This window comes from Vulpes lagopus, chromosome 8 (genome assembly GCF_018345385.1).
Source record: "Vulpes lagopus strain Blue_001 chromosome 8, ASM1834538v1, whole genome shotgun sequence".
Taxonomy (NCBI): Eukaryota; Metazoa; Chordata; class Mammalia; order Carnivora; family Canidae; genus Vulpes; species Vulpes lagopus.
Genome location: NC_054831.1, coordinates 64,987,536 through 65,490,715, shown reverse-complemented (window position 1 = coordinate 65,490,715; position 503,180 = coordinate 64,987,536). Strand labels below are relative to the sequence as shown.

The 503,180-nt window shown below is 41.8% G+C and overlaps 1 protein-coding gene and 1 pseudogene across 24 annotated transcripts; both read right to left on the bottom strand.

The window, feature by feature from the left end:
• Nucleotides 1–30,468: 30,468 nt before the first annotated feature.
• On the bottom strand, nt 30,469–495,304 carry KIAA1217 (KIAA1217 ortholog). 24 transcript variants are annotated; one of them, XM_041765783.1, is made up of 22 exons: nt 495,181–495,304; nt 309,766–310,049; nt 167,149–167,347; nt 125,525–125,723; nt 121,454–121,547; nt 89,852–90,684; nt 76,489–76,593; nt 75,930–75,979; nt 69,728–69,894; nt 57,480–57,655; nt 52,727–52,857; nt 52,032–52,179; nt 49,437–49,884; nt 46,830–47,013; nt 43,199–43,362; nt 42,315–42,479; nt 39,137–39,256; nt 35,501–35,536; nt 35,280–35,357; nt 33,563–35,167; nt 32,900–33,022; nt 30,469–32,186 (listed from the first exon to the last, which is right to left on the bottom strand). In XM_041765783.1, the coding sequence occupies exons 2-22, from the start codon at nt 309,877–309,879 to the stop codon at nt 31,686–31,688; spliced, it is 5,640 nt and encodes a 1,879-aa protein (XP_041621717.1). In that variant the 5' UTR covers nt 309,880–310,049; nt 495,181–495,304; the 3' UTR covers nt 30,469–31,685. The 24 variants fall into 24 exon arrangements, with proteins under 24 accessions (XP_041621717.1, XP_041621716.1, XP_041621708.1 ...); XM_041765782.1 differs by lacking the exon at nt 495,181–495,304 and adding an exon at nt 463,420–463,559; XM_041765774.1 differs by lacking the exon at nt 495,181–495,304 and adding an exon at nt 320,656–321,318 and having other exon boundaries at nt 43,199–43,359.
• LOC121497744 lies at nt 386,867–387,652 on the bottom strand (annotated as a pseudogene).
• Nucleotides 495,305–503,180: the final 7,876 nt, after the last annotated feature.

Here is a 503,180-nt window from a genome sequence, read left to right as displayed (position 1 = left end):
GATGCCTAAGATCTCAGAATGGTAAGACTGGAATGGTCTTAAAAATCATCAAATCTGGGATCCCTGGGTGGCGCAGCGGTTTGGTGCCTGCCTTTGGCCCAGGGCGCGATCCTGGAGACTCGGGATCGAATCCCACATCAGGCTCCCGGTGCATGGAGCCTGCTTCTCCCTCTGCCTATGTCTCTGCCTCTCTCTCTCTCTCACTGTGTGCCTATCATAAAAAAAAAAAAAAAAAAAAAAATCATCAAATCTAGTGGTTTTCAAACCTGCCAGACCCATATTTTCATTCTGTAAAGAGTATTTTTTAATTTTTCATTTACTATTCTGAAATGAAATTCACAGATAATATAACCTATCTGGGGCAGCCCAGGTGGCTCAGCGGTTTAGCGCTGCCTTCAGCCCAGGGCGTGATCCCGCGGCCCCGGGCTCGAGTCCCACATCAGGCTCCCTACATGAAGCCTGCCTCTCTCTCTGCCTGTGTCTCTGCTTCTCTCTCTCTCTCTCTGTGTGTCTCTCATGAATAAATAAATAAAATATTTTTAAAAAAATGTAACCTATCTGTTCAACAAATCTACATATATAATACATATTTTATTCAACATAGTATGGAATGTCTAATCTTATTATAGAAAAAAGTGATTTGTAATAAAGTAATAAATATTTCAATATGTGAAATACTCAGATATTTGCACCAGATAGAGAGTCACTAACTACAATAACTTCATGTACCGTGAATAGTTTTGCTACTGGTGATGTGATTTTCTTAAATGATGGTAAAATTTAGAACAAAATAAGAGTATCCTCTTTCCTAGTTTACATAGTACGTACATTCCTAGAAAAGCCAATATATTATTAAAATTGTCAAAAATGCTTATATTTAAAGAAGTTAGGCTCAAGTAATTATATTCATTTCTGCTCATATTTATTTTCTTCAATTTTCTTTGGATCTTGAGACATTTCCTAGATCATTGATTTTCAGCCTTTTTTGGTTCTTCGTTTGCTTTTGAAGAGGCTATTTGTTTTATTTTCATTTATTTCAAAACATGTTCTAACTTCTGTGATTTTTTTAAATCTATGAATTATGTAGATGTAAATTGCTTAATTTCTAAACATTTGGAGGCTTTCTAGTTTATCTTTTAAAAAAATTATTTCTCATCTAATTCACATGATCATTAAACACAGATAGTTTTAAGCCGTCTGAAATTAATGGAGACATCCATATGGAAACCAGCAGATGGCCAATTTTATAAATGTTCCATGTCCACTTGAGAAGAATATGTACTCTGTTACTGGGTGCTTTATTATGTGGACTGGGTCAGGTTTCTTAATCATGGTTTTTAGATCTTTGGTATCCTTATTATCTTACTTGGCTCTCATAATTTCCTGAGAGGTGATAAAGTCTTATGATTACAGATGTATTTTTTCTTATTTGTCAGGTTTTTTTTTTTCCTTATACATTTTGAAGCTCGTTTACTAGAGGGACATAAATTTAGAATTATTTTATCTTTATGGTGAACTGACCCTTTTATCTTATGAAAGGCCCTTCATTATCTCTATCAAAGCTGCTTGTGTTAAAGTTTAGTTTTATATGATATTAGTGTGGTGGTATCAATTACTTGTGGTTAGTATTGCATAGTAAATCTTTCTCATCCTTTTGCTTTCAACCTTTCTGTGTTTATATTCAGTTTTTATCTCATAGCAGTATATAGTTTTTTTTTAATGTAGCCTGATAATGTAGCCAGCCTTTAATGTAGCCAGATAATCTCTGAAATATGTAAGCCAATTACTTTTAATGAAATTCCTGATATATTGGATTCATATCTGCCATCTTAACATTTGCTTTCTACTGGTCTCACAAGTTTTATATGCCTTTTTCTCTTGTTTCTTGCCTCTTTCGAATTAGATATGTTTATTATACCATTTTCCCCTCTATTAGCATGTTACTTATTTTTTTTTACTATTCTTAAGAGACATCCCTCACCTAATAGAACCCGATTTTTTAAAAAATTTATTTATTTATTCATGAGAGATGCACAGAGACACAGGCAGAGACATAGGCAGAAGCACATTCCTTGTGGGGAGCCTGATGCAGGACTTGCTCACAGGACCTTAGGAACACAACCTGAGCCGAAGGCAGACACTCAACCACTGAGCCACCCAGGGCCCCTAAAACCTAATTTAAATTAAACATTTACTGCTTTCCACATACTGCTTGATATATATATATACACACACACACACACACACATATATGTGTGTGTGTGTGTGTGCACTTGTATATCTCCATACCTTGTAAGACATTATTGTTTCATACACTTAAATATTCATCTGCACTTACCAGTAATTACCATTTCTGTTGCTCTTCAGTCTTTCCTATATTTCCATGTTTTTATCTGCTTTCTCTTCCTGAAGAACTCAAATCATTTTGTGGATCTCTTAATGAAGCCTCTCTGCTTCTCTTTATTTGGAAATGTCTTTATTTTGCAATCTTTTTCTGAAGGATGTGCTGTTGCCTACAGGGTGCTGGGATTTTCTTTAGCACTTTAAAAATGTCATCGTATTTTCCTCTAGTTTCTATCATTCCTGCAGAAGAAGGAGTTGTAATTCTTGCTACTGCTTCAATGGTCATTGTCTGGGTCACCCTACATTTGCAGGAAGGGACAGAGCAGGTGAAGGCAGGATTGCAATCTCTGGTCTCTGAGACCAGGTGTATCTCTGGCTCAGCCCCTCTCCTAAGGTGTCATTTTTCAGGTATCTCAGTATTAGGGTATTTCCTACAGCCTCTCCTCCTTGGCACATCCTTGGCTGAACGCCACCAGAAGCACCAATCTTCACAACCTGCTCTCAGCCTCTGAGCCTTCCACCCGGAATGGCTCAAGTATTGGGAAACGCCTTAAAGGTAAAACCATGCAACAGGTTCTCCCCTCTAGGATTGTCTTTCCTCGGGGATTTTGTCTCCTCACATCTTAGCTGACTTGGCACCCTGCACCCCTTTTTACTTCTTTATTTTGCCATCCACACCCCAACGCATGGAAATTGAGGAGAGCCTGCTTCTTCTTAGTGGCTGACTTTCACTGGCCTCTGTGTTTTAAGTGCCTTGACAGCTCTCCAGTTTGCCTATGGACTGATTAGTGGCTGATTGTATTTTCTCCAGCTTTTCTCATTCTCAGTACCAGTCTTCATTAGCTATGAGCTATTCCACTAGTTGGAGATAGACGTACCCTAAACTCAAATCAGTATGAATAGGTTTTTCATCTACAGAATGTCAGACGGAACAAAAAACACCATGTGAGATAACTCTTCATTATATGGAATTTGTGACACTTGTCTTACTGGAGCCTCCAGGATGAAGGTCTGTTTATTCTAACAACAGAGGAATAGGTACTCATATGCTGAAATATTAAAACGGAATTTTCTAAAAAATCTTGGAAACAATGGGCTCTCTAAAAGCACCTCTTAAGTAATCTGGTTTTATATGCATAGTTCATCAATTTATAGTCGTTTAAGATGCCCTCAGCCTAATTATTCTGCTTTCACTTCAGTAGAAATGTAATACTAGCTTATCTGACAGGGATTGTGGCTAAGTTTTGCTTCTGCCTTTTTTTTTTTTTCTTAAGATTTTATTTATCCATTCATGAGAGATACAGAGAGGGGGTGGGGGCAGAGACACAGGCAGAGGGAGAAGCAGGTTCCATGCAAGGAGCCCAATGCGGGACTCTATCCTGGGTCTCCAGGATCACACCCCGGGCTGCAGGCGGCGCCAAACCGCTGCACCACTGGGGCTGCCCTGCTTCTGCTTTTTAATAAAACTGTTTAAGGATTTTTTTGGCCTCATTTTGGAAGTAGTTTATACTGTTTCCTTACTGAAAAGGAAACCAGCATTTGCTTGGGGTTCATTTTTTGCAAGGCTGATGAAGTGCTTGCTGAAATGCAGTTTCTGCCCTCCTACGGAGTCAACAGGGAAATCTATAATTCCATGGAGATGTTGAGGATTCCTACTTCTTGGCTTTTAAATAAGATCATATTCTTTCAGCCTTGCTTCAGACCTACCAGGAATGCTGCCTTGGGTGTTCAGAGTACCAGAGCATAGTCATGACCTGCTGCCGGCCAGCTGAGTGACTTAGGCAAGTTACTTTATGTCTCTGAACCTCAGTTTCCCCACCTGTAAACATGAGTTAGAATAGATGAGCCTAAAGTAATTGCAGCTCTGCCATTTTGATTCTTCCGGAGACTCAAATGCTAGAACCCTCCAGATAGGACAACATTTCTTTATTTTTAAAACAAGTAGGAAAAAATATTGAAAACAGGGAAGTAAGTTTTTACTCCACTTTGTTAACTTTTACACTCCCTTTCTCTGTAGACAAACATCATGAGCACATCCTTCCAGGCACATTTTACTTATATATACATAACCATAATTATGATATAGTGTAATAGTTTTAATTTACAGAAATTGTAGCATAGTATCTAACTTGCTTCTTTCACTTCATGTGTTTGAGATCTGTATTGTACCAGGTAGTGCTGTTCTATTTTCCCATTTTTCTTGGAATGGGCATGGTGTTTGAGGGGTTTCTTTGTACTCACCTTCTTGCACACCCACACACAGTCTTAAAGCTGCTGGGTGGCTACTAGTCTGCACCTTTTCAACTTGACTGGGTTTTGTCAAATTAGTCTCCAGGTTGATGCCATTGGCAGCATATGAGTTTTCTCATTTCTTCACATCCTCTTGTATACTAGATTATTTTGGAGATTTTAAGCATTTTTGTTTTGCAAATCGATATGTGTGAGGTGATATCTGACTGTTGTGCCTTTCCTACATTACTGGTCAAGAGAATGTTTCTGTTATTGCCTTTTTCTCAGAGATCCTCATATAATGTGAATACCAGTCATTTACCCGTTGCGTGGATTTCAAATATCTTCTTTCTATTTGCAGTTTTTAAACTTCAAGGTATTAGACTGTATCTTTTAAAGTTATTTTATTTAATCAGTTACAAGCTTTTATATGTATAGGCAAAACAGGCACCACCTGTGTTTGTTTTCTGATAGGCTTACCATGTGGTTTTCAGTTTTAAGGTGTTTAGGTATCTGGGATTTATTTAATGAATGATGTGAGGTAGTATGATGTCCAACATTTAATTTCTCCTACAGTAGTTATTGCTGAGGTATTTGCTATAAAACTCCAGATCCACAGGAATTCTTTTTTTTTTTTTTTTAAGTATCATTGACACACAGTATTAACATTAGTTTCAGGTGTAGATCCAGGAATTCCTAAACAAGACAACAAAATGTCCCAACTGGCCACTTCACCATTCCAAGGTGAAGAAATTGTACCCCACCAGCAGGGAGGGATGCTTTAGCAGCCTGTTTTGTGCCCGAAGAGAACAGTAGGAGCTGTTTGTAACATGAGAACTCAGCTGGCAGCTCAGAAAAGAAGTAGAGCGGGCAAGTGGTACTGGGGAGAGGACACCTGCTCACAGGGCTTCGTGGCACCCCTGCTGTGACAGCAAAGGTGAAACGATTATTTTAGAAGAATAAAGAGAAATACAAAAAAGGAGAAAGCATATTTCTCTCCAGCCAAGGAGAGGATTGAGACTTTTATAAGACACGTCCCAACCTTCCAAGCATAAAGCAGCTCCAAAAGGAAAATTGTGGGAAAGCAGTTCCAAACGGAAAATTGTGGGAAATGCAGATAGAGGTTTATCAATAGTCAGCGATTCCTAAAGATGCTTTTCTATGGGATTCCTAAAGATGCTTCCTTTACAGACAGAGAGAGAGAAAAAAAAAGATGCTTTAAGCCTTTACCTTTTGAAAATAGGATAAAGATGACAGTTGTGAAAACCTAGCAACAGAATTGACCAAAACCCTGTGGTGCTCACAAGCTGTATGCCGAATTTCACAGAGATTAGTCAGCATTAGATTGTGAGGGATATGTTTTTCCAGGAGGTGAAATTACTATGCCCCAGTTCTTGGCTGCACTATTGATAAACAAATGTTTGGGTAATCTTCCACTGATGTTCACAGTTTCATGGTGGGTTTTTAAATTTACATATTGAAGTCAATCTACATTTTCTGCAGAACTACCCAGCAAATAATTGAAGATCTTCATCATGTTTCCCAAACCTTCTCTCTTTCCATTGTAAGCATTCTAACTTCTCACCATCGACAAGTGATCAAAAGGTAAAAGGTGGATATTGGGACACCTGGGTGGCTCAGTGGTTGAGCATCTGCCTTTGACTCCTGTCATGATCCCGGAGTCCTGGGATCGAGTCCCGCATTGGGCTCCCCAAGGGGACCCTCTGCCTATGTCTCTGCCTCTCTGTGTCTCTCATAAATAATTTTTTTTTTTAAAAAGGAGGTGGATATTATCTCCATATAAGGAAGAGAATTCTAATCAGTTCTAACTGCTTAAAGGTGAATTGAGTTGCCTGGAAATAGTGTAGAGCTGATCCCACTGCTGATACCAGCTCAGCTCTCTCACCTCTAACCCTTCACGTTTCAGTGTGCATTTGCAGTGCTGGAATGTTCTCCATTCTGTTTCCATTCAGGTTCTGGGTGTTGGACTGACAGTAAGTAGGAAGTGGATTTTGGAAATCAGTTATGTGCAAGGTCTCACAGCTGCTTTATCCTCTTTACTGAGTGTTGTTTACGGAGAGTTCAGGACCTACACTCGCTTTTCCACTCAGATATTACCGAAGCAACTTGGGAAGCATCCCTTCATGGACACTACCAAGGATGTTTGTTCACTCGAAGAAGTAAGCAAATTCTAATATCCTGAAAAAAGTCACACCTACTACTGCTTGTAGTCTCTTAGGGTTTTCTTCCATCCACAGGAAATAATTTAACCTTTCCAAGCAGGGAGCCTGATGTGGGACTCGATTCTGGGACTCCAGGATCATGCCCTGGGCCGAAGGTAGGCACTAAACTGCTGAGCCACCCAGGTGTCCCCTTCAATTTGAATTCTTACATGCTGGCCATTGTGTAAGGCAATAGAATATCCACTGTGTCATGCTTCTGGTAATATTTAAGAGTTTCCCCTGATTTAGCTGTGAGCTTCCTAGTGTTCCAGCAATTCTTCAGACTAACGCCTCTGAAACTGTAGGCTCCCTTTAACAATAGGACACAAGGACCACATATGTATTCCAGTAATCTCTTGCCGAATGATTAAGCGCTCCAGAACGCCAGGGCTTAAACATAACAATTTTTAAGATGCTCTTGTATGGTTGTGTGGAATGATTCGGTTCAGCCAGGCTGTTGCAGTCAGGCGTCAGCTGGGGCTGCTCCCATCGGAACAGTTGACTGGGCTCCCACCTCCAAGATGGCTCACTCACAGCTGTCAGCTGACACTGGCTCTCAGCTAGGAGTTCAGCTGCACATGTTGACCAGTCTTCACATGTCCTCTCCAAGCAGCTTGGGCTTCACACAGCATGGAGGCCAGGTTCCAAGCAAGGATATCCCAACAACAAGCTGCTCTAAGGACAACAGAACAGAAGCTGCAAGACTATTTGTGACCTACCCTCAGAAGCCCAGAATATCGCTTCTGCTGCATTCTATTCTTTAAGCAAGGCACTAAGTCCAGACCAGATGCAAAGGAAGGGGAATGAGACTCCATCCCTCAAGACAAAGGACAGCAAAGGATTTGTGGCCTTCTTTCAATGACCCCGCTGTGCACTTCTGTGTGTAAATTCTTACCTCTGGCTTATGGCATTGCAATTTTTTTGCCTTAATGATTCACCTACCTACATCCATGGGTTCCTCAAATACTTATTTTTGTATTAGTATTCATAATTTTGAACTCCCTCCAAAGGTATTTTCTCTAAGCAGCAAGACAGACAGTTTCCAGAATCATCCTTCTAAGCCTCCTCCCCTACTTACACAGTTAAAATCATAAGCACAATTCACTCTGTTTCCAACCACAGGCCCATTCTTCCAAAACTGAAAGCCAAGTAAGGGTCCCGTAAGTATTTTCACTCAGAAGTCCCATCTCCTTGCAGATTCAGTGAAGGTGTGTAGCGTAGCTAAGAAGATTTGCCTGCTGGACCCCTCAGGCTGCAGTGGCAAATAAGAGCTCAGTGGCTCACTTGTGTTTGGGGACCGTGGGCCGGCTCCCACATTGCTCCACGTCCTCTCCACTCTGGGCTGAGCGTTGGCTGTCAGGCCGACTGCCCTGGCTGTAGAGGCCGAACCTCTCAGTGGTCAAAGCTAGAAGTGCTCCCCGGTTCTACAGGATAGAGGGGTCTCATCTCCCAGGAGGGCATGAACGGGAGTGCAGGGTAACATACTCCACCACTCTCTGTGCGTGTCTTGTGTAGCCCATCACATCTGGGGCTGTGGTGCTAATGCTTCCACCTCCCCTGTGAGAGCTGGAGTTTTCAAAGGGGGGAGTACAGAGCTGAGCCTGAGATTGCTTCAGTAGAAATAACTGCTGTACTAATTTCCTATCGTTGCTGCAACAAACACATTTTAGTGACTTAGGACTACACGACTGTATTCTCATATTTCTTATATTTCTGGAGGTCAGAATTCACTGGCTTGAAATCAAGGTGGCAGCGGTGAGGCTGTGCCCTTGGCAGGCTCTAGGAGGGAGTCTGTTCTGGTCCTTTTTTTTTTGTTGTTTTAAGATTTTATTTATTCATGAGAGATACAGAGAGAGAGGCAGAGACACAGGCAGAGGGAGAAGCAGACTCCCCACGGGGAGCCCGATGTGGAACTCGATTCCAGGACCCCAGGATCACAACCTGAGTCAAAGGCAGATGCTCAGGCAGCCCGGGTGGCTCAGTGGTTTAGTGCCACCTTCGGCCCAGGGCATGATCCTGGAGACCTGGGATCGAGTCCCACATTGGGCTCCCTGCATGGAGTCTGCTTCTCCCTCTGCCTGTGTCTCTGCCTCTCTCTCTCTCTCTCTCTCTGTCTCTCATGAATAAATAAATAAAATCTTAAAAAAAAAAAAAAAAGGCAGATGCTCAACCACTGAGCCATGCAGGTGCCCCTGTCCTGGTCCTTTTCCAGCTTCCAAAGCTGTAGTCCCTGCACCTGTAGGGACTCATGGCCTCCTTCTATGCTTCCAAGCCAGCCAATGGCATGGAACATTGCTTCAGCTGTCACATTCCCTCCTCCTGCAGTCCCTCTTCCTCTCTCTTATAAACACACTTGTGATTACACTTAGGAACTGTGCCGAAAATTCAGGATACTCTCCTCCTCTCCAGATCCGTAATTTAATGACATGGGGAAGATAATCTCTTTTGCCCTGTTAAGGTGACATTCACAGGTTCTAAGACCTGTACGTCTTTGGAGGCCATTATCCAGCATAGTGCAGCTTTGGTTGACCAGAAGGTTTTAAATGACTACATTCTAATGACATACTTTCCCCCCCCTAGTATAGACTAACCTTCAATGTACCTAACATAAGCAGGAGATAGGAGCTTGACTCTTGCCCATTTTCTCCATTATGCTAAAGAAGCTAAATCTCTGTTGGCTATACCATGGCAGCAAGGATGACAATTCTGGAGGGAAGAACAGGTTCCAGCTCAGTAGTGCTTTACTTTGGCACTCTCTTGGCCTATAACATGATCTTTGCAGCCTTCCTCAATCAGATTTTCTCATCTGGACCACACAACACAGAAAATGGGTTGTGTAGCAATTCTCTCAAGGTTGGAGGGTACATGTCCAGTACTATTCTAGATTCATAGAAAAGGAGGCAATTCATTACACACAACAGATGTCTTAGGTTCATCACACACACACACACACATTTTTTTCTTAAGATTTTATTTATTTATTTTAGAGAGAGTGCACAGGAACAGGGAGAGAAGGGGCAGAGGGCTAGGGGGAGAGAATCTGAAGCAGACTCCACACTGAGCACAGAGTCTGAGGCATGCTGGATCTCAGAACTAATAGCAAGATCACAACCTGAGATCATGACCTGAGCCAAAACCAAAAGTTGGCCACTTAATCAACTGAACCACCCAGGTGCCCCAATCACATGAAACAGAGGATTGCTATCGCTCGAGCCCTCATCAGACAACCTCAAATCCTATTGTTGGATGAAGCTACATCAGCTCTGGATACTGAAAGTGAAAAGATTGTCCAAGAAGCCCTGGACAAAGCACGAGAAGGCCGGACCTGTATCGTGATCGCCCACCGCCTGTCCACCATCCAGAATGCAGACATAATAGTGGTGTTTCAGAATGGCAAAGTCAAGGAGCATGGCACACATCAACAGCTGCTGGCTCAGAAAGGCATCTATTTTTCCATGGTCAGTGTCCAGGCTGGGACACAGAACTTAGGAACTCTTGCTATATCTTAAAAATAAATACAAAATAAAACTTTTTTCTGACTTAAAAAAAAAAAAAAAAAACAAAGCACAAACATAGCACAACAGACTCATCACCAAGGTCATAGGGCTAAAAGGTGCAGTATAATGTAGAAGTTAGCGCCTGGGATTCTGAGAGCTGGCTGGTTTATTTAAAGTCCTAGCTCTGGGGACACCTGGGTGGCTCAGTGGTTGAGCGTCTGCCTTCGGCTCAGGGCATGATCCTGGGGTCCTGGGATCAAGTCCCACATCGGGCTCCCCTCGAGGAGCCTGCTTCTCCCTCTGCCTATGTCTCTGCCTCTCTCTGTTTATCTTTTATGAATAAATAAAATCTTAAAAAAAAATAAAGTCTTAGCTTTGCCACGTAAAATAATAATAGCATCTGCCAAGGATTTTGTGAGCTAACATCAAGCATTACATGAGCTAACATCAGGCTGAGAAAGTGCCTGATAGGGGATCCCTGGGTGGCTCAGTGGTTTAGCGTCTGCCTTTGGCCCAGGGTGTGATCCTGGAGTCCTGGGATCGAGACCCACGTCCAGCTCCCTGCGTGGAGCCTGCTTTTCCCTCTGCCTATGTCTCTGCTCTCTCTCTCTGTGTCTTTCATGAATAAATAAACAAAATCTTTTTTAAAAAAAGTGCCTGATACATTGAAAGTGCCATATACGTTAGTTATCTACAAGACTAAACCCCACAGGGTGGAGGTCTTTGTCAGTTTACCTTGTATTCCAGATGCCTAGAACAGGGGCAGGAACACAGTGGACACAAAATATTTGTTAAATGAATAAAGATCTTATTGAAAGTCTAGATTGAGGGGAAAATATATGGTTAGAAGTAGGATCATCTGTAATTTATTATCCAATACTGGACACTTTTCTGAGTAAAGGGTCTTGATCCACGTAGCATTGATTTTTGTGCATGTTGTGAAGTGAGGATCTATTATTTTTCATCCTATGGTCTCAGAAGCATGTACTGAATAGAGCCCATTTCCCCACTGATGTGCAACTGTTTGGGGTTCACTATCCTGTTCCATTGGTCTACTCTAGTCCATAGGTCCTGACTCCTACATATTTTATTAATCTTTTTTTTTTTTTTATTAATCTTAATAGGAAAATCTCCCTTCCTGATTCTTCTTACCTAGGCTATTCAAGGTACTATGAGATTCCGCATGAGTTCTATAATTCAATGTGATGTTGTCTTTCATTTTTTCCTTTGTTTTATTGGGGATGTTTTATTCTATTTTTAATTTCTCAAGCTGAACGCTTAGGCCAAGGGGCTTAGCTCCTTTATTTCCGTCTTTCCTCTTTTGTAATATAATCTCTTAAAGTTGTACATTCCTCTCTAAGTGGGATAAACTATATCAAACAAGTTTTAATGCTAAGTATTTTTACATTTTCATTATGATTCCTTCTTGACACATGGGTTGTTTAGGAGTATGTTTTAAGTATTCCAAAGATATAGGGTTTTTCTAACTTACCTTTTTGTAATTTTTTTCTAAACCTAATTGCATTTGGTAGAGTATGTGGTTTATATGATCCTAGTTCTTTGCAATTTGTTGAGGCTAGTATGCAATCTGTGTGTGCCTGGAGAAGATGTATATGCTCTAGTTGCGAGGCACATACCATTCTGTGTATGTCCATTGAGATGTTCAGATCTATTACCATTTCCAGTTTGGGGAATTCTCTCAATTAGCAAAGATGGCTGCCCACTGCACTGTATTTGTCACTTTCTCCTTCTAGGGTCTTTTGTTGGTTGGTTGGGTGGGTGGTTGGTTTTGCTCTTGGGAAACTTTTTGTGTCATCTTACAAGTTTAGAATGCTGTAACTTCCTGCCTCTTTCTCAGAAGGACACTTGTGATTACAGAATGATTGAACTTTTATCATTTCTTTGTGATGGGTTTCATCTCTTTTTTTAATGTAAAGCTTGTTTTGTATTTTGTTTCATATTAATATAGCTACCCTACTTTTTTCTGAAGATTTTATTTATTTATTCCTGAAAGACAGAGAGAGAGAGAGAGAGAGAGAGAGAGAGAGAGAGAGAGGCAGAGACATAGGCAGAGGGAAAAGCAGGTTCCATGCAGGGAGCCCGATGTGGGACTCAATCCAGGACTCCAGGATTACGCCCTGAGCGGAAGGAAGACGTTCAACTGCTGAGCCACCCAGGTGTCCCCTAGCTACCCTACTTTTGTTCTGGTTTGTATTGGCTTGGTATATTTTTCCCATCCTTTTATCTTTCATCTTTCTATGCCTCTCTCTATTAAGTCTGTTCTTATCATGAGCACATAGTGCATTTTTTTCCCTTTTTCTTGTGTTTAAATTAGTCTTATGAGCTCTATCATTTCCCTTCCATGATTAATCTTTTTCACAATAATGGTGTGTATATGAACTTCCTTCTATCATCTGTTGGTTTTGATTGGCTTAAATCTATTGAGTTGCCTGTTTTTTCTTGTTTTATTTTGCCTTTATATCCTCACCTTTATTTGGGTTGAATGATCTTTTCCTCTTTTTCCATTTTTTCCCTACCTAATTTCTATCTCCTTAGTGGAGTCCCCAGAAACTTTATTTATTTATTTATTTATTTATTTATTTATCCCCAGAAACTTTAATATGGATACTAAATAAATTTAGAATTAATCAACAGCTGTATCTTCCTCTCAAGCTATTCAAAGATCTAGGTATACTTTATTTCCAGTTGTCCTATCCCAACTTATATACTATCATTTTCCAGAGTTTATCATGTTCCAGAATTCTATTTTTATTTTTTACTCCATAAAGTGGACATAATTGTTGTTTTAAAGTGTCAATGCAATGCTGAGATTAATCTCATATTTACCATTTTCATCAAAGGCATCAGTATGCCTTCTTGCCCTGTAGCCCTATCATCTGGGATCATTCTGCCTGAATTAGATATTTAGATCCTTTAGAAGTTCCTGTAGTGAGCCTTGGTTGACGATGAATATTCTCAGCTTTTATTTATCTTTAAATGTAGTTTTTGCCTTCACTCACGAGAGATCATTTTGCTGGATATACAACTATAGGTTGACAGTATTTTCCCTCAGTGTCATGAGATATTAATCCATTCTCCTTGGACTTTGGTGTTGTTGTTGTGAATCAGCAGTGGGTCTGGGTCTGTGTAGGTAACATGTTATTTTCACTCTCTCGCTACCTTGAGATTCTCCCTTTGTGCTTAGTGTTCTGACACTTTGCTACAATATGTCTAGGTATGGATTTCTTTCTTTATAATTTTAATTTTTAAAATATTTTTATTTATTTATTTAAGAGAGAGAGAGAGAGAGTGAGTGAGAAGGGGGAGTGGCAGAGGGAGAGGGATAGAGAGACTCTCAGGCAGACTCTGCTCCGAGCCTGGAGCCTGATGTGAGCATAATCCTAAGACCCAGAGATCATGACCCAAGCCAAAACCATGAACTGGATGCTCAACTGACTGAGCCACCTAGGTGCCCTAGGTGTGGATTTCTTCTTATCATCTCATTTAGAATTTGGTTCTCTGAAGCAGAATTGACATCTTTCATATATTCTATAAAGCTTCTCAGTAATTTCTTAATATTTGCTCTCCCTTGCTCTATTATCTCCTCCAGGAGGTCCTGTTAAATATCTGTTGAATGAACTCACTTGATCCTCCCTGTCCCTTGCCTTCTTGCTCATATTTTAGGTCTCCCTTTCTCTCTTTGTTGCATCAAAGATCCTACTTTCCAAGCTCCTTTCCAGCTCATTATTTTACTTTTAGCCATGTCTAATTTGCAGTGTAGTCTGCCCATTGAGTTTTTTATTTCACTTTTCTCTCATTTTTAGCAGTTCATCTTTTTAAATTGCAAAACAGCCTAGACTATGTTGAGCTCTCCTTGTTTGCATCACATTTTATGCTTTCTTCTATTTCTATAAACTATTAAGCACATTTATTTTAGCATTAAATATGGAATCAAACTCCCTGCCTTAAAATCTGGATGAATTTGAACAAGCCACCTAACTTCTCCATGCCTCTACTTCCTCACATGTGCAATGAAGGAAATAATAATCCCCATCTCACAGACACTGTTATAGGTGTTTGCTGGTTTTGGATCCAATAATTGCCATAGCTTAATTTTATCAGGTCTGATTCTCTTCTTCTTGCTCATTATTATTATTGAGATATAATTGACATATAACATTAGCTTCAGGTGTACAACATAATGATTTGATATTTATATATATTGTGAAATAATCACAATAAGTCTAATTAACATCTATCACCACACATAGTTACATTTTTTTTTTCTTGTGATAAGAACTTTTAAGATCTACCCTCAGAAACTTTAGGTCTGATTGTTATATCTGACATTTCTACTGACTCTTGTGTATAGTAATTGTTTTTTCATACAATAAAGCATATGTTTGTAGTTTCTATTCATCCAAATCAGAATTATAGATTTATGATTGTATCATTATGGTCTTTGTGCCCAAAAGGTAAGCATTTGTTGCAGTGCATGCAGTTCATTACACTTATGTGATATTTTTCTATTTTTGAGAATTCCCAAAGTCTGCTTTTCTAAGACTATGGAGGAGGAAACAGGCATTTTAATGCCCACTTACTCTGTGGCTTTGAAGGTCAGTGGAAGATTCCTAGGAGATTGTAGACTCACAGGAGCCTCACAGGAAAGTTCTTTTAGAGGAGCCCTTCCTTACCTTAAGAATCACAGAATAAAAGTCTATCAGTAACAAACCAACCAGAGCCACTGTGAAGACAAGCAACCTAATATTTCACTTTTCTGTGGTTAATTACAGACTCCAAGAAATCAAAACCTGATAACCTTGGCAACAAGCTTGACATTTTTAGACTGTATTCTTGACCAATTAAAAAAAAATCAGTCTCCCTCATTTCATTTTTCAAGCAGCTAGAGAGAGCTTTAAATTTGTTCATTATCTCTATTCATTTTGGCGAAATTGATAGATTTGAAGAAACCTATTAAAGTTTCCCTTAGGCTGTGTTGACATGTTTACACTTTAACATTCCAAATTTCTCCCTCTCACTTATTCTTAGGAGAAATATCCAATTATTTTCTTTCCATTTACCGTGATGATCTGTTCTGAAAACCTAAACAGAACCCGGCAGGACCCCTTTGCTGTGGAATCTTGAGGGACGCCAGGGCTTTAATTTCCCGACCCTAGTGGTGCCTGGTGGTTGATTATTATTGATTAGCAGCACTTCCCATCCCAACCCTGGGAAAACATCATTCGAACACAGAAGGATTCACCCCCAATCAAAGAAGGAATGAGCAAGGTAATCTCCGTGTGTGTGTAGATTTCTCACCAGGGACAACAGAACACAAACTCAAACCTGAGAGCTTCGCAGACTCAAACCAAAAGCAGAAATAGGATCGTCCTTTCTTCTTTTTTTTAATGACTGCTGTATTGTATTTCTATGATAGATAACGTTTTTAATATTGGGAAACGGTAATCTTTCCATTCCTCCAGCCCGCCACAGCAGACACCATGCCAACAAAACTTAAATCCTGACCTTGTGCCATTAGCACTCACACTTCCTTGGGTTCCTTACCCTGCTGTGAAGGGTCTGCAGGCGGAAGGACCACGCTGCAGGCCAACCCTGCTAAGCTGTACCCCGAGCTCTCCTCCTATGCAACCTTGCCTCCCAACATTTCAATAATGTGCCCTCCAGCCGCAGCTCCTGATTGCTTTCTCCAGCCTGCCCCTTTCCTAATTAGTTTCATCTCATGTGGTCTTAACGGACTGATTGCTCGCCCGTGGCCATAATAAGAATGGTCAAGGTGAACAAAAAGAGATGTCACATAAAAATCTAGATTTTTTTTTCTTTTTTGGAAAACTGGATGTGGCCCTACTAGTCCCACATCCCAGCAGACTAGAGTCGGGGCTTGTGCTCTCAGGCCCCCGCCCTGGGCCCCCCTGCCTGCTGCCCCCTCCTGCAGGGGCCCATAGCCCGTCCTGTAGTCTCTGCTTGAAGACCCGAGTTACCACCCTGACTCCGGAGTGAATTAGATGTCCTGAATAAAGAAGGTACAACCCTTTGGCCTCTCTCTCCAGGCCCAATAGCAAAGTCTAATCAGGGATAAGCAAGAACAGAAAGGGGTGCCTGGGTGGCTCAGTCAGTTAAGGATCTGTCTTTAGTTCAGGTCATGATCTCGGGATCCTGGGATCAAGCCCTGGATCAGCTCCCTGCTCGGTGGGGGGTCTGCTTCTCCCTCTGCCCCCCCCCATACCTTGCTCGTTCTCTCTCTCTCTCTCCAAGAAAGAAATAAAATCTTTTTTTTTTTTTTTTTTTAAGGAAAGAAAGAAAGAATAGAAAAGACTATTGAAGAGGCAGATCTTTTCATTTACACTTCCCTGAGCCAGCCGCCTGTCGCCACCACTCCCGGTGTGATGCTTACCAACCATTCTACATGTTTTCTATACATCAACACATTGATTCTCACAGTTGCCCAGTGAAACAGATTGTGGCGCAGTCTTGCTTATTTCCCAGCATCCATCTGGCAAGACGACTTCCCAGCCTCTCTCCCAGCCAAGGGGCGGCCAGATGACGAAGTTCTCACCCACTGTCCAGAAGATGTGATTCATGCAACTTCCAGCAACTGTCTTTAAATGGAGGGGAACACAGAAGGATTCACCCCCAATCAAAGAAGGAATGAGCAAGGTAATCTCCCTGTGTGTGTAGATTTCTCACCAGGGACTGGTGATTTCTCACCCGATGTGGAACTCGATCCCAGGACTCCAGGATTGTGCCCTGGGCCAAAGGCAGGTGCTAAACCACTGAGCCACCCAGGGATCCCCTCTGGAAGCCCTCTTACACCAGGAGGTAACGCAGGAAGGTGAGCTTCCCGTGGTAGAGGCTGCCCCTGTCACCCCGAGGACTGCCACACCAGCTGTGGGCCTGAGGTCTGGGCAGCTTGGACACAGGAGGAATAGACTTCTCTCTGGTTTAAGCCATCTTACTTGGGATTTTCTATTGCGTGCAGCTGACTCCTGGATGATAGAGCAGAATTTTGTCCCTCTCTTGCAGATGAGGAGACAGAGGCATTCAGGCATTTGTCTAAGACTATGCAGCTAGGAGTGCAAAATGTCCAGCAGGTCAGATCCCCCCCAGTGTGCTTGAATACCTAACAGTGGCACTTGACTCCATCAAATTGACCCCAGTGGTTCTGGTTTTTGTCTTAGTAACACAGAATCTTAGAAGTTATAAAACTCAGGGTGCCTGGGTGGCTTAGTCGGTTGAGCATCCAATTCTTGATTGCGGCTCAGGTCATGATCTCAGGGTCCCGGGATAGAGCCCTGTTTCAGGCTCTGCACTCCTCGTGGAGTCGGCTTGGGATTCTCTCTCCCTCTCCCTCTGCCCCGCCCCCTGCTCATGCTCTAAATAAATAGATCGATAGATAAAATCTTTCTAAAAAACTCAGAGATTTCTCCCTTTGTAATTTGCACAACAGTAAATGCAAACATTAGGTTAGTGTTATGTGGCTGAATAAAATCTACTAGCCACCTGAGGTTTTTCTAAAATGAGAGAAATTACTGGGTGAGGTGTCAAGGAAATATAGAGGGCATACAGAGCACAACTTTTGACAGTTTAAACACTTCCAAACATACATCATTTAAACATGATTTGAGTTACTTGCAACTTTAGTTACTCCTACTTTAGTCAGCTGCAGTTTTTCCAACTAAACCGTACCGCCAAGCTCAGTCCCTACTTGAATCCCAACAATCACGCCGTGCACACAATTTCTTAAAAACAAGACAGACAGCCCGAATATGCCAAATCCGTAAAATCAGACGTGAGCCCAGGGCTGTCATTCCGTCACCACATTCTAGGACAATCTCCCTTGTTTTCCTCAGTGCATCTTCATGGGTGACCCTCTGGCTCTGCGGACATCCCCGGGATTCTTCTTTGACTCAGCCTCTCTTTCCTCGTTGATGCTTCTCAGCTTCTGGAAGCTACCACTGATATTGCTGCGACTCCTCCTGACTTCAGGCCCACACTGGCCACCATGACATCAGCCCCAGTGTCAGTTCTTCTCAGCCTCCTTCTCTCCTTCCTCTCCCCCGTCCCTGGAATAATGGGCACCTCCCCTCAGGTGCCATTTCCCAGCCCCTTTCCCGCTGGGAGGGATATAGGGAAAGGTCTTGGGGCAGTAAGCTGATCTGGTCCCTTACTCCAGGCAATGCCTGGTCTTTTCCTATTCTGCGGCAGGAAGATGGCCTGACAGAGACCCATTTCTTGTTGGAGGCCTCAGTGGCCGTCACTGAGAGGCAGGGGGCAGTCTGGGCTCCCCATTGGCCTCCTGCTGCCTGCATCCGTGGGGAAGCTTGCTTGTCAGCTGGGCTGCAGGCCACACAGGTCTTTAACTGAGGGCCTCTGCTCTTCTTCCCAGAACAAGCTGCTGTCCCCACCCGTAGGGCTTCCCAGAAGTGGGGAAATAGGAAAGGCAGGACAGTTCTGGCGGGGACCAGAAGGGGGCAGCTAGACCTCAGGGGTGTTACCCCCAGGTGGTTACCCCCACAATAGTGGTTCCTTGAGACAGCCGGGAAAGCACCAGAGCTTTTGCTGGGAGGTCTGTACTCCTTCGATGCGACTGCACTTGAGAAAGTAACTGATTTAATGTTTCAAAACGTTGGTCTACCGTTTAGAAAAAAAAAAGCGTCTTGTTTTTTAAAATACTGTCAATTTTTCTCAGTGCCACCATCTTGCCAGAAGCACCTGGTATTGCTATGGCAACAGAATGAGGAAAATGTGCTTGGTGCATAATGTCGATGGGATTCAGAGACTTTCCTGAATATCATTCACGGGTGAGCAGGGTAATTTAATTTTGCAGAAAGCAGAGGTGGAATGACAGGGTAGGAGAACGGAGACTCGGGGCCACATGGGAACAGTCCCCACACATCCGATTAGGCACCGATGGAGTCCTTCTTCCTATTAATTTCTATGGTCTGTCCTCCTTGTTGTCGTCCTGCCAACAATTCACACTTGTGAGCCTCCACCTGCTTTCACCCATCCCCACCGCATTTCCAAAATGCTTTCAAAGATGCCAGCTGCACCAGTTTCTTGTTTAAAATCCATGAACACTCTCCTTTTGCCTACATAGAACTTGACTAATTCTGTTGCTTGGTATGCAAGACCTTTCTTAATAGGACTCCACCCGACCTTTATGACGTCGCCTCTGCTCCCTCCCTAAGGCACCAGCCCAGCCAAATATGGTTTTTCCTTGCCTTGCTTCTCTTTTCTTTTCCCCCCTGTTAGGTGAGCGAGGGCCATCCTGCTCCACGCTCCGCCCACCCCAACCTCGGCCCTACACGGTGGTTTGGGTCTATTTGTTGTTTTGCGTTTCCTGCCAGACTTTGAGTTCTCTGAGGACATCACTGAGTTCCCCCCCGGGGACCTCACACCATTGCCAAATTGTCTCCCAGGAGGGACACAGTAGAACTGCTGGCAGTGCAGGTTTAGTGCCCTTGGGGCAGGTCAGCAGTGGGGCAGTCACACTCTTAAAGTCCCAAGGGTGATGTCAGGTGGCTGTGGTGTGGCCAGGGCCTCCTCTAGGGGCAAAGAGCCAGAGTAATTAGAGGCTGGTCGAGATGGACTCGTTATTAGAGAAAACCTCTGAGCACAGCGCCCAGGAGCCAGTCTCCCCTTCAGGCCACAGGCTGCTCCCCATACCGGCCCCCCCCAGGTGGCACCTGGCGGCCACCCACGTAGCACCAGACGCATCACCCACTTCTTGGCTCCTTCCTTCCTGCCCACCCATCCAGACTCGGCTCACAGGCCGGCTCCCCCGTGAGGGTTTTCTCACCAGCCTTCTCCAAGGAGCCGTTTCTGTGTCTTGGGGTTCCCACGGCATTTGTGAGGGATCTCAAGGTCACCCTGGGAAGAGGTGACCTTCTCCTCTAGACGCCCCCTCACTTGTCAGGGAACAGGGCCTCTGGGAGTCCTGCCTGTAGCTCCCGCGTGCGATTTTGCAGAGGGGACACCCCCGCGGGTCTCCCTGGGGCGCTGGGAGCTTGCTGGGATGTAGCATGTCTACACAGGGGCACCCCCCCCCCCCCGAGTATTCAAGGAAAGAGCTGAGGGTGCCTCGGAACTGGCCGCGGGCCTCCGAAGCTGCCGGGAACCGGGGCGGGGCGGCGCGGGGGCAGGGGGGCTCGGACGCACGCAGGTGCCCCCTCCCCTGAGGCTCCCGGGGCACCCCGCCGCCTTGCTCCCCGCCCCGCCCGGGCCCGGCCCGGAGGCCCCCCGGCCGCCACCGCTCAGTGCCCTGCTGCTGAGGGGGTCTCCTCGGGCCACCTGCCCCCCTCCCAGCCACACCTGCCTCAGGAGAGCGCCTCACACCCCCGCGGGGCTGCCGAGCGGGGCCGCAGGCGCAGGGACGCCTCTCGGGTCTTCCCCGGGCCGCCGAGCCGGGCCGGGACCGCAGTGCCACCTGCTGGCCCTGGCGGGTAGCGCGGCCCCGGCGCCCTCGGCCTCCGCGGGAGCTCGCGCCCCGCAGGGGACTCACCTGGCTGCTCCCAGGCCGCGACCGGGGGGCGAGCCCGGGGACAGCTGGGGCCCCGCCGCGGCCTGCTCGCTCCCCTCCAACCCCACCAAAACAGGGGCGCTCGTGTCAAAACAATCAGGAAGGGGCCACAGTTTGAAAAGGCCACGTTGTGCGGGCCCACGAGAGGGGCCGGAGGAAGGAGGCCAGGTGCGCAGGGGCCGGCAGGCACCTCCTCTTCCCTCCGCCATCGGAGGCCACCGGTGTGCGGTCAACCGTCCGTGTAGGGCTTTCCCTCCAAGGGGACAGCGTAGTAGGCCCGGGCCCTGTCCTGGGGGCCCTGCGGAGGCGAGGGGGGGTAGGTCCCGGCCAGCGGGCCCGGGCGGCTCGGGGGGTCAGCGCCTGCCTTGGGCCCAGGGCCCGACGCCAGCCCTCAGCAGCATGGAAGCAACGTTCCCAATATGCTGGGTGGCAGGAACCAGCAGGCGTATGCACGTCCCGCCCCTGCGGCTGCGCCTGTGGTTGGTCATCCAAAGCCAACAGGATATTCTCAGTAAGACTTTCGAAGTATATGTAAATGTCTGTTTTTCATAATTGCTCTTTATATTGTGTGTTATCAGACAAGATAGTCATTTAAGAAACATGGAAAGTGCAGAAATGACTGCAGGGCAGCAGTAATTATGGTGCACTTTTTCGCTGTTTACGTTGGATATTTCTCTACATTCCTGAAACAATTTTTAGGGTTTTTTTTTTTTTTTTGTATTAGAAAATGCAGGCAGTGTTTTCACAAAAGTAAATGAACAGTGATTTGAAATAGAATAAATGAAGGCAACGCGTGGCCATCCAATAAAAAAATATTTAAAGACTGCAAAAAAAAAAAGGTTCTGGGATTGAGTCCCGCATGGGGCTCCCCGCGGGGAGTCTGCTTCTCTCCCCCCCTGTGTCTCTGCCTCCCTCTGTGGCTCTCATGAATATATGAAATCTTTTTATTCTAAAGATTTTTATTTATTTTTTTTTAATTTTTTATTTATTTATGATAGTCACAGAGAGAGAGAGAGAGGCAGAGACACAGGCGGAGGGAGAAGCAGGCTCCATGCACCGGGAGCCTGATGTGGGATTCGATCCCGGGTCTCCAGGACCGCGCCCTGGGCCAAAGGCAGGCGCCAAACCGCTGCGCCACCCAGGGATCCCTAAAGATTTTTAAAAAGACTATTCACGACAGACAGAGACAGACACACAGGCAGAGGGAGAAGCAGGCTCCATGCAGGGAGCCCGACGTGGGACTCGATCCCGGGTCCCCAGGATCACACCCCGGGCTGAAGGCGGCGCTAAACCGCTGCGCCACCCGGGCTGCCCGAATAAATGAAATCATAAAGAAACAAAAGCACATGCCAGCCAAGGTGGGTGCTGGGCCGAAGCCCCTGGGCCGGCCGCTCCGTGCTGTGGGTGCTGGCCTGTGCACTGTCCTGACGTCTCCCCAGCAGGTGCTAGCGGCACCCCCACGGCCACCCCCGGTTGTGAGAACCCAGAGTGTCTCCAGACGTCTCCCCATGTGAACGGGGGCCCCGCCCATCCCAGCGACGACCCGTCCGGCTCGGGGTGGCCCCGGTTTTCACCCGGTGCCAGGTCTGAGGGCCTGGACGAGGGACGGACCGGCAGCAGCCCTTCAGAACGATGCCAGGGCAGCATCTGTCCCCGTTTGCGGAAGCCCGTGACTCCCGGGTGCAGGGCAGTCCCCGTACCCCCACCCCCCGCCCCCACGGGGCTCGGGGCACGCTACCTGCCACGGGCTGGAGGGCCTGGGACCCGGGCAGGCAGGCAGGGTCTGTGCGCCGGGGGGTGGGGGTGGGTGGGGGGGGCGGTGGGTGTGCAGCAGAGCCCGGCAGCCCTCGGAAAGAGCTTGCATTCCTTTTTTTAAAAAAATAAATTTATTTTTTATTGGTGTTCAATTTGCCAACATACAGAATAACACCTAGTGCTCATCCCGTCAAGTGCCCCCCTCAGTGCCCGTCACCCAGTCACCCCCACCCCCCCCACCTCCCCTTCCACCACCCCTAGTTCGTTTCCCCGAGTTAGGAGTCTTCATGTTCTGTCTCCCTTCCTGATATTTCCCAACATTTCTTCTCCCTTCCCCTCTATTCCCTTTCACTATTATTTATATTCCCCAAATGAATGAGACCATACACTGTTTGTCCTTCTCCGATTGACTTCCTTCACTCAGCATAATACCCTCCAGTTCCATCCACGTCGGAGCAAATGGTGCGTATTCATCGTTTCTAAGGGCTGAGGAACCTTCCACTGCATGCATAGACCACAGCTCCTTACCCACTCATGGATAAAGAGCTTGCATTCCCTTCCCCCTAAGGTACCTGCAATCACCTGTTGACTCCAGCAGGCGGAAATGTGACGGCCACCGGTCTCGGGTCCTCTGGGGGCCCTCCCTGGCGGCCTCATCTCCCCGGTGCCCTCCCAGCACCGTCGCGCCCCAACATCTGAGGCCCGTGAGTCCCGCCTCCGATGCCGGGGAGCCCACCCCTGGACGCTGGGCTCCTCGCTGACACGCCGCCCTCCTCTCCTCCTCTTCCCCACGGCGCTCGAATTTTCTCGTTCCTTCATTTACCATCCCTCTCCCAAACAGGAGCCATGAGACGTAGTGAGGGGTTCAGAGAGACCCTGGGAGGAGGACAGATGGCCCCGACCTCACACTTTCATCCAGGGCCAGGGCCACAGGCTGCTGGTGGGTTGAGCATCTGCCTTGGCTCAGGTCGTGATCCCGGGGTCCCGGCATCGAGCCCCGCATCGGGCTCCCCGCGGGGAGCCTGCTTCCCCCTCTGCCCGTATCTCTGCCTCCCTCTCTGTGTCTCTCATGAATAAATAAATAAAATCCTTAGAAAAAAAATAAAATGAAGCTGTGGCCAATTCAGACGAAGGAAGTTGATGGACTCAGTGAGAAAGTTCCAGACATGACCACCAGGTGGCAGCAGGGGAGCGGTTGTTTTCCTAAAACCCTATAGGATCTTAGGGATTATGAAGTGTCCGCGGTGGGTGACAGGAGGGGTGGGAACAGCATGGGCCTCCCATTCCCTCTCCATCAGCCTGTGCCTCCACAGAAGAGCAAGGTCCTGCGTGGGTTTTAGCAGGTCCTGCTCGGAGCGCCTGTGTGTGTGCGTGCGTGCATATCCATTAATTCCTATACTTCCAAAAAAAAAAAAAAAATTCCTATACTTCCTATACTCACACCACCATCCACTTCTGACACCCCTAAATGCTGTGGATGAGAGGGTGCCCTGACCCAGGCTTCCTGGAGAGGAACCCAGGCGGAGGAGCAACTTGTGATTCAGGCAGCAGAGCAGGCAGGAGGGCAGCTTGAGCTGACCCGGAGGGCAGGAAGGCAGGGAGGCCCTGCTTCCCTCTGGAGCGCCTCCTTTACGGAATTTTAAAGAAGTGGCAGGGCAGAGGAGGGCATGGCCTCTGGAGTCACTCAGTGAAAGAACAGTCTCTCTCCACAACGTGCAAGGTGTGTCAGAGCTGGCAAAGCCCTTCCACCGCACAATTCTATTCCTCCGTGGAAATGAAGGAGTCTGCTGGCATCACCGTGCAGTGATCTACTGGTTCCCAAAACGTCTCCTTCCCTGACTCCATTTCTGGCTTAGTGAACTCTTTCTTAGGAGTAAAATAGATGCTCTTGGTTTGGTTTTCTCCAGCTCTTGGGGTAAACAAAATAAAACAACAACAACAAAAACCCCAACCCACTTCTCAAGGTCCAGGGGGTAGACAGGGCCTTCTGCTTCAGAAGGAACAGGGGCCCTGCCCGGGAGGCCCTTTCTGTGTCAGAGGACACCAGGCATGTGGGGGCAAGAGGTGCTGAGGCCTGAGACTGGCTCTGGTGCGTGTAGTCCAATAAGCACAAAATCCAACGGGGATAGACACCCAAGAAAGGAGACCCAACAGGTCAAAGACAGCTTTCCCATCCTTACAGATCTAAGGACTCTTATGTCTCGAATCTTAGATCTGATCTGCCCCAGAGGCAACGCTTAAACCACTTTCAGTGTTGGCTCCAACAGAGTAGGATTAAGCAAGCCTGCCTCCGAGAGAGCATTCCAGGCACCCCCCTCCCCCAGAGGGAACCACAGCACTGTTGCTCGCCAGTGTTTTTGCTCATCTGTGTTCCTTCTGCCCTGTTGGAGGTCTGCTCACTGGTCAGGGTGCAAGGTTGGTCCCCACTGCCCTTTATCAATAGAAAAGGGACTTAATCTCATTTGTTTAATGTGGAATATTTGTGGGTAAATCTTCTAAAGCCAAACTTGGGACTGAAAAGTGTGTACTGGGTGTCATGATATAGGGGCATTGGTGCCACCGAAGGAAGGCATTTCAGGGCGCAGTGGGAGTGGAGGCCGGTGGGGCTTGGGGGGTTAGGGGTGACGACCACGACAAGGCGCTGCAGAGGGTCTGCTTTGAAAGAAAGAGGGTGGCTGGGGTCTGAAAGCTGGGTTAAGGCCCTGGGATGGACCTCTCAGGGAGGGATTTGGGGCTCTTGGAGGGGAAGAGCCCCCTGGGTGTGGGCCTGGCCCTGCCTACATTTCTAACCTGAGTCTGGGAGCCTGCACACCACCCCCTGACCTTCTCACTGGACCAGGGTGAAGTCGAAGTGAAGGCAGGCTTCTCCTGCCTGGTCCTCCTCTGCTCACCACAGGCTTCTGAACTCTCTGCCCTGTCCTGAGATCCCATATCAGCAGAATTGTTTTCAGATCTATGTGGGCCACCTTCCCACCAGTCCCTCCCCCAAAAACATGGTTCTGCACTTTTTGGCTTTTTTTCTTTTTTTGGCTTTATACATCCACAATATCTCAAATAGAGACCTAGATGCACCATTTGAAACATCACTAAATTGGTATTCGCCAGCAGGTGGGACCTCCGTAATGAGGACACTTGAAATGTCTCATTTAAACCAACTATTTGGAGCCACTGTGGGGACTCCCTTCGTCTCCAGAGGCTAAAGGAAGAGCTGCAATGGTACTTTCTTGACGTCAGATCCTTAAATTATTCCAACTCCAAGGGCACTTGAGAACTATAATTCTTAGCTACCTGCAAACAAAACAAGCCCTAAATGTAGCCCGTGTTGGGAGACCTGGCGGCCCTGGAAGGGTCAAAATACAAGCAAAGCTTTAGAGGCAACATTTGGAGGGAAAGACGGTGTCCATCGATTCCAGTGTCATATATATACAGTTGGAGAGCTTGAAAAATAAAATGCTTTTCAAGTTTGAATCTGCTATCTTGGAGGTAAAAGTCACCTTCTATTTTTAAGAAACAGCATCTTCTCATCACTTTTGGGGCCTCTACTTTCCTAGTTTGAGACCTGGTTTCTCAGCTGGGGTGTCCTTTTAGAATCACCTAGAAAGGCTGGATAATCCCCTGCACAGACAGAGCCTCTGTCCCTCTACTTAAGAATCGTTGTGGGTGGGACCCAGGTCTCAGCTTTTTAAAAAACTTCCCATGGGATCTCAGGGTGCAGCCAAGTTTGAAAACCTGGGACATGAGGCGAATTTATCCTGAATGCAAGATTGGGCTTTCTTGGGTTCTTCTGCTGCCAGGGTGTATCCCACTGGCAATCAGCCACTTTCCTCCCCTTTCACATTAGGTCTGAGAGGAGACGATGTCTGTGGCAGGACAGAGCTCTGGTTCTAAACGATTCTTGCTAATCCCAGGGCTTCAACATTTAAAAGAAAAAAAAATCCCTTCCCACCTACCTTCTCTCAAGATTTCCTGTCCCTTTCCTCCTTACAAATGCTTAGCAATTGGGTTTCTCTTGTCATTTATCATCTGCTCTTCCAGGCATGAGCGGAGAGAGAGCATAAATGCTGATGGCTGCAGGTGTCACGAGCAAGTTCCAGAAATGCCAGGGGATTCAAGGGGACCTGAGCTTTGCGTGTGTCTCCCTACATTTCCATCTTGTGGAGAAGGCCTCAGGAGGCTGGATCTTCACTGCTGCATCCTCAGGCCCTTGGGGTTCACTCGACATTTTCAACAATGAAGTGTGTGTTCCATGTTCCACATCAGCGGTTCTCAGCCACGGCAGTCCCGCCCTTTAGAGGCAAGTGTGCATATTTGTGGAGACCTTTGACGCTGTCACAATGATGAGGCAAAACTGGCATGGTGTGGGTGCGGCCCGGGGCTGCCAGGGTCCCGCAGTGGGCTGCCAGGAGCTGGCCCCTCCAGCAGGACCTGGTGGTCTCCCATCGAACATTCATGTGAGTGAAAACACCTATTTACAATCACCTGCACCTGCAGACCAATTCTGCTTTGCAAACAAGCTTTTTGGCATTCTTAAAATAGGCCAAATATTTTCCAGGAAGGTGTAAAACTAGGGAGCACTTGCTTTGCTTGAAGCTTCAAACAGAATCGTTCACGCTTTGGGAAAAAGTCCCATCAGCAAACAGTGTTCATGGGTCTTGAGCCTCCAAATGAAGCAAAGGCATTTGTCGCTGTGTCCTGTTCATTGGGGCCGGCTCATTGGGCTTCGTTCCACAACCGGTGGGGCGTAGGATTATGTTTTGCTTAGTATTTGAAACTGCGTGAGTAGGTAGGATGTATCCACAAGAATTTTCCTACACAGCATTTGTAATTTAAAGGGGAGCATGGGATCTGATAAGACTAGACCCCGTCCTCCCATTTCAGACTCTCTCTGAGGGGTGCAACTGCCCACCCACAAGTCCTGTGCCTGGGAGGTGTCGGGAAGCAGAACTAGAAATGCCTTGGGGCCGTTTACCCCCAAGAATGGAGAAAGTGCTCTAGCAACCAGGCTCAGGACTGAGGATGGAGGAGCAGGGAGAGGCGTGGCCAGCTCGGAGTAGGCGGGGCAATGGGGCGGGGCTTTGAAGTGGGCGGGGCCTTCCGGGCAGGTGGATTCATTTTTCTGCAGTCTGCTGGTGCCTTAGGGTTTTAGTTCACTTGCTTAGGGAAGGCGTCGGTGATCCTAGGTAAGGACCCAGTGACGCTGGATGAGAATATTAACCCCCTAAGCGGAGTGCTTCTCTACCTACCCGTTTTACAAGGTGAGGCAGCCAAACTTTGTAACAATCCCTAAATGAACGAGGTGGGTTTTTGTTTTGTTTTTATATGCTCTTTCCTTTGGTCCAGGATTGCAAAGCTGCCCGCCAAGTCCTTTCGGAGACAACCAGTGGAACTCCCGTCCCAAGCAGAACGAATAAGCGCCTATGCCTCAGCCTCATCCCAGACACACATCTAGCCCTTTGTCTCAAGATCTTACTCCGCCTGTGTTTCCTACAGATGGGGAAGGGATAAGGACAGTGATTTTTTCCCAATGTTTTGTGATGATTAAAAGGTGATACATGCAGAACACTTTAGCACATACGTGGCTCATAACAGGCAACAGAGGACAGTTACTGGGGATGTGTTCACAGACACAAGGGTCAAGGACTTCTCCATCAATACTAGATAATTAAACAAATTAAGCATTCTGTGTCAGTGTAGGCATGCACTGCAAGCTCCTCTGCCTTCTCAACAAGTGTGTCGAGCATAACTTGACCTTCTGACCTCCAGGTCATCAGAATGTGCTCTTGTTTCAAGCTAGATGGCCATGAGCCCTGACAGATGAGGTTCCCTCCTCAAAAGTGCTTGCAAGGTCAGTTTCTTTTGGACGTTAGCTTCTCAGAAGCACACGTCAAAGTGCACAATTGCCTGGGCCCCATGGTGTGTCTCCCCAGCAATGTCACCTGGTTGCTTTCTGCAAAATTACCTTTTGAATTTTTGTCTGAAGCACTCTGTATTCCTCCAATCCCTCCAGAAAAGCTTCTTCGTTGCTCTCAAACACTTGCGTTTTCAGAGCCACGGAGAGGGGAAGAAGCTTGAATTACAGGCTGGGGCACTCGGGAAGCAGTCCGGGAGACAGGCATTGCCACAGCTGCTCTGGGAGCCCAGTGGATGTGTCTGCTTTTCTTCCTCGGTCTTGCCCCTGGTACCCAGCTCCTCAGGGATGGGCATCAAGTCTGCCCACCATATGAGGAGTCTGGGTGAGGTGATTTGGGTATACCCTCTCCCAATCCTGAAAATGCAACCTTGCAAAAGGACCACTCTTCTGGAGCCAAGATTCTAGGACCTTGGCTTTGTTCCAAGACCGTGTAAATCTTTTGTTTTACCCTGGAAAGAGTCGCAGTCACAAGTAGCATTGAAAGAAAAGCAGCCTCTTTGAAAAGTTCCGTATTGTAGCAAGGAGGGTCAAATGCCATCACTTCGGCGAATGGCCTCTCCTCTGGACTCAGGCTGGTCTCACTTCTCCACCTGCCCATGTTTCTGCCACGCCCTCCACAACTAAATGGAAGCATTTTAAGAGCAGGAGCAGTGTCCAGTTATCTGTGTAGTGGGGATAAGGACAACAATCCTAACCTTTATTGAATGCAATCTGTGTCAGGATTTTTGTTTTGTTTTGTTTTGTTTTGTTTTTTTTTGGAGAAGTAGAGGGGCTGGGGAGAGGCAGCCCACTTTAGCTGTTAAAAGGAACCAAGGTGTCTTTGTGAAGCATGTCAGAGGAAGCCCGTGCACACCTGGACTCAGTTTCCCTCCAATGTCCTGAGGAGGTGGGTGGCACTTTGCTGGGTCTCAGGGTTATGCCTGGGAGCTGTGTTGAGTTTTTCATCACCTGGGGGACATGCCCTATCCTTCATGACATCAGCAGCAAGTGACCATCACCTGTATATCCTTGCCAGCACCCTGGGAAGTCTGAAGGTAAACTGAGGACGGGAGCCATCATCTGTGGTTAGCTGCTTATAAAGAAATCTCAGTTTGTCCATACAGAGGAGCAAATAAACTGGCACAAGTCAGCTGGCTACTCTATGTATCTTAACCTAGTGTAGTTGTTGAGTTGTTATGGGACACGATTGAGGTGTTGGAACATTTTATACCTAAAAGCTCTAAGATGACGATTTTCCTGAGCCCTCCCTGAAACCTGAGATTACAATCAATATGAGTAGAGATAGAATATACTATTTCTGATGAAAGCACGCCAGCTCCGTACACTTGAAGCTTACGACCGGGTTCTAACAACCAGGTACTAAACTACTAATGATCTGTCCTTTATATCAAACCAAATTAAATATTTTGGAGGCAAAAAATAAATAAATAAGCAGTAGTTTCCTGAGATTGTTCTTGTTTGTGATTCATAATCTTGGTGTTATTTTCACTAAGTGTTCTTCCTGTTTTTCAAGTGAAGACATACAGTGTAATGGTATGGTAGTGTAATGGTAGCTCGCATATGTCCCTCTACACCAACAATATTTGTTAAAATTGAGAACTCGAAAAGAATCATAGTGACAAAGATGTTTTATTTCTACTTTACTTCTACTGGAAATTAAAAAAGAAAAAGTAATATGAGCCCTCCGGTCAATGAGGGTGGAAACTCTGTACCCAGGTTTGCTTTCTGGGAACCGAACCTTGGGGAAGCCACAGAGAAGAGAGTCAGCAGGTTATATCAGAAGGCACCACACTTGCAATGAATTAATCAGAAACTCATCACGAAGAGGAAAAGCAGAGCTTTCCGAAAACCAGTTCGTGTTCGGTTACATGTTACTTATAACTTCCTCAAAACCCAAACCCTTTAACTCGGTAATAGTTGTTACGTTTGTCCTTTGACTAGGAAGTAGTTCGAGTGACAAGGTACAAAAAATAATAAGCATGCAGCCCTTTATTTAGATTTGCAAATTCTCTGCTTATAGTTCTGTATATTACATGACTGTGTTATACAAATACATTTATTTACAAAAACACTCTAGCTGTGCAAACTTGTTGCTTTTTAAAAATGTATGGGGTAGCCCCCATTTCTGCCCATCCCAAGATATATTTTTAAAGCATGCATAAAAATTAACTTTGGTGTGGGAAAACTACTCTGTGCTGTCACATACAGTATTTTTTATGTCTATTTATATATGTACAAAAGTTTATCAGTTTACAGAACCATATAGAAGTGTACATGTTAAAATTCACAATGTAAGAGTATGGGTTACCAGTCTCCGAAAACAAAGGAAGGGGTTTGATACTGCAAAGAAAACAACTAGAGAATCCCAATATGTCTAAGAAAAGAAAAAAAAAAAAAAAAGAAAAGAAAAGAAAGAAAAGGAACAAAGAGAAAGAAAAGAAGTAAAGCAAAGAAAAAGCTAGCTTGCTTTGGGCTGCAAATTATTATACATAATTTTCATGGCAGTGCAATAGGTTTGATAAACTGCCTTCTACACGTGCCTCTGGGTCGGCTTGTGTAGAAGTTCACTGGCTTATGGTCTAGCACACTACTTTCAAATGTACAATGCTATAGTATCAAAATGTTTTTGGCAAAAAGGATCTCGAAAGGAATCATGAAGTTTTGACAAAAATAGAAATCTGTAATAAAGCTAAATAACACTAAAATAAAAGGAAATATTATAGTATCTGTTTTACAATTTGTATAGTCACACTTGTGTATTTCTCTGTTCACGTCTAGTCTCCGTAATGAAAAATATTTTTGTACAAAACATACTAAAATTCTGGAATCATACATGTTTTACATGCTGAATACATTCCCCCCCACCCATCTCACACACACCCTTCTCTCCTGCCAGCCACTCTTTTTGTAACACATGCTTACTTCATGTAACAGATATTGAATATAGACAGTAAACACTAGGTAATTACAACAGCAACAAAGTGAAAAAAAAAAACAAAAAACAAAAAACAAAACCAAACGAGCTTTACTGAAATCTACGCATCCAGTATTTAGCACATACTTAGCATTAAGCCTCAAACAGTACAGCAATATGTTACATTCTCTTGTGAAAACAGTTGTTGAAGACTGTTTAAAAAAAAAAAAATTTTTTTTAAAGGTAACTCCCACTTGTGCCTAACAGGATTTGGCCTTTAAGAGGTCTCCTTTGCTGTGGATGGGGTGGCTTTGCTTGAACTTCCATTCTGTGCCTTGTAGCTGGTGAGGCCAGGAGTATGGATGGTCCTGATGCTCTTGGCACCTTGATTCAGTGAAGTGGGGGAGGCGGGGGAGGGCGGGGAGGAGGAGGAGGAGGAGGAGGGAGGGGCTGCTCGGCCGTTTTGAGTCTGCAGTGAGAATGAGAGATGGTGGCCTTTACCTGCATGAGTGGGGCTCTGAAACTTTAAGGAGCCATTAGAGACAGAGGGGATGAGGGAGGCAGAGGGAGCAGATCGTCCTGTTTGGGGGCTGAGAGGATTAGAAGTAACCGGTGGTTTAGTAGCAGATGGAATAGGCAAGTTAGAGCTGTCACCACTAGAAGAGGGCAGAGAACTGCTTTTCCCAGAGCTGGGAGAAAGGGCTGGAATCTTAGAAGCAGGTAAGGAGGGGAAAGCAGGCTTACAGTCCCCACCAGCTTTCTTAGCACTTCCATTAGCCTGTAAATAAAGATGGCAGGAGAGTTTGTCAGAAAGCTGGTAACACGATCAACCCACGGGCTCTGGCAACACAGCCCTTCTGAGAATATTAAATAAAAGAAACCAAACCACACCAAACCAAACCAGTTCAAGGCCTGAGCTAAGTCCTGTTGTGCTGCACTGGACCTGGTAGACAGCCCCAGAGGACAGAGTGGAGGATGTGCAGAACAGGAAAGAAGGAAGAACAGTGTTGGTGAGAAGAGGCACGTCATCCCACTACCGTTCCCGGGTGCTGGGTGGGCCATGCGTCTGGGGGGTTACTGGGGTGGGGCTGGGGCGTCGTGATAGACAGTTAATGTACTTCGAATGCAATGCGGGCAGCCTACACGTTAGTACTGGTGACATTCAGGGCGGCTCAAGGACGGGTCTGTCTCGGTTTCCCAAGGCGTTCTGATGAACCACTACATTCACCAAAGAAAAGCCAATGGGCCTGGCACCTGGTGTTAACAGTTAAACTTGGGAGTCACAAAGTAAAAGATGTTTTATTGCAAGCATGCAGAAGCGTGGTGAAAAGTTTAACAAAGGTGTTTAGACTTTCTTCATGCCCCAGATCCAGGGTGTCTATGTAAATCGTATCTTACAAAGAAAACACAGTATTTGGTATAAACTAAGTCAGTGACTTGCTTCTTAACCGCAATAGTGTCCATCCAAAATTGGGTTTAAGGTAAAACTACCTGACGATATTGGCGGGGATCCTGCAGTTTGGACTGCTTGCCGGGCTTGTCCAGGCTTCCGGGTCTGTTCTTGGAGCCCATGGGCACTGGCATCCTGCTGGTCTGCGGGGTCCCAGTGGAGCCCTGGGGGAAGGAGCAGCGGGAGGGGAAAAGAAGGAGAAGCACATGAGTGGGTTATCACCGGGGCCCTCCCACTGTGTGCAGAGAAGGTCAACGTGAGAAGCCACAGCCCTACATGCAGGACAGATCTAGGAGACGGACATCAGGAGACACCACTGGGGTTAATTGGAAGAATCAAACAGAATAAACTGCTCCACTACTGATCAAACGAATTTTAATGTGAGTATCAGAGCAATCATTTCAACAGCAAATGACTGACCCAGCGTCCTTGCATTGACCCAACACCAATCAGCAACAGAGGTAAAAAGAGAATCGATTAGCTGTTAGACACCTAGTTGTTGTTTTGAAGGTGAGGGAGGAAGTGTGAGAGAGAGGGATCGTGGCGAACAGACAAAAAAACAAAAACCCAACAAAACAAAAAACAAAACACAATGAGCCACCTGAAAGGAAGCAGGTAAATCACAAGACACCTGTTGCTAACGGTGATTATGGCAGATGTAAGAAAGCAGCTGGGTCGGTTCATTTTCCATCAGACCAAGATACCTTACGTGAAGTTGAAGGTACGGACGAGGGGGGCTCTGGGGCAGTGGGCGCTTCATCCAGAACTAGCAGGGAGCGGGGAGAGGCCTCTGGGGCCATGTGGGGTGAGCTTGCGAAAGAATCTCTGTTGGCACAGCACGAAGTATCAACTAGGGCTTTTGGACTCATTTCGCTGATTGTGTTTTCAAGCTGTTTGATGGTCTGCTCCAGGCTGTCCAGCGTCCTGTAGGTATTTTTTCTAATTTCATCAGTTCTGGAAATCAGAGTTGAGCCCTCCGGACCGGGTGGCTCTGGTCTCCTAAGCACACTCTTGGCGGTGTCTTCGGGTTGGGACCGAGTGATTTCGAATCTCTTGGCTTCCTTGTGCTGTTTCAAAGCGCCGTCCTCCTCCTCCTCCTCGTAGACCACGACCTGCAAGGTCTTCTTCCCTGTTTTGGTTCCCGTGCGAATGGCCTGAGTGAGAGCCGCCAGTTGCTTTTTAGGGAACTTGAACTTGAACTTCTTCTTGTGGCTTTCAAACTGGTCGTCTGGCCCGTCAGCCTTGCTCTCTGCCCCGGGAGAACCCGCCTGGCTGCACTTGCCCTGCTCCCTCCTGTCCAGCTCCTGTCCCCCCGACGTGTCAGCCTCGGCCGCCGGGCAGCGCGGCTGCAGGTCACGGTCAGCGGGCCGCGCGGGCCCCGGGCTGCCGGCCGCCACCGCCTCGGGGACCGTCCCCGACGCGCTGTGCTGGACCGCAGGGTCTCCGCTCTCCTCCTCCTCCTCCTCCTCCTCTATCTTGTCCTCCGTCATCATTCTCTCTAGTTCCTCATCACATTCCTCGAATATGGTCGAAAGTCTCTTATACGCAGACCGGATGTCCATGGGTTCGTCAAAAATGATGATAACTGGCTTCTTGTCCAGGCACACGACTGGCTCCTCGTGTTCAGCTCCCTCCTGTTGGCCAGTTGTCTCTTTCTTGGCGTCTATATTAACCGTCTGCACGTCTTCCCCCTTTTTGCTCACTATGTCTCGGACCTCCCCGCTGGAGAGAACCTGGACAGCGGTCTTGGTGATCATGAAGGCAATGTTGTCGGGGGTCGCGTTGTCTTCAGTGGGGGAACCTGGGGCCGACTCCCCGTCCTCTCCGGGGTTCATGTTCCCGGGCCGCGCCCCCCTGGGTCTCAGAACAACCTGGCCCAACTCTGTCACGGGCACCTCTTGATCTTGAGTTCTGACGTCACACGGGCTCCATTCGGTTGACCTAGTGGGAGAAGGAAGGTCACACCCATCCGTATTTTCTGCTCCTTCTAGACTCATCTCCTTTGTCTTTCCATAATTCATCTTCTGATGCTCAGTGTCGGATACAGAGTACTGCGGTCCTGAGCTCTTAGGTCCTTTGTGTATTTCGACCTCCGACAGACTAGTGCCAGGGTGGCCAGAATTGACCCTAGACACGTTTTTCTGGGAATAGTTTCTACTGTCTCTAAATAAACTCTTGTTGGATAGGGAATGTTCCTTCTTTTGGATGTCTGTTTTATACTCTGATGTTCTTGATGCATCGGAAAGACTATTCCCCATTGCTATTTCCCACCTAGGGCGGTCAAGAGGTGCTAGAGCCCCTGCGGTGACCTGAGAAGGACAGTGGAGGAGGGAAACCACACACGTTAATCAGAAATGGATCTGCCAGAGAAGGTAATTAATCTGCGTGGTATCAGTTGGAACAGAAATCTGCTAAACTCACCTTTCGGGATTCCATTTGGGGGCCATTTTCATATTCAACATCAGATTTCCGTACGTCTTCATGGAAAAATCCCAAATTCTGGTAGAACAGTGTAGGACACGTTACTCCACAAAACCACATCCCCCCAAAGTGGCCTATAACTCCTTTAATTACACTTCCAAACCATGCGGGCCAAGCACATTTGTTACACACCAGTCCAAAGCCTATAGAGCTCTGTTTACCTTGGGTTGCTTTGTTCTCCAACTTCCAAAAATGCCCTGTGTTTGCACAAGATGAAAATCTCAATTAGCAAAGGATTGTAAGTATTTCAGACTTTGTGAGGGAGCAGTTAAGAGAATAAGGGGACCGATTCTATATCAACGCGTTCTCTTTCCAAGCTCTGATTGTGAGCTCAGCGGAATCTAAAACGGGAAGAGTGGTGTGGCGCTGTAGAAAGTACAGTATCCCAGCAGGCAGAAGGTTGTGATTCTAATCCAGACCTGCCAGTGAACTGTGTTACTTCACTTTTCTGGGCCTCAGTTTTCTTGCTTAGACACCGAGGAACTAGACCAGGAGAGGTTTCACGTCCCTTCCAGCTAGTTAGTTCAGTACTATCTCTGCTTCTTTTATGGAAATTGTCCTATAAGGACTCTGCATTTGTTGGGTGTGGTATCTGGAGATGACAAAACCCATTATTTGTTCCTGGGCAAACGACAGATTGGAAAGGTACTTGCGGTTTATGCTTGGACTCGCCAAGTCAGGTGTCACAATAGCCTTCGAACTAATCAGACCCAAGGCGATCAAATCCAAATGCAGAATGAAAATGTTGCCCAAATATCATCTAATTTCCAGAGCAGACATTTGAGACTAAAATGGTGGCCGTGACATTGTCATTCAGCCTGTAGTCTCTATATCCTCTGACATGGAGTGAAGGTAGATTTCTGAGGCTCTCACCAAGATTCAGGACGTGAGAACCCAGCGGTGAGGACCAGATATGGATAGTGCTTCACCAAGAAGCGTGGCCTTTCCCGGCACGTGTCTACCACTTTCCTCGGGCCCTGCCATGACACTAACAACAGCTGTGCCTTGTGGCTCCCAAGGCATCACTGCCCTCTTTTCTTGCTGCCGAAGCCTGAGAGGAGGAGGTGGTTACAGCAGGATGAGACACAATCCCAAGAAGGTTGTCTGGTTAAAGCAATGACAACAAAGCACAATAACCAGGCCCCGCCCAAGTCAACCCAGAGCAATCCCACTGCCCTGTTACAAATGGAAAGAGCGTCCATATACATTCAAGGAATAACACACAAACAACAAAGTCAGTATTAATCACAAGGAAACATCATACAGGCTACAAGGTGCATCCACCACTGAACACCTCCTGTATAGCTTGACTTCATCCCAATAAAGCCTCCAAAAGTGTGCAACGATTCAGCTGGTGTCGTTGAACAACATAATGTCTAATGTGGGATTTTAAACTTGGATTATTAAACAACAAACACATCCAGTAAAAGGTTTTAAGAAGAATAAGTGAGATTTTGACCTAAGATTTCAACTCCAAACATGGAGTTAGTGTACCAGGGTAGGACTGGAGTGAGAATTTACCCATGAATCGGACGAGGAATTGACATGTATGACACCTGTGTAGCTGATGTTCTGCTGGCCCATGGCCTGGGGTCAGGGCTGGCATCTGTTCTGATTGCTCATGGCCCCAGCTTTACCCATTGTTAAGTACTTCAAATGTCACCCAGAGACATACATATGTTAAAACAGATGTTGTAGCAGGAAGACTCCGATGAAAACCACTAAGATAAAGATGTCAAGGGTAAGTTTCACATGACCTGTCACTTTTGTCACTGGGCTAGAAAAAAGAATGAGTGTATTGAAGCAAGTACATGAACTTTATCCAGCGCAGCTTGGTCACAAATGTCATGTAACCTCACAATGATATCTTATATATAACCTCAGATGGTCAAGAGTCTGCACAAAACGTAATCAAACCTCTTAATATCTGTTCATAGGCCCTGAGATTTGGATTGTTCAGACAACTTGTAGCAGGCTCAAAATGCATATGGGCAATAAACCGAAATCAGAGACATAGTTATAGGAAAATCCCATACAAGTGAAGTACTAGGCTAGCACCTCATGATGGTAGGAGAAAACTTTAAGGAAATATTTGACTTGTAGAAGAGTAGATGAATAGACCAGGGAGAGGTTAATAATGATAAAAATTTGGGGACAAGTCTCATGGTTATTACAAAACAGGTCAGTCTACCGAGTACAATTAACTGAAATGAGCACTTAAGTCCCTACAAGGCTCTTACTACGCAGACCTACTTGTTATCTGATGGACTCTTGATTGAGATGAATGAGATCGGAAGGACATGGCGTTCGAGTCACAAGGCAAGGAAGCTAATGTAACTTTTTAGCCAATTAGCAAATTGCCACGACACAGTGATTGTCTCTAGAGAGATTTTCAAGAAGTTTCTGGGGCTCAGTCAGTGTTTTAGACAGAAACAGTCACATTGGTCCAGCTATGCCCCGTGACTCAGGATATGCCCGGGCGTCTCATGAATTGGTTTTAATAAGGCGATGCAGGGCAATCCCACAGACTGAAAGGGCAATATATTTCCAATATGATGCCATGGAGTCAATTCAAATTAACAGATTTTCATGAGAAAAATTAATCAATAATAATCTCAAAACCCCTGCTGGTGCACAGACAACCCCTGCCACCCTGCCCCGCCCTGTGATAGTTGTATATGTCAGTTTTGTGGCAGATGTGGTTTGCAGGAGGCTTTGCGATGGCTGTGAGGCAGGGAGGAGGAGGTCAGCTTCCTTGCTTGGGGCCTCACAGCTGGAAGCTGGAAGCCTCAGGACTGCGTCTCTTGAACATAATCATGTTAGAACGGCCCTCTGACTTGTGATCCTCTATCTCCCTCACTGAGCTTTCTTACACAGGGACTGAGGTACCCACCTGGTATAGCTATTAGGCTACACTGTGGCTGATCTGTTTGGCTTCATTTGGGGGACACTAGTATCTTCAATTTCTGAAATAGACATTCCTGGTGAAAGATGCTAGGACTTGAGTTGGTCATGATAAGCTGTCAATCCTGAAATTTAGTCAGAGGCTTCATTCAGATCAGATGGCTCTTTATGCAAAAATCATAAAGGCTCTAGGTCAGACTTAAAAAGGTGACATTCAAACATTCAGGCTAAGGTCCTCCCGGTCAAGCACTTATCTAATAACAGTGAATTTTGTTCCAGAGCCTGGACATCGGTCTTGAAGCCATTAGGATGACACATTGTGTGTATTAGCACTAAACCTCTACTGGACTTAATGTCTCACAAGGTATAGCTTGAGAATTTGTAGTAGTTAACAAAAATTCTATCTGGCATTCTTGAACACGTGTGCAAATACGTATGTGTACGTTTCAATGAGGATACACCTGTGGATGGTGGCGGGCATTCAGCGACGCCATGTGTTTTCTTCCAAGAATCTAATGCTTGCTGCTACTTCTAATGTAGGTGGGTTGGATCTGCAAGACGTGTTAAAAATTAGGAAAAGTGCTACATACTCGATTGCTGTTTCTATTTTTTTTTCTAGAGTCCTAGAAAAATCTGGCAAGGTGTATACTCTACAATTTGGGAAGATAATGCCTAAAATTCTGCCATAGACTGTTGTGTGGTGTGCAGAGGGACCCAGAGGTCACTGAATAATCTCTGATTAAACCTCAGGCGGTATCTCCATTAGTTTAAAAAAAAAAGGCAAGAGAGGAAAAGAGAGGGCACAGAAGGACAAAAGCAGGAGTAGTGTTAGTGTCAGAGCAAGGAAAGAAGGACTGTTGGACCATGTGGCAGATGTGTCACCGCCACGTTACCTTCTTCTCCTTGGGTGGGACTGTGGCCCCCGGCCTAGTGTCTTTAACGTGACTGTCAGCCCGGGACTGCTCGGCATGACTGTTTGAATTTACATCCATAAAGGAACACTTCTGGAATGCCTAAGGGATTAAAATACTGAGGTTAACGGGGATCCACATGCAGCAAGGAGGATGGAGGGAGTAGGCAGGTGGTCTGGAGGCATGGAGACCTCAGCCCAGCCCTGCACGCAGGGGCACCCGGGCCAGGGAGGCAGAGCCTGGAAAAAGTGGGCTCTGCATTCGGCCTCGGGTCACCAAAGCTGAGCGCTGAGCTAGGGGCAAAGCTTGTTTAGCGTCTGTGCCCCGGCATGATTAATGGACAGAAGCCTTGAAAAGAACGCCCTTCCTTTCAGTACAAGGTGAATCTGATTTGTACTTAGTAGGGCTTCTTGCTTTGATCTTTAAAAAAAAGTGGACTATGTAAATGAATTAAAACAAGAAGCAACATTTTCTTGTTTGCTTTTTTTTTTTTAACCAGCTTTCTTGAGGTCATAGAAAAAAAGGGCACAAGATATTGCCAACCCTTAAATCTTCTAGCAAAAGTAATCCTTACCAATTCATCATCTGCAGGAGTAACGGGTACCACCCTGCTTGGGGGTGTTCGGAAGTGCATTTAGAATAAAGTGATGCTCTTTGTATCCAGAGGATTCTGCATGGCCTTGGCGCAGCCCAAGCCTCTAGCCCTGTCCCTGAAAACTGTCAATTTTGGTTCGAGGAGCCCACATCGGCTCATGTGAGCACTGGGTGACGGAGGCCACTCAGAGGGCAGACAGCACAGTCTGAGTCTCTGGGGCAGATGCGGGCACAAAAGATGAAGACCCCAGGAGCCAGGCTTCTTGACATCAGTGGTTCTCAACTCCACTGCCTGTCTGTCACCTAGTTAAAAATTAATTTTGTTATGCAGGTGTCACCCAGAGAATAATTAATTCAGAATTCATTTAGAGGCCTTTTTATTTTTTTAAACTCCCCTCAAACAACTCAAATATGCAGCCAGAATTAAAGACCAGTTATTTAAGTGAAAAAAAAAATCCCAGATAATTGCCTCCTATTTTCTTAATGTCAAACACGGTACTTTGGAAATAACTCTGTGGACAGAAAGAATGACCCATGCCCGTGCCATGTTGACAATCTCAGTACTGATCCTAAAATATAAATAGAGCCGATGCTTGGGACCTTCCCTGGCCTGCTCTCCCGATCCTCGGCCGGCTCCCTGAGTTCCTGCAGCACTGGCTCCCCCTTGCAGTCCCCCAGGCCTTGCTGGCCCTGGAGCTCCCAATAAGGCCACTTGCCATCTCCATGGGGCTGTCAGACCCTGGGCTTCGGAGCTGGTGGCTTCTTCTGATGCCTGGTAACCTGGAGCATGAAAGCTGTTCCACAGGTATATTTATGGGGCTGCACCTGCTCCTTGCCCTGCCTCAGGGGCATCTAAGTCCAGGGCCCGTGGCTGCCTTTCTGAGGCAGGAGCTTGGGTCCCTACCCCAGCAGGAGGGCTGCCTGGCTTCGGCTAAGTTAGGCTGAGAGCACTTCATTCACCAGTATTCTCTAACCACCAATAATACAACAAGGAGCCAAATACTCCAGCCTTGGAAAACTTCCAGTCAAAGAAAGCATCAGTGATATTTAGGCTTGACAAATGTTCTCAAGCAAAGAGCTCTAAGTGGCTCGAACAAATCAATGACTTCTGTCTGGGGGGTTAGTGCAGGATTATTCATGAGCTTAAAAGTCTCTGCTTCTTGGATTACTAGTGACGGTTCACCTTGTACAGGTTTAAAATCATCTAGTGCTTTGTCACCCATGTGAACCAAACTGGGCCATAGCCAATTCACACCATGCTTGGGGCAGATGCCACAGCGAGTGGTCCCGACAAGCACCGATCCCCCAACAACAAGCAACCTTGTCATGCCAGTATCATTAGCTAGAGGGTCCTCACTGGATCACTGAGTGACAGACACCTCAATGCTGTCAACATGTCACTAACCTTGTAAATCTGTGGATGACATCCTCTAACCATTCTAAAAACCTGCCGGCAATCTGATTGATGGAGGGGATGTCCCAGGCCAGTCTGGGAGTTTTAGTGAGGCTCAGAAGGGCTCACCCATGGCGACAAATCAAACCAGCAGCCCCGTAAGTCCAAACGGCCCAATTTTGGCAGTTATTACCCAGGAAAGCAAAGTAGAACAGCTGTAGTGGTAGAAATGACATGGTTTGAAAGTTCTCTCATTCCACATGGAGAATGCAGATCTGTGGGGCCTGCACAAAACTGTTAGTACACTGGTGACCAGGCAACAGGTTTTGGAGTCCTACGTGGTTTGGTTGGACCATCTGACCATCCAAAGGGCAAAAAAAATTCTACAAGAAGTATGGCTCAAAATGGAATATTCTCCAAACAGACTTCGGTTTGGGAATTGTGCATGTCTTTGGTTAGAAAATTTCATAGCACATACATACAGGGTAGATTCACAGCCATGGCTCGAATGTGGGATAAGCTTTGAGTTTGGCTCAAAGCTTGTAATCCCTAATCTTATGAACGGACTGTGCCAATTGGTTAAAAAATAAAAATCCCAAACTGAAAATAAAGTATCATTTCTTGACCAGGCCAAAGACAATGGGAAATAGAATCCTTCAGCTTTTCAGGATATTTGAAAAGATGATGCTGACACGGAATGGGAGCCTGGTATGGAGGACAGAAGACCTAAGGGCAACCATTCTAAGTACTAAAACCAAAGGATGGGACCCTAGCTGAAGTGGGCCTTAATCAATCCTTAGGAAGACAAGACAATGGCTGGTATTTCTGATCCCTGTCTTTACCACTTTTGAAAGGAAGTCAACTCTTCAGACTAAAAGCAAGGAGAGTAAATCCTCTCAGGCAGAGCTAGGAACACTTGCAGTTGGCTTTCTGTATAAATGTCCTGAGCTGTTTGGGGAAATGATCATTCCTTACACATGTCATGAAGTACCCTGACAGCCTAGTTCAGAGCCATCTTGGAAAAGTGGAAGCCATGGCCAGAAGATGTAGCTGTCGGGGCCTATGTCCAAAGGCTCCTTGCCAGCCCTCTCTAGCTAATGAATCCATGAGACACAGCCAGAAAGTCCAAGATAGGAAGGCAGGGAGCCACAGTTGGTCATCTCATGCACGTACCTGGAGTTCTGCCATTATTTTGTCCCCTTCCTCTTCTTCCTCCTCATCCTTTGAGGAGGAGGTAGCGACTGGTGGTGGGGATGGGGTCCAGGCAGAAGCAGGTTCCTCTGTTGGACATTTGGTGGCTCTAGCCTGGGGGCTTGGTCCAGCATCATCACTGCTTGCCTGTGGAAGATTCGAATCACAGATTTTGGCTTAACACCTCAAGGTGCTGGCAAAAAGAGGGCCAGATCACAAGAACACAGGTTCCCTTACTGGCTGGTGCACTGGTCTCCTATCTCTTTGAATCGAGTTCAAAGACTGTAATATCCCCTTGCATTTAGTTTGGGTTTTTGTTTGTACAAGCTGCCATTTTGGTGAATGGACCGAAGACCTTTAATAAAATTCTAACTACTCAACATTTGGTGCCTTTGAGAAAGGCCTGCCCATACTACATCTCCTTGGCGATTGTATCGTACATTTAGCACAAACAACAAAACTTGCCAAGTTAAGTGGAAGCTAAAGCTCATTGAACAGCTTTCTGTACAGACTCTCACAACTCTGTGAGAGAATCTCACTTAGCTTTGTAAGATGGCCTTGCTTTTGCTTCTGCTTCTACCCCCATTTTCAATCTTACAACGCCTTGCTGGGGGAAGTAGCTCACGATTTGCATTTTACATTGTCGCAGCTAAAAGTCAAGTAAGGATAGCTCGTGGTGCTGAGTCTAGTCCAATAACACTGGCTGAGATTTTCCCATCTGTGGGGCCTTCCTGTGATTTAGCATAGTCAATTCTCTTCTTCTCTGCCTTACTACTTTTTGTGTTCCAAAGGGGAATAGAGAGAAGCTTGTCTAAGGGTATCATTTGAACCTAGAGACCAGTTTACCAGTGCTTAACCCGTCAGACCTTGGCGGTGATGTTCTCCTTCCTGCTGGTGTAGACCACATCGCCGGACCTCGTGGTGGTGAGCCCTGATCCTGGCAGGTAGCTCCGCCGAGGGGGCGGGGGAGGAGGAGGTGGGGACTTACCCCCCAGCTTGTCCAAGTCTTGTTCTGAATTTGGAGAGTCTTCTGGAAAACAGTGTGTCATTTAAAAATAATCTCTTTGCAAGATAACGTCCAGAACAGTATATTTCTATAAATTTGATGTAATCTGACTTTAACATTTTCTAGTCTCTCCACAGTTTGATGATTAAAAGTATAGACCCTAAAAGCCTGACTCACTTGAAATCTCAGAAAGGTCCTGAACAAGGACCTTCTGACTTCTCTCTGCCTCAGTTTTCTCATCTGTTAAATGTGCCCATTATGGTAATCTTCTCTACTGGGGGGCTGTGAGGATGAAATAACTTAAAATACACGAAGCATTTGGAACAGTGCTCACTGGCTTGTTGTAAATGCAATGCAAGTATGAGGTATCATTACTAAACAAAAAATCTGGATATTACTTGGGGAGATGGAATTATGGAGCCCAAAGACAAATCCAAGGGTGTCAGGGTGGCTCAGTCAGTTAAGCGGTGACTCTTGGTTTCAGCTCAGGTCACGATCTCAGGATCATGGGATTGAGCTGTAGGTTGGGCTCTACGCTCAGCAAGGAGTCGCTTGTCCCTCTCCCTCTTCTTCTCCCCCTGCTCCCTATCTCTGTATCCCCAAAATAAATAAATGAAATCTTAAAAAAAGAACGAAAGACAAATCTAGAACACCTTGCATGGCCTCAAAAGCCTCCATCTCTGAAGGCTGAAAGACAGTGTGAGCAGGAAGTGTTCATGCAGGGGATGTCAGGATGGAATCCAGTCACTCAGGGGCCAGAAGGAAAGTGGGAGGCACATGAAACAGAAAACAAAATCAGGAAGAGAATGTAGTTTTGGCTACAGCTATGGGGCTGGAAAGGGTTCTTTGCTGATGAAAGGAGGCAGTAAACACAGAAACGCACAGGTATAAATTAGGATTGACACCACAGGTTAGAAAATGCAGATATCTGCTTAGCTTTCTCCAGAAAAATGTCCCCCCAAAAGCACTTAATAAAATTTAAACAGTCAGCCCCACACATGAGGAGATGAGCACTGGGTATTATACTATATGTTGGCAAACTGAATTTAAATAAAATAAAATTAAAAAACCAGTCAGCCCCATTCCCGCCATTACTAATACCCCTTACCCCTGCCTTTTACCAGCACTCAACCCAAGGGTTCCCTAAAGCAGGGAAGCCAGAAATTCAGGGTCAGAACTCCCAACCCGGCTTTGCCCCAGCTCTCCCTAGGAATGAGACCTGCCCTCCCTGGATGTATTCGTCTCTTCTGATTCATGTAGTCAGAGTTGTTTGAGAGGTTTCCATAAGATTGTAATAAGGATGTGGGTAAATCATCAGGGTGAAATGCCCACAGTTGTGTGTAGTGGGTGATGCTAGTCTCATGCGTGAGAGTGCTGGGTTCCAAGGCCTGAAAAGCACAGGGACACCTGGCTGGATCCTAAGCCAGCAGCAGCCTGGCCAGGGATGGCCTCAGCAGCTTTGGGTGTCCCTTAAGGGACTGGCACAGGCTGATGGACCCTAGGGGGAGCCCAGGTCTCCTCTCCTGTGTAAGGACAAAGAATGCCTCTTTGATCAGCTTTGGTGAGGCTCCTCTGAGCCCTCTTCTCCACCAGGCTTTGCCCTTGGTCACTTCAGCCCAGTTTTCACAAAGAATTCTGCTAAATCAGTTTAGTAAGAATCCTCCCATTCTTGACATCTGATCTGGTTCTTCATTCCCCACCCTGGACATCCAAGCCCTTGGCCTGCCCTTGGCAAGAATCTTCCTACCCTTGATATGCTGCGTTCAGAGTTGAGTTCAATTTCTCTCCCCCATTGCCGTCCTGAATCAAGTCTTCCCTGCTCTTTTTTTCTTTAACATGGAATGAGGCTACGATCCCTAACTTTTCCATAGATGTTTAGAAGCTAGCGGTCCATCCCCATTATCTAAGTAGATCACACAAAGGGAAATACAAAAAGTTTTTTTTTAAACCCTCAGCATAGGATTTTACCTCATTAGTACACACAAATACATAAAAGCAATAACATCCGCGACAAACAAGTAAAAATGATAGAAACCAACATTTGCAGGTAACGGACTGTACCCTTATGCATTTCTGGCAGCCTGTACATTAGTGGACTCTTTCTGACAAGAAATCAGGCCATGTGTTAAAAAAGCAAAAAGCAACGTGGTCTGGCTGGCTCAGGTGGTGGAGCATGGACTCTTGATCTCAGGGTCGTGAGTTTAAGCCCCATGTTGGGTGTAGAGTGTACTTAAAAAAATAAGATAGAATGATAACATTTTAATGAGTGAAAAATACTTTGGGGACTAATATTTTAAAAATACTTCATGAAAATTTTTTTAATCTGAAGGAATGAAAAGCCCAAATGTGGTAAGTTAACAGAATGTAGTGTTATTATTTTTGCTGTATAATCATGAGAAGGGACAGTTCTAATTTTAACTATTTTTTTAATCATTTATTTGTGATTATAAAACATGCAGGCACTACCTGACAAAATTAATAATGGGGAAAGCCAATTTAGGTCAGATAGAAACGGAACGAGGTCCTTACCCAGGACAAGTTCCTCATGGGAACTTTGGGAGAAAAGCTGTCTGGGTGAGGACAGAGCCATCACCCCTCCCAGACCCCTTCCTTCGCGGGCACATACTGTCTGACCCCTCCAGGGTCCCTAAGCTGGCCTACACAGCTGGCAGGTGGGAAAAGGGGGGTGAAAAACTTAGCACAGGCTGATGGAGAGAGTTTTAGTGGGTGGAATTTTAGAGCAGCTTTGGGAAAGGAAAACCGACAGGGCTTCAGTGGTTCTAAACTGTATCTACTTTCATGTTCCCGGACATGCAATCAGGATGGCGATTCCTGTTCAAATTAATTTTAGCTCCTGGATGAGGCATCATGGAATGTGGCCCTGAGACACTGGGCTGCAGGTATAATCGTGGCTCCGTACACAACTCGAAATCAGAGTATATAAGGCATGTGGCTCATTGGTTGGAGATTTAGTAGGCTGGGTTTTTCGACAGTAATTTTATGTTGTTAGTGACACACTGATGCTTAACTTCTATAGTTTAGTTGGTTCAATATACAATCTAATAATTTTGATTTAAAAAATGTAATTTCGCCTTATGATCTAATATCCCCTTGGGAGCTCATAAAGGCTGGCATTTTCTTCCTGCAGCATATGAAAAGCTCTTACTTTAAATGCAGCCCTCTTATTCTCCCAGCTGGTGCTGTGAAGTGTCATAAATTCATAGGAAATGTGGGAGCCGGGAATCTATATTTTTCCTTACTGGGCACTATTCTAGTATCCTAGTCTAGAACACAGTTTCCCTGCTATGGTTTTGATTAAAAAGAGGTAGCGAGAATCCAGTCATACTTGAGGATTTGGTCTTCCAAGTTTATAATTTTATAAAATCCTTGAGAAGTGAGAGAGTGGGCCTGTTGGCCAGTTCATGCATAAGTGGGCAGCCCAACACTGACCCAAAGGCAGCCAAGGCCACCCGGCTCGGTGAGCACCTCACCTGAAAGTTCTAGCTTGTCTCCTGGAGCATCACCCTTTGATTGCAGGCCAGAGGCTGGTGGCATCTCCAGGTTTGGAATTGACTTCATGATATTGGCCTGAGCTTCTTCTAGCAGCTTCTCAAATTCTTTCCCGTTATAGTGGTCCAGATTTTGCCTTTTCTCTTCCCATTTCCTTTCTGCTTTCTGAAGGAAAAATCACAAGTGAAGAAAGTTTAGAAACCACAGGGAAAGCTAATTAGAGATTTCATGTTGGTGTAGGGGGAGGTGTAACATAGGTAAACTGTTGATAAAATCATGCTCTGGTGTCCATGCTGAGAGACATTTGTGCTATCAGATAAACCTGCTCCTGGGCTCTCTGTCAGTTAAGCCCAAGTGACTGATATTCATTCGCACAGAAGCAAGTTCAGAAACCCAAATTCGTTCAATAAATGAGCATTTATTGCTACTTTCCCAATGGTAATAAAAAAGACACAGGGATATGCTTTCCAAAGTATGCATCCCATAACCAGGTTTCTGTTCTCTAAACCAAGTTTTCATCCTGGAGGAGATGTGCAAACAGACGGAACAAAACCCAAAACACCAGGAACAAAGACACCCACACCTCCATTCCATGTCTAAGAATTGCTATAGGGCCTCTGGGTCGAATATTCTTACGTATACAATGGGGGTTATTTAGATTACCTCTCAGTTCTATCAAGTCCTACAACAGGGAGAAATGCATGAAATGCATTTCTAAACACCTGCACATTTTTTAAGAGAACATTTTTCTATGATTTTGGGATGGTTCAGGAAACCTTCCAGATGGGCAAAGGGGAAACTAGTGCCAGGATTACTAAAATCCCACAAGGTAAGAATTGAAAAAGACAGAGATCATTTTATCAACACATTTTACACAGGAGACACTAGAGCCCAGTGAGATAAGAGATTTGCTTGAGATTCATGCTATGGAAATGAGAACCTCCACCATCCTTACCAACCTCCCCGCCTCTCCACTTTATTTTTCCTTCCTAGCATTTATTATCATCTGGGATACACTGGTTCTCGATCTCTCCCTACAAGCAGATAGGTTTCTTGAAAGCACAGACTTTGTCGCCTCTGTTCACTGCCTGCCCCAGAGCCTGTAGGACTTGGTGCATGATGGGGCTCAGACACCTGTTGCGAAGGAAGCTCACCTCATTCTTCAGCAGAGGAGTGGGCAGAAAGGCCCAGGCCTCCTCACTGCTGATCGGGGCATTTTTAGAGATGACTCATAAGTGGAAACTTAAACCACACACATAACAATGATCACTACGCCTGGCAGGTTCTCAAAGATATTTGTTAAATAAAGGAGTCCTCCTACTGACAGCATTTCCACGTGGACACGTTCTCAGGAGGAAATGTATTTTCGGGTTGCACCCCTGTCCCCGCTGGGCATGAAAGGATGGAATCACCATCAGGTGATCACATACTGCCCCTTCCATGACTCACTTTTTGTAAGTGGTTGGCTTGGATTAGGGGCACAGCTACTGACTTTGGGCAGACAGGAGCTACCTAGTGTTCGGAGGCCCAGTTGCCGTGACTGTGGCCTTGGCAGTTTGAAGAGGTTTGTTTATTTCTCGAGATCTGAATTATCTACTGCTGATGCGAGAGAGAGAGGCAGGATGGTGAGGACCAGGGTCTGGGGTCATGGGTGGAGGATGCACAGGGCAAGAGAAAGGAAGAAGCAATGATATCTCTTGATAAAAAGAATCTTTAAAAATGTGGCATGTTATCTGTTCTGTGACTTTACGGCCTCATCTTCTCTTTGCATTTTGACTGCCTCTGCCTCCCCAAGACCATGCTAATGACTTCCTATCCAGCACCCTTAATTCCAGACCCATCATCTTAATCAATTATGTACCTTGTTTCAGAGTAATTTTCTGAAGATGCTATTTTTTAGTCGCTGGCCCAAGATGCAGCATTTTGGGGATGCCCAGACCATGACCCTGAGATATATCTCAGACTGGTTTACAAGCTCCCCCAAATCTGGTTCCAGCCTGTTTTGCCGGCCTCATCTCTTCTGTCTTGTTCCCCTTAAACAGGTTTCCTTGTGGCTCCCTTTGCTCCAACATTCCTCTGCCGCAGCATGCCCTCGCCACCCTGCTCTGCTTACCCAGATTCTACTGATTTTTCGAGCCCAGTGGCAAGCCCTCCGTAGGCCTGCGGTTAAGTGTGAGCCCACACGCACTGGCTCAGGAGAGCTGACTCACATTTCTCCCCAATTACATGCTCACCGATACCCTGTTGTAACTCAAAATTGACAAATTCTACAAATCGGGCGTTTCCCCCCAGAGAGTCAGCTGGTAAACACTCCAAGGCACACCAGGGCCTCCCCTTCCGCCAGGTTGGGGTGTTTCATCGTTCTTGAAATCCAGTGACCTTTCTCTTAATCTGGATGTTGAAACCTATTTATAGTGCTAAAATCTATATTTGAGATACACACACACACACACACACACACACACAAATCTACCTTTTATACATACATATATATAAGAAGTACATCTGACAACCAGGCTGGAAATTCTCCAAGGGAAAGGACCAGGTGTTATTCCTTTATGGGGTGAGAAATGGAAGTGGGACCCTACCTCAATAGACACCGCTCTGTTCTTGGCACTCACGCTGTGGATTTCCTCGATGAACAAGCTCTGCATGGTGGAGCCATTCATGGGCGTCTGCGGGGACTGAGGAGCCTGGGTCGATGGCAGGGCGGAGGTCCCTTCCTGTGGGGCGGCTGGAGGGCCGGCTAGGTGAGGACCAGTCCCTGCAGGCAGGTGCTGGGCGGGGTTGAGCAGGGCAGCAGACAGCTGGGAGGGCTGGATGACCACGGGGGAGCTCTGTGCATGGTGGACGGTCAAGGGCACCACTTCCGACTTCATGTCGCCGGGCACCCCTGCAGCGTGGGGGTGCTGGCCTGGGCTATGGGGAGCCTCCTCCTGGTTCTTCAGGACTTCCGCGGCCGTGGCCTTCTCCATAGCGACATACTGAGCAGCCTGGGCTGCATCTGTCCCTTTCAAGAGCCCATCGGTGACATGTCTGGGAGAAACCATACACAGCAGTATTAACTCTTAAAATAGGTAGCTTGCATTCTATTCTGATGGCATTAGCCTGAATGCTGTGTCGTCCCAAAGCCAGGCAAGTTGTTATTGCAAAATTAAGACATTGTAAAATCGAGAGTAGCAGCTCTCCAGGGTTGAGGGTTTCCATAGCAACTTCCTAACGTCCTCCAAGTGCTTCCTGGCTGTCTCTGGTAGCTGCTTTCTCTGTTTCTCCCTCATGAGATGGCCTGTCTCTCCTTTCCCACTGGCACCATGCTGTCCTGCCCAGTTCCACAGGGAACACATGCTTCTAACAACAACTCCTGCACCGGGTCCTGGCTGGAAGCCCCCAGAGATGCTCAGTTCCAACCCCCAGAGCTTCCTAAGCCCTCCATGCTCTCCTCCTTTCACCGCCAAGCCCCTGGGGAGGGCAGTTCATACAGCTGACCCTTGAACACCGTGTGGGTTCAGGGTCCCGACCCTCTACAGTTGAAAATCCATGTGTAACTTCTGTCTCCCTACAAAACTTAACAACTAATGGCCTACTGTTGACCAGAAGCCTTACCTGTATCACAAGCAGTTGATTAACATACATTTTGTACGTTATGACTGTATTCTTACAACAAAGTAAGCTAGAGAAAAGAAAATGTAAGAAAATCTCAAGGGAGAGAAAATACATTGACAGTACTGTCCTGTATTTCTCAAAAGAAATCTTGATCTAAGTGGACCCATGCAGTTCAAACCTGGGCTGTTCAAGCATCACCTGTATTTAATTCCTCCTGCTTGCTCTTCACATTGCTCAGCCTCGTGTGGGCAGGCTTCTCTACCTGGACTCCACCGAGCCATTCTGCGAGGTCGACAGTGACCTCAAACCCAACAGCTAGGCTAGTCCTCATCCTCCTTTGCCTTTTGGGGTCATCTGATGCTCTTCGTCTATTTCCACCCATGACGCAGTGGCAAGGACATGGCTTTGGGGTCAGATAGCCCTGTGCTTGAATCTCATTGGTTCTGCAAGGTCTAGCTAGACAGTATTGGGAACTTTACCTTTCTGATCCTCAGATATTTTTCAATAGAATGTAATAATGAGGGGCGCCCGGGTGCCTCAGTGGTTGAGTATCTGCCTTTGGCTCAGGTCATGATCCCAGGGTCCTGGGATCAAGCCCTGCATTGGGCTCCCTGCTCAGTGGGAGCCTGCTTCCTCCCTCTCTTGCTTCCCTTGTTTGTGCTATAAATAAATAAATAAATAAATAAATAAATAAAATCTTAAAAAAAGAGAAAGAATATAATAATGGTGAGGACAAGGACGGGAGATAAGAATCTCTTCTAAGGCTTTCCTTGGGGGTTGTTGCTATGATCGAGGTATTTATATATCAGACAATGTAGAACCTGACCTATAACCCTTAATCAGTCCCTTATTTTTCTTATTAAAACTTTCTCTCCTTTTTTTATTTGAAAAAGACATTGTATTCGGGGACTCTCTTGTACTACTCACTTCTGTTTCTGTTGTTTTTTTTTTTTAACAAGATTTTATTTATTTATTCATGAGAGATACAGAGAGAGAGGCAGAGACACAGACAGAGGGAGAAGCAGGCTCCTCTTGGAGAGGACGAGGTGGGACTCGATCCTGAGACCCTGGGATCATGGCCTAAGCCGAAGGCAGATGCTCAACCACTGAGCCACGCAGGCATCCCATCTATTTCTTTTACCCACCCCATTCCTTCAATCTCCAAGAGTCCCCAAGGACCTGTCCAACCCATTCTCTCTCATGCTACTGTGCCCTCTCTTCCACCATCACTAGTCACCATCATGAAGGCAATTTCCAGTTGTAAATCTCTCCTGCCTCCTGCCCTCCCTCTCTCTGAGGCAGCACCACGCACAGAAGGCATCTGTGTTCCTGAAGTGAAGGAGGCTAGTAAAATATTTTGATCCATTCTTCAACTTTAAAATGCTACTGAAAAGAACCAAATGATTTTTTTAAATGTTTACTGTGTTTGCTAATGTTACACTGTAGGATGTGCCAAACGCAGCAGCGAGCCTGTGCTGAAGAATCGGGACTTCATTCATGTTGCAATAGAATTCTGGGGGTGGGAAGCAGCTGCTGCCTCTCTTCATGACCTTCCTCCACCCCTGGAGAGGCCCGGTTACCTCCGCAACATGGTCAGGGTGTCGGTCATGCTCCGCACTCTCTGCAGTAGACTGTCCAGCCGGTGGGGCTCCTCCTTCAGAAACCGCACGGCCTCTACTTCTATGCGTAAGATGGCTCGCATCTTGTTTTGTAGGGTTGGAAATTCTCCTGCAGGCCAAGAGCAGATGGTGAGTTGTAGGAGAAAAAATGGAACAAGCCCCTATCCGGCGTGCATGCTGGACTAGGGGTAGGAGAGTGGGGCTTATCGGATGGAGTACCCCACACACATCTTCAGGAAGCAGATGCTGGTCAGACACCGGGTTCCAAGTGACCTTGGGCAAGGACAGAGCTCCTCTGCGCCTCATTTCCTGTCTGTATACTTGGGATAAAGGCAACTGTCCCTTAGGATCATTTTAAATGAATTTGGCACAAGTGCCCACACTGCAAGAGCCTAGCAGAGAGAAACTATCACTCGTATTACCGAGTCCTCAATCTTACAGCACCCGCTGAAATATAAGCTCCAAGAAGACAGGGACATTTGCCTATTTTGTTCAGTGGTACAGCCCAAGTGCCTAGAACAGGGCCCGGCAAACGTAGGTGTTTCATGAATACCTCTGTGTGCATGAATGAACGAATCCTTCACTACTGGGCAGATTTTTACACCCCATCCCCCGAAGACTTGCTTCTGACTTCTCCCTTCCAGGAGGAGGCTCACCTTTCAGGGAAGCCACAGCTTCTCCCACTTGTCGCAGAAGGAAAGCCCCATCTTCCACATCTTTTAGAGTGACCACGCGGCCAGCCGATGTAGAGTCCTTCTTTAAATCTTCAACAAAGTTTTCCAGCTCACTGTGGGATGGGGGTGGGGGGAGACCAGAGGATGGGAGTGAACACCGAAGTCCTCCTAAAGCTGCAGGAGCAAAGGGGTCGTCCGAGCCTCCCCGTCATTACCACCAGAGTAGCTTGGTTTGCCTTAAATATTCTGCTGAGGTGTAAGGAGGGTGCAAGGAAGATCTTCCCAGGACATGCTCATGGGGACGCCCAGGTTGGCCAGAGGGAAAATGGCAGCTGGCTGACAAAGGACCCATCCCTTATTTTCAGTGGGGGATCCTGATGCCAATGCAGAGTGTGCACGCTGTGTGATGTGACAGAGGGGACAGGGTGTGCACACTATCGCGGGGCAGAAAGAGGGGGTCCCACCGGTTTATAGCAGCTCTCTCAACTTGGAACTTGATATTTGGGGCTGGATAATTCTTTCTTGTAGGCGCCTGTGCTGTACATCGTAGGGTGTCCAGCAGCACTCCTGTCCTCTACACACTAGATGCTCAGGGCACCCCCCCCCAGCCTGTGAGAAACAAGGATGTGTCCAGACATTGGTACAATGTCCCCGGGGAAGGAAGAGGCGGGGAGGGGTGGGGAGGGGCACAAATTTGTCCCTGATCGAGAACCTCTGGTTTATACTGATGATCTCATTGATAAGGACTGACTTTCCACTCTAAGCTGCAGAGGAAAAATGATCACAGTTCTGATTTCTGATATGTGTCTCTAAGAGAGAGGGAGTGAGAGAAACACACACACATGTGCACACACAAACACATCCCCTATGGTACTGCTGGAGTTCCAACAGAACTAAATTAAGGTCTTCCGCTTCAAGATGTAAACCAACCAACCAACCAACCAACCAACCAAACAACAACATCCTGTCCCCTGGGCACATTAATAGCCCCATCCTAAACACACGTTTGTATCACTTCAGTTGTCTGTAAATCTGAATCTGACAACAGAAAACCTTTCTTAAAGAAAAGGATGTTGAGAGATGAAGAACCACTAGGTGGCAGCAGGTGAACAGCATTCCACCTGCTGGTGCAGGCAGGGCTCGAAGCAGCCGGAAGAGTGAGAGAAGACACCAGTGATCTACAAAACCATGGCCTGCCAGGACCCTCCCCACTACGTGGGTGCTCAGAATGATGGGTGGCTCGGCCCTGCAGGAGGGATTCGGCAGGATGCTATCTATGTATGTTTAACAAGGACCATGGGGCAAACTTCACCCATCATACTGAAGTGGGATGGGGTTTTTGGTGATGTCTCTCATTCTATGATAGAAAATGGACTAAAACTGTGATCCTTTCAGATGAAATGATGCAACTTCAACACCAAAGGGGGAAGCCTCACCTGCTCCCTGTCCACATTTGCAAACTATGGAAAGGTACCCAGTGTTACATGAGGCCCCCCCAACCCGCCACAGGAAACCTCCTACAGCAACCACATCCCTGAGGAGAGAGCGTGTGCCACTCCTTATAAGAGTTCTAAATATGGCACCTGTGTGGGGAAAAGTTATTTTCCATTTCATCACCAAACTGAAATATTTTAGTGGCAGACGGGACACACTGTCCAGCCCTTCTGAGTTTTGAGGGAAGAGCTAAGACCCAAATGTTATCACGGTTCCATTAACAATCCACAAGCCCGCCAGGCTGCAATGAATCCTCCTAGAAGCTATCATCTGACCCAAAGGCAGTCTGCCTAAAATTCTATTTTAATCTCTTCTACACAGCATGCCTCTTGGATTTCATAACTCTGCACACAGGAGACCCTTAAATGTCACAGCTTTTCCTTTGTCAATCAAGGAACATACGTGAAAGTGTATTGATATTATTGGATACAGCAACGTCACTTCCGTTCATATGTTTATGACATCTGTTATAAAGCAGTCAGATAGCTTTTGTTCATTCAAACTGTAACAGAGATCGGGGAGCTAAAATGAATGCTGAAAACATTTTCAATATTACGTAATCAATATGACTTTGAGATGTGAACTCTGCTCAAAGGAATGCCAGATGTTCACAGATGCTGTGGTTTATATGTAAATCCATTCTATTTGTGTAAGTTTCTTCTCATTCTACCTTAGTTAAAAGGAAGCATCAAATCTGTTGAAAAGTATTTCCTCTATTATTAGAAGCTCAATTATTAATTCCAAGTAGAAACCCACCAAAGAGAAAGGATCTTGATTGAATTTCTCTCCACAGTTCTAGACTTAAATTTCATTCTCTGCCAACTGAATGGCTCACCAGCAACTTAACCCTCTCACGATGCCCAAAGGAACATACTTTCCAGTGTGTGTGTGTGTCTGTGTGTGTGCGCGCGCACACGTGTGTGCTCGTAAGGAGAAGGCTGGGGAGTGACAGGGGAGAAGAACTGCTTTCCTAATGTTCCAGAGTTGAAATTTCTGGCTGTCTTTTGTAACCCACTCTCTCTCCCTACTCTGATCCCTCTAATCAGTCCATTTCATTTGATTTCTCTTCTCATTCCTTTTTCTACTCCTTGATTCAGACCTTAATGACTTTTGACCGGATGTTCAGAGCACTTCCAATAGGGTTTCCCTGACAGCGACGTTTCCTCCTCCGTTATCCTGCATGTGATCACCAGAGGGACCTTTCTGAAATACAGCTCCGACTTTGCTACTCCTTAAAGCAGAAAGCTTCAGTGGCCTCCTCATCAGGCCGCAGTAACTGTCAGATGTGAAGACACTTCAGAATTTCCCCTGAAGCTTTGTGAGTGCACATTCTTAAGCTTCGCCCAGGGAAGTTCTGAATCTGGAGTTGGACCCAAGAGCTTTCATGAAAAGCCAGGGATTCGGGTTTCTGTTCAACAAAGACCCTGCAGACATCGAGCAGGCCTGCCGGGCGTGAGTGTGGTCTGAGATATGGGCAGGCACCAAGCAGGTGGCAATGGCATTACCCAGATAGGAGACATGATCTAGAACCTTGTACCCCACTCTCCCACCAAAGTGGATGACTCCCAATTCTCCCACAACACCTTGCCCCTTCCTGCCTCACAGGGTTTCTCTGCCTGGGAGCCTCCCCACCCCCACGAGCCTCCACTGATGGCCTGTCCTCCAGGCCATCTTGGTTCCATTTAACAAACCATCTGTGAGACCCTGCGACATACATGGCACTGCTTTGGGCCTGGGGTCATATGAAAAATAACTAATTTCCGGTTAAGTTTTCTTGATCCCTGGGGCCCAAAAGAATCTCTCCTTCTTGTAGGTTCACCTGGCACTTGTGGGTCACCTATTTTGTGCTATACGCACACTCATATGTTCTGCTTTTCCAGATTGGAGTTCCTCGTGTGCCCTGGGCACGTTTCATTCATGTGCAGCCCACCCACAGAGTCCTCCCACGATATGCTCCCTGTTCCCCTTCCTGTCTCACTCTTGGGCTGGGCTACTAGACTCAGGGTAGTATTGACATTAAAGATGCCTTTTCTAAGCCAGAAGCAAAACATACCTCAGCTAATCAAGAAACATAATTTTTAAAAGAAGAAAATTTACTTTTTCATCATTCAGTTGGAAAACTTAGAAAATATTCTTAAAAGCCTACGTATTTTTAAAGAAGTTTTCAAGAAGAATTTTAATACCTAGATTTTGGACAACTGGCTGCTACAAAAACATTTCAGACAAACAACAGCCTTATTGCTTCACAGTGGGTGATGAAATGTCTACAGAGTCAGTAACTACATAAAATTTTAGAAGCAATTGAGATGTCAGTGAACAGTGGTCAAACTCAATTTTTTAGGAAAAAAGAACTCTAACTGATTCCCCCCCCCACACACACACACCCGGACTGCTACTGAGAGGGATATTCTATTTTTAATTAGACACACTGGGTTGGCATCTGAGGTGATACAAGCTTAAGTATCAAATAGGTGATAGAAAATAACACTTTCCATCATGGAGACTTTTGGTCCTTTCTGCTCATCTGAAGAATTTGAGAGTTGCATCTTTATAGTCCCAATTTGGGAGATTTAAGAAGAGATTTACCAATAGTAGGAGAACCTAGAAAAATTACTATTCCTTATACTAGAAGGTGAAATTCATCCTATGATAAATCTTCATTGCATAACAAAACACATATTACCATAAAAGATGTGCCTGCCCTAGTGACTTGGGAGTAATAAAACTGCTCATTTCAATAGTGGAACTTGATAGATGCTTTCAATAAGAACCTCATAGAAGATTGATAACATTCAAGGAGGCATCTTTCATTCCTGGATCAGACATACTTTACATTTAAATTCTTCTTTTGTGCTTTTAACTACAGCTGAATAATAGGAAGATAATTTTAACACTGTTATTTTGGCTATTAGTATTCATTTATTGAGATTAAAGGCAGCCTTCCCATTTATCATTGGGTTTTGCCACTTGCTTCCATTAATTTGATGTGTTGCTGAGCCCTACGGAGGAGTGTGGTGCTCTGGCTTTTAAAGAGGCGAGCGCAGTTGAACTTTCTGGGTCTGGTGGGAGGGGTGCTTAGAGTCCACGGACACCCAGAACCGCAGAAGTCTACCTTGCACACAGCAGGTGCTCAATAAAGAGAGTGGGAGAGAGCACCATTAGGAAGGGCCTCCTCGTTGGCGAGGACAGGGTCCTTTTTGGGGTGACATGGCTAAACACGCAACAGGTGCCTGGCACTCACCACAGCTTCTTGACGATCCTCTCCTCTTCGTGTAGGTATTTTTGCCGGTCCTGTTCTACCAGGACACGCTGGCGCTGTACGGGGTCCTCCAGCCTCTTCATGGTTTCCATCACTTTGCCACTGATTTCCAGCTCAGCCTTCTTCATCATCGCCCTCAGCAGCTCCTGGTTCTGCAGCTGTCGAATAAAAGAAATCAACCTCAATTGGCTCTGCCTCACTGACATCGCGGCAACCGACTGCCTGACAGTCTTCAGAAGCGGGTCTGGGTAAACAGCCCTGCAGCTGAATATTTATTTCAGTGAGGAAGGGAAGGAAGTGAAGATTGTATATAATATCGCTACTGCAACCAACATCTGAGGTTTAGCTGCCAACTGACAACCAGACTTTCGTGTCTGTGTCTGCAAAAAAATAGGAGCCTTTTCTTACTCTGGTCAGCACATCTTGGACAACAGGCATAAACTCTCATTGACATGTTTTTACAGGGAGCAGCTGAAAGCATCAGCTTTGGAACCAAGCACATTTTTATTTTTTTTTAATGGCTTGGTAGATGCGCCTGGGAATCGTTTGCAAGCCCCAAATTGAAACACAAACTTGAGCGTGTGATAATGAAAAATCCAGTGGCCCCAAGTGACCTTGGAAACATCCCTCCTTGAGCCCAAGTGACCTTGGAAACATCACTTTCTCTTTCCCTGTTCAAGATGTTAGCTGCAAGAATGGAGCCTTTAGGAATATGGCTTATGGTGCTCGGAGAATAACATCTGTAACGTCAGGACAGGCATTCCCTGCACCGAAATAGGTCTTCCTGCCTACCCTATCTTCCTCCCATCATGGTGCCTGAAATACCCTTATTACTTGGTCTTTTATATCTTAAAGGCTTTTTTTTAACCTTTGACCCCCTTCACCCATTTCTCACACCCCTTCCTCTCGCAACCACCAATCTATTCTCTGTATCTGAGTTTTTTTTTTATTCCACATATAAAAGAGGTCATATGGGATTTGTCTTTCTCTGACTCATTTCACTTTAGCATTATGCCCTCAGCGCCCAACCATAGTCTCATAAATGGTAAGATTTCATTTCATTTTTTTATGGCCAGATAATATTCCATTGTAGATGTGCACTTCATTTTATTTTTATTTTTAAGTTTTTATTATTGAAGTATAGTTGACATACAATGTTATATTACTTTCAGGTGTAGAACACAGTGATTCAAGAATCCTATACATTCAATGCTCAACCCAGTACAATGCCATGACAATATTATTGACCATTCATCCACTGATGGACACTCTTGTTTCCATATTTTGGCTATTGTAAACAGTGCAGCAATGAACATGGGTGTGCATATATCTTTTTGAGTTACTGTTTTTGTTTTCTTTAGATAAATACTCAGAAGTGGAATTACTGGATTACATGGTAGTTCTAATTTTATTTTCTGAGAGACCTCCATGTTGTTTTCCACAGTGGCTCCACCAATTTACCATCCCACCAACAGCATATGAGGGTTCCTTTTTCTCCACATTCCTGTCGTTTTGATACTGGCCATTCTCACAGGTGTGAGATGATATCTCATTGTGGTTTTCATTTGCATTTCCCTGATGATTAACAGAGTTGAGTATCTTTTCATGTACCTGTTGGTCATCTATGTCTTCTTTGGAAAAATATCTATTCAGATCCCCCCATTTAAAAAAATTGGATTGTTTGGGGGTTTTGGTGTTGAGTTATACATACTCTGGATATTAACCTCTTATCAAAAATATGATTTGCCAATATTTTGTCCCATTCAGTAGGTTGCCTTTTCATTTTGTTGATGGTCTCATTTACTACGTAGAAGCTGTTCACTTTGAGGTAGTTCCATTTGTTTATTTCTTCTTTGTTGCTTTTCCTTTTGGTGTTAGTTTCAAAAATTCATTGCCAAGACCTACGTCAAAAAGCTTACTGCCTATGTTTTTTTTTTTTCTAGGAATTTCATGGTTTCAGGCCTTATGTTCCAGTCCTAAATCCATTTTAGAGTTAATTTTTGTGTTTGGTGTAACATGATGGTCCAGTGCCATTCTTTTGCATGAGGCTGCCCAGTTTCCCTAGCACCACTTATCAAAGAGACTATTCTTTCCTCATTGTAATATTCTTGGCTCCTTTTTCATAAAGTAATTGATTATATATGTGTAGGACCATATTTCTGGGCTCCCTCTTACGTTCCATTGATCTATGTGTCTTTTTATGCCAATACCATACTATGTTGATTATTATAGCTTTGTAATATATTTTGAAATTGGGAAGTATGATGCCTCTAGCTTTGTTCTTTCTAAAGATTGCTCTGGACTATTCAGGGTCTTTTGTGGTTCCGCTTTGGATCATATACCAACCTGGCTACTGTGAAACTTTGGCATGTTACTTAGACTCACTTGGTCTCTGTTTCCTTATCTTTAAGGATGAGGATTCATTTCCTTTAGCAGAGCTAGTCTGAGGGCGAAAGGAGATAGAACTGCTTGATATGGAATAGATACTCAACAAATGTTGATTTGGCTATGGACTATTTCAGTGTATCAGTTAAAAGAGAATAAGAGTGTCCTTCTTATTTACAGAGATCCACATACCAAATATCATGTAATCACAGACCACTAAAACATAGTACTCAGTGTTGATGGTTGCAATGATAATGATTTCAGATGACCTCAAGGCTCTTGGCAATTTACTGTTTTTGCCTGGATTTTATGTGGGCTGCCTGCATGCATCATATCACAATATCCATATAATTTTCCATATAGTTTGCAGAGCACTCTTGTTTCTTACCCCAGAGAGTAGAAAACGTGTGGTTTGCATCTGGCTTCATAAGAATCTAGTCAAACGCTTAGCCTTTTTCCAAGTCCTATATTAAGTATATCTTTGGGGCAGGACAGTTTTATGATAGCACATCCATCAAGTGAATTTATTCAATCAGCCTCAAAGACAGTAGTGTTATACCTATCATGTTATACCTAAAGTTTCCCTGAAATTTCAGTTGGCTGTTATTGTTTTTTGTTTTGTTTTGTTTTGTTTTCTGGTTCATGGACTGTAATACAATTACTGTGTATCACCACATGGGAGTGATGTCTTCATGCAAATGCCATCTGCCATGTTACCCTCAACTCAAAACCCATCCTGTCTTCCGGTTTTGCTAAATAAAGATAAAACATTCCAACATGAGCCAACAAGCAGAGCCATCATCATGTTCCAACATCAGCTCTGTACTGATTAACTGGCCATCCAGAAAGAGATTGCCTGGGTTCAATTTCTAGTTTTACCACTTAGCAGCCATGTGACTGCGGGCAACTTATTAATCTCTCTGTGCTATCCATGAAAAGGGCAATAGTCATTCATATCTCATAGGCTGGTAATGGAGATTCAGCGAGGGCATAAAGTGCTTATAACAGTGTCTGGCACAAACCTGGCCCCAGGGGTGGGGCTTGCAGTTTTGTCTGGAAGGGAACCAAATGAAAATGTACTACTCTTGGGTTATCCCCTCTGAATGACTCATAATTATGCCCTCATTGCTTTGGCTAATAGTGTCTTTTTATTGTGGTCTTACAGTCAGTATATTGCTCAAAGTCACCACGAATGGAAACAATGCATGGAGGGTAAGTTCCTCCCATGTTCTCTGTAGCTACAGCTCTGCCCACAAGGCACAGGGAAGTTTGGCCCTTCTCCATATCACCACTTTTCTCACATTACAGGCAGTCGGCAATCCCTGCTGTAGCCACACAGGCGTCCTTTCTGTTCTTCTGACTGGCTAGGCTCCTTTCTGCCACAGGGACTTTGCACCTGCAATTACCCCTATGTCGTTAATTTTTGCTCTCCACAGTCTCCAGGACACAGGGCTGCTCACAGCAGGTGCTCCATAAATATTGATAAATACATGATTTAAGTAGTAATGCTGATAAAGGACAATGTGGAATTCCTTCCTAGATGGTAGACGTATGGACTGACCCATAGGCTCAGATATGCCTTGGGCTCAACTCTCATGCCCTGACCTTCTGACAGTAGTAATCGTTGAATGCCCACAGCAACACGGCCAGCAATCAAAATGGCATGCTTAAATTCAATGCCATGTGTCAAATCCCATGGAGCTACTTATTTCAAAGGGGTGCAGGGAAGAGGGGTCACAGGTAGGCAAAGGATAAATAAATAGATGATTAGGTGTGTTGAAAAGTGACTGGCACCTGGGTCCTATCCCCCCGAGAGATTCTGATTTAATTGGTCTACTGTGCAGCTTGGGCATTGGGAATTCTTTCAACTTCTCAGATGATTCTTATGTGCCACTGGGGATAAGCATTATGGCCTAAGAAAAGGATTCCCAAAAGGATAGATGATGTCACTGTGCCACAAGCTGTGCGGCACAGCCCTCTGTGCTGAATCCCTCCCACCAAATCTCACAGACAAGCTCCCAAAAAGATGGTCCCGTTAGCAGTGGGTATTAACAGTGGCTATCACACTGGAAATTATTACTGGAATATTTAAAATTCTTAAAATTGAAATTTGGAAGATGAGAAAAGTGAAGCCCTGAGAGGTTAAGTGGCTTGTTCAGGGTCACTCCATAATTAAGGGCAGAATCAGGATAAGAACCGAGTGTTTTGAATTCAACCCAGTTTGTTCAACCATCCCAAGTGGCTCCTCTGACAAGGCAGGGACATGTCTGTGTTATTCTCAGCCACAAGCACAGTTTCTGGCACACAGTGGGCACCGAACACATAGCTGCTGTACAATAAATTTCAATAGGACATTACTCAGAAGCCCACAGGTGTCGGAGGAGAATACAACCTTACATAATATTCAAGTTATGCGACTGGTAATATGGCATATTGCATGTAAATTATTCCACTTGAACAGGGTTTTCACCTGGAGTTCCAGGTTATATGATCCTCCTTCTGGAAAGAGGGGTTTCCCAGAGCCAGCTGGAGGGAACAGAGAAGGGATTTTCCATAGCACGGTACTGGCACCCGGAAAATGATGGGTTAATCGTGAAGGAATAAGCGTGAGCACAGGTTTTCCTTCTACTTTCCTCGAGCCCCCCACCCTCCTGCCTGGTGTTCCCGCCATGGTCCCCAGGACACAGGACTGCCCTGTTCATCCCAGCAGCACATGAAGTGCTAAGCTGAGGCAAGATGTAGATAAACATCTCTCTCTCTAAATGCTTTAAATGAATTAGTCACCAGCAGTTCATATCATTACATTTTATTTTTGCTTAGCAAGGATGCCTACATTTTAATTAACTTGAAAAACCTTCTACTGGGGCACCTGGGTGGCTCAGTTGGTTGAGCGTCTGCCTTCAGCTTGGGTCATGATCCTGGAGTCCTGAGATCAAGTCCCATGTTGGGCTCCATGCTCAGTAGTGGGGGGGGGGTCTGCTTCTCCCACTCCCTCTCTCCCTCTCCTTCTGCTCATGTTCTCTCTCTCAGATGAATAAATAAAAAACCTTAAAAAAAATTAAAAACCCTGTCTATTAAAGTATAGTTTACAAATGAAATATACCCATTTTAAATGCACAAAACTCCTTCATGACCCTTTGCAACTAGTCCCCCCCAAACTCCAGCCCAAAGAAACCACAAGTCTGTTCTGTGTCCCTATAGATGGGTTCTTTGTGTTCTACAGGGACATATACGTGAAATTACACAATAGGTAATCCTTAGGGTATGGCTTCTTCCCTTCAGTATATAGTTTTTGAGATCCAGTGTGATCTTGTATGTGTTTCAGTAGTTCATTTTTGTTAATGCAGAGTGGTACTCCATTTGTATGGATAATCAACTACATGGATTTATGTTGTATGTGCTAACACATCTTTGTATGTTTGCATATTGACTTGATTCTGGTGAACTTGCTTTAATTCATTTATTTCTGGTGGCAACTTTTTGTAGTCCTTTTGATGCTATACATAGGCAACCATGCCATTTGGGAGTAAAGCCAATTTTCCTTTCCTATGGGTATGCCTTTTCTCTCTTTTTTGAGCCTTATTCCACTGGCTAGGATCTTCATTCAGTACAGTATTCAATAGAAGTGAAAGCAGCCTTCCTTGCTGATTTCTGATTTTATGGAAAATGTGTGTAGTACTGCACCATTAGCTATGTTTCTGTAGGTTTTTCAGACATCCTTTACCAGATTAAGCATCCTTCTACTAGATTGTTAAATGTTCTTAACATTAGCAATGATTTTGTCACGGATTTTTTTTTCTGTATTTAATGAAATGGTATGATTTTTTTCCTTTATTACCTTAATAAGTTCAAATATAAGGATTCTTTTTTTCATATTAAAATAATCTTGCATTCCTGGGATAAAAACCAGGATAATATGTTATCCTTTTTATATATTGCTGAATTCAATTGCTAATATTTTGTTAAGGATTTGTTACATATGTTCTCCTGAGGGATATTGGTCTATATTTTCTTTCCTTATAATATCCTTGACTGGTTTTGCTCTTAGGGTAATGCTAGATTCATAAAGCCAGTTGAGAAGTGTCCTCTGTTTTCTGAAGAGTTTTTTTTTCCCCTTTCAATGCTGTAAAGATGTCATTATTCCATTTTTCCAGGCTTAACTTTTGTCTCTGGTGAGAAGTTGGTGTTAATTCTTATTTATATTTCCCTGTAAGTAAGGTGTCCTTTCCCTGCCAACCTCTGGCTGCCTATAAAACTTTTCTATTAATTCCTTTTCTTCCCCCAGGGGTTTATTGAACTTCTTTGGTCTGTGGATTTACAGCTTTCATCATATTTAGAATAACTCCAGCCATTATTTCTTCTAATATTTTATGCTTTTCCTCTGGACCACTTAATATTGTTCCACAAATCATTAAGGTTTGATTCATTTTCTTCAATCTTTTTTTCTTTATATTTCAGTTTGAACAGCTTCTACTGCTATGTTTTCAAGTTAACTGATATTTTGTTTTACCAGTAATAAATCTTCTATAAAGTCCATTTAGATATTGTTTTTCAGCTCTTGAAAGTTACACGTAGATCCATTTTTGTTTCTTTCCATTTCTTGTCTCATTGTGTTCATATTTTTCTTTAAATCTTGAGAATAATTATTATAGCTATCTTCAAGTCCTTGCTGCTGTTCTTGTCATTAGTCTTTGCTGATTTTTCTTCACATGTCTAGTAATTTTTGATTGAGTGCTGGACAGGCAGTTCCAGATTTTGTTTTCCATTACAGGTGGAGTTGCTCTGGAAGATGGTTGAGTTACTATTTTCAGCTTTGTTATGGTGAATCTAGGGTAGCCTTTACTCTGGGACCAGTTTATCCCCAAGATAGGAACATAGTTCTTCTTTGATCTCCACTGAATGCCCGAGGTGATCAATGAAGCCTCTTTACTCTTGCTTGTCAAGGTACCCAGCCCTGTGTGAGCTCTGGGGATTTTTTAGCTTAGAGCCTCCCGTTTTGTTTTTGCCTGGCTTGGTAGTCTTTCACACAACACATGCTTGGCTTATTATTCAATGACAGACCATAGATTATATTATATAGGCTTCTCTCTGCAGAGCTTCCTCTTATTTGGTATTCTACTCCACAAATTCTAGGTGTTTCAGCTCTCTAAACTTTCATTTTATCTCCTGAGTTAGGCCATCAGTGTTCTGCTTGGGTCATTCCTTTCTACATGATGATCTGAAAAGTGTCGCCAGGCAGAAAGCTGAGTCAGGTGTAGGTTTCACTTCCTTTGCTTCTATACTCCTAAGGATTACAATCCTGTGTTGTCTGTTATCCAATATTGGGAAATAGTTGTTTCATACATATTTAAATTTTTTTTCAGTGTTCTAATTGTCAACAGTGGGAAGGTAAGTACAGTTAAAATTACCCACTTATTCTGGAAACATAAATTTATTTTAAATGCTATGCCTTAACATTTTTATAAAAATACTCAGAAATAATGTTGTTGGCCATTAAATATTTACTTAATCAAGTAAGTTGTCTTTATCAACATCCAGGACTAGGAAACCACCTAAAACTAATTCCACCCACCTCAAAATGGGCATCCACCTCACATATTGAATCCTAATTTCTTAGGTAAAATCTATCAGTCCAGCCAACAGTGTCATATAGAGAGACTGATTTTCTGTCCAGCAGTGACACTTAATAGGGGTTGTACTGTAAATCAGGGAGTTTCATGATGATAGCCAGACTCCAGAGTGATTCCTGAATATCTGGTTAAGTTCCCCAGGCTATAGGGAACAATGTATAAGATGCCTAGTCACAACCACATGTTATCTGGGAGATGACTCCCCATCTTAGATAGCCTCTGTGTGAAGGTCTATCTAGGTTTGGTGCATTGTATGGCAGCCTAATTGTCAAACCCTGACTAGTTCCATTAATTATTTCTTCCCAGTAAGGAAAAATAGATCTGCTCAGCATAGGGATGCACAGTCACATGATCATTTTTTTGGGGGGATGTCAAAAGATAAATGATACTCTGGCACATTTCTATAAGGCACTATCTTATTTAAAAAGGCACCTTAAGATAACTGGATTGAATTTTATCATTTCAAATACAAGGTTTCTGTGTACTGCTAGGTTTTTTTTTTTTTTTTTTTTTTAATGTTGGCATTTTACCTCCTTTCTCTCTTAGGATAGCATAGTAAATCCTCAGTTGTCTTAAGAATAGAACATTAAGTTCAGAATAACCCCATTTTGTGAAAGTTTATCAGGGGGCACAATAAGGAAAAGGGAACCAAGGCAGGAAAAGTGTGGGAATTAGAGAAGTGGACATCTCCATTCTCTCTTTAGGCCAAATCTCATGTAGCCCTCACAGAACTTGTACCATATCTTCTAGAAACTTATCTCTTCCTTCAGCCCACAGAGAGAAACAGAAGAACTGCAATCTCTTTGGTGGATGTGGAATTACTTTGGGAAAATCCAAGTACTGTGGCATTTTGGAAAAAAAAAAAAAACCATGTAGCTCATCATTTAGGAAAAGTAAGCTTTTTCTAAATCACACCAGAATAGGTAATGGACAAAGATAATTATCTTCTGAAGGAAATAATTATTAGGTACAAGATCTTCATCTGTTCCTTTGTCCATTGTTGCCATCTAAGAACTGACCCAACTGTTACCTTAGAATGGGGACATGACAACATAGAAGTTCCATATAGCTCTTGTAGTTTTTATAACTAAGTAGACAAAACATTCTATTAGCTACTGTGAATGGGGTGCCTCATTTGAAGTCAGGGCTTTGAAGTCATCGGGTGTGTCTTGCACACTTACAGGGTGGTAGGTACTTTATCTGTTTCTGTTTCACCCTGTGATAGTTGACTGAGACCTCGATATTTCCAAGAGGTGTCTAAATGGACTGAGCATTCATAATACCCATGTGCAATAGTTCTTACCTCAGAGCATTCTAGAATCACCAGTGCCTGGTCTTGTTCACACCAATGAAGTCAGACTCTGGCAGTGGTATTCAGGTACTGATATTTTGTTAAGGCCTCAGGGGATTCTAATAGGTAGCTAGGATTGAGAACCACTCTCTTAGACCAATAATTCATGTGAAATTGGAGAGGAGGGAATTGCATGAAAAGAGTTTTAGTGGTCTTCATCTTTTGCTTAGGCTCTTTTTGCCTCCCTTGACATTCTTTTTGCCCTATTTAAACTACCCATCCCACTGTGTCCTCATCCAATTTCTATTTCTGAGAATAATCCATCAATTCTGAAAATAAAATGCTCAAATAGGATATGCTCTACAGTCTAGGATTTTCCAGTGATGTAATTATCTAATTACTGGAGCCGGTTGCCAAGCACAAAAGATTTCATTCAGTTTCACTATTTTATAACACAGTTCAAAGAACATTTGAATTTCTAATTCAATTTTTGTTCTTTGGAGACTATTCTACGGAGTTTCGTATATCTCTAATGATAGTTCCATTATTGGACTTATAATCACTTTGGGGTTGCACTTCTTTTCTGGTGTATTAATACATATGCTAAAGGAGAACTGGTGCTGAGATGGCTTAATTACTCTAAATTGTTTTTGTCTTAAGTAGATAGACTCCCCTGACTGAAAGTAAGACAGAGGACTGACAGGCTGGAAAGCTGATGGGGACACAGGAAATGCAAAGACACAATGCAAAGAAACAATAGCCATCAGGTTGGGAAGCAAAATGTTTAATTTTTCCCTATGCATCTGCTCTTTAGGCCTCCACAAACTTCAAATCTCGAGAACACATCGGCTCACTCTTCTTTACACCCCCAAAGCCAAAGAGGCTGAGCAATCCTATGGCAATAGCATTCCCAGACCTCAACTGAAGAACTGCATTTCTTGAGGAGTGAGAATTTGGAAACTCAGCTCTCATGGTTCAAGGTTCCCATGGAGGCGTGGCGGGTTGTGAGGACTCCCATCCTTAGCTGGCCAGAAAACCAAACAAGGCCAGAGTGATGCCACAGCCACGCACATCAGCCTCCATATGAAATGTGCCACACTTCAGAGGAAGCACGGTGCTCAGGCTAAAGGAACTCCACCCCTTCCCCATACCAACAAATGCTCACTTGGGAAAGAGCACAAATGATATTTAGGAATTTTTTTCTTGGGAGGGTCCAGTGAGGAGTGATCATTTCCACACAGCCAGCAGGTGGCATTAGAAGGCAGGAGCCATGGCAGAAGGGGCGTCCCCTCCAAAACTCCCACGGAAGAACCTGCCATGGGACAGACCCATCCCCGGCCTGCACATTTGTCATTTGGCCTGCTGAGTACTAAATGTCTGGTTTTTAATTACTTTCCAACCTTTTTTAGAATGAATACAAAAATGTCACATAAAACCTCTATTTCCCAAACACCACTAGCCTTGAATTGTGTCAGGTTGAGAAGTGGCTGGAGCCGAGAGTGGTGACCATCTTTGAGGAAAGGCCAACTCATCACTGCCCCACCTCCACTTCACTTGTTAAGTTACTGCCCGGACCCCACGGACACTGGACTTTGTCACCCCGGCACACACCCTCAGCCCAACCCGTACACTCCCCTTCACCGCAACGTGTCTTTGAAACTGCAAACCAAGGAGAAGGAAAGGTGAAAGGTGGGGAAAAGGTGGCAGGTGATGATTCAGAAGAGCCCCGAGATGGCTCTGCGTGGGCTGTCTAAAAGATCTGGGACGTGGCCTGGGAGACACAGTAGCCTCTGGGGACCTGAACACTGAGCAATGTGGTCTGTCCTGATAGTGCTCATGATGCACAGTGGAGGCCCCAGGTCAGGGCTCTCAAGCTGCTGCCTTTCTGTTTGTTCTGCTTGTACGTGGAGGGTGAGAGGAAATCACCATCTCAGCTTTAATGAGGTGGTGACAAATGTAGGGCTCAGGCCACAAGTGAGCTGAAAGGAGAGAGAAGCTGTGGCACCAGCTCAGATGAGAGAGCTGAAGATGCCTCGCTGTTTAGATTATAAGCTTCCTGAAGTCAGGGAAGATGCCTGGGGGTAGTCTAAACCAGCACTACATCCTCGATGATCAACCTCCCATCAAGGTAGGGGGGCCTGAGGCTGACACAGGAAGCATCTCATAAAGGTCTCATAAAGCCATCTCAAAGAAATGCCCAACCCCAACTCCTTATACTCAGAACCACACAATACATTTGTGTGCTTCATCGGATTGATGGGACAGATTCACCAAGATTAGTGACACAAAGGGTCATCCCCCACCCCCTTCGAATCCTACATAGTTCATAGATTCCTGAACAATGGACAAAGGTAAGGAAACCATTATGGGACACCCTATCCAAATAAAATGCAGATGTGTTTCTCAACAAATCTTCCACTATGACTTCTTTGCCTTATGAATTCATCTTCTAGTCTAAACTCACATTTCTAAATACATGCTGGTTCCTTGCAAAAACAGCGTGCAGCCTGTCACACCTCTGCGCCTTCTCACTGAGGAGGGGCAAGGAGCCGAAACACTGTAAGCAGGAAGTCTTAACTGGCTATTAGAATGCTCCACAGGCTTTGCTCTTCCCAGCTCTCCTCCAAAAAACAGATGTTTAATGGTTTTTTCATGTGTAAAAGCATGCCTAGCTTCAAGAAGTGGTTATAGATTGACTCAAGTTGCAGTGGGAGGCTCCAGACCAATTTTATGTGTGTGAGAGAGAAAACCATGCATTTATGGGGCTACTCTTCAGGTCTTCAATTAGCTCTTGGGAACAAAGCGTAGAGAGAGCGCCAGGAAGGTGCTGAGGGGCTAGGGATGTCAGAGGTGATCAGGGAGGAGAAAACTGACTTTGGGGAACGAAGACAGAGGACATCGTCCACACAAAATTTGGTCGGTACCTGGAGCTGTCGCATCTGCTGGAGCTGGAGCCTGAGTTCAGCCACATTCCGCCTCATGTCGAGCAGGCTCATGTGGATGGCCGAGGTGCTGGCAGGCAGGGGCTGGCTGGGTGGCCCGGAGGACTCCAGAGCACTGAGAGTCTTCCCTCCAGAAACATGGAGCGTTCCTAGGAAAAAAGAGGAGCCAAAAACCTAAGAAGCATCCCAGAAAGGAAAGTCAAGGCTCTGAGTCCCATCCCAATACAGATTACTGGTAACTCCTTCAGTATGAAAAAAATTTTAAATTATGTTGGTCCTCTAAATGGCAATAAACAAACAAACAAACAAAGAAACTGGGTCTAAATTATGGAACATTCATGCAAAGTTATAGTTTGTAGTCTGTATATGTCACATTCTAGAAGGCAGATCGCAGAGCAGTATGTACAATTTTTTTTTTCAGTAGGCTCTACTCTGGATGTGGAGCCCAATGCAGGGCTTGAACTCATGACTATGAGGTCGGGACCTGAGCTGAGATCAAGAATCAATCAAGGATCAGTTACCCAACTGACTGAGCCATCCAGGCACCCTGAGTTCTTAAGTTTTTTTATTACCACTTTTTTTTTTTTTGAAATTTTTATTTATTTATGATAGTCACAGAGAGAGAGAGAGAGAGAGAGAGAGAGAGAGGCAGAGACACAGGCAGAGGGAGAAGCAGGCTCCATGCACTGGGAGCCTGATGTGGGATTCGGTCCCGGGTCTCCAGGATCGCGCCCTGGGCCAAAGGCAGGCGCCAAACCGCTGCGCCACCCAGGGATCCCCACTTTTTTATTTTTAAATCTGCATAGTGAATATCTATAATTTTATAATAGATAAATATTTTTTAGAATTCTGGGATCTAACACAGGGTGCTTACATGACTACTTCCTGCAAGCAAATGTATCCTGAGAACATGCACTTAGTTCTGGGCAGATTCACCCAGTCACCAAGGGCAAGTAATAAGAACAGGGTACTCTCATGAATCCCTTCAGGTTTGCAGATCCAAAGAAGCAGGACTTCTGCTCACATTTCCTTTAGTGAGAAAAATCAGGCATTGTTCAAAAATTCTCTAGGAGAGGAATCAAAAAAGGTAGCAGAAAAAGATTGTTCCTAATTAGTTTTCTAGCTGCCACATACTTGTGCTCCTTGGGTCCAACTTAAGCCACATGGATTTTTAAGTCCATCTGGGAAGGGCCTGATTTGACCAAGTGTGCTTCGGAAAATGCTTCCAAAAGGATCCCAAGTCGCACTTACAGGATCAGCAAGGTACAGGAATCAAAAGGAAGTGCTATTGTTTTTATAGGACAATGCAGTTCTCCGGAAGAGGCCTCCAGAGTAGACTGAGTTCACACCACATATGCACGCACACACACACCCTCTTCTGGTTAACTCTCTTTTCTGTAAAGGACAAATTGGAAGGTTTGCAGTAGGCTGGGCAGGCCTTCCAGGCCCAAACCCTGTTGCTGCTTTGCATACTCTGAAGAGGATACAGCACAGTGGCCTCTCCTTCCATCTGGGCTCAGCAAACCAGGGGAATCCTTCCTTGCACATACAGCCCTGCAAGCCTTGGTAGAGCGGCTGCCAGGGGCTAGATGGCTAGATGGCATGCCAGTGAGCGAGGGAGTGCTCACAGCTGTCCTTCTGCTTGCCCTCCGCAATGTCAATGAGAGCTGATGGCACACCAAGTTCCTCACCCTCCAGAACCAGCTTCCCAGCCCTCTCACGGCCCCCTTGGGGAAGTCAGGAGGGCAGAACCAAAAGCATTTTAAGGATTTCCAAAGGAATCCCAGTTGGACAGACAAAGAGCTGTTTGTTATTTGTACAAGCTAGCGGGCCATTCCTATCATCACCAGTCACGGTGATGACCAACTTTTGGTCAAATCGAAATCATCCCCTGCAGAGCAAGATTTGCCATCTCTGCAACTGTTCCAAAGAACATTCTCCAACCATGAAGGTCTTCAGTAAAAAGAACATCTAGTGACATTTCCGATAACACCAGCGTGTCAGAATTAACAAGCACCTTCAAAGTCACTCGACTTGAGGGTGATTCTGAGGGTGATCATAATGAATTAGAAGTTTTTTTTACATTCAGTCTGGTTACTTTAGAGTCACTCCACGCCCACAAGCATAGGCACATGTGCACGCCAACACACATACATGTATACACACATGCACGTGCAAACACACACTGACACCATACATCACGTGCACGGCAAATGATACCATCAAGGTATTTCTCCAACGAAAACGACACAGTGCTAGCTAGTAGCTGGCTACCTCCCATTTGGTATTAAAGAACTGTTCTGCTATTCTTCAGCCAACGGAAGGCACACATTCATTCCTTCTACATCCCCTCTCCTCCCTAACACAGTGAGGGCACCAGAGCACCCTACTCGTCTCCCGCATGGAGGAGGGGCCAGAGTTGATACACCATCTATTAGAGTTGAATGCTGATCATCGGTTGTAGAAAGTATCCTTTGCCACCAAATGTTTTTATAGAATCTACACTGACTTGTAAAATTTCTTCACCTATAACCTAATCCACTAAATCTAATTTCTAACTCCATGATTCATTGGATGGCTCTTTCTAAGATGGCCAGTGGTCAGGTGTCCACCCAACAGATGCTGGGCTGACATGACACCTCTTTGGGGTGATGCTGGGCTTTATCACTCACTTCCTTCTTCCTCAGTCAATCCTTTAAATCCTGGTATGTTTTCCTAGGAAGCTTCTCCTCTCCTCTAGGAAAAGCATACCAATACCTTTGCATTGCTCCAGGGCTCTTCTGCAAGCAGGTCAAATTCATTATTTCTCTTCATCTTCCCTAAACTTCTTTCTGTCCCTGTAGGTCTAATTTTAACCAGTGGCAGTATTATCCACTCAATTATTTAAATGAGAATCCTGGAAATTGTTCTCAGTACCCACTTCCTAGTTTTGTGACCTCGGGTAGGTAAGGTGACATCTTTCTCAGTTCCCTTATTTGTAAAGTGGGTAAATGGGCTATTGTGTAGGATAATGGAATAAACACATGTGAACTGCTTATCCCAATGTCTGGCACACAGAGAACCCCCGCTCTGGCTAACTGTGACTATTATTTCTCTGGGCAGAGTGGGCAGGGGCAGCCTCTGCCAGGCTCCCCTCCTCCCCTTGGAGGGTCAGCAAGTGGAAAAGCCGAGGCTGGCAGCAATAGCCTGAGACCTAGAGGCAGGGGCCCCAGAATCTATGGATGGAGCTGGATTTGGTGGGTGGGAACCCTGAGTGTCAAATGAGTTCCCCTTCAGACGAGGGGCACTGGGCCTGGGATGTACTCTCCACACCCACATGGGAGGTGCTCGCATTCTGCTCCCAACACTCCCAGACAAGTCTGCACAACCTCACTTCCTTCTCTGCACTTCGCCCTTCCCCCTCTCTCCTACCAGATCTGCCTTAGGTCAAGTACATTGTAATAGGAATCTTATTAATGCAAATTTGATGTGAATTTAATGTATCCTGTCAGGATAGAAAGAACACAGGCTTGGGAACTGGCAGGACTGGCTGTGCCTCCTGTAGCGGTGTGGCTAACATCTTCCTTACGGGATTATGCGTGCAAAATGATATAATATACAACAGGAGATGCATGATATGTCTTCAAAATGAAAGGTTTCCTCTGTTCTCTTACAGCTGCCATAAACCCAATCTTCCTAAAGCAACAGGAAATCTGGTTTTCCCTTTTTTATTCACCCTTGGCCAAAAGAGCTCCCTGACTTCTCTATAATTCCGTGTGCTTGTCTACAGAAGGATGACATTTTTTGTCTTGTAGCTTACTTCCTAGGATTCTGGAAGAATTAATACATTTTGTGCACTGTACAAGGCTGCTATGGCAACCGAAGCCCTGTGGACCACATCTAGCCTTGACACAAGAGAATGAGAGAGACCAAACTCCGCAGAGATGCAGGCAACAATGCATGTGCAGTTGCCGGTGCCACCGTGAACTGGCTCAGCCTCATGGAGGAGAAAACTGATCTGTTGCCAGTGCTACCCATGTTCATCCCTCTGGACTTACTGATTCCACCCTGGCAACTGCATCCCAAGGATATTACACCTGCTTCTTTCTCCTCGCCCCAATAGAGACACTTACAAATTTTTTCACACCAAAGAGATGAAACAGCCTACATATCTTTAAAGAGACGAGGGCACCTCAACACCAAAGAATGAGCTAAAATGACAGGTGGGTGGACCATGCGGGTGTGTGTTGGATGTGCGGACACGTGTTTAGTCTTCTCATTGGGAACATGGGAATAACAATGGGATCCATCCTCTGAAGATGCATGGGGAGCTAATGAGTTTGGGCATGGAAAGCACTCAGGACAGTGCCTGGTCCATGGGAAACACACATTAAATTGTTTCCCGTGATGATGATGATGATGATGATGATGTCAGCAAAAGTGAAAAGGAATAAAAGGAGAGTACAAAAGAGCCTGAGCATCTTGATTAGAACAATGGTATCAGGTACTTATTTCCTAGAATAGAATCCAGAGGCATGGAAGGTTGTTCTCAGTAGACATTCTCTGTTCTCCTCAGCTTCACTGACACATAATTGACGCAGAACACTGTGTAACTTTCAGATGCACTATGTATTGATTTGATATACTTACATATTACAATATGATTATTACCATAGTGTTAGCTCACACATCCATCATATGTCCCATAATTGCCATTTCCTTTTTGTGGTGAGAACATTTAAGACCTACTCTCTTGGCAACTTCTAAGTATATAGTTAGGAATTGTTCCCTATAATCACAATGTGGTACATTAGATTTCCCCAAAACTTGTTCATCTTGTAATTGGAAGTTGGTAGTTTTGACCCAACACCCTCCCGATTTCTCCCAACCTTCCGCCCCTGCTGACCGCCATTCCACTGTCTGTTTTTCTGAGTTCAAATAGATTCCTTTTTCCCTCTTGAGTTCATAATAGATGAGAAAATAAATGAATGAATCAATGTCTTCCAAACAAACTGGCAGCTAGCCTGAAGACAAGTTTAGCAATTTCTGCGAAATAATTCTCTAGCTGCCGCCAAGGTCACTGATTAATTTCTAAGAAAGCCAACAAATCCCATGAGGATTGGAAATGCTGGACGCCCAGCCTTGATGGTTTTAAAGCTGAACTGCCTGAACTTAGCTAGGGCGGAACCAGGTCTAGCAGACGTCTCAACTGTAGTCCCAAGCCCTATCCACTCTACCATGCTGCCCAACACTCTGTGGCTTCCCCAAATTAGGGGTTACACCAACTGGCCACATGCTTCCTGTGTAATTCAGTAGCTTGAACATGTCCCTGGTAATGATTTTGATTTCTAATCCAATACAAGGGAAGATCTCCTATTCTTGAGAGGAGGCCCGCCTTGAGCTTGCGGTATAAGATAGACATCAAATATATCTGGATATTGGTGAACTCCACTGGGAATATAATTGGGGTTTCTTCTGGGGGATGCCAGCATTTAAAAAGCTGGCCCTGGTACGAGCATACCTTCTCTTCCACCTTGACCACTGGCACCCTTCTGGTCCATTCCCATTCTGTAGTTGAGCTGAGGTCCTTCCTCACTGTAAAACCTTCCAGTGGCTTCACTTTGCACTTAGAATACTATCTAAATTCCTTACCACAGCATTTGCATAATCCTCCCCCTCTCCCCAGTGGCTCTCCTCTCTCCTCACTCACCTAAGTCCCATTCATCCTTTGTGCCTCAGCCTGTGTTACTTCCTCAGGGCAATGTCTTGGTCTAGGCTAGATCTGTTGGTTAAACATTCACCCTGTGCTCATAATTACTTGTTCTGTATCTGTTTTCCCCACAGGCTTAAGAATTCCAGGGAGGCAGCCTTATCCAAATGATGCCCATTGTCCCTGCCCAGTGACAGACACATATATATTTTTTGGATGTAGGGCCATATACAGGAATAAATGAAAGAAGAGTGAATGAATGAATAAAGGCTGAATGGAGAGGAGAGGACAAGAAGCGTTTAGGCCCCACACACCCCCCTCCAAATTAATTAATGACTAATCTGGAGTTTCAGCATTAAGCAGGGACAGTGTGGTGGGGTTATCCAGAAAGCCTCTGAAATCACACCAATTAGGTGTCCTAGAGGAAGATTAAATGCTCTGAAACCAGCCAAAGCTAATCAAAGGCAGCCCTTGGAGGCTCCAAAGAACACTTACCTGCACTATCCGTGTGGCTCTTACCGGCTGTGGTTTTCATCATTTTCTCGCTGAATAAAAGAAAAAGAGAGTCAGCTATACAGTTTTCAAAATGCCTCCTTTTTTTTCCCCCTTCCATTCACTATTCGAAGCAATTAGCAGCAGCTAGTGATGGTATCAAGCAATGAGGGTATTTTAGCATCAGCATCACTATTGGCCGGGATGGAAGAGGCTTCCCAGGTGTGCATCTGACACTGCTGGTGGAATGCAGCTGAGCAGCGCTCATGACTTTCAGATGAGGTGGACGTGGAGACAAGTGGATGGCGCTTGCAGGCACTGCGCAGTGGTCCATGAAGCCACATGCACTGGGAAGCCCATTTCCCCTTCTTGGGCCAAAGTGTGACCTTCGGCCAAGAATTACAAGAAGGAAAAACAAACAAACAAACCATGATTCATAGAGATGGTAATATTTTCAGCCTTGAAATGATTACAAGAAAACGAATTTCAATGAATGAATTATCTTAATGATTAAAGAGAAACAGATTGAATTATTTTCATTGGTTTGCTTTCTTCTTTTTACCTAGATGCATCTTTGCTATTACTTGTAATGGGCCCTTTAAAAAGCGCAGACTGAACCAGGCCAGTTAAACTGGCAATCTGTTTCTCCATGGCTTGCATCCTCTCTCTGTAAAACAAGAGAATTGTTTGTTAAAGCTATATTGACTTTCAGACTGGTTTGTCTAGGTGAATGATCACCTGAGGGTTATAAAATGTACCACCTAGTTGGCTGCCAAAGTTCACCCCATCCTGGCTCCAGGGAATGTGAAAAGCCTGCAGATCCCTGCTGAGTTCCAGATTCGATGATTAGAGTTTAATATTAACCCAATGATCTCACTGAAAAAACACCAGAAAGATGAGTGAGCACAGGCCTCCCGGAAAACTGAGAAGTGCCTCCTTCTGAAATAATTGTTTGCCTGGAGTGTTCTTGCGACTTTCTGCCCTGCATTCGCAATTTTGTCTCTGGTGTCAGTGGTGTCCTAGGCCAGCTGTGGCCTGGTGGCACAGACTTCCAAGCGGTACTCATCAGCTGGGAGGCCGTTGCCTGGTTTCAGTGTCAGTGATGGAGATGTTTGTGGAGTGTGGAGTAATAATTGTTTCATAGCCCAAGAGCAACGGCAAATGAATGTCTCTTAAGAAAAAATATGATTGGGGGATCCCTGGGTGGCACAGCGGTTTGGCGCCTGCCTTTGGCCCAGGGTGCGATCCTGGAGACCCGGGATCGAATCCCACATCGGGCTCCCGGTGCATGGAGCCTGCTTCTCTGCCTCTCTGCCTGTGTCTCTGCCTCTCTCTCTCTCTCTGTGACTATCATAAATAAATAAAAAAATTAAAAAAAAAAAAGAAAAAGAAAAAATATGATTGGAATCAATGTCTGGCTGTCATAGGAACCTTAACCTGGGGACTTCTACAGAAACAAGCAGGAAGACAAACATCCCTGACAATTTGACCATCTCAAGACACAAATGAAAAATCCTCTCAGTGATGCACCATGCACAGATACTGTGCCTCTCTGTTCAGGGCTCGCTGCTGTTACATCACAAATAGTCTGGCTTTTGAAATAGGTACACATTTCTATACCCTGGACAATAGCAATTTCACAGTATTACCATTATTTTCACCACATGATAAAAACATTACCACAACAAAGTGACCTCTCCCCACTAAGGATGAACGGGCAGTGCAGAGGTCGCTGCATGTGAATTCGATTATACACATGTGGTAGTTTCAAGCAATACAAGGGACAGAGCTGTGAACGGTTTGAATAGTGCAGGTACCTCAGCTGCCAACGTACCCCATCCACAGGGGTCATAGCAGGTGTCAGCTTGAGACAGAGAAGTGACCCCACTCCTCGCTGTGGGTCTATACCCCATGTGCCCCTGGTAGTGTTAGCAATGGTGATTCCTGTACTACAAACAATATATTCATATTCATACACCGTGGCTTTTAAACACAAGCCAACTTCTTTATCTGGTATCCAGGGGGAAAATCACGGTGGACTATTCCTTCGCTAGAAAAAAAAATAACTGGTTAAGTTGGACTAAATGACTGATGATGTATCTGTAAGTCTGTACAATCAAGAGGATTTTCAAGGGTAATTTTGTCCATACACAATCTTTTGGCCTTGTGTTTTTGCCTTGGGAGTATAACCCTTAGTGCTCTATGAAACACTGAGCTTAATTTCACAATTACAAGTTTCTGGCTTCAGAATTCCAGGCATTTTCTTTATTTTAAAATGGATGGTTCTGTCACAATACTGAATTTCTTGGATGGAAGTCATGCAGGCTGAATAGTTACTGGTTGTAAACACAGTAAGGAAAAAATACCCAACTGGAGAGTTAATAGTATGATTTCTTTGTTCTACTGGTGTGGAGAGAAGAAATCACACATAGAGATTCCATGGAGTGACTTTCCAGTTGTTTCCAGGCACAGTAATGAAGGCTTAACTTCTGAGCTGCCAAGCATTTTGAGTCTTACCTGGGCTTTTGGCCTCCTCTCTGCCATAAGACAGTACATGTGCCAAACAGAGAACTTAGTACGAAATCCCAATCAGGAAATCAGGTTAGTAAACATCCAGTAGAAATCCCAAGTTTATCAGACCCAAGGGGCAAAGAAAAGATGGTGGTGGGTGATCATGCCACTTGCCATGTGGGGGACATAAACTTAGACAAATGGTTTTTTGGGAAATGAATGACACCCAGCAGATGTGCTGAGCACCCGAAGAAAGTTGTCTAGTGCCCCCCATCCTTCCCATAGTAATGCTGGAGTCAAGCGCATGACTCTGAGTGGAAGTGCGTTCAGACCTCCTTGACATGGTACTAGTTCACTGCTCTTACTCAATCCTAGGCAAATGCAAAGGAATCCTTCCTCCCTTCCTTCTTTAAGTGGCAGCTTTGGTTAGGAAGTGGCTTAAAGGAGTCTGTGAAGCTAGAGGGTAGATAGGAAGGCACAGTGACCACCGATCCAGATACAGATGAGAGCAATGTTGAGAAATAGGTAAGGCAATGACTGCAGAGATTAAATGAGAATCTGATGGGCGGAAATGACAGAAGGGATTCCAACATAGGCTCTGATTAGGGTTTAATCAGTGTTCTTTCTGAAGACTCTCTCCGGTCAACAGCTTTCATTACCTGATTTAACAAAGGAGGGCGGCAGCATTAAAAACCAAGCAAAGCACCTGAAACATTCCAGGTTCAGAACACTGCCCTTCAGTGGCCTCATCACCATGTAATAAGTGCAGGATGTCACAGCACTGGTTGGGTCCTCTCCACACAGGCTTCCACAGGGCTTCATACATGCCTTTGGCCTTTTCCTTGGCTCAATGGGTACTTGGCTTCTCACTGGGCTTCCCCCAGACAGGTTTTAGGATGCAGAGAAAGATAACACCCACATAGCACTCTACTCTTCCTTACCCATCAGACACGATGTGGACATAATCACAGAACTGCCTGGGATAAGAGTTTGGATGCTTTGGAGCAAAGCTCTCTACTCGGTCCTGTACACACATACTTGGCTCTCTATCTCTGAGGACGATTGTGAACGCTCCTAGAGTGGCCTCCTATGGGCTATGTCATTGGTGTGGCCACCAAGAAGGAGACATGATCTGTCAGAGCCTTGAGAGTTTAGAAGACTTGAGCCTGATGGCTGAGGAGGAGCAATTCTCTGCCATTGTCCAGGAACAGTGGGGCCTCACGTGACCAAGGCGCCGCACGCACGTGTTCCACTGCCTTGGCCAAAACCACTTTACAAAAATACAATTCTTTTGACACATGGTAATGAGAAAACTTTTTCCCTCCTATTTAATCATCAAAGTGTTTCTGGTTTCAGGATTCATTTGAGGGAGATTATCTGATTTATAAATTCATAAATAAGATTGTCTTTCCATTTCATGGTTGGTAATCTGGAAACAATTTTATGGTTTAACTAAATTACAGCAACTGGAAACTTATGCAGCCTTCTCCCATGATGAAATGTTATGAAGTATGTTTTAATGTGAAAAGGAAAAAAGAGAAATGCACTGGAAGATGAGAAATTAAATACGACCCTGTCATTTTACTGCAGTGGCAACTCTGCATGATAACCATCAGAATATTAAAGGTGCTGAAGCCAATTCTTGCCAATATTGCTTGGCTTAAGGAATTACAGAACTGGTATAATTACTGTTGAAAAGATGGTTTAAAAGTGATTTCATAAACCATTTTGTATCATTGCATAAACCATATTTATGTGATTAGTATGTAATGGTTAACTAGTCATTTAGTGCCATAAGTCAGTCTGGCTGAATGCATCTTCTTGGGGCCCAAGCATAATATTAATAAAAAAAAAAATTCAAGTTCAACCCAGGCAAAGTGCTGATTCCAGGATTTAAATTCCCTCTGCTACAACCAGCTTTCCTTGCAAGCCCGAGTCCACCATGCTGAGGCAAAGCTCAGACTGCATGGTCTGCTCTCTGTCTTCAGAGTACAAGGAGGGAAAAGTGTCTGCATTTGGGGGCCTATTTTTAGCCAATAACCCCATTTATCCTACTTTTGACTTCAAAAGTTTTCACCTTCAACATTTGACTTAGGGACTTGTCTTTGTGCTGACTGAAGCCTCATTAAACCTGAATTAAGTCCTTATCATTGTATATTGAAGTAAATGAATGGCTATTAAAAAACAAGCCAACTAGGAGACTGATAATTCTTCTATAATGAAACCCTAAGGATATGTTTTTAAGTACCAAAAGAAGTGTCAGGGAGCTGAGGGAAACCGGTCAGCCAAGCTGATGTGATCAGCCCCAGTCAGGGCACTCACCTTCTGAACCAGTTATCAATGCAGAAACCCACTGGTGCAGGATGGTCAGGCACAAGGACAGTAACGGGGGCTGGCCTTCCAGAGTGCTAACGGGGTGGGGAGTGCACATCAATTCATTTCTAGTGCGGCTATTTTGTGATTATTTTTTTGTTCAGTTCCTGCTCATTCCTTGTCATCTCTCTCTCCCCAGAAAGTCATAAACAACAAGCCATCAATCAACGTTATAGAGCATGTGCTAGGCACAGAACAAGCTGTTGTGGACACAGCAGTGAAGAAAGTATCATCATTCCTTTCTCAAAGTTCCCCTCTCTCTCTCTCTTTTTTTTTTTTTTTTGGTTTCTGGGAGAAATCTAAGTGAACTAAAACCCTTTAGTCTTGGCAGTGCATTTTCCAGAATTGAATAGTGAATAGGCTTAAAGCGAGGCTATGCCCTTGTTTGCTCATGCCCTGATTCTCTGGTATGGGGGTGGGGGGGTGGAAACCAAAGTAATTAAAGTCACTGTTTTCAGAGGAGTTCAACTGAACACTGGAATTCCAATGATCTGAATTTGTGGTAAAGCTTCAAATAGGACTCTGAGCAGCAAACTTTCTATTTCTGCCCAATGTTAACCTATTGGTGAAAGAACTAGAAACCTTCCTCCAAAAACTCCCAATAAATTTAACTTCTTATTGAAATGTCTAGATTTATTGAGGAGATAGTGATAACGTTGGCAGTAATTGCAATGCGCTGCAGTGTTTGGTACACATTTAGATCATTGTTGTACCATCGTATGTAACCATGTCTGGCAATTTTTCTTGTCCGTAGGAGAAAACTAGATACAGAGGGTCACAAAGAACTGTTGTGTATAAATAACACTGATCTTGAAGGCTGCTTATCTCTCCTCCTGTCTTCTGCTCATGGGGAAGGAAGACTGGGTATGTTCTGTGTTTCCTATTACTGCTTCAATCCATTGTTCTGTCCGACCTTTCAACATTGTCATGCTTCTAAACTCTGGGCTTCCTCATCTGTAAATGCCCTACTGGCATCTCGGATATTCATATGTTCTTGGATGACTTCAGCATGGGAATCTGGCCTCCTGTCTGACACATTTCAGTTCATTATCTCTTATAGCTTCCACATCTGCTTAGGCAACCCTTTCAAAAGTTGGCCATTACAGATCCTCAGCTCTTCTTCACAGACATACTCTGACCTTCAATTCTTACTCAGTATGGTTTCACTGTCTAGATCTGAGAGTCCAGCTTTCCCCCAAGTCAAGAAAGAAACAAAGACCAAAGCAAAGGCCTTCACCTGGAATGCTCTGGATTTTACTTGTGGCCATGAAGATATACATGTCTAATGATGCCAATGAAGAAACAGGCAAAAATAGAGCCCCATTTACAAGGATCTAGGGGGAGGGAAACTATTTCTAATCTTCCTTCATAAATTCACTGAGGCAAAGAAAATGAAAGTTCATGATGAGATGTGGGGAAAGAATGCTGTGGGAATGATGGTATTCCCTGAATTATATAGTTTTTCACAGATTAGCTTGCAATTGATGCCGTTTACCCGAAAGCACCCAGGTGACATCTGATTGCCAGCGACTTCAGTGATTGCTACTGAGCATGAGCACTGTGCAGGAGGCAGAGAAAGAGCAAGTGCAAAGTCCCAGAGGTAGGAAAGGCCAAACAAGTTCAAAGGCAGGAAACCAGTGAACAAGGAGCTTGGGACAGGTTACATAAAAGGCTGAATGAACTCTCAGCAAGCGGAGGAAACAGGGCCTTCAAAGGCTTCCACCTCTCGTTAAACAGAGGTGCCAGTTTTCTTATGCCCAGTACTCCAAGAGTACTGTGTCTGAAATGCTGCCAGACTTAAAAGTCTAGAATTACAGAATTTTCTGGTTGGAAGAAACTTATTCAGGCCCCACAGTTTTCATTCCATTCTGGTTTAGTGATTTTGACAAGCAAAAAATAAATAAATAAAATAAAAGAGGGCGTGGCAAGCCCAGCAGTTCGGGCCCAGCATGTCGGGCTAAGCTCGGCCGCACCCAGTTCCCCTGGAGCACAATCATCCCTTGCCCATGTGCCAACTGCATTCTTGCCCAGCACAGCAAATGCGCCTGGGAATTCTCCAGGTAGTCTTTAATCTAATTCACAACCTGCTTTATGGGCAGGCTGTTCTGGCTGGAACCAGAATACAGTCCAAAGCCAGGCATGAGGACACACAGTCTCTCAGATCCAAATGGCCAGATCCACTGGCCCTGCAGAAAGGAGCCACTACTCCTTCCTCTTATTTATAGAACTTTCCAGTTCACTTTCCTGTTTATACCCATGTTCATTTAAGTTGCACAGAACCATTGAGAGGTCACACTATCATCCTCCTGCTACAGCAAAGGGCGTGGAGGTTTAGCAAGGTGGGGGCTCTCTGAAGGGCACTCACTGGTTCACCTGCAAACCCCCACATCTAGAGCTCCCTGCATGGCTCTGAGCTGCCTCACATAGTGACTCACCACTGGGGAGAGGCACTCCATTTCCCAGATGAGAACCTTCACTCCCCAGGACGAGCCTACACCCTGGTTTATGAAATCACTTACTTTGCATTTTCTTTCTCTTCCCTGGGGGTAATTTTTCATATTCATGCCCTGGAAGTGACATCTTGGATTTTGTACAGGTACAAACCAGTATAAATAGCCCGTTCATTCATGTTCCAGCTACCTGACTGGGGGCCTGTAATTTACCTTCCAACAAGAGATGGTGTTGGAGGTGATGGAGAGATGGTCTCTTGAGTGGTCCTTTGGGAGCTATGCAAATATGCTCTCCACTCCCACCTGCTTTTGATCTGTAAAATCTTGGCATGAACTCAAAAGATAATGACTCAGGAAAAAGAAGGAAGATATTTCTTATAGTTGGCCTCCCTTGTGTCTTTTTTGTATTTTGTCTTCTTAGCTATTTGTGTTTATTGGAGGAGTTAGGGACATACTGTTTTTATTACAAAGACAAAAAAATATTGAAACAGTTTGATAGTGATAACATCATTTGGCTGGAGAAGCTCCAGACACTGGGCCTTTGGGAAATCTCCTGTCTGTTTCTCCTGTAAAGTCAGCGATTAGCACAGCGGTCTCTAAGACCCCTTCAACTCTGAAGATGGACAGAGAGGAGAGGAAGCATTTATTAGTTATGTCAGTTGGCCATACATGAATGTAGTGGACAATACAGTCTTTTTAAGACCTGCAATTTTTGCAAGTTTGAATAATGCTTAGGTCTGGTGATTTTTGCAACACTTCATTCATGAAAAATAAACTCCAAAAATTCAAGTAAAGACAAGTGTAAAGTCTCCGTGATCTCCACCAGACAGAAGGACAACCGGTCACAAGAGAAGCTAAAATGTGGCCTGGACATCCTGAGGACTCAGGATTATCCAGCTCCTGGGGCCATCGGGCTACTGAGAGGACCCCCATCTTCAGGCTGGGTCACAGCCACACTGACTCTACATTCAGCTGCTTTCGCCATAGTTTAAGGAGGCCGAACCTGTCTCCAAACGTTTATTCCTCTTCTCTTTGAAAGGGGATTATCTGAATCACACAGTATTTAGGTTACTCTGGCTTTGCCTCTGGTTTCAGACCTAAGGCATCTGACTGACAGCACCTCGTGAATATTCAAAGGAGATACAGGGGTGCATTTTAATTTCATCTAATTAGTGACAGATGATGGCTTTCCCTTTTGAGAAATTGGTTTGCTTAAAGTAACACAGACCTTGTGACATCCATTCCACTGGTATTTTTGATAGGATATCCCTTGTGTAAGAGCAGAGCTATCTTCATAAATTTGTCAGTTGGTTAAGTATCATGTTTACCAGTCAGCTCTTGCCTGAATCCGGCAGCCTGAGGAATGACAAGCAAACATTACTTAACCGTGAAGTTATATTCCTGTGCATGAAGGGATAATTCAATTTATTGGCACTGATTTGACTTCTGAGACATCATATCTGGATGCCATTTCTATAGTACCTTAATGGCAGAAATAGAGCAAATTTAGAGGATAAAGATCAGTCTGTCTTTCCAAATGGTATCTCTTTATTTCATTGTGTATATCCCTTCAACTGCAGTCCATCCTGGCATTCTCATGAAAGCTCCCAGACCAGCACAAGTTTGGGAAAAGTGCTTTTTTTTTTTTTTCTGAATTCATAGCAATTACTATCTGTATCGTTTCTTTTGAATTAATTATGTATAAGCAGTCCCCAAATTATGACGGTCTTGTCACTGAAAAGTTTACTTGTACTTTCATTGTTTAGAACTTGGAATAAATGGTGGTTAGATTGCCAGCTGGCCCACGGAAGCCTCTTTAACCTACAGCATATTATTAGTGGTATCATTGTTCTTCATTGTCTTCAAGAAATACGTGTCCTGACTTTCTAGCTGGACGTGGAGATGTGGAGGACAGATCTCCCCCACCCCTGGAGCTCCAGCCTCAGGGAGAGACACTTTTCCTTCTTAGTGACCTGGCACGGCATCCTCCCTGCTCTCAGCTTCTCTAGGAGATGGTGTCACTCTCAGGTGACAAGAAGAGCATCTCTGGGCATCACCCCTGAATGAAATCCTACTCTTGTGGTTGTTCCTATGAAATAGTTTTTAGTCTGCATCTCAGAAGCTTCCTGTGCTCAACCGTGGGATTGCATATATGTTTGACTCATGCTGTTAATGTTTTATGACTGTCTTCCCAGTTTATATCCTTGTGCGTGGGGACCACAGCTATGTTTCTTTGTGTGCCGTAAAGCATCCAGTTCACAGCTCAGCATTTAAGAGGGGCTCAATAAACATTTATTGATCCATAATTAGAGTGACATGGTAAAGCAATTCAGACAAGAGGTGAATCAGTCAGGCAGAGTTAGGCATCAAAACAGATGACCTAACACCATCAGCTCTACCTGGCTAGGTATCTTTGCCATCAATCCTACAGCTCAGGTGCCTTTAAAAAGATGCCCTAATCCTGGCTTGTCTTTTTTGCTCCTGGTCCCAAGAAGAGATGCAATTCTAACTGCTCTCCTGAAATGGCTTTTAAAGTAGCTCTGATAATCTAAACATTCTAATTTGGATCTTTAAACCCAGCTAATTCTGGTCTCTGTTCACACTTAGTTTTATTCTCTCCACACCCCCCACCTGTTCCACGTTCTTCCTGGTGCTATACTTGACAATTTGTCTCCTTGCTTCTTTAGGCACAATCCTTGTCCTAGCCATCTCTCCGTATGGATCTCTGTTTAGTAGCATGGAGTAGAGTGCTTTGTGCAAAGTAGGAACGCTCAAGTGCTCACCATATGGAACACTTGGCACTTAATCACAATGAGTTGTTCTCTCCCATGAGGTAGGTGTTATTATTATAATACCTAATTTACAGATAAGCAAACTGAGAGCAGAGATGCAGGAACTTGTCAAAGGTCTCAGCTGCTACCAAGTGTTAGAACTGGGAATTGAACCCAGGCAGTCTGGCTTTGGACTTGACATTCATAAACACTGCACATTGCTGCCTCTCAATTAATGGTTGATCTCAGATGATTGAATCAGAGGTAATAACCACAAGTTCTCACAATAATGAAGTTGCTTTACCAAGAGGTGAAGGGCAGAATTGGGTAATGATTGTTAAGATCCACATTTTATGAATGTCACAACTGACACTATTCGAGTGGGGTACTCTTTCATTTCTCTACTTCATTAAGTAGAAAAAGTCCAACGTTCCTTTAGAGTGGTGTTTCTCAAACAGAGGCATTTTGTATCCACCCCCCTCCCCCTCCCCTTCCCCCCGCAGGGGGTACATTTGACAATGTCTGGAGACATTTTGATTGTCATGGCTAGGGCAGGGTTGGGCAGAGTTTGCTCCAGGCATCTGGTGGGGTAGAAGCTGGAGACACCACTAAGCATCCTTCAAAGCAGAGAGCCCCTCTGCCCGGCAAACACAAATTATTCAGCCCAAAATAGCAATAAGTGCAGAAGTTAAGAAACCTTGTTCTAGAAAGAGCCCAAGTTTATCCACTTAGGAGGTCTCTGATGTGGCTTACTTTTGACTATGCATTCAGAAAAGGGAAAAAAATAATCATTAATTTTAGGATAAAGTATAGGTCTGCCAGTCACCGTGAACGTCTTTCAACAATATAATCTGAATTTAAACTTTCACTCAACTGATTGTTCAATCAAGTGATGCATCCCACCCCTCAAAGCTACCAACGCAATAACACATAATCCTCAAATAAGAAAGTGATGGGAAATGATTAACAACAGACACAAACTACCAGTTAGCATGCAGGCCTCTCCCCTCCCCCATACACAGAAGCTTCCTTCCTCTTCCAAGTGCCCAGGACAGGGACCTCTGCATCTCTCAATCTGGGGAATTCTTAGAAATCACAACAGGATCGCCTATGGCTTTTCTTCCTTCAAATACAGGTGCCTAGGCAAGGCAAGAATTTACTCCCCAGTGGGTTCTTGACTCATTTTTTGGAATTTAGCTATTGTAAGTGTAGAATGGTGTAAAAATACGATCTCAGTTCAAGCTTACCACGTCTTGAAAAATCTTACACAAGGAGGGATCTGTCACACATTTGGGAAGGGAGCTACCAGTCACTTTGCAACAAGCAGTCTTGAATTTCGATATTTTACATTATAGGATCCAAGCTATAAATAGAAAGTTGCAAAACATAAATGTCCTAGATTTTTACAATTCTTAAGGGCTGTTTTATGTGCCATGAATAGAAATAACGAAGCTGTTTAATGAAGAAATTTTATAACCTAGGGAAGACAGAGCCTCAGATACTGAGTCATCTGTCACATACTGTCCCCTGCCCACGGCACTCCCCCATAGCTACATGGACCATTCTCTTGGGGTCCCGGCTGAAGGGAAGTCATGTGGATAAAGCCACCTTCTCACTTGAGATCATTTTCTTCCTAAAAGTTCAGGTATGAGAATTGCTATCTTGAAAGTCAAGTGGCTATGATCTGTTCCTCTACCCCCCAAATCCATGGCTATCTTGGGAGGAGAGCCAAACCGTCGCTTAGGTTCTACTACCTACATGATTTTTTCCCCCAGATCTTCTATATATAATTTGTCATCACTGGATGCTTTGTGGAAACATCTTTGTAAGAGAAGAGAAGCCAAATGCTTTAGATCAGACATACAACTAAATACAAGGACCACGATGAAATTACTTCATCTTTAACTCTTCATTTTCAAGTCAATAGAGAGGTTATAAAATCATGTTTTTAAGAAAGAAAGAAGAAAGAAAGAAAGAGAGAGAGAGAGAAAGAAAGAAAGAAAGAAGAAGAAGAAAGAAAGAAAGAAAGAAAGAAAGAAAGAAAGAAAGAAAGAAAGAAAGAAAGAAAGAAAGGCTACCACTGGAGGTTTCCTAAGTACTGATGGGAAAGAAAGAATTTTTCTTTCTGATTTCAAACATCCTGCAGCTATTCGGGCTATTTCTTCTGAACAGCCCCTGAATCCAGCAGAGCCCAAAAGAAAGCATTGCTACAGATTTTTCAGTCCTCCCCCTGTGTTTTTGTAGCTTAACATCTTAGATGCAAAGTTTCACTTGAGAGTTTCGTAGAAAAAGCACTCTCAAGATTTATTTGCTGTTTAATATTATGAAATGGTGACAGAATTTGGTTTGGCACTTTATAGGACTCTGCCCTCACGAAGGTAGACTTTTAGGGGCTAAACTCTTCAAATACACAAATTAAATGTATCTAAGGTAACAGCACGGTATAGGCACAAGCAATGGGCTGTAGTTTTGTGCTTCAATAACTGTTTTAGGAGCTCTTGTTTTTAAAAATTTCTCTTTGACACAGTACTCACATTCATTTTTCAGAAATAAAATCTTCAAAAATGTTCTTTCTTTCCCCATTGCTGCATAATTGTGCTAATATACTAGCTAGGGCAGTTATATTTTAAATGGCCTGTATATATTTAGCAGCATAATTATGCAAATGCTACCATGTTTATGACTGTAAATATCCTTCAGGAGCAGTTACTTAGCATCTAGTCCTGAAACAAGTTCTGAAGAATTCTGGCTGAAATGCTCAAAATTCACCTCTAAATTTACTTCTCTGCTGGGCAAAGATGTGGCTCACAGGTCTCCCTCATGTGGCAAAAGATTGCACTGGTGGTAAAAGGTATGGATTCTTTAATAAATAATCTTTTAAAAAATTGGGTTGATGATAATATGTAAATGATACTGTCCTTTTGGCAAGAAAAAGGGAAGAGTGGTTCTAATAACGTGCTGAGTCACTGACTATCCAGATCTTATTTCTCGCATCCCTTCTGAATTCACAGATGACAACAGGTAAAATGCTTAACCTCCTTCAGACTCAATTTCTTTGACTAGATTTTTATGATTATAATGATTATGTTGGCTTCCTTCAACCAATTCAGGCTAGAGAAATTCCCTCTAATAAAATTAGCTTTCCTCTTAAGTACTTTGGAGGGCTTTTTTAAATGGACTGGGCTGGTAAGTTACACCAAAAAAGTGTATATTAAAAGAGAAATTTAAATACTCAGAGTGTCTCATTTGCTATAAAAATTTTGCTGATTTCAGTACCACTCCTGAATGAGTATTAAATTGAAACCATTCTATTCTTATGCAAATTCATGCTTTATTACCTTAGAGGACAGACAGTGACACATTCTTTCCATTTCCCAAGGCCAGATGAGAAAGCAAAATTGCACTCCATATGGAAAAACCCAATTTGCCATTTCAAACGGTTAAAACTTGAGCCACTCACTCCTTTTCATGAGCTCCTGGTCTTTTTGTCCAAATGGTTTCTGCTGATCACAATTTTCTTGCCATTTGTTCAGACTGACACTAATGGTGACAATGCGAGACCCATGTTCCGCAGGCTCGCAATGACCGCAGCGAGCCTGCGGCACAGCGATTGGCCTGCTTCACCTGACCCCCACCAATTCACAAACTCTTTGCAGACCAAGATGGCCTTTGATCCTACTCTGTGGCTTCTGCAGCATCTGCAGGGCGTGCTGCACGGGGCTAGGGCTTTGTCAACATCTGTTCCCTGGGTTTCACTCTGCAGAGCAGCCCTCAACCACGCAAAGGCACAGACCACCCTCGGCTGCCCGCACCCCCTTACCTGGTCTCTCTGTCTTTGGGTATCGTAGCAGTGCTGTAGGCAAACACTTGCTTCTCCACTAGAGGAGGGCCGAAGTCCACAATGCTGGCTAATCCTGGAGTGGTCCGTGGCTTTTCAATATACACCAAGGTGCCTGGCTCCTTTTTGAAGGTCTGGCGGCTGGGAGAGGCCCGATCCGGCTGCAAGGTGTGAGGGGGTCCGTGGGCGTTATGGTGGGCATGCATGTCTACCATTCTCAGGTCGCTGACTCTGTGAGGAGAGGCGGGGGGTGTTTTGGAGCCTAGGGTAGGCAGGTGGCTCTCCGGATACTTCCTTGATTTCTGTCTGTACAGTGACTGCTCCATATGCATCTCTGCTTGCAAAGAAGGGTTGCAGTAAGCACTGGCCGAGCGAATTGCTGTGCGGTGATACGCGATGATGTGGTCGGGGACGTCCAGCGGGTGCCCACCGTGGGAAGAGGCTATGCTCATCCGCCCCTCGTGATAAAGGTAAGGATCAGTATAGAAGCCCTCATTTCGGTACATTGCGATGTTCTTGCCACTCATGTCTTCATCCGGCTTTACATCTCTTCTTTCCAAAATGGCACTGGGGCTGGGTGAGATGGACCTGGAGACTGGCAGGCTGGAGAGTCTGTCCCTGGGGATGGTGGCATTGCCGGGAACAACCATGGGGCGCGTGCCCCCATAAGGAATTCTGGATGGGGAAGGAGGCATGGAATGGGGCACAGGAGTGGATGGTGGAGAATTTGGAATGGCGTGAGGTGGATGAGCTGTGGATCCAGGTCGGGAGGGACCAGGGCCATCTCCTCTCGCATAAACAATTTCTCTCTGCATCTGAAAATAAAACAAGAAGTTAGAAAATCTACTTTGATATTTATGTTTTTAGAGATGGCTCAGTGTGACAGTGTGGCCTTCCTGCTGCAACAGGCTAAACGGCCCCTCCTTCTGCAGCACGTCCACACTCTAATCTCTGGAACCTTATGTGTCCAAAGGGACTCTGCGATGTTCCTTTTTAAGAATATTGAGATATGAAGATTATCCCGGACTATCCAGATGGACCCAATGCCACCACACTACAGAGTGAGGAAGGGGTCAGCGTCAGGGAAGGACGTGTGAGAACAGAAGCGGGATCAGAGAGAGAGGTTGAAATTCGCCGCCGCTGATTGTGCAGATGGAAGAAGGGCCTAGGAGCTGAGGGATGCAGGTAGTTTCGAAAAGCTGGAAAAGGCAAGGAAATGGATTCTCCCCTGAAGCTTCCAGAGGGAATGTGGTGCTGCTAACACTTTGATATTGGCCTTTGAAACCCATTCTGGACTTCTGATGGCTACAACTGTAAGGTAATGAGTTTGTGATGTTTTAAGCCACTCAGTATGTAGTAGTTTGTTGCAGCAACCACAAGAAACGCCCAATAAAGAGCTCAACATTGTGAGGTTTGGGGGGAAAGTAGTGCAGTGGTTTACATTTTGGGGGTCATAGCTTCTTTAAGATACTTAATAAATGTGGATCTAATGTTATCAAAAGTGTTAAAATTGTATTTTCTAAAATTTCTCCTGAGCATATTTTTCTAATATTAGGCCTGGAAAATCTTTCCTATTTTTCCAAGCAGATACAATCTAGGAACATGGCCAGAGAGGGTAAGAAAATGCACAGAGAAAGTAAGAAGTAAGTTTCATTCATTATTTCGCCAACGCTTTCCCTGAGCCTAGGGAAAACCAGCTCCAAGAAGTTGGGAGAAAATAATGGTCTAGGAGATAAGAATGCAATTGGAGGCAAAACTCATAGTGGGGAGGATGGGGAAAAAAGAGGGAAGAGAATTTCAGGCACAGTAGAGAGAGGGAATCCTCAGAAAGACCCTCTGGGGCTGCCATGTGATGGGGAGCCTGATGGAGTAGTCCATCAGAAGCTGGCTACTTCTTGCCCAGGCAGCAGTGACTTCTGAGCTGTGTCATTCCCATACAGTTCAAGAGAGTGAGGACTCCCACTGGGTCTCCTTTGCTCCATTAGCTCTCCTTTGGAAGAAACAATGACTAAAGAATCAATGACTCAAGAATCATAGACACAGAGAACATACTGGTGGTTGACAGAGGCAGGACATTGGGGTTGACTGAAATGGATGAAGGGGGTCTAAAGTGTAAACTGCGGTTATAAAATAAATGTCATGGGGATGTAATGTACAGCATGGTGACTATAATTAATAATACTGTATTGTATATCTGAAAGTTGCTAGGAGAGTAGATTTTCTTTGAATGAGTAACAAATAGAATAGGTTTATTAGCAACTTAATATTTAATTTGGATGTGGAGGCTGAACAGGTTTTCTTTTTGGAATTTACATATTTTTAACTTTTATTTTAATTTAAAACATTTTTTCGTTTTATTTAAACTCAATTTGCCAACATAAAGTATAACACCCAGTGCTCATCTCATCGTCCTCCTTAATGCCCATCACCCAGTTAGTTACCCTATCCTCTCATCCACCTCCCCTTCTGCAACCCTTTGTTTCTCAGAGTTAGGAGTCTCTCATGGTTTGTCTTCCTCTCTAATTTTTCCCCACTCAGTTCCCCCACCCACCTCCTTTATGGTCCCTTTCACTATTTCTTATATTCCACACAAGAAAAAGTGTGTAACTATATATGGTAATGGATGTTAACTGGGCTTATTGTGGTGATTATGTGCAATCTGTACAAATATTAAATCAGTATGTTGTACAGCTGAAACTAATATAATGTTATATGTCAATTATATCTCAATAAATAAAAGAATCAAGTTAATGGGGCAAAGTGAAACTAATTTGCAATTTCACTACTGTATGTAGCAAGGGGCAGAACACAAAAATACAGATTAATTCAAAATATGAGTATGTGATACATTTTTTTTGGATAAAACCCCAGAGGGTAATCATGAAGTCTCTGAGATTCTCCAAATGGCTACAAGAGAAAAGAGGGACAGCTTTGGGACCTCCCTAGACCACTCTTCAAGTTCTACTTGTGCTGTTACAGGAGTCCACATTCCCATCCAGACTTTTGGGAGATGTGACACCCAAGGAGGGCATGAACAGTTGGGGGGTGGGTGAGGTAGGGGCATGAGGAAAGAGGAGGAAAGTTCAAATGGACAAAAGCCAAAATGAACTATCAAGAGACCCATGGTGTGTGTGATGGGGATGAGACAAGAGAAAGCAGAGGCAACAAGAGAAGGTTGAAAATGAAACAGAGTGCAGTGTTCTGAATACATGCTGATTCCTTGCTTTATGCATTCATTCATTTAGTAAACAGTAACTACCAGGCACTTGCTAAGAACCAGGCATTGTTCTAGGACACAGTTCTAAATAAAGCCCCCAATTTTCTGCCCTTGAGAAGGTGCATTCCTATGTACATCTCTTAGATAAGCATGTAAGGGGAGAAGCTTTGGGAATCTCATGGCTTTCTTATCTTGTCTCCACAAGAATCCAGTGGTGCAGAGTCCCTAATCCGGGAGTTTTACAAATTATGATGGATTTCATAATGGAAATAACCAGTAAAAAAATGCAAGCAAGATGCAAATATGGAGCAAATGAAAGGAATCATTTGAGGGTGTGTCATCTGAACACCATTGTATTGGCTCCTCAGTCCCCTGAGGAGGCCAACTGTTTCCGGGGACCCCAGACTATGCAGGCTCCTCATACACAGTTACAATTTTATCTTCACTAGTCCCACATCCTCAACACACACACTCCTACAATCGGTTAGTCTGTTCCCAGCTCTAAACCAAACTTGGGACATCCCTAGGCTGTCACCCTTGGGACTCTCTCCTCATTTCCTCATGGATCCAAACCAATGGTGAGGGTCAAGGTTGGGCTCTAGGTGCCCCTGCTCCATGTGGCCCAGATATGACACTCTAGCCCACATGGTCCTCTATCTGCTCACTCGCTGGACCCCTCATGACTCAGGTGCTCAGGGCTTAGACCTGAGGAGGGCATTCCCAAGGTCACTGTGCCATGACACACCTGATTCCCCTTCCACAATGGCTGAGCAACCTAATGACAGAAGCTGTGCAGTAGATCTATACAGATCCTCTATAAATAACTATTCCTTCCTATCTTCCACAAGGCAAGGCTCAGTGAAAAGAAAAATGGCAACAAGGCAGGGTTTCACAGAGCGTAAAATACAAGAGGGATGGGCTACGCAATCAGGCCACACAATGCAAGATTTAATCCAAACGAAGGTAAAGGTAAATTCATGCAGATTCATATATGAGTATAAAGCATAACACAGTGGTCAAGGCAAATAAGTGCAACACATGATAGGTACTATTGTCATTATTGATATAAAATTTTTAAAAAAGGTTTCAAATGTCTAGAACCCACTTAAGATAAACAACCATCTAAACTGTAGTCTTCTTTATCTGGCTTCAGATTACATCAGGATTTGGGGGATTCTGAGCTCAATTAACATACAGTGAATTCTTCCCCCCTTTTTCTGGCAAGAGAGTAGGAAGACACACTAAGAATCAGAGTGGTACAGAACTGTCTAGAAGTATAAAGAATATTAATGAAAAGAATATGTAAATTTAAAAAAAAATTAATGAAATGTTGAGTAATTTAAAAACAAAAAAAAAAAACACAGAAATGCCTGCATAGATATTTTTTAAAAACACACCGTGCTTGGTGATGTGAAAATAAATGGTTAGGAGGTGTATGATACAACTAACTTTAAAAATAAAACACCAAAAAAATTTCATTGGACTTTCTTGCTGTCATGTGTAGATGAATTTAAAAGGAAATGTAGCAATTAACAATAATTCTGATACACGCTGCACTCATAGGGGAATGTGGGTGATAGTTAAGATATTTATTGAACAGCCAGTAGCTAGTATGACATGGGTACCAATCTACCATCCAGAATGGGACTTTGGCCAACAAGGATGGATCCTAGCCCAACACAATCAGCATCATGTACCTGATGGTAATGCTACTTATCAGCCTCACCTTGTCCACTTCAAATTCATCTTGCCATCACCCAATAGGGTCACTGAAAGAATCAGTGTCCACCTGAGTCACCCACAGTGGAGGTGAATACAAGCATTCAGCTCTGACGGAACAGATCTCCATCAATCGGGGTGTCTTGGAAGTTGGAAGACTCTGGCAGAATTTTTACCTCGCTTTGCCAAGCTATGACGGACTTTCCAGGACTGAGTTTTAAAAAGAACCCATGATAATTTCATCCTCAGCTCCACAGAGAGCCCAGAAAAAGAATGACACGATGTTTCCATGATATAGTGGGAAAACGTTTGAAACCTACAACCAGAGTGAACCTTTAAAATTTGAAAACTTCGGTTCAAACACTAATGGGTATGTATGGGTAAAGTAAAGGTGATCACTCTTAAAATGAGGCAGAAGGGATGGGAAGATGAAAAGAGAATTTCTTTTTTTTTTTTTTAAAGGAAACTGTTTTTATTTTATTTTTTTTTATTTATGATAGTCGCACAGAGAGAGAGAGAGAGAGAGAGAGGCAGAGACACAGGCAGAGGGAGAAGCAGGCTCCATGCACCGGGAGCCCGACGTGGGATTCGATCCCGGGTCTCCAGGATCGCGCCCTGGGCCAAAGGCAGGCGCCAAACCGCTGCGCCACCCAGGGATCCCAAAAAGAGAATTTCTTTCAAGTCTTTACTGTGTTCTCTCAAGGAGACCACTTACTATTCCAATATAAAGTGGACTTTATATACTCTAGGAGCTATTCACTGTCTGATTGACAATCAGGATGATGATTAAGATTCTATGATACATAGTTTTAAAATTCCCAACCTTATATGTTAGTGTTCTTTCCATCGAGATACCTTCCTGGAATCAGGCACCTACAGTCCTGTTTTGGTGTTTAACTGGTCTTTTTTTGGTCAATGAGGACAGAAATGGCATTAAATGCATAATGAGTTCTTCCTGCAGACCTAAGAGGTCTGAGTTAGGAGAAAAGTATAGCAAACTTTAAAAGTAAAATAAATGAGCAAAACACGCACACCCATCCCATACCGTTGTCACCCTCTTTCATATGCCAGCTTGCCTTCTTCTCCACTAGTCTCCCTAATCTCCTTATCATCTCATCTCTCTCAAAATATCTGCATTCATTATATCACCGATACTTTAGTCCCAGGAGGTTTCAACACTCCTGTCTTTATGTGAGCTTTGAAGATTTTTCATTTTACAGCAAGAAAAAGAGAACCCAAATGCAAGAATAAAGGTTCTTTTAACACCTGACCAGAATCCAACATGGATCTCTATCTGCCTACACCTTGGCCCAGACAAAGAGAATGCTCATTTATCTACACTAGATATACTGGCAACGTATGAACTAGACTATTCTCCGTCACTCACCTACTTTGTTGGTGGATCGTCTGTCCCTCCTACCATGACTGTCCAAAGCCCTGCTCCCTCTCGGTTGAGCACTTCCAGTTCTTATAAACAGTAACGTTTCTTCCAGAGCCCAGCACCACAGCCCTGGGTGAGAGGCTGCTGTCCCTGCCCACGGTACAGACCTCAGTAAGCTGTATGGCTCAGACTTCCGAGGGGCCGAAATCTGGGACAGTTTCAAATTAATTATCTGAAATTTGAGTTAGGAATCCTCACACCTATCTCTATTTCATTTCTCCAAAACCCAGTAAGTTAAACCAAACATAACTTACTTAGAAGTTTCTTGAACGCAAGAGAAGAAGGGGCAAAACTCTTATAATTATTTCCGGGGGGGGGGGGGGACCTAGCATACACAATGTTTATTTCAAATCGTTTTGGGAAACTGTCTCATGTAATCATGTCTCTTTGCGGACTATTTAAAATACATATATTCTTTGCGGAAAGGGAGTAGTATGCACAGTTTATTATATTTCAAACCCCACCCTTCCAGTTCTAGAATTTGTAAACATACCACTCAGTCGGACCACACAATGAAGTAACCGGACAAAACTGAGAAGGATTCTTATGGGACTCTCATCCTCAAAGAATTAAAGCCACTTACTTTTTCTTAAGGAAATCACCTGTATAACTAACGCTGTGAAGAAAACACTTTGGCTCAGCTCCCAATTACGCGCGTCCTTTGTTTGCTGGCTTCATCTAAATCCTCAGTTCCACATTTGGATACTTTAGACTGCTTTCTCTTCAGGGAAGAAATTGCAAAGGCCCCAGGTCATAAAATGTTCCCAGCTTGAGTGTTTACCACCAGTAAAGACCATTGTGTTTTACCCAGGCTTCTGAATGAGGCTGTCACAGGCATGGATGAAAAGTAGTCCTCCCCCTGATAAGCCAATTTCTCCTCCCCTTGGAAATTAGTCACTGGGTAATCTTAGCTCAAACCAACCACAGGCTACCTCATGGGTGACTCAGGCCTTTAACAACTGCTTACACGGAAAACACACACCAACGAGCAAACTCTGGGAGGCCTAGGTAAATGGGCTAACAGGGAAGGAAAAACCACAAACTCGATTTGATTAAGGCAAACAGGATCATTCAAACGGACAACCAGCCACCACAAAGCCATCGGAAAACCCAGTGTGCTAATTACCGTATTGGACCACCGCTCAGCTTGAGTTCTGCTGCGAAAATCTAGATAGACCAGCAGCCCGCACACTCATCCCGCTGCCTAGCTTCTCAAGTCGGTGGATTGGCAAGTGAAGGAAACGTGAGCCTCCCCGCTCCCTGGTTTATACCACAGGAAAGAGAGCATAAAGATGATGAAGGCGGCTGTCTATTAATTAACCAGCTTGGCTTTACCGAGCTGAACTTTGGGTAGCAGCCGTTCACCAGGCCCGCGCAGCGCCACGCAAGCAGTAGCAGTAGCGATCCCTCTGGAAAACGTACCTGAAAGAGGAGGGAAAGGTAAGGAGGGCTAGCCAACGATGCCCCAAGAGAGGATTCGAGAAAGGAAGCCACAGCCCTTCTGCCCCACCCTCAACCAGGCGGAGGAGGAGAGAGGCCCGGGCAGTCTCCAGAGACCCCCCCCTTCGGCAACTGATGTCAATGCAGCTGCTCTGCGGCAGGGGAGCCAGCGGGCAAGAGAACGTATGTGTTCCCGACAAGAAGTGGCTTGTGCGCTGCTGAGCAGAGGACAGGTATCAACGCATTGCTAACAAAAGGTGAGCGAGGAAAAGCATTTCCTTAGCTTGCAGGTAGGCTCTGTGTGATCACCACCAGGCTTCCTGAGCCCCCAGGGACTCACCTGAGTGGAAGAGCCACCCAAGTGGCAATGCAGCAGCCAGGAGTTCAAGATGCTGGGCTGCAAGCCCCACTGGCCTCGTGCCACACCCGGCCACCACGCTCCGGGAAGCCTGCGCATTTTTCAAACATCTTAAGGTTTTTCGAGGCCTCATCTTGCTGACCCAAAGAATTCCATGACATCTCCCAGGTTCAAATCCAGTTGGCGCTGCAGGGTTTCTTGAAAAACTGTTTACTGTCGTCACCACACTTTGTGGTTATTAAGGGAGGGAGACAATGGCACACAGGACAGCGTCACCCTCTAAACTGTCTCATTAGAAATAATATTCGGATGAAGTGGTTGCAAGAGATGCCACCTAAGAGGTCAGAAAAGAGTAGAAGGAATGCGAAAACCCCTGCTTCGATTTTTAATCTAATCAGCGAGTTTGTTATTTCTCACTGGAGTCCGGGAAGCACACACTATCAGCCCCTGACGCATCTGGCACACATCTGGCACATTCTGTTTGTTGGGTCAAACACACGCTTTCCAGGAAGGGGGATGTCGGGGTTGGTCTTCCTTGTCTGATTGAGCCAGGCTCCCACCCCTACGACACCCCCAAAGACCCTGTTTCATGGCATGCAGACGTCCTAAGCAGCATGGCTCTTGTACTAATTTACCTGCTGTTATACCTGCAGGACTGATCCTGAGAATGAATGAATGTGTGCAGTCAGGGTCATTCCCCCCCCCCCCCCCCCCGAAAACAGACACACTGAGCTCTCACTGCTGTTTCACTAAGGCTTATGCTTTGAGCACACTCATCACACAAGTCCATGTCAGCTACAGCAGAGACAGGTGGCTTCCTCTGACCCTGGTGCCATGCAGGTCATGGGGTGCAAGGTGAGGGAAGGTCGGTTTGCCTCTCCCATCTCTTCCTCCCTGTCACATTCAGAGCAATTCCCTTTCGCTTTCTACATGCTTCAGGGCATGGTCTGGAGACTCCATGCATGGCTTCATCATTAGGGAGAGCTGTAATTCCCTGTCAGGAGTTTGAAAGCTGGCCCAATGCTGCGATGAATCAGGATGAGTTATACCTCTGGTAAGAAGCACACAGGTCATCCTTGGGGGGCTAGGCGGGGTTCGCTATCCTAAGGTCCTAGAATGTCAGCTGCGGAACTAGGTAGGCTAATTTCCTAAGCAATATGCTGGTGCCATACAGGACTCAGCTTCACCTGCCTGGCTCATGCCCTCCAGAGAACAGCTCATTCAGGCTAACTCACCAGGAAATCTGGCTCAGTCTGGGTGTGGCCAACCACTAAGTCCCCGCCCACTGAGTCCTTTCTGCATGACCTGCCTTCCTTGGCATGACCTGCCCTGGGATGCTGCAGCATTTGCTGATTTGTTCTTCCCATAGTGGTGTATTAAGTGTTCTACTATTGATTCTCCTTCTTCCTTTCATTAACTGGCACTATAAGCAAAGTGGAAGCAATTTATTTCTTTTGAGTCAGTATTAAAAAAGAACATGCTAGTAAATAGTCAGCATTACCTCAACAGGAAATCATTTTTATGCTCTGGTAAGGCTAACAGTCTTGTGAAATTTATTTCTATTTCCTCTCTCTCTCTCTCTCTCTCTCTCTCATTCATTTCTTTATTGGCTTTTTAAAAATTACATGTGATAAAAGGAAATTTGAGATGTGCTTATAAGCACGAAGACGGCATTGTGAAGGGAAGCAATTATGACGTTGGAAAAAATCTCAAGTTCATCTTGCTTACACTGTTAAAATTGGAAAGACGGTCGGTCATTTGTGAGGTTTTAGCGAAACTATTAATGTTTCATTTGATCATAAATGGAATGTCTCCCAGACACGAGACAGACAGACTGTTGCCAAAATTACTTAATTCTCAGGAAAGAGATGGTCCAGTCACTGGTTAGCTGACGGCTATATTTAAGATGAGAGTAATTCCCACAAATATTTTGACAGGGGCAACTCTGCTGAGCCCCTGGCAGACTTAACACTGTGCCCAATGGTGATTAAAGATCCCAGTCTGGAACACACTAAAGTAATGTTAAATAAATCATTTAACTCCCAAGCCACAGTCAGTAACTGTGTGGAGCTGTAGGACAGATAAAAGAAAAATGTGCTTCGCTCACCGATACTCAATCTTGTTCTGGGATACTCCTGTCTCATCCAGGCCAAGGACAACCTCCTTTTGTACCTAAAATAGTTACAGTTTGTAAAATGGTATCTTCTTTCTACCACTTGTAACAGATAGTGCAAATAACTCCTCGGGTCTCATCTCCATGTCCCTACGCATCCACTCAGTGCCTGTATGGACACTATTCTTTTTTTTTTTTTTTTTTTTGACACTATTCTTTTATACAGAACTCCCATTCTGGAGCTTCTAGATTTGTTGCTAGTGGTAAGTCATTTCTGTCACCCAAATAGAACTTTTCGGTGTCTTCGACTTTATTTTTCCTTTTATGACTGTTCTCTAAACTCCTATTTAGCTTGTCAACATGCACTCTGCAATGTATAATACTTATGCTTTGTTTATTGACAACAGTCCTTATTCTATAAAGGATTGTAAAAGAAATATATATTTTTTAAGATTTTATTTATTTATTCATGAGAGACACACAGAAAGAGGCAGAGACAAGGGCAGAGGGAGAAGCAGGCTTCCCTGCAGGGAGTCCGATGTGGGACTCGATCCCAGGACCCGGGGATCATGTCCTGAGCCAAAGGCAGACACTCAATCACTGAGCCACCCAGGTGCCCATTCATAGGGCTTTCATGATTTTATTTCATGGGCCTCAGAACCCAAGGGAAATGCATGGATCAGGGGTTCCTATTCCCATTTGATTGATTAGGAAATGGAAGTGTAAGGATTAGTTAAGCACTTTGCCCAAAGGAGCCTGGCTGGCTCAGTCAGTGGAACGTGGGAATCTTGATCTCGGGGTCATAAGTTCAAGCCCCATGATGGGTATAGAGACAACTTAAAAATAAGATCTTAAAAGAAAAGAAGAAAGAAAGAAACTTTGCCCAAAGACAAAGCAGAGAAGCTGCAAGAATGCTCATCTTCAGCCTTGCTACTGTGTTCACTGATTCTTCCTAAAGTGTGAAATCCAGTGTCCCCCAAAACATGGTGTACTGCTCTGAGAGGAGTCCTGCCCCCCGAGGCCTTCCCTGCAGGGACTACTGAGGCTTTCTCTGCTTAACCTCTGACCTTCAGCGTGCAGTGTGTGGTGAATTGAGAAGTTCCTCACCTGTTTCACTCTCTGATCCAGATTTTCACAGCAAAGGAAAAGAACAGTAGCCATCTCAGCTGGGCTTAGGAATGAACTATCCAGACACCCCCTTGATTACTATTATTATTGCCTCAAAATAAGTTATGTGTAGGGGCACCTGGGTGGCTCAGTCAGTTCAGCATCCAACTCTTGATTTTAGTGCAGATCACGATATTGGGGATCCATCCCTGAGTTGTCGAGATCTCTACTCAGCAGTGAGTCTACTTCTCTCCCTCTCCCTCTGCCTCTCCTCATGTGCGCGCTCTCTCTAATAAATAAATCTTTAAAAAGTGATACATATTCTGTATCACTAATAATCACTATACAGATATCACTACACCACTAGTTATAGATGTGTAAACATGTATATATACACATGCACACTCGTATACGTATACACACACATATAGTAGTCATACATGCCAGATTACTTATGGTACAAAATGTCTAGGCCTCATTTTTTTTTAAAGATTTTATGTATTTATTCATGAAAGACACAGAGAGAGGCAGAGACACAGGCAAGGGGAGAAGCAGGCTCACCGGAGGGAGCCTGATGTAGGACTTGATCACAGGACCCTGGGACCATGCTCTGAGCCAAAGGCAGATGCTCAACCAGTGAGCCACCCAGGCATCCCTGTAGGCCTCATTTGATTAACATTCTTTATCACTATGACTCCCATCCCAGTACTGAGTGCCATTCCTTGGACCACACCTCTCAGAGATGCATAAGTCACTGAATGAGGCTCTGTAATTCTATCACTGTACCTTATGCTCCTCTAACCTTTCATCAGGGAAACTGAGTCGATTATAAGTGAAAAAAGTTGATACAACACTACTACATAGCTACAGTATGGTCACATGACAACAGTGTAAGGATTTAAAAAAAAATATTTCAGTTTGACAATATAACACATTCTCACCATATCTCAACTTACACAGCACGGTGAGGACAATCTATGCAGGATTTTATGCTCTACAGCCACAGCTTAACGATAGATATTTTTCAGTGGAGAAAACGGTGGTAAACAAATTGATGAGTGGTAGATGCCAAGCTGGAAAACAAATGGTCTTTCATTCCTGGTCTGTCACTGTTGTGTCACATCCCAGGACTCCCGTGGCAGTGTCCGAGCAGTCCTAGTGTCCTACCACCGAATGTTCCCTGATAGGTGTTACCTCTTCAGGTCTACTCCATGTCCCTCAGCACCTCTCCTTCTTTCCTCATAGCTTTTCTGGAGTCAGCCCTGTGGATCCCGGTTACAATCATGGCCCTTCTCACAGCATCACCCCCCTGTCTGTTTTCATATCAATCAAAGGAGGACATGTGTTGGCTTTATTACAAAACAGAACAAACACACAACATAAGATGAGTTATGTCAGCAGAACCAGTTTTAAAAGGGGATTTTATAGGTAGCTTCTGATGAAAAGTTTTTTAGTTGTGCTGTTATTTTGACCTTCAGCTGAACGATATTAGCTAATGTGTCAAAAGGAGCAAGGATCATGTGAGGCTGAAGAGCCTCAGAGGATTACGCTGAAGGACAATAATTCACAAATCCACCAAGTTCAATCTTTCCTCAAAATAAACAAGCAATGCAGATCTGGATGGAAACAGCCCTTGTGCCAGTTCTTCGTGGGTTCAGAAGAGCCAATTGCTCTCCTCTCAGCAGCAACTCTCAAACCAAAAGAAGTTCTATGGGAATCCCAGGTGGATTGAGTGTGAGCTGAGAAACTTCTTTTGTGTAAGACTGAAAATGATGCCCTGTGTTGTACAGTTATATAGGCTCATCCATTTGCCCAGTTCTCATTAGTTATCAAAGAATCTAAAAGGTTTCAGGTTTATAAATGAAATGAATATACTTTTAAAAATGCATCTTTGGGGTACCTGGGTGGCTCAGTGGTTGAACACCTGCCTTTGGCTCAGGGCATGATCCCAGGGTTCTGGGATCAAGTCCCACATCGGGCTCCCTGCATGGAGCCTGCTTCTCCCTCTGCCTATGTCTCTGCCTCTCTCTGTGTCTCTCATCAATCAATAAATGAAATCTTAAAGAAAAAAAAATGCATCTGTTTTCAGGGAATCTGTGGCAAAGAACACAAGAGCATCTGCCAGTGTGGACCAAGTCAGTGGCCCCAAATGCCCCCCATTCGGGGTGTCTTCTGGTAGTCAATGGAGCATGTTGGAACTTGCACTCTGATTCAGCTGTGTAACACCAGGTTCACAATACATATAAACAATAATTCTGATCTAGACTATCTCTAAACTATCGCATTCTGTATGTCCATGAAATGGTAACTGAATAGCCACTAGGTATACAAAGCCCATGGTTAAGGCCGATGAAGGAAAGAGGATCTTTAAGACATACCTCTTACCTTTGCAGAGCTTACATTCTAGTAGGGATACCGAGGCATGTATATGAATATTCAAAATAAGATGAAGCAAGAATAACTGTGGCAAGTATTAAATGAGTGCAATACACAAATCTCTCAGAAACTATACAAAAGTAGGATTCTTCTGGCTGGGAGAGCTGAGGAACACTTCTCTGAAGAGGTGAGATTTAAATGAATCCATAAATTATGAGCAGAATTCCAGGAGATAAGAAAAAGGCTGCTTTCTTAGGTATTCCAAGCAGGGAGTACGGGCTAATTAGAGACAAGAGGTGGGGAAGACCAACTGCCCTGGAGGAATAGGTAAGTAGAGCTCTGACCCAAACAGCTAGCGGTTCTCCAATGTCAACATACATTGTGATCATGCCGAGTGCTCAATAAAACACAGGTTAATGGGTTCCACAACCAGAGTTTCCAATACAGCAGGTCAGGAGTTGGGTCTGAGTATTTGCATTGCTAACAGATCCCCAGGTGATGCTGAGCTGTTGGTCCAGGGAACTTCTTGAAGACCCACTGCTCTAGGGAGTAGAGGGGAAGTGGTAAGCTCACATCGAAATCTCCATTCCACTGTGGGTTTGGTTAAATCCTAGTTCAGAAAGCTGACCTTATTAAACTTTGGGTAGCAGAGATAATTATCTATAATTTCTCTATAAATATTTTCATCTAAATCTGCCAGGAGAAGATGGAAAGGTAACAAGGGAACGGATATTTTTGGAGACCTCCTATTTACCAAGTGCTTTCCAAAATCACCTCATTTAATTCCCAGTGGATTCCCATCAGATAAACATCATAATCCCAATCTTACAGATGAGGAACTGGGGCTCTATGACTTCAAGTGTCCTACCCAAAGGCAAATACCAGGGCCAGGATCTGTGAAGTGCCAGAAAAATCTCATACTATAGTGGTAAAAAATCAGTGTGGAGACTTGACCTTCTCTGAACACTCATCAAAGGAAGGCGGTGGTTCAGGGATCACAGAGATCAGTATTCTTTCCATCTCAAATCAGGGTCAGAAATACCTGAACAAAGTCTTCTGTATTGAATGTTAGAGACACAGGAGAGCAGCCACAGACACCAGACCATACTCCAGTTATCTACAAATGGGGGGGGGGGGTGGAGGGAAACCACCTTCCAAATGATGACTCCAGGACACCCATGAGCCCCACCAGAGTGCTCCATTTCAAAGGAATACCTTGGTGTTTTCAGTTCAAATATCAGATCAGTCAGCCAGCAAGCCAGTGGACATGGCTGCGAAATCTGAGATGGTCAGCAAAACCACCACTTCTCCTTATTTGGATAAATAACAGCCTCAAAGACAAGCAGTTTGGGAGTCGTGCATACCCCGAGGCTGGGCTTGGCAAGCTCTCCACCCACGCCCTGCCCGGCCTTGCCCTGCTCGACAGCTGGGGGAGGTTAGCCAGCTTCCCCACTCGGTTCCAAGGCTGCCAGAAGCTTCCTCCTCAGAGATGAGATCTGCTTCCCTGTGTCCCAAGGACTGCCGGACTTTGAGCATTCCTACACTCCGAGGGGAGCCCTGGGTTCCTGAATCTGGGTAGCTCGCGAGTAACAAACATGATGGGCTACAGGCTCAGTGACCCAATGTAAGGAAGTCACGGTCCATGTGACAGAGTGCCGACATCGGGCAAGGGGGCAGACATATTCTAGTTGTACCTCAACCCCACCCCAAAACACTGCCCCTGAAAGGAAAGAATGCTCTGCCACATGGATGGCAAGACAGGTGAAGAAAATGCTCTGCCATCTGTGGAGCCTTTCCAAGCTCGTGACCAGCAGCCAGAGCTTTCAACTCACTTCAAGGAGAAAGAGGCTCCAGGATGACCCCAAAGTACCTCAGCTTCCCCCACTACCCGACCCAATCTCAGTCTTTTTCTTTCTTTCTTTCTTTCTTTCTTTCTTTCTTTCTTTCTTTCTTTCTTTCTTTCTTTCTTTCTTTCTTTCTTCTTTCTTTCTTTCTTTCTTTCTTTCTTTCTTTCTTTTTCTTCTTTCTTTTTCTTTTCTTTCTTTCTTTTTTCCTTTTTTTGTATTATCCTTTCTCTTACTTGTCTCCCCTTCCCTGAAAAGCAACATTAGGGTAAACTGCCTCCCAGAGAAGAGAGGAAGACATGGGTGAATAAACAGACAGAGGGAGTTTCGTACAATTTGCACAGTGAGACACTGGCTTCTTTCTCATGACTCTCATCCTCAACTTCTCCTTCAACAGACTGCAGTTCACAAATTAGTTTCCCCTCAAAATTTTTTTCAAAGGTTGAATGGTCCTCTTCCATCAGCACTCCTCCCCACCATGATGACCAAGGAAAGGTGGGTTGTGGCAGAAGGAGCGCTGGATTATGAATGAAAAGACTGCCCTCCGAGGACCTTGTCTGTGGTCTCACCACCACGACTGTAGCTCTGCCACAGAACTTTTCTGAGCCTCTGGTTCTGATACCGTGTTGCTTCAGGAATACCTTCTGTGCTTACCCTCCTAGTTCTGTGAGCATCAAGTGAGCTGAATTATTCTGGTATAACTTTGCATGCAGAGAAACATGATCAGCATGGGTTCTCATTAAAGTCTCCCACAAGCATTCCTGGGCTCACTCAAATGAAAGTAAAATGAACAGAATGGGTAATAGTCACTTTAATATATTCATAGGAGCGTGATGAGAAAGACACACTCTCCTTTTGAGATACAAGAGCTCACAGGAAGAAAGAATGGATGTAGATTCTGAAAGTAGGCGCGCCATGCTGTATTCTATTCCAAAGACATATCCTTGAGAAGAAAGTCCCAGTTATATGCTGTGGACTCACATTCAAGGAAGTGCTTTTCCTCCTTCCTATTCCCAAATTAATTGGGGATTCTAAAGCCAGATTAGGCTAGATAAAGATTTCCAATGCACTTTATCCTGACATGACAAGTATATTCAAATCTTAATTATTTCTAAAAATTATGGGATGGGCGATTACTCGCATCTCTGCTTTAGGTCCTTCTCCTTCCTTTCGCAGCTTGCTACCTGGGAGTACCTCTCTTTGAGAATGAAATGTGCCTGTGGCCAGAATAAAAGTCTTGATTGTTGAGGGCAAGGCTGAACCAATTTGTTAAACACAAGTTTTTGGATGCTCTTAGAATTTCAATTATATTGTCCATTCTGGTCTCATCCCATATTTAGATTAGAAATAGTAAAATCTGTGTACTTTAGGATAGTCCTTGATAGAAAAATATTTCTCTTGCTATATTGCTCAAAAAATAGTTTTTGGCTCTCTTTTTGTACAGTGAAGTGTGAAGATTTATTTATTTATTTTTTGCAAAGTGCCATTTAATGTAGACGTAGAAATGCTGTTACTGAACTCATATGTCAAGATAGCCTTATGCATATGTTTGCTGTATCCGCATTTAAAATACAAAAAAAAAGGTTTTGGTAGTTTTTATAATATTAAGATGCACTATATATAGAAGTACATATCTCTGGATAAAAATTATCTGTCAAAATTAAACATATCAAAATACCCCATTTGACTCATTTTTATGTTCTGGTCACAAAGTGATACTGAATAGAAACTTATTAGCATTTCACTAAATTTCTTCAGATCATTGTTACGAATAATAAAAATACAGAAACATTTTAAAACAACATATTTCAGTCTTAAAATGGTCAGATTAACATAATTATAGCCTTAGGTTGCCAACAGTGGCACATTTCTCATTTTCATGAGAATGTAGAGGTTCTCCTAGATCGCAAGCTAATAGGCTCCTCGGTCTAAATATATACAATAAAATCTAAAGCAAATTTCTGAAGCATTAAGATCGGAACCCTGGAGATATCTAGTAAGTAATTTGCGCTGCAGTAGAGCAGTTTTTTGTTTTGCAGTTACACAGCTGCTAGGAAATATATTTTTAGATTTGCTTTAAAGGCAAGCAAAAATGGTATCCAGTTTGTGGATATGCATCCAGAATGTTCCCTCAGTTCCTACTGCAAGGAGTCCACCTTGCACAGGATGTTCTATCCGTTGCCTTCCTTCTTGTAAGTCAGTGCAAGGAAAAGTCATAGACGTTCCTCCTCGATGAATCTATCAGACTGACCATGATACCCAATACTCTGGAGGCTTGCTTTATGAAAAACATGCACTGAAGTTTAAACAGGTCCCTGCTATTTCCAAATTACCTCATCATCGACATCGTTACGATTTCTTATCATTGTTTGGGTTTTTGTTTGGCAGCTCTTCCTGTGATATCCAGGGCAAATGAAAACATACAGGTTCAAAGAGTTAAATCAGAACAAGGAAAAGCATGAACTCTGATTTCACAGGAAAAGAAAAAAAAATGTAAAGAAAGAAATCAAGTACATGTGTTGATCAACCAACTAAATGAAACATATTTTCTGTATTTCAGAAATATGGAGTGAGTTAGTGCTGCCTGAACAATGAGAAGGCATCCTCTAGCTTAAATGCACACTGGGTATTCACACCTTTTATCTGGAGAGGCCTCAAATAAATAGATGTGCACAAAACTGATTTAATGAACAACTCTTCTTTTGTGCCAAATAACAAAGTGCTGGAGTCCTTGAGAACCCTTAAACAACCATTAGTTTTGATTCTGACGTCGAAACAGTTCATTTTTTTTCAACGATACAATCTTTAATGACATTCTGCTCTGTCCTCACAAGCCCCTGTGTCATCCTTTGTCTTAAAGCCTTGGTCTTTACACTTCACTCGCTAACAAGATACTGTCACCATTTTGGCCATTTCCTTGCACCAACAGTGCTCTATTACCCATTAATGGTTTTCTTTAAGTCAATTTCAAGTTGACTTTTTTTTTTTTTTTTTACTTAGTTGTGATAAAGCAATAATGTTCATTAACTCTCTGGTTCTTTGTCCTCTCTAATACTCATGAAGACATAATTATTAAAATGTAAAAACCTGTTTTTCTACGTGCCACTGAAAATCACTGGTTCCAAGTAAAAACCAACTTTGAAAGTCTTCTGGGCAGTAATACATTAATATTTTAAACAGAGTCATGGCAGGAGCCATATTCCTTAGCAAAGAGGCTGACTTTTCAAAATAACATTATAATACAATACAAGCCTTTTAAGCCAATATGTATTGTTTTATTCAAAGCATCTCATAATTTGAAGCAGCTGCTGTTTTTCAGTTGACTTGATGGCTTATTCTCCCTCAATAAAAATATTGGATCATCTAAATCTGGTTAGTTCAAAATCCATTTATTTTTGGTCCAGGCCCATGCATTTCCAATTAATGAGCTCTGGTCCCACTATAGACATGTGCTGCCATGGAGAGGACGTGAAGCCTGGTTATATTCATCTCCAACAATGGCTGCCTACAAGAAGCCAGACAGACAACATTTTCCTAAATCAATCCAATGGGACCCAAAGAGGCCAGAACAAAAGCACGGAAGTGCTGGCAATAGGCAAAAGGCTGGTCTGAGGGACAGGTGGCTTGGGGCTCCAGCCCTATATTTGTCCCTTCCTTATTGTGTGATCTTGTTACCCAAGCCATTCTAACCATGCTAGGCCTCCCGAGTCCCACTGACAGGTGAACGGGTTATAAAAGATGATGGGTAGGACCTTCTTTCCACCTCTGACATCCTACGATTCCAAATAAGGCAGGCTTTCTGTTTCTTGAGGTTGCACCAACTACCAGGTATCCCTTCAGTCACAAATCTACAGTCGCAGGCATAGTATTGCTCCTGCAAATTACGCGCAAGCAAAGGGATCACTGGCCTGATGGGAAGAAAAGCAGGGCTGAGAGGAAACACCCTACCACCAGTTGATATGCACTTTGAACACATTCATTTTCTCTGTGAAAGGCTAATGTGTGCTCCCCTGCCATACACACAAATTTAAATAAAAGTAACACATGCTCACCTGAGAAATTTTAGAAATAGTGTAATGAAAAGAACAGTCATCTGGAAGCCCTCTTACAGGGCAAGACCATGGAGGTCCCTCCCATCCATGGAGGGAGCCTGCGTGGATGTGGTAGGAAACCATTTCCTATAGTCTGGGTTACCCTGATGGGGACCCCCAGGGAAAACAGAAAAGCCAACTCCCAGGAAGAAAGCGGCATGTAGGTGCTGGGGTTACAACCTGAAAAACAGCAGGACATATGCTCCCAGTCAAAGGCAATTTCCACTAACATCTGTATTTACAAGAGCCAAGAAAAGGGATGTGGTTTAGATATCAAAGGGTAGAGAGTGGGGTGTAAACATCTCCCCAACTCCCCAATCTTGGCACAGGACTCTTGAGAATGACCCTGGTCCCTGCTAAAGGAAGGTCCTGTCCCAATCAACTTTCACTCCTGGATTTTATGCAGAAGTGGGGTTGGCAGCTAGCTGTCTCGGTCCCGAAGCCCAAGAGCAGGGCTGTGATGAGCAGCAGCATCTCCCGTTGACACTGTCAGCAATAATTACTCTGCATCACAAATCACTGGGATATTTTTGTGGCTGAGTGGATGCCTCAGTCTCCAGGAGCAGGCGAGGAGAGTCACAGTCCCGGTCCTGAGCTGGCTCCGCTGGCTGCGCAGATTCTAGAACCTTCTGCCTTCAACGTTACTCACTGTTCTCGTCCTCCCCCGCAGTGGCTCTGCTGTGAAAGCCTGACAGGCTGTAGCCTGACATGTGGGCAGTTCTCCATTCAAAGACACCTTCTCACTTCTAGATCAAGCTCACGAATAAGCTCCCTGCTCTGGGTATATGAAAACAGTTTTCGAGTGACACAGCCCATGATGCAAGGAAGGAAGGAGCAAAGAAGAAAGGGTAGTTTGCCCCAAACCCTCCCCACACTAACTACTGGTTAGTGTTTTTGTTTCACGCCGAGGGAATCATAACCAAGTCTCTGAAAAGACTATTGGGTTGATATTAGATTTTGGATGCTACACATCTGAACCAACCAACTAACCAACCAACCAAAAACCCTCCCAAAGTGTACAAAATAATTTCTCCTGAGTCAAAAAAAGCATTGCTTATTTGTAATCATTACTTTCAAGTTAAGTTGTCTGTGTCTGACTCCAGACTTGGAGCTCTTAGCTACTGGCAAGAGAGTCCGCCTGGGTTTGAACTCCAACTTTGTTATTACGGGTGTGTGATCTCGTTACTTAATTTTTCTGACCTCAGTTTTCCAATCTAAAAATGAGTCTAGTTGTACCTATGAAGTCGAGTTTTTCTGATGACTCAATGAAATACTATGTATTATTTAGACCACACTAGATAACAACTTTTCATGCACATTAACTCATCTCCAGAGTAAGATAAAAATATCCACAGGAATATGGATAAGCAGATCCATGCACACATGAACCTTTAAAGGGAAACACTGCTCTACCAAATTCCTTTTTTAAAAAATTCAAAGTATTGTGACCTAACTAGTGCACAAATAAGAGAAAATCGTCATCTCAAGTACATATGATTTCTGCCAAAGACTTTTCAGGCAATCATCAAGCCTGACATAATAGGATTTATCTGTTATATAAAACTAGAAGTTTTACATGTTACTTAAAAAGCTTACAGTGGTATTTCTTTTTTAAAAAAAAGTCAAAACGGAGATACAAGGGCTATTTTTAATTTAAAATTTAAAGTTTTTTCCCAAGGGAAAAAACAACAAATAATTTTCCCTAGGATGTTGAAGGACACATACTCCAGTCCCCCTCCCACTGCTATCACATCTTCAAATTTTCTACAGTTGTCTCAAAAACTAAATGCAAGTCAACATCTTCATGAAAACACTGAAAATGGTCACAAAACACATACATCAGTGAGATCTTACTGGCAGATAATGTTGACACCTTAAATCCTTTTTAAATTATATGGTTAAGAAAATTAATTATATGGTTAAACAGAAACTAGATCATAAGATTTATAGATGGAAGACAGTCGAATGTAATTTAAATTTTTTTTTTTAAACAGACTATCGCCAATAACAAAGAAGTTTCCTCCTAAGCAGTGTGTAAGAAGTGAAAATTAAAAGCCTGGAATTTTAATTCCTCATTGAATTGAACTGAAATACAGGAAGACCTGACCCGGTTGAAGGTAAACGTCCCACCGCATGACAAAAATATTCCGCAAATTGTATTTTGTTATAAAGGTACAGTTCTTACCTTACATCTTCCGTGACCCTTTCTCTTCTAGAAGAAACTTTCTAGACTTGCAGAGACCTTCAAACCACCCATCTCTCGAACGCTTCCAGCACTGCCTGTCTTTATGGTGACTAAATGCAAGGCTTGGGGCTTTTTTTACAGAAGGAAGCTTTTAGTCAAAATATGTGGTTTAAAGGAGCAGTATCCACCCTTGTTAAAACCATTTCACGGACATTCAGAGGTTTTGTTTCTACTCTATGAAAGTTAAATCTGAGTAGGAAGGCATTTTTCCTGTCCCGGAAATCAGCATAACTGAAACCAATGCTGAGCTAACGAGAAATGTTTCTTCCATGTGTTCTGTCTGGCAGAAACTGCAAGCCATATCAAGGAAACACGTGATATTTATAAATACAATATGGCTCATGTTGTCATAACCTCTCAATGACAAAAAAAAAAAAAAAAAGTGCAAGGAAAAGCAAGCAGCCACACAGCAGGAAAGATGAGATTTGTATCACTTGGAAGCTGCATATCAGATGTGCATATATTACCCTTCCTTGCTTCTTAGAAAATAAAATAAAACCTAACTGGAAGCAGCTAGGGAGGAAGAAAATATCCACCGTGTTCGGACAGCCACTGTATTAAAAAGTGTTTGCCTCGCTAATCATTTCAATAAGAGTGATTCCTTGCCAATTGTAACATAAACCTCTTTTTGCCTGTCAGAAAAGCATGGTACAGAGGGGGCAATAATTAGATGCATTGCTCAAGTGGGTTCCACTGTGTCAACTCAAGCAAATAGTAGAACAGAGGCAAGGAATTCACAGAGCCTGGAACTGACGTGGAAACGTCCAGATGTCTGCATCACGACTAGTTATTGACTGGTTGATTATTTACTTCGGACCTTCTGCGGGATTAGAAGATTTGTGAGGGCAGTTACCACACTCGTTCGCCAGCATCACCCATCATGGCTGGGTGAGTGAACCAGTGAACCCTGGAGCTGGGTTAACTGCCCTAAAATCACCAGTCCTGCTTCGTTGAGTTTGGAGGTATTGGAAATACTACACTCATTCTGCAAGTAAGATGTGCCCTACTGAGTTATAAATACAGCACGACAAGATCTGTCTTATTTAATTTGGTACCCAGAGGCTAGCTTACTTTCTACCGCAGGTGAACTCAACTTCTTTTTTTTTTTTTTTTAAATTTATTTATTTATGATAGTCACAGAGAGAGAGAGAGAGAGAGAGAGAGAGGCAGAGACACAGGCAGAGGGAGAAGCAGGCTCCATGCACCTGGAGCCCGATGTGGGGTTCGATCCCGGGTCTCCAGGATTGCGCCCTGGGCCAAAGGCAGGCGCCAAACCGCTGCGCCACCCAGGGATCCCTGAACTCAACTTCTGAAAATAAACTTTCAAAAAGCAGCTAACGTGTACCTTTCTGACAATCACTTGTTTCAATCTCACAAATCTGTGATTCTCATCTTAAAGTTTACGGTTGCTAACTGCTGTAAAATTATACTGAGAGGATGGGGAATTTGTTAGGACAGGCAGATATTCCTATTTCTCCTTTTGGTCAGAAACTTTCACTGAGATCAGCTCGGGAATGTGTGGCCAACTCAGTTTATATTTACTGATCATCATTGTACTGGTCTCAGCAAATGGGGCGTTCACTGAAAGTTTGCGATAGGAAAAGTGCTGAAAGGACACCTCTTCTGCATCTAGACAGTTAATGAGAATTTCCTCATTGCTGGAGGGAAACAGAGAGCACAAAGATAAGCTGGTTAGGAATTGTCACTCCCAAAAAGGCTTAGGATTTAGAAGGGATCTAAGATGTGTCGGTGGCAGGCAGGAGATGGTGAGTGGGTCAAGGGATGGAGGTGGGCAGGTGAGGTTCTGTGGAGGCTCAGAAAGGCATGGAAAAGGGAGGAGGTAGGGAAGTCCTGATGAAGATGGTGGCTTTTGAGTGAGGTCTATACACATGAGTGTCACATGGACACTGATGGTAAAGGCAGTAGTGTGGGACCTACTGCCCACCAGAGTGAGCAAGAAGATCAGTTCTGGGCTTGGCCTGCTTGGCTCCCAATCCAGTTCTACCATGGAAGAGCTGTGTGGCTTTAAGCCAGTTCTCTGATCTCACTGATTTTCAGCTTCCACATCTGAAAACAGGGGGTGACAAGAATTCCCCTCACACTGGGATGCTGGAAAATCAAATGAGAATGAATACAAGGGCCATGCTCAGCACAGTACCTGGCCCAGAGTCGGTATATCATGAATGCTGCTGTTGCTGACAGTGGGTCGAAAAAGAGGACCTTGAATGCTTGAAAGAGGGTTAGTTAGGAGTGCTTCTAGGAACTTCCATTTCTATGAGATTCTCTTCTCTTCCATTTCTGTAGGATTACTTCATCCCTTCCTAAACCTCAAAACCTTCCTCTCAACCAGAACACTGCCTCATGGGAAAAAGAGTTCTCTGGCATGGCCACTTCAGACACATATACTAAATGACATATACTACTTCTTTTATTTTTGGGGGGTGGGTATGGGATATCTGGCTAAAAGAGAACAAAATGGAGTAAAGTTAAATATAAAAAGATGCCATGAAATAGACACATAACAGAGTTAAGAAGTGAAACAAACAGGTGTGTCTGAGTGGCTCAGCATGGTTGAGCCACTCAACCATGAGTTGAGTTGGTGAAGCATCTGCTTTTGGATCAGCCCATGATCCCAGGGTCCTAGGATCGAGCCTCACATCGGGCTCCCTGCTCAGCGGGGAGTGTGCTTCTCCCTCTGTCCCTCCCCCTACTCATGCATGCTCTCTCTCTCTCAAATAAATAAATACGATCTATTTTAAAAGGTCTAAAACAGAAGAAGTGAAACAAATATTAAGAAAGGATATTTTATGTGTTCTAAAATTTCATTAGGAAAGCATTTCAAAACTTGAAAAATTTTGATAAATTATCAAGGAAGGAAGGCTATAGCTGAATACAGAGAGTCAGAAAGAACTGGGTTCAAATCCAGTGTCTGACATTTACCAGCTGTGTGGGCCTGGGAAAGACTCATTTGGCCTCAGTTGCATCATCGGGAAAAATGGAGTCAGTATACCTACTTTGCAGAGTTACTGGCTAATCAGTATACAAAGTAGTTAACACACTGCCTGTTGTGTAGATACAAAAAGGTCTGTTATCTTACATCCAGAAGAACAATGGTATAGAATGAATACTACTTGTACCCTGCCTGGCTCCACAAAGAAATTAATAGAATTCACATAAATTATTACAGTTTTGCCTCTAAAAAGTCAAAAAGTGGAGCATATGACAAAAAAGATGAAAGTAGGAAAATTATAAAGAGAGGCCAGGAACAAAGCCAACACACAAAACACACGCGGCAAATGCCTGTACGCTTGTTGTGGGCGGGCCACACATTTAATTCTAAGCCTTAGAGTAGCAACACAAAGAGGGAAAATGATCACTTTCAAGATCCAAAGTGTCCATATGACAAAAATAAACCAGGAGAAGCACAACTATTTCTGGTGATGAGAACAGAGAGATATTTTTACAGTGGGTTCTCGTTAATGACAGAAAATGAATAATACAGCAATCGCAGCACTACCGTGATAGTACTCAATGCATTCTGTGTTTACACTCACCATGGGTAAGGCATCGCGGCTGACTTTGTGAGGGATACAGAGGCGAACACAACAAACACAAGATGGTTTGCACTTTTGGAAGTTAGTCTTGCGGAGGAGATGCACATGCACCTAAATGGTTATAACACCAGGACAACGTGCAACACGCCCCAGGAAAGGAAAGATAAATTGTGTCAAAGCATTAGGGAGAGCCTCATCAGGTAGGTGGCCTTTTATTTGGCCTCGAGAAACAAGTTTTTATGTTTTAACATCTCAAAATGGAAATTGTCGACCATTCAGAAACAATAGAGAAAATAATCTAGTGAACTCCTGTCATCCACCTGAGACATTTTTCAGCAGTTTACCAACTTTGTTTCACTTCTCTCTGCTGTTTTTGCTTTCTCTGCTGGGGTATTTTGAAGCAAATCCCATTCATCATATCATTTTGCCTGTAAATACTTAGTATGTATCATTTTAAAAAGCATAACCACCAAGCCATTATTATACCCCACAGAATTACCAGTTGTCCCTAACATCACCTGATTCCTAACACATGTTCAAATTTCCCAAAGAGTTTCAAACATATCTTTTACAGTTGGTTGCTCCAATCAGCATCCCAACATGGTGCATTCATGGCATTCGGTTGTTATGGTATAGACGTGACCTGGGAAACATACAGTGTTCCCGCCCACTTTTTTTTTTTTTCAGGCCAGCGGTTTATTGAAGGGATTAGGCAGTTGTCCTGTAGTATATTGGATGGAAGGAATTTTGAATGGTGAATCTGTGGGGCGGGAGAGGGCACTTCAGATACCCGAAGTAAGAACTGTGAGGAGGCTCTGCTTAGGTATCTGGATGCAGGTGATACTGACCATCAGCTCTGTGTGGTGGGCTTGGGGGGATGGCTGGAAAAGTGGTTGTTGGACTGGGGTAAGGAGAACTGGGAGCATGGCTAAGGGCTGTTGCATGACTGATTGCTAGAAAAACATTGAACGCTAGAACTAAAGCAGCAGAGCAGTGTTGCTAAGAGCCGGAGATCTGGAGCCCACCTACCTGGGTTCATATCTCAGCTCTGCCTCTGTCTAGCTGTGCGGTCTTGGGCAAATTTCTTAACATACCAAAACAACTGTTTTCTGAGCTGTTAATAGAAGGGCTTACACCAATACCTGCTTCAAAATGTTGTCTTGGGGATTAAATGAGATCACCTCGAAGAGTGCTCAGTAAATGCTCAAAAAAGTTGGCTGTCGTGAGAGCAGGGGTGGCAATGGTAGAAGGGGCATCGGTAAGAGGCCTTGCTGAATGGCCTGGACCAGTTCTGGTAACTGAGGGATGTGTTGAGAAACAGAAGTTAAGCAATTTAAGAATCACTGATAACTCAACTTTTTAAATCTCTTCTTCCCCGCCCCTCAAAATGCACATACACCCCTCATCAATGTCACTCTACCCTGCATAAAAATAGAAAAAACAAGCAGGAAAAAGACTTAAGAGAAAAAAAATTAGGATTTTTTTTCTTCAATGGGAAACAATGGACACATTGGAAAAATATCCATATGGAGAGAGCCACTTGGAAGTTGAAGATTGGGCTCTTGGAGTCTAGAGAAATGGCAGAGCTAGGGTTATAATTTCAAGTGTCATCCATGCTGACATAATGGTTAAGTCAGCAGTAAGATTAAAACCACAAGTCTGGGGGCACCTCGGTGGCTCAGTGGTTGAGCATCTGCCTTCAGCTCAGGGCATGATCTCAGGGTCCTGGGATCGAGTCCCTCATCGGGCTCCTTGCAGGGAGCCTGCTTCTCCCTCTGCCTGTGTCTCTGCCTCTTTCTGTGTCTCTCATGAATACATAAATAAAATCTTAAAAAAAAACAACAGTACAAGTGAAAGGACGCAGATTTTTTAAAAAAGCAAATTCATACCCACACGCATTGGTAAAGTCCGCTTGAGCATACTGAAGACCATTTAGGGGCAGGAGGGAGAAGAGTTAGTGAATGAAGCAGGCTGAGATGTGTTTGAACATAAGCAAGAGATTTAGAAATGGCAGTTTAAAATAGAAACCAAGGTTTCTAAGAAGACCATTTATTGGTATCAAGGCAGAGCTGAAATAAAAGAGGCCTGGGATGCAGGGACTGATTTTGGTATTAGGAAATTTAAGACGTAGGGCCAGTTCTGGGGAGGGTGTTCTAAATGAAAATCTGGGAGCTGTCATATCTAAGTAAAAATGAAAGATAAACGAGGGAAAGAACTGAATGATGGAAGCCAAAAATCTCAGGAAGTCATCTCAAAGTGTGCTAGAAGGTGGAAAAGCCCCCAAACTGCAGAAAAAGCCACTGGGTTTGGTGGACAGGAAGTCACTGGTACCCTCCGAGAGCCACAAGATGGAATGGCTCATCTCTGAGTTGTACATTTGTGAATTACCAGCCCTGTGAGTGAATACCTAATTTTGCAAGAGGGCCTCTTCCATATGGTGAGCTCAATCCCTTGGGAGCTAAATTTCAAAGCTTTCTATCTAATTTTGTAAGGAAACAACAGCCCTGTGATTAAATTAGATCAGGGTGATTTGCACCCACGTGCAAAGAATCAGGACCCGGGAGTGCTCAGTTCCAGCAGAGAACCACAAGTCTCCTTCCACAGACTCGCCTCAAAAGTGCTCAGCTAGCCGCTAAGTGGAAAACAAGACACATGTTTTCCCTACCAGGCACATATTCTATGCATGCTCTGGGGCCCACAGCCTCAAACTTAATACTTTAACACGCTTCCTGAGGAACACCACCACCATCATAACACTGCTCTGGTGATTCTTGTAGATTCAGTCTCATGTCTTCTCTGGTTTCACAGGTTAAGATCTGAAAGTCCTGATTTAAGGGCAGTCTCGGAGGCCACCTCTGGGTTTTGGTGTCCCTGTTTCTGGGCCTCTGCTCTATCCAACCAGTGTCTGTCCTGAGATGTGTGTTTACCGGTTGTGAGTGGGCAGCTGGGGGGGCTGTCCCACGCTGAGTCTGGGGGCCGCAGGTTGAGGGTCAGTGACACCAGGTGTGAGGCTGCGTGCATAACCGCCTCGTATGAGGAGTTATCATCAAATTCCTTCATGGCCACGCGCTCATTGCAAACATGTGGAAGGGTGAGGCTTCCCTCAACCCATCATGCAGCTTGGTTTAGTCTATAACAATTGATCCCTGCTCTGTGCTCTCCTTCCATTCTTCCCCATAAGTGATGGGGTAACGCAGCTGGGCTCCAGGCCGGACTCAGCAAAGCCTCCTCTCCTTTAAGGGCAAGGCAGCTACATTCACAGAGAAGGAACGAGAATTCCAACCTCCACAGCCAAAACGTGAGGCTGAAGGAGTTTCATGTCTGTTAGCTTCTGGAATCTGTGAAGAGGGACCAGGTGACAAACTGCAGGCCTGATGGCACCTCGTTGCTTTCAAAGCCAGGTTCTATTTCTTGTTTCTTTTTCTTTTCTTTTTTTTTTTTTTTTTTAAGATTTTATTTATTTATTCATGAGACACACAGAGAGAGACAGAGACATAGGCAGAAGGAGGGGAGCCTGCTGTGGGACTCGATCCCGGGACTCCAGGATCACACCCTGAACCAAAGGCAGATGCTCAACCGCTGAGCCACCCAGGAATCCCCTATTTCTCGTTTTTAAAGTTGTCTTCTCGGAAACCTAAAAGCGTGTCTGTGGGCTGGATGGTGTACGTTTGTTGTCTTGACATCTGGGGCCAACAGCTGAGTTCCTCACACAAAAATGCTATCTGAAGGAGGTTGTGGGCCACACCAAAAGATTGTTAGGGTCTCGTTTAAAAGTAAAAGCAGAACTTGACTGAAACCCAGGGCAAGAGTTCTGAATTCTGATAGGGCTTTGTCCATATGGTTGATATTTGAGTCTCCACATGCTCACTGCTGGTCCTTATGTCAGGACCACATCTGCTTAAGAGTTAAAACAGGTGTCCTCCCCCCACCATAAACAGGATTTTCGGAGGCGATTCTGGGGTCCCCGTGTGGGCTCTGCATAACAGAAACAGAACTCAGAGTACCGTGAAACTCCAGTTCGAAGGCCAGACATATCAAAAAAATAAAGACATCCAAGGGAACAAAGCCTCTTATGAATGTCGCTGAGAAAGAATAACAAAATAATAAAAAGCAAGGATACAGTAACACTCAGTCCGTGTTTCGTGATCAGCATGACTCAATCTGTCTTCACGTGGTGCTGGTTTACATTTAAAGTGTAACTAGCTAAAAATAAGCCTCAAAATCCTAGATTTTCTGAAGTAGCAACACAGCCCTCACTTCAAATCGCACATCATTTCTGACATAAAAAAAAAGCAGCAGTTGAGGACGTAAGAGGCCTTTTCCTCCCCAAGTGTGGGCTCTGATCCCACAATGTCATCACTCATATTCCAGTCCAGAATTCCCTAGAAATTCTTCCAGCACTTTCTATCGGATCTCCTGGCCTCTTGGTCCTAAGCTCATACACTGTGTGGGGTAGGCAGAACCAAGGTTCCCCCAAAGATGTCTGCATCCTAAGCTGCTGAACCCCTGACTGCACAAGAAAGAGGGATTAAGGTTGCTAATCAGTTGGCCTTAAAATAAGGAAATCAGGGGTCCCTGGGTGGCGCAGTGGTTTGGCGCCTGCCTTTGGCCCAGGGCGCGATCCTGGAGACCCGGGATCGAATCCCACGTCAGGCTCCCGGTGCATGGAGCCTGCTTCTCCCTCTGCCTATGTCTCTGCCTCCCTCTCTCTCTCTGTGTGCCTATCATAAATAAATAAAAAAAAAATTAAAATAAGGAAATCATTGTGGCAGATTGCATGAGCCCAATGTACTCACAAGTGTCCTTAAATGTGGAAGAAGGAGGTTTAGAGATGTGATCATGGAAGCCGGGTCAGAGAGATGCTGTTTGGCTGAGTCTGAAGATGGAAAGAGGGGACTGCAAGGCAAGGAATGTGCGTGACCTCTAGGAGGTGGGGAAAAAAGGAAACATTCTCTCTAGAGCTTCCAGAAAGGAAAGTTGATGGCCTGCCGATGACCCCTTGAATTTACTGAGGACAATGTTGGACTTCTGACCCCTAGAACTGTAAGATAGCAAATCTATGTCATTTTAAGCCACTAACCGTGTATTAATTTGTTATAGCAGCAATAGCAAACTGATACATCCTGTCGGGAAGTAGAGACAGCCTCACCTTGGGAATGCTACCTACCACAGCACTAGGACAGGCAGTGCCTTAGGCTTCTTTGGCAAGAAAACATATTCATTTACTTTTTTTCCCAGTTAAACTCCAGCATGCAGCAGAGTGCTAAGCCTCAGAAAAGATGGTAGAAAATGGTGCAGCAACTTCTAAATTTGTGTGTGTGGTGGGGAGGAGGTACAGCTGGAGGGCAATGTGGCTCTATTGTTAGAAACTCCATCCCCTTTTTAGCAAACCTGCATTAATATGATTTTAAAATCTGTCTTTTTCTGTTTCCCTGTTCTTTTCTCTTCAAAACATCCCTGTGTGCTTTGAACGTTTGGATAATCTTCTGAGATGATCTAAATCTAGAGAATTTCAGCTCCCAAATCATGCAGATTTTTGGACTATGCCTTGAACGTGATTCAGATAAGGTTGGATAATATTTAATACAGTACAGCAGCAAACAGTCCTGAATTAGAAGGTGAATAATTTATTTAGAATGCTAAGGCTTGCTTGGAATAGCTGATATAAGAATATTAATTGGTTCTACATGGAATTTTATAGGGGTTTGTTGTTGTTTGTGTGCTAATTTTGTTTTAATTGTAGGAAAAATAGCAAGAGATCCTCTGAGTAAAATTAATGTACATGGACCAAGAATGCTTTTAGACAAAGATTTTCAGGATCCCCTTGGAGTGAGGACACAACTAAACTCCATGCTTACAGATAAATGAGGATGCGTCAGGCTCTATTTCAGTCTCTTTGCCCCAAATGTCTGGGAAACCTGATTTCTTTACCAAGAACAAATCATGAATCATCAGACAAGATGAGCGGTGAGAAGCCCTGAAACCCGGTGTTGAGGTGTCACAGCATCTGGAGACCGTGCCAGAAAAAAGGATGGTCTGACCCATCAAATAAAATTAGAAACGGAACAGAAACACTTACCCTCATGTCTCCGTTCACAGTTTTCGGCGTGTGGTTGAATGCATGTGCAGGGTCCTTGTTGTACACTTTGAGGAGCGATCTGTCCTGAATGTTCCTGGAATCAAACACATCAATGACTATGGCAGATGAAAGGAGCCTTACTTTGGCCATTCCCTTTGCTTGATCTCTGTAGGATCAGGTAAAAGACATGAATAGACAATCCAACTGCCGTCTACTGTCAACTGGACAAAAAGTTCTTTCAACATAAAATCGGCAAAAATAAATAAGGAAGAGGAGAAAAGTGACTTCAGCTTTTCTTTCCTGTCTTTGCTCCTCTGGAAAAATACTTGTTTTCCCTGTGATCCTCCAGCCACAAATACAGGTGAATGTGGACTCCCTTTCCAGATTTAAGCAAGGAAAGCTAACACTTTTAGGGACTGTAAAACTCCAATATTTACAATAGGTTCAAAAGGATTTGGTTAATATTTAAATATTTAATAGTTTACTTTGCCCAAACACCTGGTTTTCTGCTTATCTTATGAATGCACACAAAGGAAAATGGTTTTTCCTTCAAACACTTTCGGCAAGGAACAGAGAATATATTTGCGGTCCAGGAAAAAAAATACCACAAAGATCAAAACTACTGGTATCTTTGTAATGCCTTTCTTTTCCTCCCATAGTGGCTATTAAAAATACTTGTGTACACACAAGCTAACTTACTGGATGTGCAGGGTGTTCAGAAGGAAGAGCAGCAGCTAGAACCTTCCGCTCTTCTGTTTCTCCTTCTGAGTCCAGCATGTAGAGCGCTGGAGTCCATCACACTGCGGCACAGGACAGAAGTCCCACATCTTGCTTGGAGCCTACCTTAAAATTATTTAAATGCATAGGAATGTCTACGAAGTCCTCCTCCGCCCACATTCAGCTCTCATCGCAGAAGGGCCACCTGGGGCACTTGCAGCGCCATCTACGCTGTGTCCCTCCAGGGCCGGCGTGCTGAGCTCCGGGGAATGTGTGCACAAAGAGGCATTCCTTCCTCCCAGGTGCAGCCACACGTTCTGTGGGCTGATCGCAATCTCTGGGATTCCTGGGTTATGCTTTGTTTTAAATGAAGTGGAGGATTCTTGGGACTAGTCTTGCCTTCCTCCTTTAAATATCTGTCAGTAATTGCTTTGAAGCAATGACTAGCCCAAGCTTGCAGGGTTTCTCCAGACTTCAAGGAGCTCATTACAAGCTGGCGGAAGGGGGAGCATGAAGCCCTGGTTAGGTTACTATGAAGGCAAGAGCTCACAGAAGGTGGGGGGACACGGGGATCCACTGAAGGGAAACCCCACCCCCACGTGACAATATGAAAGCTGAAAACCTCAGTTGAGCCATGAAAAAAACTTTGTGTGATTCTAAAGGTATTTAAAATACATGAGGTTGGTTTATGATTAATTTAGAAACATGCTCATCCAAGATGAACCAACAGTAAAGGCCCAGATTGCGTTTACCATGGCAACATTTACAACACGGAACTTCAACCTAAATGCTCTATAGCACTTCCCTAAGGAAACACAGTGGTGAAATAGTTAAATGCTTAACAAATACACTCGCACTTCAAAAACACTGGATGTGAAAGGAAATTTACCTCTGGGCTCCAAAAATTAAAGCCATTGTCCTCAGGGGTGATCTACATGGTATATTTTGCAGGGGGAGAGGGAGAATGTATATAGTGTTGATGGTGAGAATTTATCGTACCATTCAAATAAAATATAATTGAGATATTTTATGCATATAAGCAAAGAGAGAATTTGAATTTGGAATTTTCCTTTAGAAAATTCAGACATAGGATCATCTAGTATAAACATATTCATCACCAAATAAAAACGCTTTATCCACTTAAATACTTTTAGGTCCCTGGGTGGCTCAGCAGTTTAGAGCCTGCCTTCGGCCCAGGGTGTAATCCTGGAGTCCCGGGATCGAGTCCCACATCGGGCTCCCTGCATGGAGCCTGCGTCTCTCTCTGCCTCTCTCTGTGTGTCTCTCATGAATAAATAAATAATCTTAAAAAAAATATTTAGGTCCATTTTTATAGGTAAATCAAAACACTGAAAAGTAAAATTATAGATAAACTTATAATTCAGTAACTTCCCCATCAAACATTCGAAATTAGATTTTTAAAGAATCACTTTCACAAATGTAAACATATTAAATGAAAATTGTTAATGTTTAAAGAAAGGATCTCTTCTTCTCTCAAGCACTCTTCATCTATTTTATCAACTGATTTTGCATCAAGGAGAATCATCTCAATTTGAAAGTTGAGGGGACTGTTTCTTCTTTGTCTTCCCTCTCATTTCTTTCTCCCTCCTCGACTTCCTCACGACACTCCAGAAGAATGTGTAAAGGGAGCCCTAGCAGGAACACTTTGAGGTTTGGGAAAGGACCTAGAAAATCATGACTCATTGCAATTTAAAAATGCTTGCATGAAAAAAAAATTTTAAAAATAAAAATAAAAATGCTTGCAGGGGCTGCAGGACAGTGGGGTACAACTGTTCCAAATAACTTCATCAGGCTTGAGCTCCATAGTCAAAAGTGGCTTTATGTCTTTTCGTACAGATTTAGTATTGCCATTTCTCTCCAGTCCTCTAACTGCAAAACATGGCAATTCAAGAACATTGCTATAAAAACACTACTTGGGATTATATGACCACAAACATGCTCCTTAGATACAATATGATTACTTCATATTTACGTTTACGCTCTATAAATTTGATTTTTTTTAGTGACAGGCTGATTAATAATTTATTTCAAAAAACGAACATGAATTTTCTGATACCCATGAATATTTAAACACATCTTTTAAAGGTAGCAAGGTTGTGCAATAGATGTAGCACTATACCTTAGGGCATGCATCAAACTTTGAAAGCCTTAAATGACTCATACACACCTTGGCACACGCCTAAATATGTCATTTGAGATCATCATTAGATATTTATCAGTTTACATTTGTTATGCACTAGAGGCATATTTTTAAAAAGTGGTTTCTATTAATTTAATGATGGAGAAACAGGGCATCCTGCTCTCCCCATGGGGCAGGAACCCAAAAATCCACGTTGTGGACGATCAATTGAGCGGGGAATATTCTGAGGGAATAAAAAAACTCTTCACAAATCATGTGGACAATCAGGTCTGGGGCCATGCCTGAAAATGAATTGGCTGTGTGATCTTGAATAAGTCTCTTAATTTTATGCATCTGAGCTTCTGGTCCCATAAAATAGAAGGGCTGAATTAGTTACTAAATAATTTTTTAAGTTCTAAAATGTCTAGGGCTTTACTAGCGACTCCTTGTTTTTGCTAATTTAAGTTCTAATTTGTCAGGCTCTTTGGCTCGGAGAGATCAGATGGGTCCCTTTCTCTCTGGACATACCACCACCACAGTAGATACATATGCTTTTATTTCTGTGCCCCCTTCAATAGCATGAGTCCACTGAGCCTCATTTGAGGATACATTCTCCTCGGGGCCCTGAAGAAAGCCCACCTAAAAAGTAAGATCCTTTGGTAAGGCCAACTATTTACGAAAAACATAGAGATAGAGAATGCTTCTAAGCCTCTTTTCTTGTGGACAATAGCATAGGGTCTGCTGCTTCTACTCTAACCTGCTGGTGTAAATAATGGCCCAATGGGATCATTGCCTAAAATGTTCATAGTCTCTGTGGGGGGAAAAGCACTTGAGAAAGAGCCAGGGAAGTTCCAGTCACAAGCACGGCCTTATGCTATTGATCAAGTCTTTCTACCACCTTCTGGGCCTCACTTTCCCTAACTTTTAGATAAACAGGGGACTAGACTGTTTCTTATATTCTTTTCAGAGGTAACAGGCCAAGATCTAGGCGGGAGAAGTCTGTCCTCGTCTTTGTAAACCAGACCTTATAAATGGATTATAGAAAACAGATAGTGAATTCACACCTGGGTAAGGTGAACCTACTAGGTAGGGTAATAGTAGCCTTCATGGGGATACAGAAAGATTAGGACTCAGTAAAGTGTAGCAATGCTAACTGCAGTATGGTGGACACACACACACACACACACACACACACACACAACGTAACAACCTACCTTACATCGTTTAGTTCATAATAGACATTTCTGCTTTCATCTTTGATGTAAATGGCGACACTGGGCGATTCTAGCATCTTCATGGTGAGCTGCTGCGGAAAGGCACTTACGAAGAGAGCACGGATTGTGTCTGCACTTGTGATTTCATTCGGCATCCTGAGCTGCTTGGTTTCATCCCCATACTGGAGATAGAGAACCCCTGCATGCAAGATGAACACAGTCATCAGTCCCAGATCAAGATGCCCACAACACGCAGCAAAAGCTTAGCCATTTCTGTCTTACCACAGGCAGTAAGGGTTAGGACAAGCTTGGGAAGTGTGTAATAGGAGAAGTTTGTTTGGGATTTCCAAGGAATGCACTTTCTGGTTGTCACACGAACATTCACTTTTATTCTTTGGAGTCCAGGCAGATGTTAAAGAGGCTAATTTTCAACTATTTGAAAACCAAAAGGACAAGAAGCTACTCTCTGGTAGCCTAAAGCAAAAGACAATACTTTATCCCCTTGAAAGGTATATTTGGGAATTTGACCCTGTAGGATGGTGTCTCTCATGTTTTTCATTAACTAACAACATAATCATTACAGCGAGGGGTAAGCTATATAGTTCACATCTTTATAATCCATTCAGAAACATTTTAAGGCTACAACATTACTGTGGCTCTAATACATATTTATTGAATGTTTATACCAAATGAAACTACAACAAGAAAAGAATCTGGCATTCCAATGCTTCAGAAAGAAAATGGAACAAGTCAGTTACACAAAGAAAAACAGAAGCATAAGATCAGAGAATTTTAGAGTTCTCAGGGCTCCAATGAACCATACCTCAAATTATTCATGCCCCTGTGGAGTGTGGTCTCTTCCCACATTGACTCTGGGCTTGGCCATGTGACTTGTTTCGACCAATTAGCATTAGCAAGTAAAGTGCAAAATGGAGACTTGGTAAGTGCTTACACACTAGACCTTGTCCTCATGATAAGTGTGGTCTTGGAGACTCACAGAACCAAGCTTCTGCAAATCCAACTGAACCACATGGGGAGGCCACATGAAGAAGAATGAAAGCCCTCACTGACGGCCCCCACTGAGCATCCATTCTATAGCCACCACTGGCCAGTCATGTGGGTGACCCACCTTGGGAGGAGAACCCCCAGATCCAGGTGACCTGCCCCAGCTGCTGTCACATGGAGCAGAAATGGGATGCCCCCTCTCAGCCCTGCCCAAAATACAGAACAAAGCAAACACATAATTGTTGATTTAATTCACTGTTTATGGTCACTTGTTATTCAGAAATGTATAACTGAAACAGGTTATCAAAGATCCTGACATTTAATTTGAATCCACTTATGAGAATCTATTGAGGACAGACCAAGATTGCTCAAGTAGCCTTTGGCAGGAGAGACTCAAAAGAGAATAGAATATGGCTTCTGGTTACAACCAGGCAATTCATGCAACAAATTTGTCTCTAAGTCCTCCTGAAATTCCATTAAAGTGAGGGTGAAGAATAAAAAAGCATAAGTCAAAGAATTAAGGGAATGAGAAAGGAAACAACACCAGACAAGAGAACACCCAACACCTACATCTTCAAGGGGAGAAATCCACATAAAGCATGCAGGGCTAGGAAAGCTCCAGAAGCAAAGCCCAAGATCCCTCTGAGGGGAGAACTGCAGATTGAGTGGAAAGCATGAGGCCTGACCGAACTTCCTTTTCTTTTAAAAGGTGCTGCAACCCGTTCAAAGCTTCCTTCTGTCCCACTCAGCCAACTGACCCCCCATATCCATAACAGACTAAAGAGATAGAGTCAATCAGGCTGGATTCTAGCTCACACGGCACGGGGGAGGGTGGGCAAGGTGCCTCCTCACAAAATGCTTGCAAAGGGGTGACCCGCAGTCAAGAACCTGGAGGAACCTCTCTAGAAAAACTGACTGGCCTGTGAGAAGAGACCAACAGATTTTTTGAGAGTAATGCTCAGGTTGTATATGGTCACTCCATTGCGAAACAGCCCAACCCATACATGAAAGCTTCCAGTTAGTATGACTGTGCCTCCCTCACACACTGGCAGATTACCCAGGATTTTTTTAGATTATCCGGGATTAACAGACATTTTTTACAAACCATTAACATGAAACACCAAAGTAAACAGAAAAAAAGAAACTCAGAAAATATGAGACAGTCCAAGAAAAGAGGAACATTTAGAGAGCAAGAGTCCACTCTGGGAATCGTGAGAGTAGGAATTAAAATTTCAAGGAGGAAGAAAAAGGTGATGAAATCTCAGAAAGTAGAGCAAAAAGACTATGGGACAGGAGACAGTAGAAAACAATAAGAAAACCAGAATCATGGGGCAACTGGGTGGCTCAGCGGTTGAGCATCTGCCTTCGGCTCAGGTAGTGATCCGGAGGTCCTGGGATCAAGTCTCACATCGGGCTCCCCACAGGGAGCCTGCTTCTCCCTCTGCCTATGTCTCTGCCTCTCTCTGTATCTCTCATGAGTAAATAAATAATATCTTCCTTTTTTAAAGAAAAACAGTCATTTCAGAGCACCCCAAGTCTTACGGGAACTGGGATAAAAAGGAGATCAAGAAAAACAAAAGTTTTACAGAAAGTATTATAAAAAACTTTCCCCCCAAACTGAAGGATCTGAAATCAGAGATTGAAAAAGTTTATGAAACACACAACACACTCACGCTTGTCATGGAGACATTCCAGCTGGCAGGGGGTAGCGGGGGGCGGGGGGGGGGGGGGGGGGGAAGGGGGTGGAGAACAGAAGGTCCTACAAGTTCCCAGAGGGTTGGGGAGAAAAGTCACAAACAAAGGAGCAGGAGTCAGAAAGGCATGAGCTATCTCAATAGCAACCCAGAAACCAGAAGACAATAGAGAAATAGCTTTGAAAATCCAGAGGGCTATACTTTCGATCTAGATCTATATCCATCCAGACCATCCACCAGGTATTTAGGAGACTTGGCTTCTCAGCAAGGCCTTCTCTCACCACCCTGTCAACATTTCAGCACCCATTCTCCCTAATACTTCATACCCCACCCTTGTTCCGTTTCTATTCCTCAGCATTTTCCACATATAATTCATATTTTAACTCTTGCTATTGTTTATCATCATTTTTTCCTTCTAGACTGTAAGTTTCAGGAGGTCAGGGATTCTTTTTAATGTTTTTGCTGTTGTCATTCAGTACCCTTAGGACCTGTAGATACTACCTATTACGTAGCAGGTTTTCAATAAATGTTTGTTGAATAATGAAACAGTGAATGATTTATCAGTCATCCAAAAGCAGTGTTCATTTGGGGGTGTATCTAAGCTACAAGAGCTTTTGCTACATGAAACAGTCTCATAACCTTATTCTCGATTTGTATACATGTTGGAATTACTTTCTGAAGTGCTGTTTCCTTGATTGGAGTAGTCCTTTTGCATTGAGCATAAGCAGCTAAATTTCCCCTCTCAGCTTCTTCAGGGAGCTAGTTTTTCCAAATATCCATGCTGTTACACATTCCTCAGGGTTCAGAAGAATCCTTTCAAGTCTGTCTCATCACAGATCTTGCAATTTTTCGCCCCAAACGGGAGACGTGAGGACTGTCCCATGTGATCAGTAACGCCACAGCAAAAGGCCAAAACCACTCTTGCGGCCTGGGCCCCGACCATGCCTGGGCGAGGCCCCTGCCAATGGGCCACTTATGGCCTCACTCCAGTCAAATATCACAGCCTCATTCACCCAAAGGGCCTGGTTTTCATTCCCACATCTGCATTCTGTACGTGTATGTGCTTGAAATAGAATTTGTAGGCTCTGAGTGAAAAAAAAAAATTGGGCCCAAATTACGGTTACCTCAGGGTCTGGCTGGCGCAGCTGCCAGCTGGGTACACAGTCCAGTTATAGATCGTGAAAATCCGGAGAAGACGGGAAAGGTGCCTTTACAAACAGAGGAGAATAGTCTTTTTACACTTGATTCAGTTTGCTTTCTCAATTCAGGAGAGGTATTTAGAAATGCTTAAACTCAGAAGGAAATCTCTTAATCTATCATGGCTGTTTATTGGCACAGTGATGAGGTTCAGTACGCTCTGGCATACCTTCCTAGCTCTGAGCTGCGTCGTCTGCTCCAGATTACTGGGAAAGTCTGAAGGACTTGGGACCATAAACTCCCTTCTTATGAAGAAGAGAAGAGGACAGGGAAATGCATTTATGGGACATCTGCTATGTGTCAGAAATGGTATGCACGGATTTCACTTAATCAGCCCTGCCTCTCAGGGCAGGTCGGTATTAGAAGCCCCATTTCACAGACAGGGAAAGCGAGGCTCAGAAGGTCCAGGTAACTTGCCTGAAGTAAAAGCTAGTAAACAGCTAACTAGCCTATATATCCCATTATGTTCATCCACAGACCCGAGGTTTTCTCCCTTGAAGCCTAGGGCCTCTGAAATCCTGCGCTGAGCCACATCCATCTCCTCCACCATTCCTCTCTGGACGATCTTAGCTGTCCTCACACTTTTCGCCTGACCATCTGCTTGACAATGCTGAAGCATGACAGGGGGGCAGCTCAGAAAAAAGATTCCCATCTTAAGTCAACTTAAATGCAGACATGTGGTTAGAAACAGTCCACATGCTGAGAGGAGCGGGGGAAGGCACAGGGCTCTGGAAGCAGCAGAGTGTTGAAATGAACCTCACGACACTTGGAGCCATTCTAAGATGCCAGAATATTCAAGAGTTCTTTCCCTTCAATGGTCCTGCGGGGGCAATGTGGATTTTTTACCAAGAACTCCTGGCCACATTTTATAAAAAGCAAAGTACACTCAGCAGGTCATGCTTGTACTAAACATCCTCAGGATCTTTCCAATCTCAGAATCAGTTCTAGGGGCACCTGAGTGGCTCAGTGGTTGAGCATCTGCCTTTGGCTCAGGTCGTGATCTTGGGTCTTGGGATTGAGTCCCACATGGGGCTCCCTGTGGGGAGCCTGCTTGTCCCTCTGCCTGTGTCTCTGCCTCTCTCTGTGTCTCATGAAAAATACACAAAATCTTTTTAAAAATTTTTTTAAAAAATCAGTCCAGAACATGGGACATCTTCTCAAATATTTTTTATTTTGATATGGTATGCAAGGATTTTCACGCCATCACCTTGCTTGGACAGAACGTTTGTGCCCCTCCCCCACCAATTCTTTTATTTTATTTTTTTTTAAAGATCATTTATTTATTTATTCATGAGAAGCACAGATTGAGAGGCAGAGACATAAACGGGGGGCGGGGAAGCAGGATCCCTGTGGGGAGCTCGATGTAGGACTCAATTCTAGGACCCCAAGATCATGACATGAGCCAAAGGTAGACACTCAACCACTGAGCCACCCAGGCATCCCTCCCCCACCAATTCTTTTTTTCTTTTTTTAAAAGATTTTATTTATTCATGAGAGACACACCACACACACACACACACACACACACACACACACAGAGAGAGAGAGAGAGAGAGAGAGAGATATTGAGGCAGAGACACAGGCAGAGGGAGAAGCAGGCTCCATACCGGGAGCCTGACGTGGGACTCATCCCAAATCTCCAAGATCACACCCGGGGCTGAAGGCGGCGCTAAACCGCTGGGCCACTGGGGGCTGCCCCTCCCCCACCAATTTTTATGTTAAAATCCTAATCCTCTACTTGATGGTTTTTGGAGGTGGGGACTCTGGGAGGTAATTATTGAGGACCCTGATGGGATTAGTGCCCTTCGAAGAGACAAGAGAGTTTTTTTTTTCTCTCTCTGCTCTCTGCCATGTGGGGATACAAGGGAAAGACCACCATCTGTAAACCAGAAAGTAGGCCCTCCCCAGACACCAGATTTGCTGGTGCCTTGGGTCTTGAACTTCCCAGTCTTCGGAAGTGTGAGAAAGAAATGGCTTTAAGATACTCAGTCTGCGGTGGGGTGCCTAGATGGCTCAGTCAGTTAAGTGTCCGACTCTTAATTTCAACTCAGATCATGATCTCAAGTCCCATGTCTGGCTCTGTACTCAGCAGGGAGTCTGTTTCTCCCTCTCCTTCCACTTCTCCCCCTGCCCCTGCTCTCTCTCTAAAATAAATAAATCTTAAAAAAAAAAAAAAAGATATTCAGTCTATGGTGATTTGTTCTAGCAAATGGACTAGTACAGCCCTCAGGCTCCTATTCCTGCCTTCCTATCTCAAACCATGCCACATTCCCATGGTACTACAGTTATACTGGAAATCTTATTGTTTTGTGAACTTAGCATCATATTTATGTTGCATGCTGTGCCACCACCTTGGGTGATCTTCCTACCAGTTTGCTTGCAGGCACACTACCATCTCTGAGCCATTTCCCCCAGTCGCTTTTCCATCACTTTTCCACTAAGAATTGAGGAATTAATTTTCTTACTTATGTGCTTATATGATGTTTTACTGAAATTGCAAGCATAGTTTTTATTTTTAATAAGAAAAACATAAATATTAAAATAGCTTCTTTATAATTGTAAAGTTGGGAAAGGTTTTTATAATACAATAAACAGTGTTGACAAGGGTCAGGAAAATGAATTTTCTCACATACCACTGTTGGGAAAGTAAACGGACACCATTTCTCTAAAGCGCTATTTATTTATATATGTTATAAGCCCCCCAAATTATACATATGGTTTGAGCCAGTAATTCCATTTCTATATATTTATGCACAAAGATATAATTATCAGGATGCTCAATAATGCATTACCTATAAGAATAATATGGGGGAATTCCAACATTAGGGGATTTATTTAATAAATCACTTAATAAATCTATTCATTGAACACTCTGCTGTTACTAAAAAGAATTCTAGAAGAATAAGAGAAAAACTATATTTGTTAAGTGATAAAGCATACTATAAAACAGAAAGCAACTACATTTGCAAAAGTCCATTAATCACCTTGATGGCAGTGATGAATCCAGGTTTTATATCGTCTGAAGATTATACAGTTTTGAGGGACTGCTTTAGGAACCACAGTACAAAATTAGAAACATAAAATTCAGTTTGAAAGTTAATTATTTACTTATAAGGATTGAACCTTGGTTCTATTAGGCTCATGATAAATCTATCTATTTGATGACTGTACACCAAAATGATAAGAGTGGTTGTCTTAGGGTGATAAGTTCATGTTTGATAACATTCTCTAAGATTTTCTCTACATTCTATTCTCCATTTCCTAAAAGAAGTATGCTTTGATTTGATCATTTGAAAAGATAACCCCCACCGATCTAAAGAGACTGGCCAGTTAGGGATTCTACTCAGTAAACTGAGTAATTTTTTTAAGCCAAAAGAGATGGGCCACAGGAGACTCCTCCTATAAAAACTTCCAGTGGAGTTGGAAGAAGGTAAATCGGCATCTGAAATGGGAAAGACATTGGTATTTAACATAAACAAAAAAGAGTCCAGTATAGTTAACATCCTGGAGTACCCTTAAAGGGGTTGAGGTGGGGCCCGTAGGGAAGCCTTCATCCATTCACTACATAAGCCCCTATGGTGTAAGACCAGGTCTTATACCAGGAATGGGACGTACAATGGTAACCTGCTCATCACCCCTTGTGTTCTAACCCTTCCAGAGTTTCCACAATCGACACTGTTTTTTAGAAGTTAGCAATTCATACCTAACACCAGCTGACATGCCGTTTCAGACACAGCAGCGATTTCAAGACAAGTCTGCGTGTGTTCCTTGGAAAGCTCTAGCATGCCCTCAGATGTCAGTAACTTTTTCCGTCCCGGAGAAGACCCATGCTGCTATATCCCTTCCTATGGAGTAGCTTTTCAAGTAGGTGACAAAGCTGGATGGTGACACTGGCCTTGTGAGGACGAAGATGGTAACAGAAAATTTATTCTTTAAAAGAAAGTCTAGATCCTCTTTATTTTTGGAGTAACTGAACTCTCAGATTTCAGTATCTTTGTTTTGAGTAAACGCGAAATCTTTGCATTGGTATATGAAAATGATCATATCAATCAAACCTTTTTCTCTTCCATCCAGATACTTGATATTTAAAGGCAACCTGAGACTTTGTTAAGTCTTTTAACTAATTTATCTTCTAGTAGTTATAACTGAGGGATTATGGAGACTCTCAGAGAGCTCCCTAACAGAGAATCTTCATGAAAGGCTAAATATTTCCAGGAAAATAAATAGCAATTTTGTGCCAAACTCTGACGTAGAATGTGCTTTAAAGGCTCATAATTGTGGAGCAATCTGTGGTAGCATTGTGGAAGAACATGTTAAAGCAATAAGTTTGTTAGAAGTTGAATATGATATGGTCTTGTTCCCTCAACAACCTGATAGACAACAGTCCTAGACAGAGACCCTGCTCGGGGGCACTCATTTTTGACACAAAGTCTTAGTAATGGCACCATTAGTGCTCAGCCTCTTAACTCTGTTTTGTTCCAGACAAATTGGTACAGTTGGGACTCAAGGGATATGATAGCACCATTGGAATGAGCATCCCAAGGCATTTCTCTAAAAAAATGCCTTGAAGAATCTGTGGATGACTTCTGGAATGCAAATTGTGTTCAAGTCATGAATGCATCAGATGCTGATCTTTAGTACTGGGGCCCTATTCATTCCCAGTGTATCTTACTTGTTAGAAACTTGTCTGTAGGGACACCTGGGTGGCTCAGTGGCTGAGCATCTGCCTTTGGCTCAGGGCATGATCCCGGGGTCCTTGGATCAAGTCCCGCCTCAGGCTCCCCATGAGGAGCCTGCTTCACCCTCTGCTTATGTCTCTGCCTCTCTCTCTGTGTTTCTCATGAACAAATAAATTTAAAAAAATTTTTTTAAAAGATTTTATTTATTTATTCATGAGAGACACAGAGAGAGGCAGAGACACAGGCAGAGCAAGAAGTAGGCTCCATGCAGGGAGCTCGATGTGGGATTCGATCCGGGGACCCCAGGACCCCGGGCCGAAGGCAGATGCCCAACTGCTGAGCCATCCAGCGATCCCAAAAAATTTTTAAAGAAAGAAAAAAACAAAGAAACTTGTTTATGAAGAAGCTATAATGCAAAGTCACTACAGACCTTGTAGCAAAGTCAATGGAGTCAATAATCTAATCTTAAATGTCATTCAGCAATTGAGGCAGAAAATGTATGAAAATCCTGTGAGAAACACAATCGAGTATGCGCACAATAAACCAGAACTGGATTATCTCTTACACTTAAGGTGAGCAGTCAGCTAATTTAAACATTGCAAATGTCCGGGGCACCTGGGTGGCTCAGTAGTTGAGCATTTGCCTTCAACTCAGGTCATGATCCTGGGGTCCTGGGATTGAGTCCCACCATCAGGCTCCCTGCAGGGAATCCGCTTCTGTCTTTGCCTCTCTCTGTGTGTCTCTCATGAATAAATAAATAAAATCTTTAAAAAATAAGTAAATAAGTAAATAGATAAATAAATAGATAAAATACATCGTTATGTCTGTTCTGCTAGTATTAATCTGAATCACAGGAAACTAGTAAGAGGAAAAACTTCAACTTTAAATGCAAGCCCCTAAATAAAATACTAGCAAAACAAGCCTAGCAATGTGTGAAAAAAATCATGACCAAGAAGAATTTATCTCAGGAATATAAGGGTGGTTTAACACTAGATAGCCTAGTCTTAATACAGCATGCATTAAGAAATAAGGAAAGGGATGCCTGGGTGGTTCAGTCAGTTAAGAGTCCAACTCTTGATTTCAGTTCAGGTCATGATCTCAGGGTCGTGAGATCAAGCCCCGAGTCATGCTCTGTGCTGAGCACAGGATCTGCTTGAGATTCTCTCTCTCCCTCTGCCCCTCCCTCTGTCTGTGCTCCCTATCTCTCTCTGAAAATAAAGAAAAGAAAAGAAGTAAGCAAAGAGAAACTATTCGATAATCTTGATAGTGTCACAAAAATGTGAAGGAAAATCCAAAATGCATGCATAAATTTAAAAATTTGAGAATTAAAGAGAACTTTCTTAACTTGGTGAAGGTAATCCAACCAAAAAACCTCAAAGAAAGGTAATGCTTCATGATGAAATATGAGAAGCATTCTCTTTAAACTAAGGTCTTTTAGGGGCGCCTGGCTAGCTCAGTTGGCAGAGTATTCAACTCTTGATCTCAAGCTGTAAGTTTGGGCCTCACGTTGGGTGTAGAGGTGACTTAAAAATAAAATCTTTATTTTTTTTTTAAATAAAATCTTTAAACTCCGATTTTTTTTTTTTTTTACTATTGCTGCGTCTGAAGTCAGTCTCGCTAGCACAGTTAATACATGAACAAGAAATAAAATGCATATGGATTAGAAGGGATAATCAGAACTGTGATTATTTTAGGTGATGTAACAGAGAGTCCATGGAAACCTGGAGACACTGTTAGAACTAATAAGGATTCAATATGACTGAATGATATAAGATCAGTATCTAGAATCAACAGCAACCTTAAATATTAGAAAAAAATAGAAAATGTAGTTTAATAAAAATATGTATAGCAATACTCTGGCAATTCCAAAGAGCAACAGTAAGAGGGAGTCCTTGCTCTACCAACTATTAACACTATTAAAAATGTTGTTTTGGCACCAGGATAGAACAAACAGCCTAGAAAAAGACACAGGTTTTATGAAAGCTTGACATTTGACAGAAGGGAGGGTACAAATCAGTGGAGAAACTATTGTTTAATAAGTGATATCAGGAAAACTGGTTCTCCAAATAGAAAAAGTAAAAAACAAAACAAAACAAACAAACAAACAAACAAAAACCCTTTCTTTACACCATAAGTAAAAATAAATTCCTGATGGTCTAAAGACCTGTGAGAAGTTAAAAGTTAGGAAATTTGAAAAACATACCAAAACATGGTACCATCTCCTGGCAAAGCAGTATAGGGACTTTTAAAAGAAATAAAAACCAAAAGTCATAGAAGAAAAATACTGCTTAATGACACTACATTAAAATGAATATTTTTATTGTAAAAGACATTATCAACCAAGAAGACAAACCACAGTCTGAGAGAAGTCATTTACAACTCACATGCTCTACCAATGATCAGTATTCAGAATAACTAAGGAATTTTATAAATCAATAAGAAAATAGAAAATGGCAATAATAGATATCCAAAGATGGACATAAAAAGGAATATCACAGAGGAAGAAGCACCAGCAGCCAATAACCGTAAGGGTACCCAACCTCACTCTTAATTACGGAAATAAAAATGGAAACCATGGCATACCATATCATACCCAACGGAGAGACAAAAAGTCCATAAACCCAATAACCTGAAGTATTGGCCAGCTCACAGAAACCATAGTCTGTTACTCATTGCTGGTGGAACACCGGGGAGAGCTGAAGATGCGCAACCCATCCCCCAGCTATTTCTTTAAATTATCCAACACAGATTAAAGTCTCAGATGTGAGCCCTTGTTCTAGGATACTCACTGCAACACCATTCCCACCAATTTGTTCTTGGTGGTTTATTCATATGATGGAACAGTAAACAGCACTTACAATGAATGAACTAGAACCAAATCTATCAACATGGATCAATCTCAAAACCATAATGTGAGAATGGACACAGGATGTTATAAAGGATACACACAATATGTTCCCATTGATGTTACGTTTTATGACACATACATGCTATTTATGAATACACCAGTAGAAGCACCAAAAGTTGCGTGACAGTCACATCCCTCAGCTTCACCGTGTACTTAGCTCTGGGAAAGAAGGAGGGGAAGGAAAGGAGATGGAATTTTACATTTTGCTTCTTTATAAATGCCAGAGGACTGAATCATTGTACAGAACGAGAGCTTTCCTTTTGGGGTACCTGGCTGTCTCAGTCAGAGGCACATGCTACTCTTGATCTTGGGGTCACGAGTTTGAGCCCCACGTTGGGTATAGAGAATACTAACAACAAACAAAAAAAAAACTTAAAAAAAAGAGATAATTTGCCTTTTAAAATTTGACAGATACTGGAGTGCCTGGGTGGCACAGTCAGTATCAGACTCTTGGTTTTTGGTTTTGAGTCAGGTCATGATCTCAAAGTCATGAGATTGAGTCCCACATTGGGCTCAGAGCTCAGGGCAGAATCTGCCTGAGATTCTCCCTCTCTCTCTGTCCCTCCTGCATCTCTTTTGCAAAAAAATAAATGAATAAATAAATCTTTAGAAAAAATTTGACAGAAGCTTACAGAGCACTTGCCACATGCCAGATACTGACCTTTCCATATATTAACTCTTTTAATCTTCTCTATGAGGTCACGACTGTAATTATCTCCATTTCACAGATGAGGAACACTGAGGCAAGAGAAGTGACTTGACTCACTCTCCCTGTTAATGACCGTAACCATTGTACTACACTGTCTCTCAGGTGTTAGACAGATGCAAATAGCTGTGGTAAAATATTGGGTATAGAAATTCTATAGTACAAAGCAAAGGGTAAAGGCCACAAAAGGAAGAACTAGATTTTCTTAACGATAAGAACAAAAGTGTAAAAGTATAATAATCATGGTCTCAGAAAAAAATTAATTGACCTTCCAGGGATATGAGAAATGCAACTTTTACAGTTTCCAATGTATGTTTTCAAAGTACCAGAAAGACTCTAGCTATAATTCAGAGAAAAGCCTATAACCATCCCACTAGGAGACTTATACATCCTGCATTTTCTTCAATCATAGGCACAGAGATCATGGATGTTAGTAAGAAACCCTCTGAGTTAATCTGAAATTTATTTTCTTTTCTGATACTTTATTAGGATTTTACATAATAATAACTAGTAATTATTTTGGATAAATAAATATGTCTTTAGAAAAGTTTTCAGTATGAAATTCTAGGTTTTATGTTATTTACATATAGATTTAAAAAACCCACCAAGGGGCACCTAGGCAGCTCAGTGGTTGAGTGTCTGCCTTTGGCTCAGGGTCTGATCCCAGGGTCCTGGGATCGAGTCCCACATCAGGTTCCCCACAGGGAGCCTGCTTCTCCCTCTGCCTGTGTCTCTGCCTTTCTCTGCATGTCTCTCATGCATAAATAAATACAATCTTAAAAAAGAAAAACACCCCACCGATATGTAGTATTAATTTTACTGCTCAGAATTTCTTTTATTTTCTACTATTCTGTGAATATTATTCTGCTTGAAAAGGTAACAACCTATTTGGTCCTCAAGCTGGGGGAGAAAGACATTGTAAGATGTGGGTGAGATGAGCCTCTTCTGTCCCCTTGTAGGCAAACTCCAGGATCACCAAGGAATTCCCAGAGGGAACTTTCTAGGTAAATGGGAGCAGAGCTGCTTCTTTATACTTTGATATGCTAATGGCAATAAAATAAAAACCATTCTTTGATGAATAATGTTATAAACAGATGCCTGTAGACCCAATCTCTAGGATCCTATTCCATAGGGCAGACTCCTACTATTTGAAACTCATGTTTAAAAAATAGTAAATGTGGATGCTGGGACCCCCAAGAGCCTTGTCTTCTGGTGCCATTTCTTCCATGTCTTTTCCCTTCCTGTCTCCCAGTGCCCAGCTGTACCCCTTGGTCTTCTCCTAGGTCCAGGCTTCCACAGGGGCTCCCATCCCCAGTATTGTTAGTCCCTGTGGGTATGTGACTCTTGTGGAACTCATCCACTCTCTAGTACTTCTGGGAAATATTTTTGAGGAAAAATGGTCATCAGTCATCAGTCAATCAGTAAATGACTGGTCATTGCCACCCTGAGGCCTAGGGGTGCATCCACTCGTCACCAGGCCCAAAAGAGGGAGCTGTCTCAGTCAAAAGGTGACCCTCTGGCCACAGGCAGCCATTGAGGGATATTCAGGAACACTCAAATGTTACTCCTTGCCTTTCTGCTCCTCAGGTTTGTTAGAGAAGGCAATGCAGGGCGTGTGGCTAACGAGGAGGGTGAGGCATGCACTGGGCAGAGCAGCTGTTCCTCTTCTGGACTGTTTTTTCTCAGCTTCTTCTTAGGTGCCTGAGGGGGAGGCTCAGAATTCTTTTCCAGAAAGCGATGAGAAAAAGCGTGTGGGCAGTTTGGGGGAATTCATATCTCACTGGCCTTCATTTGGAGCTCTTAAAAAAAAAAAAAAACCCAGAATTGCTGTTTCTCCTTTATGACCCAAAAACATAAGGCAATCCACCTAATGCCAACTCTCCCAGGAATGATCAACTTCCTTAATGTTTGTGATCGGATTCCATGGAAGCGCAGTGCTTATGTGCATAAGTCCCCATGGAATAAAAGCCAAACTGTGTGATGGAGGAGGAGCATGACAAAGGGACCACTGCCCTGGGCACTACACTTCAGAGCCTCTCCCAGCTCTAACATAGGTGCATGCACCCCAAGTATGAAGGGGTGATGGAGGCACCACTCTTTGCAGGGCACGTGGAGGGCACTCATCCACGTGAGCTGGGTAATGGCTCACATTTGCATCGTGGAAACGAGGACAAGGCGAGGGGTGGGCTGCAACAGGCTGGAGGTGGGGAGGGCTTTTTCCATCTCGTGATACAGCACAGAACTCTTGTGAGCATTTTTGAAGATTCTAAAATCAAATCTGGCTTTCTATGTGGTCACAAAGGTATATTTATCAAAGTATGAGGATAGAGCATATTTTATCTAACCGTTTGCCAGCTTGACTTATAGCTTTAAAAATATTTAGACAGATGGTATATGAGCCCCTATGCTCTTGCCCCAGGCAGGCTTGAGTGTGGCAGAGAAAGATGAGACATGTTTCCCCAATGTCGGCATCTAAGTTAGGGATAGGACCTTCCTCACCTTCTGGCATTCAAGTTGGTGCGCGGTCCACTCTATCAACAGGTGATTTTAAATTTATTTTTTGAGTAGTCCTGATGGAAGCAGGTACCTGAGTGTCCTCTGCTTCTCCAGGGACTCAGTTACTTTATATTTGGTTTTATGTTAGGACAGGCAGAGTCACGCTGAGCTGTTTTTAGTATCTCTACATTTTATACATTGGTGAAGCGCTTTTGGTATTATTTAAACTTTGTATTTTTCCTATTCCTGTTACATGCTAATTGTTCTGTTATTTTGTTCATAACCTGATTCCTCTGGGCTTTCAGTAGACTTTCCCTGGCTTGTTGTAAAGATTCCCTCCACCATGACAGGCCACCGCCGTCCTGGGGACACTCCCAGGCAAATCCAGCCAGGCTCCAGCCTCAAGTGGGCAGTGACAGAGCATGAGGCAAGTTGAGTCGGTTCCGAGGCTTGTCCCTGGCCTCCTGCCCGCTCCCCCTCCCTTTGTCTTCCCTGCTCTTCTAGGATCACTCCTCCTGTGTCCTCGGGTCCATGCCAGAGGGTGTGGATCTTTGGAAGCCTCCACTGTATCCTCTGTCATTGCCCCTGTGGGGAGATCTGGAATGTCAGCTCCAGCCAGAAGAATAAAGGGGTCCCCTAGAGAGCTAGTGCTTAGGAGCATCCAGAGAGATGGCACTGTAAAGGCCCCAGACCTCCAAGGCCGGGGATGAGTGCTCAGGATCACTGTCATGCATGCAGGGTATGTGAGCGGGAGAGAAAGGGGACAGTGGTTGAGGCGGACCGATTGTTCGGGTGTTCTGATCTAAGTCTTTGGGGGTACTTGGCCTGGTGGGGAAGAAGGCGTCTCAAAGTTTTTGTCAGGCTTATCCAATTTTCCCCAAGCTACCCTTCTATGCCATTTCCTGCTTTAAGAGCAAGTGTAAAAGTGCACAGGAATAAAGAGATGAGGCCACGTTCTACTCCCTCCCCCTAGGGCCCCCGACAATGCCCAGCCCCCAGCACGCAGGGGCTCTGAGGCAGGCCTGGCTCTGGGTGCTAGGGAACCTCCAGGGCCTGGTGTGACAACTGAACTTGCTCACTGTTCTCAAAAGGCCCTGAAAGACTTTTTATTGTACCTTTACCTCCTGTTCCCCTCTGGTACTTTCCGAAGAGGCAGGTAAGAGACATCACACATGGTTACTTCCTCCTCCCCATTTGCCTTTGAAGTTGCAGTGCTGCCTTTTAAGAGCAGCTTCTGTTCTCAACCACAAGGTCACGACACAGAACCCATGTATGAGGTTGGCTAAAGCAGCTCTGGGAGTGGTGGGTGGGGACGGGCCACGGTGACAAAGCATCCTTGTTCAGCTCTAGGTCCCAGGGTCTCCTTTGTCACTGCCGGTAAAATATCACCCCCTGCTTCCAGATTCACCATAAATAACCATCCTCCCTCTCCTCACTTTCATAGGGAAGAGGCCCCCCTCAATGCCTCAAGAATTGTTGACAGCCCTACTAAAGGCATTGGGCAAGAAGCCACAAGCCCTGTGGTACCTGTACCCGCTTGATTAGCTAAGGAATAAATCAAGCCAAGTTGTTGACCTGGGCTGCCCTCATCATAACATGCATTGGATACGTTGAGCAACTTACTGCTTGCTAGAAGAAACCTGGAGAAACAATACCCAACCCAAATTACTACCACTTACAGGCATCCGTGCATTCTCTTGGCTTTATTTTCTGTAATAGCAATTCAACTGATATATAAACATTATGCTTTAAAACAAGCATAACAAAAGGGAGAATAATAGACTCTGTCACTTTGCCACAGCATGAGTGATTCAACCTACATAGTGCACTTCTCTAAGTTAACACAACTAAAAGTGGAGCAGATTGATCCTTAAATGAAAGCTTGAGCAATAGAGAACGTTCATGAAGCTCAGGGCCATTTCAGATAACAGAGCAGGAGCTCAGTGCTCACTTCAGCAGAATTAGTACCATCAAAGACAGATTTCATTCACTCAGAAATATTTATTGAGTGCCTGCCACACAGTGTTCTGAAGTTTGGGGATATAACAGGAAGCTCAGAGATCTTAGCTTCTATTGATGTACGAGAGACAATAAGCTCATAGACAGGAAAGTGTAGAGTGTGCCAAGTAATAGGGAACAAAACAAAACAGGGTGTGGGGGACACAGAGCAGTGGGGTGGGAGTGGGTGGATTGCTATTTTCTTAGCGGTAGTTGGATGACCCGCTGGTAAGGTATTTGAAAGAAATGTGGGAGCCGGTCTTGTTGATATCTGGGTGGAGAACAACACAGGCAGAAGGAGTAGTTAAGTTTCCTTGAGGAAGGAGCACACTTGGTGCGTTCCAGGAACAGCAACGGGCTAGTACGTTGGGAGAAAAATGAATGAGATGGGGAATGGGATAAGGGGAGATTTGAAAGGAAGCAAGTGGTCCGGCTGTGGACCCTTGCACTCTCAGTGAGCTGGGAAGCCAACAGGGGGCTCTAAGGTGGTGAGATTTACTTACCAGAGTTGCTGTGTTACAAGCTGATTCTACCGTAGACAAGGACTAACATCAGGAGACCCCAGGAATTTCAGGCAGTCAGACAGGAGAGGGATTGTGGTGGTATGGACCTGGGCAGAGTACTAATGATGGTGAGAAGTGATCAGATGGCTGGATATATTTTGAAAGTAGAGTGAATAGGATCCTCTGAGAGTTTAGGTATGAAATGAGGTCAAAAGAGTCAAGGTGAATGGCAAGGTTTTGGCATTTGTGAGCAACTGTCCGGAGGGGGATGCAATTTACAGGGATAGGGAAGACGCTAGAAGGACTAGGTTTTGTTGGAACTAGAAATTCATTTTTGGACCTCTTATGGGGGAGAAGTCAAATAGAAGATGTGAATTATTGATCTGGACTTCAGGGGAGAGATTTGAGCCAGAGGGGTCATTATCATTGTCATGGACTGAATGTTTATGCCCCACCCCCCAAATTCCTATGTTGAAATTCCAGCTCCCAATGTGACAGTAATTGGAGGTGAGCCCTTTGGAAGGTGATAAGGTTTATATGAGGACATGAGGGTGGGGCTCTCATGGTGGGATTAGCACCCTTATAGGAAGAGACACCAGAGAGTCTGCCCTTTTTCTTTCTCCATCTGCAGGCACCAAGGAAAGGCCATGTGAGGACAGATAGGGAAAGCAGTCACCTGCCAGCTAGGAAGAGAGGCCTTACCAGAACCAACCATGCTGGCAGCTTGATCTTGGACCAGCTTGTACAAGCTTGATCTTGGACAAGCTTCCAAGCTTCCAGAACTGTGAGGAAATAAATTTCCATTGTTTAAGCCACTGAGTCTATAGTATTCTGTTACGGCAGCCCAAGCCAATCAAGTCAACCATACAAATGGTGACATTTGGCACCATGGGGCTACACCAGACCACCTAGGGCACTAGTATAATTGAGAACAGATGAAGTCTGGGGGCTGAAGCCATGCCGATGGGTGAGAAAATGAGAAGGAACCCAACAAAAAAAGGCCTGAGAGGGATAGTCAGTGAGGTAGGAAGATTGCTGAGTGAGAAGGGTCCAGGTAACCAGGGAAAGCACATGTCTTAAGGACAGGAAGTGGTCTAGCATGTCAGGTGCTGACAAATCAAGTCAAAGGAGGGCTAGTTCAGATGTGGTGGTCCCTGGTGACCTTGACCAGAGATATTTCCATGGAGTGATGGGACTGAAGGTCTGAATGGGTGGGTTCAAGAGAAACCTCAGGAGAAGAACTGGATACAATACTTATAGACAACTCTTTCCGGTGATTTTGTCAAAATGGAACAGTAGCTGGAAGGGGATTTTGACAAATATGGGGAGCTTAAGCTACAGCATTGGGTAATCCAGTCTCAAAATAGTCCCAAATGATTGCTGAGGGCTGACAAGCAAGTCAGATGAGACACAGCTCAAATGCCATCAGTAATTATAGAAATATTTTTAGAAGGTTCAGATTTCTTTGACCAAGTGTTTCTGTGGCATTCTTACAGTCTGAATGGAAAATTATAACAAACAAAAAAGTGCACAGGATCTTTCTTTTAGAATTCTGCAGAGACAAATAAATTTGGTTATGGTAATGTCCAGCTATTTAGCTGGAGCTTGTTCCTCTGCAGTAACCCACCCACTACAATGACTTCTCTGGCTTTATAAGGCACACTCTGTGCATGAGTTGGATGGTCCTCCCATAGTCTCTGTGGTATGCTTGGCCAGAAGCAAAAGCATCAATTTCCATTAGCAACTTCCTACTGATAGTATCTGGTCTCCAAATTCCAAAGAAAAACTAAAATGTTTCAATGTTCACAGCTAGACTCAAGAAAACATACTAGTGTCTATTTAGATGTGAGACATGTTGCAAATAGAAAAAAAAAAGAGAGATCACACTGGAATTTAAATTTTCCATTGTTTTCCTTCTCTCTGCCAGAATAAGCTTGCCTAGGATTACTGATGCTTGCAAATATAATGGAAAAAGGCTGTTCTGATTTAAGAAAATCATATATGTGTACGTATGTATATATGTGTGTGTATATGTATATACATATATCCACACACATACGTATCCATGTATACACACACAATTTCTCATAATGGATAAACCAAGGAGTAATCATTAGTATTATGAAAGAATTCACCAAGCGAACTCTTCAAGCAGCAAATGCACCTAAATTCACAGTTATAAATTATTTGACCAAGGTTCTTAGGAAGCAATAAAGGGGATCAACCAAAAGATTTAAAAGCTAAAAGGTAAATATTCAGTAATAACTCAAAACAAAACCAAAAAAACAGTCTTAAGAATCTCAAAGATAGTATGCTTTCCTTGCAATACAAAATACTTGTGCATTTGTTCTATTCTGTTTATTGGGAATTTATGCTTACCTATCTTGGTGTCCCTGTGTCATCGGACATTGAGTAGGTACTCAGTAGCATATGACAGGAAATTTCTTATAGGGTCCATTTGAATGGAAAAATATTGATCAATCTGAGAGCAATTGCTTTGTCAGGAACAGATTTATTACCGTGTGGCCCATTTGACCACAATAGGTGGAATTTCAGCCCCAACTTAACCCGACATACACATTTTGCTGATATCTTTACTGATTTCAGTTCTATCAATATTGTTTTCAATACATGATGCCCCTCTTACATGGTAAATTAAAAAATTAAACAAAAAAAGCATAACTATGAGTCCTGTATAGACCAGACAACATGCAGAGTATCTCATTCACAAGACAGAAAAAGAAAACATGAATAAAAGGGACACCTGGGTGGCTCAGCGGTTGAGTGCATCTGCCTTTGGCTCAGGGCATGATCCTGGGGTCCTGGGATCAAGTCCCGCATCAGGCTCCCTACATGGAGCCTGCTTCTCCTTCTGCCTGTGTCTCTGCCTCTCTCTCTCTCTCTCTGTCTCTGTCTCTCATGAATAAATAAAATCTTAAAAAAAAAAAGAAAAACATGAACAAAGGACCTTGAGAAACAGACATTCTTGGTAGTTTGGGGGTGGCAAGAGTTATAATTTACCAATAAAAGATGGAAGGAAGAGAAATGTGACTTTCATGCTGAGAAATAAAATCTAGGGTTATCCAGTTTCTAATTCCTGTGCCAAAGCTGCTATTCTCGATGACCTCGGTCAAATCATTTAATTCTTTCAATTTGCTCATCTAAAAATTCTGTAAACCTGCCAGTCCTCAAATATTATCCAGTTATTTTTGGTTATTTGATCTGTACTGAATTTGATCTGTACTGTACGGAAATTTACATAAGTGATAGAAAGTACCTCCAAACGGTAAAATCAAAGTTCCCTTTTCAATACAGAAGTATACAATGGCATCGATGTTATAGTAAATCGGGTATTGTTACTATTAAAGACCCAGCTCTCCTTCATCACCTGGTGACCAGTGCAGGGAAGTAGGAAAAAACACCAGAAGTCCACCTGCATGGGGTCTGGTCAAGCTTGGCCAGAAAAATGTGATGTGACCTTGGTAGGTTACTAAATTTCTTTTTTAAACAGCTTTATTGAGGTAAAAGAACACACAACATATTGTACGTATTTAAAATGTGGAAATTTTGCAAGCTTTGATATATGCATATATCCATGAAACTGTCACTGCAGTGAAGATAGTGAATATCTGCTTAACCCCCAAATGCTCCAGTGAGCCCTTGGTATCCTCACCATTGCCTAAGCTACCACTTATCTGCTCCCTGTCACTTTGGAAATCTCTTTGGGATTTGACCCATTCTTTATAGGTATAAGTGCAAGCAAAGAAATCCACATTCCCTGCCCCGGGATTCCTACTTCATGGGATTTGATAAGACAGTGTACATAAAAGTGCTTGACAGTAGAATAAAACTACTTCATCCCTCCAGTTCATTAAATAAGTCAACAAATATATTTATTGAGCACCCACTATATGCAGGCACCATAACAGAATTATAAAACAGCAGTGAACAAAATAAGACACTTAATTCTTCTGGATCTTTTATCCTATTTGGGCAGAGACAGGAATGTCAAAAACAAATGATCACATACTATGTCCAGTGGTAATTAGTCCACTGTAGAGAAATAAGGCAGGTAAATTGGTAACAAAAAAGGAAAAGGAGGGAGCCTGGGTGGCTGAGTGGTTGAGCATGATCCTGCATTGGGCTCCCCTTCGGGGAGCCTGCTTCTCCCTCTGTGTCTTTGCCTCTCTCTGTGTGTCTCTCATGAATAAATATTTTTAATTTAATAAATTAAAAAAATATTTTTTAATTTAATAAATTAAAAAAATATTTTTTTAATTTAATAAATTAAAAAAATCTTTAAAAAATAATACAAATTAAAATTAAAAAAAAAGAAAGAAAAAGAAAAAGGTATTTCAGGAAGGGTGGCCAGGGAAGCTCACTTCTGATTGAGGACATGTGAATTATCATCTTGAATAAAGGGGAAGTCAACCTTCTCACAGACATCTAGGAGATCTTTTCAAGCAAAGGGAACAGAAAGTATAAAAAGTCTTGGGCATCAGAAAGCTAGGATGTTAAGGAAACTACCAAGATGCAAATAATTAAGGCAGAGGGGCAAGGGAAGTGTGGCAGGTGAGGCCAGACAGTGGATGGCCTTGTAGTTTGAATGAAATGATGGGCCATGTAGCACATGGAACAGAACAGTGCTGTGATGTGACTTAGGGGTTGGAATAACCCATTCAGGCTGCTCTTGGAGACTGCTGGTGGCAAGAGGGGTAGCGGAGAAACCAGGAGGAAGCTATTGCCGCAGTCTAAGCAAGAGGTGGTGGTGGATTAGGAATGGAAGAGGTAAGGAGTGTCCAGGGTCTGGATACATTTTGAACGTGGGCCAATAGCTCATGATTTATTTTCCCCACAGTGGCTTTATGAATACTGAATAATGACAATATTTCCAATTTATGTAGTACTTAATAAAGTTCAGGAATGAAACTGAGCAATTAATATAAATTAACTATTTTAATTCTAACAATGCTATGAAGTTGGTTCTAATTTTATATCCATTTATAGATAAAGAAACTGTGGCAAAGAGTAGTTAGGAACATGACCCACCTCACAGAGTGGTAGGTGATAGAGCTGCTATATATATATATATATATATATATATATATATATATACACATACATATATATATATTAAGATTTTATTTATTTATTCATGAAAGACACACAGAGAAAGAGGCAGAGACAGGCAGAGGGAGAAGCAGGCTCCATGCAGGAGGCCCCATGTGGGAATCGATCCCGGCACCTTGGGATCATGCCCTGAGTCAAAGGCAGAAGCTCAACTGCTGAGCCACTGAGCCATCCCTAGAGCTGCTATATAATTCTGAGGGGTCTGGCTTCAGAGTCAACACGTTATATGTTATATGACTTCTTGTGTAAGAGAAATGATAGCTATTGTCATCCAAGTGAACCTTATCCAGTCAAAAAATTGAGAAACAAATACTATAATGGTCACTCATCAATAACTTAAGGTCTCAAATAAAAATTTCAGAAACAACCTTTCTATCTTTTGTTAAGAGCAAGATAAAGCAGTTTTCAGTGGAGTCACTTTTCATAGGTCCCCTTGGGTAAGGTCAGGCTACCTGTCCACTATTCCTAACCATGAACTCATTCATGGCACGCACCACTGAAGGCTCCCTGGAGGTGAACCTTTGGAAAAGCACTGACTCCAATATGGTGCTGGGCATGGAGGATTCAGAACATTAGGGCTACCATTGCCTACCTTCTGATGAATTTTTTCTTTCTGGTACTTTTCTTTTGGTTCTTCTTTCATAAAAGAATAGCTATCTTCACTTGGTCAAGAGCCAATGGTTCCCTACTTTACCATCACTAAGAATTTCTGAGAGACATTCTGCTTTTCATAACTATTTCTCTATTGCTGGATCTTCCCCTCAGGTCTCCTGGGAAACAGGTCAGGATTTTATGGATGAAGAAATTGAAGCCTAGGAAGGTTGAGCAATTTGCCTAGGGTCTCTGAGTGATGCCATGACAGAACTGGGATGGTAACGAGATCAGAATGTTCCTCACGTTTTTACAGAAGGCTTTGGGCTCAGCCCATGACAGGTGCTTCTGCTGTTTCATCAGATGAGACTATTATAAAAGAGCTGGGCAAACATGTTGTGAAGTCTGCACAGAGGGGTGGGCAATCACACATGTTTTTAGAGTTTCAGGCTACATTTTGCTTAATGTTCTATTTGGGCATACTTCAATACTTCCTGCCAATGGAGAAATCTGTACACATTAAGGAAAGTTGGGTTGTTCAGTAATACACCTGATTATAATTCTAACTTCAGGAGGCAACACATTTAAAATCTTTTTCTAGAACATCCGCTATAGTCATCCTAAGTACAACAGATGAGACATAAAATCTTTTATGAGCCAGTAAATAGAAGCTTCGGCGGCACCATGTTTCAAGCAAAGATAAAAGTACTCCTTCTTTTCAATCCTATAAAATGGAGAGCTTTAGTCATTTATTCCTGGCTAAAAGAAGGAGAGAAAGCCTGATAGAGACAAATCCTCAGGTTTCTTTTATTCAAATCTGTCAACACACATGAGCAACACAGCCCCAACACCTATAATACCAATGTGTCCATGTGTCCTCCCTGCATGTTCTGGGAACATGCATGCATGACGATGTATCAGGGCATACTTGGGCTTCAACTTCTTTTTAGCCCCCGGAGAAACAGAAACAGGGCTTACAAATGGGAAATTAACTAACAGTTGGAGAGGCTGGTGTTTTCCTTGATCTTCAAAATGTTATCTCCCTTTTTTTCCCATCTACACAGGATAAAATGAAAAAAAAAATTCATTTCTAAGCTCATTGCTTTCCTAAGAAAACTAAGCTTGAATGTTAACCACCATCCTTCACTGTCTCAGGTAATATAACGAGTTGAACGAGCTCCTGTGACACACAGCTTCATGAGGACTCTTCAGGGCTGAACAAGGAAAGGCAACATATGAAAGCTTTCTGTTTTGTAGTAAATTTTGCCCATAGGTTGGACAATGAAGTACAAAGGGTAAGACAGATGCTTTAGGTTTGGCCCCTAGTTTGGAAATGATTCACATTTCAATCCATATGAGGTATAAATATTTCACCTTCAAAACACACTGCAGGCTTTCTCTTTAGAAAATTCATCTATTTCGATATCCATTTTGCATCACAGAGCCTACTGGAATTAAAAGAACACAGGCTTAAGGTGTCAGGGAGCGTGGGTTCAAACGCTGACTGCCATGACGGTTCAGACGTGGTTCACCCCCATGAAGGCTGTTTCTTCATCAATGAAAGGGGAGTAAGACTGCTTTCTTTCAGGATTACAGGAGCAATTAGTGCTATCAGTAGGTTTCCAGACACAGAGCAGGTGTTCCGTAGATGATTTTAGTACGAATTAAAATAACTTCAGTTGGTTTAGATGCCATTCTACCTTTTTTATCACAAAGACATTTCAAACATATGGTTTTCCATCCTCCTCCCTAGACAATAAGAGGATTTAGAATGCTTTTACTCTCATCACTCTCTCTGGTCTTATATTGTTTCTAGCTGGTATTTTCATTTTACTTTGCTTCTGACTCCCTTAAATGATTCGTTATGACTGATGCTTATTTAGATTTTACAAAAAAAAAAAAATACTTACCAGTTTATCTCCTCACTATCATTGCATACACTCTACTTCCTTCCTCCTAGGTTCATTATACTATTTAGTAAAATATATATATTTATATATATACATATATAACATAAACATATATATGAACATATACATATATATATTTGTAGTTTTTTGTTTTGAAATAATGATAGATTCACAGAAAGTTGCAATAAAAGGTTCAGGGAGGTCCCAAGCACCTTCACTCTGCTTCCAACAATGTTGACATTTTGTGTTAACTATAGACAATAACAAAACCAGGTCTTTGAAATTGGGACAACACATAGAGCTTACTCAGACTTATACAAGCACTGATGTGTGTTTGTATGTGTGTGTGTGTGTGTGTGTGTGTGTAATCCTATAAAAATGAACTGCTACCCCAACACTACCATGTAATTGTACCACCATAACAAGGCTCCCCCATGCTACCCTTTCATAGTTATTTCCCCCCCCCCCCACCCCGGATAACCCCTGGAAACTACTAATCTATTCTCCATTTCTATAATTTCATCTGTATAGTGTTTTACATAAATGACATAGAACCTTTAGAGTTTGGGGCTTTTTTTTTTTTTGTCTGCATAATCCCCTTCAGTTCCAACCATGTTGTATGTATCAGTACCTTGTTCCTTTTATTCAGTAGAATTGCATGGCTTTGTTTAACTATGCACCCAATGAAGGATGCTTGGGTAGTTTCTAGATTTCGGTTATTACAAACAAAGCTGCTATGAACATTCATGTACAAGTGTCTGGGTGGACATAAGTTTTCATATTCCTGAAATAAATGCCAAAGAGTGCAATTGCTGGGTCATGTGGTAAGTCCATTTTTAGTTTTAAAAGTAACTGTAAAAAAAAAAAAAAAGTAACCATAGGGCAGCCTGAGTGGCTTAGCGGTTTAGCGCCGCCTTCAGCCCAGGGTGTGATCCTGGAGACCCAGGATCGAGTCCCACGTCGGGCTCCCTGCATGGAGCCTGCTTCTCCCTCTGCCTGTGTTTTTGTCTCTCTCTCTCTCTCATGAATAAATAAATAAAAATCTTTTAAAAAAAGTAACTGTAAAACTATTTTCCAGAGCGGCTGTACCACTGTACCATTTTATACTCCCACCAGCAATATATGAGTGACCCAGTTTCTCTGAATCCTTGCCACCATTTGGTGTTATCATTATTTATCATCTTAACCATTCTGACATGCATGTGGGGATAGCTCACTGAGGTTTGAATCTGCATTTCCCCAAAGGCAAATGATGAATGTATTTTCCTGTGCTTATTTACTATCTGTACATCCTCTCCTGGGAAATGTCTCTTCCTGATTTTTTTCTCTATTCTCCAATTGGATTGTTTGATTTTTTCCAATTGAGTTTGAGAATTCTTTATATATTCTAGATACTAGTCCTTTGTCGATTATGTGATTACAGAGATTTTTTTCCCAGACTATAGCTTGTCTTTTCATCCTCTTGACAGGGTCTCTTTTGGATGAGGCCATTTTGTCAACTGTTCTATGAATCATGCTTTTGAGGTGATGACTAACAACTCTTCACAAAGCTCAAAGTCCTGAATAATATTTTGTATTTTGTATTTTTTTCTAAAGGTTTCATAATTTTGCACATAAGTCCATGATCTATTTCAAGTATATTTTTGTATATGGTTCAAGACTTAAGTTAAAGTCCTGGGTTTTTGTCTGTGAATATCCAATTGCTCCAGCATGACTTGTTGGAAAACCTATGTTTCCTCCATTGAACTGCTTTTGCAATTTGGTCAAAATCAATTGGGCATAATTGTGTGGGTCCATTTCTAGGTTTTCTATTCCATTTCATTGATATATGTGTCTATCCCTCTGCCAACCCCACCCAGTCCTAATTACTGGAGCTCTATGGTAAGACTTGAAATCAGATAAATTAATTCTTTCCTCTCCATCCTTATTTGCCAAAATTGTTTTAATTATTCTAGTTCCTTTACCTTTTTAATATAAATTTAGAATAAGCTAAAAAAACCACCTTGCTGCAATTTTGACAGGAATCATTTTAAACCAATAGATCTGTTTGGGGGAGAAGTGACATTTTTTACTTTCTTGAGCCTTCTAATCTACAAAAGCAGTATGTCTCTTCAATTATTAGGTTCTTGGTTTCTCTCATCAGCATATTTAATTTGCAGATTTTCAACATACATGTTTTACTAGATTTATACCTAAGAGCTTCATTTTCTTCGGAGCAGTTGTAAGTGGTATTGTGTTTTATTTTATCTTCCTTTTGTTTGCTATTAGAACATAGGAATACAATGGATTTTATGTGTTGATCTTTTATGCTCTGACCTTACTAACTCAACTACTTCTATGAGGTTTTGTTTTTGTTGTTGTTGTTTTGGTACATTCTTTGGGATTTTCTATTAGATAATGTCATCTGGAAACAGAGACAGTTTTATTTCTCCTTTCTAAATGGCATGGCTTTGGGCATCTGGTGGTATAGTCAGTTGAGTGTCTAACTCTTGGTTTCAGCTCAGGTCATGTGCCCAGGGTTCTGGAGCCAAGCCCTGTTTTGGGCTCCACACTCAGCATGGAGTCTGCTTGAAATTCTCTCTCAGTCTCTCTCTGCCCCTCCCACTCATGCTATTTCTTACTCTCCAAAATAAGTAAAATATTTTTTAAAATGGCATGGCTTGGGCAGCCCCGGTGGCGCAGCGGTTAAGCGCCGCCTACAGCCCAGGCGTGATCCTGGAGTCCCTGGATCGAGTCCCACGTCAGGCTCTCTATATGATGCCTGCTTCTCCCTCTGCCTGTGTCTCTGCCTGTCTCTCTGTCTCTATGAATAAATAAAATAAAAATCTCTAAAAAAATGGCATGGCTTTTATTTATTTTTCTTCTCTATGGCACTCGCTAAAACTTCTAGAATTATGTTAAGAGCAGTGAAATTGGACATTTTCCCCTTGTTCTCAATCTTAGAGGTGAAACATTCATCCTGTCACCATTCAGTATGATGTTAGCTGTAGGGTTTTTGTAGCTGCTTTTTGTGAGATGAGACAGTTCCCCTCTATTCCTACTTTGCTGAGAGTTTTGTTTTATTTTTTTCAAATAATGAATGGGTAGAAGATTTTCTTCAAAGGCTTTTATGTGTCAATTGGTGTGATCATATGATTTTTCTTCTTTAGCCTATTAATATGGTTGATTATATTGATTGAATCTCAAATATTGAGATGGCCTTGCATACCTGGAATAAATCACTTGGTTATGACATATTATTAATTTCATACATTGTTGGATTTGATTTTCTAATATTTTGTTGAGAACTTCTGAGGGAAAATACTTATGCTACTAGTTCTTTTGGCCAGAGTTCTGTGAATGCTAAAGTCTCTTCATTTTGTTTATTTGAAAATGTTGGGCAGCCCGGGTAGCGTAGCGGTTTAGCACTGCCTTCAGCCTGGGGCCTGATCCTGGAGACCCGGGATCGAGTCCTGCATCAGGCTCTCTGTATGGTGCCTGCTTCTCCCTCTGCCTGTGTCTCTGCCTCTGTGTCTCTCATGAATAAATAAGTAAAATATTTTAAAAAAAGAAAGAAAATGTCTTCTTTCTCTCCTTATTCTTTTTTTTTTAAGATTTTATTAATTTATTTATTCATAGAGACAGAGAGAGAGGCAGAGACACAGACAGAGGGAGAAGCAGGCACCATACAGAGAGCCTGGTGCAGGACTCGATCCCTGGTCTCCAGGATCCGGCCCTGGGCTGCAGGCGGCGCTAAACCGCTGCGCCACCGGGGCTGCGCTCTCTCCTCATTCTTAAGTAATAATTTTGCTGGTTAAAGAAATATTGGTTGAAAGTGATTTTCCCCCAGGATTTTGAAGATATTATTTCATTGTTTTCTGACTTCTTGGCTTATAAAAAAGCATGGTGTTGTCAAATTTTCTTTCCTTTTTATATAACCTGTCCTTTCTTTCTGTCTGCTTTAAAGATTTTCTTTTGACATTTGTTGTTTTGAAGTTTCCCCACATTGGGCCTATGTGTGGATTTTTTTCCCCCCTAAATCTTGCTTGGGATTTTGTCATGTTTCAGTTTTAAGGCTCAGGCCTGACTACAATTTTAGAAAAATTTTCATTTGTTTTTTGTTCTACTATCACCTTCCCTCAGTTATTCCTAGTCTTGTCTTCTGGTCTTGGTTGTCTTAGCCTGTCTCTGAACTGCCCTTCAGTGTTTTCTTCTTAATCTCTCCTCAGATTGTGAGATTTCCTAAGATTTATATTCTAGTTGAATATTTCTCTCTCCAGTTGAATAACTGATTGGGGGAAAGTTGGTGTGATTCCTTTAGCTAACTTTGTGGGTAAATAAAGTTAGAAGCTAATCAATCTCTAACAGGAAATGTTTTTTCACCATTTTGATGTGATTATTTCTAAATTAAATCTGTAATGTCCTACCTGAGAAAACAAAAAATGTAATTGACATTTTGATTTATTACTAGTGTCACCATTATAAATTCAGTTCATTGATAGAGTACTTTCTATATGCCAGGTGCCACATTAAGAGCACTACCTGTATGATCTCAGTTGTTCTTTACAGTTATTCTACAGGCAGGTATTTATTTATGGAAGATGCCCAGAGATTGAATAACCTGCCCAAAGTCACATACCAGGTAAGTAATGGAGTTCTGATGAAGTGGCCCTAATAACTACATCAGCAGCTTCTGTGACAGTCAGTGTCCTTTTTCTAGGGGAGGGAACACCGAAGCTACGGGTCTGAATAGCACGGGACAGTGCTGAATACCACAAACAGAAGCCACCACTGTAGCTCCAACCCAGCTTCTAGAGGAGTAAGAGTGTTCAAGGCAGGTTATGTATTACTACGGTTACTGCCCTCATATAAGATCCATTCTTTTTTTCAAACAGCCAAATTTTATCACTCAAAGTCTAATTCAAATGCTATTTTTCATTAAAAACCTCTCAAGTTACCAAAATTGGAATTCCTTTCTTTCCCTTTTCAGTACAGTATAGTTGTTAGGCATGTGGACTCTGGAGATAGCCTGTGGGGTTCAAATCCAGGCTTTGCTGCTCAGCGTATTAGATAAGGCCTGGCATAGAGTAAGTGTTGGCGCAGAGTCAGTGCTTAGCAAGTTTTAGTTACTATGATGGTATCTGTGTTCATGCTTTCTTATCCTATGCCACCCCCATTAGAACACAAGCTCTTGGGTGGCAGGAAGCCATCTTATTCTAATTTCCAAACACCTGCAGAATCCAAATTCTTCTCACCACTTCCTCTGCTAACACCTTCATCTCCTTAGATTTTTGCAAGACTTCTAACCAGTCTCCCAACTCCACCCATGCCCCCTTTTATCTGTTCCAAACCCAGTGGCCAGAATCCAATCTTTAAAACTGAAGTGATGCCACTGCTCATAGTTCTGCAATATGGCTGTCTCCGTCCTGATGGGGCCAGCATAGTCCAATCCAAAGCCTTACATTATCAAATCCCCATTGCCTTTCTGACTTCATTCCCTACTTCTCTGCTAATTTGCAGCTCCAACCACAGTGGTCTCCTTGCTGCTCCCTGAAGGCTCCAGACATGCTCTTGCTCAGAGCCTGTGCACTGGCTGTTCCCTCTGCTTGGAATTCTCTGCATGGCTGACTTTTCACACACTCCAGGTCACAGCTCAAATGCCTTCTGCCCAGTGATGGTCTCCCCATCATCCTTTTTTAAAATGGCAGCTGTCACACTATCATGTCTTCAGCATGCTCTGTACCCATACGCCTATTTTATTTTTCTCCATAGAATTTATACCATCTATTATAGATTTTATTTACTTATCATCTGCCCCCACCAACAGAATAAAAGCTCCAGAGGATCAGAGGGTTGTGACTGTTTTGTTGATTGCACTCCAGAGTGCTTTAGTAGAAACTCAGTAAGGGGGATCCCTGGGTGGCGCAGCGGTTTGGCGCCTGCCTTTGGCCCAGGGTGCGATCCTGGAGACCCAGGATCGAATCCCACATCAGGCTCCCGGTGCATGGAGCCTGCTTCTCCCTCTCTCTCTCTGTGACTATCATAAATAAATAAAAATTAAAAAAAAAAAAAAAGAAAGAAACTCAGTAAGGATTTGTTGAAAGAATGATTTTCTTTCTTCCTACCTAATAGGAGCACCATGTGCCCTGTAGGTATTTAATATGTATTTGTTAAATTGAACTCTTCTAAAAAAAAGGCTCCTTCATTAATTGGCTTTTCTTAGGAAGGCAAATGGAAGCATAGGAAAGTATGTAACTCCAGAATCATGCAAAACCAACCCAACTGATGAACCAAAGCATACAGCATCTTGTTCCAAAGAACTTTCTTTCCTAGGAAGATCTTCAGCTGCTATTGGTCTCATTCACTTGCCTTTGCTTTGTCAATACCAGGAGCAATATGAACATCTGGTGCTAACTGCCCATGGTTGCGGCTGAGTTCCCCTGGGGCAGACAGCGGAGGACAGGTGAGGGGAAAACCTGGATTCCAGAAATGGGATGTGTGTGCAAAGGGGCATGAAGTCATATGGCAACATCATCCACCCTTCCATTTTTGAATGGAATTTGAAGTTTTTAGTCTATCTAAATCTGTCAGGATGGAGGGCAGGAGGGGTAGATGAAGGTGACTCTGGGATCACAGGGATCAGAAACAGGGATGGCACAGAGTAGCAGGTGCAACAGAGCTTGTGACCAGGATGCTCTGCAGCTCAGGGTGAGAAGGATGCCTATTCCCAGACATCTTGTGAGGGCCTTCCTAGTGATGTGTGCTGGGATTAAATACTCTAGTAAGGACGTTATCCAGTCCAGACATTTCAAGCCTCCATGCTTTCCTAACAAAATATAATAACTACTTCCCATTTTTTATTGAGGACTGATTAAAACGCCTCCATGTGGGGCGCCTGGTTGATTCAGGTGTTTAAAGGCCGACTCTTGATCTCAGCTCAGGTCTTGATCTCAGGGTGGTGAGTTCAAACCCTGTGTTGGGCTCCATGCTGGGTGTGGAGCATACTTAAAAAAAAAAAGAGCTCTCATGTGGCACCACATCGTGAAGATGTTTTATATCTTCCCTAGGGCATCCTATGACCCTAATTCAGTGATCAACAGCAGCAGTAGCACTTGGGAACTTGTTAGAGCTGCATATTTTGGGGTCCCGCCTTAGATCCACTGAATCAGAAACCCAAGAAGCAGAGTCAGAATTGTGTGCTTTCACAAGTTCGCTGCTAATGTTTGAGAACCACTGTCTTCAATGAGAAGCGTCATGAGAAAGAATGCAGCAGGGTAAGTGGATAGAGACCAGCAGAGTGGGTACGATCTTACTCAGGGCAGGGCTCTCTCTGATGAGCAGAGAGGAAGGGGTCGTGCAGATGTGGGGGTGCCAGGCGAGAGGAACTGGATCCAAGCAAAGAGAACAGCATGGGCATGGTTTCTGAGGTGGGAAACTGGACCCCTGGAACAGTCAGGAGGCAGAATGGCCTGGTGTACCCACGGCTTCATGTGTGTAGTCTGATTTATGTATATTTTAAAGTCCCTACATAGTTACCATGTGTCTTTAGTTATACTGAAATTTCCTCAAATACAAGAACCAGATTTCATATATTTTCTAAATAACTCACCATGGCACCCTTAACAGTGCCAGAAACTGAATAGCTTCTTAATAAATGCATAAATATATAAATGGAGAAAAAAAAACTGGGAAATAAGCAAAACATGTGGGGGAAAAGAAATGAAAGATTTATTTTGATCATGTTTAGCTTTATGCTACTGGGAGACATGTAGCCAGAGATGTCTGAAAGCCAATTAACACCTTAGAAAAATTCTAAAAGTGAAAAGTTGGTGGAAGTATCATTTTTAATGACATTAACCAAATTTTTGAGATTAGGAGCTTTTCTTGGGATACAGTTAGATGTCAAACAACTTTCATTTTCTAAACTGGAGGACAGGGCTTGAGAAATGTGAAACAGAAAAGTAGTAACAGAAGCTGAGTCTGGAGACACCTGGGTGGCTCAGTGGTTGAGCGTCTGCCTTTGGCTCAGGTCGTGATCCCAGGGTCCCAGGATCGAGTTCCGTATCGGGCTCCTTACAGGGAGCCTGCTTCTTCCTCTGTCTGTGTCTCTGCCTCTCTCTCTGTGTCTGTGATAAGTAAATAAATAAAATCACTAAAAAAAAAGAAGCAGCTGAATCTATACCAAAGGTTTTTAAATTTTCCCTTACAATGTCAAGAAAACAAGTCAGTGCACTGTGCAATGGCTAACTAAAATAAACAGAAAACTTGACAAATCTAATTGTCCTGCCTTGAAGAAAGAAACATTTAAGGTTTGTGTAACTACCATAAGGCTGACTGTACCCTCAAATGAGAAAAAAGTAGGAAGAAAAAAGGTGTCCTGAGCCCTGCATAGGTCTGCTGGGTGGCTGTAACCAAGTCTCACAGACTGGGGAGCTTTACAATGCAAGTTTATTTTCTTACAGTTCTGGAAGCTAGAAGTCTGAGATCAAGGTGGTGGCAGAGCTGTTACCTTCTGAGGCTTCTCTTCTTGGCTTGAGGATGGCACCTTCTCCCTGTGTCTTTGCGTGGTCTTTCTCTATACCTGTTTTACCTGTGTCTTTACCTTCTCTTCCTATAAGGGGGGAGGGAAGGGTATCAATCAGCCAATAACAGCCCCTAGGAAGGTGGTTCAGACTGACAAGAGGCTAAACACCATCGGAGGGGTGCCTCAGGGCTCGCTGGGCTGGCTGTCATTTCCAAAGAAGCTTCTGGATGGAGAGCGAGTCCACTGGCGGTCCACACAGAACATCATCTCCACGCTTCAAGGCTGTTTAGTTGTAATCCCATATCCCAGAGCAAACTCAAAAAATCTGGACAGGAATTCACCAGTTCTTTCGCCAAAGCAGACATATGTCTACCCTCTAGCAGTGCAGAACCGGTACCTTCCTATGTTCTCATACTCTGCCTGAAATACAAGAAGCTGCCAAAAAATCTGTTTCCAGATGTCAGTGGGCAGCCCTCTGGAGGCCACGGCTAGAATGACACCACCTAGGATGGAGTTCTATTTGGGTGTATGACAGAAAGCTAGCTTGCATCTTCATATTGTTTTCAGTGTTTCACAGAATATTCTTTAAAGGCTGATGCAAAAAATGTGTGGGAATTCTTATAGAATTCGATGAATGTAAAGGGTTATATTTTAAAGTCAGCTTTTAAGAACAAATTAACTTGGCAAGAAACTTTGAAGTGTGTAATGAATCTTCATTTACCAAAAAATAGTGAGACAGAGACAACGAATTCTTACATTGAGTTTTCACAGTAAAGGAAAACAAAAGAGACAGATTAACTAAATCTTTCCCCCAAAGCATAGTTCAGGCAACATCTCTTAACGTCTCATCTCTTATTCCAACCAAACCATAGCAGGGCACATAAGAATACATCCTCTGAATTCAGATACTCCCAAACCCATTCCTGGAGAGAGTATAGAGTAACAGCTAGTATTATTAGAACACATTAAAAATTTGGAATTTTGCCTCCATGGGGGTGATGGGAGAGAGGAATCTCTCCCATTCCTTCTCTAAGTCTCTTTTGTCATTCAAACCTTCAACCGTGACCTGCCCCTCAAAATTTCCCTTCCAGCTGCAGTTACCCACCCTGGTGAGATAATGAGTGGTCAAGAGCCAATCACCTAAGGGCCAGGTCAACTATCGAAACTGTATCAACTCTACCTGCATATCAGATGAGATCACCAGAAACCTGCAGAGTCCAAGAAAATGTGCCTCCTAACAGTGTGGCTTCATATGGGGTCCTGGGATTTTGAATTTTTACGTAGCAATATGAAAAACTTTTATAAAACAACTGTTATTACATAGAACTGTCTATTACATAATATGTTGTCAACAACATCAAGAGGCAGGAATTCTCAGGTTATAATGCTTTAGACTCTTCTTTCTAATGAGCTGGTACAAACCTGTTTTTAAATAATGGAATCCACTTGACTCATTAAATTTCCCCTTTTATCTTCTTTTTTTATTTATTTTTTTTTGGTCTTGGCTGCAATTACAGCAATTATCCCTATCTTAATTTTTCTGGCACACATTTTGTGCCCAACTGCTACTTGTGTTAATTCTTGTTTTAATGGTTCTTATATACTTTTATTGTCTTTGAATGAGCCCAATCAAATCTATTTTGGATGTAGAGAGATATAAATAACAGATAAATCTTGCCTTACTTTCTTCTGTTGCCTTGTGAAGGGTTCTTTTTTGAATAAGAGTATTTTTTAACATCAGAAAAGAAGGCAAAAACATTTTCTAGCTGTCTGGGTTAGGCTGGGGTATCACAGCTTTGAGAGAAAGAGAGATTTCATACTTGCTTACGGGAAGGTTGATCTCCTAAAATAGCTTTGGAAATTTAAGTCATCTTTCTAGTTATCTAACCCCATAGCTCCACCTGGAGTATCCAAATGTTTTATGTAAACTTTCCAGAAGATGACCTGCAAAATCTAGGTTTGGCAACACTCCAGTTGTACAGGGGGAAACAGAAATGGCAGACCCCAAACCTTCTCCAAGACCCCTCTTTGTTACCACCTAACCAAAGACAGGCCCTGTAGAATAACAGCGGTGGCTGGGGAGGGCTGTGATCCTTAGAAGCCATCACATCTATCACTCTGGTTGATGTTTCTCTTATCTGCATCCTGTCTGCAAAATACCTTCAAGATATTGTTCAAAGGCACAAATCTCCTCACATATCCTATTAACTAAATGCTTTCTTTGAAGTCTGAAAAATCTGTTAAAGGGTTTCAACCCAGGAGTTAACAGCAAGAGATTTCGAAAGACATCTGATGAATTTCATTTTTTAAAATAAGCACAAGGAGCACCTGGGTGGCTCAGTCGGTGAAGTGTCTGACTTTGGCTCAGGTCATGATCTCAGGGTCTTGGGGTCCAGCCCCGAGTTGGGCTCCTGCTTCTCCCTCCTCCCTTCCCCCCCACCTCAAGCTCTCGCACTCTCTTTTTCTCTCAAATAAATAAAAACTTAAGAAAGAAAACAAAATAAACACAAACCAACCATGAATCTACACAGTCATCTTTTACAAGAACATTCTTTCTTATGGATGAAATGAAAGCCAAGAGGGTAAGCTTGGATAAGTATATTCCCTTCTTCCGGAAAACCTCATATATGAAAACCCAAGCTTATGAAGGAAAATTGGGAACGATTACTCGCATTGCAAAACCACACATCAGTATACCAGAGGATTTCTTGAAACATTCCTTTCAGTGGTTCCCAGCCCCAACCTCATCTTTTTTCTTAGCTTAAGAATCGATGCAGTTTACGAAAATCTACATTTCGGGACATTCATTCCATCGAGTGCAAGCAAACTAGGAGGCAATCCTTTTGACTCACTCAATGTAGCCAAATTAAAGTACTCAAGGACTTCAGTTGTATAGAGGAAATTTCTTCATAATCCCTTCTCTTTTTTCCTTCCCCCATGCCTGGTCTATTGATGCTTTTAGTGTGTGTATATGTGTGTGTGTGTGTGTGTGTGCGCACGAGAGAGAGAGAGAGAGAGAGAGAGAGAGAGAGAGAGAGAGAGAGAGATAAAGAGAAAGAGAGAGAGAGCAGTTCAGCACAGCTCACTTTCAAATGAAATCTTATATAAAACTCCAATATTTCGTGAGAAAACTCCACAGAACTCTAAAGTTCTAAGAAACATGGTCGAAAACACCTATATCGGCAGGCCATTCTCCAGTTCACTGCCAAGTCTCTAGAAGTCATCAGTTTGTACCTGCTGGTCTTTATATTTTCAGAAACATGAGGAACAGGGGACATTCCACAAATATGTTGTATTCTACAAATACAGGAAATCAGTTCATGTGTGCCAGTCAGGGTTCACTTGCAGAGCCTGAACTGACTCTGGTTAACTTACGTGAAAACGGATTTATTAAATGGCTTGCACCATCGTTGGGCTGAATTTTCACTGTAGCACTGGGACACCGCAGGACCTGTTTGACAATGAGGAAGCTTCCTGCCACCCTGGACTGCTGTGAGTCCAAGCCTTGCTGCCTTGAGCAGGAAGCTATTCGTGTGCTCAGAGACTCACTTCAGGCCACACTTGTGTCCTTGGCACTAGAAAAATGGGATGCCTTGCATTTTGACTCTCAACACAAGCTTCAGTGACCACAATGTCCCTGGGACAATGACAAATGACGCTACAGAAAATCCAAAAGCCTCCACAAATGCCTTGGTCCCTCCCTACTTTTGGAACCCAGAACATCTGATATTCCGGAATGACTGTGCATTCCAGCCCCCCGGAGTGAAGGAAGGCTGGAGTGGACAACTCCAGTCAACCACCATACCCACCCATGCCTGTCCACTTAGTCCACGCTAGAGAAAGCACTCTGCTAAAATAAGTGGGAAATATCAGTGAGGGAGACAGAACAAGAGAGACTCCTAACTCTGGGAAACGAACAAGAGATAGTGGAAGGGGAAGTGGGAGGGGGGACCGGGTGACTGGGTGACGGGCACTGAGGGGGGCACTTGATGGGATGAGCACTGGGTGTTATGCTATATGTAGGCAAATCGAACTCCAATAAAAAATATACAAAAAAACCCCACTCTCCTTTTAGGGTCTCCTTTTAGGGTCTCCTTTTAGGGTCGTCCCCTAAAAAGATCTGGAATGTGCCCCAAAACTATTGATTTGCTTTGAAAACTCTCTGTAAATTCTTGTTTTTATACCACATTTCAATCACTCCTGGTGCTTAGGAAAACAAATTTCATAAATGTTGCACTTACTCTATAGAGTAGCCCTTCTTAACATTTGTCTGAAATTTATTTCTCTTTCAACTATCCAAGGGCTAACCCTTCATGCTCAAACAACCGAGTACTCAAATGCGAGTCTTCAGAGTCTCTGCCCTGGCCCACTTCGTAGATGGGGGTGGTTTCTTCAACCCTTTGCCTGAACCTCCTACTCACTCTTGTGCACAGGAGGGAAGATTCTGGTAAGCTCGAACCTTCCCCCCCTGCCCCCCCTCCCCACTGAAAGTGTTGTCAGAGAATGAGCACCCTACCCTCATTGTCACCATTTTGGACCAAAAGCACATAGAGATGCTCAGTAATTCACATGCACCGAGAAAATTCTCCCTTAATTAGTCTAAAATCCTCCCAAGCCATTTAAAATCATTGTTGTTTATTGAGGCTGAGTCTTGAGGAGGAGATTTGTTCCAGAAGTGGCAACACCTCTGGCTGCTGGGCTGGTTTGGGAGGTCTTTTTCCTGTCGCTCACCATTCAGAATACAGTCAACAAAGGCATCTGGCTGCAGCTTGGAGGAAGTTGCTACTGCTGTTCTTGTTTTCACAGGAGTTTTATTTTCAAATTCCTGAGGGCACCCAGAAGGGTGGGAACATCTTGTGGCTACCCTTTCCCCAAAGCCAGGCGGTGGAGCGGCCAGACCCCAGCCCTTGCCCAGGGTCACATTCCAGACAGGCATTCATAAGATGGCCATGATTAAAAGCAAACGACTCCATCATTAAGACCCAGGCCTAATATCAGTGGGGCAGTTTTTCATGGAAATGACTTCTAAAACCGAGCTCCACTGCAAAGCGGTTTTATTTTGTAGACTTCCTCTCTCCCAGTCCTCTCTATTTTCACTGAAGACAGAGGGAAGGAGCAGTAGGAGCAGTTCCACCGAGAAAGATGTCATCTGAGCCGTGGACGGGTGGAGGGGCAGAGGGCACAGACTCCTCCACCACTGCAGGGGTGAGCACACAGGGTGGGCACGTCGTAGGAACCTGGGCGTGTTGGGAATCACAACTTTGTTTCCTCACTTTTCTGCTTTGTGAATCTCCACAAGAGGCTAATTTTGGCCGCCGCTTGGGAATGGACTTGTGGGTTTTGCTGTCATTTGGCCATGCCTGCAGTCCCAGGGCCCTCTCCCTGACGGGAGCCTCACATCCTGCACGCACGGGGCTTGTTACACAGACACCAACGAGGTCTAACTAACTTCCCTGTGCTGAATGACACCTTGGGGGCACCCCCCACACCATCCTTCTCTGGCCTCCATGTCTTCTGAAAGACTCCGAGACAGGCGACATACACCATACCCCATGCCCCATGCCCAGTCCCCCTGGGCTCCTCCTAAATACGCTAATGTGATAGAAAGGAGGAATCAGTCAGGTGGAAAAATGATTAAGCAGGCAGGTTTATCTCCAGGCACAGGCTGCTGAAGTGAGAGCAGGTCTCTTCCCTTCCAGGGTGCCAGAGAAGTCTGAGGAGGCTGCACAGTCCCAGCCCCACTCTCGAGTCACCCAGACCCCACCACCACCACCCCCAGTGCAGCCTGTGCTGGGGGCTCCTTGTGCACATGAAGAGGCTCGGCCTCACTCCGGGCTCTGGGGCCACAGACCCTATGGATGGCAGGCGTGCTGTTCCGGGGTTACACACGGGGCAGCCACCGGGGTAAAGAGAGTGAGGCACTACCTTAAGGGCAAAATTCAAGGGGGCTCCCATAAGTCAGCTATCAAGATAAATAATATTTCCATGTGTTATTTTTTACAAGTCAAAATCAACGTAAAAACAATCCATCATGAACAAAGTATGAAAAATTTTAAATAAAGACAGGATCAACGGAGCTTCAGGGCCAGACCTTGAAATTCTGCAGATGAATATAAAGTGACAGGGTCCAGATCCCAAAAGTTCTATGGAGCATGGACAGTAGGTCTGCAGGAGGTCACAGCTCAGTCTGTCCTCCTCAACCCTGCTCCCCCCCCCCCCCCCCCACACACACACCTGGTCCAAAGCCTCTCTGGGGCAGGTGGAGTCATAGCTGTGCTCCTCTTCCACCACCAGGTGCTGGGGGATACCCAGGGCTCCTGGTTCTGGGCTCTCTGGGGAGCCTGCCCTGCCCCGGAGCCTGTGTGTGCATATTAAGTAAATCACACTTGGGATTTTCCCCGAACACAAGGCTGAGCCAGGCCCCTGGCAGGGAGACTGTGTTTAGACTCTCCCTGACTCACACTTTCCTGTTTATTTCCCATCCTGGCTCAACTGAATTACACCACAAGGCCAGGTGCACCTAGGGTGACATTCCCAAACTGGCCACCAAGAGGCGATCAAGGGAAGCACCAACCCCCCTGATCCTGCACCAGCCTCATTCCTCCAAAGGAGTCCTCTTGCTTGGGCAAACTTCTCATTCCTCTCCTCTCTGCTCACTGTATTCCTGTTTCTATCCAAGAGCTGTAAAAAGTCACAGGCCACAAGGTGTCTCTTGGAGCTGTAAGAGTAAACACCTTGGATGCACTTTTGTTTAATCTGCTGCGACTCTGCTCGTCAGGACTTTCACAGCAAGGTGTGCTGAATGCTTTGTGGGAGCACAGCCATTTCAGGGGAAAACACCAGTGATCTTCAGCAATTCCTAGGGCAAGGCTGCCCCTGGCTCCTGCAGCCTCTCTGCCCCAGGCTTGCTTCCTGAACATGGCCAGGAACTACCCGTGCTGCCAACCCTGCTTGGCTGCTAGATGAAACTCCCACCCGCAAGACAAAGGAGCCATCATCCCTCCGGCTCAGTGGTCCCCAGGTATGGAGGGAGGCACGCAGGCAATTATTCTATCTTCATTTTATTTTGCAAAGCACAGGCTGTCTTTATAGGGACCTGCAGTTCACTCATTTCCTGCAAAGCACAAAGGAGAAATTCCACTTCCGGATTGGCTCCTGCTCCCTCAGGCAGAGCGGGGCAGAGTACAGCACTGCATCAAGCAGTTGGAAGGCTCCAGCCTGGGGCTAGGTGTGGAAGCCTGTGTCCCTGTGTTGTCTTGACCCTGTCCTGGCCCAGGATGTTCCTCGGGTGGATCACACCCCTGTGTGTCCCACTCCTTCAATTGTACGGAAGACTAAATAGGAACTGGAGGCCCACTTCAGCTATCAACTGTGTGACTTCAAAACAAAAACAAAAACAAACCCCCCAAAACCAAAAAGCAAGAAAAGAAAAAAGCAGATTGTTCTTTGTCGCTTTCTTCTCTCATTGGTAAAATGAGGGCCCTGGATTAGTAATCTAAAGTGAACTATATAAAATTTAATGTTAAAATGTAACATTGATAATACAAATAACAATAGGTTGGGGTTTTCTTTTGGGGGGGGGCAGCAAGGACAATGTTTGCAACCAGTCTTCCTATAATCTGCAACCAAGGGAACAATCAGCAGTCCTCCCCAAAGCTTTCAGCTCTTTTCTCCTCCAAGCAAGGCATTTGTTAAGTTTTATGTGGCATCACTTTGCTATCTTCTGTAGGGGCCAGGCCCTGAAGCCTTTTGTGGGCTGATCCTGTTCCTGTACCCTCCTACCCCATGACCCCAACGATCTGCAAAAATAAGTACTGGTCTGGAACATTGAAACAGCTGGTTAAGCTTATGAAATCGGCAGAGAGGTCTAAATCCTTATGAACTGTACATTTTGTTAAAGGCCAAAACATTTTTTTAAAGTAAAGCGAGACAGAAATTGAATTTCCAATATAAAAGAGCAAATGATAAGTGGTAAAGGCAGAACAATAGAATCCTTCTGCTTTCCTTAAATGCGTTGTTGAAAGGAAAAGCTATGCCAAACACATGCCGAGCCCCTCCATCCTTCCATGTGGTGGTGGGAACAGCCCTGTGTTTATGGTTTCACTGTCACAGAGCCTGGCCCAAAAGACAGCTTGGACATGCTATTTCCTCAGCTTGCTGTTAAATTAGTCAAGTGTCGTAGTACTTGTGTTTTCACAAAACAAGACCTAGTTAACATTTGGATGCAGGCGTATATGTTCAGAAGTATAAAAATGTATATACGCAGTAAAAAAGGGGCATTGGAAACTGCCCTCTGAGGCTTACCTAGAGATCTCTCTTTTGTCTGGTTGGTTGACCTCACCACTGGAAGACTTGCTCGAGTTCGGCTGCCTCTGGAAAAAGGACTTGGAACTTCTCCCTCAGACATGGCTTCCAAAGAATCACCAGACGTCTCTGATAAATGCTCGACCGGGTCACCCAAATTGGGAGGCTGGGGACTATGAGACAGTTTGGGGCTTCTTGTCTGCAAAAGGCATTTGAAAGAAAGTAGGAAAATAAATGACTATTAATTATGCTGAAAATGTTTTCAATATCATCAAGGTCTGCCAATCTGGGCCAACAGTATGGCAGGGGAAAAAATCCACCAGAATGACTGGACCCAGAAAACTGAAGATCCAGTGGGTCAAAGTATCAATTGTGAAAGTTACTGGAAAAAAACACACCCCACATTGTCCCTGAGTAGTCCATTAAGATTTTTATCACTGCGCATCTACTGTACAAATGTCAGCTTGAACAAGGAGTTGAGGATGAGCCACATCCTAGGAAAGAATGATGGCAAATCAATTCCTTTGGCCAGACAAATTTTAACGGTTGTTATGACAACAGATGGGATTGTACATGTTTATATATACCTAAATGGATGAGGCATTCACACCACAATAAAGTGAACACAACCAGTCCTTTAAAGTCTTACATTAAGACTGCTTCCAAAATCAGTAAACCAAGATTGTGAGGGAGACATTTATATCACAGTTACATTTTTTCCTTTGAGACAGAAATCCCATAGGTAAGATTATGTTTAGCTTTGGTTATTACTTACCTCAACAATCGGCAGAAAGGACCTAGAATAACTTGCACACACACGACACATAACTGAACTTTTAATTATCTGTACTCTAGTGGAAGGCAATTTCATGTGTAAGATGCTCATAATCCATTAGTCAAGAACATTCCTTGAACCTGGACTATTGGTTGAGCATTGTGGGAAATGGAGAAAAACAGACAACATGCTGCCCATCAAAGAGTTTCAGAACTAATTGGTGCAATTAGTGAAAGGCACAAAACAGCACAAGATAGTGTATAATGATGTGTAAATGAGGAACTGTGTGGGTACATCCATTCATCCTTCCAACAGACACATATTGAGTACCCACTATGTTCCAGGCACTGTGCTAGGTACTGGGGCCAGAATGATGCACAAAACAGACTTGCCCCTGGCCTCATGGTGCTCATAGTCTCACCAGGGGACCAGCAATGAAGACAAAGGTAAAGCCGTGGTGAGACTATGTTAAGTCCAACTGGTGGGAGTGGGGTACTTGAGTGGAGAAGTCGGTAAGACACGTGAACTGTGTTCTCAAGGAAGAGGTAAGGTGGGAGGAGGTGGTCAGCCAGAGGGTAGGGATAAAAAGAGGGAAAGACACTCCAGGTTGAGGGGTGGCCAATGCAAAGTCCCTGATGCAGAAAGAAGTGGCAAGCACTGGAGACTTGCTGGGGTGGATGTCCAACAGAGATCAGATCACACACAGCTGTGGGGTCAAAATGAGGGCGCTCAACTGAATTTGAAGGTACCAGAACTTCGTGGAGGCATTTTAGGCAGGGAAAGGCAAGAGGGGGCCAGGATCAGATACATTTTTTTTAGAGGATCACTTGAACTAGCGTGTAGAGGTCGGAGATTATACCCGTGGATGGTCAGAGAAAAGGAGTCAGCGAAATAGGGGATTAGGCTGAATGAACACATTATCTCAGCTCTCCCCTCTCGCACTGCCCACCGTGACTGGCATTACATGATCCAGGCACCTTCTGGAAGGCAAACTGATCAGAATGCATCAGGCAGGCGAGTTTTCTCTTACTAAGATGCTAAAGATGCTGAGGGGCTAGTGCTGGGCTACTGGCAGGCCACGGTAGCTAGTTTTTTGGTTTGTTTGCATTCCTTAATTTCCTTTAAGTCTTCCTAAGGAGGCCACTGCATTTTGAAGTTAAGCACCAAAGCATTTACCTCTCAAGGCAGGAGCAGCTTCATGGGTGTACAACCTATACCCCATACAGGGCCCCACACTTAAAAGGATTCCATGCTTGGATTCATGCTCTACTGTGGCTGTCTTGAAATTCTTTTTCTTTCTTTCTTTCTTTCTTTCTTTCTTTCTTTCTTTCTTTCTTTCTTTCTTTCTTTCTTTCTTTCTTTCTTCTTTTTCTTCTTTCTTTCTTTCTTTTTTAGAGAGAGAGAATATGTGGGGTGGGGAGGAAGAGGGAGAGAAGGAGGGAAAGGGTAGGGAGGGAGGGAGAGGGAATCTTAAGCAGGTTCCCTGCTCAGCACAGGGCCGGATGTGGGGCTCAATCTCACAATCCTGACATCATGTCCTGAAGCTGAATCAAGAGTTGGATGCTTAACTCACTGAGCCACCCAGGCACCCCTGTCTTGAAATTTTTAATGATTTTTGGATCAAGGTACACTGACAATTAGGTAGCCTGATACATTAGGGAACCCTTTTGAGGACAGAATGGTCAGCTTCTTTCCCCTCTCTCTTGCTACTAAGGATACAAGGAGACCCCTCTTGGCAGGAGCACTATTGCATTATCTACACCCCTGCTCCTTGATACACCTCTCAAAACCTTCCCCAGAGGAAAACCGGAACAGGATCAGCACATAGATCTGTGCACTCCCTTAAGAGTAGGATGTGGCTTCAGGGAGAGCACCAGCCTGGGTGTTCCATAGGAAACTCTCAGCTCACATTACATGCCGGAGAGGACACCCATTAACAGTTAAATTGTCTCTTTGGCTTAATTTTTCTGTGCAAGCTCCCAAAGTGGTTTATTGCTAGATTTATTTTCCATAAGGACTGCTTCTGTAATAAACATTGGGATCTGGCTTTGGCACTCGGTGAACATATAACTTGATTAGAAAAATCATCCCTAAATCACTGCCTGGCCTGCCAAGACCTAGATAAATTCATATGGTCTTCAATGAAGTAGCTACCTGGTTGCTACACTCAGCAGAATATCAAGGGAAAATGTCTTCACTCTGACTTGATTAAAAAAAAAAAAAAAGACTACACACTCAGTTTAGCAAAATAGCCAAGAAATAATATTACTTTAAGCGGCAGGGCCACGTTCATGGCCTCTACCGTTTGGTCAACTTTGCAGCCCACGGCAGATATAATACATTTGATGAGTTGTCATTTTCCATTGCAAAAGGCAATAATCCTTGAAGAAAGTCAGAATCAAATTTCTATTTCTTGTTCAGGGTCATCGTGGTGGTAATATGTATAAAAATAGAGATGTAAGGGCTAATCTTTAAAAAAAAAAAACTTCCTGTACATAGCTACTTAGTTCCAAATATAAATGTCCCCTCTTTTATTTCATATCATTCACTTTCCCCCTGCAAACTATCATTGCATATTAGCAATCGCCTCACAGGGTCCCCTCCCTTGACGCCAGCTCGCTGCTAAGACATCATTTAGTGCAGGGAAAAGACAATAGAAATTGCTGACACTAACGAATGTCAGATACTCTGTGATTTGCTACAGGAGAAAAGAAAAGTCAAAAAGCATTTGGAACAGGGACCCTGTACTCAGCACAGTGCGAGGCTCCTGGGGTCAGGAGTGCTGCATGTGGTTCCTGAGCTCCTAACGCATTTAAGGTATATTTTGGGGCCAAGGATAATAGACACCTAACAGTGGGACGAAAAGAGCTAAGAGGTGTGTCCCTGTGAATGCAGAAGGGGTTTAGGGAATAACTGCTGGCATCGAAGGGTGGACCACGGTGGGAAGAGGGGAGGAAGACATGACTGAACAGGTGCTAAGGGACGCCCTGAGCTAAGTCACACACCCGTGTTCTCAGGTGTCTGTGCACTAGGGGGCAGCCAGGAGGAGAAAGTGGGACAACTGCTGGCCTCTCAAGGGACATTTTCCCCTGTCTCTCTCTCAACTGAACTAACAGATACATAATCCAAAGTAGCTGACTACCGAGTTGTTGTTTTTTTCTTTAAATAAAAGACTAAGATTTTATTTTATTTTATTTTATTTAGATTTTTATGTATGAGATGGAGAGTGAGAGAGCACAAGCAGGAGGAGCTGAGGAGGGAGAGGGAAAAGCAGGCTCCCCGCTGAGCAGGGAGCCTGATGTGGAGCTCAATCCCAGGACCCTGGGATCGTGACCTGAGCTGAAGGCAGACGCCCAACCGACTGAGCCACCCAGGCACCTCCCCCAGTTGTGTTTTTCTACAGGCAACCTCAGGGCAGGATTTTGCCTCCTGCTAATTCATGAAAAAGTTTCACATTTATTATTTTACTTGATGCTCAGTGATCTTTGAAAGAGTTCCTGTCTCCAAGATATGTCCTCCTTCCCTGAGGAATTCCTCCCTGCCCACTTGGATAAGCCCCAGTCCCATATTGGGGGGAGGGGGAAGGACATGCATTGCAGCTACCCTGGGACAGTCCTGCTTTGCACCTGTTGTCCCGGGGTGATTATTAGTAGAAACCCCCTTTTTACTTCCAAGCATATGCTGCTTTGAGCAGCTAAGTGCAGAGTCACCCACTCCCAACCCAGTCTCAGCTGACTGGACCAAGCAGTAGCCACACCTGATCTTGACTGGGCCCATTATAGTCTCTCTCTGAAAAATGGAGACCTGGGACAAAGGAGCTATTTTATTAGTGTTGAATGAGAATTAGAAATGTGAGGTCACATGAAGTTGTGTCTGAAATGGACAGGAAATGTGAAACAGAGAATTCAGAGGAAGGATGAGACAGATCTGTTCAGGAAAAGAGAGCTAAGAGATCCCCATGACCCGAAAGATGGAGAGCAGCTCTCTGGCCCACTGGGCATCCCAGTTCCCGATTCCAGCACAATGAGGGGCCTTTCCCATTAATTCCTTCTACTTAGTTCCATTTTATTGTTGAACTAGTTTGAGACAACTTTGTGCCTTGCAAGCAAGCCACTACTGACACAGATCAGTTCTAACAGCTCCGTACCTTGGGCTGTTATGACGCTAGCACATTTATAATATCAGCAGTACATATATGTATTTCACAGATGAAACTCTCTTTTAAAAATTATGGGAAGAGGTTATGATGTAGAGTTCCTAAGATGGTATTTCACAAAGTTAGGGGCACCCAAATACGTCCCCTCTACTGAAATTGTTACTGTGTGTGGTATCATTATTACATGGGAAAGGAGATATATATTTTTTAAGATTTTATTTATTTACTCATGAGAGACAGAGAGAGAGCGAGAGAGAGGCAGAGACAGAGGCAGAGGGAGAATCAGGCTCCATGGAAGGAGTCCGACATGGGACTTGATCCTGGGACCCCAGGATCACACCCTGGGTCAAAGGCAGGTGTTAAACTGCTGAGCCACCCAGGGATCCCCAGGGGAAAGGACTTATTTTAACAGCAAAAAAGGGGGGCAGGATACTCACACAATTTGAGATTTGGCCTACTAAAAAAGTCTTTACATTGGAGTTATTCTCATTTTGGCTCAGGCCAAGCCTTCTCCCTAGGCATTGTCTACAGAATGGCATTTGGAGCCTCTACCTTAACCTTATGAGCAGAGAGCTGTCTCCCCCCCGGGGAAGACATGTGGAGCAGTGAATGGTAGTAATGGTACGAGAGCCATAGGAGTAGGATTCAAGGGTTTGGAAGGCTGGGTTTCCCTCTGTACTTCATGGGGAATCATGATACCAACCCATCTCCCTTTGTTTCTGTTACAACTTTCTAGATGTTTTTCCCAAATCCCCAGGTGACCCCAAACCTACAAACCCAGAGAAGTCATTTGGGGTCATGCACAAAGGCGTGGCTTGTTAAACCAGGCCACCTGAACTCCAATCATCCTTTCAACTCTTCCCTTCTTCAAGGAGGGCTTTCTATCACCAAGAGATCCTGGGGTAACAGGCTTCCTGCAGGTCCCCTCTCTGTTTCATCTATAACATGTGGAGACTGGTCCTCTGGGAAGATTCTCCTCCTGATGGAGAAGTGAGGGGAGAGAGCCAGGAATGAAAGAACTGCTGCCTGCTGCACTGTGACTGTCATATGGGATTCTCATTTAAACCTCATTGCAACTCATGATACTGGTAACCATTGAGAAAAAAAATCATTTAAGCCACTTGCTTGAAATTCTAGCAAGTGAAGGAAATAGGACCAAATCTGCTGGATTCCAGGGCTGACAGTCAGTGGTAAAGTCATTTAATCAGGAGTCTGGAGATGCTGGCTCTAGTTCAGCTCCTACCAAAAAGTGGGCAATGTAGAGAGCCTCACCGAGTCCTAGTTTCTCATCTGTAAGGCCAGAGGTTGAACTAGTTGGTTAGGCAGTCCTCTCAGGACTAAAACTTCATAACTTTGACATAGACACTACACAAAGAAGAAAAAAGCATGTCACCCAGAAGACTTGCTTATTGAGATTTCCTTCAAATTATTTACCCTATTGCATTTGCTAGATAGAGATATGCAGCTTAACTAGCACTAGGATCTAGCTTTCTACATTTACGGCCTCAAGCACATGCAACACAGTTGCACAGCATTAATTTTTAAAAGACTGCCATACTTACATTCTATCATCACGAACAAATATTTGCTGAAATGTTCACCATGAGCATTATGTTATACTAGGAGATCAAATTTATTCTTACTCTGAAATGCTGTTGTATTTGGAGACCAAAGCCAAAGAGAAAAGAAAGTTAAAGCTAGAGGCACTGATGATGTGTTTCCATTCCCATTTTTCGGACCCCTTAAAGTCAAAATTGAAATACCGAGTCCAGAAAACAAAGCCTGCTAATGTAGCTTTACATAACATGATAAGCCTTGGGAATGGTGAGGTGTCTGGTTAGCCAGGGTATACGTGTCACTTCAAATTATGTTATATTTTGAACAAAACTCAACATTGCCTTACTAAAGTTTTACATCATTCTAATTAATGCCCAATTCCCACAAAGAATTTGGAAATATGATGCTTCTCACACACAAATGTATTTGGGATGACTCCTTATCCTAATAGTTGACCTTTGAAATGGGTTTCAACGGCACAGGTCCACTTATATTCAGATATTTTTGGATAAATACAGGACAGTACTCTAAGTGTATTTTCTTCTCCTTATGATTTTTTTAAAGATTGTATTTCTTTATTCATGAGAGACACACACACACAGAGAGAGAGAGAGAGAGAGAGAGAGGCAGAGACATAGGCAGAGGGAGAAGCAGGCTCCATGCAGGGAGCCCGATGTGGGACTCGATCCCAGGACTCCAGGATCATGCCCTGGGCTGAAGGGAGGTGCTCAACCACTGAGCCACCCAGGAGTCCCTCCTTATGATTTTATTTATAATATTTTCTTTTCTTTAGCTTAGGGTATTGTAAGACTACAGTATATAACACATATACAAAATATGTGTTAATCGACTGTTTATTGGCAAGGCCTCCAGTCAATAGAAGGCCATTGGTCATAAAGTTCTGGGGGAGTGAAAAGTTATACACACATTTTTGACTGTGTGTGGGGGGTCAGTGCCGCTAAACTATGAGTTGTTCAAGGATTAACCGTATTCATCAACTGACACGGTTAATTTAATAACAACATTCCAATGCTTTAATCCTATTTCTTGTACTTAGGAGGCTTTCAACTCAAACCTATTTAAAACTGACTCCAACTGAAGAGAACTTTCTAGTTGTTAGGTACTCCTGTGAAAGATTCAAGGAGCACAATATTAGAAGTTAACAACAATGGATCATCCCCACACGTCTGTTTTCTCTACCATCCCTGCTTCACACTGGCCTCAGGAGAATGAAGGATTGTCCCTAAGGAAAACTGAAGTGTCTCCTTTGCTTAGAGCCCTTTCTACAAGCCACAGTGCCATCACTTGCCTCCCTTCTTTGCCTCTCCTTGTTTCCAATTTCTTTTCTCTTCTTTTCCAGATTCTCTTCCTTTCTTTCATTTAAGTGATATTTATGTTCAACATGGGTCTCAAACTCACAATCCCAAGATCAAGGGTCGCACGCAGCACTGACTGAACCAGCCAGGTGCCCCTCCTCATTTTCAAATTCTGAGGCCTCTGCTAGGTTTGGGCCTGGGGATAGGGAGAATGACAAGAGCTCTCTGAGGCATATCTGGCTTCCATCCTGCCTCTGCCCTTACGTAAACCCACCCCAGGTGGCCGCATCTATCTAGGCTGACATCCTCTCCCATCAGGTGGCCCACCTGCCATTTTCAGTTGAGTCTCGGATGCAAAGCAGGTGTTTTTCAGAAGCAGCAGGCCTGGGTTCCATGAAGCTCCTTGGCTACTTCCCACAACACCTGTGGTGGATGGCCAGAAAAGCAAAACCCAAGCCCTTATCTCCTCAGGGTCGTTCCTATGCTGATGGCCAACGTGGGGAATAGACAGAGGACACCCACTGTTCTAGAATATGACAGCTGGATGTACACTTAGAAAATGTTTAAGACGGTAAACTTTATGTCCACAATATTTACCACAGTTAAAAAGAAAAAAGAAAGGCACCTGCAGAGGAGCCTGCTTCTCCCTCTGCCTGTGTTTCTGCCTCTCTCTCTGTGTCTCATGAATAAATAAATAAAATCTTTAAAAAAAGAACGATGTGAATCAATTTACTTTGTGCCTCAGTTTCCCCATTTGTAAAATGGGAACCACAGCACACCCACCCCATGGGTTGCTGTGGAAGTTAATACTTGTAAAGCACTTAGAACAGTGGCTGGCAAATATTAAGTCCTATATGAGTGTGTCCATTCCTCTCATTTTTATTACTAAGATGCATATCAGTAAATGATCTGGAGCCAACATGGGTCATAGAGGAGCTGCCTTGAGCAAGCTGGGGAGGAGGAGGTCTTGCTGGAGAGCCCCTGCTTCAGATGATGTGCCATGATCCTGCCTTACTGTTGATTCCACAGCTCAGTTTGTGGAAAGTCAAGAAATATTTCGGGGCAAGCATGCAATTAGTATTAACTTTAATATTAACTTCACAATTAAATACACACACACATTTCAGAACACTGCAAGCATTTGGTTTTGATGGGTTTAAGTCAAGGCTTGGGGGGAACTGGGGAAAAGACAGCCAATCCGGTTTAGTGGCTGCTACTGATTAGAATGCCACACGCAACAGAATAAAAAGGCAGGAGGTGAGGTACAACTCAATGCAGAAAAAGAAAAGGTGAAAACATGAAGAGACAAAGAACAGGCTGACCAAAATGGACCGACCGTCTATTCGTTCATGATGAAAACATAGGTACAGTTAACCCCTGTTCCCCTCAAGGAAGGAGAAAGCAGTGACAGTCCCAACCTTATGGTTTAGAAAGAAATGCTGAAAGCAAACCCTGAGTGACAATGAGTTTTCCCTGAAATATCTTGCCACAGGCAGATATTTAAATTCATCTTGTCATTGGAGAACATGTCACATTGGCCAATCGTCCTGAGGTTGTCCCAAGGCTGCAGGAGAGCTATCAGAGCTTGCCAAACCACACTGAAATACCTTCCTTAGGCCTGAGTGCAGTTTGGTGGTGAACCCAGCCTGCCATCTTGATTGGCACTGGCCATTGGGCTTCTCTACAAAGACTGGCCTGTGAGCACAGTGCTCTGTGCCTCTGCTCTGCCACTCAGGCTAACAAGACTCTCATAAATAGACCAAGGTGAATACATAAAGAAACAGAAGATCAAGGATTACGGCTAAGGAACTAATTCTATCACTGAAGCCTGGGTAACCCTGGAGTATATGCCTCAGTTTACTATGCATCTGTTGCCAGTATTTAAATATTTCAGTTCTTGTTGAGCCACTGATGAATAATTTTTGACAACTTTATTTTTTAAATATTTGTTAAAAACCAATGGTGGAAAAATATGTGTGTTTTAAGAAACAAAAATTTCCATAGTCCTCATGAACAAAGGACTTACTCTCGAATCCAAAATCAGCCAGTGAGAGCTGAAGGCAGGGTCTCAGAGAAATATATCTGTACACCCACGTTCACAGCAGCATAATTCACAATGCCAAGAGTGGATAAACGATTGTCCACCAATGGATGAATGGATAAACAAAATATGGTATATTCATACGACAGATGATTATTTGGCCTCAAAAAGCAAAGAAATTCAGACATACGCTACAACACGAATGAGCCTTCAGAATGCTACATGAAGTATAATAATCCAGATACAAAAAGATACACCCACTGTAAGAGTCCATTTATATGAGGTGTCCAGAGTAGTCAATTCATGACAGAAATTCAAATGATGGGCACCAGGGAGGGGGCTGGCAGGAGAAGGGATGGGAAGGTGTTGATAAATGTGAGCAGAGTTTCCATTTTGAAAATAAAAGCGGGTGCTGGGGATTGGTTGTACAACACTGTAAGTGTAATTACACTGCTGAACTGTACACTTAGAAAATGTTTAAGACGGTAAACTTTATGTCCACAAATATTCCTACCACAGTTAAAAAGAAAAAAGAAAGGCACCTGCAGAGGAGCCTGCTTCTCCCTCTGCCTGTGTTTCTGCCTCTCTCTCTGTGTCTCATGAATAAATAAATAAAATCTTTAAAAAAAGAACGATGTGAATCAATTTACTTTGTGCCTCAGTTTCCCCATTTGTAAAATGGGAACCACAGCACACCCACCCCATGGGTTGCTGTGGAAGTTAATACTTGTAAAGCACTTAGAACAGTGGCTGGCAAATATTAAGTCCTATATGAGTGTGTCCATTCCTCTCATTTTTATTACTAAGATGCATATCAGTAAATGATCTGGAGCCAACATGGGTCATAGAGGAGCTGCCTTGAGCAAGCTGGGGAGGAGGAGGTCTTGCTGGAGAGCCCCTGCTTCAGATGATGTGCCATGATCCTGCCTTACTGTTGATTCCACAGCTCAGTTTGTGGAAAGTCAAGAAATATTTCGGGGCAAGCATGCAATTAGTATTAACTTTAATATTAACTCTCACAATTAAATACACACACACATTTCAGAACACTGCAAGCATTTGGTTTTGATGGGTTTAAGTCAAGGCTTGGGGGGAACTGGGGAAAAGACAGCCAATCCGGTTTAGTGGCTGCTACTGATTAGAATGCCACACGCAACAGAATAAAAAGGCAGGAGGTGAGGTACAACTCAATGCAGAAAAAGAAAAGGTGGAGTACTAACTCGCTGAGATGATTCAATTTTCATCAAGTACCTTTGAATGTCAAGTTCTGCCTGAAGAGAGATCAGCATGCACTGCAAAGCCTGCATGATAGGAGAAAAAGAGAGAGAGAAAAGATAGAAAAGAAAAGGGTGAAAACATGAAGAGACAAAGAACAGGCTGACCAAAATGGACCGACCGTCTATTCGTTCATGATGAAAACATAGGTACAGTTAACCCCTGTTCCCCTCAAGGAAGGAGAAAGCAGTGACAGTCCCAACCTTATGGTTTAGAAAGAAATGCTGAAAGCAAACCCTGAGTGACAATGAGTTTTCCCTGAAATATCTTGCCACAGGCAGATATTTAAATTCATCTTGTCATTGGAGAACATGTCACATTGGCCAATCGTCCTGAGGTTGTCCCAAGGCTGCAGGAGAGCTATCAGAGCTTGCCAAACCACACTGAAATACCTTCCTTAGGCTGAGTGCAGTTTGGTGGTGAACCCAGCCTGCCATCTTGATTGGCACTGGCCATTGGGCTTCTCTACAAAGACTGGCCTGTGAGCACAGTGCTCTGTGCCTCTGCTCTGCCACTCAGGCTAACAAGACTCTCATAAATAGACCCAAGGTGAATACATAAAGAAACAGAAGATCAGGATTACGGCTAAGGGAACTAATTCTATCACTGAAGCCTGGGTAACCCTGGAGTATATGCCTCAGTTTACTATGCATCTGTTGCCAGTATTTAAATATTTCAGTTCTTGTTGAGCCACTGATGAATAATTTTTGACAACTTTATTTTTTAAATATTTGTTCCCACTAGCAAGAAAAGCCTGTCCTGGGAGATCTGAAGGGGATCCTCCATCACCTCCTGCAGAAAGGAAGTCCCCAGGGAGCTGGGTGGGGGTGGGGGGACACTGGGGTGCCTGAGGCCACCACATCTTCAAGTGCTGTCGCCAGACCCACCTGAGACCTCTTAAAAGTAGGATTTGCTGATACTTTCCAAATCACGTTCCCAAACACATACACACACCATCACCACCACCAGCTGCCCTCCCAGTGTCCCTGGAATGCTTTTCAAATAAACAAATACCCGTGCAAAGTTCTAGTTTTAGGCTAAAGGTTCTTTTTTCCCTCTAGAGCTGCTCTGGGGAAGCATATCAGGGCTTGATAAGATGGAAGACAGGATTTAGAATGAGAACATTTTCTTTTTTATCACATTCTTCTTACAGAACGCAGGCTCCAGGGGCATCTGGGTGGCTCAAGTGGTTAAGCGTCTGCCTTTGGCTCAGGTCATGATCCTAGGATCCCAGGATCTAGTCCTGCATTGGGCTCCCTGCAGGGAGCCTCCTTCTCCCTCTGTCTGTGTCTCTGCCTCTCTGTATGTGTCTCTTGTGAATACATAAATAAAATCTTTAAAAAAAGAACGATGTGAATCAATTTACTTTGTGCCTCAGTTTCCCCATTTGTAAAATGGGAACCACAGCACACCCACCCCATGGGTTGCTGTGAGAAGTTAATACTTGTAAAGCACTTAGAACAGTGGCTGGCAAATATTAAGTCCTATATGAGTGTGTCCATTCCTCTCATTTTTATTACTAAGATGCATATCAGTAAAATGATCTGGAGCCAACACTGGTCATAGAGGAGCTGCCTTGAGCAAGCTGGGGAGGAGGAGGTCTTGCTGGAGAGCCCCTGCTTCAGATGATGTGCCATGATCCTGCCTTACTGTTGATTCCACAGCTCAGTTTGTGGAAAGTCAAGAAATATTTCGGGGCAAGCATGCAATTAGTATTAACTTTAATATTAACTCTCACAATTAAATACACACACACATTTCAGAACACTGCAAGCATTTGGTTTTGATGGGTTTAAGTCAAGGCTTGGGGGGAACTGGGGAAAAGACAGCCAATCCGGTTTAGTGGCTGCTACTGATTAGAATGCCACACGCAACAGAATAAAAAGGCAGGAGGTGAGGTACAACTCAATGCAGAAAAAGAAAAGGTGGAGTACTAACTCGCTGAGATGATTCAATTTTCATCAAGTACCTTTGAATGTCAAGTTCTGCCTGAAGAGAGATCAGCATGCACTGCAAAGCCTGCATGATAGGAGAAAAAGAGAGAGAGAAAAGATAGAAAAGAAAAGGGTGAAAACATGAAGAGACAAAGAACAGGCTGACCAAAATGGACCGACCGTCTATTCGTTCATGATGAAAACATAGGTACAGTTAACCCCTGTTCCCCTCAAGGAAGGAGAAAGCAGTGACAGTCCCAACCTTATGGTTTAGAAAGAAATGCTGAAAGCAAACCCTGAGTGACAATGAGTTTTCCCTGAAATATCTTGCCACAGGCAGATATTTAAATTCATCTTGTCATTGGAGAACATGTCACATTGGCCAATCGTCCTGAGGTTGTCCCAAGGCTGCAGGAGAGCTATCAGAGCTTGCCAAACCACACTGAAATACCTTCCTTAGGCTGAGTGCAGTTTGGTGGTGAACCCAGCCTGCCATCTTGATTGGCACTGGCCATTGGGCTTCTCTACAAAGACTGGCCTGTGAGCACAGTGCTCTGTGCCTCTGCTCTGCCACTCAGGCTAACAAGACTCTCATAAATAGACCCAAGGTGAATACATAAAGAAACAGAAGATCAGGATTACGGCTAAGGGAACTAATTCTATCACTGAAGCCTGGGTAACCCTGGAGTATATGCCTCAGTTTACTATGCATCTGTTGCCAGTATTTAAATATTTCAGTTCTTGTTGAGCCACTGATGAATAATTTTTGACAACTTTATTTTTTAAATATTTGTTAAAAACCAATGGTGGAAAAATATGTGTGTTTTAAGAAACAAAAATTTCCATAGTCCTCATGAACAAAGGACTTACTCTCGAATCCAAAATCAGCCAGTGAGAGCTGAAGGCAGGGTCTCAGAGAAATATATCTGTACACCCACGTTCACAGCAGCATAATTCACAATGCCAAGAGTGGATAAACCCGATTGTCCACCAATGGATGAATGGATAAACAAAATATGGTATATTCATACGACAGATGATTATTTGGCCTCAAAAAGCAAAGAAATTCAGACATACGCTACAACACGAATGAGCCTTCAGAATGCTACATGAAGTATAATAATCCAGATACAAAAAGATACACCCACTGTAAGAGTCCATTTATATGAGGTGTCCAGAGTAGTCAATTCATGACAGAAAGTCAAATGATGGGCACCAGGGAGGGGCTGGCAGGAGAAGGGGATGGGAAGGTGTTGATAAATGTGAGCAGAGTTTCCATTTTGTAAAAGGAAAAGCGTGCTGGGGATTGGTTGTACAACACTGTAAGTGTAATTACACTGCTGAACTGTACACTTAGAAAATGTTTAAGACGGTAAACTTTATGTCACAAATATTCTACCACAGTTAAAAAGAAAAAAGAAAGGCACCTGCAGGGAGCCTGCTTCTCCCTCTGCCTGTGTTTCTGCCTCTCTCTCTGTGTCTCATGAATAAATAAATAAAATCTTTAAGAAAAAAAAAGGAAAGAAAAAAAGGGGGAAATCGGCCAGTGAGATGTCCTGGCTTGACGGCTACTTCATCCATGACTGCAGGTGCACACAGATATGTCCATACAAATGACCAACATATAGGAGGCCTCTAAGTCTCGCCATAATTGCATTATATGATATCTGTGATCCATACCACCATTATAGATACAGAGATGATACTATATATAGTATGTGTTTTTCTTTTATTTCTGAATGATTTTATATTAGTTAGAACCCAGTTTCACATATCGGACACAAATCTCTGTAAGAAAAAGAACATTGAGTACAGATGGCTACATCCTAAAGCCAAAAGATAGGTCTCCCAACAAGAACTGTACTAAAATAGTCTACCCAGAATGCTTTCAGAGGTGGGATATAAAAAGGAAAAGAACTCGAAGGGACTTTTAAGAGAAAAGGAGAGTGACACCATTAGAAGAGCTATTAGCTAGAATGACCTCATAAAAGCCCTTTTCTGGGTAAATATATTCTCCCCAGAAATGTGAGGGTTGCTGTAGGGCCTCGGATTCTTTACAGGCTTCATCAGCTATGAAAGAAATCTCCTGAAGTAGATCACAAATAATAAAGCCCTGTAGGTGCATGATAAATAAAAGTGCAAGATAAAAACAGGATGATAGATTTGAAGAGCTGTTGTGGACACGAAAGGGGGAAAGCATACAGAAAACCAAAGCTGGCATCACAATGAGATGGGGAGTAAAATGGGCCGAGGGTCTCTACCCTCGGAACCCAGGAAATTGAGAGAAACAGACAGAGAGAGAAAGAGAGAGAGGGCCCTGCCCAGTGGGGGTGGAGAACAGAGAGCTACAGTAGGGGAGACCAGCACCCCAACAAAGAGGCTGCCAGCAGGGCAGACACCCCAACCTCTCTCTGGATGGGGGACTCTCAGCAGAGGATGAGATGCAAGAGCTCCCACGTAAAAGGGGCTCCAGAACTCTTGAGGCCACAAGAACCTGAGCTCTATAGCTCTATAGACAGATACATTGTCCCGGGATTACCAAATTAAACTCACAGAAAACATCCTCACTTCTCAGCAGGTAGCGCTGCTGGGCAAAATGTTTGGAGCTCCACTGACCTACTCTGAGTTAAATCAAGTGTGCAGGGACGCCTGGGTGGCTCAGGGGTTGAGCGTCTGCCTTTGGCTCAGGTCATGATCCCGGAGTCCTGGGATCGAGTCCTGCATCGGGGTCCCTGCAGGGAGCCTGCTTCTCCCTCTGCCTGTGTCTCTGTGTCTCTCAGGAATAAATAAACAAAATCTTTAAAAAAATAAATAAATAAATCAAGTGTGCAGAACTCAGAAGTCTGATTTACAGATTTGACCATAAAATAGAAAATTGTCCCTTAAAAAACAAAAAATTCAGTGTGGGAATGGGGTAGTAGCGTCTCTGAGTCACTTTGGAGGATTATCATGGAGATCAGTGGTTTATGGTCATCACAAGGCTATGTTAACTGAGGGAATGTAACCAGGGAAAACGCAAGACTCACCACCTCAAGGGAAAAGCTGTGGTGACAATCATCATAATGCCATAAAAATTAAACAGAAGGACGTTTTGATAATTTCAAAGGCCCCCTAGTAAATCCAATGGCTATCATTAAGAGGAAAATAGTCAAGTGAAACTACAGAGGGGCTTGTTTCATAGAAGGGTGCTTGAGATCTCTTCCAAAGGCTAGTGTAGCAGGAGAAGAAACAGGCTCAAAGATTTTCTTCCCAAGAACAAAAAAAGAGAGTGCTGATGAGCCGGAGAAGGGCACATGAGGAATAGTAAGTATTGAATGAATGCCTTTCGTTCTATCTCTTTCTGAGTTTTCTAGAATAAAGATAATTATATAATAATAATAGGGAAAAGAAGGAGAGTGTTGGTAAAGGTGGTAAAAAGGAAATGTAGGTCCCTCAGGAGTATAAGAATGAGAGAGAAACTGTAAGGGACTTTGGAGATTTGCTGAAACTGGAAAGCTCTCCAAAGGTTCCGGTTTTGAACAGAAATTGAAGATTTTCTGATACTCTTTCCTTCCAGTCAACTTTCGACTATTCAGAGGGGTAATTTAAGCAGTTTGAAGACTAACTGTGGTCAAAGAAAATGCATTCATGAAAAAAAATGACAAGATCTCGTGAAAACATGTCTGTATTAGGAGTTCCCCAGAGTTTGTAATTATACAGTAATCACTGAGCTGTCCACCGTTATCTTCTCCTAACAAGAACATCTAATTGCCAGAGACTTAACTTAGAATTTTCTTCATGTTTCTAAATTTATGGACCCGTATTTCCTCTTCCTCCTCTCTCATTGCCAACACCCTTGTTCTTTATTTGACCAATGGAGAATTATCAGTATTAGTTTCCACTTAGTTCAAGATTCAAGGGATGCAAAGTGCTATTTTTATCCAATTTCTGAAAGCCTTCTGTCCCCTGCTCTTGGAACCACATAGCAGCTATTTAATTTCTGTAAGCCTGACTTTCCTTATCTGGAAAGTGAGGACAATAATAGTATTTACTTCACATAGTTGTTATGAGGATCAAATGGGAGTGAGGCATGGAAACCAAGAGGCACAATTCCTGGCACAGACTAACAAGGCAAATGCTAGGAACTTGAAACTTTTATTAAAACAACTGCATTCCCCCAAAGATGCTTTACTTACACTAACAAGGCAATAAGTATCTAATGCCTTAAAATTTTGCATTTCCTTTTGATTCAGCCATTCTATTCCAAGCAACTGACTTTATTTTTTTTTTTAATTTATTTATGATAGTCACAGAGAGAGAGAGAGAGAGGCAGAGACACAGGCAGAGGGAGAAGCAGGCTCCATGCACCAGGAGCCTGACGTGGGATTCGATCCCAGGTCTCCAGGATCGCGCCCTGGGCCAAAGGCAGGCGCCAAACCGCTGCGCCACCCAGGGATCCCGCAACTGACTTTAAAGGAAATAATCCACAACAATCCACAAGCGTGCACGCAATGGAATCCACCAAACTAAGCAACCACTAACAATGACGAAGAAGCAGACCCTGTAACCACACAGAATGAAACTCATACATAGAATTCAGTGGGGAAAATCACCGAAGGTAAAATGACATGTGTTTGCATTTCCTTAAGTCTGTATTCCCAGAAAAAATAGGACATACACCAAAATGTTAATCCCCATGGGTTATGGGATTGTGATTTAAAAAAAATTTTTTTTTATTTATTTATGATAGTCACAGAGAGAGAGAGAGAGAGAGTCAGAGACATAGGCAGAGGGAGAAGCAGGCTCCATGCACTGGGAGCCTGATGTGGGATTCGATCCTCGATCTCCAGGATCGCGCCCTGGGCCAAAGGCAGGCGCCAAACCGCTGCGCCATCCAGGGATCCCCGGGATTGTGATTTTTCACTCTTAATCTGTTCTTTCTAGCATTTCTAGAATATACATGTATTACTTTTGTACTTAAAAAAAAAGATTTTTTTTCAAAGTTGCCTAGGATTTGAGATTTGTGCTTGCTTTTCTGATTCATTTCTTCCTCTCCCAAAATGAAGCACTGAGATGTAATGAGCACTGGGTGTTATATGCAACTGATGAATCACTGAATTCTACCTACAAAATTAATAATATCCCATATGTTTATTAATTCAATTTAAATACATTTTTAAAAATGAAGCAATGAATATGATATAAACAGCTACAGATGAATTTAAAACAAAATCAGGGGCACCTCGGTGGCTCAGATGGTTGAGTGTCTGCCTTTGGCTCAGCTCAAGATCCTAGGGTCCTGGGATCCAGCTCCAGTCTGGCTCCCTGGTCAGCAGGGAGTCTGCTTCCCCCTCTCCCTCTGCCCTTCCCCTGCTTGTATTCTCTCTCTCTCTCTCCCTATCAAATAAATAAAATCTTTAAAAAATAAAAAATAAAACAAAATCGGAAAACAAGATTTTATTCACTTGATAGCCTTAAAAATGGGAAGAAAATAAGATAATATCTAAATGCAGTCTTTTTATCAACTTGTAAGCTTGTCAAACACTTGATTAAGTATCAGTTGCACCACGAGGGGGCGCCTTGAACCTAAAGCGTACAATAAATGTCCCTAGCATGATGGAAAGAAACAGCTGAAATCCCAAACTTTGGTGGCAACACTCCATACTGATGGCTTTGAGTCAATCTTCATCTCTTCAAAATGCCCCAGAGTCCCTTGTACAGTGCACTTTGGCTGTATGTAACCAGTAAGAAAAAAGCCACAACAGGGTGACCGTTTGTGTCCTTAACACCAATGACTGCAGTGAGTTGATTTCTGCCAAGTCTAATAAGTTGCTATTGAAGAAACAAAAATTAGTAGCTCCTGTGACACAAAACAAAGAACACAACAAAAGCAAACATTGGGGAAATTATCTCCGAAGTAATTTTATCCTAAAGACACACTATTCTGGGGCACTTGGGTGGCTCAGTTGGTTAAGTGTCTGCCTTCTGCTTAGGTCATGATCCCAGGGTCCCTGCTTGGTGGTGAGTCTGTTTCTCCCCCTCCCATTCCCCCTGCTTGTGCTTGTTCTTTCTCTCTCTGTAAATAAGTAAATAAAATCTTAAAAAAAAAAAAAGACACACAGTTCTATCAGTAACTTGGGGACTAAAGCACTTTCAGGTTATTTGGGGTAAAAAAAAAGTTGCTAACTCCATTGAGAGACCCAATTGTAACATAATTCCTTCCTAAAAATATTTAAAATATTAAAGATGGAATAAAAGGTAGCCTTGTGAGACTTTGTGAGTCATGTTCAGTTTTATAATTGATTAACAATAATCTTAAAACAAGATAGAGTCTGAGGGACTCTCAAGAGTAAACAGACAAACAAACAAACAAACAAAAAAGCTACACTATCTCAAAAAGAAAAAGATTCAGGGCAGAAATCCTAGGAATTTGGAATTTCCTGAGAATTCTAAGTAATTCTACAGTTAATTTAGGACAGTGATTGGGGGGGATCACTTTTGGAGAGAGAGAACTGGCCTTGTCAGGTTCAAGTTCAACTCTCATAACGTCTTGTGCACCTCACCTTGGAAACGCTGCCTCGGTTATGTGTCATGTGCAGTTCCTCATCCTTAAAGTAGTTAGATAATATTTATGTTACAGTTTCGTTATATGAAATGAGACTACTTCTGAAAACATGCAAATCTGTGCCTAGGAAACAAAAACGCAATAGCTGGCTTACTAATAAGAGCCTGAGAAATATTAGGATGGCCACACCTCCTGTGCTAGTCTGCCCTCAAGGGAAGTGTCTGAACCCCTCTGGACCCCAATGGAGGTAGGGAGTCTGATGTTTGAAAAATAGAAAACAACTAAATTTGTCAACTTATGCATAGAGTGGAGTGTTGGCTTTCAAAGTAGTGAGTTTGCACGGTTACACAGTTATTTCTATGACCTTGCCATGGCCTCCAAAAACAGATCGCAAAGTATGCCAGGAAACCTGCCCCACTCCAGGCAGGCGCCCAGCCAGTTCACGCTCTAGCCACACCCGTTTGTGGCCAGTGTTCCGACTGGGGCAGCCTGTGGGACAGCAGCTGGGAAACACTGTAGTATTAACCCTAGTCATTCTTCTTCAATTCTGGTGTTTCAAACTCCACCCTTCTTAACTCACAGAATATGAGACTAAATGATGCCACACATCTCTGAGAGATCTGAAAAGGTTAGGTCTCATGCAAACGGATGGTGGCATTAGGATAAACAAATGCACCAACTTCCTAGTTACAAGATGACCGAGATGACGGAGATGACCCTTGTAGATCTTAGAGGGCTTTCCTAAGAGGTCTTTCCTCCACATTCCTGCTTAACAAAGAAGGAAAAGGAAGTGAAGTGCCCCACATAGTGTTATATGAAATGTCTGGGAAGAGTTAAGCCAGGTCAGCCCCCATAAAGATGGCAGGTATCTTGGAACTGCCACAACCAAATGCAATCTATGGACATCGGGATGACCAGTTCCTTGAGAATTCCGCTGATTTTTCTTCCATAGCACTTAATGCTACCTGGCACATCAGATATTTCACTTACTTGCTTGTTTCTTGTCTGTGCCCTCTTACTCCCCAAGTAAGCACTAGGAAGGGCAGGGATCTCTCCAGTGCTCAGACTTCACTTCCAGAATGAACAGAAAATCTGGAAGGAGGGAGGCACACTGGTGCTCTGGGAGCCTTGGCTTTGGCAGACAGCTTGATTTAAGGGCTTATCTCCTGTCCCTAAACTACTTCAGATGCAAGGAGTTCAGGCGCCAGGAGCCGGCCCAGAAACTCACTAATGCTCACATCATCTTCCCCAGCCAACCTGCAGGACTGTCCCTAGCCATGGCTCACGCTCCCTCAAGAGCATTCCAACTCATCACCCTGACTTCCTGCATGCTTTAATGCTTCTTGGCTACTCTCACACCTTCTTGGAAGGAGGAGAATCTCCATCTGATATGGAATTTCTGTTTGGCAGAGTTTTCCTTCCCTTCAATTTCCACCAAAACTTTCCTCCTCTGGAACGTTAAAACTCAAGGGAAGCAAAAATAGTTAAAACCCCTAAAAAGGGCCTCTGAAGCCCAGGTTTCTATTTCTCCTTCATTATTCCAAATCTCTGTAAAACACTCCATCCTTGCCTCGAGAGCCGTTGCTGCAAGGGAGTGATGCTTCCTGCTGGGATGGCAGTGCCTCCACTGGGCCATGATCTGACCAGGCCTTGCTTTAGAAGCAGCCTCTTTGCACTTGAAATGCGACCAAAGGTACAAATTTAATAGGGAAGAAAGAGGGGATAACTGAATTTTAATAAGTAGGAAGGTAGGGTAAAAAATGGGATCTTTTACTGAAACAAGTTGGGAATGCACTGCACTTTTGATTTTTTCTTCTCCTAGAGAAAAGAGCCACAGAAACTAGAATCCCTTCAATCTGGACCAATTTGCCTCTGAAGCAAGGTGACTTACACCACCCAGACCAGCTAAAAGATGCCTCTGAGCATCTTGTCTTCCTCTACCTACACTGCAGGAGCACTGGCCTTTGCATACCTCTACTCCAGAAATTTCCAAAATGGCTGGAGGTGATATACATGGGGGCATTTGCAGAATAACAGCTCACGCCATTCTGTAAGGGAGACATGAGGCTCAGTGGTCCAGAAAGCACTAGGCAAAGAGTTGGAGTCTCGGTTCTATAAGCTTCTCCGGGCACTCAACATAACTCAGGCACCTGTCTGGTCCTCAGTTTCCTTATGTGTAAAATGAAGAGTTGGATTCAAGTTCTATGGCTGACCTCAGCTTTGGGTTGCTGAGGCATACTGTCTCCTAACACCCGTGGCCACAGCAGAGCACTCTACTCACAGTCATGACTGAGGAACGCCGAGCGCGTAGGCCAGAGCTCCAAGCGCCGGTGGGGAGAACCTGGCTACAGGCCTAGGTTCAGTGCTCCATCACCGCTCGACTTTGAATAAATTACTTGAGCTGACCTTGGGCTTTGTATTGGGCCCGTTAAACCACTAACATTCACTTTCCCTCTCTGCAAAACAGCAACAACCATCCTGCCTGCTTCACAACATCACCAAGAAGTACAAGGGGAAGTAAATTGGACAAAAGTCACTGTTGAGTGTGAGGCTTTAATAATAATAATAATAATAATAATAATAATAATAATAATAAAGTAGTGTTTTTCTTAACAAGGAGTTGGAGGCAGGCAGCAGGCACACACAGACAAGAATTCTTAGAATGTTCTGCTGCTGAAGGATGGGGTCTGGCTCTGTTTCACTCTAGGCCACTTAGCTGCTGGGATGGAAGGCCTTTCAACATGCAGCCTCAACTCATGAGCAAACAAAGATTATGGTGGTGGATGTTAGCTTCCTATCCACAGCTGGGGGCCTGGGCCTTGACACTTGCTGTCCTGAAGCCCTAAGGCCCATCTGTTGTGGGGCTGCAACCTCCCTGGCCCCAAGGCGAGCTGCTATTCTGATCTCTGATTCTCTGCTGCCACATATGTGCTGAGCTCCTGGGACTGGGCTCAGCCAACCGGCCAGCCCTCTTCAGCCCGTATCACCCAGGAGCTCAGGGCTGGAACCTGGCCTCATTTCCCTCATTTCTGGCCTATCAGTCCCCAGAAACAGCCAAATATACTTTTGGGGTTGAAAATTATTGTGAGGGCCGCGGGGCTCCTAAAAAAAAAAGAAAATTATTGTGAAAGCTATAAGCTTTATTGGGAAAAATGCCTTCTTACACAAATACTATTCTTGACAGTGTCATTTCACTGCTAACGTCAATTAAATAAGTGAGTGGTGCCATTTCTCAAATTCAAAGATGGATTGATATTATTTAAACAGACAAGGGCCATCATCAGTTGCTAGTTTGTGCAGTAAAACATTATAATTATAATTAATACAATGTAACCCGGGCCATAATTACAAATTAGTATTTTTAACATTGCAATTAAGGAAAATAATCTGGTGGAGCAGAAAGAAAACAACCCAGCTAGAGCTCTCTAGCATGGTTTCGAAGCTACGAGAGTTCATACATTCTTCCAGTTGGATGAATGAATGTTTGCTGTCATTTTTAACATCCAGTTAAATTTTTTGTTCATAAAACAAGTAAAGATTTCAATCTTTTGAAACAAAAGATTGGATTTTAGGAGTTCTTGAAGAAGTGTAATATGCATCCCTGATTATTACAATGAATTAAAATAGAACGTGCACACATAACAATTCAACTCTAAGCAGACTTTGCTAATTGTTTGAAAATAGCAGGAGCAAAAAGTTGAAAACAGTCTCCAAATACACCAACAGCCTCTGGCCCTACAGTGAAAAACTGGGAGAGCAAGATCAAGAGAGAGAAATGAGCCCCACAGCAAAATTATAAGTTGCATAGCTCCTGTTCACCATCATCAGTATAGAATTTCTGGACCTGCGGTGCAAATCACAGTTCAAAAATGATCAGTGGGGCCCTGGCTGATGCTATTAAAAGGCTCTCAAAAAACAGTTCAGATTATCAACTGCCCTTCCAGGAGAAGTGCCAAATAAAGTTACCGCAGAACCTCTCTGACACTCTTCCCATTAAAACTTCACAGAAATAAGCTGGAAATCTATGATGGAACAAACCCAGTGAAGAGTGGGCTGACAGAGAAAGGAAAACAGACATTGTTAACTCACAGGCAAAAAATTCAGTGCCATCGTAAAGGTGGTGTTTCACCCTAAGTGAGCTCCAAATGGGGACTGGGGTGACATTATGAGTTCACAGGCATTTCCATCTGGACTGTCCACCTAGACTGTCCCATCTCCTGTCCTTCAAAGCAGCGGGTAGGTGCAGTACTGAAATGTCAACCCCATGGCATTAAGTGGCTTTCTTTTCTCTTCTCTGAAGGATGTCTGGTTCAGCAGTTGTGAGGTGGAGTGAGAGGAAGGAGAGGCGCTCCAACAGGGAGCAAAGAGGAAATCACATCATTGAGATGAGCACTCCCTGTTGGTCCAAGCACATGGGAGCAGAATATCTCTCTCCTCTTCCATTTGGAAGAGCCAGGAGGAGGCTGATGTGGGTCTAAGGCTGATGTGGAGGTAATATAGGGTCATTCTCAGACTTTCAGGGAGGCCTTGACAGTATTTTCACCCGTTAGTGCTCACTGTAGAACCCCACAAGAAATTGGCCAGCCATCATCCTCCTACCCTGCAATCCCTGCAAAGCTATACCCCCTCATGCACTCTCAGGCATGAGGGTCGAGGACGAAGTTGACAAGGTTAATTTATAATTTTTAAACTATTTGCTCCATGGTATTTCAACTCGTAGCCAGGAATGTCTGGCAGGGAAGCTCCCTCTTTTTGACCTTCTGACTCCCTCTTGTAATTTACCAAGTTATCATGATGACCTTCGACTTCCTTCCCAAAGCTAATAAATCCCACTTGCATATGCATTACTAAAGCACAGCACGGTTCCTCTGCCTCTGGGAATGGTAACTCACTCTGTTACACAAAAATGCAGAACAAGAATAACCTCAATTCTTCATTTACTCCTACTTTGACAATGGCCTTCTCAATATATGGCTGACTCTGAGATGTCACTGCAGAGCTTTCAAATCCAGCGAGGAGGGCAGAGTTTAACCAGATAGAGCATTTAAATGGTTGGCATGAGAAAACATTGTATGTTTTAACGGAATGGCAGTGCTCTGGCCACCATAATCTAAAATAGGCAGATCAGAGCCCATTTATGAGAGGGTAAAGCACTGATTTTAAGCCTTGCAATTAATGGCATGGAAATGCAAGACTATTATGTGGCCCATGATTATTCCGTGTGGAATGCTGGAAACAAGGCAGACTTTCTATGGACGCAATCTCTTTCAAGGATTATCTCAGTGAGTCACCTCTCTGCCCTATTCATAATGCAGCTTTTAGATCAGCTGAAGAGACTTATGAGGCAAGTGTAATCCAATGTTTGGCTCCGCTGTAGATTTGTCTACTGCCTTCTTTCCCAGTTCAGTGGAGCAAAGGGTGCTGCAGAGGGGGAAGGCGGGCTTTGTCCACACAGAACAGTCACATTGATGGCCAGCATTCGCCACCCTGGGATGAGACATAACAACTCAACTGGGCAAGCGATCCATCCCAAGGGCAACCAGAAGGCCCATTCCTGGCCCTGGGCTACATTATACCCCCAAGCAGGAGACCATAGGTCTTCCTATCACATTACCACCAACATGTGTAGACTCTTAAGCTTTTTATTAACCAAAGGGCAGGGTCAGCTTTGTGAGTGGGCACGGCAGTGGCTTATGGTTGGGCTGTGGGGGAAGAGGGTGATTTCATGGAAACTAAGGAGCCATCTTGTTCCAGGAACACTACCTCAACCTCCCAGCTGAACCCTGGAAATCCACAGGTCTTTGATTAGCTAAGCAGGGGCTTTGGACTGACTCCATTATTGAAAGTGCAGAGACCCCTGGGGAGAGAGAGACAACAGCAGTCTTATCTGATAGACTTGGTATCAATAATATAGTAAAACCTTGTAGAGAGGAGATTTTGATAGGATGCAAGAAAAGGGATCCAGACATGAAATGAATTGTGCAAAGGCAACTGTTCCTTACTTCATGGTCTTCCATGAGTTCATGAGCCTAGAACACAAGGTGAGGAAAAATCCTGTATTCTCACTGGCTCAGCTCCCCCTCTCCTATAGGACGAATCTCCCATTTCACACTGGGCAATAGGCTCAGATCATGGTTGAGATTCTGTTGGTGTGTCTCCTGAGCACAGTGGTGGAGCACACCTGCAATCGCCTAACACTGCCAAATGACCAAACACATATGGAGACACACCCAATGAACTTGGATTTTGCTAGGAAGGGCATGGCTACAGAGACTTTAAGAACTCTAAAACAGAATGAAGCCCAAGGCAGGGAAGAAAATGAAGACTCTTGAAGGGAAGAAAGGAAGCCAGACAGGAAACCAGAGTTGGATTTCAAAGTCACATATCTACTCTTTCAAAAAATAACAGTTGAAATACATCGCCCAATGCAAATGATCAACCATAAAAGTCACCTATCTACTGCAAGCTAGGTCCCGTGAATATAGGAGGACAGGATTTAGAAACAAGGTTCTGTGAAATTCCTTTTGTTTCAATCACTTAACCTCATGCTCACAAGAACAAAGCTGAGACTCACCAGCATACCACAGAGGAAATACATATCCTATTTCAAGGTCAACTACTAATGAGTAAAAAGAATTTGCTGCATCTCTCCAGAGATGTCAAAAATTAAATAATAGAAGCAGAGTTCCCTTGATTCTCCTCTGAAGGAGAGTATTTACTCGTGTTTTATGGCTTGGGTAGTCTGAACTGGTCATGAAAACACATCAAAAGTCTGTAATCAATACCAAGACCTTTTAAAAATACTAACAGGCAAGATAGGCATATCTACCGTACTGTCTCAGAACTAGAACATAATGCATGTTTGTCTTTACAACAATGGAAATCACACTAAGTATCTTTTCTGGTTAGTTCGTGATCTGAATGGGATGGCCTCCCCTCTCCCTAAGTTCCTAAAGACACCTCCACAGCAGCTACTGGAATGACACGATATTTAAGAAGAGTATCGTTCAGTGTTGATGTCATCATTGTTTAGAAGCCAGGTCACAGTTTTAAAACCAGGAAGCATCTGTAGCATATAAAATTACTTTTAACTTCTGAGGCTTCTAGGCCTAAAGCCAAAGGTAATGAGTTACCTCAAAAATCTTTTCTTTCTTTACAAAAAAAAAAACTATTTGGGGGCTACAGGGTGAAACAAAAGTAATTTCCAGCACCTCACCCAGGGGTGAAGAGTAACCACCCAATGTGCCTGCTTTTCATCTCTTCATTTTCCGTTCCCTGACTTTTCTTCCAGGGCCAGAATTCTCTTCTTGCCCCCATTCTGCATCCTTTCAACATCATTTCCCAAAGGCCTGCTCTTCAGCTCTGGGGGCTAGAGGCATTCACAAGCTTTTCATTACTGCTTATATTTCTTTTCTGCTGACCATGATGCATGTGAACTTGCCAACAGTCTACTCAGGAGGGAGATTCAATTCTTTTTACGAAGAAAAATCATTTGGTACTTTATTTCTCCATGAAGCGCTCATCATCGAAAGAAGTTCAATGCATCCAGCAAGTGACTCATTCTCCTTAATGGCTTTCAGACATTGGCAGGCACATTCCACACTCCAAGCAGAGAAGGTAAGACCGCCTCGGGTTATTCGAGGAGGTTACATATCAGTGTGTCTCGTAGAACAAGCTGACTGGGAGCAGGGGCCTGTTTTGGAAAGGGCACAGACTTGGAATCATATTGTCCTCCATATACTGTCTACCAAATAACTTAGCCTGGCTGAGCCTCAGTCTTCTCATCTGCAAAATGGGAATACCACCATGCAGTTTCAGGGAGGAGAAAGAACTTCCATGCCTGGCATATGGTCTGTGTTCAATAAATATTTTTGCTTTGCTCATTCTCCAACCTCTATTCAAATATCTGTCTAGAATACACATGGATGTTAGGAGTTGCCCAGACTGGGATGGGAGGCTGTTTTCTATATTATGCACTGGCTGACTCTGGCAGTCATTTTATTCTCTTTCAAAAGACCAGGGTTACATGTCCTTCACAGAATCACAAAGTTAATATTCACCTAGTGATAATCAATGTAACTTCCTATAAAAATATGAGACCTGGGATTACTCTGCATGCTTGGATCTACACTGTGGGAGCACAAACTCGCTCCGAGCACCACCTACTCTTTGCCAGTGCTTCACATTTCTCCCCCAAATCATTGCTTTTCACTGAACATCCTGCTCACAGAACAGGTATGAGAATTCAACCTGCTTATTGAGATCTACTCTTTTTTTTTGTTTTTTTTTTAGATTTTTATTTATTTATTCATGAGAGATACAGAGAGAGAGGCAGAGAGAGAGAAGCAGGCTCCATGCAGGGGGCCTGACGCAGGACTCGATCCTGGGTCTCCAGGATCACGCCCTGGACCTAAGGCAGGCGCCAAACTGCTGAGCCACCCAGGCGTCCCTTGAGATCTACTCTTAACAAAATTTTTCCTGTTTCCATTATCTACAAGATCCTGCAGAACGTGAAGGAGGTGACTTTTGGAATATGTATGTGAGATCTTTTCTTTATCTCTAAGTCCTCATTATTTTCTCATTTAAAAAAAAATGTAAGTTCCCTTTATCTTAAGGTCATTTTTACCAAAAATGCAAGATAATTTAAAAAAGATCTCTTATACCATAAACAAAGAGTAAAAAGGAAAGAATATATACTCTTGTGAGTATATACTAAGAGCTAAAATATGCCCATTTGCTACACTGTGCTGGATAAGCTATTCTAGAACTACTGCATTCAGCTAAAACTACTTTTGCAGGGTATATTCCTGCAAAGTTACATAAAAGTCCAACATACTTTAATGGAATTACATACTTTTCATTTCTTAATTGGTTAAATATTAGGATTATACTAATGTTTTTATTTTCCTTTGTAATTTATCTTCAATTAAGTTTTCACCATTTAATGTCCAGCTGTCACATAAGTTGAGTATATTATGAGAATATTGAAATGAACCAAAGTAACTCCTATTTTTTAGGTAAATCTATTAGTGATCCTTTTAGGATAAGAATAATCATACTCTAAGTACATTAGGTCAATAAGTGCCTCTTCGTTATATGGTCATTTTCTTAAGGCAAGGAACGATATGCAAATAGCATACACAGAGGGATACTGTCCTGTTTATTCACCTCAAAACTCAAAGCATTTCTTCACGAAACTGAAATGGAATTGGCTGAATCTTTGTGTCTTTTTAAAAAATCAGCACTCTTTTTTTCTACTATATATTTTTTTCATTCTCCCTACCCTCTGCCAACAGAGTAATCCTCAGCTATGAAAACAAAATGTTTTAAAAACAAAAAATTGTGATGTAAAAAGCCTTATGGCTTTTTCCATGGCACGACCCCAATCATTAATCTCCTGTTCACCTAGTGCCAAGAGTGGTCAAAGCTGGCATGTATGTAAAAAATAAATGTACCAAGTTTCCATTTCTTTTTTTCCTCTGAGAAACGTGAGGAAAGTGTTGAGTAAGGAAAGTACTCCAGGCTGAGAGGATGTGAAATAATCTAAATGACTCCCCTTACTCCCATTTTTCTGGACCTTTGAGTGTTTATCTAGCAGAGCCTCTGGGAGAGTCTGGTGAGAAAGATCACGTACTGTGTCTTTAAGGAAATAAACCCACAGTCCAAGCTTTGAGGCCTGAAAATGTCCATGAAAAACACACCTTTCTGGATGCTCGGTACAGAGAAATCAATCCAGAAAAACAAGCATCTCTCACCAAGTGGTTGTCACTTTTGTCCTTCGGCTTTTTTTTTTTTTTTTTTTTTGGATCCTGCAGGTGCCTGAACTTGAGGTAGGGAGATTTAAAGTTTCAAGACTAGTGATCAATTACTATAATTCATTTCTAAAGTGATCATTTCTACCAGTATTAACACTCACTAAACCAAATCACAGTTAACAACAGTAAAAGGCTAACCGAGGAGTATTTTCCAGTTCTGAAACTATTCTGTTGAGGCATAGTCACATGGGTAATGGTAGTGAGTGTACATTTTATTGATTAAAAGTGAAAAAAAAATCCGAATGTCAATTGACAGATGACTAGACACACAAAATGTGGTAGATACACATGATAGAACAGCACTTGGCCCTTAAAAGGAGCCCTTAGAATGGAAGGACATTCCTTGAGGATGCTTAGGCTAAGCGAAGTATTAAGTATGATGCAAAAAGACAAATACTGTATGATTTCACATAATGACTTCACCACTGAACTGTACACTCAGAAATGGCCGACGGTAAAATTTTTTGTGATGTTCATGTCACCACAATTTGAAATAAAAATAATATTAGATACTGTCAACAGTCAAAACAAATAAGAGAGCAAAATAAAGTAAACAGAAAGAGCAACTCCTAGTCTGGGTTCTCTACAAAGAATCCAAAGATATAAGGAGGGATCAAACAGCAGATTATTTTTAGCACATCATTTGTGGTGCGAGGGTAATTCCTGGCTTGTGTGTTCTGTCAAAGCTGTGTCTTATCGTAATGGCTCTCTCCAGAGACGAATGCCTTTGGACTCCATGAAATTTGAATGAATGGGATGCCTGGGTGGCTCAGCAGGTGGGTGCCTGCCTTTGGCTTAGGTTGTGATCCTGGGATCCGGGATCAAGTCCCGCATCGGGCTCCCTGTGAGGAGCCTGCTTCTCCCTCCGCCTGTGTCTCTGCCTTTCTCTCTCAGTCTGTGTCTCTCATGAATAAATAAATAAATCTTAAAAAGTTTTTTTGAATGAAGATCTTGGCCACATTTCATTTCACCTAATAGTTCCTTTGGTATTTTCCCAATATCCTGATTCCTTGAAATATTTACCCTCAAATGTTGGACTATCCACAGATGCCCTTTGGAAGGCTCGCTGAGGTGGACTGCAGTTGGCCTATGCTGTCTGTCCTTTTTGTCTGGGGAGTGCCTATGTGTAGGCGAACACTGCTACTATCTTCTTCCATTTGCTGCTGGATGCTGGGGAGACATCAAGCCAAGCACTCCAACCATCCCTTCAGTGCCTTCTGCCATAGCTTTTCCCAAGCGCCTCCTTAGGTATTGGACGAAGATACAGTTGTTCATTTTCAATCCCACCGTCAGAGAAGAAATCAGTATGCTTGGTGTCTCAAGTTAGGTGGACTACAAATCTTTTTTTCATAACTGAAGATAAGACCGTGGGATATACATACCTTTTTTGTCACACACCTACATTGCTTCTGTGACAGAATCTGGGACAAATGAGCACCTATGTTTGTTCAACTGAAAAGAAACAATCAAACTGCCCATTCAGCTCAAGATGGATCTACTGCCTGCAGAGTTGGTAACTGATTCTCTGAGATACTCTCCAGAGTTGATTCTGAGGTAAAAACAGCTTTTTAATTGTAGCAACTCATGGACTCCAGTCAATTTTAACTCAAAATAGGACCCAAGACACACTCTTATCATGAAACATATGAAGACAGTTAGAAAGAAATCTCATTTATTTTCTCTCCACATAAATAGTGAGGTTCCTCCTTTGAACTCCAACATGTACAAATAAGGAGATTTTAGAACAGGGACCATTCTCTGACCATGTTTAAGCACAGATCTGTGAAAAATAAAGCTATGTTCCTATTAATAAAAGTTCATCGTCTTTTAGAAAATTCTTAATCAGTATAGGGGAAAAAAAGATCCTCCACTATTCACATTATTAACTGAAGGAAGGCTTTAGGTTTCCACATTCCCCAACAATAAGATCAGAACTGACTCCTGGATTCCACCCCAAAACCTCAACTTCCTGCTCTACAAGATTTACCTCAGAAAGTGAATAGGTCCCAACTGCTGCCAAAGCAAAGACCTTTATATGAAATCAATCAGATCAAGACAACCCATAACTCTATTTGATGTGCCATATACTAAAAGACACAGCACAAGAAATACTAATACTTTTCTGACTGATCTCCTATAAGTAAGTGAGTGAAGAGACACCGTAACATCTTATTTATGGAACGATGTCACAGAAGTGAGATTTCCAGATAAGATTTGAAAAACATCTCTTTGCATGCTATTTTAAAAATCATCTTGTTTATTTTTAATTTGGCATATATTTCGATCTTTGTAGCTTAGTACAATGGCAAAAGTTAATTTTTTCAGATGACACAATGTCATCTTGAGCATTAGTTAATAGAGAAAATTGAAAACAGACATCCCTTCATTAAATTGGCACTAAACAGTGTGCCTATGAACTGAGCAGAACAATGGCTAATCTTCCCCTTGCTTGACTTATGTCTGAAATTACAGTAACTCAAACATACTGGAATCAAGAAAGGGGAAAACAGTTCAATGGAACCAAACATAGAGCTCAGAAATAAACTCAAATACAAGGCAGAAATTTGGTCTCACAGGGTGGCATTTCAAATCAGTGGGAGAAAGATCAATTATTCAGTCAGTGGTAATGGCACCGTTGCCTAGCAGTTTGGAAAAATAAAGAAAGCTGAAATCTTATCAAACTTCTAACCCTCCAAAAAACTTCGGATGGATCAAATAGTAAATCCTAAGAAAGTTAAACTCTAAAAGTGCGAGACTGAAACACAAGTAATTTTTAAACATGTAATATGCAAACGGAGGGCCTTTCTAAAAACACAATTCTAAAAGACAAAGATATAAAAAGAAAGATTTCTAAATTTGGTTACATGAAAATCTTAAATTTCTAAGGGGAAAAAAAAACTCCACAAACAAACTCCAGACAGACTAAAAAAAATATTTGCAACAGGTATAACAGAAAGTTAATCCTTTAATTTATGATGCAGTCTTGCAAATCAATATGTAAAAGAGTAATGGGCAAAAGCACAAACTGGAAAACTAATCCACATAGAAAAATCAACTATAATTAATAGGAAAATATACCTTAACATCATTTATTTAAAAAAAATCAATCAAAACAGTGAGTGTTAAAAACAAACAAAAAAACAGTGAGTGTTTTTTCTCACTAATTATATTTGCAATTTTTTTTTTAATTGGTATCCAGGGACACCTGGGTGGCTCAGTGGTTAAGCGTCTGCCTTAAGCTCAGGGTGGGATCCCAGGGGCCTGGGATGGAGTCCCACATCAGGCTCCCTGCAAGGAGCCTTCTTCTCCCTTTATCTATGTCTCCGGCTCTCTCTTTGTGTCTCTCATGAATAAATATTAAAGAAGGAGGCACAGAACCACTGTACATTCCGATCATTTATATAAATGTAAAAAGAAGCCACATATAGTTCTACTGGGATATGTATCTACCATTTTGAGAAAGGACCTACCTAAAAACTATTAACAATGCTTACTTTTAGAAAGAAGGACTGAGAAGGTAGGACAGAAGCTTTTAATTTTGTAAGTGTGTATGACGTATGAGTTGAAGATTTTACCACGTACAAATATTACATTTAACCTAAAATTTTAATTAAGAAAGTAGTTCTTTCTGCTGTCAGCTACCATCCTTCCTGTGGTCATAGTCTTCTGTGAAATTCGTCAAGCGTGTGGGGTAGGTGGTTGTCTCTCTAATTGAAATGCTGAGGCTTAATGGCAATCGTTTATTTCTTGACTGCCTTTTTCCCACATCTGGATTTATAGTTGTATTCCAGATGTTTGTGGCTGTTGTTCTCTGCGATTGCGGCCTTACGCATATTTGTATACAGAGCTCACCAGCTACTCGCATGTCCACGGTGGGTGGTGGTTCTCAAAAACTAGCTGACGGCCTGTAAAGGCCTTAAAACTTATGCTAGAAAAAGTGACCTGGTTAGACTTCCTTCCATTTGAATTATTTCTCCAAGATCTGTGCATGGTACTCCTTTCAAACAACATCAATTATTATAAAGGACCATTTTTTTGGGAACAAATAAAAGTATTCCCATTCTATGCAACTATCTTTTCTCAGAGTCAGAATTTTCATGCTAAAAGAACTCTCCAGGCCTTTCAGTTCGACCCCCACCTTGAAGAAATTGGAGCTAGACAAATGAATTGCCTTATCTAAGGTCACCAGTTAGCAACTGGCAGAGCCAGTGGGAAATCCTAGATCTCCTGAGTGCTGGCTCTACACTTTTCACTCTACAAAATCACAGTGGGGAACTCTACACTACAACCTCAGCTCACAAAAATAAATAGTAAAGGAGCCATAATGATATGACAAAAGGCATGAAAAGGAAATACACTGTGTTTTCCTGATTCGGTTTCATAAAGTTTTCCAAAAAACTGTTGGGCTCAGATAGGGGAGATGCTATACTTATCTAGAAAAGGAAGTAATGAAATTGACATCAAGTCTCCACTGAAAAGGAAGCGAAAAGATGACTCAAGTCCAGATTGTGATGAACAAAACATTGAATTTAAATGAAAACAACTTTGTGAGGTCTCTTTTTTAGGGATGGAAAAGAAGGAATTATGCTGCCATGACCATTTTCCAAAAGATCCCGACTGTCCACCCTAACAAGGGATTAGTAAAGATTTTGCTTACATGCAGAAGACATGAGAAAGAGAACCTTTCTCCATTCAACTGCAGGATACTTCTAGGAAGAAATGAGAGAAGAGTTCATTTGCAGGCTGGGGCACTGAATCCCACTTCAACCCAGGAAGAATGCATCTGTTGGTTTTCCTTTCACACTGCGATGGTTGATTATTTTGACAGGAGGGGTGGAAGGGTAATAAGCAGCTCTAATCCATATAGACTTGGCAGCCTATTGAGCAGCACAATATCTACGGGGAAGGAAAGAGCAAAGCACTCAGAGAAAAGGATTTGCATTTCTTAGGATTACACAACAGAGAACTATCTCCACATAACATGTGTCAGACACTTTTATACACACACACACACACACACACACACACACACACGCTCAAAGAATTTCCCGCCACTAGAGAGCTGGATGGAAGACTGAAGTATGTCTGCTTACCTGAAAATAACTTGCAAGCAAATTCTATGATTCCTTGGAAGGTTGCTCTCTCAGAAGAAAGGAGCATTCAATCAAATGTGAGGCAGTCAACTGCACTATGTGGCAGTTTAAGGCCAAAGAAAGTTCCAAGAGGAGACTTCACAGTGAATCAATCTGCTGGAGCCAGGGGGGCCTGGCCTGGCCCCAGTCCCGGGATGGGGGGGACGCACACTGCAGGGTGAGAGGGGCGAAGTGGGGGCTGGCAGTGCTAAGGGAAGGGCAGCCATCTTGGCAGTGTTGGCTTCATGTGCCTCCAGGACAGAGGCCAAAGCAGGCAGTCCTCCTGACCCAATCCCAAATGCCTGGAGATCAAGTCCTTATTTGTTTCTCCTTTCCTTTTACATAGAACTGTACAGCCGGAAATAGATTTCCTTTCCTGACATCATGACATCTTGAAATTGCCTATATGTATTAACAGACTCTAAACAATCAACTTGTTTTTCCAGCAAGGAAGGGAGAGCAGAAGAGAAGATGGAGTCAGCGGGGGATGGGGCGGGGGGGGAGGGGAGAATCTTGTAAGACAGACTGTGGTATTGGCTTTGGTAGGCTACTAAGTTCATAGGTTACAAGATGCCTCCTTCATAATCATGACTCCTAAATGCAATTAAACTGTAAAAAAGACTAGGAGTTGCGGACAGACCCAAGCGTAACACTGCACCAGAACTTTCTTACTGTGCCATCCCGAGTGACCTAACCAACTTCCGCAAGGCCTTCATTTCCTCTCCCATAAAACAATGATAATAACACCCACTGAAGAGTCATGAAGATTAAAATGTGAAACGGATGTAAAGCACCTGTCCTTGTTCCTGGCCCACAGCAGATATTAAACAAATAGGACCCAGATTCCTAACTATCATCTCCCCTTTGAGCTTGCCAGCTTTTCATCTAGTAACTCAGTGGATCCATGTAAGATTGAGTCTAAGGCCCACACATGCTACTTTGACACTAAGAGAGTAAATCCCTTACAACGAATGTTGTGAAATTTCCTTTCATTTTGAAGCTGGGTTTTCTTTAGACTGAAAATAGGGAATACCTGAATTATAAATAAGGACTTATTCTGGCCAAAAAGTGGGTGACAACACCCACAAAGGGGAAAATATATTCAGTAACTGAATTGCTATGATTACAACCCCAAAGAAGCATATTTTCTGTGCTAATAAAGGGATATCTAAAAAGAGATAATATATAAGAAAAAGAGGTGAACTAGACACCAATAAGAAGGTACGGGTAGGAGGGGACAGCTTCTTGAAGCTACGTGTCCCAGATACTCATTAGGTCCTCTCTCATGTCGCATTTTATTTAATCCACACATTGACACTGGGAAAAATATGGTATCTTCAATTTTACAGATAAGGAAACCAAGCTTCAAAAACTTGCTGAAAAAAAAAGCTGCTTTCAGGCATAAATCTGGATCTACATGTGAGTCACTTTTGACTCAGTGTTTTCCTTCTCTCTGAAAATGGAACTTATTCCAGAAACATTAGTTTATATTTTTCTCTGTGTCCTTCTATAAGATGGTTTCAACATGATCTTGCTAAGATTAAATTCCTCTTTCTTAAGAGTCACCTGCATTAAAAGAATCAGTTGTATCTACATTTCATACCCACAAGAAAAGAACCAAGGAAATAAACTTAAAATGACTTCAATTGACAATATTTCAAAAGGAACATGTATTGCACTTCTAGAATTGGGCGGGGGGGGGGGGTGTACATATAAATTTATTTTATGTGAAAAGAAAACTCATTCCAAACAAATTTTAGGTTAGACACAGAGAAATATCTTGAACGTCAAGGTCAAAATTGTAAAATATACTCAACATCTTGAAAACTTGACAGCTGCCTCTCTTTGAAAGATTAAATTCAGCCCACCTTGAACACATGAATAATTTCATGAGGTTCTTTCCAGCATGGCCACATCCAATAGGACTTGAAGGGTACCTGTCAGTCTTCTAGAAGGACAGAGCCGTTGATGTCATTTGTTTCGGGGCCGCTTAGGTGTGATCCTCCAGGACTGGGGGACTCGGGCTAAGGAGATTGCTTACGGTCCAGATCCCCCATAACGGGATGTTATGAATTCTGAAAGGTACAAAGGCCCCGCACTTCAGACACTAGGAGAACCTGGGAAGGTACCGGGAAGGAAGCCTTGACAAAGAAACCCGATAATTACTCACACTGGGACAAACACTATTCCTGACTTCTGGCCTAGAAAGGGACTCCAGGGGAAGTGAATGAAGCTGGCAGGAAACTGGGACTTACTCCAGATTGGGCATTTTTCAGTTGCCTTCTAGACTCCAAATCACTTAGGTTGAAAACATTTTCAGAGATTACAGTGCCCCATCTATTTTTGCTGAAACTGGTAAAAAAAAAAAGTCCAGCAAAAAGGCAAATGCAAAAATGTTAAGTCTGAAGATTGACACATTGTGACGCGTCATGTTCCCAGGAAGTGAGATATGCATGGACAATCAACCAAAGACAGGAAGCCATAGGTCAGTGAAGAAATAATACGTACACAGCTTCAATTTTCAAGACCCCTTTCCAAGCATCAAAATTGTATTCCGTAATTATCAGGAAGACTCTTGATTTCCACTAAGAAATAGGTCATCAGACACAGTAGTATCTTTCAAAAATACATTATTTGTAAATATATTTTGAAATTATTGAATCAGAAAAATTAATAATAAAAATTATCAGAAAATCAACAAGAACAAAATAATATTATGAAATCTCAGAGTCTAGCCCAGATGATGGTTAACAAGTTCCAAGTTTTTCAGTAGTATATTAAGTACTATTGAAAATTTGTCAATTAGGGGGATCCCTGGGTGGCTCAGCGGTTTAGTGCCTGCCTTTGGCCCAGGACGTGATCCTGGAGACCCGGGATCGAGTCCTGCATCTGGCTCCTGGCATGGAGCCTGCTTCTCCCTCCGCCCGTGTCTCTGCCACCTCCCCCTGCCACCCCCTTCCATGTCTATCATGAATAAATAAATAAAATCTTTTAAAAAAGAAATTTTTAAAAAAGAAAATTTGTCAGTTATTGCTTGGTTCACTCAGTAATCTTGAAGTAAAGGCAATAAAAGAATCAAGGTTAGGCAATGCTTGCAAAGTTTGCTGTGTTCTAGAAGAAGCAACTGAAGACAGTTATGCTTGGGTAGGTAACATGGGCCTTTTATGGCAGACTTCTGTCAACATAAACAAACACCATTATTTTAAAATAATAATTTTTTATTATGGTAAAAATATACAACATAAAATTTGCCCTCTTAACCATTTTTAAGTATATGGTTCTGGGGTTAAGTACATTCACATTAAGGACAACCATCACCACCATCCTTTTCATCTTTCCCAAGGGGAACTCTTTCTCCTCTCAACAATACTTTCCCCATCCCCCCTTCCCTAGTCCCTCGTGATCAGCATTCAATTTTCTGTCTCTATGAATCTGACCACTCTAGAAAATGCATAAAGTGGAATTATGCCATTTTTGTCCTTTTGTAACTGACTCATTTAGCATAATATCTTCAAAGCTCATCATGTTTGATCATCTGTCAAAATCTCCTTCCTTATCAAGCTGAGTAATATTTACCCATTTCCCCAGCGATGAACACTTGGGTTGTTTCCATCTTCTAGCTATTGTGAATAAGGCTGCTATGAACATGGCTGTACGGATACCTGTGTGAGTCCCTATTTTTTCTTCTTTTTAGTCTATATACCCAGGAGGAGCTTTGCTAAGTCATATGGTAATTCTCTGTTTAACTTTTTGAAGTAGTGTGACAGCATTTGCCATAGTATCTGCACCATTTTACATTCCCATCTGCAATGTCTCAGGGTTCCAATTTCTCCACATCTTTAACAATGCTATTAAGATTGTGTACTTTCTCTCCCGGCCTTTCTCACTTCCTCTCCCTCTCCTGCCTTCTGCCTTCCTTCTTTCCCTCCTTTGTCTCTTTGAACAGCCATCCTAATGAGTATGAAGTCCTACCTCGTTGTGGTTTTGATTTGCATTTCTCTAACAAGTAATGATGTTAATAATCTTTTCATGTGCTTATTGGCCATTGGTATGTCTTTTCTGGAGAAATGTCTGTTCGACTTAAAACAATGTACCTTTGGTCTCCTCCCCCTGCTTCTGGCTCGTGCTCCTACAACTCTTGTAGTTTGAGAGGAACTGTAAGAGTGTCTTTTGCTATAATATTTGGTTTGTTTCCCCAGCTCCTAAATCAGCTTCAGAGTAATAAAGGTTATTCATAAAAAGCCCCTTTCAACCACACCTGAGTTATGTTAGTAGGTGATTTTGGAAATCCCCTAGGATGGCTGCCAGAGGAAACAACCATGTAATTAGAGAAATGGGACTTTCAGTCTCACCCCCCACCTTCAAGGAGGGAAGAGGGACTGAGCAATGAATTTATCACCAAAGGAGGAGGGAAGCATGGGAACCTCTGATCTGTAGTAACATCAGACAGAAATTGTGGGTAATCTAGAACCCACTACTTGTGACTGGAGTCTAAAGCAAGGGGCAGTCTTGGACTGAGTCCTCAATCTGTGTGATTTGTAGTAACTTTGGACAGTTAGTGTCAGAATTGAGTTAAACTATAGAGTTAAACTATAAAATATATATTTAGGATCTGCTAAGAATTGGAGAATAGTTTGATATAGAAAAAGGCACACATCTGGTATCATAAGTAAATGAAGTATTGAGGAGAAAATGTTTCTCCTTTTACAAGTCCTCTGTCCATTTTTTATTTTTTTTAAATTGTTGGTAACTGTTTAGTTGTAGGGGTTCTTTATATACACCTGATATCAATCCCTTATCAGACACATGACTTCCAATATTTCATCCATTTTTCTGGGATGCCTTTTCATTCTATTGGTAGTGTCCCAGGCTGCACAAATTTTTAATTTTGAAGTCCAATTCCTTCTTTTGTAGCCTGTCTTCTGGGCATCACATCTAAGAAATCATTGTCAAATTCAGTGTCATGAGACTTCCCCTATGTTTTCTTCAAGAGAGTTACAGTTTTAGCTTTTACGTTTGGGGTTTTTTTTTTTTTTTAATCCATTCTGAGTTAATTTTTGTACATGGTATAAGGTAATGTTTCAACTTGTGTACACTGAGTTTTCTCAGCACCGTTTGTTAAAAGATTGTCCTTTCTCATCGAATAGTCTTGACATTCTTATTAAAAATCATTTGAAAAACAATTTCTTAAAAAGTATTTTCTAAGCAAGAAACTCTTATTAAGCTGATACAAGAGTCTGTGCTCCTCCTTTTTTTTTTTTTTTTTTTTGTGCCACTTCTTTAAGCAAAATCTCCCCAGACCTTTACACTTAAGTATAGGTGTTGTAGCAAGCATCTGTGGTCCTCCTACCATGGGTCAGGCCTTGGATAAATCAACATGGACAGAGCACTGAACAAGATGAGATCACAGTACTCTTGTTCATGTTGTGAAGGTTGAGACAGACACAAAAATGCACATGGACATCTTTTGTGCTAAATGTAAGATGAGGAAGTCTGCACACATTCTAAGAGAAAAAAGCAACACTCCACAATGCTTGTTTCGTAGGAAAGGTGTTTGCCAAATACAATCCTTAAATACAGTTAGAAAAAGGCAAAATTAGCAGAAAAAAATTGGATTTTGTGCTGTCTGTATTCCATATTCTTCATATGCTCTTTTTCTTGTTAGAGACCTACCACCATAGTGCCAGGTGCCTCCATGAACATACATATTTTCATCCTACATTGAAATCCCATGCCAACTGGCAGTTATTTCCCATCTCCCCTTAACTTCCTCAGCCTTAGGGGATTATCAATCTACTTTTTAATCTCTATGGATTTGCCTGCTTTGAATGTTTCAAATATTCAAATAATATGAATTCCATATTAATGGAATCATACAAGATTTAGCCCTCTGTGTCTGTCTTCTTTCACTCAGCATAATATTTTCAAAATATAACCATGTTGTAGCATGTATCAGGATTTCATTAACTTTTTTTTTTTTTTTTTTTTAAAGGTATGGCATCTGAGTGGAAGCCCTGGTAATCATTTTTTTTTCTATTTATTTATGATAGGAACACAGTGAGAGAGAGAGGCAGAGACACAGGCAGAGGGAGAAGCAGGCTCACATGCACCGGGAGCCTGACGTGGGATTCGATCCCGGATCTCCAGGATCGCGCCCTGGGCCAAAGGCAGGCGCCAAACCGCTGCGCCACCCAGGGATCCCAGGATTTCATTAACTTTTATTGCCAAATATGTTGTATGGATAGACCACTTTTGTTACCCATTCATCAGCCAACGGACATTTGGGTTATTTCCACTTTTTTGATAATTATGAATAATGCTGCTATGAACATCATGTACAAGTTTTTGTGTGGATCCCATTTGCATTTTATTTTTTTATTTTTTTTTTTAAATTTTTTTTTTTTATTTATTTATGATAGTCACAGAGAGAGAGAGAGAGAGGCAGAGACACAGGCGGAGGGAGAAGCAGGCTCCATGCACCGGGAGCCCGACGCGGGATTCGATCCCGGGTCTCCAGGATCGCGCCCTGAGCCAAAGGCAGGCGCCAAACCGCTGCGCCACCCAGGGATCCCTTTTTTTTTTTTTTTTTTTAAATTCCCATTTGCATTTTAAAAGAAGATGATCAGACAGGAAGTTCTCTGATTCAAATGACACACCATTCCAGCAGTGTGCAGTTCAACAAAAAAGCCCAAGATTGAGACATACGTTATAATGCTATTCTAGTCTCCAACAAATCATTCCAAAAATGACAGCTTTCTAAGCCATACTTCTTCTGATATTATCATTCATTCTACAAATATTACAATTGTGTGCCGGATAAGGTGTTGGAACTGGAATGACCATGGTGAACAAGATAGACATGGTCTGTTACAGAGCTGACAGGCACCAAGAAGAGTGTTCATTTTTTAAAATTCTTATTTATTTATTTATTTTTAAGTCAACTCCATGCCCAACTTGGGCTCGAACTCATGACCCTGAGAACAAGAGCTGCATGCTCTACCAACTGAGCCAGCTAGGCGCCCTGAGAGTGTTAATTAAGCAAGCAAATATAATAAGAACTTATGCTCACTACCATAAGGGAATTACATGGTAATTAGAAAAGAGCTAAACACACAGTTGTAGTAGGAAGAGGATAATGCCAATTAAAACTTTCTTACAAAAGATTGAGTCCTTCAAAACACATACAAGTTCCAACATAAGGTTGAAAGAGATCAGAAGGCTCATCTCCCTCACTGCCTACTCTAGTTCCAAACCCAAACATCTCATAAATGTATAAAATGTACTCATCCTCCAAACATAATTGCTCATAATTTTAAAGGTCTCTAGGAAGGGGACACACATCCTTCTCACTACTTTACCTCAATGTTTAATAGAGGTCACCCTGCCTTCTTCTAAATCTTTTCCAAATCCTTTATTCAAGTAAGTCTTTGCCCTCTTGTCTGTCATCAAATGAAATACAGAGCAGATCTCTCCAATATGTTTTTATGATTTCTTCAGATACTTAACATTAATAACCCATTACTCAATATTTTTCCACAATGAATTCAAGTTTTGTTTTACCTGGAAGCCTTATTTTTCTCAACCTGTTGACCATCTGTATGGTGCTTTTCAATGTTTCCAACTGCTCTTTTTACTTGTAGACTAAAACTGGGTCCTTGTTTACCTTAGGATACAACCAGAACATAGTACAAAGTACTTTGTTACTTGACCTTGTAGATTGGACTGTTGCTTTTGAGCTTTATAGCTACAAGGCCTTCTCTTAACTCTACTTGGAGGGCAGTTGGTCCAGAAAGGATCAACGTATAAGGGCTCTCAGAAAGAAACCAACTCAATGCTGCTTTAGGGGGAAAAAATGCCACCATTGGATAAACTGTATGCCTTCCTTTATGTATGTATATATTTATTTATTTATAAAGACTTTATTTATTTATTTATTTATTTATTTATTTATTTGAGATAGAGAGATAGTGAGAGAGAACGTGAGTGAAGGGTGGAGGGAGGGAGAAGCAGGCTCCCCGCTGAACAGGGAGCCGAAGGGAGGGCTGGATCTCAGGACCCTGAGATCATAACCTGAGCTGAAGGCAGACACTTAATCCACTGAGCCACTCGGGTGCCTCCTTTTTAAAAAACAAAAAAAGAAGAAAAAAGAAAAAGATTATTTATTTATTTAAAGGGACGGAGGGAGAGAGAGAGAGAGAGAAAGCCCTAGCAGAGGGGAGGGGCAGCAAGAGAGGGAGAAGGACAAGCAGACTCCTCCTTGAGCAAGGAGCCTGACTTGGGGCTTGATTCCAGTATCCTGGGATCATGATCTGAGCTGAAGGCAGCTGCTTACCTGACTGTGCCACCCAGGCACCTCCAAAATGTATGCCTTCTGAACATGAATTCAAATTATGATCATATCATTATGAACCTTACATTTAAAAACGTAAATATTCTCTTATGCCCTACCCTGCTGCCCTTGCCATTACCTTCTACTACTTTTTTGACTATGCCTCCAAATGGCCACAATCATTCTGACTTAAATCCTTCCCTCTTCCCCATCCCCACCAACACTGTGGTCATTTTCTGTGTTTCCTGCACATTTGTAGAACATTCTCTAGAACATTGTGACTAAGCAGCAGAATTAGTAATGATCACTTCAAAAACATTTCTTACTATGACACTTTATACCCATTATAACATTAATTCCTTTTTTTTAAAAAAATATTTTATTTATTTATTCATGAGAGACACAGAGACATAGGCAGAGGGAGAAGCAGGCTTTCCTTAAATCAAACTAGATCACAAACTAGATCAAACTAGATTACTTCTTTCACTTTCCCTCAGCCAACTGGGCTGCTACTGTGTCACCTAGAGAAACTGCATTAGTCTGACAGAACTTTCTCTCTTTCAAACCAACTGGTATACCTGCTACCTTTCAGTCTGCAAATTGATTCGGTGATGATATCTGCTACTTCTCCCTGAATGCCCCATATCCTTCCAGGTCATAAACACCTTCATATGCATCATTTCAAGGTCATTCTTCCCTCCAGGATAGATAGAGATGACACATTGCTCCTGTTCTAGTTCCATATTCTCTCTACAACTGGTGTTCTGTGTGGGTTTCATTCCGAACAACTGTTTCCATATTCATCAGTACCTATAGATTTTAATATAAGCAGTCTGCTAAGACAGCCTTTCCCCAGTTCTTCTAATAATTTTGCTTCTTCCACCTACTCCCAGTCAATACTACCAGACTTTTTGAAAGCAAAGAAGTTTTGCTTTTGAAAAAATAAAACAGACAGAACAAAACAGATAACTTGACCTATTGCTGTCATTTAAAACCAATTCCCTCCTTTACCCAACAGAGAGACGACATTTCCCTGTCCTGTTGCTTCTGATGTATTTAAAGAATGTTTCTCTTGATGTGTTTTGAAGGTTGCTTCTCATTTCCTGCTTGAGCTTTCCCGACTCTCCTCTGCTGTTATTTCTTTGTACTCCTCCTTGGCCCTCTGCCATCCCCTCTACTTTGTTGTGGCATTCTTGTTCTTGTCTCCACTATTCAAGCAATTCTTTGTTCATGCTGTTGGGTTTCCTCCTACCTTCCCTACCTTCGTTAGAATGGCCGTTCATTGCTTCCTTTCATGAATTTCATGAAAGCGCAATCAGTACTTTCTTCTTAAATACCTGAAGTCACTGTCACAAATTCAATTTCATTGATTCAACTATTTTTCATCATTGAGAATCCTAAGAAATACTAACATCTTTCACAATTACATATCAATCTAGTTCCTACATTTGTAATAGTTAATTTCAAATATGGCCTCCATCCTCTTTGAATCTTTCTGCTATCTTTTCCAAAATGACCCCCCTTTTCCTCCCTGAGTTTATTTGGTTCCAGAAGGCAGGAAAGGGCAAGCAGATCCCTAACACCATCCAGATCTTTGACTTGGTTCAGAAAGCCTGCCCATGGCTTCTCTTAAATGAGAAATCGACATCAAAATTACTTGAAAGGGTTCCCTTAGCTAAGATTTTACTTTTGAAATTACAAACTTCTTCATGATCTCCTTTTATGTTCTCTTAAATCACAAAAAGAACTGTGCAAATCGCGACATATCTTACTTTTCAAGTCCCTATCTATTCTTCAATAGTCCAGACTTGAAATCTTAGGTAAGTTATACATTAGACAAGTCAAGCAGCGTAAGTCAAGAAGAAGGAATTCTTTGCTCTCATTTTATCTTACTTCCTGTATTTTAGACAAACTCACAAAACAGTGCATCTGCAGAGCCTCCTGCCATGACAATTTCTTTGCTAATGGTGGATTCTCTGAATCTGTTCAAGTTCCTTATGGTCATCTACTAATGATCAAAGCATAACATATCAATTACTAACTGATTCCTAGTAAATAAAAAATAAGTAGATACATTGGCATCTCTGTTAATAGAGCTGTTTCACTGCCAGTGACCAAGTCTGGGTCACACACAGAGACGACATTAACATCTCACCTTCAAAACAGGGTGCACCATGGTAGTATTTAGCAGATGAAGAACATTAGGCCCAGAATCTTGGAATGGAAGGAAACAGCAGCATACGTATCACACTCTCTGGAGTCAGAGTTTGTTTTTCTTTTTTCTTTAAGTAAGCTCTATGCCCAACATGGAGCTTGAATTCACAACCCCGAGATCAAGAGTCACATGCTCTACAAACTGAGCCAATCAGACACCCCTGGAACTAGAGTTTGAATCCTGACTCTTCCATTTGTTAGCTGTGATCCAGGGCAGGTCATACAAATCATCTATGCTTCAATTTCCTCATCAGCAAAAAGGGAATAAAAGCAGAATTACATATCTCAAGGGGTATTTGAGAAGCATTAATACCTATAAAGCACATAGGACCCAATAAGCAATCCCTTAAGTTTACACAGAAAGGGGGCTTTACAACAACTAATAAGATAGCAAAAACAGACTTAAAATCATGTAATCAAACTTGGGGAGAGATTATTAAACATCTCATGTATGCGATATACTAGTGTCACAGTGATGCTAGCATGCAGAACTTATATTTTGGAAACACCCATATTTGGCCTCTTACCTGGCTTTGTAAAGACAGCACCCATGAAATGTTTTTCTGAAGTGCTGACAATACCCAGGCTACTTCTCAACAAAGGATAAGCAGTACCTATTTGGAAGACTACAACTAACTTGCCTCCATGCCAATAAAAATGTGAGTAGTTTGCACTTTTTATCTTATCTTCCAGAAAACATCTCAAAAACAACATTTTATGCTGTCTTTTGAAAATGCCAAGAAGCAAATATAATGTGATGAAAAGAAAACTAAAAGTGGTATGCACAAAACATTTCCAACATGGATAATTTATTACCTTTCTTTTCCTAAATTATGGTGCATCATTTATAAACCATCAGCTGTTTCATATCAGTCTCCTCCCTAGTTAGCATCAAAACACCATTCTACTTCAACTGTCCCTTCCTCTGCAGAAGAGTTTTTTCCAAAGATTGTATCCATCTACCTGAGATAGAGAGCAAGAAAGTGAGCATGAGCCAGGGGGCAGAGAGAGGGGGAGAAGCAGGTCTCCCACAGAGCAGGGAGCTGGACTTGGGGCTCAATTCCGGAATCCTGAGATCATGACTTGAGCTGAAAGCAGATGCCTACCAGACTGAGCCACCCAGGCACCCCTGCAGAAGAGTTTTAAGGGCCAGCATTAATTCATATAATTGTCAAACGGACCAAAACCAATTTAGATTTCCATTCTTTATTGGAAAATAAGAACGCTACAAGCCTTTTAGTGGATAGCCCAGTTGAGAAAACACAAAAGCATGAGTAGGAAAATCCATTTTTGTTTTGAGATAATACATGACTGGCAAATCAAGAGGCATGACATTTAATAACACAGCACCATTCACATCTATTTGTGTTTGGTGAGCAAGTCCTTCACACCTTCAGAATTGAGAAATGTCAGAGCATACTGGAAAAAATGAATTATACAACCACAACACCTGTGTTATGAAGAGCTTTTGTCCATTTTTCTCAAACTGGGCAGCTTCAAATATTTGTATTTCATGAGCTAGGCCAAAGTATTCTGACACCAAAATGGCAAAATCGCATTCATTTTAATTCGTAGAGGGTGAGGGTGCAAAAGAAGCAAGTAGAATTTTTGTGATTTAAGGTTTTCTCCCGTAAGATGTTAATTTCAATACCATGGGTGAAATGAACGGTCTTAGGAGATATAATGAGTAAAATGATAGCCTGTAGGAACCTTACAACTGACAACATTTAACGGTATCAACGGTATCAATACCTACTTTTCTAGGTATCTGAAGCCCTCATAATGGCACTTTCCTCCAGAGAGTTCTGGAACTTTCTGGAACAGAAACACTACTCCCAACAAAGTCTTAGCAGGGTAGGTCATGGCCCTTTTAATTGGTTTAGCTACAACTTAAGATAGTCTCCTTCCGGGGTTCATTGCTGAATTATCCATAACATGAATGTGAAAAGATTTTAATGTCTACTAACAATAACTTCATATGTTAAAAAAGTTAACACAAATATCTTACAGCCATTAAAAATAATACAGCGAGACATTAAGTAGTAGAAACTATATAAAAATATGACAAAAAAAAATAGAAGGATGTTTCTGTCCGTCTGTAGGATAGGATTTTAAAAAATGCTTTCTGGGAACACCTGGGTGGCTCAGTGGTTGAGTATCTGCCTTTGGCTCAGGTCATGATCCCAGGGTCCTGGGATCAAATCCCACATCAGGCTCCCCATAGGGAACCTGCTTCTTCCTCTGCCTACCTCTCTGCCTCTCTCTCTGTGTCTCTCATGAATAAATAAATACAATCTTTTAAAAAATGCTTTCTGAACTTTCCGTAATGGATGTGATTTACTTAAAAAATTATCTCCAGAGGACTAAATATTAATCCTCATCTTTACTTATGATTTACTTTCAGAATCAGTTAAAAAAGAAATTTTAAAAAAGGATACATTTTTTAAGAATCTATTAAAAACAACTGAGCTTCTAAAAAATTATTATTCGCCCCAAATTGAATAAAGGCTGATAAACCAAAGAAAGTTCTGACATGTTTCAAATGCTAACACAGTCTATTAAATAAAAATCTTGCTACCGGGACCCCTGAGTGGCTCAGTGGTTGAGTGTCTGCCTTCAGCTCAGGGCGTGATCCCAGGGTCCTGGGATTGAGTCCCACATCAGGCTCCCCAGGGAGCCTGCTTCTCCCTCTGCCTGTGTCTCTGCCTCTCTCTGTGTGTCTCTCATGAATAAATAAATAAAATCTTAAAAAAAAATCTTGCTTCCAAGTTTTCCCTAGATATGAGAGTTTGGCTGTTGGCCCTAGAGATATGCATCCTTCCCACCATCACCCCTACTTAGCCCTTGGGACAGCTGGCTACAAGGCAGAGTATAAACAATGCAGTCATGCGGTCAGATTGGAGGCATAAAGATTACACTGGTCAAAAACACACCCGAACCTCCTTTCCATGATTCTTTGACCCTGTATCAATCCTACCCTTCCACCTCAATCTCCTTCCACTGCACATGCTCAATGTCCTCCATGCCTAGCTGAGATTTTGCAGTCCAACTTTATCAATTCCCTGCAAATATTTTCATCAGCCTTGTCCATCTCTGCCCCATGGTGCCATTCTGGCCATCAGTTTATTTTTTTTATTTTTTTAATGTTTTTTTAATGATTTTTATTTATTTATTCATGATAGACACACACACACACACACACACACACACACACAGAGAGAGAGGCAGAGGGAGAAGCAGGCTCGATGCAGGGAGCCCGATGTGGGACTCAATCCCTGGTCTCCAGGATCGTGCCCTGGGCCAAAGGCAGGCGCTAAACTGCTGTGCTACCCAGGGATCCCCTGGCCATCAGTTTAGATTCAGCCTAACCAACCATCTGCAACAGAGCAGCTAAAATTGCAGGAGGGGAAAATACCCCACACAACCCACAACTTGATGGTCTTATCTTAAATTCATTACTGCACATCTCAAATTAACACTCAACTCTGCAAAATGATTCTTCTATACCTTCCTTGTTATTTCCCTTTATAATTTTCTGGGACGACCATCTATTTCATAGCTTTCCCTCTCTCCTCAAACTGCCAACATCCTCCTCTTTCTTATTCTCAGCTGATCACCTTCCTCCATTTGTCATTGACAGACAAGAACTACCTCATCCTCTTATCCTCTAATTCGCCAAATTTACACACCTAGATATTATGACTTTCCTCCTCTTAAGACGTCAAAGTCTCTGCTCTTGGGGCCAACCTTTCCACTGTTCGGTCATTTGTCTTCCCTCTCACACTTGTCTCCCTCTTTTCTCTAGATCATTCTCACTAGCATACAAGCTTCCCTTAATACTGCTCATCTTAAAAACAAAAAATGACTGTCTTATGTTCATGTTTCCCTTCAACCATATGATGCAATAACACACATAAACATATATGTCCATATATGTAATTATATATATATAATATATATATAACAGTATCATAGATTAAGTAAAACCAAGAAATTTTAGTCATGTTGAAGGTGACCTACCCTTCAGCTGTAGCTCTAAGTACATTAAAACCACAGAAAATTACTTAGCTGTAGAAGACGCTATTTCATGAACAATGTAACAACATAAATGGAATGAGGCTGCATACAGTGAACAAAATTTAAAACAAACATGGGAGTATAGGGATATCTGGATGGCTCAATGGTTGAGCATCTGCCTTCAGCTCAGGGCGTGATCCCACTTCTCCTTCTGCCTGTCTTTGCCTCTCTATGCATGTCTGTCATGAATAAATAAAAAAAAATCTTTAAAACAAAAATGGGAGTGTAATTATTCAGTGTTCCTAAAGGAGGTTTTTCCTTACAGGTTCAGTGGCATGATCATTTAGAGACAGCAGTTCTCCCTCAAGTGCATGGATGCCTTGATGGGTAAATCTGAGAAGGAGGCAGGACAAGTCAGTGAGGTGGTTGGGAAAGGCACCCTCTGTTCATGCTGGGTGATGGGTCTAGGAAAAAGGAATCAAGGTATTCTCTTAGAAAACCTCTTGAGCAGGATTGGGATTTGGAACCTGCCTGCTCCCATAGGGATGCCTGGAAGAGAGACAATCCTGAAAGATGCTGGCATTCAGAGTGTCCCAGAAAAGAAGACTAGAGGCTACAGCCCACAACTTACAAGAGACAAGAGGCCTGCATTCCAGTCAAGGGACAAGGGGGAGAAGTTCATATCCTGGGATTTATCCTATGCCAACTCCTCCAAATTCCACTTTAGGGAATAACGTTCATGGCCGAGATAAATGCCTTTTGTTAATAAAAGGATCACTAAAATTTAGAGCCAATTATTCAGTCACATGTCAACCTGGCACAGCAAGTTACACAAATAACACCTGTTATTTACCACACACTGTTTTTTTATTTCTAGGGTCAGGTTTTCTCAAGCAATGTACTGAGAAGTAATCCAAGAGTGTGTTGGTGAGGGAGATGAGCAATACACCTACTCTTGTTCCCAACAGCCACAATTGTAAATCAATAGTGTAACCAACTAGAGTGGGAAAGAGATTTAACTAGTCAGCTCAAATAATTCTACAAACTCTGGATTTGAGGAACAAGAACCCTAAATCTAGTCCCACAAAAACTAATCCGAAGAGCATAAACTCATTCGAGAAAACGGTACAGGGTAGAAAGATAACAAAATACTGAAACTGAATTTAGGAGAGAAACTGACAAACTGGCTGATTTCTTCATTTTCTTCTCTTCATCACCCCTCCAAAGTGTACAAACACGTTCATACCTGTCCTTGCTTACCCAGGTGCAACACGAAACTTCCGCCCCATTACCTACTACTCTGTTTTTCTCATTCTGCATCAAGAGCCTAATTTTCTCTAATCTTATAGCCAGATCAGACAAATCAGTGAATTATAGGATCAACTGACTGCTTATAATTAGTCTTGCCCAAGAGGTTTAAGAGAATCCATCTATCCTATAGTGTAAAAGGTGGCCGATAAGGTGTCTGGAGGCTGAGTAGTTGTTAACTAGCTAAGATCTTGGTTGAGAGCCCTCTGTTCTCTCCAGGGCCTTATCTGTAAGTTGAAGAGCTGAGACCAAAATGACCTTCCTGCTCTCATTCTTATATGCCCACCCAGGGACCATATACACCCTTTGTTCTCAACTCATCTTACTTCCATGTATTCCCCTTAATAATTCCCAATTTATCCATAAGTCCAGGAACTGAAGCCAACAGAGAGAGTAAGCTGCCATAGTCTGCCTGAGCTTTTCTCCTTGAATCCAAGAGCTAAGCTCCAAACTCAAAAGGAAAAAGAAAATCCCCAATACAAAACACCACCTTCAAAGAACTTGCAAATCACCCCCCACACATCCATAAAGAGGAAATGTTGAAAGAATGAAGACAAGTCAGAAAACTGAGCTTTGATTTACATGTACTGCTTATTTCCAGGTGGCTTTGGCATTGTTCTTTGATAAATGGGAATGAGAATTTCTAGGTTTATTTGAGGATGAGAAAGGAACAACCGACCAGCACCTCAGTGGTCACTGCATAGACCTTCTCCAGCTCAAGTTCCGCAGTCAATATGTCAGGGGTCAAGCTCATGGTCAACCCAGGAAGGCAAGGCTTTTTTTAAACAATCTTGGAATAAAAACAAGTGTAAGCATTATTATGAACACATGATAATCTTAGGTCCTCTCCAAGAAATTAGCACAACAGCAGTACAAGTTTGCAAGACCTGACAAGACCAGTGTAAAAACAAGTATCAACATCATCTTCTCAAGAAGGGTCTAACACACGAGGATTACAGAAGAAGCAGAATGACAAAATAAATAACTTAAAAGCCACAGCTTGGGAATTAAAATCCAAGAATTCTTCCTACCACTTCCACTTTGGGTCCCAGACCATCCATATTTTCTTTTCCCATTTACAATGGCTCCTTAGCCCAAGATCTAATGCTTAACTTTGTAACATTTTGTTACTTAGATCAAAGTTAAGTACATTTTATTATTAAAACTATTATTCCCTCTTTGGTTTTTAGAAACTTTCTGTTCACAATTCTAATATTCACTAAGTCACATGAACTCTTAGCTATTAAGAAGAAGTAACACACACACACACACACACACACAGGAGCAAAAAAGCCATTATTATTTGACAATCTTGATGCAAAGTAAATTTTTCTTCCAGAGAAGAAAAAGATTTGGTCTATACTTTTTTCCTTCCTGGCACAGCTGGATTTTACAATACCCTTCTGAAGCAGATGGAATGCTAGTAACCAAAAGCCAGAGAGCTGATTAGACTGTTTGCAATCTGTAGGTCACAAATAAAGGACTATTACTGAAGAGTAAAGGTCACTCGAAATGAATTGCATTCAATAAAGAGCTGGGGTAGTAATACCAGGACTAGCTCTTATTGATTGCTATAAAGTTCCTCGCAAAAGGAGAAATGCTGCATCGTTGGGGATTGTGCCCAGTGTGGAAGGATTTACTTGACTGAATGGTGGTTTGCCTTATTTGGTGAGCCACTAAAGCACGCATAAAACTCCCTGCACAGGTATATCAATCCAATGTTCAATAAGGTGCTGCTGGGCCAGGAGAAGTCCACGCTCGTGAGAAAACAAAAAGACTGAAACCACATCCATGTGTCATAAATAAAAATGAGAGAAGGGCTTCTGGGTGGTTCAGATGGTTAAACATCTGCCTTGAGCTCAGGTCGTGATCTGGGGGTTCTGGGATGGAGCCCCGCATCCGGCTCCTGGCTCAGCAGGGAGCCTGCTTCTCCCACTGCCTCTCCACCTGCTCATGCTCGCTTACTCTCTCTGTCACAAATGAATAAATAAAATCTTTAAAAAATAAATAAATAAAAATGAGAAGTACCACTTAAAAGCCACATCACCAAGTGGCTCTTGTAAGCATCGAAAAAAGTTGTTTTCTTTAGTCACCAATCTCTGAGGTTGGAAAGCAGTACGGTCTGCTCATCTGGGGCCTCCCTTCTCTCTCTGCTTCACTAGAGCAGATGCATAGCCACTATCGTCGAGATTCTTCGGAGTGGCCAGCCAGACAAGAGCGAGGACAGAGTTGGTGCTTCCTGGTGGCGTGACAGACATCTACGGACTCTGAGTGGATTGAAGGCTGGTAGCCTAAGCATGACTGGAAGACCCTCTGGCCTGAGCACACAAATGATTCGCACTGCCTGAAATTTCCCTCACTGGAGTAGGTCCTTGGCTGTGGTAGTGTGCAGGATCTTGTCATTTGCAGGAGAACCTTCTCTCTGCCCCTTGCATGGCCATTCTGTCTTTCCCGGTGCTTGGCAACCCCCTCACACCACTTGGCAGCAAGGGGGTGCTCCTCACTACCGATGGCGCCACTTGGGTCTGACTACTCTGGAGATCACCCCCATGCTTTAGGCCAGGATCACTGCAGCTTGGCCCCAGCTGCAGACTCAATGGGATGGAATTTCTGTGGTGGAGCCCACTCCTCTATGGTTTTGCTTTTCAACTGTGGTAAAAGAAACATGATATACAATTATCACCTTAACCATTTTTAAGGGTCAACTGCAGGGGCATGAAGTACGTTCACGTTGTTGTACAGCTGTCATCACCGCCACCCATCTCCAGAGCTCTTGCCATGTTGCAAAAATGAAACTCTATGCCCATTAAATAATTATTCTCTCTTCCCCACTTGCCCCAGGCCTTGGAAACCATGGTCCCATTTTCTGTCTCTATGACTTTCAGTACTCCAGGTACCTCCTACAAGTGGAATCATACTGTATTTGTCCTTTTGTAACTGGCTTATCACTTAGCATAATGTCCTCATGGATCACCCATGTTGTTGCCCTTGACAGGATTTCCTTCCGAGTTAAGGTAGAATAATATTCCATAGTATGGATATTACTCACTGGCATATCCACCCTTCCACATGGGTTGTGTCCACTCCTTGACTACTATGAATAACACTGCCACAAACACGGCTGTACAAATGATCTCTTCAAGTCCCTGCTTTCAGGGACACCTGGCTGTCTCAGTAGAACATGTGACTCTTGATCTTGGAGTTGAGAGTTAAAGCTCTACTTTGGGGGTAGAGGTGACTTTAAAAAACAAATAAAATAAAATAATAAAATAAAAATACATAATAAATTTATGTTTTAAGTCCTCGCTTTCAATTCTTTTGGTTATATATTGAGAATTGCTGGGTCAGAGGGTAATTCTGTTTTTAATTATTCTGAGGAACCACCTTACTGTTTTCAAAACAGCTGCACCATTTCCTCCATAACTAAGATGATTCTTCGCAAGAACCAGTGCTGGGCCCACTGGAACCATCTCCACCCCATTAAATCAATGAACAGAGACTTGCCACTATTTCATGTTTTTGTGTTTACACAGTAAAGACGGTTGTGTTTTCGCAGTCATCCAGTGCTTCTGGTTATTCCAATAAATGGACAGGTGCTGTGGTGCAAAGAAAACTGCCCCAAAGCATACTTCTAATTTAATATGAGGCTCCTGAAGATAATTCTTTAACCAAAATGGAACAAGAAGTGTACACCAGGATTAAGAAAATTTAAAAATGAGCTGTATGCTTTTTTGAGTCATATTTCAAAAACAGGGCTGCCAGCCTAAGATCTAAATTGTTAATTGTACACAACAGACTGAGGAGAAAGTAATCAGCACCGAGCATATAATTTATATCTGTGATTAGCCATTCTATGTCTGATTTATGGTTTTTGGATAGATGGATACCAATTTATTTTTCCTCTACAGGGCTCCATGCATGAAGTGTAATTACAAATTTGTTTGCAGTTGCTGTGGTGTGGAATTAAAAACATAACCTTCCTGGAGACTCAGAATATAGGATGCTTTCTTGCCCTTTATTTTCCCCTTAAAATAAAAAAGGGTGCCAGGTAGTGTTTTATATCAGACTCCAAAGCCCACTGGTTCTAGCCACATGATTCTCAGAATCACTGCTTTTACCCGAGGAAATAATAAGATGCAAGATGAGAGTAATTACAGAGAATCTGGAGTTCTAATTTTTTTTTTTTTATGATAGTCACAGAGAGAGAGAGAAAGAGAGAGAGGCAGAGAGACACAGGCAGAGGGAGAAGCAGGCTCCATGCACCGGGAGCCCGACGTGGGATTCGATCCCGGGTCTCCAGGATCGCGCCCTGGGCCAAAGGCAGGTGCCAAACCGCTGTGCCACCCAGGGATCCCTGAATCTGGGGTTCTATATGCTTAATTATGTCACTGTTTTGTTTTATCACACTCTATCATTAATAGGGGCTTCAGGTTTTCACACAGAAACATTTTACCTTAATGTACAGTTAACAAAGTTAGATCTAAGGGCACCTGGGGGGCTCAGTTGATTGGACATCTGCCTTTGCCTGGATGGTGACCTCAGGGTCCTGGGGTCAAGCCCCGAGTCAGGCTCCCTGCTCTGCACACAAGCCTGCTTCTCCTACTCCCTCTTGCCTGTGCACATGCTCTGTCAAATAAATAAATAAAATCTAAAAAAAAAAAAAAAAAAAAAAAAGAAAGAAAAAAGAGAAAAAGCTAGTTTATGAATTTCCCGGCAGGTAATTTCATTTCAAAATGCCAAGATCCTCCGGGTGCTCTGGCCAACACCAGTGGTTTCAGTGCTGGCTTGAGAAAGTGGCTCTGGATGAAAGCAGGGCCACGCTCCATCATCGCAGGCCCCTTTGAAGGGCCAGTTGCTGGGGTCCCGTCCAAGCACTGCACGAAGGCTCACTGGGGTGTCCGTCCTGGTTCGGCTCACTGGAGCCCATCTCTCACCCTCACCAGGGCCACTCCGGCCCCACGTCCCTTCTGCCTTCTGCTCCAGTGCCCTCGGCCTTGGCTTCGTCCCACCACTAATGACGGGGCCTGGTGCAAACCCGCTTCACACTCTGCTCCCCAATTCTACCGAATGTTTCATGAAGAGAAGCAAACCTGGAGATCCGGATTTTCTGTCCCACCCTTGCTCTACCATCTGCCCCAGCCTTTACAGCCATCCAGGGATCAGCGCTGGGACTCAACAGAAATGTGGTCCGGGGCAGCCCCCGTGGCGCAGCAGTTTAGCGCCGCCTGCGGCCTGGGGTGTGATCCTGGAGACCCGGGATCGAGTTCTGCGACGGGCTCCCTGCGTAGAGCCTGCTTCTCCCTCTGCCTGTGTCTCTGCCTCTCTCTCTCTCTCTTTCTCTCTCTCTCTCTCTGTGTGTGTGTGTCTCTATGAATCAATAAATAAAATCTTAAAAAAGAAAAGAAAAGAAAAGAAATGTGGTCCATGCAAAGGAAAACCAACCAACCAAAAAAATCAGCAGTGTTGAGTAACAGGAGAGCTAGACAGCATTTTTTTTTTCAGGGTTGTCAATATATACATATATTCATTATACAATGAGGAGATAACAGGTTTTTAAAACCTGGCAAAGAGAAAGGTAAATGTATTACCGTAGCCCACCCCAACTCCACCAACCATGAAGCTTCATCCAAATCCATTTCCTGGCTGTAAGCACACTTCCCTTGCTCTGCTCAGCTACTACTGCACTTTTCCTTGAGTCTCTAGATTCCCTTTAGTCTCTTCTCAAAAGCTCCTCTTGTGCTGCCTCCTCTCACTGGAGCTCATCTCTGCTCCCTTGGCCAGAGTTAATCTATCCCCATGGCAATGGCCACCAGCAGCACCTGTGGTTCCCAAACTGTGTGCCCTGGTGTCCTGGGATGCCACAGTGAACTCCCAGAGGTACTGAGGGATATTTTAACTTTTTGAGGGAAACAGCCATATTTGATGCGTGTTGGACACTGTGAAAAATAGCAGCTCGAGGTAGTTCACAGTTTCGGCATGAGATCACCGGCCCTTTGGAAGATACCACCTTTTCAGAGGCAGTTGTGATAAAAAGTAAGGAAGGTACAAAAATCAAAGTGGAGCAGGAAATGGTATCCAGTCTGGTTCTAAGGTTTGAGAAGTTGTGCAGCGCTCAGCATGTGCATACAACCCACACATTGTGTAAGTGTATCTGTTGGGGTTCTCCAGAGCACAGTGTGTGTGTGTGTGTGTGTGTGTGTGTGTGTCTGTGTGTGTGTGTGTACAGAGAAAGAGACTGATTTTAAGGAACTATTTCATGCCATTATGAGGGCTGGCAAGTCCAAAATCTGCAAGGCAGGCCAGCAGAGCGGGGACCTAGGGAAGACCTGATTTTGCAGCTCGCATGTGCAGACGATCTGGAGGTGGAATTTCCCTCTTTGGCAGACCTCAGCTGTTAGCTCCCCGGCCTTCAGCTGACTACCTGAGGCCCACTGACTGTATGGAGTTACCTGCTTTCTTCAAAGACTACTGATTCAAGTGTCAATCTCTCCCAAAAAATGCCCTCACAGCAACATCCAGACTGATGTTTGATCAAGTATCTGGTTACTATGGCCAAACCACGATGACACATAAGATTAACCATCACTTAAGAATGAAAAATGTGTATTTTTTCTTTCCAATTTATACAATTGTATTTTTTTTAAGTTTTAAAAAATTTATTTATTTGAGGGAGACGAGAGAGAGCATGAGCGGAGGGAGGGAGAGGCTGACTCCCCACTGGGCTCCATGCCAGGATGCTGAGATCATGACATGAGCCACCCAAGCAATTAATATCCAATGTATATTAAAATATAATATACAATTATATTTTAAGTTTTTAAATTTTTTAGATTTTATTTTCTTGAAAGATTTTATTTATTTATTCATGAGAGACACACGCACATACAGAGAAGCAGGAACAGGCAGAGGGAAAAGCAGGCTCCATGCAGGGAGCTTGATGTGGGATTCGATCCCGGCACTCCAGGATCACTCTCTGAGCCAAAGGCAGACGCTTAACTGCTGAGCCACTCAGGGGTCCCTACAATTATATTTTTAATCAGCCACTAAATTATTAGGACATAAATGCTAATTGAGTCGTTTAGACTCTACTACTTAATAAATGGAACTGTTAGGTATTTCTTTTGGCCTACAGGCACTAAGAATGCCATGAAGAGAAAAAGCTTAAGAGCTTCTGACCTATATGCAGATAACTGCAGCCCAGTTTGTATTCCCAAATTCTCTCTTTTTAAATTCCCAAATTCTTGACATGCACATTCTACATGGTTGTCAAAATGCATCTATTCTAAACGAATTTCAATATGCATGCATATTCTAATGAATGCCAATATTCTTATATATTCCAAAGAGAGAAATTCCCAGTTACCTTCCCTCAAATGTTCCAAACTCAGTTTCTTATTTCCTCCACCAAACCTACTGTCAATCTGATTTCCAGAAATGTATTTTTAATCTCACCCACCACCCCTCCTCCCCATTAGCTGCTGCTATCCACCCCACCATGGGACTCCTTTGAAACATAATACAGTAATTCTTCCCTATGTGATATATGTTATTACAGAAATAAAATTATATGCAAACAGATTAGAGCCCTTGTCACAAATTATGGGTTCATAATTTTTCAGGAGGGAAATGTTTATTTTTAACTTCCCCCCTGTCTTCATATTTAGAAAAAGCAGTCAAGATAGGATAGGAAAAGCATACAGCCCAGGGATAAATCAGTATGTTTTTATAAGGGAAATTCTCCTTGATTTGGGGGGGAAAGCCCCAATACTTTACAATTCTGTCTCTAATGAAACATTTTATTGGCAGATATTGAATTAAAATGAGTCTTGATATGGTGAGGCCATCCCATAATAATAAACTTAAGCCAGCCTCTGTCCCAATGATGAGCTCAACCCCACCCAAAGAGCTAAATGCATGAGTGGCTTAAAAGACAAGTGTACCATTGACCTTATATGGCAAAAACCAGAGGCAGAAAATATTGAAAACTTTTTCACATTATCTATTCCCCTTCCCGTCCACCGAGAACACATGCACGCACCTAAGAATAAGATAGCCAGTGATCACTGTGCAAAAACACTTTGATTGCAAACTCTCTTTTTCACTTATTTCTCATAATTAAAGCTGGAAGCCACTAGAAGTTTTTCCCTCTATTATTTCATTTTTGTTGGCGATATCTGCTCTGTTGAATAAAGATGCTGCTCCATCATGCATAATATTATTTATGGAACTGTATTCCTGAGATACCAAGGCAATGTGATTTTTCTCTCTCAAGGAGGGGAATTCGTTATTCATTGAGAGCCGTTGCGTTGCCATGAAAAGAAGCCAGCCCACTCACACGGGGCCTCTGGCTCCAGCTGAGTGAACGCCGCTATCACCAGCTCTCCAATACCTGTAGACGTCAGCAGCCTGTCGAGAACTCAGTATTCTAGTGAAAACAAACATCAAAAGGCTAGAAAGCAAATGACAGCTCAGGGAAAGTCCACAAAATATTCAGTTAATACTTAAAAAAAAAAAAGGGCAAAAAAAAAGGCAACTATGACAATTTGAACATATTTATCTAACAGGAAAAAAAAGTCCACACTATGAGATGGACACTGAAGGCAACAAAATATAAATAAATTCATAATTAGGGTCTTGGGGGCAGGCAAGAAATCTGATATAAAACCACATTTGGCAAAGGAACAGCACAGTTAAATGTTTTCATATTTCTCTGTGAAAGTACTTTCTCAGTGTATACATTTTGGGGCAATGAACTAGAGGAAAAATCTATAGGTTAACTTCTATATTGTAGTATTTTGGTATATGATTTCCCCAGCAGCCAACGTTTATGATAATTTCTAATTCCAGCACTTTCTAGACTACACAATCTTACCAGCACCCGCCCCCCAGGCACTCAGAATAAACATAACCTGATTTTTTTCCAACACTATTACTAAAAATAAAAGGACCACACAGTGAGTATCTCTCAATATCATAAGAACTATTTGAACAGGCAGCTTTCTTTAAATTCATTCCATCAAAGCCTTCAGAAAATTAGCAATTCTCCATGGAAGACCACAGTATGTGGGCATTTAGTCACTGGCTTGGAAATATACTATTTTTTAAAATTTGAGTTGTAAAGCCTTTGTCCTGACAGATAAAAGCGGTGACACCCTGCTTAAAAAAAGAAGGTGGGAGGCCAGAGGACAGGGGTGAGGACCTGTCTTCTGAGCCTGCTATCAGTACCGATCTGCAAGAACACAGAGCCACTTAAGGGGGATGAGACGCATTCTGAAACCACTCTGCTGTTCCTTTCCAGGAGCAGCATTTCAAGAGCTCATCAAGTCCACTAGGCACGTACACAGGGTATTTTGGAAGCAAGTCCGCTCCAAATTGTAAGGTATGTTTAGAAACATTCAGAATGACAACCGCTTAGTATTTTCAAATGTGATGCTGATGTTCATGGATAAATCCATTATCCCACAGAGAGTGACAATTCATTCCCGTTTGTCCAGGACTTTCCCAGTTTGAAAGCCGAAGTCCCTGTCTCTGGAACTCCCTTTGTGCTGGCAACTGGAACAAGCCAGTTGGCTACCCTATCCTCCACATAAACTATAATATATAGCAGGTGATCTCACTTCGAAGTGAGATCAAACTAAACCACAGTAATCTGGGAACAAATTAAGTACCCCAGAGTGAGGACTACCCATCCGGGGGTAGACAACATCACTCGATGCAGGTAGAAGAAATCTGGTGTTTCCAACACCATCTGGGTGTACAGTGAACTTATTAAAAGCACACCTAAAGGTGCTCTAGACTTGGCTCCATGTTCATCTTCTACATAGAAAAAGACAGCTAAAGTATTTAAAGAAAGAGATTTTAGGGGCACCTGGGTGGCTCAGTGGTTGAGTGTCTGCCTTTGGCTCAGGTCGTGATCCTGGGGTTCTGGGATCAAGTTCCGAATAGGGCTCCCTGCTGAGCAAGGAGCCTACTTCTCCCTCTGCCTAGGTCTGTCTCCTCTGTGTCTCTCATGAATAAATAAAATCTTTTAAAAAAGAGAGAGATTTTAGCTTAGCAGATAACTATCCTCTTTATAATCTTCATTATATCAGGTTTCTTTTTGATAAGCTCTTTTTAAAAAAGATTTTATTTATTTGAGAGAGAAAGAGAGGTAGAGAGAGAGAGAGAGAGAGCACAAGCAGGGGAGAGGGGCAGAGAGAGAGGAGAAGCAGGCTCCCCACTGAACAGGGAGCCTAATGTGGGGCTCAATCCCAGGAACCTGGAATTATGACCTGAGTCTAAGGCAGATGCTTAACCAACAGAGCCATGCAGGCAACCCTTAATCAGCTCTTTTATCCCCCCAATACTGGATAATATCAAGATAAACTTCCATCCAGTTTCTTTAAACGATCAAAGGTCAAAATCATAAATAACAACAAAAAATGTGAGTATAAATGGATACTGTTTCACTGTTCTTGCCTCAAAAATATTTAACCCGGGGATCCCTGGGTGGCGCAGCGGTTTGGCGCCTGCCTTTGGCCCAGGGCGCGATCCTGGAGACCCGGGATCGAGTCCCACGTCCGGCTCCCGGTGCGTGGAGCCTGCTTCTCCCTCTGCCTATGTCTCTGTCTCTCTCTCTCTCTCTCTCTCTGACTATCATAAATTAAAAAAAAAAAAAATTTAACCCTCCTTCTGGCAACAGTCAGAATTATAATCACTTCCACCAATGACTACTGTACTTGAAAACACACTAAGGCTCAGAGCCCAGTGGCAGGAGATCTGGCTGATGTGCTGAGCCAGCCAGGAACAGGAATGAGTCTGTCCTCTTTGAAAACAGAAAAAGTGCTGTTTTCATGATTGGTCAAAATTCCACCTCTTTCCTTTTAGATAACTTGCAATACTCAGAATCCCTCTCCAGAAAGCAGGCAGGAGGCATGTAGTTTGCCCTGTATTTCTATCTCCTTTAACTAGAGGATTTCCATTTTTGTTGTTTTATTTAAAAAAAATTTTTTTAAGATTGTATTTAGTTACTCATGAGAGACACACAGAGGCAGAGACACACAGAGGCAGAGACACAGGCAGAGGGAGGAGCAGGGTCCCTGCAGGGAGCCTGATGTGGAACTTGATCCCAGGACCCTAGGATCATGCCCTGAGCCCAAGGCAGATGTTCAACCACTGAGCCATCCAGGTTCTCCAAGGATTTCCATTTTTGAAGCAGAGAATCAGACAAAGACAGGGAACTATTTGTCCTGGAAATCCTGTGAAACTCTTGGGCTCCTTCCACTCAGCCTGGGCCTTAAATTTCATCTCCCCTTTTCTTTTAAGGTAGAAGCACTGCTTCTCCGCAGCTACATTTAACGTCAGTAGCTGAGCCAACTGCTGGTGCTCCTGGTTGCTATGGACCACCTTCTCCTCTTTGTAAGCTTCCTCGATGCTATGCCCCTGACCCATTGCACACACACCCTTTCTCCGTGTCAGCCTTCCCGAGATGCCTCGGGGGCACTGCTGGGTCCCATGGGAGACCCAGTGCCAGAGGCTGTCAGCCCCAAGGCTAGGTGGAGAACCATCCCAAAGATAATGGGGTCACGGGCCAACAAGGGGTTTATTTTGTAGCTAGTAGTCATCGTCAAAGATTACATCCATAGGAACTAACAGATGCTCTAGGGCAGTTCCTCACGTCACACACGTGGGTGCACACCTAGGCTCATGGCACCTGCTCATGTGCTGTCCTGGATAGATCACACAAGTCTGCTGAGTGGAAGGTTATTCCTCTGCAAAATGGTCCTTAGCCACTCCTATCATGTTCTCAAGACGCTTAAATTTTTGGCAGAACTGTTGCCATAGACGAACAGGGCTAGTCCCCTGAAAAGCCAGGAAATTGGTTCTCTTCATTTTACAACATGTAAATAGAACTACAGTAAGAAGTGCGTAAGAGCTAACAGGACACTACAGGTTTATTTTTAAATGGAAGAATGAAATCATTCTTCTTCCATTTAAAATGGGGTGGAATGATCCGTGGAGTACCAGTTGGGTTAAGTGGCTCAGTTGGGTTAAGTGTGCCTTCAGCTCAGGTCATGATCTCCGGGTCCTGGGATCGAGCCCCCACGTTGGGCTCCCTGCTCCCCTGCTCAGTGGGGAGTCTGCTTCTCCTTCTCCCTCTACACGCCCCCCCCCCATTTGTGCTCTCTCGCTCTCTCTCTAATTCAAATAAATAAAAATAAATAAATAAAATAAAATAAAATTTAAAAAGATCCACTCCTCTGATCCCAAGGATGCCCACCACAACTATTACCCGCAATTCTATATACTGACACCAAGCTCTAACATCATGGCTTATAACCTTGAGCCTGTCAGCAATTCCAAGCCAGCGTCGTCATCAGATAGGACAACACCCATCTAATCTTCCCTCATAAGACAGTTTTGCTGGCTTTCTGCAATCTCTAAACAGTCAAAATAAACACATTTCTGCAGGTGGTATCCCAAAGAAGCAAAACAATCATTATCTAAAACCACCCCCCCTCTGTAGGAGGGCATCTGATATGAAAACACACAAGACTTTCATATGGACTTCATACTAAAAAGCCCTGTTTGGCTCTAAACCCAGACAGCTTTAGCAACACAACCCACTGATATTTCCACAGCCACCACCCCCTCCTCTTAATTAGACTGTTGATGAGCCTCACACTCAACATAATGGGCTCTTCTGCACACAGCCACACGGCTCACTCTCAAATAAGAACCCTTGGTCACCAGGCTACTTCCCAAACCCACCAATGGGAGCCGGCTGTCCCGTGCTCTTATCAGCGGCTGTCAGCAAACAGCATACTTCCCTGTGAGCTCCGCTGACAGCCAGGGCTCTGTCACTGTCTCCCAAGAAACATTCGCAAGTCCCCTCCCAGGTCCCCTGAAGATCAAGAGAAAAACTGTGAAATATATCTCGCTTTCCTGATGATTTTCCTCAATAGCTTCATTGGAGGAGGTCACGGGAGAAGAAGGCAGGGAAAGGAAACAATGATGATGTGAGATTCCTGTTTGTATGTTCTTTTTCTTTTCTTTTCTTTTCTTTTTAATTTACTTATTTATTCGTGAGAGACACAGAGAGAGACGCGGAGGCATAGGCAGAGGGAGAAGCAGGCTCCCTGCAAGGAGACTCATGTGGGACTTGATCCCAGGACCCCGGGATCATACCCTGAGCCGAAAGCAGACACCCAACTACTGAGCCACCCAGATGCCCCGTTTGTATGTTCTTAAACCAATGAATGGATCCTTTGCCAGTTTCCACACCTGGCGTCTTCTTAAATATTCATTTTCAGAAAGCCTATGATTTGAGCTTCCTTTTTAATCTTCTTACAGCAGAAAACACATTCAGTCTTCCAGGTATTTCACTTATATCCATTTTTCCTGAAATGACTTATGGATCCCCCTGCCCCCTCACCCTACCTCCCTGCCAGCCCCAAGCTGGACTTGTCCCCTTCTTGTTTTGGTGCAGAAAGACTCAGAGAGCGAACAGGCATCTTGGACATCAGTAAGCGCCCCCCCCCCCCCCCGCCCCTTGGATGAAAAGCACTGCCTTTGAAAAGGAGGCCCAGATGCCACAAATAAACTGTGATGCTGCCATCATCTGCTTCTCCTCGTGTCACCTTATGTATCCAGAGAATCTAACACCGGCCCAGGGAAGAAAACAAAATCCCGCTGCAAGAAGATTCCACGTTGCAGGGCAGAGAGCTTCTTGTCCAGGGAGCCACAGGGTCAGCGAGTCTCACAGAACCAGCTGTGGTGCTGTCTCTGCTTCTGGAGCTAGTTCAAGAGTCACCTGGCAATCCCCTCTCTTTTCTCGTCTACAAGAGGCCCCCACTTAATCCCCCACTGCATTTCTTTTCCATCTGCACAGAGTAAAGAAGATTTTTTTCTTTTTTAACTTTCTGGAAGAGCTCCCCCCACTCCCACGCCCCAGTTGACAAAAGTCCCCAAATGATTGATAACACCCTGATTCTGGATCCATACGTATCTCTTAGTGAGATAAGGAATCGTAACTCAAACACAGAGGCCACCACTGTGGTCCCACACAACAAGGCATGAGTTACCAGGATTTGAAGGCAATTATCTCAAGTAATAATTAGAAATAGTTACATAGAGCTGAAACCACGGGCTAAGAAAAGTAACAGTGTCAGTGTCACGAATCCACTCAAGAAAGTAGCTCCATATTACTCCTTGGATCTTTCCCCCACCTTATCACTAATTCCATGGCAAATATCAGAAAGCACATAGTGGATACTCAAATATCGGCTAATTCCCTGAGCTGGTATTTACTGCTGGACTCCTGTGTGCGAGGCCAAGTGGAGAGCTCAGCGGTGAGTCTAAGACCCATTTATTGCCCTCGAGATGCTTGGAGAACAGCAGAGTAGAGCCTGCAAAAGAAAGGTTCCTTCACCCCTCCAAATACAAACCCATCTCACTCATTCTCCCAACTGTCACAGGGCACAGGCCAGGACCCAATACATGGTGGATCCTGGGACCACACTATGGACATAGAGCACAGAGCTCTGAACTTGGACTCACTGTACAACTACCCCCAGACAGGCTGGGGTCCCCTGTTGTGAATACTGGCACTGGGGAAAACAGCAGTTTTTTACTTCAAAGAGACCCCTGATCAAACTTCAGATATTTCAATTGTTAATAATAATTGGCATGTGAATATTTGACAATATTCAGTTATGCCCCATCTCATGAAAGGGGCTGAGTTTTGAGGGTACTTTTGGAATGAGGGCCCTGAACTTAGAAATTCCCCACCAGGTTCCGGTGATCTTGCTTGAAAACACAGAAACTAGAGAGGAGGATGCCTAATTTGTGATTTATAACTTTGGGGCATGTCATGGCTAATTTTATGTGTCAATATGTTTGGGCCATGAAGTGCCCAGATATTTGCTCAGACATTATTCTGGGTGTGTCTGCCAGGGTGTTTTAGGGTGAGATTATATTTGAAAAAGTAGATACCATTCCCCCTACTGTGGGTGGGCCTTTTCCAATCAGTTGAGTGCCTGAACAGAACAAAAGGGCTGCCCCACCCCTAAGTAAGAGAGATTTACTTCCTGCAGGACTGCTTGAGCCAGGACATTGGTTTTTCATGGTTTTGGACTTGAGCTAAAACATCAACTCTTCCTAGGTCTCAAGCCGAATGGCCTTCAGACTAGATAGATGTATCTCTATATCCACAGCCAAATATGTTGGGAGGAAAGTTTAAGGTTATCAGGTTATCTTCACTGCAGGTCTTTTCAGAGACTTCAGTATATAAATGTACACTGTAGATCCCACCAGTAATATAGTGTGTAACCCGTGTCAGATCACAGAAGCCTGTGTGTGTGCATGTATGTGTGTTCATGTGTTTGTGTGTAATCTGTCATGGTCCACGGCTCCATGGGATACAGTTTGGTAACCCTGCACTCAGACCATATTGATTTCCCAGGGCACTGAGGGCATGCTCCTTACTTTTTTTTTTTTTTTTTTTGAGAGAGAGAGAGAGAGGTAGAATCCCAAGCAGGCTCCATGCCCAGCATTGAACCCGATGTGGGACTCCATCCTATGACTGAGACCACTGCCTGAGACAAAATGAAGAGTCTGATGTTCAACAAACGGAGCCACCTATTCCTTACTCTTAAAACCAGGATGTATTGTCTTCACTCTTTCCTCCAATAACTAACATTTTCTGTGTGTTTTTGACACCACTGCTCTTCATTCACAAAATACATTATCCTAGACACTATGCCTAAGACAAAGGAAATGAAGGAGTCATGGACATCGGATGACATTTATCAGACACAACCAAGAACTAATTTCAGAACCCTGTTTCTGAAAGAGAAGGATAAGGGGGATAAAAGAAGTCACCGTGTAGATGTCTATGATGGATAAGCACAGGGTTTTCTGGCTGGATTCAATATCTTTACCCTTTTTGAGAACAAAAGGCACAGCTCAGAGCCCAGGTTTGAATTAAACCCTAAGAAAGTTGATGACTTGCCCTGTTCTCCATTCAGTAGACTTCACCTCATTCTAAAGGGTAGGGGGGAATTGCCTGCGATTTTGCACTTGGCTTTCATCCAGTTGTCCAGACCACCCTATTACGGCTTCACTGAGTCAATTATATTAGCTCCACAATTCCTTTGATTCCTTTCCAATCTAAATTCCCCCCTTTCTGGGGGGACTCAGGACGGTCTAGCCAGTGTATTATCTCACAGCGTATGGAATTTGGAATGGTATTTCCATACAAGGGCCATACACATTCCTTCTCCAGGTTTCCTTCTGAACCACACGTGCTATCAGTTAGCACAGGAGGCTGAGAAGAGACATGGCGGAGAAAATGATGGGAAGAAGAGCCAAGAGTTCAAAAAGAAGGCTCCTCACTGCCTAGCAACAAGGAACATAGTCCCCAAACAACAGTTTTTACATGTAATAACAGATACAATAAATTGGTTTATTGTGCCCATTATCTCGGGTTATGTCTTCCTCCTACAATTTTAGGAGTAACTGGTCAGTTGGAGATGGCTGCTGAGAGCAAGAAGGGCTTTTGATGACTCAGTGACTGTATGACTTAACATTCCTTTGTTGTCTCTCAATAACAAACCACTCAGGAGTTAATTCCACCAGGTACATGGGAGGTTTTTCTCTGCAGTGAGAAAGCCTGCCTGCCCGGCGTGCTGGGCAGAGATGTACACTATTCTGGTCACGACAGGAAGGAGGGAGTGTGGGGCCAAGCAGCGTTTCCATGAAGGCGGTCCCCACAGCGCCCCAGCTCTTGGCCAGCTCTGACGGTGGGAAGCTTGACACAGGAAGTAACACCACAGGCAGCCACATCTTTCAGTGATTAATAACACCCACCATCCACCCCTGCATGCTCATGGATGGAGGCTTTACAACGTAAGAGCTCTCAGGAAGGAGCCCAAACTCAGCCTCATGATAAAGAAGAAATTATACTCACTAGTCAGCGAAGGCTTCACACAGGGAACTGGTGAAGAACTTCTAAAATCTAAAAGCCGATCTGATATTTTGTAGGACATGCATCCATTATCAGAACATGGAACCTGAAAGAACTTCCGCGACAGGGGAACAAAATAAAGACTTTTAAGAGACTTGTTGACATGAAAGTCGTTGCCCAGCAATTAGATAGCTTAGGCCTGAAAGGAGGGGAACAACAGAAGTCAAAGCATAAACATCTATGCCAGCTAGTGCCTGGCAGGTAGCTGCCAAACTCCTGCTGTGTGGACAACAGAGGTGAGGAACGCAGAATGCAAGGTGGCAAAGGGGTGAATATTTGATGGATAGAATATATCTCCGAATATTCGACAAGGGACAGACTGGATTAGTGAGACCAGAAACATCACATTCCAAACTATGGAAGACAAGATGTTCCTTTGTAGGACACCAACAGAAAACAGGAAGTGAAAGAGGACACTTGGCATCAGGGCCACTGACTAAGGCTGAGTTATTTTTATCGCTTGGAAGATGCTGCTGCTGAAAGTTCTACTTTCCAGCACAGATGTGATATGTGCCCAGCCTCCCCTGACCCATTCTGTGGCTTCAGAGAATAACCTCTGTGATAGGCTGACAGCTGCCTGCAAGTCACTGAGGCACATGTGGCCAGAGAGCCAGCTTTAGATCCTATGGTAAGGACTTGGGAGTTTTGAGAATTCACAAATGTAGGGGTTCATGATCACTCCATATTATCTTGCAGGAATCCACATGGCTGGTAAGAGGAGGCTATGTGGTTTTCTAGAGTGGCAATCGGGTTTGGGAAAAAATAAGGATGCTTTACTTCAATGCCTTAAGATTCCAGAAGTCTCAAATACCACTGGCTGTTGGACAATATTAAGAGCAGAGCAGGGGGACGCCTGGGTGGCTCAGCGGTTTAGCTGAGCCTTTGGCTCAGGGCCTGATCCTGGAGTCCTGGGATTGAGGCCCCCATCAGGATCCCTGCATGGAGCCTGCTTCTCTCTCTGCCTGTGTCTCTGCCTCTCTCTCTCTCTCTCTCTCTCTCTCTCTCTCATGAATAAATAAATAAAAATATTAAAAAAAAAAAAAAAAAGAACAGAGCAGATTCTTTTTTGCAACCACCAGTTGCAAAGTACTGGTGGTTCAGGAAGTCAGACCATGCAGTTATCCTTTGTGAGAACTGAACTTCAAAGTTGGTTGGAGGGTCTTCACGGTAGATGGGGTACCTGACAAAAGTTTCCATTGACACTGTTGGGCACTGCCTGAAGGATGAGCAAAGTTCATACTTTTTCTTAATAAAACAAAAATAACATAGTATTTTCCTGAAATAGTCACGAGTTGGCTAGCAAAATCTTTTTTTTTTTTAAGATTTTATTTATTTATTCATGAGAGACACAGGGAAAGAGGCAGAGACCAGACAGAGGGAGAAGCAGGCTCCCTACGGGGAGCCCAATGCAAGACCTGATCCCAGGTCCCTGGGATCACACCCTGAGCCGAAGGCAGATGCTCAACCACTGAGCCGGCCAGGTGTCCAGGTTAGCCAGAAAATCTTAACAACAAACTAAAACAACCAGAATTTGAAGATAATTCTCTTTTCTTTTTAAAATTCAACCTCAGGGGTAGAACCAGTGGCACCACAGACACTCAATTCCATGTAAATAGCTTCCCCACGACTCCATCTTTGACTATTTCCCGGCTTTGCCTTCTCCTTTCCTGGGGTGATCTCTTTCATTCCTATCTAGATGCTGAAGACTTCTAAACACGTTCCAAACATGTTCCTGCAGGTCTCAGCTGAGCCCCAGATCGATATTTCCAGCTGCCTAATGGATGCTGCATGGGCTCCACAAAGAGGGCATGTCGGGACAAAACTACGGCCCCTAGTCAACCTCCACCTAACCCCACTTGCTCCTCACCTGGGAATGAAATCACTGTTCCTCCGAGCAGATGTTGCAATCCTACCTGTAAGATATCTCTCTAATTTGGGGTTCTCCTCCCCATCACGAACACTTCTGCTTTCCTTTTTACAATTTTATTCTATAAACATTTATATAGCACTGACTGTGCCAGTTCCTGTTCTAAGAACATTAGGAGACTTTCATCATCTTTTGCTTTCATCAATAACCAGTGTCTCTCACCTTCCATCTGTTCTTCCTATGGCAGTCATAGCAGCTTTGCCTAAAAAAACCCTACCTCATCATAGTACTTCCAGACACTTCTGACACTCCTGGTTCTCTTGACTACTTGGCATTGCCCATGGTGACCTTTACCTGCCTGTCACCTGTCGCTCTGCCTCAGCTCTCTTCACGCTCCCCTTGGAGCCCATGCTGCAGCCACACCATGCTAGACACCTGCCCTTCCAGGGGCACCTGCCTCTGCATTTGCTCTTCCCTCTGCCCATGAGGTCTTTCTTCATCTGGGACGCCCACCATCCTGGGAGGCTCAACCAGGTAGATGAAAGTTTCCCCGAGAGAAGCATTTCCAAACTTCTAAGAAGAGCTGCCTGGAGAGCCCCAAAGGTAATAAAACTCTGAATGGACCTAAAACAAAACCCCCAGTGAAAACAAATGGAACGGTTAACAGAATGGGAGGCGGTGGCAAGAAAAATAAATAAATAAAGGAAATCTAATACAAAATCACGAGTCATGGAGCCATGGAATACATTTCCTGTGCATGAAGGAAATGACACAGCTGTGGCCACACTAGCAGCTGTGCTGTCAGCCAATTCGGGCGATATAGACAGGAAAATCAGGGAACGATGATTTATGCTAATTTTCTTGTATTTGGTCTGAGTACTCGCTCATTTGCTCTTCCAAACCTCCTGTCAGCATCATTTCTGATTCTACCCCTTTTCAGCAAGTTTCGTTTTGTTTTTTTTTTCCTTTTTTTTTCTTTTCTTTTCCTTTTAAAACTTTATTTATTTATTCACGAGAGATACAGAGAGGCAGAGATATAGGCAGAGGGAGAAGCGGCTCCCCACTGAGCAAGGAGCCCAATGCAGGACTTGATCTCTGGACCCCGGGATCACACCCTGAGCCGAAGGCAGATGTTCAACCATGGAGCTACCCAGGCGTCCCTCAGCAAGTGTCATCTGGCATTTTTTTTTAGAAATGAACGAGCACATCTGGCATTTCTTCCTATAATGAACGAGCACACAGAGGCTCCAGTGAAATCGCAGACCATTTGCAGAAAAGCTCCTGCAGGCCAGTCTGAATTCTGTTCATCAAACACAAGTGCTGGGTGTCCTGTGAGCACAAATCTCCACAAAGATGACCAAGACATGACCTCGAACTAACGACTCGTGACTTTGAAAGGGAGCCCCCAAAGGGCACTTCAAAAGGAGTGTGTCTCAAACCCAACTGGAGCTTGGCCCTCAGACTCAAGACTCCACTCATCGTCCCCATCTCCATTAAGTGACAACGTGAATCTGCCGCTGCCGAGGCCACAAACCTTGTTTCCAGTGGTTCCTGATGCCCTCCTTCTCTCAAGGTCTTTTATGGTCAGAGCAGCAGTGAATCCCATCAACTCCATGAACAAGGTCCGACTCCTTCTCGCCTCTCAGGCCACCACCCTAGTCACTTCTGTTGCTTCTCACTGGGCTACCGAGGGGCCTCATCACGGCTCTTCTGCTTCCAGGCTTGACCTACCTTCTATGGATGACTCTGCAAAGTCATGCTTTTCAAAAATCGTAGGCAGACACCTCCCCACCCGCCCCAACCAAATCTCCAATGACTTCCTTGCTTAAGTAAAAACTCCAGTATATGCCCCAGCCTGTTGGCCCTCCCTGACCTTGCCCAGCTAAGTCCCCAGAGCGTCCCCCCAAAATGGTTCTCAGTCTGCTCCCACCACGCTGTCTCCTGGCACCCCATTCCTCTGATACCCCCCAGGGAACGTTCACTTCCAGGCCTTGGCTGTTTCCTCTGCACCCCGGCCTCCTCCTCTCTGTGGGCACCCACCTGCCTGCCTCCCCCTTCACCCTCTCTGGTCTCTGCTCAGATCTTCTCTAGGAAGGCACCCCGAGCTTTCCACACCCCTGAGGGCCCACCTTATTTCTGTTCATAGCCCTTCTATCACAAGGGCCAGTTTATGTTTGTTTACCATCTGCCTGTCTCTAGTACTAAGAGGGCAGATACTTTGCTGTGCTCACTACTGTTTTCTCACGCCTGGACAATGGCACATGTCCTTATTAGATATATGCTAAATAAATGAAAGGCTGGAAGATAAGTGAGGCAGGTACTAACTGTAATGCCAGAGCAAAGGTAGGTCATGTAGGCAGGGATTCTTCATGCTAAAAAAAAAAAAAAAAAAAAAAAAATCCTTTGCCTTCCCAGGAAATTTCTTTTAAATAATGAGCTCTCTCTCTCTTCCTCCCGCCTCCTCTCTCTCTCTCTCTCTCTCTCATAGGACTCACGTGCAACTCCATAAGTAGCGCCTGCATAAGTGATATCTGATTAGTCATTCCAAAGTCATTGTGTAGTATCGGTCAGGCAGTGTGCTAGGAGCACTGTAAGTGAAATATCAAACAACCAGTCATCCTCTGCCTTCAAGAAGTCCATACTCCATTACATTCCAGAAGACAGAGCCTGAATATAAAGGATTGAATGTGGAACCTTTGTTGCCTTTTTTGCAGGCAAATGCCTTCTTGAAATTCAGAAAAGGGCAAAGCACTTCCTGCTGGGGTCATCTTGGCTGGCTCTATTTTCTACACTGCAGAGGGCAGGGCTTTGGGGATGGTGGGGAGAAGACCCAGGGCTCTATCTGGGGAGTGGAAATGGAAGGAGCTTGCAGCACACGGAAGAGGGCTCAGCCGGGCACGTGGTGCTCTGGTGCGGACTGCAATTAAATTTCAATTTTCCAGATACTGAATACCTTGATCGGAAGTCACTCGATCTGCTTTATAACCAATTTATATTAAGGAAGAGATGTGAAAGGTTAATACCCTTAATATTAAATGCTTCGGGAAATGTTCTGGTTATTTTTAACACATTTGGGGGGCGTTCTTAACACTTGGTTATTTAGTGCTTTATGAAAATGTCATTGATAAAAAATAATGACCTGGGTCTAACTTTTACACAGCAAGACCAAAGAGAAATATCAGAGGGGAGGGCACTGTCTGCCCCAGATGCACTGGATTCCACTGTCCAAGATGCTGAAACGTAGAAGCAGCGTTAAGAAGGCAGATACCTCCCCAAAAGGCACACAACAGCTTCAGGGAAACCATGCACAAAATGCCAAGTGTGGCCTTCATCACAGAACAGAGTCCGGTATATTTTAGGGCGCTTAAAGACAATCAAGCCAAAGACAAGAATGGGAGGGACTTCTGCAAGCACTTTGTGACAAATGAATGAAGAAGCAGAGAAGAGGAGGGGGGAAAATGAACAGAAAGGTCAGAACAGACTCAAGTGGTCACAAGGTCACTTTTTTAATGACAATGCATCTGAAATAACCCTTCCAAAGGTGAAATGACTAAACGGGGATCCCTTTGCACTACAAAGCAAGGATTCATTTTAGTTTTATCATCTAAAAGGAGTTTTAATGCAAAACACCTAACTCGCATTGTCTTACAAAGATTTTCCATTAATCCCCCCCCTCCAGTTGTCCTTGGGAGGATGGTGAATAGGTGGCTAAGCATCCCTATTTGTGTGGCTTTAGTAAAGAGCTGGTGACCAGCCACCACTCCACTCCCACCCCTGTTAAAAGCAAATCCATTCTAAAATGACCTGAAGTAGTTAGGAAGTCCATCCTTCTTGTACCTGAAATTAAACAGACTAGTCGAGAACCCTGTAAGAAAAGCTGGCGCTGGATTCAAGGCTTGCATAGGTTCTGGGGGCATAAAGAGAAGGGAAACAGAAAGGGCTCAGTCGGGGAGGGAAGCCGGAGTGGGAGGAGGAATCTCCTAAGGGGCTGACAGGTGGAATCCAAAGTCCGAGCAAGCGGGCGCCCAGGGGGTTCTGGGATGATGGAGGGCTGCCAGAGAGCTCAGGGAAAATACTCTTTTTCATCTCCTCTTTCTTCCTTAAACTGCAATGACTGTTAAAAAAACAAAAAACAAAAAAAAACAAACAAAAAAACAAAAACCTAATGTGTGCTGAAGACACTGAAGCTGCCGTGGGAAAGTCAGGTTTGCTCAAGGGATTGCAGGGTTTGTGTGATGTTTGCTGGAATCTCAGGGAAAGGTCCCATGAGAGCAAACCTAGAATCTAAGGGGTTTTTCGAGGGAAGAGAGTGGTTCAAGTCAGGAGTTCTGCTTGCAGGTGGCTGGCAGTGTTAATCCTATTCTAAAGAACCTGGATTTTGGAGCGCCGGCCCAATCAAGCCCTGAGAATTGTAGAAAACCTGGCCAACTTCTCTGCAAGCCAGTGATAACGGCTTCTTTATTATTCTATTTACAGAGTCATATATTACGGTTATCTATATTATAAATATAAAAATATATAATTATATATAAATAAATATGAAATATTATTTGTAATTTGTAACATGTTTGAACCTCTATGTCAAGAGTTTCACGTCACAAACTCTAATGTTCACTCTGACTCTGCAAAGATCTCCAGAAGCCAGAGTTCAGGAGGGTGACCAAGGCCACCCAGTAGTTAAGTGACAAGGGAGAGCTTGACACTCAAGTGTGGTCATCTCAGACCCCAAGCTCTGTCCCTTCTGCCCAACACATATATCCTCTGCCCTGATCTATACTTCTCATCGTGTGGGATGTGACTCTTCCTATGCATACACTCAGCCTCAGCCTTCACTTTTCTTTAGCCCCAAACGAATGAGGCTGTTCTCAAACCTATCAGATCTGACACCTCTTTTAATGTCCTGGGATGTAATTAATAAAAAAACATCCTTCCAGCTTTTAGCTGCCACTTAACTTGATCCCGAAAATCATAGCTGCAAAGATGACAAAAGCTGCAGACCATCCAAGTGCTTATTTTCAGAAGCTAACAATGGTTTTTTGCACATTATCTATATTTGGACCCAATCAGCAAGCTTTTATTCTGTACTTATTCACCTAAGGCCAATACTGACCCAGGAGGGGATTAAACAAAACAAAAACTATCAAAGATGATCTGAAAGTGGCAAATCAAAGACTTTTAAAAGAAGAAAACCCATGATTTATGACTAAAAATGGTCAGAGAGAAATAATGTATCCCAGGTTACATTTTATCTGTCTGTTTATGCAATAGTATTCCCATAAGTCGATGATAATAATGTCAGCTGTTAATGTTATTCATTCATTAGTCATTCAACAAATATCCATGGGGTCCTTGCTTCATAAGAGGTTCGGTGTGATGTACCATAGCAGAGCTTCTGGAATTTTCATGTGCATTGTCACTACTTGGGTGGCCTTGTTACAATGTGGGTTCTAATTCATCAGCTCCAGGATGGGTACTGAGATTCTGGATTCTAACAAGCTCCCACGTGATGTTGATGCTGCTGGTCAGCAACTATATTTTGACTAACAAGGCACTTCAGAGAATAAAATAATTAAATTAAACATGGACCCTGCCCTCAAAGAACTTACAGTTCAGATAAGGGGATATATGTCTTTCAAATAAACAGAAGAGTTATGTGCTGTAAGACCAATGTAACAGATAAAGTGTGATTCAAGGTCAAAGAATGAGGGCAGCCTGGGTGGCTCAGCAGTTTACCGCTGCCTTCAGCCCAGGGCCTGATCCTGGAGACCGGGGATCGAGTCCCACATCAGGCTCCCTGCAGGGAACCTGCTTCTCCCTCTGCCTGTGTCTCTGCCAATCTCTCTCTCTGTGTGTGTGTGTGTGTGTGTGTGTCTTTCATGAATGGATGAATAAAATTGTTTTTAAAAGATCGATTTAAAAAATAATAATAATAAAATAAAAGTTTTTTTTTTTTTTTTTAAAAAAAAAGGTCAAAGAATGACTCTTGGCTGAGGGGTGGTTGGGTGTCTGGGAAAATATGATGAAGGTGGCATTTCAGTTGCTTCCTTAAAGAGGGCAGGCTGGATGTGAAGCCACAGGGAAGGGGGGGAGTACATCTGGCAGAGAGACCAATGTCAACTGAGGCAGAGAATTAAAAAGCGTGCCATGCGGGCAGCCCCGGTGGCACAGCGGTTTAGCGCCGCCTGCAGCCCAGGGCGTGATCCTGGAGACCCTGGATCGAGTCCCACGTCGGGCTCTCTGCATGGAGCCTGCTTCTCCCTCTGCCTGTGTCTCTGCCTCTCTCTCTCTGTCTCTATGAATAAATAAATAAATAAATCTTTAAAAAAAAAAAAGCATGCCATGTACAGGTGAAGAAGGAGGAGTCTCATTTGGAGGGAATGGCCACAGGTATGAATAAGACAGTGGGAGATGGGGTTGAGTTGACCTGAGAGAAGTCTGAGAAGCACCCTGTACACTGAAGGGAGACGAGTATGTGACACCAAAAATCACCACTTTGGCAAGTGGATGATTTTAAGCTGAAGGCAATCAAGACCCAGCAGACTCAGAAAAACACTTCTACCTCTACCTCAACTACCTAAAAGAATTCAGATAGGGGATCTGCACCAGGAAAGGAGCTATTACCAGAAATTTTTTTTTTAATCTGAATGACCTATCTGTACGGCAGAACAAACATCTAATAACCAAATGTGTGTTCTTCTTATCGTCCTGTGAATCACCCACCCAAACTTTGAAGCCCCAAGCCCTTATCCCATTCCTTAGCTCAGGTTGTCATATAAGCCTCAATCGCCTAACTTGCCCGTGGGTCTAATACTTTTCATGGGGCTCTTGTACATAAGTTATTAAATTGGTTTTTCTCCTGTTAATCTGCCTTATGTCGATTTAATTAATAGACCAGCCGAAAAAACCTAGAAGGGTAGAGTAAATTTTTTTTCTCCTTTACAACACAACACCCAGTCAGGAAATGGAGAACTGAGCTTCATCAACTGTCCCCAGAGCAGCAGGAGGGACAGATGAAAGAGGCGGAGGAAGAGAAACAGCCTGACAGATCATTGAAGAGGCTACTGGAATAGTCCAAGAGAGAGAATAAGAAAGCCTGAAATAGAGGCAGTCATAAATCATTGATGAGAAAAAAAAAAAGCTAGGGGTGCCTGGGTGGCTCTGTCGGTTAGTCTCTGCCTTCGGCTCAGGTCATAATCCTGGGGTCCTGGGATCAAGACCCACATGGGGCTCCTTGCTCAGTGGGAACCTGCTTCTCCCTCTCCCTCTGCGGCTCCCACTGCTTGTGCTCTCTGTGTCAGACAAATAAATAAAATCTTAAAAAGAAGCTGAACCACTGATACCTTAGTTACCTATACTGGGTTTTACTTTGAATAATGAAAGTTACAACATGATGGTCTCGGAGTGCTCAATTCTGGGATTCTGTGGAAATAACTAAGAGATGTTGTCACTTGTTCCAGAGACTTTAGGCTAAATTTAAATTCTCTGTAAATGAATAATGTCCCACCAAACGCAAAATACTCCGTCATTTTTCATTCTCAGAAGGGGTGGTCCTATCGTCATTAGCCACACTGCCTCTTTCTCCACTTGCAGGTGTCATTTTAGGTCACCCCAGAAAGAGATCTATTTCCAGAGAAAAGTATCTGGCTTTGAAACAGATTACCAGAGGCAGCCTCCAAAACATGAGTTTACAAAGTGGGAGAATGCAAGGTGTTCCAGGGTGGAAAATATTACAATTTTACGTTCCCCAAGTCAAGGAGAGAATCAGGCAGCATCTTGATACCTTAGTCATGTGCGCAATGTCCAAATTGTGGCTACCTTTTGAATCTTAAAGTTTCAGACCACTGACTCTTCCCACCTCGGCAGGAGACAGCGGAGGCCCCTGAAGTATGCAGTAGACCAAATGGAGGTCTTAAAGTTTCCATGTTACTTTCTAAATCCTAATTAAGTGAAAATTCTTCCAAGGAATCATTTCGCTCTGAAGCAGTTTGTTGAATTGTACACTGCAGCAGAACCATGTTCTGTTAAGGAAACAGATGCACCGACTGCACTTCTGTTTACGAAATCCATATTCAGTAGTCTATTTTCTCCTCCATGTGAGTGTCTATCACTGCCATTAATGTGCCTAAGAGAAGCAGCCTGCGTGCGCAGCAAACGTCACACCCCTTGATGGATGGGGAATGTGCCAAGTCAGTTGTTCAGTCTCCATCTCATTGATATAAAGAAGAAACAACAAAAAAATGGAGTCCTTAACTGATTGGCTATGGAAAGAAGTATATAGCTGAGCAGGCAATCACTTCAAGACCTGAGCTGCGGGAAACCAGGGAAAGAGGGAAATGTACAGGGTCTAGGAGGAAACTGTCTGGACCAAGTTGGCAAACGTGAAGACCCAGAGTGGTCAGTCCCCCACCCCCGAGTTGGTGGAAGGGGGTTATAGGAAGGGCAGCTGCAGGGAACTCTTCATGCCACGATGGGCCAGTAAGGCTGGCATAACAGACCCTGCACAGGTGTCTGTGCCCCAGATGTTCGCTTCATTCCTGGGTACTCAGGACCGAGAAACCCTATGTTGACTCTGGCAGGTAAACTGGGGGGAGAGAGAAGTGATTAATTGAAGGCACTGCTGATGACACGGTCTAACCAAAGAGCAGACAAAGGAGGGCTTCAGAGTTTGAAGCACACACACCCGGCAGCCTGGAGCTCTGAGCCCCGTGGCACGCGCTGGGAGTGCAGATCAACCGCAGAAGCTTGTGGGCGAAGCTGCTCCTGATGGTTGCCAAGCCCAGCAAATGTGCTTGGTTACAAGTTAGAGGAAAAATCCCTGAGTGTATCTGTCATTTCCTGGGCATAGAAGGGAAGCTGCAAAATGCCAGGTGCTTTCCTCTGGTGTGTGGGCAGGAAGGGGAGGGGAAGCAGGCAAGGAAGCTGTGAGTTCAGGGTTAGCCTAGGCAAGAGAGTTCATCTAGCCAGCACCATTGCAAAAGGATTCCTGAGCATAAAGGCAGGTGCATTTTGAAGTACAGCTTGAAGCAAGTTAGGAGTCAGATTTCTGGTTCACCAGACACTACAACCGAACACCTAGATGTCTGTATATTTCCAAAGATTACTTAAACAAGAGTATCTTAGACCAGCTTTTGGTTTGATTTGTTTTTCAACCCAAGGACATCCTGTGTGTCCCCTCTTCATCCACCATTGAAAACTTCGAGAAGTGGCTGCACTAGGCAGTGTCTCACACTCAGGCTGCAGATCCTAAACATTTAACTTGACTCAGCCTGTGACTTCTTTAAATAATCTGCCTCAACCATGAGTAGTAGTTTCTCCTTATCAAGAAACTAGACCTGGGGAGCCTAGCTGGCTCAGTTGGCAGAGCATGTGATTCCTGATCTCAGGGTTTTAAGTTCAAGCCCCACACTGAGAATAGACATTACTTAAAAATAAAATCTTGGGGATCCCTGGGTGGCTCGGTGGTTTAGCGCCTGCCTTCAGCCCAGGGCACGACCCTGGGGTCCTGGGGTCGAGTCCCGCATCGGGCTCCCTGAATGAAGCCTGCTTCTCCCTCTGCCTGTGTCTCTGCCTCTCTCTCTGTGTGTGTCTCATGAATAAATAAATAAAAATATTTTTAAAAATAAAATCTTGAAAAAAGAAAAAGCAGTGTAATGGGTTTCCCCATTTTTGGAGTCAGCACATTGGCCACAAAGCAAAATCTGTAGTAGATACGAAATGCACCATAAATAGTCTGGGGCAAATGCTGCCAGGATTTTAAGAAGTTAATAACTCTTGGTTGAATGTAAGAACACTGACCACCTCCTCCACCCTTCTCCTTAACCTGTTCACAATTACACAGAATAAACTTCTTTAACTTTTTTTTTTTAAGATTTTATCTATTTGAGAGAGAGAGAGAGAGTACAAGTGGGGGTAGAGGGGCAGAGGGAGAGGGAAAAGCAGACTCCTTGCTGAACAGGGAGCCAGATGCGGGGCTCAATCCCAGGGCTTTGAGACAATGACCTGGGCTGAGGTAGACGCTCAACTGACTAAGCCACCCAGGCACACCCAAACTCCTTTTACTTTTCCCAAGTGAGGCCTTCCTTTAGAGCCAAGGACAGGGTCTTGGGGAAAGTGTACACAACCAGCCTGAGCTGTCAGAGCAGGGGAAGAAGTTTTTGGATGAGCAGCATTTGTGACCAGAGGAAAACAGTGGCTGATTCTGAGCTTCAGGTTATTATTGGTCCAAGTTGGTCCAACTCAGTTCCTGGGCTCATTTTCTGGAGTTTTCTAACAGTTAAACAACGTTTATAGCAAACCCTTGTGACTATTCAGCCCTAACTCCAAACTACATCAATTTATTCTTTTGGGGATCCCCCACCTTTTTCCATACCATGAAAATTAATTCAGAACAATTTTGCACTGTTTTGACTGTCTTAGTTGTTCACGCACGTCTCCTTCAATTTTCCAGCAAACCCGTTTGTGATTAGAAAAGTGCCAGAGATGCTCATCCGAGCATCTCCATGACAGACCTGGACAGTGTTTCAAGTATTACTTAAGTCGTTAAACAAAATCCTTAATGTTGTTTCGGCTGATTTCAGGATATAGACTCTCTAGGTGTGCTGCAGAGGTAGGGATCACTTAATTTGCCATGTTCTACCTAAGGCTGTGTGTGTGTGTGTGTGTGAATTTAACACATAGTAGATGAATCTAACGTCTTCAGAGTCTTAGACTTTTGGGATCCCTTGTGTTTAAATAAGAGCTCTTGATTTGAAAAATATGCAAAGGAAAAGGAAACATAATCCTTAGTAGGATTCTTTTTCAAACTGAGGTCAAAAAGCCAGATGAAATAGGTTAATACTCTTTGTCAGCTCTATGGTAGGACATAGAAATGGTGCTATTTAACCAAAAGTATGCTTCTGATCAAAGCTTATGAGTGGACAGGGACACAAGTCACTATCCCTACAGACTGCCCTAGAAATGTCCCCATACACCAAGGAGGAACAGGAGGAGCAGAAGTGAAATAGCTGGCTAAAGTTCTTGAGGATAAAAGCTGGTGGGAATCTCCCATGGGAGGGCAGGCTCTGAAAATGCCCATGGTATATGGCAAGAAAAAGTAGGCTGGGTCTCCTTGTCCACAAGACCACCGCAGGGGGCTACACTTCCCATCCTTATAACCACTGCAGTCAGTGCAGGAGGGAGGGTATGACAAAACTTAATGTATAACAGAAGAACTCAAATAGGTGACAGATGGAAAACAAGCTTTGAAAAAGAGAAAACAATTTGCTATCCCTGCTAGATATATTGTACCCTCCCACCACACCGAGAAAAGTCCTAAGCAAGGGGGCGGGGGGGGGGGGGGGACCCCAGGTGGCTCAGCGGTTTAGCGCCGCCTTCAGTCCAGGGCGTGATCCCAGAGACCTGGATCGAGTCCCATGTCGGGCTCCCTGCATGGAGCCTGCTTCTCCCTCTGCCTGTGTCTCTGCCTTTCTCTCTCTCTCTCTCTCTCTCTCTCTCTCTCTCTCTCTCTATTTATTTATAAATAAATAAATAAAATCTTTTAAAAAAAGTCCTAAGCGAGATAGATACCTGTTCACATTATGCTTGGTTAAAGCTTGCTTCCTGTCATATTACGGTGGTAAGCTGAAACTCAGCCAAAGAGAACAAACTATCTCTTCTTTTGGTTTTTGTTTTTGAATCTATAGAGCTCCACCTGAGAGATGACTGACAATATTTACAGGCATAGCTTTCAGGATACTTTAAGCATTCCAATAGATTCCTACTCTGGGGCACTTTTGACCTTTCCCAAAATCCTCAAATCCATGGTGAGAAATTGTGAAAATATCAGATTTTAAGAGTTATTTTTAATACTTTTAATGCAAGTAAGAAGCTTTCTTCTACAGAGGAGCAAATTCCACACTACACTGATCTTGACTCCATTGTTCACTGATAACCTGGAAGCTCCCCTCCTACCCTCTGTCTTTACTGATTTCTGCTACCCCCCTGGGCATCTTTAGGGCCTGTGGGCCACCACCTACCTGTGGTCTCTAACCCTGGGCTCACCCGGCTCCTTGGTGGTAATCCTCCACATTCCTCTCCCCTTTCCACACCCCCGCCCCCTCTCAAACCTTGTCCATTCTCTTCAAGCTCCTTCCTCCCCAGCATCTTCTACCACTCTTAGGAGATCTCCATGGAAAAATCCAAGGCAGGCAGCAAGCCTTCTCTAACTCACCACATTGACACAGATCATCTCCTCTGTATTCAGCACCAACCTCCAGTCTTTCTTCATTGACAGTAGAAAAGATCTTTGCATCCTCCCTCCTCCTCTTCCTCCACTTCCTCCTCCTCCTTCCACCACTGAAAGCAGGTCCACCTGCCAACTTTCTCCAGGCGTTCAGGCTCACTCCTATCAGGCTTCCCTGGGGACCACACACTTCTCACTGCTTCCCATAGTGAATTCCTTCCTTTCACAGTAAGGCTTCTAGAAAGAGCATCCCTGTTCCCCACTTTACCTTCTGGATTTGCCAGTCAAATCCTGACGCACTGTTCCTGTCCCTCAATTGAAATGGCTCTTCCCACAGTTGCATGACTTCACCAACACTGAATCCAACAGCAATGCAATAGCCTCGCCTTAATGCCATAACATTATTTGATTTATGTAAATGAATATTAGTTTATAAGTAATTTACTTTAATAAATATTACTTAATAATTGTATTAATAAATTCATGATAAATAAATTAATATCTGGCTTAATCTTGTTTATAAACTTAGCATGGGATGAGGGAAATAAGAGCCAGTAGAGCGAGAATAGGGCCACGAGTATAACAAAGTACACAGACATGCCTAGGCATACAGTAGGGGATTAATACATGGCTCTTATTATTATTAATACATTATATAATTAATGCATTAATACAAGTGTGAAGAGCATTGAAAGCTTTATAAAATGAACCTCAAACCCACCTCATGGGCTTGTCTAAAATGCAAATTTGATCATGTCACTTTCTTAATAATCTTTCATTGCTTCCCACTGTTCACAGGATGAAGCCCACAATTCTTAACCCAACATACCTTATACCTCACACCCAGTCTTCACTCCCTCATGTCCCAGTATCCCTCACTGCTCATTAAACTACTTACAGGCTACTTGGACACACCATGACCTCTTTGCTTCCAACGGACTCTTCTGTGTCTGGCAAACTCTGACTCATTCTTCAAGAATCAGTTCAGGGTCAGCTCCTCTGGGCAACCTTCCCTGATCCAAACTGCTTCCCATTTCCTAGCTCCCTCCTGGGTTAGGTGCCCTACTCCTCAGGAGTCACTACACGTTTTGTCCCATTTCAGCACCCATGTCCTACATAGCAATCTTGTGCTCTCTTTCCTACCTGCTGATGACTGCCCATGCTTGCAGTTCCATTTGCTGGGCATGTGGATGTTGTCCAACATGTGCATTTGTCAAAGGAATGGCAAACAGAAATAGGACTCAGAGAAAATCCTTTAGAGTCAGCTGCCTTGTATGGATTCCAGTGAATATTAGAAGATAAAGCTACATGGTGACCTAGCCCTGGGAGGTAAGTTCATCAAAATCAAGTCCCTCAGTTTATACATCTGTGAAATAGGAAAACACTTGGTAATATACTTTGACATTTTCAAAATGAAATAATACACAGGAAAAAAGGGAGTCAAAATACGTAGTCTAACCTCCATCCCAGTGTTTTTCTTTTGTTTTTGTTTTTAAGATTTATTTATTTATTTGAGGTGAGGAAGGGCAGAGGAAGGAGAGAGTCTCCAGCAGACTCCCCGCTGAGCGGGGAGCCAGACCTGAGGCTCAATCTCATGAGCCTGAGACCATGATCGGAACTGAAACCAAGAGTTGGACGCTTAACCAACTGAGCCACTCAGGTGCCTCCATCCCAGTATCTTCCAAAAAAACAAGTCATCTTGGCAAATAAGTAATGAGAAGAATATAGGGACTGGGCTCCTATATAACATGCCTATTATATTATTTAAACTCCTGTAGTACTTTCTAGATGAGAATAAATGTCAAAGGCTGGCTAAATGTCAACTGGCAGGATTATTTTCCACGAACTCACTTCTGCAGGTGCTCAGGGTTGACCAGAAATACCCCTTCAAACCCAGTATTTCTCTGGTGGCTACTAAATGCCAGAGTACACGTTTAAAAAGCAAAGCAAAGCAAAACAACAAAACAAAAACAAAAACAAAAGCCTCTCATTGTTAAGCATGATACATTTTATACATTTGAGCTCTAAACAGTTTGGAGAATTGAATTATGGTTTTATTTCATCGATTCACTACTCATAAAATTTAAAGCCATTCATTTGTCACAGAAAGAGAGATACGAGATGGTAGATATGAGAGGTCAGATGTCTTACTCAATTAAATCATGAACAAAGCAAATATTTTCTTGAAAACATTAAGCCACTTCTACTAATAGACTAAAACATCCTATTAACTAATTTCTTTGATTTCAACGAAACCCATTTCCATATTCACAGCAGGAAGTTACAGAGTTCAGGCAATAAGCACAAAAGAGTACAGCATTTTTTATAATGAGATTGGGGGAAAATATGGAAGACAAACAGGCTTCCCCCAAAGAAAAATGCCTTTAATTGCACCTACAATAGTTGTGATTATTTTCTGTAATTAAAAACTTGATTTGTCAGCCAAAGTCTTCTCAAATATGAATGTGGTTGTTTTTGACTCAAAAAAGTTGTCAGTGACCTAAGTGTCCTAACTGAAACCAAGTAAGGAAAACTTCAAAGGTAAAGTACAGGATGCTATTAAACCCAAATCCATAGGCATGGACTGGGGAATATTCCATTATTTCATTGAATCAAATACAATCATAATCCCCTATCTTTGGCTTAAAGTAAAATAAATAGGCTGACTAGATAGGCCTTTCAACTGGTGCTAGGTAGAAAAATTGAGAGAGCATGGGTGGTTTTATTCATCATCAATACTTCCCTTCCTGGAGGGAACAGAATGAATCGATGAGAAACTACATCACAGAATCTTAGCGCTCAGAGTCTGGAGTAACACAAAATAACTTCAAGTTAAGATTTCCTGACATTTCCTCAGAGAATGCAAAAATGTCTCAGAAAGACTTCTGAAGTCTCTAAAGCCAGAATCAGCAAAGGGTGAAGAGGATATTAAGGGGATAATGTCCTTGAAGCTTTATGCCTCATTTCCCATCAAATTAAATCTATAATAATACCTCCCACTGAATCTTCCTTCCTGAATTGTAAACTTCTACAAGTAGGGTCCTTGTCTGCCCCCACTTGATGTGTGCAAATATATACATATATATTTGTTGAAACTAAGTGAATAAATCTTCTAACCTGAATAACAGAGGAAGGGTTAACCTTATTCTAAATCGGTAAGAAGTCTTGTAAAATGAAGAAGTTGATGATAGAACTTAAGGTATCTTAAAATATGTAGAGTACTTTAGTTGTAAAAAATAAGTAAAATTATACAGAGAACTCTTAAAACTCAACACTAAGGAAAAACAATTAAAAATGGAGAAAGATCTGCACAGTTATCTCACCAAAGAACACACAGATGCCAAATGAATATAGTGGAATTATGCTCAACACCATTTGTCATTAGGGAACTGAAAATTAAAACAACAATGAGATACTACTATGCACTTATTAGAATGGCTAGCACACAAAAATCCGACAAAAAACGACTGCTGGCAAATGCACAGAGCTGCAAAAACTCTCATTCATTGCTCGTATGAATCCCAAATGGTACAGCCATGTTGGAGGACAGTTTGTCAGTTTTTTACAAAGCTAAACACAATCTTGCCATACAATTCAGCAATCTTGATCCTAGGCATTTACAGTTGATTTGGCAACTTCCAAACAACTGTCCAAACAAGTCCTCACTAATGTCGATGATAACTTTATTCATAATCTCTAAAACTGGAAGCAACAAAGTTGTCCTTCAGTATGTCAATGATAATGTGGTACACTCAAAAGTAAACTATTATTTACCAATAAAAAAACATCAAAGCAACAAAAAGACATGGATGAATCTCAAACATATATTGGCAAATGAAAGAAGCCAGTGTGAAAAGGCTACACTGGGTATGATTCCAATTACACAACATTTCAGAAAAGATAAAACTATAAAGATGATTTAAAAAAAAGCCAGTAGTTGCTGGAAGTTTGGTGGAGAGGGAGGAGAATGGAACAGGTAAAGCACTGGGGATTTTTGGATGGTCAAACTACTACTTTATAGGATACTGTAATGATGGGCACATTACCCTACACGTTTGTCAAAACCCACAAAACTTTAAAACACAAGGGGTAAACTTCAAAGTATATAAATTAAAAAAAATTATTTAGGAGTTTGGGAGGCCCCCGGATAAAATACAGAATGCTACAAAACAATCTAACTGCATAACAAATGTATGAAACAATCTCACTGAGGGGATATGTGAGGGGTGGGGGAGGTGCTCATTAACTTTGGGAAGGAGTGAAATCCACAAAATTCAAGACAAAAGAAACTGTACATAAGAACTGTACTCTAGTTGATAAATTCATTTCCCTAGGGCACTGGCTCACATTCTGATACCATGAGTCATGTCTACTGGAAGTGAACGTTCAAGTAAATGAATGACAGATGGTGGGAGGAGGGATTCTCCCCATTGGAGTGGGAGGTTTACAGATGAGCAAGGGGAAGAATAATCCCTGTGGTAATGGATGACAGTTGGAAACATCTGTATGAACTCATGTTTAGCTTAATATCCACATAGATGGTTACACACAGAAACGTCATAGATAGGTATATATGCATGGGTTAATTTCCATACATGTATATTTCCTTGCTATGTTGCCAAGAAACCCTAAAAGAAGCAACACTCCAGGAGCAAAAAGCAAGTCTTGGTCTCTTATACCATTTTCCAATCAAAGGAACCAGAATTCCTTAGTGAGATGGCTGATTCTAGAACTATGGCAGGAAACACATATGATGAATCTGGAGTATCTTTTAGTGTCATAATATAAAGAAGTTCTCAAAACACACACACACACACACACACACACACACACACATAGATACAGATCTATCAAAGGAACACAGGGACCAGTCAGAAGAGCTCCCAGTGGCCAAAGTCGGAACAATTTCAGCAACACAATAAGGTAGTATTAAATTAAAACCCAAAGTATAAATAAATGTCCATGAGTCTAAATGGATATAAATAAATGATTAAATAAATAAATGAGGAAGAAGAGACAAAGCTCTCATGCAGAAGAAATGCAAATAATTTATGGAGATAAATCAGATGACCTCGGTCGGGTATGGTGATGACTTTTTAGATATAACACCAAAGGCACAATATATGAAAGAAATAACTGACAAAATACTTGACCAGCTCTCCTCCAAATCACCACAGTCATTAAGGACAAGGAAAGTCTGAGAAATTGTCACACCCAAGAGCAGCCTAAGGAGACATGACAATTAACTATAATGTGGGATCCTAGAACAGAAACAGGATGTTAGGTAAAAACTATGGAAAGCTGAATAAACTGTGGACTACAGATAATAATATAATAATAATAGATTATGCTGGGTCATCAATTGTGACAAATGTACAACGTGAGATGTTAATAATAAGGAGAATTGTGTGGAGGCTGTGGTACTTTGTAATTTTTTCTGTAAATCCAAAATTATTCTAAAGTAAAAAAGTTTTAAAAAAAATATAGAAATCAAGGAGCACCTGGGTGGGTCAGTCAGTTAGGTGTCTGCCTTCAGCTCAGGGCATGATCCCGGGGTCCTGGGATCGAGTCTCACATGGGGTTCCCTGTGAGAAGCCTGCTTCTCCCTCTGCCTATATCTCTGCCTCTCTCTGTGTGTCTCTCATGAATAAATAAATAAAATCTTTAAAACAAAACAAAACATGGAACCGCATTGCTTGCCAACTCAGGCAAGTCATGATCCTATTCCTATTTAGAATTCATCAGCCCAAACCACAAGAAACTGCAGCTGTTTGCCTGTTTTTGACATGTATAAATGTCCATTTCATACGGGTCCATGTAAAAGACTTCAACATTCCAAGTCCATCATCAGTGGTCAATGATTTAATCACTCATGCCCATTTAATGAAGCCTCCCAAAGGAAATCAAATCATAAAAACCCAAAAGGAGGGGATCAAGAGAGTTTCCAGGTTGACGAACCAGAACTCTTCCCCATATCCCTGTGCTGGACTCCAGACTCCATGGGGAGAGAAGCTTTTTTGTTCTGGATCTCGCCCTACGTATCTCTTCATCTGGCTGTTGATCCACAGCTTTTAATAAACTTTGTGATAAACCGGTAATCCAGTAAGTACAAAAATAAAATTAAAAAAGAAAAGACTTCAGCATTCCTTTCTAGAGAAGCGTCAATATGGTCACCTGAACAGAAAAAGAGCCACATCCACCTCTTCAAACCTATTCTCGTGAGCCCAAACTCCCTATCGTGTTTAAAAAAAAAAAAAAGACAAGGACCCACATGTCCATTTTATCCCAAGGAGTCATTTCTTCACCCAGATGATTCTTCACTGAGCCTTGCATATCCTGAATTTTCAAATTAGATCTTAAAAAGTCAAACATTAAACCCAAAGACTCAAATGACAAGGACTTTCCTTAGAACATAAGAGCTGTAATCACCAGATGAACTTGAGCTTTCTCAATACTTCTCACTATTTCTTCTGTCCACTAGCAATATTATTTTTCCTTTTTTTCCCCATAATAATGTGTTTAGCTCGTAACTTTTTCCGTCTGAACTAAAAAAAAAGAGGCAAAAGACTTTAACTGGAGTTAATTAGTGACTTTCTTTTTCTATTTTAAATTTATTACATTCTAGTTTTATAAGTTTTCACATAAATTTTAAATTCTTAATGATGGACTCCAATTTAATGACTGTTTAATTATAATAAAATAAATATTTGAATAGCTATTTATATGTAATATGCAGAATTCATAAGCCTTTGGTTTGGAATATCTTTCTCGTATGGTGTTTTGCAAAAATCTTTCATTCCTTTCACAGACACTTAATCTTCTAGATAAATTTTCCACATACTCGTTAATCAGCAATACCTCCCGGTTGAATGGTAACACCTTCACTTGATTAATATCGTAGATTGTACAGTGATGTGTTAAAGACAATTATGACTGAGTCAGACACCACCAATGCCAAAGGACTTTGAAATCAAGGATACTGCTATGCTCTGGGCTCCAGTGAAGTATATAATAGATGCTGCAAATTATTTTGGTACATCTACAAATCACAGATCTAAGGGACCAGAAGCAGAAAGTTAAGTCCCTAATTCCTACCCTGTCTTTTCCCCAATCATCACCATGAATTTGATTCTATCCCCAGCAGATTCAACTGCCTCAACTCTTCATTAGTGATGCCTTCCCAGTCAGCAATCTCCAACCTCTTTTTTTTATTTAAAAACAAAGAGGTTGGTGATCACTTGATGGAAGTGAGTATCTAGTTTGACATTGTAAAGCATGCTGGTGATAACACCCAATCCATTTTACAAGGAGAATCCGGCTGTTGGAATTAGTGGACTCAAAAATCACTGTGCTTTGGTTCAACCCTGATTTTCTAGAACATGTATCATGGCTTGAGCCAGCATTCATGATTTACATTAGGCAATGGTCACTATGTCTGATGGAGCCAGGTGCAGTGCTGGCTCCTGTTATATCAAAGCCATATATTTGGGGAGTAAAACCAGGAGCTCATTCACCTACAGTGGTAAATCCTTGAAGGTAGAGATTACGCAGTAGTTTTCCTATTGATCAGGGGATCTTGGGTGCTTTATAATTTATGTGACTAATTAATGCTTTCTGATCGAGATGGTGACAGTTATGACATGGTACATATCTGGCTGGGATTTTCTACAATGAATGAAATAAACAGTGGACTTTAGTTGTCTGTCACAAGTTAACCTGGCATCTCTGGTATAAGTAGGATAGAAGAATTATAATTATTCTTAAAAGTGTTGTAACAAGGTAATTGTACATTTATTACTTGAAGACAGTCTCTAAAGTTGGGATTTGCTAGGCATCGGCAAAGAGATCAGAGCTGCAATACAATGGATTTTCAGTTTTAAGAGGATATGAACAAAGTTAAAAATGTACATCCCTTATTTTGATGACTTGAGAATGTGCTTAGGAAAAGTCAACAAATTTAAAAGGTTAGAGTGTACCAAAAGACCTCAGTTTTGTCTAAAATACTTGTGCCTAGATAAAATACTGAAAATACAAAGATGTTAATGTGAATTGTTTCTTGGGGATGGGATTATGAGGGAATATTTTTCATAGTTTTTCCAAAATTTTAACCCAGAATAAAGAAAATTTTAAAAATCAGTATCTATGCCATCCCACAAAACCTAGTGGTGTCCAGGCTAACAAAACTGAACTGGACTTAGTACAATTCCCTCCAAAAGGCATATGAGGTTAGGCAGGATGGAGCAAAATAGAAAGGCTGCACACTCAGATACAGAGTGTGGGAAAGTCAAAATGCAAACCCTCACATCCAGAGGACAGGCAAATGCTGGCAAGATGATTGATGGCTTTCAGGAAAGCCCATAGCATTTCAGAATTCTGTCCAAACAGACAAAACTGAGGGGTTGCTCTCATTTGTGACATATGATCACAGATATCCTAGAGAAGGCCACAAAGTTGCCGAAGGCCCTTGAAAGGATGTGCATGGCCTCCTAATCACCAGAGCCTCAAACATAAATAAGGGATGTAGCACCACCTCATCTTCACCTCCAGTCCCTAATTGTATAACCAACACACGTACTGTATATCAGCAAGATATTAAATCCCTTCATGTTATGCTGCCATTAACTTGTAAACTGAGGCACAGTGGGGGATTTGGGCGTAGGCCCTTAGTCTGAGTTACCTTGCTAAGAAATTTAAGTGTGTGCTGAACCTCACATTCATTTTTTTAAAAGATTTTATTTATTTATTCATGAGAGACAGACAGAGAGAGGCAGAGGCACAGGCAGAGGGAGAAGCAGGCTCCATGCAGAAGTCCAACGTGGGATTCGATCCCAGGACTCTGGGATCACACCCTGAGCCAAAGGCAGACGCTCAACCGCTGAGGCATGCAGGTGTCCCAACCTAGCATTCATTTTATATTCTGGGCTTTCTGTAAGATCTAGATCATTAACTATGCCAATTTCCTCCTGTAGAAACTAGTTTAAATAAAGTGTCTCAGATAGAAATGAAATTTGGAGATAATAAGAGTCAGTTTTTCAAAGACAGAACACAGTTTTCCCAATGTGCATTTTGGATGCTTTTGCACAACCTTTCCAGACCCAGGGCCTTTTAAAAATGTTAAACTGAACACCAGTGAATACTAAGAAGTCTCTCTTCTTGTGCTCACAGAGAGCTTATCCTCATTGCTAATCATACAGGAAATCTTTGCAGAGCTGAGAGGTGAACATAAATGCCAAGAATCCCAAACATTAATTTTGATTCCCGTACCCTTTCTGCAAACCTGGAGAGCTCAAGAGATTTAAATTAAAATGTCCTTCATGTTACTGAAGAGAACACTTACACAATTAAAAACAATTGTATTTACCTACAGAATAAAACCCTTTGGTTCTATTTTATTTGCAAAGTAAGAGATGCAAGTGAAGCATGACTAGGAAATCTCAAATCATACACCTGGAGAGATAAATTTCACAAGCCCCTAAAGAACAATGTTTGATCGCAGAATTCTTCACCACTTAGACGTTAGGTTCACTATTGCTGGGCCTTGATCTATGCAAATAACTTCCCCCAGAAATGTCTTAGTTTCTTAGAATATTCCATTTCTATAAAGTCTTCCTCACTATGTTTCTACTCGTGAAAATTTGCTTTAATGTTGGTTTTACTAACCAACAAAAAAAATGTAGAGTATCCCTAACCCTTCTGTTTATCCCTCCTAGCTGATCAATATAACTAAGCAAAATTGGAAGAATGATAAGAGGTCTCTGAGAAGTATTCAGCTTTTCTGGTTGTGCTTCACTGTGTACAGGATCTATCCTACAATCGCATCCTCAGCTCACTCCCCTTTCGCTATCCCACCCACTCCCTGGACTTCAGATATTTATATGCAGGTGACTCTCAAATCAATCCCTCTAGCTCACATCTCTCTCATGGGCTTTACCCTGTGCTGGGGAACTGCCTAATAATGGAGTCTCTCCTCCAATGTCCTATGCAACCCCGAACACAGTAGCCAAAACCAAATTCCTTATCTACTTCAACTTCTCAAACCACTCTCTCACCTTGTGAAAGACACCATCATCCAACCTGATGTCTATGCCAGGAACTGGAGTCTCTTGATTCCTCTTTCTCCTTCCCACACCTCCATCCCCCAAATCCTGTTGATTTCAGCCTCTTCTTAGGGCACCTTGAATCTATCTCCTTCTCCCCAATCTACCTGCCATTGCATCTACCCCAAATCAGGCTCCCCTGTCTCTTGCAGGGATCCTGCAACAGCCTGCTGCCAATTGTCCCAACCTGCTCTCTCCTAGCCTGGCTACCTCATCTTTCATGGCTCAGTGGAGATGCTTCTTTCTCAGGGAAAAGTCACCTACCACACAAGTACGGCTTAGAAGCCCCTTCTATGTGGCCTCATGTTGCCAACTTCTTTTATCACAGAACTTCTCACAGTCTATTTTAACTACCTGTTTCTTTTGCTGTCCTGCTAGACTGTAAGCACCAGGTTACTCTGTCTCTTTTATCCCTTTTATCTCCCTAGTACCTAACATAACACTCAGCCCAGAGCTGGCAGCCAAACATTCACTGAATGGATGAATGAGACTCAATATAAGGTGCTGCCACTTACCTACTGCCCACCGCATGGCGGCAACCTGCCAGATGCTTTGAATAGATTATCTCTTATCCGCACAGCTCTGCAAGCTCTGTGTTATTTTCGAACATTTCACACTCGAAGGTCAGTGGAATTAAACAGCTTTTTCTAAGTCACACAGCTCATAAGTGAATTGAAAACCAGGTCTGTGTAGTTTCAAAAATTCCTGCTTATCTCCCTACAAACACTGCCTCTCTCTGTCACCTGCACAATGACCAGAGTTCTATGGTTTGGGCATCACAGAGTAATTCTAATCCATCCTCTACCTGACAGTTGTTCACAAATGAAGACTTTCCAGAAGCTGCTGGTTAGGCTGACCTTTCGCAACCTCCCACTGTGGCTTGAACCCTTGTGCTCCTTTCATGGTGACTAAAGCCCTGCCCGAAGTGGCTCATTGGGGTCCTGCTTCTCCTCGCTGTTCTCACACAGAGCCTAAGAAGCAGCGTCACCAGGCTTTAAAGCATCTCACCCGTGACAGCTCCCTCGACTGCTAAGACCATGCATCAACAGGACAAAAGGCAGAAACCATACACTTGTTGGCAGTGCTGCTGCTGGCCTTTGGCACTTGTCTGCCTCAGGAGAGGGTGAGTCAGAGAGGTGACAGGGAGAAAGCAGGTAGGCTTTTGTCTTCCTATTCAAAGGCCACAGAGTGCACTATCTCCTGGGCTCTGATTATGAGGCTTCCCTGTAGAAGTGGGACCTGCCACAGATGGACTGGCTCCATTGCATACAGCAGCCACTTCAGGCCTACCTCAGAAACACATGAAGAATCATAAATCTGGGGGTGCTTGGCTGGCTCAGGGACTAGAGTATGCAGCTTTTGATCTCGAGGTCATGAGTTCAAGCCCTGCATTGGGCATACAGCTTACTCAAAAAATAAATAAATAAATAAATAAATAAATTCAGCAGTCCAGAAAAGGCCATTCCCTGAAACTAACACATCCAGGCCAAGCGTGGACAAAGCCTGTATTTGAAAAGTCACTCCCTTTGAATCAGGTTTGAGTTTTGCTGGAGTTTGAACGGAACAAAGATTTCCAATCTACAAATTTGAATAATGGTTTAAAAGTTTTTGAAAAATTCAAACCCAGATTTCCATAGGATTTAAGAGCTATCTCAGGCACAGTAAGGGATGCTCTCAAACCAAGCAGAAATAGATGGAATTTTAAGTCATTCTGTCTTTTACATTTCTGCAAAGACCTTCTTTTCTTTTTTCAAAGGACATCAAAGCTAAAATGCCATATAATATCCTTTGTGTTTCTGCGATCTGTTCAATGACATCAATAAGATGGATGATCAGCAAATAGCATCCAACTCTCTTTGTACTATTATTAGAATAACATGTAAAATGATATGAAATGAAACAGCCCTGATTCCAATGACCTTGCAGCCCAATCCAATCACAGTCTCACTAAGGAAGAGTAAAATCAAGAGCACTCAAGCTGTGGAATTTATGAATTAGATTCATCTCTTCCACACTGGAGCAGGCCTGGGTGGACAAAGAAATGGTGGGGACTGGGCTGCATTCCCCTCCCCTTAATATTCATGGGAACACTGTCAAGTGCACCAGAGGGTTGAATCTGGAAAAACAGGTTAGATAAGAATATCAAAAAAGCCAAGAAGGCAGAAGTGATGGGCAGGACTCCTGCTGTAGTCTCCTCCTAGCACATCGTAATTGCAGGTAAACTCTACTTTGGCAAATTCAACCAAAAACCAAATTACACCCATGCTAAAAGTCAACAGAGCCAGTAGCATCAATCTCACCTGTATTTTTTTCCTAGTCAAAAAAATTTTTATTGAGATATAATTAACAAATAAAATTTGGGGACATCAGGGTGGCTCATTGGTTGAACGTGTACGCCTTTGGCTTAGGTCATGATCCTGGGGTCTTTGGATAAAGTCCTGCATCAGGTTCCCTGCATGGAGCCTGCTTTTCCCTCTGCCTATGTCTCTGCCTCTCTCTGTGTGTCTCTTATGAATAAATAAAATCTTTAAAAAAAAAACCCAAATTTTAAGATATTTAAAATGTATAGTTCACCTGCTTTGTAAGCAAAGGCTTAATGAGAAAGAAACCCACTAGAAACTACTGTGTTATTATACAACCAATCCTCATTATTCACAGATTCTATATGTGCAAACTCACCTACTTAGTGAAATTTATTTGTTACCCCCTCCACATTAATAATCCCAGCACTTTTGCAGTCATTCACTGACACACGAAGAATAAGCACGCTAATGGCTGATGTCCAACAAGGCCACATTCTGCCTTGTTTTAACTCTCATACTGTAAAACAAAACAAACAAAAAATCCTTTCTGCAGACTGCTTTAGTGCTATGTTTCCCACATTTTTTTTTGTGACTTTACTTTTTAAAATGTCCCCCAAATGTGTGGAAGCACTGTCTAGGTTCCTAAGTGCAAAAAGACTTGCGATGTGTATACAGACAAGAGAGTTGTCTTAGATAATAAGCTTCATTCAGGCAGGATTTATAGTGCTGTCGGCCACAGGTTCAATGTCAATGAATCACCAATGCACATTACATAAGGTTGTTTCAAACAGAAATACATAGTGGGACACCGCTGAGTAGCTCAGCGGTTTGGCATCTGCCTTTGGCTCAGGTTGTGATCCCAGTCCAGGGAATGAGTCCCACTTCAGGCTCCCTGTGAGGAACCTGCTTCTCCCTCTGTCTATGTCTCTGCCTCTCTTTGTATGTCTCTCATGAATAAATAAATAAAATCTTTATAAAAAAGTAAGAAATACATATAAAGCAAGACTTTGTGTTGACTGGTTGGCAAGAATGTTGTGACCAGAGGCTCATAGGAACCTAACCTTGTATTTCCCCTTAGGAAATCCAGTATTCACTAATAAATTCAGTATTCATTAAGTCCGTGTTTCCAGCCACTTAACTGGACAAATAACTATGGCAAATAACTGCTGTGTTTTCAAATTACAGCAAAAACATCACCAGTCATGTAAAATAAGACTTGGAAGGGGAAAGCAAAAGATATTTACAGGTAGTGGGCTCATTGTTTTTACTTTTTTGCGGAGTTCTGAATTTGACAATTTCTGCTCGCGGGTTTATGTTGGATATTTATGTGGTCTTCTAAACTGTTCTATTAGATATCAGTCATGATTGTTATAATTAACTCCTAAACATAAAGTATATTTTCATCTTACACCATCTGTAAAATTGTCTTCTTCGAAATGAGAATTTCACAGGTGTGCCATTCACATTCCCTGGGGAGTTAAGATTTCAAGATTTCAAATCTAGTCTTATCTATTCTGAAGATGAAGAACAGTACACGCTCACTTTGTAAAACTGCTCTTCACCTAAAGCAATATAAAATGTTAGGCCGCTGCTTCAACTGGGAGCTGTGCGCTTATTCCGTCCTTACCCAACCTAGGCCACAGGACCTCTGATATCCAAGACCTATTTTTTTCATGGAAATCTAAATCACAACAACTAGATTATTAGGAGAAAACCAGAGATATCCTCTTGATGTAGACTAAGTTAACACAATGTTAACACCTTTGTCACCATTTACTTTGGTCTGATTTGGTTAACACTGTTAAGTCTATTTCCAAGGGTTTTTATTTTGTTTTGTTTTAAAGATTTCATTTATTTATTCATGAGAGACACAGAGAGACACACAGAGACATAGGCAGAGGGAGAAGCAGGCTCCATGCAGGGAGCCAGATGTGGGATTCGATCCCAGGTCTCCAGGATCACGACCCGAGCCAAAGGCAGACGCTCAACCACTGAGCCACCCAGGCACCCCTATTTCCAAGTTTTTTAAAAGAAAGCAATTGTTTCATTTTCTTATCACCAAGTCTTAGGAAGCATTCATTATTCTCCCCAAATAACCCAATAATATTGGACCAATCTGAAAATAAGCATCAGTCGCCTCGGGTCTTCTCCTGACTTTAAAGTTTCTAGCTATTTGCATAAGATCGATTCACAGATATGTGTGTTGTTAGAATTACTCCTGATAATACGTGGCCCACAGACCCTTACCTTCTTAAGAGATTACAGTTGTGTTTCTTGGCTTACGTACGTATGTCGCTTACGGTACATATGTCTAATTCATGTGTACTGTACTGGAAATTGTGGCCCACTGGGTGTCTGCTATAATTGAGCTCAAGATCTTACATTTTTATGTTTGGGAGTATTATCCACGTTTTTGAATTAAGATAATGAAGATGACACGCTGTGTCACTTTCAAAGACAACATGGGGTTCTACTTAAGGATATGGCACAGGACAGTCATATCCGGAGAGAAGCAAAGGGCCTTCATGTGGGAGCCTCCCTGCGTTGGGGTAGCAAGCTGGATGTGAGAGACTCAGTCATGTCATTTGCCTCAAGTACTCGAAAAGGAAGAACTTGAAAACAACTATGAAAAGGAAGTTGCAAAGTGTATCTTGCTTCAGAGAAGATGGTTAGTGCCTCGCGTGGTCTAAGAATCTCTCTAGAGAAAGGGGAATGGGAGAAAGAGAAATACTTAGTTTGATGTTTATTTTTCAAGTGTTCTTCCCTGTTCACATTTGCAAAAGTTAATAAGAGTCTGATCTCCTGATAGTAACCACAGGGACCTCTACCACTCTCTCAAAATAATTTCTACTGCCTCACTCCCTGGAGTTGGACAAAATGAGGCATCTTACATGCAAAAAAAAAAAAAAAAGCCAGCTTCCCTCTCTTATGCATTTAGTGTGGCAAAAATAACTCAGAACATGAACTAATTTGTAATATTTTTTTCTCCACAAAGGCTGCTCTCCATAAATCGTCAACAGGCCAATTGTCTAAGGGGCAGAAGGGCATAGACTTTTACACGGTGGGAGTCCCCTGACATTCCTCCTGCAGACTTCTTTTTCAGAGCCTGGATCCCGGAGAAACAATCAGACTGAAAGCTATTCCCATGTTTGCTCTTTTCATTAAGACTTTTCAAAGAACACTTTATTCTAATATGCATTTAGAAGAAAAGGAAAGTTAAGAATTTTTCCTCTAGGCAAATAACTCAGAAGGGGGGAAAAAAACCCCTTCAATCTGATTTATTTCACAGGGATCACTGTGGAAACAGATTTCTGGATGAAATTCCAGGATGGCTGTTAATGGTTGCCTTGAGAAAAAAATAAGTAAAAAATAAATTCAAAGACAATTATTAAATAAATCCATTACTATTTTAATAGCTATCTCCAATTTGGCTGCAATGTGGCAAGAACCTGTAAATGTATATTCGAGTTGACTGGAATTGGACAATCAACCTCCATATTTAATGCTCAACAACAATGGAGCGACTTGGTGAAGGCAGGGCTCCCCTGAGCGCGGCTCTAGAAACTCACACTCTTCTCAGGGGGTCACTCACTCAAGGAATTTTGGCATTAAAGAAACCTCAGACATCATTTCATCTTGTATGCAACTTGAACATCTTTTCCAACAGATTATTTACGCCTGAACACATTGCATCTGTTACAGGAACGGGACTCTAATCATGTAGGAAGAAGGGGATAGGAGCCTGAGAGAACTTCCAGTGTCATCACCTGGCTAAGGGTAGAGAAATGCCAGGTTATTTTCCCACCCAGACCTTCCCCACAACCATCACCATCACCATATTTTTTACTCTTATGAGCGTCCCCATGAGCCCTGGTCTCTCTGTGTTTCTTGTGGCCAGCCTAAAACAGAGGTGAGCTCTGCTGAACCTGATGATGAGCACTATTTCATCTTGTGTGAGGGCAAGTCATATTTTTTTTAATAAAACAATTTTCATGGAAGAGATTGAGGCAGGAGATATCCAAGGAATATATGCAGTTAGAATCAGCTATGCACACGGGGGAATATTTGTTAAAAGGCCTACACACAGAGGCCTTTTAATAAATCATTCATTATCCCTTTCTTTATTCCCTTAATCAAATGCAAGTAATAACTGATGGAACAGTTACCCTTAGAACCTAAGTTAGCACCAGTGACCTGGAATCTCAACCAAGATTCAGACAGCATGGTGGTTATATTGAGGGATTTTCCCAATTATCTATTGCCACTAAACATCATTCTTAGAGAAAGGATTACAAAAACCCTACTTAACTGAGTCCCTTACCAAAATATGTATTAATATTTTTCCCTTAAGAATGACATGTTTTATGTCAATCAAAACAGAAAATAATCCTAGAATTAAATGGCATTTTTTGGGCAATTTTGATACCAAATTGAGAAAAGAAAGCTTCAAAAGTGCTTTTGAGAGTGGAACCAAAGTACTAATTAAAGGAAAAATTATAGGCAAATTAAGAATATGCTTTTTCCAATGACACTGAACCTCAGTCATTTTCTCCAAGAGGACTGGAAACCCTATAATTCTCATAGAAATCTGGCAATCTCACCCATTTTCCCTCAGAAGAATAAATAAGCTATATGTTGTGGCTTGTCATTCAAAGACATATTGCTTTAAAATGGAGCTAGGCGGCGGGGGCTAGGGGTGGCACATGCCAGGATTACTCTTGAGTGTCTTCAAAAGCAAGAAATCTAAGCTACACTTCTCAATGCAGTAGTTTCATTTATTACCTTTATTTTTCATGCTTGCAAAAAGATAAAAATAACAAAGATGCCATTCTTCCTGCAATTTAGGGACAGTGTATTCTATTTCAATGGAATGCATGCACATGGACTGCCTTTATGATGATAGAGGAACAGTCTATAAGTATTTTAGCAGCCCGCTTGTAACAAGAGAAGAGTGTCACTGGACCCTGGTAAGTGGGTAAAGGTGAGCCGTCTATTCATCCAAGTGTCGCAGAACTGGAAGTATCACAGAACACAGTGTTCAGGGACCCCACTTACTCTTTACACCAACAACCATCTTGGGTATTGATCCAAGATCATTGTTCAAAATGTGAAAGATTTACTTAAAAAGATGATGAAAACTGTTCTCTTTTGGAAGTGAAGGAATGCACTAAGGATCTTCCATTACCAACACCTTCCTTCTGTAGAGAGGGAAACAGACCAGACCAGTGATGGGCAGACTTGAAACCAGAGCTTAGCAATCTATTTCCATCACCCACTACTTACTCCTCCCCTGTCCTCACCCCTGCCCCACCCTCAGCTGGGGGACACTTCCCTACCTGCACTGATTTGAGTGTGGTCTATGGCAGATGAGGAGATGAAGGGAAGAGAATGAGGGGCCCTCTCACCAACTCTTAAAACCACAGAAGTGAGATTTATTTAGTGTTTTATATAGGATGGGGCCCCAAACTTTGGGGGATAGGTTTGACATTCTGCTACTCCTCAAAGGGCCCCTTAATAAGTATCTGCATTGTCTAAATGTATCGCAGAACTTCTAGAGGTAACCAAACACATCCTCTGCTGGTAGGCTGCACAAAACAAAGACCATGGGCTCTTGGTCCCAAAGCAACATTTCTCTAAGAGAAAAGCAACTCCATGCGTTGTGCCTTCAGTGTGATCAGCCCTGAGTGAGTGGGTGCTCAGATCCAAATATTAGCCTTCATGTTTCTGCCAAAGTACAACTTGCTGTCTGCTTTTTGATGAATGTTTAAAGCAGTTCTTTTTAAAATGGACGAAACTTGGCAGGAGGTTAGCAAGTCAATTAATTGGCAGGGAGAAAGCGTAGTGCAGTTTTACACCTCATTTTAAAGAGTAATTTCAAATATAACAGGTTGTTGACATACGGTTTGCAGGGAACTGTTGGTCTGCCCAGTTTTATGAAAATCAAAATATAGGAAATCTGACCTTTCTTCCGAAATGAACTAGGAAGGGATGATCTGCCCCAGGACCCATCCCTGTTCACAGACAGTATCTTGTTTCTGTTTTTTTTTTTTTTTTTTTTTAAATTCTGTCTCCTCTGGTGACTCACTGTTACTCTAAGTGCACTGATAATTAGCTAACTGCTAGAGAAGGGAGCTTCAGGGCAAGAGAAGAGAGCTAGAGGGTTAGCTACCACTGCCAATTACGGGGAATCAGAAAGCACACTGTCTCTTTAATTAAATGTAAGGTAATGGGAAATGCGTCTGATTTATGAAAATTCAACCTACATCCAAATTTCAAGGCTCCCTCTATTGCAACACATTAGGCAGACCATTCAGCAGCGTGAGCAGAATACTAAGTTGTTTCTAAATCAACATGTGTCAGGTAGGATGCCCAGATAAAAGGTAAAAGGAAAACAGGTCTGCTTCAACAGGCGCTTTTTCTCTCTTTAAGGCATTATCAAACATATGAAGCATTAACCACTAAAATAATTTGATTGTTTAAAAGAGCCCACTTGGCTGTAGTAGCAGTCTATCACACTTTTAAGATCAATGCAAATACTCCTTTTCTCTGAAGGGCTTCCAGGTTCTCTCATCCAGGGAGAACTCTCCTCCTCTAGATTCCTATAATGCCTACCCATATTCCCCACAGAAGATTTATTCCATCTGTCTTATACAGGCAGATATATATATCTGTATATATATATATATATATCTGCCACTAGACTGGAGATCCTTGAGAACACAAACCATCTTTATTAATCTTTCTGTTCCCGTCAGCTTCGTGAATTCTTGGCTCTTAGTGGATGCTTAATGAGAATTCATTATTATATTTATGGAGAAGAGGAGAAGCATAAAGTTTAAATAATTCAATCTCCTTGTAATCAAAACTGACAAATTTCTACTCCAAACTTCTCACCTGCATTACAGCTAGTTATGTGATCACAAAAGCATCCTGGCAGGTTTTTTGTTTGATTTCTGTCATCCAGTCCTGGGGTGGAGGGGTTGCTGATGAACAGCATAATCGCATGATCGACAAAAGTAATGGTATCAGAAAAAGAGAAAAGATGAAGTATATGGACAATCAATAAAAAATGACCAGTCCTTGGGATGCCTGGGTGACTCAGTGATTGAATGTCTTCCTTTGGCTCAGGTCATGATCCTGGGGTCATGGGATCAAGTCCTGCCTGCATCAATCTCCCCGCAGGGAGCCTGCTTCTCCCTCTGCCCATGTCTCTGCCCCTCTCTCTGTTTCTTATGAATAAATAAAATCTAAAAAAAAAAAAAAATCAGTCCTTGATCCTGTTAATCATGTAGGAAATCACTTTTAGGTTAGGGTTCATTGCAAACAAACCCCTTTAGAGTTGGATACAGTGTTAATAGCGGGCTGATCTAAAATGACCCAACAGTCCAGGTAGGGTGATTGTGCCCGGAGCCAGCCCTCCTTCCCACTGTGAGCTGTGAACCCCTTGTAGCAAGAATGTAGTCATTCTTATCTGCATAATGAGGGGGTAAGGGAGTTAAGTCACCTTTCTGCTCTGAGATTCTCAGAAAGAAGAAAGGCCCCAGACAATTCAAGCTGGGACCGAGCTTGAACACCCACAGACATGGGCTGTGTCTTCATCATCATCTTCTGGATGAGGAGGCTGAGACTACTCAGAACTGAGGAGTCCCTTGGGGATTATGGTTTAAAACCAAGTGAAGGAGCATGATGTTAAAAACAAAACAATGCAATATCAATAATAAAAGTCAAACTTGAAAATTAAAAAGCAAACGGTCAGTCCTATTAAAGAGCACGTGTAGCATGACAAGCACTGAGTAGTGTAGAGAATTGTTGCATCACTACATTGTACCCTTGAAACAAACATAACACTATATGTTAACTACTGGAATTAAAATGAAAAAACTTAATAAAAAGATTTTTCAAAAGAAAGATCAGTCTTCACAGATCCACAGATTGAGAACGGAATTATAATGTGGTCTCCAAGGTTCTGCATAAAACAAAGTACCTTTTGCCTTTTTCCCTTTTGGATTTGTCCTTTCTCCTTCCTGTCCTCTAAAGATAACTCTGGAGTCCTTTCATTTCCTCTCTGGCTTTGCTTATTCACACTTTACTCCTGATCCCAGGCACAGACTATGTCAGTACCCCCCTCCCATTGAACTTCCTTAATCTTTTCTTAACACTCACCACAGGAGCACCTGGGTGGCTCAGCAGTTGAGCATCTGCCTTTGGCTCACGTCATGATCCCAGAGTCCTGGGGTCCAGTCCTACATCAGGGTCCCCGCAGGGAGCCTGCTTCTCCCTGCACCTGTGTCTCTGCCTCTCCCTCTGTGTGTTTCATGAATAAATAAAATCTTCAAAAACAAAACAAAACAAAAATAACCCACTACTCACCACAGTTGTAATTATTTTATATTTGATTCCCCCCTTAGAGGGAGCCCATCCTGCTCACCATGGTATGTCATGCCTCACACAGTACCCAGTACAAAGTGCATACTCTGTTCAGTGAATGGAGGGAAAAGAGGAAGGAGGGAAAAGAAAAACTTTCAGAGGAATACAGGTGAGACAAAGACATTAAGATGGGAAACAGACAGGGGCGACTGGGTGGCTTAGTCTGTTAAGCATCTGCCTTCCATTCAGGTCATGATCTCAGGGTCCTGGGATCAAGTCCCACATCAGGCCCCCTGCTCAGGGGGAAGTCTGCTTCTGGCCCTCCCCTTGCTTGTGCGCATGCTCTCTCTCTCTCTCTGTTTCTCAAATAAATCATAAAATCTTTAAAAGAACAACAACAAAAAGATGTGAAACAGCTTTGGCTGGCCGGCCAGTGTCTCTTCATCCTCCACTGACTCTTCGAGAAAGAAGTTTTTGTTCAGTCTTAAGATAAAGACAAGAGCTTAAGGAAGAGAGCTAAGGGGAAGGCTGACTATGGAGCAGTGTGTCTTATGGGGTTAAGGTGCATGTGCTAATATGAAGGCGAAGGTCATGGTGTTATCAGTTACAAAAGATGTTTTAAATATTTTCTGAAGGACCCCAGTCACATGTAGTGGTTTCACCAGGATGACAGTTATTTGACCCAAACACAGTGTACATGGATCTGAGACTCTGTATAGGACCAATTGAAGCATTACTTATGGGCGAAGACACGAAGTCTTCATGTCCAAATAAATTACGAAGGCCATGGCAAATGTCTTTGTATTAAATTATCAAGACCAACACAGTAGTAAGTCCAGATTAAAATAACTTCAGAAAAACTCTGGTGATATGTGTCCTGTCAGACAGCTGCTTTTCCTGTTCTTTACAGATCCCCCACGTTGCTTTCATCCTACGAGTCCTGTCCCAGCTCTCCTGTGAAATAAACTTCTGAAGGAAGAGAAGTAAACATGTCATCGCCCACAGTTCAGTGATCTTCTGGAATGTTCTGTGCCACTCCTTTCATGTGTGTGCTTTTCTCTTTTTCTTCCTCCTCTTTCTCCTTTTCCTTCTCCTCTTCCCCTTCTCCCCTCCTCCTGCTTTTGGTCCCCCTCCCCCTCGCCCCCCCTTCTTCTTCTTTGAACTCTAAAACTGGTGTTACTAGTTCAACACACTAACACAGACCTCAACTTTCATCTCCTTCACAACTGTGTCAACCTGATAAAATGTGAACCTTTTGTTTCTTCTTGACTATTCCTTTCCAAAATTACCATTTGGGTTTGTGTTGATTAGCAGGGAATTCCACAAGGCATCTTTTTCTTGGCCCTCTCTAGGACTCAGAAATATAACAAAATAAGGAGAGACCAAATTTCAAGCACTCGAACACAGTCGTGACCGTTCCTGTGTATGTTGTACCTGGCCCACTCACCTCAGAGCAAAGAAAGAAAAATCACTCTATACCTGCCATATGGATTTGAGGTGTGTGATTGGGAGTGCCTCTAGCACTAAATCTGTAATTACCCTACAAAATTTTAAATAGTACTCTTCGCAAACCTACTATTCAGTGGACAAAAAAAAAAGGAAATATTTTCATAATAAAAATGTTAGAGGCTCCACCCAGACGTGTAAACATAAGGTCATTCAATTAGGTAAGACCAGTCAGCAACTCCAATCTCAGAAAAAAACAGCCTCTCAAAACTAAAAAAACTAAATGCTTAGTGGTTAGTCTCACAACCACACATGGCAAACAAAAGACTAGCCACCTTTGGCTAGAAGACAAGGGACTGAGAGGTTAAAATGCCTTATCAGAGTCAAGACGAGTCAGGGATGGTGGAAGTGGCATGACACTGGCCTTCAAGAACCCAGAATCCCTCCTCTATGAAACTGAAGCCACCATCCAGACTCTCCCCAAGGGACAGAAACCCAGACAGGAGGCGACGCAGTGGCCTGATGTGGCAAGCGTGTCCCACAAGAGCTAAGCACACTGGAATGACCCAAACCTTTTTTCAAGCCTTCACTCCCCATTCACATGGACTAACACTTTGCACATTTTTTCTTCTTTTTAAGATTTTATTTATTTATTTTTGTGAGAGACAGAGCACACACACAAGCAGGGGGAGTGGTAGGCAGAGGGAGAGGCAGGCTCCGTGCTGAGCAGGGAGCCCAAGGCAGGGCTCGGTCCCAGGCCCCCAGGATCATAACCGGAGCAGAAGGCAGACACTTAAGTGACTAAGCCACCGGGTGCCAGCATTTTGCACATTTTCAAGTCTCAACTTCCTTTATATGGACTCTTCCCTCATGGCCACCGACAAACAGGAGTAGCAGTGAATACATTATAAAGGAGGCACAGTGGGAAAATTTATAAATAGATTCTCATCTCTTGTGAGCATTTATACAGACAGAGAGAAAGGGAGGAAGGAGACAGGGAAAGAGGGAGGGAGGCTTTGGGTGAAGCCCAAAATGCACACACACGTATCATATTTGTCTGGGACAGAGAAGCAGGTAGACCAGAATGGGTGACCTCGGCAGAATGAGGTGTCAAGACACAGACAGAAGAGTCTTCCTATGGGGAGCACTATGTATGTGGGTAGGTCTTTGCCCTGGTCCCCAACACAGATATTACTCTAGAGTTCTCTAGCAGCTCTTTAGTGTTTGATCTGTAAGGAAACCCCAGAAAGAACTCCCACTTCCCTAGCCCCTTAAATTAGGGCTCCCTTGAATATTTGCTCTTAACCATCCAGTCTCTACAACAGCAACAACCTACCTACCTCATTGGTAACAGAGGCCGAAGTTTTGTCACAACTTGGTCAACTAGTATTTAGTCTCAAGGTCTTTTTCTCTATGTGTGGCTCCTTGTGTGGCTCTCTGCACAGTGAAATAATGTCAGGACCCTCTTCAGGGCAACCCTTTCTGTACTTCCAGAAAACAAACCCATCACAGTCAGCCTTCTCTTCAGTATCATACCATTTCTTCCATTCTCCCATCACTCTAGTGTTTGTCGCCTCTTCTTCCCTGGATCCTCCGTGGTAAGGAGAATGGAACTGAAGACAGTGACCAAGGTCCAGTACGTTGTAATGAGACTTGTATGTTGATTTTCCCCCCATACACACACAAGAGTTGGGAAGTTGGGAACTTTATTCTCCCATGAAACTGGATCCCCTTGTGTGTCAAAAACTGGATTCTCAAAGGTCAAACCATTCTATCTACTATCTTGGTTCAGTTGCCAAAAGGAGCTCAGGTCTTTAAATTTAAATTTTTTCCCATGGCTTAGCTCAGGCAAACATCCTTTCTATGCAATATGCATGGCAGCAGAACCCACAACTCCTCCCAGCCACCAACTGTCCCTGAGTCTATCCTCAGGGTCTTGGTTACAGTAACCAGGCTGCCACTGCAGCCCAACCTCCACACAACAGCTCCAGCCATCCCTACTCGTGGGCAGCCTGTGACTCCTCCCCAGGACCTCTCACAGACCACTAGGGAAATTTCTTCTTTTCACCCCATCGTATATCCCCAGGAAGGCCCTCACTCGGAACACAGCCTCTCCACCCACAGCACAGGGGAAAGAATCCCCTCTCGGGCCATCGCGGCCTGGGAGAGAAGTGCTCACTGGGCCCAGAAACAGAATTAGAACCCAGAACCCATTTCCACTGAAACAACAGAAAATCAGAGCACAGAAGGTCAGCAAAATTCCAAATTAAATGAACTTCTGTAGGACTATTTAGAAGGCACACTCCAGGGATCCCTGGGTGGCGCAGCGGTTTGGCGCCTGCCTTTGCCCCAGGGCGCGATCCTGGAGACCCGGGATCGAATCCCACGTCAGGCTTCCGGTGCATGGAGCCTGCTTCTCCCTCTGCCTGTGTCTCTGCCTCTCTCTCTCTCTCTGTGACTATCATAAATAATAAATAAAAATTAAAAAAAAAAAAGAAGGCACACTCTATAGCACGAGCTTAGAAGATGAATTCTTATCGCCATAAACAGTCATTTGCAGAAGGGCATACGTACAATGGCAAAGAAGTATTGATACCACCTATTCTGGGGCCCTCAGAACACCCATTTGGAACTGACATTAAATGATTACTTCATATGACCTGTCACTCTCTTTTCTGAAGGGGCATATTGACCCCCTTCTCCCTAATACTCTAAATCTATCATTACCTAATCGTTCCTCATGATAGTCCTGCAAACGACGTAAAGGGTGGACATCTCTATTCATAGACAGAACACGTGAGGCAGGGTATACAATATGACATTCCAGTATTTAACAATTTCAGTGGAGTCTAGATGAAAGGAAATAGTCTAGATTAAACAGTTAGTGGACTATTCTATATCTCAAAAACGTTTTAAAAATTAAATATGTGGGAAGCCTGGGTGGCTCAGTGGTTGGGCATCTGCCTTTGGCTCAGGGCATGATGCTGGGGACCCGGGATCGAGTCCCGCATCGGGCTCCCTGCGTGGAGCCTGCTTCTCCCTCTGCCTGTGTCTCTGCCTCTCTCTCTGTGTCTCTCATGAATAAATAAATAAATAAAATCTTTTAAAAAAATTAAATATGCTTGTGTCTTTCTTGTGTGTGCCAACTACGTGAGTCAAGTGTCAATCATGGCACGAATGAATATTACTAGAACTAACAAGTACTTTGTTTTTCGTGATGTCTTTCCTAGTTACAGGCTCCCTGACTAGTCTGAGGGAGCCTTTCTGAGCAACCTGTATGCAAACATGCTGCCTAAAATGTAACTGCTCTTTTATGCATCTCCTTCCTTCAGAGGATCTGAAGAATCCTTCAGAGAGTCGACTCTCATCTTCATTTTTGCAGCTAGCACAGCACACACATGGAAGCCAGGCCTATGGTCCCACAACATGAGTACTTTGATTTAAATGTCTTTAGGCTCTCACAGCCAATAAGATCTTAATGTTTCTGTTTTCTTTACAGGGTGAGAAAAACAAACCCAACGAAGGCCCCTCAGTTTCCTACAGGGGACAGATCTGCAGGCCGAATCTTAAAGCCATGGGAAAATCCTGATTTTAGACACCTGAGCCTTTCTGAGCAACTGAGCCAAAACACAGACAGAATGGTTCAGAGTTTCAGAATCCAGTTTCACAGGAGAAAGAATCTCAACCTTGGGGTGTGAGTGTGTGTGTGTACGTGAGTTGGGGGTTGGGCCTGGAAGCAGGGAAGCAAGTGGAGGTTTGTCTGCTTTTCCTCTCATGCTCTTACTCCTCTCATGTTGAGGGGAGTGGGAAGCACTGAGAATGTTCTGCTTTAGGCCTGGAAGTGACCCCTCCACGGGGCTGCTGGAGGTGGAACCCCAGCAAGTGGGGGGCCATGGCCAGACTCCCTTGTGAGGCTACCATCTTCAGGGGTGCTCAGACTCCTGGAAGAAGGGAACGAGGCTAACAGTTCAGCTCCAAGACTCCAGGACTTTCCAGGAGGGACCCCCAAGTAGGGCTCATTTTTAGCACTAAGCAGTTTGACCAAATTCCTATTAGGGTAATTCCAAGTGATTTGGCAAGCGTACTTGCAGTTAAGAAAGCCTATGTGGAACAGCCAAAGTTTAATTTGTGAACAACAACAGCAAAAAAAAAGCTGCACTCTTATTTCCCACTGAAAGAAAGCTCGCAAACACACACAAAGGGACTACTCACACAGACGGACCCCTCTATTTTTAAAAGATACCAGCATCCCTCACCAAGTAGGGTGCCTTGATTACTGACTTTAGCTGGAAATCTTGGTGCAACTGAACAGGGCAGAGGGAGCTTAACTTCCCTCCATCTGCCTCTGCTAGAATCAGACAGTGGTTCATCTTTGAAGAGCTGCCCCTGAGCCCTGGGCTTTGAGGGGAAACAGCTTGCTGGAAAAAGCGATCACCTTCGTGATGACACAGCGCTGATGGGCATCTACAGGCTCATTAAAATGTAAAACCCTGGATGACAGGAAATGCTTCTGAGCATTGTTTGCAACTGGAGCTGGCTCCAATAATAGTCTCCCTCATGCCTGACTTCGACAGACTGTATTTCAAGTCACAGGTCCCCACCGTCAGTCTGGATCTTTCCCAAATTTGCTTTTTCTCATCTAGCTTTTGCTTAGTACAACTGTTAGCTCCAGCTTTTCAAAGCCAGGTCAGGATTGGAAAGATCTTGTCCATTGTGTGTATGGGTGTTTGTGTGTGTCTCTGCCTTTGGGGTTTGGATGACACAATAAATAATCGGGTCTAACGTTCTCCTTTTTACCTATACATCACTTTTCTTTCCCTCTCCCGAATCTGTCTGGCATACAGCACTTGTCAGAGGTAGCTCTTGTCACTGGAGGTTTTCAAGGGTGACATCTGGGCAATGGGAGACATGCTGCCTGGGAGGGACACCACTCAGCTTCTCCAGGCTACCTGGCGCTGTCCACTGTAGGAAGAGCAAGAAGACCCGTCAGGAGCCCAGGCCGGGCGTGTCAGAGAGCAGGGCCCTGGGACGCAGGGAAGCTGTGGGGGCACGTGCCCAAGCTACATGCAACCCCAAGATTATCCTGCCTTATCCACATCCTTCTGCCCTTCCCCAAAAAGAAGCATGAGCCAGCAGTGGGGAGGCTATTCTCAGGAAGACTGACGTGGCCCTGAATAAGTCCCCTACATTTTCTGGCCTTAGTGTCCTCATGTCCCATTTGAGGATGGCTGGATATTCCCTGAGGCTCCTGGGTTCTCTGATTCTGAGTTAGATTTTGATCTTGAGTGAGGTTTGATTTGCAGTTCAAGACTAGGAAGATTAACCAAGATTCACCAGGGGATAGGGTCTTGGGAATGTGTGAGGGCCTCACGGATCCAGTCCAGGGTCTGACCGGCTCAGGGGAACTCTGGGTGTGGCTGAGGGCGCTCCCCACTCCATGCCACACTGTCCTCCCTAAGAATGAGCCCAGCACTGCTTGCCAGTCACTTCTCTAATAAAGGAGATCTTCTTTTCTGCTTCCTCCTAGACCCAAGTTTCAAGAAGCCACTAGAAAACCAAGTAGAAGGGTGCCTAGGTGGTGGCTCAGTCGGTTAAGTGTTTGCCTTTGGCTCAGGTCATGATCTCGGGGTCCTGGAATCGAGCCCCCAAGTTGGCTCTCTGTGCAGCCGAGAGTCTGCTTCTCCCCCTCCCTCTGCCCCTCCCCCTCATGCTCTCTCTCCTCTCTCTCTCAACTAAATAAATAAGATCTTAAAAAAAGAAAGGGAAACAACCCAGGTATAACTTGAAGGAGCCTCTCCAAAATGGAATGCTCTTACCCTCTCTCTTCTGGGAAGGACAGAATTAAACTCTCCACGTGGAGATCGTTACCCTGTCCTTCTTTATCATGCCACCAACACCGTGACTGTGCCTTTCCTCACCTTCCTCCACTCACAGCTCCTTTGAAAGGTTTTTGCTGACCACCTCGATTAAATACCCTGCTATGTGCCCAGACTCCTCTGCTCTGCCCAGTCCAAACGTTACAGTCCTTGGTCCCTAGGCTTTTTCCCTTCCTGCTAATGACCAGCATCTGCTTTCTCCAGCCTATGAGCTGGTGTGTCTCATTCTGCAGTTATTTGCTATGGACCCAAACCTTGACCTGCAGCCTTCCTGCTGCCAACTCAGTATCACCCAAACTCAAAAAAGTCTGAACGAAACACACCAGGCCACTGAATCAACGCCCAAGACTGAGAAAGCAGAAGTAGTCTGAACCAAAATGTTCCAAGGCTCACACACAAAACACACACACACACACACACACACACAAATCCTCATATTGCCAATCATTTCTATTAAAATTTAAAATGCAGGCTTTGTGCAATCACAGCCAGTTCAGTTCCATCAGGAAGATTCATTTTTCCCCTCCCTTTTATTCCTACATCAAACTCCATCACTGGGATACATTTCCAAAGGTTTCTTTTTAGAACATCTTAATTCTGGCAGCAGGACATCAGGTATATAACATAACAGATCCGATACAAAGACTCATCAAATGAATGTCCTGTCATAGAGCTTTTCATTTTTGAAGGCTCTCTCTCTTTCTTTTTTTCTTGTAATGGGCTCCAGCCAACATCCCTGTGCTCCTGCCACTGCATGAGAGTGTCTTCCTCCCAGGAAGAAAGCTGGTGAAACTCCCAAGCCCCAGGAAGAATGGAGCTGTCTCCTGGTAAAGCTCTGCGGGCTCCCGGGCAGATCCACGCAGTCTGAGGAGGAACTAAAGCCAGGAAGGAACAGGACGGGACATGCCAAACCTCCTCCATGCTTGGAAGGGATGATCCAGACCAGTTCAGGAGTGGCCGTGCGTGTTCTAAGAGACTCCTAGCCAGAGTGTGAAGGGGAAGGCAGGAGGGAAAGGCAGCTTTTTCGGTTTCTGACAAGATTCTTAAACTGGGAAGCACTTGGATTGCTAATCTTTGTGCCTTCTCCACATCAGAATCCCTTAGATTCATGACTTGAGAGCCCGGCACAATAGATGGTTTACACCTTACCTAGAGACCTTCTGTATATAATCAAAGAACAATGCTTCCCGCCTTTGTCCAGAAAATGAAGAGGTCTTTCGGAGTAAAGAAAAGTAATTTAATTATCATTAAACAACGTTTAACTGCTGTGGGCAATCATCCCCTGCACCGAAGCATAATTTAACTTAAAAGAAACCACAGTGGACCAACTCCCCCCCCCCCCCCAACCCCAGCCCTCTCTGGCCCTCACTTGGCAATAAATGGCCAGGAGCTGCTAGGTCCAGGTGGCTAGGGACACATTACAGAGCAGAGAGACCTCAGGGAGGAACGGCAATCCCCAGGATCGTGCCACTTCTGTACCTTGCTCCTCTCTGCTACGCTGCAGAGCCCCCGACAGCAGAAACTCAAGACTCCGCCTTCCTCTCTTGGTCTTTCTATGGGAGGGCACTGAGATGGCTCCATGTCCAGAGGGGCAGGTAAATAACAGCAGTCACCTGCTCGACCCCCAGGTGCAGAGTCCTCTCTCCTCCATGCTCAGCCTGCCTTCAGCTGTGCCCATCCTTCCCAGAAGCTGGCCTGACGCACCCAAAGGACAGAGGCCCAGGATTTGCAGTGTGATTCATGGATAGAAAATACCGGTTTTTCACTGCTACGCAAATGCAGCCTGGGTGGGGTTTAGGCAAATCCGGATGTGGACGCTGCAAAGGAGGGTGAGAATGCTCTTTTCCACGTATCTCACTTGGCTAACTGGGCTCGGCCCTCGCACCTCTCATTAAAGAAAACTTGAGTCGCACTGCGTGAGAAGGGGCCCGCGCACATTTGGGCAGCTCATGTCCACGCGCCCTTGCAGATTAAAGAGAGACTGCTCTTTGCTCACTTCATATCAAAACTTATTTCTCACATCATGAGGCGAAGGCCAAACTGCCAGCCGTCTCAACACTAGTGTTTGGTCAATTCGCTGCATCCTGAAAAGTGCAGTCATGGTGAATGCATAGCTGCCTCACAACCCACCAGGCCAGAGTTCTAGAGCAGAAGAAAGGGGTGGAGGTAGGGCTATGATAGCCAAATGCTTGAGAACCATCCAGAGAACATGCCTCCAATTTCCTGATAGCATATCTTGTGTCACCTATGCCACCGGACTGCACTCTGAAGGCAGCACACTCTAGAGAATGTGTGCTGGTATACAAGGGTCACCCGGGCACTGGGAGTCAGACACCAGGACCACAGACCCACCCTGCGATCATAAGCCTTGACACTGATCCAAAGCACATCTCTTCTCTGAGGCTCAGTTTCTCCATCTGTAAAATGAGGGAGGTGAATGCTATCCTCTGATCTTGCCAACATGGCCAAAATGTTTGCAAGCCGGCCCACAATGAGCAGTGCCCTGTATTAAAGGTGCTGGTGGGACCCGCGCCCTGTACGCTCCACTGTCAGCCAACATCAGCTGGGTGTGATCAGAAGGCCCGGCCTGAGCATGGTGGGGGGGGGAGGGGCTTCCAGTGAGTTCCCTTTGTGAACTGGTGGATTCATCTGCTGCCAAAACCTGACCTCAAATCAACGACCCCAAAACGAAGAACACTGGGTTGGGCTGGAAAACAAATTAACGATTTCTTTTTGTGAGTTGTGGAGCAGATGAAAAGGCAAAGGTTACATGGATCCCAATGCCACTGGGAAAACCCCAACTCAGAGACACAGGACATGTGTGTCCCATTTCAGATACTGTGGCATCGACGTATGTCCTTTTTTGTGGTCAAGATGAAACATCCTAGTGGATACTCTGTAAACGTGAGACCTAATGAAAGTGTGAACAATTAGGAAAAAACAAAGAACAAAAACACCAACATTTGGCCTTTGGGTTAATGACAAGAACGATGGGTTTTTCTGGACCCCAGGAATGGGACCCCTGGTAAGCAAGTCACAGATTCTCAGGATTCTGTAAACTGCCTGTTCTGGAGGTTTCCACAGTGACCATCAAGCCCTGGAGTGCCCAAGGACACTTTAGGGACTGGCTTAGTTAAAAGCCTCTGCTCCGCCTGCCACAAAGGGGCTTCTGTGTAAAACAATGTTTGAACAAAAGCTAAAAATATTCTAAAATGTTCTAAAACTCACATACTGAGAATAAAATCCAGATTCCTTTTAGTGGCTTCCCTAGCCTGTAGCCACCTCTCACCAGACAAGCCCCTTCCTGCCCTGGACTCCCTGCACTTAACTACTCCTCTTCCTGAGAAAAATGTTGCCTGTGCTTTGCCTGGCTGTTTGGGAGACTGGCTGCCTCTCACAAAATCCTCTTTATCGCCCACGTGCCACTGCTCTGGATCTGAAGCCATCTGTACACCGGTTTTCTCCTGGCTCCCCCCACTAGCGTCCGAGCTCTGCGGGGGCAGTGGCCTCGTCAGTACGGCCCAGGGCTCCATCCCCGGTGCCTCGGCAGGACCTGTCCAAACCAGACTCTCAGCTCAGTGGTGAATGACAGTTGGTTCTCTAAATCCAGTGATCACATGTAGCTGTACAACCTTTATGCTAACTGAAATTACCTTGTGCTCACACTTGATTCAAAAAGCACTTTCACAGGGGGGATCCCAGGGTGGCTCAGCGGTTTAGCGCCTGCCTTTGTCCCGGGGCCTGATCCTGGCGACCCGAAGTCGAGTCCTACATCAGGCTCCCTGCATGGAGTCTGCTTCTCCCTCTGCCTGTGTCTCTGCCTCTCTCTCTCTCTCTCTTTCATGAATGAATAAATAAATAAATCTTAAAAAAAAAAAAAAAAAGCACTTTCACATACTTAATATTCAAGGCTCCCCTCTGAGGCCTTTTCGTGGGTTGGTGGCAAGTCACTGGCTCTGAACCTGTTTGCCTTGAAGTAACTGAGTAAGCCTGGACTGGTCAACTCCTAGCTTTCGATTGCTTCTCCATAAAACTAAGGTGTTTTCTGCAGTTCTGAGGCCCGTCCCACCCTGAACAACCATGAACATTTAAGACCCTGATTGGAAGACACTGATCCTTGCTCATGAAATGTTTTTATTGAGACGTTTCCATGATAGCTGCTTCCATGTATTGAGTACACTAAGCCAGACAGTGGGTTAAGTACTTCTCTTATTCTGTCCTGGATCTGTAAACTACCTGCTGCAGAAATGGAAGACTCCTTCGACTGAGTGACTTGCCCAAGACCACGTAAATAGTAAGTGGTAGAACCAGTTCTGGAACTTTAGTCTGTCCAACAACAAAAGCCAGATGGCTCCCACCTCACCACAGTGCCTCATGGAGCAGGCCTACAAACACGGCAGGGCTAGCTACCACAGGAGTTAGGCGGGTAAGGGAGACAGATGTGGAGAGAGAGTGGGGGAGGTGGGGGGAACCTGAGAACCAGAACCCCGCCATCTTAATGGGGCAGCTGCTACTTAGCTCTCATACAACTTTTAACAAATAAACTGGAGTCCAGTGTTTCTTGATCATCTGATTTTTTTTTCCCCCTCAAAATGTGAGATATTTGATTTTTTCTGTGAAAGTTCCCAATTCTACAAAGTTCTGGTGGCTTATCAAGATTTGCAGAAGCCATGATGCAGGCCTCTTTAGAGAGCAGAGGCCCAGGTCTGGCGCCTCTGACCTATACTTTACTCTGGCCCGCACAAGGAACTACCTGTGAAAAGTTGCCCAATTTGTCCCTTCAATTCTCGTAAGAACTTTTGCAATCACACAGAAAAAATATTGGCAATGGGAGTGTAGTGTGTTTGGGGGTTATTATGCAAAATGTGTGAGCAAGAGCCATTTTGTGAAGCATTTTCTATGAATCACAAAGTATTCTTTCTCTGGGGTGAATTCTAAAGGTCTGCTCCCAGAGCACACTGAGGGAAGAGATTTGATCAACGCATGCTGCTTTCTTCCTCTGATGCTGGGAAGAAGGTTGCTTAATAAATGCGTTCCTGACAACTTAGCTCCAGGCTTGACTTAAGAGGTATGGCTCACAAGGAGCAAACGGACTGCTGTTCCTACCTCCTCGGCGTCTTCGAGTCCACCCTTTGGGGTAACACTGAAATGGCAAAAAAACAAAACAAAAAAAGGCGGGGGGTGGGAGAGGAGATACATATGAGGACTTCAGGCAATAGAAGTAAGAAGTAAATCACTCTCTGCATGATGATGTTGTTTGGAAATCCACCCTCATAAAATGAACAACAGTTTTCACAGTGAACACCTCAGGGATCCCAGGAAAATGCTGTTGGGCCTGAATCACAACTGATCTGCTGCCTGAAGAACCAAGTCTCTAGACTCTTCTGAGACTTATTTCTAGGCATGCTGTCCTAAGGGATTTCTGGAGGGTGATATGAGATAATTTGTGTGAAAGTTTCCAGCCTACAGTAAGTAATCACACTTGTGGGCATTCTAGTTCTTATCTGTGGTGGTCTGAGTGCATCCAGAGAAATTGCTTATTGCCTGTGTCGACAGCATACCTGACCACATTTGAGATTTGGAGGTACCATGACTGTCTTAAAAAACCACTGGTATTAAATATTTGGAAGAAGGAAATCTTGTATTTACTCCATGATATAGGAAGTTTGGTCCATTTTTCTAATGATATAAAAAAAAGTTCAATTAGCTTTAAAAGTGACATGCCACCACCTGGACACTATAATAATTATGTTACCTATATGAAATTGGGTAGAAGAAAAAAAAGAAATTGCTTAAATCACAGCTTTTCTTGCTTTCCACATCACAACCATGATCCTACCCTTTTTTTCCCCCTAACATAGTTATTTCTCTTTTTTTTAGGTTAACCAACTAATGTCAGGTGTTTGTTTATTCACAAAATACCATATTAAGAGGCATTTGTTTTATGTTGGTTCCCTTTTGCAAACATTTGCAGTTAGCTACAGAACTGAGATATATCTCATGGAGTAAAAAAAAAAAAAGTGAAGTTTCAAAAGCAGCTTTCGAGAGGGAGATATGAAGAAAAATCTAATTACCAAAGATATCTACCGATTTGCACAAAAGGAACACATAATTCTACCACACTTGTGGCTTAAATGCATTATGTGCATCTGAATTAAAAAGGATTTAGAGTTTAAAATAATGTCTAAAGCTTCCTCAATGATTTGAGAGTATAAAAAGTGTCATTTCTTTTCTTCCAAAAGGTATCCTGTGACAGTATGTCTTCTTGTCTTCTATTCTTGTCTGGCTGTAAAAGAAGTCTTTACAATTCTACATGTTCTGTAGATTTTTCACTTACGAAACTGAATTATAGTTCTATAGTTACAGACTTAGCATGAAAGCTGAAGTACCTTTTATCCAAAACTGATCTCCGGCAAACCTGGCTAGAGGTGAGGTTTAAAGTACACTCATGTGAACTTGAAGTGAACGTTTTAGACAATGGGTCTGAGGATGGCCTGACCTAGGAGGGTGGATTTACTGCTCTTGTTGACAAGTTCAGAGGTGCCTGGCTGGCTCAGTTGGAACAGCATGCGACTTGATTCTTGACCTCGGGGTTTTGAGTTCAAGCCCCATGTTGGGTATAGAGATTATTTAAATAAATTAATTTTTTTTAAAAAAAGAAAAGTTTAGGCAACTTAAGTGTATTTAATCCAAATATAACTGGTGTTCAAAACCAAAACAACATTTATTTAGAAAGGTGGGATTCGGGACACCTGGGTGGCTCAGCGGTTTAGTGCCTGCCTTTGGCCCAGGGCATGATCCTGGAGTCCCAGGATCCAGTCCCACGTCAGGCTCCCTGCATGGAGCCTGCTTCTCCCTCTACCTGTGTCTCTGCCTCTCTCTCTCTCTCTCTCTTTTATTAATAAATAAATAAAATCTTTAAAAAAAAAAAAGAAATGGGGGATTCTAACTGAAATACATTCATTGAGGGAAGATTCTGCTAGAAATGACACCTTCAGAAATGACTGTTCTTATAAAAAAGAAGAAAAAAAAGAATCACTTCCTTCTTCAAGGGGCAACTACATCAAAAAACAAATGTGCTTCTGGGCTGGTGTGTGGGATAGAAAAAGTCACTTTTTCAGACTACCTGAAAACTTACAGCTGCCTCTAGAAGAATACAGGCTGTGCTAGAGTATCCGCTTTTGTTGTAAACTAGTTTTTAAATTGTAAAGTATTATATGCATATGATACAAATATAAATAGTAGAGAGGTCCAGAAGTTAAAAATAGAAGTTTCTCAGGGTGCCTGGGTGGCTCAGTCAGTTAAGCGATTAAGCAGTTAAGCAGTTACACATCCAACTCTGCTTCTCTTCCTCTTTCTCTCTCCCTCTGCCCCTCCCCCTGCTCTTGCAGATGGGCTCTATAAATAAATAAATAAATAAATAAATAAATAAATAAATAAATAAATCTCCCCCTCCACACACACTAGCTCCTCTCTCTAATTTATTAGGCATCATTTAGAAACTTTTCATGTATAGATAAATACACAGAAAATGGATATGCTTTTTCCACACAAGTAGAATCCAGCCTTTTCTTTTTTTTTTTTTTTGAATCCAGCCTTTTTAAAATAAAAGGGATCATGGTACCTATACTGCTCTGTAAACTGTCCTGCTTATTTTACATAACTTGGTAATGGGTTCATATTTGCACATAGGATCTATTTCATATATCATTGTAACTGCAATGAGTTATAGTATCTGTATGTATCATAACATACTCTCAAATATCCCTAGTGACAGAATAAATTGGTGAGTCTTTTTGAGAGAAAATTAGACAATACCTTTCAATGCTAGTAATCCTAGCAAACTAGCAGTAGTAAATTAGTAATTTGACAGGTAGGAATTTGTTCTTCATATTTGCTGACACGTGCACAGATACAGAAAGGTCACTGCAGCATTGTTCATCAAAGGGGGAGAGAAAATAAGCAACTGAAACAGCAATTTAAAAGGGTCAAGTTAACATATTATGGGGCCACTATCATTGCTCTGAAGAAAGAAGAGTTTTAAATCAGAGTTTGTGCTCTTCTCATCGCAAACACGAGATACACAGACATACACAGAATGAATTGAAAATTGTCCTTTACGAGGCAGTTGGCCAGAGTTGCTTCTTCTGCAGCCTTAAAACTTGCCCTGAAAAGGGATTCGAATAAAATTACAATCAAAAGTGAAGGCGGCCCATGCAACCTATCTTTGTGCAAAATTCAAGCAGATGATTCAAAAAAAAAAAAAAAAAAAAAAAACCAAACTGTCCCTCTGGAACGAACAGTAGGCTGAAAGATGGTGGTGGCATATGTACCTTACTAACAACGGCTGCGCAAACATGATCTGACTTCCAAGTGTCATTGTGAAGTGTGTTTACAAAGGTTCTTAATATCGAAGACTGAAAATGACCCAGGGTCCAGCCGAAAATCTGTTTTCTTAGCCATTCCAAAAATATGTGGGACAGCAGCCTGGTTTGCTTGAGTGGCAAGAAGTAAGACAAAGAAGGCCCTTTCTGGAAAGTTTGCAGTGCCATGTGACGGATCAGCAACATCTCATGCATGAGGGCTGTGCTCTGGCATGTACCATCTGAGGAGAGCACAGAGCAAGGCAAACAGGCAGGCAAGATCCATGGCTCTGAGGACAGTCCTACTCTTGGGCTTATGGGGGCAACATGAGCATGTGCATTTATGAATCCTAGTGAAGCCAATGGTGGGAAACAGTATTTTCACTTCCATTGCTTAATCATGACCAAGCAGACAAGAGTAGAGGAGTACCAGGCAAAGGCACACAGGGGTATGAAGTAAGACCACATTACAGAGTCCTAGGGCTGGAAAGGCCACAAAGCTAACCACCCACCTTCACTTTGGACTGACTGTCCTCACATCCTCACAAAAAATTATCTTTGCACCCCTTACTGTATGATCTCTAGAGAAGAAATTCTCTAAATGTATAATATTTCACAATTGCTCTTTTCATACAGAGAAGTAATTCAAAATTCTTTCTGCTACCTGTAAGTTTATTGTCTGCAAGCGAAAGCAACAGAGCTCTGTGTCATTAGGATAGCGTTCATCCCAGTCTCCACTCTTTGTCCCTCCCTCCCTGGTCCTTCCCCCATCTAAGGCTGCCCTGCATTCCACAGGTACCACGGCCTCTGGTTGTCCTGATGCCACACAACTGTCACCACAAACCAAGAAGAATTAATTTTGGTTTTATAGGAGATGGCAGATTTAGTAACCTCAGACTCCCTCCACCCCCAACAAAAACAAAAGCAAAACCAAAATCCTTCTCCCAGAAGGTGATCGATATTAGAATGATCTTGGAGGAAATTCTACTCTGAAATACGAAATGGCCAAAATTCATAGCAGAATCTAGCCGTGCTGCTTCACAACTCATAATAAAAACAGATCCTGGACAGACGGCAGCTATACTTGCGGTGTGCGCAGCATAACATATAGAGGTGTCCAACCCCTAGGCTGTGCACCTGAAACTAAAGTAACATTGTGTTCAATATATAGTATCAACTATACTTCTTTTTTTTTTAAGATTTTATTTATTTATTCATGAGAGAGAGAGAGAGAGAGAGAGAGAGAGAGAGGAGAGGCAGAGACACAGGCAGAGGGAGAAGCAGGCTCCATGCAGGGAGCCCGATGTGGGACTCGATCCCGGGCCTCCAGGATCACACCCCAGGCTGAAGGTAGGCACTAAACCACTGAGCCATCCAGGGATCCCCAGTATCAACTATACTTCAATAAATAAATACACACACACTACTCATGTTCTCTCTCTCTCTTTCTCTCTTGCACACTGAACTCTGCAGGGAGAAAAAAACAAAACAGATCCCAAACTCAGGTTCTCTGGGGAATTTTAGCTTCTAGTGAATTACTTTTCTACCTATCTAAGAAAAAGTTGAGAAAAGAAAACCAAGAGGGAAGCTTGGTTGCTGGAAGAAGAAAGTACCCTTCCCACTCCACCGGCTCAACCCTCAGCAGCCACACACCTGAAGATAAGCCAGGTCATCTGAGATGACACCATTTCTCAGGACGAGGTTTTTTAAAAATAGGTTTTTGAAAACTGCTCCAAACCAGTTTCAAATGCTGCTCCTGAGAGCATTTCTAATGACGTAACATTGACAAATAGTAATGGCAAGGGCCTGAGCTTTAAACAGCTTCTAGATAGAGCTTCCCTTGCCCTGAGGAGAGCTCCAAGATGGATCGGGGCTGGGGGAAGTTCTACTCCCATTTCCTAAATTGGGAGATTTTGGTATCTTTTTCTTTTTTTTTAAAGATTTTATTTATTTATTCATGAGAGAGAGAGAGAGAGAGAGAGGCAGAGGGAGATGCAGAGGGAGATGCAGGCTCCGTGCAGGGAGCCTGACGCGGGACTCGATCTCGGGTCTCCAAGATCACGCCCTGGGCTGAACGCGGCACTGAACTGCTGGGCCACCGAAGCTGCCCCGTGTCTTTCTTTTTGAAGAAATAATTTCCATGAAAATTCCAAAAAAAATTTTTTTTCAAGAGAAAAACATTTAAAGACCACCAATTCCTTTACTCAGAGCCTTTTTAAGCTTGGATGCCATATTTTATTTGGAATATGAATAGACCCATGTCTGTTCTTCAGTGGGAAATCTGAGCTACTAATAAGTAATCCGGGCAGGACTCAAATCCAGGCCATGTGGTTTCTGAATCCCTGTTCACTCAGCTCCTGTGACTTAACAGACCTTCCCTAAACCCTCTAGATGTAAAATGCACTTCTAGATGCAATCACTGCTTATTAATCAGCAGATAATCTCTGAACAATACAATTAAGTGTAATAAAAAGCTTTAATGGACTTCCAAAAGTCCATCAAAAATAGGTAGAAAAATGTAAAAAAAATATGCATTAGTGATTCTGAGCCTATTTGGAATTTTGGCATCCTATAGCAGTGTGATTTCATGACTTTTCTTTTCTACCTTAAACTTGCTGCTTTGTGGTTCAGACTTGGAATTGAAACTTTGAATGAAATAAATATTTGCTTTCAGACTCACAGATCTGCCCTTGTGATAACCAGAGCTTTTCCGGATGCCCCTAACCAGTGCTGGGAACTGCAGGCCACAATGTAGTCTGATGACCACATTTAATTAATTTACTCATTGTCTGGCACAGAATGAGCTCAACCTCAGCAGCTCAGAGATCAGAACTCCTTTATAATCCCACTGGATGAGCCTATCCAACATTCCTGCTAAGAAAACTCTTCCAGGAGTGTGGGACCCGAACAATCCTGAATGGTCTGATGCGGAAAATTTGGAAAAATTGGAAAAGTCATTAGGAAAACCGTGGAACTAATAGAGTGTTTTCCCTGGCTAGAAACACTGCTGCTAAAAATAACACAATGAAAAACATATTTGTCTCTTACATACAATGGATGTAGAACATAATTATGGGTTGTTTTGCTCTGGGATATAGGCTCAGGAGGGAGCTGCCAAAGTCTAGAACACAAAGGAGAGAAGACATTGTGCCCAGCCCCTCACTCCCTGTGGCGATTCCCACAGCCCCCTGGTGACTTGATTTCCTGCACAGGATATACCTGTGACAGCAAATCTGAGTCTTCTTGCAGGGCCAAGAAACATTGGAGGCAGGTAAGAGTTAAAACTGTAAGTCTTCTGGGACGCCTGGGTGGCTCAGTGGTTGAGGTTGAGCGGTTGAGCGCGTCTGCTGCCTTCAGCTCAGGGTGTGATCCGGGGGCCCTGGGATGAGTCCCCCAACAGGCTCCCCATAGGGAGCCTGCTTCTCCCCTGCCTAAGTCTCTGCCTCTCTCTCTCTCTCCCCCTCTGTGTTTCTTATGAATAAACGAAATCTTTAAAAAAAAAAAAACCCTGTAAGTCTTCAAAATGATCTGAGCTCCCATCAACAGGTACCAGTAAAAAAGTAAATCAATGTAACTTCTCTAGCCTGCCCAGAAAAAGTGTCACAAGCATAACTCATATAAAAACATGAGTATCCCAACTCCTTTGATACACTTCACACTTTGTATTTTAATTAATTTATAGAGATAATTGTTGCATCTGGGCCTTATCTCAGTAGCACGTTAACTTTTTCCTAGACCCCTTAGGTGAGGAAAAAAAAAAAGCAGAAAAGTGTAAAAGGGCAGTTTCTCGTGTTGCAGATTTCAGTACCTCTCTGAGCCACGATTTCTTCATTTGTGAAGCAGGACTAAAAGGATTCTGCTAATCTTCCTGGACTGTTGCAATAAGATGAAGGCTATAAAAACACTTCATGAACAACTCAGGTATCACGTTAGCAGTGAATAAGAACAACAGGTAGCGCGTGGAGTGGGAGTTCTGAGGACTACACTGCAGATTTTGTCAAGTCAGGCCTCACAGCGCCGCTGTTGTCACCCCCATCTTATGGAGGAGAAAACTGAGACCAAATAACAAGAATCTACTTTCCCCGAAGTGAATACAGGTAGTAAGTGGTGAAGCCAGGACTCAAACCCCAGGCATTCCGACTTGGGATCACAGCTCTTTGTCAAAGCATTCCACGGCGACCATGGTGTCACACGATTACACGAGCCAAGAGCGGCTCTGCAGCTAATCCACGTGATCTGACTGCAAGTTTTCAGGAGCTTTCCATTCTCTGATCTCAGACATTTTCAAAAATGCTTTTAATGCCTGCCCATTTACACCTAAATAGTCTGGGTTTCAAAAGCCCCAACTCCCCCAATTCAAAAGTATCTTGCACTTATTCTTAACTCTGCGCCTTAACCTTTAAAACTGTTTTTCATTTCTTTTTAAGCTGGGGGGACCAGACTACTTACATCCCCGCCTGGTGTCCCCAAGCTAACCCCTCTAAGTCAACTTTGCAGGAATACTGCTACCTTTAGTGATCGCTATCACATCCGCATCTCAGGCAAGACTGTTTATTCTGTCTCACTAGGAACCGATGATGCAAACAGAAAGTCCCTTACCACCAGAGCCAGGCTTCCTTTTGAAAGCACGCTTTCAAAACCACTTTTATCAACCATTCTCCCTACCCTAGAAACCTTCACCTGTCTTCGAAGAATTTACATATCCTGCTTCTCTAAAGTCCAGAAACTCTGATATCTCAAACAGGAAATTTTTCTAGCCTTGTAAAATGCCTCTGTGTGAAAAGTACACAGACACCCTCAAAATTAAAGACTGCTATGTTCACAAGAAGTTCTGTAATATTGCATAGGTTTTATCTCTGGCGTTTCACAATTTGAAAACACAGAAATACACATAATCCCAATTTCAGGTCTGGTCTAAGAGTTAAACAAGAAAAAAAAAAAAGAAGAAGAAACCACGATCTGTGAATACTCCTCCACGAATACATAGACTGTCTCAGATCTTCCTAACCCTTATCCAGAGACTTTATAGCATTATTTGCAGGGCACAATCAACATAATGCATAATGCTCTACTTGTTTTTCAGATCTCTTCAAAAATCTCAGTTCATTCAATAAAAAAATCCTGCAAACACAGCCCTGAAACACGAATATTCAGTGTGGGAAAGCTGCACTTAACTGATTCAGTTCTTCCTGCCAAGAGAACAATGCAGAGAAATAGAATGCGATGCTTCCAAATAATTTTTGGCAATAACTCAGAAGGAAAAAAAAAAGCCTCATATTTACCTGTACCCAGAGCTCCACAGGTGAAGCAGCAGTTAAAGTAAAAAAATCTAATTTGTCTTCTGGAGGTTTCCGTCTCTAATGGACTCCGGGGTCATCCTTCCGAGCTGTCAGGTAAACCCCCCTCCATGTCTCCACTGTTTTCTTTTGCAGTTTTTCCCAGTGAAACTCTTGTCATTTGCATAAAGCCTACTTCTAGCCTATAGGACTTTTTGAGTAGCTACTTGTTAAATTGGCTGTCTTGACATGCTCTTTCAAGCATGACATCATAAATCTCCATGGAAACCCTAACCCCACCTGCCTACATGCCAACATTACCTGTCAGGCAGAGACTTAAACAACCCTCTAAACTGTTCATTAATGAAACCTTTTTAGGGGCTTTGGATCTCTGCACAGTATAATTTGTGCTGTTGGCAGAAACTTAGCCAAGAACGATGGCTTCATTTTCAAAGCCTGAGCTGTTTTGCACAAAACAATGATCAAAATTATAGGCATTCGTTAATCTGCCCCTCCCTGTCTAACAATGCACTTAATCGGTTAAAGAAAAACCTACAGTGGCACATATGCCTCTCTCTGCAGGATAAAGTTACACTTTTCAGCACAGGTTTTGAAAAACTTTCAACTGAAACTTCTAAGGTTTTTCCACTTTCCTGCAACCCCCTTCCTGCTTTTTAGCAGCAAAACTTGCAAAACAGGTTCTTTGCTGGAATGTGTGTGTGTGTGTGTGTGTGTGTGTGTGTGTGTGTGTTTGCATTTTCTCTTGGCCTATGTTTGCAGAGGAGGTAGGAGAAGGTGTTGAGAATTTTTTAACTCTTTCATAACAAACTCTCATCTTTCATATATTTGTTCTAACTTACATAAGTTACAAGAATAACATCCCAGTCAAATCAAATGTTATAGAGTCCCTAACGTTCATTTAAAAAAAAAAAAGATTTTATTTATTCATGAGAGACACACAGAGAGAGGCAGAGACACAGGCAGAGGGAGAACCAGGCTCCCAGTATGGAGCCCGATGTGGGACTCAATCCCAGGACCCCAGGATCACAACCTGAGACGAAGGCAGATGCTCAACCGCTGAGCCACCCAGGCGTCCCATCCCTAATGTTCACATAAAGCTCTGGACAAATTTCTGCCCAATTTGTGCCCAGCTCCTCTTGGTGACACTGGGCTCAGCACTCTTTCTTCTCGCCCTTTCACTTTACTGCGGACACACCTTACAATCTCAAGTCTAAGACTGCTGACCCTCAGGTACCAGAGAGGTCTGAATGGGACTTGGTCCAAACCTATGACAGTTTACAATGATGTTATCAGACGGGCTGTCAAATGCTACTGCTGAAAGTTCTTCAGTGGGGCTGCAGGGAGTTGGGAAGGATTTGAAGGCAGCCTCCAGCAGAAGCTTCTACCATAAACTGCAGCATCTTGGAAGCAGCAGCAATGGAAAGAAGTGCAGCCTGCTTTAACTTACCACACAGCCTGCTTCAAAGTGCAAGAAAACCAGTGGCGTCTCTGAAAGGTCAAAGAGCCTATTTTAACTCCCACACCTTGCTGAGCTTACCTAGATGTTTGCACGGAGAGCATTCATGGGTAAAAAGCACTCCGAACAAACGGCTCATTTCCTAGAAAGAATTGTAAATGCCCTGGATCCCCTCCTCTGATTATGCTGAGAATTGTGCATTACCATAGTTCCCGGTCAACAGATGGGACGTTACCTTCCAAGGGAACCAAGAGCTACCCTGGTTTAATATAACAGCCTGAGTTGGAACACTCCTCGGAGGCAAGACTATTGTCAGAGATTCAATTACCGCCAGATGAAAATACATCCAGATGAAGCCCATGCCTGTGCAGTACCCACAGCAGGAAACAAACAAATATGAGATATCACCAGATCTAGGCTGTTTCGTTCAGTGAAATCCGAAGATGGGTGGAGGCACTCTTCAATCACGGTTATTCCTCCAAGTTCCATTAGAGAGAGGAGCATGAGAAAGTTGATTCAGCAGTCAGGCGGTTATCAATTATGCCAAAGCTTCCCTTTGGGTTATTTAGGAAATTGCAATATCTCAGCTTTTACTTACCGAATTCAAGCTTAGAAACTACATTGAGTGAGAAGAGTTAGAATCCGAGAGTGAGGCAAATGAAGACAGCGACAGAAATAACTCAGATGTGAAGGCAACCCGCTTACCCCACCGGTCCGGAGGCAGGCAGAGAGGTAAGCCCTGCCAGAAGAATTGGTAACCAGCAACAACATCATCACGATGATGGGGAATCTTGAAGTACTTAAGAGTGGAGAAAGTTTAAAACACATTACTCTCAGCAATGAGGACAACACAGGCTGGGCAGAAATGCCAAGGCGTGCTTAGAGGTGACCAATCTGGTAATGAGTTTTTCCTACTGTCCCTAAACAAGGAACATGTCCAGTTGAACTAGAATAGCATCATGATTTGTCTGGCAGCAACCCAGCAGCACACTAACCAAGTCAGAGCTCCCTAATGCAGGCTGGGAGGCTATTTTGTTTCTAAATTTAGCCACATCAGAGGGATCCACCATTGATTTGGATAGCAAATTAAGATTCCTTCTCTGAATCTGTTTCAAAAAACCTTTTTCTTTTTTTAAAGATTTATTTATTTATTCATGAGAGACACAGAGAGAGAAGCAGAGACACAGGCAGAGGGAGAAGCAGGCTCCAGGCAGGGAGCCCGATGTGGAATTTGATCCCAGATCCCAGGATCACGCCCTGAGCCAAAGGCAGATGCTCAACCACTGAGCCACCCAGGCGTCCCTCAAGAAACCTTTTATAATAGACATAGAAACTGCTTCCTGAAAAAGGCCATGAAAATATAAGAATACGGGTGGAAGAGGTTGGGTTATGGCCTGAGTTTTTGTTGTTTAAAATACAAGAGTTAGACTTTGTCATGCAGAAAAGGGATGCTTCTCTGGGCAGAAAAAGCAGTACTTTTATCATTAAAATGAGCAATTCTTACCTCATTTAAATCTCATGACAAAAAATGATACAAGAACGGTTATCATCCTTATTTTATAAATGAAGAAAGGGAGCCTCAGGAGTTTAGATAATTTGATTACATTTACACGCCTACTAAGTGTGGGGGTGTCAATTTTAGTCCAGGAAGGCTGACCCAAGATTGGGATCCCAAACACATGTGCTTAACCACTACGCACTGTTATCCTGGTTTCATAAAATTGCTCATAATTGGGGATACTAAAATCCTAACTAACTTAAACCACGCTAAAAGGATTTTTTTTTTTTTTAAGTAGGTTAACCTGAAAGTGCATGTTGGACGGAGAAGGGTAAACACAGACCTTCTGCAGATCCTCCCAGATACATCACATCCCCAGATGTGGCTGGAGGCTAGAAGGGTCTAGACAGGGTGGCCCATTGGCACAGCAGCGGTGGTACAGCCGTGCGTTTATTTAGCTTCAGGCTGCGTGGAGGACTGCCCAGAGGAGGATTAATGGACCATAGCTTGTCGACCCCAAGACAAACAGACCATGAGCATGCAGATAAGGCTAATGAAACAGCAGCCTCTCAAGAAGGATCTGCAACCTAAAGTTCTGGTCTAAAGAAAAACTGACAAACATTAAAAAGAAAAAAAAAATCAAGTATACACTTCACAAGTCAAGCACAGATTGGATGCATCACCAAAAGAATAAGTGCACTTTGATTTCTGAACAAAACAATGAAGACCAGTTGTGGTAATTCCCTAAAGCTCTATTTTTGTTTGTAGTCATTGTTTGCTTTAAAAATTATCCAGCTACATTTGGTCAGCTTTTGCCATGGTGCCGGTTAATTTTATGTGTTAGCTTGGCTAGGCGGCAGTACCCTGCCGTTTGGTTGAACACCTGTCTGAATGTTGCTGTGAAGGTATTTTTAAGATGTGATTAACATTTACATCAGCAGGCTCTGAGTCAACACACTGTGACCCTAGTGTGTGGGTGGGCCTCATCCAATCAGTTGAAGGCCTCAAGAGCAACAACAGAGTTCCTCCAAAAGACTCCGCCTCAAGATCATAACATAGAAATCGTGCCTGAGTTTCCAGCCTGCAGATCTCGGTCTCAAGGCTGCAATATCAACTCTTCCCTGAATTTCCATCCTGATGGCCAGGCCCTCCAGACTTCAGACTTGCCAGTCCCCACAACTGTGTGAACCAATCCTTTAAACTGAAGTAAACTAAATCTCTCTCTCTCACTCTTGCTCTTGTTCTCTTTCCAACCTATTGGTTCTGTTTCTCTGGAGAGCCCCGACTAGTGGAGCGGGTAATGCCAACACATATCTGACCAGGCTTAGACTCCACTCCTCTCTGACCTCCATATTGTTGTCTGATACTTGTTTCTACTTGGAGCATCTACTGTCATTTCAAATACTGCTTGACAAGACTGAAACTTGAGTAACTGTTTAGAATTTACTGAGCGTGAACTGGATTTAACAAAGAAGAGACATATCTGCTGTCAAATTAAGATGAAGAAATATACAGTTCACTGAGTATTATACTAAATACCAATGGACTGAATTCCTCCATTAAAAGAAAAAGACTAAGAAATTGAGCTAAAAAAGCAAAACCAATTTATATGTAATTTCTAATCAACATACTCATTGTTAATAATGAAAATTTGAAAATATGGGTTAAGACATATCAGACAAATGCAAACAAACATAGAGCAAAAGTGACAGTATTAATAATAAGAAAAGTTTATTAATACACAGAATACAGAGATCATTTGGTAGAGACAATTTATGAAAAAGGAATTGTCATCATAAATTTGTTTGCAACAAATAAAGCAACTAAAAAACTGTAGAGAAAAAATTCTTAGGAATGCAAGAAGAGGACAAAAATATGTTGATAGTGAGAGACTTTATATGATACTTTGAAACTAAGCAGCACAGGGGCACCTGGGTGGCTCTGCTGTTAAGCATCTGCCTTCAGCTCAGGTCAGGATCCCAGAGTCCTGGGATGGAGGCCCCCCCGCCTCAAATTGGGCTCCCTGCTCAGCAGGGAGTCTGCTTGTCCCTCTCTCTCTGCTTGTCACCACTTACTCACTCTCTCTCTCACTTTCTCTCAAATAAATAAATAAATAAATAAAATCCTAAAAAAAAACCCAAACCCCCCCAAATCGAAACAACACTAGAAAAATAGGGATCAAGACAAAATAAATGAAACAAAGAAGAAACCTGATATATATGTGTGTACATGTATCATATATATATGATAAACATAAAATAGGTATTTTTTAAAGAATATTTATAGACTACTTACAAACATTGTGCATTTGACTCTTCAAAAAATGTAAACAAGTCCTTAAATTAATTAAAAAGGAAGAATTTTACAGACTGCATTCTTTGATCACACCTAATAAAATTATAAATAAAGAAGAATTTCAACTATTTGAAAACGAAATATTCCTGGAAAACCCTTAAATCAAAGGAAAAAATCAAAATAGAAATTTTGAATTTTCTTTAAAGCAATGAAACAGGAAATATTTCATACAAAACAGCAAGACACAGCCCAATCTGGTGTCAGGAAATGAATGCCCCTAAATACCTTCATTATTAAGAAATACTGCGAATAAATGAACTTAATACTCATTTTAAGAAATTACAAAAGACAACCAAGACAACTTTAAAGACCAGGAAAAGGCAGGTAATTCTGAAAAAAGCTAAAAGCCAGGAGACAGCAAACCATAATCTGGAGAAGAAAAATGTAAACTGGGACACCTGGGTGGCTTAGCGGTTGAGCATCTGCCTTCGGCTCAGGGCGTGATCCCAGAGTTCCAGGATCGAGTCCCACCCACATCGGGCTCCCTGTGAGGAGCCTGTTTCTCCCTCTGTCTATGACTCTGTCCCTCTCTATCTCTCAGGAATAAATAAATAAAATCTTTTTAAAAAATGTAAGCTGGTTCTTTGAAAAAAAATCAATAAAACGGAAACCGAATAGAGTACAAAAATGACATTTGCTCTTAAAACTTATGGGAGACCTAAACGTCATGGTTCTTACCTAGGCAGTAAAACAGACGCTGTGCGCAGTAACTGGAGAAAGAACAGGGACATGGGGCAAGAGCTCACTGGGCTTGGAGAGTAATGGTCCTCGCACTTTTATTTATTTACTTAAAGATTTTATTTATTCATGAGAGACACAGAGAGAGGCAGAGATTTGGGCAGAGGGAGAAGCAGGCTCCATGTAGGGAGGCAAAGGCAAAGGCAAAGGCAACCGCTGAGCCACCCAGGTCCTTGCCCTCTTAATACTCAACACACATTCCTATAGAAGAATGTTCTGGTTGAGTTCAATGTTTAAAAACAAAAAGGACAGAAAGAGGTTAAAGTAAGGGAGGGGGGCCAGGAGGGACAGAAGGAAGACAAAGGACCCAAAAGATGGACCGAGTCAGTGGTACTGATAATACATACAGCCTGTTTGTGTCTCAGGAACAAGCGCTACCCCCGTACCCCAGCACCCAACCTGCTCCTCGCCCTTCAGCACCCTGCTGTCTGAGCAAGCTTGGCGACTGCCTCAGCTGTGACCTCAGGAGGTGCTCGTGGCGGAAAGTCCTTGCACTTTCCAGTACCCCAAAAATACTCCTTTGGTGCAAACATGACACAACTCACTGCAGGAAGTAGCACTTGTCCCCACGCCGTCAAAAGCACCACCTCAGTTCAAAGTTCCATGCACATTACCCACGCTACCCCCACATTACCCATCAGGCCCTATCCACCTCCACACCTGCCCAGCAGCGGCAGCATGCACCCTGGATCAGGGGCCCAGAAGGAAGAGGGAAGGTCAGGCCCGAGAAGACAAAGATGCTGAGAGAGGAATGCAAGAGGGCACTGGGACTAGGGACGCCTGGGTGGCTCAGCGGCTGAGCCTCTGCCTTTGGCTCAGGGTGTGATCCCAGGTCCTGGGATGGAGTCCTGCACCAGGCTCACTGCGGGGAGCCTGCTTCTCCCTCTGCCTGTGTCTCTGCCTCTCTTTGTGTGTCTCTCATGAATAATATATAAAATCTTTAAGTAAAAAAAGGACACTGGTGCTCAAGCTTGAGAGCATTTTAAAAGGAAGACCCTACAGAATTTGGTTGAAAAACCCACTGAGCTCAGAGCAGATTTTTCCCCCTCCACATCCCATCCTTATGAGCTGATTCCAGGAGTTAACACTGGTGGGTCCCTTTCCACCCACTCCTCTCATGACGATGACCACCGTGCCTCCGTGGCAGTCCACTTGTCTTTCAGTGACTTCTGTACAGATGATGCAGAGAGCGTAGTGACTGGCTCGAGGTCTGGGCACAGGTGGAAGCTGAATGAGAACATGGGGTCCTCACCGGGTGTCCTCTCCTTTCCCGCTACCCCAGCCACAGCCCTCTGCACTTTAGTCCCTCTCTGGTCAGACACCAAGTCATTCTCATTTTTCTTTCAAGTCTCTGAGGTGGTGCCTTCGATGCTGGCTGAGCTCCATTCCCGAAGCCAGCACTGCGTTCTGGACACTTGGAACCACTGCCAGGCTGGGACCCAGACTCTTTTCCTAGTCCCTCTACCTAGCATGAGCACCTAACCTTGCAACTTTGATTTTATTCCTTTTCTGAATTCAAGGCTACAGGGTTGCTCTGCACCTGCCCATCCAAGCCTTCTGCTGACTTTCCGGGTCCAATGCACCTGGCCTTCCTCAACCTGACTCCACTGACATCGCCCTCCTGCCAATGACACCGCCACCTCACTTCCACTGGCCTACCCACTGATTCACAAGGGGCCCTATTCTTGTCTCAAGGTTGCCTGTCCCCCATCCTCCATCATAATGCCTCCAAGGCTTCATTCTATTCCTTCACATTATCATCCATCAATATCCTTGCTGAACACCTACTGTGCCCTGGACAAGTCTCTCCTGTCTCCAAAAGACCTCCGTCATTCCAAGGGACACCATTTGAATTTCGATCTTCATGTGAGATCTCTGCTCTCTCAATGCTCTGGGCTCCAGCAAGCTTCTTCTTCTTCTTTTTTAAGATCTTATTTATTTATTTTGAGAGAAAGAGTGAAAACAAGAGCAAAGGGGGGAGGGACAGAGGGAGAATCAGACTCCCCACTGAGCAGGGAGCCTGATGACACGATGGGGTGGGGGGACCTGCAAGGGGGAGCTCAATCCCAGGACCCTGAGATTGTAACAGGAGCTAAAAGCAGATGCTTAACCAACTGAGCCACCCAGGTGGCCCTGAACTCCAGTAAGCTTCTGAGGTACATCCTACCATTTCCTAGTGTGTCTCACAAAAGAAGAGTCCTCAGAACAATAATTCTGTGGTCAAATAGGCTTGGGAAACATTCCATGTTTCATTCCTTATGGACCTGCTCCCAAATCTCTAAATGCGACTTGCAATGCCTTTTAGCATATTAAAAGATCTGATCGGTGGGTCCTGCAGTGTAGAAATTCATTTAACTTTGTTTAATCAAAAATATTCCCAAATTAGAAACTTTCTCTCCATTCCCCAAACAGCTACCAACAAGTCTGGGGATTTAGGATTGCGTAGAATCTATTTCTACAAAATGCTGGTCTGAATCATGGCACCTTAGAACGGACTGTTTCAGGCTGCCCTAAAGTGTACTGCCCTCATTTCTCAGTGATGATGCTCTCCTTAATAAGAAGGGTTTTGACATGCATTGCCCACCTGCTAACTGTTTGATAGGATGTATCATCTCATGTAATCCTCACCACAACAGTATTGTCGTTCTCATTTCTGCAGTTAAGAAAAAGCCTCAGGAAAACGGATGATTCACCTACCTACACTCCACAGCTAAGAGTGTCCCAGCAAATAAAAAACTCACTTATATGGGACCCCAAAGTTGGTACTCTTCCCACTAAACAGATGTATCCTTGGCAGGGCAGGTATTGTGCACTCTATATATACTGCCTGATGTCGAGCTCCTGGTGTAGGTCGATGATAAACAACCATCTGATTGAATTAATCCAAGAAAACACCTGCAGGAAGGATGAATAATGGCAAAGACGTAAGCTTGATGCGTGAGAAGCAGAAGGACAATTTAGACACTTGCAATATGAGTTCTGCATCGATATGCTGGACTGAATCACACTGGTCTTTTTTGGATTCCTCAATACTGAAAATTTGCATCTAATCAGGTGGCAGTTTTCTCTAGGTTCTGCTGATCCCCACATCCCAGGTGTCTCCTGACTCCCCGTTGCTGTCCACCTACTCCCAGACACTTCTTAGCAGGTTTTCCAGCAGAATCTTATTTTGATTTTTTTTTCGGAGCTCCTCTTAATATAGCACTGTTCTCTTGCTCTTCCACAACACTAATTAAAATGAAAGCTAATGCAGAGGTTGGTGGCACCCAATTAAGCATGGATCAAAAGCTGTGTGTTATGAATGATCTCCATTTAGGATTCTTTTTTCTCTTTTTCTGCATCCTCTATGATTAATGTCAACTTCAAGTCAATTTTGCAAGTAAAATTGGAACCCCTTGAATTTAGTCTTTTTGATCACCGAGCACTGCCCCCCCCCCTCTGCCGCCACCACAAGATGTCCTACTATGTAATATTCCAAACCTTTGGAAATGCACTTCCCTCCCTTTTAAGACACAATTCAAAATATCAGTCCTCTGGGTAACATTTCCAGCTAGCTCCTTCATCTGGTCCCTTGAGTAACATCATCTGTTAAATATTAGACTGCTCTTTCTGCTTATTTTTTTCCCATGTTTTTCATCACGCCCAAATTTGGATGACTATTGTTTCTGATCACACTCTGACTTCTCTTAAACATAGTGAAGATTTGAAATTTCTGAGGACAATTTTTTTTTTGGTACCGATTCTTTCAATCTTATCATAGTCTTTATTCATACACTCTAGCATTTCATTAAACACATACTCACATATACACTAATATAAATCTTCTAAATACAACTTGTAATTTTGTTATGACACCACAATCCTTCCATTTGGAAGTGTTGCTCTGGAAAAAATAAAATCTTCTCAACATTTACGTTGTGTAGATATTTATCACTATTTATGTCACTGCTTCTTTGGTGCCAAATTCCTTTTCTGCCAGGAATTATTGAAGGCCAATCTAATTAGGAGGTGGGCATTTCAGCCATTCTTGGATCAAATGTCATAGTTCTGGACACTAGGCCAAATTGGTCCCCCCATTTTAGTCCTTCCCCATTTTCTCAACATTTTAGATACAAGTTTTTCGGTTTTGCCATTCAACAGAGAGATGGTGTGATCTGGAGGTAAAGAGCAAGAACCCCCACAGCCAGATCACAGGATTTAAATCCTGGTACTGCCACACTGACTTGCTGTGTCACCTTGAACAATAGCTAACTACACTGTGCCTCGGTACTGCATTCTTTTGAGGAGTTAGTAATATTGCCTGTCCCATAGCATTGTTGGGAGTATAAAACACGACAATATGTGCAAAGAGCAAGAGTGTCACAATTTTAGCTGATGCCAATAGTATGTTTTCCCTGCAGTCTTTTCCACTTTTTCACCACTATAAACAGTATTTGAGAAAACAGTGCTAAAGAAACGCGGAACCTTTAACTAACATTCTCCATGTTCACAGTCATCAGAGTAAAGGCACGTCTGCGGCTTGTTAGGAGTATTTATTCCATATACATTGTATCAGATTTCTTAATTGCCAAGAAATGGTTTCCTTTTTCCTTAAGATTTAGGCAAGAAATTGGCCTGGTAAATGCATACTCCGTCATTGCTTCCAAAAGCTAACAGGTTCTTGCTACTGAACATGGCTATTCGCCCACCGTTTTTTCTTTTTGGATTAGAATAAATCAATAGCTCTAAAGAGGAATTTCTTAACTGAGTCTGTTGCTTCAGTATAATTTCTAAACTTTTCATTTGTCTTCATTTATTTATAAAGCATGTATAATGGTTAAAACCTGCTTCCTCTACAACTTCAGCCTTTTATCCTACACATTCACCATGGCCTGAGGCTTCACTAATGCAGGTCTATGCCCAGTGTGCCTTTAATTCCAATTCATCTAACTTTCCAGGCTTCACTGACCCACACATCCATGAATGTAGATGCATACTTGGGAATTTCGAACATTTCACATACATAGGATGATCGAGTTAGAACACATGTGATAGAAAAAAAATCTGGTTGGGGGAACCCGACTGGTGTAGTCAGTAGAATATGTGACTCTTGATTTCAGGGTTTGAGCCCCACATTGGGTGTAGAGATTACTTAAAACCTTAAAAAAAGAATGAAATTTGAATAATTTGGAGTTTTCACACATGACAGAGGGATTACATCAATTTCCAAAGGTACACCCTGATACCCTGAGATCTACTGATAAGGAGTAACCCAGTGTGATTGAAACTCTGTCATAATACTGTGAAGTTCATCAAAAGTAAGTCAGAAGGGACGCCTGGGTGGTTCAGTGATGGAGCATCTGCCTTTGGCTCAGGGCATGATCCTGGGATCCTGGGATCGAGTCCTACATGGGGCTCCCTGCGAGAAGCCTGCTTCTCTCTCTTCCTATGTCTCTGCTTCTCTCTGTGCCTCTCATTAATAAATAAATAAAATCTTTATTTAAAAAAGTAAGTAAAAAATGCCACTACATATAGGTGTAAATATGTGTTAATATATATTTGTTAGATATAAATGTGATGAATGCTATTGTACTGATAAGTATAAAATCACTATATATGGGATGTGCTATGTGCTGATAAAACCATTCATTACATTTGGGGAAGCTGATATATGAAAGTGAGGAGGGACTTTCCTTTCTAAGTCAGATTCCACAGCCAAAATCTGGATAAATCAAACTTCCCAGTAAAACCAAGATGCTAGGATAAAGGGCAGTGACATATGGGCCAACATATTTAAGAGTCAGTGCAGACAATTAGGGCTCTTTCCTTTGGTGCCATGGAGACTTGGAATCTGTGTGTAAAGACAGCATCATTACATGCTGGAAGTAGCCTGAATCACTAAGTCATTGTAAGGGCAGCTTCTCCAGAGAGATGCCCAAACAATACATTCTGCATGTGCGAGAAGTGAGTTATTTTTGTGTCATGGCACAAAAAGCCCCTACAGGGTTTACCTGTTATGCAGCATAATCATGACACTCCTGGCTAATACATCAGCCTAAAGGTATGCATCTCCTATTGGCTTCTTTTGAATTATAACCCCAATTTAAGAGGGGTGGGCTAGCTATTGAAAACCAGCATGCAGAAGGGAAGATTAGGAGAAGTGGCTGGCACCCTCATCTCTGGTTTGTGACATCAAATGCCCTTTCCACAAAAATATGTTACTTGCTTTGCCCTAAAAGTGTGCCACCCTCACTCAACAGTTTGTGGGATTCACTGCCTGGGTGGCATAAAGCAAAGCCTTTTATTTTATTTTTTTTTTAAAGATTTATTGATTTATTTTTACAGTGGGGGAGGGGCAGAGAGAGCATCTCAAGCAGACGCCCTGCTGAGTGCTCAACCTGATGCAGGGCTCCATCTCACAACCCTGAGATCACGACCCGAGCCAAAACCAAGAGTCGGCCACTTAACCAACTGAGCCACCCAGGTGCCCCAGCAAAGCTCTTTAAATCACAGGCCTTCCGTGACTGGCTGTGTTGTGATCTGGTAATCACTGTCTCCTCTCTATTATTAACCCTCTGTTCTGCCCAGAGAGCTCTTATCTGTGGAAGGTGAGGTCAAGATCATACAAATTGTTGGCAGCAAACTTCCCTTCATCATCAACTCTACTTCCACTTTCTACATTCTGTGTACACGAGCCTCCACAAAGACATTCCCTAGTCGCCCAAAACCATTCCATGAGTCCTGATCATTTCCTTGTTTCATTCCAGATGGATTATGTTTCTCTCTCTTTCCACTATTAATGCTCTTAACTTTTTTTCAGTGACTTTTGAGGGAACAGGGGGTAGTGTTTGCTTCTCAAGTATTTGATTCTTAAGACCTGCTCTTCTGATTCAAATGCAGTTAAGACTACTCTTTTCCTCTGTCTTCAACTGGGTAATTTTCAATGATTCTGATAAAATCAAGTATATACCTTCTGAAAAGGAGATATCAGGCAAAAGAACAGATAATGTTGAGTCTGATCCAAAGCCTACATTCCAAATTCCTTAGAACAACTCTTCACCAATAAATCACGTTTTCTTAGAGTTGTTAAAAATAGAGTAGAGTAAACCAGAACCTGGGGTATTTATGAACAGACTAATAAATATTTTCCTTATTTTCATTTTCACAATTGGCAGCATACATTTAAGCACCAGATGGACTGGACTTTGGGAGAGAAAATGGTCAGTGGCGCCAAACCAACCAGGCACTGAGAAAACCTCTCCAGTGCTGTTTCCAAACAAGCACAAAGGTGAGGCTGGTTGGTGAGGAGGCACCAGGAAGCCCTGAGGGGCACTCAGACAGCAGCACAGCCCTGGCCCTGCCCAGGAGGCCTTCCTGATCCCATATCAGATAGTTTTATTATTCATTATTCTTTATTACTCTCCTTATTTTAGCCTTCCACAATGTTCCTGTCAAAGGAAAATACACCTTCATATCTCTTTTACTCACTGTACTGAATGGAAGGACACAGTAAACTTTCAAGTTAAAATGTATTACTCTTTCCCTTTAAAGTTCCACTACATTCAATATAGAAATATAGAAATACACATAAATGAACTGTAACCACAAAGCAGGTACTCTAGACCTAGTTAACTGAACAGAAATTCTGTGGGTAACTGGAAATAAAAATGAAAACATTACTTTCAGCAGAGTTTCTGAGGCTAGGAGTGGAGAGCTGGTTTCTGTAAGTGAGAGCTAGTTGGACATTTGCTTATCAGTGGAGGAATAGCATTTCCAAATTGTGTAGTTACAGCGACCATGGCTGAGAGACTGCTGACCCAGAGACCTTTCTGAACTAAGAGTGACTTCAAAAAAAGTAACTCTTTCAATGTCAAATATACACAAGAATCTATTTTCTATGGTTATCTCATATGCTCTGGAATTGAATGATTTATCTTTTTATTTCTTATTATTTTTTAAGATTTTATTTATTTATTAATTTGAGAGAAAATGAGAGAGCACAACCAGAGGGAACAGCAGAGGGAGAGGGAGAATCAGGCCCCCCACTGAGCAGGGAGCCTGATGCAGGGCTCCATCCCAGGACCCTGGGATCATGACCTGAGCCAAAGGCAGACACCTAACTGACTGAGCCACCCAGGTGCCCCAATTTTTAATTATTTTTTTAAAGATTTATTTGTTTGAAAGAAAGAGAGGGAGGGAGAGAGGGAGCGAGCAAGTGAGTGTGTGCATGTGCATGCTGCAGGGAGGGGCAGAGGGAGAGGGGAAGAGAGTCCTAAGCAGACTCCTTGCTGAGTGCAGAGCCCGACTCTGCGCTCAATGCCACGATCCTGAAATCACAACCTGAGCCCAAACCAAGAGTTGAATGCTCAACCACTGTACCATCCAGGTGCCCCAAGATTTAACTTTTTTAAAGAAATGGCAACGGAATGTCTCTACTGCTTGACCCACTGTGATATACATAATTTTGTTACCAAAGCTTTAGAAAAAGTAAGGGTGGAGGAAGTAAACACCCAAGTCAGTTACAGAGGAAGACCACAGACTTGAGGAACTCTGACTTTGTTCAAACAGTGGATTCTTGACTTGAATGAAATTGCTTCTCTTATCTTAGCTTCCTAGCCTCAGTCTCTTCTGACTTCCCAAAGTCTTAATTCTTGGATTCTCCACCCTTCTGTCTGTACCACTCCAACAGGACCTATCACATTCTAATCATGTTAGAAATATGGGCAGCACGGGTGGCTCAGCGGTTTAGCGCCACCCCAGCCCAGGGTGTGATCCTGGGGCCCCAGGATCGAGTTCCGCGTTGGGCTCCCTGCATGGAGCCTGCTTCTCCCTCTGCCTGTGTCTCTGCCTCCCTCTCTCTCTCTCTCTCTCTCTGTGTCTCTCATGAATAAATAAATAAAATCTTAAGAAAAAAATACATTGGATCACCATTCATTCATTCAACGAAAAATGATTATGCTTCATTTAGGTTGTATACTCTCTAAATCCTGACTTTACAAAGGTAATTAAAGCAGCATTCTTGGCCTCCAGAAGCATATTTTATATAGGAGAAAGAAAAACAAAGAGAAGTACAGTAAAGGCATGATTAGATACTACAATATGACTACTGCAAGATGTTGTGACCAACTCAGAAGATGTGACAAGTGGGCTTGTCTTGAAGGATCTTGAAGGATCATTATCTTTCTTTTTAAGATTTTATTTATTTGTTCATGAGAGATACAGAGAAAGAGGCAAAGACATAAGCAGAGGGAGAAGCAGGCTCCGTGCAGGGAGCTTGATGCAGGACTTGATCCCGGGACCCCAGGATCATTACCTGAGCCACCCAGGTGTCCCTTGATGGATCAGTATCTGTACACGAATGCCTTATTTCTTTTACTGACTTAATGGTGCCTCGTCACGCCTTTACATGGTAGGTGCCAAATAAATATATATGGTATGAGTAAGTGAAAGAAATCCAAATTTTAAGCTTTTAATGACGGAAATGTACAAATAGCTTCAGAAATGTAATAATATTATGTTCTGACAATGGAAAAAAAATCTTCAGGTGTTCAAATACATGTTGGTAAAAAAAGTAAAACGACTTTAAACACTAATTTGAAAAGAAGAATATTGTAATGCTGGGAGCTGTCATTGAAACAGTAAGAGGATCCATCTCTTTCTCAGTACCCTATGTGATATTGCTGTCATTGTCCTTTGACAAATAAGGGAATTGGAACAGAAAAGGATGAAACCATTAGCTCTGATCATACGATTAGCCCATGGTAGAGGCTGGATTCCAATCCAGCTCTGCCTGGCCCCATTGCCAAACCCTTAGCAGTGTTGTAGCTTCATACTCTGATTGCCTCAACAAGTATGTTGGGGGGAGGGGGGGCCAGGGCCATTACAGCTACTACTCTGTGGATAAGCATTATGCCGCAATAATGGTCATTTGCATTTTTAGAAGACAGTAGAAGGGGGTTAAGGAAACCTCTTTTCAGTAAATGAGACTGAAGAAAATTCTTGATTGACTTACCTTCAAAGGCTCAAATACAAGTTTTCAACCACAAATCTCCCAGTGTTTGAACTCAGATTTTGGAATGCAAAGTATGCTCTAATTCTCCTTATGTTTAATACCAAGGAATTGGAACTGAGATTCCCTTAGTACCCAGGTATTTCATGTAAGTTACTAGATGCAGCACGGTTACTACCTAATTCTTAAACTCCTCCAGTGGCACTCTTTTCATTAAGGCCATTCTCTGGGAGGCAGCCAGGAAAACAGCCACCAGAAGAATATGTGGTATTTAGAACCTCAATAATAGATAAGTGGTCAGACCTGTTTATCTGAATTCCTCCTTATGGCTAGTCATAAGATCTTCCTGCAAAGGAAGCCTGGAATAATCCATTTTAAAGAAGGTCAGGGAGGAACAAAGGGTGTCCTGGAGAAGAGGACAGGAAAGAGGAAACGGGAGAAAAAGAATGGGAGAGCCAGAAGTTGAAGCGCTATCCATAGAAATTTCCTAAACCATTATCTGAGTTTATCTCTACTGTTCACAAAGCTGATTAGGGTTCATCTATGACATGACAATGGAATGAAAAAATGTATATACAAATCCACGCATCAGAATCTTTTCCTCTTTCCAGCTTGGAATACACAAGAATTCATTCTGAGTTACCCAGTAAAGGGACAGCTGACCAGCCATGGCAGAGGACACCTGTGGCGGAGATGTATGTGATAAGAGATCAGAGATTGAAGCCACTAAGCCGTAGTCATTATTCCCAGTCATCTGATACCATGCACCCTTCAGGTTATATTTAGGCTCCCCATGTGAGAGTTTTAGCCAAAGCCACCATCATCAAAGCAGTAAGAATAATTATGAGATCAGAAACAATAACAGTAATGATAATAACAGATATTTTTAACATGGAAAATACCATTTTGAAATACTAATTTCTCAATTTCTCAGCAAAATGAATACATTTCTCACTTTAAAAAAATGTTTTCCCTCCTCATTCAACACACTATGCATTTCCTAACCTCCTTTGCCCTCAGCCCTTTCCCCATAGTCATACACACACACACCCACACCCACACACGCACACACACACATACCCCCACCATGTCCCTTATGCCCCATGTAGACTGTTGGAGAGAAAAATATTTTCCTTTACCTTCCACGTTTTTCGGCTGGTTAACTGACATAAGGCATATTAACAGAAGAAAAACAAAGTTAACTATGTACATATGAGAGCCCCATGTAAATATGAGACTCAAGGACATGTTGGGTCGGTTGAGACTTATATGCCATCCTGAGCTAAAGAATGCGGTTGAGGTCTGGGATTTCAAAGGGGAGGAGGGTAATTAATAGGACAATAAGAAGAGATGGTCAGTAATTAGATAGATGTTTGCCCTGCTGCACAGATAGGTCTTTCAGAGAAAAAAAGTAATTTCTGGTAGTAGCTCTTTTTTTGAGCCAGGCCCACTATCTTAATTATTTTAAGTCATAACAACTTTATCCTTGTTTATTTTGCTTTGCCGGGTAACCTCCCATAACTGACTCCCATCCCCAACATCTTCTTTGGTCTTTTGCTGAACATGATATTTAAGGTCATGGCTTTTGCCATTTTGGGGAGTTACTCAGTTTTCCTGGGTCTCTCCCATGTATACATAGTAGGTATACATATCATTAAACTTTTGTTTGTTTTTCTCCTGTTAACCTGTCTTATATCAATTTAATTATTAGATGAGTCAAAAACTAGCAGGTTAGAAGGAATTTTGTTTTCACTATACTATCTGTTCTACAGGCAACGATCAACTTACATAATAGTGGAATAACCAAGGATTCTGGGTTCAGATTTAACCAGATTCAAATTCCAACTTTTCCTTAGGAAACTGTAATTATAACTATTCTGAGTTTGAGTTTCCTCAGCCTGAACTTCTTTGGATAAAGAATGGCACCTCACAAAAACATGACACATTACTTATATGGATATTGATCCTACTAGCAACTAACAAATAGGGATATTTTTATGTGTGTCAATTATATCTCAATAAAACTGTAGAAGAAAACAATTAATTAATTAATTAACAAACAAATAAATAAATAAAATAGGGTGTCTTTTCTATATATGCTTGAAATGAAAACAGCCTTCCTTTTCTTAATTACTAAAGAATTTATCTGCTGGACATCAACCAGGATTCCTGGTTCTTCTCTCCTTTTCTGGGTCTGCCGCCTTTTGGAAAGGTGAACAAGAAGCAAACATACAGTCCATAAAGCTCATTTGATATTTTTAGGCACTCTAGTAAAGATTTAAGGGAAGTGAAGGTTGAATTTAAATGTAAGCAATGAGATTGAGGATGAAATATAGGTTCAAAGTTTTCAGGTTAATGCCAAATTCCATTTCCATGGATATCAAAAGCTGAGTTAGCTAGACATCACTTTTGCAACCAGTTAACTGGCAAGACTGAAAATACTGAATGTGCCTCTCTCCCTGGAGCGTCAAAATCCATAACAGTCTGTCCTCTTCCCCAACCACATATATCGCATAGTGGGCTCTGCTTCCTTTACCATGTTCTCTATCCTTAAAGGTCAATTTGATAACGTGTCTGGGAGGGCTACAGAGGAGGTCGTCCCTCTCCTGCGACTCCAAAACTGTGTTATCTGCTAAAAAAGTCGTTGCACACAGCCAAGAAACAAAAACATCCCAAGCCACAGTTGGGTAATAATCTGTGTAGCTGTCAAGATAACCTGAGAAAACAGGTAGCTGATGACAGCAGAAAGCCAAGAATGCAAAAGGTAAACATCTGTGATTAAAAGGAAAAAAAAAGAGAGAAGAAACAGAACCCTGTCAGCTTCCCAAGGAAAAGGGGTTGACCATAAGTCTGTCCCTCTCTGTTCCATTTTACCCTGAAAAATGTATTTATGTATGTATATATGTATGTATGTATGTATGTATGTATTCATTCATTCATTCATTCATTCATTCACTGTACTAAGCATTCAAGTGTTATCTGGGTGCACAGCAATTGATCCCAGGGTTCATTCAGTAAAGTAATACGCTTCACTGCCTGCACTTTAGATATATTTTTGGTTGAACATCTGGACACTCCTTTTGGGGGAACTCCATACTCTCTGGGTCTCTCCTCTCTGGCATGGTGATAAAGAGAACTGAGCCTTCAGGTCAAACCTTTTACTGCAGGCTGCCTCCTCCTCCCAAGGCCCCAAAGAGATCTGGAACAACTCAAAGGTGGGCAAAAGCCACTCAACTATTTTTTCCCCGTTGAACTATTGGTCACTTTGCTTCCCCTCATGTTCATTTCAGAATGAGCTCTGTGCAGCAAAGTGGCAACATGTTCCTACCTGGTCTCTCAGCCTCTCCTGGTGGCCCATGATTGCAGTGGCATGGTGGGGGTATTTCTGTTTCAGATGTTCCAGGAAAGCTTCTCTCTTCCTGTCCATCTCAGATGTTTGCATTCCCAGGATTTCTTTGGAACTTCGGGGTCCACCTAGAGTGTGTCTCCTTGGGATGTTGCGGGAAGATCTGGAAACTGAAACACGACTGTTTCCATTAGAAAGGCGTTCCTTGGTTCTGCGACATTCTGCATCTTCTAATGACGTTACATGTAGATTGCTTTTTCCTTGCTCTGAAAGACAAAAGAAAAACAAAATATGGTTCACAATGAATGATTTCACTACAAATCTCATTTACTGAATACCAAGAGGGTTTGTGGCAGCTTTTAATGTATAAGTGTCACCTAGCAGATGTATTTTCTGGGGGGAAAGAAGGGGAAAAAATCAACAATCAAAGGAAATAGGAAAAAATCACACTAAAATAGTTGCAGAAAAAGGTGGGCTATTTCTGACTTTTTCTCTGAGGTTATTCAAAATGAGAACACTTGGTCACACTAGTTTGCAGGCAACTGGGTTACCCCTTACCTTCCTCTGTAATTACAGAAAAGTTAACTCCGATGATTCTGATTATTTCTTTATTTTTAATTACAATGTCATGCTGGTAACAGGACTTTTATATTTCTATAATCTGAAGGTGGTTTCTGAGACATTTATTTCATCCCCAAGACCAAAAGTAGCTACTATAATCACTGATTTGTAAACCACCTAAAAATTCCAGTCCCCCCATTAGCATAAACTAAGAAAGCATTAAAATATTATTAGGTTCTTATCTTGATGAAGTCCCAATAGTTCATTTTTGCTTTTGTTTCTCTTGTCTTCATGGATGCATCTTGCAAGAAGAAGCTTTTGCACAGCAAAAGACTAAAGAAAAGCTTTTGCACAGCAAAAGACTAAAGACAAAACTAAAAGACAACCTACAGAATGGGAGAAGATACTTGCAAATGACCTATCAGATAAAGGTCTAGTATCCAAGATCTATAAAGAACTTATTAAACTCAACAGCAAAGAAACAAACAAACAAACACTGAACAGAAATCTCACAGAGGAAGACATAGACATGGCCAACAAGCACATGAGAAATGTTCCGCATCACTTGCCATCAGGGAAATACAAATCAAAACCACAATGAGATACCACCTCACACCAGTGAGAATGGGGAAAATTAACAAGGCAGGAAACCACAAAAGTTGGAGAGGATGTGGAGAAAGGGGAACCCTCTTGCACTGTTGGTGGGAATATGAACTGGTGCAGCCACTCTGGAAAACTGTGTGGAGGTTCCTCAAAGAGTTAAAAATAGATCTGCCCTACGACCCAGCAATTGCACTGTTGGGGATTTACCCCAAAGCTACAGATGCAATGAAACGCCGGGACACCTGCACCCAATGTTTCTAGCAGCAATGTCCACAATAGCCAAACTGTGGAAGGAGCCTCGGTGTCCATCGAAAGATGAATGGATAAAGAAGATGTGGTCTATGTATCCGATGGAATATTCCTCAGCCATTAGAAATGACAAATACCCACCATTTGCTTCGATGTGGATGGAACTGGAGGGTATTATGCTGAGTGAAATAAGTCAATCGGAGAAGGACAAACATTATATGGTCTCATTCATTTGGGGAATATAAAAATAGCGAAAGGGAATAAAGGGGAAAGGAAAAAAATAAGTGGTAAATATCAGAAAGGGAGACAGAACATGAGAGACTCCTAACTCTGGGAAACGAACTAGGGGGGATGAAAGGGGACGTGGGTGGGGGGTTGGGGTGACTGGGTGATGGGCACTGAGGGGGGCACTTGATGGGATGAGCACTGGGTGTTATTCTATATGTTGGCAAATTGAACACCAATAAAAAATAAATTTATAAAAAAATAAAATATTATTAGGTTAATATTATTATCAGGTAGAAATGGAGAGGATGTAAAGGCCTGGACACATTTCACCTGAAGGGGTCTGTAAAAAACACAGTGAAGGGCAGCCTGGGTGGCTCAGCGGTTTAGCGCCTGGCCTTCAGCCTAGGGCCTGATTATAGAGTCCCTGGATCAAGTCCCACGTCAGGCTCCCTGGATGGAGCCTGCATCTCCCTCTGCCTTTGTCTCTGCCTCTCTCTCTCTCTCTCTCTCTCTCTCACTCATGAATAAATAAATAAAATCTTAAAAATAAATAAATAAAATAAAACAAAACACACAGTGAAAAGGGAAGAGCTTTGATATCATTCTGACAGCCTTGACCTAGACCCTTGGCCTTGACCCTGCCTCTGACCTGGCCTTTAGGAACAAACTGATTTCTATCTAGAAGGGAGCAAGTGAGTCAGGCAATGACAGTGCTTCACCTACAGGACATGAATAGAGAATCTGTATTCATTTTCAATGGTTGGCAAATAGGGTGTCAGGTTTGCATTCTCTAGTTACCTGAAAAACAGGCAAATATTATTAAAGAATGAGAATAGAGAGAGAAGGTTATGAATGTTCAGAAGCCTTCAGATTCTCTTCATAAGGAGCAGTTCTTACATACTACACGGATGCAGGTGGAATAACGTGTCCCTGTTCCCTGAATTCCCAGGGAAAAGCAGAGCAGGGTCTCGGGAGTTCTGCTTTTTACTCTAGACTTAGACTATATAATGTGGTCTATCTCAGCCTCACCATATTCATTAATAAACCGGAGATGGTTGGACTAGTATGAGATATGCAGTCTGCTAGCTCTAAGTCCTTTAAAACCTACCCAATTTTTTATTTTTATTTTTTAAAGATGTTATTTATTTATTCATGAGAGACAGAGAGAGGCAGAGACATAGGCAGAGGGAGAAGCAGGCTCCATGCAGGGAACCTAATGTGGGACTTGATCCCAGAACCCCGGGATCACGACCTGAGCTGAAGGCAGACGCTCAACCACTCACCCAGGCATCCCTGTAACTTTTTTTTAAAGTAGTTTCCAATAAGAGCTCATTTGCTAACTACTTATCTCAAAAATTTACATGTAGAAGAAGAGATCCAGTATTTGCAAGTTCTAGATGGGAGTCTAGATAAAGAAACAAAACTTTACACCAGTGATATCCGGAGTGTCCAGTTTATGCATAAACTAGCTCACCTAAAGGCAATGCTACCAATGCATTTCCCGCTTCTTTGTCTAGAAACGTCTTTGTACAGAACTCTAGGTACAACACTCTTTGGTTAGGCGTAGAAAACATTTTAAACTCAGGCTGGTTTTCCTACTCTGGTTTTCCATCCCTAGAAGAGTGTTCTGGGAATAATTCTTCTTTCTTGTTTACCCTTCACTTCTCATTAAGTTGCTAATTATAGCATCTCCATCAGACACCGATGAGGAAAGGGAGGAAAAAATAGCCAAATTGGTTAATTCCCCTACTTTTCATTAGTTTCAGCAGTGAATTTAGAAGAGGAAGAAGATGAAACTATTGATTTAAAGATATTGAAGGATTAACTATCATTTACTTTGGTTCCCTTCTCATTACATGGACTCACACAATGGCTCCCTTTTTTGTGGTGTCTTCTTGGAAAAAAAAAATAGAAGACAGGACCCACTGAATAAAGCTAGAGGCAGAAAGTGCCATATGTCAGGTTGGTAAATACGTGTGCAATCTGGTTTAGCTTTTGCTTTTGGAGCGTGTATGTGTGCACATGAGTTTTCTATTAGCCAAAAACCTGTTGTATACTTGATATAACACTGTTGACTTTTGTACAGATTTCTAAGATTACTTTTGACATCATTAACATATTTTTAAAATTATCCGGGACAGCTAGATTCATTAGCAAGATTGAATTCCGGGGAAAGGAGACTTCTTCACACCGGCAAACACACAGACACCCATGTGGCTAACTAAACCTTCAGGCACCTCTGCTACTAGCAGGGCCAGAAAGTTCCATTCTGCCTTGCTCTGACACATGGACTCACAAGAACTATTTGGTTTCCTTCAAGGATCCCCAGATTAGGTCAAGACAGCCAGAACAGTAGCCCCTTGGAGACAGAAAAAGATTTTTCCGCTTCCTTCCTTCAGATAAATTGGGAAAGGAACAGGAGGGGGAGTGGCGGGGTTCAGAGTCAATCTTCTGCCACCAGTCACCTTGGAGCAGCTCCGACTCGCTGACTCTCTAAACCCCTGTTTGTTCCTAACCCTTTGCGCTGGAAGGTCAGGTCAACTTTATGATACTTTCCCTTTTCTCACTTTCTTTCATGGATTCTTCTAAAATGTCTCCAGTTGGGGATCCCCGGGTGGCTCAGCGGTTTCGCGCCTGCCTTTGGCCCAGGGCGCGATTCTGGAGTCCCAGGATCGAGTCCCGCATCGGGCTCCCTGCATGGAACCTGCTTCTCCCTTCTCCTGTGTCTCTGCCTCTCTCTCTATATCATAAATAAATAAATAAATAAATAAATAAATAAATAAATAAATAAATATTTAAAATGTCTCCAGTTGCCTAACAAGGTTTTTTTGAAAAAAAAAAAAAAAAGATTTTATTTATTTATTCTCAAGAGATAGAGAGAGAAAAAGAGAGAGAGAGAGGCAGAGACACAGGCAGAGGGAGAAGCAGGCTCCATGCAGGGAGCCCAACGTGGGACTCGATCCCGGGACTCCAGGATCAGGCCCCAGGCCGAAGGCAGGTGCCAAACCGCTGAGCCACCCAGGGATCCCCACCTAACAAGGTTTAATGCCATTTGGAAGAAAGCAGCAAAGGGCCCCAATGGCTAATGCACCGCCAGCCAGATGTACAGCCCCCCAGCAGATAGCCCATCCCGGTGGAGCTCACGCCTCCCTCAGCTCTGGGCCCCATCTGCTTCCCAACGGACCACCAGGCACCTGCTCCACCCTTGCAGGCACCCACACCCAACCCCAAGTTCCATGAAAAGCCACTTGAACAGGCATCCCCGGCCCCTGAGCCCTCTCCTCCTCGGTCAGGTGCGGTCAGGTGCGGTCCTCGGGAGCTGCCGACCCCCATGCTGAAAGCAGAAGGGACAAGTCCACCATTCCAGTCATCTGGGAGAACACGATCTTTGGGGGGGGACAGAACGACTAAGCAGAGACAGAAACAACCAAGAAGGGGACCAGGCCAAGGGCATTTAGTCACAATTCCACAGCCATGGAGTCAGAGAGCCGGGTCCCGCCAAGTCCTCATTATCCACAAAGCCATCAACACAGAAATACAGTTCTATTTCTTGCCTGGAATGCACTTGGGTGCTAACATGTAACGATGGGTGTGGTGGGCAGCTTGCTATTCTGGGAATCCGTGTCAAACAAATAATGAAGCTGTAGCATGAAGACAAGGCTTCCAGCTTCCCCTTCCTGCCGCGCCCAGGGCCACTCCTCCTTGCAGCTCACTTGCAGCAAAACAGGAGCTTTGGGCACAGAGCAGCCCATCCAGCATTCCTGCGAGCAGAGCAGAAGCCGGGAGGAATGCAGGGCCCAAGTGCCGGAGAGAGAATCTTCTGAGTTTCAAAGGGCTTCCTGGCTGAGATGCAGCAAGTTCTCCCGCAGGCAGGAGACCACAGGAGCTGCTAGGCGGCCTCCGGCCCCTCGGTCAGGCTGCCCCAGGCAGGTGGGTGGACTTACAGGAGGGATAGGAGACCTTGCATGGTTCAGACATCCCACACCTGCCTTCTACCCTGAGAGCCAGCAACAGCACTTCCCTGAGATTTTTTTTCCCCAGTGAAGATCAGAGAAGCCACCTCCTCACTTCTTTATAGTGGCTCTTTGGTGGTTATCTCTAAGGTATGGCTTTTAAAATTAGGCCAAGATCCCCTCTTGTCATGGAGACATTGTGAGGAGTCATTGTCTGGCTGTACTACCTACGCGGACCTACTGTGGCAGTGACAGTATTTTGTCCATCTATGTCTCCAAACCATAATGTCCTCCTGCTGCACACAGCAGGACTGTTACTCCAGCATCCTTCATCAAGCTGGGGCCTTGTACTAATTCCTCTGGCCAATGCAGTGTGGGTAGAAGTGATGTCAGGCACCTCTAGTCCTGGCCCCCCAGGCTTCCTGAATAATCTTCTGTGCTCCTTCTCTTTCTTCTTTAGCTGGGTGAATGCAAAAGCTCCAGTGGAAGCCGTCAAGGCCCTGGGGAATGGGATCCCCATCAGCCTAAAGATGGGCCCTCAGGAGATCCACCTGGCCAGGAATGTCCACATTCCACTGTGTTCAAAAAAATTAACATTGAGCTAAACCACAGAGATTTCAGGGTTGTTACAATTAGCCTATCTAATACATACCACATATTCTTTTGGGGGGCCCGCAGGGTTCCTTGGTTGGCCAGTTCTTGCATTAATATCCTACAGATATTAGGATATACATACACATACATAGGATATACATACATCATACACCAATTGGCACAGAAATTATAGCTGAGGGACACCTGGGTAGCTCAGCGGTTAAGCGTCTGCCCTTGGCTCAGGGCGTGATCTTGGAGCACGGGATCGAGTCCCATATCGGGCTCTCTACATGGAGTCTGCTTCTCCCTCTGCCTATGTCTCTGTCTCTCTACCCCTTAGTCTCTCATGAATACATAACATCTTTAAAAAAAAAAAAAAAGAAATTACAGCTGAAATTAGACCATTATATATATTCACCTTAAAAGCTTTAAAAATTAAGTAAGTGATAAAGAAGGTTTCTGGTATAGGTTTTAGACATAAGAGGAACAGCCTATCCACTCTCCAGAAAAGTCTCATCATCTCATCTCTCATGGTCAGATGATTCATTTATTCCTTCTCAAAAAATATTTATTGAGTGCCTCCTCCATACCTGGAAAGGAGTTAGGAAACGCACTGAAGTTGTGATCAAGATAGACATAATTCCTTTGCCTCACGGAGGATCCACATTATAATCAGGGAGGCAGACAATATACAAATGTGTAACGAGTACTCTGAAGGATAAAAACGGGTAAGGGGCAAAGCCTGATGGGGCAATTTTAGAGTTCTGGGCAAAGACTTGAGTATCTGGGACTCCCCAAGCTTGTGCTCTGCAGGGGCTGCCAATGCTATTCTTGCAAGCTCAAGGTGTACTGTATGTGGGTTTGATACAGCTGTTTATTGCAAAATGATTACCACCAAAGCAGATAAATACTATCTTGAAACACTGGGGATTCAGGGGTTGGGGGGAGGCAAGCCGGAGGGCTGATAACGCTTTGCTGGCCCAGGGGTTTCAAGAGCTTAGGGGCCTGAGAAATAGCAGGCATCTTGGGGCTGCTGTGGGCCCATGCATCCCAAGGAATTCCCCAGGATCACTCTGGGGAGCCCGTGGCCTTCAAAGGGAGTGTCAGATTCTTAGATGCAATTCAGCCAGTTAACTACTGAGTGCCTCCTCTGCACGGTGCAGCTCACCCGCAGTATGCATTCATGCTGCTGTTGACTTAAGTAGGCTGCCCATTCAGCCATGGAAGCCTCACTGATTAGAGCTATTCTTGAGGCAGCCATATGCCCCAATTTGCCAAAAACAGTTGTGTGTTACAACTGCTGTCCCAGTATAATTATTTATAGGGCTCCTTTTCTCTCCCAAAGAGCCTTGGTCTGGACAGTAAGTTACATGATCACCCTGGGGGATCCTTATCTATAATAGATTGGTAAACTCCAAGCCCTGGGGTGGTATAATTAGCCTTTTGTTCAAGAAATATTTATTGAGTGCTTTCTACATGCCTGATGCTCTGTGAGGTGCAGGGAATGTACAGATGAGGAAGGCCTCGTCTGCCCTGGAATACCACGCTGTAATTGAGTGAAGTATACATAAACGAACACCACGAGGGGTGCCAGGCTAGGAACAGGCATGGGGTGTTATGGGTGATGTAAGCAGAAGCCTGGCCTCTCTGGATGGTCCTTGTGCTGGCCGAAGAACTGGAACAGAAGCCATTCTCCTTTTCAGGCTCGCTTTACCCTGAACTCAACAGGACCCTACACATCTAACCTGAATACTTCTCACCCCTAGGATCTCTCTGACCACCCCTCCTCTTCTCCCAGACGTCTAAATGCTCAAGTGCTCCAGAGAGCACCTCTGGGTCCTGTACACACAGACTCAATCCTAGCAGACCTGCCACAGACCCTAGACCTTTCTCCTCAATTCCAGGGGAGAATATCCACGCAGAAATCAGCATCTCCATTTAGGTGCAATCAGCATCTCCATTTAGGTGCGAGATAAACATCTAGGTCATAACCTATCCAAAGGCCTTCCTGTTCTCCCCTTCCACTTCCAAACCATAAACACCCTCTCCTCTACTGTACTCCAATGCTTTCGCATTTACATAAATGGCAGCTCCATTCCTCCATCAAGGCAGACCAATGTTTCTGAAACCATCTTTGACTCCTTTTCTCTCATATCCCACTTTGAATCTCTAAGGAAATTCTTTTGGCTTTCTTGTCTTTTCTTTTTTAAGATTTTACTTATTTATTCCTGAAAGACACAGAGAGAAGCAGAGACACAGGCAGAGGGAGAGACAGGCTCCTCACAGGGAGCCCGACGCAGGACTCGATCCCAGGACCCCAGGATCAGGCCCCCAGCCAAAGGCAGATGCTCAACGGCTGAGCCACCCAGGCGTTCCTTGTCTTCACTTTCGATATACATCTAGAACCTACCTGTCTTCTGATCACCACCTGTTCTACTACCTGCTGTTCCAAGCTACTGCCTGGTTTACTGCAGAAGCCTCCAAAATGGCCTCCCGCCTTTCCCCTACCCCTACTTGGGTTATTCTCAGGATAGCACCCGGTATTTCCCTTTTATGTGACAAGTTGGGCCTGCCAGCAGCTCCCTACCTCCTCTGAAATAAAAGCTCAAATCTCTACCATAGTCTCACAGCCCTGTGTGACCCGGCCTGGCATTACCTCTTAACCTCTTTCCCCCCGGCCTTGCTGTTCTATGAACATGTTCTTGCCTATTCCCTCCCTTGCCTCTGTCAGAGGTTTATTCAAATATACACGAGTCAGGATCTCCCTGATAACCTTGTCTACTACAGTCTCACTTGCAACCCTGTGTACTCCCTGTTCCCTTTCCCTGCCTTATGTTTCCCTATAGTTTTATTTCCACTTAATAGAGTTGCTAGATAAAATAGGAAATGCCCAGTTAAAATTGAACTTCAAATAAATAATGAATAATTTCAGCAGAAGTTATGTCCCAAATATTGCATGGGCTATACTTATGCAAACAAACAAACAAACAAAAAAAAAAAACACCTATTCCTTGTTTATCTGAAATTCAAATTTAACTGGCAACACTGCCATCTAACATGCTATATATTTTGCTTACCTGTCCATTGCCTCTCTCTACTACCCTCTCCCCTCCAGACTGGGCTCTTAGAACATAAGTTCAATGAAGGCAAGTATTTTCCAACGACTTTGTTCACTGCTGGATCCCCAGCAGCTAAAACAGTAACTACTACATAACAGATGTTCAATATCCACTGAATGAATGAGTAAATGAATAAAGTGATCACGCTCCCTCAGCCCGACCATCTCCAGCCTTTGCAGCATCTTTTTTGAAAGTCATTTCTTAAATTGGTCCCGTTCTAATTGCCCCTCCAGATTCTGTGTCATTTATTTCAACAGAGGCCCAAAGACTGAATCCCTGCTGTAGGATCCCCTCTTATCAAACTGGAAGGGGGGGGGTGGTGGAAGGGAAACCTTATCTTCCACTGGACCCCTCCGACCAGGCCCCCTCAAGGAGGAGAGTGCTCTGTTTTAGAAGCACAAACACAGATACCTAGACTGGTGACTGTAAAACCGGGGGATTCTTCAGGGTTTGCTAAGCTTAAGGTTTCCTGAGTTTCACGGGGGAGGGAGTAAGGGGTGGGGGGTGGGGTGCAGGGGTGTTCTATCTCTTGTAATTCCATTTTCTTCCGTGTAGCTTAGTTTTGCATTTTCAGTGTGCATGAGTCATTTGTTACTTCCCTTTGGCCTTTTTAAAACACACACCTTTTCCCCTGTGCATAATCAATCCCTACTCCCACTCGGAGCACTGCCGCCCGCAAGCGCTCCTCTTGCTATCTGGCCGCTGCATGAACCTGGGGTGGCGTGGGCGGGGATGCTTTCGGATTGTGCGGGTTTAGGAACATGCTGCCTGTATGATCCGGTATGATAGGCTCTGGCATCACAGACGTCAGAGACCGGAGAGCAGAGAAGTCCTTTCGCCACCCAGCCCCACCGTGCAATTTTCTTTGGAACAACATAAGCTTCTGGAAATTCCCTACGGAAAAGACAAGCCGATCACGAACACAATTAAAGGAAGACTGCCTGCAGAAAATTTACCAGGACTGTCTTACAACTCCCAACTTTCGAATCAGAGCATTCAGAGATTCACACAGTCCCATCTATCATCCGGAGGCTGCCAGTGGCGCCCTGCAGTTCTGACCTGGAAAAGAAAACGTCCCTGCAGTCTGCAACGTAACTCCGCAAAATTCCGCAAAACTTGCATCCAGCAGGCATCTGCCTTAGGGGACTCCCTCCCGCCACTGGACCCCCAACCGATGAATGGAAGTGCCGCCGTCCCGGGGACCGCTTCTCGCAGACGCGGCTCCTCTTCCCCCCGCGGCCGGAGCTGCGAGGACCGAAAGCCGCTTCGGGCGGTCTCTTTTGTCACTGCCTGGAGACTGAACACGTACTGACTGCTCACTGCGCCGCCGCGGTGGCATCCCCACGCCCCCGCTTCACCGCTTCTGCTGCTGGAGAAGAGCCTGCCCGAGGTGCAGTCGCAGCCCCGGGGCCCCGGGTCTGCCCTCGGCCCCGACCGCGCTCCGCCCGGGACCGCGCCGCCTCCGGGCCCCGAAGGGCGGCGGGCGGCGGGCGGCGGGCGGCGGGCGGCGGGCGGCGCGGAGCGGCGGGGCCCTAACTCCACCTTGGCGCGGGCCGGTCACTTACCCTGCGTCTGTCTGCCGTCCGCTGAGCGCGGGACGCACGGCGCACATTTCTGGCTTTCGCTTTCTTCCATTGTCCCTGCCTGCGGCGCGAGCTCCTCGCTGCTCTTTAAACTTCAGAGAGCGCAGTCCTGGGAGCTCCCAGAAAGCGCCTGGAAGGGGGCCCGGGGGTGGGGTGGGGGGGAGGGGACCGCGCGAAACCCCACCCCAAACTACTCTCCACGCCGGTGCAAAGTCTCCCAAGCGCGAGGAAGCTGCATTCCAGCGTCGGGCCGCCCCCGTCCCGCGGTGCCTGCGTCCCCGCGTCCGTCCGTCCGCCCGCCGGGCTGTCCCGGAGGAAGCGGGGGGAGGGGGGTGGGGGGTGGGGGTGCTGTGCTCGGAGCCGCCCCTGCCCCTGCCCCTGCCCCTGCCCCGGCCCCGGCCCCTGCCGCCGGCCCTGCCCCTGCCCCCGGGCCCGCCCTGCGCCGCGCGCGCCCGAGGCCCCAACAGGTGATGGGCTTCCCCACCCAGGACCCAGACCGCCTGTTTGCACCGCTGCAGACTGCCCCGATTCCGCAGCCAGGGAAGGGACACATTTCACACAGGGTCACCGGCAGGCACTGGAAGCCACTTCTCTGGTTTCTTTAATCTCAGACACAGAATGAACCTCCCCAAACAGGCTGATTTATGTATTACTAAGCAGCCAACTGCTGAACATCCCAAATTTCAGTGAAATCCAGAAAGAAAGAAGAGAAAAAAAGAAAAGAAAAGAAGAAAAGAAAAAGAGAGAGAAAGAAAAAGAAAGAAATCTTATGTGCCGAATGTTGTTAAGTAAACACTTTCTGGCAATAACTGTTTAGAACCTGATTAACACATACAAAGAGGTTGTTTACTTTTCACACAATCCCATCACTTAAACTGAACTTTAAAAAGAGTTTGTACTCCTTCGCCTAGGCTTTGACACCGCCCCTTTCCCCAACACACACACACACACACACACACACACACACACGGTCACAAATCTGAAAAGTAAACTAGTCAAATCAACCTTCTGAAGTTCTCGAGTTAATTACTTTAAAATATCTGAAAGGCAATAAGATTGCTTTTCTTCGGATGGGCAGAGCGGCATCCAACATACTCATTCTCCTTTTAAACCATCTACAAATATTTATTTTGTTCTTTACCCAGTCCTTGAAAAACTGGCAAATTTCCCAGAAAGTGAAAATAGGAGACACAATGTCCACACACAAAATACACACAAAAAAGATGGGAAAATAATCTAAGCAACGTTAGCTCTGCCATTCCAGCCATCTAAAAAGTAACACAATCACTAGTAGGAAGAGTGTGATATTTTCATCTGCAGCGGCCCCATCTTTCATAGGGAAAAAAAGAACAATGGTTAGCCTGCTGACCATACCTTGACCCAGTTGAACAGCCCACTGGGGCAAGGTTTAGATTAATTTATATCAAGAATCCATGCAGAACAATGGTTGGCCCATCCTCCAGATTCTGACCTTGAGTCACCTGTGTGTTTTGGCAGTGTGGGGGACATATTTTGGCCTTTCAGGGCAAAAAGATGTTGGAAACCCCTAATGGACAAAGGATATAGACCAGAAGGTAAATGGCCATCCCAGAGAAGGAGCCAAACTTAAGCCAGGAAGGGAAGAAAAGGCCCTGACACTCCTAACAGGAGGTGATGAATCTTCCAGAAAGTTAAAGCCGCGCCTGGCAGCATGAATACAGGCAGTTGAGTTGACAGAGCTCAAGGTCTCTGTGACTTTGCAACAGAATTACCTGATAATCTTGCTTTAAGGAGGAACTAATCTTACACAGTTTCTGTACTGGTTCCCTGCGGGCAAACGCCAGATGAATCTTGTTTTAACCTTACAATTTTCTCAGATACAAAATGTTCAGGAAGGAGGGATCTGTGTTCGGGCCCCCAGGTCCAGATCATTCTGATCCTTGTGTGTAGCTGTTGTGTCTTCGTCTTCACATTATTACTGCCAGAAATGACTGGGGTGGGGAGAGGAGAGGGCAGAGACACACCGCAGCCAGAGTGCTGGTCTAGACCAGCGGTCCTTGGGCTCTGGTGTGAGAAGAGCCTATTCCTAGCAGCTCCTACCTGCCACTTGACACAGTATGGTGGCAAAAACCCCAGAAAGAAGGAGACAATAGCACACTTGTAATAATAGCAGTCCGTAACAACCAACAGCACCCTGCCTGCTAGGGAGCCTTTCAATCCAGGAAGAAAAAAAAATGTAGATTTTGCTTTTTTTTTTAAATTTTTTTTTTCACGTAGATTTTACTTTCCTGGGGCTGTTTGGAAAGTATGAGAGCAGCCCTTTCTGGGCCAGTGGATCCCCGAATGGGCCAAATAGGGGCAACTCTCCTACCAGTTCTAAACTCTGGTTAGCTCCCAGGCAGCCCAAGGAATCCCCTCTGCCCACCACGTGTCCCAGCTGCTGGGACCCTCCCCTCCCCCACAGGCAAGGCCGACTGCGGGGCTGTGTAGATATTCCTCCAAGAAAACTCTTTGTGGAATGCACAAAAGAAAAAGGCATTACCACTGAAGATAATTAACATAAATCATTAAAGGACCATGAAATCTAGACATATATTTACAGTAAATCATGTTCTGTTGAATGGTGAAACTTTCTCACCGTTCTATCGGGGAAGCTTCTCCCGGACTAGTTACTGACCCTTTGTTCCTTCTCCTTGAGAAAGAGAACTGAAAACAATTCGAGAAAGCACTGTATTAATGCCTTTGCACTGGCTATTCTATACATTTCCCTCTAAAGCGCACAGACCTTGCTAGGACCTTTCAGCTGCTTGTCAGCTTTTCTGAGAGGGGTCTCTAGAAAACGCTGACTGTTTTCCGCAATCTCCGTAAGCTCTGTAACTCAGATCTTCATGAGAAAATACTATTATTGTCATTGCTGTTACTGTGCAAATGTTCTTTCTGGGAGAAACCCTATTTGAACTAGAAGCACACTGTGCTTTTAGGTTTAATTTAATTTCTAGGTTTAAAAATTGCTATTACAAACCAATCTGCCTACTGCCGTACTTTGAAATTTGCTGTGAAAGGCAGAAGGAAAGCGGGAGGAACTTGAAATGTGATTTTCCTGCAGTCATACAGAGAGCTACAATAATGATACCAGGGGGCTAAATTTTCAACTCCATTTCTGTTAACCAGAGAAGGTGCAAGACTATTTCTTCGTTAATGGCTCCATATGTTGGCAATTCATGCCTCAGAATGAGCCAACACACACACACACACACACACACACACACACACACACACAGTGTCATTTCAAAGGAAAGACAAGTGATGGAGATAAGGGGGCAAATGGTGGTTTTGCAGGCAGAGCTAACCTGTTGCAGAACTGGGCCACTACTGATTTTGATAGCACAACTTAGACAGCTGCCACGATGGGCATTATTCACAAGGGTCAGAAACTATTACATGTGACTTCTTAGCGGTCCTCTTTAATTATAGAGCTGCGAAAAGCAGTCAACTCTTGGTGTAAGTTCTTCAAGAGAGGAATTGCTAAAATCCAGCATTCATGAAACTGCATTGATATGTTTTCAAATTCTTTTTTTATTATTATTATAAACCCTATTAAGAACAAGAGAGCCTACAGCGGTTCAACATCAGGACACGAAAGAAATAATTAATGCTCGCGCCATAAAATGACATTTTTCAAAGGCACTGGTAACTGAAAGTAAGACGAAACAAGATCAGGTTAAAGACGGAGCAGGAATGTTTCATCCAGAGCCCCCATGCCTTGACGTGCTACACATCGCCTCTCCCAAGGGGACGCTGCTGTGCGTCACCCTGGAGTTCAGAAGTAAAAGACTTTTGACAATTGGGAAAACATTTGCTTAAGTGGACGATCTGGTGAATGAAATGTAGGCTCTCTAATTCCACTCTTGCCAGCAGCGTGTCAGCTGGCGAGGGTGACCTTATACTTAAATATAAACCAGAGCACTTGTGACAAGGAAAGGCGACACTATTCATGATCACAACAGGACAAGATGCAGAAACCACGACTGTCCCTGGCAAACCAGCACAGATGGTCACCTGTGGGTAGGCCAAGATAAACCCCATGTGCTCCTCAGGTTTCGAAATGCAGAATGAGCATAAATAATGCTGTTCGAGTTTCCCTATGTGGAGCTCGCGAGACATTTAAGCATTAATTAAAAGTGTGAACCTCATCGGAGCTGTTTTACAAGCCCCACCACCAATTTCACATCGGAGAATACAAGTTCTACCATATGATATATTTGGTATGATTCATCCATCAAAACAGAATTTTCCTGTCTTTAGGGCAACGATCTCACAGATGTGACCATATCACCATTTATATCTCCAGCATTCCCTCTACAGGGTAACCAATCTTCCTGATCTCACTTGAGTCCTGAAAATCCCAACGGCTCCGAGGAGATCTGGCCAGCCTAGGAGAAGGGAGTTGGCCAACAGCCTCCCCCACCACTCAAGTCTATTTCCATGTCATATAACTTTCTTCCCCTTCCCCATAAAATTTTTCAGGCAATTAGAAATATGAATTACACTTAGTCCCAATGTGTTAACGCTTTAAGCGTATTTGCTTTTTTTTTTTTCAAGAGAATCCACTGATGTTCATTTTTATCGGGGTTTCTTTTATCTCTTTTAAGTTGGAAGACGCTGGAAAGCAAAGACCCACGTGTGCCAAAGAGTGTAGCTGGAGCTGCCATGTGTGCAGCTCATCAGGGAGAAGCCAGCGCTCAGCTCTAATTTGGGTGGTCACTGCAGACCAGGTCTGGATTCCAGGTGGCATCTTTTAAGCAAAAATTGCAACTTGTATGCTCTCACCCCTTTTATCCCAGAGCTGGCTAAACTGTGACCTAAATCTATAGAGTCCCTCCAGCTAGAGAGGAACCCAGGAGAATGTGAGCACTCCCACAGTTATGAGCACTGAGCACTCCGCTTGTTACTTGCTTTACCCAATGGTGCTATTGTGAACCCTTTCATTAGAGAGCATTTGGTGAGGCCTCCCTGGGAAGGCATTTCCCTGGCCTACTTCTGCCCTTGAGCTAACCCACATGCTCTGCAAAGCTGCTCCAAACTGTTGGGGGAGCACGTACTGCAGGGAACCAATCACAGAGCCAGAAAATTGCCATCAGATGTTAGCTTCTACTGCCCTCACCCATCTCGCAGATGAGCAAACAGAGGCCTGCAGGGTTAGCACCTGTCAGCCTCCGCCGTCAGCCATCACTCTGTTGAGTGTGTTTAATACTTAGGAGCTTTTGTATTCTTTTCTCACAACTTCCCTAGGGACCCCTCAATTATTCTCATTCCTTTTGCTATATTGACATAGACAATAAAGTCAGGGTTGGTTTTATCTTGGGTCAGCAAAGTCAGGATCTTTGCTGTACAGGCCACGTGGCATTAGGCATTAGTGCCTTCTCTGTTCATTGAGATGCAGCGTACGCTGTGTGTGATGCACGTGCTTGCCTATGTGCCAATTCTATAATGCCAGGGACATCCCAGGACATGGGACAGATGAGGCTGGGACCAGCCATCAGAGATGAAGAGGAGAAGCCTGAACATGGTCTGACAGTGGAAAGAGCCTGTGAGGTGAGTGGGGGCGGGTACAGGTATGTCCCGTAGTCTGGTGGGCTTGGGGTATAGCACAGAGGTAGAGTGTGCAAGCTCTGAGAGCCCCACCCTAGAGATGACTTTGGTACAGCAGAAAGAGAGGTTCACGACATGCCTCCTAGGGTCCTGAAGGGGGGTTATCCTTACCACTTCCCCCTGAACCTTTGCTCTCCTTCCCCCCTGCCTCCTACCCTAGAACTCAGAGCGCCTCATCTTCCCTACCAGACGGGGGAGAAACATGTAACACTGGATTGTGTCTATATGCTTCTCTGTTAAATAAACACCAACTTAGACTTTGTTTCTTTTCTTTCTTTTTTTTTTAAAGATGTTATTTATTTATTCATGAGAAACAGAGAGAGAGAGAGAGAGAGAGAGAGGCAGAGACACAGGCAGAGGGAGAAGCAGGCTCCATGCAGGGAGCCCGATGTGGGACTCGATCCCGGGACTCTGAGATCATGCCCTGGGCCAAAGGTAGATGCTCAACCACTGAGCCAGCCAGGTGTCCCTAGAATTTTTTGAATAATGCACCTGAATATTTTTTCCCACGTTTTCTTCATTCTTACATTTTGGGTTTTTTTTTTCTTTTTCTTTTCTTTTCTTTTCTTTTTTTTTTTTTAGATTTTTATTTATTCATGAGAGACATAGAGAAAGAGTCAGAGACATTGAGAGAGGGAGAAGCAGGCTCCATATGGTGAGCCTGATGCAGGACTCAATCCCAGGACCTTGGGATCACGGCAGACACTCAACCACTGAGCCACCCAGGTGCCCCATTCAGTTCTTAGTTTTACTGAGTAATAGCCACAGATGGTTTTTGTGAGTTTGTGAGGGCCTCAGACAACCAAGAACAGAAGGGTCAGTGCAAACGCTGCTGCTCTTCTATCTCAGCCCCGGGAGGCTAACACTGTGCCAGTGGAATAAGGGCAGTGGGGGGGGGGCGGCGGCGCTGCAGGGACAGGTGCTCCAGAGGCTCGGGGTGTGCAGAGGGTGGGCCATGCTCCAGCTTCTCCACCAAGCTGCACCCCCCCCCCTCAGGTTTTATAGTCAATTCTTGAAAACCAATCATGTGCTTCAGAGCTTAAGTACTTTTACAGTGATTTCATTTTTTCCCACCCCAGCCCTCAGAATGGAAGGAGAGGGGATAACTTGTGTTTCTTGCAGATGGAAAGAAACAGTTTTAATAATGAGGGACCTCATTTCAGGAGCCAAATGGGAGGAGGAAGAAGACCTGGGTAGTGTTTATCCCCTGTCCTGCGGTTCTACTTCTCCCCCCTACCCTGCCAGGTGAATTCTGTGCTCCTCCTCATGTGCTACTAGGGCTTAAAATGTTCTTTCTCAGATTATACTGTTTTGCTTTTGAAACACATTCTTTCCCAAACTTTACAATCACTCAACTGGGCAAGGTTTAGTGGGATAAAATATTTAATTAAAGGTTGGGCCAAGTTTTCCACAACACTCTATGAGGAGTCTAGTTTATGTGAAGTGATTGAATTCATAAAAGCAAAAGAAGAAAATGGTAAGTAGTTTCTAGTTGCTTCTGTGCCCCAACACACACTTCCTTCCTTCCTTCTACATGCACCCCCAACCCATGTGCATAGGAACCCAAGACCCTGGAGCACCTGGATGGCTCAGTTGGTTGAGCATCTGACTCTTGATTTTGGCTCTGGTCATGATTTTGGGGTCGTGGGATCAAGTCTCAGGTCAGGCTCTGTGCTCAGTGGGGAGTCTGTTTGAGATTCTCTCTCCTTCTGTTCCTCCCCCCCTTTCTAAAATAAATAAACGGGAAAAAAAAGAACCCAAGACCCTGATAAGTGGCAAACTGAGTGAGGAATTGATAAAATCTCAAGTGTGCCCTACTCACAAGTGCCTTCTGAGGAAGGCAGTGGGGAGCTCCTCTGTGCCACCCCAAATCAGTAGGAACCAAGCTGGAGTGCTCTCCATGGAAGAGTTCAGGGTGCTCTGGGCTAGAGAAGGATTCGGAGACCCAGTTACATCTCCCCTGTTCTTTCTTACAGAATTTGAATGAGGTGTAGAGAAAAAGGCATTAGGGTGACCAATGGGCCAGGTCTGCCCAGGACTTAGGGTGTTACCAGGATGCATATATTTCTATGCTAAAACCAGGAAAGTTCTAGGCCACGTAGGTACAGGTGGTCACCCCAGGTGCAAGCAATATGGTGGCCAAAGCAGAGCCTCACAAACAGACATTAATAAGCAAAGCCACAAAGCAGCAAAAGAAAGGAATGGGGGGGGGGGGCGGGGAGAGCAGAGTGTGAACCAGCAAGCAGTAGTGGCAGTAGAGAAAGAAGTTGGCAGGGATGGAGTGGCTAAATGAAGGACAAGGACAGATTTCTGTTGGTTTCCCAGAGTAACTATTGCTTTATCCTAAATGTCAAAGGACCATGTTCAGCTGCTCAAGAGGTCTGGGAAAACCATTTCCTAATCTTCCTGCTTCCTCATATAAATAATAGCCCAACCTATGGGGTAGGTCTATTCCTTGTCATCTGTGTAGGTCATGGCCTGTGAAAAGCACGACACTGAAGTGGAGAGTTTGCAGAATCACTTTGGAGATAAATACTAAATATGGTTTGGTTCATCTTCAAAACACAGTGTTCTTTGTTCTACCCTTTTCAAGATTGAAACCAAATAGTTTATAATTGCCTTTGGCTGCAGGTTTTTACAGTAAAATGATTTATTTCAAGAAGTTCCAAAAATTCTAGAGGTAAATTAATGTAGACTGGATTAAGAAAAGAAAAAAAATGAAGGAAAAGGAAACTGACAATTCCCTAGTTCAAGTCAGTATTTCTCAAACATCAGCAATTTGTTTTCTGTTATCAAGTTGTCACACTTCATACTAGTATTAACTCAATATTGACTCATTTAAAAAGATTAAGCTTTTTGTCCTTGATAATATTGTTAAAATTATGGGTTTGATAAAAGGATGTATTTTCTGACTTTTCTTACAATATAAGTATTTAACAATTTTTAATAAGTAAAATATTTGTTCTTGTAATTGCTTTACAAAACAACTGCAGCCTGAAGAGTATTAGTTTAGTGTTTGTAACCAATCCAGCCATCCTGTCATTCACTCACCCCTTTCTCTTTTAAAAAAAATATTATTGAAAAAAAAATTATTGAGCACAGGGGTGCCTGGCTGGCTCAGTTGGTAGAGCATGTGACTCTTAATCTCACAGTTGTGAGTTTGAGCCCCCCTTGAGTGCAGACATTACTTAAAAATAAAATCTTTAGGGGCACCTGGCTGGCTCAGTGGGCGAGTGTCTGCCTTCGGCTCAGGTCGTGATCCCGGGGTCCTGGAATTGAGTCCCACTCAGGCTCCCTGCAAGGAGCCTGCTTCTCCCTCTGCCTATGTCTCTGCCTCTCTGTGTGTGTGTCTCTCATTAATAAATAAATAAAATCTTTAAAATAAACAAAATCTTTAAAAAATTACTGAGTACTAATTTGCCGTGGAGGGGGTGCAGAGGATGCTGACATGAATAAGACAAGGCATAGATATGTGAATGTTTATCATTGCCCTGCATAGTATTTGCTATTACATGAGCCTCTCATGAGATTGTTAAGTCACAAAGGAAAAAAACTAGTTTCAATCATTTTGGAACCCCAGCCCCTACCACAGCCCTGTGTGCACTGAGATGCTGAGTAAATATGTTTTTGCTTGGTGGGATCAATGAAGGAATGATGAAATCATGTAGACCAAGAAGATAATGTTTATGTTCACTTAATTAAAGAAAAGTAGAGCTCTAGCTGAGATATAAACAAAAAGCATGGAAGGAGGAGCAGCCACATTGGTCAAGAACAGGAAAGCTTGAGGGAAAAGGTAACAAGGTAATGTGTGGTCTCAAAGAATGAATAGAGTTTCACCAAGTGCGTCACTGGGGAAAGAGCAGTTCAATCCAAGGAACCCCAAGTGCAATGGCCAATGCCTGGGAGAGTATGAGTGGGATGTGTGTGGTTGGGAGTATGGGGAGTAACTGGTGGTGGCAAGTAATGGCAGAAAGTAAAGACATTTAAAAAAATTAATGATTGGGATTGGGACTGACCGAAGATGGATTAAAAAAAAGGTAAGGAGCAATTCTGAAGGTTCTTGCGTTTCAATTTTTTTTAGAAATTTTATTTATTTATTTGAGTGCCAGAGAGAGTCAGAGAAAGCATAAGAAAGAGGAGGGGCAGAGGGAGAAGCAGACTCCTTGCTGAGCAGGGAGTCCAACGTGAAGCTGTATCCCAGGATGCAGGGATCATAACCTAAGCCCAAGGCAGATGCTTAGGAGTCACCCAGGTGCCCTGGGTTCTTGCATTTCAAATGGGAAGTTTAAAGTGTATCCACTAGGCAATGAGGAATGAATGGACCAAATCTGTACTTTAGAAAAGGGATTCTGTTGGCATAATGTTGGCTGTACTGAATGGTGGCAGGGGAGGGGTGGAGATGAGCAGCCGTGCTGTTAGGAACTGTGACACACGCATGGTATTTCACGGTGTGTGTCGTCTGGGAGTCACGGTCAATGTCCCTCCATTACTCCTTCCCACCTTCCCCCACCTATTTGCTCAAAAGGGCAGATGCCCTTCAACCTGCCACCCTGGTTTAAATATTTTCCTAAGTTCAAGCTTATCCATTACACACAAGTCTGAGTCATTTTTACACAGAAATCATGTAGACGATCTATGTGTATCCAATCAGAGGAAAAAATAAACAACATCAAAGGTGGTCTGGGGAGCTAAAAATCAAAAGGTAGGAAAACAGAGGCAGGCAGCTAGGAATTAACAAAGTGCTTTCTTTTTTTCTTTTTTTACAAAACAATTTTTTAAAGATTTTATTTACTTATTCATGAGAGACAAAGAGAGAGTCAGAGACATAGGTGCAGGGAGAAGCAGGCTCCCTGCAGGTGAGCCTGATGCAGGATTCAGTCCCAGGACCCTAGGATCACGACCAGAGCCAAAGGCCGATGCTCAAACACTGAGCCACTTAGCCACCCCTTTTTCTTTTCTTTTTTTCATCTCTTAAAGATTTTATTTATATATTTGAGAGAAAGAGAGAGCACAAACCGGAGGGGAGTGAGGGGAGAGGCAAAGGGAGAAGGAGAAGCAGACTCCCTGATATGCAGGAAACCTGACATGGGGCTTGATCCCAGGACCTTGAGATCATGACCAGAGCTGAAGGCAGATGCCTAACCGACTGCCACCCAGGTACCCCAACAAAGTGCTATTTCATTCAGGTTCTCAATTTATTCAGAAACAACCTCATGCTCGCTCTTGAGCTAGGTGGTCCTGGATGAGTAGTTATTTAGCCTCTCTGGGCCCTGTGAAATGAAGGCTCTAGGCTAAATATACTCATACACTCCTGTCAATTATAACATTCTATCCAGTTTTTCTATAGCTTTGCAGACAGGCCAGGTCCATATTGGTAAGGCAGGCGAACCCACACTGGGGACCACTCCCTCCCCCAGCAACACTGCCAACTGCACTAATGGAAGGGAGAAGAGGGTTACCTATGCTTATTCTGTGTTCTTCCTTTGTCCAAATACTGACTGCATAGACAAGGCTACCACTTTAAAGTCAAGGGAAGAACATGGTTTAGTAGCCTTGAACTGCTAATATTTCTCAAAGAATGTTGGTGTGGAGGGAGCACAGACTCTGGAGTCCAAGCTCAAACCTTTGCTTCACTACTTAATTGTTGTACAGCCTTGGGCAAGATACTTCGTTTTCCCACCTGCAAAATGGAAATAAGAAGAGTAACTTCTTCTTAGGGTTTCCAGGAGGATAGAAGGAAGACAATGCCCAGCACATGGTAAGTGTCACATAAGTATGGTGAGTAAATGAACAGAATAATGTGATAGGCAATTCTATCAATGTCGGTCACAACATGACCATCCGCCCTCTACCATCCCAACGTGGGTCACGATCTCTAGGGGATCCAGATGTGTGATTAAAGCTGTTGGACATAAGTCAAAAGTGCTGTTGCTGGACAGATGAGCAAGACCCTCTAGTATTCATCAGTTCACTCCTCCATGGTGACATGTCCTCTTGACTCTAAAGGGAATTTATCTGGCACTTTTATTCAATGTCTGCAGTGCTCTAAACGAAAACAAAACACAGTAACCTCAGTCATCTAAACATAATAGATCTGGATGAGGCATGCCCAGTGACATGAAGTTTGCACGACTGGCTGGGAAAGTTAGAATGTGGAGAAACTGCCTTCTAGTGTAGGAAGCATCTGCCAGGGAAGATCTTGCTCCCTCAGAAAGCCTGAAACTCCCCACTCTCACCCCATCAACAACATTTTGTGAATGAATGAATGAACCTTTGTAACCAAAGTATTTCTACTCTACGTGGAGGTCAAAATCCAATTAACACCAAGGAGAATTAGTCAGAGAATGCTACACAATTGAGGCATGAGGGAGGGATGGGCAAGGAGCCTTTGGAATCTGATAAGCATATGATCCACTGATATTGGGACTCTTAAAACACAGTCAATACAGATTCATAACGTGTAGAATGGGATTTGGTCTTCTCTGGGCTCTGGTTTTGCGAAGGAGAAAATGAAGATGAAGACCGAAAGAAATAGATTAATGTGTCTGGACAGTCACTGAATAGGTCCACAAACAAATTCAGAGCGCCCACAAGATGCTAGCAGGGTCGTGTTGAGAAGGATGATGGAGTGATGGTGGACATGGCTACACAGATGGCAGTCCTATGCACTCGATGCACAACATGGTTGAACTTCATCCTATAAGCGCCATGGAGTCATGTGCAGGATGAAAACAGCAATGATACAGTTACATCTGTGTTTTAGATGAACTGGGTGGAAGAATGGATCTGAAAGGAGCAGGAAAGGGGACTACACTCCAGTGTCCATGGTCATAGTTCAGGAAAAAAAGATGTGAGAGTCTGAAGTAAGGAGTTAGGGAAGATGAAAAGACTGGGCAGATTTGAGAAATACTTGGGAGGTAAGATTGGAATGTTGTGCAGATTAATTGAATATGGGGTGACAGAAACTGGGAAGATCACCCCATAGCAGCTAAATAGCCTCAGGTAACACATCAACATCCTGCCAAGGTTTTTTTTCTTTTAAGATTTTTTTTTATTCATTCATGAGACACATAGGGAGAGAGAAGCAGAGACACAGGCAGAGGGAGAAGCAGGCTCCATGCAGGGAGCCCGACGTGGGACTCGATCCCGGGTCTCCAGGATCAGGCCCTGGGCCGAGGGTGGCGCTAAACCGCTGAGCCACCCGCCAAGGTTTTTATGCGGCTTTAGTTTGGTCAGTTCTACCACAAACAGACCCAACTATTCCCAAAATAACTTCATTGCCCAAACAGGTTACTGTTAGCATATTCATTCGATGTTAGGTACAGCCCTGCACATTCTAGGAAAACAGAGAGAAGTCAAGGTTAAAAATTAGGGATTTGCCAAGCCCCTAATTTTTTCATAGTTAGGAATGACTCTAGGCACATGGCATTAATTTTGTATTATATGCAATCTGATTGATCACTATGTGCAAAATTGTAAATAGTTGTCAAGAAGTCCAATAACCATTTATCAAAGTGACACTGTATGTATGAGTAAGGAAGCAGAGAAGTGGCAGAAAAATTAAAACTCTATTATTCGCGTAGACACTTCTACAATTCTAAAATTCCGGTGCCCACCGAGGTGTTCAATTTGGCCTGGGTACAATGTCCAGAACTGGGCAAAGTCCTTGGTTTGACTCCAGATCATGATGAAATACGTTGTTATGTTTGAGGTGTTAGGCCCAGCAGCCAGCACAGCGCCTGGCCCATAGTGGCCTCTCTAGGAACATTTGCTGGAGAAATGAATGAAAGTAAAGACAGTTCCTTTGGGTGGGGAGGACCCGAGAGGACTGGAAGCCTGGCCCTGGAGCATCATGAAGAAGCAAGAGGTCACAGGAGGACAGCAGAGCATTCTACATCTCTTTCCTGAACCCAAGTGCCCCTCGGACTGGGTTCAGCGTCTACCTGCACCTGCACCTTCTTGTGTCTTTCTTAGTTGCATCGCCTAGGGAGGGTCAAAGCCACAGCCCAGTCCCAGGGGAGGACAGAGTTGAAGTAGGAACTGAAATCCCTGTTGAGGCATTCGGCCGCTAGAGGGCGAGAGAGTCACAAGCCTGCTTCGGAATGAATGTCCGTGCTGCTCTGCAGGGCGGAAGCATCCAGCCCTCCTGCAGCATCCTTAGCATTTCCTTTTTAAAGATTTTATTTATTTATTTATTCATGAGAGACACACAGAGAGAGGCAGAGACACAGGTAGAGGGAGAAGCAGGCGCCCTGCGGGGAGCCCGACGTGGGACTCGATCCCTGAACTGGGGTCACGACCTGAGTGAAAGGCAGATGCTCAACCACCGAGCCACCCAGGCGTCCCAGCTTTTCCTTTTTCTAAAGGTCCCCAATACTTGGTACAGCAGGACTCCTAGTACAATTTCGCCCTTCGAGAAATTTGAAATGTCTACCTTTGGCAAACGTCTACCTTTGTCTTTTTTTTTCCCCCCTAATGATAATTTGTAAGCAAAGACAGAAAACAATCAGGCAAATTTCCCAAGATTGACCAAGCAGGGCTTGGTCAGGCTACCGCCCTGAGCTGTTAGCATCTGTGCAACTGCTCCAAGCTGTGAGCACAGGTGTGCACCTTAGAGCAGCCAGGTGGTATGCCCCACGGCCCTACACGTCATCAGGTAAGGGCGCCAGGTGAGCCCAGTGATATCCGAGTTTCAGATAAATAATGAATACTTTTTATACATAGATCTGCCCCAATTGGGGATGTAATCTGTTATTTTTATCTGCAAAATCTGGCAACCCTCCCTGCATGGGGCACAAGGATGCTTGCTCTTGGACCTGGAAACTTCATGGTTTTGCCTTTTCCTCAGGCCTCCCCTGTTTGGAATGCTCTTCAGGAATCCCATCCCTCCCCGTATGATACTCCTTAGTCAAGGTCTGGCTGAATGGTTACCTCCTGCTTCCCCTTCAGAGCTCTGTAGAGCCATGTTGCCTGAATGGTGTAGTTTTGATCACACTGGCCTAGCTTTCCAGAGTAGTATGTGTGTGTGTGTGTGTGTGTGTGTGTGTGTGTGTGTGTGTGTGTGTGAGAGAGAGAGAGAGAGAGAGAGAGAGAGAGAGAGTGAGAGAGACGGGATCAGTGATTTTCAGAGGGGGCCAGAAGGGAGGAGACACATTTGAATCACCTGGGAGGAGCGCTGACTCCACAGGTTCCTATCCATGAAAGCAAAAGCGAAGTTACATGGGGTGCCTGGGTGGCTTGGATGGTTGGGCGTCTGCTTTCAGCATGGGTGGTGATCCTGGGGTCTTGGGATGGAGCCCTGCATTGTGTGGGGCTCCCTGCTCAGTGGGAAGTCTGATTCTCCCTCTCCATCAGACCCTCCCCCTTTTCATGTTTTCTCTCTTGGTATCTCTCAAATGAATGAATAAAATCTAAAAAAAAAAAAAAAAAAAAAGCGAGGTTGGAAACCACCACTCTAGATTACCAGCCCCTTGACGGCAGGGTCTGGACTTGTTTACTGTTCATCTTTGTGTCTTCTCTGCCTAGCACAGAAGAAACTCAGCACAGTGACATCTTTTAAAAATAATATAACCAGCAAAGCCCTAGCTCTAAGCACTATACCCCATCCTCCTTTGCCCTCCCTGCTTTGCCATTTCTTCACCTACACCATGGAGGAGAACACTCATTTGCTGACTTGGTATCATCAGGTTTTCCACTCCTTCTGCCCCCTGCACAGAGAAAGAAGTGTTACAAAATCTGGGGAAATGCTGTGAAGCCCACAGTGTACAGGGTGCTGAGGATCCTGGAGGGATAAGATGGGTGGAGACAACTAACAGGTCTGTAAACTCTATACAAAGACAGGTTGCCTGAGCTAAGGACCAAGTGAGCTGTACAGACACCCCATTTGAGAATTGAGCAGAAGGTGAAAGGCCAGGATTGGCAGGGGAGTTTCACAGAAGAACTGGCAAGTTATTTATAGACCCCTTGGAGTTGATTTTTAATAAAGACAAATAGTCAAGTACATAGCACTCCTTCCGTCCTTCCGAAACACTTATTGAGGGTCTCCTGTTGTCCCAGGTCAACTATGGAACGATGCCGGTCAAGCATGAAATGCCCACAGTTTAGCTGCTCACAATAAATGATCGTGTTGGCAGGGGGCACTTATTTCCCATTCCTTGACCTTCCAAAGGACAGGTTCCCCCCTCCTCCAAATCTTTCTGCCCCTCCCCTTACCCTTTCCAAGAGAGGCACAGTCCAACTTATTCTCTCTCTGTCTCTGTCTCTCTCTGGGCCCCCATGTTGGGAGGCCTGTAGTGGTTCATATGTATCTGGAAGGAGTAGGAGAGTTAGCCTTAGGGTTGCCTGAGTGGCTCAGTTGGTTAAGCATCCACCTTTGGCTCAGGTCACGATCCTGGAGTCCTGGGATCCTGGAGTACTTTCTCCCTGGCCCTCTGCCCCTCCCCCACCATTCTCTCAAATAAATTAACAGAATCTTAAAAAATAAGAAAAGAAAGTTAGCCTAATTCCAGGGTGCAACCCACTGTTCCTCTGACCCTAAACTATACTTTAGCATTGACTTTGTCAAGTATCCAAACTGATGTTTTAGTCTCTTTCTTTCTCTTTACCTCTTAATTTGCTTCGAACTTGGATAGGAAAAGTGATATGATAGGTGGGGCCTTTTTATTTATTTTTATTTATTTTTATAAATTTATTTTTTATTGGTGTTCAACTTGCCAACATACAGAATAACACCCAGTGCTCATCCCGTCAAGTGCCCCCCTCAGGACCCGTCACCATTCACCCCCACCTCCCGCCCTCCTCCCCTTCCATCACCCCTACCTAGTTCGTTTCCCAGAGTTAGGAGTCTTTATGTTCTGTCTCCCTTTCTGATATTTCCTACCCCTTTCTTCTCCCTTCCCTTCTATTCCCTTTCACTATTATTTATATTCCCCAAATGAATGAGACCATATGATGTTTGTCCTTCTCCGATTGACTTCCTTCACTCAGCATAATACCCTCCAGTTCCATCCATGTCGAAGCAAATGGTGGGTATTTGTCGTTTCTAATGGCTGAGTAATGTTCCATTGTATACATAAACCACATCTTCTTTATCCATTCATCTTTCGATGGACACCGAGGCTCCTTCCACAGTTTGGCTATTGTGGACATTGCTGCTATAAACATTGGGGTGCAGGTGTCCTGGCTTTTCACTGCATCTGAATCTTTGGGGTAAATCCCCAACAGTGCAATTGCTGGGTCGTAGGGCAGGTCTATTTTTAACTCTTTGAGGAACCTCCACACAGTTTTCCAGAGTGGCTGCACCAGTTCACATTCCCACCAACAGTGTAAGAGGGTTCCCTTTTCTCCGCATCCTCTCCAACATTTGTGGTTTCCTGCCTTGTTAATTTTCCCCATTCTCACTGGTGTGAGGTGGTATCTCACTGTGGTTTTGATTTGTATTTAGGTGGGGCCTTTTTAAAACCACAAACTATCTCCTGGTAGGTGTGGATCATTATTCTAAATTCTTTATGTATTTAATTCTCACTGCCTCGTAGGAAGAAAGCTTTATTATTATTTTGCAAATGAGAAAACAATACATTCATCAACTCCAAAAAGGTCACCCATTTCAGGAGGGGAGAGGCCAGGATTCAAACTCACTGAAAGGCTGCAGAGCCCAGAAACTGCCTCCAGGCTATGCTGCCTCCGCTTTCTTTTGTGGTCTAATCCTCTCCTGCTTTTCTAACGGAGTTATTTTAAATTCTCTTTAAATCAACAAACCCGAAGTACATGTGTGTGACTATTCTTTTTGTTAAATAAATGCTGAAGGAGAAAACACCAAGACAAAAACCAATGCCCTTGCTGAGAGCTGAGATCTGCTCTAACACTTCAAATGTTAAGAATCGAACACTTTTTCTCATCTACTGTTGACATAGATAGAGCTCTCTGGATTAGCACACTTAGCAGCTCACTTATTTCCTCAAGGAGAGACAATTTAAGCCATCGTTCTTGTTCAGGTGAGATAGTAACAATTTAGAGAATTCTCCCTTCTAGCTAAAGGAAGACAAGTATTATGTGACCTGGCTGGGGAGAAGATGAAGAAGTCCCTAATACTGTATTTATAACTCAGCAGGATGGATGGCAAAGCATGTGACAGCAAAAACCTTACTGTCTGCACAGTAAGGACTCACCATTTGGATCATTTGGATCCTGGCATAAAATCTTGTTTCGGTGACTGCTTCACAGCAAATATTCTGTCCAGAGAAGTCATAGGATTCCAATAAAACCAGAGCTATAAGATTTGTTCTAGACAAATAAAAAGTTACATAAGGGGAGTTTTGTTTTTGTGTTTTTTTGTTTTTTTTTTTAAGATTTTGTTTACTTGTTTGAGAGAGAGCAAAGAGAGAGAGCATGAGCAAGGGGAGGGGCAGAGGCAGAAGGAAAAGCAGACTCACTGAGCGGGGAACAGGACCCCAGGGCTCAATCCTAGAATTCCAGGACCATGACCTGAGCTGAAGGCAGATGCCCAACCGACTGAGCCACCCAGAAGGCCCTTGGACTTTTGAAGCTAGAGCGTTTATATTTTCAATATAAGCTTTCCTGTTCTTGCTGTAAGCATCACCCCATCCGTTGTTAATGTTGCTTCTGGTCCTATACAAGAAGGAATCCTTGGACCCTGTGCTTTTCACCAGCCCATTAGAGATCTCTCTAGTCCTTATCTGGGTGTGACCTTTAGCTCTGGGTTGGAGGGCCCTAGCGTGGCCCCACACCATCTTTCTCAAATGTGCTTCTCTTAGAAGCCAGGAGCCTAAACGAGGGGGATGTGAAGCACTGAACCATGTGGGAATGGCTTTGGAAAATAAAGTCACAATGATTGTTTCATGCTTTGGACTTTGATCCTCATCTGGACTTCTTTCACAGGAATTACAAAACCATAGCTATTTCTCCTGGATGGAGAACTTTCCTATTCTGTCCATTAAATGTTTCTTACTCTTGACCAAATCCATCGGTAAGAATGTGGGTCTTTACATCACATTAAGCAGAAAAAAAATTGTGTTTTGAAAAAACAGGCTCCATGGTTTAAGGTTGCCTGATAACTTTTTAAGAGGACAGTAGGACAAACCTACTTCCTTGTTCCTTTTCCTGGGCCATGAAATTGTGTTCATCAGAGCATGTAACTGATATAGATTATACATTGTTTTCTTATAGATGCTATCCATATGGTAGCTAATTGGAGAGTTCTGGCTGGTGTTTCCCGGAGTGGATGCCAAAGGATGAGAAGATGTTAAGAAAATAACTAGTCAGCAGCCTGCCTACCCTTAAACATGACATTCTCAATGGCTTGTTCTAATTCTGGAATTCCTAGATAGCACTGGGCTCTCCCAGGACATATGGAGGACTGGGGGAATCTGTGGGTAGGAGAAACTTCTGGGCTCCTTATGTTTGTCAACCAGGGCAATTCTGCAATGGGAAAGCCCAAAAGCTAACTTCTAAAGCTCAGTGGGAGTCCAAGGCTGCTTACCATTCTACTCTGAGGTAGGTGGTTCGGGCCAAGCACACAAAGCTATTGGGGAAGTTCAGGCTTTAGAAAGAAGTAAGGGTGAGAGGGGCACCTGGGTGGCTCTGTGGTTGAGCATCTGCCTTCAGCTCAGGGTGTGATCCCTGGGGTCTGGGGATCAAGTCCCACATCAGGCTCCCCGCAGGGAGCCTACTTCTCCCTCTGCCTGTATCTCTGCCTTTCTCTGCATGTCTCTCATGAATAAATAAATAAAATCTTAAAAAAACAAAAAAAAAAAAAAAAGAAGTAAGGGTGAGAAATGAATATAGCACAAGACCTATATAGGCTAAATCTTCTTCCTCTATTTTATTATTACTGGATGACAGCATATGTGCATGTATATGTGAGGGGGAAATGGGACAAGATTTTTAATTGTTACATTCATTGTGGGAATTATGGGGTTTCACACAAAGGCAGTTACTTATTGTCAAGAGGTGCCACCCAGTCTTTGGGTCACATTTTCAAAGTTTTGTTAAACAGAATGTTTTTGGTTCATCAATCTATTCCTTCAGTCAACCATTTAGTAGTAACAATAGATGTCATTTAATGAGGGCACACTTTGTCTCAGGATTAATGTTGAATATTTTCATACATGACATGTATTCCTCTCAACAACCCAACGAGGTAGGTATTATCATTCCTATATAACAGAGGAGGAAAAGGAAACCTTGACAAGTCAGCGAACAAGCCCATGGACATACAAATATTAAGAGTGATACCAGGATTTGTAATCAGGCAGTTTGATTGCAGGGCCTGTGCTCCCAGACAGTTTACTGTACTTCCTTACCGAGGCTTAAGAAAAATGTCTGGTCTCCTTGAGGCTGGAGGGGATGACCAGAAACACGTATTTCAAGAGCTGAGTCTTGGCAATCACTGTATAAACACACATTACAGTGAATTCCTTAAGGTCTCACCTTGATCCTTCCTTCAGTACAAAGAACAATTGAATTTTGGTTAGAATGCACCAGAAATAAGCCAAAATAGGTTATGGCCTATTGAACATGGAGAAGAAATATCGCAACTACAATTCTAGTCAATTCTACAAACAATTATGGAATGACAAATATGCACCTGGTACTGTGCCAGAGGCCAGAGATTCAAAGATGGAAATGAGGGGCCCTTTTAAACATGTATGTGGTTTATTCGAGGCTGAGATCCTCAGATCCCTGAGGATCCCCACTGGCTTGCTAGAAAGTACTTGAAACCTCATTATTATTGTGGCTTATCTCTTCAAGGCTTCAGTTTTACTCAAAGATTGGAGGTAAGGTGAGGGAATTAAACTAAGTAATGATAGCTAAGTAATTTAGACCATTTCCCATAAACATTTAAGCAAACACAGAAATCATGGAGTTAAACAAAAATAGTGCCTTCTTTTAAAGATAAAACACTGAGCTTCTAAGAAATTGCATGCATGAGGTCAACTCCCTAAGGGTTACCCCCTTAAATTCCCAAGGTTACTTGTTCCCTTTTCTGTGCTGATAATAGGCTGCTTCACAATGAGATGGGAACTGGGTAAAAGCAGAGAAAGTGTTAGTGAAGGGATACAGACACATACAGACAGTGGTATTTTCTAGAAACTGAGAAAGGAAACATCATCTAGGAGGCAGGGTAGAGGGTGAAACTGTGAGGAGCTTTCTATGGTTAGTTCACAAGTTATGTGAACAAATATAAAAGAGGAAAAAAGAAGAAAAAGGGATTCGGTGAACTCATGGTATTGTGACAAGGGAGGAAGCTCAGGTTAAGGGAAATTGAGTTAAAATTGGATCCCGAATTAGGTCTTCAGAAATCACTTATGAACAAATCTAAAGACATGGGCTGGGCTCGTGGGTCAGGGTTGTGATGAACATTTCAAAGGCACCTAAATAAAGTGAGCTTAGATATGAGGCAATGTTGGAAGAGGAAAAGAGGAGAAATGATGCTGGAAGCACATTCTAAGTCAGGGAGTGTAGAGTTGAGGAAACAAAGTAAAATGAGCTTGGAGGGAAAAAACAAGTGAAATTGAATGAATAAGAACTTACATGGGAGGAAAACTAAGGAGACCCAACTTCTAAATAATAGGCATCTCTGGAGAATCTCAAATAAGAGAAGAAGATATGATTATATCCAAAGCTAATTCAGGAAGACTTCCTGAAATAAAAGACTTGAATCTACAGATTGAAATATAGACTAAGACAAAAATGGATACAGAGCAAATTGTACAAGGGAAAAAAAATCAACTCTGGAAGGCAATGTATCACGGTAAAAGTCTTCAGAGAGGTCAAGTGTGACTCAAGAATTCTATACTTTACACTCATTCAGGTAAAAAGGAAAAGGATTTTTAATTTTAAGAACTCAGGAAAGGGACACCTGGTGGCTCAGTGGTTGAGCATCTGCCTTTGGTTTAGATTGTAATCTCAGGGTCCTGGTATGGAGTCCTGAGTCCCCAGTCCCACACTGGGCTTCCTGCAGGGAGCCTGTTTCTCCTTCTGCCTATGTCTCTGCCTTTCTCTCTGTGTCTCTCACAAATAAATAGATAACATTTTTAAGGAAAAAAAAAAAAAGAACTCAAGAAAATAATTTGTGAGCCTTCTTGAAGAAATATCAGATTTTCTAAAAAAAAAAACTTGGAAGACCAAAGGCCAATCATCCAAGAGAAGATTTAAAAAGCTGGAGGAAAAGAGCTGCCATGAGGACAGAGCACCATTTGTACTAAAACCAAGACAACTGTAGACATTATAATTTCAGAACAATTATGAATATAATTCAGAAATTTTATGAACAGTGGACATTTAAATAGAACAATATTGCTAACGTGTATTGGGAAGATAGAATAGAAGTTAGAGTAGGTATGTTGATTTCCTAATTCTTCAAATGAGGGCGGGGCATTCCTGAAAGCTGGTTATTCAGGTAATAGAAGTATGAATTAGTATTGCCATTTTTTAATCACATGTACAGGTATACTTATTAAAATAAATGAAGAATAATAAAATAACCAGAAAAAAATAATAAAATAACCTAGTTGCAACAAAAGAAGAGGTCTTGCGGGCAGCCCTGGTGGCCCAGCGGTTTAGCGCTGCCTGCAGCCTGGGGCCTGGGGCGTGATCCTGGAGACATGGGATTGAGTCACATGTCGGGCTCCCTGCATGGAGCCTGCTTCTCTCTCTGCCTGTGTCTCTGCCTCTCTCTCTCTCTCTCTGTCTCTATGAATGGATAAATAAAATATTTTTTAAAAAAAGGAAGAAGAGGTCTTGCAAGAGGATACTAAAGAGCATCACAGAGAAGATTTTTTTAAGACTTTATTTATTTATTTGAGAGAGAGCATACAAGCAGTGGAGATGGCAGAAGGAGAGGGAGAAGCAGGCTCCCTGCTGAGCAGGGAGCCTGATGTGGGGCTCGATCTCAGGACGCCAGGATCATGACCTGAGCTGAAGGCAGATGCTTAACCGACTGAGCCAACCAGGCACCCCTGGAGGAGATTCTTATTAAGCATTTATCAACCAACCTGCAGAATGTGGTACCGTGGTGACCTGGTACATGCACCTGTAACTTACCTCAGCTGGAATTCCTTATATGGCAGGGTTGACATGAGGCATCTTGGAGCATCGATGCTGCTCAGATATTGGAATGTTACCTGTGGTTTTACAGGGTACACAGAGAAAGTTGGAAGACTTACAACAGCGATGATTGTGTACATGGTGTTCCCAAGAGTTCACTTTTTAGCAAAGAATTTCTCTTTTCAGTTCATAGATAAATGGAAAACAGATCGGAAAGGGAGCCTCTTCCTGAGGTCTCATCTTTCATTGCAGGTCAAGCTTTAAGATCAGTGAAAACTATTATTTCAGCATTTTGTGTCTTTCTCTTTTTACATACAGAAGCACTTTATCAGTGTTACACATATCTAGGTTATGCTATATTAATGAGAGAAATAACTTTTTTTTTCTGAGATAATAGTTATTGCCCCTGCATCAACGAAGACCAGGATTTGCCAGCACGTCTGTGATTTCATAGTGTTAATGATGATCGTACTGAGGACAAACAGGAAGAGCAATCTTCTGCTGCTCCTGGTTTTAAATCTAATATTGCCAGCTGGAAGGGTCAACTTCCTATTTCTATCAGACACTCTCTGTTGACCAGTGACCTCCACGTCAGCTGTAAGCCTGCACTGGGAGTCTCATAAAGCAAGGAAGGGGTGGCGGCTGCATGAAAAACCACACAGAACATGGAGCAGAGGCCCATGCCCTTGGAAGGAGCTTAGTGGTGTGGGTGACAGTGTGAATGTACTATACAAGTGGTAGCCTACTTGCACTAGAAAAACGATCTGGGGGGATCCCTGGGTGGCGCAGCAGTTTAGTGCCTGCCTTTGGCCCAGGGCGCGATCCTGGAGACCCAGGATCGAATCCCACGTCGGGCTCCCGGTGCATGGAGCCTGCTTCTCCCTCTGCCTGTGTCTCTGCCTCTCTCTCTCTCTCTCTCTCTGTGACTATCATAAATAAATAAAAATTAAAAAAAAAAAAACGATCTGGCCTTTCATAAACATCTCTTCCTGAAAAGGATTTTGCTGGGTATACTACAAACAACAACAACAAAACAAAACAAAACAAAAAACAAAAAAAACCAAAGGCCTCACACACACACACACACACACACACACACACACACACACACGAAAACTACATCTAAAATGAACATCTGTTCCCACAGCTGTTCCCAAAAGCAGATTAAGGTACAACTGTCACATGAAAAGTGAAAAAGGGGAACATCTTTCCATTCTACTCTGAAGGAATTTAAAACCCTTTCCATTTACTAGCCAGTCATTTCACTGGGATTCAGTACATTTCAAGTCCTGCAAGTGAAAAACTGCTCTGTTATAAAGCAAACCTAAATATTCCACCAAGCTGGGAATATCTCAGGGCTCTAAACACAACACACATCCCACACTTCCTTTGGTCTCCACTCATTGTCCTCCACTTAAAATGAAGTGATTGTCATAGAAAGAAACACAAGATGGACCAAGAGGCAGCCGTCCTGCCATGCAGGGCTCTGGTCGGTGTGGGTGTCACTCGGAAAGGGGCGACTGGCTTCCGAGAGGGGGCCCAGAGGAGGCTCATTTTTAGAAAGATGGTGAAGAATGCAGAAACTATGTCCTATAAGAAATGCATCCAAGGGAACTGGAGACATTTAGTTTGCGGAGGAGACTGCTGGAGGAGACGCGGCAGTTGTCTTAGTACATTTGAAAGGCTGTCACACAGAATATAGAACAGATTTATTCTGTGTTGCTGTGAGGTGCAGAACAAGTGTCAAGTGTCGGCGAGTGGGCTCATTTTGATTCGTTACAGGAAACCTTTCTGTCTAATTAGATTTAGTAACACAATTGGTTGATTCTTAAAATAGAGGGGGAGCTCCCTGCCACTCAGAAGAACCAAGTAGAGTCAAGCGGAAGGTTTCTCATACTAAAATGTAGGACTGAGTGCCAGGGTGGCTCAGTTGCCTAAGCGGCTGCCTTCTGCTCAGGTCATGATCCTGGAGTCCTGGGATCGAGTCTGTATCAGGCTCCCTGCTCTGTGAAGAACCTGTTTCTCTCTCTGCCTCTGCCGTGCCCCTCCCGCCCCCGTGTGCTTGCTCTGTCAAGTAAATAAATAAAATCTGAAAAATAAAATAAAATAGAATGTAGGACCAAGTCAATGACTATGCTTCTACAGTCTGTCATTTGGGCTTGGTTATAAAGCTTTTCATATAATTTTTGAAACTCAGAGAACAATGACTGGGGTATTTCTAGGACACAGTGATGTAGCCCCTTTGCTTCTTTAGTCATTATTCTCTTTTGTTTAGATTAATGACAAGCAGATGATGAACACACACACACACACACACACACACACACAGGAAGGAAAAATCACAGGAAGAGGGGTAGGAGGAGAATCCAGAGCTTCCCGTGGCCTGCTTTTTCTTGGAAATTAGGCTAAATTGGAAGGGTCATATCCAATGAGAACCACTGCACACCTAGAGTGCACTTTCATCAAAAACCAATTCACCCTAAAATTTCTCACTAGATGTGAATTTTCACCAGCAGCACTGCAATGTCCATATACAATAACATAGCTCTTGTGTTTATTTGTCCTCTTCATGGAAGTTCTCTGGTATCTTCCAGTACATCTGAGCTCATCCATAGCTGGATGACGCAAGTTGTGTTTACAGATTAACTTTAAAGACCATGCATACTTCCACTAAGCTCCCCTTCCCCAAACAAACATAAGTACATGCAAAGAGCCCTATAGACCCAACCTACTTCCTAAACAAAACCAAATTCAAACAGACAAGCAAACAAAGCCATCACAATCTCCTTACAGGAAAGAGTCACTTTTGAAGATGGATTTTAAGAATACTGAACTGTGAACTCAGCTGATCATCAAATATCAAGTAAACAAGAAAAAACCCCACCAAGAAGGATCAGCATGTATGTGGTCTTCTAACTGGATCCCCACTGGTGCTAAACTGAATTCCAGAGTCCTTTCAAAGCCCACTTAAATTCTATCTTTTTTTTTTAAGATTTTATTTATTTATTACTGAAAGACAGAGAGAGAGAGAGAGAGAGAGAGAGAGAAGAGGCAGAGGCACAGGCAGAGGGAGAAGCAGGCTCCATGCAGGAAGAAAAGAACTTGGTCCTTTCTTAGGGTTCCATGGCTCCAACCACTGTTAGCAAAATAAACATGAAAGACATTCCTGACACCACCCTTTCTCTCACCACAATATGCAATTAATAACTAAAGCCCACCTAATTACTCTCCTATGTACTATTTGAATTCATCCTATCAGCACCTTTCTTCTGGACAATTGCAAAGTCTTCCCAGCTAGTCTCTCCAGGTATATGCTTTGCTCCAATCTAGAGCTAAAACAATCCGAAAGACAAAAATGATCATGCTACTTCCCTTCGATGGAAGCCACTGCCCTTAGGATGCGTTCCAAACTCCTCAGCCTGGCCACAAGGCCCTGAATGATCTGACCACTTGCTACTTTTCTAGCTGGGAAGAAGTAGCCTGGGGACTCAAGTCCTGTTGCTCCCTGTCCCTTCCAAGAAGGAGCCATACTCCTTCCCGCCTCAGAGCTTTATGCATGCTCTTCCTCTGTCTCTCCTTCCCTTCCAATCTCCCTTCCTAGCCAAGTCCTACTCCTCCTTCAGTTCTCAACTCCATCTCAGCAAAGAAACACTCTGACACCTGCCACTGCTACATCAGACCCCCACTTAAATATTCCCACAGCTCTTGTCATCTCCCCTTGTAGTCCACATCATATTTTCCAGTCCTTATTCATTGTCAGCTTCCCAAAGGAGGTTAGAAATGTCTAGATAACAGGGACCATGTCTGCCTCAATCAATGCTGTATTCCATGTACCCTGCACCTAATTTGTGCTCAAATCATTGTTGAATGAACACATTAATGAATGACATGTGCTGTCTAAATCAATGATTCATACGTTTCACTATGCAGAAGAATTCTGGGAAGCCAATTTAGCAGATCCATGATCAGCCCCAGGAATCTACCTTTTTAACAAGAGCTCTGGAGGATTTTGGTCTAGATTTCCCTTGGCTCACACTCTGAAGAGCAATACTCCAAGATGCAGACAGCAGGGGTGGGTGGGTGGGGGTAGGGAGAGAAGCAGAATTGAGATTAAACAGACAAAGGGAGCAAAATGTGAGAAATTAAATAACAATAGGAGATCTATGTAATTGTTCAAACAACCACTGAACCTCTGAAGGACTATGCGACAGATTGTCAAATGAAATCCTCAGACAATGAGAGACCAACACACTTAGAAGAAGAAGCCATCTGGAGTGGCTGGAGGTCTCTGTGTGTGTGTGTGTGGGGGGGGGGGTGGTTGTTAAAACAGGAAAATAAATTTGAGAATGAGGTTGGAGGGGAGAAGATGGGGAGAAATGGTATTACAGAAGGATAACAGGAGCATGAGTTTAGAGGAAGGAGGGTAGAGGGCAAGAAATGAACTACTTTGCTTGAAAGTCCAGAAGTTGAGTGGCTAGGAATATGATTAGAAATATAGAGAAGGGTCTGACTGGAGAGGTAATGAGGAGAGTCAGGATATGCCACCCTAAAATAGGCCACTTTGGCATAAGGATTATTTTGAGGTGAAGGCCACTGAGAAGCAGTAAATGCAGGGAGAACTCGCTGCCCTCTTCTTTTCTGTCTAAAAGGAGGGCATATCTTTGTCTCTGTAAAGGTGTCCTGCCTCCCCTCTCTGCTATCAAAGAGGATGACTCTCCTCACTGGAGAGGGCAGTCAGTTTGAATCTGCATAACAGAACTCAAAATCCTTACCTTACTCAACCCTTACCTCTTCTTGGCTTCCCCCATATATCTACTTACCTTCCCACAATTAACTCCTCTAGAAGCCCAAACCTATTTTCCTTTGTCCTGTCACTTCTCTATAATTTACCACCTTTTATTAAAACAGTATAAGCTTCCAGGTCTACCCACTTTTAAGCATTTTCAATTATTATGCTAGATTTATTTTCAAGTAACCTCTAGACCCAACATGGGGCTTGAATTTACAACCCCGAGATGCATACTCCACCCACTTAGCCAGACTGGCACCCTAGGGCTCTCAATTCTTTTAGGTGAGGTCTCTGATGTGCATATGAAATAAACCTCCTCTCCTGTGAATCTCTGCCTGTTGTCACTTTAATTCACAGGTCCCAGTCACTGAAGATAAGAGGTAGAGGTGAAGTTTTTTTTTTCCTTCTCCTACCTTAAGCAAAGGAATGACAGCCAGAAATTCCCAAAGGTAATACTTGACTTGCAATCTAAATAAAGGGCTTAAATTTGAGATACTTAAAAAAAAAAAACTTCTGTTTTTATAGTATGCCCCACCTTCCTGATGTACTGAAGGACTTCTCCATAATGTAGACTTCACGTGAGTTGTAAAAATATAGACAAAGAATTAAGGCTAAAGAAGATGGTGTGTACATCATGTCAGAGAGGCACTTAGTTCTAAGACCATGAGTGCTGAAGAATTTCAAGGAAAACGGAACAGCTGAAATATAAGTCTAACTGTGAACTCAGTTAACATAAGAGGAGTCCTTTTTCTACCTTACTTATTTCATGTCTGCTTTGATGAGCAGTGGAGAGAGCTTGAAAGGGATCAGGATATTCTTCCCCAAACTATTCCACTTTGGCATAAGGATTATTTAGAGCTGAAAGCAATTAAGGAACAGCAGACCCAGGAGAAACTCTCTGTCCTCCTCCTTTCTGCTTAAAAGCAGGGCATAAATTTCCCTTTATGAAGGTGTGCCCCACACCTGTTCCAGGAACAACTCTTATCACTGGAGACAGAGTCAGCACTGAGATGAGTCCGCATAAACACATCTTACTAAAATAACCCTTATCTTCCACTAGTTCCCTTTATATATATTTTTTCTTTTTTTAAAAAAGATTTTATTTCTTTATTTGAGGGAGGGAGGGAGAGAGAGAGAGAAAGGGAGAGAGAGAGAGAGAACAAGCAGGGGTGGGGGCAGAGGGAGAAGGAGAAGCAGACTCCCTGCTGAGCAGGAAGCCCAATGCAGGGCTTGATCCCAGGGCCCTGAGATCAAGACCTGAGCCAAATGTAGATACCTAACCTACTGAGCCACCCAGGCACCCCTACCCCCATTTACTTTCTAGTTGCTTCTGCACAATTTATTGTCCCTTGAAGCCCAAAGAAGAGCTGTGGTTAAATGGTATATTAACCCCTGAAACTAACCACCTTTTTGAGTTTCACTTCTTTTCTGACAATTCCTATCCATGTAAAATATTAATGAAATTAATATTCTCCTGTTAATATTCTCCTGTTAATCTGTTCTTCATCAATTAAATTTGTTAGGTCTCCATATGCTGAACACCAGAGGAAAAGTTCTTCCTCCCCAGCAGAATCTACTTGCTGAAGCTCAAATAGCACAACCCAAAACATATGGTGGCTGACTGGATGGAACAGGGATTGTGAAAAAGAACACAGAGGGTGCACCTGGGCAGCTCAGTTGGTTAATTGTCAGTGAATTGAACTTCAGCTCAGGTCGTGATCCTGGGGTCCCAGGATTGAGCCCCACATAAAGCTCCCTGCTCAGTGGGAGTCTGCTTCCCTCCCTCCTTCAGCCCCTCCCCACTGCTTGTGCTCTCTCTCAAATAAATAAATAAAATATTTTAAAAACGAACAAAGGAAAACCCCAGAATTTCACCCCACGAGATCCTGTCAGAGTGCCCACAACCGGTTCTTGAGTGTATGGAATGTGTAGGTGGGTGGTGCGGTAATAGAACTGAAAGGAGCTGGCTTTATGTCCTGGTTCCAACACTTCAATGCCAGGTGGATTATCCTCTGCTCAACTGCACATTCTTCATCTGTGAAATGGAGATAAAATTTCTCGCCATCCTTACAGGGTTGTGTAGGGAAAGCATTTGTGAACTCTAAGTTACTTTATACATAGAAAGCATTGTGAAATTCTATCAATAAGGCAATAAATAGCTCTTAAGTTGATTTCATTTTTTTCTTAAGTTTCTACGCAAGTGACATTCAAGTAAACATTAGTTGTAGTAGATGATACAAGGTATAGCGGTAAAATGATTCTGAATGGTACATAACATTCTTCTGTATATATGTCATCTCTTTGGCCTCACTTCACTTGCTTTCCTGAGAATAAACATATTAAACCCCAGCAGTACATCAATGTTACTCTCCAAAGGCTAAATACTGCAGGAATTTATATCTGATATTTAGGAAAAATGCCAAACCTGGCGATATCTGTATACACATTAGATAAGAGATTCAGCAAACAGATGCTCCTTCTTGCAATCAGCCAAGAACTTCTAATATTCTGACAACTTGTTAATCAACCAACATATGGTATCACTTTCGTAAACACAACACTCAGATTTTGCTTTTTACAGGGCATTTTCTGAGAGAAGTAATGGTCCTGACTCATCAACACTATTCACTGGAAACCAAGTGAAGCTAGCCTCCGCCACCACCTTACATTTGTTTAATTACTTGGGAAGAAAATAAATACAGGCATTGATTTGGATTTTATGCAGTTTATTCCTGAGTTGAGAATTTTAAACCTCATCCCTTAGACATTTGCAAAAGTAGTAGAATATTTTCTTTATACAGATTTATGTGTACAGATACGTGTATATGTCAAAAAATGTCTATAGTTTCTATTTTAGTTTCCTAGGGCTGCTATAATAGTATGGAAAACTGAATGGCTTAAAACAAGATAAAAATTTTAAAAAGCAACAGGATAAAAAGAAGACAAATTTATTTCCTCATGCTTCTGGAGGCTGGAAGACTGATATCAAGCTGTTCAGAAGGCCCCACTCCCTCCTAAGCTTCTAAGGAAGGATCTTTTCTTCCCTCCTCCCAATTCTGGTAGCTCTTGAGGCACATCCCTCCAATCAATCTTGGCCTCACCTTCACATGACCATCTCCCTTCTGTGTTTGCATCCAAATTTATTCTTATGAAAAGGACACCAGTCATATGGGATCAGGGATCACTGTACTCCTGTATGACCACATCTTAACCTAATTATACCTACAAAGATCCTATTTCCAAATAGGGTCACATTCACAGGTCTGGATGGGAGTTAGGGCTTCAGTGTACCCTTTTTGGGCACACAATATCTAAACAGAACAAATCTGAGCCTATGAGATAACTCTGTTAGGCATTTGTGAGCTTTTTCTACCAATGCTATTACTATGGGGGATCATCCTCGGGTTCCTTGAAGTGGGCCCAGCTGACTCAAATACTGACCTGATGCTCATAATAACCCTTTTCTGGGGTGCCTGGGTGGCTCAGTTATTTGAGCAATTGAGTCTTGATTTCGGCTCAGGTCATGATCTTGTGGTCATGGAATCAAGCCCCATGTCAGGCTCCACACTGAGGGGGGAGTCTGCTTGAGATTCTCTCTCTCTCTCTCCCTCTGCCCCTCTCCCTACCCCTCCCCATGCTCATGCTCTCTCTCTAATAAATAAATAAATAGATCTTAAAACAAAAAACAAAAAACTTCTTTGTACATTTCCTTCCCATCCCAGGAATCTCTTCTAACCATCTCCTTTTTTTGTGAATCCACTTTTCTCCTGGCTTCGACTGCACTCTTCAGTCCCCAATCCCTACCTCTGTGATCAACCCCAGCATGTCTTCACCCTTGCTCTCAAGCACCACTTTACTGGGCCACAGCTCAGCTTTCCAGCCAGACCCTAAACCAACCTAGTCCCCTACTCCACCCAGTGCACCAAGTTCTGCCAGCACCACTGAGGGGTGTGAGATCCCCTCCTTCCTGCACAAAGGGAACCAGCCAGGCCCTAGCCAGATGAGAGGGGGTGTGGGCAGGTGGGAAATTACCTTTTGAAGGGCTTCAAACCGTCTACTTTCCCAATGCTTATGTGTACAGTGATGGGGTTAACAGCATCGTCATGGCCATTCACCTAAGTCCTCCACTTCTGAGGTTTCAGTAATAATGTTTATTCCTAATATTTCAGAAAATTATATATTTTATGTGCTTTGATGACAACAAAACTACCTCCTCTATGAGATGTTTAGAAGGTCTATCTAGGGGCACCTGGGTGGCTCAGTCGGTTAAGTGTCTGCCTTCAGCTCAAGTCATGATCTAGGGGTCCTGGGATCAAGCCCCATATTGGGCTTCCTTCTCAGTGGGGAGTCTGCTTCTTCTTCCTCTGCCCCTCCTCACAGCTCATGCTCACTCTTTCTCTCTTTCTCAAATAGATAAATAAAATCTTAAAAAAAATAAAAGCTCTACCTATATTCAAGATGACCAGGTTATCGAAAGACACTAAAACCCTATGTGCATTCTCAGTCCTGAATTCTAGTCAGAACCTGCAGAGCAATCTCCACTAAGAAAACTACATAGGTCCCTCCACAGTCTTGACCTCAGTCTCCTATATCTACACCCCCCACCACTGAAAGCCCTCTCATTTGAGGTGTGACCAACCTCACCCTGACAAAGTCAACTCAGCTGTGGCTTCAATTGGCCTTCTGGAGCATTTGAGAGGCTTGATCACCTATTTCCTCCTGAAACATTCTCTTTACTGGCTTCTGGGACACCACCCTCACCTGTTTCTCCATCTCCTTGCAGATCCCTTCCTCAGGCTTCTCTGCTACCTCTCCTTTGAGCCCCATATTTGCATATTTGCCTCTGCAAAATTTCCTGTTGGGTATCTAATGGACTTCTCAAACTTAACATGACCCAAACAAAAATTCCTAATTTCCCACTCCTAGCCCCTCCCCTTCAAGCCTGGTTTACCTATGGGCCCCCACCTAGGTCTGTGACACTCCCATGATTAGAGCTACTCAGGCCCTAAATTACATTTTGTTTTTTGTTTTACATTTCCCCATATTTATTGAACTAAAATTGACACACAACATTGTGTATGTTTAAGGTATACACTGTGATGATTTGATATACATATATAATGAGAAATGATGACCACATCTATTACCTCACATAGTTGCCATTTTTGTTGTTGTGTTGAGAACATTTCAGCCTTATTCTCTAAACAACTTTCAAGTATACAATACAGTATTGTTAACTATCATCCTTGTGCTCTACATCAGATCCTCAGATCTGGATCATACACCAGATCATCTCCTAACTGGCAGGTTGGACCCTTTGACCAACATCTGTTCCTTTCTACCATCCTCTGGCCCCTGGCAGCCACCAACAAACCCTGATTCTCTGAGTGCAGCCTTTTTAAATTTCACATATAAGTGATCATACCGTATTTGTCTTTCTTTAACTGATTTCACCTAGCATTATGCTCTCAAGGTCCATCCATATTGTCACAATGGCAATAGTTCCTTCTTTTTTTATGGTTGAATAACATTCCACCAGAATTGCTTTTTTCTCTAAAACTCCATATCCAATTTATAGAGTACAATTTACAGAGATCTTTTCACTCTACTTCAAAAATAGATCCCAAATCTGACTCCTTCTCTACTGCTCCCACCTCATCAAAGTCACCATCTCCTCCCATGTAAGCCTTTGGAAGAGCCTGTAATCCATGTCCCTGTAAGTTTACAGGGACTCCTTTGTCAAGAACACCGTGCCAAGTCATCAGTATTCTCTCCTTAATTTATGCATTCTGTGTGCGTCTGTGTGCAAGTTGGTGGGTACATATCAGTTTGTTCTTTCTAAAGGGTTTCCCTGAAACTATACCCTAAGCTTTAATAATCAAATTAATTCAATCAATTAAAGTTATAAGCCCTTTATGGTTCCTTAGAGACTTGGATTTAACCTTGTGGCAGACATTGGGCTTTTTAATCAATGAAATGTAAGCAAGGGAAAGGCAACAATGTACTGAAGTAGTGCCTGAATGTAGATATTTCAGATTAAGGTGTTTAGGGACCTGAACACCTGTATGTAACTTGAATATTTTAGTGGAGGTGTGACCTCAAATGCACTATGTCAGAACAAGGTGTTCTCATGTGAATTGTTTTCTTTGGTGGCCAAGAAGGAGAGAACACCCTCTTGTTGGAAGGGTATGGTTGCCCCAGGAAGAACATGGACTTCTCACTCTTCAATCTCCTGGAAGAGTCCTCTTCTGTGATAGGATAGGAAATTAGGTTTTAAGGTATAGCTTTAGTCTTGGGCATGTAGGTGTGCCTGAGTGTACAGGCACATGATGAAGGTGGTGGGGAGGAATGCCTTCCTTTCCCCTAGGGGCTGCTGGTATGGTGTGGATTCTAAGATATGGAGATGCCCGGGGGGCACCCTGAGGTGAAGGGTGAGCTGGTCAGGTCATAAGGCAGGTGTATTACCTTTTTAGTTATGCAGAACAACGTAAAAGTCCGTGTTCATTTCAGAGTGAGCTAGGAAGGTGAGAGCAGGTCTGATGCATCAGATCAAAGTGGGAAAGCAGGAGTGAACAATATACCTTAAACACTTTTAGAATAATATGCATGGAGAGCCTGAGTTTGAACTTGTGGACAAGAAGGGAAACATGAATGGCACTGAACTCTTTGGTCAACTATTGGGTCTTAAACAAGGATTATTCCCCTGTGGGCACTAATATTAGCCAATAGTTTGTAAAATATTTACAGTTGACCCTTGAACAACATGGATTGAACTGCATGGGTCCACTTATATATGGATTTTTTTTCTGGTGCATAAATACAGTATAGTAAATGTATTTTCTCTTTATTATAGTTTTCTCAATAACATTTTCTTCTTTTTAAAATTTTATTTATTTATTCATGAGAGACACACAGAGAGAGGCAGAGACAGGTAGAGGGAGAAGCAAACTCCCTGCGGGGAGTGCAATGTGGGACTCCATCCCAGGACCTCAGGATCACTCCCTAAGCTAAAGGCAGTTGCTCAGCCACCCAGGTGCCCCTCATAACATTTTCTTTTCTCTAGCCTATTATTTGTAAGAATACAGTATATAATATACATTATATAATTTTGTATTATTTGTATGCTTTATGTATATATAAACATGCAAATATACAAAATATGTGTTAATCAACTGTTTATATCGCTGGTAAGGCTTCCAGTCAACAGTAGGCTAATGTAGTTAAGTTTCAGGGAAAGCAAAAGTTAGACATGGATTTTCGACTGCACCAGGTGTCAGCACTCCTAACACCCACGTTGTGCCAACTGTACAGAGGCCAACTGTACAGTGTGCCAAGTGTGCTCTAACCACTGGACAAGTGTTGACTCTAATTCTCACAACAGGTGAAGTCAAACTCTCTGAGTGCAGGTTCTGGCTCTAATACATACAAGGTGTGACCTTGGCAAAGTTAGCTCCTCTGGGCTTCTGTTTACTCATCAGTAGAAAAAAAGAAATAATAGCACCTATTTCTCTGAGCCATTGTGAGAATGAGTGATTTTAAAAACTACACAGAGGGGCACCTGGGTGACTCAGTTAAGCGTCTGACTCTTGATTCAGCTCAGGTCATGATCTCAGGGTTGTGAGGCTCTGGGCTGACTGGAGAGTCTTCTGGAGATTCTCTCTCTCTCTGCTCTTCCACACAACTTCCACTAGCACATGTGTCTGCTCTCAAAAAAAAAAAAAAAAAAAAAAAAAAAAAAAACCCAAACTATACAGACTGCCTCTCAAAATGGCAGAAAGTGACTGAGCAGTCATCTTTCAAAATCCTGGAACAGGCTCTTTATCCTGTCCTTGAATCTGGATAGGACAAAAATACCTTCCTGGTCTAGCGGTAGTAGGAAAATGGCTCCTCTAGAAATGGCAAATTATTTGACAGCTTTTCCTTTAAAGCTTTTCTCCTTTTTCACTATTCGAGGGAAAGTCACAGCAAAGGGTTAGCTCCTGTTTAAATGGCTGCTGCCTCAATAGAAATCCAAAATTTCTAATTTATTTAGTTCTGTTCCCCCCACTGTGTGTTACATATTCAGTACAGCGACCCACAGTTGTGGGCTTAAATTCTACTTCCATCACCTACCAGCTAGATGACCTTTGTCAAGTCATTTGCCCTCTCAAAGTCTGTTCCCTCCTTGGTTAAATGGGAATAAAAATAGTACTGACCTCAGGGTGCCTGGGTGGCTCAGTGGGTTAAGTGTCTGACTCTTGATTTTGGCTAAGGTCATGATCTTGGCTCAGGTCATGATCTCAGGGTCATAAAACTGAGCCTGCACTGGGCATCAGGGCCGTGCTGGGCCTGGAGACTACTTCAGGAGTCTCTGCCTCTCCCTGCCCCACTCCCTCAAAAAAAAAAAGCACTAATCTCAGAGGATCTCATGAGGATTATATTAAAATAAGTATGTAAACTGTTCCTTGTAGCTCTTGGTTTGCAGGAAGCTTTCAGTAACTCCTAGCTATTTTCTAGTTTGGATTGTGGTGTTGATCAGCATTATTGAAGGGAAAAAAGAGTATTTTATTTTAAATTGTTTCAGTGAGTTTTATTAAGATTTTTTAAAGGTCATGTATTTTAAAAACATGCCATGAGGTCTTTATAAATATCTAGATTAGTGAAGTCCTTTCCAGTCATGTCATATTCCTTATTTGTGAGATCTTTTCAGTGGAAATGTGTCTTAGAACTTTTCTCATCACGGATGTATATTTTGGTGTTATAAATTCACCACAAAATGATGAAGATGAAGATGATGATGATGATGATGCCCATGACCAACCTCATCACTTTGATGCCTAATTTGATGAGGATAATTCAGATTGAATGAAATCTCTGACTGAATGAAATGCTTTATGCCTTGTTTGCTCTTGGCAGATTGAGCCTGCTGATCTGAGCTCTGAGCTATCCCACGCGGGTTTGTAAGGATCAGTTTTGCTGATGCAGTTCAGAGATGAGAGTGTTTATAAACTACATTTGAACATTGCTTTTCCACGAATCCTTATTGGGCAGAATGTAACAAGCATGTCCATCTGGAATGCCCCCTTCAGAGGATTTTATAGCCAGAGCACCCAGAGGAAATGAAGCTTCTTTACCCATCAGGTAGTTCCAGCAAGGATATCTTGCAACTACAAACCATACTATTTTTAATTCTTCTTTCAATTCATGCAGACTTTTCTTTAAGTTTATAGATTATCTTTTAGAGTCACACAATTCCATTCAATTCAGAATAGAAATGGATGGAGCCAACTTCAATCTTTTGTTACATAGACAGTAGAGGTGGCAGGGATACGAACAGAAAGTCAGAAGTGGTGATGGTCTTTGACCACCATATCCATTCACTGCTCCTTTGTCCTCTCTCTATCATAGAACTTGGATTTACTTACTAAGTCTTCCTCCCCAGACTGTAGTATGAGGAAGGTTGCCAAAGAAGAGCCTCCCCTGGGGATGCACCCAGGCAGCACATTCCTGCAAACCCCACTGCCTCTCCATTTCAAGCCAGGAAAATAATGGAGTCCCCAAACGAGGCAAATTTCATACAATGGATGTGGGGACAGATAGAAGAGTGTCTATGTTTCCTTTAAAAGCCAAAGAACAGACACCTGAAAAAGACTCATTCATCAAACACAAAGCCCAGTCCCCCTGGGACTCCTACCTTCCTCTCCTGCTTTCAGGAGCAACTTTATTTCCCTGCCCTAAAGTCTCAACTTGCTACTAAGCAATGAGCAGCAAATGCTGCAAAATATTGAACACAAAACAGTCTTTTCAATGCTGTTGTATTTAGGACAGAGACAAACTAGCATTGGAAAATGTTATTCTTGAGTTTTTGTGTAATGCATGGATATGTGTAGATAATTAGGCCCAATAGTCCTTATACTAGGACAAAATCTGTGCATTTTCCTTAGTTAGAAGAGAGATGGACTGGCATAATATATTCAATTATTGCTATTAAATGTAGCTTGTTTCTGAAAAAAAAATCCCTTCAAATTTTTGAATATTAGTAAATTATACTCCAAAGCAGTAATGTAGTTAGATGTTTAGTGTTTTATGAATGTAGGTTACTTTATTTCCTATAAATTGTTCAACATCACAAGCACCATGAATGGGCTGCCATGAAAGCAAGATAGTGACCAAACCTAGAAGACAAACCTATCCTGTCTATGAGAAGCACCCTTTCTCTTGGAAGGGTCCTGGCCCCCTGGGAGCCTGAAGGCTGTATATATCCTAGCACAGTGAACCCAGGACAGGTTAAGTACTCAGTAAAATTTGACTGACTTGCTAATTGATTACCACCATCTTTTCCAAATCTATATTTCATTTATTAATTTATCATTTTTTGGATTTATTGGATAACTACTAGGTATGGGATATAATAGGGAACAAAACTAATTTCTTTACCTTGTGGAGCTAGCCTTCTGGTAGCAGAGATGACAGGAAACAAAGACTGGTAAATGAAATAAAAAAGCAGGACAAGGGATAGAGAGTGCTGGCAGTGTTATTTCAATGATGGGAGGATGATGATTAGGGAAGGTGTCTTTGATGAGGTAATATTGATGCTTAGGGACCTGCATGAGGGGGTAGAGGGAGTCCTGCAGTTACCCAGAGGAAAATATTCCAGGTAGAAGGAATAGTAAACATGTGCAAACATCCTGAGGCAAAGCATGTCTGATAAATAGAGCACCAAGAAGTCTCCAGAAGAGACCAGAACAGAGGAAATAAAGGGGAGAGTATTAGAACATGGTCAAGAAGGGCCGGTATGGGCCAAACCATTAGGGTCTTATAAAATTTTATGTCCAGTATGATGAAAAGTGATGATACATTTACTGAGAGCCATCTTGCTTCAAAGCTCTGAGTTTCAGTGCCGTTGGTAATTAAAAGAAAAATAAAGATAATAGTGGGCACAGCACGAAAATGTGATGTGTGGAAGATTTTGCTGTACCTCATGCTTCTGGAGTTAACTAAACTCATCAGGGCAGCCAACCTTCCTGCCTGCTTCACCAGGCCCTGTTGGCAGCTGGCATCTCCGTGAATCATGGCCCTGGATGAGCCCCTCCAGCCCCTGGATCTCATGCTTGGCAAGCACACCTGAGTGTGGGAACAACTTCAGAACCACTGCTGGATGATCCAGATGAAAAATGATCTCTTTACTGTGGGGTTTGCTTTTGCTTAGAAAATGAAAAGCAATTTCTCCAGGAACTGGAGGTGGGGTGCTCTGGAAAGGAGGGTGTCCTATGAGGCTCACACATGGGAACACTGATAATGTCAAGCAGTGGCCACGGAGAGCCCGAGACTCGCTTTGTTGAGTGCTAAACCGGGCCATGCCTTCTGCTGCCGCAGGGACTGTCAGGAAATCCTCCCACATAGGAAATCCTCCAACATATTGGCGACTCTGCTGGTTCTTCCCACCTCACTTTATCATGTAGAAAAGAACCTAATTCTTGAATAATCAGCTCTTCTGTCATGTTTCTCCTAAAACAAGAAAATGCAGGGATCATTGAGGGAAGGAATTCTCCTCCCACCCCCACCCCTTGCAAAAGGTCTCTGTGGCACAGAGGAAATGGCCCTGTGATATTTCAGCTTCTGCTTACAAGTTTTCTTTGGAATGAGGCCATGCTCTAGGCAGACAAACTCCGGACTGAAGCCCAGGTTATCTGCTTACTTGCATGTGTCCTCGGGCAAATGACAGACTTTCTTCAGGCCTGTTTCCTCATCTGAAAAAAAGAATAATTCCCAACCTATAAAGTACACTTTAAGGATAGGGAATTATGTGCCTGTACCTGTATCTATACCTATATCTACATATTACCTAGCATCTAGCAGAATGTTAATTATTGATGGTTATAGTTTTTTCCACTATTATTAGGAGTTCAAATCTTATAATTTTTAGTTCTCTGTATTACATAACCCCTGAAATATCCAGGATTCAATTTCAGCAGCGGACTGAGAGTAAAGAATCTATCAGAATCAGGGTCAGAATTAGAACCTTAATGTTCTATCCACTAACAAAGGTCAAAGGTCAAGGTTCTTTTTTATGATTTTATTTATTTATTTATTTGACACAGAGGGCGAGAGAGAGAGAGAGAGAGAGAGAGAGAGAGAGAGAGAGAACCCACAAGCACACAAGCAAGGGGGAGAAGCTGGGGGAGGAAGAGGGAGAATCAGACTCCCCACTGAGCAAGGAGTTTGATGTAGGGCTCAATCTCAGGACTCCAGGATCATGACTTGAGCTGAAGGCCGATGCTTAACCAACGGAGCCACCCACGCACCCAGTTATTTATTTATTTATTTATTTATTTATTTATTTTAGTTTTTAAATTTTAATTCCAGTATAGTTAACATACAGTGTTATATTAGTTTCAGGTATATGATATAGTGATTCAGACATTCTATACCTTACTTAGTGCTTATCATGATAAGTTTTATTCTTAATCCCTATCGCTTATTTCCCACCTCCCCCACCCACCTCCCCATTGGTAACCATCTGTTTGTTCTCTATAGTTAAGAGTCTGTTTCTTGGTTTCTCTCTCTCTCTCTCTCTCTCCCTCACACACACACACACACACACACACACACACACACAAACACACTCACATTTTACCCCTTTGTTTGCTTGTTTTCTTTCCTAAATTCCACATATGAGTGAAATCATAAGGCATTGGTCTTTCTTTGACTGACTTATTTCTCCTAGCATTATACCCTCTAGCTCTATCCATGTCATTGCAAATAGCAAGATTTCACTCTCATATGGCTGAATAATATTCTATTATATATATCTATCATATCCTCTTTATAACAAAGGCCATGGTTTTAAGGGAAGAGATAGTGCCTAGTCAGGAAAAGACAAATACTTCCTAAATATGTTGCTACTCTGCTCTAGGACCTGGTCAATCCATCATATTCCTCTTTACCACTGAGTCCAGACCAGAATCCTGCTCAGAATCCTTCTTAACACAGTACCTCTGGCATCCTTTAGCAATAGATGTCAACTGTAAATGGAGATAAAGCCTAATTCCTATAGTTGGTCTAATGATGATGAGAAAATAGTGTTTTTATAAAGTAAGGGAAAGGAGTAGGGTGAATGAGGAAAGGGGCTGGTAGATGGATATAATTATATAATAGAAGGTCAATGAGTTTTCCACAGTTATTAGGATTGGGCAAAAGTGGAAAAATCCTCAGGCCCCTGGAAGTGAGATGGCCTGGCCTAGCCAGTGTGTGACTGCTGGAGAGTGTCAGAGGCTATTCCACCTCAGGTTAGGTTTTGGGTAGGCTCTATAGAACTTTAGGGAAGATAAACATGCCCTGGGCTTGGGATGTCAACCAACAAATGACTTTACAAATGAATTCCACAAAATTATTTTCAGGACACATACATACAAGACTTTGGTTTCCCTTACCTTTTTGTTTTATCTAAAGAAACATACACACACATGAACACACATGCACTCACACAAACACACAGAGCCTTTCTAATATCTCTAGGTTGATGTTATTCTGTTATCCAGTGCTTTCTATCATAAGGTAGATGAGGGGAGTTCTTGAGAGCAGATTCATCATTAAAATTTAGAGAGATCCAAGCAAGGCAGGGTTTTACCAGTTTATTATTAATTAGGTATCTTTTTTTTTTCTCTTAAAAGCGTGTTCTCTGTTTTGTTTTGTTTTATTTTTACCATTCAAGAAATCTGTTTTCTCTCTTTTTTAAGTAAGCTCCATACTCAAGTGAGGCTTGAACTCATGACTCCAAGATCCATTAACTGAGCCAGTCAAGCACCTCATACTTTCTCTAAAAATAGATTATGTAAAACTCAAGGCTATATTCTTTTAACTTAATCAATATCCTTCCTTTCCAAACTTTTCTCCTCCAGCTACCAACCCCTAAACTGTTTCTTCTGATGTAGGCTTTTCTGAACTGAACATGGATCTCAGCAGGTCTTCCCTTGAACTAGCTTTCAGCAGCAACAGAAAATGCCTTTTCAGGATGTCCACCAATTCAGGAATAGTCTCACAGGTTTTCCTAGTGATTTATTTATCAAGTAAGGCTATGAGGATGGTGTTTTTCTCTCATCCAGCCACTCAGTTTTAGCAAAAAGTAGTTTTGAAATTTTAAAAATGATTTGCCCAAGGGTTTAAAAAAAGTCCTTTGAAGTTTCAAGAAAATGAGTTATAGAAAATTAGCTTTGAGTCCTCTCACAGGAGGCACAAGGAAGGAAAAAGGGGGGGATCCCTGGGTGGCTCAGCAGTTTGGCGCCTGCCTTTGGCTCAGAGCGAGATCCTGGAGTCCCGGGATCAAGTCCCATATTGGGCTCCTGGCATGGAGCCTGCTTCTCACTCTGCCTGTGTCTGCCTCTCTCTCTCTGTGTGTGTCTATCATAAATAAATAAATCTTTTTAAAAAAAAAAAAAGGAAGGAAAAAGGGCAACTGAGTCTGCAGGACTTGGTGAGTCTTGAATTGTGGATTTTATAAACTGTCTTGTCACCTTACACTCTGACAAAAACCAGCAATAGATCCCCCAAAGAAAAAAACAAATGCCCGAGAAACTTGCTTACTGAAAGGCCACTGAATTGCCTTTTTCCCCCTGTAACTAGGTGACTGGATAGTCTGAACTCAGTGTTGAAAACACAGAATGGTTTATTTTTCCAAGTTACTGCCTTCAGCCATGCTGTCAAATATGTTTTTTTCGTCCCTTAATGACAGCTCAGCTACATCCTGTAAACTTCTGCTCACCTTCAGTTATGGAAGTCCAGGCCGGCTTAAAACTTTTTTTTTTTTTAAGATTTTATTTATTTATTCATTACAGACACACACACACACACAGAGAGAGAGAGAGAGAGAGAGAGAGAGAGAGAGAGAGAGGCAGAGACACAGGCAGAGGGAGAAGCAGGCTCCATGCAGGGAGCCCGATGTGGGACTCGATTCCGGGTCTCCAGGGTCATACCCTGGGCCAAAGGCAGGCGCCAAACCGCGGAGCCACCCAGGGATTCCCCCAGCTTAAAACTTTAATCTTATATCCAATTTAAATCTCATCCCCTTCCTTCCTCTAGCACAGACTGTGGTTCTAGGGATGTGCCATTCGGATCCGACATCATTTGCCTCTGGGCACCTCTTTTCAATCCTCCTCCAAAATCTGTCTCCTCAGTGGGTTTGGGGCAGTGGGGAGGTATCAGGTGAGTCCTCTCTGGATGCTCTTTTTTTTTTTTTTTCCTTTTGCTTCTCAGGCTAACACTGACAAGCTCTTGGCATTTACTATGTGACAGGATCTAAATGTGGCCCTTGGGTGCTTGACTTCTCTTCTGGCTGGTTTTGGAGGATCTATACAGTTCTTGGAGGCAAACCATCAGAATCCTGGTCAACATCTCCTACTCCAACACAGCTTCCCCTACCAGGAGCACTCTCCCTCCAGGCCATGCCCAAGCATTCTCTTAGAAACTCAGGAACCCTTGTGTGCTAGTGGAGAGCTCTCAACATGGTGCCAGGCCACACCTGCTCCATGCAAGAATCTCATCCATCCTTGCCACCACCCTTACTACTTTCAGCTTCATAACCAGTCCTTTGCTTTGCCATTCCTTTCTCCTATTCCCTTTCCCCAAATCAGCAGGGCACAAGAACTGACTTGCTGGTCTGCTACCTGAGTAGAGGTTCAGCCAGCAAGGGATGTGTCACTCTCTTCCTCTTGCTAGCACCTTTCCCTCAAGGCAATCTTCTCTTGGCTTCAAGAGGGGAGAGCAGCCCTACTATCCCCACAAAAAGACTCCCTGGCTACAGTGAACACTGCAGTCATGGTGTGGGGCCAATTATTTCAAGAAACACCCATCCTTTTTTCGCCCTCCTGGGACATTGTTGTTGGTTCCAGTAGCAGGGTGAATTCTTCTAAGACCTTTGGGGAAGGTGTTTGCCCCAAGTTGTTGGGGGTTATTGCTAATGTGCAAGATCTGAAACCTCCTTGATCTCAGTTTTAGTCCCTACTTGCCAATTCCCAATATCTCCTAAAATTCATCTCTGTCAAACCAGAAGTCTTTCCAAACTGACCAATTCATTTATCCATTTGACAAATATTTCTCCTTTTTTTTAATTTTTAATTTTTTAATTTATGATAGTCACACAGAGAGAGAGAGAGAGAGCGAGAGAGGCAGAGACACAGGCAGAGGGAGAAGCAGGCTCCATGCACCAGGAGCCCGACGTGGGACTCGATCCCGGGTCTCCAGGATCGTGCCCTGGGCCAAAGGCAGGCGCCAAACCGCTGCGCCACCCAGGGATCCCAAATATTTCTCTTTTTAAAGATTTTTATTTATTTGACACAGAGAGAGAGTACAAGCAGGGGGAATAACAGAGGGTGTGGGAGAAGCAGACTCCCTGCTGAGCAGGGAGCTAGGGGCTCAGTCCCAGGGTCCCAAGATCATGGCCTGAGCTAATGGCAGAAGCTTAAGCTTAACCAACTGAGTTACTTAGGCACTCCTATTCAGCAAATATTTCTTGAGTGCCTACTCTGTACTGGGAACTGTTGTGGGCACTGGGGATATGGCAGCAAATAGGACAGATAGGCTTACCTTTCTCAGACAGTCTACATTCTATTGGAGGTGACTACCTTAGACAGGCATGCTAGCAAGATGATTTGAAATGGTGCTAAGTGCTCTGAGATAGTAGAATGCAGAGTAGGATGAGTGCAGGGGAAGGCCACCACTTGAGCCTGATGTCTGGACAAGGCTTATCTGAAGGTAAGATCCCTGAACTGGAGTAAGGCAGGGCAAATGCAAAGGCCTTCAAGTGGGAGCCTGTTTCAAGGAATTAGAAGATAAGCAAATGATTGGTTTTTCCATTCTCATCTCAGAGTTAAACCTCCCAAGATGCATTTCTATTTCCTCTGCTTGCTCCAGGCTAGTTTGTGAGATAAAGATCTCCACTGCTGGTTCTGTTGCTAGTCCACATTGCATATGCTAGGCTGTTGTGGCTGTCTCTCTAGACTTAAGGGTTTGAGACATGCAGGAGCCTTTTAACTCATTTATGTGGGTCATGTATTTGGGAGAATTCTTATCAGAAAACTGTTGTAACTCTGGCCAAATTACCACCCATGGAAACCTCAACTACCATGCAATGGAAGTATAGAATTAGAAGTCTTCCTTCCCATGTCTAATTTCTTCCTAATGGGATTTATGGATGAATACACTTGCATATTAAAATGTGTGTTACACCTAAGAGCCTTATATAATTAAAATATATGTTATTGTGAGGCTTGCCTACTAGAACAAAGTATGTATAACGAAGAGAAAGGAAATAAGGTCCGAGAAAGCTCAAGGGTGCCATTTCTCTCATTGGTTTATTACTCTGAAATAAGAGAAAGCTCATTGGAATTGCCCATTTTGTTACACAAAATTGCCTTTATAATATTCATGCCCCAAGTGGCATATTTCTTAGGGTCATGGAATTTTAGAGTTGAAAGATATCTTTGAGATCATTAATAACAACCTTATCATTTTATAATTGAGATAAGATATCCAAAAGGCTAAGAAACATTCCAAAAATCATATAACATTCATAATTGTAGAGTTGAACTTGAATCCAAACCTATTTACTCTCAGTCTACTAGTTTTGCCACTACATTGTAGGACCTCTATGCTAAGACTACCTGATACACATTATGTCGAAGACCAGAGCCAGCTATGTTCTCAGCATAGTTAGATTAGAGGTATTATGGTTGGTAGTCTCCAAGTTTGTGCCCAATGACCCATGCCTCCTGATATTCACACCCTCATGTAGTCTCCTTCTACTTTATAGCCTGATTGGTCTGTATGACCAATAGACTATCGCAGAAGCGATAGTATGTTACTTCCAAGATTAGGTTATAAAAGACTATGGCTACCATCTTGGTCTCTCTTGGATCACTTACTCTGGGGAAGCCAGCTGTCATGTTGTGAGGATCCTCAAACAGCCTATAGTGAGGAAATGAGATACTTGATCAACAACTAGAAAAAAACTGAGTCTTGCTAACAAGCATGCTAGTAAGCTTATAGAGGCAGATCCTCCAGCCTCATGTGACCCTAGCTTCAGGTGATGGCTTAACTTCAACCTCACAAGACACCCTGAGCCTGAACTACTGAGCTAAATAGAGTCCTAATACAGAAAAACTATAAGATATTAACTATTTGTTATTTAGGCTGACATTGTGGGGAGTTAATTTTTTTGTGTGCAGTAATAGATAACTAATACAGGCACAGTGCTTTAATTATTTTAAATCACCTTTGATACCATGTGATGGGCTGCATCACTCAGAGACAACTCCATTTTCTCACCTCTTTTCACGAAGGGTAGAGACAGATACTTGCTCTGTTCAAGGACCTGCCTCAGCTCAGTCTCTGCCAACAGGGATGAAGAGGGAGGAGGGTAGCCCTGCCAAATGCCAACCACGCCTCCTCAAGGATAATGCATGGCAGATGTTAGCCTGTGTTAAACTTTTGTTGGAAAACCTAGAACAAAGGTATGGTGGTAGTTTGATGTTCACAGAGAAGAGTGAATACAAAGCATGGCTTTAAGCAGACTTCCTTTAAACATGCACAATCTTTGGTGCTATTTTCATGCTTTAGGAGAACTCAAAATTTTCTGCCCTTTTCCTGCCTAGAATTTGGTAGAGAGAACTTTTGAAGATGTTAGTGAACTCTAATTTCATATTTTTTTAAACCAGTTCCAGGAATGTGGGCTCATTAAAATACTTCTGATTTAGCATAAGGGATACACTTATGATGATGATCCACTTGGCACCTGAGTCATCCCACCTTTGTTTCTCTGTGAGATCTTCTCTTTCCTTCTTCAGAGTGATGTGTGAGCTCACTAGATTTATAAAGTGTCTTTAAGGTGATTCTGTTTAGTTAGTATCATTTCTTGCCCATTACCTTTATACCACTAGTCTTCCTGTATGAGTACAACTGAGCTTAGATTGGTGTTTCCCTTGTCTCTGTGTTTCCCTTGTCTCTGTGTGTCTCTTTCCTGGTACCCCACATTGATTCTCTGAATTCAAGGACATTCAAGACTTCAAAAAGATTTAATAAATGTCACCAAAAAACTGCCAATGCCTAAGAGGCTGGCATGCTAAGGAAAAAGTTGGATAATGGTATAATACCAACTCAACCTAGACATGAACTTTCTTTAGTGTGACTTTGCATATCATGTTCATCTTCTCAACCTTCTCATGAAAGAAGTACAAAAAAAGAAAAAAACCCACAAATCCATGACCCACTGCTACATAGTTGAGATATCAAGACAAAAAAGTCTCCTGTGCATTAGTATTGTCTTTCAGGAGTTAGAGTCCAATCTTCACATAGTGAGAGGTGAGGGCTGGATGAGAAGTACTAAAAGGTATGACAAACAAGGAGATCTGAGGGGATGTCAGAAGGCTTTCTCTTCCCCCTATTTCTTTCCCTCCTGCAATGTCTGAAATTTTCCATTACAATAGAAGTCCTTGCATTTGAGTTATAGGCTTCTGAAATACAAATACTCTTAGGAGTTTTACCTGTTCTCTGTTCTTAATATTTTATGCTGAAGTAGTTTACCAGACATGTCTCCTCAGGGTTCTGAGAGAATAAACGTTTTATGGAAGAGAGGGAGATAAGGTCCAGCCAAATTTAGACCAAGAGACACCTCCTGAGGACAGCTATGTCTCTGGGGAGCCAGAGCTGTTCACTCATTCTTATAGGGATTTGATGTCAGAGGTGAGGTTGTTTGCTTTTTGAAATGTTTACAGGTAGGGCACTAAATGTTAAGCATTCACAGGGATTACAAATAGAATAGTTGAATTTTTAAATAAGAATTTATAGATTTGTGGGGGCCTGGTAATTAATGCTATTAAATTCAAGCACTTTGGGGACCACTTTAGTATTTCAATGTTAGCCATAGTAAAGCCAGGAAGTGCAAAAGTTGAAGTTCTCATGGCAAGAGTAATTCATCCCCATTACACATTCTTGACAGAATCCTTACAAGCTGTAGAAATTTGTGTCTCTAACATACTCAGTTTGCTGAGCTGCTTTTGCAAAAGAGGACAGCACAGTTAGTTCCTTCAGGGCAATATGGTTACATTTTCAGTCTCATTATAGGACTCTTGGCATTTAGTTTGAAAGGCCAAGAGGAAAATCCATTTGTAGAACTTTTTGCAAGAGGTAAGAGCCAAAATAGAACAGGGAAGCCATTGTTTGTCTGTTCTCTATGGAAACAGAGCATTCAAGTTTGATGAAACAAGGCTTTTTCCAATTGAAAATTGAAATTAAAAAAGACTATTATTCACATAGCATCAAAAACTTGAAATATTTAAGGATCAATTTTACAAAAAAATGTGCAAAGCATGTAAACTGAAAATTAGAAAATATTGTTCAGAAAAGTTAAGACCCTAGGATGCCTGGGTGGCTCAGTGGTGGTTGAGTGTTTGCAGCTTGTGGGGTTGTGGGATCAAATCCCATATCAAGCTCCCTGCAGGGAGTCCGCTTTTCCCTCTGCCTGTATCTCTGCCTCTTTTCTCTATGTGTCTCTCATGAATAATGAAATAAAATCTTAAAAAAAAAAAAAAAGGAATGGGTTGAGATATTTACTGTTAAGATGTCAAATTTCACAAATTAATGTTTTCTAACAAATATCCCAGGGAGGTTTTTTTTTTTTAATCGATAAAAATGATTGTAAAATGCATATTAAATGTATAGAACCTTAAATGGCCAAAAGAGCTATAAGAAAGAAAAAAAGAAAAACAAAGTTGGAGGACTAACACTACCTGACTTCATGACTTATTATTAAGCTATAGCAGTCCAGACAGTGTGGAATTAGCAGAAAGATTAACAAATATATCAATGTAACAGAATACAGAATACAGATATAGACCTACAAAGACAACTGATTTTTGACAAAGGTGCAAAGGCAATTCTATTGGAAAGAATACTCTTTTCAACAAATGGTACTGAGAGAACTGAATATCCATATGCAAAAAAAGAACTAATTTCAATTGGTATTTTGCGCCAGATTAAAAAAATGATACCACATATATCATAGACTTAAATGTGAATTCTAAAACTATAAAACCTAAAGAAGAAAACAAAGAGAAGAATCTTTGTGACCTTGGGACAGCAAAGTCTGACACCAGAAACAAGATCTCCCGAAGAACAAAATGGCAAAATTCTGATGGACTTCATCAGAATTAAACATTTCTGCTCTTTAAAAGATATCATTAAAAGAACCAAAAGACAAGCCAGAGACTGGGGAGAAAATCTTTGCAAGCCATATATTTGACAAAATATTTATGCCGGAATGTATAAAGAGCTCTCAAAAATCAGCAATAAGAAAAATGACCCAATAAAACATGAGCAAAGGATTTGAACAGATGCATCTCCAGAGAAGATATAAGGATGACAAATTAGCACACAAAAAAACTCAACATAATTATTCATTAAGGTAATACAAAGTAACATCACATTGAGATACACTGTGCTTAAGATGATTAAAATGAAAAACACGAATCATGCCAAGTGTTGGTAGGAGGAACTGGAATTTTCATATGCTGCTACTGAGAATGTAAAATGGCCCAAACATTTTGGACAACAGTTTGGTAGTTTCTTAAACACATATTTACCATGTGATCTAGCTGTTTTGTAACTAGGATATACTCAGGAGCAATTAAGGTGTTTCAAAATGTATCTCGGGGGACACCGGGGTGGCTCAGTCAGTTAAGTGGCCTACTCTTGATTTCAGCTCAGGTCATGATCTCAGGGTCTTGAGATTGAGTCTGTGGTGGCCTCTGTGCTCAGCAAGGAGTCTGCTCAAGGATTTCTTTCCCTCTCCCTCAACCCTTCCCCCACCTCAAATAAATAAATCAATAAATCTTTAAAATGTACCTAGGATTTGTTTTAATTAGGTACAATAAGACACACAGACACAGAAATGACTGTTATGAAGGAAGAAGTTTTACTCACTGTTCTCTAGAAACAGAAGGCATGACACACCCACAGGGGCACCACAAGGGGAAGCCCAGGGTCAATTAGGATGTTAGAGGGAGCAAGGGGAAACATAGGCAAAAGCCTTCACTTTGGTTTTTGTAGGAAGGAATGGGCAAGTCAGGGTAAGCAAGCTAATTAGGATTAGGGCTGCTCTACTTGTCTGATACATAGCCCTGGATGATTAGAGCAGGTGGATAGTGGTCTGGAGTATAAGAGCCCCATAGGAGAGGAAGCTGAGGAGTCTGGGTTCTATATTGGTTAGTTTGTATATAAAAGGTGCACTTGAACACATATGATTAATACAGAAATCACATATACATGCAAAGATTTCACATGAATGACCATACCAACTGTATTTGTAGCAGTCCCAAACTGAAAACAACCCAAATACATGCTAACAGCTACATGGATAAACAGATTATGGCATATCCAAACAATGGTCTACTACTCAGGAATAAAAAGTAATGGAGTATTGATAAATGCAACAACATAGATGAATCTCAAAATAATTATGCTGAGTAAAAGAAGGGGACAGAAATGGAGTATAGAAAATACCAACTAATTTATATAGTGACAAAACACCGATCAGTGGTTGCCTGTGATGAGGTTCGATAGAGAATGATATTAAATATAGAAACAGGGGATCCCTGGGTGGATTAGTGGTTTAGTGCCTCCTCTGGCCCAGGGTGTGATCCTGGGGTCCCAGGATCCAGTCCCATGTTGGGCTCCCTGCATGGAGCCTGCTTCTCCCTCTGCCTGTGTCTCTGCCTCTCTCTCTCTCTCTCTCTTTCTCTCTGTGTCTCTCATGAATAAATAAATAAAAACTTTTAAAAATTAAAAAAATAGAAACAAGGATACATTAACAATGAATTTTATGAAAAAGGATAAAGAAATTAATTCTAGTTACTGTAGCATCAAAAACAATAAAATACTTAGGCATAACTTTAATGCTATGAAAGAGCTATACTCTGAAAACTATAAGATATTGATGAAAGAAATTGAAAAAGAAAGAAATAATTGGAAAAGTGTCCTATGTTTATGTATTGGAAGAGCAAATATTGGTAAAATGTCAATACTACTGAAAGCCATTTATAGATTCAGTGCAATCTCTATCAAGATTCCAATAGCAATTTTTATAGAAGCAGAAAAAAATACTCCTAAAATTTATATGGAACCACAAAAAGACCACTATAGCCAAAGTAATCCTGAGAAAGAAGAACAAAGCAGGATGTATTCCTGATTTCAAGCTATATATAAAATCTGTGGTGATCAAAACAGTATAGTACTGGCAAAAAACAGACACAGACCAATGGAACAGAAGCGAGAGCCCAGAAATAAACACATGCACATATAGTTAACTAATCTTTGATAAGGGAGCCAAGAATACCCAAAGGAGAAAAGATGGCCTTGTCAACAAGTGTTACTGGGATAATTGGATTTTCACATGTAAAACAATGAAACTGGACCCACATCCTATACCCACTCACAAAAATTAACTCAGAATGATTTAAAGACTTAATGAAACCATGAAACCCCTTGAAAACAAAGAATAAAGCTTCTTGACATGGGTCTTGGTCATGATTTTTTTTGGATATACCATCTAAGGCACAAGCAACAAAATAAAAAATAAATGGGTAGGACTACATCAAACTGAAAATTTCTGACAGCAAATGAAACCATCAACAAAGTGAAAAGCAACCTATGGAATGGAAAAATATTTGCAAACCATATATCTGATAAGGGGTTAATATCCAAAACATATAAAAAAAAAAAACCTCATCCAACTCAAAACAAAACAAGATGAATAACTCAATTAAAGAAATGGGCAAAGAATCTGAATAGATATTTCTCCAGAAAAGATATATAGAAGGCCAACACGTAGAAGAAAAGATGGTCAACATCACTAGTCACTCAGGAAATGCAAATCAAAACTACATGGAGCTATCACCTCATGCTTTTAGAATGGCCATCATCAAAAAGATGAGAGAACAAAGCTAGTGTAGATGTGGAACCCTTGTACACTATTGGTGTGGTTACATATTGGTGCAGCCACTATGGATAATAGTATGGAGGGTCCTCAAAAAATTAAGAACAGAACTACCAGGGCCACCTGGATCAGTCAGCTGAATGTCCAACTCTTGGTTTCGACTCAGGTCATGATCTGAGGGTCATGAAATTGAACCCCACGTTGGGCTCTGCACTCAGTGGGGAGTGTGAGATTCTCTCTTTCCCTCTGCCTCCGCTTCCCTCCCACCAGCTCACACACACTCTCTCTATCTAAAATAAATAAATACATCTAAAAAATAAAAGAAAAAAGAATAGAACTACCACATGACCCCGTACTTCTACTTCTGGGAATATATCCAAAGGAAATGAAAACACTATCTCAGAAAGGTATCTGCACCCCCATGTTCATGGCAGCATTATTCACAGTAGCCAAAACATGGAAACAACTTGTCTACTGATGGATATAAATGAAATGTGATATTATTCAGTCATAAAAAAATGAGGAAATCCTGCCATTTGTGATAACATGGAAGGACCCTGAAGGCATTATATAAGTGAAATAAGTCAAAGCAAGAAAAATACTGTATAATCTCATTTATATGTAACATCTAAAACCAAAACACCATGACAGCCTGGGTGGCTCAGCGGTTTAGTGCCTGCCTTCAGCCCAGGGAGTGATCCTGGAGTCCTGGGATCGAGTCTCTCTGTGTGGAGCCTGCTCCTCCCTCTGCCTGTGTCTCTGCCTCTCTCTTTCTCTATATCTCTCATGAATAAATAAATAAAATCTTTAAAAAATAAAACCAAAACACCAGAATCATAGAAAAAGAGATCAGACTTGAGGTTACCAGAGGCAGAGAGGAGAGTGGGTGGGTGGGTGGTGGTTAGTGGGGGAAGGTGCTCAAAAGGTACAGACTTCCAGTGATAAGATAAATAAGTACTGGGGATGTACAGCATGATGACTCATGCTGCTGTGTCATGTATAGAAAGGTTAAGACAGGAGATCCTAAGATTGTTATCACACACAAAAAATAGGAACAAGGAAACTTTTGAGGGTGGTGGACATGTCATTATCTTGATTGTGATGATGGTTTCATAGTCTATACATACGTTGAGGCTTATCAAATAGTACATTTTTTTTGAGGATGAAATATATCTTTAATAGCTTCTGGTCAAGAAAAATTTTCTGAACTTCAAAGTGGGAGAACAAATCACTGAGGAGAAGATTGATGAGTTTGACTCATCATAAAGAGTTGAATATTCCATATGTTTTCACATAGCGATTTAAATGTGTGCAGTTCCTTTAGGCCATTTATACCTCGTTGATAAAGCTATTTACAACTGCCTGTCGAGGGAATGTTTTATATTTTAGTCTTTGAAATTATCTGATCAGAGTATAGAAAACTCTTAGCCCAATTTGAGGTCACTGAGTGGCCCGGGATTCCTGCAGGTACAAGATTTCCTGGAAAGCAAACTGGACTAGGAGTTAGTGATCTTGGTTCCAGCTCTGTCACTGATTTGTTGTCATTTTAGGCAAAAAAAAAAAACCCTCAATTTTTCTAGGCCTTACTTTTCCTGTATATCATAGGAAAGTATGGGCTTTCGATGTTCTCTGAGCTCTTATCTCTGATAATGTGTGATTCTGTGCTTCTACCCAGTGGACGCAGCTTCACTCCTTAGGGTATGTGGACCTGCCCAGCTCCAAGAGCTCCAGACAACCCGGTCAGATCTCCAGGGGCTGTCAGCCCTTCATCAACACCAACAAGGAAGACTAGGAAAGGAGGCAGAAATGGCAGGTTAACCAAAGTTGCCTGGCAAAGCACTAGTGCTTTTTATTACGATTCTTATTGCGGAAGAATACAATACCCAGAGTATCCTAACTAAACCATTTCTAAGCGCACAGTTTAGTGGCATTAAGTATATTCACATTGTTGTGCACCCACCACCATCCATCTCCAGAACTCTTCATCTTGTAAAATTGGAACTCTGTACCCATTAGACAGACAATAACTCCGCACTCTCCCTGCCCCCAGCCCTGGCAACCACCATCGTCCTTCTCGTCTCTCGGAATTTGACCACTCTAGGTGCGTCACATAAGGACATCTTGCAGCACTAAGTGTTTTTCTGTTATTCCATTTAATTCTTTCAATAAACCAGAGGGGAAGGATTATTCTTTCCCCCCCCCCCCCAAATGATATACAAACTAAGGCTTTGTTGGGGAGCTCTATATACACAGCTAAGAAATCGCTGGGCCAGGATCGAAACATCGATCAGCTAGTTCCAAAGCCTTGATCTTTCCATTATTATAACCGGATAACAATGCATTCAATGAAAAGCCAGTGACCTAGCAAAGAGAGAACAGAACTCTAAGAACAATATACAGGTCAGTGGAATTCATTCAATACCCAGTCCTGATTCATCTGGCTATAATCCGCTGCTTAAAGCTGTAGTGGCTCAGTATCCCCATCTCTATAAATCATGTGTGTGTTTATTTATATCACTTCATTCTGAAAACCAAGGTGAAATAAAATGAGTATCTAGCTCATCTGCAATGTGCAAAGTTCCAAGCTCCTTCCAAAAGAAGTACAGTTCCATGGAACCACAGTATATGCTTTTACTACTTCCAGTGTTTAGAGTTAAAAGTCTTTAGAAAACACAGAATAAGATTGCAGACTGACATAACCACAAGTTGTGTTCTTACCCTCAAAAGCATAAACTAACCCCTTCCCGGCTGCTGTTTCAGCTGGTGGTGAATCCTAGGGTGTAGGAATTTGCAATCCTTAATGTTATATGAAGGGACATTTGCTCCCAAGACCAGCTGTAGTCAATCAACCCCAGAGTGAACCAGACAGCCCCACAGCCAGACTTCACGGTGGAAAGGATAAAAGGCTTATGATGGGCCAATCTTGAGGCTAACAGTTGATGATTTGACAACGGGGTCTGCAGCCCAACCACAGTGCATTTGCATCCAGCAGGCAAGTTCTGAGTTAAGTCAGCCCTTTGGACGTTCAAAGATTTTTTATTTTCCCCAAACAAAACTATTCTTAGGTTTATTCTTAACTTCAAAATGAGTGAATGTCTCCCCTTTTCTATATTGGTCATTTGAGACTTACACTTTCATTATTAAAGAATCTCGCAAGCACTCCACAATTTCCAGGAACAGATTGTTTTAAATGAGGAGAAAAAAAAATCCCAGCTTTAGAGCCGTCCCTTCTTGCTAAAAGATTTGGCATTGTGTCTAAAATAAATCAATATGATCTTTCTTTACAAAGAGAACTCTTACCTTTTTTAAGAGAACAGAAAGTACAAGATAGTAAAGTTTATTTCCGTGTTAGACAATGGATGAAGAAAGAGTAATAGGTTCTGTTTATTTAGTCCAAAGGGAGATTTACTGGAGGTAGAGCAGGATTTGGAAGTTTCACAGAAGTAACATAATCTCTGCTTTGTAAAGACCATCACCACACTTACAGCCACCGTGTATTGCTGTGTCTTTCATACAGAAAGGGATTGAAAATGCTATTTCACAAAATAAGAATGTTTTGTAATTCATTAACTTTCAGTTTGGACACATGCAGCAAATATTTTACATACTGACTGGCACAGAAAGGTTTTTAAAAGGCGAAGTACGTAGCCGGTAAATGAGAAGGAAAGGAAATGGAGGTGGGAATCAGCATTCATTCTCTATCTGTGGATATTTGCTACAATAACCACATTTTATTTTTATAGCACCTTCCTACCATTTGCAATCTGGGCAGTAATTGCAAATGTCTACTCGCCAAACCGGAGTTTAAAATACGTAAAACCACATCAGAAGAAAATCATATACTCATTGCATGATACACAAAATGCTGAAGGAGTGAGAGACCCAGAGAGTGAGAGTTTATTGTCCATTCCAAGAACCAAAGCTTTCTTGATTGAGACAATATAGACTAAAAAGAAAGCAGGAGAGAGAAGGAAGAAAGGGAATTTGAAAATTATTTTCAACTCCAATGTTTGGTCTGACCTGTGGTTCTAAAATATAACTACGTTGGTCAATAGCATGGTGCTCCTAATCTATTTGGATATTAATTCAACGTGGAACTGAAAAGTTGGGGTGTGGAAAGAATACAGGATTTGGAATTCAATGAGGTTCAAGTTTTAGCAATGCCAAGAATCCACCATGTGACCTTGAGTCAACCACGCATCCCCTCTGGCCCTCTGTTCCCTAACCTATAAAACTAGGGGACTCCGTCACGCCCTCTAGCCTTTCTTTGGATTTGTGCATCTTCAACAGGTTGTGATTCTCTGGTAAAGCAACACAAAAAGCTAGTTATGCATGTAGCAAGGGGCCCCTCAGTGAGTTATATAGAACTCAGCAAAATTTAGGGAGGAATTTAAGCAGGGAGGAAGGCAGACATACTCTTTCCTGAGATGAGACAGCATTCTCCCTCCAGGGAGACTTTAAGTCCTCATGAAGCACTCAGACCCAAATGACATCACTTCCTGTAGTGTGGGTTGTGCCTCTAGGGACACATCACGGCATTATATTGTCAGGGCATCCTTCTCCTGGCATGCAGCAGAGCCTCAAAGCATGACTGGCATGTGCAAGGTACTCTGTGAATCAACTCCAGGAAAATCCTTCCTTTGGCCAAGGCTCTAGCCCTGTCTGGGGCCAGTGACTGTGGGCAAATTTCTTAGTTCCTTAAAGTGTCAGTATCCATCCATCCTTACCCTTAACATGGGGATAATGATAACAGTGGATAATTCTAAGGTTTTTAGTCAATGAGATAAAAATCTAAAGTTTAGTCTGCATAGCTCTAGACTACCATGAAATTGTAAAGTATGTGATGTCTGTCTCTAAGTAAGCACTTCTCCCCACCCTCTAGAACCAAAAAGTCAACAAACACCAGATATAAGAATGGGGACATTTCTATACGAGGCTCCAGTAATCCCCTCAAATAAGCCTCCCTCCTTCTGTATTATCTCTCCCTGGCCTGCTCCAGACACCCCTGGCTTCTGACACCTTTGTCTTTGTCTTCTAGAACTAGAGATCTGGTCTCAGCTTCTCTGGCCTTCCAAGCTTTACTCCCCAGTTCATCTTACTCCTAGCTGTTTTGGACAACATGTACTTCCATTTCAGGTGTGCTCTGGAACCCAGAATTGGCAAGGTTTCCAACCAGGCCAGTCTGCCTCTCTATTTTCTGGGAGGAATGATACTCTTCAATTCTAAGTACTAAAAACGTCATTTCCCCTCCCCCCCCCCCTTTTTTTAAACTGCTCTATTGGATCATTTAGTTGTTGAGAATGAAGCCACAGGAAAGGAAGAGCCTACAGATGGAGTCAGGAGAAGAGATTCCCGATGACAGCTACCCTGAATACAGCCAGGCCTGAAACTGATGTATTCCTCTTCATTTCATTGGATAACCAATTGATTAAATTTATCCCACCTTACCATCAGGCCAATTTGTGCTGATTTCTGCTCCTGGCAAGTGAGAGAGCCCTGATAGCTTAACTTCCACCCAGACAATTGAAAGATTGCATAAAAGAGTAAAGGAAGGGAGGGAAGGAGGAAACGATAGACCTGGAAATTAGTGGAACCTTCAGGATTGCTTCTAGTCTTTCCAAGCCCATAGATCTTCCCTGGGCTGGCCCTCACTCCCCAGCAAAATTCGAATCACAGCAGTACCTGGGGATCCAAGGGTGAGACTTGACCATTCTCTTAAATAAATTCTCAATGTTGGCTCTTTTCTTAAATAGGGACACACTGGTGAACAAGATCCTACTGCTTTCTCAAAATGCTTAGGAATGTTTTAGAAAAACACAGATTATCTTGAAAGTCTATTTAAAGAGAAAATCTGTTCCTAATATATTTTTTTTTCTTACTTCAAGACACTTCAAATTCACATAAAATCCAATATCTGTTTATAAACAAACTGCCTCTAGTTTCTTACATGAAAAAAAACCAAACTGTTCTTGAGGAGAAACATTTAGTTGTTGATCCTATACCCTTTTGTAAACTGTCAGTTCCATCAAACCACTCACACCATGCATCGATCAAATCTAGAATGCTTTGACTATGATTCCATGGGGAAACACAATGCCAGGCAGTAAGCGGGGTGTATACAAAACCCAAAGATTTCTCACTTTAGCACAGAATTAGGTTATCTGTTATCAAAAAAATAAAAACTCACTGCAGTTTCCACAGTATTTTAAGACACATAAAACAGATTAATTTCTGAGGGTCAAGAATGAACATTTTATAGAAATGAAAACATATATTCAGAGAAGCAGATAGAAAACATCTTTTCCCAGTACAATTAAATATAAGTAAGTGGGAAAAATACTAAGTTTAACTTCAGCTTTTTTTTTTTCTCTCTTTAGCTTTAGGAAACTGTCTTTATATTTACATGTAAAAGATTAGCATCAGAAGTAGCAATTCTTCTACATAATACTACATAAGTATTCTGTAAAACTCAGTTCAAATATGCACAAGAAAAAATTAAAATCTATTCGTAGTAATGAATACTGTAGTTAAGAATGCAAAATAGTCTTAGTAATTTAAAATCAAGAGAGAAAAAAGTCTCCTTTAGGGATAAATATTCCATATATGGTTTTAAGTCAAAGGCAGTTTATTTTTAGGAAGTTGAAAAAAACCCCTTCTAGCTCTTTTGGACTTATATGTTCAGAAGTGACTATATTTAAAACAATATTTTAACTTTATATTTTTAAAAACTAGTGTTTGGATAATATATATACTAAGTTTAATAGCTTTTATTTTACATTTCCGAAAATACATCACTGAAAAATGAATCCAGGCCAAGTAGAAAGTTCATTTTTCAAAGAACTAAATGATTTCGTTGAACACGCATTTCTGACATTATGAGTATTTTACCACTGTTTAGACATGGCACATCTGTTGGACAACCTACTCTTTAAAATTCAGATACATTAACTGGACCCTTCCAAGAATTCCCAAAGTAGTGCTTCAAGGTTGGGAAAGGCTCTCTAAGAATTTACAATAGATAACTTTAAGGGGTTTTTCTTTTCCTGCAAAACAAAATGTGTTTAGACATTCCTCACTGAATTACAAAAATAAAAAAATATATATATTAAAGATTTTATTTATTTATTTGACAGAGAGAGTGAGAGAGTACAAGCAGGGAGAACAACAGAAGGAGAGGGAGAAACAGACTCCCCGTTGAGCAGGAAGCCTGATGCAGGGCTTGATCCTAGGACCCTGGGACCATGACCTGAGCCGAAGGCAGACACTAAACTGACTGAGTCACCTAGGTGTTCCACAAAAATAAAAATACTAAATTTGCAAACTGTCAAAAGGAAATAAGGGTGTATCTGATCTCTGCAATGAAATCACTGGCAGAAAAAACAAGATGCTCCACATTTTTCCACCAGCAGAAGCTGTTATTCAGACCATTCCAGAACTACAGAGAAAAGGTAATTAAAAATGTGAATCCTGGGCCCTCACCAAAGCTTTTGAACTGAAATCAGAAATCTCTGGGGGGATTTATTTTTTAAAAACAAGCTCACTAAGTGATTCTTAGATACATTGAAATTTGCAAGCCACAGCTTATGATATTGGAGAGACCAATAGCCCTCAAATCCTATAGAAACACCAAGTATTTTCCAAGTAACTTCCCTAGACCCTTTTTTTCCCCTCCATGTTTGGGAGATGGGGTAGGGAGATGTTTGGGAGATAGGGAGGTGGGTCATCCTGGCTTATTTCCTCTGAGGAGGGTTAGAAGACAAAAGCTTGGGACCACTGTATCCTTCTTGTTTGATATTTCCATCAAGGAATTAATAAATGCTTGGTAATGACGAGATCATTTCCAGCTAAGGACTCAGTCCCTCTACAGATCAAATTGACAGTCCCTGCAGTCGTGTGTTGGATTCTCTTTGAGATACCAAATTCTAAAAAGACAGTATTTCTCTAAATACCTCATAGAACTTAGAAACTTAGCCCATAAATGAGAATGGACAACATTTGAATTTTCTTCAAACTTAGGTATTTGGTATGAATATACCGAATTTGGTATATTCATACCAAATACCTTGAGAAGTGCTAATTTTTTAAAAATGTATGTTCAGAGGAGCATTTATATGATCCAGTCATTGTATCTTTCTGGCTAGATGTCACATATGCAATATATAATGGTTGATTCCTATTACAAGCAGAGGCTTGTCTCCTTTCATCAGGTAAATGCTAAATTTCTCACAAAGGTGTAAAAAAATTTCATATGCTGGTTACTCGATGAATACTTATTTTCTGACTTTGCCTTTCTTGAGGTCTTGTATATACAATTCTTTTATAACAGTTAATTACCAGGGATGCCTGGGTGGCTCAGTGGTTGGTCCTGCCTTCGGCTCAGGTCATGATCTTGGGATCCGGGATCCAGTCCCACATCGGGCTCCTGAGAGGAGCCTGCGTCTCCCTCTGCCTATGTCTCTGCCTCTCTCTCTCTCTCTCTCTCTCTGTCTCTATTGAATAAATAAATCTTTAAAAAAAAACAAAAAACAAAGCAAAACAATTAATTGCCAGAATAGCTCTCTCATAGGAGATTTACATACATAAGTGTATACAATACTTAATTAAAATTTAAGCACCTACATATGTTTATAAGCAAGGACTCAAAGTCATGGTGAAACAAAGAAGAGTATAACAAGTTATTCTTGACCAAATTGTTTAAAACTGTTATCCCAATTTTCTAGCAATTTTAGACCTGTTTGGATAACTGCTGGAGATGGGTCAGAGATAAAATAAATGTGAACCACAGAGGTAGGCTCTTAGAACACGAGCCAGTTCATGTGGGGAGACTTTACTTGCATTCTTCTCTCTGTGCAACTCCAAAATACAGCCTCTAAAATGTTCAATCTCATACCAAATCAAAGTGTTCCAAAGTGTTCTTTGATCTGTAGTGAAAACCCAAATAAGATGATAATCATTAACTGGAATAAGTTCCCTGTTTACAAAGCCATGGTGACCATTTGGCAGCTGTAAATAACCCTTTGTGTAGATTTGAAAACCACATGGAAAAGCAGGATATATAAATTATAAAGAATGTGAGTGGGGAAGGAGAGGCGATTAAAGAGAGAAAAGCAGGTACAGTACGCCGAGTACTTGGAAAACACTAAAATGCAGGCTATGGGACCCAAGGAAGAAATAAGCACAAAACATCTAAAAATAGCAGGATTGTAGGAAATGGTCCTAAAGATATTGTCTGCCATTGTATTCCAAATCCTGCTATTTCAAGTTCAGATCTATAAAAGGCATCTTTTAAAAATGCATCATCTCCTTCCTCGCTATTCAGTAAAGATACTGATTACACATCCTGCTTTATGCTGCTTGGTCCTTACGCCTTGATGTCTTACTTAAAAAGGTCAGTGACATGTTACGTTGCCTCCTCTCTGTGAATTTACATGAATCACAAAATCGAGTCATTAGCAGTTGTTCCTCTCAGCTTTGTAACCAACCATGGACGTGTGAGGGTACAGAAGATGCAAAACTTGGGAACACGTTTTAAATCGTGCACCCTGGGATCCCTGGGTGGCGCAGCGGTTTGGCGCCTGCCTTTGGCCCAGGGCGCGATCCTGGAGATCCGTGATCGAATCCCACGTCTGGCTCCCGGTGCATGGAGCCTGCTTCTCCCTCTGCCTGTGTCTCTGCCTCTCTCTCTCACTGTGTTCCTATCATAAATAAATAAAAATTTAAAAAAAAATAAAGATTAAAAAAAATAAATAAATCGTGCACCCCTTCTCTCAGCAAAGCTCACTCTACATCACTTTGTGCTTTAGTGTCTTTCCTTTGATTCCCACTGCCCTTTTGCTTTCCTGCTATACAATTGTTCTTCCGGTCTGCTTTCTTACTGTTAACTGATTAAAGGTTTCTGAACTACCGATGCGTCCTAGAGGATCGATAAAATGAGACAGACTTTGCAAGTACAGTCCCTCATTAAGTATTGAAAAGTGCTTTAAGATTTGAAGAGATGTATGAATAAAAATGAAATCCTTTATGTAATAACACTTCTGATCAATTTATTTCTTTTTTTTTTTAAATATTTTATGTATTTATTCATGAGAGACACAGAAAGAGAGGCAGAGACATAGAGGGAGAAGCAGGCTCCCTCTGGAGAGCCTGATGTGGGACTTGATCCCAGGACCCCAGGATCACACCCTGAGCCAAAGGAAGATGCTCAACCACTGAGCCACCCAGGTGCCCTTGATCAATTTAGTTCTTGTCTTATTTATTGCTGGTCCCTTTGTTTTCTCACTTTTCTATCCAGATTATGTAGATTTCCATCGAGCCTAATAATGCAGATAGCCAACGTTACTTCTTTCAGAGTTGAATCAGCTGACTTGACTCTGAGTTGAGATGTCCATGATCTGTTGAATGTCTGCAATGCCCAGGACGCCCTTCTGATGACACGGATAGTTCTTTATGCAGGGCAGATGCTTTGCACCACACAGCCCTGAGGTGGAGGCCAGAGCTGTTTTCAGCAGGAATCTTGCTCCCTGCACAGGAGGATGCGAGATACATCACCAAGGCCACCTAGCTCATTGGTGATTGGCGGGACCAATCACACCCTGGCTCTTAATGAGATTGAATATGGGCACAAAGGGAGGGCTAGTTAATAAACTCTGGTAGCAAAGTAAGAAGCAGAAACAGGAGTAGTTCCTGAAATGGTAGGGCACAGGTTTAGGAAAAACGGACGCCTACTGCTGAGGGGATGACAAGGTCACCCCGGTCACTACAGCTGGGGTGTCTGGAGGGCTGCTGCAGGCCAGCTGCATCCTGCATGGCTTTCCTGCTCCATCAGGTTTCTATGCAGCTACAGAGACACTTCCCTCCTTATTTCTCTGTTTAGCTTTAAACTTTATTCACCTAAGGTAAACGGAACCTCTCTCTGTAATTTGTAACCCTAAAGACTCTACAGTCAGGGCTCCTTGCTATGTCTCCTCTCTGTCCTACTTTTTAATGGTATAAGAAAACAGTTTCAGCATGGCATAGACGCACATCTTTTCCCTGGTGTGAAATTATTGTGGTTTTGGTCTTTGACATAAGTAATTAATTCTTTTTTTCTTCCTGTACATATACCCATTTTTTAGTATCAAAAATAGTGCTCAGATTTTTTCCCAGTCATTTTTTGGGTATTAAATATATAGGGACAACTGTAATGTCTCTTGGTAACTGTTATTGGTTACATGACACTATGGGAGGCCAGACTGGTTTATCTTTTACTTTCATTCTTTCTTCTTCTTTTTTTTTGGGGGGGGGATTCTATTTATTCATTTGAGAGAGAATGAGCATGGGGGGCGGTGGAGGGCAGAGGCAGAGGGAGAAGCAGACTCCCTGCTGAGTACATAGCCCACCATGGGCTTGTTCCCAGGACTTCGGGATCATGAAGGCAGATGCTTTACCGACTGAGCCGCCCAGGCACCCCTGGTTTATCCTTTACAAACTCCCAGTGGTGTTCAAGGTTGACAGCCACTCTGTCTCCTGCCACCAGTAGTATTTTTCTTTTTCTTCTAATGGTAGCCCTCAGCACCTTGTTTGCAAAGTCTTTGTACTTCTCTGGCTCTTCTGTGTGTGACCCACTCATTTCTTTTCTCATCTTTCCAGACACTGGGTAACCTTTCTATCTATATCACAACAATGCCTTTGACATCCTCTCACCCGTATGAAGACCATGCCTATGAATGTTGAATCATACAGCTGAGCAAGAAATAGAGCCACAGACTATTAGCCCAGGAAAAGATCACCCAGGCAAGGCTCCTCAAGTTATAAACTTCTATCTGAAAACTGATACTTGATTCACTTATTGGAAAACTTTGAGCTTTGTTTCGAACAACTTGTGTCTGCGAATCCATGTTTTCAATTGCAAATTTTATGAAATCTACAGATTTGTATTACAGATCATGTATTTCTGATGAAAACTTAATGTCTCAATTGAGCTGTGCTGGAATGTGAAATACACACTATATTTCTCATTAATATTTTTAATAACATTTTTTCACTAATACTTTTTAACATCGATTGCATGCTGAACTAATAGTTTGGACATATTGGGTTAAACATAATAGATTATGAAGCTTAATTTCACCAGTTTCTTTTTATTGTCTGAATGTGGCTACTAGAAATTTTTAAATTATACACATGGCTCATGTTACAGTACTATTGACACTGTAGATAGGGTAGCCACTGTACCTGCACAGGATCCACAGGATCCTGAATGGAAATTTCCCTTCCTTGACAGATAAACTCTCCCAGTCTTGAGAAATGGATGAATATTCATTATAACCAATTTTAACTTCAATATATAGTAGTGTGTGTCTCTCACTTTTTTTCCCCGAATCAAATCACTGCCTTCTCCAGTAGGCTAGTTTCTTTTCTTTCTTTCTTTTTTTTTAAAAGATTTTATTTATTTAAAATAGCAGAGAAAGAGAGCACAAGTAGAGAGAACAGTAGAGGAAGAGGGAGAAGCAGGCTCTCCACTGAGCAGGGAGCCTGATGCAGGGCTGGATCCTAGGACTCTGGGATCATGACTTGAGCTGAAGGCGACACTTAACTGACTGAGCCACCCAGGTGCCCCAACAGGCTAGTTTCTAAACACTCCCAAATCAAACCTTAGTTCTTTTTTTTGGTATATTTTTTATTGGAATTCGATTTGCCAACATATAGCATAACACCCAGTGCCCATCCTGTCAAGTACTCCCCTCAGTGCCCATCACCCAGTCCCCCCAACCCCCGCCCACCTCCCCTTTCACTACCTCTTGTTCTTTTCCCAGAGTTAGGTATCTCTCATGTGCTGTCACCCTCACCGATATTTCCCACTCATTTTCTTTCCTTTCACCTTTATTCCTTTTCACTATTTTTTATATTCCCCAAATGAATGAGACCATATAATCTTTGTCCTTCTCCGATTGACTTATTTCACTCAGCATAATACCCTCCAGTTCCATCCACGTTGAAGCAAATGGTGGGTACTTGTCGTTTCTAATGGCTGAATAATATTCCATTGTATACGTAGACCACATCTCTATGCATTCATCTTTTGATGGACACCAACGCTCCTTCCACAGTTTGGTTATTGTGGACATTGCTGCTATAATCATTGGGATGCAGGTGTCCCAGAGTTTCACTGCATCTGTATCTTTGGGGTAAACCCCCAGCAGTACAAATGCTGGATCGTAGGGCAGATCTATTTTTAACTCTTTGAGGAACCTCCACACAGTTTTCCAGAGTGGCTGCACCAGTTCACATTCCCATCAACAGTGCAAGAGGGTTCCCCTTTCTCCACATCCTCTCCAACTTTTGTGGTTTCCTGCCTTGTTAATTTTCCCCATTCTCACTGGTGTGAGGTGGTATCTCATTGTGGTTTTGATTTGTATTTCCCTGATGGCAAGTGATGTGGAGCATATTCTCATGTGCCTGTTGGCCATGTGTCTGTCTTCTTTGGTGAAATTTCTGTTCATGTCTTTTGCCCATTTCATGATTGGATTGTTTGTTTCTTTGCTGTTGAGTTTAATAAGTTATTTATAGATCTTGGATACTAGCCCTTTATCTGATAGGTCATTTGCAAATATCTTCTCCCATTCTGTAGGTTGTCTTTTAGTTTTGTTGACTATTTCTTTTGCTGTGCAGAAGCTCTTTATCTTGATGAAGTCCATGCCTATGGACTATGAAGCAAAAAAGTTCATTTTTGCTTTTGTTTTCCTTGCCTTCATAGATGTATCTTGCAAAATGTTGCTGCGGCCGAGTTCAAAAAGGGTGTTGCCTGTGTTCTCCTCTAGGATTCTGATGGATTCTTGTCTCACATTTAGGTCTTTCATCCATTTTGAGTTTATCTAAAAACTATAGAACACTTTTGAAAGAAATTGAGGAAGACACAAAGAGATGGAAAAATATTCCATGCTCATGGATTGGAAGAATTAATATTGTGAAAATGTCAATGTTACCCAGGGCAATTTACACGTTCAATGCAATCCCTATCAAAATACCATGGACTTTCTTCAGAGAGTTGGAACAAATAATCTTAAGATTTGTGTGGAATCAGAAAAGACCTTGAATAGCCAGGGGAATATTGAAAAAGAAAACCAGAGCTGGGGGCATCACAATACTGGATTTCAAGTTGTACTAGAAAGCTGTGATTATCAAGACAGTGTGGTACTAGCACAAAAACAGACACATAGATCAATGGAACAGAATAGAGAACTCAGAAATGGGCCCTCAATTCTATGATCAACTAATATTCGACAAAGCAGGAAAGACTATCCACTGGAAAAAGAACAGTCTTTTTAATAAATGGTGCTGGGAAAATTGGACAGCCACGTGCAGAAGAATGAAACTAGATTATTCTCTTACACCATACACAAAGATAAACTCAATCTTAGTTCTTAATATCTGGATCATACTTCCACTTCTGCTCAATTTTCAGTTCAAACCCAATAAACCACTTTATTGAGCAGTTATTTATATATAAAAAGTCATATATTTAATACATACAACTCAATGAATTGGAGTAAAAGTGTATAGCATAAAACCATCATCACCATTAAAGCCATAGACATATCCATCACCTCCCAAATTTTCCTCCCCCTTTTATTATAATTATTATTTTTGTATGAGTGATAAGAACACTTAATAGATTTTCCCTCTTAGCATATTTTAGGTATAAATACAGTGTTTTTTGTTTTGTTTTGTTTTTTTTTTTTTTTTGAGAAAGACATGGTTTTAATCTAGCAAAGGGGACACCCCCAGTTCACACTGGAATCCATGCTCTTTATCATGGAGGTAGAAAGGGTGAAGGGGTGCCTCAGGCCAACCTTACTCTGTTTCATGGCATGCTTCTCCTGCAGAGCTGGTTGGATTTTCTCCATTTGCTTCGTAAGAAAGTCTATCTTCCTCTTGAAAAAGTCCTTGGCATCCTCAGCTGTCTTTTCTACATAGTAGCCTGTTCCCACATCAATGAGTACATGTTCCACATCATGTAGCTTCCCAGGGACATACATAGAACTCGTCAGTGGGACGAATAGTTCTTTCCCCTAGTTGTTCTTGTTGAGCACGTGCAGACAGTCCTTGGCTTCCACGTACTTGGTCTGCACCACTATGAGCTGCGCGATGGACGTGGACAGGAACTCCACTTCCTGGTCCAGCTGGTTCTTGAGCATTTCTAGCTGCGGCAGGTTCAGCTCTGTGATGTTAACCGACTGTGCCATGTCGGGAAGGAGAACTGGCCCAATACAGTGTTGTTAGCTACAGGTACCATGCTGCACAGGCATACCTCATTTTATCGTGCTTCGCAGGTACTGTGATTTTTTTTTTTTTTTTTTTATAAACGGAAGGTTTGTTGCAACCCTGCCCAGAGCAAATCTACGGGTACCCTTTTCTCAACATTGGCTCACTTTGTGTTTCTGTGCCATATTTTGGTAATTCTTCAATGTTTCAAACTCTTTCATTATATTTGTTATGGGGATCTATGATCAGTGATTACAACTCACTGAAAGCTCAGATGGTGATTAGCATTTTTTAGCAATAAAGTATATTTTATTTAAGGTGTGTACATTGCTTTTTTAAACATAATGCTATTACACACTTAAGAGACTATAATATAGTGTAAACATAGCTTTTATATGCAGTAGAAACCAAAACATTCATTTGATTTGCTTTATTTCAACGTTGACTTTATTGCAGTGGCCTGGAACCAAACTCACAATATCTCTGAGGTATGCCTGTATAGATTTCCAGAACTTACTTGTCTTGCATAAGTGGAAATTTGTACCCTGGGATGGTTACTTTATGGGTCAACTTGACTGGGCTAAGGGGTGCCCAGATAAGCTATTAAACATTATTTCTGGGTATGCCTGTGAGGGTGTTTCCAGAAGAAATTAGCATGTGAATTGGTAGACTAAGTAAAGAAGATTGCCCTCACCAATGCAAGTGGGTATCATTTAATCTGTTGAGGGCCTGAATAGAACAAAAGGTGAAGAAAGGGCAAATTTCTTCTCTTTGCTTGAGTGGGGACATCCATCCTCTCCTGCTCTTGCACATCAGCATTCCTGGTTCTAAAGCCTTCAGACTCAGACTGAATTATACTACTGGCTTTCCTGGTTCTCCACCTTGCAGATGGCAGATTGTGGCATTTCTTGGCCTCCATAATCACACGCACAATTCCTATACTAAATCTCCCCTTGTATATATCTGTATATATCCTATTGCTTCTGTTTCTCTGGAGAACCCTGACTAACATGCCCTTTGACCATCACCTCCTCTGTTCCTCCTCCCCTCAGCCTCTAGCAACCACCATTACTCTTTGCTTCTATGAGTGTGACTGTTTTAGATTCTACATAGAAGTGAGATCAAACAGTATTTATCATTGTGTATCTGACTTATTTCACTTATCATAATGTTCTTCAAGTCCATCCATATGCTCAAAAATAGCAGGATAGATAGATAAATAGGCCACATTTTCTTTATTCCTCCACCAGTAGATGGGCATTTAGATTGTTTCCATATCTTAGCTATTGTGGATAATGCTTCAATGGGCATGGCAGTGCAGATAACTCTTCAAGTTCCTGAGTGCATTTCCTTCAGATAAATACCCAAAAGTAGGATTCCTGGATCACAAGGTAATTCTATTTTTAAAAATTTGAAGAAACTCCATACTATTTTCCACAATGGCTGTACCACTTTACATTGTCACTAACACCGTATCAGGGTTCCCTTCTCCACATCCTAACCAACAGTTGTTATTTTTTGTTTTTGCTTTGTTTTTTTGTTTTGTTTTGTTTTGTTTTGATAATAGTCATCCCAACAGTGCTAAGGGTAATCCCATTGTAGTTTAGATTTACATTTCCCTTATGATTAGTGATACTGAACAATTTTAATAGACCTGTTGTCCACTTGCATAGCTTCTATGGAGACATGTCTGTTCAAATTCTTTGCCCATTTAAAGAATTGGCTTTGTTTATTCATTTATTTATTTTTGCTAGTGCAAACTCACAATTGTTTTGAGTTTACTTCTCCTTCAGACTCATGCAATTTCTGCTAGGTTCCCATTTGCTGAAATTTTTCAAAATCACCTGCATCCAATCTCATTCTCTATCATTTGGCCTTCCCACAGGATTGTCCTCTTTCATTATGCGGCCCTCCCCTTTAATGCAAAACACAAACAAACAAACAACAAAACAGTTCTATACTCTTACTTTCTAAAATGGCCATAATACCCTGGAGTACATAAAATATATGATGTTCAGGAAGGCAGGACCCGATTTCTGAACCATGCAAGCTCATGAAGAGGTACCGATGCCCCTTTGGTTCCACTATTACTGGAATCCTTACAAGTGCCAGGTTACAGAAGAGCTGGAGAGAAATCTTATGGCCCACTTGCCACTCCATGTCACGAAACTCACCTCTGCCACAGCCCTCACTAAGGCCTCTGAAGAAACTACCCTCACGTTTGGGTTCTGTTTTTGGGGCCAACACTGTGGGAATTGACAAAGGAAGGAATATGAGGACAGGATGAAAGGAGCAGGCCCTGATTAAGATCTTCAGAGGCCCTAGTGATCTCTGTGTATGATTCATTCTGAAAGTAATACTAAATTTAAGGAAGTTAAGCAAAATTCTAACTTTTCTCATGAGTGCCTTAAAACTTTATATCACATGTATATGTGATATATTTTATCAAATTATCTTAAAATAAATTTGTCTCAGTCTGTTCAGGCTGCTATAATATAAGTCACCAGAAACTATGTGACTTATAAACAATGGATGTTTATTTCTCACAGTTCTGGAAGCTGGAAGTCTAAAACCAGGATGCCATCGTTGGGCTCTGGTGAGGGTCCTCTTCTGGGCTGCAGCCTATTGACTTACTGCTGTAATCCCTCGTGGTGGAAGAGGTTAACTAGCTCTCTGGGGTATCTTTTATAAGGACACTAATCAATCATAAGGGCTCTGCCCTTATTACCTAATTACCTCCCAAAGGCTCCACATCCTAACACAATTGCTTTGGGAATTAGGATTTCAGTATATTAATTTGAGGGAGAGGGTACAAATGTATTCAGACCCTGGCAAAGACTTTAATGTTTCTGCTTTGTCTATACCCTTGGGAAATGCATAGTCTTCCCACTGGGCAACCTAGTTGGTGTGTGAGGGGGCCTTTCTCTAGCTGCCTGGATGGAGAGATATGTGCCTTCTATACTGGGATTCATTTTCCAAAAGAAATAAGGTGGTAAGTGGTGGTAAGTTTCAATGGTTCAGCTATATAATGGATTAAATAGAATCTCTAAGGATAGCCTAAGAATCTAATCATTATTTATGTTAACCTCATTGTTATGGGATACTTGGTTCTAAGTTTTAATAAGTCAAATAAAATAACCTTTAAAAATAAATATAACAGATACATAAGCTTGTATTCTATGCAGATGTTGATCTTGGCTCCTTTCAAAGGATCAAAAGTAGACATCAATTCAATCTGCTTTTATCATCTATGTCTCTTTGGCACTACAAGTTCGATGAGCCCCAGAAATGTATTTGTTAGAGAACCATGGCTGAACATAATTAGACCACAGCTGTTCCATGCAGTGACTGGACTCAATTCAGTGGAAATACTCAGCAGTCACGATCTGTACCTCTCCAACTGTAATCATCTGAGGGTTAAGACCGATGCTAATTTACAATGCTAATACCATCTGCGGGTTAAGAACAGTGCTAATAAAGTCTTTACCCAACCAACACAGATATTTAAATGCTATAGCAAGATTAATGCTAACTCTCTCTTCCTGTTTTTTTTTTTTTTTTAAATCCTTTTGCCCTGGGAAAAAAGAGTCCTTTCCATTCTTGTCTACTATACATCTAAAGCTTACTTTTCATTGAGAAATTTGTAGTTTTAAAAGTAAGCCAAAATCCCATTCCCAAAGGTTTAACATCCCGTCAAAGAAATCAAGCAGTTCTCATTTCTCAGAATGGCTGTCATGAAGTCACAGAGGTCCCTGGAGACTAAACAGATCGCAGAGGTGCAAGCTCTGAGTCGCCCATGCCAGAACTCCGAGGAGACCAGATGCATCCCCAAACCAAGTCCTCCAGCTAGAACATATATATTCCAGAGGAGATTTGGAACAATCCCACTAAATCCCTGGGGGCTCAAGTCCACAGCCAAGACAGAGAACCATTTTATTTCAATGTGAGAATTTGTACCTCATTAAGTCAACTTTCTATCTCTAAAAATCCACCCTCTACCTAATTTGGTACCAAATAGGCAGGATTATTCTTCAACACTATGGAAACCTCTACTTTGAATTGGGATATTCTTTGACACAGAAACTATTCCTCCGGTTTCCAAAGGGACTATCTTTTACCTGCTCCATTGTTTTATCTTGTCCACAGACCCCGTCCACTTACAATCTGGGAGGCAAGCATTCCACCTACTTGTGCTCCCATTAATGAAGGAATGAGCAAGAACTTAATGTTTTAATCAAATAATTATTTCTGTTACCAAATTTGACATGCTGGCACTCTTCAGTGACTACATGAAAAAGATTAGGATGGATGATTAGACAAATTCTATTATCTCCTGAATACTATAAAATAAAATAAAATATTTCTAAGTTGGAAAGCCTGGCGTGGGCGAACAATCTTTTTTCCTGCAAAAATGTGGACATTGCTTTCAAGTACGCTGTGACCTATATTATGAAGACAACTAAAATTCTAGAACTACTTTATTTTTTTTTTTTAAAGATTTTATTTATTTATTCATGATAGTCAGAGAGAGAGAGAGAGAGGGGCAGAGACACAGGCAGAGGGAGAAGCAGGCTCCATGCACCGGGAGCCTGATGTGGGATTCGATCCCGGGTCTCCAGGATCACGCCCTGGGCCAAAGGCAGGCGCCAAACCGCTGCGCCACCCAGGGATCCCTAGAACTACTTTAAAAGTTATTTATGGTGTCAGGGGCACCCAGGTGGCTCAGTTGATTAAGCATTGGGCTCTTGATTTTGGCTCACATCATGACCTCAGGACCCTGAGATGGAGCCCTGTCCTCCAAATGGAATCACATAGTAGGTGAACTCTTTCATCTGACTTCTTTCAATTAGCATAAATATTTTATGATTCACAAGAGTTATGGCATTTATCAAAACTTCATTCCACATCGTTATGGAGGACTAGCCCCCTATCTGCATTTATCAGCTTTTTTATCTGTTTACCCTTGGAAGAAGCATTGTGTTGTACCAGGTTTTGGAAATTATAAATAAAGCTTCTATAAATATTTGTACAGTAGTTTTTGTGTGAACACAAGTTTTCATTTCTTTAGGATAAACACCCTGAAGTGGGATTGCTGGGTCATATTGTAAGTGTATTTTTAACCTCCTAAGAAACTGCCAAGCTGCTTTTCAGAGTGGCTATACTCTTTTAAATTCCCACCAGCAGTAAATAAGACTCTCACTGGCTCTATGTTCTCACCAGCACTTGGTATTATCAATCTTTTAAATTTTATCCATTCTGATAGGTACTGATATCTTCTTATGGTTTAATTTGCATTTTCTTAAAGACATCTGATGTCAAACACCTTTTCACACTCTTGTCACCCACCTATGCTTTATGGTACAATGTCTGTTCAAGTCATTTGTCTGTTTTTTAATTGGGTTGTTTGCTCTCTTACTGTTGAGCATTAAGTGATTTTTATTCATTCTGGATACAAGTCTTCTGTAAATTACATGATTTGCAAATATTATCCTCCAGCTCACAGTTTGCCTTTTCATTCTCCCAACAGTGTCTTTTTACAAAGCAAAAGTCTTAATTGTTGATAAAGTCCAATTTTTAGTAGTTGTTAGATTTTTTTCCTTAGCTTCTATTTTTCTGCATTTTTCAGATTACATTAAGATTGTATTACTTTTGTATTTGAAGTTGCATTATTTAAAGTAGAACGAATGTCTTTTGCAATTGAAAGATCCCAACAGAATTCATTTGCTCATTTGAAAGAACTGCTGAAAATGACCTGACAGGTCTACTTAAACCCTTGTTTTCTAAGATCATGAGTAGAAAAGGAGTGTTTTTAATAAAATGTCATGACATCAGTTTAATAAGGGAATAAACACATAATTAAATCTTAATGCTTCATAGTTATTAGGATGAATAGGATATTTTTGATGCTGAAACCTTCCAAACACAACATACTGTCTTTACTGTTTTCAAGTTCAGGCTTGGCACATCCCGGTAGAGTTATAAATGACTTATGATGCTTTCTGTAATAATATGATTTCCCTCTATGTTTTAAAACTACATGCTTAAATGATGAACTCAGCTTATAACAATTTAAAACAAAGTCTGGGCAAAAAGTTTTGGCTCTTGGCCCACCTTTGTGGCGCTCGACATCTCAAGATGAGCAGATTGTTCAAATTCATAGGCTTTCAAAAAAGGTGTAGGGTGAGCAGAAGATAAATTCTGTTTGCAAAGTGTCATTCTCTGTTCTGAATCACTGCTGGGAGAGAGCTCTGCTGAGGGTCTAGGGACACTGTGCTGCAAACCTGGGCTTCTGCCATCATTGTGTTGCAGCAGGATTCAGTCATCCACCCACTGGGCTGCTGGGGCAGGCAGAGAACTATGATCCTGCCAACGACAGTGAAGGTGAACTTGAATCTCTAATTTTTAGCCTCCAACGTAGCCTCTGATATAATGATGGTGGCAGCCATACTTTTACTTTTGCAGAGGGATTAATGTCAATGCTCTGTCAAATGTGATTCCATGCCATGCATTTTAAAAATGAATATGGTGGCATTTACATAATAAATTAGTGTTGTTTCCTTCAAAGGAGTGACCTTCTTATAATGGTGCTGTCATCACTCAAACCACTGCTGAGAGTCCACTTGGGACCCTAACACCAGAGTTCATGGCACATTTAAAAAAGTCTTCTTGATGGTGGCCAGTGATTTGACTGGTAGTGCAGGTCTAAAGTGTTCGAGAGCCACTGAAAAGTGAATAATATGGATAATTCAGCCTCACTTCTGGGCTAACTTCAAGAGCCAGCCAGTGTCTTCTTATACCATAGAGGTAAATGCTTAGCTAATGTTTCTGGAAGAACCAGGCTCAACATAACGTTGTCATTGGTTTTGTTTGTTTGTTTGTTTGTTTTTTGTAAATAATAACTTGAGATTCTAAGTTAAGGAGGGTGTGGATTTGTATCATCCTAAACTCATGAAAAAGGCTATATAGAAAATATATACAAATTCCAAAAATATTTTCAACAATAGCAGGATCATAGAGTACAAGTTTATAGCCTTCCAAGGCAACTGACTATTCATTTGACTATATTTTGGTCTGTTTATTTTCTTTTTTAAAGCAGCCTGCATATTTTATAGTCACAGCAGGCTTGTGTAAGAATACTGTGACCTACAAAAAACAAATATTGGATAAATGAATGTTCATAGAATGAAGACTTGCCTCTTGAAACACTCAAATTTTTAAAATTCTATAATTTCGAAAAGAAGTTTACAAATATACTCCAGTCTCCTCCCTGCCTCTTTTATAAATAGAAACTTCTGAACATAATTTAGCAGTTATTGATGACTCAGAATTGTCTTTGCAAACATCAATTACTCATTATGTTTTCTGATTTCAGAGACTATAGCACAATGCAGGTAGCCCCCAGAGCATAGAGGGGTGTATACATTCTTTGTCCCTACACTGAATGGATCCACATTGCTATTTTAAAAATAACAATTGCTTGGGCAGCCTGGGTGGCTCAGTGGTTTAGTACCGCCTTCAGCCCAGGACCTGATCCTGGAGACTTGGAGTCGAGTCCCACGTCAGGCTCCCTGCATGGAGCCTGCTTCTCCCTCTGCCTGTGTCTCTGCCTCTCTTTCTCTTTGTCTTTCATGAATAAATAAATAAAATCTTTTAAAAAAATAACAGTTGCTTTTTTTAAAAAAGAAATATCCTCCTTATGATGGGCTCTCTACCCGTTTGTTTCTGTGAACATCTCACACTCTAATCCCTTTTTGATGTGCATCTTGAGTTCTCTGTGAGGAGTAACTACAATGTCAAGTGTATTGCAATTATGTGCATGTAAGTATATAGTCCTGATGAATTAGCTGCACTGGAGTACTTACTGTCTCATGTTTTCAACCTGAAACTTGTAATAGTGTTTACGTTGATTGCTTAGGACCATTTTTATTTGCTCTTACGTTTTGGCTGAATTTTGGGTAGACAAAGTTTTAGATCACAGACTATAGGTGAGTAAAGTATCACCCTGAGCCCATTTGATGGAAGGAGAAACCAAGACTCAGAAAGCATAGCAGCAGAGTTGTGCCTAGAGTCTCTGTCCTGATTCTTACCATTTCTGCTTTCAGGCCTTGTACTGTGCTGGTTTCATTCCCTGGGCATCTCTGCATGGCTGCATGGGCACACAACATCTCAGGTCTCTCCCATCTATCAGGAATGCTCTCCTTAAAACCCTGTGAGTGCATCAGAATGATGTTCAAATTCCTTTGTTTGCACATCCCCCCATTCTCCACTTATATCTGTCTCTGAGGCCACCTTCCAGACACTAAGGATCTGTAACCTGTAAACTCAGCCCCACTAAGTCCCTGAGCTAATCCCACCTCAGACCAACAGACTCAGAGTTTCCATAGGGTTGATGTTTCTTGCCCTAAGCTTGGTATGCAGGAGCTCTAAAAACCCACTGACCTGCAGTTCTCTCCTACCCTCACTGATGGCTTGGTCCATGCAAACGCATCTGCTGTGGCTTCTAGATTGTCTTCTCTAATTCCTTCACTGAAGCAGGGACTATAACCTGAATTGCAATCTGCTTATCAAGAATCTCCATCCTTTTCCCCTTAAAGGAAAGAGAAAGGAATTAGCTTCTCCTGGTCCCTTTAAATGTGCCAGTCACCCTGCTGAGCAACCTGTGTGGGGTTGTATTATATATTATCATTTCTCCTTCATAGATGGGGAAACTAGAGCTTAGGGAAGACAAATTACTTGTCAGAGGTCACAGAACAGGTGTGTTGAAGCTCCCTGTCTGAAAAGAAGCTTTCCCTAACTATATCGGTTTCACTCCCAACCTACTCTAAGATGAAATGACTACCTTCAATTATAACTTACTGAACTTATCATCCCCACTGCCTACAATTCCTTGATTTCACACTCTATTGATCACATCAGCACCCTCTTGGATATCAGCCTTGTCTATCTAGGTAAAAATTAACACCCCATACCTCACTGGATACCATATGGTAGACATTTGGCTACCTCTCATGAAGGTCAGCCTAACTACAAGGATTTTCCTTTTGCCCTGGTCACTTGCCTCATCTTCAATGCCTTGCCTTTTCTGCAGACTCCCTGCAGAGGTTTCAAGCATGCCGTATGCCTTCCACTGAAGCTGGAAGCCACACTTTCTACCTTATTTTCCATTATTGCCCTATATACTTGACTTCAGCCAAATGGAATTAATTTCTATTTTATATGCATCTGCTATGTTTTTTTCTTTCTCCATGCTTTTTTAAAAGGGCAATTTTTTAGAGCATTTTTAGATTTACAACAAAATTGTGAGGGAGGTACAGAGATTTTCCATACCCCCAACTCACACACATAGTGTCTCCCATTAACGTCAATCAACAGGATGGTACATTTATTTTTTATTTTATTTTTATTTTTATTATTATTTTTTTTTACCAAGGATGAACCTACATTGACTCATTCCTGGCTTTTTTATGTTGTTTGCTCTGCTAGAAATGCCTTTAACAAAGCTCCATTGGCCGCCTATCTTCCCTACACCATCCCAAATTTCCACTTCCACTCCAGCTAGAAGCAAGCACTTTTTTATTTGACCTCTCAGAGCACTTTATTTGTATTTCTCCTGGGGCACTCCACCAGAATTCAAAAATAAATGGCACATTGAACATATCAGCTCTGTCAGCTGTAGTCATAAAAGAACATTCTTTTTGCCTGTCACTGTCTCTTTTAGCCTGTGCAAAAGGATGAGCTCTTCCCCTGCCCCTGACAAAAACTCCAGCAGAACTATGACTTTTTTGATCATAGTTAAGAAAATGTTCTATGTTCACTGCAGATTACAAAACACAGTCTCAATTCAGAAATGAGGGCTTCCAGCCTAATTTGCATCAGCACTTGAACCATCCATCATCACTCAAAGCTAACCCTTCTTTGCCACCTCCCAGTCAGTGTTGCCCTCAACATAAAGAGTCTTCAACATAAAGAGTGTACTTGATGCCCTCTATTTTTCTGTTTCCCATCCCCCTTCACTCACTCATTGCTCTTTCTGGCCAACCTACAACCCCATGGTGGAATAAGGAAGAGAGATCAGAGGGACAGGAAAGATCTTTTTGACTTATAGAATCATAAGGGAGCTTATATTTAAATATTGAATATTTGGAGCTAATATTTATTTATTTAAAGAGAGAGAGAGAGAGAGAGCATGAGCAAGGGGAGGGGCAGAGAGAGAGGGACAAGTAGATTCTCCACTGAGTGGGAAGCCTGATGAAGGGCTGTCTCAGGACGCTGGGATCATGACCTAAGCCAAAGTCAGATAATTTAACTGACTGAGCCACCCAGGCTCCCTAGAGCTAATATTTAAAGCTAATATTTGGAGCTGACTCTTTCTAAGACCACTTTTATGGGTTCTTCAGAGGTTGCTCACTCTCTGGTCTTCTCTTGACTTGCTGATTCAGGCAGTGCCACTCTAGCTCAGCTGATGGCTTCCTCCCCAGCCTCTGGGCATCTAGTGATCCACTCCCAACTTCTCTCTGCTAAGGACCCATCTGAATGGCTATATGGGACAGAATTGAAGAAGTCCACAGTACATCCTTTGGTTGAAGAAACACTAGAAGCAGGAGATTTCAACAGCACAACAATTTTCGTTTGCTCCTGCCATTGGACCAGCTAAGCAGTCTGGGTGTATTCTCTTTGAAGGTTCTCAGATAACAGACATCCATCTATGGTGTTCCCTCTCACAGCCTCAGGGGATAGGTGTCAAGTTCTCAGAATGATCCTGTGGAAGTCAGTGATGCTGAGATTTAGATGAACTAGCTGAAAATCCCACAGCCCTCATCCTTGGGGATGTAGGTAGAAAACAGCATGATTTAAAAAAAAAAAAACTTTTTTTAAATTTAGCTTTTTAAAATAGAAATCGTCCTCATGAAGTTTTCTCTCAACTTACACTCTCAGGGACCTTCCCTATCCTCTTTGTAGCTGTAAAAGTTTAGATCATAGAACCCTTTCTTGATTTTCCTTTGAAAATCTGTACCTTGATCTGATACTCCAGTTTGCAATTTCCTATCTATTAGAAGATCCTCAGTAAAAATGTCTGATTTAGTGTCCTGTTATACAAGCTAAAACACAGCTAGTTATACAGGTAGCCTACTCCTTTAGGAGACTGTATACTGCCTGAGGGCAGAGGCAATCTCCAATTCATCTTGTCTCTCTCACAGCATCTAAAAGTGAGCACTCTTTCTAGTGGGCAGCATAAAGCTACAGCTTTCTGGAATGGACATGCTGGTCCAATAATTTCTTAGAGCTTCTAGCACCCAGGAGCCACCATGGGGCTATTTTCACATACCCTGTCAATTAACCCAGTTCACAACTGTTGAAGATGTGATGGAGGCTGCTCTGTGTTCCTCAAATCCTACTCTACCTCTTCTTGGCAGTCACCTACATTTCATTTTTTGGTCTCCTTTGCAGTTAGTGGGGATATTGTATGGTTGAGCGCTGGCCAATGTGCTGAGGCAATGGTGACACATACCATTTTCAGATCTGGCTCCTGAAGACCTCTTGGGGAATCTCTTGAGATTTTCTCTACTTGGTGGGCTGAATGCAGAGAAGGTAAGGGCTCCAGAAGCTAGCAAAGCCACACACCACAAGTAGCCTGGGTTCCTGATGGAAGGTTTAGAGCAGAGCCCTTACACCATTTTCATCTTCATGCCATTAGATTGTGTTGTGAGTAATGCACACACTTTTCTAAAAATCAGTCACCAAAATGTGGAGATTGTTTATCATAGAACTATGCCCACTAATACACAGGGCTAGATTCTAATAATATACTCATAAAATCAAGCTAGGGAAATTCTAGGAAAAACTTTCTAATTCCACTGACAAAGTGCCAAAAGTGTATGTTCTCTGGGTTCTAGGTAACATAGTCTATTCCCTTCTACAGCAGTTCACATATACTTGCACCTGAAATATAAGTCTCATAGCTTTTTAGGTTAAGGGACTTTATTTATAATTAAGAGAAATATAGAGCACTTCTGTCCCTCTCCCATGATTTTCTCAGAAAGAACAGGCTTATAGGCTTAGAATTCATTTTTAATTAAAAAAATTGTTACTGAGTATGAAGGTGTAGAGTGGGCATAATTATGGAATTCTAACCTAAAGACTTGGCCTCTTTTCTGAAGGGCTGCAGTTCAGGATGTGGTAGTCTGTATTTTTGGAGTAGGAGAAAGACAAGTTCATTCAGCCATGCAAATTAAATTACAAGACTTGGAATCATTATTTCTGTGAAAATGTGATCTCCATACTGTGTTAGTTCTGACATTCTTTTCAGATTTTCACCATAACAGTTCTACTTGGCCTTTAAATAACACAGGATCAGTAAAATGTCTTTGGCAGAAGATAGGATGTATTAAACTCCAGGGTTGAGTTTGAACATCTTTGCTTCACTATTCTAAAATTAAAAATAACTCAAAAGAAACACCATGTAATCAAAGAACAAGGGAACTATTATCAATAAGTGTAAAATCTTAAGTCCACAGAGCTTAAATCAGTATCCAAATCCACCTTGGGCCTCGGCATGTACTCCAATTTTTAATAAAATATAAGAAAGGTGATTGCATATCTCCTACTATTATCTCTTTCAATATTCAGTAACACTGAACTGTAATAATTCTTTATGTTTTAACTAAATCATTCATGTAGGAATCTTTCATTTCTCATTTCTCTATGACGAAGAACTGGTGTCACTGCCTTAGCAATCTTGAAAAACTTCAACTTTTATTAAAGTTTGTGACCTCCAATCACTGCATTGATTTCATAATGACCTTTAGGATTCTTTTTTTAAAAAAATATTTTATTTATTTATTTGAGAGAGAGAGAGAGATAGCAAGAGAGAGTATAAGAAGGGAAGGGAGAGGGATCCCTGGGTGGCGCAGTGGTTTGGCGCCTGCCTTTGGCCCAGGGCGCAATCCTAGAGACCCGGGATTGAATCCCACGTCGGGCTCCTGGTGCATGGAGCCTGCTTCTCCCTCTGCCTGTGTCTCTGCCCCCCCCCCCCTCTTTGTGACTATCATAAATAAAAAAAAAAAAAAAGAAGGGAAGGGAGAGAGAGAGAGAGAGAGAAACAGGCTCCCCACTGAGCAGGGAACCCAACGCAGGGCTCAATCCCAGGACCCTGGGATCATGTCCTAAGTCGTAGGCAGATGCACAACCAACTGAGCCATCCAGGTGCCTTGACCTTTAGGATTCTTAAGGTAACCCTAAAATAATTAGAGCTTAAATTGCTGGAAAAGTTGATGAAAATGATTAACCACATGGTATTGAAAACATTGTCCAATGACAGCACATCTGGTATCTATTGAGAACTTACCATATGCCAGCCACCAGGTGCATGCAAATGTAATTTCAATAGATATTGTTCTGAGTTTTAGGAGCAGCTGGATGATTTATCTGTTTTGGGTGGTTCTTGGATATTTATTTCTGTATAATCTTCAATTGTTTAAGTCTAATGCAGGGACTCCACTGCATTCTGCTAACCTTGTGTTCTAGGCATATATTTGCCAAAAGTTCATTTTACATAGAGAGGTGGATGCCACCACTATCATTCATTGTTGTGATATTGATTGTATGAATCAAGGGTTCATGGGTTTACACATGACATGAAACCTGGTGATTGCCTTAAAATAGCCTACCATGTACTATCCAGCAAGATAGTGAAACATAGTCTTCCTGGCACATGCCAATTACCCATGTTTTTATACAGGAAATGACTACTCAAGTTATACCATGTCTTTGAAACCAGTAACACTTCAAATAACCAACTATCTCAATCAGGGAAGTTTTCATTGTAAGGTTGAGTTGTAACGTACATACTGAAGGTGGAATCAATGTGAAGAGACACATTTTTTTGTGTGAGAGTAGAAGGCAGGAGGAGTCAAAAGTAATGTGAGACAGGGTATATCGGCAGAGACTCGTGAAATCCGTGATCATGAATCGGGACCTGATTAAGAGCGATAGTGAGCCAACTGAATGCCACAAAAGGGGAAAGAAAGAAGAGCTCAGTGAAAAATTGAGGACTGAATGGCCAATCTGGACAGGATGTTAGGAGGTTCAAGCCAATTTTCCAGGAATGAGTAAACGTAGTTATAATGTGAGTGAGGTGGATATGTAGAAATAACAGAATACAGATACATATACATACAACAAGAAATAGTAGAGTCATATGGTAGAGAAATGGCTATTTAAAATAAAAATCAACAACAAACGTGGCAAATATATGAGTCTTCAAACTAAAAATTAATTTTAGTATACTTCAAAGACCTTTAAGTTTTTTTATTGAATATGTCTTCAGAGTCACTTAAACCACTTAGAAGTATGAAGTCTATAATATTCCAGTGGCCAAATGAGACCTTCAAGTGTCCTTTCAAACATCAGTGCTAAGGTCTTAGGAAAGGAGCATGACCCCCTCCCTGGTCCCAGCAACTTACTGATTTGTAACGACCTAATTTATTTGACATTCCCAGCCAAATATAGTAAATAATAAGTAATGGCTGTGAGTTCTTTGTCCTGCTTCTCTTCTAATCCGATTATTCCTCCATTACACTGCAGGCAAGGCACATAATTGAAATTTTAAATTAAAAAAAATACCAGAAATCCTAAGGCAGAACCATCTGCATCAAGATTTTCTGTACATTTCTCACTAGCTCACTCACTATGGCTCCCCTCCTGCACTGACTTCATCCCATATGACCTCAGGAAGAATGAGATTGCTTCTCTACACAAAGACAGGGGAGATTACCTGGAGAAATAGCCCCAGAGAAACTTCAGGTAAAGCAGAGTTAATTAGGATTCTCCTAAAAAAGAGGTATATAGCCTTTAATGACCAGGGCCAAAAAGAAAAAAAAGAAAAAAAAAAAAAAAAAGACCAGGGCCAGTGAGGACCTTGGCTACGATAGCTTGGGTAATAACAGTTGATGTGCAGTATAATTTGGCCAAGGATTATTAATGCAGTTTATGAAACTCTTAGTGACTGTTTTATCTCAAGCCCTAGCTTCTCCTGGTTCAAGCTTGATAAGCCTGGGGCTTGAGCTCATCTTAATGGGTGGTGGAAGACTGTGCTCCATTTCTCCCTGGGGACTTCATGCTCATTAGTCACAGCCGCCAATGAAAAGCTTTGTTAGGGAACTGGAGGAATGTGCCACAGCACATGTAGAGGCCCGGAAGCCCCTTCCACATATATCATGGATGAATAAGTCTCTATGGCATGCCAAGCCAAGCCACACATCAGTAGATCGTGTGCATCAGCAGACAAGATCAACAAAAGCACTACAAAAATTTCGAGGTCAGCACTTTCTGGAGCCAGCCCTTCCTGTTCCGACTGATAAGGCTTTAAACATTTTCATTAGCCCTGCTGATCTCAGTCATTTTAAATGACAAACACATTCTAATTATTTTTAAAGGCAAGTTACATAATCTAGAAGGCAATCCACGATCTATGGTTTTCTAGAGATGATTATTGATCCTCATTTATCTCTCCTGTGACTATGAGGGGTCAAGTCAAGGTTAATGTTCTGGCAAACCGCTTGGGATCTAGAAGAACAACTGTTTTGGTAGGGATTACTGCCATTGTAAACCACTGACAAGGGTTTGGGATGGTAATTCTTAATTAGGAAAATAAAAGGACTCAGCGTCTGTGCTCTGATCATGCAGCTAACAACTGACTCCACCTCAATCCAAACACAGAATGAAATTCAGCAAAGAGATGGGTTTATTTTTGTAATAATTTGTTTTAGATATTTAATCTAAAATAATATGGTGAGGCTTCAGAAATAACTTTGGGTATCGAGTGTTAAAACAATATTTGCTATATTTTTAAAATGAAGCCTTTGTTTTAATTCCAACTGTGTCTTATTACTAACTTGTTGCTTCCAAAGAGAATTTTGGGACAAAAATATCTCAAAATTATAGCATATTTAGTGGAAGTAATAAAAACTTCCAAAAGTGTATATTTCAAAATATGCCATGTTTAGATAACATTCAATAACCAACATTCTCTTTAATCAACTCATTATTTGGGAGTGTAGTCTTTGACATGTCATAAAAATTATATGTGGACAAATAAGATCAAGAAATATGAACAACAACAACAACAACAACAAATTTTGATTACGATTCACTTCATATCTATGGACTTGCTGGAGTACAGTGGTGAGTGGTAGGGAGAACCAGAGAGCATCTTGAAAAGACCCCATACCTCTGATACCTAAGATTTAGTTACAAAGCTACAAACAGGCTATCTGCTTTGTTGGAAAAATGCCTAAGATAAAAGAAAAATCACAAAACTCTAGAGCTAGCAAGGGCTTTGTGCTTTTCATTAGAACCTTTTAAAAAATATGACTTCCTGACATCTCAATAAGAAAGATTTATTTCAGAAAATATTATCTGTTCCCCTATAGAACACTCCTTGAAAATTTTCTCAAAGTAGGATATAGGCCTTCCTCACTACCTGCTCATTATTCTCAATATGCCAGGCTATGGCTGAGTTTATGGTAGAATTTCAAAGGAATGCAATTCCACAGCAATTATATAGAAAAACTTTTAGGATTACATTAGTTTAATAATTTTTGAGCTAATTTTGGATATTCTGAATTTCTATAGAGGCTAGCAAAAACACTTTGCATGAAGAATATGATTTGTGAAATTCTTTGACTTTTTACAAAAGATTTTATATTGAAGTAATCTCTACACTCAAAGTGGGGTCAAAACCACAAGCCCAAGTTGCATACTCCACTGAACAAGCCTGCCATGTACCCTTCTTAGGCTTTTTTTTTTTTTAATGTCAAAAGACCAAAGTAAGACTTCTTATTCTGAAAATTTTCTCAAGAAAACCTGACCATTTTGCCACTACAAATGCTTAGAAATAACAGATAGAAAGACATCATTCTTTCAAATGCATTACTGAGCATGCCCTCCCCCCACCCCCCAAAAAAGGAGAGAGCAACAGTGACAGAGAAAGGGAGAGAGATCTAAAAAGCAAAGTGGTAGGGACACGAATAAACTGATTTGCATTAAGGGGGCTTGCAAGTCTTAGTGACCTAGAAGCTTAGGTTTAATTTCCTATGTAGGAGCAAAAGGATATAGTAATGATGCCTGTCTGTCTCTATTGAGATGCTAAGTGAAGGGAAAAGATAGCATCTACACAGAATTTATAACTAGGGCTATGTATATGATCCAGGAAAACCTGAATCAAGAAATTAGCATAAGAACACGTTGTAGGACACTAAGCAAACACAAATGCAAAATGTCTCTGAAGGGTTGGCCATATCCACTCTGGCTACATATTTTTATAGTTGTCTCCTGCTGGTGCTGGACTCATAATCCTAAATTACAAATCACATGAAGAAATAACCCACTAAAAGAATCATATCAAAGACACAATAAATAGAAGACTCTGAGTCCTAAGAAATTTGAATGAATGAACAAAATAACAGATATATAAACTTTTTTTTAACATTTTATTTTTAAGTAATTTCTACACCCAGCATGGGGCTTGAACCCACAACCCTGAGATCAAAAGTTGCATACTTTACCAACTGAGCCAGCCAGGTGCCCCAAAACTTTTTAAAATTACTAACATGAAAGGGAATACAAAGGAAAATGTAGTATTAAAATGATCACAGACCATCTAGAATCAAAGCCTATAGCTGAATGAAAAAATGCATAGGCAAAGTAGCTGTTTAGAAAAGGGGAAGATATAAACAATGATCTGAAAGACAGATTTAAGGAAACAACTTAGAATGGAGCACTGTGAAATAAAGGGATAAATCTAAAATTATGAGAGCATAAAATAATAAAAAATCTTGATATGTCTAATATAAATTTTAGAAAAAGAATAGAATTATGGAAGCAACAATATTCAAAGATATATGCCTGTATATGTCCCAGAATTGATAAAATATATGATTCATATAGATTAAGAAAAAATCCAGATAAATAAAAGACAAATCCATGATGAGATACATTGTGGTGAAAGCAATCAGAGAGAAAAGACAAATTCCACAACAGTAGAGTTCTCAAAAGCAAAGACAAGTAACAGAAATCAATGGACTATTTGTAAAGGAATGAACAAAAGTAAAAGCCAATCTAGAATAATATACCCACCTAAATTATTGTTTGACTGTCAAGGGTATTTGCCAATTACCAACAGAGAAATCCTAGAAAACTAAAAATTGTTTCTTTGAAAAAAAACAATAAAAAATAGACAAAATGTGTGCAAGACTAATTTAAAAATAGAGAAAGGGAAATGACTATATTAGTACAAAGAAAAAGAAACACAACTATAGCAGCATAAAGTTTTTTTAGCAGAGAATTATCAAGAACAATTTTATGTCAGTGCACTTGAAAATCTAGCCAAAATGGTCAATTCACTGTAAATATAACTTACATTTACTCAAGAAGGAAGAGAAAACTTGTCTTGACCAAACTAATGGGGAAACTGCATCACTTGTGAAAGTCTGTTCACACATACACATGTACACACACACACACACACACACACACACACACGCGCGCGCGCGCACACACAAAATCAGACCCAGGATTCCTTCAGAGAAGTTCTGTCAACTTTCAAAGTAAAAGTAGCTCTAATCTTGTACAAACTTTTCCATAGAAAAATCTTTTTAAAAAAGATTTATTTATTTATTTTAGAGAGACAGAGGGAGAGTGACCAAGAGAGTGAGTGGGGGGAAGGGCAGAGGGAGGGAAGCTTCAAGCTGACTCCCCACTGAGCATGGATTCTGAGCATGGATTCCAATGTGGGGCTTGATTCCATAACCCATGAGATCATGACCTGAGCTGAAACCAAGAGTTGGAGGTTTAAGTGACTTAGCCACCCAGGCACCCCTAAGCTGATAATCTTTTAATACTCATTTTGTGAGGTAAGATAAACTTTATTTAAAATAAGCAAAAACAATTACAGGCCAGTCTCATTTGTGAACGTAAAAATTTTAAGTAAAATTAGTAAACTAAATGTAGAATGAATATTTAAAAAATTGTGATCAAGGGGCACTTAGGTGGCTCAGTGGTTGAGTGTCTGCCTTTGTGATCCTGGTTGTGATCCTGGGGTCCTGGGATTGAGTCCCACATCAGGTTCCCCATAGGGAGGCTGCTTCTCCCTCTGCCTATGTCTCTGTCTCTCTCTCTGTGTCTTTCATGAATTAATAAATCTTTAAAAAAATTATGATCAAGTAGGAGTTATCTAAGATTAGAAAGATGGTTAAATTTTAGAACTTATTAAATTAACTCATCAATTAACATATTAAAAGAGAAAATCCATAAATACATCTCATAGATACAGGAAGTATTTAATAAAATGCAAAATACTTTCCTGATAAAATTTATGAGCAAACCAAAAATAGAAAGAAACTTTCTTAACCTGATAAAAGATATCATTCACTAAAATCCAAGAAAATATAATACTTATTGGCAGCAAGTCAGAGGCTTTTCATATAAAATCCAAACAAGGTAGGATGCGTACTCTAAATGCTTCTATTTAACACTGCACAAGAGGTGCTAACCATAAGAGCAAGCCAGGGGGAAAGAAATAAATATATAAATATAGATAAATATGTACTAAAATAAATAAAACAAAATATACAAATATTACAAAATAATGAATTGTGATTATTTGCATATATAATGATTGTTTATTTAGAAGAGCCAAGTAATCTACAAACTTAAAACTAATAAGGATTGGAAACAAGAATTAAACAAAAATCTATTATATTTCTATAAACTATCAGCCAGTAATTAGACTATTTAAGAAAAAATAAAATTTACAATAAAAACAAACACTTCAACAATATATATACGATACCTAGCAATAAATCAAAAGTGTGGAAATAACTTGTAGGGAAAATTATAAAATATACAGAAAGATGTGAAGGGAAGTTTTTTTTTTCTTCTTCAGAGAGAATGTGGAAGGAGGGATTGCGGGAAAGGGAGAAAGAATCATAAGCAGGCTTCATGCCCAGTGTGGAGCTTGATGCAGGGTTTAGACCCTGAGATCATGATCTGAGCTGAACTTAAGAGTTGGATGCTTCACTGACTGAGCCATCCAGATGCCCTGAAAGTAAGCGTTAAATAAATGGAGAGCTAGATCATATCATGAATGGGGAGACTTAATATTTAGATATAGAAATCATCACCAAATAATCTATAAATTCAATGAAATTATAACCAAATAATCCTAACATTGTTTTTCATGAAAATCTGAAATGGTGATTCTTAGATTCAGATGTTATACTAAATATCTAAGAATAGGCAAGACACATTTGAACAAAAATAGTAAAAAGGGGTTCATTTATTACATGGCTATTGTAATAAATAGTACTGTATTGTAATAAATAATACTGTGGTATTGGTACAAGGATAGATTAGAAAACAGACATGGAGGCTCAACAGTATTAATTGTGACTGGGAAAAGATGGGCTAATCAATACATTGTATTGGGATGACAATTGCTTATTCATACAAAAAAAGATAAAATTTGATCAGTACATCATACTATACAGAAATATAAATCTTAGGTAGTTTAAAGAACTAGAGAGAGGGAAAAAATATTCTATAAAACTTTTTGAAGAAAAGAGAAAATTAGTTTAATTAGGTCATGTGGGAAAATATTTCTTAAGATTCTCCAACATACAAACCATAAAGGAAAATACTGACAGAATTAATCATATTAAACATTTTAAACTTCTGTGTAATAAATGATACTGCAGGTAACTGAAACAGTAAGTTATTGCCTGGGGTAGATATTTGCAAATCATATAACCCCTTCCCCAATTGCTGAGACATATAGAGGTATATCAATGGAAGGCGTTATAATACTCAATAACATTATACAAGTGCATTTAGTTTCACCTGTAATTAGAAAGTCCTTATATCCAAGATATTAGCAAAAACAGAATGTCTGATAATACCAACTATTGGGAAAGATACAGGGAAACAGAAATGCTAAATCAATGATTCTTAGCCCTTTTGGGGCATTAAAATCATCCACAGAACTTTAAAATGAATAGCATTCTTGGGTCCTATCCCCAGAGTTTCTAATTTACTTGGTCTAGGGTAAGACTTAGGCATTAATAATTTTTAAAAGTTCCCTAATTGAGTCTTTCATCTGCCAGAGTTTAGAACTACTGCTCAACATGTTTGACGGCTGAACAAACCAGTCTGCTTGGAGGAGAATTCAGCAATACCTAGTACAGATGTGCACCCCTATGACCAGCTCCCTTTGAAGGTAATTCTCTTCGAGAAATTCTAGTACAAATGTAAGAAGATACGTACAAGGGTCATTGTAATAGTAAAACTGCAAGGACAACCCAAATTTTCCTCAGTAGGAAGATGGGTAAACCAACCTTGGATTATTTATGCAATGTGATGATGCTATTCTACAGTTATAATAAATGGACTAGGCACCTATGTATCAACGTGCATACATCTCCAAAACAATGTTGGATTAAAAAATGTTATGGGGGTGCCTTAGTGGTTCAAGCTGGTTAAGCATCTGCCTTCAGCTCAGGTCATGATTTCAGGGTCCTGGGATAGAGCCCTGCATTGGGGGGGGGGGTGTCCCTGCTCAGTGGGGAGTCTGCTTTCCCTTCTCTCTTTGCCCCTCGCCCCACTCATTCTCTCACTGTCTCAAAGAAAGTTATGAAAGAAAAAGGACAATGCTTTATATATTTTAAAATTTGAACACAAAAATAGTATAACCACAAAGAGATATAAGATAGACATACTCAAGTCTGGATCTCTCCCCAATGCAAAGACAGATACACGCAGTACAAGTACTACATGGGGATGTAAAAAGGGGATAAAGTATATATAGGGATGACAAAAGTCATTTCAGGATGATGATCTCTTGAGAGGCAAGGAGAGGAAAAGAAGGAAGTAGTGCTTTAACTGTATTTGTATTATTTCATTTTATAAGTTATCTGAACTCAATTTGTGGGTTTGCAGATAATTAATATATAATTTTTGTATGTTTGAGATATATTTTTAAAGATTTTATTTATTTGAGACACGAGGAGAGAGAGAGCACACACAAGTGAGGGTGGGGCTGAAGAGAAGGGCAGAGGGAGAGGGAGAAGCAAGCCCCCTGCTGAGCAGGGAGCCCAACCCTGGCCTCTATGGGGATGGATCCCAGACCCCTGGGATCATGACCTGAGCCAAAGACAGATGCTTAACCAACTGAGCCACCTAAGTGCCCCTGTATGAGATATTTTCTATTAACATATTTTAAAGGTAAAAGAGCAATGCAATTCAACATGGGGGCACATCTTTATTATTTTTAATCATTGAAAAAATTACTTAAAAGCATAGAACTACAAAGTAAACATATGAGACACCAGCTTTGGAGGCCAGGGTGTAGAATTCTCATCTGAGTTCTGCAGCTAATTAGGGATGGGTAAATCCTTTCCCCACACTGGCTTCAGCTTCTTCATACATAATGTAAAGGCATTGGATAAGATGATCCAAAATCTAGTCTAGTTTCAAATTTCTCTGAATCTGAAGTTGCAAGAGGATACTATACCTGAATTTAATTTTTCTCCTTTTTTGGACACCATCTTCAAAGTATATGCTCATTCACAGACTATTCCAGAAAGTGCTATCCTAACAGATATTCAGTAAGCCATCATTGAATCAAATGCAATAAAGGTGGCGAATTAGCTGAGAATGTTCTCATGACCCAGATTAGGAACAACAGAAAAACAAAAAGAAAATGTTATTAAATGCTCAATGCCTGCCACTTGCAAATTTATGTTTCTTTATTCATTTTCTCATTATTTCATATGTCTTCAGTGATCATCTATAAACCAGCTTCTCCTAGTCTGTCATATGTTAATAAAAATTTTATAAAATAGGAGGTGTTATAGTAAATTTTACTTAAATTATATGTCTAATACAATAAAAAATCTGAACCCTCTCCCTCGTGCCCCTACCCCCCTACCTTCTGGTAACTTGAATAACTGCTCTGTCTTCATTTTTCTTATTTGCTTCCAATAAGAATCTGGCTCAACACACACAACTAAAACACACTTGCTCACTAATGTGCTGTTTTCTCCCCAGGATGTCAATGCTTTTAGCCAACAAGGTTTAATTATCTCTATAACCCTGCAAAAATGAAGCACAGAGAAGCCTGACGTGGGGGTGAAGTCACACTTTACATAGAGGTTAATGCAGAGCAGAGGAAAATGAAATCCATTTCTAATAGAGGAATAAGAACGCACTACTGAAGTCCTAATTTCCCTCCCCACTGCACGCGAACCTGCTACCCAATCTAGGCTACGAATTTTCTGCTAGAAATGCTATCCATGAATTAAGTACTACAGAAAAGAGTTTGGACAAGCCACAACCTTGGTTAGACACTTGAATGAAAGAAACACCGACAGCAAACAAAAAGAATATAAGATTCTACTTGATAGGCACATTCTTGGATCTTTTTCTATCTCATTGATTAAAAAAAGTGAATGAGGCTGGCTACACTATGTGCATTACAGGTAAAGTAAGGACGATTTAATGTCATAAGTGCCATAGAATATTTAGTACCACAGCTGGCAAAAGATGGCAGGCAGCACTTGCTACGTGTCAACATCATTATCATCACCACTACCTGTTGGCACCAGAGGATTAGGGCACTTCAGATTTTTCCACGACATGGGTTTATAAAAGAACTGCTCAAAGCAGCCATTCTTTTCATGAAGGAGAGTTGTCCAAGGTTGCAGAGATAACTTGATAATCTGAAATTCAGCAATAAAATTTCCATTGGGGAAAAAGGAAGTCATGGAGGCTCACTCCCACGTAGAAGGTAGATAACAGGCCATTCTAAAAATGTAAAAGTGGGACGCCTGGGTGGCCCGCAGTTGAGCATCTGCCTTCAGCTCAGGGCGTGATCCCAGAGTCTAGGGATCGAGCCCCACATTGGACTCCCTGTGAGGAGCCTGCTTCTCCCTCTGCCTGTGTCTCTGCCTCTCTCTTTCTGTGTCTCTCATGAATAAATAAATAAAATCTTAAAAAAAAATAAAAATGTAAAAGCTACCGAACATTTTCTTAATTAATGATGGGGAGAGAAACTCTTATTCTTCATGACTGTCCTTTTTAAGAGTCGAGCCCCCAAACTGCCACTGCAGGTGAGTAGCCAGCAACTGTAAGTAGAAAGAAGCACTAATCCTTAGGCACAACTAAATCAGGCAGCAAGTAATTCCCCTAAAAGCAATAGCCCTCCAGGATGGCAAAGACCAGACTCTCCTTTGGCTTGATTTTTCACTGTTCCAGGATCACCCCCTCCCTCTCAGGCCATCCAAGATTGCACCATTACCGCTAATGCTTTCAGAAGTGGGACACAGATTCCCGTTGTTCACAACAGGACTTTACCCTTGCTCTACATCTTAGCTACTACACAACATGTAGGGGAGAATTAAAGGACACGTATAGAACTGAAATCATATAAGTGAAAAATAACAGATGGCCTAGCAGATAATGATGTTTAACTGACAGGCTACACAGTAACAGGGCCAGTTCTGGGAGCACTCAGGTTGGCAACCAGGAAATGATGTTTGCTAGGGTGCACAGGAGTCATGTTTCTCAGAGGACAAGGCAGACAGTATCTAAAGGCTAGGGGAGGTTGGCGGGGGAGAGTGCAACTTTCCATTCACGGAAGAGGCTCTCAGTGATTATCTTTCTTTTGAATGCATCATTTCAGATCAGCTGGTCTGCAGAAAGCTGTGGTTCAGATGATGGCTTTAGTGGAGTGGGGGACTGGGGTCCAGAGGGTGCATGATCATTCCTCTGCTCAATTTTGCCCAAATATCAGCTAAATAACACTTTGGAGCATCCAGCTCTTTCCCGAAAAGGTTGCTGGGGAAGGTACCACTACCCCTCCAGTAGTAAACTCACAATTTACAGCTACCACAGGAGGAGAGGGCTGAGAAATGGGGGGTGGGGGGGTTGGAAATTAGGAGTCTGGGGAAGGAATAGAACACTGGCCACTTCCAGTCCACGTCCGTGATCACTTGTGCACTGTCTAACCACATCCAGCTAGGTCAGCAAGACGGCTCTAGGTTCCCGAGCAGCCACCAACATGCACAGCCAGAGTTCAACCTAACAGTATAATCCAAGGAAAGGTAACAGCAGCTGAAATGTCTTAATGTTTCTAGGCCCTTTAGCCAGAGACTAAGGTTTTCCTGCCTCCATATCTGCAACACCACTTCATGGCATTTTCAAAAGGGGTTCACAAGAAGTTGCAGTTTTAGTGATTTTTTTTTTTTTTTTTTTTACTCTCGGGATTTACAGTTTCGTCAGCAAATCTACCTAAGTGTTCCAGAGAAGTCGGCAAAAGTTGATTTGAGATTTGCTTGCTATGGCAACAACACTCTCTTCAGAAGAAAATTTTATGTGCTCATTTTCCAATCGAAAATACAGTTTATGTTACTGGAGGAACAGAGGCAAAAGATATGCACCTGAAACATTAATGAAATTCTCAGCAATAAACAGCTAAACCTTTCTGTAAATATTAACTGCCACCCACTAACGGTGTTTAGAACAGGACACTTCCTATCTCATCTTGCAATTAATTTATGAGTTGGCAACCTGTTTTACTTAAATTTCAAGTCCACTAGATAACTTCACTGAGATTACAATATGCAAAAGGTGCCGATTAGGGGATTAAAAAAAGAACAAAAGAGGACAACAAAGACCAAGTACTTACTTGCCGTGATATTTTTAAAGTAATCCTGAATTTCAAATTTGGCTTTTTTGTTTTAAGAGCAAAGACTGATCTGAGCTATAATCCTCTGGTCCTCAGAGCATACTCCACTCCTCCATAGGACACATGTTTCAGAAATCTTCCTTTTATATTTATATCTCCAAGGATTCAAGCTCCACTAGGAAGCAGCAAAAATACAAAGACTGTCCTTAGAAACAAAACAAAACTCCCACAAAGTCCAGAGTGTAAGCGGCAAAGGCAAAAGAAAACCTCTCCAAAACTGGTATCTAATTCAGAAGGGCAACTGCTCCCCTATCTCTGTTTGAATGAGTCCTCTTGTCTTCCTAGTGACATTTCTCACCAGCCAGCCAGTGCTGTTTTCCAGCAATGTGAGGATGTTTGAAGAGAAATGAACTCAAGCTCTGAAGTTCCTTGTAGTAAAGGAAAACATATGGAGGATTTCCTGCTGAGGACTCCCTGCAGAGGCACAAATTCGAGGGGGTGTGGAATTTACTTGTTAAGGCTCTCTGTTTTCTAGACTCAGCAGTATCTGCCCAGCACTGAGCCCACATGTGCCACTGCTACTCTGAGGAGAGCTCTGAGGCTCTGCAATAACCCCACCAGCACAGATGACTTGCAGGAAGCAGGTTAACAGTGGGTAGCACCCTGTTTGTCCAAGTCCATGGTTCCATCACATCTTACCTCCCTTCTGCGAGATTACAGGCTTCTTTTCCAACCTGTTTCATCCCTGTCTCCTCACCATCACCTCCTGATTTCTTTCTTTCCTTTTTTTAATAAAGATTTTATTTATTTATTCATGAGAGACACACAGAGAGAGGCAGAGGCACAGGCAGAGGGAGAAGCAGACTCCCTTCTGGGGAGCCCGATGTGGGACTCGATCCCAGGACCCTGGGATCACACCCTGAATGGAAGGCAGATGTTCCACCCAGGCAACCCCACCTCCTGATTTCTTATCTGAGATAAGCAGTTTGCAGATACATGCCTTTTGTGAGTATGCACCCGAAAATTAATTTTAAATGTTAACTAATGTTTTTCTTTTTCCTCTATTCCTTCTTTTTTTAAATTATTTATTTATTTATTTATGATAGTCACACAGAGAGAGAGAGAGAGGGGCAGAGGGAGAAGCAGGCTCCATGCACCGGGAGTCCGATGTGGGATTCGATGCCGGGTCTCCAGGATCGCGCCCCGGGCCAAAGGCAGGCGCCAAACCGCTGCGCCACCCAGGGATCCCTCCTCTATTCCTTCTAAGTATACTTCTAAGGATGACACATTTCAAAACATGTTACAAAGACTCCGGAATAGTAAGTTGCACTTATTATGGACATAGCGTTCTATAGAAGACACTCACCACTACAGAGGCCTGTCCACTGACCCCAGTGGACAGTGTCAAAAAGTTTGACACTTTTTAATTTGAAATAAAAACAAAACAAAACAAAACAAAAACAAGCTAATATCCAGAACTTACCTTTGAAAGCACTGTTTGGACTATTTTCATCCCCAGTACCATCATGGACGATACTTCTGCCCATCAGAGGAGTTTCTCTCCTATTAATCTAGTAATCCCATTATCAAAGCATTAACCATGTGTTAATCACTATTATCCTAATAATTCACTCTAACTCCATATCCATCTTTTATATTACAAACTGGTGTTAAACTTCCTCTAAAAATAAATTCCACATGATCTTTCTTTCCATTCCAATGCCTTTATGCAAGCATTATTTTGTGGAGCAAATGTTTCCATAAACCCAGCTGAGTGACAGAATGAATGATTCAAAGCAGTAACGATGGGTACGCAGATGTGTAAATTGTGTGTGTAGCTCTGGCTATCTGGGTGGTGGGGACAAAGCAAGCTTTGGTGGGCTTAATAAAAAATTTTTCAATATCATCCGGAGAGATCTATCACATCAGGAGTGCACAGACTACGACCCATGGGCCAAAATAAGGTTCACTGTCAGTATTTGTAAATCAAGTTTTATTGGAACACAGGCACAGCCATTTGCTCACCCGTTTGTAATATCTGTGGCTGCTTTCATGCTATAGTGGCACAGGCAGAGACTGTATGGTCCTCAAGGTCTAAAATATTTACTATCTTGTCCTTTACAGAAAAAGCATGCAGACTCCTCTTCTATATAATTGAGGGTCACTAGATAACTATGGACCTTTAGCTTTTTTTTTTCCTGAGTTGTGTAGTCAGAGGTATCATAGGATCATATTTAAGGAAATGCTGGTCACTTATATGTCATCTCACCACTGCCAAAGAAGATGTGGCAAGAGATCTTCTGGGAGGGTATTATGGGGTTGGGTGAATCCCAAGCTCCCAAGAGACAGAATGGATCAGGCTATATTCGGGTGTTGTAGGATGGTACAGTCAGAGGCAGGATTAGGACCTCATCATGGAGGGAAGCCAGAGAAGCAGGGCCCAGAGCAAGAACTGAGAAATACAATAAAGCCATAAATGGAGGGAAAAATAACGCACATTGGTCACAAGTCAGGATATGTAATACAAAAGGACTGGAAGCCGCTGTCAGGATAAAGATCTTGAGCAAAAAGGAAGGATGTGGGACACTTTCTTTCTGGTGGCCTGATGGAAGGGTGACTAATGTGTTCCAATTTGGACTCATCTGCACTGTTCTCCATCCCAAGGAATCTGGACAGTTGGCTATCCTACTTGCTGGTGCTATGCAGAAAGCCCGTGGAAGGCAAGAGGAAAAGAAAAACCTGAAAGCCATGCCTTCCCAGTGCTTAATATCTTATGACTCTAGAGAGTTTAGGTAAGAAGCAGGGAGCCACTCTGGTGCTACTGGGGGCCACCACAGGCCACTGGAGAAAGACTGGGACTGTGTTCTCTGAGTAAGTGATCTCGCTGGGAGAGCTCCCACCGTGTGAAAAGGAAGGGGATAACCTCCAAACAACCCGGAAGACAAGTATGAGATCATCTGTTCTACTGGACAGTTTTGGCCTGGCCTTTTCACCCCAAAGCCAGCCTGCATTTTTTCCAGAATAGCTGACCTGCATGATTTGATTACTGCCTGTTACTGTGAACTCCTTGCTTTAATTTTCCCAAACTTCACAGCCATCCCAAAATACTGCCCAGGTTTTAAGTTTAATTCCTTCCACCAAAATGATGATTGGTGACCCGACCTTCAAGGCCTTTCGAGTCAGCCCCTCAACAAGTATTTCTTGAGCTGCTAGTATGTGCCAGGCACTGTGCTGAGCTTGGAGATTCAGGACTCAAACAGAAAGCCAAGGTCTCTAGCCTCATGAGGAGGCAAGGAAAACTCTGAAACAGAATAATTTCAGATCACGGGAAGTGTTTTGGGGGCAATTAGCAAGGTGCTATGATGTAGAATAACTGGAGCGGGGTGAGGGTTTTTTCCCATGTGGCCAGAGAACTTTCTGTGAAGGTAACACATTAGCCAAAGCTGGAAGAGGAGAAGGAGCAAGTTGTACAGTGACTGTGAGAGCTGTGAATTCACACAGGTAGGAAGGAATCTGTCACAGAAGAGACACTGATGTGGCATAGTGGGCAAGTGAGAGGAAGGTTAGAGACCTGAAGAGACCAGATGGTGTGTGGTCTTGTAAGGAATGATGAAGAGGTCTGGATTTTTTTCTAAGGGGAAGGATTTAAGCCTGGGAATGTCTATGATCTGATTTGTGTGTGTGTGTGTGTGTGTGTGTGTGTGTGTGTGTGTGTGTTTTAAGATTTTATTTATTTATTCATGAGAGACACAGAAAGAGGCAGACTTAGGCAGAGGGAGAGGCAGGCTCCATGCAGGGAGCCTGATTCGGGACTCGATCCCAGGACTCCAGGATCACACCCTGAGCTGAAGGCAGGTGCTCAACTGCTGAGCCACCCAGGTGTCCCTGGTTTATGTTTTCAAAAGGATTTCTCTAGCCTTGTTGTTGAGAATGGATTGGAGGGGGTAAGAGTGAAAATCGGGACATCAGTTGAGAGGCAGGTGTTGGCTGGGATAAAATGCTGTCATTAGTGTTCAAGGGAAGAGAAGGGTTTTGAGATGTGTTTTGGAATATAACAACTTTGCCCCCCCAAGCAATTATCTGAAACCATTTCATTTATTTGTTTGCATGTTAATTTTTCATTTCCACCCGCTTGAAGGAAACTCCAGAGATCAGGGACCTCATCTTCCTGGAGAAGCGAAGAATGAGCAGGGTGGGTCTTGAAACCACAAAGTGAGAAGAGAACACACAGCTCTACAAAGTTACCTTTGCTTCTGCAGCCTGAACATCCAGGTGGATACAGTAGATGGCTCACTTAGCATCTTTTCTAGCTCCTTCTAAAGTGCTTCTTTGAGGGTAAAGCCTAGGCAGCTGAAAAGGACATTTCTCAGTTGCCCTTGCAGCCAGGGTTCCTCCAGTCTTGCACTCTCGTAGACTTAAACTTGGCCCTGTTAAGTGGGGAGCAGTGACTGCACAGGATGCAACCCCTTTGCAGGTGCAGATAAGCAGGCCGGCGGCACAGCTCTGCAGGCAGGAGTTGGGGCCAGCTTCACGGGCTGTGACCAGAGCAGGCACAACAGGGCCTCATGCCTACAGGGGCAGTGTACTGGGTTTGCTGCTCTGTTGTCACTGTCTCGATTCTTAATAATTTTGAATGCAAGGGGCTTGCATTTTCATTTCGCACCAGGCCAAACAAATTACACAGCCAGTCCTGCCAGCAGATGTGAGATCAGCCTCCTCCCTTTCTTGGACAGCATACTCCCAGAGCTGGCAGGTGTGGCAACAGCTTCCTGTTCCCTGGTTGTCGCCTCAGGTGCACGGTTGGTTTGGGCGTCAACATCTGGAACAGGGGCTCCCTCATCACCATGGGGGGACTAGTCCCTTGCAGGCCAGCTCTGCTCCCAGGAGTCAGCCAGGTGCCATTTCTCAGGTCCCGGTCTAGATCCTGATCCTCCAGATTTTAATGATGCTGTGGGCAAAATTCCCTTTCTGTTTAAAATAAAATATTGAGATTCTGTGCTCCAGACACACTCTTTAGTAGGCGCTGAGCCAGAGCTGCCGTTCAGCAGGGGTGGACTTGGGTGCATTAGTTATACCCTTAAATTGTGAAGATGCGCTCTTTTCCTTACAGATACACTGTTGATTTCACACTGGTGGGCCTCGGAGCATCAGCCTGTCTACGAGCTCACTTGGATGCCCATGTGACAGGAGGAAGGAGAGCAAGCTGTCCGACCAGGTGTATTGGTCACCTGTGGCCGCCATAACAAGTTAGCACAGAGTAGCTTCAAATAATGGGAATTTATTCCCTCATGGTTCTGAAGGCTAGAAATTTCAGTTCAAAGTGTGGTAGGGTTGGTTTCTTCTGGTGGTCCTGAAGGAGAATCGGTTCTATGCCTCCCTCCTGGCTTCTGTTGGTTGCCTGCAAACCTTGGCTTTTCGTGGCATTCCATATTCCAATCTTTGTCCCCTTGGTCTTCATATGGTGTTCTCCATTGTGTGTCTCTGTGTCTCTGTGTTTTCTCTCTTTTTATAAGGACATTAATCATTGGATTCAGGGCCAGTCCTAATCCACTGTGACCTCATTTTTACTTAATTACACCTGCAAAGACCCTTCTTCCGAACAGGATCAGATTCTGAAATTCTAGATGGACATGAACTTTGGTGGGGGCCAGAGGGGGATGCTATTCAACCCATTACACCTTTTAAGCTGAAATTAGGCAATCTAATTCATGTAAAAGTTCAACGTCTTGTCCTTCTGGCTGTCTGTTCCTAGCCAGCTGAATGAACCAGCTATAGGCATGTGAGGTTAGGATTTGAAGGTAACCATGCTCTGGTGAAAGACAGTGAAAGACACCGCATTTTGTTTTACCTTCAAACACATCCTATCATCCACAGTACCTCTGTATATGCAGTGACATCTTGCTTCCTTCCAATGCATTTGTTGTCAGAAATTCTTAACGTTACAGAGAAATGCCCATAATTAACCCAAAATAAACCATCAAAAATACCAATCTTTTCATCTGGATTTTTTTTCCTCTATGGATGCACCCCTCTGATGTTGTTCTGCCTAAGGAAATTTCAGTGGTACCTTCAGCGAAGGACAAGTGTTTGTGCAGAGGAGAAAAAGGTCGAGCAAAGTCATTGAAACTAATGTTGCTTCACTCATGTACAGGGACGACTTTTTACCTTTCACAAATCAAAAAACAATTTAAGCTATTTTAGATACCTTTTTTTTCTAGTTCAATGGGATCTAATTCCTTAAAGCTGAAAAAGCAAGTTATTTCCCCCCAAAAATGAATACCTAAAATGACACTACAAAATATAGCCTAAGGATGGAGATATCTCTTTTTTTTTATGGGCATAGAAAAGAAAATTGCATTACTGAACTAGGCAAAAAGCCATTCCATCAGAACCATTTTATCGTTTTTCACTGTACGTATCTTGCCAGGAGAGAATTACATTTATCAGGCAGCACTGAAAGCTATTTATTCCCTTCTTATTCCATTAATTAAACTATAATACAATCACTTGGGTTACCCATAACCAATCTTTGGAAGATTAATATAAGATGCTATTCTTTGGCTCATATTTGTCTTCTGCATGGTAATGAGACAGCAATAAAGTTTATGTTCCCATAACGTGTACGAATTGTATTTTGCACCAAATAGCTAACATCAAAAATAACTACTGGTATAAACAAACCACATAACACAATCATTCTTGGCACACATTAATGTGTCACTAAAAATATTAATATGATGGCCCTTGCCTCTACAAAAAATCTGAATATTTAAATAATAAGGATGCATAAAGAAAAAATCACTAAAAATATGTCACATCTGAAAAAATAATTTTTAAAAGATTTTATTTATTTATTCATGAGACACACACACACACACACACACACACACACACACACACACAAACACAGAGGCAGAGACACAGACAGAGGAAGAAGCAGGCTCCATGCAGGGAGCCCGATGTGGGACTCAATCCTGAGACCTCAGAATCACGCCCTGGGGCAAAGGTAGGCGCTCAATCGCTGAGCCACCCGGACATCCCAGAAAAAATAATTTGAAAAATAGATTTTGGTGGTTAGCTATCAAATTACCTCATTTTTAATATGCACTCTGAGGAAACTAAAACTCACATTGTTCTAACCTGAGTACTTGTCCCCATATAATTTAAAATTCAAATTTACAATGCAGAAACATTGTGGGTATAACAGGCACTTAAAACCTATGCCATTTTGCCATTTGGCCACATTTACATTTATCAATAAATTATTTCTCACAACACTTCTCAACAAAGTTTTATAATCCATTTGCTTTGGAGGAATTATGACCAAAAAATGTTTTGAGATTTGTTTCAAGTCCACAGAAGAATCAGCCCCACAGAAAGACAGAAAAAGAGCTACTGGTCAGGATTTTGCATAAATATGCCTCAATCTACATATATTTGTCTTCTCTAACCACTTAATTACATCCTTTCATTTCACCAGTAAAGAGATGCCAAACACCTTAATTTTGTGTGTTTTTATTGTCTAATCATAGCTATCATTAATAGTGAACACAAACTCCTTGGGAAAATAAATCTTGTTTTTAATTCCTGTTTTTGCTTCCCAAGGATACTGAATAAAATCACAAACTGTCCTACTTAATAGTTCTCTTCTATGGAGAATGGAAGGCTCTGAACATCCAGGGTGATACTTCACTTTCCTATCATTAATACAAATATACAACTAGTCCATCTTCATATAAAGACACAGATCGACTGATTTACCAACATTGACAAGGCAAACTGTGCACCATAATTCTCTTATGAGCTCCAGTAAGTAAGACAGTCCCAAAGCCCAGCTTTCATTTAAATTAGACCAGAGCAATTCTGCACTTGATGGGCATGTAAAAGATTTTGAACGAGGGTGTGTGGATGGCTCAGGTGGTTAAACATCCGACTCTTGATTTCAGTTCAGGTCATGATCCCAGGGTTGTGGGATCGAGACCCACATCTGGCTCCATGCTCAGTGTGGAGTCTGTTTGTCTCTCTTCCTCTGCTTCTCCCCCTGACTCATGCTAGTGCTCTCTCTCAAATAAATAAAATCTTTAAAAAAAACTTTTAAATGAAAAAAAAAATTGAATGAATTAGCAACAATCACATGGAATTTTTATTTGAATTATCACCAAATCCAAATTGTTCTGAACCTACTAACCCTTCTATTGTTGTCTTTGATCACTTTGACAGGTACTCAGATCTTCTTTTAGCTATTATACCCCTAAAAAAAACATTTTCTTTTTATTTCTGGTTCTTATTGTATCTATTCCTGGACCACTCATCCTACTTATTATCCTTTCTGTAATGTTTAAACTTTTTTCTCTCCTTTTCGACATTCTTCATTTCCCCTTGACTGTCCACCTGGATTTCTGTTGATTTCAGATTCTGATTAGCTTACACTCGCTCCATCCTCCAGTGGCCATCTATTCACCTTCCCGCTGGTTTTCTCCAGTTCAGTTCATCCAGAGAATTAGTAACGGAAATTGGGAGTCCTTAAGCTGCGGGTCAGTGTAAATACTGCTCGGTAATATATCCAGCAACCCAAGAATGTTTTGTTAAAAAAAGACTGCAATTCAACTAAAAAGAATAAACTCAACTACCTGCATAAAACAAGGTAGTTAGCATAATGAAAAAAATTAAAATGGCAACTGGGGAGATAAACAAAAGAGTAAGTTTCTTTCCATTTGTGACATCAAATAATTTAAACATCCATAGTAGCACTTTGTTGTTTCTCATGGTGTAGAGCCACCTCTCTGATCATTAATGAAAAGAGTTTCTAAGTGAAATTCAAGCTACAGCCAGTTTTGAGAGCATTTTGCTTTCTCTCAAGCCTTCTGTATCATTCCTCATTAGGTGTTGCTTAGATTTTCATCTGCTTTTTAATCTAGGGAACACATTTAGATCGTGGCAAGTTTGAATTGACTTATTGAATAAAATTCAGTGACATGGCAATAATGGCTTCTTGAAAGTTCAAATATATTACATCTACTGTATTCTCCTTGTCCATTAATTTTATCATTCCATAAAAAAGCAATTGAATTAGTAAAACATGATTTCTGCTCCTCATTTTTCTAACCTTTAGTTGGCTTAAAGGTTACTCTTCTCTTAATATTTGTCCAACTATTTCACAATGGATTTAGGCTACCTCTCTGGGCAGTAAATTCTAAGATGCATTTAGTTTAAAACTAAAAGTACCACATTTTTTCTTTTCCCTCCAGTTCTTATTTACTATCCAAAAGCTATGTCTTTTTAATCTTAAGAACCCTTCAGTCATTTAATTCTAGTTAATAACATGACTGTCAGATGTCCTTATCTGTTTTTGCCACCTAAATATTTTTGGCTGTGAGGGAATTTAAGCATTTCCATCCCTGCCTCAATCAAAGTTAGTGTTTTTCTAATGACGTGATTTCCTTTTTTCTTTTTAGTACAATTCTCTGGTTACATAGTTGCTCACACCTAGTAGATAAATTAAAATACCTTGCTTTAGATGAGAAGTCAATCTGACACTTGCAAGCTTCCAGAACCTTCCCGGTCGTTTATACCTACAGTCTCGGTCTCTTCTTCCTGCTTCCCTGCCTTGACATGTGAGGTATGCTGAGACTCTGAACCTACTCCTGGAAGAGCCCCAGCCTTGTCTTTGCTTGGGCACCACTCCCATTTACCATCTACTGTGTTGTGGAATATGTGATCAAACCATTAATGACTAACAGAAAGCACTTATAGATTGACATCCCAGCCAGCACCTTGCCAGCATTGTCCTTCCCCTTTGAAACACTAAATTATACTCTTCATTCCTTGTATGAGTCCAAGGGACTTTTGAAAGGAAAAAGATTCTGGGATGTTGTTAACAATTGCTGGGAGATTTGATGTGGCAAGACATTCACTCTGAAGATAAACTGTTCAAGAATGGATGAAATAGCTGGTGTGGACCCTTCAGGAGGATTTGGTCCTATTCTCTACATCAAGGCAGAAAAATATGTCTACTGGTCACAGGAGGATGGGATGTATTCCGTTGTTCATCCGGGATAGTGTACATGATAACGGAAAGGCAAGACAAGCTGGGATGCTCAATGACAACCAACTTCCTCGCTTCTCATTAAGCTTAAGGTAACTGAGATTCCTTACCCCTAATGTCAGGGTATAAGCACAGATTTTTATCTTGGCATTTAACAGATGTCAGCTCATAGCCAATTGAGGGCTCAAATGGGAGATGCCGTCCCCTTTTATCTTTATAATTTAGTATTTGAGAGTTGGCTTTCAGGCTCTAGTTGCCTCTTGGTCTGAAATGACTATTGGAGCTCCATCCATTAGATCTGCATCCTAGGCAGGAGGAAGGAGAGAGGTGTTCTTGACTCCTTTCCCTTTAAAGGTGCTTTCCAGAAGTCCTCTACGATAGACCATGTATATCTCATGGGTTAGGCTATAGTTCTATGGCCATAACTAATTTTGAGGAAGGCCAAAAAAAATGGAATTCTTTTTCCAGATGTCATTATGGTCCACCAAGAGCCAGAGTTCTGTTACCAAGGAGGCAAAACGCAATAATAGATAACTAACACCTCTGACACCCTTGCATACTGGAAGTGGTTACAAAAAGCATGTTACATAAACTGTCATCATCTGATGGGTGGAGAGGGTGCTGTTAAAACCATGGCACAAAGCTCCATCCCATCACCATGTTTCCTGGGTCAAGAATTGGTCTCCAGTTCCCTAGTGATTCCTCCTCTTCTTTCTCTACCTGGATGGAAGTCCTCCTCTCACACCGCAAAGCCCATGTACCTCTTCTCCCCCAGTGCTCGCCCAGTGGGAGCTTCCCACATGCACATGTGCCTCATGGTCTGATGGCTGCAATGGCTTCCATCCTAGGCTGAAAGCCTGATAACTAGTCTTCTAAGTCTAAGGGACATAGTCTTCTCACTTGTTTCCTCACCATCATATATCCTAGAAGAGTGCCTGCAACATAGCAGGTATTCCAGAAAGACTTGTGGAAAGAATGAATGAGACCATTCTACACAGAAGTAACGCAGCCCTGCTAAGGACCCACTCTGCTTAGAGGGACACAGGCAGAACTGAAAGCACAGATTTCAGTGGGTCTGGAATAAAAAGATCTCAGTCCTAGATGAGAGCAGACACCACTGGTCTCTCGAGCAGAAGGAAATTAGAAGCCTATCTATGGCTGGCCCAGCTCACTGCTCTTAAGGGCTCTGTCCTCACCTATGGGATAAGGTGAAGGAAGGGCTCATTAAAAAGTTGCCATCTTTGGTGCATGAATGGTTCCAAACACAACCCCTCTGTTCCACCTGCCCTTCCTTCTCCTGGACCCACTTGGTCTGGCTGACCCCTGCACTGAGATTTTTTTTTTTAAGATTTTATTTATTTATTCATGAGAGACAAGGAGAGAAGGCAGAGACATAGGCAGATGGAGAAGCAGGCTCCCTGTGGGGAGCCCGATGTAGGACTCCATCCCAGGACCCCAGGATCATGACCTGAGCCAAAGGAAGACGCTCAATCACTGAGTCACCCAGGTGTTCCTGCACCAAGATTTTCTATTTTGGTTCTCTACTAGTGCTCTCTGGGACTTGATACTTTGTACTACCCTACTGTTTCCTGAGCCTGTTTTTCTGGGACTCTGTCCTAGGTTTCCTCTCGCTACCCATTTTTCTTCTTTTGCTTCTGTGAGCTCCTAGAATTTCAACCTGGACCCAAACCTAGGACTTCATAGATGTATTCTAGTTAGCTGGCTATGTGTATTTGTGTTTACATAACTATAAAATAAAATGTGTGTAATTGTCAATCTTACAATGGCAGATTAATAGTCATTGTCAACATTTTCTTTGATGTCTTCATAAAATTCCAAGTAGAAAACTGTTCCAGAAATTTGAACAGATAGGAATGTGTCTTAGGGGAACCCCTCTGATTATCCTAGGCAAGATTCTGCAGTGGGTAAAGTGAGATCCGTAGCTCCCACAACAAAATCTTACTTTGCTAATTAATAAAAAATTCAAGCTTACCATTTTATGTCTGGGTACAGATAAACTTTTAATAGACTTTTTTTAGAGTATTGAGGTTTGTAGAAAAATTGGACATAAAGTACAGAGCTCACATAAACCTCCTGCCTCCATAGGCAGGGCTTATTCCACTTTCAATGCTGGCATCAGAGTGCCGCACTTGTTACAACAGATGAACTGACATCGACACATTATCACTCAAAGTCCACAGTCTACCTTAGGGTTTACTCTTCCTGTTGTACATTCTACATGTTTGGACAAATGTTTGATTACCCACTGCTATAATATCATACAGAATACTGCCAATGTCCTAAAAATTCTCTGTGCTCCTACTCATCCCTCCTTTCCTTGACTCCTGGCAACCACTGAATTTTCACTTTCTTCATAGTTCTGCCCTTTCCAGAATGTCATATAATTGTTATCATATAGTTTTCAGCCTTTTTATATTGACTTCTATATTGACTTAGTAAAACTTAAGTTGCCTCCATGTCTTTTCACTGCTTGACAGTGCATTTCTTCTTAGGATTGCATAATATTCCATAGAATGGATATACCATTGTTTATCCAATTACTTACTAAGGGACATCTTGGTTGCTTCCAAGTTTTGGTTATTGTGAACCAAGCTGTTACAAGCATCTGGTTTTTGTGTGGATAAAACTTCAACTCATGGGAGAAAACACTCAACATTACAGTTGTGGGATTATATGGTAAGAGTATGTTTATCTTTGTGAGATATTGCCAAATTGTCTTCCAAAGTGACTGTTCCATTTTGCACTCTCACCAGCAGTCAATGAGAGTTCCCCTGGTTCTATATCTTTCCAGCATCTGATGTTGTCAGTGTTTTGGGCTTTTACTATTCTAATAGGTATACATAGGCACCTCATTGTTTTATTTTGCAATTCTATAATGACATACTATGTTGAGCATCTTTTCATATTCTTTTTTACCATTTGTATATCTTCTTTAGTGAGATGTCTGCTCAGATATTTTGTCCATTTTTTAACCGAGTTGTTTATTTTCTTATTATTGAGTTTAAGAGTTCTTTGTATATTTTGGATAATGGTTCTCTAACAGATGTGTCTTTTGCAAATATTTTCTCTGTCTGTGGTTTATCTCTTCTTCTTATGACATTGTCTTTCAGAGAGCAGAAGTTTTTAGTTATATTTATTTTTTTTAAAGATTTTATTTATTCACAAAAGACACACAGAGAGAGGCAGACACATGCAGAGGGAGAAGCAGGCTCCCTGTGCAGAGACTGATGCAGGACTCGATCCTAGGACCCCAGGATCATGCCCTGAGCTGAAGTCAGATGCTCAACCACTGAGCCACCCAGCTGGCCCAGAAGTTTTTAATTTTAATAAAGCCCAATTTATCAATTATTTCTCGCATGAAGCATGCCTTTGGTTTTGTAGCTAAGGAGCCATTGCCAAACATAAGGTCACCTGGATTTCTCCTCGGTTACCTTTTAAGAGGTTTACAGTTTTGTAGTTTAAATTTAGGCCTATAATCCACATTGAGTGAATTTTTGTGAAAGGTGTAAGGTTGCGTCTAGATTTATTTTTTTGCATGTGGATGTCCAGTTTTTCTAAAACCATTTGTTTACTTCATTATATTACCTCTGTTCTTTTGTTAAAGATCAGTTGCTTTATGTATATGGGTCTATTTCAGGGCTCTCTAGTCTGTTCTGTTGATCTATATGTCTGTTCCTTTGCCAACATCACATTGCCTTGATTATTGTAGCTTTATAGTAAGTCTTGAAGGTAGGCAGTGTCAGTCCACCAACGTTGCTCTTCTTCTCCAAGAACTGTTGGCTCTTCTGGGCTTTTCGCTTCTGCATATAAATAGTAGAGTCAGTTTGTCAATATCCATAAAATAACTTGCTGGGGTTTTGGTTTGGGTTGCACTGGATCTATAGATCAATTGAGAAGAACTGACATCTTGATGGTATTGAATCTCCCTATATGTAGACATGAGGTATCTCTTTAGTTATTTACCTTTTCTGATTTCTTTCATCAGATTTGTTATTTTCCTCACATAAACCTTACATATATATTTTGTTAGGTTTATAGCTAAGTATTTCATTTTTGGGGTTCTAATGTAAGTGGCATTGTGATTTTTTTTTAAATTTCAAATTCCAATTGTTTGTTGTTAGTATAGAGTAATGCAATAGACTTTTTTCTATTAACCTTGTATTCTGCATTTTTGCTATGCTTGCTTATTAGTTCCAGGTTGTTGTTGTTAGCTTTTGGGGGTTTTCTACAGAGATGATTGTGCCATCTGCAAACAAAGAGTTTTATTTCTTCCTTTTTAATACAATTCTATCTGTATACCTTTGGATAATTTTTAAAAATGAAGATATAATGAATGTGCCATAAAGGTGACTCTCTTCAACTGTACAACTCAATGGGTTTTAGTATATTCACAAAGTGGGCAACCGTGACCACTCTTTAATTCCAGACCATTTTCATCACCCAGGAAAGAAACTCCATACTCTTTAATAATTACCTCATTCTTTGCTGCCTGGATGAATCACATTTTACACAAGGAACTCAACATTTAAGATAAATAAACTATTGTGACAGAATTTAAAATTACAAAAGGAAAATGCAAAACAGAATACAATTCAAAGCACAATATGACCAATTTCCAAGCGAAAAGCACTACGCTAAACATTATGAAATTGTCATTTTTATAAAGCAAAATCGCCTACTGGTGGCAATTTCATATGACTCAACCTAATATTTGCATTGGTATACTTGAATCACTGAATTGTTTCAGCATACCTTGATAGTCTACTATAGTCTTTGCCTTAACTTAGTTCCCAAGTATAGCACCAATAATGTGTAAGCAAAACATAAATAAATGAAAATTGCAAACGTTCTAAAATTCATATTCAAATCTTGAATTTAAGTATCCTCCAAGGCTGCTGACTTATCTCTATGAAAATAGATGCCTTCAACAGTTTCCTAAACATACACACACACACACAAAAAACCATACACAGAAAGGGGATCCAAATACTCACAACTAATTTTATGTATTCATTTAAAGATTTTATTTATTTATTTATTTGAGAGAAAGAGAGCTCAAGAGAGAGAGATCGTGAGTGGGAATGGGGTGGGGAGAGAAGAGAATAGAGGAAGAGGGAGAAGTAGACTCCCCACTGAGCAGGGAGCCCAACTCGGGGCTTATGCCAGGACGCTGAGATCATGATCTGATCCAAACGCAGACACTTAAGCAACTGAGCCACCCAGGAGCTCCTATTTATAACTAATTTTAACGAAACTTTTGTACAGTATTTAAACTTGTCAGAGAATTTCGTGAATAATTCACTAACACATTCTAAAACTCCACTAATCACCATTAGGGAAAAGAAGCATGGGAGTTGTGCCAGGACCAGGTGCCCACTGCTAGGCATCTCCTCCTCAGACCTCCTGTCAGCTGGGTTTCTGCAGCAACGTATGCTGTATGCTATTAACACACAGGTGCTGTTTTCACCAAGCTGTGGCTGTATTTTGACCTTGGCTGTTATTGTGATTTGTTTGGACAAACTGCATTTTTTTGTTTTAGTTCTTTTGAGCAATAGTTACTATGTAGATTTGCTTTTAAGGGAAAGAAAAACCATAAAAACTTAAACAATGCCTGTTACAAGGACTAAAATGACTAACAAAATGGCCAGGAAGTTCCTGATATTAAACGTTCACCCACATCCCTTGGACATGTTCTTTGCATGTGCTTTCTTATAGCAGCTAATAATGGGGCCACCTAGCTGAAATGTTCTTTTCCTAGCCCATTTCATGAAGAAAATGTCAGAAAAACAGTTTCCTTAAAACTGATACTAAAAGGCAGAAAAACGAGAAGAAAATATCTGGGATAACTGACCTTCCAATAATACAAACTGCACCTTGCTAGAAATATATCCTTCGTTATAAGAATTAATATATTTTAAAAAGGTATTTATTTATTTATTTGAGAGAGAGAGAGCACCAGTGAGAGAGAGAGAGCGCGCGCACACAAGTTGGGGGGGCCGGGGGGGGGGGCGAGGGGAAGCAGCGGAAGATGGAGAAGCAGGCTCTGTGCTGAGGCAGGGAGCCTGATGTGCTGGATTCCAGGACTCTGGGATCATGACCTGAGCTGAAGGCAGATACTTAATCTACTGAGCCACCCAGGTGCCCAAGAATTAACATAGTTAAAAAATAGTTTGGGAAGAGAAGAGTTAATGATATTTCTTCCCTTTAAGGCAACTCTCTAAACTGGGCCAGGACACAAACTAAATGATAGGCTTGCTAAGAGCAAAATTCACTTTATATATTAAGCACCTGCCCTATGTCAGACACTGAGTGAAAACACATCCTATTTATGGTAAAAGTTGAGGATCTGTAGACAGACTAGAGAAGGAGTACATTTTAGTGTGGCAACATCGAGTTATGTTTATTTTGTTGTATTTTTTTTTGATAATTTTCAGGCCCAAAGTAAGGCATATATTTAGGTGAAGTGAATGCTGTCCATATTATGAGTGCGCTATGGCCACCTCCCCGGCTTAGAGCTAGTAGTTACAGAGAGTTCTCTCTGGGTACGGTTAGAACATTTGCTCAAAAGGCTGCCATGTGCAGAGAAACCTTTTACACCTCATCCATGAGACAGATGGGAACCCTGCTGCCCTCAGAAGTTATTGGCCAAGTAGGGTAAAAACTTTGGGCTTGTTACCAACATAGCTACCATAACAGCAGCCTCATACCCCTGAATCCTGGTGGGATGACAGAAAAATCCTAAAAGATTTGAAGAGTATTGAAATAAGACACAGAGATCTGGCAGGTTGGTTGCTGGTGTGTGAGGCAGGCAAGGAGAAGACAGAGACAAGAGCTGTCCCCATGATGCTCATCCATGGGAGCGCCAGCAGCTGTAATTCCCCTCTTCTCAGACCCATATTTCAGACCATCTTCTTTTCCTTTATGCTTTGGCACTCTTTATTTTTCTTCTCAATTTAAGTTGGGCAAAAATAGTTCCACAAAAATAGATCTCACATTTGGGTGAGATCTTGGCCCCTAAGCAGGACACATCTCTGGAGCCTCTCCTGAAGTCCCAGCTTCTCTGTTCCCATAGAATCCCTTGTGCCTTATTGATAGCTCTTCCCCTCCCCTTGTTCAGAAAAAAACAATTTGGCAGGTCTGTAAGCCACACACTCGGGGGTCACTGCATTATTGTCTGGGGCTAACTGCCCTTCACTCTGGGTCACCTCTGCCAAAGATGGGTGGCAGCTCGAGGGAATGCAAGCAGAGGTGGTGTGGTGCCCCTGGAATAAGACAATCTGTAGCTTCCAGCTCCAGGCAGTTCCCCAACGGTGCAACGGCCATGACTGTGAGTGAAATGTGGTCTGGCTTCACACAACTCCCCCTGAAGAAAAGGAGACCACCTGCAGAGAGAATTATCTACATAAACAACGATTTCACTTCAGCTTTCCTTGCAGATGGTCCTGATTTGGAAAAGGTATGCAGACAGTCTTTGAAATATGACTTCTATGTTGCAGGCCACTTGGAATTCTTCTGTGTAAGCTCCATGGTCCCCATGACAGTTTATTGATTTGACATCATTAGCTTCCTCTGAAACCCAGTTCTCCTTTCTTAATTTATTTTTATTTCACAGATCAGCAGACCCTAATTTCTGAATCTACTTTTTCCCTTCTCACTTCCAAATACAATTGGTCATTAAATCCTATATATTTTTCTCTCCCGTTCCCCCGTTCCCACTCTAATCCTGATGCTGGCCTATTCCATTATAATCTCCCATGTTTTAAGTTTCCCCAACCTGCCCTGCAGATGAATACCAAATTAATAACCATTAACACATTTTCTCCTTGTCTTTGCAGGCACTGATGTCTTCGTTAGCTCTCCATGGTGATTGGTGATGGCTTGGAGCAATGTGGTGTCATGGGAGTGAGTGGAAAAGGAGCCAACACATTGATTCAAGAGAGAATGAGATGGTGAGGGAAGAGAGAGGAGAGGCAGGAAGGGAAATTAAGGATGATGGATGATGGCCAAGTTCTTGGTCTTACATGAGCTGGGGCTCGAGAGGAGGAAGCAGGTGTGGGCATGGGGAAGGCCTGGATGCTAAGTTGAGTTTGAGATAGTTTAGTCCACAATGGATGGCAGCGCATGTCATCTGGAGCTCAGAAGAGAGGTCTTGGTGGGAGACATAAACTGGAGATTCACTGGAATATTTGGTAATTGTGACCATTGGAGTGGATGAGATTGACAAGGAGAATGTGGGAGGTAGAAGGGGGAGTAGAGAAGGAAGACCTTGCCAGGAAGTGGGAGAAACAGAAGCTAATCAAGTAGGAGAAAGTTGGAGGAGGTGGTACCTGGAAAGCTAAGGGAAGGAAGTATGCCAATGGAGCAGAGTGTTAAATGGTGTGGGATGCAGCACGCTGAAGACTACTATGTCCCATAGAGCTAAGGAAGTCATGAGTATAATTTTATTCTTCCATGTGTTAGTCTGTATTCCAGTTGCGGGAATCCCTTCCATCTTAGTTGCCATCTAAAACAATTATATATACTAAAACACACTCTGTGCTTTACAGTTCTCTGGGTTTTGACAAATGCATAGAGTTGCACAACCACCACCATGGTCATGATACAGACCAGTTCCACCCCTCACCCAAATCTCCTCATGCTGCCCCATTAGCTCAGCTTTTTTCCCCAACTCTTAGAAACCACTGATCGTCTCCATTCCTAGAGTTTTGTCTTTTCAAAAAGCCATACATGGAATCACACATTATGCAGCCTTTTGGGGCTGGCAAAATATATTTAGGGATCATTTGTGCTATTATTGATTCCTACATGAATCAATTATTCATTCCTTTTCATTGCAAAGTAGTATTCCATTGTGCAGCTATAACTACAATTTGTTTATCTGTTCATTAGGTGGAAGGATGTGTTGGTTATTTTCAGTTTTTGTTGAAAATGAACAGAGCTGTCATACACATTTGCATGCAGGTTTTGCCCGAACAAAAGTTTTCATTTTTCTTGGGAGTGTGATTTCTGAGTTTACAGGAAGGCTATGTTTAGTTTTATAATCATTAACATCTTAATGATTTTGTAGTTTTGGTGAGGTGGTAGGGTCAAAGTAGGATTGGAGAGGGTTAAAAGTAAGAGGGAAGGTAGGGTGCCTGGGTGGCTCAGTAGGTTAAGCATCTGACTCTTGATCTCAGCTCAGGTCATGATTCCAGTGTCCTGGATTGAGTCCCAAGTGGGGCTCCCCACTAAGTGGGAGTCTGTCTCCCTCTCCCTTTGCCCTTACCTCTGCTCACATTCTCTCTCTCTCATAAACAAATAAGTCTTTAAAAAAAGATAAGAAGGAAGAGAGGAGGTGCATATAGTATGTGAAAGCAGCATTTTAGAGGATTATGGCTGATGCTGAGATAGTGAACAGGGCCGTGGTTGGAGGTGACCACCAGGTGGAGGGTTTGGCAAAGATAAAATGAAAAACAGACTGGCATTTGTTTAGTGAGAATGGGAAGGAGAAAGCAGACAGGGGGAGGTTGAAGATAAAGGGAAGAGCAGAGTGTGGCGGAGGCAGGGGTAATAAGGTTTCTATGATGGTAGAGGCAGGCTTTGATTACAAGGAAATAACCCCCTCGTTTTACTGAGAGCAGGAAAGCAGTGAACCTCTCAAAGCCCTAGCCTGACCTTATCCTAACTTCATAGGGGACAGTAGAAGACAAGTTCAGGCCTTTCAAACTACCAGCCTGTCTAAACCCTTAACCCTACCAGATACTACACCATGCTCATGCTGTTCTTTTTTTTTTTTTTAAGATTTTATTTATTTATTCATGAGAGATACACACAGAGAGAGGCAGAGACCTAGGGAGAGAGAGAGAAGCAGGCTCTATGCAGGGAGCCTGATGTGGGACTTGATCTCAGGACTCCAGGATCACACCCTGAGCCAAAGGCAGATGCTCAACCACTGAGCCACCCAGGCATTCCCATGCTGTTCTTTAAGAGCCAGTATTGCATATGGAGGAGGCATTCCTCACTTTTGCCTGTCCAGCAGTGATGGAGCAGGTGCTCAGGAGAAGAAGCCAAGTTCCTAGTTCAGTAGATTGTTCATATTTATCTACAGAGGTATTTTTACTTTATTTCCTACAAAATTTCTACTTATTGGCGATGTTTGATCTCCACGTCACAAATAACCACCAGTTCAACAAATAGACCCTAGATTACAAAACCTGAGTATGCACAGGACTTGGGGGCAGGTGGCAAGGTCGTGAAAATTCCCCTCACTTTGTACAATCTGGCATATTAGCTGACCTTCTTGATAACATAAACGTGTTTCCTTTCTATGGACCCTGACGCTGACCCCTGATAATTAGAGGCTCTGGTGACTTGTCCTCCCTCTCACTCATTGATGAGAAAAACAGGATATATTTTTTCTACTCTTAAAGAGAAAATCATGGTAACAACAATGACACAATAAGAAAAACAGCATTTGTGTTAGTTTAAATGATTACAATGCAAGTTTGCTGAGAGTATTGTGGAGGAAATTATGGTTTTAAGACCTTTAGGGTATATCTGAAATGACTTCAGCCAATCATTTGGATTCTAGAAAGCCTCATTCTGATAGGCAGCAGAGCAATTTGTGAGCCAAGACTGATAATCACACAGGCAGTTTTTGGATATCAGAGATAATGCCTTAAAAACTCACAGGAACCAAAAATTGTTTTGTAGAATAGTTCCATACAAAAGAACTTGCTATGGCAATCTCATCTTAATGTACCTTAAAAAGCAAGGGGTTTAAAATCAGGAAACATAATTTTTTGGTTTTGGAAAAAGGCTTGGAGACAGTCATAAGTCTAATATAATCAGGGAAGAATTCTGCAGGTGGCATGTCGGGCTGTGAATCCAGAAATAATCTACACAGGTGACTAGTGTTTTAATGACTTGTGGTTATTGTTTTGATTTTTTTCAGCCACAATGTTATATATCACAGGGCTGCCATACTATAAATAAATCTGCTTGTATTTTTAAGAAATTTCTTCTATAATACTTAGTATCTTTAAGGCAGGACTAAGAATGTTAGGGAGTGGTTCTGTGATTATAAAGTTGTTGCCTGATTTTGAATCACTCACAGACTTCCAGAGAGCAGCCACTCTGCACTGGGAGCTGGGGATCCAGTATGGATTAGAGATGTCCCTCCATGTAGGATGTACCACCCTTCCCCACACAGGCTCTCTGGGAGAGATCTGAAAGCAGAGACTAGAATCCAGTGTGATTTGTGTCATTGGGAGCACAGGAAAAGAAAGATTAGCTCTGTTTGGAAAATCTAAAGACCTGATTAAGAAAGCATCTATGTCTATTGAATCTCAGTGAGTGAGCAAGATCTCCCTGATGGAGGAGGCAGAGAATAAGGCAGACAGAGCCATCAAGATAGGGCTCAGACACAGAGAAGCCAAGAACACTGGCTGGGAAATGACGCCTCAAGTCTGACATCCCTGACTTCCCAAAGCCAGAAGCCTCTTCTCCAGGGAAAAATCACTCTCCGCCTAACCCTTGGAGTCTATCCAGTACAACATACCTGCAGGGCTGCTGAGAGATGTAAAATGGGAAATAGACCAGTGAGCCCAGGGAAAGGACATTTGAGCCACCTTGTTAAAAGTGGACAGTCCCTTTACTTGGCTTGGGAAACCAGTAGATGCCCTGCTCCATTTTTAGTTCTGGTCTGATAGAAAGAGAAAATTACTCACAACATACTCTTTCTAACCCCTGTTTGGCCAGAGAGCTCGTCACCTTCTCACTCCTAAACGTGTCGATGTGAAAAGGTTGCTGAGATCTGTCACCATGAGCAAGAAGAGTCTGCCATGATGGAATAAGCCCCTTGCCACAGAGCATAACATGCTTTCCTTTGCGTTCATTGCTAACTGAATGTTTGCATGTCTCCAAAATTCCTATGTTGAGACCCAGTGTGATGATATGAGAGAACATATGGCTTTTGGGAGATGACTCAGTCATGACAGTGGAGCCCTCATGAATGGGGTTAGTGCTCTTCTAAAGGAGACTTCAGACAGCTCTCTGCTCTTTGTACCATGTGAAACATATATAATGAAAAGGAGGTCGTTGGCAACCTAGGAAAGGGGTCTCACCAGACATGGACCATGCTGGCAACCTGATCTCATACTTCCAGTATCCAGAACCATGAGAAATAAATCTTTATTGCTTATAAGCCCCCAGTCTATGATATTTTGTAATACTTTCCTGAGCTAAGACAGTGACCAAGACTGTATAAATGGGCCTCCGCAGATGGCATTAAAAGAGACAGAATTAAGAGTCTGTCTCTGTACATGGAATAAAGTGAGGCCAACTGAAGGATATGAGGATTGAAACCCTGGCCTTTAGTCATTCATTCATTTACTAATTCATTCATTCAAACATGTATTATGCTTGCCAACCACTCTGAGCAGGGAAAACTTGGGGTCAAATGTAACAATAATAAAATGTCATATATTTGGGCTCCTTTAGTAAGGAATTTGAGAATCACTTGGAAAGTATGTAAAATTTAACATTGAAATACTTCATACTTAAATACTTAATAAATCAATGAAAAACATAAATATAGTCCTAGAGGAACACTCAAACTATGTAAGGCAGTACTTTCCAAGAATCCTCACCTTAGATGCACCTTTCGAAAATATATTAAAGGGGCACCTGGGTGGCTCAGTGGTTGAGTGTCTGCCTTTGGCTCAAGTTGTGTTCCCGGGGTCCTGGGATTGAGTCCTGCATCAAACTCCCCCTCGAGAAGCCTGCTTCTCCCTTTGCCATGTCTCTACCTCTCTCTGTGTGTGTCTCATGAAAAAATAAACAAAATCTAAAAAAAAAAGATATATTAAAGACAATATATTAAAAACATATAGATAATATATTAGACAACATATTAAAAATAGACCATTCTTAGAGATTTGTATAAGTAGGGGATCCCTGGGTGGCTCAGTGGTTTAGTGTCTGCCTTCGCCCCAGGGTGTGATCCTGGGGTCCCAGGATCGAGTCCCACATCAGGCTCCCTGCATGGAGCCTGCTTCTCCCTCTGCCTGCATCTCTGCCTCTCTCTCTCTCTCTCTCTCTGTCTCTCCGTCTCTCATGAATAAGCAAATAAAATCTTAAAAAAAAAAATCTTAAAAAAAAAGATTTGTCTAAGTAGCTTCATAAAGATTTGCCATTAGGCCCACATTTAACCTGATCCTCATCACTATAAATCTTTCCAATTAAGAAAACTACATTTCTTGAAAATGTTCTGTGATTCATACTTCTCCCTAAATCAGGCTGACTCTGTCACCCTGACAGTTGATATTAAACCTTTTTATTTAGAGATGATCAGATTTGCTGTGTTTGGAGACTATGAATATCCTGCACTCATCTCCAAATTAGATGAATCCAAAAGCCTTAGGGAACAGTGGGTGATGAGAAGGACCCAGGCCCCTGTCATTGCAGGACTGCCACAAAAGCCCTGCATCCACTGAAAACCTCACAGCGCTTAGGCGAGGGATCATTCCAGTCCCCAGGGGACACATAGAGGAAACACAGGCAGGAGTCAGTGTGGTCAAGTGCACTCTGTGAATGCCCCATGGGAAACTGGACAGGATCAGGCTGCATCTGCTCTTATGACTGTGACTATCTCCCTCCCATTCCTGGGGATAAGAACCTTCTATTTTTATTGCTAATTTTGATGTTTTTGAGCTTGAGATGGCATTTCTTAGTCATCCTCTCTCTTTTTCCCTTCATTAATGTTTGGCATGTCTATTACATAAAAACACACTCCCCATTAAACAGCAAAGTTATGACATTTATGGAACATTAGCCAGAAAATATGAAACTAAAGCTTTATTCCAAGTTCAATTAGACTGCATCTTTGACAAAATTCAGGATTCTTACGGGAACAAAAAAAAAGAATCAATCTGGACATACTCCTTATTTAAAATCTTGTACACATGGGATCTTCCAAAGGGGATATAAGAAATAATTAGGCTAACAATCATTCAAATGTCTTTGTTGACATTAAGATATTCTGGCTAATGTCAATCTGATAATGAATGTGTATCTGTACTCTCCATAACTGAGGGAGGCGATCCTGTTTTGAAATACTGTCAGATGCAAAAGGAAGGCCTAATTTGTTCAACTGCCGAAGGCAGGGTTGGCCCTGGGAAAAAAGCCTCCTTTGTTGAAGCTCCTTTTGTAAGTTACTTCCATCCTGTTTTAAGTAATCTCCTCCTTTTAAAGCTTTACTCTATTAACAACCAACACGAGACACTATACCACATAGAATCTCACCTGCCCAGTGTCAGGTGAGTGTCCTGGAGTGGGGGCGGGGGGGGGGGGTGGAGGAAGGAGGAAGCAGTGAGGGCGGTTGAGAGATTTGCCTGAAATTGCCCTACAAACAGATTTTAAAATTGCGATTATATGAGTGTATATTTATTTGTGGTGTGGAGTAGGGAGGTTGATGGAGATTATCAGTCAAAGGTGTTATAAACTTTTCAGACTACTTCTTGGCACCATTGGGAAAGCTGTCTTCTCTGCTTTAATCCAGACTTTCGGAATTGTGAGTCATGGCAAATGGAGCAGCGTGGCAAATAACAATGTCCACTAAGGGCAAGTTAGTGGTGACAAAGGACTGGAAGTCATACCTTTTCCAAAAAGATTTCTGACTTGCATTGAGGACCACAAGCCAAAGCAACCCAAGTGATCTTCTTGTCTGGGTTTCAAGTCTCCTCAATGATTCTTAATTTATTCATTCCCTGTGCTTGGACTACCCTCTCTGAATTGAGCACAATGACTAGATGATTGTGAGGAGTCTACTATTTCAGTGACCCATTTTTCCCCCCCTCAAGTGTTATCAGTTCATGACATTCCAAAGTCTGGGTGACACTGAACTGTAGACCAATTATCTACTTTTTGCTGAAAAGTAAACTCTGCCATTTATATCCTTGCAAAATGCTTTGTCCAAGGAGGTCTAATAAACACAGTTATTATGGTACGATTAGTTATTATATAACAATATTCATTTTGGTGAGAGGCTTGTCAGCAGTGAATCTGAATCAGGTGCAGCAGAACACATATACAGGTGGCCAGAACACATGTACAATCTCTCTCAGTCACTTTGCACTCCTTACCTAAGCCAACTTCTCTGTAGCATCCTACAGCTTTGGACACTTCTTCCCTCTTGGTCTGTCTGCCCTACAGCAGCCTGTTTTCCCTCTTGCTCTGACTGGCTTTTCTTGTTTTCCTATGTGGGATCCATTTCCACAATTGCCTGTGTCTAAAAGGATGATGTGCTTTAGCTCCTCTTCTCTTTTTTCATTAAAGACTCTCCCCACAGATATCGTTGATTTTCCTGGCTCTTGTTACCAATGACAAAGCTACATCTCCTAAATTTAGTTTTCTTACCTAGATTAGTTGCAATACTACATATAAAGTACTTAGTGTCAGGTATACGAAAGGGCTCATCTTCTTTCTTGGAAATTATTTGTTGAGTGATCATTTGTATCAGGCCCCATTCTAGCAATTGGGGATAAAGAAATAAGCAAAACAGACAAAATTCCTGGGCACATGGAGCATAAATGCTAATACATAGAACATCGTAAATAAAATAAAATATAAAAGTAGTAAGATACATAGTAGTTTAGTTTTATGTATTATGAGAAAAATATGATACAGAGAAGGTGGACAAGAATTGCTTTGATAAAGGCATTTGCCACTTAAAATTAGGTGGCCAGGAGAGTCTTCCTGCAAACTGACATTTGAGCAAAGACCATAGGGAGATGAGGAGTGAAGTATGAAAGTAGTTGGAGAGTGTTTCAGATAGGAGGGGATGGCAGGTGGCAAAGACTTGACAGCTCTTAACTATAACCTATTGTCTTTCAGATTTCTCTCTGGAAGGCCAGCCTCAGATTACACATCTCTTTTGGATGTTCCATGGACATATGGAACTCAGCAGGTCCTCAAATACAGGCACACCTTGGAGACATTGTAAGTTCGGTCCCCGACCACCACAGTAAAGCAAATGTCACAATAAAGTAAGTCAAACAAATTAATTCTTTGGTTTCCTAGTACATAGAAAAAAGTTATGTTTACATGATACTGTAGTGCAATATCACTGTGTCTAAAATAAACACACATGTACCTTAATTAGAAAGACTTTATTGTTAAAAAAATGCTAACCATCATCTGAGCTTTGAGCAAGTCATATTCTTTTTGTTGGAGAAGGGTCTTGCCTTGATGTTGATGGCTGCTGACTGATCAGGGTGGTTGCTGAAGGCTGGGGTAGCTGTGGCAATTTCTTAAGGTAAGACAACAATGAAGTTTGCTGCATCAATAGACTCTTCCGTTTCATGAATGGTTTCTCTACATATCAATCAAATGTAGATTGATAGCATTTGACCCACAGAACTTCTTCCAAAATTGGAGTCAATCCTCTCAAACCTTGTTCTTCTTTATCAACTAAGTTTATATAATACTCTGTATCCTTTGTGTCATTTCAATAATTTTCATAGTATCTTCATCAGGAGTAGATTCCATCTCAAGAAACTACCTTCTTTGCTCATCCATAAGAAGCAACTCCTCATCTTTCAAGTTTTATCATGAAATTGTTACAATTCAGTCACATCTTAAGGCTTCAATTTTTAAAAATTTATTTATTCATTTCAGAAAGGAGTGTGCAAGGGGGAGGGGCACAAGGAGAGAGGAAGAGAGAGAGAGAGAGAGAAGGGAAGAAAAACAGACTCCCCACTGAGCACAGAGTGACTCGAGGCCCATCCCACAACCCTGAGACCATGACCTGAACCGAAATCAAGATTTGGATGTTCAACCAACTTGAGCCACCCAGGCACTTCCAGGCTCAACTTCTAATGCTAGTTATCCTGCTATTTGCACCCCATCTGCATTTACTTCATGTCTGAAATCTTGAATTACTGAAAGTCATCCAAGAAGGTTGGAATCAACTTCTTCCATACTCCAGTTCATGTTGATCTTTTGACCTCTTCCCATGAATCACCAATGTTCTTAATGGCATCTAGAATGGTGGATCCTTTCCAGGAACTTTTCTTTTCTTTCTTTTCTCTTTTCTTTTCTTTTCTTTTCTTTTCTTTTCTTTTCTTTTCTTTTCTTTTCTTTTCTTTTCTTTTCTTTTCTTTTCTTTTCTTTTTTTCTTTAAGATTTTATTTATTTATTTGAGAGAGTAAGTGAGAGAGCATGAGCAAGGCAGAGAGGGAGAAGGAGATTCCTCTGCTGAGCCCCGATGTGGGGCTCCATCCCAGGACCCTGGAATCATAACCTGAACCTAAGGCAGATGCTTAACTGACTGAGCCACCCAGAATCCCCTACAGGAGCTTTTCAATAGATTTTTCCCAGATTCATCAGAGGAATTATCTATAGCAGCTAAAGCCTTACAAAATATATTTCTATAGGAAATTTTATAGAAATATCTATTTCTATAATAAGTCTTATTATAATAAATGATAAAACTCGAAATTCAAAATTACTTCTTGATCCATGGGCTGTAAAATTTATGTTGTGTTAGCAGGCATGAAAACAACATTAATCTCATTGTACCTCTCCACCAGAGCCCTTGGGTGACCAGGTGCACTGTCAATGAGCAGTCATGTTTTGAAATAATTCTTTTTCTGAGCAGTAGGTCTCAAAAGTGGGCTTAAAATATTTAACATATCAAATTGTGAACAGATATACTGTCATTCAGGCATTGTTTCATTTACAGTGGACAAGCAGAGTAGATTTAGCATAATTCTTAAAAGCTCTTAGGATTTTCAGAATGGTAAATAAGCACTGGCCTCAACTTAGAGTCATCAGCTGCATTAGCTACTAACAAGAGAGGTAGCCTTTCTTTTGAAGTTTTAAAGGCAGGCATTGACTTCTCCTCTCTAGCTATGAGAGTCTTAGAAGGCATTTTCTTCCACTGTAAGGCTGTTTTGTCTACACTGAAAATCTGTTGTTTAGTGTAGCCTCCTTCATGAATTATCTGAGCTAGGTCTTCTAGATAACTTAGTGTAGCTTCATCAGTACTTGCTGTTTTACCTTATACTCTCATGTTATGGAGATGACTTCTTTCCTTAAACCTCATGAATCAACCTCCACTAGCTTCAAACTTTTTTTCTGCAGCTTCTCCACCTCTCCTGGTCTCCAGAGATTTGAAGAGTGGTAGGGCCTTACTCTGGATTAGGCTTCAGCAAAGGGGAATGTTGTGGCTGGTTTGATCTTGTCTCTAGACCACTCAAACTCTCTTCACATCAGTAAAAAGGCTACTTTACTTTATATCATTCATGTGTTCACTGGAGCAGCACTTTTAACTTCAAAAACTTTTCCTTTGTATTCATAATAGGGTTAACTGGTGCAAGAGGTCAGGTTTCAGCCTATCTTGCTTTTGACTTGCCTTCCTTGCTTAGCTTAATCATTTCATTTTGTTTCCTCTAAACAATCACAATAGCAAAAAAAAAAAAAAAAAACCAACAATTACAATAGTAATATCAAAGATCACTGATACTAGGTTGTTTTAACAAATATAATGATAATTAAAAAGTTTGAAATATTCCAAGAATTACCAAAATGTGACACAGGGATATGAGCTGAGCAAATACTGTTGGAAAAGTGGCCCCAATATGCTCGCTTGATGCCGGGTTGCCACAAAATTTCAATTTGTTAAAAACACAAAATCTGCAAACTGCAATAAAGCAGAGAACCACAAAATGAAGTATTCCTGTAAACTGATCATCGTGCAGTGTGATGAGCCTTCCCCTGCGATCCCTGCCTGGTGAACAGTATCATCATCCACCCACTGAATAAGGCAGAAACTCAGGGAGACTTCAGTTCGACTCTCCTCCTCTCCCCAATATCTAGCTAGTTGTAACTTCTTACTGTTGCAATTCTAAGTCATTTAGATTCATATTTGGCTATAAATCTACTGTATCTCCTCACATATTAAGCAAGCATTATTTAATTAACATTCAATGGACATGATATTGAGAGTTGTGTGTCCAGGTACTTCAAAATGTAAAGTGCTATTGCTCTATTGCAAAGCAGTGCTAGACAAGGGATGGAGATGGATCCTCTCCCAGGATACACAGAGGCCCATACATTACCCTAAACCTAATGCCATGAAGCTCGCTAGTGATTTTCAAGCACTTCCTCTTATTTATTTTTCATAAAACCAAGACCTAGAGAGACGTAACAATTTTCCTGAGGGTATACAAACAGCCCATAGTGGGGTCTGGATGAGAGCTCAGGCAGCATGAGGCCCAGCACTCTCTACCAGCCGCCTCCTCTAAGCCATGAGCCCACTGTGAGCAGGAGGCCACCAGTGGAGGGAAGCACAGAGACAGATTGTGACACCACAGGCAACAGCAATGACACTGGGAGGAAGGCTGTGCTTATGCCACCAGCTCCTGCTTCTTTCCTGTCTTTCTTCAAGAAAACTTGCTTTTGGTATCTCACTCATGTTTTATTTTTATGTAAGATGACAGATTGTAAAAAGGAAGCAAAGGTGCCAAACAAATGACAGACACACTCAAAAATGTTGAGGTCCATAAGAACTAGGACAAAGGCTGGTGCCCTGGGCAAGTACGATGGAGATGGATACCTTGGGGGTGAAGTGACCCACTCCCATCAGTCATTCCTGTCCAGAGGCTGAGCTACAAGTGGGCAACAAAGCACCACAGGCTTCAACAATGGAAAACTTCTTGTCATCTTCCTTTACTTAACTGGTAGTGTTAAGTTTAGTGCCATTGTTTAGTCTCAACGTTTAGTCCCAACATGATCACCTGGGAGATATGCCAAGGGCCCACCTCTAGCAGACTTGACCCCATGAACTCAAAGATGAACTTCTGGCCCAGCTGGGCAAGGTTGTAGCTTCCACTTCTGCAGGAAGGAACACAGGAATGTACACAATTTCCAAGGGATTCTAAGAACTCGTCTTAGTTTTCAGGCATGCTCCATCCTACAAGACAGTGCAGATGATTTTACGGGCTCAGGTTAAAAGGAAGGCAGGAAGCTGAAAACATCCAGTGAAACAGGAAGGTAGAGGAACCAGGTAGGAGGAAGATTCTCTGGAAGATGAATGGCCAGTGTGAGTCAGACTCTTTCCATTTCCCCCCAGAAAACAAAAACTCTGTGCCTCCATTGCCTAATGCAACATAGATCAGGTGATCTAAAGAGACATTCCTATAGGCTTGAAATTAGCATAGCTGTATAAGACATCTCTATTCACAACACCAGCTTTGGCTTCCCAACTCATTTTCTTTAGATTTCATAAACAGCAAACAAACAATCAGGAGAAATGATCTGGGGCAGCAAACATCCCATCACAGGCTTATTTGCATGTATCCTCATCTCTTTATAAGTTGGAACCATGGTCTAAAGATCACAGCATTATCAAATATGCAGGAGAAATGATTTTCAGCACATCCACAACACAATCATTTCACTAGACTCTTACACAAATCACTTCATTTTCAATTGCAGCATAAATCTCTAGGAAAGATGTAGGAAGCTTTAAAACAGGTTTTCATGACACTCTAATTCATACCAGTTGTCCCCCCAATCGTTGTCATTATTGATCCGAAAATAATAATGTCTGCAATTCAGATCCTACTTGTTTAAAAATAATTTTGACAAGTGTTAAGATTAAGTTAATTATTGTTTTTTCAACGGTGAAAAGTATGTTCTTAACTACTAATACTATAAGAACATAAGTAGAATGCTTCAATTGCCTGTCTGAAAGAACAAGGTATTCCAAAGACCATTTATATACCGAAAGTGCACCTATTAAGTTCATGTGCTATCTAAAAATAATTTTTATTTATCCATTAAGTCAAGTATACTTGGTTAACCTAGTTTAGATCACTATGCAAAGTTGGAAGAAATTAAAATGTTGCCTCTTTTAGAATCTTAAAATTGAGATGAGCTTTTCTTCCCAATTATGGTTAATTAGTGAGTTTTTATTGTAACAGTAAATCACAGGGAAAGCTTCTAGTTTCATGGGTGGTCGATGCAGATTCTAATCAGGATTGCTGACCTAAAGCTGGAGGAAGGATTGGCTGCTTCTGGAAGGCCCCATTAATGACTTAGGTAAACAGATGTGCCACTGAGCAATACTAGGCATGCCAAGGACAGACTGTCCCTTCTTCCTCCTCCATCCTCTTAAATAAAACTGAGGATAAACATTGACCAAGGAAGACCAGATGAACAACCAAACAGCTTATGGTATGAGAGTCTGAAGGGGCCTGCTCAGCCAGCAGCCAAGACTAGTAAAATGAACCTGTTTTCATCTTCCACTCTGCTAAAATTTCGCCAGATCTGACACACAAGAAGCCTTAAATGAAAATCTGAAAGGGAAAGAAGTCTTGGAAATCAGGATATTTCATTAGGGACCTTTTAGTTTTAAGTAATAGGAATCCACTCACAATTTTTTAAGCTAAAAGGAGAGTTTACAGGATGTGGGGGTATTGGCATTCAAGACACAGGCAATAAGCATTGAAGGGCCACATGATGGTGTGGACTCAGTGGCCTTACTCATTTGTCTGTCCCTACTCCATCTCTTTGCATGTCTCTTGTTTTCTCCCTATAAACTTCTTGCTCCGATTCCCTATGTACTGAGCCAAACTGGGATGCACCAGAATGTTCTGGTTTGAGTACCAACAGAAACTTCCTACCATCTCTCAGATCCAATTCTCACTTTTTGGAAGAGAGTATCTGTTATATGAGCATTTCATTAGAGTTGGGCCATCTAGAGCCTGGCTTTGCAGAGCAAATATTGCTACAGGGAGCCATGTCTGTGGGTATTGGGGATATAGATGTGGCCGTGCCACCGTCTCAAATGTTATCTACAACCTGGGTCAGGGGTGGCACTCCTCTTTGCAAATGACTGATTTTCCAGTTACAGAAAAATTTCTGTCATGGAATAGGTAATTTATTATCCAAGATTGACCATAGATCTTCTACAGGAAGCTTGTGTCCCTATTTCAAAGAACTGGGAATAATTAGATACCTTATTTACATTTAAATAGGTTTGTCTTATTTCCTTTTAATGACTATATATATATATATATATATATATATATATATATATTCCATTTATTTTCTAAGAAAGATAGAAATTGTGATCCTGCTCATACAGAGAGAAAATGATAAGAGGTGGCCATTTGATAAACAGTGTGCCAGGACAGCTTAACGGTGTGGACAGAAAGTGCCCAAACCAACTCTGGTGCTCAGAGTTGCCTCATGGCCCTATTATAGCTTCACATATTCTCTGTGGGAGTGAGGGTGACTGTGTTCTGCCACTGACCCTCTACTCCAAACCTCACGGTTACACATCACAGAATATCTCCTCTGCTTTCAGTGTTTTGTTTTGTTTTGTTTTTACTCACGTATCTTTCACAGTTGTCATTCCCCACAGTCCCTGTACATCATGGACACTTGACAAATGCTTTCATGAGCCAATTCATTAGTGGAAGGGTGAGTGGGCTAACATAACTCTCCAGTGTGCTTCATATGCAAGAGGAACCCAAAATGTCGTGGCACTGACTTTCATGGAATAAAAAAGCTGAGGAAGTAAATTTAGAAAGCAATTAGCTACTGTATCCCTGAACTTTGTAAGAGAAAATTTAGGTTCAGAGAGGTGAGTGGTCACTCAGCTAGTCAGACGAAACACTGAGATTAGAGTCCAAGCACTTGCTCATACATCAGCATCACTGGTGAATGTCCAATACGAAAATTCTCACTTGAGAGAGAAATAATGCCGTCTAAAGTGAATGGATTTGCTGCAGAGAAATCCTAGAAAGTTATTGGTCTAAGTTAAAGCTGTATAGTCAGCAGATTTCCCATTTGATTGCTCATTCCTTCTCGAGACGCCATGACTTCTCAGGGTCCCCAGAACACCACTCCATTTGGGCTTTTGTCATAGTGGCCAGCCTCAAACCCTAAGACCTATTCAAATCCTTGGGCCACATCTTCCGTAAATGCCTTTCCCGCCCCTTAACTCTCCTAGTACTTTACTGAAGTTTATCTGAATCTTCTTTATTAGTTTTTAAAAACATTTTATTTCTTTATTAATGAGAGACACAGAGTGAGAGGCAGAGACATAGGCAGAGGGAGAAGCAGGCTCCCTCTGGGGAGGGGCTCCCTGAGGGGAGCCTGATGCGGAACTCGATCCCAGGACTCTGGGGATCATGCCCTGAGGTAAAGACAGCTGTTCAACCACTGAGCCACCTAGGTGTCCTTGAATCTTCTTTAAATCATATTTTTATGATTTAAATAGTTTTTAAATAGTGGTTTTAGTTTATTAGGCCTGAGAGTATAATAGCATCCTTTTCGTTTAAAAATCTCTGAACACACAAGAAGTCAAGTCTCTCTACTTCTTTTTCTAGGATTATCTTAGTGTAGTAAAGAGAAGAGACTTTTATTTAACAGTATTGGTCAGGGGACATCCATACAGAGGAGGGTATGGATGCTGGAGCCAGAGGCCCCTGAGTTTGGGTTAAAATTCTCTGGTTCTGATACCTTTAGATAAGACATTTAACTTTTCGAAGCTTCAGTTGTAGAGCAGATTGTTTTGGGGATGGAAAGAGCTGCTCTGTGCACATGGAAGCAAATATTCCTAGAATGGTCAGGAGGCAGAAATAGTTCCCTAAGAGAGAAAAAGAGAGGATTTGCCTATCATCATCCCAAAGTTCTTGGACCTTCGGTTCCAGAAACACAAGGATGAGCTGGCTGGGCTCCAGGAAGAAGCTCAGAAAAATCCCTAGGGCAGGTGCTATTTCTTCATGGCCACAATTTAAATGTATCTCTGTATATGTTAGCCACACCAACTAATGAGGCAACCCTATGTTCCTACTCTGCTTAATATCAGTAACTTCTGTAAGTAGGATGCTGGGTGTTCAGGATTAAACATGGTGTAATTACTCAGTATCACTCTTCAGATAAGCTCAGCAGGAAAATTAGCATGTGGCCTGGTATTGACTCACGGGCCAGCCATGCTAGTCTGGAGTGACTGATGGATAGCATAAGCTGGCTACCAATCTCTGTCTCAGGTCTGGATGACACAGGTACATGGATAAGGTCCCATTCACTGCTCATCTCACATTCCAGGGCCCTTCTTCCCACAGGCAGTTCCCCAAGGAAAATGTCTCTTGGAAGAACAGCATTCCCATGCTTCTCTTAGAAGCTAAACCATTTTTAGTAATGACTTCTGAGAATATGTTTTAAAAATTAAGGTGGCTCAGAGGTTGAGCCTTTGCCTTTGGTTCAGGTCATGATCCAGGTCCAATCCTGGGATTGATTCCCACATCAGGCTCCCACAGGGAGCCTGTTTCTCCCTCTGCCTATTTCTCTACCTCTGTGTCTCTCATGAATAAACAAATAAAATCTTTTAAAAATAATTAATGTTTGTTAATAAGCATAGTAATGAGAATGGATGGAATGCCTTAAGATTTGGGACAGAACCAAATTTTCAGATCACTAGGGAAACCGTGAAAGAGACATTAATATGAACATAAAATAATCAGATTGAGGATCTATGTCATTCAATAAATATAAATAATATATCTCTGACTGAAATGTATTGCCATTGTGACAATTAAGGAGAAGAGGAAGAAACTAGACAAGGTAAGTTCAAAATAAGTTGTAAAAATGTTGGTAACATATCTTCTTACCAGAGGCAAAAATCCTAGGAAACATGCAGTGGTGGCATTAGAAGACCAGTAGGGAAGAGGCAGAGAGGCTCCAAGCCTTTCCCCTCCTTAAGCTTTGGTGCCCTTGGATTATCTCCCACATAAAACAACAACAACAAACAGTCCTTAAAGAGTTGTAACAATCATTTGCACAAGGCATAAAGAGCAGTAATAATTTGGAATGACATGTCATCCAAGATGACATGTGTTTTAGCAGGAGGACTGCCTCAATCAAGTGCCTACTTTGAAATTTCAGGCTGTGCTCAGCACATGAAGAACATGGTGTGTTAGGAGGAGAGGAAGGACATTCTCAGCTTCCTTGGGCCCACAGGAGGGACAGGCAGCTCAGAGACAGCAGAGGTGGAAGTAAGTGCACAGTGTTGCTGGAGAGGCAGTGCAGGAGATGAAATGAGAATTTCAGATAATATGAACAGAAAGAAAAAAAGACATTAGGGCTCAAAGAAATGTCATATGACCTGCCTCTCCATGCTCTTCTCTTTCTTACTTGGTTTCTTTGACATTTTTTTTTTAATGTGACAAAAACCGAGTTTGTTACTGACAGGCTGTTTTGGAGAACTGTATGAAGAGAGAGGAGAAATCAGAGAGGAATGTGGTAATGGAGGAAAATATAGACAGAAAATGAAAATTAAAAACCAGAAGCATTTGTAAAAATCTGGGTTTTTTTAAGAAAAAGATTTTAATTATTTATTTGAGATACAGTGAGAGAGAGAGCCTGAGTGGTGGGGAGCAGTGGAGGGAGAGGGAGAAGCAGGCTCTCCACTGAACAGGGAAGCTCCATCCCAAGATCCTGGGATCATGGCCTGAGCTGAATGCAGATGCTTAACTGACTGAACCACTCAGGGGCACTGAAAATCTGTTCTTTCAAAAAACAACCTGAAACTCTCCTTCATAGGGAAAGTCCACCTATTCTGATATGCTGAAATCTTGGTGTTTTTCGTTCCGTTACAGTATACCATCTATCCCAGTACACCATCTACCTGAGAGTAGAAAGAAGCAGGAAAATCCACATAATTCTACCTGTGTTCTCAATCACTATTCCCTTTCTTTTTTCTTTTTTTTTTTTTTAAGATTTTATTTTATTTATTCATGAGAGACACACAGAGAGAGGCTGAGATGTAGGCAGAGGGAGAAGCAGGCTCCCTGCAGGGAGCCCCTTGTGGGACTGGATTCCAGGGACCCTGGGATCCCCAACCTGAGCTGAAGGCAGACACTCAACCCCTGAGCCACCCAGGTGCCTCAGTCTCCATCCCCTTTCTTGAAACTCCTACCAAAATGCCTTGATAGTGTAAATTTGATCGTGTGACTCTCTACTCAATATTCCTCCAAAGTCTTGTTGGATTATCAGTGATTTCAGCATGGTTTAGGCCTCTGACATGGTGGCTGCTCACTAATGATCCTTGCCATTTGACATAATGACTCTTGAAATTAATTTGACTGCGTTTGTCAGGCACACACCCTGCCTTTTTATGGTTCCTATTAAGGCAAAACACAATTGAGAACAACCTGAGTTTAAACTTCTAAATAGTATAGGACATCTGGGTGGCTCAACAGTTAAGCATCTGTCTTCAGCTCAGGGCATGATCCCGGGGTCCCAGGATCAAGTCCTGCATCGGGCTCCCCATAGGGAGCCTGCTTCTCCCTCTGCCTATGTCTCTGTCTCTCTCTGTGTTTCTCTCATGAATAAATAAGTAAAATCTTAAAAAAATACTTCTAAATAGTAGCACAAAAATGATCATGTGATTATTTTTATGTTTACCTTATACACTTAGAAAAGAACATTATTTCTTCTTTCCTGAATAATTGACCAAGCTTCCATTTAGCTTCTGCATTAAATCAGTGCTTTCCAAGATACCTCTCCTCTGGAATTGGGTTTTTATTATTAAAACATGATGCACTTTCCCTTTTTGGTTTTTCCATAATATTCATAAAAAATAATACTGAGGAAGTCCTTTGTAATCAAGGATTCTGAAGACTCACTTAAAAGGTTGTGAAATAATAAGCAAAGTAATATCCTATTATTTTTTCATTTTCCAAATGTATTTTTCTCATCTCTCTTCTTTTTCTCCCTCTGTGACATATGCCCCATTACTTCCTCAACACTCGCCATATTTTTTTCCTACTTTCTGACAATGATGGCCAATAATGCCTTTTCGGGGTCATTGTTGCAGTCATAGTTCATGTTTATTGTCATCTGGTAACTGATGGCATTTAGTTAAGTGTTCAGCACGGTGCAAATATACTCTTCATCTTATGTAAGTCCACACCAGGCTGGACTTGATTTTTCACTCACCATTTGGCATTATAAGATCAATGGAGCAGAAATGAGACGTCCTAAAACATGCTTTCAAAATCAGAAATCATTAAGTATTCAATATTAAGTTATAAAAACAGAGGTAAAAATATTAACCCACTTCTCTCTCTTTCTTTGCTGATTTCACTGAGCATTTAAGGCTCTAACCTGGAGAAATACTAAGCTTATCTGAGTATAAGTGGGAAGAGGAAAGCTAGCCCTAGGATAGCCAATGTTAAGTGCCTTAAGTTTAGCTGGATAAAGTTAAATATGTAAATAAACCAGTTAGTGCAAAAGTACTTCTCAAACCATTATATTTTCCCCAATGAAGGTTTTATAAACACAACTTACATTATTTTGTCCATCCTGATTCACTCATACAGAAGAGGATTATATATCTATTTGCATAGATTTTAGATTTTCTAGCTATTTAAATAGATAACTGGAAAAGAAACAAATTTTATATAATCTTCAGTAATTAAGGATTGTCAACTGAGGGAAGTTCTAATTCCCTAGATGATGGCACAATGTTCCTTTTAATTGGACTCACTAGGCATGCTAGCAGACACAGTGATTTATTTAGTAGATAGAGTACCTACTTCTTGAATACTCAGGAAATGATAATGGAGAAACCTTAAAAATAGTTACTATACTATACTATACTATAATGTCATCCAAGCAACATGAGTGAGTCCTATAAGACACACTTTCAGTGGTACATATACAGTTGTCCCTTCTTATCTGCAGTGTTTCTCTCTATGGTTTCAGTTACCTGTGGTCAGCTGTGGTCCAAAAGCAGATGGCTTTCCTTCTGACAATATGTAGCCTGACACTATATCAACCATTTATGTGATTTGATTTCATCACAGAGGCATTTTATCATCTCACATCATCACAAGAAGAAGGGTGAGTACAGTACAATAAGATATTTTGAAAGAGAGACCACATTCACATAACTTTTATCATAGTATCTTGTTAGAATTGTTCTATTTATTACTGGTTGTTGTTAATCTCTTACTGTGACTAATTGATAATTAAACTTTATCATAGGTATGTATGTATAGGAGAAAACATAATACATATAGGGTTTGGTACTATCTATAGTTTTAGGTGTCCACTGGAGGGTTCTTGGGATATATCCCCCGTGGATAAGGGCGGACAACTGTACATGCTCTAAATATCAAACAATGATCTCCTAGAATTCTATTTTCTAATGCCCACTTGAATATAATTCTCTAAATAATTATTCATTTTTCTTCAACCTTTCTCTCCACTCTTAATAAGCAAATGGAAGTGAGTTGAACATTTTCAGCAAAAATTGAATGAATGAAAAAAATTGAATGGATGAGCATGGATATTCCTCCCTTTCCCCATTGGAAAATAGGTAACAGCTATTAAACTTCACGTTGAGAGTTTTAACTTTTGTGTTTTTGGTTGGTTTAAGAAGTAAAACGTGGCTATAAAACTTAGACTTCTCAAATGTATTTGGCACAACTATAGCAAGAATTGGTAACTGATTTACATAATCCATAGACATGTCTACAGAGTTCAAATCAAACTTGATGAAGTGTTATATACCAATCTATCAAACTGTTTGTTTGATCACAACCCTCCATATGGCCATAAAAATTGGATAATTATTTATTGTTATTATATGTTTAGGTATAAGGTTTTTTTGTTTGAATTTTTTTTTCAGTGTATCTTGGGAATTACTGGGCTTCCTGACTTCAGGTATTAATGCTTTTTTATCAATTCTGGAATATTCTCAGCCATTGTCTTTTCAAATAATACCTCTCTCAGTGTTTGTATGGTCTCCTTCTGGACATCCAGTTAGACTTACATTAGATCTTCTCACTCTCCTATTTATGTCTTTTAACCTCTCTTTTGTATTTTCCATCACTTTGTCTCTCAGGATCCATCACGTTGTCCTAAAATTATTAGGAATTTTTAAAAGTCTATCTTGCAGTTTACCAGTAAACTCTTCATTGTATCTACTTCACCATTTAGCAAATACATTGAGTTTTTCCCTTTAGTTATTATATTTTTCATCTCTAGAAAATCTATTGTTCAAATATTACAGAGTTTGTTAGAATCTGTTCTGTTCTTTCTTTATATTTTTAAAAGATTTATTTGAGAGAGAGAAAGAGGCAGAACATAAACAGGAGGGGTGGGAGAGAGAGAAGCAAGCTTCCCACTGAGGACCCTGGGATCATGACCTGGGCCAAAGGCAGAAGCTTAACCAATGAAGCCACCCAGGCACCCTAAATCTGTTATTTGAATATATATAATGCTTTTATTTCATATTCTGCATCTAAGAATTCTAATTTTGGCAGTTTACATAGATCTCATTCTGTGATTCTTTGCCTTTGCTGACTTTTGTCCATGGCCACTTGTTTCCCTGTGTATGTAGTCATTTTTTACTGTGAGCTCATGTTTTGGACTTTAATCTGAGGGAATTCTTAGAAGCCTGTTTATAAAATACATTCTTTGTAAGAAGATTTTTGTCTTCTGTCAAGCAGGAAGCCAGTGACACTGATGATCTGGGACCATTAAGTAATATTTTTGGCTTTTTTCCCCCTACTCCACGATGATATGACTTTAAGCCCCAAGATCATGTGAGAGAAGATATGAGGTTAGACATTTTCAGGATATTCATTTTATTCTTCTCCCCCTAGAGCTGAGGTTGAGTCAAAAGCTTTCTTCAAGATGCAGGGCCTTCTTTTTGTCAGCCACTGAAGATACTACCTTTGCTGAAGGCAGAGAGCTTTAACGACTATCACTCTTCTTGCCATCGGAAGTCACTTCTCCACTAAGTGTATCTATTAAAATTCCCTAGACCACAAAGAATTGACAAAGACCACTATACAAATCATGATTCTTACTTTCACTTATTCCTTTTTGTTGAAGCTTTCTTGCTTGGCTGTGTGTGTGTGTGTGTGTGTGTGTGTGTGTGTGTGTGTATTTTGCCCCAGGGGAATTCCTTTAATTTACTGTCAAATCAACTAGGCATTTCAAAAGATATATATAATTTTTTTAAATCTAGTGGGTTTTTTTGTTTTGTTTTTTTTTGGCTTTACTCTCCTGGGAGGGTATTCTCTGAACATCTATTATGTTGCTGACAATTCTTCTAGTTATAGCTATTTAAAAACCTTGTGAAATAACTTTAATAAACAGGGCACAAATAGAATAGATCTGAGGTTCTCCTACTGTATTATCTTTAAATATTTAAGATGCTTCTTCATGAATCTCTACGAATGTAAATAGAAGTTTCATCATAAAAAATTCACATTATGTTTTGCTAGAAATTGAAGTAACAAATTAGTACTCACCTTCTGAGAAAGTAGTTCTTAATCAAAACCAGACAACTCCATTCTCAGGGATACATGAAGGATAGCCAAACAAACACTAATAAACTATATAAAATGATTATGTGATGCAAATATTAAATTACAAATAAGAACCAAAGGATTTTTAATGCCTCTTAATATCTCCCCATTTTTCAGACGTTTTTCTGCACCTCGAGTAGGAGGGGTTACTCCAAGTGATATGCAATAGGCTTTTGTGGATACCTGAAGCTCATATTGAACATGGTAGGAAACATTTTAATTTTGAAAATTCAGTTAAACATGATGTTATATTAAATAAATGTTATGGGCTAGATTACAAGACTTGCATCATTTTAAATAGGAAAGCTTTAAAACAAAATTCATACTTGGAGTGTTTGCAACTACAGAAAGGGCATGAATGTATTTATTTATTTCTGTTGGGAGGGAGTGCTTCTAATACTCTGCACTGGAGTTTTAATAGAAAGTTCTCAAACTGATGTATACATGCGTTAAGATTTTGGCCATTTGTCTGGTTCCATTTTAACCCTTGAATGTTGTAGTGTCCCAGGGTTTTCAGACATAAGCCATATTCTCTTTTCTATACCTTCCATCATACCATCTCCCGAGGATTTAATCCAGTCCTATGGCTTTACATAGCATTTATAACTAGTGAACTACCTGTTTGTAATTGGTAGCCTCCATCTTGACTTAATCTTCAGATCCACATTTCTAATTTCCTATCTGAATACTTAATAGCTGGATGACATTCACATCCCAAACAGACCTTTTGATTTTCTTACTTCCCAGAACCTGCTCCTGCCTTGCTTCCCATTACTCTGTATCACTTCGGGTTGTTTAATTTTTGTTCTAGAACCCACATTAATAGGTAAGCCCCATGGAACCACAGCTTTCATCTACCATGGCTGATTAGAGCCTAGAAGTTGTTTCAGCTTGCTTAGAGCATAGAACAACACCTGACACATGGTAGGGGCCAATAACTACTCATTGAAGGAATGAAAAAATGAACAGCTTTTTCTCTTTTGTTATCATTCCTAATAGACCTCACCCTAACTCTACCTCTTTTTCATCAGCTTTCTGTTACCTCATCAACACTGTTCTGCTTTGTCATTTCCTAAATGCAACAAGATCTTTTATGATGTTTCCTCTCCTCCTGTTCAACCCGGTAAACTTGCATTACTTGGGGCAAATAGTCTGCTTCCTTTCTATGTACTCATACAATTTTGTACATAAATCATTTGGAAAATTATATTTAGAGATCCAGATAATCAGCATATCTCACTCAATGTAAAACCCTCCTCAAGGACAAGGACCATGTTTAACTTAATTTTTTTTAACTTTCTAGTATTTAGCACAATGCCAGATACAAAGTAGATGGTCACTGAGTTTTTGGTGGGGGTGGAGGTCAGTAAGTGATGGTAGCAATTATATTTCCAGAAAACAACCTAATCACCACAATCAAGTATTACATTGGCTCAAAAAAGTCAATCTAATGTATATTTAACTTATATTTGAATAGAACTTCTTAAGTCTACTAATTTAAGAATAATAAATATATATAATAGGCAACATACCAGTATATTATATATATTCATAATGTATATGATAAACTATCAGATATAAACATAATATTCTATAGTTTGAATAAATAATTGCTTAAAAATGAATTTCCTTAAAAATGTAGCTCGTGTAATGTATTTATAAATATGAATTGTTAAGAAATACAAAACATAACAACAAATATCTGTATCCGATGGATATATTTGACTGATGTTTCTGGTTATGAGAAGAGATTTTTTTAAAAAAAATATTATTCATGAGAGACACAGAGAGAGAGAGAGAGAGACAGAGAGAGAGAGGCAGAGGCACAGGCAGAGAGAGAAGCGGGCTCCATGCAGGGAGCCCGACGTGGGATTCGATCCCGGGTCTCCAGGATTGCGCCCTGAGCCGAAGGCGGTGCTAAACCGTTGAGCCACCTGGGCTGCCCGAGAAGAGATTCTTTACCTATCTGTGGTGTTCTCCAGTTATGGAGATCTCCTGCTTTTGGTAATGTCATCATACATTTTGGAAACATGTGATTTAAGATTAACCTTAACCCATTTGAATTTTTTCCCCTCTTGGGGACAAAACCACAGAGGTAGAGTTTTTGACGTAATTTAAGACCCTGGAGATCATGGACTCAAGAAACCATAATAGTTAACCTGGTAGAGCAGCATTATTAAGAAGAAGGTTTTTCTTCTGTCTAGATTTTCAAATTCCCAGACATTTATCCTTCCCTTATCCGGCCATGAGTTAAGAAGGCTGGTATGATGTGATTTTAGAAGAGGTAAGTAGTCTTCTAGACAGCCAGATAGGTAGAGGGGCTTATGGTAGTTTGCTCCTAAATGGCCACGATTAATGAAACTATTCTTAAGAACATATATAGCGGGATCTCTGGGTGGCGCAGCGGTTTGGCGCCTGCCTTTGGCCCAGGGCGCGATCCTGGAGACCCGGGATCGAATCCCACATCGGGCTCCCGGTGCGTGGAGCCCGCTCTCCCTCTGCCTGTGTCTCTGCCTCTCTCTCTCTCTGTGACTATCATAAATAAATAAAAAATTAAAAAAAAAACATATATAGCATATAATGATATATGGACATGATTTATTTGCTTGGGAGAATTATAATATTCCCAAATAAAAAGGTAACCACACATTGTTCATCAATACTAATTCTGATTATCTTTCAAGTAGCCAAATTCTGATTGTTTAAATGAATTCAACAGAAGTATTTTGAAGATAAGGCTACCCATTATACTGAAAACTTGAAGTTGGAAGCAATATACACAGAGAAGTAAAAATCCGAGTATGGGAATGAAAGTTTAAGTAGTTCAGGCAGTAAAATATTCCACTGAGGTTGGCAAAATTCCTCACCTGTGATTGTATACAATCTCTTAAGCTCTTTATAGAGGAAAGTTTTCCCTGGCACACAGATATAAATTTTGGAAGGTACTGAATAATACAGATTTTAGAAAAATATTTGTACAAATAGAGTTTGTTACTTTAGCTTTCAACTCTAGTTAAAGGAGAAACAGAAAACCATTTTATGATCTTTTAACTTTATTGAGCTAAGAAATATGTTCCTTTATCAGGACCATTAGAGATAAGCAACCAAAAGCAAAATTCTGTATTATAAACACAGTAAGAGATACTATTCACAATTTTTCAGCATTAAATGAGCCCTGATTGTAAGTTAGTTACAAAGATAAAATCTGATAAACAATCAGCACAACCAGTGAGTTGTGACTGCACTACGCACTGCCCAGTGATTTTGAACTTGGCATAGGCAAGTAAAAACAGAGTAGTAGGAGTGTAGGTAGCACAGTACAGGAGACACTATATATCAGAGGACAGAAGGAGTCCATGTCAAGGAAGTGAACATTTCAAGGGAAATCTGAAGGTGTTCTAGCCATTTTTGCCTTTCTGCTTAAGATATATGGTAAGATAAAAATCACCAAGTTAGAAGACATTGGCTCAAGATGGTGCATCCCTAGTCTTGATCAAAAGAAGTAACTAGACTTTTTCCATATGTATCAAAAGAGAGAGATAAATGAGGTGATCTTTAAGTTTTTATCCCACTCTAAAATTCTAAGACTATGAATTCTCTTTTTCCTCAGCAGCCCATGCTTCTCTGATGCAGGTGCATTTAAGTTTTCAGCAGACTTGTGAGTTATTGACCTCTATAGACTAAATGGACTATGTCAGAGTAACTGAAAATGCACAGATTAGTTCAGAGAAATCCCCGGATTAATTTAAAGGGGTAATCTCATACTCCTTTCCCAACACCCTAAATTTTAACAGAATCCGGTAGGCAATATGAGAAATATGAGAACACGTGTTACTTATATTTCTTACTGCTCATTTACCAATAGGTAGAAGACAAACATAGACAAAATTAATAAAGGAAAATAAGGAGAACTCCAGAAATAAATGTTAATTTTTAATATTCATACAGTCATAGCTCATATCATATCTAGGTGGAGAAAATTCCCATTAAGTACCAGTATGCAGCATTAAGTAGGTTTCATTTTTATTTGTAAAACAACTTCCTGGGTAAGCCATGGGAGTTTCAGGAAGAGGATGAAGAGAGATTTATTGGTCTATACTGACGTGTCATGCATGACTCTGGACTAACTGGTAGCAACAATGAGCCAAAGCTATGAATTCAATAACTATAAGCATAATTTACCATTGCTATATTAAATACTATGCCCTTTATCTTAGCTCTCCTCAAAAATGAATGGATTGGTCAGAGGCAGTCAGATAAAGTAAAGTGCATGATTAGTACAAATCCACTGCTGCCTCTGGAAAATATTACACAAAGTACAGACCCTACCAATGAGTATTGACTATTTACTGGTATCATCAACTTGTTACATGGAAAAGTAGTATAGTGAGTACACCTTTTAGAGGCTCTGCCTAACTATAGCCACAATAACCTAAGGCTATAATGTCACTGCACTCAGCAGTAGTATCCAGAATGAATCTGCACCCTACTATAGAGAAAACATACTTTTTATGCTCTGGTTATTAATATTTTCTACTTATAGCCAGGGACAACTGAGTTCCAGGTATTCACAATCTCAATCAACCTGTAGGATGGCAAATAAGACATATGTGATATTACCCTTGTGCATAAAGAATAATTTAAAGCATGCATCAAGGGTTTACTGTGAAATTTTCCTGGGGTAGGTACATATATGATATTTTTGAGAGAGTAAGTTTTTACCTCCCACAGTGATTGAAGGTAAATAGAGACTCCACTGTGCTTAACTTAGACTATCCACACAGAACATGTGCTCTTGAAAGCGCTGGATACACACTAAGTCATTAATCCTCACCACTACTCCCTGCCATAAAGCATGTATTATTATTCTTTAATGGTTAATGAAACTCAGTCAAGAGGGATAATGGCCTTGCTCAAGGCCACAGAGGGATCCTGTGTTAGAGAAGAATGAGACTTGACTTATTTTTGGCCTACAGGCTTGTACTTGGACCACCAGGTCATGTGTGATGCAAGAGCCTTTCTTGAATTGTATGCAGAGTTTTTGTGTTTCTGGTGTGTGTGTGTGTGTGTGTGTGTGTGTGTGTATGTGTGTGCTGTGACACTCAAGTCTGTAGGCATGAGTATACATAGTAGAACTGCAAGGTCTTCCATTCATGTATCCTTTCATTTCTCACTATTAGAAAAATATTTACCATATTGTGATAAATTTTTTAACTGTAATTTGTTCTTTTCCCTTTTCATTTGTTGAAGAAACAGAAATCTGGGACAACACGTAAAAAGGCTGAAACCAGAAAAGCACATTCTGAACTACAGAATGTCACCAGTTTTTTTTCCTGGAGATCAGACTGTCCAATCACAAGGTTTTAATTATATTAACCTTTTTTATATTAACTTTTTTGATGGACAAATTGTTTTCTTTATAGAAAGGTGCTTTAGCATAGTGGTTAAGGGTGCCAGGTCAGGAATAAATATTTCCAGAAACTAGAGTTCTCTTCTACCTTTTTCTGTCTTCATGATGTTGAGCAAATAACTGAGGCTTCTTGTCTCAGTTTCCTCATCTAAAAGAGGGAAAGTAATAGTACTCCATCATAGGATTGCTGTTAGGATTGTACAAGAAAAGACAATACATTTATTGTGCTTAGAAGTGTGCTGGGCATGGAGGTCCGGGTGCACAGTCAGTTTAGGATCTGACTCTTGGTTTTGGTACCAGTGGTGATCTCAAGGTCATGAGATCACACCCTGTGTCCACGCCCAGCATAGAGTCTGCTTGAGACTCTCTCTCTCTCTCTCTCCCTCTGCCCCTCTCCCCTGCTATCCCCCCCCAAAAATAAATAAATTTATAAATAATAAATTAATTATAAAAAAAGGAGTGTACTGGGCACACAGGAAGAGCTCAGATATCATTGCCATCAACATCTATATTTTCAAGCTAAGCTACTGGTCAATGTTCATGTATACTTCTTTAAAAAATGTTTTTTCTTTATTTAGAACAATAGTTAAGAGGCCAAATAAGTAAGTAAATAAAATCGAGACAAAAGAATTTTGCAGAAATATACCTCAAGTAGAATTCAGGAGAACAGAGAAATCCCAGGAAGAAATGCCACATTCTCAAATGACTTATACCCTCATCCTGAATAAAATTGTTGACACATATCAACACATTCTTCAATATTCTTTCATTTGGTGAGTTTTCATCATAAGGAGAGCATTTCATGGGTGAAAATTACTGAACATTGCTGTCCTAACATTTATTGACTGCCAGTGTCTTTGGTTCTAGAGCTAGTCTAGACCATTGACTCGGAATGGAAAGCACACCATTACAGGGGTGTGGCTGCATCATTAAACATGAGTGTATGGTACCATCAAGTATAACTGTAACAGGTAAATAAAACACACAGATCCACTGCTTATAGACAGAAGAATGACACCATGTGTTTCGGTCTTAAAATAATCAGTGCAAGAAAAGCTTCTTGGAAATTAAAAATATCATGATGATCAAAATTAGAAGACTTGGAAGATAAGGTTAAGAAAATCTAGATAGCATAAAAAGACAGAGCTAGGGCAGCCCGGGTGGCTCAGCGGTTTAGTGCTGCCTTCAGCCCAGGGCCTGATCCTGGAGACCTGGGATCAAGTCCCATGTCGGGCTCCCTGCATGGAGCCTGCTTCTCCTTGTGCCTGTGCCTGTGCCTCTTTCTCTCTCTCTCTTTCTCTTTCTGTATGTCTTTCATGAATAAATGAATAAAATCTTAAAAAAAAGACAGAGCTAAAAAAATAAGGAAAAGACAAGGATCAAAAAATTGATGCAGTAAATTCAATAGCCAACTCATAGGAGTACTGTAATGAGAAAATCTGAGCAAATACAGAAGAGGGGATTATCAAAGAATTAATAAAAAAAAAGAATTCACAAAACAGAAGCCACTATTCTTTAAATTAAAAGTGCCCATCCAAGTATTCAGTCAAAATAAATGGGAAAGACCCACACTTTAAGATGAAATTTCAGAATATCAAGGATAAAGAGGATATCCTCAAAGCTTCAAGAAAGAAAGGAAAAGTCACCTACAAAGGAATGTGTGAATGTGTGAACAACATGGGACTTCTCATCAACACTTCTAGATCCCAAAAGGTAATGGAGAAAGGCCTTTAATGTTATGAGGGAAAGATTATTTTCTGTCTAAAAATCTATCCTATTCCAGCTATCACTGAAATGCAAAAACATGAACAAAAACAAAGAGAATCAAGATATTTGCTGGACATGTAAAAATTCAGAAGGCTTACTTCCCATTTTTCTCTTCTTAGGAAGTTTCTTGGGGATGTGCTTCAGCCAAATGAAGAAGTAATCTAAGACATGAGAAATCCATCAGGAAAGAGGAGGGCAGGAGGACTAAAGGATACAGAGAGAAGTACCTGAAAGGAAAGGGAGTTCTGGGAATATGATCATATCTATACTGTCCTTGGGAGAATCCAAAGCGCTGAGAAGGGAAAGACTGTAAGAGAAATGATTACAGCACACTTGTTTGGCTTACCAATAACAATATGAGGTCTCCTTAGCTATACACTTTATTGATTTTCAACTCATAGAATTAGTAGGTAAACCATGGAAGATTGAAATATGTTAACCAAAAAGTAACTACCATTAACCTTTTTAATATGTAAACAAAAGTACAGATAAAATTTAAGAGGAGGGAGACATGGAAAAGCAGTGAAGGGAAATATCACTGCATCAATTTAGGAAATAAACTAAATGAGGGACAAACTTTAAAAAGCTTAAAATTACCATAATATACTTATATAACTAAACAAATTATACAAGGGGGGATAAACGCATGTCAGATACATAAGAAACTACACAGACTAAACTAAACTCTGTGGACCTGATAAAATAAGCATTCTAAAGAACCAACCCTTAGATCGTAATGTGATGGGCAAGAACCCACACAAGCTCAACACAAGCCTAGGATGGCATTACTGTTGTTTGGATTTCTTGATCTTAATGACAACCACCTTAAATAAAAACCTAATACAACACAGGGCTATCCTATAGAGTTTTTGTCCTGTTCTCCAATAATGGAAGGTTTCTATTGGTACTACGTGATATGAGGTGTGGCTATGAAAAAGAGAATTCTGATTAAAACAAGTATTAAAAATGTTAATAAAATACATATTCTGATGAGTGTTATCTTTCAAAATGATCCAGTCTTGCTGCCGATTTTAAAACTTTGGTGGTAGAGCTCTCCTTTTGGATAGCCTGAATCCTCTCAGGGAGATGCAAAGAAAAACACCACCACGTTATTTTATAATCTGCTCCCAGTTCATTTTTTTTTTTACAAAAATATGTATTATCTATATCGACCTTGCAACTCAATAATCATCCTTGGTTTCAAACGACTTTTCACTAACCCCCCAAACAAATTTGTTTTCAGAGAAACACTTATTTTCACCCACTAAGTCTAATCAAAGGTACCCTCACAGGTTGTCAAAAGAAGGTATTTTGAAAAATCTTTGGAATAGCATCTAGCTTGGATTGTTTGTCTTAAAAGTCCCTCCCTGAGCATAACTTTTTCAGATGCAGATGTATACATCTTTAAATGTCTGAATACTTCTCAATTTGAGGTGGCTGGAATTCCTTTTTTTAGAAGATTTTTTTTACAAAAATTTAGAAGAATTTTTTACATTCCTTTTTTACACATATTAACCTCAAAGAGAACTTTCCTTTTAAGTAACCAAAATTCACTCTACTGAGCAACTATCATCAATACTTCTCCAGTCTTTCTGTGTTCACTATATGTGTCTTATACAAAGTATTTTGGTCAATAAAATAGTTACTGTACAAGCATTCTATTGATCAGGGCGGATAGAATAATAATAATCCAAGTTAAGAAAAGAATTGAAATTTCCAGACAGAAATTTGCATCTTTGAACTAGTACATGGCACAAAAATATATCTTTGCATATTCATTTGTAATAATTTTTAATAGAGAGGAGGTCAGGATTAAAATCATAAAATAAACTGATTTTTTTCTCTAAAGTAGAAATTTTCAGTTATAAGAATGAGAATATAAAGCAATTTTTTATTATACTATAAAATCATACTGTCAAAAATTACACTTTTGATAGAGAGCTCAAAATGTAATTAAAAAATAACTACTATAAATGTTGCTTAGTTTTTAATATGTAGTCCTTGATATAATGGAGAAAACAATTTTTCTACTTTGAGCTATGGTCTTATTGCCCTCTGTGACTTTGGACCCTAGGATAATAAAAGTTTGGTTACCACATGTCTCAATTCCAGGTCAAATATTCAACAGTATTCTTGCTAAGTAGATACACCACTCAGAAAGCTCACTTAATTGCTCCAGGTAACAAAGCTAGCAGAGATTTTTGTCATGCTTGGCAGGGAATCACATCGTTAGATTTCAGACACAAGCTCATTTTAAAAAGACACTGCAAAAAATTAAGCATGCAAAAATTCTCTGGCCAGTTAATGATGTAGGTTTAGGACATGTCTCTTCTTTTTTGGTTGCTTTTCATATAGCCAAGCAATAAAAAAGAAACTTCATAGGAGTATAACTGAATTATGAGAGACTCTATCACACAACCAAGAATAAAATGTCATTCTCAAAAAAAATTGAAAACACTCAGTTTTTCTTTTATCATTCCTTAATTAATGAAGGAAAGTTCTATCACCTTCATCTTCCACATTATTGGTTATGTTAGCAACACACTCCAGGATTTTAGAAAATGTCATACTCACACAATCGGACAAGTTTTTGAAACCGTAAAAAGTCTCCCTCATTTAAGTTATCTGGCAGTATTATTAAGAAAGAAGTTTCCAAGTATAAGCTGACAAAAGCAGCCAATTTAAAACATTACCTTTATGTGGTGAAGCCTTCCGCTGAGCAGGAGTGGCTGCCGTTTGCACCTGCTGCTGTTTGACCAAATTTCCTTCATTTCCAGTTCTCAAAATCTTCTCACCTACACTGATTTTTTTCTGTTTGCTGTTCAAATCGTCCCTTCGAGGTGATGGCTGCTTAGAAGCTGCATTAGCAAAGAAAGGTCTAGCCAAGCGGGAAGGTTTGGACATTTTAAAGAGCAGAAAAAACAACAATAAAAAGAACCAACCCCAGAATATTACCTGCTGGGGCAGCAGATTCTAAACATTCCTTTGAGCTTCACTCTTCAACTGCCACAATTACGGCAGAAAGTGCAGCTGTATGGAAAGTGCTGGGCTGCCGCTGGATTTCTTTTAAACAAAAGGCATCATGCAGCCACATAACCCCATTTACTAGACCTGTGGAATGTAAATGTGTATTTTGAAGACCCTGGTGACAGTTTTGCAATGGTAAATGCTTCAACTCAGAGTGAACGGCAGATGCTAGAATATGCAATGTAAAAGACACACACACACACACACACATACGGAACTTCCAAGCATGCACAGACTAGACACCGGACAGACAGCCTAGGAGTGGGAAATGAATGTAAATATTACCCCACCTATTCAGGTACAATATACAAAAATGCACCAGATGTGCAATTGAAATTACCGTGGAGAGCATACTGCATTCAGTTTCCAGGCATTAGTTCAAGCAAAAATTTCCTCGCCTTAGTACATTCCTATATCATATTCCCGAAGTTGACCATGTAGTGAATGCCCACCTACATGATTACTTCTCCTGCTGTTTATAGAACACGATGGAAAAGAAGGAAACAGAAGAATATAATTTCCATACCTGTTTGGGCTACCATGGGGTACCTACTGATTGATAAGAAGAGTTGAGTGTTCTGGTGACATTGGACATGAGTGTATGTGTGGGAGTTGTGTGCGTGTGTGTGTGGTGAGGTGGAGGAGTCTGGGAAGGAAGTATAAATTATTTTTCTTTTTTAAAAAAGATTTATTTATTTATTTTAGAGAGAGAGTGCGTGTAAGAGGAGGGGCATAGGGGAAAGGAGAGAGAATCTCCAGCAGACTCTTCGCTGAGCTCAAGGCCCAATGTGAGGCTCAATCTCAAGACCCTGAGGTCATGACCTGAGCAGAAATCAAGAGTCTGACACCTAACCCACTGTGCCGCCCAGGTGCCCCATAAATTATTTTACTTTTTAAAGAGCTTAGACTTTATTCTAATGAACAAATGAATATCTGTAATTACCATGCTTTCTAAAAAACTGATAGTGATATAAAAATAAAGTGTTCAAGAGGTCATATTTTTCTAGGCTGAAGAATTCCTTCCACCAATTGAACACAGAGCCCGTACCAGGAGCACACAACCCCTTCTCCACTAAGGGTAACCATTTTCCTCTTGGTTTCCTCTGTCAGTGATTTTTATGACTTAGGGTTAACCTATTTCCAACTTCAATTATTTTGTGTTCCCTTAGGGAGAGTCTACACAAACTATCTCTGAACTATAAAAAGGTTCTATGAATATGTGATCATACGACTCCACTCCAAGTGTAAATACCATGCCATTCCCCATTTATAGTTGATAAATGCACAGCTATTTAGCACTTTATCAGAGGCAGAATTATGTGCTGGAAAGAGTATACATTTTGGAATCAATTGGACATGAAGTTACTTCTAAATTCTATATTGAGCTCAGCCTCGGGCAAGTTCTTTCTCATCAATAAGATTGAGACAGTGATTCAACTAAAGTGACAAATCCGCACCTTCTCTGGCACATGATGGTACTCAATAAATGTGAATTTCTTTACCCTGTCCTTCCAAAGATTCACAGTCAGCCACACTTTGCCTTTGAAGCTAGATGATTGGTATCTTTCCAATGCCAACACCTTGCTGTTGCAGACAGAGTGTGTGTTTTCCTAATTTCTATTTTCTTTCCAACCTGCAGGATATCCTTTGGGTGACGGAGAAGATGTATGTGACAATTCACATATAATTAAGGATGTAAAGGCAACAAGTTCCATAAGGACCATAAAGATGCTGCTCAAGAAGAAAACTATAGGCTACTTCAGGGTCCCAGCTCTCCTTGAGATGATGATGATCATTAATAGCAATGGTTAACACTTGCTGTATATTTATTACATACTCAAACTGTTCTAAGTCATTTATCCCTCACAGGCACCCTAAGAGGCAGGTACTATTATTACCCCATTTTACAGATGAATAAACTGAAGTACTCACAGGCTTAGAAACTCACTCAAGATCTCACATACAATTCATACAGAAGCTGGGATTTGAACTCAGTTAATCTGACTGCAGGGTCAGCCCTCTGCTCGAGTAATCAAAAAGTCTGGCTGCAATCCATACCATGCACTGAGTGAGGGTATGCAATGATTGTTCAGTTACCATGGCGCCACCTGGGAAAAGTGCCTCGGCCCTCAGAGGACATGTGCCAAAAGCCAGAATGCATGCCCCCTCACTCTACCCCCCCATCACCCTGTAGCTCCAAGAGCTGGGGATAGGACGTCTGCTTGAGTTCAACATCATGGGGATCATGCTACTCCAGTCTAGAAGCACAGCATCCTGTGTGGGGGAGCAGATGGAAAGGGTAGCAGTCTGGAGGATGTGAGTGAGCAGTTTCACATGGGGCCCACGAGCCCATGCACATCAGTAGAAGAGCTGGACAGTGGCAGCCATGCTCTCCTAAAGATTATAGGTGGCTCAGCCTTGGCTTCACTTGGTCCTCTTGACCTCTCCCATCCCTGCCTCCAGATCTGGCTTTCTGGCCAGGTGTCAAGAAAAACAACTTGGTGAGATCTGTCTGACTTCTAAGCTCTCCCTTTTCGAGTTCCTTAGGATCAGACACCCCAATTTGTTGTGCAACCACAGAAGTCACCTCACCTCTCAAGACCAAATCACCTTGAAGAAAGTGTCATGGTATCTGGCTCTCTTTTTTTTGTTTGGATTTGTTTTGTTTTGTTTTTTCAACAATCAAGGGATACAATCAATATGAAAGCACTTGGACAATTGTAAAATAACACATGAATTAAAGGTCACCATTGGTATGGTTATAAATGACCAATTTTCCTCTTTGTCCTGACTAAACATTGCTGTGGTATCCTAGCAAAATCTACCCATAGCTGTGGTCAGCAAACTTTTTCTGTAAGGGGTCAGCCAGTAAATATTTTCAGTTTTGTGGGCCATATGGTCCTTGTTGCAATTATTCAGTTTTGCTCTCAGAGTGTGAAAGCAGAAATGATTGGGCGAGACTGTGTTCCAATAAAACTTTATTTACGAAAACAGCTGGCCAGAGAAAGTTAGCCATAGTTTGTTGATCCTTGTGCAATAGCAGCAAATTAACCGTTTGTGAATGACGATATCATTCTGATTCCTGTCTCCTTATACAAAACTTGCTGTATGGGTTCCTGGCCTCCCTCTATGTCTAGATGAGCACACTTTGTGGTTTGGCTCCAAAGCAGATGTGAACAATTTCTCAAATTACCTCACTCCACTATTTGGACCTTATATCACATTCAGGGACTCAAGGAGAATCTCAGATGGACTTCACAAACACCCAATATTGGTTCTAACTTAATTATGAAATGCAAGAGGACAGGAGTAGCACCCATCTCTTTGGCTAGCTGGGTTATATCATGTTTTGCCATTTTGTGCCAATAGTTAATGTGCATAGGTTGCCACGTGGGAGGCATGGTTCGAGCGCAAGGCTAACCAAATCTGTACTCTGAACTTTACTTGTAAAGTTTTTCATGCTTCATAGATTCAAGACAAAGCCTTGTAAGTTGAGATTTCTCAATTTCCTGGTTAAATGCTATAAGGATTTCTTGATTTAACAACTCCAATTTCTAAGAATTCTTTAAAAGGCATTTCTTACGAGTCCACTGAAAGTTGCTTTACACCATGATGTCATCCATCTGCACTTCTATATTGTAAAAGAGTCTCAAAATTATAAGACTGTCAGTGCCAAGAAGAACTTCTCTGGTTTTTATTGCAAAACACTCCCATACATAGAAGACTGAATGACTTATCTGAAACAACAGTAGATTTGGAAGCAGTTTGGAAAAGTCGTACAAAAATGTGTTAGACAGCCAGGTTGTGTGACGGAGGCTGGAATTCTGTAGTCACAGAAGGTTTTCCATGTTCTATTTTAAGAGTTGTATCAGCTCTAAGTGCAAGTTAAAATTTTATATTTAAGAGTTGAATCCTGAAGTAAAGAGAAGCCATTTCTTATGAGGCTGGCCTTCAGGGATATTATTGAAGGTGCCACTTAAGGTATACAAGATCCCAGAAACGTAAGACAATCTAAACATCATTCTTATGAGTAGCTTAGTAATAATAGTGTATTCAGATTTACCCACAAGGTTTAAACACTTGTAATTCTAATGAGTAGTACCCTTTACTCACTCCAAATTGTAAACAAGGCAATCCTGATAGAAAACTATTTCCCCTTCCTTTAAAAAGAATTCTAATTAGAACTACGTAGTTCTGAGGAGGAAAACAACAAAGAAAACTGAAGACTTCAAGGAGTGAAGCAGCATCACAATGACTTTTGACAAGTGCATGAGCTTATGAAGTCTCTTGCTATAACATAAAAAAGGTGGCAGGTCTTTGTATAATTTCAAATTACTTTGCTCATGCTCTTAATCATTATGAAACATCCCACATATTGAATTTTCCAGGTTAATAAAAGCCAAATCTCAAAAAAGAAAAAAGTAAGAAGAGTTTTTTTCAGAACTTGTAGGCACTTGTGCAAATATGGAATGACATTTAGCTCAAAAGATGTGTGATGTTTTTCTAAGATACCTTTCTGGTTCCTATAGGTTTTGATTTAGTGGCAGTAGGGGGGTAGAACTAATCATGATGTGAAAGAGCAAAATTGAATTAAATTAACAATGTGCTAAACCTTCTGGGGAAATTCTACATGTTCAATTAGCTTTTAAAAAAATTGTTAACTTTTAATCAAAATATGAAGATAAAATAACATCTTAGTGTTCTGTTCAATTAACTTTTTTAAAAAAGATTTTATTTATTTGAGAGAAAGTGTGTAAGTGGGGGGAGGGGAAGAAGGAGAGAGAGAGGAAGGGAGGGAGGGAGGAAGGGAGAAAGAACCTTAAGCAGACTCTCTGCTGAGCATGGAGCCAGATGTTGGGCTCAGTCTCATGACTCTGAGATCATAACCTGAGCTGAAATTAAGAGTTGGATGCTTAACCTACTGAGTCACCCAGGCACCTGATGGTCAATTGACTTTTGATGAAGGATGAGTTAAGAGAAAGTGCATCCATTTAAACAGCATGAGGGAGGGTCATATGATTCACCAACAAAGACAACATACATTGTTGACTTTAAATATGTTTAAAGATTACATTTCCTTTTTTTCTTTATTAAAACCTCCATAAATTTTACACCAAAGTAATAAAGAAGCTGGGCATCAAAAAAAGTAGTAAAAATTGGGAAATGCCTCTTTTCTTTGAATATTAGATCACATATGTTTAAAAATTAAAAGCCAACAAACACATAAGAAGAAACAATGTCGCAAATCATTAAGGAAATGAAAATCAAAACCAGAATGAGATGCTACTTTACAACCATTAGGATAATTATGACCAAAAAAAAATCAGAAACTAATAAATGTTGGCAAAGATGTGGAGAAACTGAAATCCTTGTGCAATCTTGATGAGAATATAAGATTGTGCAGCCAATTGTGGAAAATGGTGTTGCTGGTTCCTTAGAGAATTAAACATAGATTTACCATATGATCCCGTAATTCCACTTATAAGGATACACCCAAAAGAAATGAAAACAGGAACTTGGGCAGATATTTGTACACCCGCGTTCACAGCAGTATATTATTTACAGTAGCCAAAAGGTGGAAGCAACCCAAGTGTCCATCAATGGATGAGTAGATAAACAAAATGTGGTGCATCCATATAATAATAATGGAATATTATCCAGCCTTTAAAAAGGAAGGAAATTCTGGCATATGCTATAACAAAATGAATGAACCTTGAGGACCCTATGCTAAGTAAAATAAGCCAGTCATTAAAGGACAAATATTACATGAACCCACTTATGATGTACCTAGAGTGGTCACATACATAGAGTAAGAAAGAAAAATACTGGGGCTGGAGGAAGGCTGGGCTGGAGCATTTCGTGAGAAGAGTTTCAATACAGAAGTGAGAAAGTTCTGGAGATGGCTGGTGCTGATGGTTCCACAACAATGCAAATGCACTGTATCATTTGTTTTTAAGATTTTATTTATTTATTCACGAGAGACAGAGAGAGAGAGAGAGAGAGACAGAGAGAGAGAGAGAGAGGCAGAGACATAGGCAGAGGGAGAAGCCCCTGCAGGGAGCTTAAGTCCCAATGTGGGACTTAATCCCGGGATCACGCCTGAGCTGAAGGCAGATGCTGAAACACTGAACCACTCAGACATCCCTACAAATGTACTTTAATGTCACAGAACTATACATTTAAAAATGGCCAAAATGGGGACACTTTCAGTGGCTCAGTCACTTAAGTGTCCAGCTCTTGATTTTGGCTCAGGTTATGATCTCAGGGTCATGGGATTGAGCCCTATGACTGCTCTAAGCTCAGTGGGGAGTCTGTTAAAGATTCTCTCTCGACCTCTGTCCCTCCCCCTGCTCATGCATGCTCACTTATTCTCTCTCAAATAAATAAATAAATCTTTAAAAATAAATAAAAAACAAAAATAAAAAATGGCCCAAGTAGTAAATTTAACATTATGTATATTTTCCTGCAAGAAAAAATAATTCAAATTCCTATTTACACACAGTGGATACTCCATTTAACCTCCCTGCCTCATGAACATAGGGCTAGACAATGATCTACTTTGTCCATTTCTTCAATTTTCTGTAGCTTGGGCAATGCAAATTCTTTTTTCACAAGCTACATTTAAGTAGCTGTCCAGAGTCATCCTGCTACCAGAGGAGAGACACAGCATCACCCCTTGCACTGCAAACCATTGTAAAGGAACGCAAAAAAAAAAAGTTCCCCTGTAAGGGAACTTAATTGCATTCTCTCTCCCCAACAGTCTTGAAGAAAACAAACACAAACTACTCCTCTCATAGCAAAGAGCAAGTTAAAGATGGATTTGTCTCAAAAAGACTCTGAGCCACCTTTCCAGAACTCGTCTCCTGGCTCTTTGGTTTTCTGGCACTGGCCTTTAGATCCCCCTGGAAAGCATCTCTTTTTCTTGGAAGGCATAGCAAACTCTCTTCAAAATGAGGGGCAGATTTCCCCCCACAGCTTCAGAATCTTTTCTAACGAATCTTTTGGCCCTTATTTTCCAAAATTTTCAGTGAATTATTTTATAGAAGCTCCTGCAGTAGAGTGTTTCCATTTTTTAAATAAAGATCAAAATAAATCAATAAATCAATAAATAAATATCCATTGAGCACCCTGCACTTGTTTTTGTGGAACAAAAGAAGTTCGCACCAGACCCTGAATACTCTTTAGAGTGAATGAAAGGAAGAATTTACTCTATACTGGGTGAGAATATCTATAACCTTCATATCTCTGCAGACTCATGCTTGCAAACAAGGCAATATAGGTATTTATGTAGAGACATAGAGCAGCATCTCTCTCTCTCTTTTTTTTTTTTAACAAATCTATCTTAAAGAGAAGTTTGGTGTTTTCTCCTCTTTTAACACTTCTAATTTACAAAACCAGATGAGGCTCTAAAGATCTCTTTTAGAAGTGTCTTCCAACTTCATTTGAAGGAAGGATAACTCAGATGATTCTTTTCCTTCCTAAAACAACTCATAGACAAAGAAAACTATTCACTTATGGGGAGTTAAGAAAACTGTGAAATACAAATTTATTTTCCATTATATTTTAATGTCACTTCATAGCCCTGGGATCCTTTCACTTCCTGCTTCTTCCTTGACATCTCTTTTTGTGTCCTCAGGAGACCTGTAATTTTAAACTCACCAAAAGCCTGCTTTCTGGAGAGGCTCTTCATGGGAAATTTATAACTTAGAATTTTTTTTTAGGTTAAGGAAATTTTAAAATAACAAATATAATACTTAATGATGGAAGCAGTAAACTACTGATCTGAAAATGATATTTAGATTTCTGATATTCTTCAGATAATGGAAAACAAATTCTTAAGTACAGCAAATGTAAAGAGGTTACATATTAAAGTGTGTAGATCAAAATAGAACAAGAACACACGTGTACCCATTGCCATGTTCTAGAAATAAAACACTACCTTTGAAAAATCTGAAGTCTCTACATGCTCCCAATTGGCCATGTGCCTCTTGAACTCTGAAGTGACAGCTTCCCTGGACATAGTTTCAATGATTCTTTTGTTTTTTTTTTTTTCCCAAAGTCTTACAAATGCAAAAATTGTCTAAATAATATATTGCTTAGTTTTGCTTTTACTTTATGTAAATGACTTCAAATAAAATTTGCCCTTCTGTGACTTACTTTGAGGCTCAGCATTATTTTTCTTGAGATTTATATATGTTTGCATCTGATATACTGTAATTCATTCACTTTCATTTTGGATAGTGATCCATGACATGAATATATTACAATGAATGAACATATCACATTCTGCAGTTGGTGAACATTTTTTTAAGTGTGAGGAAAGTATCTGTTTTCACTTTTTCCATACAGATAGTCAATCAATCAATTATACCACACCACAATTCACCTTTTCTCATGGCTCTGAAGAATCAGTTTGTCATTTATTTATTTCCATCTGAAGAATTGTCATTTATTTGTTTCCATTTTTGTGTGAGTCGTTAATAGATTCTTGAATGTTTTTTAAAGATTCTGTTTGTCTATCTCTGCGCAGGGCTACCTTAATAATCAGAGCTAAATCATCATAAAAATCGCTAATACATGCTGAAATGCCAGACACTGTTCTAAGCACTTTTCACATGGTAACCAATTTATTCCGATCATTACCCTGTGAAGTGGGCACTGTCACTATATGGATGAAAAAACCGAGGTTTTGGAGAAAAAAATTATAGATATCTAGGTAGGTTGAGAGACCCAATCTATCCACAGAGATTTTTCTAATCTTATTCATTATAAACCAGGATATCTCATTGAACGAGTTTTCTTTTAAGCTTTAGTGTAGCTGACACACAATGTTACATTAGTCTTAAGTGTACAAGACAGTGATTCAACAACTCTATATGTTAATCTTTGCTCACCACAATCATAGCTACCATCTGTCACCATGCAATGCTATTACAATATCATTGATTATATTCCCTATGCTTTACCTTTTATTCTCCTCACTTATTCATTCCATAAATGGAAGCCTGTATCTCTCACTTGCCTTCACCCATTTTGACCTCTCTACCTTCCCCTATGGCAACCATTGGTTCTGTTCTCTTTAGTTATAGGTCTAATTTTGCTTTTTCTTTGTTGCTTTATTCATTTGTTTTGTTTTTTAGATTCCATATATAGGTGACACCATATGGGATTTGTCTTTTTTCTGTCTGACTTATTTCCCTGAAGACAATGGGTATTCTTAAGGTGTGTCTTGGGTATTCTTAGACCTTTGCTCTAATAAGCAAATTTTATAAACATCTTGCTAAGTTCCACACAAAGCAAAAACTATTGCATTTTTCATTGATCATAACAAAGAAAAGTTCAGGACCAGATAGCTTCATAGGTAAATTCTACCAAATATTTGAAAAAGATTTAATACCAATTCAACTCACACTCTTCCAAAGAGGAAAAGAGGAAGGAACAGTCCCAAACTTATTTTACAAAACCATCATTGTTCTGATACTAAAACCAGACAAAGACATTACAAGAAGAGAAAACTGTGGGCCAATATCCTTCATGAACGTAGAGCAAAAATTAGCAAATCAAATTCAGTAATACATTGAAAGGATTATATATCACTATCAAGTGGGACTTATTCATGCAATGCAAAGATTCAATATTTACAAATCAAGCATGTGATGCACCACATTAATGAAGGATAGAAATCATGTGATCATCTCAAGAGATACAGAAAAAGTATTAGACAAAATTCAATATCCTTTATGATAAAAATTCTCAATAAACTGAGTATTGACAGAACATACTGCAACATAATAAAGGCCATATATGACAAAGCAACAGCTATTATTATACCCAACAGTGAAAAGCTAAAACCTTTTCCTCCAAGGTCAGAAATAAAACAAGAATGTCCAGTCTCTCCATTTTTATTCAACGTAGTACTAGAAGTCCTAGACAGTAATTAGAAAAAAAAAAAAAGAAATAAAAGGCATCTAAATTGGAAAGAAAGAAGTAAAACTATCTCTATTTCAGACAATATCAATATCAATCAATATCTCATGATATTATATATATGAGAAATTCTAAAGACTGCACCAAAAACTGTTTTTGAATTCAGTAAAGTTGCAGTATACAAAATCAATAAAAAATCCACTGAATTTCTATGCACTAACAATAAACTGCCAGAAAGAGAAATTAAGAAAATAATCCCAATTAGAATAGCATCAAAAAGAATAAAATACTTAGGAATAACTTCACCCAAGCAGGTGAAAGACCTACACAATGAAAACTGTAACACATTGATGAAAGAAATTAAGGAAGAAACAAATAAATGGAAAGGAATTTTGTGCCCACATTAGAAGAATTAATATTGTTAAAACATCCACACTACCTAAGGCAATGTACAGATTCAATACAATCCCTATAAAAATTCCGGTGGCATTTTTCACAGAATTAGAGAAAAAAAAGAAATCCTGAAATTTGCATGGAGTCACAGAAGACCCCAAATAGGCAAAACAACCTTAAGAAAGAAGAACAAAGCTGGAGGCCTCATGATCCCTTATTTCAAACTATATTATAAAGGTACAGTAATCAAAACAATATGGTACTGGCATAAAAACAGACATATAGACCAATTGCACAGAATCGAGCCCAGAAATAAATACACAATTAATTTATGACAAAGGAGCCAAGAATATACAGTGGGAAAAGACCATCTCTTCAGTAAATGGTTCTGGGAAAACTGGACAGCCATATGCAAAAGAATGAAACTGGACTACTGTCTTACAACATGCACAAAAATCAACTCCAAGTGGATTAATGATTTGAACTTAAGGCCTACAATCAAAAACCTCTTAGAAGAAAACAGAATATTAGCTCCTTGATACAGGTCTTGGATTTGATTCTAAGAGCTAAGGCAGCAAAAGCAAAAATAAACAAGTGGAATTACATTAAGCTACAAAGCCTCTTTACAGCAAAGGAAATGCTATGGTGGTAATCTTTTTGCAACATATGTTTGTCAAATGAGCACACTGTATAACTTAAACTTATACAATGTCATGTGTCAGTGTTATGTCAGTAAAGCTGGAAAAAATTTTTTCAATTGCATTACATTAAATTTACTGATAAATTTACACTATTAAATCTTCTTACTCATTAAGACATATTATATAATATATTTTATCATGTTTTATAATATTCTACAAATTGCACATCTTTTGTTAAATATATTCTTAGGTATCTTACTTTGTTTCTGCTACTAGGGTGTCATTTTAAAGTTATATGTTTTGTTTGTTGCTTTGTGTGGAAACAGAATTGACTTAAACAGTTATTGGCTTGCTTTTGGCAGTTCACCCAGTAAAAGGAATCAGATTTGCCCTTCTTTTCCAAAAAACTAGGAAAACAGACGAAATATATGAATTGATGGTTTTCAGACATTGTACAATAGACAGCACAAGAGTGTGAGTTTTTAAGAGAGTAAAAACAAATGTGGTGAGCACATCAAATGACTCAGGGTACTGTTTGAGGAGTTTGGTCCACAGTGAAAAGAACAGATGCTCACATAGAGGCTGGCTGTCTGCTCACAGTTCAGGGGCACCTGGGTGGCTCAGTGGTTGAGCATCTGCCTTTGGCTCAGGTTGTGACCTTTGTGTCCTGAGATTGAGTCCCACATTGGGCTCCCCACAGGGAGCCTGCTTCTCCCTCTGCCTTTGTCTCCACCTCTCTCTCTGTGTCTCTCATGAATAAATAAATAAATAATTTTAAAATTTAAAATTTTAAAAATAAAAATAAAAAAGAAACACAGTTCGAAGTTCAGGAAGGCAAAGGCATAATTTTCATGGAAAAAAAAATTACAGGAGCATGCTATACAGAGTTCTGGAAATATGTGGAGTATTTTCTCTGATGGCAACAAAATTAAATTAGAAATCAGCAGCATAAAGATATTTGAAACATCCCCAAACATTTGGATATTAAATAATAAACATCTAAATAACCTATGAGTTACAGAAGAAATAATAAGAAAAAGCATACAAATATTTTGAACTGAATAAAAATGAAAACATGACATGAAAATCTGAGTGATGTTGCTAAAACAAGCTTAAATGGAATGTTACAGTATTACATAGGCTTATATTATAGGTATTTTGCCAGAAAATAAGAAAAGAATGGTCTAAACCTCCACCTTCAAAAAAGTTAAATAAAACATAAGAACAAGGAGAAAAGCAATAAAGAACAAAATCAATGAAATAGATAAAAAAGCAATAGAGAAAATCAAGCAAAAGTTATTTCTATGAAAAGATGAATAAATTTATAATAATCTAGCCAGCCTAAACAAAAAAAGGAGACTTAACACAGATTATCAGTATCAGGAATTGAGAGGGCGTCACCATAGAAAGGAACTATGACGAGTAACTTTATACCAGCAAATTCAACTGCCATGATGAAATGTACAAATTGCTTTAAAGATACAAACTACCAAAACCCACTCAAACGGATACAGGCAGTATTCGCATATGCATATAAAAAAATTGAATTGGAAATGAAAAACTCTACCATGATGAAAACTCCAGTTGGAGATGGCTTTTTTGGTGAATCATACGAAATATTTAAGGAAAAAAGAACACAAAATCTACCTACCGTCTTCCAGAGGATAAAAGCAGAGAGAATATTGCATAACTTATTCTATGAGGCTATATCACTATGACACCAAAACCAGATGGCACCATCAAGAAAAGAAAATCATACATCAAAATTTATCATGAGCATACCTGTAGAAGTCTCTAAGAAAATTTTAGCATTTTAAATCTAGCAATATATGAAATGGTAATACATTATGGATAAGAAAGATATATCCCAGAAATGCAAAGGTACTCTAACATTTGAAAGTCAATCAATGTAATTCATGGTTTTAACAGACTAGCAAAGAAAAACCGTGTAATCATCTCCATCGAAGCAGAAAAAAGCACCTGACTAAAGTCAACATTCATTCATCATAACACATTTTAATAAACTAAGAATCAAAGAGAACTTCTCCAATCCGATCAAGGACATTGATAAAAAATATCACACTAACACGTTCATATTTAAAGACTAACTATTGTATTTAGCTTCACAGATGCTGACAATTAGTTTGCCTGAATGGTTGTAAAATTTTATTCTTTACTTAGCAAAATATGAGAATGCTGGTCCTTGCACCCAGTTTATTTATTTATTTTTGTAATAATAAATTTATTTTTTATTGGTGTTCAATTTGCCAACATACAGAATAACACTCAGTGCTCATCCCGTCAAGTGCCCCCCTCAGTCCCCGTCACCCATTCACCCCGCCCCCACCCTCCTCCCCTTCCACCAGCCCTAGTTCGTTTCCCAGTTAGGAGTCTTCCATGTCCTGTCTCCCTTTCTGATATTTCCTACCCATTTCTTCTCCCTTCCCCTCTATTCCCTTTCACTATTATTTATATTCCCCAAATGAATGAGACCATATAATGTTTGTCCTTCTCCGATTGACTTATTCTTCACCTGCTCAGCTGTATTTGGTATTGAAAGTTAACTTTGCAGCCTAATCTCACATGTACTAATTTTACTAAACTGCCTTATTAACTCTAATAACATATGTATTCATTTGGATTTCTAGGTACATAAGAAGCAAATAATGAGATTTTTGTTTCTCCCTCTCTAAACCCTTGTCTTATGTCATAGGTAAGCTCACTGGAAGTGCCATGCTGAAAACAAATGGTGATGGTGAGCATTTGGTCTTGTTCTTCAACATAAAGATACTTTTTTTGATATTTCAACAGTCATTAAAATATTTGCTGTAGGTTTTTTGCAGATACTTTTTTCAGCTTAAATATATTTCCTCCTTTAATTCCCAGTTAACTGTTTTGATCATGAATGATTTCTGACATATATCATGTGCTTTTTTAAAGTTTATTTTTCTTTTTGAGTCTTTTGGGATATACTTTTTCCCTTTTAAGCTGTTAATGTAATGATTTACATTAATAGTTCATTTGTATTAATTGAGATTACTGATATATTTTGATATATTTCTATTGTCATATTTTGTTCTTTTTATTAAGTTTGACTTTTTGGTTCCTTTTTCTTTACCCAGGCTTTTTCTTCTCCATTCTTGTAACTTTTGCTTCTATAAGTTTAGGGATATGCATTCTATTCTTTATGTTTACCTTATACATTTGATATTAATGTTTATTCTTAAAAATTCTAAGAATAATCAATAGTTTCCTCTCTCCTTTATTTAGAACAAGTACAAAGCCCGAGAAAACATAATTTCAATCATCCCCTTCTTACTCACATGCTAGGGAGGTCCAAGATTTAATTTTCCCTTGACCTTTGAAAAAACCAAACTTACAAGTTAAACATCATGGTCAATGTAATTGTCAGTTGAACAGTTGACAGTTGTTTTTTTAGATGATGGCCACATTTATTTAAGACTTAAAGTCTGTTAATCATGTTTTATATTATGCATCACTTATGATATTCATAGCCTGTATTAAATGTAGTAGAGAATTTCATTTTTTTTTTAAATTTTTTTTTTGAGAATTTCATTTTTGATATGGTTTGTTACTGTTATATAGAAATATAATTGACTTTCAAACTTTCTGAAGTCAACCACACATAATAAAAGCAGCAAATTTTAATTCTCATGTCTCAAATTATTCTGAGATATGCAAAATGCATCCCTTTAGTGAGGTCCTGTTGGTAGGATATGTTCTGAGTTTTTAATTATTTTGAAAAAATGTCTTCCTTTTACTCTCACTTTTATTTTTGTTTTTTTAAAAAATTGCTTGTTTTTAATTCTGGCAAAATGTATATAACATACAATTTACCATCATAACCATTTTTAAAAATGGAAATGTAATTAACATACATTATATTACTTTCAGGTGTATGACATAATAATTCAATATTTGTATACATTATAAAATGAATATCACAGTAAGTCTAGTTACTATCTGTCACCACACATAATTATAGATTTTTCCCCAATGATAGAACTTTTTAAGATTTAATCTTTTAGTAACTTTCAAATATGTAATACAGTCTTATTAGCTATAGTCACTATATTGTGTATTACATTTCTGTGTCTTAGTTTTTACTTAGAAGCTTGTGGCATTTGACAACTTTCACCAATTTTGCCCATCTTGACTGTCCCCTGCCACCTCTGATACCCACCAATCGTTTTTTCTGTATCTATTAACTTATTTTTGTGTTTAAGTTTTAAAAATTTCACATTTAGGTGAGATCATATTCTTATCTGACTTATTTCACGTAGCATAATCTATGTTGTTGCAAATGGTATGATTTCATTTTTTATGGCCGAAAAGTATTCCATTATAGATTATATATTCCACAACTTCTTTATCCCTTTATCCTCTAATGGACACTTGCATTGTTTCCACATCTTGGCTGTTGTAAATAAGGCTGCAGTGAATATGGGGGTGAACTTTTTTTAGTCTTTTCATTTTACTGGATAAATACCCTGGATTGAAATTGTTGAATATATGGTAGTTATATTTTTAAGTTTCTGAGAAATCTCCATACTATTTTCCACAGTGATAGTACCAATTTACATTCCTACCAATAGTATACAGGGGTTTTCTTTTCCTTACATTCTTGTGGGGAAACTCTTCCTTTTTGTGAAGAGTTTGTGAAGGACTGGTATTAATTTTTCTTTTATTGCTTGGTCAAACTCACCTATGAAGCCATCTGTTCCGAGACTTCTATTTGTAAGGAGGTTTTCAATTATTGATTCGATCTCTTTACAAGTAATTGGTACATTCAGATTTTCTACTTCTTCATGATTCAGTCTTGGAAGGTTGTTAAAAATGTGTTCATTTCCTCTAGGTTTTCCAGTTTGTTGGTATATAAGTGTTTATAGTAGTCTCTTAGGATCCTTTGTATTTCCATGGTATTGGTTGTAATGTCTCCTTTCATTTCTAAATTTTTTTAAAAATATTTTGTTTATTTATTCATGAGAGACACACACACAGAGAGAGAGAGAGAGAGAGAGAGGCAGAGACACAGGCAGAGGGAGAAGCAGGCTCCATGCAGGGAGCTTGACATGGGACCTGATCCCAAGTCTTCAGCATCAGGCCCTGGGCTGAAGGCATTGCTAAACCACTGAGCCACCTGGGCTGCTCCTCATTTCTAAATTTATCTAAGTCCTCTCTTTAACTTAGTGCTTTTACCCTCATTCTTGAAAGATTTATTTGCTGAGTACAAAATCCTAGAATGACCGTTATTTTTCCTCAGATCTTTAAAGGTATTGTTTCACTGTTTATGGGTCCCATTGTTGACATATCAGGCATAGTCAAATTTTTGGGGGGATCTATCTTGTCCTCTATTAAATATGCCACCATATCTCTTTTTGAAATTTGCCAATAAAACTGTTAGATTGTCTCTTACTCCTTTCAATCTACCGATTTCTGCTTCATGTATTTTTGGTTTTTGGTGTTAGAAGCCTGTCTTCCTAATCTACTGTTTTATCATTATGAAACAACCATCCTTTTGTCTAGTAGCACTTTTTTGTTTTTTATGGCTATGGTCACTTCAAATCTCTTACGGTTACTGTTTGCATGGTCTGTCTTTCTCCATTCTTTTACTTTCAGTCTATTTGTCTTAGAATCTAAAGTGAGTATCTTACACAGCATATCCTTACTTTTTGTACTTTGTGATTAGAGTGTCTGGTCTATTCATATAGATGTATTTGATGTATTTATTTGATGTATTCATATTTGATGTATTTATTAATAGGGTTAGGATTATACCTGCATTATTTATTTTCTAAATGTTTTATGTCTTTTTTCTCCTTATTTTCCTCCTTTACTCTCTTTAATGTTTAAGAAATATTAGTGTACTGTTATTAATTCCTTGATTATTTTTAAATTTTATTTTTGAGTTATTTTCTTAGGGATTGCTCTAGGGGTTATAATATTCATTTTAATTTATCACAATCTACTTCAGGTTAATACTGATTAAGTTTCAGGAAAATACAGCAATTTTGCTCCAATATAGCTTTCTCCTCCCTACCGACCTTGAGCCATTATTGTCATCTATATTGCCAATATATGTGTTATGATCCAAATAACAGAGCATTAAATTATTGTTTCATATAATTTTATGGCTTTTACATAAATGAATAGAAAAAAGAAAATATTTTAACTGTCTTTATATTTATCTACATATTAAGCATATTTGATCTCATTTTTTCCATTTGAATTTTATTACTATCAGGTGTCATTTCCTTTCAGATGAAAAAAATTTGTTTTTAATATTTCTTATAATGGATATCTGTGAACAATAAGTTTTTTTGTCTTTGGTTGTCTGCTAATGTCTTCATTTCCCCAACATTTTGAAGGATAATTTTGCTGCACATAGAATTCTTGATTAATCTTTTTTTTTCCTTTCAATATTTTGAAAGTCATTCCACTACTTTCTGGTTTCAGTTGCTTTTGATGAGATGTCATATGCCAATCATTTTTGTCAGTCTGCTGTATGTGATAAGTTATTTTTCTCTTGCTACTTTCAAGGTTTTCTCTTCATCTTTGGCTTTTTTCAGTAGTGTGACCATGATAGGTCACAGTGTAGACTGATCTCTCTCTCTCTCATCTACTTGGGGTTCATTTAACTTCTTGGATCTGTAGATGAATAGTTTTCACCAAATTTGTGAAATATTGACCTTTAATTTTCTATCTGTTTCACTCTCTTGTTTCTCCCTGGGATTTGCATTATATGTATGTTGGTGTAACAGATCACTGAGGTTTTGTTTGTTTTTCTTAAATATTTTTTCTAATCTGGTATTTAGATTGAATTATTTCTACTGATTTATTTTCAAATTCACTGATTATTTTCTCTATCACTTCCAACCTATTGTTGAAACTGTTCAGAATATTTTTTCATTTTGATAACTTTTCAAATCTAGAATTTTCATTTGAGTACTATAAAACATTTTAGAAGACTTTATTTTTAGACCATTTTTAAGTTTACAGAAAAATTAGAAACTGCAGAGACTCCTTATATACCCCTTGTCTTTTTGCATCCTATTTTCTCTATTTAAATTTTTTTTATTTTTAATATATTGAATTAGTGTGGTACATTTGTTAAAATTGATGAACCAATATTGATACATTATCAACTGAAGTCCACAGTTCACATTAGGATACATTCCTTATGTTGTGCAGTTCTACGGGTTTTGCCAAATGCATAATGTCATATATTCACCATCACAGTGTCATACAGAATAACTTCACTGCCCTAAAAATCCCCTCTGCTCCACTTATTCATTCTGTGTTTCCTCTTCTTTCCCTTCTCAAACCTGGCAACTAATGATCTTTTTTTTTTTTTTTTTTGGAATAATGATCTTTTTAATGTTCTCATAGTTTTGCTTTTTATAAAATGTTGTACAACTAGAATCATACAGTCTTTTCAAACAGTCTTATTTCACTTACTAATATGTCTCCTCCATGTCTTTCCAAGGCTTTATAACTGATTTCTTTTTGTTGCTGAATAATATTGCATTGTATAGATATAACTATAATTTTTTGATCCATTAACTTATTGAAGAAATCTTGTTCTCTCCAATTTTTGGACAATTATGGGGACAAAGGGAATTAAAAATTAATATGAAGATTTTTGTGTGACCATAAATCTACAACTCATTTGCGAAAATGCTTTTAAGTGTGGCTACTGGATCACGTCATAAACTTAAGTTTAATTTTGTAAAGAACTGTAAAACTGTGTTCAAAAGTAGGTGCACCATTCATGCTCCCTCCAGCAATGTAAGTGCTTCTATTGCTCCACATCCTTGACATCATTTGTTATTGTCAGTATTTTAAATTTTAGCCATTCTAATAGATGTATATTGGTATCTTATTATTGTTCTCATTTGCAATTCCCTAATGACGAATGATTTTGAGAATCATTTCATGTGCTTATTTGCCATCTATGTATCTTCTTTGGCGAGGTCTATGTTCAGAGCTTTTTGATCATTTTTTAATTGTTTTTTTTTTTATTAAGTTTCAACTGTTCTTTGTATATTTTGGATGCAAGTCTTTTATTACATATGTGTTGTGCAAATATTTTCTCCCAGTGTGTGCCTTGTCTTCTCATTGTCTTGACAGTGTCTTTCACTGAACGCAAGTTTTTAATTTTAAAGTAGATGCCACACCCAACATAGAGCTCAATGTGGGACTTGAACTCAACAAGTTTTTAATTTTAATGAAGTACAAATTATGACTTTTTTCCTTCATGGACATGATTTTAGTGCAATATCTTAAATGATTTAATTACTTTAAGATTTAATCCTTTTAAAAAGAGATGTAGGCAAAGCCAAGTTTTATTTAAAAAATAATAGAAGGTAAACCAATGAATGAAACTGTTTCACACACACCCCCACAAAACCAAGTATAATTGCAAAGAGCTGATAATTAGGATAGCATCCTGGAGTCCTTTAATATGAATTTTTCTTGTTATAAAAGAAATCTTTGCTAGAGATTTTTTCTTCAACCTGTTGAAAATTATATGTGGAAAACTCATACATTTTATTTATTTTATTTTTTAAAATTAATTATTTTCTTTCAAGATTTTATTAAATTCAAGTTAGTTTCCATATAGTGTAGTATTGGTTTCAGGAGTAGAATTTAGTGATTCATCATTTACATATAACACAACACGTGCCCTCCTTTTTTTCTTGGAAGATTTTATTTATTTATGCATGAGAGACATAGAGAGAGAGAGAGGCAGAGACACAGGCAGAGGGAGAAGCAGGCTCCATGCAGGGAGCCTGACATGGTACTCGATCCCAGGTCTCCAGGATCAGGCCCTGGGCCGAAGGTGGCGCTAAATTGCTGAGCCACCGGGGCTGCCCAACATGTGCCCTCCTTAATGCCCATTACCCATTTAGCCCATTCTGCAACTCACTTCCCCTCCAGCAACCCTCAGTTTGTTCTTAACAGTCTCTTCTAGTTTGTCTCCTCCTTTAAAAAAGAAAATCTTATTTATTTTTCTTCCCCTATATTCATTTGTTTTGTTTCCTGAATTCCACATATGAGTGGAAAGATATGGTATTTGTCTTACTCTGACTGACTTATTTTGCATAATATACTCTAGTTCCATCTATGTCATTGCAAATGGCAAGATTTAATTCTTTCTGATGGCTGAGTAATACTTCATCTTCTTTATCCATTCATCTGTCAATGGATATTTGGGCACTTTCTGTAATTTGGTTATTGTTGAGAGTGCTGCTATTAATCTTAAATAATTAAAAGATTTTCTCCTGTGTTATCTTCTAGAAGTTTTATAGTTTTGGGTTTTAGATTTAGGATTATGATCCATTTTGCATTAATATTTGTTAAAGGTGTGAGGTTAGTGTATAGATTCTTTTTTTTTTTTTTTGGTGTATGAATGTCCAGATGTTGAAAAGACTATTCTTTCTCCATTGAATTGCCTTTATCAAAGACTAGTTGACTATTTCTGTGGGTCTAATTCTGGGCCATTCATTCTGTTCCATTGATATACTTTTCTGTCCTTTCACTAACACCCACTGTCTTGGTTACTGAAGTTTAATAGTAAGTCATAATGATAGGTAATGTCAGTCCTCCAATTTTGTTCTTGTCCTTCAGTATTGTGCGGACTCTTCACATATACCTTAAAATTGGTTTGTTGATATCCATAAGATAGCTTACTGGGATTTTGACTGGGATCACATTGAATCTGTAGATCAACTTGAAAATAACTGACATCTCAATAATACTGAATCTTCCCATTTATGAATATGGAATCTCTCTTCCTTTATTTGGATCTTTGTTTTTTTTTTCATCAGAGTTTACAGTTCTTCCTCATGTACATATTTTGTTAGATTTATATGAAGTACTTCAATTTTTGATGCTAATTAAATAGTGCTGTGTTCTAAATTACAAATTCCATTTGTTCATTGTTGGTATATAGGAAAGCAATTGACTTTTTTATATTAATCTTGTTTCCTGTGACCTTGCTATAATTGCTTATTAGTTCTAACAATTTGTCGTTGCTTCTTTGGGATTTTCTACATAAATAATTGTTTCTTCTAAAAATAATTTCTATTTCTGTATTGAGATTTTATCTTTTATTTTTTTAAAGTAGGGTCCACACTCAACACAGGGCTTGAACTCACAATTCTTTTTTTTTTTAATAAATTTATTTTTTATTGGTGTTCAATTTGTCAACATACAGAATAACACCCAGTGCTCATCCCGTCAAGTGCCCACCTCAGTGCCTGCCACCCAGTAACCCCCACCCCCCACCCACCTCCCCATCCACTACCCCTAGTTAATTTCCCAGAGTTAGGAGTCTTTCATGATTGAACTCACAATTCTAAGATCAAGACCTGAGATCAAAGAGTCAAATGCTCTACAGACTGAGCCACCCAGATGCCTCTTGAGAGTATATCTTTTTTTTTTAAGATGTATTTATTTGAGAGAGAGAGAGAGAGAGAGAGAGCACAGTGGGCAAGGAGAAGGGGAAGAGGGAGAGATAATCTTAAACAGATTATGCGCTGAATGCACGGCCTGATGTGGGGCTTGATTTCACCACCTGAGATCATGACCTGAGCAGAAACCAAGTCACATGCTTAACTGACTGAGCCAGCCAGGTGCCCCAAGATTATACCTTAATAAATGTTGTTATCTGTGTGGAACTGGAAGAAATGTATTGGGGAATATTTTTACATTTGTAGTAGAAGATTCTCTACTTCATCAATCACAAATATTCATTACTTCTTCAGTAAACATTTGTTGCGACCTACTGTGGGCAAGCCTATATACTAGCTGCAGTAAATAATTCAAGGAAATAAAGTCATAGTTCTTGACTGTATTAGTAATTATATTAAACATCTCCCAAGGACTCATATGTGTTATAAATGCTTAGTACTTTCAGTACTTTATGCATTTTATCATGAATCCTCATAAACAATATATGAGCTATACTTTAGTTACTATGCTTATTTTTAAGTGACAAAACTGGAGTAGAAAAAGGTTAAATAATTAGATAATGTAAATACTAGTAAGTAATACAAACAAGATTTAAACACTTGCAATCTGACTACAGAGCCCATGTCCTACTATATGATATGATACTATGTAATGTTACACTACACTACAGTACACTATGCTATCATAGAGAGAAAGCTTAGAGTCTAACAAGAAGATACCAGATATAATACATAGAAAGAAAAGATAAAGTGTATGAAGAAATATTTGCTCAATTTCACCATAACAGGGTGTGGTGAGATGGTCAGGGAAGCTTCTGGAAAACTAGGAACTTAAGCTGTCCTTAAGACTAACCTCCACTGTGTGTGGTGTGATACATAAAATATGATATCAAATTATGCCTTTTTTCCCTTTTAATAACTGGCAACCCCATTTATTGGCATGCTAAGAAATAAACTAAGCATACTGGAAGGTTTAAACCTTTTTTATCTCTGAAGAATCAAGAAAGCATATCCTGTTTCTTTTTCCCATGTAAACAAGAAGACAACACTTCCTAGAACACCTTGAAGTTACATTGTGACTTCAGGACTACATTCTGGTCTAAAGAATGTGAGTGGAGAGTATACTGTAATTTTTTTTTTTTTTTTTTTTTTTTTTTCCTTTTTTAAGATGATCACATTAAACACTCAGAAGTACGTCACGCAATGCAAAGCTTCATGCCTCTTACAGGAAAAACACAAGGATTCACTTAAAAAACGTTCATTTGGCAATTTTGCAGAATTTGTCTATTCAAGTGTTATCCCCAGGCCACACAATTTTGCATTTAGTCTTTTCTTCAGAGAGGACACGTGGATGGGAAGGTTCAAAACAGCCTGTTTAAGCAGGAAGGTGACACAACTGCCATCTTAGGGACTGGTCTGGCACCCGGACGGTGCAGGGGGCGGCGCAAGTGCTAGGGATGGGCCGGCAGGTGCGCCCAGGGCCTGGCTCGGAGCTGCAGTGACCAGTCCTGCAGGGCGCCCCAGGCTCCCCGCCGGCCTTCCAGAAGCCAGTCACCGGCGCTGCTCTCTGCGGCTTCATTGGATCCTCCTAGGATGACAAAAGGCGGAGGAGACACAGGAGCTTCCCCGGCGGCCACAGCCCGCGCGGGCCAGCAGGTGCGGCTATCCTGGCAGCAGCTGCGGGTCGGTAGGACAAGACTTGGTGACCCAGGTGACCTGGCCATAAATCTCCCAAATATACAAATTCTTTCCTTTCCACTGAGACTGGTGAAACTATAAGATGAAAGAAACTATTTAAAAGGGAATGCCCAGAAGAGCCACCTGACTATTATGTAACTATGACATGAGAAAGAAAGAAATCTTTATTGTTTTAAGCTACCTAAATTTGGAGGTTGCTTGTTATAGCAGTTAGTTTTAATTACCCTGACTAATGAAACACATGAATGGTGATCAGCAAAGTCATAAGGGAACAGCACAGTCCCTTATAGGAAATATCTTGCATGACTTAGGAAAGTATCTTGGCAGCCCTCAAATTCTCCTATTGACTCATTGCTTCCTATCTTTTTCTTTGTTAGTTTGTGGATTTCAAGAGTGACACTGGATGTATGATATTCAAAAGAAAATACTGGACTTAAGAAGGAAAATTTGATAATTATATACTAGCTTAGGGTTAACATTTACTATAACAACAATATTATTGTAACAGTTAATACTCACTGAATAATTTGCATTAATTGTGGTTCTATGTATTTTATGTGCCTTAACATTGTTCAGTTTTCAAAAAATATATGATGAGCACAACTATTAAACTTTAGCAGCAGTTCAATGTGGTTTTAAAACTGCTTAAAAAACTCAGTACTCAAAATGATTTTCAAACTTCTGGAAAAAAAATAGTACATTTTTCATGTGTGAAGATATAACTTGGCCATATTTCATCAGCACTGATTTTTGCTAAAGTTTTGAGAAGCTTTCCTGAAATACTAAAAAAAGTACTTTTCTACCAGACTTGAGATTTGTAACTAAAGCTCATGAGTTAGATGCTGTATTGATCTAATATACCATTAAGTGGCAAAATAGTACAATTTATCATGTTCACTTGGGATTATGGGAAATTTTCTCTACTGCTTTCGGTCCCTGTATATATTTTCTCATTTCTTTACATAACAGACTGATGATAGAGGAGTTCTCATTTCAGTCTTTTGTTTCCAACAAGCAAATGCATGTAAACAAGCAATTATTTTTGAAGTAGTGTACTTTCTCCTACACTGTTTAAAGCAATGATTTGTTTATTTCAACTGTAAACTCTATTTTCTGCCTATAAAACAAATTACCTTTTGCATGAATATGAGAACACATAGTTTCTCTAAGTTAGGTGGTAAAAATCTCTCTCTTGCCATAGTGTATTAAATAGGTTATTAAATTCCATTAACTTAAGTACATGCAAGTCCCTCTGGCTTAAGAAAAACATTTCCACAGATGCTATTTATCCAAAATCAAAATTGTCTTTTCTGGGTAGCCATGAAACAAAGAGTCATGACCTTATGTGGGGAAGCAAAAACAAACAAACTGAATCACACACACAAAAAAATGATGTCATTAAACTCTGCAGAATGTGGTGGTATCTCACCTACTCCTCTCCAAAAAAATACATACGTATATATGACATTTTATGCACACTAATTTACTTACTGTATACTTCAGTGGGAGAAGTATGATGAAAACTCTCAGACGGGGACACATCCAATGATTAAGAGCATTATCATGGGTGTGGACTCTCGATTTTACTAGGAGCACACTCGTTCTCCTTTAGCTTCAGATTTCTCTCCTCAGCTTCTTCCTCTCCCTCCACCTCCTTCATCTTAGGATAACTCTTGTTATGCCTATGGCCAAATTTCGCTTCTCTCCCTACATTCCAGAACCAGCCTCCCTTTCTTTTACCATGCATCACTGGATCCTCATCCAGTCTACAGGACTCCTGAACTCATCTGAAATGACATGCTAAACAGCAAGACATTTCTGAGTCACATTTGATATGATAAGTGGACACTATCTACTAACAACAGAGCCACTTAAGTCAGCAGATGGTGCAGAGCTTTCAGTCAAATACAACCAATTTTCATTATTTACACTAGTTAGAGTCTCTAATATCTACGTGAACACGGAATTAGTGAGTACTGAACCACTGCTCCTACGAGAAATACAGGATATGGTTTACAAGAGCCTCTGGTCTCATTTTCATCAACCAATCAATACACAACCTTGTTTTATGTGTGTTTCTGTTTAAGGACACCTTATTTAATGTATATTGTTGGCTCATTAACATGGCACACACAGCCAACAGCGCTATAACTCATGCCTGAGTGAAGGGTATCTAACACCTGTATTTTGTCTGCCAGGCACCCTTCAGCCTTCTTGTGCTTTGAAACACTACAGAGCACCTCTGCTCTGTGCTTGGGGCCACTTAAAACAGTGAAACTGCCAACAAACAGCAAAAAAATAAGAAAAATGTGGTACTAAATAGACCGTGAAAAGGACACTTGTACACAGTACGAGTTGAAACAAGAAGGCAGAGTGTCACTTTGTTTGACCTCAGCTGGAGACACACACTTGGGATGATTCAAATTTTGGGCCACTCTGCTTTATGTGAATGTCTACAAAGCACTCCAAGTATTGATGCTGAGACTACAAATACATGTTAGTGAGTTAGGGTATTTGCAAATACATAATCTGTGAAGTTTGACTGAATTTCAATCATAAAAATGTCACGGGCCAGGATGCTATCTGTGATCCCAGAAAAAGTTCCATTTTTAAAAGGTATATTTTCTACTAACTGAAGGATTTGGAATCAGTGGCAGCTCAATCCAACTGAAATTTAAGGGTTTTTTTTGTTTTTTTGTTTTTTTTTTTGTCAAAACCACATTTAAAAAGCCTTGGCTTCTCTTGTGTCTACAGAGTGCTTCTAAGTTACAGTTCATCATAATGGGCATTATATTCCAGCTTCCTCTGAAAGCTCTGACCCAACTTTCAATCCCAGGCATGCAGGGCTCCAGCAACTAGACACAGAGTTCAGTATTGTTTTCAGGGAAATCTCTTATTCAAAGGCAGGAGGTAAAATTTTTTCCACTACTCTTGAAGGAAAAGACAACTATTTTACCACCAAAACCTTGGTTTTCTGTGACTCAGGAATATGTTTCTTGTGGATTTCTTTTCAGCTTGAGAGATTTATGCAAAATGGCATTCTTTGAGCTTCTGCTTCTTGGCCGGGTTTTAGTAGGGTCAAGAAAACCACAGGGTTGCTGTCTGTGGCAAGCATGCACATAGAGAAGTCATGCTTTGGAGAACTTCTGGAGGTGTGAGCTGGAGTTTCAAATTGTGAGGTTTGAGGTGGAGCCAAGATTCTGGGTTTACCTGGATTGGTTTTTTTTTTTCTTTAGGATTAACATTGTGACCTATTTCAACACGAGTTTAAAAGCATGTTTCAAAGCCCTTTGTGATGATGAATCTCAGAAAGTCAACATGATCTTTTTCACAAGGACTCAGAAGAGCTACAACCAGCCCCACCTGTCTGCAGAAACATTGAGGTTTGCTTTAGATGGCAAAATGAAAATAAATTTTGAAAGCGTTTTTCAAGTTGCCTTTGGGTCTTGTTAAATATAGAAATGTTTCTTTCTTCTTTTCTTTCCTTTTTTTTTTTTTTGGTCAAATGAATGTCACTGTCAATTCTTTCTGAATAAAGAATTGTGCCATCGGATACTTGGGGAAGGAAAACCCACATGAAACATTCACCCAGATGTTATAGGAGAAATGCTGGTTTAGAAAAGTCTTTGTTCGGTGGCTGAGGCTGCCATGGTTCTTCCATCACATCAATTTTTATTCACGCAGTTTAATGAATAAAAACACACTGACCGACAATCCACAAGAACAACAGAATACCAATTACTGAAGAATGGAACTACTTCAGTGAGAGGTGAAGAAGGCAAAATATCATTAAATGAGTTTAAAGTGTCTTAAGTAGAGCACCAAGTTGTGTTTCATTTTCCTTGTAATTGATTTTTTTTTTTGCTCCAAGAGAAACCCACAGCCTGTTCGAATCTGGTTTCTACCATGTTAGCATAGTACTCGCTAGCAGCCTTCCCCTTTAGGATGTTTGGTTAATGGGTGTGCTTACTGAAGGCAACTGCCCAGAAGAAAATACTTTCCAGTGTCTGGAAGTCCCATATGTAATGCTAAGAGGCTTTATTATTCACCTCTGCCTGGCTCACTAGCTGTGTGACCTTGACCTAATGACTTGGCCCTCTAAAGTCATCTCAACAACTGCAGAATGGAATTTATTACAAAAGTTTATTACCACATTTAATTCTTACTAGATCTTAATAAGAGAATGGATTTATAGCCTTTGGGTGCCTCACATTCGAGAAGTACTGTTTGCTGTTGATATATTATTTCAATCCCCTCTTTTGGTCATTCTGCACTTCCCCAGCTTTCCCCCATTGGCCACTGAGGCCAGCTGGAGCCCATATCCCAGGGAGGGAGTGGTTGGGGTGACAGATGCCTCAGGAGCAGGAGAATTTGTCCAGGGCCAGAAAAGCAGCCAGGGACCAGAGGGAAAAGAAGTTAGCAAAATGCAAAGTGTCTTTATTACAACTCAATTGGTTTTAAGGTTTCCATTTCTTTTCAGCAAATGTATTTTCTTCCTCTCATGGAACTCAGAACATATGTGCTGCCTGGCAGCTGATTTCTGCAACTCTTAAAGTCAGGCTTGGAGAAGGCTGACTCACAATTTCTTACACTGCACGTGTGAAAGCTTTCAAGAAAATGTGGAGGGAGGGATTTCAAGAATCCACAGGATTTTGGATGACACTCTCCATTGCCTTTCACTTAAATTGGCAAAAAAGAATTCACTGATTATTTGCATCTATTTCTGACTTATTTATTTATTTATTTATTTATTGAGAGAGAGAGCGAGAGCGAGAGAGAGAGACAGCACACACAGGGTGGGGGGTAAGGGGTAGAAGGAAGGGCAGCAATCTTAAGCAGACTGCGTCACAGAGCCCAGAGTGAGGCACGATCTCAACACCCTGAGATCATGACCTCAGCTAAAAGCAAGAGTCAGATGCTCAACTGACTGAGCCACCCAGGCGCCCCTCTGACCTTTTTAAACTACCATTATTGAAAGCTGCATAAAGAACGGGGTTGAACAAAAGATAGTATCACTGAGAAGAACAGAAAAAGATAGCATTTGTAGATTGTTGTGGTTTTACATTCATCTTACTTATTTGATGTTAGGGTCTCCCTGTGATGCAGGTTTTATCAGGGATGAGGACAAAGGCTCCCAGTGATCACATAGTCACTGAGACGTTAGCCACTGGGATTTTATGGACTCTAGGCAAAGAACTCAATAGTTCGTTGCATTACACCCTATGCTTTTCTTTTTTTCTTTTTAAGATTCACACAGTTCAGCTTTGACTAAAATTACAGTAACAAAGTAGGACAGGATATCTGCTAAATTAATGCATTTGAGGAAATGTTCTTCAGTTATCACTATAACTGATCAGATATGTGACAGATCTTTTACAAGCTACACAGTCCCTAACATTCATGCAGAAAACACACGAGATCGAGTGTTATTACTATGCAGTACGATGGATGAGGTGTCAGTGATCATGCCCGACTACCTATGGACAGCACATTGACAGGGCACTCACACGGACAGACTCATTCAGTGCCTTGAGTTTTCCTTCAAAGAAAGTATTTTTTCACATTCTATACAATTAAACAAGAAGTGCAGCAAGGGTCCTTTATGGCCCTTGAAATAGGCAATCGACCTGACAAAGTATTTCCTCTAAGTGATTTCTTCATCATGCTCCTGGCAGAAGGCCAGTGTATGGTCAATGGCAGTCCTAGAAGCCAGAGTAGGACTGTGTGGCTATGGGAAATAGGGACACAGGAAAGCAGGACTTGGAGGTGATCTACCCTGGCCCGAAGAGCGGCCACCAGATTGAGATGGCTCTTTGTCGAACAAAACTCCTGAGTTTGGAAATCAGAAGAGCTCCAAAACCCCCTGCAACAGAGGCCAGGGGAGGAGTTAGGAGCAAGACACATGAACTACAGGCTGTTTCTGCTTCATTTCAGAGCTGAGTTCAAATTTTGGTTTCACCACTTACTGACTGTATGACTTTGAGCAAAGCACTTGAACTTTGTGGAGTCCCGTTTCCATGTGTAAATGTGGATAACAAAACCTCTCTTGTGCATGGTTGGACGATGGAAAGATATGGCATACGCTGCTGCACAGCACAGGACACACAGCAGACACTGAATAAGTAGCAGTTATTATTTTGTATCATTGTGATCATCCACAATTCTGGGATTGTTAACATCACCAGTGCTATAATTTAAAACACATGTATTCTTCACATTGTAGCAAACTAGTTCAAAGCCCGTTTTTCCAATGCATTATCTAGTTTGGGCTTTAAAAAAAACCCTGTATATGTTCTGCTCTGCTTATCAAAGGCTCTCCGTAATGCTTACCCAAGGGTAAGTGAATTACACAGGATACTGTTCTGCCTTCTATTATTCTTCTTGAACCACATTCCATGTGGTAATGGGTCAATTTCTTTACTTCCTCTTTCCTCCTACCACATACCATACCCTAAAAAGATGCCAGTTAAGTTTTAACCCTCCTTTGAAAGTGAATTTTCATCTCTCTCTTTTTTACATTATTTAAAGTTGTTGCAAGGTCTTTTAGTGCCCTCCAACCCCAATCCATGCAACAAAATAGTAATGGGAGAAAATTATTTGTGCTTTAGCCAGAGTCCTCCTGCTGAGCACGATGACTTTGTAATGAACTATGCATCCATAAACGGTTGACTCTTTGATCTCTGGCTGCCTGTACAACTCTAAAGAGAAAGGCATTCCAAGCCAAACCACACAAAGAGAGAGGGACACAGGTTATTTATGGGAGCCCACTGACTCTAAGGTTAGCCTGGCTCTTTCAAGATTCAAATACACACATCATTTTGACTGCCAGATTTGCTCCCTCCCCTTATGGTGTCTAATGGGGCTGTAGTATAGGAATGTCTGATCTCTGGCTTCTCTCTGGGGTGAGAAAGGTAGCTGGTTTGGCAGGGAGACAGACACAACAGTATTTACAGAGACAGTAGAAAATCAAATCCATATGCCTACATCGAGAAATCAGAGTAAATCACCAGGAGCTAGGAGGACTTCTGAGTTCCCATTCTGAGGTCAGTTCGGTTTCTGGCCAAGAATAAGCAAGACCTACTAACTAGCTCTCTAGTGGCACAAAATCCAGCATCCACACACCCTCTTTCATCTGACAGTGTCCTACCAACACTGTCACTTTACAGAAAGAAAAGAAATGCCCTCTTTGGTTCCTTGAATTCAGAGGCTATTTTGCAAGAGTAATACTCTTGTATTACTCAGCACACTTTCTGTGTCAGAGCTAGTGCAAACAGAGAAGCTGTGAATTCCCAGTTCAAGGGTTGGTGAGGCTAAGTTCAATGACTTCTTGTCAGCAATTCTCAGATCATGATGTTCTCAGGTGCTCTGCAATATGGCTGAGTATTGGGCTCATTCTTGCACACTGCTCAAGAAAGCAAAACTCAAGTTGAACAAAGACTGTGCTGTGATAGGATCTATCTGTTCTCTTTCCTAAATCCCTCTGGATCAAATATCAAAATTTTACAACGTGGTGTCAGAATGGGGAGAGTTGTATGTGTACTTCTGTAAGGGGGGAAAACTCAAAATGGAAATTGCTTTTATTAGTATAAAAAACTGAACTAATGGATTTATGATCAGAATTTGGGCCAGATAAATACAACCAATAAATACAATGACAATTGAATAAGAAGTCAATTTGGTCAACTTATTCACTCATTCCAGACACTCAAGTCCACCTACAGGAGGCTGTTATAGGCAAAGCAAAAGTATCTCAGTGCAATTGGCAAATATACTTAGCTACTTTTGTGGGACCCTGTGATCAACATTACGTCACTAGGCAGGCCTAAAAGGGACTCTTATATTTTATTCATTCTATTCAATCCATAGACAAAGTCATCAGATACCTACACAGGTCCACATATTGTTTGCCAAAAGTTCATGTTCTTTGAACATTCTCTTATTATTTACTCATTATGATGGCTTCAAGCCAGAGTCCGGATACAAAGACAGGCATCTAAGTGAATATAAAACATGCCCTGAAAAGTAACACATATCAATGACACTGCCTGCAAGCCCAAGGAAAGAATGGTTAAAAAAAATAAAACAGCTGCATATCAGAGCAAATACACATTGGAAGAAGACCGCAAGATTCAACTCAGACATTTTGTTCCAGTGGGCTGGGGAGGAAGAAATGAAGAAGTCAAGTTTAACATAGAAGTATTTTGTTCATTATTCATTCACTGTTAAGATGATGAATGTTTATTTTGGGATTTAACAAGAAGAAAGACCTTACCTAAAAATAAAATGAGGAGTCTTCCATAGATAAGTAGTGTGATCTTTTGGAGCAAAACCCTGGGGCTCTGGATTGGGGCTCCAACAGTCTCTGAGACACAAAATACACGGTGGGATCAGTACAAATTTAGGACCTCTGTCTCTCCACCTGAAAAATACAAATAATAATGAATGACAATGGTTTCCACCAAGTAACTGCTGAGTAATTAAAAATTCATGCCAATTAAAAACTACAGGAAGAACCAAGAGTAAAATACACATACAATGCATAGCACAGAATGCCTTGTAATCACACATATATACCTTTGCAATGTACTTGAAATGAGAGGTTTTAACTTCTAATTTTCCATAAAACATTAGTTGCACACTACAAAGGAAGGTAAACATGTGAAGCTAGATCAACCATGAAAATAAGAGCAAGTTTATTTGATTGGGGGAGAAGGAAATTAGGAGAGGCCAACTGAGAATCAGAGAGGCTGAATGAAAGGCTGAACCATCTCTGATTTGCCTCTCTGCTCCCTTGGTTGGGGAGGGATGGTCAGGCATGATTGCTGTATCCTATTAAGAGCCTACTATCCAAAGATGCTTGGCTTCTATTAGTCCTGCTGTGCTCAGTGGGAAATAACCATGGGACTGTGGTAAAGTGTGGGGTGGTGGTGGCAGAGGGGAGTGGGGGGAGTATTCCACCAAAGAACATGAATTACCCTACATACAGGTTTTAAAATCATGGACAAGGCCAAGGGGCATCTTATCTGTGAAGGACTAGTTCAGTTTCACTGAGGAGCCCCAGAAAATGAAACTTGACATTGCAATCTTCCTCTGCAGTCAGCAGATTCCTATGCTTCCAGGAGCTGCAGGGAGGTTAGTTGATGTCTGTGAAAGGAGTGCACACGGGATAGTACAACCCTGTAGAAAATCTCCTCAAATGGAAATCTCATATCAACCCTTGTTAAGATCCAGAGAAACACATTTCTAAGTGGAAAGAAAATCATGGATGAAACTATGAGAAAAAGTCATTGGCTACAATTAAAATGTGTCACAAACACATTGAGTGTTGACACTAAAATAGCTTTGTTATTAAAATTTGAACTATGCCACAATTAAAATGTATCACAAACATTATTAAGTTTTGACCCTGAAATAGCTGTTATTAAATATTTAAAATATTGGTTATGTCTATACCATTTAGATTATTTCTTGTGTTGAATTCAAGTAGATATGCTAATAGAATGGAGAATAGTTTTCCAATTCTACTGATCTACATTCCAGATTCTAATACTGATTCTACTCCCACTTTATCATGAGACCTTATGGACATTTTTACTTTGTCTGGGTTCTTCTTTTTAATACTTGTTCCACTTTCCATTAGCCACTGAATGGCAAAAACACTGAAAAGCTGAGAATTGAAAATCACTATGCAACTATCTTTAATAAGGAATCCTATTAAGCCCAGTAGTATCACTTATAATCCTGATAACAAAACAACTATCTGAGAAAGGCAGAACGATTCCCTATTATTCACAAGGAATGAGAGTCTCCACATTAAAAATTACATTCTTACTGAGTAGTGGACCCAGGATGTGAACTTGGTCAGTCTCACTTCAAAATCTGAGATCCTTCCACTGACATAAACCACAGACTAGGCCAAGGAGTGATTATTTTACCAAATAAAACATTTTTAACATAGCTACTTGATTGCTTTATTACAATAAAGACAAAAACTAGCTTATAATGAGTGCCCAGCCTTGCTCCCCACACATTAGCCCATGTGATCATCACAACAACCTTATGAGTCAGGAGACAACATTATCAGCCTCATTTCACAGATGAGCATGTGGAGGCTCACAGAGGTTAAATAAGTTGTCCAAAGAGCATGTTGTAAGTAGCAGAGCCTGCTCTCAAACCCGTGTGAGCCCAACTCTCCATAGCCCATTCTCTCCATGGCTACTTTTCTGTATTTTTCATAGCTTGCAATTCAATGGGAATATCTTTACTGTGGGGAACAAAAATTGCCAGTCTCCATTTTCCTTGCATCTCATCATCTAACCACCCCAGTTGGGCCTCTCATGACACCACACCAGCTTCAAGGTCATCCCTGATTCTAAGGCTCATAGCCTTCCCTTCCCGCAGGATCTGCCCAATTCCAAACATTTGTAATTAGTCTTCTTGACTCCTCCTTCCAAAAAAGTTTGCCCCAGTGAATGCCATTTCATTCTTCTTCCCCCTTCCTACCCATGCCACCACACATGAAAGAAAAGAAGGGTAATATGAAAGCATTATAGATGAAAAGGCAGGCAAATTGTGTGTAAACAGAGTAGATATTGCAACAGAACAGGAAAGTATATCCTGAATTATTTGCTGGGAAGTAATAATAATAATAATCTATTGCTTAGATATCTTTGTAGAAAAGTTCTCTAGGGTCAGGTGTGGTGAAGTCAGATTAATTGGGACAGATATTAAAAGGGTATTCTAGCATACTTTCAAATAGATACATTTTTTTTTTAACAAGGAATCACATTTATTCATTTCATGTGCAGTCATCTGGAACTTTTTTTTTTTTTTTAGAAAGGGGGGGGTAGAAGGATAAAGAGAGAGAGAATCTCAAGCAGACTCCATGCTGAGAATGGAGCCTGATGCGGGGCTGGATCTCAGACCCTGAGATCATGACCTGAGCCAAAATCAAGAGTCAGATGCTTAACCAAGTAAACCCCCCAGGCGTCCCTCAAATACAGATAGATTTATTACTTTTACACAAAGTAACTTCAGTTACAGTACTAAACATGGCCAACTAGAAGCCTTTAATGAATTTTCTTATAATGAATGAGTAAGAACATTTGCAATCATTGGTTGTTAAAAAAAAAGTGAATGAATGCATTGAAGGTACTTGATGTTACTTGAAAAATGTCATTTTCAAAAAAAATTAAAAGTCCTCTAAAAGGGGGATCCCTGGGTGGCTCAGCGGTTTAGCACCTGTCTTTGGCCTAGAGTGTGCCCCTGGAGTCCTGGGATTGAGTCTCACATCGGGTTCCCTGCATGGAGCCTGCTTCTCCCTTTGCCTGAGTCTCTGTCTCTGTCTCTCTCTCTCTGTATTTCTCATGAATAAATAAATATAATCTTTTTTTTTAAAAAAAAGGCCTCTGAAATATTTTGAATATTCCTACCTAGTTTGTAAGATTTTGGAAGAGAGATTTTACTTAAGTTAATATTAACTTCAAGTCAGCTGAACTCCAATTATTTCACATGCAAAGACTCTGAGACAAGAGGAATATAAAAGCTAGTGAGTCTGATTGAGTGAAATTCTGTTGTTTGACCACTGCAAATTCCTATTAGTGGCAGAATTGTGGAAAACACCTGTGATTCCAAGTGGCATGCTCATCATTGGAAGTCATCCTTTGTCGGAACCATCTTTATGAGAAAAACAATTGTGAAACTTGCCTCTTTTTGCAACAGAATTTCTCCCTTGGGTCCCCTGGCTACTGCTCACATTTTCTCATTTGAGAAATCCAAACTGGCTGCATAACTAGATAGGATACAAGAATGCAAGATGAGATTTCTCCTAACCATGAAATTGTTGATGATATTCAGAGTTAGAGAAATACCATTTGAAGAGTATAGAGGTCAGAAGGTCTTACTAATTTAGTTGCTATTAAATAAGCACATAAATCCTTTTCTAGGCATTGCTGGTTTCATGTAAAGCATAGGAGATAGTTAAAGCTGAAAAAAAATGACATCATCCCTTCCAACAGGCAAGTTGTATTCCTCAATGCCTGATGCCAACTGTATAAAGGAATACTTTACTGAGTTGTACTTAAAAATGCTAAAAATTATTCCAATATATTAACCATGCTTACAGCGATGTTGTGAAACCTATAGTTAGCTTTAATAGATCAGCAGAGGCATGTGGGATTTTTATTAGGGTTTTCTAATACATTTTCCCTCTATAATGAATATGGGAAGGCGGGGTTGGGTTGGGCAGCAGGGGGAGCTGTCCAAAATTCAAGGCCCCTGAAATATTTGGGAAATTCTCTCTGATGTACAGACTTGAAGTTTGATTTTATTGAATTAACATTTTAGAAATAAAGGTATTACAGGCTAGGGCCAGACTGCAAAGTACATAAAAGTCAGGAAATAGGTCTCAAAGAAAGAAAAGCATCAGGGAAAGCATATTTTTTAAGACTTTGGTAAGGTTTAGTCCTTTTTTAAATTTAAATACAAATGAACTTACTCATCATGTTTAGAGGTAAAGGAGAAAGAGCCAAATGGAGGATAAAATTGAAAGTAATTGAGAGAAAGTTCCTGGGGGGCTGGTATGGATAGGATCCAGAGCACTGGCAGAGAGATTGATTTTAGAGAAGAAAATGAAAGCACCCTCACCCCCCTTCATTTTTCCTCTTGGCTTAAGGGAACCATGAACCAAACCAGTCAATGTCCCCAAAGGGCAGAGACTCCAGGCATATATGAACATAGCTTTGCCCTCCCTCCCCAGTCCCCGTATTTCCCATGCAACCATGTTTGCAGGGGGAGGGAGAGAGAGAGACAGGCAAGAGAAACAGGGCCCCCGAAACAGATTCCCTTGAAGGAAATACATGGCCACAGATGCTTGAAGCCTTTAGTTCTCTCCATGAAAGAACGCCACAGAAATGCTGTCAGACCGTCGAGGTCCTGGGCTTGTTTAGTCTGTATATCAGGAATTAGATGTAAAATATACATTTGACTTCCAAGGAATAAAATGAATTGTCATGGTAGAGAAAGTTTCATAGAGGAAATATTATCCTGAAGCCTTCCAGCTTGAGCCTCTCCCTTATAAGTAACCACCACAAATTATTTTCATAATAAAAATGAGCTCTGAGAACAAACTAATTACATGGGAGAACAACTTATACTTCACTGCAGTCTTCACAATGTATTTTTTCATCAAGTATGAGTTAGCCAAAGTAATTAGGAAAAATGATTAGCAAAGCTCTTTACTGAATATGGATCCAAGTCATGTAAAAAAAATAAAAGCATTTCTTTTTTGAAAACGGCTTTAAACCTACATTTTCCTCTGAGCAATAATCTCTGTTCCTTTCCACAATAGCTTTTTGGGGGCATGTGGTAATCTGAAAGAATATAACTCTTTCCTGAAATAATAACAACTTCCTTTCATGATAGAACTTTCTGTTAAGTTGGTAGAAAATCTTAAAATGTGGCTGCTTCTTTCTAACAGAGCACCAAAAGAACAAAGCTATTGAAATCTCAGTACAAGCCATCTATAGGTGAGCCTCAGGGAATCCTTCCAAATTTGAAAAAAGCTTAGACCACTGAGCCATGCTGTTTTTCAATTCTCGAGTAACACTGAGCATCTACAAGATAACAGTAGGTTTTAAAGGTATTTGCATCTACTCTTTATACCTTTACATTGTGAAATATTTTGGATGTTTAGGAGTAAACAGGAATAAAGTCCATCTGGTTGAAATTACATTTTCCCATGTGAGCAACTTAGGTTTAGTTGGAAATTCCACAATGTAAGTTTAAAACTAGCATCTCTCTTCATTTTTATGTGTTCCAGAAACCCCAGCTTATAGAAAAATTTGACTGCTAAAAAAATCCAATAAACCAACAGAGATCCAAGTTAAAATTCATTTTTAATGTATTAAGTTTTTATTTTACATACAAATCGAGATAAAAATTGATTAATATTACTCTCTACTATTTCATGATTATTTATTTTTATTATTTTATTTCCTAGAAAATGTAGCTTCTAAGCATTTTGGAGTGGCTATTAGCATATCAGATGAACCAGCTGATTTTTTTTCCTCCACTTTCCCTTTAACAAACTATTGCGCAGCTACTTTGTGCCAGGCACTGTGCTAGTTGTTGGGTACACAGTAAAAAAGGAAATTGTCTGGTTCCTGCTTTCATGCTGTTTAGTGAGGAGAAACCCATTGTAAGAAGCTCTGGTCCAATGTTGTCCTTCTCCCATAAAGAAATTGTCTCCTTCCTACATAATAAAGCCACTTTATCTGTAGGGTTCTCCACACCCTAAAACCTTCCCCATCACCCTGAGGCAAGAAGGGGTATAAGCAAAACTACCATAATTTTACTTTAGCAGTCCTTGCTTCCTGAAGAACATAAAGATGCTTTCTGAATGTCTTTGAAATTGGTGTCTGCTTTACATAAAGGTAAGAAGAGCTAGATGACCTTCTGGACATACTCAAAGGTAGAGGTGAGCAAAAGAGTGAAGTGGAGGGATTCTTTCTCTATGAAACAGGACAAATGCCCCTTTGCTAAGGGTTCATATCAGCATTCCCAATACCAGTTGAATTTGCAAAGTATATTTCCATCATTTGTGACATTCATCACAGAATCCCAGTGAGATGGGCCATTTTATTACTTCCATTTTACTCCCCAGAAATAAGAAACAAGAGGTTAAATGACTTTCCCAAAGTCAATAATAGACCTGGGACTCAGATTAAGAGTTTATAAATCCCTAACCTGTGCTGAGAGCACTCAACCATACACTTAACCTTGCCAAAAAATAAAGGCTTCATTTTGCTGTTTAACTAATTAGAATTAAGACACATTAGACAAGAATGCAGCACCTGGTTCATGATGCAGTGACATTATTTTATTATTGTTTCAATCCAAAAACTCCATGTTCTTCCAAACTCCTCAGTGCTTTTATGCAATAGTTCCTGGATTTTCTTTTTTTTTTAATTTTTTTTTAAATTTTTATTTATTTATGATAGGCACACAGTGAGAGAGAGAGAGAGAGAGAGAGAGAGAGAGAGGCAGAGACACAGGCAGAGGGAGAAGCAGGCTCCATGCACTGGGAGCCCAACATGGGATTCAATCCCGGGTCTCCAGGATCGCGCCCTGGGCCAAAGGCAGGCACCAAACCGCTGCGCCACCCAGGGATCCCTTCCTGGATTTTCAACTCAACTGCTGTCTATTCCCATGCATCGTATATTTGCAAAACCATCCTAAGAAAACATTGCTTGGGAAACAATGACAATTGTAGGAAAAAGGAAAAATGCTCTCTTAATAAGGAAGAAGCCATTTACCCTAACTTGGCTGTATATATATATATCATGGTTTGGGGTATATATATATATATATATATATATATATATATATATATATATATATATACAGGGTGGGGCATATATATATTACATTTGGCACTTGATTATTAAACCCAAATCTGAGATTATGAACATGGTAGGTTCTCTAAGCTGTAACAGTTCCAGAAATGATTGTTGTTTCTTCTTTCCATTTTCCAAATTGACCAGTTATTCCCTAAAAGCTAACAGAGTGCTAGGAAACTGGCCCTTCTGTTAATTTATCTGATCCCCTGGGAAACCATAAGTTCTTTGAGGGCAAGAGCTATGCCATTCTCAGAGTAATGCTTGACACATGGCAAAGGCTGAACAAAAAATAATCTGAATAATATCTCTGGTATATCATGCTATCCTTGTATACTTTAAAATTTGTATAACATGGATTGGATGCAAAGCTTTACAAGCCACAGGGAAGCAAGTTTTCTGCTTTACAGCAGATGGCAAGGAATTATGTAATTCTAAATAATGCATTCTTATTTCAGATGGTGAAACCAGTGAAAAATGGCCATTTTAGATGAGATTATGAATGGTGACATATTCCCAGTAAAACTGAATTTGGTATTGGTTTTATTTTATTTTATTTTATTTTATTTGGTATTGGTTTTAAAGGGAAAATACAACCTATTCTTAATGATGTTGTTGGATTTACCTAACATTCCCACAGCTTTAAATTTTAAACGTCACCTAAGAGCTTTTCATGAAGCTCCTGTAAAGGGACAGAAAAGGTTGGCTTGGACTGTGGTCAAGACTGAAATAATGAGTAATGGATATAGCTTCATACTGCCCCCTGGTGGTGTCATGCTCAGCTATGCTCAGAAACTTCAATCTTAGAGTAAAACCCAGACATAACTCTTTCACTTCCATAACAACACCTTCTAGAGAGACTTCTGAGCTTAGACTT

Bases quoted from the DNA above. Each gene is read 5' to 3' on its own strand.
- KIAA1217 (XM_041765773.1), bottom strand. From the start codon at position 320,725: ATGGAAGAAAGCGAAAGCCAGAAATGTGCGCCGTGCGTCCCGCGCTCA. The intron at 90,685-121,453 runs GTAAGTGTTTCT...TTTTATTTTCAG, and splicing joins CTGTGAACGGAGACATGAGG to ATGCAGAGAGAAATTGTTTA. The intron at 39,257-42,314 runs GTACGTGCATGA...TTAATCCCTTAG, and splicing joins AAATAATGGCAGAACTCCAG to GCATTCCAGAAGTGTTCCTT.